The sequence below is a fragment of the Pipistrellus hanaki genome (genome assembly GCF_964339955.1).
Source record: "Pipistrellus hanaki genome assembly, chromosome: 4".
Lineage (NCBI taxonomy): Eukaryota > Metazoa > Chordata > Mammalia > Chiroptera > Vespertilionidae > Pipistrellus > Pipistrellus hanaki.
Window position 1 is genome coordinate 68,031,173 of NC_140506.1, and position 440,737 is coordinate 68,471,909.

Genomic DNA, 440,737 nt, shown 5'->3' on the forward strand with positions numbered 1-440,737 from the left:
CCAGTGGGAGATGGCTGTTTGGCAATGCCAAGAAACACTCCAGGCACCTGGCCATGACCATGTCCGTTCATTCTCAGCCAGGGCTCAGAATGAATCCAACATAAGCTATAGGATGATCGAAGTTTGTTTTCAAACAAAGGCATGGCTATGTTCCAATGAAACGTTGTTTACTGTCTTCAGATTTCGTTTTATTTTTAAATCCTCACTCGAGGACATTTTTTCCCACTGATTTTTAAATATGCTATGTCATATATATATATATATATATATATATATATATATATATATATATATATATATAAAAATATATTTTTTATTGATTTTTTACAGAGAGGAAGGGAGAGGGAGAAAGCGTTAGAAACATCAATGAGAGAGAAACATCGATCAACTGCCTCCTGCACCCCTCCTACTGGGGATGTGCCCTCAACCAAGGTACATGCTCTTGACTGAAACCAAACCCAGGATCCTTGAGTCCACAGGCCAACGCTCTATTCACTGAGCCAAACCGGTTTGGGTTGATGTATATTTTAAATTTTTAGGAGAGAAAGGGAGAGGGAGAGAGGGACTGAAACATCAATGATGAGAGAGAATCATTGATCTGCTGCCTCCTGCAGGTCCCCAATGGGGATGGAGCCTGCAACCTGCAACCCAGGCATGTGAACTCCTGGTTCATAGTTCGATGCACAACCACTGAACCACACCAGTAGGGCTTTTTCATTGATTTTTAAAGAGAGTAGAAGAGCTGAAACTGGTTTGGCTCAGTGGATAAAGCGTCAGCCTGTGGACTGAAGGGTCCCGGGTTCAATCCCGGTTAAGGGCATGTACCTTGGTTGTGGGCACATCTCCAGTAGGGGGTGTGCAGGAGGCAGCTGATGGATGTTTCTCTCTCATCCATGTTTCTAACTCTCAATCCCTCTCTCTTCCTCTCTGTAAAAAAATCAATAAAATATATATTTTTTAAAAATAAAGAGAGTGAAAGAGAGGGAGAAGGGGGAGAGAGGGAGAGAGAGAGGAAGAAAGAGAAACAACAATGTGAGAGAGACACATTGATGGGTTGCCTCCTGCAAGCACCTTAAACGAGTTAAACCTGCAATCCAGGTGTGTCCTTGACCATGAATCTAACCTTTGGCCCTTCAGTGTATGGGGTGACACTCTAAACCAGTGTTTCCCAACCTTCTCTCATGATGAGAATCACCTGGTGGAGTTGTTAAAACACAGATTCCTGAATCCCAACTAAGAAGTGCTAAACTAGAATTTTTGGGAACATATAGGTAAAATTGTATACTTAACTAGTGCTCTAAAACAGATGTTATATACAGAGCACTAAGTTAGGTATGCAATTTTACCTATATGTTCTCAAAAATTCTAGTTTAGCACTTCTTAGTTGGGATTCAGGAATCTGTGTTTTAACAACTCCACCAGGTGATTCTCATCATGAGAGAAGGTTGGGAAACACTGCTCTAAACATTGAACTACACTGACTAGGCTCAGATTTCTTCTTTTTTTTTTTTTAATTAACAAACCCAAATAAAATAATTTAAAATGCACAAAATGATTAAAGAAAAATTGCCATAAGCTACTGGGGATAAATCCATTTCTCTGGTAGAGTCTCTTGACATTGTGTCTCTGAATCATATAGCTTCCCGCCCCCCTTTCTCCCCTTTCTCCCCCCCCCCCCCCCCCCCCAGCAGGGCAGTTAACTAATCTCTTAATGTTCACGTAAGAAGCCCAGGCCAAGTGTAGATAAGGAGACTACTGGGCCTTTCTCTGGGCTGCCTCTGTTGTGTTCATTGCAGAATGGGCATGTTTTCATTGGGCTGATTGATGTTCCCTAGGTGAGATGAAGAGCAGTCCTCAGAGGTTGCGAGAGCTGCTGGATTCAATTTGGGCTGTGGGATCATGCCTTCCTGAACAGCCACGCAAATTTTAGTCAAATTATGTAAATCAGCCTCTGCTTGAGTAATGACATCCTGTAAAGCACAGCGAAGGGCAATGAAGGCAGATGATCTCTCCAGCCCCTTTCCCAAGCATTTGGCTCCATTTAGTTCTCCACACACCTGCCTCCCTGGTGTTGGGCTGCTATTCCTTGTGCTTCTATTACTAGTATATATAAGAATGTATTTATTGAAATATAGTTGGCATAACAATATTATGATTGCTGGCGTTCTCTGCTGAGGATCAATTAAATAATCCCAAGTCTCCTGACATGCAAATACATCGAACTACCAGAGGACATGTTGAAGGATCTAAGACCTGGTTCCATAAGGTGTCTAGGACATACTGGAGTTAAAATCTAGCACCACCTGTCTGCCCCTTTAGCTCTTATAGCCAATCATTTGCCAATCTATGTTTATTCATCGTACACAGGGGTTTTCATGCCATCTCCTCCTAAGGCTACTGCCACTTCCTTCCGGCCCCAATGCCTCTTAGACATGCTAGGAGGCTAAGCATTTAAACTCATTTCCCATCATATTAGTTTCCATTCAGTTCTTCTCAGTGGTTTCCTATTGCAGATACAATTAAGTGTAACCTAACCCTGGCATCTCCAGCCTTATTTTCCTAGTACCTACTTCATACATCCAACTCTAATATCACTACTCGGAATAGTGTAAGCTTTCTTACCTATGTGCCTTTTCCCATATGAATGGGGTCTGGTTTTGTTTTACTTCACAACCTCCACTGCTTTAAAAGCAAAACATTTTACATAGCTGGTTTTCAGTACACCTCTGGGAACTGAATTAGAAAATGAAGTACCTCTGGTATAATGCAAGATCCATTCTATCATAGGTATATGATAGGCACTGTTCTAGGGTTAGGAATACAAGAGTGAACACAGCAAGAGGAATAAATTTCTGTCCTTCTGGAACATGAATGGGTTTCACTGAGAAAAATTTTAGAAAAAAAACAAAACAATAAAACACAGAAAAGTACAAAGAATAAAATAAAGTTTACAGCCGAAACAGGTTTGGCTCAGTGGATAGAGTGTCAGCCTGTGGACTGAAAGGTCCCAGGTTCGATTCTGGTCAAGGGCATGTACCTTGGTTGCGGGCACATCCCCAGTAGGGAGTATACAAGAGGCAGCTGATCGATGATTCTCTCTCATAGATGTTTCTAACTTTTTATCCTCTCTGTAAAAAAATCAATAAAATATATATTTTTAAAAAGTTTACATATAATCCCAGCTTCCAGAGACAACCACGTCATATTTTGTGTGCTAACCCCCAAGATCTTATCCTACATATTCCAGAGCACACATACATGCCTTAAATCACATGTATCAAACAGAAAATGTGACCCTTTTGGGGTAATGTTTGGAGTAAACTGAAGCATGATGAGGCCAGTGCAAAAATAATGGCTTTCGTTGCGTTTAAAGAACAGCTTGTGAATCTAAGATTTACTGTCAGAATTTTTTTTTCATAATTTGCTAAGGCTATGAAGAGTTGATTTATTGACACTACTTATTCCACCTAGATTTTAATCTCTAGGTCCAACTCACTGTCATGGACAAATAAGCCAGAGTTTAGCAATCTGTTGGCAAGACTGTAGCTTTAAACATTCTGGGGCTTGATACGTCACATAATTTTACACAGATACTGCGGTGGAAGTGTTTGGTGATACCTTCCAAATTAAAGAAATATGTCCTTGTGGGGCTCGCTGTTTAGCTGGACGCATTAGTTACCCCTTTTGTATGTTTCCCTGAAGTGTTCCTCTACTTATTCTCTGAACAGATGGCTCCTTACATTACCTCAGTCAGGCAGGGTAACAAGCACAAGAATTATAACACGAAACACGATCCTGTCTTCCATAGGAAATGCTACAAAATCCTGTAGATGGGTGGATATAAACAAAGCTCTGCAGGCGTATTGCGCTTAGAACACAGAATGAAAGAGGCCCATCCGTGGGTAAAAGAGGTTACCAGGAGAACAGAAGTTGCTATTCCTGTATTTCCAGTTCTTAAGGGAAGAACTTTCAGAGCTCACTGGCCATCCAACTACCTGAGGTTTTTGTGATAAATGCCAAGTGAATATGTCCGATTTCTCTGGGGCCTGATCTTTTTGCGTGAAACTTTTGGATCACAAGACAGTTGTGAAGAATTTACTGCTTAGTATATTGAATGCCTGGTGTTAATTCAGACATTTGGAAGTTGTGTTAAATCTTAAAGGTGTAAAGTGTAGTCTAATCCAGTTGATCTATACAGTGATGGTTAACAGGGATAAAGCCCCATTCTAAAGTATGTTTTGGAAATCTTTTGGGGATCTTTTTATGCCTCACAATGAGTGGGGGATGTGACTGCAGCATTTACTAAACCGGGACCAGGAATGCTGGACCATTTGCAGTGTACGGAGATGTCACACAACAAAGAATTGCCCTTGGTTTGAACAACTTTCCAATGTCCCATCAGAATAAACCCACTCTAGATGTAAATCAGTGGTAATTTGGTATATTTCAATTATGAAGGCTTTGTTGTTATTGTTTTTATAAGAAGTTACACACACACTCACACACACACACACACACATACACACACACTCTGTAATTTAGGAGAGGGAGGTATGGAGAGTAGAAACACAAATGGATTATGGACACAGCCTTTGAATAATTTATTAACTCTGAGCTTCCATATGATTATAGTTCTAAAAAATATTGGTAGTAAGTAAACTGAAAAGGGAGCTAACCTGAATAATTTCTCTTTTTAAAAAAACTGTATTTTTTTTTATCACCAATGATACACAGTAAGCATCTCATTATGCCACTTGAAGTAGTGTTGAAACTGCTTAATAGCATGAAAAGGTGTTTTGCAAACCTGTAGTTTTGTAAATCTGACAGCCCTGGTGGGGTATATTAACACTATTCACTCATTCATTTGTAGGGTTATCATACCTCCTCATTTTTTCCACTAAGCAGTATGTCATCTTGGCACATTATCACTAATTCATTTGTCTTTCTCTTATTATCTACAAATATAAGTCACATTTGTTCTCCTTTCATTTTTATTTTTCTTGTATGGAATATCTTCTGAACCTCTTACTTTTCTTAAACCCAGTCCTATTGATTACAGATAGTTGCAAGGACCTGGCTACTTTGTCTCTTAGCACTTCACTGCTGCTCAAAGTGTGGTCCTGGGGCCAGTAGCATTAGCTTCACGTGGGAGCTTGTTGGAAGTGCAGAATTCAGCCCCCTTCAGAACTACTGAGTCACAATCTGCATCTTTTTTTTTTTAAATTAAAAATATATATATATTTTAATGATTTTTTTTTTTTTACAGAGAGGAATAGAGAGTTAGAAACATTGATGAGAGAGAAACATCAATCAGCTGCCTCCTGCACACTCCCTACCGGTGACGTGCCCACAACCAAGGTACATGCCCTTGACCGGAATTGAACTGGGACCTTTCAATCCGCAGGCTGACGAGCTATGCACTGAGCCAAACCAGTTAGGGCACAATCTGCATCTTTTTATAAGTTCCCCAAAGCTTTCATATACACAATTAAAGTTTGAGAAGCACTGTAATTATGTAACCATGTCCTATGGCTTTTATATTGACATTTAAAAAAATGTTTTTATTGAGTCCAGCCATGTGGCTCAGTGGTTGAGTATCAACCTATGAACCAGGAGTTTATGGTTCAATTCCCTGTCAGAGAACATGCCCAGGTTGCAGGCTCGATCCCCACTAGGGGATGTGCAGGAGGCAGCCAATCAATGATTCTCTCTCATCATTGATGTTTCTATCTCTCTCTCTCTCCCTTCCTCTCTAAAATCAATAAAAATATATTTTAAAATGTTGTTACTGATTTTAGAGGGAAGGAATTAGAGAAAAACATCAATATGTGAGAGAAACATTGCTTGGTTACCCCCCCCACACACACACACCAACTGGGATCCAGCCCTCAATCTGAACATATGCCCTGACTGGGAATCAAACCAGTGACCTTTTGGAGAACAGGAGGATGCTCAACCAACTGAGCCACACTGGCTGGGCACATATTGAAAAATTACATAATTTATTATAGATGGTGTTATAGGATGAACTATGTCTCCTCAAAATTTATATATTGAAGCCCTGATAGATCAAGAAAAAAGAAGGAAGATACAAATAAATAATATTATGAATGAAAAAGGATAAATCAGGAGAGATTAATATAAAGAAAAAAATTTAAAAAATACCACATATGAAAATTTATATAAAAAATGACAATAAAGTAGAAAAACCAAATATTCTTATAACGAATACATTGTGTCAGTAGTTTAAAATCTTACCCTGACATAAAAAACAGCAACTTGTCGGGACTGGTTTGGCTCAATGGATAGAGCGTCGGCTTGGGGACTGGAGGGTTCCGGGTTCGATTCCGGTCAAGGGCATGTACCTTGGTTGCGGGCATATCCCCAGTAGGGGGTGTGCAAGAGGCAGCTGATCGATGACTCTCTCTCATCGATGTTTCTGGCTCTCTATCTCTCTCCCTTCCTCTCTGTACAAAATCAATAAAATATATTAAAATAAATAAATAAATAAAAAAAACCCAAAAAAACAAACAAACAAACAAAAAAACCAACAACTTGCTCCAAATGATTTTATGAGAAGTTTTACCAAAAATTCAGGTACCAGGTAATTGCAATCTTATTCTAGAATATAAAAAAAAGAATAAACCCTTCCCAAATCAAATTAATAAGCCAGTATAATCTTGATACTAAAAGGAAGTGTTAGAATAAGAAAATATAATTTACTTTACTCATTAACATAAGATAATAAAAATCCCAAGAAAACTATTTACAAATTTAATTTAGCAATATACATATAGCAAAGATAATACCTCATAATTGATTTGAGCTTATTCCAGAAATGCAAGCTTGAGCCAACATGAGACAGTGTATTGCATTACTTTACCATATTGAAATGTTTAAATATATGCAGAAAATTTTTTCCAGATGTAGTGCCAGATAAAAGGTAAAACAATAAAGCTTTCAGAAAAAGACACAGGAGAATACCATCTTAATTTTGGAAGAGGGAAAGATTTCTTAAACAGGACATAAAATGCACTAACCATAAAATAAAAAATTATAAAACAGACTATATTAATGCTTCTATTTATCAAAAGATACCATTAAAAGATGATGAAAGCAATTTTCAGAGTAAGAGAAGATATTCATTATACATCCATCTGATAAGGAACTTGTATCTAGTGTATACTCTCCCTCCCAGGAGCATGCCAGCACATTTCCCTTCCCCCTCTTCCTCCCCGCCATGGGCATGCATCTCCTAAACTCTAAAGGACCTCAGAGACTTGCAACCAGGGGAGCAATAGGCAGTGGTGGCTCCTACTGGACTAAGCCCATGAACTTGTCTCAAGACCCCCTATTCTCTGACTTCCAGAGAGCCAAAGCAGCCCCACCTAGGTTCTCTCTTGTTGTTCCTTTTTTTAAAACCCTGGCACGTGTCCTGACCAGGAATTGAACCAGTAACCCTCCAGTGCATCAGACAACGCCCAACCAACTGATCCACAATGGCCAGGGCCAGTTGCTTCTTTTATCCTAAGCCCTTCCTTGTCACACTGTCCCCAGACAGTAATAAACAAACTCTTAAACTATAAACAAACTCTTAAAATAAAATAATAAAATAAGACAAAAGAAGTATCTAGCCAGGCCCGGAGCAGCGGCTGCCAGGCTGGGAGCGGCCAGGCCCGGAGCGGCCGGGCCCAGAGCAGCCGGGCCCAGAGCAGCCGGGTCGGGTGCGGCCAGGCCTGGAGCAGCAGCAGCCAAGTCCAGAGCAACTAGGTCGGGAGCGGAGGTGACCAGACCCGGAGCAGCTGGTTGTGGAACGAACCAAAGCAACAGAGGCCAGGCCCGGAGCAGCCAGGCCAGGAACAGCTCACTCCTCGCCTGCCCCTGCCCCACGGCTGCCTCTCAGACATGGCTGGAAACTTTTGTGGGAACTTGAAAGTCTGCTGAATCAAGTTATGAAGGCTTAGATCTGGATGTGTTGAGTTAGTATAGGGCTGGGGTGTTGATTTGTGAGTGCCTTGGGTGGGGCCTGGATGAGGCTGGTTGACCTATTTGGAAATGTCTTTTGTGTGAAATGTATCATTGGGCATGTGGTGGTATTATTGATATGAGAAAATGCTAAGTAACTGATTTACTATCTGAAAAGAGATTTACTATCGGGGAAAGGGAGGGAGGAAGAGACTGAACATAAACTGCACCTATGGATGAGGACAATGGGGGATGGGGAGGGGGCGGAGGGTGGGGTGGGAACCTGGTGGAGGGGGGAAGAAATGAGGAACCTTTGTAATAATATGAACAATAAAGATTGATTTAAAAAAAAAAAAAAAAAGAAGTTGTATCTAAACAACAATTTTCAACCATTGTGCCAGCAGGATTTTTAAAACTTGTAATACTTGACTATATAGTCAGGGCCACTGATCTCTTTTCCCTTAAATTATCTAATAAAAAAAAAAATAACAACAGCCAACACAACAATAGTTGTCTGATGTGAATGAATCAAAGTTATACCTATTTTTTCGTCAGATTGGCAGAATTTTAGTGATTAGTTTATGTGTGCCATGAGATGAACAAGGTTGAAAATCCCTGATCTAGAATATATAAAACTCCTATAAATCAATAAGAAAAGGATAGGCAATCCTAATGGAAAAAGAGACATGATTCAAACAGATCCTCAAAAGAAGATATCCCAATAGTTCATATGCATGTGTGACTTTATTAGTAGTCAGGGAATGCAAATTAAAACTAGAGTGAGATACCATTATCTACCCACAAAAATGGTTAATGTTAACAAGGCAGAAAAACAAAAATTGATTGACAAGGCTGTAGAGGACCTAGGATTCTCAGAAATTCCTGGTGGGAGTGTAACTTAGCCTGACAACTTTGGAAAACTTTTTGGTAATATCTATTGAATCTAAGTATGCATCTTCTCTACCAGAAATGTCACTTGTAAGTATATAATCAACAAAATGTCTTAGATAAGTTACCAAAAGACATACACTAGAGTTTCCATGCCATTAACACTATTTGCAATGGTCCCAAACTGGAAAGAATCCAAAAGCCTATCAACAATAATGATAAAAAAACAACTGTGATATATTCACACAATGAGCTATCATACAGCAGTTAAAAAAAAAAAGAGAGAACTATTCATGTACTCATGTACCCTTTCTCAGGCTTTAATTAAGGGACTAAACTAAGACAGAGGAAGTTATAAGTTCTGAGAAAAACAAAGATCCACCCAATAGAGAGACAAAAGGATTCTCCAAAAAATAAAGGGAACGCCCAGAGCAAGAGTTACTCTCTCCTGACCGGAGCCCATTGGGAAGCTCCAGGATGGACTTCTGAATACTTAATATCTGATCTGATTGAGAAGAAAATTTCAAGACTGGGGTAAAGTTTAGGGGTTTCTATGGTCTGAATGTTTGTATTCTACCAAAATTCCTATGCTGAATACTAAGCTTCAAAAGGTGATGGGATGATGGTATTAGTAGGTGGGGCCTTGAAGGCACTTAGGTTATGAAGGTGGAGCCCTTATAAATGGGTTTAATGCCATTATAGAAAAGACCCGAAAGAGCTTCCCAGTGCCTTCCGCCATGTGAGGACACAGTGAGAAGTCTGTGCCCAGGATGATGGCCCTCACTTAACCATGCTGGCACCTGATCTCGGATTTCCAGTCTCCAAAATTGTGAGAAATAAATTTCTGTTGTTTATAAGCTACCCAACCAATGGCATTTTGAATGGCCCAAGATAGGGTTGAACTGGTAAGAAATATTATTCAGAGAAAAGTAAGCAAATAGGGGGAAAAGTAATTATTAAATCTAGGGTAGGAAAGTAGAGGTCGGCCAGGGAAGAATGCTCTACAGGAAAGAGAGCACATTCACAGTAAACCACCTGGCTCAGCGGCAGACAGTGTTTATGTGTCATAGTAATGAAATACAAACATCTATCTAAAAACTCTTGCAATATAACTCTATTTGGAGATGAGGGATGAGGAATACGCCTGTGCGTGTGTGTGTGTGTGTGTGTGTGTGTGTAGAGAGAGACAGAGAAATAAAATTCATGTTAATCCCTCCTCTCCCATAGCGTGAATTCAATAGATAATGCCTAAAATTAGAAATTTAAGAAGTAATATTATAACCATATTATTTAGAGATATGGATGTAAGTATCAAAAGAATGAGCAAAAATAGTTAAAAACATTGCTTTGGAAAGTGGGATATGGTTAGAGTTGGAGGGTGAGGAATAGCTGGGTCATTTTGTTTTTATTCACTTTTTATTCCTTTTTTAAATTTTGAGTTGCTTTTAAAAAAATGTATTTTTATTGATTTCAGAGAGGAAGGGAGAGGGGGAGAGAGATAGGAATATCAATGATGAGAGCAAATCATTGATAGGCTGCCCCCGGCACACTGGGGATGGAGCCCACAACCTGGAATTGTGCCCTGACCAGGAATTGAACTGTGACCTCCTATTCATAGGTCAACACTCAACCACTGAGCTACACTGGCTGGGCTCTGGGTTATTATTTTTTTTAAATAATAAATCTCAGAATTATTCGACTCTTTACACCGTGTGTGTATAATTTTTGATAAAATAAAATAAGAATGTATGACCAACTGTGCTGAATGCCACCAAGAAAAACAGGATGGAAGTATTTATTACATTTGGCAACATGGGTCCACTGGTGACACTTGAGAAGAAAAATTTCCTTTTACTAACAGGAATTAAAATTAGATAGTGATAAGCATTAATAACACTTAGCCAACATTAATTTTCCTAAGAATCATACATTTTTATCTTCATTTAAAAGGTTTTCTCTAATGTTCCTTATGTATAAAACCTAAAGGAACTAGCCACATACATACTTTTAGTTCATTATGAATTACAAGTTATCATTACCATTCTCTCTGAAGTCTTCTGATTGTAGAAAACTCCAAAGGATAAATAATGTGTAATCTCTATCCCTTCCCCCTAACCCTGAACTTAATGAAATTTGTCACTTGGTCCTAGCTGGCTTGGTTTATTCAGTGAATAGAGCATCGGCCTGTGGACTAAAAGGTCCCAGGATTGATTCCAGTCAAGGGCAGATGCCTGGGTTATGGGCTCGGTCTCTACTTGGGGGCGTGCAGGAGGCAGCCAATTAATGATTCTCTCTCATCATTGATTTTTTCTATCTCTCTATCCCCCTCCCTTCCTCTCTGAAATAAATAAAAATATATTTTTTTAAAAAAGAAAGAAATTTGTCACTTGAGGGCCTCTCCCAATGAGCTAGATATGAGTCATTCTTTGCTTTAGCGGATGGGTTCCATTACTGGTATGTTGAAGCTATACAGCTACCACTGCTCTAGGTAAAGACTAAAAAAGTCAGAGACACATTTACAGTTTCCTGCCCCCCTGTTCCCACCCACTCCATCTGACCTTCTGACCAAATTACGATTCCACTAGAGGAAAGGAGCAAATGAGGGAGAGGCCACACAGGAAGAAGTGGGTGGAGAAAGGCTTCACTGTTCAGCTTGAACAAGGAGGCCCAGTGTCATGGGCAGGTCAGCTCCCAGAGGCGTCCAGTCTGTAGGTTCACTGTTCTGCTGTGTTACTGTGTTAATTATCCCTGTCTGGTCACTCGCCTTGCCCTCTGTGACACCCAGAGCAGTCAGCATACCTGCACGGCTAGTCTGTCAGCAATGACAAGCCCATTCCCAACAGAGGCTTTGCTGTCTCCCAACACGCAGCTCCACGGGCTCGGCTGGGATCTCTGGGCTTGCCAGGCCTCACCTGAGCCAAGGCTGGACCAGATGGAAGCCAGAGCCTTCTCCCTCTGAGTGGGCTGGTCGGGGGAGACACAGCTTCCATTGTGCTCACAATGAGGGCTGGGCCATCAGGAGGAGCATTTACTTCTCTGCTCACTTTTCAAAGAACATTGCTAACTCTGTAATCCCCACCTCTAAAAACTCCACTCAGGACCCCGGGACTCTGGGTAAGGTGGAGAGGAAGGCCCGCCCCGCATATACCCTGTCCCTCAGCACGCTGGTGACAGAGACAGTTGGCTTTCTGCAGGATGACTACATTAACACCAACTGTTTCCATCCATTGTTCAGTATTTTTTCAGAGTTTTCAAATAAAACCTGTTGCTTTTTTTTTTTTTTTTTTTTAACTTGTAGAGAAATGAAATATCTCAAGTAAGTAAATACCAAAGTTGGCCAAAAATATTTCGTACTCTTCCCTTCAAAGCACTGCATATTGGATAAGGTTAGGATCAGCTAGAGGCCAAACATGATTCAAAATACATACACTTCCAAAGAATGATGAAGTATGAAGTAATATGTTTTGAACTAATGAACTAGCTTCAGCTGAATTATTTGGAAGATTTAAAAACGGCCTACATACGTTTCTAAAATAACCTAGAAACTCACATACTTGTAAGAACTTGACAGATCGCACTTCCTCTGCCAGATAGTAATTCGGGCACCAGCAGTTCCAAGCATGTAATCTCAGCACTGACACTGCTTGTGTAACATTGACTTCTGAGGTTTTACTACTAAATACTTATCTAAGCTAAATTGAGACGGAAGGGCAACTGTTTGGTGCTTTGAAAAAATCCTATAATGTTTCCTAAACATTGCTAACACTTAATTTTAATCTTTTTAAAAATACTTAAAGACTAGAAAGTGAGTTATAATCATTCTTTTATGAAAACATATAACTTGTGACTGAAAATATTAGATTGCCTTGAATCGGGAGGCAAAGATTTAACAACTTTGGATGGATTACTCCTCTGTTGCTAGAACTTACTCCCACATGCATTTGAGTCTCACAAGAGCAAAATTTTGCCTTTAGCAAAAGCAGAGTTTAGCGATAGCTCATGCAAAAGTGATTTAGGGAACACAGCCAGCAGTTATATCAGTATACACCCATTTTGAGGTTTCCACAAAAAAAAAAAAAAAAAAAAAAAAAAAAAAGGAAAAGGAAAAGAAAAGGCTGCTATGACCTTGGTCTACGTTAATAGAAAAAACACGCGTGATGGTTCCTCTTAACTTGAGCATTTTTAGCTTTGAAACAGATGCTCAGGCTGCCTTCTTTGAAAAATTTGAGGGGCATTTTGTGGCAGATGGATTAGACTTAGCCTGCAGTGCTGCAGAGCATAGAGCCCAGACCAAAAAGTAAACAGTATGTGGAACAAATTTAGGCTTAACTTGCAAAATACCATTTTATTTACACTTCCAAACACAGAATGAGGTGCTTCTGAAAAGAGTGAATCCCAGTCTCTAGCTCTGTGGGAATAGCCTGGACAACTCCTGGCAAAGAGACTTAAATGGGGGTGTGTCATTAATGAGACAATCTTCAAATCATCTCCAACGTTCAAAGTAGAGATTCCAGGACTTCAGAGCAACAGCATAAATGCTCAGTTCTCTTCAAAATCTAACTAAGGAATTCCATATGATAATTTGGGTTGGGTGCAGGCAATGCTTCCCACTTGCATGTATCCTCAGCGTGTCAATAGGTACAATTTCTATCTCCTGACTTCCCCCTGCGACCAATATATTTAGGAATCTCCCAAGGTACTTCTTCATTTCAGAGGGCAGACCTCCTTGCTAGTGTATCACTGTTGGAGCCCACGCTCTGATGCGCATGCACACACACACACACACACACACACACACACCCGCATCTCAGGAAAAGCCACATAGAAAGACAGTTGCTCTAGAGCAGGAGAGTGTGCTGCTGGGGCTGCAGTCAGAGGGAGGCACTGAAACCTGGATCCTCAGATTCTTCACTCACATGTTTCCATCACATGCTATTATCATCACGCCCAGAGCAATGTGGCTAAAACTGTGCCTCACTAACACAGACCCTTCTCACAGTTCTACAAAGGGAAGAAGGAACAATACCCATTCTAGTCAGTCACAGGGACTAGGCTCCCAACTGGACAGCCTTTGTAGGCTCATTCATATAGCCAATTCCAGGGTACAAGCTAAATTCTGGTCTAAATGTCCCCAAGGCTTACTGCCTTTACTGGTACACCACACAGGGATGCCAGGAGAGAGAGATGCTCAGAAAATGAGAAGAGCTTGATGCATCCTCATGAAGGCTGCCAGTAAAAAGGACAAGATTCCCTTATCACACTACCAAACAAGATAGAAGAACCGGAGCCACTTTGGCCTAAATGACTCATTTTTAAGTTATTCTGGATTTACTAACCAGCTGGGAAATTGCCATTCAATAGTTAAGAGTGGGGTTCTGGTGCTGGTTTTGTTAGAAGCAAGAAAGGAATATTGGGGACTGGTGATGGTTGTGGGAAATATTGATCATGCTCTGTTAACCATGATGGCCTTGAGTTGGTTAAAGAAAGAACATTCTGACTTGGCTGGGAGTTGTATGCCCTCAGGTAGTGGGAGTCAACCTTGAACCTGAGATTCAACCTTGGGATGTGATCCATTCTCAAGGAAAGATTAACACCCTCGTTGCCCAAACAAATGGAGTCCCACCCAGCCTCCTACTGCCCCAAGCCTGTGGTCCCTACTTCCCCATGTCTGTAGTCCAATTTCCTGGTGTAATCTTTGTCCTACTCTCTATAAGCAGCTGGCTTATGGGGGGCAGCAGAGCAGATTTTTGTGGATGACCTGCTGCTCTCCCATACTGCCGGCAGTATCAGAATAAATAGTCCTTTTTTGAAGCTCTGAGTGCTTGATGCATTCTCATGAAGGCTGCATGTATAGTTTGTCACTTCCTGCTGTGAGAATAAACAGTCATATTTTCTGTCAAAGAACAGTTTAGACAGCCGCCATTTTGGACTGCGTGACTTGGCAGATGCAATGTTGGCCACATGGCTTGCATCTCCCTTAGGGGTCACCATCTTGAAACAGCAAAGGCCAGCCCCTCCCTTAGAATTAGCCAATTGAGAAAGACTGTGCTCCAATCAAGAGCAGGGACAGGTCATGTGCCATCAGGGATTATAAATCTCCGAGCATCACAAAATATTCTCTTTTAATTTTTTGTCAGTTACTTACAAATTTAAAAACCATTCTCAGCTCATGGGCCCTAGAGAATGATGCTGGAGTTGGCCTGAAGAGCATTGTTAGACAAGCATTGTTATAGGATGTAAGAGGGGTACATATTTGCTCCTCATGCCATGCCTCTTCAAGGATGCCATGCCTCTTCATGGTGAAGCCATTGGTTGAGCCTCTCTGTGGACAGATGAGCAAGTGATTTTGCTGGAACTGAGGTGCCATAGGGATGGCAGCTTGATCACAATGACATCTATCAGGTCCTAGGGAACTGTGGTGGGTAGAAGAGGTAGAGTTGTGTACTCAGTCCCATGTGCAATCAGAGCTCAGTTGCTGACAAGGTCGGACCCATCCAATGACAAAGAGTAGGAAGCTGTCTTTAGAATGAGATTTTGGAGGTCACCAAAGTGTTACAGTCCTCTTCTCTAAGCAGAAACACCAAGAAGCTGGTCAAGAAAGGCCAGCAAACTCTTGTAAACGCTCTATAAAAATGGCTTCAGAACTTAGTCAATCTCAGGGAAGGGTTGATCAGTTGCACCCAGTTGTGGCAAGCATGTCTTTGCCCCCAGCCTTTCCCACTCTGCAGACAACACCAGAGGATGGATTCCTTCTCTACTGAACTCACAATGTTCTAAGCCAGTGGTCGGCAAACTGCGGCTCACAAGCCATATGCTGCTCATTGGCCCCTTGAGTGTGGTTCTTCCAAAAATACCACAGCCTGGGCAAGTCTATTTTGAAGAAGTCACGCTAGAAGAAGTTTAAGTTTAAAAAATTTGGCTCTCAAAAGAAATTTCAATCGTTGTATTGTTGATATTTGGTTCTGTTGACTAATGAGTTTGCTGACCACTGCTCTAAACTAAATCCTGCAGTGGGGAGGCTGAACAGCATAAAGGCATTGATTTGTTTTCTGCCTCTATCTCCACTGAGACCAAGACTCAAATGACAACAAAGCAGACTCAAATGACAACAACCCCAGGGGTGAGGTTGTCCAGACATTACTGAGGACTGCTGTGTCAAGCCTGCTGCTGGGAGCATGGGGTCTTATCTGGTTTGCACACACTCACGGTCCCTGGTCACCACCAGCACACACTCACTGCCTCCAGGAGCCACCCTCCAGGCAGAGTTAATGAAGACCTGGAATGTGCTGCCCCAGGGATCAGGAACTAATTGAGACACAAAACAGAAGTACTAGTGAAATGGACAGTTTGAGGTGCCACTGAACTAACTGAAAGAACCAAGTCCTTGGGTCTTGAAACTTCCCCACCTTCCCTACATATTTCCCCAGTATTGTGTGGAGTTAGAGGAAGAAGGAATGCTGATATGTACGAGGGGCCACTCTAGAAAAAAGATTGAGTGCCTTATGACCTTTACTGACACTGCATTTTACCAAATTTTGCAGAAGAGAAAACTGAGGAAAAGTGATGACACAATTTTGAGAAGCCCTGCACTAAGCCAGCCCTCTCTGATGGGAACATAATGAACCATGGGCATGATTTAAAAATGCCCAACAGCCACACTAAAATGATAAAAAGAAACAGGTGAAACCAAACTCAACAATATATTCTCTTTAAACCAATCTATCCATAATGTTATCATTTTAACATGTAATCAATTAAAATTATTGATGACATGTTTAAAAAATAAATAAATAAATAAATAAATAAATAAATAAATAAATAAATCTCCGAGCAGACCACCTGCTCCATGTGCGTATCCTTCCAGTAGAAGTAAAGATGGTGGCTTTGCTGCCTGGCTCCCGAGTATGTTTTGTATTCTACCAGGACCCCTGAATTTGGGGGCTCACCTTATTTCTAACACCACCAACTTGATTTCTGCCATAACAGTCTGCCTGGGCCCCATCCCAGTCACATTGCTTTTCCGAGCCTCTGCTCCTTTGTCTTTTTTTTTTTTAAATTTAAAAAAATATATATTTTATTGATTTATTACAGAGAGGAAGAGAGAGGGATAGTTAGAAACATCGACGAGAGAGAATCATTGATCAGTTGCCTCTTGCACACCCCCTTTTGGGGATGTGCCCGCAACCAAGGTACATGCCCTTGACCGGAATCGAACCTGAGACCTTTCAGTCCGCAGGCTGTTGCTCTATCCACTGAGCCAAACCGGTTTTGGCTGCTCCCTTGTCTTAGTATGGAGATTCTAATAGCATCTGCCTCATAGGTCACTTGTGAAAATTAACTGGACTGATCCATGTAAGAACAAGGCTTAGAAAATAGAATTCAATAAATTCTGCCCATAAGCCTCTAGGGAGATCCATGGTGCTAAGAATCCTATGTACAATCTGGGAAGACCTGAATAGAAGGCTTTGTGTTAGAACCCTGTACCAGTAATTTTGGGGGTAGTCTTCTATATTACTGAGTTAGCTCCTTTTTCTTTAAATTTAGAATTTTTATTTATTGATGAGAGAGAGAGAGAGAGAGAGAGAAAGAGAGAGAGAGAGAGAGAGAGAGAGAGAGAGAGAGAGAGAGAGAAAGAGAGAAAGAAGAAAGAGGAGGAAGAGGAGAAGGAGGAGGAGGAGGAGTAGGAGGAGGAGGAAGGGGAGAGAAATATTGATTTGTTGTTGCACTTACTTGTGCATTCATTGGTTGATTCTCTTTGTGGTTTTTTTTTTTTTTTGTCTTTATTGCTGAAATTTGATTGTTTCTTGTAAGTGCCTGACCATGGATCAAACCCCACAACCTTGACGCATCAGGACAATGCTCTAACAAACTGAGCTACCTGGCCAGGACATCTCCTTTTTCTTTATTAACATTTTTAGGGTTGTATTTTTTCATGCTTATCTTCAGTATACCTGTCCTCAAATATCCTTGTACCCATCATAAGGCTGCTGAAATTACAGGGGAAACACAGCTTGAAAAACTCTTTTGGATTTACTTGAACCAGGTCTCTCCTGATAGGTCATGTCCTGTCCCAATTCTCCCCTCAAGTGTGCTCTGGGTACCCTGGAATTCACAGTCCAAATTGCCTTAAGGAGCTCATTTCAAGACCCGACTGGGCCTCTTTCCATCCATCCTCCCAAGACTGAGCCACACCACTGGTGTGCTTGCTCTTAGTACAAAGGAGTGGACAAGAGTGTGGATGGAGCTTGGGCAGGAGGATGGGATATTCCCATTTGACCCTCCTGGACAAAATAGAACCGGGAGTGGGAAAGGAAAGTGGAATGGCCTGAGGATTAGACTGGCTCTTCCTGCCTCCCCAAGCTGGGGTAGACAGTAAACTTGAGAATTCTGAATTGATAGAGTTTCAGGTTTTTTTGAAGACTGTGATGCCTGAGTCTACGTAACGCTTGCACACATGGAATCAGGATGTCTCCAAGTTCCCTTGCCTTTGCATTACCCCATTTTTCACTATTCACAGAAAATAACTGTGTCTTGTTATTATAACTGCAGATGCCCAGTGCTCCCTTCCCCTGCAGCTGTGGGAACTCCTGGATGAAAGATGGTGTTGAAATCCTCCCCAAGATCTTCTGTCATCTCAGTCCCCATTCCTCCCTGCTTATGTCCTCAGGTCACGTCCCTGTGTGCTCCTGTTTGCTCTCCACGAACACAAGCTCAATCTATACTTTATAGATTTTAACTGAAACCCTGGGGAAGCTAGAGTTTAATTACTTGTAGAAAAAAAGAAACAAATTTAAGCTGCTCAGACATTGCTGGCCCTCCAGTTCACTCACCATTCTGGGCAAGAGAGCTTACTTGTCATCTCTTGCCAAAGGCTCCTAATTGCTTCCAGGATTTGGGGTCCACCTCCTGATCCTGAGTTCTCCCCCACATCTTCTCTTGGTTTCTAGGTTCAAGGGCTTCCACCTCTTGGTACTTCAAAGTCAAACATAAAAATTCCTATTCCAGCCTGTGTGGCTCAGTGGTTGAGCATCAACCTGTGAACCAGGAGGTCACAGTTAAATTCCCAGTCAGGACATATACCTGGGTTGCAGGCTCCACCCACAGTAGGAAGTGTGCAGGAGGCAGCCAATCAATGATTCTCATCATTGATGTTTCTATCTCTCTCCCTCTGAAATAAAAAATATATAATAAAAAAAATTCCTTGGCCTTAGGTTTGGCTCTTAGGAGCTGCTAGGCTCAGCCCTTTGGAGTTAGACTTGGCATCTGGGATTAGACTCAGCTCTTTGGGGCTATGCTCAGCTCTTTGGGCCCCAAAGAGTCGAGCCTACCTTTATACTTCTATAACTAACATATCAAGTGAACTTTCCTTAACAGATCTTCTGGGGACCTAGGATCTGCCCTTAAACAGTGGACTGAGCCTGGACTAGACAGGACTTTTTAGGGACTAGCCTCAGGGTATAGGTTTGGCTCTTAGGGGAAAAAATCCTATTTTAATAATTTATATTGTTAACTGCTATTATTTTCAAATCCTCACCCAAGGAAATACTTTTACTGATTTTTAGAGAGAGAGTAAGGGAGCAGGATAGAGAGAGAAGTGAAACATGGATGTGAGAGTGAACTTAGATCAGTTCTCTTCTGCACTCACCCCAAACTGAGATCAAACCTGAAACCTGGTTATTTGCCCTGACTGCAAATCAAACACACTACCTTTCAGTGTATGGGACGATGCTCCAACCAAATTACCCACACTGGCTAAGGCAAAAATTCCCATTTTACATTCAGAAGCACTTAACTTACTTTTTAATTAACCTATCACAATCAGACTAGCCCAGGACCTTGTCTTTTATGACTAAAAGTCATATTAAGATATGAAAAATGAAAGAGAGAAAGAGAAAGAAGGAAGAGGAGAAGGAGGAAGAGGAGGAGAAAATAGAAAAAGGAAGAAGGGAGGAGGAGGGAGGAGGAGAAGAAGAAAAAGAAAATCTGCTTCCTACACAAAAGACAGATCGCCCTCTATTGTGGCCAGGTGCATGCTTTCTCTCCTTTACACACAAGTCTTTGTTCTCAGCTCTGATTATTTTCTTAGGCCAAATTCCCAGAAGTGAACTGCTGAGACAAAAACATGAACATTTTTTTTTTTTGGCCTTTTAAAATATGTTAAGACATATTATCAAGTTCCCCTACTGCAGCTCCTTTGGCCTGGTTTATGGTAATCTCTCCTTACTTGATTCAGGTATTTTCTTGGCCACTCAGTGTGCCTTGCCATCACTGGTGTTCACAGGTTTTGCTGAAATGAAAGTTGTTCCCTTCCACCCTCCCCCTAAAAAAAAATCTAGAGATTCCGATGGCAGGTGATCACAGAGATCACCTTTTCTTATGGCATTAATGGGAATGATTCAAAAAAACTGAGGCGGCCAGATGGGAGAGGGGTTGGGAATAGGGTGAAAAAAGTGAAGGGATTAAGAAGTACAAATTGGTAATTAGAGAATAGTGATGAGGATGTAAAGTTCAGCATAAGAAATTCAGTCAGTGCCGAAACCGGTTTGGCTCAGTGGATAGAGCGTCGGCCTGCGGACTGAAGGGTCCCGGGTTCGATTCCGGTCAAGGGCATGTACCTGGGTTGCGGGCACGTCCCCAGTAGGGGGCGTGCAAGAGGCAGCTGATCGATGACTCTCTCTCATCGATGTTTCTAACTCTATCTCTCTCTCCCTTCCTCTTTAAAAAATCAATAAAATATATTTAAAAAAAATTCAGTCAGTAATATTGTAATATATATGATGCCAGGTGAGTACTGGAATTATCAAGGGGATCACTTTGTAAATTATATAAATGTGTGACCACTATGCTGTACACCTGAAAGTAATATAAAATAGTATTGAATGCAACTGTAATTGCAAAAAAAACCCCCCAAACTATTAATATTTGGGGAAAATGGGAATATTTTTGATGTTCCACCATCAGATAATAATGTTAGCATTTGGTTTGAGATCTACACTTTTAATTTCAGTTCGAAAATATGTTAATTTTGCACTAGGCAAAATTCTTGGATCCAAACATCCCAGATACAATCTGGGTAATTTAAGGGAAGGAAAATTTGGAAGGCTCATGAACTCTCTGGAAAGGCTGAAGATACAAGAGTCAGAATCGTGAAATTGGGGGTTCCCTTGAAGTCTGAGGTTTTGCTTGTTCCTTGGCTGAGAAGTGCCCAATAATAAATCTCAGGGTTGCAAATATGACTTCATCTGGTCCCAGTAGCCATCCGATGGTTGAGGCTTCACTGCAACGCTCCTACCACGTGGAGGCCCATTGGTCTACATCTAAATGCCAGTCATCTTCTTCGCCTTACTGCAAATATTCTCTGGCTTGCTGTAGCATGTACTTGTCATTACTAGTTTTATCCCTTGGGACATCAGAACAAACTTTACACATTCTGTTCCATCTGCCTAGGATGCTTTCCCCCCACTTTATAAGACACAATGATACTGATCTTTAATATCAAATCAAATCTTATCTCTTCTAAAAGAAAAAAAAAGAAAAAGAAAAAAAAAACTGGGAAGCCAGACTGCAGTCAAAATTATATCCCCAGAGGAGTCAGGCTGAGATGTCCCTGCAGATTCTGAACACAGCATTGCTGCTGCCACCAGGCAGAGTTCTAATTCATGCATGCTTCTTCCCATTGCCACTCCTACTCGGAGTCCCAGGCCAGGGGCTCTGGCTGACCAGGTTTGTGTTGGTGCATGTAGTGTGGCTTGCAGGGTCAGGGAAAGCACGTGCCTGGCTTTGATAGTGGGACCCCATGTCCTACCAAGATTTACACCTCACAACAGGCTGCTGCTGCTGGATAGCCAAAAGTAGGAATGAAAATATCTACCACTCATCTATTCTGACTTTACTAAAAATTCTCAACCCTAACTGGTTTGGCTCAGTGGATAGAGCTTTGGCCTGCAGACTGAAGGGTCGCAGGTTTGATTCCCATCAAGGGCATGTACCTGGGTTGTGGGCACGTCCCCAGTGGGGGGGTGTGCAGGAGGCAGCTGATTGATGTTTTTCTCTCAGTTTCTTACCCTCTACCCCTCTCCCTTCTTCTCTGTAAAAATATCAATTATATATATATATATATATATATATATATATATATATATATATATATAAAGTTTTCATCAGGAGCCAGTATTGATTACCTTCACAGCATTTGAAATGACCATAGGATTTTTTGCTTTTGATCTATTACTATAGTAACTATATTTGTACATTTAGTTGGACTGTCTTCCCATATTTGGAATAAAGCCCATTTGGTTGTGATATTGTACCTTTCACCATATAGCATGCTTCTATTTGCTACTATTTATAATTTTCATGGTTAATTTATAGGTGAGATTGGTGTGCATAACCTTTCCAGGATTTGATATTGATATCTTGATTCCATTATAAAATACTTGGGTGATTTCTCTACATTCTTTGGAGCAGTTTAAATACTTGTACACACTTGTATGTTATATAATAGATACTTCTAAGTGTGTTACATACATGAAATTATTTACTTTCTGCAATAACCATATGAAATAAGTACTATTATTTCCATTTTACACAAGCAAAAATGGCAAAGTGATTAAGTAACTTGCCCAAGGCCATAGTACTTAATCAGCATCAGAAGGATAGGTTCTTGAAGATTAGAAAGATCTTACCTGTGAAATATATCCAGGAGTGATATTATGTGGATAAGAAGCTCTTTAACAATTAAAAAAAAAATCCTAGAAGAATGGCTCTCAAAGTGTGCTCCTCAGACCAACAGCACCAGCATCACGTGGAAGAGACCTACGGAATCAGAAACGTAGGTTCACAGCGATCTGTTTTCACAAGTCCTATAGATGTTTCTGATGCCTGTTAAAGTTAAAGAACCACTGAGCCAGAAATATAACCATATTAGTCAAACATTCTATGGGACACAGCTGCACCAAGAGGTGAGGGCAGATGTGAAGTTCAGGGTTGAAATCTTGAGGAATGTCGTTTAGCTTTGCTTGCATAGCTCTTCTTCCTTTGGGGAATTCGTTCTCTCTCATAGCAATGCAACTGTATGATTTTGGTGAGGCACTAAACCATGACCCTACTTTATAGTGGGCACAGAACATTCCAGACATTCCTCATATCCCATGTAACTGGCTTTAGTAGACAAGAGCATACAACTCAAGTTTTTACCCTGTACTTTTACATTTAGAGTTGGAGGAGAAAGTGCGTTGCTTTTTGCAGTATGGAGGTGAGGGCAGATGTTACCTGGGGGATACTGTCTGTTAATTTCCCTGCCGTGTGGGAAAGCCCAGCTGTGTAGGAGAGAACAGTGAAAGAACAGTGAAAGAACAAAGCTGAGAGCCCTGGCCAGGTAGCTCAGTTGTTTAGAACATCATCCTGATACGCCAAGGTTGTGGGTTCCATCCCCAGTCAGGGTACATACAAGAATTAACCCTGCCAGACCGCAATGAATGCACAAATAAGTGGAATAGCAAATCGATGTTTCTTTCTCTCTCTCCTTCCCTCCCTCACCTGCCTTTTCTCGCTCTCTCTAAAATCAATACATTAAAAATAAATAAATAAATAAATAAAATAAAGTTGAGTGAGAGACCTGATAAGCACATCTGAGACCCTGGATCTGTCATCCTGAAACCAACCCTTATTCTGAATTTACCAGTTATACAAACCAATAAACTCTCAGGCTATTTTTAATTGTGTTTCTGTCACTTGAAACAGAAAGCATGCTGGTCATTACATTAGAGGAAAGGAGTATACAGAGGGTTTTAAACTATTGCATCATCACAATATTTTAATTTCCAAATCTGCTACTATTTTGGCAACACCAAAGGATTTATCTCAATTATACTTTTATGCTTCATACCGTAAGCATGTGTAACCAGTTAAAGTTACTTGGCTTTTTATGTTGTTGGTCCATAAAAGAGCACTTTTTTTTTTTTTTTTTTTTTTTTTGAGCCCAAGCCATTCCTTCCATCTGTCACCAGTGAGCTCTGACACTTTGTTTCCACATAGCCAGCAGCTGCCACAGACACATCCATTCCAAACTGCGGGCTCCCCTGGGAGCTTGTTCACTTGGAAGGAAAAGGAACAGGGCAGACCTTGGCTGCTCTCTATCCCCTGTTTGGCTCACCCACAGGGAAAACCCTAACACACAGCAAGCGTTCAATAAATATTTATTGAATGAATGGAATCAGGCCTAGAGGACACTTCAAGTTAAAATTTAAGAAACACCGAGGATTTTATTTCAGCAGTTAAATCCAGAATCCATGTATAAATTTAGGAAACTGACTCACTTTGGCCAATGTTAAGTATCGGGGTGAGTAGAGTACAGTAACAGGTTGGAACGCGGAGTCTTTAAGCCTCGGGCGGGCACAGCCGGCACACCTGTGCCACACAGCCCCGTGCCCGGGCTTGTCAGGTGGCAGGTGAGTAGGAACATTCAGGCGGCACTGCGCATCTCTGACCCAACATCACCCTCTCAGCTGTCCAAGTGGATTACTGTACTGAGTAGGCCCCTAGCCACGGCTGGCTTAGAGGTGTATTACTGAAATGTTTATGGCCGGTGAAGTTCCAGCCTGAACGGTGCTGACCCTACTGCTCTGCTGAGGTGTCAACCCTAATGGAACAGAAATTTCAGTGAAGAGTTGGCTCAGAGAAACAGACCTGTTCATTCTGGCTGGAGTCCTGTATTGGAAAGATTCCCTTCACAAGTTGTTATGGTTTTCTCTGTGTTTCTGATCTTTTTTAATATTGACTTTATTAAAGAGAAAATAATTAGGTCTCCTGGAAGATTCATCTCTTTTTTTCCTTAAAGCAAATCCTATCTAATAAAGAGGGAATATGCTAATTGACCCTCACAACATTGCAAAAATGGTGCTGCCCACAGCCAATAAGGAGGGAATATGCTAACTGACTGTCATGCCCTCAAAGATGGCAGTGTCCATAGCCACAAGATGGCAGCGCCCAGTCCCCTCAGCCCCCCCAGCCATTCAGGGCTGGCCCAAGGCACAGGTAACCAGGGCCGGCTGAGGCTTGCGCTGCCGGCAGTGGCAGCAGCAGAGGTGTGGTGGGGCATCGCCTTCCCTTGATTGCCGGGTTGCCTCCCACCCCTGAAGGCTCCTGAACTGTGAGAGGGAGCAGGCGGGGCTGAGGCACCCCCCCCGCTCCAGTGCATGAATTTTCATGCACTAGGCCCACGGTTGGCAACTGTGGCTCAAGAGCCACATGTGGCTCTTTGGCCCCTTGAGTGTGGCTCTTCCACAAAATACCACGGCCTAGGTGAGTCTACTTTGAGGAAGTGGCATTAGAAGAAGTTGAAGTTTAAAAAATCTGGTTCTCAAGAGAAATTTCAATCGTTGTACTGTTAATATTTGGCTCTGTTGACCAATGAGTTTGCCAGCTACTGCACTAGGCCTCTAGTTTATCTATAAGTACCCTTTGGCTACTTGGGTCTAAAATTATATAGGCTCTGTTAGAGCATTGTCCTGATACTCCAAGACTCTGAGTTTGAATTCTGCTCAGGACACATATAAGAAGCAACCAATGAATGCATAAATAAGTGGAACAACAAATTGCTCTCTCTCTCTCTCTCTAATTTAATTTTTTTTAAAAAGTACATAGTATTGCTTGGCTAGTATAGCTCAGTGATTGAGTGTCAACACATGGACCAGGAGGTCAGGTTTTGATTCCCAGTCAGGGCACATGCCCTGGTTGTTCAGTCTCCAATAGGGGGTGTGCAGAAGGCAGCTAATCAATGATTTTCCTCTCATCACTGATGTTTCCATCTCTCTCTTCTCCCTTCTTTTCTCTGAAATTAATAAAGTCATATTAAGGGGTGGTGAATGGGGGGAGAAGTACACAGTACTTGAAGGAATTGATTTTTTGAAAAAAAAAAATCCGTAAAAGCAATTTTGTGTATTTCAGTTGTTTGCTCATCCTTTTCAGGCATTCTGGATATTCATGGAACAGAAAAGAATATGTCTGATGTTTTGAATCAATTTTTTAAGCATTTTTTTTTTCATTGATTTTTCACAGAGAGGAAGGGAGAGAGATAGAGAGCTAGAAATGTCGATGAGAGAGAAACATCGACCAGCTGCCTCTTGCACACCTCCCATTGGGGATGTGCCCACAACCAATATACATGCCCTTGACCAGAATCGAACCTGGGACCTTTCAGTCCACAGACTGGCGCTCTACCACTGAGCCAAACAGGTTTCGGCAATTTTTGAAGCATTTTGATGCATTTATACTGTAACTAAATTAACATTTAAATAATCTGCTTTTGTTGTTTCGTTCCTTTAAGTATCCCAATGTTCTGATGCTAAGTGGATTTGATTAAGTAACTAGAAGGATTCCAGGCTTGGAAATGTGTAACCTATCCCATATTCTTCAATGGTTTTTCATCAGCTAGCATAACTTTAATGGTACCTTCAGTATTTGCAGAGTGGGTCTTATTTTTTGATTCAAGTAGATTATACAAGTGGCCAAATACTACATTAACACAACCAAATTGATGTAGTTCTCTGATGACATCTGTCTTTTGTTTCCGAACAAAAAGTAATCCTGTAGATCTGTTTCTGCAGATTGGATTTTTTTTTGTTGTTGTTGAGTTTGGAGAGGAGACATATTTCACCTTAAGCGATTGAGAAATAAATAGAATCACATTGTTTCTTATGGAAACATACAAGTTCCAATTTGTCAAAATAAAGTGTATGACACATACCTGGGGCGTTTGGCATACCCTAAAGATACCGTTTGCCTTTTCTCATTATACATTGATGAAATGACCCTGGGTGCCTTTTGAATAATGGAGCAGGCACTCCCTTTAGGAATGTAAACTAAAAAAATAAAACAACGCCTCTTCCTACAGATTATCTTATACAGATATGTACTGTTACAAAAGAGAAATCGGTTTCTTTTAAAAACCTTAAGAAAATCATCTAATACCAAGGATGATGACAAAGGAAAGTTAAAAGATTTTTAAGGACAAAAAAATTGTACTTTAGATACAAATCCTATCTAATAAAAGAGTAATATGCAAATTAGATGTCACTCTGCTACAAAAATGGCAGTGCCCATAGCCATAAGATGGCAGTGCCTAGTGCTCTCAGCTGTGCCATAGTTCCCCAGTCCAGCCCCTCCAGAGTCCCACAGTCTGGCTGGGAGGCACTCGTGTCCCACACACTGATCCCACCACCAGTGAGGCAGCTCTGGGTATGCGGCTGGGAGGCGGCCAGGCCCCGCGCAGCGAGGCTGGATTGTTTGGGCCTATCGGCCCGGCCAGGGGTCCTGGGGACCAAGTGGACAGGCGGGATCTGCCTACTCCAGTGGCAGATCCAGCCTCACTGCTCCCCAGCCTCTGGCATGTCTGGACCTGTCAGCCCCTCCATGAGACTGGATATTGCGTTCAGGGGACACACAAGTGGGCGGGGAGTTGACTCTGGGTCTTCTGGTGCAGGGGGACTTGATGCTGTGTCCCAGTTTGTGCTGGCCCAGACTCTAACAGCAGGTAGGAGGAAGTCCCACCCATACAGAATCAGCCATTGGTCAGACAGCTCTCAGTGGTCTGACAGCCATCTGACAGCAGGGAGGAGGAAGTCCCACCCTTAGATAATTGACCTTGGTTAGATAGCTCCCTGCCACCTGACAGCCAGGACTCTCATTCACCTCACAGCAAGGAGGTGGGACTATGTCTAAACATCTACTATTGATGCAAGGTAGCTCTGCAGCCGAAAGAAGCAGGTAGGGGAAGTCAGTTAGGGGTGACCAGGCCGGCATAGGAGGGAAGTTGGGGGCAAACAGGCTGGCAGGGGATCACTTAAGACAGGCTGGCAGGGGATCACTTAAGACAGGCTGGCAGGGGATCACTTAAGACATCAATCAGGCTGGCATGGGAGTGGCTAGGGGGTGATCAGGCTGGCAAGAAGAAGCGGTTAGGGGCAATCAGGAAGGCAGGCAGGCAAACAGTTGAGAGCCAGCAGTCCTGGACTGTGAGAGGAATGTCCAACTGTGGGATCAGGCCTAAACCAGCAGTCAGACATCCTTCTAGGGGTCCCAGATTGAAGAGGGTGCAGGCTGGGCTGAGGGACAACACTCACTCCCCCCCCCCCCTCCCCGCTCCATGCATGAATTTCGTGCATCAGGCCTCTAGTATTCAGTATCCTTACTTCTTTGATTCTGTACACCACCTGTCAAGCTGAATTAAAGAGTTTTAAACTTACCTACATTATTTTTTAAAAATATATTTTATTGATTTTTCACAGAGAGGAAGGGAGAGAGACAGAGAGCGAGAAACGTCGATGAGAGAGAAACATCGACCAGCCGTCTCTTGCACACCCCCCACCAGGGATGTGCCCGCAACCAACGTACATGCCTCTGATCGGAATCGAACCTGGGACCCTTCAGTCCACAGACCGTTGCTCTATCACTGAGTCAAACCGGTTTCGGCACCTACATTATTTTTAAAAAAGATATCTATTTTATTGATTTCAGAGAGAGAGAGAAACATCAATGATTACAGAGAATCATTGATAAGCTGCCTCCTGCATGCCCCCCACTAGGGCTTGAGCTCACAATCGAGCATGTGACTGGGAATCAAACTATGACCTCCTGGTTCACAGGTCAACACTCAACCACTGAACCATGCTGGTTGGTCCATAAACTCTGTTAAAAATGTATTAGAAGTTACTGACTCAATTAGCTTTCTCAAATAATTGAATCTAATGTGTGTTTTTTTGTTTGTTTTTGTTTTTTAAATATATTTTATTGATTTTTTACAGAGAGGAAGGGAGAGAGATAAAGAGCTAGAAACATCGATGAGAGAGAAACATCGACCAGCTGCCTCTTGCACACCCCCTACTGGGGATGTGCCCGCAACCAAGGTACATGCCCTTGACCGGAATCAAACCCGGGACCTTTCAGTCCGCAGACCAACGCTCTACCACTGAGCCAAACCGGTTTCGGCTTGAATCTAATGTTTGTTGTTGTTTGTTTGGCAGAGCCACCTGCTTCTGTTCAATTCTATCCTGTATTTTGTGGCATTGGCCTTAATCCTCTTTCTAACTTATTCCTCCTGTGTGTTCCACTTTGAAACATTCCAAAGCATCCAGCCAAAACAAGCAACATTCTATTAAAGAATGTAAAGCCACCTTTAGGCAATTATAAAGCCTTGAAACTGCTCCAGAAGCTTCCTATTCCTCAGCCCTATGGGACCTTCCTTATTCTTATCTTCTGGGCATCTCACTCCCTTGGTTTTGCACAATCTCCCCACACCTGCCTCAGGCCACTTACTCAGCTGACAATTCATTGTAGACACATCTCTGTGGATGGTGTTCTCGTGGACGGATTGGATCCTACGCTGGGGGTGAACAATGCTCTAATCCCCAACCTGAACCCCGAGGACCAGCAGAACCAGAGACCAGCCCCCCTCTAATGTCCAGCGGGTGCCCTACCAGCTCTTTTGGGATATTCTTCCTCTCCCTTCAGGTGTTTCTAACGAACTCTTTCAGGCTCTCTGTGAGACCTTCCCTTTTAAAAAGTAAGGCTCCCGAAATCACACTCTTCAACACAAAAATAACAAATTAAAAAACCACTTTCTTTAAAATAACTTCTATTGTGATGTAGCTAAAAGCTATTCCAAAAGGCGTTTCATATATATAGATAAAACCACCTTAAAATTCTTTCAACCTCTAAATTTCTTTAATTCACTGAGCTCTTATAAAGCACCAATGGTATAAAAATCCTGAAAAGAGGTTTTCAAGTGTTATTAACCAAATATGGAATTAAGGTGTCCATGTGCAAACCCCAATTTTCTTTTCACCCAATTTTTTTAAAGACAAGGACCTAGAAGTTCTGTCAGCAAACAGGCAAACAGGGAGGGGGAGGAGTGTGTGGGGGGAGAGAGAGAGAGAGAGAGAGAGAGAGAGAGAGAGAGAGAGAGAGCGAGCGAGTGCGAGCGCGAGCGCGAGCGCGCCAGCCTCATACCCTTTGGTCCTCAGGCTGACATTCTACCGCTGAGCAACACCATGACAATATTTATTTTTCAGTGTTGTTTAGTTTGGGTTTGCCTAGTGTTTCCTTATGATTCAAATCAGATTAGGGACCTCTGGTAGAAATTCCACAGAATTCTCAATATCAGGAAGCACAGGTTGTCAATTTGATCTCTACCTTCCTGCGGGCAGGGCTGGGTTCTATTTACTTTTGTGTCTCAGAATGGGAATGTTGTAGTGCTGCTCTTTCAGTGAGTGAGTCCCAGATACGGAGACCCAGTGAAAGTGCTCAGCTTGCCTGTCAGTGCTTTCACCACACCTTTGGGCGCTAGACCTTCTGGATAATGAAATATAGAAGAAGCTCTTGAAAGACAACAAGAAAGATGTAAATGCCTCTTGCCTTTAAATCAATTTACTTCTGAGAGAGACCTGGGTGACCAGATATCCCAGTCCTGGAATTTTATGAGAAAGATGGAGGCTGGAGAGGTTAAAGCTGAAGCAGAGCTGGGCTGAAACGCCAGTCCTAGGCCTTCCCCATGGTGTTAAAACTCTTTTGGTCGGATCCACCCTTACAAACGCAAAGCAGGATGGATAAATTCCATGACCTGGGAAAGATTTTAACAGATAGCAAATTAAGGTCCCTCCATTCATTTTCTAAAAATTGAGGTAAAATTCATGTAATATGAACTTAACTATTAACCATCTTAATGTGCACAGTCCAGTGGTATTTGCTGTACTATATTTGTTTCATGTTGTCTTCTTTATTTTTATTTTTTATTTTATTTTATTTTTTTAAAAATATATTTTATTGATTTTTTACAGAGAGGAAGGGAGAGAGATAGAAAGCTAGAAATGTCAATGAGAGAGAAACATGGACCAGCCACCTCTTGCACACCCCCCACCAGGGATGTGCCCACAACCAATGTACATGACCCTGACCGGAATCGAACCCGGGACCTTTCAGTCTGCAGACGGACCCTCTACCGCTAAGCCAAACCGGTTTTAGCTCATGTTGTCTTCTTTAAAAAAATTAAAAGTTCACATGTGAGATTCCATCAGATCTGGTTCCACCTAACTCCAGATAAAGATTTTGTGAGGCAGGAGGAATGAAGGCTTGTGAAGGAGTAAAGTCAGTCCTCCTCCACACAAACTCCTCCTTCGTGGACACTGGCCAAAGTCAATAAATACGCCACTCCTTCAAGCAAGCACACTATTTTATTGCAGAGGTTTCCCCTGTCTTTTCATTTTCGCTGTAAGCCTTAGGTGCAAAAAGAACAGGGGAAAAGGCCTAGCAGCTTTGATGACAGTTTTGGTTTGAGTCATCACCCAACTGAAAAGAGTAGGGTGGTGACTATTTAGGATGCCCCGAGGGTGGGTGGGAGCCGGTGGCTTGGTCAAGTCTTTGCAGTCCCAGTCAGTTGCACCTCTCACTTGCAACCTTCCCCCAAACCCCTTAACCAGCATGGTTTCCCCTGCTGGGGCTTGCTTTTGGGCCTACTCATCTGGTGCCTACCCATCTGGTTCCAAGCACGCAACCCTGGGTTTTCTGAGTGGTCTTTTTATAGGCCTTGTTCAGGCTCTACAATTTAACATAAGATTCTTTTTTTCTTTTTCTTTTTTTTAACAGAAGTTTCTTTATATTTGAAATCTCTTTGTATTTGCCAAACTTGCTATTTTTTAAAAAAAAAATGATAAATACGTATTAAAGTTCTTTCCCCGCTTATGTAATTTGTCTGTCCTATGTGGAATCTAAAGTTTAAGTCCACATAGTTCTTACTACCTCTAAGTAAATTCTAGTGGAAAAGATAAATAAGTTATGTGTGTTTGCCAAATATTTTTTAAGCCTCCTAATAACAGACATGATGGTAGGTGCTAGGGGTGCAAAGGTGGATTGGACAAAGTTTTGGCACTCAAGGACTCACTGTATGATGAGAATTGTCAGTTTGAGCTGACAATAATACTCATCACTGACACCCCTAGATGTTTGAACTTCTCATTTAGACCAGGGAATGTGTGGTCTAATGGGACATCTTCACAAAAAGGTACACCTAAGAATTCTTTTAATATCTTTTGTTATAAACAATTGATTGATAAAGAACTCTAATTATTTAGGGGTAGGAGTCAATGAGTAGATGTTCTAGTCAGTGACAGGTTGAAACTAATCCAAGTCACCACATCCAATAGTATCCAACACTGCTTCCAATTTTGGGCCATTGGGTGGGGGGCACAAGGGAGATCAAATTCTTTTTTAAAATATAAATATATTTCATTAATTTCTTACAGAGAGGAAAGGAGAGGAAGAGTTAGAAACATAGATGAGAGAGAAGCATCAAACAGCTGCCTCCTGCACCCTGCTCCCCTCACTGGGGATGTGCCCTCAACCAAGGTACATGCCCCTGACCAGAATTGAACCTGGGACCCTTGAGTCCGCAGTTCAACACTCCATCCACTGAGCCAAACTGGCCAGGGCAAAGAGATCAAATTCTATGATGCCTACCTGTGCCCTGGATGGAGATTTTCAGGTAGAGCAAGATATTACTACTTCCAGAAGGCAGGGGGGAGGGAGGGAAGGAGGAGAGAAGATGGGAAAGGCAGAACCATACAATTAGTTTCATGATAGAGATCTTGAAGAAGAAGCCAGAGGTGCTCACTATGATTTTAGTTTAATTGGAAACACACCCTGAATGTTAGACAAACTGAAATTGTTGCTTTCATCTCAATTTGAGGAGACTTAGCGACTATGGGTCTAATTATGCTGCCCACCCCCTCACTACTCAATATGCACCTATTAAGTTCTTCCAGAGTTAACTAGGTCTCTGAGACAACATAATCCAGCCCAATGAATGTGGCAGAACAGGATACTACATACTTTGTGGTTGCTACCATCATCCGCACGTGTTCTGCTCTCCTTCCTGCTGTTTAATTTTTTTTTTAAACCTCATTGTCATATAATGACTTGGGACTTTTACATCCAGAGTAGGTTAGCGAGAACATTCATGCTGGTGCGTCTGAAAGCTCTTGCTGACTGAAGGAGAAGACTCTCATTTGGAACTGAATTGCTTTTAGTGATAGCCTCTTGAATGAGGATGGGATTCTGCAAGGAAGCCTATCAGATTTTTTTTTTATTAAAATGAAAAAAATGTTGGTATTTAAGTTAACAAACCCACATTCACCCACCCATTCCTTAAATCATTTTCTAACACATCACTTTAACTTACTTTCAAATAATTCAGAACACATCAGCCGTGACTGGTTGGAGTTCTTTAGAAAGAACGATGTTAAGTAGAAATGACTACGTGATCTTCATTTTGCCACAAACCAGAAATTCCATGTTATAATGACATAAGATCATATTAAATGTGTGTTGTGTTATGTTGTTTTCTCTGGTTACAAGTGATCAAAAACAAAGAGAGCTTAAGAAAAAAAAAAAAAATTAAGGGAGGAGACTGGCAAAAAGAATAGGGGAAAAGCCTAGCAGCTTTGAAGACAATTTTGCTTTGACTCATCACCCAACTGAAAGAGTAGGGTGGTGACTGTTTAGGAAGCCCTGAGGGCAGGGGGGAGTGGCGTGGTCCTGTCATTGCAGTCCCAGTAGGTTTTACCTTTCACTTCAGCCTTCCCCCAAACCCAGCCCACCATGGTTTCTCCTGCTGGGGCTTGCATTGGGGCCTCCTCCTCAGGTGCCAAGCACACAGCCCGAGTTTTCTGAGTGGTCTTTTTATAGGCCTTGTTCAGGCTCTACAGTTTGACTGAAGACTCCTAGAATGCAGCGGGGAGTGGAAAGGGCAAAACCAGGGCATCTCTGGGACCTCAGTGAGCATGAACGTAGAGATTTTCTCCTCAAACATTTCTGTCAAAACGGTCACTTCCCAGGAAAGAGAAAGTGATTATCCCCTTTGTGCTCAGGGTTCAGCTCTGGACAGTCAGCCCCGATGATAGGGCAGAACCACACAACAGAAACAAGACTTGGAACAATCCACTCATCTGGGCAGAGTAGGTAGGAAGTTCTTAGAAGTCCACTGCCTGCCACATGTTTACTGCAATTAAAGGGTGATAAACAGATTAAATAATGTGTTCTTTCCTAATATTCTATTTTTAAAACTTTAAAAAAAAATATATTTTTTTAATTGATTTCGGAGAGAAAAAGATAGGGAGAGAAAGATAGAAACATCAATGATGAAAGAGAATCATTGATAGGCTGCCTCCTGCATACCCTACACTGAGGATCAAGCCTACAACCTGGGCATGAACCCTGATTAGACATCGAACCTTGACCTCTTAGTTCATAGTTTGATGCTCAACCACTGAGCCAAATCGGTTGGGCTATTTTCAAAACTTTTAAAAAATTAATTAAGGCCTAGTGCAGTGACATGAGTCAAACCAATGGAAAATACAGGATGAGTCTGGTGTCTTAATAGGCAATGGGACAAAAATGAGAGGCAAATAACTTGCAATTATTGTGAACATATGATCAAGGACAAATATCTTATTTAGTTTTTAAATATAATATTTTAAAAGGTCCAAAAATGTATCATTATTGTCCCATGCCAAGGACATTAATTGACTTCCAGTCTTAAATGAGTTTGTATATAGACACATGCCCATATACTTATATATTTTGATATTGCTATCCTTTGCATCTAAAAAGTATGCTATCTGCATTCTTCCTAAATATGTAGATGCAGCACCATAATTAACAATGCTTACATTGCATACATGCATATTCAGCATTTGAATCATTATTTTGATAGCCTGTCTTTGAAGTCCCACTTCTATGTCTCACATAAATATCCTAGGTCTATTCCCATGGCTATAAGATATATTAAACCTGATACACTTAATGGAAATCTCGTGTTGGAAGTGGAAATGCTTTCCTAGAAATCCACAGAACAACTAGGCATGCTTGTTGCAGTGACCTCACATTCCAGCACTTCATTACCAGGAAGTGGATTATGTCTGCCCCTCTCCACCTTCAGTCTCTGGTATCATCAGAAACCATGAAAAGTAGGCCATGTGTGCACAGATTAGCTTCCTGCCCACATGATAAATTAGCTTCATTTCTAGAGAAGCATATAAGCAAATGTTTTCCCTATTTCAGAACTTGATTATGTATAAGAGAATCCTGGAAATTCTCACTACAGGCTGCAACAAATATTTGCATTTCAAAAAAATAAATGAAAATGTCATCTCCTGAACTATTGATCTCCTTATTATCCCAGCAGCTGTGATTTTTTTTTTTTAAACAAACTTTTGGGGTCTATTTTCCTTCTTTCCATTATTTAGGAATGGAAAGGGTGCCTACTTAACTGCTTCTGTCAACCTCCACCCATGGACTGTGAAAACACATTAGTCACTCAATTTATACCTCTGAGGGGAAACACCAAACAAAGGAAACCCAATGAAGCCAAAGCCACAATTCTCAGATCATCAGATTTTTCTAAATACAGTTTATGAGTCTGTATCTCAACTACCAGCCTGAAATCCCAGAAACCTGGGGTAACAAAGCAGAGGAAAAGGACCTGTGCTCTGGTTGCATCTACAGCATTCAGGAAGAGCCACTCGTGCAGCATTTAGCTCTGCACCTCACATTCCCTGGTTCCCCAAGGAAGCAGGTAATTTCCCCTGCAGGCCTTATTTTTGCCCTTTGCTTTTGCAATATTTTCCAGAAGGGCTTACTGGAAAACAGTATAGAGACTCCTCAAAAAATTAAGAATAGAACTACATTTGACCCAGCTATCCCACTTCTGGGTATTTATTCAAAGAATATAAAAACACTAACTTGAAAAGATATGTGCTCTCCTATGCTGGTTGCAGCATTATTCATAAATGGCTGAGCTGTGAAAACAACCTAAGTGCTCATTGATGGATAAGTGGATAAAGAAGATGTGTGTGTGTGTGTGTGTGTGTGTGTGTGTGTGTGTATCCTAGTATATATATATATATTCAGAAGGAAATCTTGCCATTTGCAACAACATGGGTGGGCCTTGAAAGTATTATAAGTGAAATAAGTCAGATGGAAAAAGAGAAATACCGTATTCTATGACATATGTGGAAACTAAAAACCAAAACAAACTCACATACTCACAGACCAGGGTGGTTACTAGAGGGGAAGAGGGTTGGTGAAGGGCTAAATGGGTAAAATGGATCATAGTATGGTGATGGACGGTAACTAGACTTACAGTGGTGATCACTATGTACTGCATACTACAAACACTGGATTATAATGTTGCACACCTCAAAGATATATTACGTTGTATACCAATGTTTCCACAATGAAAAAAGAGAAAATTGATAGTTGAATGGTGGATGAATGAATATATTTAAAAATATGTTGTGGCTCTGTGCAGAAGAGTTAGAACTTTTTGTTTTCGTTTTTCTAAATTTAAAAACTTCATTTGCACATTTTAGTATTGTATTTGTTATATTGGGCAAGGATCCAACTTTTTTAAACTGGAAACTTCCTCCTGAAATTAATATCCATGCAATTACCATAAGCTAACATTGTAATAATGGATGGTTTTTGGTTAAAAAAAAATTATATATATATATATATGGGTGACTTTTATTGTTTTATTTTATTATTTTTATTCCATCACCATTTATCCCCTCTATGTCCTCTTTATGTTTGTGACTTTTGAAAGATTGGGAAGCAACTGTTCTAGGCAATGCAAATATTTTCTTGGAAGCCACAAAAAGCAGCAATTAATAGCAATTCAACAAAAGTTAAATGTCAACCTAGGAAAGAAAAAAAATGTGTTTTCAATATGTTTTTTCCCATCATAATTACAGAAGAATGATTTATAAATAGAGGCCATTACTTTGAACAACAATGTTAAAATCACTAAGTACATTACATAAATAATGATAAAGAAATGCCTTGTTAATGAAAGAAGATCATTAAGTGATCTAGGAAGTCAAACTTGTAGAAGGAATCACATCACATGAGAATGGTAGGGTGGTAGGGCAGGTATCTTCCCGTTAGTACTACTTTGCTGGCCTTACCCCTGCCAGCAATGAGAGTCATGCAGGACACTCTGCTCTCCATCCCATACCCTTGCCTGGTCAGAAATGTCTGAGAACTGTGCCTGCAGTCATCATTTCAAAATCAATTTGATTTGTCTTGAAGGTGATTCTCAGCTGAGCACTATGAAAGGGAGAGGATGCTATTTTGGCTGAACCTTGAGGGACTGGTAGGATTTGGACATAAGCTGATTAGTAGAAAGGACATTCCAGTAGTGAACAGCATGATTAATAGCATGGAGGTAGGAATGCAGAGGGCAAACACAGGAACCTTCACTTCTAGAAATGAAGACAATGTACTCTACTCTGTGATACTTGGTAGGCAGCTGTGGTAGATTTAGCACGAGGAGCTAAATCATGCTAGCTATCTCACACTGACTGTGCATGAGCCTTAGAGATTAAAAAAAATAAAGCCCATTACAGCCAAGTTTGGTTTTCATTTTCATTTGACAATTCTTCACTTCCCTCTGGCAGTACTGCACATTTTTGGGTGAGGGTGTCCATCTCTCCTAAATTCTTGCTATCCATTCCCTTCCATTTCTTTCCAACGTTAACCACTGATGTATTCCAAACCTTGGGATGTTTGTGTTTCTCTTGTTCATGATATGTGTCTAATGTGCTGTGAAAGGGAAGTGGCTAGTTATCCATCTGACAGGAGGAAAAAATTCCTCAGCTTCCAAGAGACCGAAATGTTTAGCACCAGTGCCAATTTTTAAACGTGAAGATCCTAAATGCTTAGGATGATTTAAAAAAAAAAAAAAATCCTCACTGGAGGACATTTTCCATTGATTTTTTTTCAGAGTGAAAAGGAAGGGGGAGAAAAACAATGAATAGAGAGAGAAAGAAAAATATCTCTGTGAGAGAGACATATCGATTGGTTGCCTGAGCACTGTTGATTGAACCTGCAACCCAGGTACATGTCTTTAACCAGAATCAAACATTGACTCTTTGGTGCTCAGGCCAACACTAACCATTGAGAAACACTGGCCAGGGCACTTAGGATGATTTTAAAAAAAACCACAAGAATATATATATATATATATATATATATATATATATATATATATATATATATTTCAGAGAGGAAGGAAAAAGGAGAGAAAGAGAAACATGAATGATGAAAGACAATCATTGATCAGCAGGCCCCACACTGGGGATCGGGCCCACAATCCTGGCACGTGCCCTGACAGGACACTGAACTGTGACCTCCAGGTTCATAGGTTGACACTGAAACATTGAATCACACCAGCTGGGCTTATAATTATTTTTTAACAGCTTTGTTGAGATATAATTCACATATAATATAATTCACCCATTTAACATGTACAACTCAATTTGTTTTGGTATATTAGAGTATTAATATTTTAAAATCATAGTAAAATAGATTAAAAATTGTTATCTTCACTATTTTAAGTGTACAATTCAGTCAGTGCCATTAATTACATTTATGATGTTGTATAACCATCAACACGATCTATTTCCAAACTTTTCCATCACTCCAAACAAAACAATTAGGATATTGCTATGCTATACTTAGGCTTAGACCCGTGGTCAGCAAACTGCGGCTCGCAAGCCACCTGCAGCTCTTTGGCCCCTTAAGTGTGGCTCTTCCACAAAATACCATGGCCTGGGCGAGTCTATTTTGAAGAAGTGGCATTAGAAGAAGTTTAAGAAATTTGGCTCTCAAAAGAAATTTCAATCGTTGTACTGTTGATATTTGGCTCTGTTGATTAATGAGTTTGCCGACCACTGGCTTAGACTAAAATAATTTTGTCTGTAAAAGAGGGCGTTTAATATCATCAGCCTCTGCCCCTGGTTCCCCACCCCAGGTGTTCTTATAAGTTCCGGCTGCATATCTGTACCTGGGCTGAAAGCAGCCTGGTGGTGAATCCCATCACCACCTGCAGGCTCTGTTCCACTCTGCTCCTCTCCAAGCCCAGGGATGGGCAGGTAGAGTTCCCTTCTCTCTGAGATCTCAGACGCCAAGGAAATGACACAAGAGGCGAGGCCTTAGATAATAGGTCCTGCATTTTGCACAAGAGATTATTCAACTAAACCCTTTTATCTCCATTCCCCACTCTTATTTCCACCTCCCACAGCCAATCATTTTCATGTGTATGACGTATATTATTTTGTTTTATGTTATCATAAAATGTATAGCAATTTTGTTTCCTGCATGTTTAAGTTGTGTAAGGCCTGGACTGAAACTGGCATTTCCCCACATAGCCTTCTGGACACACCTTCCTGACTTAATTAGGAAAAATACACACATATCTCTTCACTAATGATCTTACCTTCCACTATGTCTTTTACGAGCAGTATATAGCTTTCAAGAAAAATGACATTCCCTTCCCTGGTTCCCCTCTTTTAAATTCTAAGTCATTATTCCAGAGACTCTGTGTCCCTTAGGGTTCTTGGCTGAAAACAACAGATGCTGATTCTAATTTAGAGGAAAAGGAATGCACTGAATACACAGTAGATAGCTCACAGAATCGTGGGAAAGCTACAAGTCCCAGGTGGAAGGAGGCTACATACCGAGGGGTTCCAGAACATGTCTGGAAAGGTCACTGTTGCTGCCAAGAAAGAGTAGGCTCTGTACCACACCCCTCATCACTGCCTGTAGGATGGTGCCCTGTTCCTATTGCCTTTGGAAATTGGATATGACAACAGAATGGGCTTGCCACTCTTCCAGGGCTTTGGGTCAAATTCTGGGGCTGGTGCATCCGAATGGCCAAACTGAGGCCTGCAAAAAGGAATGACTGGCTTTTTTTTTGTTTTTTAAATTAAAGCATCTAGAGAGGCAGACCCTATCTTTTATTAAGACTCAAACAGGGAGGAATTCCCCAAATATAGGAAGACAGATCAAGGGTGAGCAGTCAAAAAAGTTACAGATGTCCCTCACAGAGTCACAGCCTAGTTTTATCCAACTTAGAAAAATACTCCAATGTGTTGGCCTGCCTTTCTTTCTGTTACTAAAAAAAAAAAAAAAAAAAAAGATACACTTGGACAGCATCTTTTAGCAAGTTCTTTTAGTGAGGTAAAAATTCTGAAATAAAATCCTGACAGTATTTTTTTTTCAAATTTACATTGTTGTATTTGAAATATAATTATGGAGCAAGGCTTTTCATAATAAGCTTAACCACAGCTTATCTCCAAGATTCTAATCAGATTCTTTTTCTGAGCCAATTTACAGTTTGTAATTAGCAAAGTTTTTTTTTCTCTATTATCTTTCTTTCTTTAAACTTGTACTGTTAAATTTCTTTTAAAATGTAGCTTGTGCACTAGCTGGTTTGGCTCAGTGGATAGAGTGTCTGCCTGCAGACCAAAGGGTTCCAGGTTCAATTCTGGACAAGGACACATGCCTTGATTGCAGGCTCCTCCCCGGCCTGGGCCTTGGTCACGGCTCCTGCAAGAGGCAACCAATTAATGTGTTTCTCTCACATAGATATTTCTCTCTGTGTTTCCCCCTTTCTTCCACTCTCTACAAATCAATGGAAAAATATTCTTGGGTAAGGATTAAAAACAAGTATACAGCTTGTATTACAGCAAGGTAGAATAAGAGAAAAAATAAGGCAGAACAATATTGGAATACAGGGGGGAAATACTTATTTTTGTAAACGACAGTTTATTCAGGTTGTATTATTTCTCAGGTAAATAGGAGAATCTTTTTTTTTTTTTTTTTCTATAAGTGTAATTTATTCTTCCCTCTACTTGGAGATAAATTAACATAGGCCTAGGGTCACAAAGGTCACTGCAAGGTCAAGACTGGAACTCACACCAAGAGCTGCTGACTCACAGCCAGGGCTCTTTCCTGTCTTCTTATGGGTCAGAGATTTTCAAGCCTCATTTTCAAGCAGCAGCAGTGTGGGCCACATGGAGTTCAAACCGACCTGCAGAAGCAAGGGGCAGGTTCCATACCCTGGTTTCTGTTTGTTGCTTCACAGTGATCGTGACTTTCCTGTTGGAGAGAATGTCTAACGCTAGGCGTTTCAGGAACAATAATGTGGCCTCAGTGGATTCCCTGCATCTGTGGGCTGGCTTCCTTCAGGAAGAGGGCTTGGAAGAGGTGGCCTGCTTCCCTCTTGGTTGTGGGCACATCCCCAGTGGGGGGAGAATCATTTTTTTTATGTGTTAATAGCTTGTCTGTATTTGTTAAATAGTTAGAAGATTTACTCTGTTTATTTTGTGAAGTCCCAAAATCTTATAGTCTACGTCATTGACGTCCTAAATATTTGACACCTTTTTAATGAGCAATGGCATTTGAGCTGTCACTGCTGTTTCACATTAAACGTACCTTCTCACCATTTCCTGTGGCTTTATGGTGAAATATATTAGATTTACTTAATGATTTTTTTTTATCCCATTTCTGACCCTCCCAACTCCTAATAAAATAGATGCGAGAGATTCAGTGTATGAATTAAGTACTTGCCTATTCAATACAATAAAAACCTATATGTTAAGTGTCTGGTCATCTAGTTGGCTGTTCAACCAATCAAAGCGTAATATGCTATGATGTGCAGTGACCACCAGGGGCAGACAGTTGACTGGTAGACCAGTCACTATGATGTGCACTGACCAGTCAGGGGGCAGATGCTCTGACTGGTAGGTTAGCTTGCTGCTGGGGTCTGGCTGATAGGGACTGAGTGAGACAGGCTGGACATGCCCTGGAGCCCTCTTGAGGTCCCTCCCCACCAGGGGGCAGATGCAGCAAGCCATGCAGTAAGGAGCAGTGAACAGGCAGGCAGTAAGTAGCGAGGGGTCCTGAACTGCGAGAGGGTGCAGGCCGGCCTGAGGGACTCTCCCCTCCCCACACAAATTTCGTGTACTGGGCCTCTAGTCATTAGATAACTGTCAATTACAAAAAAGATTGGATACCGGACTGACCAATTTTCCTGGACAGGGAAGAAAAGATATTTTAAATAGGATAACAGGCATGAGTGAAACAGAACACTGGTGGTGGGAGGGGAATGTAGTTTATGTAATTTCCTTTCAAATTTTAGAAATTGATGGCCCAGGGTGCTGCTGAAGCCTATTCTGTCTCTTCCTAGCATAGACAAACATCTTTGACCTCCCCAAGCTAGAGGATGATGAAAGAAGCTGGTATGGGAGAAGGGGAGGCCCGCCAGATGGTGGAGGCACAGAGAGGAGACAGAGGCAAGGAGGAGGGTGGGGTGCTAATTAGCTTTTCTTGCTTCACTAAGAACCTATGGCAAGCAGATGGCTGCCCCCTTAATAATACCCTTTTTCTGTCCAGGAGGCAGTAGTGGTTGATCTTGTGGTCATGCAGAAAGCATGTACTTTTTTTTTCCTCTTCAAAATGTGGAAGTGGTGAAAGACATACAAAGGAAAAAGCTAGATTTAAATATTATATGTATCTAAAAAAATAGATCTTATCTCCCTTTAAAAAAATTTTTTTTTGAGACAGAGGAAGGGAAAGGAAGAGAGAGAGAAACGTCAATATGAGAAACATCAATCGGCTGCCTCCTGTATACACCCTGACAGGGAATCAAACCCTTAACCTATGTGCCCTGGCTGGCAATCGAACCTGGGAACCTTTGATTCATAGAACAACAATCCAACCAACTGAGCCACACTGGCTAGGACTCCTATCTTTTGCAAAAACTAGGTGCCCATTCATATTTTGACAATGCTAGTTGAAAGTGATCTGTTCTTTCTATTATAAAAATCAATCCAAATTAATCAAATTGTGTCTGAATATCCAAAAATTATTAATAAAATGATAAAACTGGCTATGAAGTTCTAAAATCAATAGCTATAGCATCTTGTGCTTGGTGAGAGGTTGGCATATGGATAATTATAAAAAGATTCAGCTACTCACATGGCCTTTCCTTGCAGTGTCAGTTTCTGTGGGGCAGGAACTGTGTCTTGATTATTTTGTAACTTACTTCTTTTGAGCTGGCCATGATGTTATTCACTGAAAGTCTGTCAAATGGAATCAAGTTAGAGTGAGTCAATCACTACATATACTACTCAACATTTGTATACTTATTAATTTTATGCCAAGATAAACATTAGTGAGCATGACAAAGTAAAACAGTTAACATTCTGAAAATGCAGTATTGTAATTGGCCCTGGTTTTACTGCTATAATGCTTTATATACTAACTAGAGGCCCAGTGCAAGGATTCATGCACCAGTGGGGTCCCTCGGCCTGGCCTGCACCCTCTTGCAATCCAGGACTCCTCAGGGGGTGTCGGACTGCTGGCTTTGGCCCAAGCCCCTGAATCTGTGCACTGGGTCAGTTCCTGCCCAATCCCTGCAGGCCAGGCCAAGGGACCCCACTGGTGCACAAATCCATGCACCGGGCCTCTAATATGCAAATAAATCTTTGGTTAACTCTTCCTGCCCTCTCCTTCCCCCCATACCTCTGAGATTCATCAGTCTGTTCCATGTTTCCATTCCTGTGCTTTGAGTGTCTGCCCCCTGGTGGTCAGTGCACATTATAGCTACCAGTCAAATGGTCGGTAGCTTAGGCTTTTATATATAGAGGTTTAAATAGAGCTTTCAAAATAGGGAAGCCAAGATTCTAATATATATCTTTGTACAAGAAGGGTAATAAATGTTTATTGAGCACGATGTACCAGATACACTTTACATACATTAACATATTCAATCCTTTCAACATCCCTATAATGTAGTTCTCTGCTTTTTACGAATGAGGAAATGAAGTACATGGTGAGAAAACAGGATTCACACTTGGTATGCCTATACAGTCTTTATTCTACCTGAACCCCAATATCTCTATTGGTCTCAAAATATTGTTTTACCTGTCCAGTGATTGGTAAAATTAACCCACTCTATCTCTACAGCATTCTCCATGTCCTTTCTTATCCCCAGCCCCAATGGCAAGTCTTCAACTGCTTTACTCTTATATATTCAAATCATTTTTGGAGCTTTCAAAGACAAATGGGAATTGAAATAGCGTCTCGCTGGAGATCCAGAACAGTGTGTTAATTCTGATCCTAAAGTGCAGTTCTGTAATTCTCTCCTGCTGAATTTCCAACCTTCACATTCACCTTGTGCTTGTTAATATGTACTACATGTATCTTATTCTTGCAGTTGGTATTTATTGTATTGTCTGGACATCTTTTAAACCTAACATGCCCAATATTAACTAGATTCCTTTTGGGGCAGGTGCAACATCATTGCTTAGCGTGCTGCACTCAATTCTTTAAATATGAAATTTTCAAGTGATTTTCTCCAATCTCTTCTTCAACAATCATGACCAAGTTTCTTGGAAGCATCAGAGATGACACAGTAAACCCGAAGTTGAAGTAGGCTGTTGGTATTTAAGGAGAATAAGCCTTACATTATACAGTGTATGTTGCTATTTACTATATTGGTACCATTTTATCAGTAGTAGGTAGTCACTAAAATAAACAGTAGAGCCGAAACCGGTTTGGCTCAGTGGTAGAGCATCCGTCTGCGGACTGAAAGGTCCCAGGTTCGATTCCGGTCAGGGGCATGTACGTTGGTTGCGGGCACATTCCCGGTAGGGGGTGTGCAAGAGGCAGCTGGTTGATGTTTCTCTCTCATCGACATTTCTAGCTCTCTATCTCTCTCCCTTCCTCTCTGTAAAAAATCAATAAAAATATATAAAAAATAAAATAAAAATAAACAGTAGAGACCAGACTCTTATTTTCTGACAAGAGTAATAGAAAATAAAATTTCCAAATGGAATTCTTACAAAATTTTTAAATAATGTTTTGAAAAGTTTTAAGAGTATCTTTTGACTCATGTCTTCTAGAGTCCTTTGCTCAAAGGAACTGTACGAAGTATCTATTTGATAGGGCAGACTCAGTAAAAGAATTGAGAGACGGGTGAAAGGTCAGGGTACTTAGACCACTCATTGCTATACAGTGCTGTACTCCCATATCAGTGACATGAACAGAAAAGTGACAGGATTTCATGATCGGCAGTATCCCCAGGGAAATTCTGCTGTCTTCATGAGTCTTAGGATTTGGTTGAAATGCTAGACCAAAATCAATATGCTTTCATAGTGATGCTATAGATTAGGGGTGTCGAACTCAATCAGAGAAGGGGCCAAAATCTAAAATCCAGCCTAAATCGCGGGCCGAATGGTTTACTGAACAGTCATAAACTGACCATGTCATAAACTGACAGCGGAGTGCAGTGATGACAGTGCAGTGCGGGCCACATTGCAAGGCCTGGCGGGCTGGATTTGGCCCGCGGGCCTTGTGTTTGACACATGTGCTATAGATGATAATGCTATGGGGGTTCATAGGAAAAATGAAATCTTAGTTATTTTGGGGTGAAGCAGAAATTTTAGGATTCACTTTACTTTTAAAAATAAAAATTCTGGATTCACCACTGTGACTTCCCTTTCCCCTATGACAATTGAGAGTTCTCTTCTCCACCCCTCACTTTGAGATCAACTCAACTTAAATCTCTCTCTCTCTTTTTTTTTTCAACTTAAATCTCTTAAAGGAAGTATATAGTAAATGAAACAAACGGAGATGTTAAAATTAGAGAAATGAAACCAATTTCTTTTAAATGACAACAGGTTTCTGAAACCCTTCTGCAGAAGTTGAGTCAAGTTACCACAGGGTGATTTTTCCAAGTGAATGCCACAGTGAGTGACAGAATATTTCTGCAGTCCTGGCTGTCATGGTGGGCTGGCTGACCTAGTATGACCTAGTCGCTTCTGGTATGTAATAGAATACAGGCTTATATGGTTGTGGAGGTAACTCAAGAGCCCTGGTCAGACTAAGGACAGGAACTCTGTGCTTTATGTTCTCTAAGTTCTCCATGGAAGTGCCTCATAATTTTATCATCCTCTGATCTCTTTTGATAAACATAAAAATCTCATCTGCCCCCCAAATCTGATAAAGTCCCTTAAAAATAGTGAACTTTCTGTCTTCCCCTCCCCACAACCACCACCCAGTTGAAAATCACAGATTTTATAAAGCCTGCTGTGTGGTAAAAAAAAAAATTTAGTCAAACTTTTTACTACCTCAGATTTTATAACTCCCTTTTTCTTCCCTTCTTCCTCATCCCCATCCCCATCCCACATTACTTCTGTATTTTTACTGAATTAAATCAATGTTGTTCTTCAATGGCTTAGAAAATTATATCATCAGGTCCCTGGATTACTAGAGTTCAATATTGAATCTGATCAATGGAATAGTCTGTGCCCAAATATGTATTCATATAAAATGTACTCTATTGTTCAACCTAATACTAGGTATTTGTAAGATTCATTCATGTTGCTACATGTATCTGTGGCTCACTCTTTTTAATTGAAAAATGGTATTTAAGGGTATGTATGGGAGGGGGGGTAATGTTAAAATATGTACACAGATAATAATTTAATAAATAAATAAATTTAAAAAAAGAAAAAAAAAAAGAAAAATAGTATTTATGGCTGACTCCATTTTGGGGCTCAGCAGACCTAGTATCCAGATGACTTAATCTTATCTAACAAAGAGATAATATGCTAATTGACCCTCATGCTGTCGCAAAGATGGCAGCACCCACAGCCAATAAGGAGGAAATATACTAATTGACTGCCCCCCCCAAGATGGCGGTGCCCACAAAATGGCAGCGCCCAGTCCCCTCAGCCCCGCTGGGGTGTTCCTGCTTCTGGAGGCCCCCAGTTCCCTCAGTCCCCCAGCTGCCCAGGGCCGGCCTGAGGTGCAAGCAAGCCTTGGATGGCGGCTGCCCAGCTGCCAAGGGCCACCTGAGGCTCAGGTAACCAGGGCCAGCCGTGGCTTGCACTGCTGGCAGTGGCAGCAGCAGAGGTCTGATGGGGCACCGCCTTCCCCTGATTGCCAGGTCCCCTCCCACTCCTGAGGGCTTCCAGACTGTGAGAGGGGGCAGGCCGGGCTGAGGGACCCCTCCTTTTCCCCCTGTAAATTTATAATTCTTCTTCTTCTTCTTCTTTTTTTTTTTTTTTTTTTTTAATATATTTTATTGATTTTTTACAGAGAGGAAGGGATAGGGATAGAGAGCTAGAAACATTGATGAGAGAGAAATATCGACCAGCTGCCTCCTGCACAGCCCCCACCGGGGATGTGCCCGCAACCAAGGTACATGCCCTTGACCAGAATCGAATCCGGGACCTTCCAGTCCACAGGCCGACGCTCTATCCACTGAGCCAAACCGGTTCCGGCAAATTTATAATTCTTTACCACTAAAAAAATATATAAATAAAAATAGTGCTTATACCATGATTAATTTGTCTCTTCTCTTAAAAAAATATTTTTATTGATTTCAGAGAAGAAGGAAGAGGGAGAGATAAAAACATCAATGATAACTCATTGATTGCCTGCCTCCTGCAAGCCCCCTACTGGGGGTTAAGCCCACAACCCGGGCATGTGCCCTTGACTGGAATCAAACCTAGGAACCATCAGTCCACAGGCCAACACTCTATCTACTAAGCCAAACCAGCCAGGGCTACCTCTTCTCCTCTTGATGAGCATTTGGATTCATTCTAGTTTGGGCAAATATGAATAAAGCCACTATAAACTTCTTGTACAAGTCTTTTAGTGGACATGAACTTTCATTTATCTTGGGGGTAGAATTGCCCAACTACAGGGTAGGTACATTTTTAACTTTATAAAGAACTGTCAAACAATTTTATGGAGGGGTTATTTTATACTCCTATCAGCAATATATGAAAGTTTCAGTTGTTCCTTTCTCAATATATATGCAAATAAGCCTCTAATTATTTTTCAATGTCATTTCTTTTCAGAGACGTTAGCAGAATATTTTGGGTAGCATTAAATCCCAGATATGTCAGTGTCCAAAATTCTTGCTCAGTTTCTAATATTCATAATCAGCATACATGAATACAAATATTTCACCCAAAATAAAGTCATATATTTTAATGGAAGTGCTCTCTTCCTGAAAATCTTGTGGGTAAAGCTAATTTTTCATAAGCCAAATCACATACTGAATATAAATTTCCCCTACTTTGGTGCCCAATCCAACTACTCTTTTTTCCATTGATATCCTCTTATGTTGTCTTGGCCTGAAGGGATTTCTTCTTTCTTTAAATTTTAGCAGCCCTAGTGTTTTGACACACTTCACCAATGTCAATCCTTTGGGTCTTTGTTATTCATGGTATGGTTACTTAACCTATCTGTTTACATGTCTACATTTCATTTCTACATACACATTTATTGAACAAATCACACTTCATATTTTTAAAAAATCTATTTCATGGCACATAGTACAGTGACTTGCACACAGAAGTTACTCAATAAAATTTTCTGATCTATTGGTTTTCTATTTTTGCTTTGCTTTTGGCAAGGCATAACTGTTATTTAATGACTCAGCTTAAGTAATTGTTTCAATTATAATTTCCTCATTTTTCCATTTTTCTTGACTAATGTAAGCCAGGCCTAAAGTTAAGATTGGTTTCCATCTTATCGTCTTACTAATATCAGTTTAAAGCACCCCCTATGCAGTGTGGTTGGAAATGAAAAGCACACCACAAGGAGATTAGGGATTCCATCTGGGGTTTCTCTCTAATTCTCCCTGGGGGCTCTGGGCTGCCACTTACAGGTCTCCATAAAGTACCAGATCTATTTGCCAGTCCCTGGAGGCTGACATTCTTTGAAGCCCAGCTCAGAGATCATCTGTCTGAGTGGTTTCCTCACTCCTGAGGCAGAGGCCTTCTGATCCTTGGTGTATGCTACATTGTTCATGCCTCCTTTTTAGTACCTGGCACTTTGAGGCAGCATTTATTTAGATGTATATTTGCTTGCCCACAACTGGACAGTTGAGCCCCTCAAAGCAGGAGTCATGTACCTTAGTTATCCTTGTAGTAAGTCGCCTACTAATGTTGGATGAATAAATGCACACATTAATGTGTGAGCAAATAAATAGGACTTTTTAAGGTATCCTATACCTTTAAGAGTTTCCATCATAACATTTAAAAAAATATTTATATCTCTAGAGAATTTTAGGCTAGAAAAGGGCTATTTAGGTTGATCCTTTTATTCTACTTCCACGAGGTAGGTATATGTTGTTTTTGTCAAGCATCCCTTCATCATGTTTTGGGACATACTCCTCATTCTTGATGGAATCATGTCATATGGTTTGGTGAGGGCAGCCATGACTCCTGACTCCCAACCCTGCATGTCTCTCAAAGGGTGGATTTTGACTTAGACCTAGCCAGTCAGAGTACATTCTAGCCTTGGACACAGTAATTGGTTCAGGGCTGGGTAGGCGACCAAACAGGCAAATCAGTTTTCCTGAGATTGTTGTGAAAAAATGGGAGAATTTAGGCTTGAGGTCCCCTGGGGCAGCTTTACCACCTGGTGGAGAGAGCCTATAATTGGAACAAAACCTACTGATAGAGAAAAGCAGTATAAAGAGATGGAGGACATTTTGGTGATAGGATTGCAATCTCCCGGAGGCATAGAGCAGTTTAAGTTCATATTTCAATCACATTCACATTCAATACCCCTCAGATTCTTCATCCTTCCCGTTCTACTTGAGGTTGATTCTAAGTCCAAGAGGATTCTTGAACACTGTAGGGAGAGCCAACTGCTTCTTGGTTTTGTTCTGTCTTCGTTCTGTGCTAGCCTTCTCTAGATGTAACTTACTATGTTTCCCACCTATGGTGGCCTCTGTCATGTCTGTTCTCAATGCTTCTGCTGAGTATCTACAGTTCCACCAAGTCTCACGTGTCCAGTTCACCCAGGTCAGTCTGCAGCTTCCCTGTACCTTGTACTCATTTAAATCTTATGGCCTTCCTTAGCTCCTCCATATCCTTCCTATGAGCATAGGGAAGGTCTATGAGTCAAGGTGCTCCAGAGAAATAGATCCAATAGGATATATATGAATATATATATATATATATATTTGGATGCATGAAATTCATGCAAGAGTAGCCCTTTCTTCCCTCAGCTGCCGGCATCAGCTTCCCTCTTGTACCCAGGACCCAGGCTTTCCTTGCAGCCCTGGCTTCAAGCCCCGGAAGGACAGCTGGAAGGACATCTGTCTAATTAGCATATTATGCTTTTATTACACACACACACAAGAGAGAGAGAGAGAGAGAGAGAGAGAGAGAGAGAGAGAGAGAGAGAGAGAGAGAGAGATGCTTAAAAAAAAATATTGGCTTATGTGATTACAGAGGCTGGCAAGTCCAAACTCTGCAGGGGAGGCTGGTAGGCTGGCGACCCAGGAGAAGTCAGTGTTGCAGTTCAAGTCTGAAGGCTATCTGCTGTTAGAATTTCATCTTGTTCAGGGGGAGTTCAGTATTTTGTTCTGTTCAAGTTTTCAATTGATTGAATAAAACCCACCTATATTATGGAATTCAGTGTGCTTTACTCAAAGCCCACATATTTAAATGTTAATCTCATCCAAAACATTCTTACAGAAACATCCAAAGTTTGAGCACATATCTGGGCACTATGGTCCAGTTAAATTGACACATAAAATTAACCATTACATGTGAGACTGTTCTCCACTCAGCTCCTCACATTTTGTCTTTATTTATTTATTTTGAGGCTGCTGACTACCAGGGTTCTGGGCAAGGCTTTTTTTAGAGTTTGCTCGGCTTACCAAGGTGAAAAAGAAAACGGGGGCTTCGTTATGAGGCACAAATCATCTCTACTCTTGGATCCTCAATCTCTATTCTCAACTCAGCCCAGGGGTGGACAAAGAAGTATGACTCGCACAGTGCATCTGGCTTCCAACTCCCCTCTTTCTCCAGACAGGAGGATTTTACATGGGTTAGAGTGGTAGAGATTGAAAGATGGCATGGAGCCGAAACTGGTTTGGCTCATTGGATAGAGCATCGGCCTGCGGACTCAAGAGTCCCGGGTTTGATTGCGGTCAAGGGCATGTACCTTGATTGTGGGCACATCCCCATTAGGGGGTGTGCAGGAGGCAGTTGGTCGATGTTTCTCTCTCATCGATGTTTCTAGCTCTCTATCCTTCTCCCTTCCTCTCTGTAAAAAATCAATAAAATATAAATAAAAATCAATAAAATATATATAAATAAAATATCAATAAAAATCAATAAAATATATTTAAAGAAAGAAAGAAAGAAAGAAAGAAAGAAAGAAAGATGGGATAGATGGGATTGATTCAGCCAGAAAGCCTTTCTTTGGTACCAAATCAATTATGCAAATATTGTATTTTCATTTGCTTTCTTGAACTCAGCTGTGGAGTCACAAAAAGGTACCCTTACTTTTCTAGACTGACCCAAAAGACTATGTTTTATGGAGGAATTTCAGACAAAATGAGAGAAGAAGGCTGATGGGGAAGATATTTTAGGCAATCCAAATCTTATCTCTATAATATAAGAATTAAATGAGTACATTAAAGTGTTATTGGGGAGGGATAAACTATACACCAAGATAAATAAAGTGGCTGGCTAATGGGGATCACTAGAAAGGAAAGTCCTTAACTCTTGGAGTGGGGTCAGTTCTGATCAGAGCAGAAACAACTGAACTGTGTGTAAACCTTATACTTTGATACAGTTTTAAAAAAATATATATTTTATTGATTTTTTACAGAGAGGAAGGAGGAGGGATAGAGAGTTAGAAACATCTATCAGTTGCCTCCTGCACACCCCCCACTGGGGATGTGCCCGAAACCAAGGCACATGCTCTTGACTGGAATTGAACCTGGAACCTTTCAGTCTGAAGGCCAATGCTCTATCCATTGAGCCAAACTGGCGAGGGCAACACCAGTTTTTATTGTTATTTTTACCACTGTAAAGGCAAAGATGCAGAATATAGGGTGAAGGGGCCTATCTTTGTAAGATGGAAAAAATGAGAATGGTTTAAAGATTTTTAAAGTAAAGTTTTCTAGTGTTATGATCATATTTTGGCATAACAAAACTAATTGATTTCTCTTTTTTACTAAACCATAAGCTATCAAGAAGATGAACTACTAAGTTAAAATAGTTACACCAACAAAAGAAAAATAAAAGAAAAAAACTCCAAAACACTCCACCAATCATACTATTGCCAAATATCCAGATTTTAACAAGCAATCTGGAAAACAATTTTGAGCAGTAAACTTCATGAAGCTATGCTAAGAGAACAATCCTACTGAAGATGATAAATAGACCTTTAGATCTCTTAAAGACTTTTTAAAAATTATGCATTTATTGATCTTTAGAGAGAAAGGGAGAGGGAGAGATAGAAACATCTATGAGAGAGAAACATCATCAATTGGGTGCTTCCTGCAAGTCCCCTTGGGGATTGAACCAGCAACCGGGTATGTGCCCTGTCTGGGAATTTAACTGAGATCTCTTAGTTCCTGGGTCAACGCTCAACCAGTAAGCCACACTTATTTTATTTTTATTCTTTTAGAGAGAGTGGAAGGAAAGGATAGAGAGAAAGACCGAAGCATCGATGTGAGAGAGACACATTCATTGATTGCCTACCACATGCACCCCAACCAGGGCCAGGGGTCAAGCTTGCAACCAAGGTACGTGCCCTTGACCAGAATCGAACCCAGGACAATTTAGTTCAGAGGCTGACACTCTATCCACTGAGCCAAACCAGCTATGGCTCATAAGCATTTTTTAAAATCCAAAAATCAAAATCAGAATTGGAAGTGATTTTGGACAGTCACTCAGACTTCTGAAACATGACTTAGTCTTATGCTTTTATGATAATCAGAAAAGTATTAATTTTGCAAAGTATTAGAAATCTGGTCTAGTAAATAATATATTAATTTTTTTCTTCATTTATTCAGCAAATATATATTGAAGAGATACCACTTATATTTTCCTACATTTTGTATTGCAGCTCTAGCTATCTCATTTGTTTGTATTGTTATATTCAGCTATCTGCCAGCTGTCACTCCCCTCTCTTGGGACAAAAGTGGGTTACTGCTAGCTCTGTTTTATTCTTCAACTGTCTTTGTATCTGTACCCCCATCCTAGTCTGGGGCCCTTTATTCCTAGATCTTATAGGTATCCTGCATTTTTCTGCTCAGATTAGAATAATATACAGAAGGTAGAGCAAATGTCAAGTGAGCTCATCCTATGCAGTAAGGTAGCTGTGTGTTGTGGGAGCAGTATTGAAGAGGGAAATGATGACATGGCAAGCTGGGGCTTGGTGGGGATGTACATGGCCTAACCAACAATCAGAACACGTGCCCTAACAAGTGATGGTTTATAGGAAAAACAAGGCAGACTATTTGAAATCACAGTTGTCCTTGTAAATGCAAAGGCAAACTTACATAGTGTTGATTTTTTCTCTTCTAATTCTTTGGGGAAAGCATTGGCAGTGATGGGATTTCAGGATTTACTTAAATGAAGAAGACTGGACAAACAGAATATGAAAGAAGAGGAAAGAAATGGGCCTTATTGCAAATACAGAGTTAGGCCTGGGAAAAGCTGAGAGGATAAGGGAAGTGTACATTTAGAGAAGTCCCTGACCAAATGTTTGCACAATCTCCTAATTTTAAGGTTAAGAGATTTTCCTTTTTTTTCTTTCATTGCTTTTGATTGAGGACACAAGATTACTATATTTCTAACAGATGATATATTTTATCTTAAAAAACTCTTGTCAGGGTAGGAATCACTCCCCATTTTCCTATGAGGAAACAGCTATCAATCAATATGGTAGCAAATCGTCAATTGTCTGACTCCAGAGTGTTGGCTGTTTCAGATACTAGGATATGACCCGAGTCTCCTAAAGAATTCTATCAAGAGAAGCTTCACTTAGTTGAGAGATTATGCTTGAAACCACTTCAACTCCAGTCTTAAAACTTCAAACATGGACAACATTATTTAAAAAGAAAATTTCCAAATATTTTTTTAAAGTCTGAGGTAAAATGTAAAAACAAACAAACAAACAAACAAACAAACAAATAAAGTCTGAGGTAAAAGGGAGTACAGGGTGAAAACCAAACCAGTGCAGCGTAAGGGGCCTCAATGTGTGGATTTACATTCCAACCCTGATTCCATCACCTCGGACCCAGAGCCCACCCTTTTTAGAGCTCAGTTCTTCTTCAGTAATTGGATTTTCCAGACTTTTTAATGTTATTCAAATGATCTGAATCCTTACTTACCAACTCCTAACACCAACTCCAAAATAGAATTTTTTCATCTCCTAACTCTGAAGAGGTTAGGGAAGGAGGTACAGATGAAAACCCGGGTATTTAAGTTTGAGCTCCATGCTTGCAAATTTAAAAATACCGATTCCCAACTCCAGATGAGAAATACTATTTTCTATCAGCAGTTGGTTGAATTTATGAATGTGAAACCCAGGGATAGGAGGGCCCACTATACACTGATTGAAAAAAACACACCGTTTAAATAAACCTAGGCAGTTTAAATTCGTGTTGTTCATGGGTCAACTGTATTTGAGATAACAGGGCAGGAAACAGAACCATGTATGAGGAGAGCATCCTTGCCCATACAGCGCCCAGAAATTCAAGGAGGAGGATGTGTAGCCTTGTAGCCCTTCACTAATTCTTATGTCTGTGACTTGATTAATATTTGAGGAACATCCCAGCCTTTATTTTTGCCATTATTAAAGTAACTAACCTGTAATTACCCTACAGATACATGCCTAATAGGTTGTGAAGTGGCCTTCTAGGTTATGGTTAAGGGTGAGGCTCTGGAGCCAACTGAAACTGGCTGGGTTCAAAAGCAGTTCTGTGGCCTCTGGATGGCCTTACAGAAATTCATCTATAAAATGGATGAATTTTTTTTAAGGGTGCTGATTTCTTTCTTCTTTTTAGAAATTAAGTCACTTTTTATTTTTTAATTATAGTTGACATACATTATTATATCTGTTATTAAGCTTCAGGAATACACCCCACTGATTAGATAAAATGGGTGAATTTTCATAAGGGGTTAATATCCAAAATTTATAAAATTCAACATCAAAAACACAAATAATCCAATTAAAAAATGGTCAAAGGATCTGAATTGATACTTCTCTAAAGAGGACATACAGATGGTCAACAGATATATGAAAAGAAGCCCAACATCAAATTAAAACCACATTGCGATATCACCTCACACCTGCCAGAATGGCTATCAATAAGTCAACAGACAACAAATGCTGGAGAGGATGTGGAGAAAAGCGTACCCTCATGCACTGCTGGTGGGAAAGCAGACAGGGGCTGCAACTATGGAAAACAGTGTGGAGTTCCCTCAAAAATTAAAAGTGGAACTGCCTTGCCAAAACCGGTTTGGCTCAGTGGATAGAGCGTCAGCCTGTGGACTGAAAGGTCCCGGGTCCGGTCAAGGGCATGTACCTTGGTTGTGGGCACATCCCCAGCAGGGGATGTGCTGGAGTAGCTGATTGATGTTTCTCATCAATGTTTCTAACTTTCCATCTCTCTCCCTTTCTCTCTGTAAAAAACCAATAAAATATATTTTAAAAAAAAGAAAAAGAAAAAAGTGGAACTGCCTTATGACCTAGTGAGCGATTCCACTTCTGGGAAGAAACCCGAAATACTAATTTGAAAGAACATATGCACCTCTATGTTCATAGCATAATTATTTACAATAGCTAAGATCTGGAAACAGCTGAAGTGCCTATCAGTGGATGAGTGGACAAAAAAAGCTGTGGGACATTTACACAATGGAATACTACTCACCTTAAAAAAGATGAAAATCTTACCTTTTGGAACGTGTAGAGAGTGCTTGGGAAAGGCCCTTGAGCTGATTGTCGTCTGAATCCAGTGCTACCTGGCAGAGCCCATGCCCTGGAAACATACCCTGCCAAAGGCAGATGTGTTGTCAGTCTGACCTTTAGCTCAGGCCCTAGGGGGTGGATTTCATTATCTAAATCCAGCTAGGCACCAGGAACAAACACAATTATCATCGGGGCCCACCCAGAAGTGATGATTACAAAGAAGCAATAAGAATGCACATATTGCCGAAACCGGTTTAGCTCAATGGATAGAGCGTTGGCTTGGGGACTGAAGGGACCCAGGTTCGATTCCAGTCAAGGGCATGTACCTTGATTGTGGGCATATCCCCAGTAGGGGGTGTGCAAGAGGCAGCTGATCGATGACTCTCTCTCATCGATGCTTCTAACTCTTTATCTCTCTCCTTTCCTCTCTGTACAAAATCAATAAAATATATTAAAAAAAAAAAAAAAAAAGAATGCACATATTGCTAAAATCGGTTTGGCTCAGTGGATAGAGTGTTGGTCTGTGGCCTGAAAGGTCCCAGGTTCAATTCCAGTCAAGGGCATGTACCTTGGTTGCGGGCACATCCCCAGTAGGGGGTGTGCAGAAGGCAGCTGGTTGATGTTTCTCTCTCATTGATGTTTCTAGCTCTCTGTAAAAAATCAATAAAATATATTAAAAAAAAAAAAAAAAAAAAGAATGCACATATTGTCCTAACCTGTTTGGCTCAGTGGACAGAGTGTCAGCCTGTGGACTGAAGGGTACCTGGTTCAATTCTGGTCAAGGGCGTGTACCTTGGTTGCAGGCAGCTGATCGATGTTTCTCTCTCATTGATGTTTCTAACTATCCCTCTCCTTTCCTCTGTAAAAAAAAAAAAATAAAAAAAATAATAATAATAAAATAAAAATCAATAAAATATAATAAATAAAATTCTCATTACTCAATTAAAAAAAAGAATGCACATATTTTCTTTATCTTAAACTTTAGTAAAATTTCCTGATATCTTATTATATAAAATAAATGTGCTGTTTTGGCTCTGGGTCACTGTCTTTCCATCTGAGGACAGCTGTCCCACCCGGTCCCAGCTTTCCCTACTGTCTTTGTGTCTGTCTCTTTCATTTTCTCAATCCCCGTCACCCCTACTCAGGACTCCTGTCTGTTCTCTAGCTGTGCTGGTCGCAGAAAAGAGTAAAATATTTATAAACATGGATGAACCCAAAATGGAGAGTAATAGGTTAAGCGAATAAGTCAGGCAGAGAAAGACAAGTACTACATGTAGACTATAATGAACAAAACAAAGTAACAAACAAAATAGAAACAGAGACATGGATACATGGTACAGACTGACAGCTGTCAGAGGGGACAAGGTGAAGGCATTAAGCCAAAAAAACAAAAAACAAGACAAAAAAACCCTCATAGACAGAGACAACAGTGTGGTAATTATCAGAGAGAAAAGAGAGGTTGGGGGCGGGGGCTGGTAGAAAAGAGTATGGGGGGATACATGGTGATGGAAAAAGATGTGTCTTGGGGTTGGAACCATACAATGTACAGATGGTGTATTATAGAACTGTGCTTGTGAAACCTACATAATGTTATCAACCAATGTCACCCCAATACGTATGACAAAAAATTTCTTTTAAAAATGGATGAATTTTTCAGATGGAAACAATCCAGTTCCCATACTGCAGAATGGCTGCGTGGCCCGGTAACCCATGGAAAGCCCAGGGCAGGGGCACACAACAAATTTCAATAAACATTAGCCATAAAGTTCAAAACTTTTCAAAGGGATTTGTGGCCATTCTACCAGAACGAGTTGTCAATTACATTTTACGGGATTACCTCCCCCCCATACCCATTTAAAAAAATTTTTTTTAAATAGGGGTATTTCCCTTTTAAAGCAGTCATTTCTACTTAACTTTTCACATACTTAGATTTCCATACATCGGATTTTTTTTTGTGAAACATGACAATTAAGAGCTTGTGCTATTTACTCAATCACATATGAATCCTATCACTTGTGAGGTGGTTTTGATTTTTCTAAAACCCTAAACTGTTCAGGAACAACCGGGTCGGGGCCCCGCCCAAGAGCATTGGTGGCCAAGGATTTACCCTCAGGGCTTTTGGCGGCTCTGTGGTCTTTATCTGTCAGCTTCCAGACACGCGAACTTGAACTTGACAAGAAGGAGGTGTTTTGATACACTGTTTCCCACCTGAGAGGAGGGCCGGAGCTGGCCCCGGGAACCCGCCCGCGGTGGGCTTTGCAGCGCAGACGCGGCAGCGGGGCCTCGGAGCCCCGTCCGCCCGGCGGGGAGGCTACGACGCCCCGGAACGCTCAGGCCTTCCTCCTCGAGTTTCGCGGGTCGCTTTCCAAAGCGTTTACGTTTGAATTTCCCTGAACCGCCGGGTGTGAGCGATGGCGCGGGCCCGCCCCGGAAACCTCCGGGCGGCCGGCTCCTTCCCGCCACCCGCGGGCCCGGCCCCTCAGGCCCCGCCAGCCAGCGCTGCAGAGCCGGGGAAGCCTACGGGCCGACCCAGGCGCCGCCGCCCGCCTCCTGCGGCCCTCCCTCCACCACGCCCCGCTCCGCGCGCCCAGCGAACGGCCGCCGGAGGGCCCCGAGTTTGAATTTACGGGCCGGGCTCCTCAGCCGCAAAGAGCTTCCCATTGGCCGGCGGCGGTCACGTGGGCCCCGCGCGCGCCCGCCCAGTGGGTGACGGTCCCGCTCGGGCCGCGCCGCCCCCGCCCCCGCCGCGCGCCGCCCGCCCGCCGGCCCCTCCGCCCCGCCTGGGAGGAAACAAAGTGCTGCGGGCGGGAGACTAGGCGGCGGCGGCGGCGCGCGGACCCAGATCGGCCCTCCCGGTCACCCTGGCCCCGTGTCTTCCTTAGTGCGTGTGTGAGTGTGTGTGTGTGCGCGCGCGCGCGCGTGTTTCCTTACAAAGGGCATTTTACGACTGATTGATTCGTAGCCTTCCCCTTTGCCCTTTGTGCTGTAACCCCGCTCCCACCCTCGCGGATCGCCGGTGTGTGCCTTCGGTCCCGGCGCCGCTCCCCTTCTGCCTGCTTGCTGCGTGTCCCCGTTGCTGCCCGCGGCCTCCCCGCTAGCTCCGCGCCGATCGCCCGCCCCGCCGCCCGCCCGCCCGCCATGGCGACCGCGACCCCCGTGCCGCCGCGCGCAGGCAGCCGCGCCAGCGCCCCCGCCACGCCGCTGAGCCCCACGCGGCTGTCGCGGCTGCAGGAGAAGGAGGAGCTGCGCGAGCTCAACGACCGGCTGGCCGTGTACATCGACAAGGTGCGCAGCCTGGAGACGGAGAACAGCGCGCTGCAGCTGCAGGTGACGGAGCGGGAGGAGGTGCGCGGCCGCGAGCTCACCGGCCTCAAGGCGCTCTACGAGACCGAGCTGGCCGACGCGCGGCGCGCACTGGACGACACGGCCCGCGAGCGCGCCAGGCTGCAGATCGAGCTGGGCAAGTTCAAGGCCGAGCACGACCAGCTGCTGCTCAAGTGAGTCCTCGCGCGGCCGTCGCCGTTAGCACGCGCAGGGGGGCCGGGGGGCCGGGGGCGCAGCCCGCGGGGGGGCCTCGAGAACCTCGGAGAGGGAGATCCAGGCCCAGCGTGCCCACGCCCTTCCGAAGGGGGTAGGGTCTCCATCTCCGGGAAGGAGGAGAAAGGATCTACTGTTTCTTAGTGGGCGCAAGGGTGGCGGAAGGGGTTTGAATTGTAGCGATGGTGGTGAGACCGAATGCACATTTCATTTCCTGATCCTGGATCGGAGCAGGGCCGGGCATCGTGCCCGCCTAGGTGCGGGGAGGTGACGCCGGGGCGCGCGCTCCAATGCGCGCCCCAGGTTCCGGCGGAGCGCGAGACAAAGCGTCTAGTAGCGGGCTTGCAGCGCCGAGGTGGCTAGCCTGCGAGGATTTGCCGCCCGCCTTAAGAATGAATGAGTTTTGCGCTGGGCGGAGGGAGGGAGGAAGGGGAGGGACATGCCTTAAAAGTCCCGGTCTCCCGGGGTGGGTGGGTCCCGCTTTGGCGCGCTCGGTCTGGGCCCTGTGACATTTTGTGATCTCTCTGCGCCTGCCCTGCGAGAGGCCGGAGGGGCGGGGTCTGAGCTGCGCGCCTCTGCCGGCGCAGGGCCTTTGGGGCTTTCTAGCTCGTTAGCTTTCTCCGGGGAAAGATGTCCTTTCTGCGGAGACCGGAGGGCGGGACCCTCCGGTGCTCCTGAGCACGGGACCACAAGCTGGGTTTTTGCACGTCGTGGCCTCCATTCGCTGATCCGTGAATCTCTTAGCCCCCAGGCAGCAGCCCCTTCCCTAGTTTTTGCATCCCCATAAATGATGGTCGGTCGGTCTGGTAATGGTGGAAGACCGTGCTCATTCCCCGCATCTGTCGTAGTGATGACAGAACAGGGCAGGTCAAAGGGTGTTTGTGTAAATGTGGAGTGTTGTAGCGAGGGAGAACTTATCGTTACTCCACCTCAGCGGTCAGACTTTCATTCCAGGGCACAAGGGTAAACTTGCAAGCCTTTGCTGATTCCACCTTCACTTTCTGATGAGCAAAATGGCATAATTGTCGTCATTAAGCAACTTAGTGTTGATATCAGGCTGTAGACATTTGCTAAACTCGAATCCGGAATTCACGATCTCCATCCCTGTTGCCAATTGAAATTTTGCCGAATGAAAGTCTCTGTTCCTGGATGTCTTTCTGTCTGTACCCGTGTGAATGACTGTCTTAGTCGCTGATTTTGTAGATGTGAATCTGTACTTCCCCGTTACTAAACACTCATAAGAACGGTTCATAAAAAGGGTATGTGCATCGGTAAAAATAAAATATATTAAAAAATACAGACCGATTTACTGAAAAACTAAAATAGTCTCTTACCTCTTTCCATGAGGCAATCATGTTTGCCCTTTTTCTGTTTATTTCTTTAAGTATTTAGTTCCATATTAGCCGCCCTGGCCTGTGTGGCTAATTTGGTTGGGCATCATCCATGCACTGAAAGGGTTGCCAGTTTGATTGCCTGGTCAGGGCACATGCCAGGTTTCCTGGGGCTGGATTCCGGGAATGGGCAGTGCAGGAGGCAACCCATGGATGTTTCACATCAATGTTTCACTCTCACATAGATGTTTCTCTTTCCTCCTCTCCCTTCCCCTCTGCCTAAAAAAATCAATAAAATCATAAGCTTATATTTCTGTTTCTTGTATTTACCAAGAAACTCACAAGACTGTCTCCATTTTCCTCCAGATTATTTATTAATGAATTTCTTCAAATCTTAGATGCTGTTGTATGATTCACCATTGTTATGTGCACTACTAAGAAGAAAAAACACATCAGGGCTAGTTATGTAGGAACCATCCTGTTGGACCCATCCTGGTTTCAGAGATGTTAAAATGTAGCACTGATTATGTATCTGTTACATGCCAGACACTGTTCTGTGTGTGGAGGATACAAAGATTGCAAAAAAGTTAGTGGAGGATACAAAGATTACACCCCTCCACCCCGCCCCCAAAAGTAACAAAAACAAAACAAAAAACCACACCAAAAAGTTACTACCCTTACGTTTCTCAGAATACAGTAGGGGAGATACCCAGTAAGAAAATAAATATTGCATTTCATTTAATTGGAGGCATTTTGATGCTGATGCTTTTTAAGTAGATATTTCCAGAGGGGGTATCCTTGGGAGGTTTCTCACCCAGTGAGAAGACTGCCATCTGGCTGACTAGTTGTAAAATGCTATGTGTAGTAGATTGTGAGATGCCTGCTGGTTTCAATGGGATTAAAGTGAAAGAATGTGTGTATTAGAATCAATGACATAATGCATGTGATTTAATGTTAGATAATAACAGACGCTAGGGGAATAAAAACAGCGGTGCGAAGCAAAAGTGTGGTTCAGGAAGGCCTGTCTGAAGGGTTGACAGACGAACATAATCTGAGATGCTGAGTAATGTCCTAGGACTATAGTTTTCCTAAATCTGTACGTATATTCCCATTATCAGGGTTAGATGTACAGTAGCATACCCTTATAAGATGGGGCTACGTTCCAAGACCTCCCATTGGATGCCTAAAACTGGATCCTTTAGACCACATGTGTCAAACACAAGGCCCGCGGGCCAAATCCAGCCCGCCAGGCCTTGCAATGTGGCCCGCACCGCGCTGTCATCACTGCACTCCGCTGTCAGTTTATGACATTGTCAGTTTATGACTGTTCAGTTAACCATTCGGCCCGCGATTTAGGCTGGATTTTAGATTTTGGCCCCTTCTCTGATTGAGTTCGACACCCCTACTTTAGACAGACTGTATATTGTTAGTTTTTTTCCTATTAACATGCACTTATGATAAAGTTCAATAAGTTAGTTAGGTACAGTAAGAGATTAAGAACAGTAGCTAATAATAAAATAGAACAGTTCTAACAATACACTGTAGTAAAAGTTATGTGAGTGTGGTCACTCCTTTCAAGGGATCCCTTGCTAAAGTTTCATATAGGCTCAGTGCATTCTGGTACAACATCTTGCCATCAGTCAGAACGTTTTCTATATTCTACACATAAATTTTAATGGCTTTATCATTTTAATTTATTATGCACTGTGGTTGTAACTTTTCATTCTTTTTTTAATCCTTATCTGAGGGTATGTTTCCATTGATTTTTAGAGCAAGTGGAAGAGAGAGGGAGAGACAGAAATATTGATATGAGAGAAACACATTGATTGGTTCCATTCTTGGTCAGGGCACATGCCCGGGTGGCGGGTCATCCCTGGTGGTAGGGGATGTGCAGGAGGTAGCCCATGGATGTTCCACTCTCACATCAACGTTTCTCTTTCTCCCTTCCTCTCTAAAAATCAATGAAACTATTAAAAAAAAAAAAACCCAAAAAAACACTTGCCGAAACAGGTTTGCTCAGTGGTTAGAGCATCAGTCTGCGGACTGAAAGGTCCCAGGTTCGATTCCAGTCAAGGGCATGTACATTGGTTGCGGGCACATCCTCGGTAGGGGGTGTGCAAGAGGCAGCTGGTCGATGTTTCTCTCTCATTGATGTTTTCTCTTTCTCCCTTCCTCTCTGTAAAAAATCAATAAAATATATTTAAAAAAATAATAAAAAAACAACACCCAAAACACTTAATTTTGGAATTTTCTATTTCATTGTTTTTGGATTGTGTTTGACTGGGTGGGTGAAATACTGTTTTGTTTTTTTTTGTTTTGTTTTTTTCTAATATGCCATTATTGCTCAAAACATGCCCTATTTTACTTTGTTTCATATTTCAATCCTGGGCATGCCTTGTATAATTTTGTTCCTAAATAGCCTTATATATTGTGTTGTTGTTGTTGTTGTTAATTAAAGAAGTACTTGCCCTTCAGTATATTTTCAAACCCTTTAAATATATTCTATTTATTTATTTATTTTTTTTCATTTTTATTTTTATTTTTATTTTTTTTAATATATTTTATTGATTTTTTTTTTACCCCCTCCCTCCCTCCCACACATCCCCTCCCTCCCCAGAGTTTTGTGTCCATTGGTTGCACTTATATGCATGTATACAAGTCCTTCGGTTGATCTATTATCTCCCCCAGATCTTCCTCCCGTCCCCACTGTAACTTGACAGTCTACTTGTTCATATACTGTCTCTATATCTATCTTATGGTTCACCAGTTTATAATGTTCTTTATTATCCACAAATGAGTGAGGTCATGTGGTGTTTCTCTTTCATTGATTGGCTTATTTCACTCAGCATGATGTTCTCCAATTCCATCCAGGATGCTGCAAATGATGAGAAATCCTTCTTTTTTATGGCAGCATAGTATTCCATTGTGTAGATGTACCATAGTTTTTGGATCCAATCATCTGCTGACGGACACTTAGGCTGTTTCCAAATTCTGGCTATTGTAGATTGTGCTGCTATGAACATAGGGGTGCATATATCCTTTCTGATTGGTGTTTCAAGTTTCTTGGGATATATTCCTAGAAGTGGGATTACTGGGTCAAATGGGAGTTCCATTTTCAGTTTTTTGAGGAAACTCCACACTGTTCTCCACAGTGGTTGCACCAGTCTACATTCCCACCAGCAGTGCGCGAGGGTTCCTTTTTCTCCGCAACCTCGCCAACACTTGTCGTTTGTTGATTTGTTGATGTTGGCCATTCTGACAGGTGTGAGATGGTACCGCATTGTTGTTTTGATTTGCATCTCTCGGATAATTAGTGACTTTGAGCATGTTTTCATGTGCTTTTTGGCCTTCCTTCTGTCTTCTTTTGAAAATATTCTATTTAGGTCCATTGCCCATTTTTTAATTGGATCATTCATCTTCCTTTTATTTAGTTGTATAAGCTGTTTGTAGATGTTGGAGATTAAACCTTTATCAGTGGTAACATTTGCAAATATGTTCTCCCACACAGTGGGCTTTCTTGTTGTTTTGTTGATGGTTTCTTTTGCTGTAAAAAAGCTTTTTATTTTGATGTAGTCCCATTTGTTTATTTTCTCTTTAGCTTCCATTGCACTAGGGGTAGTATCAGTGAAGAAGTTTTTTTGGCATACGTCTGAGATTTTGTTGCCTGTGGATGCTTCAAGTATTTTTATGGTTTCCCGTCTGATGTTTAAGTCCTGTATCCATTTTGAGTTTATTTTTGTGTATGGTGTAAGTTGGTGATCTAGTTTCATTCTTTTGCATGTATCTGTCCAATTTTCCCAACACCATTTATTGAAGAGACTGTCTTGACTCCATTGTATATTAGTGCCTCCTTTGTCAAATATTAATTGAGCATAGTGATTTGGGTTGATATCTGGGTTCTCGATTTGATTCCATTGATCTATATGTCTGTTTTTGTGCCAGTACCAGGCTGTTTTGAGAACAGTGGCTTTGTAATACAGTTTGAAGTCTGGTATTGAGATACCTCCTACTTTACTCTTCTTTCTCAGGATTGCTGTGGCTATTCGGGGTCTTTTATTGTTCCAAATGAACTTTTGGAGAGTTCTTTCTAGGTCAGTGAAATATGCCGTTGGTATTTTAATGGGGAGTGCATTGAACTTATAGATTGCTTTAGGAAGTATGGACATTTTGATGATGTTGATTCTACCAATCCATGAACATGGTATGTTCTTCCATCTGTTTACATCTTCCTCTATTTCTTTTTTCAGTGTCGTGTAGTTTTCCGCAAATAGGTCCTTTACTTCCTTAGTTAAGTTTATTCCTAGGTATCTTAATTTTTTTGGTGCGATCGTAAATGGAATTGCTTTTTTAGTCTCTGTTTCTATAAACTCACTGTTGGTGTATAGAAATGCCATAGATTTCTTGGTGTTAATTTTGTATCCTGCTACATTGCCAAATTCATTTATTAAGCCAATTAGTTTTTTAATGGAGTCTTTTGGGTTTTTTATATACAATATCATGTCGTCTGCAAATAAGGATAACTTTACTTCTTTTCCAATTTGGATGCCTTTTATTTCCTCCTCTTGTCTAATTGCAATGGCTAGTACTTCCAGTACTATGTCAAAGAGGAGTGGCGATAGTGGGCATCCCTGTCTTGTTCCTGTTCTTAGAGGGAATGGTTTTAGTTTTTGCCCATTGAGTATGATGTTTGCTGTGGGTTTATCATATATAGCTTTTATTACGTTGAGGTATGATCCTTGTACTCCCACCTTGTTAAGAGTTTTTATCAGGAAAGGGTGTTGGATTTTATCAAATGCTTTTTCTGCATCAATTGATATGACTATATGATTTTTATCTTTCAACTTGTTTATGTGATGTATCACGTTTATTGATTTGCGGATATTGTACCAACCTTGCATTCCTGGTATAAATCCTACTTGGTCATGGTGTATGATCTTTGTGATGCTCTGCTGGAGCCGATTTGCTAGAATTTTGTTGAGGATTTTGGCATCTATGTTCATGAGGGATATTGGCCTGTAATTCTCTTTCATTGAGTTGTCTTTATCGGGTTTTGGTATTAGGGTGATGCTGGCTTCATAGAAGGAGTTTGGAAGTGTTCCTTCCTCTTGAATTTTTTGGAATAGTCTGAGGAGGATAGGTTTTAGTTCTTCCTTGAATGTTTGGTAAAACTCTCCTGTGAAGCCATCTGGCCCTGGGCTTTTGTTTGCTGGAAGCTTTTTGATGACTGTTTCAATTTCTTCCCAAGTCACTGGTCTATTGAGATTTTTAGATTCTTCCTGATTGAGTTTTGGAAGTTTGTATTTTTCTAGGAATATGTCCATTTCCTCCAGGTTGTTCAGTTTGTTGGAATAGAGTTGTTCGTAGTATTTTGTAACAATCCGTTGTATTTCGGTGGGGTCTGTTGTTATTTCACCTCTTTCATTTCTGATTTTGTTTATTTGGGTCCTCTCTCTTTGTTTCTTGGTTAGCCTGGCTAGAGGTCCATCTATCTTGTTTATTCTTTCAAAGAACCAGCTCTTGGTTTTGTTGATCTTATGTATTGTTTTTTTGGTCTCTATGTCGTTTATCTCTGCTCTGATTTTTGTTATTTCCTTCCTTCTGCTTACACTGGGTTTTTCTTGTTGCTCCTTTTCTAACTCTTTGAGTTGTAGAGTTAGATTATCTGTTACTATTTTTTCTAGTTTTTTGCAATAGGCTTGTAAGGATATGAACTTCCCTCTCAAAACTGCTTTTGCTGTGTCCCAAAGATTTTGGATTGTTGTGCTTTCATTGTCATTTGTTTCCAGGATGTTTTTAATTTCTTCCTTGATTTCTCTGGTAACCCAGTCCTTGTTTAATAGCAAGCTGTTTAGTCTCCATGTGTTTGATTTCTTTGGATTATTTTTATTGTAGTTAATTTCCAGTTTTATGCCATTATGGTCTGAGAAGATACTTGATTAAATATATTCTATCTAATAAAAGAGTAGTATGCAAATTGATCATCACTCCAACACACAAGATGGCTGCCCCTATGTTGTCAAAGATCCTGTCCTCATGTAGACACAAGATGGCCACCACAAGATGGCCAGCAGGAGAGGGCAGCTGGGGGACATCAGGCCTGCAGAGGAGGGAATTTGGGGGTGACCAGGCCTGCAGGGAAGGGCAGTTGAGTGGGAACCAGGCCTGCAGGGGAGGGCAGTTAGGGGCAAACAGGCTGGCAGGGGAGTGGTTAGAAGGTGATCACGCTGGCAGGCAGAAGTGGTTAGGGGCAATCAGGAAGGCAGGCAGGCAAGCAGTTGGGAGCCAGCAGTCCTGGATTGTGATAGGGATCTCCGACTGCCTGTTTAGGCCTGATCCTACAGGAATCAGGCCTAAACAGGCAATTGGACATCCCTCGAGGGGTCCCAGATTGGAGAGGATGTAGGCTGGGCTGAGGGACACACACCCCGAGCACAAATTTCATGCACTGGACCTCTAGTGTAATCATAATATCTATACTATTATCTAAGTCTACTTTCTTCCCTGGAACTCTGCTCTTAAGACATGCAGTTGACAGACATCCTAGGAATTCACCGAATTTAGATCCAGCTTCTTCCTAGGTCATGTATTTCCTTTCCTTGGTTCCTTCCTTCGTTTTGTTGGAGAACATCCTTAAGTAATTTATTCATGAAAGATTACAGGAGGTAAACTATGTGATTCATGTGTGTTTGAAAATAACTTTGTCTAATGCTTTGATGGTAGGCTGGATATAAAATACTGGTTTAACATTTTCCCCTTAAGAATTTGAAAAGTATCATATTGCTCCATTTTTTCAGCATCCAGTATTGTTACTGCCTAAGGCCAGTCACAGTTATTTTCTTTTGGTAGCTGCTTTTGCTTTTCTTCTCTGGCAGTTTTTAGAAGTCTCTTTTATCTTGGTTTCCCGAGATTGCCTGGTGATAGGGCTAGGTATGGCTATTCTGTCATGCATCCTAGCTGTTATAAGTGGGTCCTTTCAGCTTAAGTACAATCTGTATTTAGCTTTGGGAAACTTACTTTATTTCATACCTTTTCTGTGCTGCCTTTTCTGTTTTCTCTATTTGGAATGTTGAGCCCTTAGGTTTCTTTTTTTCTCATAATTTTTTTTCATTCTGTGAAATTACTTTGTCTATTTTCTCCATCATAGTAGTGACATTTTAAAGGCATAAATCATACTTTTAATTCTAAGAAATATTTTGAAAAGATATTTAATTTATACTGTTTCTATTATCAGAATGCATTGCTTTCTTTACTCTGAGGATGATATTTAAGGTTTTCTTCTTAAAATTCTCTTCTGTGAATTGGATTATCTCTTTTTCCTCCCTAGTCACTTATTCTTTTTGTTTGACATGTTTCTTTTTTTTCTTCTTGCTACTGATTTTGATCCTACATTTACAAATGAAGCACTAGGTAATGATTGAATATTACTGCTGTTATCATTCAGGTAATTCCTCTGCGTTTTCTGAATAGAACAACAAATTGGATCTCTCTGATTGAATAGGGTGTGTTGCTGTTGGTGGAGGGCCTGCAGTTAAGATAAGAGGTGCTGAGCAGGGCCACGTGCAAAGCTGTTCAGAGAGTTAATCCCTCTATTTTAAGTTGCCTCACTATCCCCTGTGGTTCCTGTGTTCATGTTCTGTGACAGGTACTTTAACCTACATTTTTTCTAGAAATTTGCTGAAATGTCACCTAATGATTCCTTTCCTATTCACTTTGGTGCATCACATACTTCACTGCTTTTTTATTAGGGTCTAATGGGGAGGCTAATACCTGTGCATAGTAAGTCATCATCTTGGAAATCAGTTAATTTTGAGCAATAATTGAAGTACAATTTGTATGATGAAAAGAAAGAAATGTCTTTTTTCTCATTGGACCATTTAGTTTTTTTATTTGCTTAAAAATAACTTTCTATACATAGCTTTATATTTGGAGCCAAAGTGTCATAATCAGCTTATCATTTTGATGGTTTTAGATTAAGTCAACAGTCTTGAGAATTATAGATTCTAAAATTACTTAGTCCCTTTGGGTTCCTCAGTACACAGGTACCTCAAAGACAGAATTCATGGAGACACTTGGCCTTGCTCCATTGAAGCTGGTGTTTAGATCAGTCCAACAACAGCTCTCTGATCTAATATCCAGCTACTCCAGTTCAGTCCGAGTTTAATTATATTTCATTGGAAGCTTTTTTGGGGTTTTCAAGAATGATGATGTATGCCATCAGTCAGCACTTTCAAGAAAAGCGTAAAGAAAGATTGACTTATTTCAAAATTTCAGTATTAACCAAAAATGCAGGAAAAGGAGATACAAGAAAATTGTGTTAATTTCAGTATCTAATTTTGTGGCTGCATACATTTCTTTTTCCTTCTTTTTCCTTTCCTTTTTCCTTTATGGATAAGGGTCCATAATCTTTTATTCAAAACCCCTGCTGCTAGATGTGTTTGGAAGTAAAAACAGTTCCCATTTTAATAAGGTAATATGATGCATATACTGTGTATGACACCCCCAGTGGGGTCCAGGGTGTCACGTCATCATGAAACAGATATTTCTGCAGGGAAAGATATTAATAGTCACAGTAAGTGGAGAAAGACATCTAAAAATAGATTCACATTCATTCAGGTCTGGTTTTGTTACCAAATTAATTAATGTAAAATTAAATTTTAGAACTCTAAAAATGCATAAAAGAGATTATCAATTTGTATTTTATTATTATTATTTTAAATTTATATTTTCTCTCTCCTTCCTTCCTTCCTTCCTCCCTTCCTTCCTCCCTCCCTCCCTCCCTCCCTCCCTCCCTCCCTCCCTCCCTCCCTCCCTCTCTCTCTCTCTCTCTTTCTTTCTTTCTTTCTTTCTTTCTTTCTTTCTTTCTTTCTTTCTTTCTTTCTTTCTTTCTCTTTTGGTTAATCCTCACCTGAGGATATTTTTTTTCATTGACTTTTGGAGGTAGTAGAAGGGAGAGGAAGAGACAGAGAGAAACATCGATGGGAGAGAGACACATTCATTGGTGGGCTGCTTCCTGCAGGCACCCCAACCAGGGCCAGGGAACCTACAATTGAAGTATCTGCCCTTGATTGGAATTGAACCCAGGACCTCTCAGTCCACAAACCAACGTGGTTCCACTGAGCCAAACTGGCTAGGGCTCCAGAACTTTTCTTTTATTCCTCATTTGGTTTATGGTAGATATTAAAGCTTGAAAAACTGCAAAATTAACTGTAGGTTTCTCTTTTTGAAAATTATAATCAAATTAGGAAAATGATGGGGGCTCATTGATATGTCTCTAATATAATGAATGCTGTAGTATCATTTGAAATGTTGAGCAACTCACTGTTCCTTCATTAAACACACACACACACTCACACAAAATGACTTGAAAAAGGATGTTCCAGGAAACACAGTTGTTAGTTTTGAAAGCCAATGTTTTTAAAATAATCTTAGACATATTGTTGACAAATTTTGTTAATAATAGCATAATTTCATATTTTTAGAAACAATTGATCTTTAAAAATATAATTTTTCTTATGAAAATAAAAGTTTTCTTTTCTCCACATAGAATAAAGAATAATGTTGATTATGTCCTCTCATGATACATGTGGATCTGAAGGTTTGTAGACTTTCTACCTCCATCCACAAGCACCATTGATTTGAGGAAGATAGTTCTTAGGTAGAAGGATCAAGCATATTAGTATATTTCTTTGGGAAATATATACATTAATAAAGAAACTACTGATGGGAAATTTGTTTTTTAAAATATTTTATTGATATTTTTACAGAGAGGAAGGGAGAGGGAGAGAGAGTTAGAAACATTGATGAGAGAGAAACATCAATCAGCTGCCTCCTGCACACCCACTACTGGGGATGTGTCTACAACCAAGGTACATGCCCTTGACTGGCATCGAACCTGGGACCCTTGAGTCTATCCACTGAGCCAAACCGGTTAGGGTGAGGGAAATTTGGATTTGTATGTTTTCATAAGTAAGAATGCATGTGCATGCTGACTTGCTACTAGCAAGTATGACTGGGACAATGTCCATCACAATAGCTGAGATAAGGTGGTATCAAACAAAAGCACCACCTGAAGTTGCAATTTCCTGTTTTTTATGACTTGGGATAGGCATTTAATTCTTTGATATTTAAGAATTAATATCCTTTATTTCCTCATCTATCTCCCAGAAATATAAGTTCTGAAAGTTTTCCTCTCCATCACATTAACAAAAAACAACAAACAAACAAACAAACAAACAAAATATGGGTTGATGATAAGTGTGGGTATGTAACATGTATCCATCAACACTATTTTATGAACATTTTACACATCAGTAAACGTGTGGTACCATTACTGAACATATTTTGAAGATCTCTCATCGCTAACCTTTATTGGCCACTTCACTTTGCTGTGACTAAGGCTTTGCAGGTAAGTACAGCTACCCAATTTCTCAGAGGCCATAGGGGCCATGACAGTATTAGGATTTTTTCTCTTGTTAACTGAATGGCTAAATATTAACTAATTTACTGGTTAAATGTTAACCACTAGATAAAGTTATACAATTTTGCCAAATTTTGATGCCAATAGTAGCAGACGAGTGTCCATTTTCCATTTGGATGAATTTAATTTTAAATTTTGAAGGTTCTTGGTCATTTTTATTATGTTCATGTTGCTAGCATAAAGGAGTAAAAAGATAAAAATTCAGGTAGATTTCTGCCAATATTTTTGGTATAGGCCTACATGAAAACTGAGGTTTTCTTCAGTTAATATATTTAAATAGGCCTTTTTAAATTTAATTTTTGGCTGTCAGTAGCTTTTCGGTTTATTGATTATAGATAGAATTATAGCATATATAATTTGAAACTTAGAGAGATTAAAGTACTTGTGTAAGATGTAGGACAAGAACCAACATTCATTTTGTGTTTATTGTCCTTGCCAGGTACAATGCTAGATGCTCTATAAACACTCTTTTAAACCTTACGATAATCCTGGTGATGAGTGAGGAAACTTGAGGCTTAGCATAAAGTCTTTGGCATAGGATTACTTAGCAGATAGATAAATGGTGAGGTTAAAACCGATTCCAGCTCCGTCTTCGAGCATTGTGATAAGGTTTTTACCAGTGTTGCCTCATTTAATCCTTACATCAGCGCTGTTTTGCAGGTAATATTCTGATTGCCAACTTTCTTGAAGCAGGCTCAGAGTACTGTCATCTGTTCTTGGGACTTGTCTTACATAGATGGTTACTTTTCAGGTCCCTTTGGGGGCTACTTTTGAAAATGGTACTGGGCTGTGTGTGTGTGTGTGTGTGTGTGTGTGTGTGTGTAATTTGATAGTTCATATCTCCTAGGATCGTAATTTTGGATGTCAGGAGAGTGTAGTAAAGGAAGCCATAGTTTCAACCAACTCAGTGCTTTGTTTGCTAATTGGGAAAGGGTGAAGATGAATTCCTAAAGGAGACCTCTTTTTTCCCTTCTTTCTTGAAAAGCTACTCTCCTGCTTTACTCTGTGCTTTAACAATTTTAAAAGAAATTAAAAATCTCTGCGTACATCTGTAATAGTCCTGATATAAATGTTCTTTTCATTTATGTTAAGCACACATTTGTGGAACAGGCACCATGTGCCAGGCCTGGAGCCAGATGCTGGGGGTAGAGGGCTGGGACGCTCAGTCCCTGTTATCAAGTTGCTTCCAGTCTAGTGTAGAAGGTAGACAACAAATACTACGGTATTGTGATACTTTAAATGTGATACACTAATACAGTGTAATAAGTGCTGAGCAGTAACCACATAGTGCTATGGGTAGACAGAGACTACCACCCAAGGCCGACTAGGAGCCTTGCAAAGGTTTCAAAGACATCTCAGGGGAATTGGGGAGGTAGTGATGTCTGAGCTGAGTGTTGGGAAGTAAGTAGGAACTGACATCTAAAGGAAAACATTGGGAGAGGGTGTTGTCCTGGATGGCAAATAGGTCATTGAACTACAGCCATCTATACTAATAAAAGCCTTGGGGATGATCAGGCCTGCAGGGGAGCAGTTAGTGGGTGATCAGCCAGGCAGGCGAGTAGTCAGGAGCTAGCTGTCCCGGATTGTGGGAGGGATCTCTGACTGCCAGCTATTCCTCGAAAGGTCTGAGATTAGAGAGAGTGCAGGCTAGGCTGAGGGATATCCTCCCCCCCCCACCCCTGTGCACGAATTTCGTGCACTGGGCCACTAATATATATATAGTGTTTATATATAGGGGTGGCTTTTCAAGAATTTTAGGCATAAGAGTGACTCCTGTGGAGGGAAATAAGAGTAGAGGTAAAAACACTAGTAAGGACACTTGGAGAGTAATGAGGCGACTCCTGAACTGAGATAGGCAATGGGAAAGGACAGAAAGTAGATTTGTGGGTTTAGGAAGAATAGAATCTAAGGTGACTATTTCCATGACTAGGTGCCAGGGGAGATAGTGTTCCTTGATGGGGAAGGAACAGGTTCGGGGGACCCTACTCAGGGTTAGTGACTGAGTGCTGTTGGTTGGACTTCCAGGTGGAGATGTCAGTAGCAATTTGGCGAACTTCTCCTGAGCTCTGAAGAGAGGCTTGGATTGGAGCATGGGAGATATTTGGGGGTAGAGAAAAGAGAAGAGGAGCAAAGTCAGAGACATGGAAAACATCTACACATTAGTATGAGGCAGAAGAGATGGTAAATAATAGCCCGAGAGGTAGGGAAATAGTTGAATCATCACCATTTGTCCCTCCTATACCCTCTTCCACCTCCCCCCACTCCTCTGTCCCCCACAACATAGGGATAGAACATGTAGAATTTACCTTCTTTGGGAGCTTTAATGTCTGAAGTCATGACTAGAATGACATGGCTGCTGTTCAGGACCAAGAAGCTGCCATCGCTGTTATGACACCCATGACACCCAGCAAACCAAGTGGACTGTTGCAGAAAAACTTCACCCTTATGAATGTAGGTGCAAAAATTCCCCCCAAAATGCTAGCCGGCCAAACCCACCAATGTGTAAAAGGATTATGTACCATCACCAAGCGGGTTTTGTCCTGGGAGTGCAAGGTTGGTCAGTCTAGGAAAGTCAAGAATGTAACACACCATATTAATAGAATAAAGCACAAAAACCCTATAATCATCTCAATAGATGCAGAAAAAGTATTTGACAAAGTATACTACTCTTTTATAATAAGAATACTCAAATCAATAAAAGGGAACTTCTTAACCTGTTAAAGGGTTATCTATGAAAAATCTAGCTAACGTCATACTGAATGTTTTCTTCCTAAGATCAGGAATGAGGCAAGATTGCCCACTCACCACTTTTATTCACCATTGTACTGGAGGTTCAAACTAGGGCACTTAGGCAAGAAAAAGATATAAAAGACATTTGGATTGGAAAGGAAGAAGTAAAACTATGTCTATTTACAGATGATAATCTCATAAATAGGAAATCCTAGGGAATCCGTAAAAAAACAGAAAGATCTGGAGAGCTAATAAGCAAGTTCAGCAAGGTTACAGGATATTAGAACAAGGTACAAAAAACTCAATTGTGTTTCTGTACACTAGCAATAAACAGTCCAAAAATGAAATTATAAAAACTCCATTTTCAACAGATTCAAAGAGAATGAAATGCTTTGGAATAAGTTGAAATGCTTTGGAAGTGCAAAACGTGTACATTGAAAACTATAAGATATTGTTGGAAGAAATGAAAGAAAACCTAAGTAAGTGGAAAGACATTCCATGTTTATGGATTGAAAGACCTAATATTAAGATGGTAATTCTCCCCTAGTTGACCTATCAAAATCACAATTACTTTTTTTTGTTGTTGCAGAAATTGACAGATGACTTTAAAATACTTATGGAAATGCTTGATATTCAGAATAGCTGTAAATATCTTGACAAAGAGCAAAATTGGAGGAGGACTCAATTCGTATTTTCAAAATGTACTGCAAAGTTACTGTAAAGTGTGTGTGTGTGTGTGTGTGTGTGTGTGTGTGTTATAAACATAAGGGCAGAAAAACGGCAGGTTTTACGGACCTTGCACGTTAGCAGAAAAATTGTGCAAGGACAAAGAAGGTGGCCTCAAGATACTTTTCTTCTTTTATGTACTTATATCAATAGATGCATTAGAGAACCTAATTTGTATCCATATTTGTATGGGTTATTTCTGGGCCCTCAGTTCTGTTTATTGGTCTGTGTATGTTTTTGTTCCAATATCATACTGTTTTGATTACTATAGCTTTGTAGTATAGTTTGAAATCAGAGACTGATACCTCCAGCTTTGTTCTTTTTTCCTTGAGATTGCTTTGGCTATTTGGGACTTTTTTTTTTTTTTTTGGTTGCATACAAATTTTAGGACAGGAAAATTTTGTTTGGGCATATTAATAACTTTATCTTAATAAAGTTTCAAAAATAAAGTTCCAGAAAAAAGCTATTTTCTTTCTAAAAGTTCGGGCCATGGCTAGATAAACGGCATGTTCATTCTGAAGGGTGAAGAGAGCCTCAGAAGCAGAATGATCTAATAGTCACTGGAATAACCAACTAGTGTTGAGTGGTGGTCAGCTGCCATGAGACAGCTGCTCAGAAGAACCGTAAGGTAAATTAAAGCAAAGAGCTCAAACAGCCGGTCTAATTGGCCTGATTCTTCATATAGAGTGGGTCTGTTTTGGGGGATTTAAAAATCCTTGTTTGCACCCTGGCTGCTACGGCTCAGCTGGTTGGAGCCATGACCTGTTAGCCAGAGGGTGACAGGCTCTATTCCTGGTCAGGGCAAAATCCCAGGAGGTGAGTTTGATGCCCAGGAAGTGCGTACAGAAAGCAACCAATCACGCCAATGTTACTCTCTCTCCCTTCCTCTCTAAAATTGATTAAAAAAAAAAACCTTTGTGGATATGATTAAAAATAACAATTTTAATAGAACTGTTTCTGCTAAGTCTGGTTTTTAAATCCCTCAAATTTAGAATGTATAGCTTTTTAAAAGTGTATAGAATTAAGTTCATCACATAACATTATACCTTGGATGGATTTTTTTCATAAGCACCGATATCTCCAACAGACTTTATTCATTGAGCAAGCATTTATTAAACACAAATATTTGCCTCTGTCTACTTTTTTTATACATGCAGTATCATAATCTTTGGGAAATTTATGGAAATGACATTTAATAGCCAGAAACTAACTTTATGTAGTTTTTTTTTCTTCTATAGTTATGTTATTCTGCCAACTAAGAGATCATCTACAATTTAGATCTCTTAAATTGAATTGCTTAATGTAACTCTGTGTTTTTTTTGTTTTGTTTTTAAAATATTTTTATTGATTTCATAGAGAAAGGGAGAGGGAGAGAGAGATAGAAACATCAATGATGAGCGAATCATTGATTGGCTGCCTTCAGCAAACCCCCCTACTGGGGACTGAGCCCACAACCCAGGCATATGCCCTTGACCAGAATCAAAGCCCGGACCCTTCAGTCCACAGGCTGTCGCTCTGTCCACTAAGCCAAACCAGCTAGGACAGAGCATTCTTAATTAGGATAGAGTATCAACTACCTTTTTTTCCTTTATTTTTGTTAATCCTCACCCAAGGATTTTTTTTTCATTGCCAACTACGCTTTATAAAACTCTCTCCCTATCTGCAGTTGGAATATTGGTTCTTCTGTAAACATCTACAGTAAATGGGTATGTTTTTGACTTACATGTAGTGTGCCTATTTTTAGTGTTAGATGCACAAATTGAATTTAGATGAAAATACAGAAAGGTCTCCTAAGGAATACCGTAGGCAGGTCCGTAGGCAGGTCCGTCACACTGAACAAATCCGGTTATGAAACATAGTCAAAGAGGAATGCCCACTGGCCCTGGATTTCTGTCTAAGTTGCTCTCTGTTCCTGGGCTTTGTCAGTCTGCTTAGGTGAGAACTGCAGCCAGTCCCTGTGCGTGGTTTAGATGTCAGTTCTGCAGGTTTCTGCACTTAGATCAGGGACTGACAGGTCAGGACTTCCTGCAGCACTTTTAATGAATGAAAAAAAAAAATAAGAGAAATAATAGGAAACTGACAATTTTATGTTCAAGATGTTAACTTGCTGCAGGTTCTTCATATGTTGGCAGCTTATATGGCCCATAAAACTCACTGATTCATGGCTTCTGATCGAGTGTAATCTTAAGAATTTTTTTCATTAGCTATCTAACCTAGGAGATTGGCCGATGATAGGGAGGACATCTAGGGATGCAACTTTTAGAGATTATAAAAGTGTCATAGTTATTTATTTATTTTTAGGAAAATACATGATATTTTACATGGCATAAAAAAGACAGAATGGGTTTTTTGGGAGTCTATTTGAGACTACTAAAACAGTCATTATTTATACACTGGAGGCCTGATGCATGAAGATTGGTGCAAAAATGGGCCTTCCTTCCCCTGGCTTGCCTGCACCACCTTCGCTCTGGCCAGAACCACCTTTCTGCCTTAGCTCCAGCCTGGAGCCGCCTTTCCACCTTCCCACGATGCCCAGAGGCCTGAGGTAGTGCAGAACGCCTGCATCGTTGCCATGGCGACGATGCAAATGCAAGTGGCCTACCCTACCCCCCCCCCCTGCTCCGTGACTGTATGCAAATTAGCCCATCATCTTTGTTGGGTTAATTTGCATACTCACTCCTGATTGTCTGGTAGGCATCCTGAAGGTACAGTCAATTTGCATCTTTTTCTTTTATTAGTTTAGATTGTCCATGTAGAACCCTCAAAGAGTTTTCAGTCTCCTGAGGTAGCTAGGTACTTGCACAAGTACAGACTTATATAATAAGTGTAACATAGATGTGCAAGAAACAGACATAGTATCCAACTCTCTTCCTCTTTCCCCTTGAGCCAAGGCACATAAACATGGAAAACAATTTTAAGCACACTTTTAATTCTGATTTGTATTTTCCTAATATGTTCAGTAATGTCAAAGTTACAGCTTTAGGAAAGAATTTGTAATGGAACAATGCATATTTTTTATAAAATAACAGCATATAAGTAACTAAAAACTTGACATTAAATTTCAGCTATTACCTTGGGTGACTCCAGGTATCACACATTTGAAGCATATCCTACTCATCCCCTTTAGTCCACTCCTTGTCATATCTGGTCATGATTTTTGTTGAAGAAGCCAGTATATTTTAGTCATTAGTTGCACTCTCTTCCTTTTTTTGACTCCTTGTATTTACTGTACTCCACAAGGTGTTGTGGAGTATCTTTCATTTGTGGTTTAGCATTCTGGATCTGGAACCATGTACATTAATTATATCCATTAAATCAATGAAGTAAAACACTCAGAATTAGAGGATCTGTGAAGTTGGAGTGATATTATGTGTCTTTGTTTTTGTGTGAATTCAGTATCCTTGGTGGGCTATTTGGTTTCTGGGAAGCACAAGTTCACTCCCCTGCCCTTGCAAAGTACCACTTTATGATATGAGATTTAAATGATAAACAGTGGTGCAGTAGAGTGTTTGTAATTGTTAAGTAATTTGAACCAGTCGCTTTTGTAAATATTGTGGAATACATAACATTTTAAAAAATCATATGCATTATAATATGTATTCCTGCCCAGCTCTGGTCATTTCTACAGTGGGATAAAATAATAGCTCCTCCACAAGCATTGATTCTGTTCTGTGGAGTTCCCAGCTAGGACCCAGCAATTGTCGTAATGAGGCATTCTTTTTTGTTATAAATTAATGACTACATGGGATTAAAAAACAAACAAAAAAAACCCCACTTGATTCCCCCCCACAAATCTTCAGGGAAAGGTTGCCACCTTGTGGTTTTTTAAAAAAAATAAAGGATTTAAGAAAAATCTGATATGACTGCTGAGATTTTATGAATATAGTTGTTTTATGACACCAAAATGAATAAGAAAGGAATACTATTAAATCTCTTTATATTTGCTTATCCTTTAGACAGATTTTCTTTTTTAGCCCACTCAAACATTTGTAGTAGAAATAATCTACAATTGCAGTTTTAATTAAGAGCATATATTGAGAATTTTGATGTTAATTTATAATTAATGATAATAGAATTATTTGAATGAAAAAATATTTTTTTTAAAAAATATATTTTTATTGATTTTGTACAGAGAGGAAGGGAGAGAGATAGAGAGCTAGAAACATCGATGAGAGAGAGTCATCGATCAGCAGCCTCCTGCACACCCCCTACCGGGGATATGCCCGCAACCAAGGTACATGCCCTTGACTGGAATCGAACCCAGGACCTCTCAGTCCCCAAGCCGACGCTCTATCCATTGAGCCAAACCGGTTTCGGCTGAAAAAATACTTTTTTTTTTTTTTTTTTTTTTTTTTTTTTTTTTCAAATCAATCTTTATTGTTCATATTATTACAAAGGTTCCTCATTTCTTCCCCCCTCCACCAGGTTCCCACCCCACCCTCCGCCCCCTCCCCATCCCCCATTGTCCTCATCCATAGGTGCACAGTTTATGTTCAGTCTCTTCCTCCCTCCCTTTCCCCGATAGTAAATCCCTTTTCAGATAGTAAATCTGTTACTTAGCATTATCTCATATCAATAATACCTCCACATGCCAATGATACACTTCACACAAAAGACATTTCCAAATAGGTCAACCAGCCTCATCCAGGCCCCACCCAAGGCACTCACAGATCAACACCCCAGCGCTATACTAACTCAACACATCCAGATCTAAGCCTTCATCACTTGATTCAGCAGACCCTCAAGTTCCCGCAAAAGTTTCCAGCCATGTCTGAGAGGCAGCCGTGGGCAGGTACAGGCGAGGAGCGTGCTGTTTCGGGCCTGGCTGCTCCGGGCCTGGCCTCTGTTGCTCTGGTTCGTTCCACAACCAGCTGCTCCGGGTCTGGTCACTGCCGCTCCCGACCTAGTTGCTCTGGACTTGGCTGTTGCTGCTACAGGCCTGGCCGCACCCGACCCGGCTGCTCTGGGCCCGGTTGCTCCGGTCCCGGCCGCTCCGGGCCTGGCCGCTCCCAGCCTGACAGCCGCTGCTCCGGGCCTGGCTGCTCCCAGCCTGGCAGCCGCTGCTCCTGGCCTGGCCGCACCAGACCCGGCTGCTCCGGGCCTGGCCGCTCCCAGCCTGGCAGCCGCTGCTCCTGGCCTGGCCGCACCAGACCCGGCTGCTCCGGGCCTGGCCGCTCCCAGCCTGGCAGCCGCTGCTCCGGGCCTGGCCGCACAAGACCCGGCTGCTCCGGGCCTGGTCGCTCCCAGCCTGGCAGTCGCTGCTCCGGGCCTGGCCGCACCAGACCCGGCTGCTCCGGGCCTGGCCGCTCCCAGCCTGGCAGCCGCTTCTCCGGGCCTGGCCACTCCCAGCCTGGCAGCCGCTGCTCCTGGCCTGGCCGCACCAGACCCGGCTGCTCCGGGCCTGGCCGCTCCCAGCCTGGCAGCCGCTGCTCCTGGCCTGGCCGCACCAGACCCGGCTACTCCGGGCCTGGCCGCTCCCAGCCTGGCAGCTGCTGTTCCAGGCCTGGCCGCACCAGACCCGGCTGCTCCGGGCCTGGCCGCTCCCAGCCTGGCAGCCGCTTCTCCAGGCCTGGCCACTCCCAGCCTGGCAGCCGCTGCTCCGGGCCTGGCCGCACCAGACCCGGCTGCTCCGGGCCTGGCCGCTCCCAGCCTGGCAGCTGCTGCTCCGGGCCTGGCCGCTCCCAGCCTGGCAGCCGCTGCTCCGGGCCTGGCCACACCAGACCCGGCTGCTCCGGGCCTGGCCGCTCCCAGCCTGGCAGCCGCTGCTCCGGGCCTGGCCGCACCAGACCCGGCTGCTCCGGGCCTGGCCGCTCCCAGCCTGGCAGCCGCTGCTCCTGGCCTGGCCGCACCAGACCCGGCTGCTCCGGGCCTGGCCGCTCCCAGCCTGGCAGCCGCTGCTCCTGGCCTGGCCGCACCAGACCCGGCTGCTCCGGGCCTGGCCGCTCCCAGCCTGGCAGCTGCTGCTCCGGGCCTGGCCGCTCCCAGCCTGGCAGCCGCTGCTCCGGGCCTGGCCACACCAGACCCGGCTGCTCCGGGCCTGGCTGCTCCCAGCCTGGCAGCTGCTGCTCCGGGCCTGGCCGCTCCTAGCCTGGCAGCCGCTGCTCCAGGCCTGGCCACACCAGACCCAGCTGCTCCGGGCCTGGCCGCTCCCAGCCTGGCCGCCTCTGCTCCGGGCCTGGCCGCACCCGACCCGGCTGCTCCGAGCCTGGCCGCTCCCAGCCTGGATTCTTCGTGGTTGTCTACTGCTGTTCTGGGCCTGGCTGCTCCCAACCCGGCTGCTCTGGGCCGGGCTTCTCCGGGCCCAGCCACTCCGTGTCTGGGTGTTCCTGGACTGGCCACCCTGGGCTTGGCCGCCTCTGCCTCAGGCCTGGCTGCCACTGCCCCAGGTCTGGCTGCTCCAGTGCTGGCCGTTGATGCTCTTGTTCTGGCTGCTGCTGTTCTGGGGCCTGGCCACTGCTGCTCCGGGCCCAGCTGCCACTGCCTTGTGCCTGGCCACTCTAGGCCTGGTCGCCGCTGTTCCAACATTCTGTCCCTTTTTTCTCTTCTTTTTTTTTTTCTTTTTTTAAAAAAAAACAACAAAACGCATTTATATTGCAATGTTGGCTGGTGCGTTGAGTTCTGACTTAGTCTTTGATTTTTCAAGATCTTCTTTGTATTCTTTCTTAAGTAATTTTACTATCATTTGCTCTCACTTGATTTCTTCACATTGAGAACTTCTTTGGTTTCTTCCTCCTTGTCCTGGGAGCTCAGCAGGTTGGCCTGTGGCACCCCTTTGTTCTCCGCGGGCTCCCACGCTGCTCCAGCCTGTTGCCGGGGTCGGCGCCGCCCAGGAAGCAGCCCCCGTCCTTGGCTCCGTTGCCAGCGCTCAGCAGTCGAAGGCTCAGGGGCACCCCCCCCACTGGGGGCCCCGTCGCCCGGCTCCTTGCTGGCGCCCAGCTGGCCGGTGTCCGGCAGGGGCTCCTGCTCCTCGTGGCGTTCCTCCAGTCTGGAGCTTTCTTTCTCCCTCCCACTAGGGGAGTCCAGGATCAGAGTCAACAGACTGTCCTCTGCGCACAGTGTGCGCGACTCCGGGGGCTCGGCCTTTCGCCGCGCTCCCAGGACTCCACCTCACAGCCCCGTCTCCCCCTGCCCGAGCCTGGGTCCCCAGGGACTGGCCCAGACCTGGAGTTCGGGGAGGTCTGGACTGAGGCTCAGAGCTGCCGCTGGAGGCTTTGTTTCTTCCGGCTAGGGTAATCCAGCATCAGAGTCAACATTCAGTCCTCTGCGCGCCATGTGCGCGCGACTCCGGGGGCCCCGCATTTCGCCGTCCCCCGGGATTGTCTCCCCCTGCCGGAGCCTGGGTCCCCAGGGTCTGGCACATAACTTGGGGCTCAGCGCTGCCGGTTCGGGGGTTCCGCCCAGGCTGGGGGTTCTATTTCCTTCCTGCTAGGGAACGCCAGGCAGCACCCAGCCCTCTCCTCCTCTCCGGCTGCGACCTCTCCGCGCGCGCGTGCGTGCGAGGGCGCAGCATGTCTCCGTACCTTAGGCTTTTTTTCAGCTCCTCTGATTTTCCTTCTGGTTTTCTCCCTCCTTCCTATTGTAGAGTTTTCAGTCAGTCGACTACCTGTAGCTCTGGGCAATGTCCACTCTACATTTTAGTTGTATTCCTTTGAAATTGTTGTGAGCTGCTGCGGCTAGGTGTATACCCGAGCAGCCATCTTGGATCCTCCTGAAAAAATACTTTTAAGAGTTAATTACTTGACAAAATATATCCAAAGGAACCTTAATATTATAATATAGAATGAACTCTAGTTAATAAAAAGTGATATTTAAAAGAAAAACCTCAATTTAGATATCATTTTTTGGGTAGTTAATAATGTAAACTAAAGTAATTAATTTTCCTTCAGAGACACCCTAATTTATAGTTAAGGAAGTCCTAAAAATCACCTCCTATGTAAGGAATGGAAAGGCTTGTAAGTTGGGGTCCTTTAGTTCTTTTATCAAGGGAGTTTCTATAAGATACCAAGTTACAAAATTGCTTTTTATAGTAACTTTATTTTTCACTTGTTTAATCTCATTTTATATCTTGATTTATAGGTCCTTTTCATCTTTGGTTTATAATATTCATTGTATTAAAAATAATAAATACTTATTTTTTAAAAAATGTGTGAGAATCATATATACATGCCTGCATATATGTCTCATACATGCCAACGCCCCCACCACCACACCAGAGTTGGTTATTAAACATTTACCAGCATACTCTTGGATGGAATCCATACAATATTTTAACAAGGAAAAGCTGAAGGGTACAGTTGGGGAACTTAGTGGTAAGACTGCAGGAAGAGAACCCAACACCAGGATTGACTTTGCCTCCAGGCTGCAGGCCTCTCTGTGTTTGACGGCAATGGTGTCAGAGCCCATAGCCGATGCGATAGCCAATAAGAATTTAGAAGAAATTTCCGTTTTTGTTTTATTTTGATTCCTCCCCCTCAGTGCATCTTTATACAAGAAGAACTGAATTGTGATTTGATTAATAGATTAAGAAATATATGTTAAAAAAAAAAAAGAGTCTTCTTACAGAAACATGTAATTCCTTTTTATAGAACAAGGAGCACACGTGTTCTTCCTCAGAGATAACCAGGATTGTGGTACATTGGTCCCTGTGGACTTGTGCTAGGGAAAGTACTGAAAGGGAAAGCTGTTGTCCCCCCAATGCTCCAGAATTGCTTCTCTGATTTTAGCAGCTTATGGCAGCGTTAGATAAACGGCCTCTCCGCTTCCCCCTGAGCAGGGTGGGAGAAGACCTCACGTCAGGGGTAGAACTTGATGTCTTGTGCTTCTTCACTTGTCTTGCAGTTACGCTAAGAAAGAATCTGATCTTAATGGAGCCCAGATGAAGCTCCGAGAGTATGAAGCAGCACTGAATTCTAAAGATGCGGCTCTGGCCACTGCACTTGGTGACAAGAAAAGTTTAGAAGTCGAATTGGAGGATCTGAAGGATCAGATTGCCCAGGTCAGTAACTGCTGCTCTTGAGCCCTATGCAGCAGGATAATTAATTGCCTTACCTCTCTTGGTTGATTGATTTTGAAGTTTATTTTTTATTACTTTAAAAAATTTAGTTTGATTATTTTATGGCTTATCTGATGGTCTTGAGGTAGCTAATATTCAAAGCACCTTCACTCTTTTTTCCCCCTCATTTTTTTATTAAGGTATTATATGTGTACATATCTTACCATTGCCCCCCCACACCACTCCCATACATGCCCTCACCCCCCAGAGTTTTGCGTCCATTGGTTATGCTTATGTGCATGCATAGAAGTCCTTTGGTTGATCTCTTATCTCCCCCACCTCTCCCTAACCTTCCCGCTGTAATTTCACATTCCGTTTGATGCTTTACTGTCTCTGTATCTATCTTTTTGTTCATCAGTTTATAATGTTCTTTATTATCCAAAAATTGAGTGAGATCATGTGGTATTTTTCTTTCATTGACTGGCTTATTTCAAGCACCTCCACTCTTTAGTCATTGTGTCTTGATTATGCTCTTCTGCTTCTTGCTCTCAAAGCCTCATTTTTGTACAAAATGTGAGGTAGGAAAAGAGAAGGTGTCATTTGGTGCTCTGCACACAGGAAAAGATGAAAGTGGTAGCTAAATCTTGGGCTTGCGTTTTGAAATGTGAGAAGTCTCTGTTCGTTCCCTGCTGCCAGTTACCAGATTTGAGAGGTGTTTTGGTGTGGCACTCTGTGGGTGAGACAGCAACTGTGAAAACACATTTAAGGATAAAAGTTACCATGAGGGACTCTCATACACTTGTAATTACATAGAGGTTGCAATACTTGATTGGATTCCATCCATATCTATTAAGTTTATTACTATATGATTGCTGTATAACCTCCATCAATTCTTTTTTCTTATGTTAGTTGGAAACCTCCTTGACTGCTGCCAAAAAACAGTTAGCCGACGAAACTCTCCTTAAAGTGGATTTGGAGAACCGCTGTCAGAGCCTCACCGAGGACTTGGAGTTCCGTAAAAGCATGTATGAGGAGGTAACTACGTCTAATTTTACCTTTTCAAGGTGTGGAGGGATCCCAAAAGGCTTTGTTATAACTTTTTATGTAAATAATGGGGAGAAATTTTGTAGGTAAATTTTTCAAGGCACTGCTGCGAAAAGGCTGCTTATGAGAAAACAGGTATGATTTTACTTCATCTGATTTATAAAGGCTTAGTCACAGCAGTTAATTACTGTTTACGCATCCGTATTAGTTGTGTATTACTGCCTGACAGATTGCTCCAAAACTTAGCAGCTTAAAGCCACAGACCTTTATTATTTCACAGTTTCTGGAGGTGGGGATTCTGAGAGCTGTCTCACTGCATGGCTATGCTTCAGGGTCTCTCGTGAGGTTACAGTCAGGCTTTCACTTGGGCTGGAGCACCTGCTTCCCAGCGCCGTCACAGGCTGTGGGCGGGAGCCGTTAGCTCAGCGGGGGCCTCTCCAGAGGGCTGCTCACCACGTGGCTCCTCCCAAGAGTGGCGATGAAGGAGAGAGTAAGAGCAAGACAGAGGCCTCATTATCCTCTGGAAGCTAATCCCCGAAGTGATGCATCTTCACTCTCCATCTCTGACTCCAGCCACCGCACAGGGCGTGAATACCAGGAGGCAGCAACCGCTGGGGGCCTTCTTGAAGGCTGGCGCCCGTAGTGTGGATAGCTATCTGGATATATTTAAGGTATCACTTGCAAGCCTTCCCTTCTGTGGCAAACCATGGGGGATTGAAGGCAGCAGGTGTTGCCAAAAAAAAAAAAAAAAAAAAAAAGTAATAAAATTGGAGAAAAAGGAATGTCTATTTCCTCCAAATTGAAGAGGGTTGGCCTGAATCCAGGGCAAACATGCAGTTAAGTAATTAAATGTTTCTAGAAGTAATATAATTTTGAAAACAACAATTAACAATGATTTGAACATAGGAATTTATAAGTTAAATTTTTTATTGTAAAAAATATTAGAAATCTGACCATTTTTTTATAATGATAGAGTATTAAAAGGGTATTATTGGGACTAAGAGCACTCTTAAACATTCTGACTTTGGGCAACTTTTGAATTGTTTTTTAATTTAAAAATGAAATACTTGTTATTTTTTTCTTTAAGGAGTGGAGAAGATCAAAATGGAATATTGTGTGTGAAAGCTACTTGTAAACTAGCGAATGCTACTAAATCTTGTTAACAACAGTTTTGCTTTATAAATGGAGATATTTTTATATTAAGTTGACAACATTTTTGTTTTGCTATGTTAAAATTGTTTGTAATTTATCACTGCTTATTCTGATGCTGTGCGTGGACTCCTTTCATCTCAGCTTTCTAATGTACATCATTGGGGAACATCTTGTTAGTTTTTGCTTTATTTGAGAATGAATTTAAAATATTCCTTTTTTACATGGAAGAAATAATTCTATTCCATAAATATACCTAAGTTCCTTAATAGGGACAGTTAAAGGGGCAAGAATGGTAGGAGAAAACCAGGAAGAGGAGGAAGGGTAGTAGACAAAGGGCTAAATTATTAGTACGTGCTCAATATTTGCTGAGCTAAACCTTTCATTTGCATGCTTTTCACTTCATTAAATAGATGTGAGCCCTGGGAGGTTAATAGCAGAACTAGAAATTGAACCTGGTTTTCTGGTTCTGTCCAATGCATTTTCCTCAGCAAAGAAGTGTTAAAAGAAAGATGAGGAAAGGCATTGGAAAACACTTGCAGTAAGATGATACAGGAACAAGAACTTCAGTGGGTTATACCCCCCTCTTGTGGCCTCTTTAATTATTGTCATTAAAGAACGATCTGTTGTATTTTCAGAGCTGGGAGTGGGAATGGAAACTTGACTCCCGGGCTTGTGTTTCTAGACATTCTAGTTTTGGACAGTTCCTTAAAACGTAGAGCAAAGGATTGAGCCTACATTCTATTCTTTAACAGTGAATTGTCACAAATACTCAAGATAGTAAAGTGCTAATTGTTAAGGTTCTGTATCAGTCGGTATTGATACCTCAGCAGCAGCTCTTACAAAAACTCATGTAAATTAGCTTGCTCTGCCTATTATTGCATCTTAGTATGTCTAAGATGCACAGATCTTCTAGTTGAAGTTGTCCCTACAAGTTGAACTTGTCACATGGATTTTTCTCAGAGGTCTCCTTAGGATCATCAATATGACAATTTAGAACACATGTGTCAAACACAGGGCCCGAGGGCCAAATCCAGCCTGCCAGGCCTTGCAATGTGGCCCGCACACCGCTGTCATCACTGCACTCCGCTGTCAGTTTATGACATTGTCAGTTTATGACTGTTCAGTAAACCATTCGGCCCGCGATTTAGGCTGGATTTTAGATTTTGGCCCCTTCTCTGATTGAGTTCGACACCCCTAATTTAGAAAACCAGTTACCATTCGGTGTACATAGTTATGCATAACTGCATGGTACTTTAGTTACATCTCTCAGGCCATTTCTTGCCTTCAGAGAAATAAATAGCTGTGCTACTGAAAAGAAATATAGAATTCTCAGGGCTTGAGATGCTGTCATTTCTTTATTAGTTTCATCCTTGAAATCTTCTGATTTGAAAATGATGGCAAAAAACTATACTCCCATGCCCACCAGGACAGATGCGAGGGTGGGTACCTAAACTCCAGGTCGCTCTGATGCCACTCACACTTGTACCAGTGCTGCCACGGTAAGCAACCTGGTTTTATATATTCCTTCCTCTTCCTCCCCCAGGAGATCAATGAGACCAGAAGGAAGCATGAAACTCGCCTGGTAGAGGTGGATTCCGGGCGTCAGATCGAGTATGAGTACAAGCTGGCACAAGCCCTTCACGAGATGCGTGAGCAGCACGATGCCCAGGTCAAGATGTACAAGGAGGAGCTGGAGCAGACCTACCACGCCAAAGTAAGGTCGCTTCGGCGGGCAGGTTCAAACGCTGAGCCATGACCTCAGCCACCTTTGCTCTGTTCTAGTTTTCTATTTTAAAATTTATCTTTGTTGCTGAAAGTATTACAGATATTTCTCTCTTTTTTTTTCCCCAGTGACCCTCCTTCTCCCCCACCCGCTACCCCCTGGCTTTCACCACATGCTAAATAAATGTTGCTATTGTAGAAATTGTTAAGAGGAAGTAGGATTATTCTAATGTTACCTGAGATGAGGGTTTATCTTTTTGTTCCACTGATCAGTCATGTCATGTCCTAGCAGTAAAACCCAAGACATCTGAAAACAGTTTTCTTTCAATAACAAGTGCTGATCACGCAATACTGCACTTCCACGCGATTATAAACGAACGCTGGGCTGCATCTAGTTCTGACCTCCATGGCATCACACGCTTGGGGCTTTTTGAACAAAGGCCAAATGGAAAGTCTGACACTTCTTCCTCTGCCACTATTATTAATTGAAAAAATATTATAAAACTTTTGTATTAGCAGACCATGAAAAAAATCTATCAAATCACCAACGAGTTCAAGCTTTCCTAGGAAATGATTTTACCCCGATGCGGTAAATGTTACATGTTTTAATTAGAAAGGATTATTAGTGAAGGTTTAGAAAGTTAGGGTCATAGAGGTATTGAAAATAATTTCTGTTGCATGGCCTTACACTGTTCATGTGGTTTTAATTCATTTTATGATGTAATAGTTGGTTGGTGGAAGGGAGAGGTTTTTTTTTTTTTTTTTTAAATATATATATTTTATTGATTTTTTTACAGAGAGGAAGGGAGAGGGATAGAGAGCTGGAAACATCGATGAGAGAGAGATATCAATCAGCTGCCTCCTGCACACCCCCTACTGAGGATGTGCCTGCAACCAATGTACATGCCTTGACCGCAATCGAACCTGGGACCATTCAGTCCACAGGCTGACTCTCTATCCACTGAGCCAAACCAGTTTCTGTGGGAGATGTTCTTTAAGCCCCATATTCAATTGCCCAATACTTGTTCAGTGCGAGGCATTGTGCTGGGCAGTGGAGGAGCCAAAGTAAGGATCCGACGGTCCGTCACATGGACTGTGGCCTCAAAGGAAACCAGGGGAGAGACAGCGTACAAAAAAAGCATGCTGAGCACATGCAGAATAAATACTATGGGCATTTGGAGGAATAGGATATTGAATTACCTGAGGAGCTGGGTTTTTTTGTTTGTTTGTTTTGTTTTTTGCTTCTGAAAGGAAGTGTTTCTGTCTGGTTTTAAGTAATCTATCAATTAGTGCTTTCTGCCTATTTTCTTTATATTCTGTATTATTTGGCGGGTTAGAAATATTTGATGTTTGTTTTCCTACCATGGTTAAACTGCTACTGCCCAACAGAGAAATGTTGATCGGAGACATTAGAGATATAATGGACAAAATGTTGGAGTAATACACGTTGGGCAAAGACCCAGGTATGTGAACATTGTTAAAGGTCAGACATTGAAGCTCTTAATGTTACTTTTCCCGTGTCTGCCAACTTCATGCCGCTCTTCCTGTTTCATCAACCAGTTACCAGCAGCGCTGAGGTTTGACATGAAACGCCTTGAGGTGAATCATGCTTCCTCATTTGTGTGCCCCGTTTCACAAAGGCTGACGATCGCTTGCTTCTTCTTTTAGCTCGAGAATGCCAGGCTCTCGTCAGAGATGAACACGTCTTCGGTCAACAGCGCCAGGGAAGAACTCATGGAAAGTCGTATGAGAATCGAGAGCCTTTCGTCCCAGCTTTCTAATCTGCAGAAAGAGGTAAGTCACATCTTCCCGGACGAGGAACCGAAGATGAACTTGAAGCCACCTCCACCCGGGTGGTCCCCCTGGCTTTGCTCTGCCCCGAGCCGCTTTGCAGAGAGGGTGGAGTTTGTCTGCGTTCACAGGGCCGCCCAGGTTTCTCCACTTTGCCTTGCGGAACGTCCTCCGAGCGGAAGACCGTTATTCCTAAACTGGTAGATTGATCCGCCGCTCACCTTACTTACTTGGAAAGTAACCTGAGCTTCTGTTTTTCTTGAGGAAATTTTGTTTTAAATTTTACACATCAGATTAAACTTTTATCTTATTCTTGATTAAAGTTTTCTCTTTATTTCTTTTTCTCTGATTTTAGTGACATCTTTTTCTTGATTATAAAACTGACAACATTTATTGCAGGAATTTATTAGAAAACAAAGTAGACAGTGACTTACTTTAAGTATAAAATAAGGTAATATAAAAAAAAAAAAAATTGAAGCTTTTATAGTGTCGGTTATGTGAACTTTATTACTGACACCATAGATATAAACATTATTTTAGACCTATTTTGTCCTGGTAGTATTTTGAAGTTTTCATGGAACAGTAAGGCTGGAAGGACCTTTGAGTTCTCCCAGCCCGACCATGGAGGTGAGTTGAACAACTCGCCCAGAGACTGCACACTGACCAATGGGGTTCTTTCCTAGTTTCCAGTTTGTTTGTTTTTAAATGTTCTTATTGACTTTTTTAGAGAGAGAGGAAAGGAAAAGGATAGAGATAGAAACATCAAGGATGAGAGAGAAACGTCATCTATTGGTTGCCTCCTGCACGCCCCCTAATGGGGATCAAGCCTGTAACCCAGGCATGTGCGCTGATGGGGAATTGACCAGTGACCTCCTGGTTCCTGGTCGACGCTTAACCACTGAGCTATACTGGCTGGGCTTTTTCTTTTTTCTTTTCTTTTTCTTATATGTCCGATTCTTCACTTTACATCACAATCTCTTCAAAGATTTTCTATTAGGAATTTAATACTCTTTTTTTTTTTTTTTTTTTTTTTTTCCGTTGCAGCATCTTAACAGGCACCTTTCCAAAAACAGGCCTCTTTGTTCTTACTTTGACTTGACATTTACTACGTTTTCTCCATTTAATACATTATATTCCAGGTGTCCCTCCTGCAATTTTACGTTTCCCTGGCTTTTCTTATTCAAGTCTTTGGCTGCTGTTTAATCCACTTGACTGAGCCCATCAGATACTGTGCCCATCCTTGCAAGCTTTTTTGTTAACTTCAGTTTAGTAGATTTTCAATGATGTCAGGCAGGACCCCGGGGATTTTTGGAGCTAACTCTTTAGGAAAGAGGAGAGAAGAGGAGCACATCCTTCAGGCAGAACAGTTTTACATTTCTCTGTTGGGGGAGGTGGGGAAGGGGTGATCCTTTCTCCCGTTCATTACTGATATCAGATTTTATGACAAAGAATATACCTTGAGGAATATCTTCATTCATTGATATATTTTAGCCCTAGAAAGATCATCAAAAATGAAAAGCCATCTCTCAATGCTTAAATGTCGTTATACCTTAATAGTATTAATGTTGAGTCATATCAGTTTCATCACGCTGCTTCTTAGGCCACAGAATTTCCTTTAAGTTATGACGCATGTTAGCGAAGTACTTCTTAAATTTTATTTAAGATGGACATAGCCTTTCAAATGCTGACTTTAGAAAATGTTTTTAAATACTACATGTTAGCAGTATTATGTTCTGGAATTAGGGGTTTTTACATGCTGCTTACAGCATTTCTGTCATTTCTTTCTAGACTTTTCACTTTGGCTAAGTTAATTTGTTGGTCAGTCTCTTTGTATGCAGGCATGTCCAGTGGCACTGTGAAAGCATGTTTCGTTTTTGTTTTCTTACACCCAGACTCTGGAAACTGCTATTGCAACTAGAGCGTAATAAACTAGTGCAATAAATTGTTACAAACTATAAAATAAAATAAAAAACAAGACCATTAGAGGTCAGTCATAAAATTTTAGAGTTCGAGGTGGGATCTTACAGGTAATTAGGCCTCTTCACTTTCCAAATGTGGATACTGGGTGAGTGAGTGCCGAGGGTCTCCTCTGTAGCTGACAGCAGGATTGGGAGGGAGACCTGCTTCTCATGTCCCGTTCGATGTTTTTCACACATAACAGATGCAGTGCAGCTATTTAAAATATAATTTAAATGTTCCTATTTAAACTACAAAATGATTCAGAATAACTTTAAACCCTTTTTAGCCTACATTTTGATTTCTCTCTTTTTTTTTTTTAAATTTATTATTATTATTATTATTATTTTTTTTTCTCTCTTAAGGAACTCTGGAGCATCAACGACAGACCAATAGGGGTGTTTCAGGGTTTATACATCCAGGCACAGAGGTTTTCTGAATCTTGGGAACTTTTCGTCTCATCAGCCCCTTTATCTTTTTTTTTTTTTTTTTTTTTTTTTTTTTAATTTGTAACATTTATTTCATTTTATTGTAAAGTATGTATGTCATCTGCCCCTTTAGATCCCATCTTGTTGCCCATTCTGTCTACCTCCCACCTGGGAATAAGGTGAAGAGATTCATTGAAGAAGAGAATTCATTGAACAGCGCGCATATATATATATATATATATATATATTTTTTTTTTTTAATATATTTTATTGATTTTGTACAGAGAGGAAGAGAGAGGGATAGAGAGTTAGAAACATCGATGAGAGAGAGTCATCGATCAGCTGCCTCTTGCACATCTCCTACTGGGGATATGCCCGCAACCAAGGTACATGCCCTTGACCGGAATCGAACCCGGGAACCTTCAGTCCCCAAGCCAATGCTCTATCCATTGAGCCAAACCGGTCTTGGCTATATATTTTTTTTAATTTTTAAATTTTTTAAAAAATTTTATTTATTTATTTATTTTTAGAAGAAAGAACATATAAGAAATCGAGAGGATAAAATGTATTTCTCAGTTTATAGCATTGCTTTTGCAAATGCATCTAAGTGCAAGCTCTCAGAGGCAGGGACTATGTTTGGTATCACTATTATGAAGAAGGCCTGCTTCTGATACAGAATGTTAGATGCTGCTCTGAATTGTAATTGATTGATTGATTGATTATTTTTTAAACAACTTTTTTGGGGGGGCATAATTCAGGGTTTACCAAAAAGTTGGAAACATGGTCCAGACAGTTCCCCTGTCTCCCTTCCCCCGTTGCCCCTATTGGTTAGCATTTTGTTCATGGTCTGAACTGAGACCTGACAGCAGTAGACTCCAGACTGTTTGGGTTTCACCACGTCTTCTGTTACTGCTATTTTTCTGCTCCAGGGAGCCCCTCTCCCGAGTCTCCTGGTCTGGCACAGCTTCTCAGGCTTCCCTTGTTCTTATGACCATACAGTTTTGAGGAGCACTAACAGGTATCCTACAGACTGTCCCCGATTGGATTTATCGGGTGCTTTTCTCCCGATTAGCCTGGTTCATGTATTTAGGTGCCCTTATTGCATCAAATCAGGGATGATGTGACATCATGTTAGATCCCTGGTGATGTCAGTCTTCGCAGTTAGGTAAAGTGGGGTTTGCCAGGTTTCTCCCCGACCAGATGACTGTTCTTCCCTCCTCACACTCATTTCCGAGCTGTCAGGGCTGAAGGGCAGGGATTCAGCTCTACATGCTGAGGTGGACTGTCTGCATTTATTAACCAGAACGCTTAAGTAGAGGTGTAGTTCTTCTGCCCTGTTGACACATTGATTTATTCATGTATTGGTTCACATCAGGATGAACTCATGGATATTTCACTCGGGCTATGATCCAGTACTACATCTCTTCCCCAGCTTCGGCCATAAAAGTTCCTCAGGGTGGGGGTTGCCACGGCCCCCACTTTGGAGCACTTCTTTACTTCCTGGTGCTCGGAGGTGCTGCGGGCTCACCTTGTATCCTCCCTGCCCCCACCTCAGGTCTCAGGTCTGCCATTTCTCCCAGGAGCCCTGAGGAGAAGGTACATGCACATGGGGTCAGGCTCTGAGTGTGCTCACTGGTACCGGGGTCGCTGCTTCCCGGCCCTCCCGCAGGCAGAGCTAGGCCATCCGTGAATGTATGCTAACCCGTGTTTGCGCTCTTGGTTGCCTCCTTGCCTGAATGTTGAGCTAAATACAGATTCGTACTGATGCCTCTGACTCCTACCCTGTACCTCAGGGTTCATTTCAGGCTCCCTTCCTCGCTTACCTGTAATTTTTCTCTCGGAGAGTAAGAAACCTGGTTTCTTCCATCCTGTTTACTGACTCGTTCGAGCCCAGTGTACGTATAAAGCAGTTTCACAGTTTGTTGCCCACACCCTGCTGGCAATAAATCTCCCTGAGGTGCGCAGTGTGTCTGCACCGCGTAGCCTTCCTTTTATCTCTGGGCTCCCAGGGCCTCAGCTGTCCGTCGGTCCTTTTGAATTGATGACCTTTGTCGCTTTCTGAGGCTACTGAGATGAATTCTGTCTTGGAGAAATATAGAGGAATAATTACCTGGTGAGCCACAAGGTTTCTAAGATTAACTTCCTGGCACGGGATGTATAATTTCTCTTTTTTTAAAATACCAAACTTGAAGTTTTTATATTTACAACGATATTTTGCAGAGCACACTGTGTTGTTAGACTTTGCGGGCAGGGTGAGCATGAGAGCACAGCAGTCCCACAGGGACTCTCCCTAAAGGGACAGCCAGAGCCCCTGTGGAGTCCCCAATAGTTCCAGCAACGCTCAGAAACGCCCTGTGTTTCCTTCTGTCAACGAGTCTCTTATCTTTTTTTAGTTCTTTACCTTTGTTGATTGATACTTCTGAGCTAAAAGGATTGTAAGGGAGTCAGACTTGACTTTCATTAAAGCCCTAGTTTTAGAATTCTGTTTTATTTGGTCAAATATGGAAAACTTACATGTATATTTATGACACATTTGATGGCTATATCCTTTATAAAGCATTTCCTGTGGGCTGCATTTTATATTGGAGGAATTTTGGTTTTTAAATTCTAAAAATCAAAAGCTCTTGCATTCTGAATCTCTTAGACATTCCTTAGGATTCTATTTGCTTTCCAGCCCAGGCAGAGGATCATGGTTTAAAATAGCCGCCTGTGCTAATGTGGGAATGTTCCTCGAAAGTCAATGTGTCCCCTTGAATCCGCAGTCTAGAGCCTGCTTGGAGAGGATCCAAGAGCTGGAGGACTTGCTCGCCAAAGAAAGAGACAACTCTCGGCGCATGCTGTCTGACAAAGAGAGGGAGATGGCGGAAATAAGGGACCAGATGCAGCAACAGCTGAGCGATTATGAGCAACTTCTCGACGTAAAGTTAGCCCTCGACATGGAAATCAGTGCTTACAGGAAACTCCTAGAAGGTGAAGAGGAGAGGTGAGCAACCCGGGCATCTACTATGGCCTACTTTTGCCCCCCCCCCCCCCCTTTTATTTAAAGGAGAGTAGATAGGATTGGGTTATATTTTAAAACAGGTTAACTTTAAATATTTTCTCTGTCATTTCTTTTAACACCTGGGTGTTGAAATGTTCATAGTAATAGATCATATTTCTATGTCAGCAACAAAAACTGTGGTTCAATCAGTCTATTATTATTATTATTATTATTATTATTACTAGAGGCCCAGTGCATGAAATTCGTGCACGGGTGGGGGGTGTCCCCTCAGCCCAGCCTGCACCCTCTGATCTGGGACCCCTTGAGGGATGTCCGACTGCCAGTTTAGGGCCAATCCCAGGGATCAGGCCTAAACTGGCAGTTGGACATCCCTCTCACAATCCTGGACCGCTGGCTCCTAATTGTTCACCTGCTTGGTCATCTCTAACTGTCTCCCCCCCCCCCCCCCCCCGCTGGTCTGATTTTCCCTAACTGCTCCTTGCTGCTGGCCAGGTTGCCCCAGCTGCCCCCTCCCTGCCTGCCTGATTGCTCCTAACTGCCTCCTCCCGTTGGCCTGGTCACCCTCAACTCCCCCTCCCCCCATCCCCCTGCTGGCTTGGTCACCCCACACAGCCTGCTTGTTCAGTGGTTTGGTCTTCTCTCACTAATCCCCCTGCCAGCCTGGTCGTATGCAGCCATCTCTTGAGGGTGTGAGGGTCAATTTGCATAACACCTATTTATTTCTTTCCTTTGAGATTTAAAATGTTTTGTAATTTAATAAGTTGTAAAATATCAGATTTGCTGAAAGAGACTTTCTACTTATTTTTCAAATCAGGATTAGTGTATAAATCCTTTTTAACACCTCTTCTCAGAGAAAAAGTTCCAATGGAAAAGTATCTGATTTAGAATAGAAAGCCATTCAATTTCAGTATTGCATACAGCTGTGATTATAATCTCGTAAAAAGAAAACGCAGGTACGATAAGACTAAAAAGCACAGTAAATATAGCAGTGTTTGCGTAGGGTGATGGTAGAGGGGACAGTTTCTTCCGGTTTTCCGAACCTTCTGCCTTACGGCTGTTACATTCTGTCCCCGGGGAAAGCATGCAGATGGCGGCTATCGCTCTAAGGAAACTGATGGCGGACATCCTCCCGCAAAGAAATCCATCTTAGCTAATATGCGCGCCGGCTTGTCTCACAGATCGCCGGTCGTGCTGTGCTTCGGAAGTGCACGTGCAGGGTTTTAACACCCACGTTTAAGGCAGGAGGGGAAGCGTGTCTCACAAACGGAGCACTCTGTTTCCTTGCAGATTGAAGCTCTCGCCGAGCCCTTCCTCCCGTGTGACAGTCTCACGAGCATCCTCCAGTCGCAGCGTGCGCACCGCCAGGGGGAAGCGGAAGAGAGTGGACGTGGAAGAATCGGAGGCGAGCAGCAGTGTTAGCATCTCTCATTCCGCCTCAGCCACCGGGAACATCCGTATCGAAGAGATAGATGTTGACGGGAAATTTATCCGCTTGAAGAACACGTCCGAACAGGTAAAAAAAAATTTCCCCCCAGCAGGACTTTGCTGACTGGTGGGCTACCCTGCAATTGTGACAGCTCCTCAGCCTTTACGTGGATTTAGTGGCCTTCACCGAAGTTCATGGAGAAAGTGTCAGTGACACCAGGAGGGGGAAAGTGGAGCTGGTGCGCGAAGCGGTTTGAAGGTTTTCTTCATTAGCCCCTCCTTACAGAAGCGCCAGGGCTTCTGCTCACCCCCGGTCGTTTTGTCACGGTGGCCTTCTCGGGGATGATGGCTGTTCCTCCCTGCCCGAGCAAGGTTTCTGAAAAACTTGGCGTGTGGGTGTGAATGGAGGGTATTCTTTCACAGCCATTAGCTTCACGAAAAGAAGGAAATATAAGCCAGACTCAGGTATTTCCTCTCTAAATGAAGGAGTGAACGAATGCTAATGCATCTGGGCCACTTCTGCCCACATTTAATCTGCAGCGTGGTCAAAGTTGCTGTTTTGCTGAATGACAAAGCCATATTTTCTTTTTTTTTTATCTCTGTTTTTATTTTAGAGGGAAGGAGAGTGAAGGTGAGAAAGGGAAAGAGAGGGAGAAGGAGAGGAAGAGAGAGAGAGAGAAACATCAAAGTGAGATTGAAATATCAACTGGTTGCCTCCTGAATGTGCCCCTACTGGGGGTTGAACCTGAAACTTTTTGGTGTATGGGATGATGCTCCAACCAAGTGAGCCACACTGGCCAGGGCACCATGTTTTCTTTGTATTATAGGAAAATAGGAATCATGGGAGTCAGCCATAAAGCTAGATTAACTTCCTTTATAGACTCATTTGTTTGATTATTCCATAGCTCTCTGTGTATTTGAAGTGACCGTGTTTTATTTTCTTCTCTGAATAGGATCAACCAATGGGAGGCTGGGAGATGATCAGAAAAATAGGAGACACATCAGTCAGTTACAAATATACCTCAAGATATGTGCTGAAGGCAGGGCAGACTGTTACAGTAAGTGGATTTAGTCATTTAACTTCATTGTCTTACCTATCAATATTTCAGGAAAATGTTTGGCTTAAAGAGAAGCATTTTAGAAATGGGCATTAAAACATCTTTGACATCATTAGGAAATCACACATGCTATTAAAGATTTTAAAAGGTCTGTGTTATTGAGAGTTGTAGTTGTCTATTAAAAGTGAAAGAATTGACCTATGAATTCTTTCTATTTTGTCTGAACAAGTAAAACAGCTGTCTCCTGACTGGTAATTGTAGCCCAGGGTCCTTGAGAGGATACTGCTTGGCATAGAGAACAGTTAGGAAGACCATCTGTCATGCTGGGATCAGTCTCCCCGCGACAGCCTTTAGTCTCAGATGAGCATCAGAATGTGGGCAGTGGGTAATGTCCAGGCCCCACTCACCTTAGTCACCATCTCTGGTGCTGGGATAGGGACTGCTTACGTTCTCAGTAGAAGTCATTAGGTGATAGGCACTGCTTAACGAGCCACTCCTTGAAACAGTATTTTACCAAAAATAGTATTTTACCAAAAATAGTTACACGTGGATTTTACATGATATGTAAAAGATTTAGGGAGATGGGCTATTTGCCATTCTGATTTGTTTTGAATTCTAAGTGGTTCTCTATTGCTGTGTTCTGAAACACTGCATCTTCACTGGTGGCTAAATATCATTTGCTCATTTTCAGAGAATTTTCATTGATTAAGCACCAGGTTCCTTTGCTCTACTTAGTAAGTAGCTTTAGCAAACAATATGTTAGCTTTGATAGAGATCTTTAACAAGTTACTGTTTTCATCCCTAGAGAATGTAGAGATGGCTTTTTATCAATTCTTTTAAAAATATTAAACATGTTTTAAATTTGGATCGATATAAACCTTACTTAGTGTCTAAGAGCAAAAGCTGAAGAGGTTAGAACTTATCTTTTAAAAGTTATTCATAGAGCTTGGTGCCATATTGTGAAAATGTCAGATGCTAATTTTATAATCATAGGTAAAAATGGGAACAAATACCCTAATTACATTATCCTTTCCTCTCCGTAGTAATTACTACACTGAGAAAATTGCTCAGTTTTTATTATTTGTCTTATGGAAGCTGCATAATGTAGTGGAAAGCATCTAACATTTTAATTCAGAAGATTCAGATTTGAGTGTGCTCTCTATCTCTTTAAAGTAATGTGAAGCCATTATGCCAATCACTGCATTTTCCACTGCATATAATTCCACAGGACTGAATAGATACACATTCTGTAGGAAGAGGAGAGAAGCCAGTTGTCATATAAAATACTGGAGTACTTTTTTTTTCTCTAGTCGGTATCATGAAATGTGAGAAGCATGTTAGTGATAAGTGATTTATCTATAAAATTGTAAGAGGCGATAGCAAAGATGAATTTAAAATTCTAGAACAGAAATAAGAGAACTACACAGGTCATTGTAAATTTTCTTGTAGCCACATTTAAAAAGAGTAAAGAAAGATGTGAAATTAACTTTAGCACTACATTTTATTTAATCCGGTATATCCAAAATATCGCCATTTCAACATGGAATCAATATAAAAAATTGTCAGATAGTTTACTATTTTTTGAATTGAGTCTTCCAACTGATGTCCTTTCTGCATATCTCCATTTGGACCAGCCACACTTCTGGTGCTCACAGCCACTCTGCTCTGGGACATATTTATTACTTTTAAGTTAAATTACCCAGTAAGATTGCTGATATTTTATGATTATTATTTACACGAAACCAACCACGCGATTCCATGTGGACTGGTGAAAAGTTTTGCTCGCAACTAGGAAAACACTAAAGTTCCAAATAATCTGGAAGTCTGCTCAGATGCATTCCTTTTCCAGTTTTCTCCCAGGACATGCCCCCTGGCCCTTGCCACGCGTAATGCCGATGGAAGGCCTGGGAGCTGCGAGTGGGCATCTGACGAGGAAGGGCTCCTCATCAGCACTCCATAGGCTTTCCCGCATTTGGAAGTATACTGGCCTGGACCATCTCCGGTCTTCTTCCGCCGTCAGATAGCCCGTTGTGTTGTAAAACAAGTTACTGGTAGAGAACTTTCCTCGTTTCATGTGGTTCTTCAGGACAATCGGGACAGGTTGCCGTGTTGTTGAGGTGTAGAGGTGTAGTGACTTGTCCAGGATTGACACCTACGTTTTCTACTCTAAAGTTTTTTCCACTTTACCCATATTCTCCTGCCAGTAAGTACATTAAAAATATGGCAGAATTTTCATGCTGATGAAAGGGAAAATGTAATTGTCTTCTTTGTTTTGCCTGTTTCAATAGCAGTCACATTCCTGTATCTTTTTAAATTGGTTTTTTTATAGAGAGGAAGGAAGAGAGAGAGAGGTAGAAACATCGGTGAAAGAGAAACATCGATCAGCTGCCTCCTGCACACTCCCCACTAGGGATGTGTCTGCAACCAAGATGCATGCCCAGGAATTGAACCTGGGACCCTTCAGTCTGCAGGCCGACGCTCTAGCCACTGAGCCAAACCGGTTAAGGCTCCTGTATCTTTCTGGAGTTCCATTTCACACGGTTCCTGGTTGGAGACATACCACTGTCCATGAGTATTCTCTATAGGCCGTCTCCCCCAGAAGGTCTGAGAGAAGTTAGTCCTCCTGGATCCCTGCTGCAGGCAGCTGGAGGACAGATACTGGGAGGGGTCAGCGGCTCCCTTCACATGAACTCAGGGGGCTAATAGAATGCCGACAGCGAGAGCTCGATTCACTGAGCAAGCCAGCCACCCCTTGTCCTGGATAAAAATGTCCATCTTCTAGGTACGATTTTCATCCCATTTTATGGATGACAACAGTAAGGTAACTTTCTCCAGGGTAAGCTGACATGCAGAGGAACTAGGAGGTGAATGTAGGCAACTTTACTTCCGAGCCCCGTGTCATCATTTTCACTTATCAGCGGAGGAAGCTGAAGCCCAGATAAGTTGTGCGGGTTCTCCTTGACACAGCCAGTTCATGTAGCGGGTCTGGAGCTAGGGCACAGGTCTGGGGCCTTTAGAATCGGCCCTCCTGGGTGTTCAGCTCTCTCAGAATGGTGCTGTCATCAGCAGGCGGATATGGGTTCTGAGTAGACTGATGTCCTGGTTTTGTTTCCAGATCTGGGCTGCAAACGCGGGTGTCACAGCCAGCCCTCCCACCGACCTCATCTGGAAGAACCAGAACTCCTGGGGCACTGGCGAAGACGTGAAGGTCATCCTGAGAAATTCTCAGGGAGAGGTACGGCTTTTCATGTTATCAACACCACTACCACTACCACTACAACTTTCGGGTGAGGCGGAACTTTCGGGTCCGCCTCACCCGAAAGTTCATCACGCGAGCGTGGCTTCTTTGCAGAAATCAAATCAAAAAGTGACCAATTGCTTAAGTCAGACCAGGGCTGCCGCATAATTCAGGGGACGCTGACTTCAGACATGGGGACGCTGACTTCAGACGTGGGGACGCAGTATGAGTGTCAGAGTCCTGACTGGTGACAGCAGAGGCTCAGTGAGCCTGGCCAAGCAGCGGTCCCCATGCACACAGCTGTGTGCCCTTGGCAGCTTCCTTCCCTGGCTTAGTTTTCTCTAAAACGGAGATAAGGCAATGTAAGTGAGCAGCTGACATTAATACAGTGAGAGCAGCAGCATGAGACAGTCCTGGGAGGTGCTTGGAACAGCATCTGGCCTCTGTGAACGCAGTGTCACCAACCTTGTCACTGGCTGTCAGTGTGTGTGAGACTGGATTCGAAGATTGTGGAGTTTGAAGATTTGCTTGATGTGTATGTTTTCAACATGCCAGTCCTAGAATTCTTGTCAAAGCACCTTACCCATCCCCAAATGTCAGGTAAAGTCACCTCGTGCCCCCACCACACACACACACACACACACACACACACACACCCATGAGTGTGCTCTCGTGCACCAGGAGACACAAGTGTCTGTGGGAGGGAGTGGCCTCAGGCAAATCCCAGTGCCCCGAGGGCTGCTTCTCTCCCGACGGGCCAGGTGCAGGCCTCGTGCCCCACCCCGCGCCGGCCAGATGGGCCCCTCACTGGAGAGTGAGGACCTGCTCTCATTCTTTCCTGGCGTTGTGCCTAGCACACAGTAGGCATTCAGTGAGAATTTCCTGGATACATTTTTAAAAAAATCAAAACATGGACCGTCACTTAAGTTCAGAGAAATAAAGTGATTAACTGAGCTGTCATGGGGCTGAGGTATTTGCATCGGAAGTCCTGTGCCAGCCCCCTTCCCATCCTCCCTCACTGTCAGCGCGCTGATGACTAACGGCTCCACGCAAGGGACCCGCTGAAGGATGCGGAGCGCCCCTGGTCTCAGGCTGAGGCTGGGATGGAACGGCATCTGTCTTGTCTGTAGGCCTCAGTCTAGCCGTGTTAGTTTTGGGGGTGCACCTGGGACTCTCACCTCCAAATGCCCGCTGGGTTCTCCGGGTAGGGGAGTGCTTACAGTGCCCTCAGTAATTCACAGGCTTCCAGTGCGGGGTCTCCCTCCTGTTTGTCTGCGCTGGCCCTGGCCTGCTGCCTGCAGCCCTTGGGAGGTGCTGGGATTTCCGTAGCCCCTGGGCTGGTGGTCCCCTGTAACTGACGTGGGCAGAGCACACGTCCCTTTCGGAACCCGTAGGGGCAGTGTGCGCTAGGTTGGAAGGCGCTGTGGGAAGGCAGGTGAAATCGGCTTGTGTGAGCCGTGGGATCTGGTTGCCACCCAGAGCGTTCTTTTCTGTGTGAAAAGGTGTTCCAACTTAGAGGTGATCTTAATAGGAGGCTATTTGGAACGCAGCAGGTTCAGAAACCCACACTAGAGATACAATGACATGAATAAAGCAGGTGCCAGAGCCTGGGTGGGCGTGAGGTCATAGTGACGTTTCCATGAAGCGAACGGAAGTTCGGGTTTCCCTTCATAATTAGACCACTGACTGTCAGATCCACTGGATGGTTTGTCTATTTAAAAAAAACACATACACAAACGTTTGCTTCCTGTTTGCTAGGCTCTGTTAGTGACGTCTGTCAGCAGCAGGGGCAGTATCACAATAGAGTTACTGATTCCTGTGACCTATCACGAGTACTTTTGTCAGCTACCTAATTCTGCAAGACTGTGTTTACTAGTAGGTCCCAGACCATGTTTGCAACGATCTGTATTCATCACCATAAAGTCCACTTTTCTGTAGCCTTGAAGGTAATTGGCTCAAGTCAGATTCATTTTCTGTGCCTATTTCCTTCTTACTGAGTCATGGAAAGTGTCAGAAAACCCAATGAGACTGGCTTCAAAAGAATGGGAATGTGTGGGCTCACAGAACCAAATCTCCAGAGGTAGTAGGCTTGACCCCTGGGCTCACCCAGTGTCCCACGGGTCCTCCTGTTGTCTCTGCTTCCCTCATTGTCTCCCTCATGGATTCAGGATGGCTGCTGGCCGCCCCTGGAGCTGGATTGGTACGGGAAAGAGCGGCTCCCCGTGTCTTACTGTGCCCGCCTCTAACCCAGTTCTGGGGCCAGGAGGCCATGCTGGGGCTTGGACCTCCCTCTCCCTCCCCGGCGGGGTCACACTCCGTGGGACAGATGGGTGTCCAGTGAAACGGGGGCTCTGACTGAGAAATGAGGGAGGGAGTGTTGGATGGTTAAAAACACAGAAAGTAAAATGTCTTTATATGAGGGAAATAAAAAATAAAGCAGTGTCTCTGTACCTTGCAGAATATAGGCACAACTGAAATTTATCTATGGAAAATGATTACTGCCGTATACAGAGACATCTTAACTTAACCCTCGGCTCCTCCATTAACAAAAACGCCCTGAGTAGTTATACCCCAGAAAACAGTAAATGTCACGTAGTTCAGCCGCCAGAAGCTAGAAGGTGAAGAATCTGCAACAGGTTTTGAAAAAAATCTTTCCTTATTTTAAGATGAGTTGAGGAAAGCTGGGCACTTCAGAAGTTTTTTGAGAATCTTCTCTGCAACCTTTAGGTGCATGGGACAGTGCCCAACCAACTGAGCCGTACCAGCCAGGGCCCCAGCTTCATTTTACTCAGCATTTATTTGGCACCTTCTTGCTGGAGCCACGTGAGAGCCTTACTCTGCATTCATGTGGAGTGCCATAAGAATTCAGTCTGCCAAATCACTTACAGGATTTGGATAACAGAATGGGATAAGAAGCAGTGGGACCTTCTCAAATTGGATACCAGTAGCTTCTCTGCAAGGAATACTGAAGATCTAAGAACTGCCTCTGATTACGTAATTCCTGTTCAGGAGCTAAAGCTACCGATGAGCCACTTTAAACAACGTCCCCGGTGTAGGAATGCTATTTCTTTTTTTTTTTAATATATATATTTTTATTAAATTATTATTTTTGTACATATACCAATCCCCCCCGCCTCCCGTACGTATGTTTTGTGTCCATTGGTTGTACTTATATGCATGTATACAAGTCCTTCGGTTGATCTCTTATCTCCTCCAGATCTCCCCAACCTCCCTGCTGTAATTTGACAGTCTGCTTGTTGCTTTACTGTCTCTATATCTATCTTTTGGTTCTTCAGTTTATAATGCTCTTTATCATCCATAAATAAGTGAGGTCATGTGGTGTCTCTCTTTCATTGACTGGCTTGTTTCACTCAGCATGATGTTCTCCAATTCCATCCAGGTTGCTGCAAACGATGAGAATTTTTTCTTTTTTATGGCAGCATAATAAGGAATGCTATTTCTTAAACTTATGTGTGGCTTCAACGTAAAATCAAACTCCTCTTGCTTTTAGGAGGTGGCCCAAAGAAGTACAGTCTTTAAAACAACCATACCGGAAGAGGAAGAGGAGGAGGAGGAAGCAGCTGAAGTGGCTATCGAGGAAGAACTTTTCCACCAGCAGGTATTGTTACTTCAGTATATCTGCTTTAAATGTTATTAATGGAATTAACATGGAGTTTGGTTTTCCCTTGTGCTTGGTGAGCCAGAGCAGTGAACTATGAGTGGGGGCTGCTTTTCCTGAGGAGACACTGGGATAGTCCATCAGGCGACTGCAAGAAAATGCTGGCATGCCTTTTTAAAACATTGTTTTCTCATTATATACAATTTCAGTTTTGTCTTGTTGTTTTTTTAGTGTACATAGTACAGTAGGACATGTGTGACACCTAGGAAGCATATGTAATTGGAATGCCTGCTCAGAATTGTTTACTTAAGGATTCTGTGATTGAGAAGTTTACACCTCGAAATTAGAGTAAGCATCAGCATGTAAACTTAAAAAAAAATAACAAAGAGCAATATTCGGCTTCAGAAGGAAACCAAATTGATGCTATATTAAGTTCCTAATCATCTAATTGCAAGATAGGTTGTAGCTGGTGCTTGGGCTTTTGAGAGCCCTTAAAATAAAGAAGCTCCAAATTTGATTCTAATTAAATTGGAATTATTAATAACTAATGAGCCTTCAGTTTATATTCTCAAGCTGCTTGGGTCTGATCATTAATCAAAGCTGCTATTTCCATAAGCCTGTCTCCAGCTTTATAGGTCTGCTCGCTTTGCTTTATGAGTCCCAATCCTGCTCCAAATGAACATTATCTCAGTGTGTAGTCCCCATGGTGGAGAACCACTGGAGGTGGGCTATCTGAGGTAGAATGAACTCTTGGCCTGGATACTTCATACATTTCAGGGACTATTTAAGAATAGATACTTTAGACTTGGCTTCACTGAGAAACAAGCCCCAGATCCGATTCCCGCCCTTAAAGAACCGTTGTAATGACCGGGAGTAAAATAACAATGTCAGATATCAGCGGGAGCTGTAGTCGGCCGGTGGCTGGAGAGAGTTCTCTGGGCCCTGGAGTAGCTGAGGTCTCCGGGAAAGCTGCTTGTCCAGTGTTCTGAAGGACGGGCAGTTGTTTGGGCATGAGATGCAGATGATGATGTTCTGAGGGTGTTTGAATTATTTGTTGTTACACTAATAAACCACCCCAAAACTTAGTGGCTTAAAACAGTGTTTTTTTTTCCTTCCCATGATTCTGTGGTTTGACTGGGCTCAGCTTCGAGATTATCTTGCTTCCCGTGATGGAGACTGAGTTAATCAAGCAGTTTCTGGGAGCTTGGCTGGGGCTGGAATGTCCCTCACATCTCTTTCCCTGTGGCTGCTCAGCGATCAGCCCAAGCTCTACAACGTGGCAGCTCCCTCCCACGAGGGTGAAAGCAGAGCGCTGGATCGCTTACAGGCTGGGCCCAGGCATTCTCCCAGCCAGAGCAGTTAGTACAAGGCCGCTTCAGGGGAGGGCCAGAGTCTCCCCGCTTTCCTTAGGGGAGGCGCGGCAGAGAGTCTGAGGTGATCTTTAGTGCGCCCGGGGGGCATGTCAGGACTCAAGCACAAGGTGTATCGGTGCATCCAGTTGTGTTGCCGGGTGTGAGAGAAAGAGGCGAGATTGGAAGGCGGTAGAACACCCAGGAAAGTAGCTGCTGCACATTTTGAAGCAGAGGGGAAATTGAAACTATGAGGATTGACTGTACAAGGGAGATTGCAGAGGTACAGAGGGACTGTTCCTCTTTTTTTTTCCTTTTTCTTTTTAATTCATTTAGAGAGAGGAAGGAAGGGGGTGGGGGGAGAGAGAGAGAGAGAGAGAGAGAGAGAGAGAGAGAGAGAGAGAGAGAGAGAGAGAGAGAGAGACTTGTTGTTCCACATATTTATGCATTCCATTTAGTGGTTGATTGCTGTTTGTGCCCTGACCTTGGAGTATCGGGATGACACTCTAACCAACCGAGCTACTAGACCAGGGCACTGAGGAACTATTAAAATGCAGACTCGTTAGGGCACAGTGACTGAGCTTGAGGTTGAGAGAAGGAAAACAGAAGTTAAAGATGTGTGAGGTTTTTATCTTTTGTGATCAGAGAAAAGAACGTCAAGGTTTAGGAGATCAGCGAGTTTGACTTCACGGTAGTGAATGAATCCAGTGGCCGTGCGAGCTGATGGGAAGCTTTTCTGGTGGCTTTCACATGTGAGGATGAGCCCAGTGCAAATGCTTCGGGATGGAACGCCGAGGAGCCAGCGGCGTATTCGCTGATGTGGTTGTTTAGGATGGATTCCATCCATCTCTTTCCTAACTTATGGAAGGAAGTTAGTGGACAGTGGTTTCCAGCTTTGGTTGCATATTAGAATTACTTAGGAACGTTATTAACATTTTATGTAAATAGATTCTCATTTAATTGATCTAGGGACCTAGATCAGAATTTATTTTCTTAGTGAAGCCGGAGTTGAGAATCACTGTGCTGGAATTTGTTAGTTTTCTGGGGAAGAATTCCGTGAGGGACAGGTGAAAAAGGATAAGAGAAATGATGATGATACTTGAAGATACGGATTTGTAGCATCTCTCGTTAAAATACCGAGATCCACTTTCTTAGCACTGATTTCTCTTCTCTTTTCCTCGTCAGGGAGCCCCTCGAGCATCCAATAGAAGCTGTGCAATTATGTGAACTTATCAAGTCGACCGTCTTCCTCGAAGTAACGAAGGATGGTAATCCTTACCTACATACAGTGCAGAGCCTTCTCAGAAGCACAGAATATTTTTATATTTCCTTTATGTGAATTTTTAAGCTGCGAAATGATGGCCTTAATTTCCTTTTTTGACACTGAAAGTTTTGTAAAAGAAATCATATCCATACACTTTGTTGCAAGATGTGAATTATTGACACTGAACTCACTGTACTGTTTGGAAAGGGTCCCTCAAATTTTTTGACATTTTTTTTTGTATGTGTATGTTTTTTTTTTAAGTTCTTATGAGAAGAGAAGGGGAGGGAGGGTCAATAAACCACTGTGTGTTTGGGCATAATTTGAAGATTGCTCCATCTAGATTAGCAATCTGCTCTTGACTATTCTCTGCTACATATAACGGTGCTGTGAGGGAGGGGGGAAAGTGTTTTCCAATATATCGCAATTTTGTACTGAATTTTTTTGTAATAAACAATCATGGCTACAATTTTTTTTTTTAATAGAAAAGAGAAATTTTGTAAGATGGCAATATTAATCTAATCATGTAAGCACCCTGGATGAAGGATTCCAAAAAACTTTGTTTTATGGTTACTTCTTCTTTTAGATTCTTAATTCACCAGGGCATGGGGGGAGGGAGGGCAAGAGGAGGGAGGGTTTCTCTTAAAATGCGTTAGCTTTGTTTTTTTTAAGATAGTGTAACTTGCTTAAATTTCTTATGTGACATTAACAAATAAAAGGCTGTTTTAATATTAATCTACTGTCTTCTTTTAACTTGTGCTCAGTGCTTTATGCTTTTTAGCTTATCCTATATAATAAAACCCTAATATGCAAATTGACTAAATGGTGGAACGACTGGTCGCTATGACATGCACAGATCCCAGGGGGGAGATGCTCAATGCAGGAGCTGCCCCCAGCCAACAGGCCCCAGGCCAGCCAAGGTGGGTACCAGCAGGGGTGCCCCATCACCCTGCCGGTCATCCCACAGAGAGAGGAGGTGACTGGTGGTGGCGGTGGCTGGGGGGGAGATGAGGGCTGATGAGTGGGCAGCACCAGGCCAGCCAAGGTGGGTGCCAGTGGTCGTGCACCGCCCCTCCCCACCCCCCCAATAGCTCTGCCTGTCACCCCACAGATCATCCCTGATCGCTGGCCAGGCCTAGGGACCCTACCCACGCACGAATTTCTTGCATTGGGCCTCTAGTTTAACAATAAGACTTAAATGGGAACATAGGTCAGATAGTGGGAGAGACATTGAGGAAGACACTCCTTTTATTTATATTTTATTTTAAATTGATTTAAGAGAGAGGAAGGAAGAGGCAAAGGAAAAAATGTAGAGATTATACTTCTAGAACCTAGTTTTACTGCCTTTTAAAATGGCAAAAAGATATTGCCTAAAAGCCACCTTTTGAGGGATAAGGAATGAGGGATATGAAATACAGGTAGGCGTGTGCTGTGGCAGGGGTACCTTTGTTAGGTATCATGGTCATTGGGGTGTCGTTTGGGGAAATTTTGTCTTGTGATTGCGTTAGCTAACTGAGTTCATCTTATTGAACGTGGACTATCTGAACCATACCTAACAGATGATAACATGTCAGGAGCTAAGCCAGAGTCAATGTTTGCTTTTCTCTTAAAATATTCCTGCGGTAAGCTGTGCACAGACTGCCAGCTTTCACTGGAAAATAACTCAGAGTCCCAGAATCACTGTGCTCTGCAGATTTACTGCATCCTCCGGTGCCCTCACAGACGCAGATAAATGCTGGGCTAGAAATTCCGCCGGTGAAGCAGATCAAACGATAACTCCTCACACAGATTTACCTTCCCAGTGGGGATGGCAACGTGGTGTGGGACCAGGCTTGCCTGTGAAAAATTTTGCCACAAGATGGGGTTCTTGCCATCAGGATTCCCTCTAGGGACTTGATTGTTGGTAAATTAGGTTATAGAAATCCTGACACTTTCATTAGTGAAGAATTAAGAGAAATTGGCAGCTGTGATACCGAGGAGTAGTCAAGACTAGTGAAATTTCGAGTAAAAAATCCAGGACTCCGTTTTGGGCCCTTGGGTGTGTGGACAGTAGATTGTTGAGACGATTCAGACGGATAGACAAGACCAAAAGGTCGTCTCTGAAAGCCAGTGGCCCCCGCTGCTGTCCCCACGGAACGCTGGCGGTCAGAGCACGCGCTGCCTCTGTGTGATACGTGTCTCCTTGTCAACGGAGCTAACCAAACACAGCATCAAAAACTGCATTTCTGGGTTAGCGAGCTATTCTATAACAAGCATGACCTCCCACCCCATTTTTGCATTTTATCTCCGATTATTGTTGTTTCACCACTGTTTGTACTCAGATTTATTTTTATTCCTCTTGTTTGGCTCTCGCTTTTCTTCAGAAAAGAAAAAGAAAAAAAAAAAAGATGTTCTCATTTTGTTGACTATCACTTCATCCCCACTCACTGTTCTTCCCACTGTTCTTCCCACTGGGATTTCTTGACTGCCGTTGCGTCCATCTCTTTCCGATGGATTAGGTTTCTCTGCTGCGCTCTCAGTGCCTGCCTTGGCTTCATCACTCACACTCTGTTCTGAGCTCTGCTATCGGTTTGCCTGTCTAGTTTCTAATTTCATTGACTATACTTTCTATTTCAGAAGTTTCCTTTGATTCTTTTTCAAACTTGGCAAAACCCAGAATTCTGAAATGGGGACTGACTTTTTCTCTCCCCTCCTATCCTTCCCCCAACCCTCCAATAAAACAAAAACAGGCACCAGCCGAAACCGCTCTGGCTCAGTGGATAGAGCGTCAGCCTGTGGACTAAAAGGTCCCGGGTTCGATTCTGATCAAGGGCATGTACCTTGGTTGCGGGCACATCCCCAGTAGAGGGTGTGCAAGGGGCAGCTGATAGATGATTCTCTCTCATCGATGTTTCTATCCCTATCCCTCTCTGTAAAAAATCAATAAAATATATTTAAAACAAAAAAACAGGCACCAAAGGAGGCAATATTGAGGATTCTCTGTTTATGCCATTTGACTGCCTTACTAAAAGGACATTTGGAGCCAAATGGACATTTGGAGCCAAATCGGATGGGAATGAGGAAACCTATTTAGGCAAAACTCACGGAAGTCATATTTCACGTTGTTGGAGAGGAAGCTGCATAGGAACAGAGTTGAGTGGGGAGAATTAGTAGCAGGGAACAACTCTGGGAGTGGATGCTCCTTGGCTGTTGGGAGGGGCAGAGTGGGGGCAGGAATAACAGGAGGCAGACGTGGCCCGTTGGCCCCGCAGACATGCATCAGGCCCCTTGTGTGAAATCACTCACTTCCTGCGCCGACCCCTAGCATCCCGATAATGTGTTCTCCCTCACTTTTAACAGCACAGTAAATTCTGTTTTCTGCTGACATTTCTCCAGAGACAAAATGCACCTTTCAATGGAAGGAGACAGTCTGTTCGGGACCTTAATTACTTTAAAACAATAAAACATATTCGCCAGATTCATTCCGTGAGTGCTTCCTGCCCCCGTCGGAACGGGAATCCTCGGTCCAGTGCCAGCCGAGTTTGCGCTCAGAGAAATGCAGCTCCTGTTTCATTTCGGTGGTTTTCAGACTTCCTCTGGCTGAGTTACTTCCCCGGGGCCCCGGCTGTGGGTCCTGAAGATTTATCTGTGTTCTGTGTGCCATTTTCTTAAGTATCGGTGTTGATTTCTTTTATTTAAAACGGGACGGTCCTCACTTGCCGCCCAAGCCTTCCTTCGTGGCCTGCTTGGTCCACAGCTTGTGTCCCCTACCCTCTGCCTCTGAAACCCGCGGGACCCAGCTCTGGGGAGAGGCCTCCCCGTACGATTGTAACAGCACGCAGGGACCTTCACTACATTTAGTTTTCCTCGGTGTTTGCCGACTCAGTCTGGATAATGCCTTTCAAACGGTCTGGTTTGGTGTGTTATCCGCAGTCCGTTCTGCATGGTCCCGTGTCCGTGACTTAGGTTTAGCCACAGGTGCTGAGGTGTCCACCGTGGGACCACAGCAGGGCGGCCTCTCCGTGCTGAGTAGGCCTGGCCTCTGGCACCAGCTGGCTTTCTAGCTCAGTGGCCACGAGTGATCTTGTTCATTATCTACAATAGTGTCACTTAGTCACCTTCTCCCTTCTCTTCCTCCCTGCATTCTTTTTTGCTTTTAAACTATGTTTTTAAAAATATATATTTTATTGATATTTTTACAGAGAGGAAGGGGGAGGGATAGAGAGTTAGAAACATCAATCAGCTGCCTCCTACACACCCCTTACTGGGGATGTGCCCGCAACCATGGTACATGCCCTTGACAGGAATTGAACCCAGGACCCTTCAGTCCGCAGGCTGATGCTTTATCCGCCGAGCCAAATCAGTTAGGGCCTTTAAATGTGTTTTTTATTGATTATTTATTGACCAGAGCCTGATGCATGAAATTTGTGCAGAAGCAAGCCTTCCTTCCCTGGCTGCCAGCACCGGCTTCTTTCTGGAACCCAGGACCGGATTTCCGGTCTAATTAGCATATTATGCTTTTATTATTATAGATTTTTTTTTTTTAGAGAGAGAGGAAGGGTGAGGGATAAAGAGATAGAAACATCAATGAGAGAGGAAACATCATGGATTGGCTGCCACCTGAACACTTCCTACTGGGGACAGAGCCCTCAACCCCAGTGTGTGCCCTAACCTAGAATGTTGGTTCCTGGGTCAACCACTGAGCAACACCGGCCAGGTTCCTCCTGCCTCCTTTACCTCTGAGCCAGGGAGCCCCCTCACACGGCCCTCTAACCAGCCTCCTTTTTGACTGCGAGCCGGCAGCTGGCGCCTTCTCCTCCTGGGATCGCGGCCCAGCGCTCCCCACCCCTCTGCGAGCTGCCTTCCAACGGGTGTCAGCAGGGGGCTGAGCCCAAACTCTTTCTGGGGCCAGATTTCTCTATGATCCGTGCTCCCAGTTGCCTGGTTGGATCATTTCTCTGTAAGTTGTTGTCCCGATAAGAGAACAATTGTTAGGAAATCTGAACCTTGGGAATAACAAGGGCTGAGAACATTCACTGTTGCTTAGTTCATCATGCTGAGTCAGGCACGAAATCAAGACCCCGGACTGAACTCTGAGAAATGCCGGCTCAGGGTCACCAGGAAAAGTAGGGTTTTTGCCTACAAACCTGGGGGGTCCTTGTGGAGAAGGAGGGGTTTGGGGGGTCCTTGTGGAGCAGGAGGGGTTTGGGGGGTCCTTGTGGAGAAGGAGGGGTTAGGGGGTCCTTGTGGAGAAGGAGGGGTTTGGGGGGTCCCTGTGGAGAAGGAGGGGTTTGGGGGGTCCTTGTGGAGAAGGAGGGGCTTGGGGGTCCTTGTGGAGCAAGAGGGGTTTGGGGGGTCCTTGTGGAGCAGGAGGGGTTTGGGGGGTCCTTGTGGAGCAGGAGGGGTTAGGGGGTCCTTGTGGAGAAGGAGGGGTTTGGGGGGTCCTTGTGGAGCAGGGGGGGTTAGGGGGTCCTTGTGGAGAAGGAGGGGTTTGGGGGGTCCTTGTGGAGAAGGAGGGGTTTGGGGGGTCCTTGTGGAGGAGGGGTTTGGGGGGTCCTTGTGGAGCAGGAGGGGTTTGGGGGTCCTTGTGGAGGAGGAGTTTGGGGGGTCCCTGTGGAGAAGGAGGGGTTTGGGGGGTCCCTGTGGAGAAGGAGGGGTTTGGGGGGTCCTGTGGAGCAGGAGGGTTTGGGGGGTCCTTGTGGAGCAGGAGGGGTTTGGGGGTCCTTGTGGAGCAGGAAGGGGATCCTTGGCTTTCTCAGGGGGACCCTCCCCTCCACAGACATTCCGATAGGAGCCTGAGCTGTGTCACGCCCCTGGGGGACCGGCTGGGCCCTGGCTGGGTGGGCTGTGGGGCAGCTCTGCCCTCTCTCCGTGGAGCACACGGCCCCACAGGTTGTCTCCTCCTTACACACGGAACAGCTTCGCTCTCCTGAAGGAGAAAGAAAAGCCACAAAGATCCCCAAAGGGGAAGGAGGGCGGAAGGGAAAGATCAGGTACTGAGGTCACAGAGCCGGGCTCTCTGCCCAGGGCGGTCCCGCTACCTTCCTTGCGGCTTCCGGAACCACAGGGTACGTGTGTGACCTGCTGTGGGAGATGGGCAACGTGACCTCCCCTAATCCGGAGGCCACGTCATTTATTCCCTCAGCCGTTCCTTCAACCGTTCACAGGGATTTGGTTTTGCCGGGCAAGGCACCCAGAATACCAAGATGGTGCCAAAACCGGTTTGACTCAGTGGATAGAGCGTCGGTCTGCGGACTGAACGGTCCCGGGTTCAATTCCGGTCGAGGGCATGTACCTGGGCACATCCCCAGTGGGGGGTGTGCAGGAGGAGGCTGATCGATATTTCTCTTTCATTGATGTTTTTCTCTATCTCTCTCCCTTCCTCTCTGTAAAAAAAAATAAATAAAATAAAAAAAGAAAAGGAAACCAAGATAGGAAATGCAGTCATTTTCTCAGGAACTCAGTCTGATCACAGGCCAGTATCCTAGACAGTGAGGCCTGCTCTACCCTCCCGGCAGCTCTTCGAAAACAACGTACGTCCTTTACAAACGAAGCCGTGTTGTTCATGGTCAACATGAACAGGAACAGTTCCAGCTGTCAGACAGCCCCCAAGTCCCTACTTTACATCTTGGTTCTTTCTGTGATTCTTCAAATTAATGGCAAATGTAATAGGTGTTATTGGCATGATGCCACTTAGAAAATGCTATCACATAGATGAGCCAGTTTGTGCCAATCAGCCCCTAAAGATGAGCTTCGGTCGGCCGGGAGCAGACAGGGGAAGTCCTCAGCAGGCTCTGCTCCCTTTCCCACTTCCTCCTGCCGCACTGCACTCCGCACTGCACCCTGCCAGCTCCCAGCCCCCAGCTCCCAGCTCCCAGCTCCCAGCTCCCAGCTCCCAGCTCCCAGCTCCCAGCTTCCAGCTGAGCAGCAGCCTGCCGCCGCCTCCCCCCACTGGCTGCGGCTCAGGGTGCAGGTCCCCTGACAGGGGGGTGGGGTGGGGGAGATGAGATGTTCTGATCTCAGTCTCCCGTGGGGATAGTCACCATGAGGTACACTAAACTGAGGTGTGTGTGTGTGTGGGGGGGTGGGGGGGACCCACAAGCTCTTGAAAGCAGGATGGGCCTCGGTGAAGCAACGCGGTCAGAACACATCTGGGAATTGTGGAAAATGACCCAGACGGGGTGCAAGCCTCCCCCTGCTTCCTCCCCCCCAAGTTACCCCAGCGGCCGCTGGGGGAGGGCTGTGAGTAACAGGAGTTATTGGAACTGGTGATTCAGCTCTGATTAGAACGGAGGTAAAAAATGTTTTTTTAAGGACGGGGAATTAAGCATTCTATAAAGCATGCCAAGTGTAGTCAGGGGTCAGGTCCCAAACCGTTCTGTCCCGCCTGGCCGGGCCTTCTCCGCAGACAGGCTGCGAGCAGGAGGGGCAGCGTTGATTTTGCCTCTGGACTTGCTCTGTCGGTGGAGGCCCAGGTCCGAGCAGTTCCTGACACGGAGCTGCTGTCGCTCAGGGGTGTGACCCTGAACAAGCCCGCGTTCCTGCTTCCCAGCCTCCTTATCTGTGTCCCGAGACTCACAGTCCGATTCCAGGGGCAAGATGGGAGAAAGGTCACGCGAGGTCACGTGGAAAGGTTATACCTACATAGTAGGTCTGAATCAACAGAAATTTATTTATTTATTTATTTATTTGTTTATTATTTAAAAAAATATATATTCTATTGATTTTTTACAGAGAGGAAGAGAGAGGGATAGAGAGTTAGAAACATCGATGAGAGAGAGTCATTGATCAGCTGCCTCTTGCACACCCCCTACTGGGGATGTGCCCACAACCAAGGTACATGCACTTGACCGGAATCGAACCCGGGACCTTTTAGTCCGCAGGCTCTACCCACTGAGCCAAACCGGTTTTGGCTGAATCAACAGGAATTTAACACTGGTGGCTGCGTCAGAGGCTTTGATGAGGGGATGGGAGGTCAGGCGAGACTTGCAGCAGGAGCGGGCGGGGTGTCCGTGGCCGTTCGCGTAGGTGAGCCTGCCAGGGAACACGGTGCTGGTCCGAGTTAATGTTTCTCCCGGCCGGCTGGGCGGCTGAACAAGGAGAGCCATTGAGAGTACTGGAAGAGCCACGTTTACTCGTGTCGTGAGTAAATACCCATTCAGCAAACACTTAGGAGGCACTTCCTGAGGGCGCTCTGTGGACCGGGCCCCGCGATACAGTGTGAAAAGAGGAGAAAGGATATCCTGTCCTGGGGACGGTGGGGCCGCCGCTCCGGGCGGCCCGATCACAGCCGCGGACACAGACCCGCCGCCGCGCCGGGCGCGCCGGAACAGGAGGCGCCGCTGGCCTCCCCCTGGAGGGTGTCTATCGGAGGCTGTTTCGGAGGAGACACGTCCCGTTTAGAAGGACTCAGCTACACAACCCCCCACGATGGTCATGACAGGCGTGATTGCATTGTATTCACGTTCCTTGACTTCCTGGTAGGATCATCGGAGTTTCTTGGGAACCAGGACCAGCACCCTGCGCCGGTTTAGGAAGGGACAGAGCAGATGGTCCTGTCTCCCCTGCGCCGGCCAGGCTCCTGGGGCAGGGGGGACAGGCGGTGGGCAGAGGGGCAGAGTGACCAGGTTCCAGGAGGAATCTGCGTGGGTGATGCCACAGCGCCACAGCCTGCAGCCGGCTGTTCCCTATCCCCCCTCCTCCCTGCTCCCCTCTCCCCCTCTCCCCCCCCCCCCCCCATGTCCTGACTCATCTCCAAGGCCCAGGCCCGTGGGAGTGCTCCCGGGGGGGTCAGCCAGCTGACGGAGGTCAGGGTCCTCCTGAGCGCCTCTGAGACGCGCCTCTGCCTGCTGTGAGGGGTGGGATTTGGGCCGGAACCTGGACGCTCCTGGAAATGTGGACTTTCTGGGCCTAAAGCTGCCCAAAGAGAAACAAACCCATCCCACCCGGCATGCACAGAGGCACCTCGAAGCAACGCTGTGCGCAGCGAGACCCGCTTTTTCCCTTTGAACGCTGCATATCGTAGGAGGGAGGCTATTTCGCAATCGGATGCTCGGGAGCCTGTCCTGGGATTCCCCCAGTTTAGAGGGATGGTGGCCCTCCCCGAAGGAGCCTTTACCGTTCGGATGTGCTCCAAACCACCTCGCCTCGTGTGGAGGTGCCAGCTCTTTCTCCGAGGAAGGCGGCCTGTGTGACCTCGGCACCACGGCGACAGGCTGGCCACGCTGCCTGCTGTGCCCTGTGGTTCAAAACCGAAGACGGCAGGGGTCGTCAGGGGCCCCGCACGGGAACTAGAGGGGATTTCTGGAGCGTGTTTGGCAATCCCTTCTGAGTTTCCCACTGAGACCCGCGCGCTGCCAAGACGCCGTGGCTCCTGCCAGCGGGCAGCCCAATCCTCAGGGCGCGGCCTGGCGGCGGGCGCAGCCTCCTCCGCCGGGGCCCGCAGACACGCCCACCGCGGCTGGCTGTGCTGGTCCTGGAACTGCGGCCGCAGCGCAGCGCGTGTCCTCCGGGATGTCTGCAGCTGGATTTCCGGTTTTCACGGAAATTAATAATTCCAGCCTCCAGCTGGGCAGGGGGTGTGAAGGGTCACCGGGCACTGATACCCTAACATAGGGGTGTCGAACTCAATCAGAGAAGGGGCCAAAATCTAAAATCCAGCCTAAATCGCGGGCCGAATGGTTTACTGAACAGTCATAAACTGACAATGTCATAAACTGACAGCGGAGTGCAGTGATGACAGCGCGGTGCGGGCCACATTGCAAGGCCTGCCAGGCTGGATTTGGCCCGCGGGCCTTGTGTTTGACACATGTGCCCTAACGCAACGTGCACCCGTCCAGGGGCTCCGTCCTCCCCACCGGGCGCCTGGCGGGAGTCCTGGGCCTGTGGCAGCTCCTCCCCCAAAGCGGGCGAGAGGAGGTTGGCAAACACCGAGTCAGGAAGGAAAGGGAGGCCGTCGGAGTGCTTTTGCCATCCCTGGCACACGGATCCCACGTTACAGCAATGAGATCAGGCCTTTTGTGGGGGCCACAGGGCACCCGGCACCCTCAGCAGTCTGCTTTCGGGGTGTTCCATCTAGCAGGCTGGGCCGCCAGGCTGGCCCGACGTGAATGACTTCGGGTGGTACCACGGGAAACACGGTAATGCTCATCGATGCCGGCTCTGCGGGAACCGGGAACCGACAGGATCCCAGAAGGCTGCTGTTCGAAGGGTCTCATCGGTTCCAAGGAGAGGCGGGAGGAGCCGAGGGTGGACATATGTGCTGCCCATTAATTGATTTGCATCGTTTGGCTGCGGGCCCCGCCGGGGGCTGTGACCTCTGCTCCGCTCAGAGGAGCCACCAGGAAGTGGTGGAGGCAGATGTGTCCTCTCCTCATCCGGAGTCCCCTGACCCGCAGGGCATTCGGCCGCTTCTGGGTCTGCTGCTGCTCACATCTGCTGCCGCTCCTCCTCCCTCCACAGGCCCCCTGTCTGTCCCAGGCGCCTCTCCTGTGGGTGGTGCCCGCTTAGCCGCCTGGCACTGTCCTTAGGAGTGAGGGAGGGGAGGGAGGGAGGGGAGGGGAGGAAGGGAGGGAGGGAGGGAGGGAGGGGGGAGGTTCAGAGGACTTCACCTTGAGATCCACTGAGATTAACAAACAAGGGTTGGCCTGTGGAAGGATCCATAGGCTGTGTGTCTGTGACTTCCTGGAGCTGCCTTGCCCCTCAGCTGCTCAGCTGCAGGCATGGCATATGGCTGGCCTGGCTTCTACTCGGCGGGGCAGTGAGACGGAAGGTAAATGAAAGAAGGAGACAGAGGCTTTTTTGAACTGCGTAAGAGCAACCTCTGCAGCACCTGCCTCCCACCACCGTCAGCTACATCCAGCGCTCGCCCGGAGGGGCAGCCAGCTCCATCCTGGTCCCTGCCTCTTGTCCTGAAATAATCCCGAACCCTGTCCCACTTGCTGGCCCCCCTCCCATCCTCTGTAAGGCTTCAGAATCACAACCTACACTTCGCGCCCAGCTCTAGGGCTGAGTGGCTGAGCTCCGGGCAGCCCCGGGGACACTCCAGCTTGGAGTGGAAAGGAAGCACCTGCCAGTTTCCCTTCCGAGGCATCTCTCCGCCTCAGTGTCTTCTGGCCGTGCGGCAGTCCCCGGGGAGGGGAGGCTGAAGACAAGGGTTTTGTTCGCACCACGGTGCCCAGTAGGCTGTGTGGAGGGTCAGGAGAGGCCGAGACAGCCCTGGGCCAGACTGGGCCGGTGCAAAGAGCGGAACAAAGAGGCCTGGGGAGAACTGGGACCCTCTGCTGGCCGACGTGTACCCGGGCTGCGTTCTCTCTTCCATTTTCTCCTTCGGCTCCTCCAGGCCCCCAGATGAGTTGCCTTCACCGAACATGAAATGACGGTGGCTGCCGTCTCAATGACAGTGACAGCGCAGGGCACCGAGGGCGCGGGGAGGGGGACGGGACACGGAAGACACATGCAAGCAGCTTCCAAGCCATGCTGTTTATTTCCCTTCCCTGGGCTTTACGGCCCCTCCGGGCTTCTGCTCACCCTCCGAGGAGCTGTGGGAGCGGCGTGTGTACTCGTGCTCGCTGCCCCCCCCCCCCCCGCCCCCGGCGAGAACACGCAGGAACACACATGTGCACACCCGGGCAGGCAAGACACCGGGCTTGTTTCAGTTGCTGGTCTCCCCTCTGGCTTCACAGCGACACGCATTTGTCTCTGCCTGATGCTCTCAAGGAAAGGGGTGAGGACAGGATGCGGCAAGGAGCAGGAGTGGGAAGCTGGAAGAGGGAAGCATCGAACCACCAGATCCTCCGCCTGCCCCTGTTCATTCCTTTCCCGGTTCATGTTGATCTCTCAAAAAGAAAAAAGAAAAAGAAAAAAAAAAGGCAGAGTAAGACTAGCAGGGCTGCAGGTCCCCATGGAGCACCGCCTGCCAGGAGCCTCCAGCGGGGCAGCCTGTTGGGTGACAGACACAGACGCAGAGCCTCCACTGGAGCCGCGCTGTCTCCTGCCTTCCGGCCGGTGCCGTGTGCACGTGCGCAGTCCCCGGGCTCCCCCTCCTGGGCCAGCCTCAGGGGTCGGAGGCCCGGAGGGGAGGAAGTGTCTGCCAAGAACGTGCAGGATCCCGGGTGAGCCCGGGTGCTGTGGGTCAGTCTCTCACAAGGAGGTTCCGGGCGGGTGGCCCCGGTAAGGAGACACTGATGCTACCCGGCTTGGCTCACCAGCCCACAGGCAGCCTGCGCCTCCGGCTGGGACTCCGCCTGACCTCCCCGGAGCGATGCCGGCCCCGGCACAGTATTAATGTGTCAACCTTCCCAGCACAGGGTGGGGGCGGGGGGCCAGCGAGCTGCCGGACCCCGCCGGCCTTTGATATTTCACATCATCTCTCATCTCATGAACCGAGACAGCGGGGATTCTCCGCAGCCAACCTGGACAGGAGTGATGCTGGGATCTGCCGCTTCCTTAATTCATGGAAGCAGCAGCGAGGAGAGGGTACGGCCCTCTGGGGGGCGCCATTCGGTGGAGAGGTGCCACTGGTTAACCGGGCGGCTCAGGGACCAAGGCCGGGTGCACCTCACTCATCAACTGCATCGCAGGGCTGCTCTTCACCAGCTCGCGACCGAGCTGGACGCCCGGCGCTGGAAACGGAGTGTGTGACAGCTGCGTGCAGCCAGCGGTGTCCAGCATTTTAAAAAGGTCGATTAAGAAACGGTTGATGGCGATGCGGCGAATGGCAGCCCGGAGGGGCGAGCAGGGCCGAGTAAACAGAAGGGCCGAGGCGTATATTGCTGGAACTGAAGTGCCGGAGCGAAGCGTGGTGGGAGGAAATCCATTGTCACAAGCCATAAAGCACGTCTGAGCTTCGCGGCGGCGAGCGGGACAGCTGTTCCCGCCCCAGGCAGCACGGGCAGCAGCCTGAGCGCCGCGGGCTCTGCAGACAAAGGCGACACCTGCATCGGCTCGATCAGTCCGCAGGCAAAAATCTTACCCTCCTCCCTGCGGCTCCTCGGCGCTCTCTGTTCTCCCACGCGGGGAGCGCGAGGCAGCCGCCGGAGCGATATTAGGAATGTGGGTCATGTTGTAGAAATCCTTATTTTAAGCCTTCCCCAAAGCTGGGCTCCGGCGTCTCCTCCGGGTGTGGGGTGGAGGGGGCGGGAAGCGGGGAGTCTGAGCGGTGCTTCCTCAGACCGCACATCTGCTCCCGGCCTCCCCAGGCACACAGACGCGGGGACAGGCTGTACCCTTGACACTGCCACGGAGAAGAGAGGGACACGCGGCCCTCAGAAAAAGTCCATTTCGGCTGCGACAGGATCGGCCGGTGGTTGGGGGAAGGTATCACCGTGTGGGGCTGTGCTTTGGCACGGAGACCAAGGGGTTTGAGGGGCGAGGGCAGGCTTTTTGGCCACATCTACCTGTCCAGCTGGGAATTCAATAGAGCAATGGGCGAGCTAATTGATATGCAAAACAGGTTCAGGGTTCCTAGAAATGCCTAATGAGCCTCCAAGTCGCTGGGAATGCAGAATTAAGACACGCACCAACCTTTTTTTCCTTTTCCTGCTTACCATCTACTCTGGGAAACTTCACAGGTTTTATGATTGAAACAGAAAGTATTGCAATCAGTGCGGTTTGTCTTTCACACACTGGAATTTATTATTAGAAAATAGCTTCGATCAGCCGTCAGTACCAAACAAGTTGACAGGAGCGTGCTTCTCACCATATATATATATATATATATTTTTCTTCCTTAATGAGAATTAAATAAACAGCGCACTGTGGGGAGAGCTGCCACACCTCTTGTTCCTTTAAAGTCTGAATACTTACATGAGATTTAGTACAAAACCACCCTTCAAGCATGACTTGTTCTCCAGTTGTTATGCTGTGTCCCCTTGAGCATGGGACATAAAAGAGATGAAAAAAACCACTTGAGCTATCAAACAACCCCCAAGAATCTACAGTAGAAACCGGCAACAAATAAATGAATCCAACAAAACCCGTCCAAACCAAGACACCAGTTTTAAACATTGGCTTTTCAATTTGATTATCGTCTAAGTTTAATAAGTTTATAGATCTGAAATAGTAATAAAAAGGAAGAATCGAATTGCATCCTCAGCAGGACAACCTTCCTCCTTTGTGAGAGAGGTGTTCGGAAAACTCCATACAGTATCTGCTAAATGAACATGTTTGGCAGCTTAGCAAATATCATAGGATCGCAGAGTCCATGATTGGAAGTGGAACAGCATTCGATTTCCCCGGGCGGAGTCCGCTGTTGCCCGGGGCGCTGTGTTCACGCGGCTCTGGATGTCCTTAGACCCACGGGCTTCTGGAACGGTTCGGGGATGGCTCAGGGCATGGCCCCAGTGCGGGCACTTCCAAACCCAAACAAGGAGTGAACCAACCAACCAACCACACAAATGTCAGACAATCGTCTCTTTTGAGTTCCTCTTGACAGAATGGAGGCCCAGCAAGGACTGCTGGTTGGAAGGTATGTTGACAGACTTTGGAATGAGGAGAATCACCCTTTGATTGGTCCGACGCCATTCGTTGTACAATCGACAGTGGTACCTAAACGACACCTGGGGTTAGGAGAGGAAAATAAGGGAAGGTTTCAGGTAAGCATGTGCCGATAATCAATCCAAAAAACAAACATGTCGCTTACAGGAGCTGCAAGCAGCTGGCAGTGGCACCGCGGGGCAAGGACCTGGCTGGGACCCTGGGCACCCACAAGTGAACACCAAGCAAAGAGCGCCCGCATGTGAACACTTGACCCAGCGCACAGCACAGCTTCCTTTGCTCCTCCTCACATTGGGTGAAATCAGGGAACCTATAGGAAATGAGGTTTCTTCTGAGTTTGGGCTTATTTGGGGGATAGTGGTGTTTAGGTTTGAAAGCATCAGTGATGAAGGTTGGCTGGAAGCAGTGGGCACAGTGGGGGTAGTGCCAGCCCTTGCCCGCTGAGGGACCTGGCAATGTGCCTTTCTGGCCCTCAGGGAGGGATGCTGGGGCTTCACGTGCCCTCTGCAGGCTGGACACTGCACAACTCAAAGGACGCCATTCACACCGATTGTGACGGGAAGAGCATCTTTTGTTCTTGCCACGGACACCCTGTAGAACTATACTGCGTGGCCCCGAGGGGTGACCCCCAATTGCTCCAGCTCCAGCATTCGATGGCTCCCAGAGGGGGCGCTTCGGCATGGGCACAGAACTCCCCTGGTCAGGTCTTCTTCAGCCACAGCGCCTCGTGCCTGCCTCGGCATGGCACTGAGTGCCCTGGGCATCAGTGCCCTTGTCTTTCTGGCATCACGGCATCATGAGAGCAGGGCTTGTGCTGTTTCCATCTTTGCAAGGCCTGCACCCATCACAGTCTGGCACTGGGACGTTGCTCAGTAGAGTATGCTGAGTGAATGGATGAGTGGGTTCCTATCCCATGCTTTCTAATTGCAACAACTGCTTAAGATTTAAGCCTCTGTTGTATCTATGTGACAGTAAGAAGAGTAAACTCAGTTAATTGTGACAGAACTGTGTGCCCAAAGTGCTTGCTTCCCGTGTAAATATACTGGAATGAGAGCATTACGTGTGTGGCTTGTGTTGGAGAAGGCCGGCACGGAGCACCGATGGGCTGCCCAGGAAACACACAGCTTCATCTGTGCTTTTGAAGACGTACGGACGCCTTTACCAACGGGGGCAGGGTCCAGGCTGAGTGCACGCAGATGACCGGGTGCTGGGAGGGAAGGCGCCCTGGGCCGAGAGGGACACATTACTCAGGGACCACCCCCCGGGGCGGTGGGCTGTGTGGACCCCCCGGGGCGGGGGGCTGTGTGGACCCCAGTGCAGGCCAGAGAGTGGGCTGGCCCCGTGGCTTGAGGTCAGCGTTGGCCGAAGTGGAGGAGAGTGCAGGCCCTCGGTCCGAAAGGGCTTGCTGGCCCTCATGGCAGGATCATGTAATTCTGAGTCTAATCACTCGCTCAGAAAGCAAACGCCACGGGCTGAGAGCCAGAGATCTGGGTATGAAAATATAAGCTTTTAAGCTCACACAGATGTGCTTTTGTCCAAAAGGCCCAGAACATGCCAAAGTGGACCAGGGTTTTTCCCTTTTTCCTTTAAAGCCCGCTTCCCTTTCATCGATTCTGTCCTAAGGCTGCTCGGTGCTCCTCTCGAATGTTAGAGAAGCAGGCTGGGCAGCCTGCTGTTCGGGGCCAAGGGCAGGGAAGAGGCAGAACACAGACAAGCGCTAATGAAGAGCGTTGGCGCTACAAGGAGTCTGGAACCTGGAAGTGTTACAGGGGAGCTGAATTTCTAATCAGGAGTCCTTTCAGCCATGGCTGGCATCGGGAAGCAGCGAATTAAGCTGTGGGCACAGGTGGGCAGCACCTTCTCTACAAGGTAGGAAGCAGGCCTTGGGCTGCGGGCCAGGCACATGGGGCTTGAGCCCCCAATCTCCCCTTAATTCCGCCGAGACTTTGGGAGGGTTGCTTGCTATCTCCAAGTTTCAGTTGGGTCGTCTGCTGAGATGATGCATAAAAAGCACTTAGCACCCGCGGCCTAGGGGATATGGTCAATAAAACTGTCATAACGGTGCCTGGTGTCAGGTGGGCGCTAGAAGTTCTGGGTGATCACTTCGTGAGTTATATAAACGTCTAATCATCCTGTGGTACCCTTGGAACTAATGATACTGCGTGTCAACTGTGTAACTGAAAACAAAACAAAAAATAAATAAAAAGCACTTGGCCTAGTGCCTCACACCCAGGCGAATGTGCTGGCCTGTTGTCGTTCAGTGTGGAACAGACCGTCACTTTGTGACACTCCTTAGGGACAGGGAGTGGAGATGGGCTGTCTCCTCTCAGGGCGCTCTCGGTGTGGTGGCGGGTCAGCCGGCATCACCTGAGAGCTTGTTAGAATGTGAGAATGTGGGGCTCTGCCCGGACCTAAGGAGCCGGAGCCTGCCTTTCAGCAGGATCTCCAGGTGACGGGCCCCTTCCCTGCAGCCTGGGCAGCCTTGCTTCCGGGAACACAGGTGCCCACGACTCAGCGGGTCTCCCGGCTCCTTGGCCAGGAAGTAAGAAATCAGCCCAATGTTCAGATAAACAAATGAGACCTTATTATGCATTAATTTATCTTAATTGCTGTCAACAACCACTTTGCGGGCAAGTCCAATCAATAAGAAGAGCACGCCTTGGCTGGCTTGGCTCAGTGGCTAGAGCATCAGCCTGTGGACTGAAGGGTCCTGGGTTCAATTCTGACCAAGGGCACATACTTGGGTTGCATGCTCAAATCCCAATTGGGTGGTGCAGGAGGTGGCCAATTGATTCTCTCTCATCACTGATGTTTCTATTTCTCCTTCCTTCCTCTCTGAAATCAATAAAGAAATATATGTTTTTAAAAAATAAGAAAAGCACATCATAAGCAGATGACTGGGTCTGAGGGAAAACAAAGGAAGTTGGCCAAGTGCAGAAGGGGCAACTGTGAGCAGCTGCCCTGGGCGAATGCGGGCTCCCATCTCTAGAAGCTCCAAGACACTCCCTCCCGCAATGAAACAGAACAGGAGAAGGCGAGGTTTGAATTAGAGAAACAAAGAGGCAGGGAGGGGGAAATAAGCATAAGCCAAAGGAAGCCGTAGCAGTGGGGACATTGGGAACCTCGTTTGTACGGAAACCTCTGAAGTTCCCGAGGTTCTAAGGAGAGGAGGAGGAAGCAAGAGCACAGGGCGCCGATTCTAATAAAACTCCTCCCTGTGGGATGGGTTTCTTGAGGTGCAGTCATTTCTTCATCCACAGGATATGTATTCACCTCCTGTCATGGGCAAGGTCTGTCCCGAGAGCTGTGATCCTAAGGATGGCACAAGGAGAGGCGCCCAGCTCTCCCGGTCAGGAGGGGACAGCTGCCGCCCAGTGCTGTCGCTAAGTCACAGCAGGCTTTGGAAGATCTCACTATGCATTTTTCTTCTGCCCTTTCTCTCCAGAGGTTATGGTGTGACCGTAAGGTTACTGATGGGGCTGGGGCTTTGGGAATTGCCATTGCAGAGAGGGGTCCAGTCTCTGCACCGTTTAAGAGAAGAGGGCCCTCACGCTGCCACGGGCTGCTGAGGGTGTGTCTAAACCAGCCCCACAGGGAACCTCGTTACAGTGTTCTATTGGAGCCTTTCCCTTTTATAACAAGAGTTTAAATGATTAACCCATGGGCCTGGGAGTCAGCCAGGGGATTCAGATGGCCCCTTCGTTCCGTTCTGTGATGGAGCACAGCTTCGGTGCTGGGCACCGGCTGCCGCAGTGACCCAGGGACTAGAAGGACTTCCTGTGGTCACGGGAGGGAGGTGCCTCCGCTCTGGCAGCTCTGAACCGGGCCTCCTATGACTCCCACTATGAACAGTTCCTTAGTCTTAGTGTGGAGTCAGCTCTCCTCTAGCACGCTTGCTGTCTGTCCCTGGACTTCCAACAGCTTACCACATGGCCAGAGATGTGCTGGGGCACCTCTCTCCTGAGCGAGGGTGGCCGAGGCCTGTGCCCCTGGGTCGCAGGTGCCTGTGTTCCCCACGGCAGGCTCCATAAGGCAGAGCTCCCTGTTTGTGTCCAGGCCCGCCCCCCCCCCCCCCATGGGCAGGTGAGCGTGCGGGCGAGGAACCCCCGAGGCACGTTAGGCGCTCAGCGTGGATGCTCGGCCCTCTTCACAGAGCCTGAGAGGCCCTCCCGGGAAGGATCCTCTGAGGAGCGGACCGACACCGTGTTTGTTTACCCAGGACATTTCCACGGCATTTTCTCCTGAAGCCTGACAGCTTGTTTACAATGGTTTCTGCTGGAGGGCAGCTTCCAAGTGCTGTCAGCTCCTGAATTACGGCTCTTGCCAGGGCAGCTCGGTGCAGCGTGTCTCCGGGAAGGAGAGGGTCTGCACTCACTTCCTACTGCGGAGCACGCTCTTCACATCAGTCCAAGGACAGAAACGCCTTTCTTTTCCTCCCGCCGCTCTGCATTGTACAGAGGGCTGGGGGCGGTGGTGGGAGATGGGGGAGCAGGGAAGCCGCGGGGAGAAGACCAGGGTGCCTATGATACTAGGTGCTTTGACATCCGCTCCCATGTAATCCCACCTAATCCTCACAATGGCCCATTGACCCCGGGGTTATCAGTCATCCCTCCTTTTTTTTTTTTTTTTTTCTCATTCTCATCCCCCCCTTTTTTAAGGGAAGGATGATCAGAGAGGTTAAGTACCTTGTTTAGAGTTACACGGTCATTAGGATGCTAAATCCTGGGTTTAAACACCTGCACTTTTACTCTGCTGCCTCCTGGGAAAGGAAGTACTACACGATCTCTCTCCGGAAAGAACCGACTCCAGGTTCCTTTCCCGCCCAAACCCCCCTTTCACCCAGATGCGGGAGATCAACCAGGGTCACGCCCGTATTTCCCTACGTAATTCTTTCTTTCCTTTCTTCCTTCCATGGCTCTGCCCCCTATTCTGCCTTGTTAGGTAAGTCGATCTTTCCCAAAGCCGGTTTTCAAAAAGGCTTCCGTTGGTTTGAAAGCCAGGATTCAAATCCACATCTTCATTTTAGGAACTTGTCTGAGAAAGATGGTAGACAAGTAAACCTCTGATCGTGGTCAAACGTTATTTCCCGGAGTACTTCCCCCTGTACACGCCCATTTCTGTCTGATAGCACCAGGGGAAGTGGGCAGGGCGGGCGTCACTGCCATTTCCACTTACAGAGGGGAACACCGAGGCCCTGAGCAGTGCTGCGACTCACACTGAGTTCGCCCGACTGTTGAACTCCTTACTTCTAACTCTCCTCGCAGCACAATGTCCTTGTGACTTCTGAGTCAGCTTCAGGGCTTGGTTCGTCATGAATCAGGTACACTTTGGAAGCACAGGCCTTCAGAGAAGGCAGTAATAGCTTTGTGTGGGGGCTCCATTAGGCTGGGAACAGAGGCCTAAATGGACCAGAGGACTCAGCACACTCCCCGTTTACCAAGGTTCAGGTCACGTCCCTCTCCCTGAGACTGAGCGGTGCTCCCAGTTACTGAGGGAGCGCTGCTCTCACCAGGAGGAGGGACGGGGGTGGGGTGGGGAGGAAGGGGGATGAGCAGGGGCTGGGGTCAGTGTGGCAGGAATGGCCGCTGGTGGGCAGGGCTTGGGTGCCAATGGGAGCCATGGAAGCTTCCACTCGCTGATGCAGTGATGTGGGACATGGGAACGTACTCTTCAGACAGGAAATGCATATTGAATGACAACGGGACATGCTCAGATTAGAAAACCAGCAGGCACGGGAGAGTAATGCCGGGAAGCAGGGGCCCAGTTTCAGAAACGTTTCTAGATAGTTTCCTAGTTTTCTCTGCAGGCCCCAGAGGGAAGCATGAAGAGAGACCAAGTGCTGTAATTTGTGGGTGCTGCCAACTGGTGCCTGAGCAACCAACTTACTCCGTAAGTTAAAAGAATGGGGGAGAGAGAGAGAGAGATGTTTTAAAATTCTTCCTCCTATGCAGAGGGAACACTTACTGGGAAATGGTTTTCTTTGGTGGCAGCTTCTCCGCCAGATAAATGATTGTCTTTGTGGGCAGCAGAGTCAATATCCTGACACAGAACAATCCCCAGGTAGGGCAGCTCCGCGCCCAGGAGACTTGACCGTGTCAGGGTGCAAGACAATGACCAGCAGGAGGGTTCAGGATCTGTGCAGGCAGCCACAGCAGCCGTGCCAGGCACATCCTTCACAATCTACAGTGATCCCCACCAAAGGGAGGAGCATAAGCAAGGGAGGGAGAACGCCTCCTAACACATGGAGCCTCGGTGGCCAGAGGGGAGCAACGTCCAGGGTGTGTCTCTCTGACTGATGGGCTCTCAGAAGCTGAAGCTTTTTCTTTACTTGATCTGCTCATCTCAGCGGTGTGTGCCTGCTCAGGTACGCCCCATCCCCTCAGTAACAAACCTAATCACACATCCTAGCTGCCTGCACCGGGCAGGCGAGATGTGACCCAGACAAGAGGGGAGGCCATGCCAGCGGTGGGGCTGCCAGCTGCAGCTGGCCTGGTCCCCGGGGCCGTGGCCATACTTACTAGTGTCCAAAAGAGGTAAATAGTGAAGAGTGCGACAGTGAGTGCAATCAGTCCCACGGCCTCGAGCCGGCTGCTAAAGTGCAGGTGGTCCACGGCGCCCCGCAGGCAGAGCCAGCCCGAGATGGTGGCCAGGGGAGTTATGAACAAGAAGCACACCATGTCTCCGAACAGAGTCCGCTTCTCATGCTGAGGGCCTGGGTTTCTGAGCCACTGCCGGGGAGAGGGAGAGAGAGAAAGACAGGACACGGTTAAACCCTCGGTGGCGTGGAGACACTCCAAATTTGTCTTGATCTTCAGAATCTGGGAAAAGGCACTTCTGACTTGTGCTGAGTTCACAAGGGAGCATTAGGGCTCATTCCCATGCCTCCGCCCCCTGAATAATAGTGATTATGATAATAATATAATATGACAATGGTGGTGATGATGATGATCATAATAGTAATAATGTACCTTGCTGCAGATGGTCTGTTTTTGAAAAACAGTTCAGTAGTTATGATTATATATCACAATGAGTCTATGAGGAAAGGAGAGGATGTTCTTTTTGGGAGGTAATAGTTGAGATGCCAGAGTGCTGTCAGGTGGCCAAAGTCTCCCAGTGTCTGGATCCGGGGACTGTGAGCAGGAGAAGGTAAACTCAGCCCGCCTGGATTGCTCCATTCCTGGCCCTTCCCAAGGAAGACTGGCTCCTCAGAGATGAGCCGAGAGTCCTCATACTATTCTGCCTGATGAATGTTTGGTCTGCCTGAGGCACCGGGCCTCGGAGCACCAGTGTAATCAGAGAGCTTATGCCAATGCTGTGATTTATGTTGAACACCTCTGTGTGCCCTGGGGCTGGAGCCTGAGTAGCTGAGGTTAGTCATGCAGGCGCTGTGTGCCTATGTGACTGACCCCCACGAACACCTGGGCACCAGGGCTGGGTGAGCTTCCCGGGCTGATAACGCTTCGTATGTGCTGCCTCGATTTGTTGCTGGAACAATTAAATGCACAGTATCGTGTGGTATTCCTGGGAGGGGACACCTGGGAGCCTGTGCCCGGTTTCTCCTAGCCTTTGCCCATGCATCCTCTGCCTCTGCTGACCAATGGGCATCCTTTGGCTGTAATGAGCCGTAATCAGGAGCAGAAGTGCTTCTCTGAGTCCTGTGAGTCCGTCCAGTGAATCACTGAGCCTGAGGGTGGCCTCGGGGACCACCCGCCCACAGAGACGCATCTGACCCCGTGAACTCGGTGATGCCCCCTCCCTCCTGTTTTAGGACCCTAATCTCCTACCTAGAACTGTCTTGGACATCTTAATTGTGCTACCATCTTGACTGACCCAACCCCCGAAAGGATGGGGACAATTTTGTGCTTGTTTAAGGACTGGAGCTGAGAATTCCTACAGGACAGGGTTGCCCTGCCACTGGGGGAATTGCTGAATATCTGCTGAAGTGTTTTACATAATCTATTCTAGGAAATGTCACGCTTTACGTATCGGTGTCAGTGTACACTGGTGAGAAGGCTGGTGGCTTCTGATTAGTGTGGAAACATGCCCCCAAACAATCTGACATTCTCATAGCACTGTCCCACGTAATAATGAGAGAGGCCATGGAGTCCAGAGAAGGAGTGGGGTCAAACAGAGAAGGAGTGGGTTGCGGGTGGGGAGAGACACTGCGACTCTGTCTTCCTTCTCATCCTACCAACAAATGAGGAGGCCTAGCAGTGCTGAGGGCTGGCCCCCAAATGGGAGCACCGTGAGCTACTGAGCAACCCCAAGTGGCCAGGGCAACAATTTCCACAAAACCACTGCTGGGAGGGAAAAAAGCATAACAGGAAAGAAAAGAGAGGGAGGGGCTGACTGGAGAGAGATGGGAATGTCACGCTCAAGGGTGGAAGGAAGAGACCAAAGAGCCACAAAGAGGGTGAGCAAGTTGAGGAAGGAGCTGTGGACGGGCCAGCAGGAGACTTAGGGAGCCAGCAGAAGAGACGGGAGGCAGAGGCCCAGAAGGAAGTTTTCTGGGACCCTAAATCTCCTTCCTAGAACTATCTTGGACATTTTAATTGTGCTACCATCTTGACTGACCCAATCCCCAAAAGGATGGGGACAATTTTGTGCTTAAGGACTGGAGCTGAGAATTCCTACAGGTCAAGGTTGCCCTCCCTCCAATGTTTGCCAGAAGCCAATGTTAAATGACCTGGGATGCCCAACATAGCACTTCTCAGTAACAAGCCCCCTAAAATGGGCCGAGATGCTGGGGGAAGCCAACCTTAGCTAAAAAATGGACCCGAAGAAATACTTAAAATTAGACAATGGGGAGTGACTTGTCTGTGAATATAAACACAGCATTATAAAAATTTAATATAAATACCAAAATGACCAAGTGCAATGTGTGGTAATGCTACCTCAGACATTCAAAAAAACCCTTATTAATTAATATTGTATTGCTTAACCACTAGAAATATTACTATGAAGTGAAGAGTAGAAATTGGGCATTTTTATGGCAACTTTATGGAGGCTCAGTTAGGTTAATCAATTGCTCCAAGTCAAACTAAAGAGGATCAGGATATTGCTTTTTTTTTTTTTTTTTTTTTTTTTTTTTTTTCTAAAATGAACATGGATTGTTCAGATATCTTCTCAGTAAATATTTGAAAGTTAAAGTTGTAAGATATTCAGAAATCCAACTTCTTAAACAATGGTGCCCATTTGCAGCGCCCTGATTCCTCCTGCAGTTTAGATTGTGTCTAAGAGCAGATCTGAACTATTTTTTTCTGTTGGAACATAGTAGCTTCTCAATAAAGTGCGTATGATCACAGAAAAGCTGCCCTCAGTGGCTAAGACTTCCTCCAATTTCTTTTGCTTTGGAATTCTGAATACATTTTATTAAAACTAATTTAGCACCTTACTTATCTATGTGGCCCTTGACATTACCCAGTGAAGTAACTCAGGTATGGCAGGAGGTAATTATGAACCACTACTTATCTCTGTCTGATGTAAAAGAAATTGGAAAGGCAAATTAGAAATTATTATTACTTGTTCCAAGTTTTTTTTTTTTCCTATTATTTTTTAAGTCTATATTTCTGAAAAATTTCTAGGCCATTTTATATGTACAAGATTCCCCAATACCAAGGTTCCACACCTTATTAATGCTGTGTATCTTTTTTTCGGCTTAGCTTACTCTTTGTGGTTGTTTGCTGCCGAGTCATATTTAGGTATGAAGTGTTTTAAACAGATACTATTATGTTCACATCTGGGACTTCTTCAGAACCTCAAGTGTTATTTATCGCCTACACAAAGGCAGGCCCCTAGAGCAAGACCAGTGACAATATCTGTGGTTGAGAAAAAAAATTGCCCTGTGCCATGGTAAGAAGCTCTGCCAACTGTCCAAATAGGCTAATAAAGAATATTTACATTGCAGAGTTTATGAGAGAAATGATGTGACTATACCTCAAATTTCTAGCAACAGGGGATGGTTGAAATACATTATGGATTTACTTACAATAGAATTCCATAGAGTAATTTCAAATGATAATGCACATTTTATATTTACTGACATGATATATTGCTGAGCAGGAAAAGAAGTTTACTGAACAGAATGTACAGTATGAGCCTATATAGGTAACCATATATTTACATACACATCGACATTTACACAGATGTAGTGGAGTCACATAGACACAGACTAGGACACTGAGCAACACTGTGGCTCTTCCTTGCAGCCACTGTGGACAACAGGAGGAAGACTTCTCAAAAAATTAAAGATAGAATTGCCTTATGACCCAGCAACTCCACTTTTGGGTATTCATCTGCAGAAATCCAAAACACTAATTTAAAAAGATATAAGTGCCCCTATGTTCATTGCAGCATTATTTACAATAGCCAAGATATGGAAGTAACCTAAATGTCCATCAATATATTAATGGATATGCTGGAATATTACTTGGCCATAAAAAATGAAAATTTGCCATTTGCAACAACATGGATGGACCTACAGAGTATTATGCCAAGTGAAATAAGTCAGAAAGAGAAAGATAAATACCATATCATTGCCTTTACATGTGGAATCTAAAAAACAAAACAAAGAAAGAAAACAGAAACTCATAGATAGAGCAAATTGATGTTTGTCAGAGGGAGAAGGGTTGGGGGGGAGTTTGAAAAGGGGAAGAGATTAAGATATACAAATTGCCAGTTATAAAAACAGTCACAGAGATGTAAAGAAAATATAATCAATAATATTGTAATAACTATGTATGGTGTTAAATGGGGACTAGACTTATTGGGGTCATCATTTCATAAGTTATCTAAATATGCAATTACTATGTTGTACACCTGAAACTAATATAATATTGTATATAATAGTAATTGGAAAACAAAACAACTCCAAAAATGGTGGCTGTTCTTGGTGGTGGAATTATGAATGATCTTTATTTTTTTTCTTTTTGTATTATTTTTCTACACTAAATGGACTCCCTGTATAAATATAAATTGTATATTAGTTGTGTCTGAAACAGAGAAAGAGAGGGAGAGAGAGAGGAAGAGAGAGAGAGAGAGAGAGATAGAGAGAGAGAGAAGAGAGAGGTCCAATGATGTCTGGGTGCTTAATCTCAGCTATATTATCTGCATTTTGGCTTAATTTATAATAGAGTAAGGTTATTTCAATAATTGTTCAATTACATTTCTGCTCATATATGTCTTTGGCCTCTCTTATCAGTTATACTTATTATATATAGAGTATTATATGCATTCTGTAGTAGTACCTTCCTTTCCCAAATATTCAATAAAGAGCAGGCCAATGCAGAATGGCAGGCTTGTGTGTCCACCTTCCTGCCTGACCCGAGGAGAAAACTTACCTGTATCATTGGTACCTAGCACATTCAACACTCTCAATGCTGAATGAATGACAATAGCTTCTGTTTACTCACAGCTTACTATATGCCAAACATAAACTATATAGAGTAATTGGTTTACTCTTCAATAATCTTTAAAGAGGTAGCATTATTATCATCACCATTTTATAGGTAGAGAAACTGAGGTCCAGAGAAGTTAAATAACTTGTACAAGATTGGCCTTGGCTTTGATCCATGTAGTCTAGCTCCAAAGACAGTACTCCTAACCACTCTATTATATCATAATTCTTAGAAAAAACAAGAAAAAGAAAAATGGGGGGTAGATGAAGGGGATGTGAGTTGGATTGTACCTTAACTGTTTTTTTTTTTTTTATCAGCACAAGATGGAATATTTACTTAGCACGATTTCCCCTGGAGCAAAACTTCCATTAATTTGTCCTGCCACTTGTGGACAGCATTTGCAGCAAAAATATCATTCTTGAAGAATCTTTAGTTTTTGTCTTCAGCTTATACTTGGTTAGCTGTATTTCAAAAGCTGAGGTCAATGACTGAGAATACTGATTTGATGGCATCTTTCACCTGGTGGGCTCACCCATACTGATGCCAATGGGCAGCTGAGGGCACCCTTCCAGTAAAGCACCATATGTCCCAGCGATCCCTCTTCTGGGTATGTATCTACCAGAAAAATTTGAAAACATTTATTAATGAAGATATATATATATCCCTATGCTCATTGTAGCATTTTCCACAATGTCCAAGACATTAAAACCACAGTGTCCTTTGAGAGATTATTGAATAAAGAAGATGTGGTACACGAATAATATGGCATACTACTCAGCCGTAAGAAAAGATGAAATGCTGCCATTAGCCACAACATGGATGGATCTTGAGAATATTATGCTAAGCAAAATAAGTCAGATGGAAACAGTCAAGAACCATATGGTTTCCCTCATAGATGGAACATAAAACTGAAGGCAACAAATGAACAAATAAGATAAACAAACAAAATAAAAACTCTTAACAGTATGGCGGTTTGGTGGTTACCAAAGGAAAGGAAATTTAGGGGGAAGCAGAAGAGGGTACAGGGAGGGATAAGTGGTTATGAAAAGAGACTTGACTTTGGGTGATGAACACACAATGCAATACACAGATGATGTATACCTGAATTGTACCCTTGAACCCTATATAACTTTGGTAACTAATTTCACCCCAATAGATTCAATAAAAAATTTAAATATTGTAAAAGAAAAATAATAAAGCAGGCAGAGATACCATTGAAAGCCCTGGCGGTGAATTGCCCATTTTTCTGTGGCGATCTCATTCCAATCACTATTGGAATGAGACGAATTTACTCTTGGAAATAGGTTCAAAAACCAACCAAGCAACTGAACACAACAGCAACCCCCACAGCAATCAGCCCTGCAGGGCTGAGACAGCAAAGGGACCGGCGTGCACTCTGCTACCAGCAAGAAGGCATTGTTCACTGGCTGTAAATGCACAGCCAGGGTGAGCCAGGCAGCAGTGGTTATTTTCAAGGTGGGTTGACTGTGGGTTTGGGTCTAATTACAGTGTCAGTCTGTTGAATCCCTTGCTAGTGGGTAAGGGTGGCAGGGGCGCAGCGCTCGAGGACATTAGATTCTGCCTCCCAGGCTGTGAGTTAATCGGCTCAAATCCCCAAGGCAGACAGGACATGGTGCAGGTCGGTCGGTACCAGGACCAGATTACACTCTGGCGGCTGATAGCTCTGATCAATTACAACTTCCCCTTGAGTCTCCTTAATGAGAAGCCATCATGAAAAGGAAGGAAACGGAGAGGAGGGGTAACACCTGATAGAACTATAGCAAATTTATGGAGCGGGATAAAAAAAAAGAAAAAAAGAAAAGAAAAAAAAAAAAAAAAAAAAAAAAAGGAGGGCCCGGTCTCCCAATGTTTACTCACATGGGTTTATCTGCCTGAGTGCCTCCTGTTAATCTGACACTTGGCAGCGTCATTAACCAAGCACTCGCCTTCCTTGGGATGGGTCTTATTTCCAAAGCCCAACACAACCAAGCCTAACCTGTCTTGCTTGCCTGGGGAGCTGCATGGGAAAGGGGCAGCGATGACAGAAGATCTGTGACAGGTCTTTGGCATGATTAACAGTGAAGCTGAAACCTGAAAACCATGCATTTCAGTGAACTTGAAACACAGCAGAGAAGAAAAACAGACTCCTCCCGGGAAGTTTCAAATCCCTGCACTCCGCAGACGGCCACTGCATTTCCAAGAACAACTGCCGTCACACAGAAGGAAACTCCGGCTCCAGGGAGGCCAAGGAGAGGCGTGCTGGAGACGGCCATCACACCAGGCTGGAAGCAGCGCACGGCCGACGACCACTCTGCAGAGGGTTTGCGCGTGACCTTACAACGCCAGTCTCCGGCCCTGGCCCCTCTCCAGAGCTCCAGATGTGCGTGTTCAACGGCCCACACCACATCCCCTCGGAGATGACTAACAGACAACTCAAACGGAATCTGCCCGGAACAGAACTCTTGATGTAGCACTTAATCCCACAGCCCTTCCTTTCGCCAAGTCTCCCTCATATCAGTAAATGACAACACCATCCGCCGGGCCGCTCAGTCATCCTGTTTCCTTTCTGTGTCCGCCCCCCACACGGAGCCCCTCAGGGAATCCTCCCGGCACTCCCTTCAACAGGAAGCTGGGCATGTCTCTCCATTTCCACAGCCGCCATCCCCGTGACCCTAGAATCCAGTTTCTGTAAAGCAGCAAGGCCACATCACTTCCCTTGCTTAAAGTTTTCCTAAGTCTCCCCATCACCCGTAGTCTGATGCCGTGATTTTCAGCCCTTCCCATCCGACGGCACCCGTAAACCAATGACTAGAACTCTGCGGTTGAAAATCGCTGATCTAATGCCTTGTCAACCACCCACACAGCCCTGAGCGATGGAGCCCAGGTGTGTGTACCCCGGCTCCATAGACCCCCAAAGAGGGGCAAGGATAGCGTTCATGAGATTTTTGGGTGGGGGGAAAATGACATCTTCATGTTTACCATCTCTCACTGGAATTCAGCACTTCATTGGGCTGCGCAGAAAATCTCCGTGGTGTGAGCAGCACCTGTGACATTGTCACCAAGGGAAATCACAGGTATTTCATATCACATTACAACTGCTGCACGTATCTTGACATATCACTACTTTACAGTCTGTGATCATCTCTGCCCCCAAAGTGTGTTAAAGAAGCGCTTACGTGTCATATCACAACTCTGTCTTACAAACGTTTTGATGGATGAATTGCAATGTGATTGGCTTTCTTTGCATCCCTCTGAGGTTTATCTTCTATAATTGAAAGCACGACTCTGAGCGGGGATCCAGTGGCTTCAACAGACAGGCAAAGGGTCCATGATAGGAAAATGTAGGCACCTGGGATCTTATGCCTGAGGCCTGTCAAACAATGCATGTTAGCAGTGTGTGTGTGTGTGTGTGTGTGTGTGTGTGTGTTTGTTTTGTTTTGTTTTTGTTTTTCCCCTGTTTTTGAAATAGTGAGCTGCCTGCCTCAGAGCCTTTGCAGTGGCTGTTCCTTCTGCTTATTCCCATGGCAGGCTCCTTCTCATCGCTCAGACCCCTACTGTAATGTCATCTCTTCAGAGAGGCTTTCACAAAGCACCACGCATTCTCTCGCTCCAGTCATTCTTTGCCACAGCAACCGGGTTCCTTTCTTTTTAACTTGGACCACTGCCAGAAATAACCTATGTATTTATTATTTATTTTTTAAAAATATATATTTTATTGATTTTTTACAGAGAGGAAGGGAGAGGGATAGAGAGCTAGAAATGTCGATGAGAGAGAAACATCGACTAGCTGCCTCTTGCACACCTCCCACTGGGGATGTGCCCGCAACTAATGTACATGTCCTTGACCGGAATCAAACCTGGGACCTTTCAGTCCACAGACCAACGCTCTATCTACTGAGCCAAACCGGTTTCGGCTGTATTTATTATTTTTAATTGAATTTATTGGGGGTAACATTGGTTAATAAAATCATATCGGTTTCAGGTGTACAATTCTATAATACATCACCTGTATATTGCATTGTGTGTTCACCACACCATGCTGTCTCCTTCCATCTAATCTTTTTATTTATGTACTTGTTTATCCTGTGTCTTTCTCCCTAGTGCGTAAGCTCTATTAGTACACAACATTCTTCTGGCTTGTTCACAGTTACATCCCCACTTCCTGTAATATTTAATTTGCACTTAATAAGTATTAGTTGAAGCAATAGATATACATTCTCTCAAACCAGAGGATTGCTGTGGGTAGAAATTAGATGCGTTTAACTGAAATATGTACACACATATATCACCCTGACTCTTCTGGTCAAACACAGAAGTAATTTTTGCCACAGACACACACTTAGCAGTGGCTCTGGCGTTTACAGCAGTGATTTGGCAGAAACATAAGCCATATTCAAGGACACCCTGGAGATTTGTGACGCTCCCTTGAGAACTTAGGCCAATAAGCCAATTAATGGGCTATAATGCTCCATAAATACTATGTCTCTGTCTGGGACATTATAATTCGGCTCTGGCATTATTTAGACAAATGCTACACACACATACACACCCCAATGGTTTGAAAATTTCCAAAGACAAGATTAGCAGCACAGCAGGATTAAATGGCAAAATAATTTTGTATATTCACTTGCAACCTCAGATATAAGCAAAATGGGAATCATTTCCCTCTAATTACATTGGATCGTCACTGTGCAGAAGTGATCACAGCCAACTGGTGACTGCTTATCCGACAAACGAGAAGACGCTGCAGAGTTAGGTGGCATATGTGATCAATGTAAAGCCAGAAACATCAGAGGAGATAAACAACCAAGGGAAGATAGAGAGCAAGAACACAGGCGTTTCCAGAAGAAACTGATAAGTAAGATGGGCAGTGCCCAAGATGGAAATGACTTGCTTAGGGAGACAATGGAGCCAGACTGTGTAGTCACTTGTAAACAGGACACAAAGAGCAGCTCCCAGTCCCCAGAGCCCTGCTTCATCCCAGCTCTCCTGGGGCCCCTGGCCCTCCAGCTGGTTAAGTTGCTGGACTCTAGCACCCTCTCTGCCCGCTGCTATGAATAATTATTTCTAGCACAAGGACAGCTTCACGGGGTTAAAGGTGCCAGGACAGCGTACCAAGAAAAATCCCCAAGTGGAACACTAGACAAAAGGCGAGACTATGATGAATAATAGGAATAAGGATAATAAATCCCTATTTTGACAACTGGGGGTGTTTAAAGGAATAGGGAGGGAGAAATCAGATTAAAAAACCAAGTTGTTAAAATGGGACCACATTTAAAAATCTGTATCCCTCACTACGTAGTGAGAATGTAAATATAAAAACTATCCAAGCAGCCCGGCTGGTGTGGCTCAATGGTTAAGTGTTGACTCATGAACCAAGAGATCACCAGATGGATTCCCTGTCAGGGTACATGCCTGGGTTGCGGGCTCGATCCCCAGTAGGGAGCGTGTGGGAAGCAGCTGATCTCATCAATGTTTCTATCTCTCTATCCCTCTTACTTCCTGTCTCTCTAAAAAAGATCAATAAAAACATATCAAATAAATAAACAAGCAAACAAACAAAATATCTAAGCAGAGTGTGGTGGAGAGATTTCAATGAAATGTAAAATAAAGGGTACCGGTAGAACAGACATTCTCCCCAGGGCCACAAACGCCCAAAAGTAAGCAAGAATGGGAACGCAGAGAGAGGGAAAAATTTCTGCTAGATGGATGAACTGTGAGAACAGAGAAATTTTAGCTTCACAGTCTCTAAAGTTCAATGTTTTGCTGCCCAAAGGACCCCAAATATGTAGGAGGGTTTGGCTGATCTTACCGACACTAGACAAATCCCAGCAATGAATGGATTTGGAATTTCTCAAGGCTTCATTTGAGACAATAGCTTAAGTTCATGAGCCATAGTAGTATTAGGTGGTCCTCAAATTTCAAAGGGATCCCAACAGCATTCAAGGAATTTGAACTGTGTTATCTCTAAGCTGGTTGTGATTATCAAGATTTCAAACAGCCCTGGCAGGTATGACTATTGGTTGAGCATCATTCTGTGCACCGAAAGGTTGTTCGTTCAATTCCCAGGCAGGGCCCATGCTCAGGTTGAGGGTTAGGTCCCGGTCAGGGTGGGTACAGAAGGCAACCAATCGATGATTTTCTCTCATTTCTCTCTACCTCCCCCTTCTCTCTCTCTCTCTCTCTCTCTCTCTCTCTCTCTCTCTCTCTCTCTCTCTCTCTCTCTCTCCCTTCCTCTCCTTTCTTCTCTCCCTAAAGTCAATAAAAACACATTAGAAAAATACAGACTTAAAAAAAAGATATCAAACTCTTTCCTAACCTTCTCACACCTAAAGGCTCTTCCTCTCTCTGTCCCGGCCAACCCAGCCATCTGTGTGTAACGCTCCCAGGACTTTTTGGATATCCTTCATCAGGTATGGGGCCCAGGCTGTCAGAATTCCAGGTAAAAATATGCCATAGTGCAATAAGAGCAGAGGGCAACATTTTATATTTTGCTGGAGTTATTCTCTTGATTATGTTCGGTATTTGTAGACCATTTTGCTACAAATCTCATGAAGCTGTCTTCAGGGGAGACATTCTTAAGGCGTAGGAGCAGCAGCTCACACGATACGGGCCATGGTATCAAGGACTGGATGTACACCAGGGCGAGCAGGAGAGTGGCTGGATGCACGCGGCTCCTGCCTGTGGAAAATCTCTGCTCCAGCTGGGAAACACATACACATTTTAGCTTCAGTGATCCTGAGACATGTGCCCCCAATGTGTCCCCAAGGCAGAATCAGGCCAACCATGGAAACGCCCAAGTTAATAACTAGCCCAGTCCTGCATATGTGCGGACTGAATCACTAGCTCTGCATTTACGACTAGCAAGTTATATCCACGGTGGCGGCACCCACAGAATTATAGTAAGGCCTCTTTACAGAGGAGGGAATTTGCAGTGAAGTGTAGAAAAGCTTCTCTTACTTTTCATGCTTAGAACACTTTAAGGGTGCAGGATACATTTTTGGAAAATCTATGTGCTTTGTAATTTATATAACTATTTTTTCTAGATCAGGGGTTCCTGACCTAGACTGTAAGGCTTCAGAAAACCTGTGACCCCTTTGAAACTGGATGTCTGTGCATTTCAGGGGAGAGAGTTCAAGACTTTTTTTTCTTTTCTTTCAATGATAAGTTTCTTTTTTTAAATGGATATGTTTGACATATAACATTGTGTAAATTTAAGGTGTACAATGTTAATTTAATACTGTATGAATGCCATTGTAGAGACATCTAGAAACTCTATCACATTGTATACTTATGCTTTCTTTTAGCAGCTGGAATAAGTAAGTTTTAGTCTCTTAGCAGGTTTGATGAGTATAGTTCAATATAGTGGCTTATATTCACTATAGTGAGTTCAAGCTTTTCTCAGGTTCTCAAGCATATCTGAGGGGAAGAAGCACTGTTCCAGAGCATTTATATAAGAAGTCTTAAGACACTCCCTGGTCCAGTCCAACTTTCTGAGATTTGATGAGTTTAAGAATATGGGCAGCAGGGTCTCATCATTGGGACAAAGTTCGTTGTTCCCTCATACAGTGTTCATCATTTACCCAGGGCTGGGGGGGTACGCAATAGCTTTTGAACTTGAACAGGACAAATTAACTTCTTTAGTACCTGAGTCCCACTCATTTTATTGGTAGAAATTCAGGATCAGTCAGCAGCTAGAGCGGTAGAGAAAAGAGGCCCTCAGCAGCATGCTGGAGGGCTGGGGGAATCCTGGTTTATGCAGCCCAGCATGTTTAGATAGTAGTTAGTCCCTAGCTGGCGTCCTTGGCGTCTACTCTGTCTTGTTACAAGGTCTCAGGTGTTTACAGAACTTCCCCATTCTTTCCTTCCACCTGTCATCGTTGCTTCTGGAATAAGAACCATTTGTGTAACACCAATACTTAAGAAAGACATGCATTATGTGGTTGTAACCAAACCTGATGCTTTCAGATGACCTTCTTATATCCTCAATGTGGAAGAGATTAAGGACAAAACAAATTCACCTACGTTTCTGGGCAACCCAGTTGGCTTTTAAATGTAGGAATGGAATTCTGGCTGTTTCCAAATCTTAGCTATAGTAAACTGTGCTGCCATGAACATCGGGGTGAGATGGTACTGCATTGTTGTGCTGTCTTTTATGTGGTTTTGGTAGTAGGGTAATGCTGGCTTCTTAGAATGTGCTTGGAAGTATTCCTTCTTCTTGAATTTTCTGGAATAGTCTGAGGAGGATAGGTTTATGTTCTTTGAATGTTTGGTAAACTCTCCTGTGAAGCCGTCTGGCCCCGGACCTTGCCACATCCTCATCTCATAGGGTTACTTTTCAGATATATATCTGTCAGGTACCTCTTATTAACAGCTGAAAACATGAATATTTTGGTGAATGGATGACTTATGGGTTTCAACATTCAAGTCATAGATTTTAAGCAGATGAAGCCAGCATTTAGAAAAACATTAGAGCCATTTTATTACTTCCATCTCTCATTATTGCCCCATCATCTCCCAGCGTTAATACAATGACCAGGCCTTTGGAAGTAGGAGGCGTCACATTCTTTTCTAGTATAGTGAAGGTTTTCCCTTCATCTCCCAATTTTTGCTTTTACTGATCGTTCCCAGATATAATGTCCTTAAAGGCCTGTAGATTCTGTTTTACAACTTCCTGCTGTTCCTGCTTGCCAGCATTTCCTATATGGTATATTAGCCATTTCCCTTGGAGCCTTAACAGATCTTGAACCTGACAATTTATTCCAACATTCTGCTTCTAATAGCATCACTGGAGGTGTAGCAGTGATGAAATAACGTGCAGAAAAGATTTCGTTTTCTTCTTTTCATCTGACCTCAATCTTCACAAACAAATCTACACATTTTCCGAAGTGGCACACCTTGAGTCAAACCCAGTTTTCAGTATTCTACACTGAGAGCTTCAAAGCAGGTTTTCCTCTTTCCTATTGCACAAGGGCAAGCATAACTTCCCTTTCATATGTCCATCACAGTGCAAACCTACTCCTCCAACTCTGTAATAATGGATTGCACAGAAATGGCCTTACCCACACCACCTCCAGGGTCCCTATCTTTTCAAGAATGAAGGCAGGCGGTGATGAGGCACGACACAGAAACACACATGCAGCAAATATGGAGGGGAAAAGCAAAGCCAAAACACCTGACAGTTTTTTTTGTTTTGTTTTGTTTTTTTTTATCTTTTCCCAAGTCTGCTGCACCTGCCATAAAAGGTGCAGCAAATACCCGAGGCACTAATACAAATATTTCAAGAGGAAAACCAGTGTTTTCCTTCATGAGTTGTAAAATCAGGTTTTATCTGAATTACTTAGATGACAGTCTTGAAATAAATTTACCTAACAGGAGTGGTGTAAGCATAGGATGAGTGATGAACCTTCATAACCATTTGTAAAAGGAGAGAAAGGGCTCTTAAACAATATTGAGTTCAACAGGCTTTCAAATAACATCTCTCCCTGAGGAGTAATCTCAGAAGGAATTGGCGGCACAATAACCCAGAAAAATGAAGGCTCAAATGCAGAGAAAGAGTATAACTGGATCAAAAGGAAAAAAAAAAAAAAAAAAAAAAAAAAAAAAGGGTCTATAAAGTCCCTTGGAAACCGAGAATGACTTTTCTGGCTTCCAAATAAGATGACATACCTGAGAGCTTCATTTCCTGGCTGGACTGGGGTATAAAGAGGCACAGAGAAGTAATGCCATTCCACTGTCCCAGCACACAATCTGGCACAACTCGGGGTTTTGCTTTTAATAGACTTTATTTTTAGAGCAGTTTTAAGTTCATAGCAAAATTCAGTGGGGAGTACAGAGTTCCCATATATCTCCTGCCTCACCACATGCAAAGCCTCTTCCATTCCCACATCCCTCACCATAGTGGTAGACTTGCTACAATGGATGAACCGACATAGACAGAGCATGGTCCCCCCAAATCCATCGTTGATATTAGAGTTCACTATGGGACTGTACATTCTGTAGGTTTGGATAAATGTATGAAGACCATAATAGTATTGTTCAGAACAGGTTCACTGCCCTAAAAATCCTCCGTGCTCCACTCTTCATTCCTCTCTCCCCCTGACAGCGCTGGAGTTACAAGAGAAATTCGGCATCAAGAGGAAATCAGGGCAGTGAAGAAGTCCTCAGATCTGTGTGTGCTGCACATGTGCATGTCAGTGAGCAAATGAAAGAAAGTACTTTTGAACCAGGAAGGAAAGAGCAAGGGCTGTGGAGCCAGAGACCTGCTTTTTTCTGCCTCCTCCACTTCCTGGGCCTGTGGCTGGGATTTTTTAAGATCTTTCAAGAATGACTTAACATCTTGGAATCTCACCTTCCTTATCTACAAAATGGAATAAGACCTGTTGCAGGGATATCCAGACATTAAATTAAGATGGTGCCATTCGGTGGATGGCACACAATATTTTCACTTTGCCTAGAAAATGGTAAATAAGAAGGAAAAACTTTGGGGTGTGAGCATCGTAAGGATAAAAACAGAGGGACTCAAAGGGAAATGAATGCCACTGGGTGGAAGTGTCATGTCCAGCTCTGTGCCTTTTCTAGAAAATGAAGGTCTTAGCACCAACGGGCACAGCAGGGTGTTATTCAGTGAATAAAGAACCACGGGTTTCCTACTGCCTCGCTGAAGTTTCGCCTCCATTTTGCTCCTTCTAATACAATTATCCATTAGGCAGCATTTAACCATAATCATGTATTGCTCACAGTATTTCACACCATTATTTACTTAAAAAACATAAATTCTTTCTTTGGAGTTAAATGTCAGTTGTGGACACAACACTGAAGAGGCAAGAGGATGGCTGGCAGGAGCCCTTGGCAGGCCGGGAGTTCTGTGCATATTCTATAACTCTGCATTTGAAATCTGCACCAGGGTAGGGCGTCTGCAGTTTATGTCTCTCTCCAGTTCATCCTGGTGCCTCATACCTACCAGGGCTGGTCCTGGGAGCTAATTGTGCTTTGTGATTTCAGCAAGACTCAGGATAAAGATGATTCACAACTGCAGTCATTCAGTGACACTTCACTGCTCCTCTATCAGCTCCCCTTTTCAAAGCTCCCAGGGCAGCTGTCCAGGGACACCCTCACCTCCACTCTCCACCCCTGAACTCCCATGTAATAATTTCTAATTATCTTCTTTCCAAAGGAGTGGAACTCTTGGTGTCCAACACTAGCTGTACTATTTGTTCCTACATTTGGAATTAGCCCAAAGGTCCAGAATCTTTCAGGATTTTATCTGTCGCATTTTGTTTACTTGCTCTTGTTCTTGGTCCCAATGTGCTTAAGGAAATTCTGGCTGAATTTTCTCCTATGTTTGAGACTACCTGAGGATAAATTAGTAAAGACTACATTTTCTCCATGGAGTGCTAATTCTAGGTAGTAGATACCTGTTTGCTATATTATTTTTTATCCTCCTCTAGATTTTTAAAAACAGAATAATTAAAATAAAAAAGGTGTGTGGCCCTGGCCGGTGTGGCTCAGTTGGTTGGGTGTAGTTCCATGCACGGAAAGATCGTTGATTTTATTCTTGGTCAGGGCACATGCCTTGGTTTCAGGCTTGATCCATGGTAGGGGCACACAAGAGGCAGTGGATGGATGTTTTCCTTTCACATTGATGTTTCTCTCTTCCTCTTCCTTCCTCTCTCTAATAATAATAATAATAATAATAATAATAATAATAATAATAATCCTATATAATAAATAAGTAATATGCAAATTAACCCTCACACCCTCATAAGATGGCTGCCTATGACCAGGCTGGCAGGAGCATGAGGGGTGTCCAAACGACTGAACAAGCAGACTGCATGGGTTGACCAGTCTGGCGGGGGGAGCAGTTGTGGGGCGACCAGGCTGGCAGGGAGGCAGTTTGGGGCAACCAGGCCAGCAGTGGGGGCAGTTAGGAATGACCAGGCCAGTGGAGGGGGGGAGTTAGGGGTGACCAGGTGGGGGGTGCAGTTGGGGACAACCAGGCAGGCAGGGGGGACAGTTAGGGGCAATTAGGCTGGCAGGGGGGGCAGTAAGGGGTGACCAGGCTGGTAGGAGGGGCAGTTAGGAGTGACCAGGCTGGCAGTGAGAGGGCAGTTGGGAGAGACCTGACCTGCAGCAGGGGGCAGTGAGGGGCGATCAAGCTGGTGGGGGGAGGGGCAGTTAGGGGTGACCAGGTAGGCAGGCAGGTGAGCTATTAGGAGCCAGTGGTCCAGGATTGTGAAAGAGATGACTGACTGCTGGTTTAGGCCTGATCCTAGGGCCTAAACCAGTCTGACATTCCCCAAGGGGTCTCGGATTGGAGAGGGTGCCGGCTGGGCTGAGGCGCCCCCTCCCCTCCTGTGCATGAATTTCGTGTACCAGGCCTCTAGTAATAATAATAAAGTAAAATAATAGATATGGTCATGTAGATTTCTTTTATGCATGGGGCTGGATTTTCCCTCCAAATTAATCCTTCACCAGCCACGGATGGGCTAAAGACATAGGCACTAAGCTGTGAGCTCACTTCCATCTGGCATGGCCATGTGAACACTTCGGTTGGCTGGCTTTTTTAATGAAGTGATTTTTAATGAAGCAAGCTGTGAATTTAATAGGTACCTTAAAACAGCTTCTTTGTAACTAAGCTTTAAGTAACGAAGCAACTGCCAAATTAGCTATCAAGACCAAGAGAAACATTCAAGCCTGAACAACTGCAGGATCAAGGATTGCTGAACGTCGGTCCTCAGGCATGTCATCTCAACAGCTGGCGCAAAGGATGGTGACACTTACAGGCTGGTGGCCCGCCTGCTCAGCGACCTTACCAGGGGTCAAGGAAGTGCTGGGCCAGCACGAGGGCATACTATGCAAGTGCAAGATATTTGAATCGTTATTCACTGTCCATGTTAGGATGCTGTCTCTCAGCGGTTCCTTTACCTTGTAATTGTGAACCAGTCACTTCAGCTCACTTATCATGTGGGGACAACAGGAGAGATCACAAGGTTCAGCCTTTACTACCCTGAAAGAAAGATATGCTGCTGACAGAAGGCAATGCACATAGCATTAGAGAACTCTTTTAAAGGCGGGGGAAACACCTAACTCTGGAATCTCAACTGTAAATAGTACATGGGTAATGCAAGAAGTTGAGGAGGGTTGGGCGGAGGTAAGCAAAAGACTAGGCCTGGGGAAACGAGAGAGCACATGTCCCACTTAAAGGCATTCAAATTCTTTAAAAAAAAAATTAATTCAAGAGAGCACACCTGTGTGCACGAATGACATCACCAGTGTGTGAGGTTTGCCTTATTCAATGGTGAGGAAGCTGATGCACAGAGAAGAGAAATGCCTTGTTCAGGTTCTCAGTGCAGGTCCTGGGCCAGTCCAGTGCGTCTGCATTGCAGTTCTAGACCAGCAGCCCAGGCGTGACGTCAGCCCTGCTTGGGAAAGTCACTGGCAAAGGTTTCACTCAGTGGGAGGACCTTTGTTCTGTTGCCCATAAAATAAACACCAAGTCCTTCACACACTCCACACTCCCTTCCGGTACTTGGCATTTCCTTTTCCCTTCATGCTACAGCGCCTTTTTCTTTGTGAGGCCTCAGCCTCGCCTGGACCGGGTAGGAGAGTGGCCTCAAGGAGGGGCCTACTCACCCGGTGGCAGAGCAGGAAGAACCGGTGCCAGCCCGCCCTGGAGCTCAGGTGGCGGCAGTCTGTGGTGGACACGAGAATGGGAAGTGGGAACTCCTTGTGGACTCAACTAAGTCCCTCCCACGCTCCATGTCACAGATGCTGGGGTGTGGCCTTGTCTTTCATTTCATCCCCCAGAAGCATGGCGTGGACCGAGAGGCCCGAAGGCAGGTCTAAGAGACCTCTTCCTTTCTCACTGAGGGATCTTGACCTAACGTCACCACTATAAACTTGTTTCTTCATCTACCAAATGGATCCCCCGAATCCCACCCCCAGATTGTGGTGAAGTGGTCGCCTGCATAGTGCTTGTGTTCCTGAAAGCCTGACAAATAGTAGCCGGGCCTGATCTTTCTGATTTGGCCCAATCGCCCCACCCCCACCACACTTCTCTTGGGCCTGCCAGGGGCTGCCCTGTGACAGTGCACGTGGGGCTCCTGCCATCTGCCATTCCTTACAACCGGACGGAAGACTGATGACTGCAGAGGCAAAAGGATTGTCAGAATCACCACATGGCTGTGTTGCTCAGAGCTGTGTTGCTGGTTTGTATTATATAAAAGCCCTTGTCCACCGGAGTCTGTCTTAAATGTAAGGGCCAGGGGTCAGTTTCTTTGATTTACAACCATAGGCCAAGAATACGATGGATGGCTTGCAGTTGGGGGAGGGGAGTTTCTCCATCCATTTGTGTAATGAACAAGTGCTTCTGGGCTGCCTGTCACATGCTGTGAAGAGAGGAACTTGCCCGCCTGCCTTCAAGGAATGGAATAGGCGGTCCCCATGCAGGGGAAGTGCCTTGAATCTGTTTACATCCCCTATGCTGCCATTCCCTGATTACCGCAATAGTATGAGGGCTTGCTGATGACAATAAATACTCTGACACCACGAGCTCACATTTTTACTTAAATGAATATATTAAATCAAAAGGAAACAAAACCCACTACAATAAGAGCCGAGCAATGTCGCCGCCCAAGCCTGAGATGCACATATCAGGAAGGTTTAAGTGAAATCTTAAATCTATTACATAGCAAGAGCCAAGGCACAGAGTGACTTCTCCACAGCAGTTCAACTCTGCTCCCTGCCGTGCTGCTGGAGATTACACTGAATCCAGGGCTTTAGGATCATCTTCTCTTCCCCCCTGCCCCCGCCCCAGCTGTGACTTACAGAAATAATAATAAATAAAACGTTTGGAAAAAAATCCCCAATCCTCACCTCCCTAGCTTTACATCCCATTATTCAGGGTAACTGATGTGTGTGAAAACACTCCCTTTCAATTCAGCTAAACCTCTGATTCACAGGGAACAGCTTTTAAATTGTTCATACAATTCTTATCAGTCAGTGGGGTTTGCGTCAAGGAAACAGAAATACGAAAACCTAATCACTCCGCCTGCGAACAATCACCGAGTCTCCCGGATTGGAGGAAGGACAGGTCCTGGGAAGCCTTTCCTCCAGGTTTCCACCACTTCCTGGCTGTTGCATTTTAATCACCACATTGTGGAGCTGATCTATGGCTTCATGCGTTTCCCAGGCAAGGCTGGGTGTTCCTGATACATGTCTTAGGGAACGCAGATACTGCCATCACCAGACACTGATGTTGCAAGCACGCTATTTGCAGAGAGGAAGATGGGATTCCTTGGCTACCAGCTCAGTCAGATGTGCAATCACGGCTGTAGCCTGGAGTCAAGGCCCACAGCATTGGGAAACAAGCTGTGGTATTTTTACTGGTTTGCTCTATTTTACCCTTAAAAAAGAACGGTAGCAGAGTTCAACGAAGAGAGAAATGAGGAAAACGAAAAATGAGCGGGAAGGAGACCATAAAACCGCCCAGACTGGTCATTCAGAGAATCCTTTTACGGTTAGTGGATGTCTGTTGACTGCATTCTACCAGGCCATTATTCCTGGGGATAATTCATCTCACAAATGGACGCATCACCAGCAGAAAATATGTAGCCTTCACGAGAGGCGTGCTAGCTGTGCCAGCTGTGCAGAGAGGAAACACATGGGTTATGTCTGCTCTTCCTTCTTGCTATGTACAGCGTGAATGTTTTCTTTCCAAGCTTTACCTCATTGGACGCAGGCTTTATGAGATTTATATTGGCTGGACTGTAGAGAAAATTAACCCACGTCTAGAGAAAAACAGATGAACCAGATGTAGCTTTTGGGTTGAAACTAGCTCTTGTTATACTGGCTTATGTAACGACAAGGAAATATTTAGGGCAATGACTTTACCAAAAGAGACTAGGACGATGTGGTCTGGCCATGTAAGTAGGCAGGTAACTAGACACTCACTCACACACAAACACGTACACGCAATCATCTTGAGGTATAAATTATGTACCACACAAAGTATCCTTTTTTTTGTTTGTTAATTCCCATCTCAGGATGTCTTTCCTTTGACTTTTAGAAACAGTGGGGGTGGGGGGGTAGGAGGGAAGAAGGGAGGAAAGGAAGGAGGAAAGGAGGGAGGGAGGGAGAAAGGAATATGGATATGAGAGAGACACAATTGGTTGCCTTCCACACACACCCCAACTGGGATCTGGGGATTGAACCTGCAACCCAGGTATGTGCCCTTGACTTGGAATCAAACCCAAGACCCTTTGGTGCATGGGGATAATATGACTATTGAGCAACATGAGCCAGGGCATAATTTAAGTGCAGAGCACATTTTATTCCCCTCACATGAACTTTAGCCTTGGACCTTTAGCCTTATAGAGCCTCATAGAGACCAAGGATATCAGGGAGAGTTCCTAGTTCATCTTCCTTCACCCTGCAACTCAGAGAACCTGAGCCACCCACCCAGACGGTCAGTGGTAAAGTGGGGAGGTGATGCTCAGTTTGGATGTGCTAATAAAAACCAGCCCATGGCCCTAGCAGGTCTGGTTCAGTAGAGAGAGCCTTGGCCTATGGACTGAAGTATCCTGTATTCAATTCTGGTCAAGGGCACTTACCTTGGCTCAGGCTCGATTCCCAGCCCCAGTCAGGGTACATGTGGGAGGCAACCAATTGATGTGTCTTTCTCACATAACGGGTGAGGATTAACAACAATAACAACAAAAACCAGCTCATTGATTCACCACTATGAATAGACACTCACTCTTTTGCGGGGAGGGAGAGGAAAGATTCTATATAGCAGCTCATGTTTAGGTACCAGCCCTGGGTTCCCAACCGGTTAAAAATGAACTTCCAACTGCTGGCTGCAGAGAGTTCAGGAAAGGAAGTGAAGGCGAAGTGACTCTGGAATAGTGGTGTTAAAGAGGATCAAGGGACAGGGTCAGTGGGGGAGGTTGGAGTGGGGAAGGGGAGATAAATGGTGATGGAAGGAGGCTTGACTTGGAGTGGTGAACACACAGTACAATATACAGATGATATATTATAGAATTGTACACCTGACACCTGTATAGTTTTATTAATCAATGTCACCCCAATAAGTTCAACAGAAAAAGGAACAACAAACAAACAAACAAACAAAAAGAGGATAAAGGGCTATGTCGAATGAGGACTGAGTTACTGAGTGGGAGTCTGAGGTGTTAAGGTAATTCTGACCAATGTTCACGTCTGGGTGCTGACAAAATTTATAAATGACTTTTCCAACTGCTTCCTCTAGCAACAGGAGCTGTTATTACCACATCGATTTTAAAATTAAATGTTATGGAATTTTCTTGCTTTAATGAGAAGGCAGACCTGACTGGTAAATAAAGTAATGATTAAAGCAATTAAAAGAGTGAAAATGAGAAACAAAGTAACAACCGTTAATGCTTCACCCGCATTGGCAGGTTTTGATGATTTACTTAAAAGATTCGTGTTTATCTGGAGGTAAACGTACTGAGGAGCAATGGTCACTATGATAAACTCTTCCTTTGGTAAGGGGGGAAAGTCAATTAGTAATGTCGTCTGTTTAAAAGTCTGCCTGCACCTGGTTTTCATTTGTCCTCCAGCTGAGAAACCAAAGACAACTTCTTTTTATTGCTTGTGGTCAAACAGCAAGTTCATCTCGCCATGGGATGATCAAACGGCCAGCCTCCCCCGGCTTGGGAAGGTTTGCCTTTCACTTTCAACTTGTTCAATCATCATTAACTCTGAAAAACGTCACATTCCATTTGTGCAATGAACATTTCACCACCCGCGACCGTTTGGGTGAAGTTTGTGCAGGCGAAGCCCTAAATCTTGAAGAGCACCTCACACATGCTCAAGGTCATTTGCCTTGTTTCCTCGTTTAATGCCAGTTGACTAAGATTCTGGAGTCTGTATCCTGACAGACATCTCTGTGTGGATGGGTTTCCTTCTCTGGGAGTCAGTGGGTTCACTGGGTGATACAACACGGGTGTAATATGAGAAAACTAAGTTGTGTGCACGTGCGTGTACACTAAGGTGACCAGACGTCCCACGCTGCGGGACTGTCCTGCCAAAAGCGGGACGTCTGGTCACCTTAGTGTACACACACACACACACAACACTCTCTCTCTCTCTCTCTCTCTCTCTCTCTCTCTCTCTCCTTTTTTTATATATAACCACAATACCCTGGGTTTTTTCCCAAGCAAAAGCAAAGTTTTCTTTTCTGGGAGGTACTAGTAAAGAAGGCCATTGGATTCAGCCCACAGAAGCAGGGTTTTCTTACTGTGGGGAGCCAGCTTGGCTGGGGAAGCTGCCGTATCAACTTGGGGAAGTTCCCGAAAGTTCTAGGAAGGGGAAATTGGCTTCTTTTTCAATTTTGCCATTGGGCTTGAGAAAGCTTCATCTCCTTTGTTTATTATTTAATTATATTTCCCCGTCTGCAGAGAAGTTCTGACATGTAAATCCCAGTGAATGTGGCAGAGGGCCAAATCCCTGATGGGCAAGCTATAAATATGAATTTCTGAAAGTGGTTGTCAAGCAGCAAGACAGCTAAATTAAGAGGTCACTCGATCCAGAGTCTTAAAAAAAAAAAAAAAGCATAGAGTTTATTGGGGCAAGTCAAATAAATTTGTGCCATTAGGCAAGCAAGCCATCGCTAAAACAGGCCTCAGTTGCTGGTCCTGATTAAAATTTCAAGGTCAAACCCGAGAGAACACATATGCAGAGCTCTCCAGGGCCTGGAGTGCCAGGGCGCTAACACACTGTTTAAATAGTCCTCCAGAAGGGCTTCTTGATTTCCAGCGTTAGTTTAATGCCAAAGCTGCACTGGGCCAGCTGCTAAAGTAAGGAGAAGGTTACTAGCATGTCTGGCTTGCAGGCACATTGTCTTGGGTCTCTTTCAAAATGTAGTAGAATATTTATTGTTGCAAAGATCCAATTTTGAATTGGCTGGTAGCAATCGAGGGTAGAAGAGAGGGAAAAATTAGTCCAATGATATTTTCCAGTTCCTCTAGCTCATACAAGACCAGACCCTTGGTCTGAAGAAGAATCATGTGGCTCCTAAAACATGAAAGAGAATGTCTGCCATTTTAACAGCTGGGTTGATAATACCACTTTTTAAGAAAAGAGATTCTAATACGAGGTTATTAATTGGGGGGGAAAAAAAAACTTGTATAAATTTCCTGGGGAAGATTAAAGAAAAATTCAAACACTTGTATTCCCAGTATTCTTCTAAGGGCTTTATAAACATTACCTCATTTAATCCTCATACACAGCACTTTCAAGAGGTGAAGTAACTTACCTAAGGTCACGGAACTACTCAAGCCACTATGCAGAAATACTTTTCCTTTGAGACCTCTCAGAGTACACCCATTGATCAGTTGCTTCAAGGCAGGCAGATGGGTTGCAGAGAGAAAAGTGACCTGTTTGCTCCACTTCACAGGGATAGGAAAATGGAGATCAAGTCTCTAAACTTCCCCCTCTCTTCACCCTGATTTCTTCTCCTATCTCCACCTCCGGGAGGTCAACTTTCTACTGTTGCTCCTGAATGAGCTAGCGAGCTATCTCCGTCTGTGTCACCTACGCACGCACACACTCTCACACACGCTCTCACGCAAAGCCATTTCTGTGCTTCAGTGAGACTGCACAAGGTTTGTGATCTGGGCATAAAAGCAGACATCATTTGCTCATTAGAGCTAAGTTTTCAGGACGTGCCCCAATTACTGACCTCCACTAATGGCCTGGGTTTGCGCTCGACTGCAAACCTGAAGTGGCAGAGTTCACAGTAGCTGGTGTTTGAGGATGACAGCCAGTGCTCCAGGCAGCTCCGGTGAATTGTCCCCAAGGTCCCCGTACATTCACATGGAGAGAGCAAGTCCTCTTGGCTGCTGCCCTCATGGCAGATCCTGCACATCGGCCGGTCATTGAAGGGGCTGCAAGAGAGGAGGGGCACCTGCTGGTCACTGGGCTAGAAACCACTGCCTTGCGGATGGTCCTCTGGCTCAGGGTCCTTCACCCCTCCCCAGAGGCACCCCTGCTCAGAAAAGACACCTGCTTTAAAACCCTAGATTTAGCCTTAGTCAATTTGGCTCAGTGGATAGAGTGTTGGTCCGAGGACTGAAGGGTTCCAGGTCCGATTCCAGTCAAGGACACATACCTTGGTTGCAGGCTCGATCCGGGGTTGTACAGAAAGCAACCAATCGATGTGTCTCTCTCACATTGATGTTTCTCTGTTTCTCTCCCTCCCTTCCATTCTCTTTAAAAAGAAATGGGTAAAGATTAACGAAAACAAAACCCTAGACCGACACTTGTACTTGGCAGTGGGGCCACTGCCATGGTCCTTGAGCATCTACTTTTGCTAATACAAAGAAATGGGGATTGGCCCAGGACCAAAAATGAGTGAAAACAAGCAGCATGCTATTTTTGCCTTGGGTACAGATGTAATTCAGGCAAACACCAATTAAAAAGTAAAAACCATCCCTCGCCATTAAGGACAGAAATGGCATTGAAATGATACCAATTGTAATTTCTGGACAAAATGCATTTTTAAAGCCTGGCCAGGACACTTGAATACCCAGAGGTCCCTTTCATTTCTGCTTTCAATGGGGTGGGTGGCTAAGAAGAGGGGGAGTAAACTGGCTGCCAACCCAAAGCCGCCGCAGAAGGGCTGTCTGGGCCATAACACAAAGCTGAGTAGCAGGACTTTCCTAGGATTCTAAGGACACTAAAATGAAAGCCAGTAATAAAAAGACATCTTTTACTGAGGTGGCCTCTATCTAGAGCTCTGCCTTTAATTTGAAAAAATCTCCCCTGCTTGTTTTGTGAGGCACCTGGTATAGTGGTTCATGAGGCAGGCTCTGGCGTCTAGCGGCCTGGGCTCGAATACCAGCTTGTTACTTACCAGCTGGCTAGCTTTGGACAAGTAACATCATCTCTCTGTACTTTAGTTTCCTCATCTCTAAAATGGGTACAGAGAATGGTGGCTTCCTCATATGGTGATTGTGAGGATGAGAAAAGGTAATTCAGATGAGAAGCTTAGAATTGGGACCAGCATATCTATACTAATAAAAAAGGAAGATGCAAATTGACTGTACCTTTGTGACACCCACCAGCCAATCAGGAATGAGTATGCAAATTAACCCAAAGATGTTGGGTTAATTTGCATATGCAAGCACCGCCCCAACAGCTCCAGGCCTCTGGGCAGCATGGGAAGGAGGAAAGGCAGCTCCGACTGGAGCCAAGGTGATGCCAGCAGCCAGGGGAAGGAAGGCCCATTCTTACAGGAATCTTTGTGCATCAGGCCTCTAGTAGTAAATGCTGAATTAATGCTGTTTTCACTTGTAGAAAAATTCAGGTCAGGGAAATCAAATAATGGCTATACACCAGCAGCCAATGGAAAGGTCAAGCAAAGATGATCTCACTTCTCAGTGGATACTGTGTCCTGTATCCACTAAGAGGACTATCTCTTTCTGATTGATATGATTTTATATTGCTCAAACTCTCCTTTACTGGGCATTAGATTTTAAAGTATGTCATCATTGAATGTGCCAACCTGAGGACCAACCTCTTTACCCACTCTCCCTTGCCTCTTCCTGTCCCCTGCAGATGAGAGCGGCCCAGGCTCATGGCTACCATTCTCTGGTCCAAATGGAAACAGTCATAGACACACTGCCATTTCCAACAGGCCTTTCCAGGGACAACCCTGGGAATGAGTGAAGGCTAAAAAGGGATTAAAAGAGAAAAGGACCCCCTTCTCACTTGCCCAAAAGACTCACTCATGTTCAGGGGCAGGACAATAAAGTTTAAAGAGTTGACTTTTTCTCTCTCATTATTAATGACCTCCTTCATTCACAGTGAGCCACTTGCATGTAAAATTTTAAAACCTTCTCATTTACATTACTACTTGGTGGGAGAACACAAAAATTCCACACACACACACACACACACACACACACACACACACCGGGGCTCACAAGTCTCATCATTTCAGTGCTGCAGCCTGTTGTTCCCAATCAACCGAAGTGTCTGATGCCTGCAAGGGTGACAGGTACACATCAGCTATCTGTCTCAGTTCACAGATGAGCAATGAAGCTCACTGCCTCATTGTATTCCGAGTTCTAACAATTGTCAAGAAGCTTTTCAAAAGGTAGAAAAATATATATTGACTTTCTTCCCCCCATGACTTCCCTTTGCCATAGCAGCACAAACTGAAAGTACATGGACAGTGCTTTCATGGGTGTGTGTCCATGTCTGGCGGACACCAGGTCCAGGCTGAAGGCAACAGGAAATGTGGCAGTGGCCCAGTGGTCCTGCTGCAGGTACATGCTTAGATCTGCGGACCTAGATCTGCACTGGAAGGGGGTTGGCTAAATTGCTCAGACCAAGGTATGCAGTCCAGGTCTGAGTGACAGACCTACATTTCAGGGTTAGAAGAGTCAGCACTGATATCAGGAGGCAAGTCCAGTGCGGATATACATGTTACACCCATAGGCCAAAGTCCCACTTACCCATTTTGAAAGAAAGCTGGAGAAGCCAGGGTGTACTTATTGGCCAGGCAGCCTGTAGCTGCCGATCCGTCACTGGACAGCAACAGCACAAGAAGAGACCTCCAGGGACAAAGTGTTGGCCTGGATAAGCCATTTCTGGGCTGTTGAAAGCCTTTAGCTTTGCTTTGGTTCATCACTCAGGGGAGACAAGTGTGGGGGTTTTAACAATAGTAAACTTCATAGGGCAGGGTGTGTATGAAGGATCATGGTGTGTGTGTGTGTGTGTGTGTGGGGGGGGGGGGCATGAGGAGCAAAGGAGGGAGCAATAGAAGAGGTCCCCAAGTGGGGATGTGCCGGAGAAGAGACATGCCCAGGAAGTGGCCCCAGTAAGTGCTCCTATCAGGCAGTGCTCATTGGCATGCACACCAGGAGTATCACTTCAAAGGTTCTGCCCACAAATCCAATTACTTTGGCTCAGCCACCTGAAATCAGTGCCTCCTTCATTCCATTCTAACACAGGGTTATCTCTGTCACTGTCTGGAGACAATGAGTGTAATTACTGTTGCAATGTCAAAATACATGTAAAGCAAGGGGCTCTGTCTTGTGGGATCCTTCCCTGCCTGGCTCTCTTGCAAGTGTGTCTTTAAGCGAAAAACGTGAAGTTTAGCTTTATAACCTATTGCTATAGAAACAAAACTTGTGAAGTCTCCCCTCCCCCACCCTCCCCCCTTACCACCTCTCACCTGACACAAAGACCTGAGCACTCATTACATTCCCTTTCCCTGACAAAGAGACCCTCGGATCAATTACACGTTCATTTATTTTAATGTTAATTGTGGTACTACCTCTGGGTGGCAAGAGTCCGCACTACTGTTGACAGCAGCTGCCCGTCCTTGGCCGAAACTTGCATGACATACTGTGGCTGCCCATTCACTAGGCTGCCACAATCCTCCACAGTCTTCACCAGGGGCACAGAGGAGCTGGTGCAGTCTGGCAGCACTTCTGGCAGGTGACTGCAGCGGCTGGTTGTCATGGTAACAGACAGCAATTACTCTGCTAATGGCTTCCGCATTCATACAGGATTTCCATCTAAGAGAGATCAGAAAACAGTTTACTTGGGCAGGGTGGTTAATAGGAAATGGAGAATTACAGGCTACCAACATCATCGTGTCATTATTTAATATAAATAACAGGGGTAGCCTAGACGTGGCTCATTATCTTGTTACCATTTAATATGCACTCGCGCGCGCACACACACAGAATTCACAAGAAACAGTGGAGGTGGCTCTGAACAAGACAGCGGGCATGTCAGCGTACATAAACATCAGGATCCCTGCTCTGGGAGAGAGGAGGGAATGGTGGCTCCGAAGCCAGATCGGAAGAGAAGATAAGCAGCTCTCCCGCTCTGCACCAGAGAGGCAATAAGTCCTTGTTGACACTCTCTAAAAGTTACTAGAATCATTATTACTGATCGCAACTATTTTTTTCTTCTTGGAAGCAATTTATTCCCCATGCAGCTTCATTCTGAGATACTAAGATGAGAGAGAGAGAAAGAGAGAGAGAAAGAGAGAGAGAGAGAGAATATAAAAAGAAATCTGGCCAACTAGCACCTGTAGGGCAATATTTGCCAAATATGAATCATTCAATCAATGTACAACCATTCTGACTTTTGCTATATTTGTGCTTATAATACAACTATAGGCCCTGTGCACGAAAACCGTGCACTGGAGGGGAGAGGGAGGGTCCCTCAGTCCGGCCTGCACTCTCTCGCAGTCTGGGGCCCCTCAGGGTATGTCCACCTGCTGGCTTGTGTTGGCAGTCAGACATCCCTCTCACAGTCCCCTCGCTCCTTATGGCCTGCCTGCAGCGGAGGCAGGAGAGGCTCCTGCCACCACCACTGTGCTTGCCAGCTGTGAGCCTGGCTTCCGGCTGAGTGATACTCCCCCTGTGGGAGTGCATTGGCCACCATGGGGCAGCTCCTGCGTTGAGCATCTGCCCCCCTGGTGGTCAGTGCGTGTTATAGCAACCAGTCATTCTGTTCAGTCAATTTGCATGTTAGGGTTTTACTATATAGGATTATCTATTTATGTCTTAAAAATTAATCTCCCTTAAAAACTTAACCTATTTTCTTTAGTCTTAAATAAAGTTATTAATAAGATGACCAGTTAGATGATCTTATTACATTTGTTTCCCTAATAGACATTACAATGAATACACTAGTATTGAGTTTTGTTTATTTATGTACTACCTAAAATCTATGGCCACTGCATTGTCATAAAGTAACACATAGGAGAATGGAGGAAACTGATGAGTGAGATCTCTATTGCCTATTAAAAATAATCCATTCTTGCCCTAACTGGTTTGGCTCAAAGCATTAGCCAAATGCTTTGAGATAAAGCATTAGCCCACAGATTGAAGGGTCCTGAGTTAGATTCCGGTCAAGGGCACATACCTAAGTTGCAGGTTCCCCAGCCCTGGTCAGGGTGCATATAGGAGGCAACCAATCAATATGTCTCTCTTACATTGATGTTTATGTCTTTCCCTCTCCCTTCCATTCTAAAAATCAATGGAAAAATATCCTCAGGTGAGGATTAACAAAAACAACAACAACAACAACAAAAAAACCCAACCCACAATAATAATCCATTCTTAATGACAGCCTTACCTCCCTGACACATAGTCTATCATGCAAACTGCTAGGTATTCCGTTTCTGATCTCTGTGCCTTGGGCTTGAACTTGACCTCAAGTTCAAGGCAGTGAGGCCCACTGGAGTGAGGACCCCCACTACATTCAATATTAAATCTGCATGTGATGTGTAAGAAATGGAGGGCTTTCTAGTGGAATTATTTATGTCTAAGGATGAGATGACATAGCTTCCCGGTCCATACAGGCCATTTCTGCTCAGCCTGCTCCCCTCAACTTTCTGAGCCTGACACAACCTAGACAGAGGCAGGGTTGGTTGGCAGATGGAGTTCATGGTCAATAACCAGTCTGGATGGTCAAGGCCCCAAGTCTAAATGAATCTTTCCCCTGAACCCTAAGAGAATTTTTGAAGTTCCTGAACAGGTTGTTTGCTCCCAGATATATGTCTCTACTTCTTACACATTACTTGACTCCTACAAGTCTGGAAAACAGGATCTTCCCAATTTCTAAAAACATGTGCATCAACTGGACATTCTTAGGATGAGAGCACGGTGTTTCCAGATGAACTGAGCTGACACTGTTCCTCCCAACAAGCACATGCCGAGCAGGCCTGACCACCGGAGACCAGGGATGGGAATGGAATCCCTTCCTGGTGCGGAGGTGTCTGGCTCAGCGCGCGCCCCTTCCTGTGCTGCTTGGCTGCCGTGAGTCCTCCCAGGGTCTGCAGTCTGGCCTCTCCAGGAGCCTTCTGGAACCTTGCAGTGGGGATGGGGCCGTGAACACAAACTCTATTCTGAGGCCTGAGATGGGGGAAGAGGCAGGTCTGCCATCGTCACGACCCTGGTGGGCTTCTCAACCACCAGGTACTTACTGAGCATTCAAAGGACGTAACTAAACAATCAGCTAGGATAGTTTTGCTTTTTAAATAGGAGGTGTTGCTTTTTTTTTTTTTTAAAAAAAAAACATCAGAAAACCAGGAAGTATATGTGATGGAAATTACTGAAAAGTAATAAAAGAAAACAATAAAACTAACTCATAACCCCACCACTCAGATCATCACAGCACACTTTTTGGGTGCCTGTCTTTTTAATTTTTGGCAGAATTGGCAGGGTGGAGTGGATTTGCAGCTGGGGCCAGATAATGTGTTTTTTTTATTTTATTTTAGCTGAGTTATGGTAGCTCTCAGGCCACAGGAGGGGGAAAAAAAGGATGTTCAAAGACCGTCTTCTAAAACTATGTCTAATCCTACTCCCTTGACTTGCCCTTATAAAACCCCATTGACATGATTTTAAATTCTCATGACGCCTCCCAGTCACAGAGTGTAACTTCCTGGCACAGCTCTCTTGCTTCACAAGGCAGCCATAGATTAAGAGCCAGGGGTGTCTTGGCAGGAAAAGCAGACACAGTGACCTTCTTTCAGCATGGAATCATTATGTCTGGGTGCACTTTGAGAGTCTATTTTTGGGTTTTGCATAATTCTAACTCAGAGGGCCAAACGCATCCTCCCTACACTTGATGGAATTGGAAGAAGGCGGAGGAGGGATGCACAGAGTGAGACCATGAGACCAGGGCTGTCAGTGCTTAGATCTCTCAGGCGCATAATGTCTCCAAGTTCATTTACCAAGTCCCCATCAAGGGAAGTAGTTCTAAACACGTAATCTCAATTTGCAATGAAATGCCCTTAAAACAAATCTAGAAGCAGCGTTTCCTTTAATCTTATTTTATATCTGTAATTTGACTTCTGGATGTTGTACTTCAGTTCGCTTCTCTTCTCAGAGGCAGAAGGGCTATTATCAGCCATCTATCTCATCAGCTTATTCCATTCACAGTGGGCGCTGGGCACTGAGTTGGGCAAAAAGGAACACGAGGCTCCTCTACTTTGCCATCTCCTGCAAGCAAGCCGTGGCTCCTTCCTTGGGCAGAACCCTGAACCCAACTTAGGACCTGGCTGAAGCAAGACTCCAGTCCAGCACGCAGTGAAGGGCACACCAGCATATTCATTGACCAGGATAACCTTGGGATTCTAAGACTGGCATATTGAATCTCCATACTTCTAAAAACAGAAAACTGTCTTTTCTCTCTCTTTTTTTGCTCAATCCCTCTACCCCCACAAAAACAAAACAAAACAAAAATAAAACATCCCTGTATCTTGAGTTGAAAATGGAGTGGATGGAATCACACCAAGCACAGGCACCTTTGATCATGGTCGGGAAGGCTTGAATTGGTTTCAGCCCCAAAGAAGTGAGCCTAATCATTGGCTCGGGTGGAAGAGCATAGACGGGAACATGTTCTCTCCAATCTCCATCCAAAGGAAGCCCAGAGGCCACGATCCAGACGTGGGCAGGAGTGGGCCTTGCAGGCTGCATGTACCAACTGGCATGAGTATTGCACCTGGGGCTGTGACAAATGGCCCCTGCATTCCCCGGTCTCATTCAGAGCCACCTGGGAAAACAGCAGGCTGTTGTCTGGATGCTAAAAAGAGCTGAGCTGTGGGTTTGTAGCCTAGCGCCTGGTCTCTCACAGATCTTTGTGCAAAATTTCAAGCGCCATTTGACCACTTTCTTATCACTACTGCTGCTCTTGTGAGAAAGTGTCTTCCTTGTCTACCCAAGAATTCCACTCTCTGGGATTTCTCAGGACAGAAACATGCTGGGAGGGACTGGTGTCTGTATAAACTTGAAACTTCAAATTGCACTGGTAGGATGGGACCTTTCTTGGTCAGACTTTACTTATACCTTGATGATTTCTCACTCAGGCTGAGAATAAAACATAATTTGGCACTGGCCACATTTAGCAGCACACAGTGGAAAAAGGTAGATGAGAGGGAAACAATAAAAAAGGAAGGAGGGCTAAATAAATGAAAGCCTGGTTAGACAATTGTATTTTTTTTTTAATTTGTGTTTGTTTTTTCTCTCCCAAAGACAATTCTTTGTTCTGTATTGTGTGTGTATGTGTCAATTGTTAAGACAAAAAGGACTGCCTAAACTTGACCCCTTTAAAGGACAGAGCGCAGGTTTTACAAAATCAAGAACCCAACCAGGCTGCAGATAATCGCTGCTGCATTTCTAACAGGCTGCCATTGTAAGTGATTTCCATGGGAACATGACTGGCGTCATGAGGTTGTGTCCAGAGGTCAAGGGGGAAGGGAAGGGAAGGGAAGGGAAGTGCAGCCCTCTTGCCTCAGCAGCCCCTGGACCCTCCATAGGATCACAGAGTTATGGGAAAGAGTGCTGTTCTTTTTTTGTTGTTGTTAATCCTCATTAGAGGATATTTTTTCCATTGATTTTTGTTTTTTAGGGGGAATGGAAGAAAGAGGGAAAGACAGAGAAACATCGATTGGTTGCCTCCTGCACATACCCCAACTGAGTTTGGGGAGGAGCCTGCAACCAAAGTATGTGCCCTTAATCGGAATTGAACCTGGGACCCTTTGATCTGCAGGCTGTCGCTCTATCTACTGAACCAAACTGGCTAGGGCTGTTTGTTTTTTTTAAAAGTATTTTTATTGATTCCAGAGATGAAGGGGGAGGCAGAGAGAAACATCAATGACAGGAGAGAATCATTGGCTACCTCCTGCACCACCCCCCCCCCCCCCCCCATGAAGACAGAACCCTCAACCCGGGCATGTGCCTTAAACAGGAATCAAACCATGACCTCCTAGCTCAACCATTGACCCAAGCTAGTCGGGCAAAAAGCTCTGTTCTTAAAGGTAGGACATCCAACCCTGCACCTTGGTTTACTACTCTTTTTTAAAAAATATATATTTTTTATCGATCTTTTACAGAGAGGAAGTGAGAGGGACAGAGAGTTAGAAACATCGATAAGAGAGACATCAATCAGCTGCCTTTTGCACACCCCTTACCAGGGGTGTGCCCGCAACCAATGTACATGCCCTTGACCAAAATCGAACCTGGGACCTTTCAGTCCTCAGACGGACACTCTATCCACTGAGCCAAACCGGTTTCGGCTGGTTCACTACTCTTGAGGTTAAATCACTCTGTCTCTCAGACTTTGCTGAGATTTCTTGCACATTTGAAATTAGGGTACTAATACTTCCGGAGCCACTCATCCAAGGCCTAAAATAACATGATACTTATGAACATGCTTTGTAAATTGCAACAAGCCCAACACAGAGAAAGCTGTATTTTAACTACGTTAAGTTTATTTTCTGCTCTTCTTCTGGCCTGGGATGCATCTCGTTTCTGATCCTCAAGGCTGGATGACTCCTACAACACTGCACCTTTTGGAACACACTCGAGCCCTGCCAATAGGCCACTCCCTCTGTCTTAGAGGGGGAGCACAAAGGGAGTCTCTTCCTTGCATACCCACTTCTCCTCCTTTCCCTTAGCCCTGTCTTCTTCTATCCCTGAGCACATATTTCATTTTTCCATGAACATGTTTAGTAAAGATATATGATGGCCCTAGGTGGTTTGGCTCAGTGGATAGAGAGTTGGACTTAAGGGTCCCGGATTCAATTCTGGTCAAAGGCATGCAGCTCTGTTGCAGGCTTGATCCCTGGCCCCGGTCAGGGCTTGTGGTGAGAGGCAACCAACTAATGTGTCTCTCACATCAATGTTCCTCTCTCTCTCTCTCCCCCTCCTTTTCACTCTCTCTAAAAGTCAATGGGAAAATATCCTCAGGTGAGGATTAACAAAAGAACAAATAAACAAAAAAAGATGTATGATGAAAAGCTATTAGTTGTTACAGCAGCTACCATTATCTTAGCTAGTCTAACATGTGATAAATACTCTAGAAAATAAAACACAAGCCTCTCTCAAGTGCCTTTTCAGGCTTGCTTCTATCAGAACTGTATTTTTAGTGCCAAGTCAACTTTAATCTCTGGGTGTAGGAGGAGAAGGCTGTGTGCCAGCTGGCATGAACCTGGTCATATGGGCTGCCCAGGCAATGGCCCGAGCAGGCCCAAGTTTGGATTGGCAGTCTGGATCAAGATTGCATTTCCAAATGCAACTCTAAATGCCAACTCCAGAGATTTTTAAGAAACGGGCTTCTCAGCTTCCGAAAGGTCCTTTGTCACCTCCACATCCAGAGTTGATCAACAAAGAAAATCAAAGGAGCTAATTGATTTATTAACTCATTCATCCATTAAAAATGTGTTTTTTTTTTTTTTTTTTTTTTTTAAAACTTACTAGGTTTTCCTGGGAAATGCCTGGTGGTATAGAGTCTAGCATTTCAAGTCCTGCTTTACATTTCCCAGGCATAGGCCACAAAATGGTCTGGAGTGGTCCCCAGACCCTCCCGGGGCTGCGGAGTTGAGGACTCGGCACCAGCATTCGTGTCCTGCTAGTTCAGGGAAAACCACCAGATGCCTTAACTTTGGGGGAATGAAACTACAGAACCATGGAAGGGCGAGATGTCTTTCTGCTCCATCAAAGCTGTACTTTATTAACACTGGTCCAGGATTCAGAAGCCTGACCTTCCTTTTACACAAGCAAATCTGCTTCACAAAGGATTTCTGCACTACCCCTTAGCCTTCTCCAAGGATTCGCATGCTCAGGGAGCGAGGCCTCCTCTAATGAGACCAATGAATGGGTGATACAAGTCGGCTGGTGATGGAAATGGGGAAAAAATAGGAATAGTGGTCTGTCCAGGAAATTTCCCGTCTGAGTTAGATTTTTAGGCTCTGAATTCTGAGAAGAGTCTCTGAGAACAGGAATGCTCTTTGAGGGAACATTTCTTTGGCTTTTCAGGCATGTTATAACCAGACAGTGCGCTGCCTGGCTGATGAACTGACTGAGAGTATTCTGCATGCTCAGAGAAAATGAAGGCAGGCAGGGAATCGCATACTGACCTTGCTTTCCAATGAAAATGGAGCAAATGACTAATTCCAAAACCATTAACATGTAAAAGTGGCATATTTCTTCCGAGAACAGGGCACAAAGGCTCTCCAAGGAGATTGCCGGGACACGATTGCCAGCAACACTTAAGTTTTCAAAAACACGCCAAGGAGGCTATTCACTGAGAATGTGCAGCAGCAAAGTAGCTGCTTCATTAAACTTAAATAGCCGCGGCAGGGCTGTGCTTACGGACCCACGCTACCGAATTATACATTTCTTCTCTGGATGCTTCACTGACCTCATTATGTAGAGCGAAGAATTTGTCATTTCAAATAAAGTGACCATCCTCGTCTTTATAAACATGACCGTCAGGCTCTTGATGAGTCTGCAAGTGAAACACTGGCTGGCCCAATGAATTAAAAAAAACCAAACAAACAAAACAACAAAACACAACCCACACACAAACTCTGCTCTTTACTGTCTCATTTATCTCTGCTACGTGCTCACTGTCACACTTACAGAGCAGAATAAGCAGGTGAAATGCCCGTTTCTGAGCATGCCAGAAGTTTTGATTTGGGATAATGGCCCTTTCTTGAGGAATGTGTAAACACCCATGATGAGCTCTGGGAAGGAAAAAAAAAAAAAAAAAAATCCAGACCAGCACCAGACAAGTTGGAATTACTGTAACACATTCCCAGTGTACTATTTGAAATATATCTAGAGTTGTTTATCACTTTTCATCCAGGTCATTAATTCTGATTCTCAGTCACAGAAATATCAGACTAATCTCACCCCCCCCCCCCATTTATAATTACTATATTTTCCTTTCCGCCAGGTACAATCTCTAGTTCTGCTAAAGGCAAGTCAAGTAACAATTATTGTATTTACACATACTTTTCCCTCTCAAGCAGTACTCATAAAATTAATTCAGATATTGGAAGCTATCCATTTTTTCATTTAATTTTAATTATATAGATGAAAATGGCAATTAAAAATCCCACAACAACACCGTATGTTCAAAGACACGGCGACAGCTGAATTACACTTGTAAATAACAACTAGCTCCTACACGGAGCCCTGCTGGGCCCGGGAGCTGGTGGGGGAATGGAGCTGCACGGATGAGTTCCAGGAGCTTGGGAACAATCAGGGCATATCAGAAAAGTTTAAACATCAAGTTTAAAAAAAAAAAAAAAAATAGGAGCGCTGGCAAAATAGAATGAAATGTTCATGGCACATTACTTGGAGACGAGAAAAAAACATGTACCCTTCAAATGATATTCAGTGTGTCCAGTGCCAACAGCTACCTGTCCAGCATGAGGAAAGGTGTGGTGGCTATGGCCTGCCGACCAGGGTATCTGATAACACAGGACAAAAACATTTCAGCTGCAAATAAGAGCTGAACATGTTCTACGAACTACAAGTTCCTAATTTGTGGTCGGGTTCAGACACATTTTCGATTAGCATTTAAGTGAATGTCCCCTAGTAAGGAAGTTGATTTGGGGTCCAGTCCAAGTTGTGTTTCACTCTCCTCTGTACAAACAACCCAGCAATACAGAATTGCTAATTCTTATATATATATATATATATATATATATATATATATATATATATATATATATATATATATAATATATTTATTGAGTTTTTACAGAGAGGAAGGAAGAGGGATAGAGAGCTAGAAACATTGATGAGAGAGAAACATCAGTCAGCTGCTTCCTTCACACCCCCTACTGGGAATGTGCCCACAACCAAGATACATGGTCTTGACTGGAATCGAACCTGGAACCCTTCAGTCTGAGGGCCATCCACTGAGCCAAACCAGTTAGGGCAGAATTGCTAATTCTTAACTCCAACTCACACCATACCCTGGAATAAAGCCAGCTGCCGGCTTATCTTAAACCAGGGTTCCTTGGGGGCTTTCCCCATCTGCATGTCACCAAGAGCACTCATCAGGAAGTTGAAGTAGGAAATCTAGTCTTGCCCTCTCACAGGGCAGTGTCCAAGCTCTGCCTCCCTCCAGGCTGGGGACAGGGACCCTCTGCAATGCTTTCAGGCCTGTGATGTCCCAAGAGACATTTGGGGGCATTACCTTTCATATACTTGCAAGGAAAACCAAAGTTATTCACCTTGCCAAGGGATATTAAGGAAATGCAGAGCAAAGTCTAAAGCTCTTTGGATTTTGCTTTTCAGCCCTGCCATTGGCATTACAGACTCTCTATCATATATTTTAATTACTAAAATCTGCCAAACCTCATGATCTTTCACACGCGATCTGGAGGCTTGTCAGAGTCTCTGGGTGCTTCTGCATTGTCTTTTCACATCTGTGGTTTGGGATTTAGGGGCCCCTTGGGAGCCTTTGGGGGAGAGGGGACACAGCTCTGGTTTTAGATCAGAGTCCTGGCTTTGAACGGCCACCTGGAGCTTATCAATGGAACAGTTACTTGGCGCTAAGCCTGGTTTGCTCCTGACACCGAGGGCCTGTGGTAGGTATGTGCCTGGCACATGGAGGGCACTTGGTAACCCGCCGGACTTAAGACTGTAGTGCAGCAGTCATCTCACAACAGTCCGGGCCAGGCTGGGGAAAGAGGTCCCTTCCAGAGCCTACCTCTAGGTCCCCTCACCTAGCCTACCTGTCCACAGTCCTCCTTACTACTCTCCCATCTCCCCAGGCCAAAAACCCCTGGAAGGCAGAACTGCTGACATCTGCTTTGACAGTCTTGTATAAACAGGCAAAAAGCACAGACACAAGCCCCTGGAATTACTTTACTCCATTCTCTACACACATACACACACATTCACACCCCATAGATTCTTTTTTATTGATTCCCTAAAATATATCCTTTTAAATAATCAAGATATAAACAAGCACAAGAAAAAAGTAAAACTTAGTCAAGGACTGAGTTAATTGAGACCACTTTATCTTGAATCTCTTCACCTTTGTATGACTTGGATTTTGGGGGACCATGAAGTTAGTGAGGGAAAAGCCTCTTTTTTTTTTTTTTTAATTTTTTTAAAGCACATTAGTATTGTTTTTATTCCACCATGCCTTCTGATAATTTTTTCTTCTTTTAATTGAATTTCATCCTTTTAAAAAATATATATATTTTATTGATTTTTTTACAGAGAGAAATGGAGAGGAATAGAGAATTAGAAACATCGATGAGTCATTGATCAGCTGCCTCTTGCACACCCCCTACTGGGGATGTACCTGCAACCAAGGTACATGCCCTTGACCGGAATCGAACCTGGGACCTTTCATTCCACAGGCCAACGTTCTATCCACTGAGCCAAACCGGTTTTGGCGAGAAAGGCCTCTTTCTTACTTCCTGGTTACCTTCAAACAAAGTAACTACTCAATGCAAAGTGCCTACTAATGCTTCAAAGGTACCACTGAGGTGATTTTTTTCTAAGCACACTCCTCCCTCCTGCACTTGCTCCCTGGGCTGCCTGTCCCAGCTCTTGACGTTGGCCTGTTCCAGCTCAAGGTGCATCTTGACTTTGGCAACCGCATCAGTCCCTGCATCTTACATGGCTGCCGCCTGTTGGAGTGTTGTTGGCTTTGTCTGGACCTTTTCAGCGGGAGATCCAGCCCACTCTCTCCCCAGGCTTCAGAGGAGAGTTCTAGAAATGCCCCAAAGCATCAGCTTACACAGAGGGCTGTCTTCCCACCAGAACTTCCCCTTACGCTCCTCAACCACCTAGAAGAAAGGTCCTGAATCAAATATGTGGTCTGTTCATTTCTTTGTATACCCAGCTTTGCCAAAAACAATGGGTGAAGTTCCTTCACCTGATCCTGCCTGCTGGATAGAACAAAAAATTGACACGGAATGAAATTATTATCCAACACAAAACAGCCAAATATTATACAGAGGTCTACCTTTAAATTTTTGTCTGATGGTTGTTTTCCTTCAAAACAGACCAAAAAATTATACTATTTTTTAAAAATAGTTGCTTTAACATTTGTATTTTTATTGAGCTTTATTTTCTTTTAAATTTCTGCCGGGTTCTGACAATTAAATAGGAAACCGCAATTAAATAAGAAACTGTGGCATGAAAAATAACACACATCCCATCATCCATCAGGAATGACACCAAGCCCTTTCCATCTTTTTCTCATTCAAAAAGAGCCCGTCACACAAGTGTCAAATATGAGCACTGACATTTTTTTCTTGGAAGGAGAGGAACATTAATCCTGGCAGCACGTTACAATTCCAGTAAGTGGTTAAAAATTACACTATTAATAGCAATAGTGTGAGTGTGTTTTTCTGTCACAGCACCATTAATTTTCTGTTGTCTATGTGCTTAACAAACACAATGGGACTTCACTGTCTTCCTGGGCGAAAATTACAGTTATGCCCCCACATCTTTGGCCCATAAAGCTCACTCATTTGCTTTATGGGCCAAAGATGCTCTAGCATGTCACAAAATAACTATGTTCCCGCAGACTGTGTTTTATTCTTGAATCTCCAATTTCACTAATAAATGTGAAAAACACATGTAGCCAGATAAGCCCCTGGAGACCAGCCTCCTGCAGATGCTGAAGAAAGCAAGTTATTCCAGCTAAGATCAGCGTCCGCTTTCAAAAATTCTCAATTGCTTGATGTATGGCAATGAAACTGGTTTCTAGGGACTAGCCAAACAATCTAACAAAACTAGTTATTTTTTTTTTTAAATAAAAAGGATATTATCAAAACATTAAGGAAAAAATTGATAAAATTTTAAACACTCAGATAATATGACGTTTTTAGTCACAGCTCCAATAGATATTTATTATCATCTCTGAAAGAGAACGGTTATTTTTTCCTTAATAATTTTTTTATCATGAAACATTTCAAACAGAGAGAATACTACAGTAAACCCACATATAGTCCATCATTTCCATCTAATAATCAAAATTTTGCCACACTTGTTTCACTCTCTTTTTCTTCCTCTCATCCTATTAAGACTTTTTTAAAAAAAATAATTCTTTGTTGTTGAAAGTATTACATATGTCCCCTTTCCCCCCCAGTGACTCCCTCCAGTCCACCCCCATTCTCCTGTTCCCCTATCTCTACCTCCCCCCCCCCCCCCACCCCCAGGCCTTCAACACCCTATTGTCTGTGTCCATGGGTTATGCATATATGCTTACAAGGTCTTTGTTTAATTACCTCCCCTGCCTTCCCTCTGAGATTTCACACTCTGTTCCATGCTTCCATGTCTCTGGAATCCTATTAAGATTTTTAAGCAAGTCCCAGAAATTATGTCATTTTGCTTCTATATACCTCAATATACATTTCTAAAAACATGGACCTTTCTTATATAACCACAAAGCCATTACCATACCTAATAAACAACAATACCTTGGTATCATTTAATACCCAAACTGTAGTCAAATTTCTCCAACTTGAAAAATCACTTATATTTAGTGTGTTTAAATGATCCAAATAGGGTACAAGAGTTGGATGTTCTGTCTCTGAAGTCCCTCTCACTTGCACACAGCCACCTCCTTCTTTCCCTCATGCCATTGACTCGCTGGATATACCTTTATAGGGTTCCTCATGAGCCCTGTCTCAATAGCCACTCTCATAATTTGTCTTCTCTTGTTCTTGTATTTTCTGGAAATGTATTGATTGGTTTGATTAAGTTCAAGTTTAACTCGTAAGCCATAGGTGGCATTGTGTCCTTTTCATTCATTGTGCACTTTTCATTACACCACATCGGGAGGCCAGCCCATCTTTAGTGGGTGTGGGTGACGGCAGCCTGATGTCTACATTGTGGTCCAGTCATTGAATCCATTGGTGATAGCGGTTTGACTCAATTATTTCACTTGGAGTCACCAAGTTATGCTTTTCCAATTCTAATTTCCCTTCCACATTTAGAGGCTGGAATTCTCATGTGAAGAACATTCCTTCATTAAGCAGTGCATTCTGGCTTCCCTCAAATACAATATGCACAGAAAAGGCAGGACTCATTCTTTCCTTTGCCAATTTTTGGGAGTAAGGAATTGGTGTCTTAGTTTTATCCTATAGTAACTGAGTTGTTTTTGTTGTTGTTTATGTTATTCTGAAAGGTCCACTTGTCTTTACTTAAATAAAAAACCTTCGCCCCACTAATAATCCTTCTTGAGCACAGAGAGCTGGGTTTGTGATTTAAAGGGGCACACAGTAAGTCAAGGGCATGGTTCCTGCCATCTTGCAGCACTCAGTAAGAAAGCCAGATGCTGTTTCCCCTCACTTGTTTTGGTGTCTGACTCTCATCTTTATGAGTGATACAGTCTCTCATTAGGCTGAACAACCCTGCATTTACTGATTCCTTAGGAAAATGAGAACAATTCTAAAATATCCTCTCTTTTTTTTTTTATTGTGGTACAAGCTCATGTGGTGTCCCTTGGCCCTGTAGACTTCCACCTCCATATTGTTTGTTAGATACATCTGATGGCACCTCGAGCATGGGTAAGCGGGTGGGCAGAACTACTCTCTTCAGAATGACTAGTTGAGACCACCTGAGCTGTATCAGCTTGCGCTTTGTCCGGGACCCATCAGTGAAGCTGCAGGTGCCATCTGGCCCGGCCACACTATGCTCCAGGTGACACATTAACACACCGGGCTCCCACTGGGGGAAGAATCTTCACGGTGGGTGAAGTCTGCACATGCATGAGAAACGGCTTCCTTTTCTTCTTCTCACTAATAAGGGTGAGCATGTTTGGGCCGTTCATAGGTATTCCCCACAGAGGCACTTAGAAGTCTTCTTTAACCATGGCTGACACGTGTCTCTGAGACTGATAGGAATCCGGGGTCTTCCCTTCTTTGCTCTCCTTAGAGCAGAGACATTTTCTGCCCATTATCGCCTCATTTTACTGACGGGCAGCTGTCAGTCAGACATTAAAACGGAGTGATCATGGGAAGATAATATGCAGCCTCTGTCCACACGCCTCAAGAGAGAGGCACTCATGAAAAATGTGTATTTTGGGAAACCTAGATGCTTATGTGCCCGTCCGCATTTCTAGTCAGCTTGAAATTCAGTGAAGAATCACAAAACAGTGAGAGGAAAAATAAAAGAGGGAGGGAATCAGGGGAGATTCCTAAATGGACCCATAGACACCAGTGTGGGGGGTCGCTGCTGTACGCAGGAGGGAGATAGGCTGAGAAATGCATGCCAAGATTCATGAGCAGAGTGGAAGCAGCTCTCTTCTGGCTTGCAGCTCTCTCCTGGAGCTCACCAAGAGCTGCTGAACCAAGGAACAGGTGGGAAACAACTCTATCACTCTGTAATGGAGGACTTTCACACATTCAGATGCTCTCTTTTGAAACAAAGGTGAAAAGGGAAGTGCACACTTTAAATAAACTAATAAAAGCAATTCAGCGCCCACTAAGAATCCTTCTAGTAAATAGTTCTCTGTCAGAAATAATAGTGTTATGCAAATAGCTGGACCTCTAGTTATATTTTCAGATCCTGACCTCTTGGCTAATGAAAATAAAAGCATATCTTTAAACACACACACACACACACACACACACACACACACACACACCCTATACAATGCCATATTTTATTTTCAATTCAATAAAACCTCAACTTATTCAACAAATGACTATAATATAATGCCATGTATATGCTAACAATTCGCCATAATTTTTACCATTCTGGACTCAGTCAGAGAGCTTAGGGACTACTAGTGTATGATCCAGACTGGAGACTTCTAAAATGAGCACAATAGGGAAGAAAACACATGCCACCATAACCAGTGGTAATAATCAGCTTGACTACTAGAAGTCAGAAGTCACTAGCCTCCCCAGTGAGTGTTACAATTTTCTTTTTAAAGAACAAAGCAGGGGAATGCTGTTTACTGCAGTGATTCAGCATGTGAGCCATGGAATTAACATCTTTAGTTTGAATCCCAGCATTTCCACCTATCAGTTATGTCTCATCAAGTTGGGGATAAAATGGTACCCAACCTCCTATTTTAGGATTAAATGGAATAACGTATGTAATGCTAGCATACATCTTGGCTCACAGCAAACACTGCTAGCTGCCATTATTGTGTGAGGGCCACAGCAACTTCAAATATCACAAGGGTACACTATTGCTTTTGATACTTCTATTAAAGCCAAAAGGCATTTATCACAAAACTGACACTATTAGTAATATAGGAGAAGCAGAGTGGAGGAGCAGGAAAAAAGATGGGCTTAGGAATCGGGTACACGGCTTTGAATACTGGCTTTTGCCACCAGTTACTCAGGTTCAACCTTGGATAACTAACTTACGTTAATTTGCCCATCTATAAGAAAGGAAAGTGCCTCCCATATACAATTATTGTGCAAATTAGCCCAGGTGTCTTGTCCAGTGGGTGCCCACTCAGTGGTATCTCTCATTATTATTGAAATATTATTTATGGCTCTGGAGAGGGACAGAGGAGGGCCTGATGAATCCTGCCACTGGATGCTGTGATCCTGAATTGGGGTGGAAGGGCCAGAACTTACTGGAAAAACATTAAGGTGAGACTGAACACAAATACAAGGCACACCTAAAACAATTAACTGTAAGGTGAAGTGTGCAGAAAATATTACCTTAAAACACAGCATCAATACAATAGAGAATAGAAATTCTCCCCCTTAGTTTAAATATATATATATATATATATATATATATATATATATATATATATATATAGTTGATTTTTTACAGAGAGGAAGAGAGATTGAGAAACATCGATCAGCTGCTTCTTGCACACCCCTACTGGGGATATGCCCACAACCAAGGTACATGCCCTTGACCAGAATCGAACCTGGGACCTTACAGTCCGCAGGCCGACACTATCCACTGAGCCAAACCGGTTTTGATGTCTCCCTTAGTTTTTGCTAGAGGTGTAATACGAGGCTCTGAGGAGCCAGGTTGGTCACTATAACTCTGTAACTTTCCCTTTATCCTCCCTGGGTTTGTCTAAGGGCCAAGTACCATTTTAGCCCCAGAATGAGGTAGCGACTCAGAAGCAGGATAGATACAGATGAATGAATGGTGGCCTTCTTTTCTGAGGAGGTCGGTTCTTTGCAGGGGAAAATCAAACTGAGTTTGTAATTCCACTTTCATCTGTTGATGTCAACGTTCCCAGAACCAGGCACTCTCTTTATCTTGTTTACACAGCACTCAGCCCTGGGCCCACTTAGATGTTTACCAGGTAGCTTAGGGAGCAATGCATGTTCTTTTAATAAAACAGGGGCATGTGGAAGGGGAAATTTACAACGTTTCAGGTATCTGGGTCATAAGGATCTGAACACTAGAAAGAAGCCGGGATACACTGCATCATGATTTTTATTAAGTTCTCTTTTCTAGGTGATATAAAATATGTCCTGTCTGCTGGAAGAGAAAATGCAACTAAAAGTAATCCATGATGACAGCGTGTATGTATGCAAACAAGGCATGCTGACTTCTCTAGCTTGGTCTGTCCATAAATTGGATTCATTTCTTAGATTTACAAATGATGATCACTGTGGCAAATTCAATAACAGAATTTTTCTGCTCTAACCATGGCTTTGTCCTCAGTATCTTTTTAGAGCCCTTAAGTGGTTTTGATGCACAGGAAACGAAAAGTGGGCAGATTAAAAGTTACACAAATAATGAAGATGAGTTCCTAGGCAAATTGCCCATTACTGCGGAGGTTTTGAGATATTTTCATTAAAACGAGTGAAAAGGCCATCTTTTTAGATGCTTGTGTATCTACAGATGATTGTAAACTCGTTCTCTTTATTTCTTTCCAGCTCCCATAAGCCTCTTTTATTAGTTTCAAGGAATAAAGCTCCAATCTGCTTCAATAAACTGTATTATTTTTTAACTACAAAACCATACACAGTTTCTTTACATGAGCAATCTTCTTTAATGGCAATGCAGTCATTGGGAAAACTGCATTAAAAGGTATACTTTATAGACTTTCCTTCTGCCTTCTAGCCCTCTCTATTCAGAAAACCCCCACAATGTTATTAAGACCATTGCTTTTTCACAAGTGCCTGGCATATAATTAGCACTTAAAAATATTTGTTGACTCATTGAATAAATAAGTGAATTCACTATCTTGACATCAAATTCTGGATCCAGGTTTAAAGTCACACAATCAAAAAAAAAAAATGATGTGGAAAATTAAAAAAAAAAATAAAGTCACACAATCATAGGGCTGACACAAATCACCCACTTAGATACACACTACCCTCTATATAACTTACCTACCTTCTAAGCAATCTAGTATCCTTTCTATTTGATGGTTGTCTACATATTTTTTCCTTGAATTTGAATAATCTTTATGTTTACTACCAAACTTGGAAATCAGGCAATCCCATCTATAGATTGTTTAGGAAAATTAACAGGCAGGCCAAATATAAAGAATTTCTAATTCCCCTCCCTATTAACCAATATGCACTTAGTATCCTTAAATTGACATGGAGAGTATTATTTAAAAAATGGAAGTATGGCCGAAGCCGGTTTGGCTCAGTGGTAGAGCGTCGGTCTGCGGACTGAAAGGTCCCAGGTTTGATTCCGGGCAAGGGCATGTACATTGGTTGCGGGCAGATCTCCGGTAGGGGGTGTGCAAGAGGCAGCTGGTCGATGTTTCTCTCTCATCGACGTTTCTAGCTCTCTATCTCTCTCCCTTCCTCTCTGTAAAAAAAATCAATAAAATATATATATTTTTTTAAAAATGGAAGTACGAATAAATGTATGACTAAATGACTGAACAGGTAAATACAGATTCAAAATACTCCAGAGGTAAAGCAATTCCCATTTTCCCATCAATCCAAGACACTTTGGAAGTGCAGGAAAGAAGTTCAGGCTCAAAGGTCTTCTCAGCCTGTGCACTCAGGTTCCTGATTTGCTGTGTGAGGCAGATATGGTGGAAGCTCATGTTTCTGGTACCAGGATTTGGAAATCATGAATGGATTTTCCCCATTCAAGACAAATGGCTGGTTCGAGTTGAAATGGTGCCATTACTTCCATACCCAGAAAAACTATTGGGTGATTGGGCTCTTAGGAGCTACTGTTGCAATCTTTTTTTAAAAATTTTAACTTAACCCTATATTCCTGGAGTAAACCTTCCTTCCTTTCTCCCCTCCCCTCCCCTCCCCTCCCTTCCCTTTCCCTCCTCTCCCCTCCCCTCCCCTCTCCTCCCTTTCCCTCCTTCCTTATTGTTAATCCTCACCTGAGGATATTTTTCCATTGATTTTTAGGGAGAATGGAAGACCAAGGGAAAGACAGACGGAAATATCGATGTGGACCGGGAAGGAGCCTGCAACCAAGGCATGTGTCCTTGACTGGAATCGAACCTGAGATCCTTTGATCCGAAGGTCAATGCTCTATCCTCTGAGCCAAACTGGCTAGGGCATAGCATAATTGCATGTTGAGGAAGTCTTGTCTGTTTCTGATTGTTATCAACTTGCAAAACCACCAGAAACATCTACTATTGTAAAGAAACAAATGTTTTTTTTGTTATAGTGAATAGTTGGGATAGACAGGCAAGCAAAGGTGACATAGGAGTGTTAGGGTGTGATAGTTAATTTTATGTGCCAACTTGACAGGCCTCGGGGTGCCCAGATATTTGGTCAAATATTATCGTGGTGTTTCTGAGAGGGTATTTTTGGAAAAGTTTAACATTTAAATTGAGAGACTGAGTAAAACAGATTATTCTTAATGTGGGAGGGCCTCATCCAATCAACTGAAGACATAAGGCAGACTCTCTCCTGAAGAAGAGGGAATTCCTCCTGCCTGACAGTAATTCAGCTAGGACATCAGTACCCGTGTTTCCCCGAAAATAAGACATCCTCCGAAAATAAGACCTAGCGCATGGAAAGATAAGACATCCCCTGAAAATAAGACCTAGCGCAACCTTGGGAGAAAAAATTAATATAAGACACTGTCTTATTTTCAGGGAAACAGGGTATTTCAGATTCAAACAGAAACACTGGATTTCCTTTGGCCTCACACCTGCTGGCCTGTGGCAGGGAATGTAGACCATCAGCTCTCCTGAGTCTCCAGCTTGCCAACTCACCCTGCAGATCTTGGAACTTGTCAGCCTCTATAATCACATAAGCCAGTTCCTTACAATAAATATTATGTCTATCTGTCTGTCTGTCCATCTATCTATAATATCTATCTATCTATCTATCTATCTATCATCATCTATTTCTCTGAAGAATGCTGACTAATACAGCAGAAACAACCAAAAATCTGATAATCTAAAAAGCATATAAATATATACCTATACCTATACCTATATCTATACATACACATACACATACACATACACATACACATACACATCTCTGAAAAATCCATAAAGTAAAACTTAAGCAAATTCTCAATTACCTTCTTGGTGATGCTCAGGCTATGTATGATCCCTGATCACACACTAGGAGTGTGGCTGACTGGGGTGTGCTAGGCGGAGGTGACACAGGCTGTTCTCAGCATGGGTGATGAGCCCTCACACATACTGAAAAGCAATCTGCTGGTACGTACTAAAAGCTTCAAAATGGTGTGCCTTTCCTTTTAGGGATCTATTTTTAGGATATAATGTTTGAGCCTTTCCTTTAAGGAATATATTTTAGGGACATAATCAGAAATGCAGTGTTTCTTTCTAGTAGCACAAGACAATTGTCCAATATTTGGAGAAAGGTTAGAGTACATTCATAAAATGGATCATAACATTACTTTTATAATAGATGTTTAATGGCACTGGAAAATAAAATGTAAAGCTATGTGAAAAGAAGTAGGATATATGAGTATTTATATCTATAACTTCAACCTCCAAAGAGAAAGATGGTGTACCCACATGTAAATAGTGGTTCTCTCTGGGTAAGAAGTGATTCTTATTTTACTTTTATTGTTTATGTTTTTAGTATTTTTAAAATATTCTAAAATAAAAAAATATTTTTATCATATCTAGAAAAAAAAGAGCAATAAACATTGTATAACTCTCAAAGAGGGAAAGCATATTAAATCACCTCCTTAGACAACCAACCAAACCAGAGCAAGCCTACAAAAATTCAAAAAAGCACACTCCATCATCACAAATAATTAAAAAAAGTAAGAAAGAGGACTTCCTTTATCCCATGGATGCAGACATGACATTACAGATATCCAGGGAAGGAAGTCAGCAAACCCGCCCTAAGGCACCTGCTCCCGGGGGGAGCTGGTTTTGTGGAAGACCTAGGGAAGTGACTGGATCCTCCGGCAGCTTCTCCACCCACAGATGTCAGTGTGGAGAGACAAAATGACCCAGGGGGACTATGACTCTCTCTCTCTTTTCCCCCATATAAATATAATGTGCCTAAATTAACATTTGACTGGATTTTCTCTTTTTACTAATTTTCATTAAAAATTCATATACTGAAGGTGAATCATATCCTTGCTGCAAGACGAATCTATCAACAGGAGCTGTAATAATCAGCCTGTTTGGGATTTATATCACCAAATTGCCTGGCTCTCAAATGTACATTTAACCACGTGACCTTACGAGAATGGGTGAATACTTTCACTTCTCTTTCATAAATGAGGAAATCAAAATAAAGGAATTTTATGATTTTTCTCAGCACCCTCAAGTCAGTGGAAGAACCTGATAACTGCATTGTTGACTCGAATTTCTGTGCTTTCCTACCACTTATATTACTAATACTGATTAAGTGCACATATGATGCAAGGTGCCGTTAGTCATTCTGGTTGGGGTGATGTGAGGTGAGACAGAAGAGTAGGATAAGGGGAATAAAAAGTGAAAACATTTCTCTCCCCAAATTAACTAAGTAGGTGATTTCTCCAGTGCTAACAAGCATACTCCACAAAACTCCCGAGTTTCCTAATAACGCTGAGTAGAACTGAATGCTTAAAAAAAAAAAAAAAAGCACATATTCTTTTGATAAGACTCAAGTTTTAAAACAGGAAGAATTCTTGGTATTGAATGATTTGGCAAGACACTGTAATAGCTGCAAGATTTCCTGGTTAAGTTCTACAATATATAGTTTCAGCAGCTCTCACTGACATTGATGAGTACTTTAGATTTTTTCAATCCACATTTTGCTAATTTAGAGGAGAGCAGAACATACTTCTCAGCTCTGTTGATCTGATCCTTAGAATTTAATCACCTTCCTTAGTATTTCTAAAGTCTCACAGTGGATGAAACTTCTCTTCAAACGTGAGTCATCACACATTTTTCTAGGCATCGCAACTCCTCTACTTCCCATCCTGTGCAATGATTTAATTTTTCCCCATGGCACTTTAGAATGTAGGCAATAAAGTTCTGTGAGCTGTCCTACTGAATTACAGGAAATTAGAATCTGGTTTGAGGGAACTAACTTCACATGTGCATTACAATAAAGAAAATGCAATATTTTCTCAGTTTTGCAGAGGCTAAAATAAATAATGCTCCTTATTTTTTACAAACAACAAGAAAAACCATGCAGTGACCAGGTATTTTGGGAGTGGGGAAGTAGATTGTCCTCTCACTGAAAGGAAGTGAATTCTGTGTATATACTAGTCACTAAAGTTGTGAAAAATGTTAAACTACAAGTTCACAAAATCTCCTCCAATTATTTGTTTTAGGAAATAGAGAGAAAATGTTGTGGACACAGAAGTTAATTTTTATAATTCCGGTAAAACATCCGTTAGTGCACTATAATCCCCCTGGTTCAGAAAAGGTATGTTCGGAATTTGGTAGGAGAACGATGAGCAATTACTAAGCACTCTGGAAAGGGAGAGATGCTGAGCTGAATATGTGAAAATATGTCTCCTTAAAGCCCTTTTGTGCTGAACTGCATTTCAGGAGCTTTCTAACCACTGCAGGGAAGATTAGAAGTACAAACCTATTTTTAAAAAGTTGTTGTCGTCTCTAAAATGTAGAGAAAAATCTTGACACCATCTATCCAACAAGGAGGAGTAATAAGTAGGAAAAAAACCTAGGCGGGAAAATTCACACTTGTTAGAAACAATTTTCTGAATCATATTTAGGTTTTCAAAACTTAAGCCAAGGCATGTGTTACATGTGATAACAGAGTCCCATGGAGTAGAACCTGAATAAGACAGGACTGAATTGCATCTTGGTCTAGGACAACATTAAAGTAAGACTCTGGCAGAGTCACATTTGCATTTGGGCCCTGACCCCAGGAAAGCACATCTGCAGATTCAAACAACTGCAGATAGGAAATATTTATCTATATATATAAAACCTAATATGCAAATAGACCGAATGGCAGAACAACGGAACAACCAAACAACCGGTTGCTATGATGTATGCTGACAACCAGGGGGCATGCACGGAACATGGTAGGTGTCAACAGCAGGCGGCAGAGTGTGGAACAAGGCAAGCATTGGCTGTGGTGTGATGGTGGAGCAGGTGAGCAGGGGTACCAGACTAAGGTGGGGTACTGGTCACTGTCATTGGGGTAAGCCTCTGGTGGTTACTGAAAATTCTTTGCTCCCACACACTGCAGTCCTGCTGGGCACTTGCACCTGCTGCTGGAGACTGGCACCAGCCTGATCACTCCATCAGCAGGTGCGAGCAGTGGCTGCCAGCCCCCATCGCCCCTTAGGGCTTCTCCACCTCCCCCTGCTCCTGAGGGGCAATCAGGACCAGCAGCTGCCTCTTGCACCCACTGCTGGCAATGGCCCTGCTCACACCCACTGCTGGTATCGGTCCGACTCGCAACTGTAGCTGGTGCCCACCGCCGGTGCCCAGTGCTGGTGCCAATTGCTCAGCATTATCAGCAGATGTGAATGGCAGCTGCTGGCCCTGATTACCCCTGAGGGCTTCTTCATCTCTTCCTGCTCCTGAGAGGCGATTGAGGCAGCAGTTGCCGCCTGCACACACTGACAGCGCTAGCCCCGCTCACACCCGCTACTGGCGCTGGTCCCAATTGCTCTGCACTATCAGCGGGTGCGAGTGGGGCCAGTGCTGTCAGCATGTGGGAGAGGCGGTGGTGGGAGCAGGGCTGCCAGCAGACAGGGGACCAGGGGCTGCAGTGGAAGGGGCTGTGCAGGGGGTGTGGAGGATGGACTGAGACCCACGCCTGTGCCCACCCCAACCTCTCGGCCCACAGTTCCTTTCAAGGTGCACGAATTTATGCACTGGGACCCTAGTTTATACATAAAAAGCTATGTTGTTGTTCTAACTGGTTTGGCTCAGTGGATAGAGCATTGGCCTGTAGACTGAAGAGTCCTGGGTTTGATTCCAGTCAAGGGCACATGCCTGGGTTCAATCTCCAGGGGGGCATGCAGGAGGCAGCCAATCAATGATTCTCTCTCATCATTGATGTTTCAATCTCTCTCTCCCTCTTCCTTTTTCTCTGAAATCAATAAAAATATTTTTTTAAAAAGTTATGTTGTTCCTGACAATTACGATGTATTGGTTAGGCCTATGATGGTTGCATCTGTACTGAACATGTACAGAATTTTTTTTTGTCATTATTGCCTAAAAATATGACAACTATTTATATAGCATTTATATTGTATAAGGTATTATAAGTAATCTAAAGATGATTTAAGTACACAGGAGGATGTGCAAAGTATACATGCAAATACTATTCCATTTTATATAACAGAATTGAGAATTGTGTATTTTAGCATTTTAGCGGGTCCTGGAACCAATCCCCCAAGGATACAGAGGGGGAACTATACTAAAGGTTCTTGCCATTAATGGCTCTGTCACTCACTTGGTATTATTTTCCCAAGATACTATGCTCCATGTGCACCAAGGTACACAACCTTCACGAGGCCTGGAAAGTCTCCATCCTTTCCTGCACCATTATCCTCCCTACTCTAATTCCTGCATATGCCAAAATATCTGCGTTCACACCACAAATATTATGTTGATATGCAAGCGATGTGAATAGAAAAGGAATGTGGGGCTAGACTTCAAGAAACCTAGTGGTTCTAGTTCAGGTGTAAACTCTGTGACCCTGTAAAGATCACTTCCTCTCCAATTCTTTCCTTACTCATTGTGAAGAAAACAACACATTTGATAAGCTTCATATTTCTCAGAATACCAGGCCCTTTTTCTCGCCAGCCACTTCCTTCCTTTTTTTTTTTCTTTTTTTTTCTATTCACCGAGGAGATAGATATACAAAGGCCAGCAAGACAAAGATGGTCCTTCCCCTTCCCCAGATCAGAGAAGATAAGACAGAAACCCACTGGAGTGCTAGAGCCAGCTTGTACCATCTCGTCAATTTCTTTCCAATTTCATGTTCAGTGAAGCCATATCGATGGCTTGATATTGGCAACAGCTGGAAGTATTTCACGCTATGAAAACTACAGGTCACTCCTCCCCACCTCCCCTTTTCCTCAGAGAACTGGTTGTTGAACATTTACCAGCACACCTTTGGATACAGAGCAAAATGATTAAATGGCACAGGTGCTAGAATGCAGATAGAAAGGATCAGTCTGGGAGCCTAGAGGGAGGCACTTCTCCTGGTTGTGGGGAGTGGGCAGAGGCATTCAGAGAAGGAGTCCTGGAGAAATTAGTTTAAGCTGCGACCTAGGTAATGAGAGGAGCTGGCCAGGCTGGGGGGAGGGAAAAGAGAGTTCCTGGGAGCGGTAACAACATGTGCAAAGACTCAGGGTGTTAGAGCAGCTGAAGGAAGTTCCTTCCAGGCTCAGTGCAACGTGGGAGGGAGGAGAGAAGAAAGAAGCTGGAGAGGTAAGAGTTTAACCTGACCCTGGCAGCAATGGGTGACTACCAGTGGGTTTTGAGCAGGCAGGGCCAGGGTTATGAGTGTGGGGTTCAGAGTCAGAGAGGTGGCATTTGAATTCTGGCTCTGCCAGCTGGGGACCTCAGACACGCTTCTTACTTCAGCTGAGTCTCATCTGTGAAAAAAAGGGTCGTTGTAGTACTCAGACCTTCTGGGGTGGCTGTGCAGCTGCAGGTCAAGTGCTCAGAGATGCTTGGTGGCAACTACCCACGGAGCAGATGCACCCCTTCTATGGGAGAGGGGCTGTTTCTGCAGCCCTTTCCCACACAGAACAGCACGACTTTGCTAGTTTTTCATACTCTGGGGGGTGGTGCATTAGGAGGTTGTGAAATCAATTTAGTAAGTCTCGAGTAGTACTAAAAAAATAACAATTAATAAAAGGAAATTAAAAAGATATAAAATTCAATGAAACTCGATTAAAACCCCCCCAGCATCATAGTCCACTATACGTTGCCAGGTAAGTTTTGTTTTGGGTTTGTGTGTACGGGATGGCCACGTGAAATTTATTCCCGAAGGCTGCAGTTACAAGTGTGGCATCCCCTGCTTCAGCTTCAAGGGGAAGCTTCCTGAGAGCTGGGGGCTGTAAGAATGGAGAGGGGACACCAGCATCGCTGTCTCCTACTGCAGGATGGGTAAATGTCTCTGTTAGGGATTTATTCCCCGGGGTTTCCAAGGCTATTTAGCTTCTAATAAGCAACGACGCTCCTTGTTTAGCAGCCAGGGTAATGGACAGTCCATGAAAGTGACCAAAAGCCAAAGGCCAGGAAGGGAGAGTGTGTGACTGGGAGGGAAAGGGTACTAAGGACCTTCATCTGCCCTGCTGTTACCAAGCTCAGTTCTGACTGTGAATCAAACTCGGTAACTACAACTGTCCAAGGCAAGTGGCTGCCCAGTCCATGGCGTGGTGCACGAGGGGACCAGCAGTAATTGACATTTAGTCTGGTGTACCCCAGAAAGAGAACTGTATATGTGAATACATTTTAGAATAATTTATTTTCAACATTTGTCAGAACATATCCAATTTGGCCTTTGGAGTTGCAAAAACCATTTGGCATTTCTTTTTCCTTTGAAATTAAAAAAAAAAAAAAAAAAAGGAAAGCAATGGCAGATGCCTGGTCAGTGTTTGAGAGGGAAAAAAAAAACAAGCACCACGTCACGTGATGATTTAGTTTCCTTAAGTCTCCACAGGCTCGTTCCCCAGGCATATGAAATTGGCACTAGATTATCTGCCGACATTTATTGACAAAGAAATTAATCTTCCTCAATGATGTTTTTAAAAGCCCATTCTTTACCGGAAGTTGCAGCAGAACATCAGGGCTCACTCACTTTCTCTTTTCCTCCTGACAAAAGTGGCTAAAAAAGAACCTCGTTAGCCCTTGACTCCACTGAGGAAGGTGAAGGACCAAAAGAATAAAAGAATATCCTCTCCCCTGTGCAGGTAATCACAGGCTCAGGTCAGGCAGGCCTGAAATCACAGCCACTAGGAGACCACCTCGCATGTGGGTTTGGGAGGGTGTGTGTGTGTGTGTGTGTGTTTGTACAGAGGGTGGGGGAGGCAGCCAGTGTGAGAACAGATATACCCTAAACATGACAACTATGTATGTGGTCAGAGAAGACATCCCTATCAATGACCTGCAGTTACCAACTGCTTGATTTAATTGCATTTTCCTTTCATTCTCACTCATCAAAATCATTTTTAGTGGAGGGAGAGCAATAAACACTTCCTACATCAATAAGACAGTGCCGAGCCAGGAACAGCCCATTTTCATTCCCCAAACACAACTGAAAGCCCTTCTCCCCTGACTCTGGGTGGACACTGCAAGGCTCTGCCGCTGTCTTCAGTAGGACTGCCCAGTTTCTCACCCAATCTAGTAATAATCAAGCATCCACTATGTGCACCAGGCTAGTGCTTGTGCAGAAACACACAAAGGAACAGAGAAAATGTTGCCTTGATAACCTCCATGCTCCTTGAAGAAACAATACATTGGATAAAAGAACACATGAGAGAATGAAGAGTTGAAAGCAGCCTAAGGTTGTGCCTCTGGAGCTTTTCTGTTACCTGGAATCTGCCCCCATGAGTTTTGGGCTAGTTCAATGGGGGTCATGTCTTAAGTGTCCATGGATTTTATCCTGTCTGTGTCACCTGTGACACAGGCCAGCAGCCTGGACCTTGGTGACCGTTATGAAAAGACTCAGGCACACAAAGGGGACTCAGAAATGTGGACGGAGCCTTTGTGTGTCAGTGCTGATGTGATGGTGATATTGTATCTGTGTCTGGCCAAGCAGGCGGAGGAAGGTGTCATGGTGAGGGCAGGCTTCTTGGATAGGCAGCATTTGCCAAAGTTTTTTGTGTGAATGTGCACCTTTGTTGGTTTGCAGACATGGAGTTTGGAAGGCAGACAAGGGGGAGTGAGTAGAGAGGAGGGAGGGCTTCCCACCATGAAGAAAAATCTTCCTTGGTAACCAGCAAAAGCTTATAATACCAGCATCAAACAGTTCTTTCTTTTGAATGAAATTTTAGCTTGATTAAAAGGAAATCCTAGTAGAGGAAATAACCTTAAAAGACAATGTTTAAGAGACAAACACAGTTATAAATTCATTCAAATCTTAATGTCAGCTCTTCCATATACACATGTTAAAGAAAACAAGGCACCAAGCAGCTAATAAATCATATGAAATCTCAATTTAATCCTCTTTGAATGTTTTAATTATCCTGATTTAATTATCCAAAGTGGACATGCAGATGGCCAAGAGACATATGAAAAAATGCTCAAAGTCAGTGATCATCAGAGAGATGCAAATTAAAATGACAATGAGGTATCACCTCACATCTGTCAGAATGGCTACCATCAACAAATCAACTAATGACAAGTGCTGGCGAGGATGTGAAGAAAGGGAACCCTAGTACACCGCTGGTGGGAATGCAGACTGGTATAGCCATCATGGAAAACAGTATGGAGTTTCCTCAAAAAATTAGATATGGAACTGCTATTCGACTCACTAATTCCACTTCTAGGAATATATTCTAAGAAACCCCAAATGCTGCCAAAACCGGTTTGGCTCAATGGATAGAGCGTCGGCTTGGGGACTGAAGGGTCCCGGGTTCGATTCCGGTCAAGGGCATGTACCTTGGTTGCAGGCATATCCCCAGTAGGGGGTGTGCAAGAGGCGGCTGATCGATGACTCTCTCTCATCGATGTTTCTAACTCTCTATCTCTCTCCCTTCCTCTCTGTACAAAATCAATAAAATATATTTAAAAAAAAAAAAAAAGAAACCCCAAATGCCAATCAGGAAGAATGTATGCACATCTATGTTCATAGCAGCACAATTTACAATAGCTAAGATCTAGAAACAGCCCAACTACCCATCAGCAAATTAGTGGGTAAAACAAGATGTGTTATATTAGTGGGTAAAACAAGCTGTGTTATATTTATACCATGGAATACAATGCAGCAGTAAAAAAGATCTCTTACCCTTTGAGACAGCAATGGAGGGACCTGGAGAGTATTATGCTAAGCAAAATAAGCCAGTAAGAGAAAGACAAGTATACATGATCTCACTAATATGTGGAATCTAGTGAGCAAAATAAACTGATGAACAAAACAGATACAGAGACATATAAGCATGGAATAGACTTTGGAATCTCAGAGGGAAGGTGGGGAAGGGGGGATATGTGGAAAGAGATAAACCAAAGAACTTATATGCTTACTAGAGGGGAGGTCCATCAGCCCGGCCTGCCCCTCTCACAGTCTGGGAGCCCTCAGGGGCGGGAGGTGACCCAGCAATCAGAGGAAGGAGACGCCCCATCACATCTTTCTGCTGCCACTGCCGGCAGCACAAGCCTCGGGAGGCCCTGGGTGGCTGGGGGTCTGAGGGAACTGGGTGCCACCATCTTGTGGCCATGGGCACTGACATTTTTGAGGGCGTGACAGTCAATTAACAATTCCCTCCTTATTGGCGGTGGGCACTGCCATCGCAAAGTCAATTAGCATAGTCCCTCTTTTTTAGATAGGCTATGCATAGCCCATGAACACAGACAATAGGATGGTGAAGGCCTGGGGTAGGAGATGGGGGAAGGCTAGAAGAGGTCAGTGGGGGGAAAAGGGGGACATATGTAATGCTTTCAACAATAAAGATTAAAAAAATAACAAAAACAAACAAAACAAAAAACCTGTATATAAATATTATACTCTACTTGGTATATTTGTTTTCTTATAGAGTTACAGGTTAGTGATTGTTTAATGTGTATTAAATTTGTACCATCAGGTACATATTCCTAGATCATTTTGTTCACACAATTCTGTGTCTGAAATCTATCCATGTTCATAATTTGGATCTAGTTTACAGGGTGGGGCAAAAGTAGGTTATTCTTGCATTATTATTTTATTAATTATTATATTGTTTTCCATAAAAATGACTGTAAACCTACTTTTGCCCACCCCTGTATTTATTTTTAGCTGTTGCAAGTGTTCCTCCACATAAAAAAAGAATAAAATTACTAGGTATTTTATTCTTTTTTGATGTATTATTCATTTAATAAATATTTATGTGCACCAACCATGTTCCGGAACTGTACTGGTTGGTGCTGGGGAAACAGTAATGAAGAAGACAAAAGATGAACACAGTGTAATTTATCTTTTCTTCATTAACAGACGTTAGGTTTTGCCATAATAAAGAATGCTGCGGTGAATGTCCTTGTACAAGGCATCTGCTGCAAAGGCTTCTTTTCTAGAATATTCTAGGGCAGTGGTTGGCAAACTCATTAGTCAACAGAGCCAAATATCAATAGTACAACGATTGAAATTTCTTCTGAGAGCCAAATTTTTTAAACTTCTTCTAATGCCAGTTCTTCAAAATAGACTTGCCCTAGGCAATGGTATTTTGTGGAAGAGCCACACTCAAGGGGCCAAAGAGCCAGCCGCATGTAGCTCGCAAGCCACAGTTTGCCAACCACGGAACTAGGGAATACTTCCAGGGGTAAAACTGCTTTCTCCCTAGATCACATTTACAGCTTTACCAGGGATTGCCAACTTGCTTTCCAAAGTTGTGCATAGACTACATGCCCCGCAAGCTAGGGAAATTTTCCATTCATCTTGCCCAACATGTGAACAGTCTTATTGGGTCGGCAACTAAGTAATTGCGGGTTTCACACACATATGGCTTCAGTTGAATTTTTAGGTTTGCAGACGTAGTACAAATGTAAAACACATTTTGTTATTTGATAGTTGGCTATTCAGCTGTTAATCAGTAAAAAAAGTTTTTTGATCTGTTTTGTAGTTTTCGTTTGGCGTTCGTTAAAAAATGGAAAATCAAAAAGAACATTTTCGTCATATTTTGCTTTTTTATTTCCGCAAAGGGAAAAACGCATCACAAGCTCATAAAAAGTTATGTGCTGTTTATGGTGATGAAGCCTTAAAAGAACGGCAGTGTCAAAATTGGTTTGCCAAATTTCGTTCTGGTGATTTTTCACTCAAAGATGAAAAACGCTCTGGTCGTCCAGTTGAAGTTGATGACGCCCTAATCAAAGCAATAATCAATTCGGACTGTCACAGTACAACACGTGAGATTGCAGAGAAGCTTCATGTATCACATACATGCATTGAAAATCACTTAAAACAACTTGGCTATGTTCAAAAACTCGATACATGGGTTCCTCACGAAATTAAAGAATCACAGTTAACGCAACGCATTAGCAGCTGCGATTTGCTAAAGAAATGTAATGAAAATGATCCATTTTTAAAACGACTGATAACTGGCGATGAAAAATGGGTTGTTTACAACAATATCAAGCGGAAAAGATCGTGGAGCAGGCCAGGTGAACCAACTCAAACAACATCAAAAGCTGATATTCATCAAAAGAAGGTTTTGTTATCAGTTTGGTGGGATTACAAAGGAATTGTCTACTTTGAACTCTTACCACCCAACCGAACGATCAGTTCTGATGTCTACATTGAACAACTAACGAAATTAAACAATGCAGTTGAAGAAAAGTGGCCCGAATTGACAAATCGAAAAGGTGTTGTATTCCATCATGACAATGCAAGGCCACACACATCTTTGGTCACTCGGCAAAAATTAATGGAGCTTGGTTGGGATGTTTTGCCACATCCACCATATAGTCCTGACCTTGCACCATCTGATTACTTTTTGTTTCGATCTTTACAAAACTCCTTGAATGGTAAAAATTTCAATAATGATGATGATGCCAAATCGTACCTGATTCAGTTTTTTGCTAATAAAAACCAGAAGTTTTTTGAACGTGGGATTATGATGCTGCCTGAAAGATGGCAAAAGGTCATTGATCAAAATGGGCAATACATTACAGAATAAAGTTATTTAGTTCCATGAAAAAATTGTCTTTGATTTTCTTTAAAAAATCCGCAATTACTTAGCTGCCGACCCAATACTTTATTTTTGCTATTCTGATGGGTGAGGAATGGTACCTCTGTTTTAGTAAGCATTTCTCCTAATTGTTAGTAAGGCTTAGCATCTCTTCCTATATTTATTGGTCTTTTAAATCTCCTTTGCCTCCTGCCTTGAAGGTACCCTTTGCTGCTCATTTTTGTAGTCAGTTGTCTTTTTCATACCAATTTGTAAGGATTCTCCAACTATGTAGATTGGGAACCAACATGTTTGCTGTTTTATGTGTTGAAAATATATTTTTCCAATCCAGGGTCTTAACTTTATACTGGATTTTGCATAAAAGAGTTTTACAGTCTTCTTTCTTTCTTTCTTTCTTTCTTTCTTTCTTTCTTTCTTTCTTTCTTTCTTTTTTTAAAAAAATATATTTTATTGATTCTTCACAGAGAGGAAGAGAGAGGGACAGAGAGTCAGAAACATTGATGAGAGAGAATCATCGATCAGCTGCCTCCTGCACACCCCCTACTGGGGATGTGTCCGCAACCAAGGCACATGCCCTTGACCGGAATCGAACCTGGGACCCTTCAATCCGAAGGCGGACGCTCTATTCACTGAGCCAAACCGGTTTCGGCACAGTCTTATTTCCTAATGTAATCTTCCCTTTTATGAACTGTCTTTTTTGTGTACTGACTGAGAAATAATCTGTCTCCTGCAGACACAAAAATATTCTCCTGTACTTCCTTCTGATAATTTTAAAGGTTTATTTTACACACCCAGGCTCTTAATCCATCTAAAATTATCGATCTGTATGAGGTGAGGCATTAATCTATTTTTCTATTTTTCAAAATGAGAGCTAAATCATTTATTAAATAACCCTTCCTCTTCTCACTTATATTTAGTCCTGTCTACCCTTTGCCAACTTCCTGCATATATTTTGGATATTGTTTCTGGGGTTTCTATGCTATTACAATGCATACATCTGAAATTTTAGTCAGATTCTTCCTTAAAACCATTCTCTTCTGGTCCCTAAATTTTCTATCTTTCTCCCAATCCCATAACTTTTCCTGTCTTCACTTCCACGGACCATATTTTTAAACCTACCTCTTTGTTTACAGATGAAGAAACAAAGATGCAGAAATCTTATACCTCCTGGTCAAGTTCACAAGACAATTAGCAATTTGGAAAAGGTATTATTTCATTGGTGCACGGGTTGGGGCCAGCTGGTTTGCCCTGAAGGGTGTCCTGCATCTATTGAGATGATCATATGATTTTTATCTTTCATTTTATTTCTGTGGTATATAACTTTGTTTAATTTGTGAATGTTGAACTTGTATCTCTGTAATAAATCCCACTTGATCATGGTGTATGGTCCTTTTAATGTATGGTTGTATTTGGGTTGCTCATATGTTGTTGAAGATTTTTGCATGTCTGTTCATCAGAGATAATGGACTATAATTTTCTTTTCTTAAGGTGTCCTTGTTTGGTTTTGGTATGAGTAATACTGGCCTTGTAAAATGAGTTTGAAAGCATTCTCTCCTATTCAATTTTTAATAAGAGTTTGAGAAGGATTCTTATTAATTCTTCTTTGAATGTTTGGTAGAATTCACCAGTGAAGCCAACTAGTCCTGGACTTTTATTTGTTGGGAGGTTTTTTATTAGTGGTTCACTCTCCTTACTAGCAATCAATTTATTGAGAGTTTCTATTTCTTCATGATTCTTCAGTCTTAGAAGGTTGTATGTTCCTAGGAATATAATATATTCATTTCTTGTAGGTTGTCCAATTTGCTAAGATGTTAATAGGGGAAGCTAAGTGGGAGGCATATGGGAACTTGCTGTGCTACCTTTGCAATTTTTCTGTAATTATAAAACTGTTTTAAAAATAAAGTTTATTTAAAAAATAATCACACCTTATGTAAATATAGATGATAATTCCTGGGTGTTCTTAAAGCTGCAGTTATTAAACCACCATGGAAAACAACTCAGTAATTAACACATAGCTAGCCCTGCTTGGTATTCCAACCAGCATTACTTCCTGGACTAATTACCAATGAACCCTTGTCTCCTGGGCTGTTGTTTACTTATGGATCCACAGAGGGTACTAAGTCATACTCTAAAGCTCCTCTGAGAAAAGAGCGAGAACAAATGGGTATAAACTTCAGCAGGAGGGTCTTGAGTTGTGCTATGAAGTCAAACTATGTGATATTCCTTGTTAATCATATTTTAAAGGATGAGTTGGCCATGTATCGGTTTCAGCCCATCTTGGAGTAAATCAGGCAAGAAAATTGATTTCTATAGTTTCCAGAATGTCCTAAAAGATTTTATATCTTAAGTAGAAAATTTCCATAGACTAAAAGGAATAAGTGGTATCAATCACATAGAACTTGCTCATTAAATTGTCTACAGTCTCCATCAACACATGATTTATTAATTTTGTTCCAAAGATTTGGGTTCTGGCAGCATAAATCATGAATAGAGATTAGTTTAACAGTCACAATACCCCCGTGGGACAATGTTTCAGGTGAAGAAAACTAAAAATTGCCACAATGTGAAAATAATGTGACAGTTGTATCAATATTTAGAAATTGGAAAGATATTCAATACCCTTACAGAGGCAGAGTATAAATCTTATTTCTGCTTATTTTGTGCACATTCTAAAGCTTTTCTTTTTTTTTTTTTTTTAAGATTTTATTAATATTTTCCCTTGTGAAAATCTTTTGAAAAGCAAATCTAAGATCATCCTGATCTGCCTCCAGCTATTAAGCAACACTAGACATTGACCTCCTGCTACTGCTTTGATGACTTAAATACTTTTGAAAAACAATATACTACCAGGCCCCCAAGCCATTTACAGCAATGATGTTCTGCTTTTTTTTTTGTGCATTAAAAAAAGAAAGGACTGTCTGTCAATTGGCATATACCAGTTTTAATATTTGAAATTATATCACCTTGTTTATCCTACCTGAGTTTTTAACCTTGATAAAATTCTAATTGTTTATGTACTCAAAAACATAAACGTGATTTAGAAAAATGACCAGACTATAAATATTCTCATTAGAAGTTAAGTACTCACCAGAATGAATTGAAAGTGACTGGGGTTAAGGAGAAATGGCTCATTATTCAGGTAATTCAATTTTCTATTATTTAAATTATTCTCATGTAGCTGATGGCATAGTTAGTACCGACAAATAAGATGTGTCAGAGGTAATTCCAGATATGACTTCATACATTCTATGACATCTCTTGCTATAAACATTTATTCCAAATGTCTGAATTCTGGGTGTGCTGAATGAAGAAAAGAGAGAAATACAGCAAGCAGAATGGAGCAAATCAAAGTCCTTTGCACTATATTTCATCTTCATTTCACTAACAATATTTCGTTGGAAAGGTTTCAATACATTTCCTTTGTCAGAAATGAGGAACATTAATCTGCATGCAGGGTTTGCATAGAGGTTATCAAAATAAAATTTTAGAGAATCATGAAAGGGCTAAATTCAGTATGTTAAGTGTCTAATCAGAAATGCCAAGATTCAGAATCAGATATCTGTCTTTTAGAAGCAACCACCATAAGGTTGACAAAAGAAGGTTCATGGAAAGGTAAAATAAAATAATACCAAAAGTTATGCTTACTATTATAAAAATAATTTTTGGTAAGCAACATAATTTGTTCGTTTTTTTGTCCTACAGCGTTCCCTATTCATTTGTATAACTACAGTTGAGTTTATTTCGCTAACTAGTATTGGGGAGTGAACAAAACTTAATTAAAATTCAAATCATAATTCCATCATGATGTATTCTACCCTCGTATTCTCTGGATCTAATAAGAAATTATGCCTCATCAAACATATATAATTTGACTTGAAGTGGTAATAGTAGGAAGTCAAATTTATGGTTATAATAAAGTTGTCTATGCTGAATATTTTCATTTCAGAGCGCAATATGCATTGGGTAACCTAGGTCCCCAGGCAATCATTTAGTCATTTGAGCACATTCTGGGTGGAGCTTGTTTATATCCTATAATCACACCCTGAAGAGTCACTGCTAAATATAAACCCAAGGAAGGATATTAATGATTGTTTCCCAACTTCAGCGATACCACTACACAATAATATTGACAGGCTCGAAATTCACAACATTACAGCTACCATGGTTACTTTTTCACAATGTAAGCAAACAGGCATCTGAAAAACTTAACAGAAATAGCCATCACTTGGTCCTACAGAGCTAGGAAGGCAGCACCCTGTGAAGAAACAAGGATGGTGCTATGCCATGAACATGGGTAGTTTGTAATATGATAACTAACTCAGGGAAAGAAGCCATAGATAAACGGCCAATGTTTGAGAAACCTGTGTTCACAGGGGTACACAGTGTGCTGATTGATTCTGAAATTCAGTGACCTGGCTGAGTCCCCGAGGGCTAGTCATTTCACTTCCACAGACCTTAACTTCTTCGTTTGGAAATGAGGGCATTGGATATTCCACGACAATTCCCTTCCAGTCTCAGGTTATGTAACAATAATCATTTATGTCATATATATGATAACTACATGCTTCCCTTTCTCTGAAAAATCAATAAGCATGTCCTGTGGTGAGGATTAAAAAAAGATAATCCCTCCCCCTCATCCACTCTTCTATGCCTCGTCCATCCTTGACCTGCATTTGGAACTAATGCCATAAGGGCAAAGGGCACAGCACACATAAAGGCAAGGGTAACAAGATTTGCCTTTATGTGGTATTCAAATGGATGGTCACTTGCAGTCATTATACTAGTTCAACCTGAGCTTCCCTGGTTGCTCTATTTGCTAGATATATACATACACATTACATTTCTTAATTAACTTATATATTGGAATGATCCATTCACCTCCAGATCTCCAGATTTTGGGTCTAGGGAAGATGGAATACAAGCTACTCCCCAAAGGCCCTAAAGTGCAAAGAGAAACAGTAACCAAATGGTCTTTAAATTGAAAGTCTGAGACTAGGAAATTTACCTTCCTTATGGTTCATGTCTTTGGAAAATGAAACTTAAAAAATGATTTTCTGGAATTTGAAGATGTGAGTCCAGTGAGTTTTTTCTTACTGTCTGATTATGGTTGAGGCTGGGGTCCACATAGCAGGTGCAACTTAATCCCTCAGCCCATGGGTTTGTTTGTCAGTTTCTTGAGCATGTGGGAGCCTCAGGGTGAGTTATGTAAGGAAGCAGGATGTTTTAGCATGAGAGATTAGTTGAAATAGCTGAGGCTTCTGAGCAGGCGAGCTAGACTGAAACCTGTTGAGAGAAGAGTCATACCTTCTAGCTGGCCCCAAGCAGGAGTGAAGGGAGGGAAGTGAATGGCCTTGAGGAGGATGGGGCTTATTGGAAGCTAATTAAATTGAAGTCTCCCTGACTTTCAAGCAGAGAGAGAGAACATGCTCCTGGTCAAAGCAAGGAGGAGAGGGAATTTACATTCTAGAACACATCCTTATTTTCCTTCTGATGACTTCTTGCTCCAATTACATTGGGACACATCTTTCTTAAAGCTTCCATTTATTGAGCAATAAATATAGATCAGGAACATTGCCAAAAGCTTTACATACATGAGATCATTGTGTTCAGAACAATCATATGAGCTATGTATAATTATGCCTCCTACCCCCCTCCCCCTCCAAGATTATATATGAGGAAACCAAGGCTTTATTTGTTAAAGAATGGGCCCACGGAGAGAAGCCAAGATTCTTTTGCTGGTCTGACAACCACTTTATCACTAAACTGTACTTCTTCTTTCATGAACAGAGACACTGACTTCCACACAAAGTCTACATTCCAAAGGTTAAACCACAAAAATTGCTAAGACATTGAATGGTCAAGGGTTCAATAATAGTCACTGCCTACTTATTAGAAAGGAACATAAATAAATGCTCTCCTAGTAACAGTTTTTAGCTATCGGTGTAGGAAAGAAATATTTTGTGATTAAAATTTTAGTTTTAATAACAGTATATTAACTATATAATTGATGAACAGTATATTAACAGTAATTAATATTAATGCTAGTTAAAGCCTAAAATGGTTTGAAACTGTTATCAGGAAAGGTTTGCATAAATACAAGGTGAAGCTCCTTAAGCAGTAGATAAAATAATAAGCCAGTGAGAGATGAAACCATTCAGAGAGAGAGAGAGAGAGAGCATTTCCTCTTTACTAATTTGTAAGTCAAGGTTTTGCGCTTAACCGGCATTCTCATGTGTTGCCAGTGAGAGTATAAAATGGTGAAACTACTTGGTAAAAGGGTTTGGCAGTTCCTTATACAGCTAAATATATATTTAACATATGGCCCAACATTGGGTATTTATCCAAGAGAAGTGAAAACGTATGTCTATAAAGAGACTTGTGCATTTTTATTTATAACTAGTAGCCCTGTGCATGAATCTGTGCGCCAGGTCGCTGCCGCCCTCCTATAGCTCCCCCCGCTACCCCCCTCATAGCTTGCTGCCCTGCCCCCTCCTGTAGATCTCTGATGCTCACTTGTAGTTCACTGCCCCACCCTCCTGCAGACCTGTGATCCGGTGGTTACTTGGTCAGTTGTTAAATCTCATGACATAGCAGATAATTAGCATATTCCTCTCTTATTATATAGGATAGCCCCAAAAAGAAGGCAACAGGTGAATGGATAAATAATTTTTGGCATATTCATATAATGAATACAGCAATAAAATGGAATAAATTACTAATAAAAAGCAGCAACATGGACACTGGACCCAAGAATATACTAGTACAAACAGTGAGTCTGTTCATATGAAATTCTAAAGGGAACACTAGTCAATAGTGACAGAAAACACATAAGTGGTTTCCTGGAACAAGACAGGTGTTGGGGTGTGGGGACTGACTGCAAAGGGGTACAGAATTCTGGGGAGGTAGAAACATACTTTATATTGATTGGGATTGTAGTTACACAGGTGTGTGCATACATTTGTCAAAAACATTCAACTAATATGCTTAAAATATTATTGTATACGTAAATATTACTTCAAAAAAAGTTGACTTAATAAAAAAGATAATTGGCTTGGAAGAGATTATGCATTTAGAAAAACAAAAATTCCTCCATCTCTGTCTCCCTGTCTCCTAAAATGTTTTCTTTATCTAATGCTTGTTTCAGGAAGTTTATATCCTGTTATTTTTCCTTAGTTGCAAGGTAAATTTTTGTTTATAAAACCTAAGTGGAAAAGAGAAGATTTTAAAACAAAGCTATTAAAAGCTTTAAAATTATCTTAACTGGATAAGCAGATTTTCTTGATATTTGAGGTATTACCGGTTGGACCATTCTTTTTGTTGTTGTTAATCTTCATTGAAAATATTTTTTCCATTGATTTTTACAAAATAGAGGACAGAAGGGATAGAGGGAGGGGGAGAACGAAAGAAACGAGAGACACATCAATTGATCCTCATGCACCTTGGCCAGGGCTGGGGATCAAACCTACCCAGGTACAACGTGCCCTTAACAGGGAATTCAATGACCCTTTGGACTGATGCTCTAACCACTGAGAACACTGGCCAGAACTCAAACAATTCTTAAAATGATATATATATTTTTAAATATTGATATATTTTATTGATTTTATACAGAGAGGAAGGGAGAGAGATAGAGAGTTAGAAACATCGATGAGAGAGAGTCATCGATCAGCTGCCTCTTGCACACCCCCTACTGGGGATGTGCCCACAACCAAGGTACATGCCCTTGACCGGAATCGAACCCGGGTCCTTCAGTCCCCAAGCCGACGCTCTATCCATTGAGCTAAACCGGTCCTGGCTAAAATGATATTTTTAAAATGAGTATTTACCTCTACATGCCTTATATAACATTTACTGAATACAATTCAGCCCTCCCTGAATGCCTCTAGATCTTTATTATTAATCTCAAAAGTCATGCTATTTTGTAATATAATGATGATTTCAGTTTCTAATGGCACATAGGACTGTTTGCTTCTATGCTAAGTGGCCTCAGAATACTGAGATTAAAAAAAAAAAAGATTTACATTGATTTTTAGAGAGATAGGAAGAGGAGGGAGAAACATCGATGTGAGAGCAAAACATTTATCAGCTGTCTCTTGCACACCCCCATAGTGAGGATCAAGCCCACAAACTCTGGCACGTGCCCTGACTGGGAATCGTGTGCAGGACGATGCCGAAACAACTGAGCTACACCAGCCAGGGCTGAGCTTTTTAAGTGTTCATATTTGCATTTTATTATTTTCTGTTTTTCTTGTTGGGCTATAAGCAACTTTCCCCTCTCTCATCTAACCTTCTAACAGAGTTAAATTAAGAGAGCTATACACAGAGCATTGGTCTTTAAGTATACGTGTTCAAGCCAGTAATTGATTGGTTTCAGAAGAATCACCTAGGAATTTGTCAAGACTATAGATGCCTAGGCCTCATTCTTGGTGATTCTCATATCTAATTCAGTATGCATCATACATGATGTTTTTATTATGGAAATATGTTTGTATGTTTGAAGACATACAAAAGTAGAAAAAATATTATAAGAAACCACCAAATACCCATCATCCATTTCAACAATTATCATCATGTGGTCAATCTTTGTCATGTATCTGCTTCTTCCTACTTTTCACACTAGAAGTAGGATAGGCTAACTATGGCCCTGCAGGCCAAATCCAACTTGTTGCCTTAAAAAAAAAAAAAAAAATTCAGCTGTAATTGCATACCATAAAATAACCCTCTTTTTTTTTTTATTTTTTATTTATTTATTTTTTATTTTATTTTATTTATTTTTTTTTAATCAATCTTTATTGTTCATATTATTACAAAGGTTCCTCATTTCTTCCCCCCTCCACCAGGTTCCCACCCCACCCTCCGCCCCCTCCCCATCCCCCATTGTCCTCATCCATAGGTGCACAGTTTATGTTCAGTCTCTTCCTCCCTCCCTTTCCCCGATAGTAAATCCCTTTTCAGATAGTAAATCTGTTACTTAGCATTATCTCATATCAATAATACCTCCACATGCCCAATGATACACTTCACACAAAAGACATTTCCAAATAGGTCAACCAGCCTCATCCAGGCCCCACCCAAGGCACTTACAGATCAACACCCCAGCGCTATACTAACTCAACACATCCAGATCTAAGCCTTCATCACTTGATTCAGCAGACCCTCAAGTTCCCGCAAAAGTTTCCAGCCATGTCTGAGAGGCAGCCGTGGGCAGGTACAGGCGAGGAGCGAGCTGTTTCGGGCCTGGCTGCTCCGGGCCTGGCCTCTGTTGCTCTGGTTCGTTCCACAACCAGCTGCTCCGGGTCTGGTCACTGCCGCTCCCGACCTAGTTGCTCTGGACTTGGCTGTTGCTGCTACAGGCCTGGCCGCACCCGACCCGGCTGCTCTGGGACCGGTTGCTCCGGTCCCGGCCGCTCCAGGCCTGGCCGCTCCCAGCCTGACAGCCGCTGCTCCGGGCCTGGCCGCTCCCAGCCTGGCAGCCATTGCTCCTGGCCTGGCCGCACCAGACCCGGCTGCTCCGGGCCTGGCCGCTCCCAGCCTGGCAGCCGCTGCTCCTGGCCTGGCCGCACCAGACCCGGCTGCTCCGGGCCTGGCCGCTACCAGCCTGGCAGCCGCTGCTCCTGGCCTGGCCGCACCAGACCCGGCTGCTCCGGGCCTGGCCGCTCCCAGCCTGGCAGCCGCTGCTCCTGGCCTGGCCGCACCAGACCCGGCTGCTCCGGGCCTGGCCGCTCCCAGCCTGGCAGCCGCTGCTCCGGGCCTGGCCGTACAAGACCCGGCTGCTCCGGGCCTGGCCACTCCCAGCCTGGCAGTCGCTGCTCCGGGCCTGGCCGCACCAGACCCGGCTGCTCCGGGCCTGGCCGCTCCCAGCCTGGCAGCTGCTGCTCCGGGCCTGGCCGCTCCCAGCCTAGCAGCCGCTGCTCCTGGCCTGGCCGCACCAGACCCGGCTGCTCCGGGCCTGGCCGCTCCCAGCCTGGCAGCCGCTGCTCCAGGCCTGGCCGCACCAGACCCGGCTGCTCCGGGCCTGGCCGCTCCCAGCCTGGCCGCCGCTGCTCCGGGCCTGGCCGCACAAGACCCGGCTGCTCCGGGCCTGGCCGCTCCCAGCCTGGCAGCCGCTTCTCCAGGTCTGGCCACTCCCAGCCTGGCAGCCACTGCTCCGGGCCTGGCCGCACCAGACCCGGCTGCTCCGGGCCTGGCCGCTCCCAGCCTGGCAGCCGCTGCTCCGGGCCTGGCCGCACCAGACCCGGCTGCTCCGGGCCTGGCCGCTCCCAGCTTGGCAGCCACTGCTCCTGGCCTGGCCGCACCAGACCCGGCTGCTCCGGGCCTGGCCGCTCCCAGCCTGGCAGCCGCTGCTCCTGGCCTGGCCGCACCAGACCCGGCTGCTCCGGGCCTGGCCGCTCCCAGCCTGGCAGCCGCTGCTCCGGGCCTGGCCGCTCCCAGCCTGGCAGCCGCTGCTCCGGGCCTGGCCGCACCAGACCCGGCTGCTCCGGGCCTGGCCGCTCCCAGCCTGGCAGCCGCTGCTCCGGGCCTGGCCGCTCCCAGCCTGGCCGCACCAGACCCGGCTGCTCCGGGCCTGGCCGCTCCCAGCCTGGCAGCCGCTGCTCCGGGCCTGGCCGCACCAGACCCGGCTGCTCCGGGCCTGGCAGCTCCCAGCCTGGCAGCCGCTGCTCCGGGCCTGGCCGCACCAGACCCGGATGCTCCGGGCCTGGCCGCTCCCAGCCTGGCAGCTGCTGCTCCGGGCCTGGCCGCTCCCAGCCTGGCAGCCGCTGCTCCGGGCCTGGCCACACCAGACCCGGCTGCTCCGGACCTGGCTGCTCCCAGCCTGGCAGCTGCTTCTCCGGGCCTGGCCGCTCCTAGCCTGGCAGCCGCTGCTCCAGGCCTGGCCACACCAGACCCAGCTGCTCCGGGCCTGGCCGCTCCCAGCCTGGATTCTTCGTGGTTGTCTACTGCTGTTCTGGGCCTGGCTGCTCCCAACCCGGCTGCTCTGGGCCGGGCTTCTCCGGGCCCAGCCACTCCGTGTCTGGGTGTTCCTGGACTGGCCACCCTGGGCTTGGCCGCCTCTGCCTCAGGCCTGGCTGCCACTGCCCCAGGTCTGGCTGCTCCAGTGCTGGCCGTTGATGCTCTTGTTCTGGCTGCTGCTGTTCTGGGGCCTGGCCACTGCTGCTCCGGGCCCAGCTGCCACTGCCTTGTGCCTGGCCACTCTAGGCCTGGTCGCCGCTGTTCCAACATTCTGTCCCTTTTTTCTCTTCTTTTTTTTTTCTTTTTTTAAAAAAAACAACAAAACGCATTTATGTTGCAATGTTGGCTGGTGCGTTGAGTTCTGACTTAGTCTTTGATTTTTCAAGATCTTCTTTGTATTCTTTCTTAAGTAATTTTACTATCATTTGCTCTCACTTGATTTCTTCACATTGAGAACTTCTTTGGTTTCTTCCTCCTTGTCCTGGGAGCTCAGCAGGTTGGCCTGTGGCACCCCTTTGTTCTCCGCGGGCTCCCGCGCTGCTCCAGCCTGTTGCCGGGGTCGGCGCCGCCCAGGAAGCAGCCCCCGTCCTTGGCTCCGTTGCCAGCGCTCAGCAGTCGAAGGCTCAGGGGCACCCCCCCCACTGGGGGCCCCGTCGCCCGGCTCCTTGCTGGCGCCCAGCTGGCCGGTGTCCGGCAGGGGCTCCTGCTCCTCGTGGCGTTCCTCCAGTCTGGAGCTTTCTTTCTCCCTCCCACTAGGGAAGTCCAGGATCAGAGTCAACAGACTGTCCTCTGCGCACAGTGTGCGCGACTCCGGGGGCTCGGCCTTTCGCCGCGCTCCCAGGACTCCACCTCACAGCCCCGTCTCCCCCTGCCCGAGCCTGGGTCCCCAGGGACTGGCCCAGACCTGGAGTTCGGGGAGGTCTGGACTGAGGCTCAGAGCTGCCGCCGGAGGCTTTGTTTCTTCCGGCTAGGGTAATCCAGCATCAGAGTCAACATTCAGTCCTCTGCGCGCCATGTGCGCGCGACTCCGGGGGCCCCGCATTTCGCCATCCCCTGGGATTGTCTCCCCCTGCCGGAGCCTGGGTCCCCAGGGTCTGGCACATAACTTGGGGCTCAGCGCTGCCGGTTCGGGGGTTCAGCCCAGGCTGGGGGTTCTATTTCCTTCCTGCTAGGGAACGCCAGGCAGCACCCAGCCCTCTCCTCCTCTCCGGCTGCGACCTCTCCGCGCGCGCGTGCGTGGGAGCGCGCAGCATGTCTCCGTACCTTAGGCTTTTTTTCAGCTCCTCTGATTTTCCTTCTGGTTTTCTCCCTCCTTCCTATTGTAGAGTTTTCAGTCAGTCGACTACCTGTAGCTCTGGGCAATGTCCACTCTACATTTTAGTTGTATTCCTTTGAAATTGTTGTGAGCTGCTGCGGCTAGGTGTATACCCGAGCAGCCATCTTGGATCCTCCCACCTAAAATAACCCTCTTAAGTGCACAATTCAGTAGTTTTTGTATTTCAAAGTTGTGCAACAATCACCACAATTTAATTCCAGAGCTTTATCATCACCCAAGAGAAAACCAACAACCATTCACAGTCACTCATTTTCCAATTCTTTCAGTCCCTTACAACCACTAATCTACTTTCTATCTCTATGGCTTTGCCTATTCTGGAGATTTATATAAATTGAATCTTACAATGTGTTTTTTTTTTGTATGTGGTTGGCTTCTTTCACTTAGCTTAATGTTTTCAAGGTTCCTCCAAGTCGTAGCATTCATCAATAGTTTATTCCTCAATTTGAGTGAATAATATCCCATTGCACAAATATACCACATTTTATTTATCCATTCATCAGTTGATGGGCATTTGGGTTCCCACTTTTTGGCTATTCTGAACAGGCTGTTATGAACATTTCTCTGTAAGTTTTTATGTCTTCAATTCTATTGGGTATAAACCTAGTAGTGGAATTGCTGGATCATATAATAATTCTATCTTTAACTTTTTGAGAAACTACTAGACTTCTAAAGTGGCTGCAGCATTTTACATTCCCATATGCAGTGTAAGGGTTCCAATTTCTCCAAATCTAACACATTATTGTCCATATCCTAGTGTAAAGTGGCATCTCATTATAGTTTTGATGTGTATTTCCATAATGGTGAATGATGTTGAGTATATTTTTGTGTACTATTGGCCATTTGTATATCTTCTTTGAAGAAACATCTATTTGAATATTTTGGCCATTTCAAAAATGTTTTTTCCTTACTATTGAGTTGTAAGAAGTTTTTAAAAATATATATAGATTCTGAATGCTAAAATTTTCAGATATATTATTTACAAATATTGGGTGTTTCAAAAATGTATACACACTTTGAATAATTATTAATTTTAATGGGTTAAATTTGAAAAGAAAGAAACATCAATTGAGCTATTAGAAAAAAAGCACACACGCATTTTTTTGGACACCCTGTATTTTCTGCTATTCTGCAGGCTGTCTTTTCATTATTTTGGCAGTATACTTTGAAGCACAAAAAATTTCAATATTAATTATCTATTTTCTGTTTTGGTTGCCTGTGTTTTAGGTGCCATATCTGAGAAACCATTGCCAAATTCAAGATTTACACATACGTTTTCTTCAAAGAGTTTTATAGTTTCAACTCTCATACTTAGGTTTTGCAAATCTGAATTTTTAAAAAGCTTCTCATGCAATTCTGAGCCACAACTAGTCTTGCAAAATAAAAGTGGCCGAAACAGGTTTGGCTCAGTGGTAGAGCGTCGGTCTGCGGACTGAAAGGTCCCGGGTTCGATTCCGGTCAAGGGCATGTACGTTGGCTGCGGGCACAACCCCGGTGGGGGATGTGCAGGAGGCGGCTGGTCGATGTTTCCCTTTCATCGACGTTTCTGGCTCTCTATCTCTCTTCTCTCCCTTCCTCTCTGTAAAAAATCAATAAAATATATTTTAAAAAAGTGAATAGATTTTTGTCTCTTCCAATAATTTTTTTAAAGGTTCTTTGGTACAGTTTTCTCAGTGTATATGTTGAATATTGGTAGGTCTTTTTTTGTCCAGTTTCTGTTTTTTTCTCTATATTGCAAATGGCTGAGTTGTTCAGAGGGCTGATTCAGGAAAAGTGTGTATTACTTTTTTGGTATGTGGTACCAATAACCTAAAACGGTTCAATCACATTTAGGAGGAGTTCCTTATAGTTCCAAGTTTAAAAACAAAACTGTCATCTCAAGTTAATTTCAATGTATGGTAACCCATAATTTTGATCCAGGTATTGGGAAATGTTGTGGAGAAAAAGAAAAAAAAAGGAAAAATCAGCAGCTGAGATTCCAAACCCAAAGATATAGCATGATGGCCACACTTCTTTCATCTGCAGAGATAAATACATGCAGGCACCACCAAGCACCATCAATTGTTAGTTAATAGTTTGTTCCAGAGACCCTGAGTCCAGTGGTTCTCAAAGTTGAGTGACATCAGAATCCCTAGAAGAGATAGAAAAACCCGGATTTCTGGGTCTACCCTCAGAAATGCTGCTACAGTAGGCTGGAAGAGGGCCCTAAATTTGCCTTTCTTACATGCTATCAGATTATGCTGATGGTTTTGGCCCTAGGGCCACATTTTGAGGATAAAGGGGCTGCCCATCCTGCCCTATTGCTTACTGAGCATCGATTGAGCAAACATCAAGCCAGGAGACTCAGCCGGTGTTCCTCCTTGGTCATGAACATGCTAATGGTATACTAAGGATGTCACAAGGTCATAAATTTAGATTAAAAATTTGGTTAAAATTCTTAGTCACTATAGAGTCTCATATCAGGTTGCAGTAGTATGGTCATTTGTCCAAACATATTTGGTCACTTAGGAAAGTATCTTTATTTTATTTTTATTATTTTTAAAAATACTATGAATCATTAAATCAATTTTTATTGATTTCAGAGAGGAAGAGAGGGAAAGAGAGATAGAAAATCAGTGATGAGAGAGAATCATGGATTGGCTGACTCCTACATGCCCCACACTGAGGATTAAGCCTGTAACCTGGCATATGCCCTGACCGGGAATGGAACCATGGCCTCCTGATTTATATGTTGACCCTCAACTATTGAGCCATGCTGGGCAGAAAGAAAGCACCTTGATTTTAATAAAATTAGCAGGGATTATATAAATTCCTTTGTTTTTCTGGTGTTTTTTAGTATTTGGTGCATAAGGACATCCACTGTGTTAGGAATGCTATTCAGGAACATCACTGTGTTTGTGATAATAAATTTGATCTGTAGCCAAATGGTACTCTAGAGAGATGTGGTTGTGACTTTGACAGATTGAACCAAAGTTAAGTTCTGATGAACTGCAAAAGGATTTTATCAGTCTCAAGATGTTTGCTAGCTGAGTTGGGCAAAAGAGTGGCATTCCAAAATGTCCTGAGCAATCCACATTTATTCTGTCACCTCTATTTCCAGTTTTCTCAAATGTCAGCTAAAAACTTCATTTTCCTACTTCCTGTCATTTCCAGGACCACAAACTTACACCTGAGAACCAAAAGTTAAGCCGTGTTCCTGCCTCAGCAGCAGAAGGGAGTTTACAGTTCTGCTGATGGTACAGAGACAGAAGGGGACCTCAGCTTGCTTGGCTGTTCATTAGAGAAGAAAAGTAGAAAATGTTTCTATTGGTAAATTGAGGAGATTCAGGAACACAGAGAAATCTGATAGGCTGGCCACAAGAAGACATTGTGCATATAGGTTCTTATAGCTAATTAATAGAGGCCCAGTGCATGAAAATTCATGCACTGGAAGGGGGGTCCTTCAGCCCAGCCTACCCCCTCTCACAGTCCAGGAGCTATCAGAGAAGGGAGGTGACCCAGCGATCAGGGGAAGGCAATGTCCCGTCACACCTCTGCTGCTGCCACTGCCGGCAGGGCAAGCCTCAGTCAGCCCTGGTTACCTGAGCCTTGGGTGGCCCTGGGCAGCTGGGGGACGCTGGAGGCAGGTACATGGAGCTGCAGGACCCCCCTTGGGGTGGGCCCGGCCTTACCATGTGCCAGCTGCCCCAGCTGGTCTGAAGGGACTGGGTGCCGCCATCTTTGAGGGTGTGACAGTCAATTAACATATTTCCTCCTTATTGACTGTGGGTGCTGCCATCTTTGAGGGTGGGGCAGTCAATTAGCATATTCCCTTTTCATAGGCTGTGGGCACTGCCATCTTTGTGATGGTGTGAGGGTCAATTAGCATATTCCCTCTTTATTAGATAAGATTTTTTGAGAGAAGTGGAACATTTGCTTTAAGAAGAAACAGAAGCTCTATGCTAACCCTGCCTGTGACATCCCTGCAACAGGCCCCACTCTGCTCTACCTAAGTTTCAGACTTTTGAGCCCTCTGCTTCCCAGACTACACACAGGAGGAAGTTGTCCCTCGATAGCCCTTACCATGCTCCAAGGAGGAAGGAAGCATTTTTTTTTTTTTTTAAGTAGATGGCAACCCAATTCAAAGGAAAGCCAGTTACCTTAGTATTCATATGTCCACAAGAAGAAAGGTTGCACATAGCATTTTAATTCCTGGGAGTGGTATTAGTCACTAGGCTTCTAAGAGATTTGACTGTTATTCCTCTTCTACTTCTCTAAATTACAATGGCAATTACTGCATTTGCACAGAAATCATCCTAACTGGCTAGCTACTTCATTAAATTATCACATGGTTTCTATTTTTTCGGTACAAAATAGTCGATGTCAGTGAATTGGCAACTTAGAAACTTAGGAGGTAAATTAGAGCAATTACCAATAAATTATACATGTGGTAGCTAACAATTTGTCTATCACCTAGAAATATGAGGAAAAACGCCAGCCTCCCTGGCCATGCAATTCTGAGCAGGTCTTTTCATTTTCCCTTTCCAAGACCAAAAGCTTTCATTATCCACACCAGTTCCATCGTTCCTGTTTCTGCTTTTCCAGAGTCCAGCATTTGTAATACAAAGTTAGAAAGACAATGGGTGGGATTTTTCACTCTGCTTGTAACAGCGGGGGTGACGACTTAAAATTAAAGGACAAAAAAAAAGCCCACCCCACAAAATCAAGACATGAGTTTCATGCCAGTTTTCCCTAAATAAAGTCATAGAGGAAATAATGGCAAGAGATAGGGGCAAAGTATGTCCTTGTTCATAATCACTATCCATCGTATCACTGCTGTGCATCGTTTCTGGGCGAGGCATTTGATGAAATTAAAGGAGGTTCTGTGTTATAAATCATCAGTAGTTCTGGGGGCGGTGAAATTAAGTCAATTAACAAGATATGATCTTTCCCTTCTTTACTGCTTGTCTCACCGGAGCCCTGCCATTCAACAGGACAGGCGTTGATGTCATTCTGTAATTGAAGGCCACATTCCTCCATCAACATATTCCTCCCACCTGGTGCAGCCTTACCACCATCCACTCACATGTCAGCAGGTTTCATCTTCTGTGGCTGCTGTCACAAGGTGAGTGGAGGGAGAGAGAGGCTTTTACAACTATACGCTCACATTTACTGTCACTGGTCTCTTGTCCAAATGAGAAAGATCTTGAGGAAAGGATCTAACAAACAGCACTGAAAAACCCCAGTAAACGCAAGAGGATTTACATACCAATTCCAAATACCTTCTGGCAATGGGGAAAATTTGTTTTCTGCATAATTTATGTACCGCATTTCCCCTCATACTCAGCACAAATTATATACCAATTTCTTCATGTGACTTGATATCATGTCAGTTTTAAAATATTTTCTCTCTTGCTACATGGAATATAAATGATCCCTTTGAAACCTCATATTTGCATATTTAACCTGTGCTTATAATTTCAATATTGAAATGCACAGGATTTTTTTAACGTAGTTATTTTTGCCATATACCTGGTTGGTTACAGGATATAATTCCATGTCTCCATGTCCCCTGTAGAATCACATGGCAGATATCTCCCTGGGGAAGTCCTGATGTTAGGGAGAAGAAAGAGCAACCACACTCATTGTTTCCCACTGGTGAAATGAGTAGGGTTTAAAACAAAATGAACCTCCCCGGGAATTCCAACACCTTCCTATAACTATGGGTGCTGCTTCACAACCTGACCTGCATATTTCCTCTGGGCTGCCGTGGGAGTTGTGATTGCCCTGTGTCCACATGTTTGTGTGCTGGGTCACAGTAACTGAGTAAACAAATTCTTCATCAGTATGTCCTCAGTGAGTGCAACCCAGTGAAATTCCACCTGTTTGGTGCTCCTGCCAGGTGCAGTAAACCAGAGGAAGTAAGGCTCCCATCTACGGGGGATGCATTTGCAAATCTGGCTGCTCGAGGTCACGCCTTCCTGATTCCTTTGGTATCTTAGCCTCTCAACTAGCTAGAGGCTAAAGCAGACATCTCAGGAGTACAGGAGGTGGCAGAGAGAGTTTGGGGGAACAATTCTCAACTTTCATGTCCCTTTTGCCTAAAATGCATTGCAATGATTTCATTCTGGTCAAGTAGTACTAGGGGAAAAAAAAAATGTTTGAGTGTGGACTACTGCTTCTGTTACAGTTACAAAGGAGTAAGTTGTCTCTACTAGTCTGAACACATCATATACATCTTTGTAGTTCACATAGGATACAAAAATTGCCTAAGGTGATGGCAGAAAAGAGCATTACTTAAAAACCTTATTAGTTTGGAGTCTGAAGATGTCTTAGAGAAATATATACCTCATATTCATAATATTAAGCAGAAACTATTTTTCAATGTAGGGCCCAGAATGAAGAGAAGACGAATGGGGAGCCCTCCTTCTTCCAACAGGGCTGATTGCTGGGAATGATGGTCCCACCTTCCTTTGCAAGGCTACGCCCAATTGAGCGGAAAAACTCTGGAGACCACCACCTACCACCTACTCCAGAATTCTGTTCATTTGGACCAAACAGCCCTTGCTTTCCTCCCCACTTTGGCATTGTTGTTCTCCAGATAATCATAAGCAGAGGGAACAATAAGAAACCTTTTTATAATACCTTTGCCCTTGTATTTTGTTCAAACCTCTGTTACCAAGGAAATGATTATGAATCTTACATGGGGGTTTCAAATCAAAATCAATACTTTGATCAAAGGTGGTGTCTTTTTAACAGTGTTTATCTCAGGAACTCATTTAAAGACAGATATCAGAGAATCCTAATCAAGATTTCAGATTACCTCATTAAATTGATGGAAACTGTGGCTTATTGAGAAAAATAAGAAAATGGGTCTCTTAGTGTAACCTATGCTCCATTTATTAACTTTTCACATATCCAGTCACATCTGAGCATTACTATATTCTAATAAATTAATTTTGCCTGACTTACAAGTCTTAATGAGAAGCTATTTAAGTTACATATGACAGTGGAAGTCATCTAGCTAACATTCATTCATAAATCTAGTCTAGATTCTAACATTGAACGTTTACTATTACATTTTTGTGTTTCCCCATATGTGAGTTCAAATTATGTTTTCACTTGTATAATATCATGGTAAAACTGTACTGGGCTGATACCAGAACCTAAGCTGGGGTCATATTTCCTCATCAGTTACATTCCCTAATGCAATAAGGCAGATGCCTTGGGAAGCTCTTATTACCAATCTGGAGGGATGCAGAACATGGGGATGAGAAAGCCAATCTCCCAGGTACAGCAGCAAAAGCAGTTACTAGTAGACTGACGTGAAGGGCAAGTAGGCTTTTAAATAGTGGATCTGGGTCTAAGTGAGTAAAGTTAAAACCCAGAACACATCTATTGTGGCTAACGCTCACGATGATTCAAAACTCAAACCTTCCTGGATGCACCAAAGGAATTTAATTGATCAAACTTCTCTAAATGGAAAATGAACCTCCTTTCCTCCCCGTGCCATACTATCTTCCCAGTAGGCCTGTCCCAATAGTTTCTTTTACTCCCTCTGGAACTGCCTGCTCTTCTTACATCCCTCTCTTTTGTGGCTTCCAGGGCAGATGATATGCAAAAAAACTTCCTTCAATCAGGTTTCCACTGTCTTTTTTTTTTTTCTTCTCTCTCTTTTTTTTCTTCCTCTTGGATAACTTTCCCTTACTGTCTTTTACTTTGCCATCCAAGGAATGACAAAGGAAGATATTTCCCCCTCTATATTCATGGGCTGTTTTTTACTCCTCTCCCCTAACCCCCCAGCTCATGATATATTCTCAGTAAGCCTCAACAGTACATGTCTGGATATCCACATCACAGTGTGGGTACCTCGTGGGTAAAGTTTTCCACAGCTTAGTGGGGCTTGGGGACAAAATCTATGTGACTCAATCATTTCTGTTTTATATTCTGTCAGCCCTGACTCTTAGAGTCCTTCTTTCTTGCCCATTTGCCCTGATGTCAAATGCAGGTCCAAGTCCAGTTCTCTCTTATAGCACCTCAGTTGCTTGGTGTCCAGTTCTACTGTCCCTGCTTTGGGTCAGAATTTCCTTTCACAACCATCTGCCCCTCTGCCGTGGGACTCAGCCCCTTGGTGATTTATGCAAAGCTGACTCCCCTTTCTCTCTGTCTAGACCAAGTCACATCCTCCACCTGCTCTCTGGCAGCTCCACACCTGTGGTGGCTGGTTTGCCCAGTCTCCCCACCCAGCTCAGCTTACTCAGCTCAATCCTATCTCTCTCTCCAAGATCCAGAGCTGCAGTACCCCAGACCATGCCGGGAGTCCATTCTTTGGCATCTTCAATTTGCACAGGTGGCCCCTAGACCCTGGCTCCCTTTGGAGATCCTTGTCCCCAGCCCTGGGCAGCCTGGAGAGCACATCCATTTGTCCCTCTGTCTGCTCATGAGGCAGGCAGCCCACATGTCCTACCTGGGAATGCCCCTTCAGGAGTGTTTTCCTGACCTGGCTTACAGACACTGGCCTGGATCTGCTTCCAGTCTCATCCCCCAAGGTCATTCTCAGAAGCTTTTAGGAGAAAGGAAACTCTGTGTGTTCAAGTGGCAATGCCTGCTCTGAACGCCCTGCTATCTATCTGACCACATTAGGAGGCAAGTGGTTGGTTTATCAGTCTTGGCCAGGCTGCTCACCGCCTGACATAATCAGCACATGTATGCCTACAGACAGGCCTCTGATCTTGGGCACTATGTTTTGGGTCCAAAAAAAAAGGGGGGGGGAGGGGCAGATAAAGGGACGCTATGGGGTTCACATGAGGTCACGCTGCTGAGGACACTGTCTCACTGTACAATGTCCTGTATATGAGGCCACCAAGCCATGGCTTTGTTTTCAGTCACAGATTTCATACTGGATCAGTTTCCCCTCTTTGCACTGGCTGCTGGAAAGCTTAGTGCCAAACCTGAGGGTTGCCTAGGGCATAGAATGAATCTGCATGGATTTTTATAATATTACCAGTCCATTTTATGTCTTCATCTCTATTTTCCACTTTCCTTTCCTATCTACTTCTAATTTATATTTTCTTGCCTGCCACCTTAAACCCTTCCCTAATTAAGGTGGGTCATAAATAAACAAACATATAAGATGAGGAAATTTTATGAAAGACTGAAACAGAATCTCTTTTATACAGTTGGTTAAAAGATAAATTTCTGGACAGCAACATCTACTGAATGTTATAATGCACATATTTATGACAGAAATATCAATTCGAGGAATTTATCCTACAGACATAGTCACACAAGTGTGCAATAGCTTGACTGCAGCATGGTTTGTAATAGAAAAGAAAGCAAATGTCCAGGAATGGCTAAATACATCATGTTGCATGTATACAATGGCACACGTCACAGCTGTTCAAAGTGAGAGATGAGTTTACATGCTCTAACACCGAGGATGCCGCTAATGTATTAAGTGAAGAACAAAGAAATTTGTGGTTGGTGTGGGGGAGGAGAGGAGGATATATTTGCTATTTAAACTTCAGCCCCACTGCAAATAACATGAATACTAAGGAAGCTTGCTGCTTGTTGCACGGTATAAACAAAATCATCCTCCTCAGCACGGAAGCTTTCTCATAATTCAAGGCAGTATTAAATAACCACAACGAGGAAGCAGAATTGCGGGAGTGTTGGGAGCTACATTCCCTGAATTAGCACAAGCTACTAGTACAAGATGAGAAGAGAGGTGGGGGTAAAATGGAGGGAAGATGAGGGAGCTAGGCGGTGGAAGAGAAAAGCTTTGACAGTTGAGTGTTGTCTAATGGGAATTTTAATGTGAAATGCAGTGCATTTTGTTTTCATTCTGCCTCCCAAAGCCTCAGTAAAACCTACCTGTTTCCCAATACTCTGCAGTTGGATTTGTTTTGGAGGGAACATAATGTGTTGCATCCAACCTAAGGGCCTGAGAGGGTTAGGGGCAGAGGTGGCCCAGAGTGCTGAGCCCCATCTGAGTCACCAACAGATAATCAGGTCCCATGTGCAATTGGTTCTGTGTACATTGGGAATGTCAGGTTGATGAGACTAGGAAAAGACTAGAATACAGGAAAAAGCACAATAAACCACAGCAACCCTATGCAAAAGCAATGGTCTGGCTAATATATACTGAAATTAGTTTCCATATCCAGGAAGACAAATCACAATTTGGAGTGTGTGAGTGTGTGTGTGTGTGTGTGTGTGTGTGTGTGTGTTTGAAAAGATCACAGGCGAGAAGATAATTCCAGAACTTGACATGTGCCAGAGTAGCCAGTATTAATAACATGACAAATATACAATGCTAGCTCTGACTATAATACATTAGTTCTTATAGGAATATCTTCTTTATTTGAAAAGAATATATATAAAGAGATGTCTCCATTAAAATTCCTCTTACTGCCCACTTCACCTCTTGCACTTTAGCCCCTCACACAGAACTGCCCTAATGTTCCTATGGGTGGCTCTGGGTCTTCTGGAACCACCTCCTCTACAATCACTGCTTCCATGTGCTGTGTGACCAACCCAGTGAGGACCTAATGGAGCAGGTGCCATTGATGTTATGCAACCTATTGTGTGTACACTTTTCTGAGAAGGAGGTCATGGCTCTAACTCAAATAACAGTGGGATGATCCCCTAAATGTCCAGGACCTCAGATTTAGAAGCCTGGTAAGAAATTATTCTTAAAAAAATCTCATATTTCCAAAGCCTAGCACAAAGTGTGGTGAACAGTTTGTATTTAATAAAAAAAAAAAAATAGATAAAAGCTTACAATGACTGAGTATTCAGAGTAAACCAGACACTGATGTGTTTATTATTATGATTCTTGCTTTACAGAAGAGAAAAAGGAAGTCCCAAGTGCATATCCATGTTTGTAAAACCCTAAACTCTTGATGTTAACCACTCCCTATAGATGTTGTTAAGTGAACAAATGCTAAATGAAGTGACAGGTGGTGGCTACTAATTTCCACCTGCAGGAAAGAAAACTGGTGTCATCATGGGGGGAGGAGAGTAGAATAAAAAATAAGGTTACTCACCTTTCATTTTAGTGTGCTTTTCCTTATACTTCTCCAACTTTGTTTGAAATAGTCTTTATTCCTTATTAGACACGAAAGTGAAATCCTATATCCTAAATGTAACTCATTTTACCTGTTTCTGCATTCAGGACTCTGGCATGTATATGATAATATTGTTCAAATTTCATACCAATAGGGACTGTGTCACCATGACATCTGTGAAGAAAGCAAAATCTTTCCTTTTTTGGGATCTTTCTCTTGTTTGGGGTTTGGGGGATAGGCGGGGTGTCCCAAACCCAAATGCCCACAATGACTAGTAGGTTATGAAAATGATACATGCAGGCTAGTGGAAACAATGGCTGTCAGGACAGGAGCCAAATCCAGCCTGAGGACAGACCTGCCCCTGGGCCTCAACCCATGGGTATCACCTGAGAATGTAGGCCCAGGATGACCAGATCTTCAGCATTGTAAGAGAAACCAGAAACGTAGATCTTATGTGGCACTTCTTGAGGTTTAGATGCTGACAACTTATTCTAATATTTTTTTTAGATATACAGTACAGGTCAAATGAAACGCATCTATGGCTGGGTGGGCCTGCAAGCCACTAGTTTGTAAACTCAGTTTTTATTGGGGAACATCCAAAATCATCTTTTGGCCCCGTCATTTGAGGCAGATAAAGGGTACGGAGGAGAGGTGAAATTAATATTTTCGGTTTTGTTGCTTGTTAGCATCTTCACTGAAAGGTTTGGTGAGGGAAGTGGTTAAAATCGTTTTTAGACTACCAATGGATTTGAAAAAAGCTATCCACGACCCGGAACTGAAAATCAAGAGTGGGCAGTAACAGTTGCTTGTGACTTTCTCCCTTAAGCGACCAGTTGAGCTTTCTGTGGCACAAAGAATCGTTCCGGTGTGCACTGATACATGACTTCAGCATTCTTCGAGCGGGTCGTTAGCAGGCAGTGCACTGTGCTGAATCAGCAGAAAAATCCACAACCCACATGTCTTCTTGCATTTCACGTGCTTCTGCAGGGCAGCAAACCAGCTCCAGCAGTGAGCACACAACTGTTTGCAGGACATCTTTGGATAGTTGCTATCCAGTGAGGAAGAAAAGCTTCTCAGGAGAAGAGAACCTCTCCTAATAGGGGGACTCTACCACGCCTTTTACTCTAGCAAGGCTATGCAGAACACGGAATAAACCTGGGTTTATTCAGGGATCAGCTACTCTGGCACTCCAGCCCCTAGCCTCAGCCTGCTTCCTGCACAGCACTGCCTCTGAGGCTCTGATGGAGGAAGCCATGTGAAATTATAACTTAGATGATGAGACTGAGACTTTTAAGAACTAGTTCCCGGTTCAGATCTAAGGCAAGTATTTGGAGAAAACTTCCTCCAGCCTTCTTTTCTTTAAATACATTAGTGAAATGCATGCAGAATATTAATGTGTTTTGGGAAATAATGCTAAACAGTGTTCTCTTCAAACTGAAGGTGTTGTATACAAGTGTAGATTGAAGAGAGATTTATGTTTGTGCATGAATAGAATTCCCCCACCTCACCAGCAAATTGAGGATTTTCCAGACTTTTTTCTTTCAACAACAAAAGATACCTAAGCCAACAGTAACAGAGTACTAAAGTATGGACAAGACCAAATGTTATGCCTGGTGTGAAGCTGAGTTCTTCATAGGCTGCCAGACATGCTCATCTTAACTTTATAAGGAGAACACATTAGCTGACTACTATAGTATTTAGCAGCTCTAAACTGAAGTATTCCTAAGGTTTTTTCATGAAACATTTAAGTCCATTTTCAAACAGCACCTTCTAATTTTGTTAATCCTTTCCTTTCTAAGTTTCAGGTTATCTCATATTTTTCAATACGCAGTTCCAACATGCTCTAAGGACAACCCAATGACCACTGTCCAAACATCCGTGTCACTGTCCAAACATTTGTACTTTTCAGGTTTAAAAATGGTGGACCAAGATAAAATTCACATTTTAGTGTAAATCCCAAATGAAGAACCCGTGTTTCATCTTTCCTTTTCTTTCCCACCTTTTCAATTCCTAAATATATAAGAGCCTATATGTTAAACAGGGCCCAAGTAAGAATGGTTCTCACAGGGAATATACAATGCAGTAAATAATCAAGGGCCTTTTCTCTCCTTCAAACAAATGTGGTTCTTTAAATAGAGAATTTAATTATAGGTTAAACCGATCTTCCAACACCTACTTCACAAATTTTTGTTTCTTGCACTGAAAATGAAGGTGAACTATGAAGGGGAGCGGAGGAAAGAGGTGTGTTTCCTCTGCATAAGGAGCCACGCTGCCCACGGATACTCGAGTTAAAAGTTGGCTAGAATTCATTTTTGGTTTGGACTTTATTTTCAGTTAACCTAATAATGACAATTTTATTCTGCTCAAATTGAGATATAATTCACATACCATATAATTCACCTACTTAAGTGAGTTTTAGCATATTCACGGAGCCGGGCAATCATCATAATAATCAATTTAGAACATTTTCATCACCCCCAAAAGAAATGCCGTATTGATTAGCAGCCACTCCCCACTCTTTTCTTCCCCAGCCCCTGGAAACCAATAATCTACTTTCTGTCTCTATGGATTTGCCTATTGTAGACATTCCATCTAGATGGTATCATACAAATGTGGCCTTTTGTCTGTCTCCTCCCCCACCCCCCACTTAGCATAATGTTCCCAAGATGTACACACACACGAGTATTATCTGAATGCTCCAAAGGAATCTGGGTGCACTGTTCTTTCTATTCCCTTTCGCAACCTTCTTCAGAGAGTCTACGTCCCATCTCAACACATTTGGGAAACTAAGCAAGTCCTATTGTCTCTCATCACCAGTTTTCACTTGCCAGTAGACATCTCCACAGCAAGGTCTTCTAACACCTTAGACACAGCATGTACATTTTCCCTCTCCAAACACAATATTCCTTTTCACGTACTCCTTTTTGTTAAGGATAAAACCCCTGCCCACATGAACTTTAAAACCTAGTCATCTTTACTTCATTGAAGTCTAATTCATCCATCACTGTGCTAGACTCTCCCCATTGGGCCCCAGATCTTCTCCTGCCTGCTGGCCTCTGCACCCTCCAGTTTCATTCCCTGGCCAGACCCACATCACAGCCTGCCTGCTCAGCTCTGCCTGCTCAGCTCAGTCACCTCCTGCTCCAATCTTTCCTGCACGTGGCTCAGCCCTAAGCTGAATGAACTGCAGGGAACAACTGGAGGGCAAGGATGGGAAAAGATGAGCAGGTGATTTTGCTCGGAGCCACGCTGGGCCCTGGGATGATGGTGAGGCCAGCTATCCTCTCAGTGCTAGAGGGAAAACTGAGTGCTTGTCAGCTCTTCCCTAGTGCTTTTCTCTGGGCCCACCCATAGAGGTTCTGACTTACTCCTTCTCAAAGTCCCCAGATGACGCTAACATGCAGTTCCGGGATCTAAGGGCCTGCCACAATAGCATGGGGTTAGTAGGACAAGCAAGGACAGAAGACCTGGGTGTCAACCTTGAATACCAAGGATAGCTATGATACCTGGGACACGTTAACTCTCTACACTTGATTTTGTCATATGCAGCATAGGCTAAGTGTACCTTCTTCGTGAAAATGCTCTGAGTATTAATTAAGTTTGGGTGGAAGTATCTGGCACAAAGAAGGCCCTGGGAAAGTGGGGGGTGGGCTGGGGTACACATGCCTTGTTCTGAACTGTTTTAGTCACATTGCTAAAACTGGGTGACGACTACGAACCATTTTGTTTGCTTCCCACAAGGCCTCACATTAGGGCCGACTCCTTTGATGCAAGGCAAAATGACTTAGCTGGCTGAGGGCACTGTGGACCTTACAACTCACCCTGACAGGTGCACAGCCGGGTCCCAACATTCTGTGCTACTTTCATTTCTTAAACTGATGTGGGAAGGAGCGGTGGTGCGTGAAAGCAGTGTGGAGGGACGTTGGATTAGAAGTCAGGAAAGCTCAATGTGCTGTGACAGGAGGAAAATTCTATTGTAACATACGGGTTTAGGTTATTCTTGACACCCTATTCACACATGCAACTGATCATATTTTTTCTTTTCCCACAGGCCCGTTAGATAGATTAAGCTGGTAGCAGTAGGCTCTGAAACACTTTGCAAAGTCGCATTGATGATTCTTAACTGCGAAAAAGGCTTCTTGTGGAGTCAGCAGTGCATGCCTTCATTATCTTTCTTCTGCAGAAAGAGTGCTAGACTAAGAAACACGTGGAGGAATCCCGTAGCTGGATGGTGCACATATCGTTTCTCTGTCTGATCAGTACACCTGGCATATCCCAGAGCCACTGTCTTCCTTATCCTTGTGCCCTGAGGAATCCTGGTACTGTCTTCCCTCCAAACCCCTAGAATTCCACTCTAACATTAGAACCTCCCAGATGGCTTTGGTTTCCTAAGAGAGCTACTTATTTTTCAGTAATGAAGGGACAGATGATCCCTTCTGCAGTTGGCCTCAGGACAGGAGGGAAGGGGTGTACAAGAATCTGCAGGGCCCTGGTGTCCCGGTCCCTATCTGAGGACAGGAACTAGCCTGCTGCCCATGACCAGGCTTTCCTGAGTCATGAGGCCACAGGCTGGCCACTTCTTCAGCTCTGGATGTGTATTGGAAACAGCAATGCAGCAGCTCAGAACAGACTTACAGCAGGGATCTAAATATGGCAGGGCTTGCATTCTCTCGTTCGTATACCAGCAAAGGCTATTGGAGGAGGTGTCAGCAGGCTCAGAATGCAGACCTCATGGTGAGCTAACTTTGGACTGGGACAGCAGTTTACTCAGGGCCCCAAATCCACCCTCCCTGCTAACCTGATTTATGACGCTGGCGTCAGTCCACTAGGCTCATGTGGCCGAGGAGCCAGACCCCTCAGCTTACTTCCCAGCTGTGCCCCCTTCCCATCGCAGACACTTTCGGGCAACAAGTCAGAGGGAGCAGGGGATGCAAGGGGTTCTCCTAGATGAAACCCAAACCAGAGGGAAGTACCGGAAGTCTATGTCCTTTTATCTTTTTCTTATATTTTATCTATGCCCAGCTCCTTTTACGTTTTTCATATTTAGTCAGGGTTGGCTATTTCCCCACCCCCTGACCCCCAATTTCTAAAATTGAAAAATTAGCCAGAAATGTAGGGGAGAGAGAGAGAGAGAGAGAGAGAGAGAGAGAGAGAGAGAGAGAGAGAGAGAGGAGAGAGATTATTAAAGTGAGGCTGAATCAAGGTAAAACCTGCTCATGAACTGAAGCTGCCTGTAATAGGACTGGAGGGAGCGGGGGAGGGGAGGAGGGTATTCTAATGTTAGTGTGGAATCTGGCAGTTTTAGGGGTTTGGAGGGAAGACAGTGCCAGGATTCCTCAGGGCACAAGGATGCTACTGGTCCTTTGAGGGATGTGATTCCAGGAGAAGGGACTGTGTCACTGGTAAAGAAAGACAGCGGCTCTGGGATGTGCCAGGCGCACCCATCAGACAGAGAGAGGGTAGAGAAAAACTTCCGGTGATTCTCTATGTTCAGTATAGAAACTTGAGGATAAACCACACTGGAATCAAGGTGCTTAGAAACTTAGGACAGGTACACCTTCTATGCCAGGACGGGATGTGAAAAGGAGTAAAAAAAGCCAAGCAGTGGTTAGGCGCAGCCAAGGGCAGCACACGGAGAGAGCGTGCAGGGTAGGTGAAGCCCAGCAGCTCGGGGAAGGTGGAGAGAAGAAGCAGACAGGACACAGGCTGCTGCTCAGGGTCTACAGATCAGTGCCAGAGCCCAGCCCAGCCCTCAGGTGAAAAGCAAAGGTGGTGGAAGCAAAGGGCCTCGGAGAGCCAGCCGTGCTTCTTGACATTCTCGGGTCATAGGTCCCTTGTAAGAGGATGACTAGAGAGCCGCTCCACAGAAAATGCACTTGTGTTCACATTATCCCACCTTCCCCTTGTGGCGAGTCACAGGTCCCAAAAGCCACGTCACCGACTCGAGGTTAGGAACTCAAGACCCAAAGGATGCTCCTCTGCTCTGAAATATGAGAAGTGGTAACAGGAAATGTGTACTTAAAGGTCTGTTTAATCCTTTAAACCGCTGGCAACCAAAGTGGAATAACATGAGACCTGGCCTGAGACGGTTCTGAATAATACATCATTTGCAACAAAGATCAGTTAGGCATTTAAAGCTGACAGTTTGTGCATGAGCCCAATGCAGTCACTGGGAGGGCCGGAGGGAGGTCTCAGAGGCAGAGCTAGGGGAAAGAAAAAAAAAAAAAAGAGGAATGCCGAAACCGGTTTGACTCAGTGGATAGAGCATCAGCCTGCATACTGAAGGGTCCCGGGTTTGATTCCGGTCAAGGGCATATACCTTGGTTGCAGGCACACCACAGTGGGGAGTGTGCAGGAGGCAGCTGATAGATGATTCTCTCTCATCGATGTTTCTAACTCTTTATCCCTCTCTCTTCCTCTCTGTAAAAAAATCAATAAAATATATTAAAAAAAAAAAAAAAAGAGGGATAAAGAAAAACTGGGAAAAGAGTACTTGGGAAGAAAACTGTCCCCCTCTTCACTTCCAGGTGGTGGTGGGAGAAAGTTAATTCAAATAATGATGGGCCTTACTTTGGGGGACTAGTCTTAGCTTTTTAATTCATGCTAAATTAAGACACATGGTATTAAAAAAAAAGTAATATATTTGTGACAGTGAGTCAGTACTATTTTTATTTTTTAACAAGACATTGTTACTTTTCATTTACTCCTTTAATTAAACTACAATTTGATTTTTGACAAGATTTGTCTTGGGAGATATAGGAGGGCAAGGAGTGCAGCTCTGTTTGCTATTAGTAAATATGTGATAGGTTTAATTTGATGTTTTCATATGGATGAGCTTTTGGTGGTGGTAAGGAGGTTCTGGTTTTGAAAATACACAGTGGTTTCTGATTCGTAAACACACTTTTGCCGGGAGACAGAGCTTGATGTTAGGAACATTTTTCATGCATGACTCTATTTGGTCCCTGTGCACAGAACAAGCAAAGGCACAGTAGGGTGGATTGACTGTCCAAGGAAACTTAACTTCTTATAAAAGAAACATAGTTTAAATCATTAGCACAACATGCCCTGAGTGTGAGTCCATCGCAAGCATATCTAACAGTACTGGGGTTTATAGAAGTGTGCTCATTGTCTAATGTTCCCCAGGTGATATACAGCATATGAAAACATATGCATAATTAAGAGTACAAAATTAGGAGTCAGAAGATCTGGAACCAAGCAGATTCAGAAGCTGTAAGGTACATGACCTCAACAAATGATGTACCTTTTCAGACAAAGACCAAGTGTTACCAAATGTTATAAAAATGCCTGCTTACTTCCCAACCCCACAAGTAGCATCAAATGTGATCAGTGAATGAAATACCAGAAATTAAAGCATTTTAAATCTCTACAGTACCATATTAAGTTATGCCAGTATTATACAAAGCTACAGAATTTTTGGAAAATGTAAGCATATTTAAAAAAAATTTTGAGTGCCTACTTTGGATAAAGCACTGTTTTAGGTATTGTGAATTACACAGGTGAATAAGCCCTTAAAAAAGCTTTGTTTATGATTTTAAAATTTAAAATAATAAAGTTAAAGTTCAGTTTATAAAGCTTAAAATTCATATTTTTAACATTTTCAAATACTTCAAAGCTGAATGGACTTATATCCAAGCAAATAGGAAAATAATTTCATTTAGATAGATCAAATAAAATGAATAGTTGAAAAACTCTAAGTAAGTACAATGCAATAGATACCTAAGCATCAACATTGATAAATCTGTCACTCTAGTGTGATACTGTGTTTCCCCAAAAATAAGACATCCTCAGAAAATAAGACCTAGCGCATGGAAAGATAAGACATCCCCTGAAAATAAGACCTAGTGCAACTTTGGGAGAAAAAATTAATGTAAGACACTGTCTTATTTTCGGGGAAACAGAGTATGTAAAGCAAATACATTTGAGCTGAATCACATGATGGTTTTTTTTTTTGTTTGTTTGTTTGTTTTTTAATTCTCAACATGAATGCTGACCTCTATTGACACACCAATGCGTAGGAGAGGCACTTGCATGAGCAATCAGGTTCTCTGTAACAAATAAACTGTGTTTTCTTCTTGTAGAATATGATGGAATGAGTACAAGCAATTGTCTCCCTAGAAGCTAATAAAATGATACTGAATGAGGGAGGGACATAACAGTGAAAGGGATGAGAAAGGGACATCAGGGGAAGAAGACAGATTTTGACAAAGTTTAGGAGGTCAAGGACAGGATGGCAGAGAGCAGAGTAGATGATGATTAATATTATGTGTCAACTTGGGTAGACTATGGTGTCTAGCCATTTGGGCAAACACTAGTCTAGAGTTTCTGTGAAGGTATTTTGTAGATGTGATTAACATTTAAGATCTTTGACTTTAAGTAAAAGAGGTTACCCTCCTTAAAATTTGGGTGGATTTCAGGGGGTGGGGAGGATATGAAGGCTCATCTAATCAGTTGAAGGTTTTAAGAGCAAAACCAAGGTTTCCCAGAGAAGAAGATACAGGAGAAAACGTTGGGAAAGTGGGAAGGTGGGACATGAGCTGCCTGGCAATGTACCAGTGAACCCGTAAGACACAAGACTCACTGGGCAGCAGTAACAGAGACTGAGATTTTGAGAGTAAAAGAGAGAGATTCACGGAAGTCTGCCTAAGGTATACTGGGCCTGGGAGTGTCCTTCATTCTTTTCTTTATCCCCTGCCTATGTCCATGTACTGTGCCAAAATTTTACTTGTGGGCAAACTACTAGGGACTCTTTATCTATTAAAATTTGTTTAAACTGCCTGGAAATTGTACTCTATGTAAGACATTAACACTAGGAAAAGCTGGATAAGGGATATACAGAAACACTATTATTTTTGGAACTTTTCTCCAAATCAGTTTAAAATAAAAAGCTTAAAAAAAACACACACAAAAAGCCACCCCAAAAAACAAATAACTGTCTGGAAAGAACCAGGAAGGCTAGAATATGTTCCAACACTCTAGAGTAAATCCCTCTCCTTAAGCATTTGAAGCCCCCCCACCCCATCCCCCATAGCCACAGAAACTCCTGACAGGAATCTATCCCTTCTCAGTGTGTGTGTGTGTGTGTGTGTGTGTGTGTGTGTGTGTGTGTGTGTGTTTAAATAAGTCTTTATTGTTCAGTTTATTACAGTTAGTCCTCTTTTTTGTCTCCCATAGCTCCCCTCCACCCGGTTCCCCCCACTCCCTGCCCTTACTGCCCCTCCCCCACTGTCCTTGTCCATAGGTGTACGATTTTTGTCCAGTCTCTTCCCACACCCCCACACCCTCACACCCTCTTCCCCCCGAGAATTGTCAGTCCACTCCCTTTCTATGCTCCTGATTCTATTATATTCACCAGTTTATTCTGTTCGTCAGATTTTTTATTCAATTGCTTTGTAGATTCACTTGTTGATAGATATGTACTATTTTCACAAAAGCTGAAAAGGAGATAAAGGAAAAAAGTTTCAAAAATATTCTTTCAGAAATGAGATTATTTTAAAAATGTAGGCAACTCCTACTGACATCACCAACACACTTCACTGAAGAAGAAGAAAAAGAAAGCCTATAATAATAGGACTAAAGGGAAACAATTTCAAATTTGTTAGAGGCTCAAGCAGCAAGACAATTTGGAAATTTCTGAATTGTTTTCTTTGTCAGAAAGCAAAGAAAAATTTTTAAGAAACACTTTAGTAACCCCTCCCCATCCTTCATATACTATGGATCTTGTCAGTATGTGAGTGCCAGTGCACTGTTAATCTAAGTGTAAAAATAGACCACATGCTTCGTGAACTGGGGCCTTTCCCTGGCTGGAGAGTGAGATTTGTGGAGTGTTCCAGCACTATTGTGAGCTAGCAAACAGTAAATTGGAACACATGTAGAGGAAAGGAATGCTTTCCTGATAGCACCAGTATGAATATATTAATTACAACATTTAGAGCACATCAATGATAATTATGAACAACTTCCTATTATATTATATTATGCTCTGATCCTTAGTGTCTTCTGCAATAACAGCAACTTGCCTTTTTAAGAATGAAGTTTAGCAGCATGATGACTTCTATTATTATGTTTTCTTCTCTCTACATTCATTTTTACTGTAATGTGTCCTTGGCAAATGTATTCCTTGTCCTGATAAAATGTCTCGCTTTGAGAACTTGTCACATGCCTAACAAGCAAGAGTCCCAAAGATATTTCCATGTAATCACTGCCTCTAGGATTTGAAATAGGGTCTGCCAACTGGGCCTTCCTTGGGCCACATGAAATATATGAAGTTGAGCAATTCACTGAAGCTGACAGTTTTAGGGAAACAATTTACCAGACAATAAAAGAGAAGCCATCCTGTGGGTTTAGTGAATGCGAATGAACAGTACAGCCCCAGGGTATAGTGTACAATCAAAATCTGTGATTATTCCTGCCCCTCAACCCCAACTTTCCTTATATTCTTATATTCTGATAGCTCAGTCTAAAAAGTTCACGTGCAGTCAAATCTGCAGCTGGAAACAAAACAAATCTCTTCCTCTTGATACCACAGGTATCATGTCTATTGGTCTTTACTCTTCCGTCCAAATTGGCATCATAAGAAGAATATCAAATCAGCCTGAAACACAAGAGACTCCGCTCTCCCCTCAACGCCCTAATGATATTGCAGAGCCTTCCAGAACATCTCCGAGGACTCAGCTCAGGGAAGGAAGAAAGGGTAGCTTGTAGCTCTGTGGCTGATAAGCACTCACTGAATGGACATTTCCCTGAAGCAAAATCAGACAGAAAATAATCATTTTCTAGTATTTGCTTTCCCATCTCGTTTCTATTTTATTAAAGTGGAGTTGTGAGTGAAATACGAAAACCCCATTCAGTTCAGTGCCCTTGGCTGAAAGTTTTCCTTAGTCAGGATCATTCAGTTAGTTCGTACTTGAATACTGCGAGTAACCGGTTCCTGAAGGTTACTGGCCGAATTTCCAGGTCAGGGTGCAGATATGGTTACCACAGAACTCTGAAGGTTACCAAAGGGCGTTAGAAGGCCACACATCACCTAATAGTTTTTTTCCCTTCCTGTTTTTGATACCCAGGTGATTCTAAGGCAGACCACCATGACTCACGAGGCCATCGGAGGACAAGGCCTCCAAGCCAAATAGCCTTTGAACTGATCTTCCTGTTGAGTATAGAGGTGCTAATTGCAGCAATAGTCAGAGGGCACAGCCACATCTCTCCTAAATGAGGGCTGAGGTTCCAAAGCCAAGTGTAGAGGACAGACCATAATCTCCTATTTCAACCATAGTGACTCGAGATGATAAGAAGCCTATGACTAAAGTATCTCCAGTGGTCAGAATTTGAAAGCATTGAAAAGAAATCAGTTTTTAGGCCACTGAGAATATGTGTAAAACTTAGACATATCACCCTTAAAAGATGTGCCATCTTCAGGTTCCCAATATTTGATATTATCAGATGCCATCAACACCACAACATGTGACTGTCTGAATGGCCTGGGAAATGACTTTGTGGCCCAGTAGATGGCTGAGCTTATCTGCAAAGCTGCTGTAATCTCCCCTGAATATCAGGGCAGAGTTTTGCTAAGCAGCTACACACTCACTTTAATCATTTCAGGCAGAAAAAAGAGTTCTGTACATAAACAAAAAGTTTAACCCATTGAGATAGGGTCTATATCCCTATTCCACACCTCTCCCTTCCTTTCAGTGCACCCACAGGCTGTTGAAATGATTGCAAATGGTGTAGATATGACCTTAATCTTAGACCCTTCTCAGTTAATATTATAGGAATGCAAAACAAAACAGCCACTTTAAAAATGATTTGGTAGTTTCTCATAAGAACTAAACACAAACCTGTCTTTTTTAACCCAGCAATCTGACACTTAGGTATTTATGTAAGAAAAATGGAAACATGTTCACAAAAATGGTATGTGAATATTAATGGGACTTTATTCATAATAACCCAAATCTGGAAGCAACTGAAATTTGCTTCAACTGGTGAAGACAAACAGTGGTACATCACACAATGGAGTACTACCCAGCAATACAAAGGAACTACCTACTGATACATGGCACAACACAGATGGCTCTCAAATGCATTATGCTGTCAAAGAAACCAGACTCAAAAAAATATGTAGCATAGGATTCCTCTTATATACATGCAACATCCTGGAAAAGTCAAAAGCTACAGGGCTGGAAAACAGGTCAGCAGTAGCCAGGGGCTGGGGGTGGAAGGAAAAGTTGACTTCAAAAGGGCATGAGAGAATTTTGGGGGTGATAACACTGTGCTCTATCTTGATTGTGGTAGTAGTTACACAACTTTATGCATTTGGTAAACTGCATTGTACTGTACACACACAAAAAGTGAATTTTATTATATGTAAGTTATAAAAATAAACCCAACTTGAGCACAAAACCTCAGCATAAAATGCTCAATAATTAAGAAAGGCGAACTTCCTACCTACACCAAGAAGAACTGATGAACTTCCTACCTACACCAAGATCGGCAGGCCTTCTCCCAAGTTGGGTGCTGCAGCACTCAGAAGCCAGGCACTCAGTTACTCTTGGACACGTAGTTTAAATAAAGCAATGAATATATAGATTTATACTTCATGGCCTATACTTCAAGCCTGTAGTTCATGAGAGAGCTCCTGGCACTCTGGCATCAAGGTGCTATTTACTTTGCAGGGTGCTGCCTGTGTTTTTACCTTGCTTTGCCTAGAGTTCCAACTGGATGTCACTGCTTTCACAACAATCACTGGAGTTAAGAAATTATTTCAGACTGAGAATTCAAGCCTGCCCTGTGTTTGTTTTCTATGATGAAGCAAATTAATCTTTATTACTCCAACTGGACATAACACAGAGAAAAGAGACTTCCTGTAATTCAACGATACTTTTACAGATTACCTGTACAGAATTATTTTTGGCAGAAAAATATTTGTGTCCTGGACATCCAACAGTTGTTTATTTTCCACTGGATGTCATGACAATCATGTACAATTTTAACGGCTGTGATTTGATGCGAGGCTTCATTTTGCCCTATCCTTCTCCCAATAAAAACATTTACTGTGAATCCACTATATGAAAATAAATGCTAAGGACAAACAGAATGAGAAACTCAAAAGCCTGGACTTTCAGCAGCCTTCCACAGCTACTCACATACCTCCAGTGGAAGGCAGAGAGTGGTGTGTGATAAACAGAGGCATAAATACAGTGCTAAGGCAGCAGGGGGAGGGGAAATTGAAAGTCTGGGAAGCTGCAATGGAAGCTGAGCCCTGGAAGGATGAGGACGTTGTAGAGCTGCAGCTCTGCCAGGCTGAGGAACCAGTTTGCACAAAAAGCCTTGTGAACACAGATTTGTTTAAATTGGTTATCATAGGCTGGCCTCCTGGAGCCTGAAAACCATTTTTATTTTTGAATTTCAATGTCTTCAGGCCTCAAGCCTCTAACATATTTAGGTTATCTGCCTTGTCCATAAAGGCATTTTAGCGGTGTCCCCAGTTTAAGTGGATTGCTTGTGGTCGAAGAGTTATAAAGAGTCAAATTCGGAAAAGAAAAAAAATAAATAAACAACAAGAAAGTGAGAAGAGGGCACACTGCTGGGAAGCTTTTGCTCCTCTCTAGTGGATACGGATCCAGGATCTTTAGTCCCCCCAGGAAATGGCATTAACAAAGAACACTAAAAACCAATGCAGGAGAATCTTTATTGCAGCATTATCATTACTATTAAGAAAAAGGAAATCATATAAATATTCACCAACAGGGCACTGCTTAAATCAATAATTGGTTATTTACACAATGGGATACTATAGAGCCAGTAAGGGAAAAACAAATAAAACAACAGTGTGAAGAAATGGAAAGATCTCTAAGAGAAATTACTTAAGTTAATTAAAAATCAGGGAGCAGAAGAGTATATATAGTAGGCTCCCATTTATGTTTGCATATGCATATAAACTTCAAGGATACATAAAAATTGTTAACATTGGTTACATCTGGGGAGTGAAAAATGAGGAGAAAGGGAAAAATTTATTTTCAACTCCTACCCTCCTGTAACTGAGTTTATTTTTAACCACTTGTGCATATAATGATGATAATGATTGTCACATAAAGTATTAAAGAATACTTGTAGTACTTCCTGGGGCTAACCTGCAATTTACTATGGGGACCAATGGCTAATGCTGTAAAAGGGCCAAAAAGTACTAGAAGTTTAATTTAACAAGTATTAAACATTTTAATTTAATAAGTGGTTACTGGATATGTTATTGTTGCAAGCCTTGAACAGGTAACAATAGAGTGCAGTAGCAAGTTAAGACAAAGAGAAGACAACAGAAATGATGTAAATGTGGAGGAGGCAGGGACCGGAGTGGAGGGAGGTTGGAATGGGTGAGCCAGGCAGAGAAGACTTCCTGGTAGAGGCAAGACTTAGGGCTTGGACTGGTGAAGCAGAACCACAGAAAGGGCAATAGAATAAGAAAACAATATGATGAGCCGCTCACTTGACAAAAAGACATTTGCTACCCTCAATTCTGTTTTAGAACTGATTAGTACTAGAAGCAAAAAAGCATCCCCAAATCTGAAAATCCTAATCCCTCTCAGGCACAAAGGGAACCCCTTTTCATCAAAGACTTTAAGACTAAAGCAATGTGAACCAAGACCCATGAACCAGACTTGGGTCTCTTCTTCAATACTTGAAGAGCAATGAGAAAATACTAGGAATCTCTCCACCCATATCCAGATGCATGCCTGAGTGTGTACACATGCATGTTAAAACAAATTCTGATCCCTTTTTCTTTGTCAGAGGTAAAAGCTTTGCCATATCCTATATAATAAAGAGGTAATATGCAAATTGACCATTACCACCTCACAAAATGGCTGCCTATAATCAGGCTGGCAGGTGGGTTAGTGAGGGATGACCAAATGACTGGGAGGTTAGTGAGGGACAACCAAACAACTGAACAGCAGGCTGTTTGGGGCAACCAGGCTGGAGGGGAGGCCATGAGGGGTGACCAGACCAGCAGAGGGGGGGCAGCAAGGGCTGACAAAGTTGGTGGTGGGGCAGTTAAGGGTGATCAGGCTGGCACACAAAGGCAGTGAAGGGCAATCAGGCTGGCAGGTGGGGGCAGTTAGGGGCAACCTGGCAGGCAGGCAGGTGAGCGATTAGGAGCTAGCAGTCCAGGATTGTGAGAGGGATGTCCAACTGCCGGTTTGAGCATCTGATCCCTTGTGGTCAGTGCGCATCATAGCAACCGGTTGTTCCACCAGTCGATTTGCACATTATCCTTTTACTATATAGGATTTATTTAGTGCTCTATCCTAAAAGAAAACACTTGAGAAACACTGTCCTCTTTTTGCAAGTTTAGGAATAAGAAGAGGAGACTCCCCTCCCCAATCAATAGGCTTACTATCTCTTGCCATCACTGGTACCCAATGTGAAAATGCCAAGGTCAATCTTTCCTGTGGATTCAGATCCTGTTTCTAATAGCAACAGTAGAATAAACTATTCAATGTATTTTTCTGAATACCAGTTTACTGGATACCTTATTTTTTGGTAAGATTATCCTTTTTTCATACTCTCTCTCTCTCTCTTTCTCTCTCTCTCTCTTGAGGAACTATGTTAGATCAGCAGTAGTTCTCTGTGTCTATTTAGTACATCTGGCCAACCTAGCCTTGTCTGCTGCTATTCTTAGGGAATTAACCATAGTCAGTTATTTTAGAAAGTTATCATAATCAATAATCTGCTGATTGTTTATTGCAAGGGGAAAATATTGAAGCACTGTTATTACAGAAACCCAATGGAGACTATTGGTAATCTAAGAACCGAAGAAATATTAAGAGATTAAAAAAGAATATTATTCTACTCCTCAAAACCCACATCACTAGAATTATAAAAATGACTTCTTCAATGGCAGGAAATGTCTCATTACACCAGAAATCTTAGGTCTAGGTGAATTGTTTTTTCCTTTTATTTTGTGTAGGTTCCAAAGTAAATAAAGAAACTTCTTCTTGCCCTAACTGGTTTGGCTCAGTGGATAGAGTGTCGGCCTGAGGACTGAAGGTCCCAGGTTTGATTCCAGTGCCTGTACCTTGGTTGTGGGCACATCCCCAGTAGGGGGTGTGCAGGAGGCAGCTGATCAATGTTTCTCTCTCATTGATGTTTTTAACTCTCTATCCCTCTCCCTTCCTCTCTAAAAAAAAAAAAAAAAAAAAAAAATCAATAAAATGTATATTTATATATATTTTTAAGAAACTTCTTGTGCAAGGGGAAAGGAGGACCATGGAAATACAAAAGTAGCAGCTTCTAAGTGGTCCACATGGCAACCAATGAGCTGCATAACCAGAAGTCAACCAGGGTTGGCTGCTGATCAAAAGCGCTGACTAACAGGGAACCAGAATTCTGCTCTAGAGGCTAAGAATAAAGCTTAGAGTTCCTGCTCCTTTTTCAAGTCACTCGTTGGCTTCCCTTAACTTGGAAAATGCACACAGCTTGGATCAGGGGTGAAACTGGAGCAGCTACACTAGACGGGTACTTGGCCTCTGACCAACATGCTTGTCTCCTGACTTTGCTCTCAGCAAACCCAGTGCAAACATTCAGCATTCCATGCCGAAGGCCACATACGAAAGCTATCAGGTGGAGATGGCCACAAATGTACATTCTCACACTGGGGAGAACAGATGGGGAGATGAGGTGTGTATATGGGGTGTGTGTGTGTGTGTGGGGGGGGGGGGGGTGGAGGTAAGGATAAAGGAGCCTCATGAATGCCAAGCCAGGAGAACAATTAACAGATATTCCTGTGGATGTCAGCCTGAGAAAAGCCATCGTTTAAACAAAAGTCTCATTTATTGCCCTGCACCACTCCTTCCTTGCCAATCCCCAGGCTACGCCAAAACAAATTGAAAAGCTATAAAGATCTGTGGTTAAAAGAACGAGCTCCAAAATATTTGTGGATATTACCTAAAGGGGCCTCAAAGTGATGGACTGAAGTAAAACTAAGAACTGGAAGAAATATTACCGCATGTCACAAGACATCAGGAAGAAAGTATACATGGTAAAAACTAGAGAGCCTCTGCTCTTGCAGGCTTAGCTCAGTGGATAGAGCCTTCAGCCTGTGAACTGAAGGGTCCCAGGTTCGATTCTGGTCAGGGGCCCATGCCCGTGTTGTGAGCTCGATCCCTAGTGAGGGACTTGCAGGAGGCAGCTGATCCACCATGATTCTCTCTCATTATGGATGTTTCTCTCTCTCTCTCTCTCTCTCTCTCTCTCTCTCTCCCTTCCTCTCTGAAATCAATAAAAACAAAACAAAACAAATTAAAAAAAAAAAAAACACAAACAAAAAACTAGAAAGCTTCCCAGAAAGTTCTTTCTAAGCAACACTTTTCAAGGAGAACTCTCATATTGAACTTTCCACATAATTGCTTTTCAGGTCTGTCTCCCAAATAATCTCTCAGTGAATATCTAAGTCAGCAAAACAACAGGAATTTTTATATTGATTCTACAATACTGGCAGGTCTGTGAGCTATAAGTCTCAGTTGAAGTAAACAAATAAAATATTGCCAATAACGATAAGAAGTTTTTATCTAATGTAGATGATGCAGAAAATGGGTCCCCTCCAGACAGCAGACTTATACAATGCTCATTTTTAGGGCAATAATGTCCAGAACAGCATTCAATTGAGCCCATTAGAATCAGCCAGTCCAGCATAACTTCCTGGTCCCCCTGCACCATGGGGACATGGAGTTTATTTACAGGGCAAATTCCTCAATGACTTGACTTAAATCTTGGGCCTTTAAGCTCCAAACTCCTTACAAACTACTCTCTTACAGGCTACTATCTCACTGACTTTCATATTTGACCCTCACTGTTCTATTTCCAGGCATAAATTTACCTCATTGCTATTACAGTTTCTGCCTGTCCAGCCACCTTGCAGTAATGTCTCTCAGCTGATTCAGCCCCTGGTCCTCTGGCACCTGGCCATTTCAGGGGGAAAGCACCCCCCTCCAAGCTAAAGAGAAATAATCACTAAAGGAAATTCCTTCTAATTATGAAATGAATGTTCCAAAGTGCTCCCCCAGTGAATGGCATTCTGTTTTAATATTTCATAGAAGATACTAGCATTCCGGAAATGAGGTTCAAGTTTATTTTCAAAACATCCAAATGGTCATCTTCTCTGTACATCAAATATATAATTTAATCTATTTGGTCAACAAATATACCAAATACCTATTATTGTACGGCTGCTAGTGTTGAAGGTACAACAAATAAGGCACTGGTCTCATCCTCAAAGAACTTAGCCACTACTAATGTACTACAATGCGCAGAAATCAGTCAACTCCATCGAAGCCATAGCATGATACCAAAGCAAAATACTAATAATGCCTTAGTCATTCTAAACTTTACAGTTTTCAAAAGGCTATTACATATATTTTAATGTTAATTATCTTAATTTCTCACTAGTGAATTGAAAGATATCCTTACATCATTTAGCCAACTTTTTTTGTGCCATTGCCCTCCCTCTTAGCATACATCCTTCATTAATCTCCCTTTCCCCAAAATTTAGAAGCCATCATGCTTCCATACCATCCCTTTTCCTACATGTTCAATTCATTATCAAGTCCCCTTTGTTCAGACATGTCTCTCCATCCCCACTGCCATCACTTTACCCAAGCAATCATCAGATCTCACCTGAATTACTGCAGTAACCTCCTAATTGGTGGCCTTGCTTCCACTTTTGTTCATTACAATCTATTCTCCACGCAGTAGCCAGTCCTCAGAGTATCCATAGCGTGCAAGTAAGTCAAGGTGAATTAGGTCCCAGCAACTTTCATCAGAACTAGAACGCTGGGCAGTAATATAACGTGTAGGAGGATGAGGAAAAATTTGGATGTGGCAGTGCCAGTGACCTCATAGCATCACTCCTTTTTGAAAAGGCAAGAATGAATTACTTTATGTAAGACCCTAGGAAGACAGCTGTAATCATTTGGATGCATGCCACTTAGAGACACACTACAGAATGGACACTACATAGTGACACATTCCAGAGGGTATGGAACGAGAAACAGGAAAACCCAGAATGAATTGAGTAGACTTAGTGAAGAATGACATGGCACAAAAGGATTTAAAGAATGAAGCTGGGAAGCCAATGATACCCAGCCACCAGAAAGACATTAACCCCATCACAAGTGATGAAATCAGTTAAGAATTCTATCCATATAGCTATCTCAGCCCTGATACCATCTGTCTGGTGATTATCAGAAGACTGAGCAATAGAGACAAGGGTTATATTTAAAATGTGTATTAGTTTTCAAGTTCCTTCCTCACCTCTTGTTTTAAGTCTGTCCTATATACAACTGGCTGTGAAAGATGTATTGCCTGTCACTATTCTTAGCGTCTCTTTCATTGAAAATAAACTGATATTGTATTTGGATGGGCAGAGGGATTTATAAGTGTAAAAGTTCTAAAGGGAAGAGATGGCTCAGAGATGGAAAACAGTTTCAAGAGCCAAAAACTGGAGTCAACTGGTACTGTGTATAGTCAGGGTTGATTTGTTTGCCTCCTTTCTGTACTGGCTTTAAAATAGTTATTTTCATTCCAATGCTGCCTTGGCACTAAGACCACCACATCAGAGAGGAAACTGTCAACAGGTCATTTCCCAGAAACTAGACAACTATGCCCTCCGGTGAAACAACATTACTACAGTATGTTTAGGTAGTGGTTAGGCCCATTAGCATCCCTCTGGAATTTTTAACCCAAACAGAATCCAACCCCATATGTCCTATTTCAGGGTGGGTGATTTCCCTGCTATAAGCCCAGTTCCTTTTATAAATCAGATGTTACTGGGTGTGTGTGTGTGTGTGGGGGGGGAGGGGTTTAAGACAAAATTAATTTCTAAGGTACCAAAGTTGAGCTATTACTACAATGGAGTATGCTGGCAGGAAACTCTGCCTGGAGGGAGAGAGAAGAGGACAGAGCACAGACCGCAAGTCCCACTGAACTGAGCAACTTGAAGATAGAGATTCTGTCTCATTTCTCTTTAGCTCCAGAACCTTGCAGGTGGCCAGCACTCACTAAATGCTTGTTGAATTGAACTGACAGTTGTAGAAAAGAAAAGAAAAGAAAAGAAAAGAAAAGGAACTGAGAGTGGAAGCTTGGTGAGTGGGATGGAAAGAAACTAGAAAAATAAGGGTTTGGACGTATTAGAGGAGTAAATAACTCTGGTAGGAAATGAGTGGAGAGAGAAAAAAAAAAAAAGTGTCAAAAATTTACCAAAAATATAAATGGAGAACCAAATGTCAAAAGAGGATCCCACAAAAACGTTCCATTCATACACAAATGTGCATGTGTATACACAAACATACAGGTATACAAGTTTGGTCAATACTACTGGGGGAACTAGAACTCTCCCTGAAGGGCAGAAGGGGTCTGGGAGGTGTCCTGTTTGTTTTAGCCCCTGCTCCCGACAGAGGGTGGCTGAGGGAGGCGGGGGGCAGCTAGTGGGTGAACAACACAGCCACAGACACTCGACTCCATGGAACACAATGGATGAGTCTCTTCACTAATTCTGAAGGAGATCCCTTTTAGTCTTAAACCAAAATTTACCTGACAATTCACCTTTAGTTTTTATCATCTATAGAAAGCAACGAACAAGCTGCACTCTATAAATAGGTTTGCAAACTGGGCTGTGCCTTTTGCAAACATTAAAGTGGAAATGGTCGTGACACAGATCAATAATGCTTGCCTATTTCCCTGTGCTATTCTGTTTATTTTTAGCCTCTACACAGAGCTCAATACCTGTAAGAAAAACTCTATATCACCTTCCAGAATATTACCAACTAATGACCAAAGCAGAAAAACATTTTTTTTTGCATTTACTTTATCTGTTCGTTTAAAAAAAAAAAAAAGAAAAAGAAAAAGAAATAAATTCAGACTCGACAAAAAATTGTTGCATTACCTCATTACATAGATTCAGGCCTTTAGGGAAGAGATCATAAAGCTTATAAAATTCCATACCTCCTTTATTACTCCCTGTTTTCTTTCATTTGCCAATTTATCTAAGAGTTCAGTTCTCTATTCCACAGGCAAAGAAGTGCATATTAGTGTTCATAAACACAAAGAGCTTTGGGTTGCTTAGAAACAAGAAAAACTATGACCCCCTGTCTCACCTCCCTTACATCATTTAGCACATGAAGGAAACAGCTGCAAACCCCAATGAGGATCATCACAAGCTTCAGGGATATAAAAGGTGATTTAGAAAAAGCACTGGAAGCTGAAGCAATTGGGACTTGATTCTCTACAAGGGTTGCCTTACCCATCTCTGCATTTCTTATGGAGTTCAGCATAATTCCCGCATGCAGTTGGTGTCCTTTAATATGGCCAAATAAACAAATTTCTCCTAAACATAAATCACATTGTGATTATTTGTTTCACTGGAATCCCCAGTGAACTTATGAATTCCTTTGGGGCCCAGATAGAGTTCCATCTTCATGTTTTTGTCCTCAGCAACCAGACCAAAGCCTGGAATGACAGATGATTAGGAAGTATTGATTGGAAGATCAATTACGTCACTGTGTGATGCTGGGTATGTCCTCATCTAGGGGGTTTAATAGAGTCCACTGCAATAGCCATCAGTGAGCATGTGATCACCCTGAATTTCTGGGCAAAATTTTATTTGCTGGAATGTGTGCATAATTTTTCTGAGAAGAGGACACATATCTTTTATTGTCTCATAGAATCTGTGGCTATTTCCTGATCCCAAAAGTTTAACAATTTGTGGCAGTAGTCTCCAACATTATTGGATCATGAATCCCAATACTAAAAAACTTTGAACCCGGACAGCATGATCTGTGAACCTGAAGGTCATGGTGCGATTCTTGGGCAGGGCACATGCCAGGTTGTGGGCTTGATTCCTGGTGCTGGGGTGTGCAGGAGGCAGCTGATCAATGATTTTCTCTCATCATTGATGTTTCTCTTTCTCTCTCTCTCTCTCTCTTTCTCTCTCTCTCTCTCTCTCTCTCTCTCTTTCTCTCTCTCTCTCTCTCTCTTCCTCCTTTCCTCTCTGAAATAAATAAAAATATATTTAAAAAAAAACTTTGAACATGCACACCATGCTCATGTATTAGATATGCACACATGTACTATATTAGGTACACGACACAACAGACATCAAAATGACAAAAGTAAAGGTAAATTGAAATAAACAATACTTTAAATATTTATTTTTAAAATTTTATTGAATTTGTTAGAACCACATTGGTAATTAAATTATATAGGTTTCAGGTGTATAATTCTATAACACAACATCTGTATATTGTAGTATGTGTTCACCATCGCAAGTCAAGTCTCCTTCCATAACCATTTATTCTCCCTGTACCCTCTTCTACCTCCCCCTATTCCCCTTCTTCTCTCATACTGTTGTCTGTGCCTGAGGTTTTTTTCTTTGCTTTGCTTAATCCCTTTACCTTTTTTACCTGGCCCCCAACACCCCTCCTCTGTGATAGCTCTCAGTCTGCTCTCTGTATCTATGAGTCTGTTTCTATTTTGTTTGTTTATTTTGTTCATTATATTTCACATATGAGTGAAATCATATGGTACTTGTCTTTCTCTGACTAGCTATTTCACTCAGCATAATGCTCTCCAGGTCCATCCATGCTGTTGCAAAAGGTAAGATTTTCTTTTTTTTTATGGCTGAGTAATATTCCATTGTGTAAATGTATCACAGCTTTTTTTTTTTTTATCCACTTAAACATTATTTTATTTAAATGTATTTAATATACAAATCCATTTTATTTACTACATAGTAATTATTTTATTAAGAGCAATTTGATTGAATATGGGTTATGTCTGAAAATTTAGATTTAATTATTTATGATATGTTAATTTTAAGGTCAGATTCTAAGTTCAGTTTATTTTACATACCTGGGTTTTAATGGCTGTCACAATTTTAAGCAATAAAATCACAATACGATCTAAAAATTTCCAGATACCTTCCCACAACATTCTTTCTACATTTTAATTTCTTTAAAATTGTTATTTTCTCCCTTATTCTTAGAAGGACAAATTAATTATGCTTCCTTCTTTCTTTTAAATGATCTGTAGGTAGCACACTACTAAAGTTGCTTATTATCACAGAAACAATTAAAAAAATATAGAAGCCTTTCCTCTTTATAAAAATAAAAATAAATATAACTTAACTGTAAGTTTAAGAACTTTCAAGTAATTTTCAACAGGATAAACAGCAAAACTCTGTAGGATACAAAAGAGTTTCATGGTCCCTTCTCAATTTAAAATGTTGTGTTAAGTGAGTTCTCTACTATGCTGAATATTAAAGGTCTGTTTTTATAAAGTTAACTAAAAATAACATCTTGCAGTATTTTGTATATCTCTGGCTTCAACATCTTGGTTGCACTAGCTTGATATGAATGATATAGTGAATGAATTTATCTCTTCTAACCTTACCCTAGAATCGAACAGCTGCTTCTTAAGAGGAAACACTAACTCAATGTTTTTCATAAAACATTTCATAAAGATTGTGAATAAATCTCATCCAGTAGTTGCTTACCAAAAAGAAGCACTTAGTGTATTTCATTGGTGAAACAGAAATAAACAACTTACAAATTTAAAACAAGTGTTTTGCCTTCCATAACTTGTTTTAATACAGTATTTGTTTCTTCAAGATTTCAGTAATATCTTTAATAATACTTTCAACAGCATTTTCTGGCAAAGAAACTCTTTTTAGATAGTTTCAACACCTTGTATTAGTGAAAGAACATGTATTTCCCCAAGATGTGTGCTTTTAACTTTTACATACAAGTTAGAAAACTTCACAAGAGGCTTCCCAACACTGTAGAGTTTAGTGAAATTTTATGAAGATTAGAAGGTAACTTTTAACACTGGATTTAAAAAAATGCAGAGGTTATCCTCCAGGTTTTTAAAAATCATGGTACCTTCATTATTTCTATTACAAAATTTCTCAAGGCAAAGTATACATTCCCTTCCAATGTGTGCATTCTTTTTTTTTTTTTAAATATATTTTATTGATTTTTTTACCGAGAGGAAGGGAGAGAGAGAGCTAGAAACGTCGATGAGAGAGAAACATCGACCAGCTGCTTCTTCTTTTTTTTTTTTTTTTTTTTAACAGAATGAATTTGTAGAAGTGAAACATGCTGGTTGATAGGGACAGAACATATCACATTTTATTGATTTTTTTACAGAGAGGAAGGGAGAGAGATAGAGAGCTAGAAACGTTGATGAGAGAGAAACATCGACCAGCTGCCTCTTGCACACCCCCTACCAGGGATGTGCCCGCAACCAAAGTATATGCCCCTGACTGGAATCGAACCTGGGACCTTTCAGTCCGCAGACTGACGCTCTACCACTGAGCCAAACCGGTTTCGGCCCAATGTGTGCATTCTTAATGACAACAGATATAAACCCTTATTTCAGTTAGCCGTCTTGATAATTTTGAGATTTGGGGACTAACTTCTGGTCAAAACTGACTGTATTAGTATTTTTTTTTTTAAACTCATAAGATAACTAACAAAAAACTTGTCCTAAAAGGACATGTTAACTCCTCCATTTCATACTGTTCCCTTGTGCTTTGTTTGTAACATTAGTGACATCTTCAATCCACATTTTATTTTTGTTTTTGCCAGAATCTTTTAAAGCTACTTCTTTTGTTTATTTTGTTGTTGTGGAGGGCTAGTGTAAATGAAACAAATTAATATTCTGCAAATAAACTTAACTGGACACTTACAAATACAATGCAACATGCTATAGATAAGTGAGGGGCCAGTCACTTATCTGTTGTTTGAGGGTAGCCTATTGCTCTCAGAACCCAGGGTCTTCTGACATAAAGAACGGGGAGGGTGCAAATGTCAACTCATACATAGTAATAAACTTAATTTTCTTATTTTGGGTGTATTGAAAATAAGTAGAAGTTCTAATGTTTTCTCCTCACACTCAGTGGTTCATCTTGCAAACTCCACTTTGAAAATCGATAGTGCTATTTCCAAGTCAAAAATGAAAAATGATCGATGGTCTGCTAGACTGGCACTGGCTCTCATTGTTTGACTCCTCAAAGAGTTCGTGGGTAATCCCTGAACTTCTGTTCGGAGAAAGCCTCCATCCAAAAGCCTGCTGAGGGAGGAACCAAGACAGTGATGGGTTTCCTACTGCCATCACCTAGAAGATAGTCCGATTGACTTCACCGAGAATAATGGGATACGGTTCGCAAGTCTCTGTCTCCAGGTTAGACTATATTCACCTCTCAAATGGACTGGCAGTTTTCAGCCTCAACAGACATTGAAACATGTGATTGTGAGGTGTTGCAAAATTATTCAGCACACACTCATTTTGCTTAGAAGCACTGACAGCTGCAAGTGGGAGGGAAGTGACGGGGTCATGTGTTTTCACGGTTGTTCTTCTGGACAGCTCTATTTTGTGTGGGAAGAAGAAACAAATTGTATCTCTTAGGTGGAAGGGAAAAGTTTTCTAAATTTAGAGTCTTTTATCACCTGGATTATTTCCTTTGCACATGTTTTCTACAATTGCCACACTGAAGGCAGGGGCTCAGGAAGTCTCGTGTGCTCCAATGCAGCCAGCGGTAACAGTCATATGCCAGGCAGCTGGCCAGACAACTCAGTTCAGTAACCGAAGCCTATTTCAAGAGTCTGAAAGGACAGTCCTAAACATCTAGAAGAAATTATCTGTCACAAGATCTGGTCACCTATAAGTAAAGTCTCTTAAAGCACTAGCAACAACATAGGTGAGTTTTAAAATTAAGATGGAGCCAAAAGATGAATTTGTCCCAATTTCCTCCAGGAAAACACTAGCCTCTCTCCCGTTCTTCGAGAGCTCTTGAAAAGTAGATGTCAAAGCCTCTAATTCCTTTCATTTTTATTGTTTTTAAAAAATCCTCACTCGAGGATATTTTTCCATTGATTTTTAGAGAGAGTGGAAGAGAGAGGGAAAGACAGAGAGAAACATCGAAGAGGGAGAAACACATTGATTGGTTGCCTCCTGCATGCATCCTAACCAGGGCCCAGGCCAGGGAGGAGCCAGCAGCCCAACCCTGACTGAAATCGAACCCGGGGCGTTTCAGTCCACAGGCCGTAGCTCTACCCACTGAGCCAAACTGGCTAGGGCTCTAATTCCTTTTAGAGGTCAACCACTCTCAAAACCAGAGTCTTTCAAAAGGCTTAGGATAACTCACCCTTGGGAAGTTAACTTGATTTGAAATTAACATTCTGTCTGTGTTTGAGGAAAGGGAGGTGTATAGAGAATCTAGATGTCATTCAGTATTTCTTTGGGAAAAAAAATTTTGTTGACAAAAAGAAAAACAACAAGAAAAATGATCCAATCTAGGTTGTTTTCTGCATTTCAGAGATTCCACCAACATTATCTGTCATCAGAGAGACTAAAGATAATAAGAGGTGGTTATTTGTATTTATCTCAGTTAAAAGCATACTATTTTCATTAGGTTTTTTAGAAAGTGACAAGATGGACCTTACAAATGAAGTTTTTATTTGTGCTACTTCCTTGCCTACAGATTTATAAGCACTGGTATTGTGTTTCCTATATGAAGGGACAGAGGTTATTAACTGTGGATCCTGACTGGATTCCTGTTACATGTTTGCATACTGCATTCCCTCTCTGTATTTTCCCATGAAACTAGATCCTCCATGCCCCACCAATCCCAACCACTCTACCTTGTTGCCTCTCAAAAGTCTTGCTGCATCTTACATGAAACTTGTTGGTTACTCTTGCTTGGAATTTGTGATTAAACTGTATTTGAACTCTTCCATACAAACAGGTAAAAAAAAAAAATATATCAGCCAAAATAGCAACTTAAGCAGCCAACAGTAATCTGGTGAGTAATTGCCCTGAAGATGAAAAGGTACCAACTAGAAAATTTTTACATCTTTTCCCTACAAAAGAAAAAATAAGACAAACAGCCTTGAAAGATGAATAGGATCATATACTAGGAGTGTTAACACTGGAGCAAATCCATAAAAATGATCCAGTTTTCTGTTTCTTTCCCAGAAGAGGAACATAGGCCTAGAAAGGAGCCTCATGACTCACTCTACTTCCACCTATAGTCAGAGGCAGAGCCAGCACCAGGCTCAGGGTTCTGATGGGGGTCGAAGCAGAATGGGGACCTGGCCATTTGGTCATTTACACTGACATCAAAGAGAAATCTCACAGCAGTAACTGAAATTAGATAACCAATTTCATAAGGCGATAAAGACTTCCACCAGGCATACAACATTTTAAATATTTATTAGTTATTTATACATTTTTGAAACTAGAAAAAGGATCTTTTCAAAGATTTTCAAAGCAAAAATCTATTTCAGACACCCTAAATATTTTCCAGGATGTTCCCACCAGCCTCTGTCACTGACATTCTCTGACAGAGACCTAGGAAAAGTTAGGCCAATCAACTTGCTTCATGATGGGTGAGAACCAGGCACAATCAATGGTGCAACTAGGTCCGATGGCCACATCACATGTCTTTTCTCCATTCAGGACTCAACAGACTTCTAACTGCCAATTAGAAACCACTCCCAGTATTTTAAACCCAGATGATTATCTGTGAGAGTTGAGCTTCCAACCCTCTTTCCAACATCCTGTCCCTGGATCAGGCATCAAATCTAAGCTCTGTGTTTAAGCTAGAGAAGGAATAAAGACTAAAAGCACTGCCCAAATACTCTTTCCAGTGAGTCTCCACTCCACTTTCTTTCTTGAAAGTTATAATCTGCATGAAATAATCCTAGTTCAAAGTAGAGTGTTTTTATCTACATTAATGACCTCTGAAAATATGAGCCTAGAAAGGCCTCTGAGGTTCAAGAGATAAAACTATCCACACAGAATACAGGGGTTCCATAAATCAGGGTTCTTTTTTTGGAGAATTCTGTGCTGGAAGTGAATGAAATAATCGACGCTCTAATGACAGATTCAAATTTAATAATCTCGGCATGCCTCCATCTACTCATCCAAATAACTGCTGGCTCTTTGGGCTTGTGTTCAACTGCTTAATCTAATGTGTGGGGGTTGGCTCCTCTCAGAACCCAAGGCTCTATCTTGGTCTGGCCCCCCAAAGAAAGGTATTATCTCTCATTGGGGCAGACATAGGAGAATGCTTCCCCCCTCCCAAACCTTTTATTTAAAAAGAAAACGTTGTAGATTTTTTTTTTTTGGAAAAAATTTTTATTGAATTTATTGGGGTGACATTAGTTAATGAAATTGTATAGGTTTCAAGTTGACGGTTTTATAATACATCTGTATATTGTGTTCTGTGTTCACCGCCCAAAGTAGGTGTCCTTCCATCACCATTTGTCCCCCTTTACCGTTTTCTACTTCCCCCTGCACCCCTCCCTGGTAATCACCATACTGTTGTCTGTGTCTATGAGGTTTTTGTTTTTCTCTTAACCCTTCACCTTTTCACCCAGCCCCCTCAAACTCCCTCCCCTCTGACATATATAGCTGATTACTGCTTCCCATTTATACTTTTAGAATGTAAAGGCTGCCATTTTAATTGGTATTCACAGGTCTGCCAATGTTCAAACCCAAGCAGTTCAGTTTATTTACCTCCCAGGGAAAGAGGGTTATCTAGAAACAAAAGGGCATGACAGGTTAAAAGGCTATCTTTGCTAATACGTTTGAAATGGGCTAACCTTAGTTATATCCTGTTGAGTCCTTCCACTTTTTAGGATGAACGATGTAGCAAGCAAGGCCAGACATATTGCTTGGGCCTCTAATCTTAGCTGGAACATTTCCTGTCTCATGTTCTACCATCAATAGTGACCTACTTGCTATACCATGTGATTTTCCAACTGGAGCTTTTGATGTTCACACATGGGAAACACAATTACTTTTATATTTAGCACAAAGTATAGCCATGAAAAATTTCAAGTGATTTCCAGTTCAAGTTATGCACATTAATCTTATTTTGAGGTAAGTTGTTTTGCTTTGTCATTTAGAAACATAATAGTTGTAACTCATTAAAAACAAAGCTTTCACTAAAAAAAAATAAAATAAAAAAATGCTACATTATTTCATTATCTATAATAAATTGAAAACTAAGTGGCACAAAGTGAAATAATCATGTCCTAGTTACTCATCTTGTTTGAGGAACCGGACAAATAAGACTCTTGTTGAAAGTGATAGGGAACAACAACACTGCTGGTATCACTTAGGTTTGAAATCCTTGGAAAAGTGAAAACAATTTATTAATGAGGATAGAACAGGAGGCAAAACTCAGAAAAACAAACAAACCCAAAAACAAACACTCATAAATGGAATAGAAGTGTACAAAAAGAGAAAACAACAAGATTTTTTTTTGGTGAAACTATGGGTAAAATTAAAACTCACTCAAGAACAATGCATCGTAAGATTATGAATACCTAGCAAGAAACTCTTACAATAAAACAAACAAAACAAACAAACAAAAAAACAAACCCGAGAGTAACTCAGGAAAGTTGATTTACCAGGCAAAGTAAAACTGTCATACACAGTTTTCAAAATTAAGAAGTCATTATTGCAAATTTATGCATGTATGTAACATAGCAAATGACTATTCAAAACGTTATCTTTTCTGGTTAGCTTTGATCCCCAAATCTTAAAGGCTCTAACACTCTAATGAAGAATACTTGCTCCTTGTCACTTGTGAATAAGCAAATTCCCCTCAACCAAATCTCCAAAACAGATGTCAGGAGACTGTAATACCCGTATTTAAGTGAATTTCCAAAACTCTGTGCTACACCAGCTCAAAAACAGCTGCTTTTGTGAATCATAAAGAACCTTTCAAAGCATAGTATTCATACATGGAAAAGCACATGTTCTACTTTGCCTCTGCCAAAGAAACCTCACAGCCACCCCCTCAGCCCAAGTACTTGGGAAGTATTCCAGCCATGTGTGTGTGCCCATTATGGATTCTTTCTCCTCGCTACTGCTTTTACTATACATTTTCTGCAACCTCATGCTGTTTCCTGCCCACACAGATTATCAAGAAAGGGAGAAAAAGCCTTTTTTTTTGAGCAATAAAAGGGCCAATCCACTGTATATGAAAACTACCCTGTCAAACAGGCTTTCAAGAGCTTACATAGACCCTGCACCTGCCTAACTTAAACAATGCTGATACGCTGATCCAGCCCTTTAATTACCAGTCTCATCGTTACCTACATCTTGATGGATTCTAGCCCAGCCATACACCCATATCCAACCAGGTTATAAAGTGAGGGAGGAAGAGGTCCCTACCATGATACTTAGGAAGAAAGTATAATGTGGACATCAAAATATTTTTTTCCCTTTCTTCCCCCTTCAATTTTTTTCCCCCTGACTTGTCACTGATGCAAACAGGAAAGACAATCTGGAAGGAACCAAATTAAAAATTACTCTCAAATATGATGTATTCTACTCACCATAAAATTTCTATCTGTTTTTAGAAATCTGATACAGGGAGTTTAGCTGACTCTAACAGGTTTTTGTAATAGTGGGAACCCCAGAAGGCAGAACAGTGTTAACTGGGTTTAGGCTGATCATCTGCACAGAGAAATACCCTGTAGCTTGCAAGGTCACCTGGGAAAAAATCCAGGACAGATGGGCAGGTAGGAGAGGAATGTGAGGTTCGCCAAAGTTGAAATGACGATTTATGTAGTTGAGTGGTAAAGTCACACAGCAAGCCTCAGAAGATAATGGCTCACAACATATTTAGCAAATGACCAAGCAACCCTCAGAATGACAGGGAAGGAAAGAACATTAAGGCACGTACTTTGGTGGAAAAGGGTCCTAAGCTGAATGTCAGAGAAAAGGGACCTCAGAGGGGCACTGGGCTTCACTTCTGTCAGTCCCCTCCAAATTAATATGTGAGCTAAAGCTAGTTTTCAATTTTCACCTTTATAATTTCCTCAAACTAATTAAGTTCTAAGAATAAATCATTTTAGTAGATACATGAGTTCAAATGAAAAATTATGTGTAAGCAGAGAATGCAATTTTATTTGTTTAAGTGAATTTGCTACTGCAAATTATCATGTCATTATAATTCTCCCAATTTACATTTATCCTTATATGTATACCTTCATATTTAAAGGTTTATACCCAATTAAAGGAGCTGGCATCCTTAAAACTATAATCAACATAAAAACTAAAGTTAAAAGTATTATTCAAATTTCCCTCTTGTATTCATGTAATCCTACTGTAGTAGTAAGTCTATCTTTTCTCTAAATAACTTTGATATTTATATCTTATCTTATTCTCAGTAAAAGAGAGAGAGAGAGAGAGAGAGAGAGAGAGAGAGAGAGAGAGAGAGAGAAAGAAAAACAGGTTTTCTTAAGTTTTTAAATTTTATAGGAAAAAAGCTAAGGTACATATACTCAGTTCAAATGTCAATCAGCATCCCACTTTATTCCTACTGGAAAAGAAAAAGACTATGAATTATTAGATATCAAAACATCTAAATATTCATCTTTTCATCAACTTATGTGCTTGCTTGCTCATTCATTTTATAGGGTTTCTGCCCTCATGGAACTTACTAGTATAGTCTAGTTGGGAATTCAGACAAAACCAAGTAAACAAAACTAGGTGGTGGCAAGTATCATAAAAGGAACAAAAACAGGGAAGAAACAGAGAATTGGAGTGTGGGTGGGGACCTCCTAAACAAATTAGATGGAATAGTGCTGAGAGGTGCCTGTGAAGAGGAGCCTTTCATGGAAAGGATATAGCCAGACAAACCTAAGATGTGTGATCCAAGCAGACAGAACAGGGTCAGAGGTGGTAATGGGACTGGCTTATCAGACAAACAGGAAACTAGTGTGATTAGAAAACTGAATTACGAAAAGGGTGAATAATGAGGTCACAGAGGTGGGCAGGGCTCAATCACTTAGGCCTTGCCATAGTCTTGGGACTATCTTTGGAGGCAAAGGGAAGCCGTGGAGAGTAGAAAAGGGACATGAGTAAATGAAGCTAAGTCTAAATTCTAGCTTATCCACTCAGTACTTATGTGACCTAAATAAATTACTAGCTCCTCTTGGATGCTCAATTCCTAATTTATAACAAGAGTACTCAATAAATAATGGCCAATTATAATCATCAGTAATTATCATTATTGTTAATGCTATGATATGTAAATAAAGTTAATAAAAATGTTTACATGCAAATAGACCTATACTGCAAAATAACATAACAGAAATATAGAATTATTATTAAATAAACAAATTATTTTAATATTTTTTATTCAGTAAAAAGCATCTACTGATAGAGTACAAATAGACATAAATTAGTACATTCAAAACTATTAGGATTTATTGTGGTTTTAATCAGAATAATGATTGATCTTGGTTCATTTCTCTGTCCTTAATTAGTCTTCATTGTGGCTTTTTTTCTCCCTGTCAACCCAGCCTTGCCATTTTGTGTCCAGGAATGTGTAGCTCATGCGTTCATGGTATCTACCAAACGATACAGCAGTCATAAGGGAATTTTATAGTTACTTCCCAAGTCACAAAATGTAGTAGACACTTACAATTGCCCGCCAACATCTAGTGCCCCCTCACTCGCACACACATACTTCTTTTTTACTAAGGAGGTGAATTTGTTCAAATTCACCTCCTCTCTTCCTCAGGTAGTGATGATTGATCTTCTCACTAGTGACCAGTTTACAGCTGAGCATGTGATCCTATTCTGATCAATGAGATGAGAAAAGAGGTCTTCTTAGATTCTTCTTTGTAATGTTTTTATATTTTTCAAAAAGAAACCCTGGAGCCAGGCCTGTGTGGATCAGTGGTTGAGCCTCAACCTCTGAACCAGGAGGTCACAGTTCAATTCCTGGTCAGGGGACATGCCAGGGTTTCAGGCTTGATTCCCATTAGGGAGGTAGTGGATAAAAAAAAAATTATATATATTGATATATATATTCTTTTTTTTTTTTCCTTAAAGAGACCCTGGCCCTAACTGGTTTGGCTCAGTATATAGAGCATCGGCCTGCAAACCAAAAGATTCTGGGTTCAGATCTGGTCAAGAGCATGTACCTCGGTTACAGGCTCCTCCCCAGCCCAGGCCTGGTATAGGAGGCAACCAATCATGTGTTTCTCCCACATCGATATTTCTCTGTCTTTCCTTTCTCTTCCACTCTCTCCAAAAATCAATGAAAAAATATTGTCAGGTGAGAATTTAAGAAAAAATAAAATAAAAAGAGAAACTCTGGAACAAGGTATCCATTTTCTGTGCTCTACATAGTGACATCCTTGCAAATGATATCTGAACAACTATAGCCATCTTGTAAAGAACCAGTCTTAGGATGGACTGGTCCCTGAGGACGTTCAGAGGCAGAGACATGAAAGGAACCTGTATCCCTGATGATACCATTGTGTCACTGAATCAATCAATCCTGCCACCAGCCCTAGTTCTCAGATGGATATTACACTTCCCTTACTGTTAAGTTTAACTTGGAGTCTTGTGTTTTGTACAGAAGGTCTCCTAGCAGGACATTTCTATTCAGAAACATCACTAATTTCTTTGTCTCTGGGATGATGTAGGAATGTAACTAGGACTTCTGATTCTTGCTCAGTGCACTCCAGAAACCTGGGTATGGCATAAGACAGAATTTTAACTGGTCATCCAGAAAAGCCTGGGGGGAAAACAACCCTAGAAATCACAGGAAGATGGTACTGTGGCATGGGTATCTGGTACTAAATGGCCCCTCTCTCTGTCTTTGGCTTTCTCTGTTTGTTTAAAAGCTTTGACATTCCCTGGCCAGCATGGCTCAGTGGTTGAGTGTTGGCCCGTGGTTCAATTCCCAGGGCATATGCCTGGGTTATGGGCTCAATCCCCAGTGTAGGGCAGCGATTAATTTTCTCTCAACATAGATGTGTCTCTCTCTCTCTCCCTCTCCCTTCCTCTCTGAAATCAATGAAAAAATATTTTTTAAAAATCAACTTTGACTTTTACCTCCCACCTTCCCAGACAAACACCTGTCCCTCCCCCACCCCCCCCACCCCCAAGACCTAAATGAAGTCCATAAGGCTACCGATTGTGAGCCCTTATCCAATTACAAGAATTTCAGTAGAGACCACGTAGGACTAGCACAGATCCCAGGCACAAGGCAGATGTTAAGGAAGCAGAAGCAGCTTCATATTCCACTGGGATAAGAGGATTAAGGGGCAGAAGCACTCCAGAGAAGAGGTGCAATATTATGGTTTGTAGTCAGGAGGCAGACATGCCTGAAAAAGAAGGGGGAAATACCATGATCAACAAAGGACAATGGCTGATTTTCCTTTTTTAGCTATGTAGAATTATTTAAAGTTGAAAATATTTAGGCCCAGTAAAAGAAAATATCTGTCATGTTAAAAAAAAAAAAAAAAAAAAAAAAAAAAAAAAAGCATAGAGCGTGGAAGGAAGGGATGGAGTGGGATTATTGCTTGGGGAGCTCTTGTGAAGGTTGGGAATGAAGAAAAAGAAAAGATCACTTCAATGTCTAATAATTCCTAATAAGCAAAAAAGCAGTATGGTTTGAAACCAAATTAACCATTCCAGTCTTATAAGCATTTTTTCCTCCAAGAAAATTATAGAATTATAAATTTAGCACATACTGGAGAGCAGAAAATGTAATGCACACAGATTTCATAATTCAGTGTCGTATTTGAAAAACATTACTTAGAAAATGAGGTGAACATTATAACGGGGGAAGATTTTCCAAGAGACCATAATTAAAGCAGGATATAAATGGTGTCTTAGCTCTTGAAAGGGTCACTATCAAAATTCCACTTAGCGTCTTAATTACTAATCTGTAGCAAAAATGGAAATTCATTCAATGTGAGGGTGGTATTGTCTGGGTCAGGAAAGTGGTAGGAGAATATCTGGAGAGTTTAGAAACAACCCAACTGAAGGAGTCAGATCAGGAAAAGAAACCTGAAACAGCCCCCCCCCCAAAAAAAAAATAATAAAAATTAAATAACTGAAGGAGAGAAAACGAAAACTTACTAAAAATAATTCATAAGGGAAAGAAAAAAGTGACAATAGCTACAAGGCAATAACCCAGCCTCTCTAGAGACATAGGCCATGCATGATTAGTCAGAACAACAAAGTAAGAATGTATCAAGAAAGGGTGCACTGCCGAAACCGGTTTGGCTCAATGGATAGAGCGTCGGCCTGTGGACTAAAAGGTCCCGGGTTCAATTTTGGTCAAGGGCATGTACCTTGGTTGTGGGCACATTCCCAGTACGGGGTGTGCAAGAGGCAGCTGATTGATGATTCTTTCTCATCGATGTTCCTAACTCTTTATCCCTCTCTCTTCCTCTCTGTAAAAAAATCAATAAAACATATTAAAAAAGAAAAGAAAAGAAAGCATGCACCACTCCACATGTTCTGCTATTAAATATATCAGGGCAGCCCTACCTTTCTTTTCCCTATTCGGTGGGTACCTGTTTTGGTTTTTGTAGAAAGCTTCCTCTCCTTGGCTGTAATGAATATGTCTTGCTAGTTGAGACTTGTGATCTTGATTCTTAATGATTAAAAAATACACAGGAGGCGGTAAGAGTGATTAAGATAACGGAGGTGTCACTGGCAAGCACGAGTAAGGCTGGTAAAAACTGAGGTTTTGTGAGACTAATTACTTTTACACTCTGTAAGGTTGTCAGAACATGTAATATCTTGCATAAATGTGATCTGTTTCTTAGCATCAGAAAAATACTCTGGAATGCTGTAGAAAAGTCCTTTGAAAATGTAAAAAAATGCAGTCACTCCCAAAGGGATAAGATTCATAGTAATACTGATTATAATAGAGCTTTCATAAAGCAGAGTTCTTACCTGACAGAAGGCAAGGAGAATGTAAAAAAAAAAAAAAATGGAAAACATTATTGGAGGGTGGGGCTAAACGAAGGAGAAAAGTTGGAATTGGGTAAACTTAGAAGGTTAAGGATTGAGAACATTCTGTGAGAACATTCTGTGAGAATCTCTGAGTGGCCAGATTATTATGATCTCTGAATGCCTAATAATCTGGCCACAGAGTGTGTGTGTGTGTGTGTGTGTGTGTGTGTGTGTATTCTCCTACCACTGGTAGTATTCTCCTACCACTTTCCTGACCCAGACAACATGTCACACCACACACACACACACACACACACACACACACACACTCACACACACATATATACATATACATATATATACATATACACACACACACACAAATATATATATATATATATTAGAGGCCTGGTACATGAACTCGTGCATGGGTGGAGTCCCGCCAGTCTGGCCAGGGGGAGGGGACATGGCAGTTGGCCGACCTGCCTGCTGGTCGAACTCTTGGTCAAGGGGACAATTTGCATATTAGCCTTTTATTATATAGGATATACACTGAGTGGCCAGATTATTATGTGTTCAGAGATCATAATAATCTGGCCACTCAGTGTATTTTCAAAGTAGAAGAGGAAGATTTGGTATTTGAGACACCTGAAAGCAGCCATGAGAAATTACCAAAGCAAAACTCCACAGAGTGAACCTCCACTGGTTGCAGGTAAGGGGCTGAGCAATGTGTTCTACAATGTTTGCCACTAGCTCTTACCTGAGCCTTCCTCAAGGCCTCCCAGCCCCAGTGCCTACGTGAAAGCAAAAACCCTGGGATGTGCAGGGGCGGGTGTTCCTGGCTTACAAGATCCAAAAGAAACCAGTATTTGAGTCCAGAACCTAATCTAGAGTTGCTCATCTTCCCTGTTACTTTGAACACCTAAATAATTTTAGATGTAATCACTCCATTTTCTAATGATATTTTCTTGGCAGGTCTGAGAAGAAAGCACCTATGTTAAGTAAGCTTGAATGTCCCAGATGATACTGTCATTTAGAGTTGGTAAGGAAGACCTAAGGAAAAAGGGCTATCCTAATGGCCTTGACCTCAGGCAGTTAGGCTTAATTCAGCTGATCCATAATCTCCACTTGGACACAAGATCAGCACATGACCTCAGTAACCCAGCGCCGAGGTAAGAACTGGCACTTACTTAAGCCATTAGACCAGGCCATAAAAATGACTGTCTATGGGGCATTTCCTGAGCAAAGGTAGATTTATAAGTGAAAAATATTATGAAAGTTAGTCTCTGGAATCAAAACTACTGTTTTTTTTTTTTTTGTTTGTTTTTTAAAAAGCTTCTCGTAACAAATGTCAAATTTCCCCATTATGCAGAGCTTTGGATGTCAGCAGCCTGTAGGCCCAGCACCATCTTGTTTCCTCCAAGGCCCCCAAACCTCCCATGGCCAAAGCTAGCTGGTCACTCCACTAGGTGGTGAAAGGAACCAAGCCATCTGCGATTTCAAAAGATAGAATGAGAAAAACAAGCAAAAAGACAAAAAGAAAGAAAGAAAAGATGAGAGTGAGGATGTCCCAACTCTCAAAAGGGGCTCGTGGGTTAGCTGCCTTTTCAAAATATAACAAGGGGTGTGGGAACAAAAGAGGAACGAGGAAAGATGACCTAGGCTAGGGGTAGAGTTGGAGATATTGAAGAAGACACAACAGGGAGGTGGTGAGAGAAAGGCAAGGCAGGAATGAAGCGGAGGGACTTTGAGGATGGAGGGGGCCGGAGTAGGTGTTACTTAATATGAAATGTCGAGACTGGTGCTGAAGTCGAAAACCTGGCACTTGGATTGATATTGCTAACACTCATACTTTTGGTGACTATCTTGGCATATCCTCTCCAGGCCTTGTAGCCTTTAGAAGTGCACCTAGCAACTATTTCTTGAATACCCTTTCTTGAGAAGCTACAAGGTGGTCCCTGCCCTCATGGAGATTTCTATCAGGACATGGAAAAGCTTCCCATAGTAGGTGTTAATACTTGAACTGCACTTTGAGTTAGCTAATAGAGAAGAGGTGCTGCCCAGGACAGATACTCTATTACTATTTGTTAATTAAATGAAGTCCATTCTACTTTGCAATTATTGCCCGGTAGATAGTTCAAGGATTAGGAGCTAGATCTTATCACTAAAATTATCTTATCAATTAAAAAGATAAATATATCCATTTTAGTGTCCAGGGGCATAATCTAAAAAATAAAAATAAACACACACACACACACACAAACACACATCATTATCTTTGGATGAGGTGGAGAGTGCAATCATAATTTTTCTAATTATGGGTATCTTCTTGTTCTACTAATTTCATAGTAAAAAGTTTTAGAAGCTTTTGGGAAAAAATCACATTTTGCTCACTTAAAATATGTGTGTGTGTGTGTTTTAGCATAAAATACATTTGGCAGCTGCTAACATAATTTGATGGCTATGCCCTGCAAAAACTTGATTTCTTTTTAATCAAATTTTTAGAACCATACTGGGTTTCTTGCCAGTGCTGCGATAGTGAGCAATAAATACATCATTAGATTAATGGTGGTCTGATGATGGATTGCTCAAAAGATAGTTCTAGCCAAGAAGAATAAGCCCAGAAGTGTCATTGTGCAAGGATTAATAAAATATTGTTTAAAACATAGATATCGAGCTAATGCAACAGGGAAGAAAACACTGCAAAATAGAAAGGAATAGCCCTGGGTTTATAATGCAGCATAGTAATATTGATCACGGACTTTCCCGAGTACTCTGGAGCAGCCACACTATTATATATGCCTCTGATTAGACCCAGAGATGAGAAGGAAAAAGTTATAAAAAAAGAAACTAACCAGAGGAAGGCCTGCTGCGGTAATAAATTATTTAAAGCAAGCAGGGCAAGCGGGTTGTGAAGACAATATAAAACAGAATCAATGCCCCCAAGAAACCCCAAACCATCAGCACCTCTATAAATTTCTTACCACCCTGTCTGGCATTTTACTGGAGGTATTTTTTCCCCACCACTCTCCTCGTCCCATCCCTCCCTGACCCGTCACTTTTTGCCAACTCTTTTCTCAGTGCTTGACATTTGTTTTTCTTCTGTAACCCAGGATGCTGTCTGAAGTTCTGTTTCTCAGCCTGTATCTGTACAGCCACAGATGAGTGCATCTGTCACTTCATTCATAAATTTCCCACGGAAACTATAAGCTGGGATTATTTAATGTGATACACTTATCAACATAACTTTAATGTTATACCTATTTTTATTTTTTCCTACTATTGTTACAGTTTAATCCACAACATTAAAACTAGTGTAAAACTTCTATATCTCACTACCTGTTCTATATTAGAAGATGTGACTAGATGCAAAACAAAACAAACAAAACAAAAACTACCACCACAAAGTGAAGGCAGGAGTTTAAGGACAATTTTGGAGGAGAATTACGGCTAAAGTTTTAGTATTAGGAACTGTTATAAGGACAAATTGTCCTGGCCGCTGTGGCTCAGTTGGTTGGGCAGCATTCTGTGCACCAAAAGGTTACCAGTTCGATTCCTGGTCAGGGTACATGTTCGAGTTTTGGGCTTTGATCCCTGGTAGGGGGTATGCTCCCTGATGTTCGTTCCATTCTCCCATCAATGTTTCTCTCTTTGTTCCTTTCCCTTCCTCTTTTTCTAAAAATCAATACAAATTAAAAAACAACCAACCAACCAACAAACAAACAAGGGCAGGTTGATTTGAAAAGTGAATTTTTCATAAGTAAATTTTTCTATGGGCATAAGGATATATTGAAAGGAAGGTCAAAACTTGAAAAGAATTTGTCAAATTCTTTTTGCCACAAGTATCCCATGGCCAAAAATACCCCCAAAAAACAAAAACAAAAAAACCCTCACCAAAACAAACCCCCCAAACCCCAAAACAAAACCAAAACCAAACCAGAATTGCAAAATTGTTCCTTAGAAGCTTGCAATGACCTATGACCCAGTTTCAAGAAAAGTAACATTCTACTGTTGTTTTTAACTAGCACAAATCAGTCCCATTGAATAATCAGGGGCTGAAATTATACCTTAGACTTTAAAAATTTTTAGGTCCATCCAATCATTCAGAAGCTGGTCAAGTGAAATATAAGCAACTGTATCCTGCTAGCCTAAAAGCATTATTATCAGCATGACTCAACAGGCAAACAGTACAGGTCTAAAATATTAGTAAAAAAAAAAAAAAATTCAACATATAGACCTTACCTCCATTGTACTCTGTGACCTTTAGCAAATTATTTGCCATGGTGGGTCAAGGCTGGCTGGTTAAGGTCAGGTTCATTGAACCAATGATCATAGTATATGGTGGTTAGTTTTATAAAGAAAACTGTTCAAAAAAAGAAAAAAAGAAAGAAAACAAAACTGTCCCAAGGTTATATTTAATATTAAAAAATGCAAGGAAAGGTAAAAATAAAAAAATAAAAACTATAGATAGCATAAATGACTAAGCAGAACTTTATTATCTCACCACAATGCTAAATAACAATAATTCAAAAGACATAAGGCCAACTTCTCAGTTATTGGTGTCATCTTTGTGGTTGCTGTTTGCTCGTCTGTGACAAAGTGGGGGAAAGATTGTGGCACTCGAAAAATTTAGGTAAGCGACCTATGAACATGCCTGTCAAGTGCTCCTTAAAACAGAAATTCCTCTGTAAAAGTTCCTGTAATGATGCAGGGGCCTGGAACAACCCAAGTTCAATTTCCCAGCCTACCCACATCCTTTTGTCCTCAGGGAAGTAAATATTCTGGGCACTGCTGACCTCTGAGAAGTCATTTGGTTTTTTTTTTTTTTAGGAACTTGGATGGTAGAAAGAGGAAGGGGTAACAACTTCTCATAGATCCTTTCTCTTTTAAACCTTTTCCAGGAGTATTATGGAAATGCAAAATTATGCCAGTCTGAAATGGCAGAACTGAACTTAAACATTGGTATCAAAGGATACATTTAAAAAACAAACAAACCACAAATTGGCAATAATTAATAAATTGAAATTTACACTGATTTGTAAGGGAGATGGCAATCAATTCTCAACTCATCACTCTGTGATGCTGATAAAATCTATGTACCCAATTAGCTGGGACAACTCAAAGTACTTCTAAGACGACTTTTTGAAAATAAGACCCCCTGGGTCTCTGGGTGGTTGGCTTGGGACACTTCTGACAAAGAGGCAAGCCAGCTATAGCTTCCCAAGAAGATCCTTGACCTTGGATAAGTTGATACTAGCCCCGCTGAGGTTCTAGCCCTCAACCTGGAACAACTTTAAAGTATCAAAGGTGGTTCCCAAGGGCTAGGACTCATCTGACCTCCAAGGAGAAATTCTCAGGAATGTAAATTAGGACTGGCAAAGTCACCCCAGAGACCTCAGGGTTTCACTGGACTTGGAGTAGAGAATGGAGGGACTAATGGAAGGACTAAGATTAAATTACCTTGCTTCCCCAGACAGACTTCTTTAGAATTGGGGGGCTAACCTGGAACAGGGATAGCTGAGGTTTCCCAAAACACTTCTGAACACAGGACAAAGGTGTTGTTGTTGAAAACAGAGAATTAAAGGGTTACCTATAAATTTCACAAGGCCAGTAAATGTCACCTGGAAATTTTGAAACAAATATTTGTTAAATCAACTTATAGAGGATATTGTTCTTATATATCAAGAATCGCTTGGGGGTGCTTGTTAAAAAGCAGATTCCTAAGCCCCACCCCAGACTCGAATCCCAGAGATTGGAGTCCAGCCTATAAAATGAATTTCTAAGGAACAACCCAATTGACTCAGATGACTCATGTCAAGGCAGGAGAGTTATTATGTCTACGTAGTCCGTCAGCAATTTAAAGACAGATTAGGGATTTGCACATTTCCCCCCAAATGTTTAAGTACCATAAAAATAAAAACAATACTTCTTGTGATGAGTTCTTAAGAACCATTGCAGTTTATCCTGCAACATATAATGAACACCATTATTAAAATATAATTATGAGCATAAAATTATTGGGAAGATATCAACTACGCCTCACAAAAATATTGCCTTTATTTTGTCACCAAAAAAATAATTATGCTATTAAAGGAATTTATAGTTTTTTTAAGTATCAGTCATTTGGCTGCAGGAATTTATTAAGCTGTTAAGCCCCTCCAATATCCTTTTACTCATCAGAATTTTTGTGATAAAGGTTTTTATTATGTTTTTAAACTATAAATTGTAAACCATTGCAACTAGTGATTAGGCTGACTATGAATTTATATGCAAGTTATAAATTCCTAAAAACACATTTCATTAGAATTAGTAAGGCAGTCTTCACTCTAACAGATTAAATAGCCTCTGCAATAAAGCTCTGTTTACTTCTATTAATGATTTTTTTTTTTTTTTTGGTGCAAAATGATTCGTTGTAATGCATCTCTTAAGAAGCAAAAGAGCACAGTTTCTAAAATGCATGCTACTGCAAAGCAGCAGACCAGTGTTGCATGGTGATGTGACAAGCACCACATTACTTTCCTAGAGGGATTTTTTTCCCTCCCATAGACACCCCCTCCCCAAATCATGGCTATCATTATTTTACAAAATGCGGTTTGCCATTTCTGAAGAGTCAAACACCCTTGTTCTTCCTCACCCAAATCACAAGTTCAGGCTGAATACTGAATGAAAATAGAACTTGAGAGGCAGGCTTTGTTTGTAGCATGTTTCTTCTACTAAGGGTTGCCCCCTACCCACGCTCCATCCTAGGGCTCCCACTGAAGTGTACATGCTCTGTTTTAACAGATGGGCCGGCTGGCGGCTGCAGGGCTGTAAAATAGGAACGTGGAATCTGCACTGAATGGTACTGAACTGAATGCTCATAAAGTTCATGGACATAGACTGACCCAGACAGACCAGGCAGATCCAGACGTGCTTACACTCATTTATACACCCCACAGATCAGAGGGGCCATTTCTCCACCCAGGGGAAGTTCAAGGTTGTTTCCCTCTGCATATATTTCTATTTCAGTCACCTGTCAATTTTATACGCACACATATATGTATGCACACGTATGTGCATATCTACATATGCAAACACACACATGGGTAGCTATATATCTCAACCTTTCTATATATTTTCAAAGACCAAAATATTCCCAGTGTCCAGACCAAGTACTCTCAACAAGCTCTCTTTCATGTCAAATAAGAATTACAAGAAAATATTATATTAAATCCTATTGAGTCCACACATAATATAAAATACATGTATGTAACTGCCCTCAGAAAAACCAGCTGCTTTTACTCCTTATCATTAAGATTAAAAAAAAAAAAAAGTCTATCCCAGAACGAGGTGTCAGGTTTAACCTTAAATCCTGTTGTCAGTTCCTGTCACAACTTCATCACTTAAACACACAGGTGCTCAGGCAAACGCCACTCGACCAGCCTGGTGCTTCATTTCATGGTCTGGTCCCGTACTCCGGAGGGGGGACTCCGGGCCCCAGGACAGACCGGAGCTCCCGCTTGGCTCTGACGGCGTCTTTGGACACCCCTGGCCGTGATGCGGAGGTCCGAGCACCCCGGGAGGGATGCGGGTTCCAGTGCTAGCAGAAAGTAATTACTTCCCAAAGTTTAATATCCGTGCTGTCATTTCCTTCCAATAACTGCAAAAACCACTGAAGCCCCAGCTACAGAACCTGGATGGTTCCTTAAGTTCTCTGACAGCTGAAGACAACCCCCAATTCCCGAACCCCAAGATCGCTGGCTCGGGCTCCAGATCAGACGCGGACGCGGGGTTCTGCTGCCCACGACTCCTGCGCGGGCTCAATTCTCTGGAGCCCGCCCGCCCGCAAGCCATCCAGGAACCGCGGGCGCAGAGGCCGGCCCAGCAGGCGTGCGGCGGCCGCAGGGAGCCGGCGGCCACATCCCTGGGCCACCAACCCAGGGCAGCACAGACCGACCACACGCCAAGTTCGCGGGCACGCAGCAGAGTCGCGTCCCGGGCAGTTGCGACGCTTTGGAACCAGAAGTTCAGGAGTCGGGATTCTGGCGGGGACGACATCCCTCCCAGCCCTGACTCCCCGCAGCGGCCACCCTCGGACAGACGCGCCGCCGCGCGCCCCAGGACGCGTCCAGCCCCCCGGCTCAGCTCGCGGAACCGCTCCGAGAGGCGCCGCTAGACTAGCCCGCGCGCAGAGCACTCACCCTGGCCGCCAAGTCCCGATCTCAAAGCAACGCCTCTGCTGCGGGTCCAGATTCCCAAGTTGCCCCGAAGCAGCGTCGGCTCTCGCCCTGGCGGACCGGGGGCGGATCGGCTCGGGCAGGCACCTCCGAGAAAGCAGCACGACCAGCCCGCGGCCGCCCCGGCTCCGCAGCCGCCCGGAGCGCTCTGACCATTGAAGGACTGGCTCCGCGAATGAGGCGGACCTCCGGGCTGAGGAGACCTGGCTCCGAGGGGGGCGGGGCCGGGAGGCGGGAGGGGCGGGGCCAGCCCCGGGTCCAGCTCCCCGCAGGGCGGGGCGCCACAGCCCGTGACTGGTGGATCCTACAGCCAATCGTAGTGGCGCTAGGGCCAAGAGGGAAGCCGGGGGCGGGGCCGAGCGACTGACTCCGCCCAATCGTCTGCGCCCAATAGCCGTCTCGGAGGGCTGAAGGGAGGCACGCCGGCGGCCGGCCAGCCGCTGTGGTGAGGTGTCCAGGCTGTGGGTGCGGCTGTAGAGAGACCCGGGCGCCTCCGGAGGGGAGGTGGGGACCCCAAAAGGCTGAGAAAGGCCGGAGCCCCCGCGAATCTTTTCGGTGTGAAGCGAGAAACCTAACCGCAGCGCGGGCCGAGGCCGAGGCCGGATAGACAGCACCTATGCCCGGCGCCCGCAGGAGACGCGGCGGAATGTGGCTGCTTCAGAGCATCCCCGGGAGCCGGGGAAACCAGCACCCGAAGAGGGTGAGTGCCGCGCGGGGTCGCCCAGCCTCCCGCGAAGGCCCGGCCTGGAACTGAGCGTTCTGGGCTCCCCGGAAAAAAAAAAAAAAATGTCCCGAGTGTGGTCTGTGGCTACCCCCCAAAACAAAACTCTGACACCTCCAACCTCTCTGCAAGTTCACTACACGGCCCCTCCACACCCCTGCCCGCCACGCCCTGTGCTGGCAGCGGGGTCCTCTCCGCCCCAGAGGCCCTGGCACTTTCGCCCTCAGGACGAAAAGGGGGCTCGGGCATTGACCGAGGGCGCCGGACCCCGCCTGGATTGAGTTTCAAACTGTCTCCTCAGCTCCCCCGTCTCAGTGGGGAAAAGGTCCATAAATAAGGCAGGCTGTCAAAAGGTCAAGAAAACCAGAGTCTGGACAGTTCTTAGTGTGCCCTGAAAAATCGATTAGGTGATGCAGAAGTTGCGCAAATGGAAGCTCTCAGGTCCCGCTGCCCCACGGGGGTGGCATCCAGCGGTGGCTCCTGCCGCTGTCCGCTGGCTCTACCGATGAGTAGCCCCTGGAGAAGGCTTTGTACGCGGGTTTTAAAGCCTTAACTTGGGCTGCAGCACACACAGGGAACACTGGATGTTCAATGTGCTTGCTATAGTACAGTATTTATGTTAGATGATGAAAAAAGAAATAGGAAAAAAAATGTTTTAAATGTATTGATTTGAGAGACAGAGAGAGAACCAATGATTTGTTTTACTTAATTATGCATTTTGTACATGGACCTAGTCAAAAAGCAAAGGGTTGGCGGTTGCTTTCTGGCCTTGAAGCCTAGGATGTTAGTAATCCCTGAACTGTAAGCTGTGGATGGGTAAGTGGCCTCTGTGTGCCTGGAGCTGCAGCTTCCATAGGTAAGACGCCCAAGGAGTGGGTTAGTAAAATGAAGGTATGCATGGCAGGAAAGGGGCCAGGCTTCCTGGTGCCCCGACACACACCTCAGTGTGGATAGCTATTCAGGATACCACGTGTGAGGAAGTACAGACCTCTACAAGTGTTATTTCAGTGGTGGCCTGGCCCCCATAGGGACCTGCTTCATAGCTCACTTTTCAAATGCAGGTTCTGGTGAGGGTCACTGACAGGAAAAAAGTCAAAGGGGATGTGGCTGAAAAGGAGCGGCATGGTTCCCTCCAACAGGGAAGGCTGCAGCTCTCAGGTGAGCTCTGGCCTGGATTGAGTTTCAGATTGTGTCTCCTCAGCTCCCTGTCTCAATGAGGAAAGGTCCAAAAACAAGTCAGGTGGTCAAAAGATCAAGAAAATCAGAATCTGGACAGTTCTTAGTAGGCCCTGAAAAAATTGATTAGTGTTGCAGAAATTGCGCAAATTTAAACTCTCACCCAGTGAACCAAATGACTGGTACACGAAAGGGAAATCATTCAGTCCCAATGGTCGCTTAGCTGCTGGGAGACCTGGGAGAATGGCCTTGGTCACAAAGGAATTAGATGTAGACCACATGAATGGAATATATACTAACCAGGTCTCTGTCCAGGTCTGGGCTGGGGGCTAAGGGGAAAAATACATTTTCTTGGCTTTTTTCCTCCACTCCTGGATAAAACTAGAGAAAAAGTTTGCCAACTGTGTTTATCATATTAACACTCTGGGAAGGTTTTCTACAGATGCCAATGATTTTTAAAAAATCACCTCAGTAATAGGATCCAAACACTGGATGTTCAATGTGCTTGCTGTAGTACAGTATTTATCTTAGATGATGAAAAAAAAATAGGAAAAATTTAAAAATGTATTGATTTGAGAGACAGAAAGGAGAGAGAACCATTGATTTGTTCTACTTATTTATGCCTTCTGTACATGCCCTGCCTGGGGATCGAACCCTCGACCTTGGCATATTGGGACAATATGCTCTAACCAACTGAGCTATCCAGCCAGGGTGGACATTTCTAATGACTTCCATGTTTCAATTTTCAAGGTTTTCCATCTGTTTGTTCCACATAGACACAACCATGCCTGGGCTCTTGAATAAGTAACTGGTCTCATTTTCCCTTATAGAATGGATAACATGGAGGAGACAGAGGACATCAAGACTGAGTCCATATTTCCACACCATCTTCTGTTATAATCGGTGTTTGACAAGAGCTTATCACTCTAACACAGACCTATTCCTTTGGTTGCCAGTACCCCTAACTACTGTATCTCGAATTTGGGCCATCCCCAAATTCTACAAGGGTAAATGAGATCTGTTACTTATCTAAGAACTCATTATAATCCTATCTGTGTGAAATAAAGAGAAAGCTATGGAAATCTGGATGTAAAAGTCATGTTTAGTTCTACCTATTCCCCCAAAAGAAATTAGAAGTCCTTAAAGGAATGAGGAGTTTTTGTGGAATGGCTTAGGAATGAGAAGATTGAGGAGGGACCATGGAAGCAGGGCTGGCCCCTTTGTATATGGTGAGCACGTTTGCCTTCAGGCACTGCCACCCATCTATGACACTGGAACAAAAATTTGAAACCTAAATTTCAGTAGGGTGTGACTGAAAAGAGCTCTGGGTTCTAATTTGAGCAGCAGCCATGGTGAATGCTTCCTTGTCCATAAAACAGCAGTGGCAGAATAGGTCCATTGAGTTTATCTGCTTAAGGAGGGCACTGTGACAATAGTTGAAAGCACTTCAAAGGCATGACTTTTATAGCAGTACTGACTGACGAAAAGAGCAAAATGATGCTGAAATTGGAAAATAGCTCAATCTGAACAATTCCTCGTTATGCTTGCAATTTCTATTTATTTTCATCTCATTGGGTTATTGTCCTTTCATTCTATAATGGAAATGCGGGAAAAGGGCCCTCACAGTCCTTATTCTTTGATTACCAAATGTCTTTGAGGCTTTACTTAACTGAATAATACTTTCCCCTTTCCCATTTCCACCACCTCTCTCAGAATATATTCACTTGGAAAATTATTCAGAATTTGAACAGATGCAATAATAATAATAATAATAATAATAATAATAATAAAGCAGATTCTAATACCAGCTATGCTCTGGGTTCATTCTAAGACCTTGAGCAAGCCATAAACCTTCCTTTATCTTAGTTTCCCATCTGTGAACCTGCAGTTGATACTACTGGTTAATTTCACAGAGATAGGAGAGGAAACTCATGATAAGGTGCTTTGAAATACTAATTACGGTATAGATTACAAAATACCATGTAGGTATTTTTGGCAAATTAAGATGTGGTGTTAGTTTGTACATCACTACTAGAAGATATTTTTGTATCAGAGAGATTACTCTGGCATAATATCTGCAACCAGGGTGATACCATCACAAAACAATGACTTCTCATTGCATTTGGATGACAGTGCAACTGCCCAATATGAAAGTTATACTAGTATTGTCCCAGGCTCAACTAAATAAAAATGTGATAGAAAAAATGGGTGGGGAAGGGAAGCTTCCATTCCACAAAAATGTGGGATTTTTTTCATGCATGCTCCAGAAGAAAAACTATAAGAAAAACTAAACTATACATACATTGCACTTCTTAAAAATGAATGCCACTATGTGAGGACAAGTCTGATGAAAGACTAGAACGATCTTGGAGGAATGGCCTTATATAAAACTAGACAAATTAGTCAGGAATCCACCAGAAGAGATAAAAAAAATACTCTTAATTCATAACAAAATGAGTAACACTAAAAAATTAGACAGCCATTTGGAAAGAGAGGATCAAGTGCTCAGGGAGGAAAAATGGACTCCCAACCTAAGTTAAAAATAAGAACAGTAGGACAATCTAAGAAACAGGACAAAAAAAATAGGCTCTAAAAATATTATAGACCAAGGGTCGGACTTTCTTTCTAATGCTTCCTAAATTTGAAACCTTGGATAAATTGCTTAGCTTCTCTAAGCCAAATGGGTTGGGAAGTAGAGGGTGTTCAGATTTTTCTCCTTGGCTTGTTATGAATCTCAAGCGAGAAGCTGTAGGTAACTCCTAGCACAGAGCCAGGCTCATAGTGGGCCTTTTATTGAAAATAATAACCCCTAATAGTTATTGAGCACTTATTGTGTGCTGTGCACTATTCTAAGTCTTTTCATCTAATTGCTCACTTGATCCTCATGACCATCCTATGATATTGCTGCTATCTCTTCTTCCTCAGAGTTTCTGTCTATGTAGAAGGACTATTCTTTTGGTACTGGAAATATTCCAAGAAAATTAATGTTTTATAGACAACCTCTTTTTTGAACATATTAAGAAAGAAAATAGCATAGTAAACTAGCATTGCCTTACTTTCATGTGGGAAAGTTAATCTAATTTGTCTTGGTATCTAGAAAATTAGGGTGTAGTGAGAATTTGGTAGCACATACATTACAGCAAATGAAGGATTCAGAATTCGGGACAGAAAGGGCCATAGAAAACAGGTAGTGCTTCAAAACACCAAACCACTTTCCAGGTCTCAGATTGTAAGTCCCTAGACGATTTGGCTTCTAAATAGAATGTGCATAGTCTGGATTTCAGGTTTAATGGAAGTTAGTTCCCTTGAGTTGGCAATATGGGAATGCTAACTGGCCAGCCAAAGAAGGAAATCATTGGATTATCCCTTAAAAATGAATTGTATCACTATTTATTATGTAAGTGTGCCAAGAAAAGTAGCTGTGAGATATAATACACAGAATCATTTAATACCCAAGAGAATTTAGGTGCTAATGTAGATGGTATTGCATCTATAAAATTATGACACCCACAAAGGATTACAAGATATAAAGCCAAATAAAACATAATACAGAGGGAAATGATTTTCATTATGCAACACTTATACATGGCATTTCATTTTACATTTTGAAATTGCTTTTCAGTCATTGGTTTATTCTTCTCCGCACACCTGGGGAGTACATCCATGCTGTTGTCCTCTGTTCACAACTGAGTCAACTGAGATGGAAAGAGGCAAAGTGTTTTGTCCAAGAGCACAACTGGGGCAGGGTGAGAAATTGTGCATTCATTCAATCAGGAGTCTATTCAGCACCTACTGTTGGCAAGGCACCGTGTTCTGTAATGCACAGACATGGTTCTATCTATTTGGCCTCTGCTTTGCAGTAGGTTTCAGTCTGTTGAGGCAGTTAGTGGGATATATCTTCAGGAGTGTTGTAGATAGAAAGGACCAGGGTTTAGAGGAGGAAAACATAGGATTCCCTAAGATTCCAGGAGATAATGGAATTTGAGGCCCTGGAGAGATGAATAGAATTTTGGCAAATGGAAGCTGAAGGTGGTGGCAGAGACATAAAGGTGGGCAAATTAAATATATTTGAAAATGTTTGACTACAGCAGAGCAATTGTGGAAAAAGACATGGACAGTAGAAAGGAGCAGAGTTTCTAGGATCCTGGATAACCAGCTAAATACACAGATTTTAACCTGTGGGCAATGGGTATTGGACTCATCTCAGACTTCTCCCATTCACTCATTAATCTAACATGTACCAAGGGTTATGCATAGTCTCTAGGTGTTTCACCGTACATTCGTTTTCCTAACATTCAGAGCATTCCAACGAGATACATATTATTATCGCTTCTTAAGTGAATGAAAAAAAACTTAGATATTCAGAATTGCCCACAATCTTGTAGCTAATAACTGATAGGTGTGGGATTTGAAGGAGACTCTTGACTTCCTCATGGATACTTATGAGAAGAATAAAAGCAGATTCTGGACAGTGTATTCAGGATGCCCATCTAATAAATGCCCCTCACCCTAGCTCAGTATTTTTCTAGAAATAAAAAGTTAACGAGAAATAAAGTTAAAATTCTTAACATGGGAATTATTTTATGTCTAAAGTTGTCAGCTCCAGGTCAAAAAGAAAGACAAAGGGTGCCTTCCCCTGTTTCTTCTATGCAATTAACAATAAATATCTGCATTTTGATAATTTTAGATTTGTGAGCATTAAAATTTTTAGGTTTTAATTATCATTGGCATACAATATTATATTAGTTTTAGGTGTACAATATAGTGAGTGATTAGACATTTATGTAACTTATGAAGTGATCACCCTAAGTTTAGTACCCATCTGACACTATACAAGTTATATTCCCTCTGCTGTACTTTATATCCTCATGACTATTTTTATAATTTGTACATCTTAATCCCTTCTTTTTCACCCTTCCCTGCCCATCTGGAATCCGTCAATTTGTTCTCTGTATCTATGAGTTTCTGCTTTATTTTTTTATTTTGTTTTTTAGATTCCACATATAAGTAAAATCATTTGTCTTTATTTGTCTGACTTATTTCACTTAATATAATACTCTCTAGGTCCATCCATAATGTCGCAAATGGCAATATTTTATCCTTTTCATGTCTGAGTAATATTCCATTGTGTACATGTAACACATCTTTATCTATTCATCTATTGATGGACACTTAGGTTGTTTCCATATCTTGGCTATTGTAAAAAATGTTTCAGTGAGCATGGGGGCAGAGGCATATATCTTTTCAAATTAATGTTTTGAATTTCTTTGGGTAAGTGACCCAAAGTGGGATTAATAGGTCATATGGTAGTTTTGTTGTGAATTTTTTGAGGAAGATCTATATTGTCTTCCATAGTGACTTCAATTTGAACAGTGAGATAGCATTCCCTTTTCTTTACCTCCTCACCAACACTTGTTGTTTGTTGATTTATTGATGATAGTCATTCTGACAGGTGTAAGGTGGTATCTCATTGTGACTTTCATTTGCATTTCCCGGATGACTAGTGATGTTGAGCAACTTTTCGTATATCTATTGGCCATGTGTATGTGCTCTTTGGAGAAATGTTTATGCAGGCCATTTGCCCTTTTTTTAAATTGGCTTTCTTTGAAGTCAAGATGTATGAATTCTTTATGTATTTTTTATATTAACCCATTATCAGATGTATCATTGGCGAATATCTTCTCCTATTCAGCAGGTTGTCTTTTTGTTTTGTTGATGGTTTTCTTCCCTATGCAAAAACTCTTTAGATGTAGTCCCATTTGTTTATTTCTTTTGTTTCCCTTGCCTGAGGAGATGTATATATATAAAAAAAAAAAAAAGTAATAAGGATAATGTCAAAGAGTTGACTGCCTATGTTTTCTTAGGAGTTTTATGGTTTGGGGTCTTACATTTAAATATTTAGTCCATTTTGAGTTTATTCTTGTATATGGTATAAGAAAATGATCCAGTTTCATTATTTTGCATATGTCTGTCCAGTTTTACTAACACCACCTATTGAAGAGACTGTTTTAACCCCATGTGTATTCTTGCCACATATGTCATAGATTGATTGGCCATATAGGTGTGGATTTATTTCTGGGTTCTCCATTCTGTTCAAATGATCTATATGTCTGTTTTTATGCCAGTACCATGCTATTTCTGTTACTATAGCTTTATAGTACAGGTGGGTATCAGGTAGTGTGATACCTCCAACTTTGTTCTCCTTTCTCAAGATTGCTGTGGTTATCTCGGGTCTTTTGAAGTTCCAGATAAATTTTAGGATTATTTACTCTACTTTTGTAAAAAATGCCATTGGTATTTTGACAGGAATTCAACTGAATATGTAGATTGCTTTGGGTAGTTAAAAATGGACATTTTAACAATGTAAGCATTTTTAATATACTCTGGTCTTAGATTAGTCTTTCCACTAAACCAGAATCTTAGTCAATTCATTTCCTAATCCTTTCCCCTTATCATGAAACCTAATGCATTTATCTAAGTGACCTATGATGTCTCCATCTCAGTTTGAATTTTGCCCAATAAGAAATATCTTTTTCTCCCCAAGTACAGACTACAAAGTAGTATTTTTAGTGTTAATCATTAGGACTTAAATATAAGTGAGAGAAGTATTATTGTTGACATGCCAAATAATATTTAGAAAGAAAACAAATAACTTTATTTAAAGTTTTCTATAAAAAATAAAGAGGTGCTTTAAGGAGGTATGTAGATACTTAGGTGACATAAAAATTAAAATAGTGAAAATTCTATTAAATAGGGCACTTCTCTGGTTTTGTAGAAGAGTTTTTTTTGTTTTGTTTTTTTTCCCCTATTCAAGATCAGTCAGAGAAATCTTCCTCTAGAGAAAAAAATAAAATATCTACCACAAAAAAAAAAAAATAGGCCACTGTCTATCTTCTGCATGAAGATAAATGGGAAACTACCAAAGTGAGGCATTTCAAAATCCTAAATTCAATACAAAGCATTCTCCTTGTCTCTCAAGCCTCCAGTATCTTGTTTGACTTTGCCCAGATTATATTTTATGTCCCAAATCACAAAGATCCAAGAGCAAATAGTTGAATGTTTCTTCATTGGGTGTTTTTTCCCCCTTTTAATTTTAAAAGGGAGTAGTTAACATGTAAGGATGCTTAAATTTCATCTAAGATTCTTAAGATGCCCTGTGAAAAATATGTAAAACAAGCACTAGACCAGAAAATTATACCTGATTTCCTCTCTCCCTTACAATGCCATCTGATTTCAAGGAGAACATGGGTTGAAATGTGGCGGCCTATGTTTCACAGAGGAAAGCAATGGAACTAATTCATGATGTCTTGGCTTTTAGATCTGCAGAGCAGGGATGCTTACCTTGAAATTTAGAGAAAACAGGACTTTGAAAGACTCAGAGGCCCTAGTTGGTTTAGCTCAGTGGATTGAGTGTTGGCCCGCAGACTGAAGGGTCCAGGGTTTGATTCCAGTCAAGGGCACATACCTCAGTTGAAGGCTTGATCCCATCCTGATAGGGGCTCAGGCAGAAGCCAACTAATGTTTCTCTCTGTCTCTCTCCTTCCCTCCTACTTTCTCTAAAAATCAATGGAAAACATATCTTTGGGTGAGGATTAATAACAACAACAACAACAACAAAATTTTTTTTTTAATGAGACTCAGAGGAAATCATACAACTTACCGTAACCCCTTGCATCTCTCCACAGAAGAAAAATTCATAATGCATACTTCTGGGGATATTTCATATTGATGGAGAAAAATGTTTGGAATACCTAAGTGAATCCATTGAAGGTATGTATTACCATTAATTTTTTCTTACTATTGAAATGAAGCCAATGCGGCTCTTTCTCCCTTTAGATGTTCAGCAAAAATGCTGTGACTCTCAAAGATTATTAAGGTTAAAACATGCTGAAATTAATCTTATTTTAAAAAAACAATAACTGTGCATAATAAGTCATTTTCCCAACCAATGAGGCTCCCTGCATTGAGGCTCTTTTCGGAGGAGCTTCTGAATTCTGGTGGAGGTCTAACAGGATATTGCAGGTAGAAAAACATTGAGAAGTTAAATACATTTCAGGTTGATTTCTGCTGAAGGCCAGTCTAGGAGTCCCCATGGAACCTGCCTGTCCACTGGCCAAACCTTAGGAGTCCCTGTGAGGAGGTTGTTGGTCTTCACCTGACTCAAGGACCCAAGATTATTGAGTTATAGCAATCCTGTGAGCATCTCAAGGAATTCTTGGTAGCCTCCACAATTAGCACTACAGTATTATTTATATATGTATATACTCAATACATATTTGTTTAATAGCATTTAATTGTTAGCAGATCCTGAGGTTAACCAAAGCAAACAGCTGCCCTTGGGAATACAACTCAAACCCTTTGAAGCACAAAGGGGAAAGAGTATGATCAAGGTCAAGTTGCCCAGAAAGATCATGCTTGCTTAGAATGTGTGGCTCAAATCAGCTATGGTGGGGGCGAGGGCATTAATTGTCCTTCAGAGTCCCAGAAATCATTCCATTGTAAATGAGTTGGAATATGTAATTGTCCCGGCCCTTGAAATTCTGTGGTCCTTTCTAAGCAAAATGGAAGAAAGGAAAAATCCAAGTCTGTTTTCTGACTTTTGTTTCCAAGAAGTTGAAAATATAATGTCAATGAGACCTTGGTTGAGGGTCATCATTCATACAAGACCTGTCTCTGTTTCCAAGGTTGGGGCTCTTCTTCTGCATTTCCATTCTCATGCATCCCAACCTGAGATAGGTCTCAAGGTCTTACTTTGACCATATATACTTTCAGCCATGTGGGGGAGATGAGAAGAGGTTAATAGCCATGTAAATACTGTCAGCAAACTAAAAAAGAACTTCAGGCTTAATATAAACAATGAGTATGTAGCATTACCTTAAAGACTTGGGTGAACATGCACAAATGTTTTACAAGAATATTAAAAAAAGAATATTTTTCAGAAAAGTATTTATAGATATAATATCTAATTGCACTGTGAGTGATAAATGAGGTCAAACTCCATTTCAGGACTGCTTCATATATTTATTTGCTGCCATCCATTAGCTCTGTTTTCTTTGTGACTGCAGATTATGTCTGTTTATTAGTCTTGGTGCAGAGGGGTAATTGCTGTACTTTGGAGCTGGGAAAGCATCTTTCAGGTGACAATGAAGTTGTGGGAAGGCTTGTTTAATAGTTTATTTTGGTATTTGTTTCATTTTAAAAGGCAGTGAGTAGGACTTCATACCTGTCTAATAAGCATGCATGTAAATATTTTTGTGTACTTTACAGTCAGTCCTCCAATTAATCTCCACAATACCTCTTGAGGATGGGTCAGAATTATTACCTACAGTTCACATTTGAGGAAATTTGAGACATGAAGGGATTATGTGATTGGTACAAGGTCACCCAGCATGCATGCCTAGATAATAAAAGATGACTACAAAATTCTTTCCAAACAAAAAGTGCTTTATATATGTTAGGTAATATTAATGGGCATGATCCAAGGATACGTAAAATACTCTCCAGGAGTAAAGTGCTCATACATGCTCTATAAAATTAATTATTTTAACCTCAGGGAAACTTTTGGAATAGAAATTCTTGAACCTGGCTATGCATCAGATGCACCTTTATAGCTTTTAGAACATGTGAATACCTGGCCGTTTACCCAAGATACAAAATCACAATCTGGGAGGTGGAACCTGGATAATTAGTATCTTGAAAAAACTCCATGAGAGATTCTGATGCTCAGCCAGGCTTGGGAATCATCACTCTAGACTAGAATAATAACCTCAGTCAAGCCAAGAAAAATAACAAGATACTATTTAATCTAGGAGAAAAAGTTTGGTGTTTTGGAGCTTTTGTCCACTCAGTTCACAATTATTATTACCAAGGAGCTGCCTCCATGAAATAATCAACTGTAGTATCCTTGCGTGCAGATCCAGAAACTAGTGCTGAGATTAAAGTTTATTTAAGAATGACCAGTGTTTGAATTTTGTAATTTATTAGGTAAATTTACTGGGTCCACTCTGATAATTGATACAATAAGAGCCTATAATAGTACCTGTCCATTCATTCATCCATCTGTAAAATACTTATTGAATACTTGTTATGTGGAGGTTACAGGGTGAAAAATGATGGTTTCTGTTTATAAAGAGGTTATAATCAAGTGTTAAAACAAACACAGACCAAACAAACAAAAACCCTATAATACTAAGCTATACATATTAAATGATATTCAAAGTTTATATGAGGCATTATTCATGAATACTAAGGAGCTAAAACAACCTAAATATTGATCAAATAATAAATGCATAAATAAAATGTGGTATAATCAGACAATGGACTGTTACTCAACAATGAAATGGAATCTGGCACTGATACCTGCTACAACATGGATGAACTTTGAAAAAGCTATGCTAAGTGAAAGAAGCCAGTTACAAAGAACCACATATTATATGATTCCATTTATATGCAATATCTTGAAAAGGTAATTATATAGTGCTAGAGAAAAGATTAGTGGTTTCCTAGGGTTTGGGAGGTGGGGTGGGAAGAGGAAGCTGAGGAGAGACTGTTAATAGGTATAGTGTTTCTTTTTGGGATGATTAAAATATTTTAAAATTGTGGTGATAGTTGCACAACTCTGTGACTATTCTAAAAAATGTACATTTTAAAGGGGTGAATTGCATATAAATTATATCTAATATATATATATATATGAGACCTGTTGCACAATATTCATGCAAGAATAGGCCTTCCTTCCCCTGGCTTCACTCCCAGCTGCCCGGGACCTCCTGGGAGCTGGCACATTCCTGCTCCTACTAGGAGCCAACATGTCCCCGCTCCCCATCCAACCAGGAGCCAGCAAGTCCCCACTTCTGTCTGGAGCACCACTCCAGTAGCTCCCTCCACTGCCCCTTCCCTTCATAGCAGGCTTCATGCCATTGTGTGCCTGCATATGCAAATTTACCTCCATCTTTGTTGTGTTAACTTGCATACTCACTCTGATTGACTATGGGTGTAGCAGAGTGATGGTTAATTTGCATGTTTCTCTTTTATTAGGTTATATATATATAGTGCTGTATGAAGTTGGAAGAGTGATTAATTTTCTAGAGGAAATGGTATTTGAGTATTTGAGTTGAGTAAAAAAGGATGATTTTTGTAGACAACATGTAGGCATGATGGTGCTTTCATGCAAGGGGAAGTTATCTGGAATAGATGGAGTTTAGGATACATGAAGGGTGCAGTAGATGGGGGCTAGATGCAAGGCTTCTACTGCCAGGCTAAATTCAAGAGTTTGGTTTTCATTAGTATAGGCAATAGAGAGCCATGATGGTTTGTGAGTGGTCTGATGAGGCAGTGATTTGGAAGGATAATTGGAGGTGATGATAAGGTAGGTGAGCAGGGATACCAGTGAGGAGGCTAGGCTTTTTCAGTGTGTAGGCAAGAGATGATGAAGCCCTAAACTGTGACAACAGCAGTGAGCACTGAAACAAGGAGGCAGATTTGAGAAAATGTAGAAGTAGACTCATAAAATAGGAGCTAGAGAGCTGAGAAAGCATGAGATATATGCAGTATAGTATTTTAGACCACAGAAAGACATGAGGTGTTTTTTGTTGTTGTTATTTAGAATCAATGCAAAAACTATTGTTTGAAATAACATGGAGCAGCCAAATTGTAGCTATTTAATTCCTTGTCAACAAAGGTTTGAGACTCTTAACATTTAACAAAAGAATGTATATTGTGAATAAAGGATTGATGAAAAAGAAATGCTATTTCACCATTTTGTGAGTTCTTTGGAATCAGACCTTCCCTTGTGGGAGATGAAGCAGTTATTTATGGCCTGTTTGAATGACTTAGTTTTTACCTCTTTGCTCAGATAGCTTCCCTTGAAACATTTCCTTTGGTGTGAACAACTTGGATTGACTTCCAGGGCAATACCTTCCATCTCATCATATCCACGCTGCCTCTTGGCTCAGTTCTCATAGACAGGTGTCCATAAACTTCTAATAAGACCGCCATGTCTGAAAAACATAGGGTGAATGTACCACACATTATAACTTCCGCTTACAAGCATTCTTGTGGGGAAGATTTGAAACCATGGAAGTCTTAAGGATCAGGAAGACCAAGATGGCCTTTCCTCTAAATCAGGCAAAGCCACACCTACGTTTTCCATAAGAAGGCCCTCCAGATGCTGGGAAAAGTTAAAATAGAAACTGTTTAGTGGATGACAATATGCCTGCTGGGGATCTGTTATGGCCTCCTTTGTGGGTTTTGGAAGGTGTTGCAATGACACTGCCTACTGCTAGCAGTTTGCGAACAGCGTCCTTGACAAGTGCCTAACATGAGTTTAACCATGCAGGGAACACCATTTAGAACACCACTTGCTGAGATGTGGCTCTTATCTGTGCCTGTCAGTGAACAATGACTACAACGAACTGTGTACAATCACAGTTGTTAGCTGAGTTAATTACAGCAGTCTGGGGTGGGGGGAATCCCAGTACATGCCTCCAAGGGATTTCTATCACAAGTTGAAACACTGGCTGTGCAGGTAAGCAATGGAAACGGGCCCTTTGGGGGAGCTTTACACAACAGTTCTACAACTCTGAACATGGACCCATCTTAACTCCACAGTTGGTGAATGATCAAGTTCAAAAGAGAACCACCAAAGGGAGGAGGAAAGAGATGTTTAAAGCCAACAGGGTAAATATTCTGGGTCGAAGAGAGAAAAACTGGGTATTATTCTTTGGGCTGTCTTTGACTCATTGCATGACCTCATGGAGGTCATTTCCCCTTTCTGAGACTCACTGTTCTGGCATCAAATATAAGGATAATACAGGGGTTGGCAAAAGTTGGTTTATAGTTGTGAGTATATAAAACACATTTATTCTTGTATTATTACTTAGTAATTACTGTATTATTTATTTGCATTACAACTGTAAACCTACTTCTTCCCACTCCTGTAATACTGAAAGAATTACAGTATTTATATCATGAGGTTTATACCTTGGGATTACTAAAAGAATAAAATTTGGGGAAGGGTGGTGAGGAATAGAAAATCCTATATAATTCTGTAGTTTGTTATTTCCTTTCTGTTGTTTTACATTTTACTTATAAATGATGAGAGGGAACAAAGAAAAAAAATCAGAGCTGTTGTATTGGGTCGGCAGCTAAGTAATTGCGGGTTTCACACATATATGGCTTCAGTTGAATTTTTAGTTTGCAGACGTAGTACAAATGTAAAACACATTTTGTTATTTGATAGTTGGCTATTCAGCTGTTAATCAGTAAAAAAAGTTTTTTGATCTGTTTTGTAGTTTTCGTTTGGCGTTCGTTGAAAAATGGAAAATCAAAAGGAACATTTTCGTCATATTTTGCTTTTTTATTTCCGCAAAGGGAAAACGCATCGCAAGCTCATAAAAAGTTATGTGCTGTTTATGGTGACGAAGCCTTAAAAGAACGGCAGTGTCAAAATTGGTTTGCCAAATTTCGTTCTGGTGATTTTTCACTCAAAGATGAAAAACGCTCTGGTCGTCCAGTTGAAGTTGATGACGCCCTAATCAAAGCAATAATCAATTCAGACTGTCACAGTACAACACGTGAGATTGCAGAGAAGCTTCATGTATCACATACATGCATTGAAAATCACTTAAAACAACTTAGCTATGTTCAAAAACTCGATACATTGGTTCCTCACAAACAGAAAGAATCACAGTTAACGCAACGCATTAGCAGCTGCAATTTGCTAAAGAAACGTAATGAAAATGATCCATTTTTAAAACGACTGATAACTGGCGATGAAAAATGGGTTGTTTACAACAATATCAAGCGGAAAAGATCGTGGAGCAGGCCAGGTGAACCAACTCAAACAACATCAAAAGCTGATATTCATCAAAAGAAGGTTTTGTTATCAGTTTGGTGGGATTACAAAGGAATTGTCTACTTTGAACTCTTACCACCCAACCGAACGATCAATTCTGATGTCTACATTGAACAACTAACGAAATTAAACAATGCAGTTGAAGAAAAGGGGCCTGAATTGACAAATCGAAAAGGTGTTGTATTCCATCATGACAATGCAAGGCCACACACATCTTTGGTCACTCGGCAAAAATTAATGGAGCTTGGTTGGGATGTTTTGCCACATCCACCATATAGTCCTGACCTTGCACCATCTGATTACTTTTTGTTTCGATCTTTACAAAACTCCTTGAATGGTAAAAATTTCAATAATGATGATGATGTCAAATCGTACCTGATTCAGTTTTTTGCTAATTAAAACCAGAAGTTTTTTGAACGTGGGATTATGATGCTGCCTGAAAGATGGCAAAAGGTCATTGATCAAAATGGGCAATACATTACAGAATAAAGTTATTTAGTTCCATGAAAAAATTGTCTTTGATTTTCTTTAAAAAATCCGCAATTACTTAGCTGCCGACCCAATAGAATTTCAAACTTCATTTTCTGATGCCTCTGAGTGATTCTATGGATTGCTTTTCTTCAGATTTGCCTCTCCTCTCCAGAGCACCAATTCTTGTGTAAAATCATCTCCAGTGTGGGGTGGAGAAGACCCTAGGAATCTGAAGAGGCAGGCCCTGTACCCATCTAGGCTGATATCTTCAGATTTCCTGCTATATTCTAGGTCCTAAAGGTCTCTTCTCTCCCCTCCCTAGAACAACCGATTTGGGAGAATATTAACTTTGAATGAGTCCCAGAGTCAAACTGGACTTCATGGGACACCTCTAGGACAGAACCAAACAGAATTTGTAACGTGTGCAGAACATGTCTTAGTGTGGGTCCCTAACTATCAATACCTTCTTGTTCATGCTAAAAATCTCAACACACTTTTAACCAAGCAAGGCACGTCTGTGTATCTGATGGTGCTGTCAGTGCTAGGAAAGGATCATATTATGGATTTGGCAGGGAGGAAAAAGAAGATTTATTTCCAAGGTCGAAGATTTATCTTTTCCAGATATGCAAAACCAGTCAGAGCATTAAAAAATATCAGCAAAAAGTGATCATGTTTTGTGAGCAGGAGGAACTATTCTTGACTTCAAAATAATAAGAAAAATTTATAAGGATCCCAAATCCATGATTTAAAAAAAAATGATTTGACAATAGGATGCCAGTGGGACTATCAAACTCTTAACTGTCCTGTGTGGTGAGGTGACGGCTTCATTTTTAAATGAATGCCTTACATTGAATGCTTAAATCTCTCCCTTTTTCTTTTCTCCTCCCCATCATTTAGATTTTTTCAATGTTCAGCATAACTAAAACGTCTAAGTAGGGAATTACACATAATTATAGGCTCTGCACCATTGGCAAATGATGCTTCTTCCTAATCATTTATAATCATTTATTCCACTCTTTCTCCTCCTGGAAAATTTACTTAGAATGACAGCAGTGTCCTTTATCTCTTTTGAAGGAATCCTTTGGTTCCATTTTGTGTAGAGGTTATAAAACATGTCAAGAAATGCAACATTGTATTCACGTCATAGTCACACATATACAAATAGAAAACATGACTTTAAATGAATATAGCAAAATTGAAATAACTAAATTATGTTTTATCTATTAAAGCTATTTGGTAAGGTAAATAAATATTAAAAAAAAATTTTATAACTCAAAGGGCTTGATCACTCTGAATGTGTTGGCCTGCACCTGCTGGCTGGGAGGTTGTTTTGTTAGGTCAGAACTCAGTGCCATCCTTCGTTTGCCTCAACAACCTTTTCTTTATTGCTGGCTTAGAGAAATGTGACATTGCTAAAAACTCTAACTTGAAAATGCTTCACAGAGCAGGATCCTTGCCAAATTCAGGAATCTTGCTGGTTTGGAAGAAGAGAGCTGTCATGCAGAACCAAAGGCTGATACTAGAAGTTAGCAATCACAATGGAAATAAATCCCACAATCAGAATGTGGTTTCTGAAAGTCTCTATCTCCTCCAACTTTAAAGGAGTGACTCTAGCCTAACTTTCAGGATAACTTTACAAAGAAAATTTAGGGGCAGGTGGAGTTCAATCCTAAAACTTAGTTCTTTCCCAGCTTCCAATGCTTCCCTTATTACTGGCAGTTCTTTCCTAACTCCTAATGCTTCCTTTATTTCTCAGGTTATGAAGAGAAGCCCATTTTCTCTTCTAAGCATTAAATTCCTGAGGAAGAACATACGTGGTCGTCCTTACCTGATCAAGGAATAAATTGTCCTGAAGAAAGGAGCTTCCCAGCTGATAGTGAAACTAGTCCCCTGATGCAATTGTGCTTTAACCCAATTTTGAGGGAAGTGTCTTCTACAGTTTGTTTCCCTTTCTATTGCCTTAGTGGGCAGGCCATGGGTTGGCGGTATTTGGAGGACTCAGGGTCATTGCTGGGGTCATTTGTACAATGCTACAGTAAGGCCATCAGGACTTCTAAAGGGAGTTGGGTCATATTTGGTGTATTGTGAGTAGCACAATGAGGCCATAGGCTGAACTTGTTTTTAACTTGCATCCTTTCTATTTATTGGTGCTTCTGATTCATTAAGAAAAGTTCCAATTAATAGTAAGCCTACCTTCTTTCTGAAAGTAGGAAGCTTTCCATCAAGAATAGTTTAAATATAACATTTGGCATGAGGAAGGGACATCTTTGACACTGTGGCCTTATAACTGGATTCTTCTTAATTGTGTCTAATTTATTGGCTAGCACTTTACCTATGAAATGTTCTTCTCCATCTTTTGTATTTTAATCCATTATTTTAATACTTGCCCTTTCCGAAAGCTTTGTGCCCTTCTAGACTTTAGAATTAAGAGGTAGATTTTTAAAAAAAATATATATTTTATTGATTTTTTTACAGAGAGGAAGGGAGAGAGATAGAGAGCAAGAAACGTCAATGAGAGAGAAACATCGACCAGCTGCCTCTTGCACACCCCCTACCAGGGATGTGCCCGCAACCAACGTACATGCCCCTGACCAGAATCGAACCTAGGACCTTTCAGTCCGCAGACCGACGCTCTACCACTGAGCCAAACCGGCTTCGGCAAGAGGTAGATTGACATTGGTAGTCCCACCCCCTTTTTAAATTAATTAATTAATTAATTAATTAATTAATTTTTAAAAAATATATTTTATTGATTTTGTACAGAGAGGAAGGGAGAAAGATAGAGAGTTAGAAACATCTATGAGAGAGTCATCGATCAGCTGCCTCTTGCACACCCCCTACTGGGGATATGCCTGCAACCAAGGTACATGCCCTTGACCAGAATCATGCCTGGAACTTTTCAGTCCCCAAGCCTACGCTCTTCCATTGAGCCAAACCGGCTTCGCGCCCCCCCACCCCCTTTTTTTAAAGAAACTTTTTATTTATTGATTTGAGAGAGAGATAAAGAGAGAAACATTCATAAATTATTCTACCCATTTATGCATTCATTTGTTGCTTCTTGTATGTGCTCCTGGCTCAACCAACTGAGCCACACTGTCTGAGCTATTCAAATGCATTTTTCTTTCTTTCTTTTTTATTTTAAGTTTATATCTTCTTCCCTCCCCCTGCCAAAATTGTTCTCAATAAGGTCAAGTCACCATTTGTATTAGTTCCCTATTGCTGCTGTAATAAATTACTAAGACTTCATGGCTTAAAAACAACAAAAGATTAATTTCTTACTATTCTGTAGGCCAAAAATCTAAAGTCAAGATATTGGCAGGACTTATTCCTTCTGAAGGCTGAAGGAACATTGTTGTTTTTGTTTTTCTTTCCACTTGCATTTCTTGGCTCATGACCCCTTTCATAAATTACTCCAACCTTTTACTTCCATTGTCACATCTCCTGCTGTCTCTCTCTTTCTCGCTCTCTTTTAAATACATTTCTATTGATTTCAGAGAGAGGAAAGGAGAGGGTGAGAAGGATAAAAACATCAATAATAAGAATCATTGGTCGGCTGCCTCCTGCATGCCCCCTACTGAGTATCAAGCCCACAACCTGGGCATAGGCTCTGACCGAGAATTGAATTCTGACTTCCTAGTTCATGGGTCAATGCTCAACCACTGAGCCACATCAGCCATGCTTGCTTTCTCTCTGTAGTCAAATTTCCCTCTTATAAGGACATTTGTAATTATATTTAGGACCTACCTGGATAATCCACAATAATTTCTCTATCTCAAGATTCTTAACTGCATCTGAAAAGTCTCTTTTGCATATAAAGTAACATTCACAGGTTCCAGGGATTAGAAACTGGTCATATAAAACAAAAGGCATCAAATAATAGAAAGTGCATGAACTTTTCCCACTGCTAGTTCTATCTCCTTTCATTCCCATTTCCTTCACTGGCTCTTCTTCTACCCATGTGGTCAAGATTGTTATTTCCCAGGGCTCAGTCCTAGTCTTCTTATCTCCTCACATGCCAGATGGATGCAGTTCCAGCCATATTTTGTGCCTCACAACCAGACCTCTGATTTGAACTTCCAACTTTAACCTTTACTTAGATGTTCCACAAGCATGGCATATTTCCCATGTCCCATCTTTCCCATCTACCAAAACACAACCAAAAATTATCCTTCCCTTCCTCACATGCTCTCTGTCTCAAATAGTAAGGACCAGGACATACCCAATAGACAGAAAGAAGACTGGGAATCATCCTAGGTTCCATGCTTTCTCTCTACTCACTCTTCCCTCACCCCCTCAGGAGATATTTCGGAGTAAGGTATTTTGAAGTTTTGATAACCTTACTCCCAAATATCTCCTGATGTTTCTTTCTAACTCCCATTTCCCTAGTTCAAGTCCTCATTACACTCATGATAGGATATAAATGAACTTTTGAATATGGCAGAATGGCATGCTCTTAAACTTTTTGGATGTGCAAGAGCTACTGATTATTCCGAACCATGCTTTTAGTCTCTGATGATTTGCATAACCAAATGATCATGGTTCCTATAGTTGATTGGGCAAGGGATGGGCACCTGACCCAATGGTAACTCTGTACGTTTGATTAGCTAATACACGACTTGGGTAACTGGCTGTAAAAACTAGCTAAGCAAAATTCCTCTTTTGGGATTTCAGAATAGAGAAGCTGAAAGTCTCAGCCCATTAACGTACAGAAGGGTCAGCAGGAATGATGGGCAAGAACATGCTGCAGTTCTGAGAAAGCAGATCCTCTGAGTAAACAGGGGAGGTGGTGAGCCTGGAGAGAAGAGGAAAAGAAAGAAGCTGAGGCACAGTGAGAAGGGTTCTGCTTCGATTTCTATGGTTCCTTCAGAATGCTTCCTGAGGCCCGGCCCTACTATGATCCTACTGTCAGACTTCTACGAGTTGCTGGATTATTATAAACAAACAAAACAACCTAACCCTGAGCAAATCTCTGCTTCCTGTGATAAACTGGCCAGAGTTACTGAGAATGCTCTGATGAGACATCTGGAAGACAGCAGCACTGTAACTAAGATCAGCAACATGCAGTTCCAAATTCAATGTTTATTCCACTCCTTTTTAAAGCATTAGCTTAGAAAAAAAAAAAAGAAGAAGGAAGGATTATATCAATATTTCATTTGGGAGCAGAAGAATATTATGATGAGCTTCTTGTGTATATAAAAACAAATTGATCTTTGCAAATATAATTTTTGAAAGAAAAAGTAACTGCTGCTACAAATATCATATGAAAATGACTATAATCAGTGACATAACATTGTCTTCTGCTTATCAACAGTGGTGTAATCAAACCACCTTCAATCTAGATGCTGTGTTTCTAGGTAGCTGCCTTTTGATTTGCCAGCAGAGGAATTGATGAAAATCTCCCGGATTCTTAGTCACATGCCCACATTACTCTCTCAAATAAGAATTAATAAAGAAAATTTATTGAATATTTATAGGTAAGGCACATGTAATTACTATGTACTCTAAATATAGAATACAATCAGATAGCGTCTTTATTTATGTCTCCCAGTATCCCTATAGAATGTACTAAGTGGGGAATTTCCTACTCTGTTTAGGACAAAATTAAAACCGGGTAGTGTAAGGACTCTAAGCATTCTCAAGCAATTGAAAGTCCAATGGTCACTTCAAATTGTGTTATTGCATCTATTCCTAAGTCATAATAAAAACTTAGACCTTGGTTTAAAATTATTGTAAGTCTCACCCTTAGCCCCGTGAGAAGCCATGTGCAGGTGAGAAGGTGCGGGAGGGGAGGTCTTTCTCTCTTTGCTTCTCATTCTTCTAGGGTTGGGATGGGAGAAAGTAGGAGAAGTGAGGAGAAGCAGGAGTATTGTCTGGTGAAGTGGTAAGATGGCCTTCAGCTTTCTGGGCCTGGTAAACATTTAGCGGACTACATTTCAAAGGAGCTTTTGCGGGTTCTTTGGAGATTGCATTCACAGCTGGTGATGTCTCAGTTGCAAGTCCCTAGATTCAGGCAAATGTGCTCTCCATTTGAGCAGCCACTTACTTCCTCAGCCCTTAGAAACCTAGTATTTTCCTTCTGCTCCCAATTGGCTTGGCTGCATCTAAGGCTTCCCACAGCCAGCCCTTGCTCACGACTGATCCAGATCTGATCCCTAAAGGAACACACACACACACACACACACACACCACACACACACCCTTCCTCTGGACACACTCACAGCAGTAGCAGCTCCCCTTCAATCTGTACCCCATGTGGCTTGCTAGTTTATCTTTCACATGATTTCCCAGAAGGGAACTGGGCCACGGTGTTCTTCCTACCCAGAGATATATATTAAGTGATATGTCCCTTTCTCTTGACATTAGGTGACCCCGATCTTTTACTTTGGTAGGAACTAAGAACACACTTTTTTTTTTTTTAATCCCATCAATAAAAACATAAATATAAAAATATCCTTTCTCCAATCTCCAACAATCCTATGTGATCTAGCACTTCCTATGGGATGTAACATCTATTTTTTTTTTTTGGTGCCTCAGCCAACACTTTAATTTTAAGACCCTTAGTATAATATAATGGGTTTTTGTTTACTTGTTAACAATCCTAAGGTCAGAAATGTGTTGTTTGGATGAAGTCCTTACTCCCCCCCCCCCCCTCCACATCTCCATTATCCTCAGGCAAGAAGTGCTCCAAAAGACCAAACCTCCAGGGTCTCTTGGCCAGCCCTGCTTTCTGAATGGAACCAATGGATTCCCTCTCTCATACCTCAGCAGGTCTTGAAACTCTTGGAACTTTACCAACTCATGGCCCAGAAGGACCAGCACCCTGAGACATGGGTCACATAGCCTTCATACTGCCTGCAGTAAGAAGGAAGGAACATAGGGTGCCTAGACACATGGGAATCAGGAGCCAGAGGGATGAGGCCAGGAAGCAAGGGAAGGACCACTTCAGGGGGAAAGTCACACATCTCATGAGGTCCTTGACAAGGTGGACCCTAATCAGTCTTGTCAGTCTCATCTCATTCATGCTTTCTCCTTCACTATAGCCACACAAAACTACCTGCCATTTTTTAAATATGCCATGCCCTTCCATCTTTAACCCTCTTCACCTGCTACTCATTCAGGATGGAATACCCTCCTTACTCTCAACCCCTCTCCCATTGCTTCTATTCAACGAGTAAGACCTAGTTTGTCTCTGGTTCAAGAGAGGAAGGAAGAGGGAGAGATAGAAACATCAATTGTGAGTGATAATCATTGATTGGCTCCTCACTGGGGATTGAGCCCGAAACCCAGGCATGTGCCCTTGACCAGTATTGAACTTGGGACTCCTCAGTCCGCAGGCTGACGCTCTATCCACTGAGCCAAACTGGCTAGGGCTGCTGTACCACTTTTTTACATGTCTCATTTGCGGCTCTCATGTCATTACATTGTAGTGCTTTAACTTGCTCTCTGCTCCCCAAGAGATAGTATGTATCTTGAAGAAAAGGACAGTACCTTATTTTTGTAATCCTGACACTTAAGATTGTGCTTCAGTGTTGTAGGAACTTCTATTGCTGTGTAAACACAGATTTATTATTCCATAGTTTCTGAAGGTCAGAAGTCTAGGCATGGTGTGGTTAGATTCTGAGCTGAAATCAAGATGTTAGCCAGGGCTGATTCTCATTTGGAGTTCGATCCTCTTCTAGACTCACTGATTATTGCCGGAATTAATTTTCTTGAAGTTGTAGGACTGATGTCTCCATTTTTCTGCTAGCTGTTGGCCAAGAACTGCTCTCAGTTCCTAGAGGCTGCCCACAGTTTCTTGCCATGTGGCCCCACTAGACGGTTCACAGGACTGATGTTTACTTCCTTCCAAGCTAGCTGGAACATGTTTCTTTGATTTCCTCGTCTATAATCAGCCAGAGAGAATTATCTGCTTTTAAAGGGCTCACCTGATTAGGTAAGGCCCAACCAGGATTATCTACTTTTGCCATATAATGTAAATTATCTCAGCAGCGATATTTCATCCTATTCTTGAGTTCCACCCACACTTCAAGGGGAGGGAATACAGTATGAGGGTAAACTGGGGTCAGTTTTGCCTATCACAGAGCTCAATTAATATTTATAAAATCAAATAATATGTGATCCAGAAATATATAAATTATAAACATTGTTACTTGATTGTAATATTTTTTCTCTTATCTTGGAAGGTTTTTAAAGTTATTTCTTAATGTGTGTTGGATCCAGAATGGTTGTTTGCTCTATTTGAAATAACATGATACCCATGCCATGAGCCTTAGTGTGCTGAAATTTGGAGTGGGTGGCAAGACCTGGTTTGACAGGTGACTTAAGCTAAGTCCCTGAAACTCTCTGAATGACAGATTACTCCTTATATATAAGACATTTTTAAAAAGTTTTTTTATTGATTTCAGAAAGAGGAAATGAGCTGGAGAGATAGAAACATCAATGATGAGAATCATCAATCAGTTTCCTCCTGCCTGCCCCTTATTGGGAATCTAGCCCAAAATCTGGCATGAGCCCTGACTGGGAATCCAACAGTGACCTCCTAGTTCATAGGTCGATGCTCAACCACTGAGCCATACCAGCCTGGCTATACTAATTAAATTTAAATGTAGCCAAGGAACTCACAATATCCAAATTCATTAAAATAGTTCACAGAAGAATTTCATTATAGATAAAGTTACAATGATATGATTTTAAGAGGAAAAGGCAGTTTTGTTTTTAAATGAACCTACTCCTATACTGGCCAAACCTGACTATGGTAAATATAAATAAGAGCACACAACTACATTTTTAATACTTTACATAAAATGGCAAAGAACATTTTGTTTTTAGATGACATATCTGTTCAATTATGGTCAGAAGTGAATTTTCCCTAAGATATTAAAACCTGATAAAACCGCTGTTTCATAATAAGCTTAATTAACTCAATTGATGATAACTGAAAAACTAACAAAGGCAGTACTCAAATATTACAAATCAATTCACTGATTACATGCAAAGCATATTAAGATCCTTCTATACATTTGGGGGGTTTATGTCTTTCTTTTGTTTTTCTTAAATGAAGCTTTCTTTGGCTCAGATAATTATTCTTTTCTACCCAGGAAAATGAGCTGTAATTTTAAACAGGTATTATTAAGTTCCACCAAAATAGGCTTCATGCAGGTGTATTTGTTAAAACATCCCTTTATTGACTGTGCACAGTTATTAACAATTCACATTTCACTTTATCTACTGAGAGGAAGAGCATTTATTCCTCCATTAAAAAGTTAAGCCCTTGGGGCAGCAGCAGGGATGTGGAGCCCTCTTCCTATAAATGGCACTGTCCAATGAATGTGAAATGTTTCCATATTAATACAAATGACAAGAGAAAAAGAAATAAAACAAATGGATTTCTCCCACTCTCCCTGCCAACATACTCCTCTTGTTTTATAAAATGCCAAAGGTAAACAGTTTTCACATTGAACATCCACCAATCAGAAGAGAAATGTCAACACTTATTTGGCACCACTGAGTTCAGAACCTTAGTAGGGCTGTGTGACAGTTGACCACAGGAGTACAAGGCCACGGTCACTTCCTTCGGAAGATGCCTTCTGGACAGCGAGGGCGGAAAATCATGAGGGCTTTCATCAGCTTCCAGTACCTTGCTGCTCAAGTTTCTGGAGCTGTTTTTCAAGTTTTGAGATGTTTACTCGATGCATCATCAGAAACTGGCCATTCAAATGAAAGACGGGAATGTCAAATTTATACCTCTCATACCAAGCAGAGTTTTCTGGAAGTGTGATGTCCACCTCCTGTAAAATAAACTGAAACAGAGACAGACTAAAGCTCTATATTTTTGAGAACATGGAATGATGCAATAACTTCAGTGACAAACTGATCCTGAGACTGGTTCTAATGCTCAGAGGTTTTTGTTATTGTTGTTTGTTTGTGTGAGGTCCAAAGTAATCGAATGTCCCTGACTTCCACGACTTGGTTGATTTCATTATATTCCATAACTCCAGATTTTGCTACTTTTCTGTTATACCTGTCACATTCAGCGTCCAGGCACTACTCTGTTCCCAATGAAATAAAATATGTCCTCACAGGGAAACTTCCTGAGAATCAGGAAAGACATGCTTTAGCTTTTAAAAATGTCATGCTTTACTATAGGTGAACCATGGAAATGATAAAATAAGAGAAAAAAATAGGGACAAAAGTTTTGAAAAAGCATGAATACAGCATTTGATATTTAACTTTGACTCACATTAAGAGTAAGAAAACAAGTACTGCTCAGAGAAACACCAAGGATAGTAATTTTTATGGAAATTAGCACTAGCATCTCTCTGGAAATTAGGAAAAAAAAATGTAAGTGAAAAATTATTTACTCTCTTTTCCTAAAGAAAGGATCCAGATACCTTATATCCATTCCATATACATAAAGCCACACTATACTACATTACCCTGTTTTTATAAGGCTCCAGTACTTCCTTAGCTTCATCACAAAGGGGACATGGATCCTACAGGAAGAAAAAACAAAGCCATTAAACCCAAGAATGGCAGCAACCTGACAAAAACCACAGAAGCAAATTGTATTTTAACAGACTGTTTTCTACACTTTCATTTCCAAAATAAAACACTGTCATAAAATCTTATAAACAGCTAATATTTCATAGTAAATGGGCTTTCCGTATTTTTCAATTGTTATATTTGTCTCCATAAATCAATCTACCTGTCTAATAAATTTAGATGTTTACATTTGTTACACATGTGTGTATATACACATAACATATATGTACATAACAAATCTATTAGATATATATTATAGGTAGATATATAGATACATACGTACATATACACATACACAATACATTTAGATGCTTACATTTTTTTGTCACTGGCTTCATCTAATTGATAGCTGGGAAAATTATTTTTCACTGATCTATACTCCAAGGAGCACCTTCCTGGCCTGGCTGACATCACCAGAGTAGCTAAAAGTCTGCTTTGAATGGGAACACTGAGCTTTGCCAGCTTGTTTTTCCTAATCCATAGGAATAAACACAGTAGGATAGAGTTAGATAGTGAGTGTCCCATCTTTAAAAAGGGAAAAATATTTCAGATGATGAATGTACCAACTCTTTAATGTCTTGTCTCTTTCTCATTATAAGTGTCAGCAATAGGTTCCCAGTTAATTCTCCACCTGAGAAGCAAGCACATTTTAGTGCCTGTTGTTTGTACTCTAACCACCTAGTGGAGGAGTCTGTTGAGAATGCTATGGATCCTTGGCAGATTTTAAAGGCTTCTCAGGCCTAGGCTTCATGAATAGAAACTAATTACAGGTTCTCGTGCAATGAGTTAAGAATATACTCAACATTATTGGTGCTTATATAAAACTAGAGGCCTATAAAACTAGAGGCCTGGTGCATGAAATTTGTGCACAGGTAGGGTCCCTAGGCCTGGCTGACATTCAGGGCTAATCTGGGGGGCAACCAGTGGGGTGATCAGGAGGCCCCCAATGGCACCTGCCTTGGCTGGCCTGGCACCACCTGCTTGCTGGCCCTGCTCCTCACCGCTGGTCGTTTCCTTCTGCAGGGTGACTGGCGAGGGAGTGATTGAGGGGTGGGGGGTGAGGCCCACTGGCACCTGCCTTGACTGGCTTGGGGCCTGTGGGTGGGGACAGCTCCTGCATTGAGTGTCTGCCCCTGGTGGTCAGTACGTGTAATAACGACTGGTTGTTCCACTGGTTCTGCCATTCAGTCAATTTGCATTTTAAGCTTTTATTACATAGGACTAGAGGCCCGGTGCATGAATTTGTGCACAGATGGGGTCTGGCTGGCCAGCCCCGATTGGGGCTGATCGGGCCAGGCTGGATAGAGGAGAGGGTTCAGGAGGTTGGTGGGCCGGCCCTGCCCCCTGGTCAAACTCCTGGTCAAGGGGACAATTTACATATTAGCCTTTTATTATATAGAATCTGCTTTTTAACATGACAGGAAGAGATAAACTGTTATGTTTTGTTTTTAAAAGCTAGTGCCCATAAAAGTCTGTGCAAATTATCGTGTGTGTGTGTGTGTGTGTGTGTGTGTGTATGTGTGTGTGTGTTTATGAGAAAAAGTCCATCAAATTTTGAAGAAGTCTATGAATTGAAAAATGGTAAGACCTGGTGGTCTGGACCATTCAAATATCCTTGTCTAGGATTTCCTATGGCACTAATAGAGCACTTATTTACTCTAGCCCTGAAATGTAATGAACATTTGTTGGATTGGTTGTCCACTGCTCACACCCCTTTCCTTTAGCAAGAATGCTGTAATTTTGCCTCACAGGAACTGCTCTCAGCATGTTGTGGACTCCATCCCTGATCAATAAGGCAATCAGCACATCCTATCCCTCTGGCTAAAATGGAATGGCTCAGGGATTGGGCTGATCGGAGCCAATAGATAGCTATGAGACTTTTACTGGAGTTTCTGATACCCAAGCTGTGAGATCTCGGGCTTGGCATCACTGCAGTCATTCATGAGAAGAGGCAGAGTCCAGACAGATTTAACCCAGGGATGTGGAACTGAAGAGATTGGCAACTGCTTAGTTTCAGAATGAAGCTATCCCTGAAACCAGACCAAGCCATAAAATCCCTTTTTTTGTTTAAGTCACTCTGGGAAGCACTTTTTATTATTTATAACTGAAAGAGAGCTAATACTGTGCTTTTTCTTTGGATTGTGAACTCCTGAAGGTGAGAGTGATATTATATGCCTAATGACACATATAAAGGGTTCAGTACAAAATGTAAGCTGAATGAAAGATTAGTGTGTGTGTTTTTGCAAATGTTTTCAGCTAACTTGGCTATTGCTCAAACTGAAAAATAGTGTAGGATTTCAGGCTGAATGACCACCATTTGTTTTAGGGATTATTTTATTTTTGTGGTTAATTCTCACGTGCATTTCTCATATGTAGACACAGATGATGAAATAGTTTTGTTCCATAATTTCCAACAGTGTAGTATATATTCATAGATATGAAAAATAGTTGAGAGAAACTATTCTCAACGAGATATTAATTTTTAAGTTTTTCAAGCTTTTTTATTAGATAATCATCAGATATTTTTAAATTGTTAAAATGCCGGAATTCTGAAAAATCTATTAAAACACAATGCTTTTTTTTTGTTTGAATTGCAGTATTATTCACTCGTTAATTCTATTACCCTGAACTTTATTTATTTATTTTTTGATTATTAATCACACAAGGTAATGTTAACTAGCAAAATAAAATCAGCAATGCTTGTATTATAAATTTCAGGGGAAAAGCTCTTAAAAAATTTAAACTACTTTTATACTTTAAAAGTAGTGTCAGGGATAAGAAAACAGTCAAGCCTCATTATTTGTGGATTCTGTGTTTGTGAGTTCACCTATTCATTAAAACTTATTTGTAACTCCAAGATCAATATTCATGAACCTTTTGTAATCATTCACAGACATGCATGTGCACACAACAGAGCAAATTTTGAGTCCCATTCCAGCTGAGATTGAACAAGATGATGCTCTGCCTTCTTGTTTCAGCTCATAAGTGTAAACAAGCATCCTTCTCATGATCTGTTCAGTGCCATTTATTTTTTATTTTTTTTCCTTCCTCTTAATAGTGTTGAAGTGCTGTCTAATGCTTCTAGGCACAAGAAGGCTTTGATGTGCCTTAGTGAGAAAATAATGTTAGATAAGCTTTGTTCAGGAGGAGCTATAGTGCTGTTGGCTGTGAGTTCAATATTAATGAATCAACAATATGTATTAAACAAGCTGTCGTTAAACAGAACAAGGTTATGTACTGATTAATTAACAAAAATGTTAACAGAAGCTCATAGGAATCTAACCCTGTATTTTCCCTAGGAGCAAAGGTCCAGCATTTGCTAATTCAGTGTTTTTGGTGACTTTATAGGACATAACTATCACAAATAATAAGAACTAAGTTCTAAGTGATACATTTATAAATATCATATTATAATCTGATAGTTTTTTCTTTCAACGTAGGGGTCTAAGATGACTACTAAATATATTAATTTAACCTCTAATTGTGAGACAATGAGGTATCTGGGAGGAAATAGAGTTTCTATTGCTGATACTGAAACTGAAAAACTGAGGAACAGGTCCGAAGAATGTTTATCCCTTTACTTTACTTTCAACGTTTTTCTTCCTTATTTTCTTCACCCAATGATTTGAATACTTTATGTTTTTAAAGCAGTAATTTTATTTTTTACTCTACCTTTGTGAATAAGGTCAACACAGGCAAAACAGTCCTGGAGTCAGAGAGATTTCTCAGGAAGAGTCTAAAGGAGTAGTTGGCAAATTGCATGCTATTTCCTTGAAACCAGAGCATTTTGCTTCTGCCAAAAGAAAAACAAACCAATAAACTTAGGTGCTCTACACTTTGCTCTTTATAATATGAAATAGTAAGCTGCAAGCCTGTGATGGAATTTGAAGATTTCAGAATTGCCTTTTAAGTCCAAGAGTGTCAGATGTTTGGCAAGTCTCCACCATGCCTGCACACTCACTGTATTCCAAACAAAACCAAAATTAAAATTGGGAGGGGTGAGGGAGAATCCATACTTATGGATTAGCTGTGTAGCTAATCACTTGGTTTCTGTAAGCAAACTACATGGGTTTATTTGAATACAAAATTAAATCTTACCTGCAGATTTTGCCAGCATCCTGATGATCCCCTAAAATATGGACTTTCCTGAGATAATTTTTAATCTCTGAGATAGCTTATCTTATTATCAAGCATTCACCAACACCCAACCACAGGTAAGTAGCACAAGTCCCCAGTGAAGGTCGTGAGATCTATGCCCCTCTGCTGGAATGGGAAACAAGAGTTGTACTTAGAGGAACTATAGGGGAGAATTAGACCGAGTTAACTTGTCAGAAACAAAAATTTACTCTCAACTTCTTAAGAAGTACGTTAAAAGAAGATTGCCATCATTTTTGAAAACACAAATGTGCTAGTGTTTCTACTGGAGATATCCTAGGAAGAGCAGATATGATAACAGCTTCATATCAAACACTAAGCTGTGAAGCTCCCTCATGCTGCTACTTTGTTTGCCAAAAGACACCCTACTTATTCCTAGTTATCCTATTGAGCTTCCATTTAAGTTTGTCCTTAAAACTACAAATATGATCATTTACCTTTTAACTGTTGAGTTTACATTTACCGATATCCCCAAGATGAATTCATTCCTGGAATTTTCATAACATCGCTTCACTCCCATCTCTTCAACTTCATCTATCACCTTCCCCTCCTTTATCTTGGCAAGTTGCAGCCACAAAGATTCTTTTTCTGTTCCTTGAATGACCAAAGATAATGCCTTCATCAGGATCTCTGCACTTGCTGCCACTTTGTATGAAAAGCCCTGAAGTAGCTTTTCCTCACTTGGCCTGGGCTCATGCTACCTGCTTAGAGATGCCTTAGTGACTTCCTTACAATTATTATTGGTCAGCCCACTACTCTCTTTCTTCATACTTACTATAGATTTTTTTCTTTTTTTTTTTTATCCTTTACTATCTAAAATTTTTTCTTTACCTATATGATTCTTATGCATAATGTGAGTTCCATAAGAGCAGGTACTTGTTCAACCAGTATCCCCCAAGCATCTGCAATTAACCTGGCGCGTAGTAGGTGTTCGTATATTTCTTTGAATGTTAAAAGTATTGAAGTGAGCCTTTTTCCCCCTCTTTAGTCTCACCTCTAATCCTGATCAGACATTCAGTGTGCACAGAGTCACCATTTGGCAGATGTCATATCATAACTTAAGGTTAGTGCTCCACGGAGTCCATAAAATTGTGGGTGAGGGTGCTGCAGCTGATTCCAACACCTTCACCACTATCTCAAATCTCCCCGCGCTGCTCCACAGCAAAACCCTATTAATTACATGCTAATCCCTACTGGTTACCAGTCTTCTCAGTATAAGATTAGCCTTAAACTCATTTCAGACAGAATGATAAGACTTTAGAGAAAAGCACAAATCCATATCAAACTAGAATAAAGACCACAGGACAAAAAGATTTGATCCTAATCTGTGAAAACAACAATCTTTCCTTTACTCTTAAACCCTCAGTCTTCTACTTCTCCCTAAATCTCCCTGCTAACTAAATAATCATTATGTATAAACAAGGAATGTGATGAGAATTTTGCAAGAATCTGCTACCCAGCATTACTTCAAGGTAGAAAGTATATCTAAATAATCTCATGATATGCTGTGCTACTTCAACTAAATTAAAGCCATGTTATACACATTTTCCATAAATTCAGAAGAATCAACAACTCTAAAAGGTTAATGTAATTGGAGACAATAGTTGTGTTGACATGGCTTTGTCAACACAGGATATAAATGAGGGGGAAAGTTGAATATTATCCATGTTTATACTAGGTAGCAATGTCTGCATCATTGAGAAGGCCCAATGCCATCATTATCACATCTTTGCAGGGTATGGAGTTATGAAAGCTGTACTATATGGAGGAGAAAGGAAATGAAAAGTTTTGTTAGAGTAAAGGCAGAAAGACAGCCCTTGGAAATAAGAAGAATCAGACCATTTATGACTGTGATGACTGACGTGAGACTACAACTAGGATAGTGGTCGGCAAACAGCAGCTCGTGAGCTCTGGTTTGCCACTCTGTTGACTAATGAGTTTGCTGACCACTGTCATATATCACCCTTTACCTCTTTGCACACAATATGCCACAATTGCTTCATTCTCACAACTTCCAACTACAAGGTAACATTTAGTCTAGCAGTGGTCAGCAAACTCATTAGTCAAACCACGGCTTGGCTCATGTATGGCTCGAGAGCCACAGTTTGCCAACCACTGAACTAGGACATTGAACTGCCTGACATTTTTTGGTGGAGGGATTTAAGATCTATTGATGTCTGGCTGGTAAGGAAAGGAAAAAGTATTGCTTTTACCTAGCTGAGTTGAGACTGAGGTGTTAAAGCTTGAAAAAAACAATTCCCATTCACAATGGAAATCTGCTGCAGCATTTCCAACATGACAAAACACAGCATGTGGACCTGGTGGTGCCCACGACAAATAAAGCCTGTCACAGTGAACAGCGTTGCTATTCATTCCAGATTGGCTGGAATATTTGTTCAACCAACCCAGAGAGCTAAGGAAAGTCTTCAGTGATGCTACAACTAGTCTGTTTCAAATGAGTTCTCTTTTGTAGTGCTAATCTTCATTTCTACTTTCTGTATGTATTTAACCACTTAAACATCACATATTTATTTACTGAGAAATACTTTAGCATTATGTAATTTTTACTATCTTCATATTTTCCAAATGCCCTAAGGCACATGCATTTTACCATATTGTTAAATTAACTTATTCCTTTATATGATAAAATTATATTAGAGCCTGATATAAAGAAAAAGCTCAATATACCTCTCCTAGGCAGAAGTAAGACATTCAGGCTAAAATTCTGAACACTGGAGTCTACTTAATTCTAGAAATAAAAGGTAAAATGAAAAAAATTATATACTCCAACTGAAACTCTATAATATTCTTCTTAGAATATTTTATTAACTCTGTAAACCCTAACACCATTGCTGTCAAAGTCACATTCACCTAGTCATGCCTTCTTGAAGTAAAATCTTAGTACATGCTACTCTGTCACTGTGACATTTTCATTAGTTCTATTATTTTTTTAACAGTATCTCAGCACTATAAAAATATTCTGAAAGGCAGTCTCTGGCTGTTAGCTCATGACTGTAAGAGGACAACACCTTTTTGATTATGTCATTGAATTTAGTCATGAAATATGTGTCCTTACTACACAGGACATAACTTTATCCTTTGTATTTTGTTACATGCCTCTGTGATACGAGCAGAAAGAGCTGTGTTCATAATATCAAAGAATCACAATTGGGTCACCTTTGTCACATTAAAAAAAAAAAAAAAAAAAAAAAAAAAGCAAAAGGCATAAGACTGGATTTAGAACGTGCCTAAAACAAATTGCACAGCTGAACAATAAAGATGGTGATTCGTGCTGTTTCAAGTCCACTGCCGCTCAGGGGCACATCACCCTGAAAGAGAAAGGGAATGCTGGCTTTTCAACAAAACTGAGGCTGACTTCCGTGGTCTTTATAGCAGAATCAAGAACAACATGGGGGGGAGGATTGATTGGACCAATTCAGCCCTCCTTGGAGTAAGATGAAGATAACTTAACTCTCTAGCATTTTTCCTGTGAAGCACTGAGGGCATACCATTAAAGGAACTGATTAGAGTACAGAAAAAAGCCAGCGTCATTTGATCCTCTATTAAGGATTATTCATTTCTTGCATGAGATGTTGACCAGACTATGGCTGCACATCCCTTATATAGGACTCTTGGAGTCTTCAAACACTGTGTGTGTCTGATTTGAAGGGAAATAACATTGTTCTCGCTTGAGTAGAGAAACTGACCTTCACTGACCAGAATTTTTTATTCATACAAAGAATCCTTTGGCACACCAAATCTCCAAGCTCACATAATCTCTCATCAGCAAGCCACAGTGTTAGTTCATGTGCACAATCAAAAAGTCTATCTAAGCCCAAGTACCACCTTGGTCATTAACAGGTAATGTTGGAGCTTCTTCAAAGAGTATAAATTTAAATTTAATCCTATACTGACATTAACCAAATACTACTTCCGTAGCTCTCATTGAACCTGTTCCATAAAGAGAGGCTCAGGGCTTCCATTTAGCCATTTGTGCCATGTGAGATGTTAAGTGCTCATTTTGCATTCATTACCATCTAAGTATAACATTCCTATTTTACCCAGATGACTAGAAACACACATGCACATGCATGCACGTGCCTACTGAAAACAAAACCTATTCTTTTAGACTAGAGGCCTGGTGCACAAAATTAGTGCATGGGTAGAGTCCCTAAGCCTGGCCAGTGAGGTGACTGATGGGGTGACGGGGGGGGGGGGGAGGGGCGGGGAGAGGGGGCCTGCTGACACCTGCCTTGGCTGGCGGCCTGGTGCCACCCTCTCACTAGAACTGCCCCCCTCCCCCCACCATCACTGCTGGTCGCTTTCCTCTGCCTGCTGGCACCGGCCTTGACCTAGTGCCCCCCACTGACCAGTCATTCCACAGGTCATTCTGCTGTTTGGTTGATTTGCATATTAGGTTTTTATATAGATAGATTACAGAAAGTGTATGTAATGATGTGAGGTTGCTCTTAGGGACCCTGGGTCACTGGGTTCTACCTAATTCAGGGAAACAGGGACAAATGCTCCTATGTGCATTTTGGTCAGTTGACTATGTCCAAACATCCCTCTCCTCAAACAAGTGGCTGCCTAGCTTGGGATCTTGGTTACAAGTTTGGAGCCAAGAGTGACAAGGAGGGGCAGCATGCAGGGACACAGCAAAGCTGAAAACTGAGCAGATACTTTGAGATGTCAATTCTAAAGGACTAAGCAGGGCTAGAATGAGTCTACAGAACAGAAATTGGGGGTGGGGGTGGAAGACCTGACCTGGAGAGGGGCCCTCACCTCAGTCCCAGGAGTCAGGGTACCTGGCCAGAGGAACTGCCTAGGAAGTGGAGCCAACTCAGACAAGATGTTGCAACAAAGACCCTGAAATAACCACCCACTTATGGGCTCATTTGTGCATGGCCTCATATTCAGCTTCTTTCTTTTTTTTAAAGTGAGGTATATTGGCATATAACATTATATCAGTTTCAGCTGTCCAATATAACGATTTGACGTTGCAAAATGATCACCCAGGCCTGGGGAGCGAGGAGCCGCCTTTCACACCACACGTCCACCACACTCCCTGCAGCTTCTTACTTCCAGATTTCAGTGCCAGCAGGTTCACCACACAGCGGGCCAGAGGAGCCAGTAGGGCACCAGTCCGAGAAAGGAATGACTGGTCACAGACAAGCCTAGAGACAAAAATCCCTTTGCATTTCCCTTCAAATTTATTACCGTGACTGTGGGATTTTCAAGTATCTGGATGTGTCTATTCTTCAGTTTATACTCAACGGGTGCTACGTTATTTTACATTCAACACACCGCTCTGTGAAAAAGTTCTTTAACTGTTTGAAGTGTGGCCTTGCTTATCTGGTAAGATTATAGTTTAACTGATGGTATACAGTATTTAGTATATGCACTGTGCCCCCTTATCCCACACCCTTCAAATTCTCAGTAAAATTAAACCTTTTTTCCCCCCTTCATCCTGGTTGGTGTTTAGCTCATTTCTTTCCCTTCAAATAAAACTCTCACATGAAGGAATCAACTCCACATACTAGTTACAAGAAACAAGAATCATGGAGAGATGTACTTCATTGGGTTCAATTGAAAAAAGTTAAACTCTTTTTTAAATTAAAAAAAAAATTGTCAAGGTGGCAGGGAGTTAAATCTTAACTGAAATAATGCAAATACAAGAGATATTACATTAGGGACATCTAATGGGCTACTGTAAATGTTATGAGAAAGGAAGAGAAGAGCACCATAGGCTGAGATTAGAGGTGCTTTCACTAGAGGATCTAAATCATGGAGGATTTGGTTATGTAAAAAAAGGGGAAACACCTAAAGTTGGGGTTAGACACAAAGGTGCTGAGTAGGAATACCGAGGTCTGCTCGATGGGAGCCACTGAAGCATTTTGAACAAAAGTGTGATGTGATAAAAGCAGTTTTGGAAGACTGATCTGGCAGCATCATGCAGGATAGTTTGCAAAGAAAAGGAGAATGGAGGTGGGAAAGAGTCAGGGGCCAATTATGGCAATTTAAGTGTGGGATGAGAGTCATTTATTTTATTCATTCATTTATCTGATGTTTCCCATGTATTAGATGCTATTATAGATGCTGGGTTCAGTGGTGAACAAGAAAGCTAAGTATCTTCAACAATAAAGAATTAAAAAAGAAGCAAAGTTCTCATGGGGTCCATATTTTAGTGACACTAAAGAATCTCTTTAATGCCACTCTTTAATCCAATAGTGATAGAGAGGGGGGGAGGGAGTAAAACAGGGTGATGTGCTATTGATAAGGCAGGTTCTTTAATACGGTACGCTGAGGTGTTGTTTTTTATTGAGACTAAAGAAAGAGAAATATTTGAAGGAGCAGCCTTTAAGGTAGTACAAAGGCTCCAAGGTGAGCACTACCTTGGCTTATTATAAAAAATAAAAATGATTGAGTGGCTGAAGTACAAAATAGTCTCTGGGGATTGCATCATTTAAGGCCTTGTGAGTTCTTTTAGGGAACAAGGTTTTATTTTAAATACAATTAGATTTAGAGGAGGGAAGTGACGTGATCTCAGATACATTTTTAAAAGATCACTTTAGCAACTGTATGAAGAATAAATTGTTGGGGAACAAGAGTGGAAGTAGGGACTCAGGGCGCGAGTGCAGTAGCCTGGGTGAGAAGGGTGTGGATGAGGGCGGAAATAGGGCCAACAAGCCTTGACAATGATTTGGATTTGAGGAATGAAAAGATGATGGTAAGGACACTGCCAGTTTTTGGCCTTGAGCCTCTGGTGGGGGCTGCGCCACTTACTAAAATGAGGACAAATGAGACAGGAAAAGGTTAAGAAATATATGGAACCCAGATCTCCATGAGGGACAAGTAGAGAGTGGCATATGCAGGTTTTGTAGTCAGGAGAGAAGTCAGAGCTAAAGGTAGAAATTTAAGATTCTATCAGTTTAGGATTTGTATTTACATGTAGGAAACTAGATGAGATCATTGAAATAATATAGAAAAAGACAGGGCAGACCTCTGAGGAAACCCATAATTTAGAAGTTGGGTAGAGAGGAGCCAGCAAAGTAGGCAGAATAAAAAGTTGGTGAGGTAGGATGCAAACCAGGAAAGCGTCATCACAGAAACCAAGGGGAGAAAGTGTTTCCAGAGTGAGGGCCCATTGTAAAAAAGTGATGAGTGCTTGGACTAGAAAAGAGATAGTGAAAGAATCTGCCACAAACCAGGTGTCTGCTGCTGCTGCAAATGAATGAAATCTTCCAACCATTGCTACCCCAAAAATGAAATACCTGTTGGTTCTTGCCTAATATAACTTACTAGAGGCCCGGTGCATGAAATTTGTGCATGGGGAGATGGGGGGGGGGGGCTGTGTCCCTCAACCCAGCCTGCACCCTCTCCAATCTCTCCAATCTGGGATCCCTCTCACAATCCAGGACTGCTGGCTCCCAATTGCTCGCCTGCCTGCCTGATTGCCCTAAACTGCTTCTGCCTGCCAGCCTGATAACCTCCTAACCACTCCCCTGCCAGCCTGACTGACACCTAACTGCTCCCCTGCCGGCCCAACTGCCCCCAACAGCCCTTCCCTGCTGGCCTGGACACCCCTAACTGTCCTCCCTTGCCAGCCTGGTCACTCCTAACTACCCTCCTCTGCCAGCCTGGTTGCCCCCAACTGCCCTCCCCTGCTGGCCTGGTCACCCCTAACTTCCCTCTCTTGCCAGCCTAGTACCGCTAACTGCTCTCCCCTGCTGGCCTGGATTGCCCCTAACTGCCCTCCCTTGCCAGCCTAGTACCACAAACTGCTCTCCTCTGTAGGCCTGGTCGCCCCCAACTGCTCTCCCCTGCTGGCCCTGTCACCCCTAACTGCCCTCCCTTGCCAGCCTCGTCATCCCTAACTGCCCTCCCTTGCCAGCCTGGTCATCCCTAACTGCCCTCCTCTGCTGGCCCAATTGTCCCTAACTGCTGTCCCCTGCTAGCCTAGTCACCCCTAACTGCCCTCATCTGCTGGCCTGGTCGCCCCTAACAGTCCTCCCCTGCCAGCCTGGTCACCCCCAACTGTCCTCCCCTGCCGGCCATCTTATGTGTTGAAGTGATGGTCAACTTGCATATTACCTCTTTATTATATAGGAGGATTAACTAAAAGTAGATATCTTTGGTGAGGATGGAGGCTGTGTATTGGGGGAGAAGAGTGAAGGCAAAAGGTAATTGAGTATCTTAAAAAGAGACAATAAAAATGAAAACCTTTATATAAATTATAAGCAGAATAGAGAAATAAGGCTTAATATTTTATTACTAAGTAATACTACAAATAAGGTATTGTTATTAATACTAGTATTAATGATAATGATGGATCTATTGACTGAAAGGTGCTTTGAACTGGCCTCAAATGGAAGACTTAAATCACAAGTATAGCAGTCTCAAAAATAGGGGATTACAAAACTGAAAAATATTTCAAACAAATAGTTGAACATTTAGGATTGTGGTCATCACTGAAATACACATTTCTAAGACAGGCTATCACTGATTAAAGAACCAATATATTTATCTTCTATTAAGGATGTCACTGGTGATGATTTCATAGAGGTAAACCCCAAAATACAGGCAACTGCCACTAAGTAGTTCGGAGATGCTAGGCAATTATTCATCTCTTTAAGTCTCAGTTTTATCTTTTCTGTAAAATGGAAATGATATGCCTCGTTCTGTTCTCTTATTTAACTGAGTCCTGGAGAAACTGTGCCCATAGGCTTTGGGAACCAAATGTCCTCCTGATCAGAGAAGGGAAAATCACAAGCAGAAGAAATGCCATGGCAGTAATCCAAAACTTCAAAAGGCACAGAACAAAAAATTTGAAGCAGTTTAAAAATGCCAGGCCTTTAAAAAAAACAAACAAACCAAAATGTATGTACAGATCTAGGCAAAAGTATAAAGGCACTTGCGCACCACAAACTCGCTTTTCTAGTTCCTCAATCATAACTGGAAGCCTTGGCTATCAGAAAGGACAGAGTAGGGAACTGTTTGAGCATCTGTGATGGAAAAGCACCTCTAAAAGGGAAGAATAATGTATTATTCTTTCTTACTATAATTAGACACAATTTAAATGATTTTAAAAAATGTTTTAATTTTGCCTGGCTGTTGTGGGTCAGTGGTTGACCTATGAATCAGGAGATCACTGGTTCATTTCCTTGTCAGGGCACATGCCTTGGTTGTGGGCTCAATCCCCAGTGTGGGTCATGCAGGAGGCAGCTGGTCAATAGTTCTTTCTCATCATTGATGTTTCTATCTCTCTCTCCCTCTCTCCCTTCCTCCCTAAAATCACTACAATTTTTTAAAAGTTTTAATTTTATGTATTACAAATCCTTTTGAATTAGGCATCAAAGTAACTTTTCCCAAAGTCAGAGGTGTTGGCATCATCCCTTCATTAGTTATTTTTATTTTTAAGTGATATTTAATGGCAGACCCTCATCATCTTGTCATTCTCCTTCCTGCCCAGAAGCAGTGCTGTGTTTGCCTAGACCTAGAGCAAGCTGACATATACCAAGAGTGTAGGCAAGAGTTTGTTTAAGAATCTTTGGACCTTAGTAGTCACACTTTTCAGATCATTGCTTCAGAGGAGTCTATTCAGTAATGGGGTTGGTGCAAATTACAATGTCAGGGAAGGGTTTCCAGAAAAACATTCAGCTGAGAAAAATAAAGATACCAATTAGGAACAGTAATGTACTGTTACTATATACTCTCTCTTGCAACCAGAGGTCTAATGGGGATGCTGGACTAATTCCTGTTAACACACGGGCTTGAACATATACCCTTCCCCTTATCTCCAACCCCAAAGACACTGACTCAGCATCTGGCCTGGGGCCAGAGAAGCATATCCTGCATTCAGAGTGTGGAACAATGTTCAGTACAATTATGACATAATGGCCCCAAAGCTGGGCCTGAAAGCCAAGAAAACCTGAATAATGTGGTTGGGCTATATCATACATGAGGGCTTAATAGAGTTTAAAAACCAATTTGAAAATTTCTTCATTCCATAAAGATAGCATTAAAATGGGGGTAAAATCATTCTAGTTCAAGGGATGAGAACAAAGTGCATAAGGAATTATGCAGACTCCTTCCCACATTATCCTTCTTAACCAAAATGACCCATTCCCTTTGAAGATATCTCTGCCACTGAATACTGACCCAGAAAGAAGGCCATTTCCTTAAAACATCTCAGTCTTATTTGTACCCAGCTAGTAATGCCAGTTTCTTTGCTGTTTAAAAAGCACACAATCCTATTTCAAAAAACAACTGTTTGTCATTCAGAATCTGTCCATTCAGGCAATGTCTTCCATTCATCACTGATACTCCATTTCCAATTCATCTTGCCCAAGAGGCAAAGTTATTCTCATGACCACACAAGACCTGAAAGATTCTCCATTTATTTTTAGCTATTTTGTAGCAGAAGACTTTGGGACATTTTAATCACTAACTCTAACATTTTCTTGTACGTGTGATAGCAACAATACATAGGCCTGTGAAGAATAGTGGTTAATCAGAATGTTGGAAACCAAGCATTTTTGAGGTCAGGCCCTAGCAACCCTCATTTACATGGATTCTAATCCTCTGAATCCTATTCTGTTACTTAACAGCTAACACTGATAAAATATTTTGGAATTAGGAAGTGACTTTTGCTTTATGGATAAAGAAGCTAATGTTTAACCAAAGCCTTCCAGACTACGTTTGTTTGTTCATTTCTCTATATTTTCTCCTTGAACAATGGCCTATTTTTATACATAATGAGACCAATATACAATTTTCAGAATTAAAAGGGATCTCCAAGTTCAACCCCTTTTCTTTAAAAACAAATCTCAAAAAGCTTTATATATTAATCCTTAGAGTATACCAAATAACAGATACCACATTTGTTTAAGCCTAATTTAAGGATGGAGAAAAATGAGGGAAATCTCAGCTTTGGATGGCAGAATTCCTTTACTGTAAGGATGAGGCTCTAATGTCTAAGTCTACAAACATTCAGATTAGCTTTATTTTTAGAGCTGGAGAAACAAAGCTGAATTTCGATTCCCCCCCCCCCCCCCCCCCCCCCCCCGCCTCAGTTTTATGTCCTAAGCTGCCTACTGAATTTCTATTAAATAACAGTATCCTTTCTCTTGGTTGACTGGAAGAACCACATGTTTTTTAAAAAAATCAAATAATTCAATCACATGTTCCTCCTGACATTTCCCCATTATTTCATTAACATGAAAAGAACAGGAACAATGAGAGGAAGTTCACTTATTTCCAGTAGTAACATTCTCATTTCTGCTGCCATTTCATTGGCAAAAAAAGAAGCAACCAATGCCACATGCCTGCCCAATTACAACACAAAAAGTTGATTTTGAACTCCTTCAGAATGTTAGTAAAGTAGAAAAGATGATTGTGGCTTTCCTTCAATGTTATTTGGGCAACCCAGACTTAAAATAGTCACCATAGATAGGTCTTCTATCCTTAAGGCAGGACCAAACCAAGATATGAGTGCCCTAGGTAAGCTAAAAATTTGGTATATCTAAAAATGGACACTATTCAAGTATTCATTCACTTGACAGGTGTTTGAGTGAGGAGTTGAGCATGGCAGGACTGGAGGGAAGGAGGGTGGAGACAGGGCTGGTGAACCCTTTCAGCTTGCACATTCCATTCAAAACAACATAGGACCTGCATCGGACAGGCCAGATCTCCCTGGAAGGCAATTTGGTGACCATATGTATGGATTCTCAAATATGCCTTTCCCCATTCCAGGCTGGTTATTAAGTTATTAATAACTGCAGCATTTATAGCTGAATCTAGCAACCCCTTAAAAGGTTATTGTTTTATATTCTTTTCTCTACCTTGCTGCATTCCCAATGATGTTTTCACACTATCTTTTTATTTCAGTAGCATACAGTGAGTGTCTGCAATTGCCTGGCACTGTGCCAGGTACTAGAACTATAAAAGTGGTTAGGATACTTTCCATGCCCTCAAGGAACTCACACCTTAGGCAGGGAAAAGTTTCACAAATAATACAATACTGCAGTGATGAAGCCTATAGTAGCCAAAATGGTTGCTACTATGTATTATTGGTGAAATGCTCTGAATCCTTGGAGATGGATACTTTCTTAAAATAGAAGGTATTCTGAGTTTTGCCTCTATCTCTGGAAACCTTATTTTGGGTGGGAATTGAAATAAAAAGAGAATAAGTAACGTCTCTATGCCTCCAGTTCCCTATGGCTATCACTGGGATAGGGAATAAGAGATATGGGATAATACCTATGAGAAACTTAGCCAAAACCTTTTATTTTGCATATTCTTTCTCAAATGATTTTGTTCCTCAAACATGTTAACTAGAGGAAAAATGAAGTAAGCTCACTATTCCCTGCTACCTGTATAGCTACACATCTCTGGATCCAGATGGTTTCTCCCCTTCACAATAATTGCAAACAATATTAAAGCTGCATGCAGGAACTATTCCAGCTGGCTTTTGGCTTCCTCTGATGTACACTCCTTGAATAAAGCAGTGGCAAGATTAGATTTAAAATAAGGAACATAAAAAACCTTACTCTCTGTACCGCAGCACCATCATGCTAACATGTGGAACCTGGAGACTTGGCATTAGAGTATAAGCCAGCTAAAGTATGCACACATTATGAAATAAAAATTTTAATAATAAAAAAAATAACTTATTTTTTGAAGGCATATCTCCACATTGCCTCTGGGTACTTAAGAGTACAATAGAGTCAGGCATCTGGAATAAAATAGAAATACAGTCCAATAAACCCCTAAGCTGGAAAATCCTCATTTCTATTACCTGCCTTGCCATCAATCCATCTAAATAAAACCACATAGCCACATTTTCCTCTATTGAAGGAGACAAAAAATATTGATCCTTCCTTGGCAGGAGGCTACTACTGACCACAGGAAGCATGAAGAAAGGAATCTACCAATCTAAAGTACCTAACCCACCAATCTTAATTTCCATGACAGAACCAATTTTAATTTTCATGACAGGTTCCAGGCAATTCCTTACTCCAATATTGCTATAATCATTCACTATTTCCAGGGTATACCTCTTTCCCCAAGTGTTTTAAATCTCAATGTATACATTGAGATACTGGTAGAGAGCTTCATATGCATTTTCATAGGCTATTCCTCAGATAATTACTAAGTGAGACGAATGTGGCTTCTGAGAGCCACCTCAACTTGCAGTGTCATGCACACTTGAGACATGGCTCTAGTGGCTGTGTAGTTAAAGAAGCCCTGCTTATGTTAGTAAATGTGTTAAAAGGATTGGGATATGACAGATCCTAGACACTATCCCTACCCCAAAGGGCCATACTGTAAATTTTTAAAAAAGTGTTCTGAAATATGAAATACTGTATAGAACTTTCTATTGAGAAACAAAAATAATAAAGATAAATATTATAAAAGAAACAAGAAAAAAGATCACGCAGGTAAAAAAACAAAAAACAAAACAAAACCCAACTCATTGTTTTTGTTAAAGATAAACTTAGAAACAGGCATTTGCCTTTTCGTGTTAGTAATAATATAAGTCCACTTCTGGACTTACTAGAAAATTGCACGAGCTGGTATTTGTCGGGGGTAACAGACAAGGCTAAGTATTTGTTGAGAATTGTACAGTCTCTGACTTATTATCTCACTGCCTAGCACCCAAAGGGCTGCGTTTGCCCAATAAAGCAGAGAGGAAGTCCAGAGAGGATAGCATCTTTCAACCCTTTCACCCCCTATTCAAGGTCAGCATGGTTGCTCAAAAATATTTACTTAATTCAAGAGTCCTCTCAGCAGCCTGCCCACTGAGATGATACTGCCATTTCACAGAAGTTAATTAAACCAAGGACGGGTCATTGGTGAATCACTGTAATATAGTACGAAGCTGAAATGTTTCCTGCTTTCTCTTAAAAAAGCTGCCTTTTCCTGGCCGTTATTTTGTCCACTTCCCAGAGCGCCAACCCGCGAGTACACACACACACACACACACTGGTTTACAACCCCTGCAACCCTTCTGGTGGTTCATGGGTTTATGGCTCCCGGTTTAATGCAAGTTTCTCCTAAAACGCTGGAAATTGGCCGTGCGCGGCACAGCCGGGGGCTCCTTCGCGCCCCTCTCCCGCCCGCGGCAGGCTCAGTGCAGCGGCCCGCAGGGCCCACCTCTGTTGGGGTCACCGGTACCCACCTGAGCCGCCGCTTCCGCCTGTGTCACCGCTTCCGCCCTGCGCCCCGCACTTCCGCCCGCCGGAGCCACCCAGCGCCTACCGGGCGCCCCGCACTTCCGCTGGGCCCGCCTTCCCCCAGGCTGGTGTGTGGATCTCAGGTCTTAGCACACCGCCTCTTGGAAGGGTGGCCACGCCTGCCTGTCCTTACACTTGAAAAGAGCAAGAGAAAAACCAAATCTAGCAGAACTGCTAATAAACAGGGGAGTGGGAAAGGAGGGGGACACGGAAAATGATCCGGAGTGTTTGGGGACTACTTAATCACAAAAGTTAGTAGCCAACTTTTTGAAAATATACAGTTCATTCCATTTTATCCCCTTTCCTACATTTGTTCATCTATTTGTTCATTCATTCATTCATTCATTCATTCATTCATTCATTCATTCATTCATTGTTACTGTTCTCCTCTGGTCTGGACTGAGCTAGGTTATGAAGGAAACTGGCAGCTGTACTCTCAGCAAACTCTCCACAATGAACTTTTGCAGGAGGCCAAAAGGCATATGAAAAAGGGCTCAAAGTCACTGATCATCAGAGAGATGCAAATCAAAACTCAATGAGGTACCATCTCACGCCTGTCAGAATAGCTACTATCAACAAATCAACAAAGGACAAGTGTTAGCTAGGATGTGGAGAAAAGGGAACACTTGTGCACTGGTGGTGGAAATGCAGACTGGTGCAGCCTCTGTGGAAAACAGTTTGAAGTTTCCTCAAAAAATTAAAAATGGAACTACCATTCTACCCAGTGATTCCACTTCTACGAATTATCCCAAGAAACCAGACAAGAATATATGCACCCCTATGTTCATTGCAGCACAATTTACAATAGCTAAGATTTAGAAACAGCCTAAGTGCCCATCAGCAGATGAGTGAATTAAAATCTGTGGTACATCTATACAATGGAATACTACACAGCTGTAAAAGAGAAATAACTCTTACCATTTCCAATAGCATGGATGGACCTGTAGAGCATTATGCTAAGCAAAATAAGCTAGTCAAAGAAAGATAAATATCACATGATCTCACTCATATGTGGAATCTAATGAAGAACATTACCTAATAAACAAAAATAGACCCAGAGACATAGAAACATCCAACAGACTGTCAAATCTCAGAGGGAAGGCAGGGGATGGTGGAGTGGGGGAGAGATCAACCAATGAACTCATGCTTATGTGCATAACCCATAGACACAGACAGTGGGGTGGTGAAGAAGTTGGGGTGGGAGAATGGGGGAAAAAGAGGGATATATGTAATACTTTCAACAATAAAGATTTATTTTTAAAAATCTGTAGGCAAGTCAGACTTTAGGAAATGATCCTTAAAATAGGTTATGTTCAGTGAACGTAGTGCTTTAAAAGGGAAGGAATGTGGACCCATGAAAAAATATGAATGTGATGTAGTTAAAGAGGTAGCCTTTCGTGAGGGATGTGTTATACCAGGTTAGGCAGGGACAGGGCTCTCCAGGCCGAGGGAAGGTTAGAATTGGAGGGAGCCCGGCATGGGCAATGCACAGAAGACTGACTAATATGGCAGCAACATAGAGGGAGTGGAAAGGAAGTGAAAAAGGCTAAGAGACTGGGCAGGAGTCAGGTGTTACAGGGCTTTTTGGAGTTTTGTTTTACTCTGTTTGTGTTTGTATGTGGGAAGGGGGTTGAACTGATTGCCTTTCTGTTAGGGGCAAAAATAGAATATTGGAGACCAGCTATAGTTATAGGAAACATTAATCATGCTGTTTACCATTTTTGCCTTGTTCTGGTTAAAGAAAGGACATTCTAACCCAGCTGGGAGTTGTACCCACCTAGGACCTGGGAGTCAACCTTGGATCTGGCAGTCAATCTTGGAATTTGGTCCATTCTCAATTAAGAACTGCCTATTATGGAAAGATTAACAACTTTGTTTTCCAAACAATGGATCCCGCCCCAGCCCGAATTGCCTACTTTCCCATGCCTGTAATTCCTACTTCCCCATGTAATCTTTTTCTTACCCAATATAAGCAGCAGGCTGATGGGTGGTTGCAGAACAGATTTTTGTGGATGGCTTGCTCCTCTCTCATAATGCCAGCGTTATTGGAATAAACACTCATATATGATTCAGCCCTGTCTCTGCTTAATTGGCTCTAGTACTGACAGGCACAACAGACCCATTGGTTGACCAGTTATGTTTCCACTCTGAAGGATTCTCAACTTCGAGAAGGCAATGGGGTAGGTGAGAGCAGAGTAAAAGCAGGGAAGGCATGAGGCAGCTAAGTAGCCAGGGTGTAGGTGTGGTGGCTTGAATGGCAATGTTACAAATAGTGAGAAAATGATGAATAATAAGAGTAATATTCAAAGTTAACATTTATTGATTGATCACCAACAGCTTTACATTCATTAACTTGATAATCTGGAGAACAATTCTATTAAGTATTCTTAGTACCATTTTATAGATGAAGAAATGGAAGCTTAATAACTTGCCCTGTTCTCAGAGCTAGGAAATGCCAGTTAGGATTCCATTTCATGCTATTTGATGCCAGTATCCATGAGTTTACCACTATACACTTAATATATATTTTCAGTGATTAAAAAAAAAAAAAAAGACACAAACAAACCAAGGTCAGAAGTGAATCCCCTAAACAAACCACATTGTTTAAGTGACATTGTTAGAGGACACATCTAGAAAGCAGAGTTTTCAAATTCTTACTTTATCACTTTGGCATTTGCTGATAGCAAAAGAGGGGATTTTGTGACCAGCAACAGACTACTTGCGGCTATTTTTCAGTTGATACACTTTGATAAGAACTAATCTTTCAGGGGTGGAAAAAGTCAGTCTAAGTTCACTCCACTTAACAGTTGCTGATATAATATTTGTAAGGAAATTATCTTGGGTCTAGTCCTAAACATCTTGGTGGCGCATGTATAACTAACATGTTCTGGAGTAAAGAAAGGTGTCCTAGAAATGCAACTTCATGTCAGCTTCCAGATCTCATTGCTTGTTCAAAAACAAAATAAATTGGATTTGTGAAACCTGATTTCATCCACTGAAGGAGAAGGATGACTTCACCAAAGGCCAACAGTGAAGGCTTTTAGCATTGGTTATGGGTAACACTTCTCCAAGGAGCCAAACATTCAGAAATTTTTAGAATTCGAAATTAATTAGTAAGTTTGGAGATAGCAGAAGACTTAGTATGTCCACATAATAGTTTTAGTTGAGGGCTAACGTCCATGAAATGCCCTGGAATTCACTGTAGTCAGTACCCAAGCACTTTGGCCTGGATCTTACCGTAGCCAGTACCCAAGCACTTTGGGAGTGTTTGGCTGAATGCCAGGAGCCTAGAGGACCAGTTTACCTGTAGGTATGGGCTCACAGTTCTTGGCATATGAGCTGTGCTTGGGAAGGTAGCTTAGAGTCTGACAAGGAAAAATTATTGTCTCAAAATAAAAACAAAAAATGCTCCCCCCCCCCAAAAAAATAGAAAACTGACAAAGCAAACTTAACATTTATTAAATGGTCACAGGATATAATACTGAGTCAACGTCATTCATTGCTGGCTTTAGTGTTCATAACAATTTCATTAAATTTGAAAACAGTTTTTAAATGAGATGCTCTTCTTGAGCGAGTTTCTAAATATATATGACGAGTGTTGAGAAATCACAGCATATTTTAAATTAGTCACTTTAGTCAAATAATTTCATAAGCAAAATTATAAAATTCTCTATTTGCAAAATTATTAAATATGGAATATGTGCACATTTTAACATGTAACAAGTGATGTAAAGGTCTTAGTGTAGTGATGAGGCTTGCACAGCTGGTTCACTGAAGGATGCTTGTCATAGGCATTTGACCAGTCCTCCAGGTCTGGACTCCAATCCCAAACTAACCCTGGGAACCTGGACAGGACTGGTGCAAGGATCTCTGTGTTTTGGCAGGTCAGTTTAGAACTCACCTGGGTTGAATTTTTCTCTTAGATCTCCCGCCCTGCCAGCTCTGAGACTGAAGAATGTTCTATAGAAAGCCTGCTGGTACACAGTCTGGCCTGCAGCTCTGGAGATATCTCCCAGGGTACTTTAGAGGACACATTGCCTGTTCTTCCAGAGGTGACCTGGAGCCAGGCCTCCCCGACCTAAGAGCTAGATGTGTGTTGTGGAGGAAGGCATCTTCACTCCAACCCCCCCGGCTTTACTTCTGAGAAAGCAGGAGTAAAGAAATTGCCTTTTTCCCCCACTGATGTCAGTGCTTCCCCTTGAGAATACCTTAGAAAAATATTGTATGTCCTGACAAGTGGTGACTGTCTTGCCAACCCTATTTTACAGTAACCTGGCTCCAGGCTGCCATTAAAAATATATGCATTCTGAACTTTGACTAGGAGGGACAGTCTCAGTAATTGCCACAATTGGGTGATGTTACCATGATAATGGAGGTATTTAGAAACCTGGTAAGTTTTATTCCTGGTCCTTATAGTGAGGTCCTTATTTATTTGTCTCTGGAGTGTCTAATCTCCAGTACTGTCAACTCGCAGGAAATGATCTGTAAGGGCCAGATATTGTGTTATGTTTAAGGTCATAAAGAAAAATAGTGGCAAACTCCCAAAGAAAAGAGACAGGCTTCTGAGTCTGGATGTGTTGGGTCAGCAGGGTCACTGTTGACTCCCCCAGGCCAAGCATTACAGGAAACAGAATGATAAGCCTGTCTAACCAGAGAATGGACTTCAGAAGCCTGATTTCTATATTCCCCTGGACATTTAAAAAACTCCGCTCTTGTGTCAGACATTCAGAGGACAGTAAAGAAAAATTTAAGAGGAGAAAAATGTTTATTTGTAGTAAGGCTTGCTCAGTAATCCACTTATGCCATTTATATTAGTTAAAGAACTTTTCATGTAAACAACATCCCATGTAAACACCATTATTTATGTAGTATAAGGGCCAAATAAAAATGCTAAAAAAATAAAAGTAATTGTAGAATAAATTAGTATAGCTTGAGTGCACATACATTATACAGAGGATGTAGAGTTTTACATTTTATTAAAGGAAGTGGATTTGTGGTTTTCTATTGTTTGGGCTACTAGGAAGGAACCAAAAGATATGACACTTAAAAAATGGATACCAAAGCTGTTCAAGTTTAAACCAATACTGGCAATGAAATTACTGTTTTCCCAGGGGCCTTGACTGATACCTTCTTTGTATGTCTGTCTTGAAAAGACTACGGGAGGAAATGTGGCCTTTCCCAGAAGATTTGTGGGAGCAGGACCATGGCTGTCTACTGTAACACCAATAGCCTTCAACATCTTCTTAAATTATATCACAGAAGTTACCTGTTTCCCTGCTAAAGGAAATGAATGGTGTACAGCCTGCCAGGCATAAAGTGGCAAGAACTGAAGTTGATGAGGAATATGGCATGGGGATCTTATAGTAACAATGACATGTAACATATGCATCACCTTTGTAGCATTTTATGGATTTTTATGTATTTCATTTTATTTGATCCTTCACAATAATTCTATAAGATAGCAACCCCATTTCACAGACAAGGAAATTAAAGAGTAAGGAGGGCAATCACAATGGAGCAGGAACTGGAAAACATTTCCTAACTCCTACCTATATATTTTTTTCCCATTACCACATACATATTCTTTTTATGTGTAAATGAGAAGAAACCTGGTTTAGTTCATAAATGTGTTGTGCTATGTGGGGTCTTTGAAGAACACTTGAGCACATTTATATCATTTCCTCAGGGAAAGTTTTGTTTTACCTGGAGAAGTAGGAGATGGAGTTGAAATGGGAAAAGGTTTTTATTTTTTGTGGATTAAAATCTTCTGTTATGTTCAATAACCCAAGATCACGGAGGAGGTTAGACTTCTCATAGCATAAAGAGAGGAGAGAAGAGTAAGAAATGTCTTTTTGGTTCCCTGGTTCAGATCCACACCCATCCAGGGAGTCCTGTTCAGACAAAACAGGACTTATCAGTCCCGGCTATCAGTTGGAAAGAAAAGACACCTCTGTCCTCCAACATGCCCCGACACACTGACTGGTCTACCATAGTGTTGATGTTAACGCTGACTGCTCAGGAGAATTTTAAGAGATATATATTTTTTTGCTGCTCTGAGCATCTTAAGTAATATGCTTAAATATTTTGCTATGTTATTTCCTATGACTGCACAGCACAACATAGAGGAAAATTATCTTTTAAAAATGTAATATGCTTTTATTGATTTCATAGAGAGGAAGGGTAGAGGAAGAGATAGAAACATCAGTGATTAGAATCATTGATCAAGCTGCCTCCTGCATACCCCCACTGGGAATTGAGCCCCAAATTCAGGTGTGTTGCCTGACCAGGAATTGAACTATGACTTCCTTTTCATGGGACAACATAACCACTGAGCAACACCAGCTGGTTGGAAATTATCTTTCAATCATGAATAATGTCAGTAGAACTCTGAGATTGAACCAAACAGACATGCCCCTTATTGTAATGGAACTCACAATCAAGTGAAGATTAATCTTAAACAAATGATCACATCAATAAATATTTACTGTAGAAGACCTTTTTTCCAATGAGAGCAAGACTAGTAGCTGAGTAGGTAGTTGTAAAATGCAGTTAAAGTGGAAAATCATTAAAATATGTATTGTATATGTATGTATGCATAATTTTTTTTAATTTAAAACACATAATTAAACATATATATATTTGCCAAATGTGATAGGGCCACGATGCTTTCACTGAGGATCAGTTTAGTAACTGGAGTTTTATATCATCTTGCTTGCATAAAGCTCACTCAAAATGTATATCATCGGCAATTTCCAATTTCAGCTACTTTAAAGTGGAGGGAGAACTGAAAGACACTTCTGAGGTAATTTGAATTCATTTAGATTTTTATAATCTTTTTTTCTCCAGTCTTTCACACTTGTCCTGTCTAATTTAAAGAGCAACCCCCCCCCCTACAGCTTTCTAAAGCACTTAACATAGTTTTCATAGAAATAGCAACTCTCTTTTTATGCTCATATTTAATCAGTTTAGGTGATATTTAATTAAACTACATAATTATAGTAATCAAGTACAACTAGATTAGGGACAAAAACAACTTCCTCTTAGTAAGGATAGATCTTAGATGGTGGGGGTAGAAGTGATGAAGGTATATGTTAGTTGGCAGAAGCCACAAGCACTTATTATGCTCTAATCTATCAGTCAACCCATTTGACAAATGGATTTGAAAACATCAGTTAATTCCCTGAGGAACTCAATTAAGAGAGTTTCTGTTGTAATTAAAAACTATGAAACATTTCTAAGGAAAAACAGTGGATGCCATAAAGGTCTGTAATTGGGAGATGTGACTCAGTCCTGGGGCGTCAGAAAAGGTGGGTCAGAGGACTTGACAGTTGAGCTGAGATCAGAGGCTGATTAGGCGTGCGTTCAGAGAGGGGTGGGGGCAGGGATCTGAAGAAAAGAGGTTCAGGCAGCAGGAGCAGCCGAGTCTATGCTCTGAGGGCAGAGGGAGTATGTGCTGAAACTGAGGAACTGAAAGAAGCCAGTGTGGTCAGAGCAAAGAGTGGAAGTGGGAGGGCAGTCCAGGAGGAGGCACAGGGAGGGAGAGGCCAGTTTCTGGGCCAGCTTGGAAGGCTCTGATGGACCTGCAGGTCTTGTCCCTATTGACAATGGGAAGCTGCCAATGGTTATGAAGCAAGGGTCTGCTTATTTGATCAAGAGCAACAGCTAATTTGTTGAGTTTTGATCCCCAAATCTCAACTTGGACACTTGGATGGTTTATTTTAACAATTTGAATACCCTCTAGGTAGTTGAAAAAGAATTTTTTTTTTTTAACCTCTGGCACCAGAATTTCTCTTATGGAGGGAACTGTCCTTGTAGGAAAACCCCTTCTTCAGCCACTTGTCAAGGACCCAGGATCTGAGGATTCAAGGATAGGTGCCAAGATATTAGGAGAGATGCTAAATGCCTCTGCCGAGAAAGTAAGCAGGAGGAGAAGGAAGAGGGGAGTGTTTATTAGTTTTCTAGGGCTGCCCACCAAGTACCACAAACTGGGGGCCTAAAATAACAGAAAATTGACTCATTTACAGTTTTGAACACCAGAAGTCCTAAATGGAGGTCTCTCTTTGAGGCTCTGGGTAGAACCTTCCCTTGCTTCTTTCTAGTTTCACGGCAATCCTTGGTGTTCTTTTGCTTGAAGCTACATCAGTCCAGTTTCTATCCTCGTGGTCATGACATTCTCCCCATGTGTTTCTGTCTGTGCCTCTTCTCTTATAAGGACACCAGTCATATTGGATTAGGTCCCACTCTAATGACTTTATTCTAACTTGGTTATATCTCCAAAGATCCTATTTCTCAACAAAATCACTCCACAGATACTAAAGGTTAAATATATCTTTTTTGGGGGGGACATACTTCAACCCATAATAAGTGTGAATGGAAAGAGGTAAGAGGATCAGGGAGGTTAAATGGCTAGGACCCAGTAATTTCTTTTTTTTTTTTTTTTTGTCTAGCAAAATCTTTTATTTCCAGGCAAAATGGCAGCCTCTGGTAAAGGAGCCAACAATCATTTTCAAAGGGAAGATTATCTATAGTAAAATTTTCTTAAAGGTAGCAAAGACATCTTGAAATACTAATGTTTATTGCATGTAAATGGCTAATTATTTTTTTATTTTTATTTATTTATTTATTTTTTTCTGATCAAGCCTCAAACTTTATTTTTGGAACAACAGTATATATACAGCAGGAACAAAGGGGGGCAGGGTTGCTTATGCAGCGGGGTCTTTGACATTGTATAATTGGTTTAGGCACTGAGTGACAAGGTGGTAAGGTACCTGGCAACACAGGATTGGCTAACTGCCAGGGCGGTGTAACATTCCAAGGCTGGGCTAGCTATGGGGGAGGATCAGGAAGGGGACATTGCAGAGATCCTCTGGAGCAAGATGTGCTAAGCGGCAGGTTAATCTTTAGCTTCTGGCCAAACCCGCAGGGCACCGCATAACTTCTGCTAGAGAAGGAACTTAATTCTAAGATAGAGCTATATTTTCTTAAGACGGAGTTGCTTGTCTCAACTCTGATGGCTCCCAACAAGCATGTACAGGCCTGCCTCAGAGATATTGTGGGCTCAGTTCCACACTTCTGTAATTAAAAAAGTCATAACCTTTTTGCTGCTGGAGGGTCTTTTTAAATTTTTATCTTTTTTTTTTAAATAAATTTTTATTGTTCATATTATTACAAATGTTCCTTTCCCCCCCCTTCTCACCCCACCCTCTGTCCTTTCCCCACCCCCCATTGTCCTCATCCATAGGTGCACAATTTATGTTCAGTCTCTTCCCACATCTCCCTCTCCCCTTTTCCCCAAGAATCATCAGTTCACTCCCCTTCCATACCTCTGATTCTATTATATTCAACAGTTAATATTGTTCCTCAGATTTTTTTTTTTTTTTAGTTTCCTTGGTTTTTAGATTCACTTGTTGATAGTTACGTATTTGTTGTTCATAATTTTTATCTTTATTTACTTTCTCTTCTGAAAGAACCCTCTTCAGCAATTCATATAATTCTGGTTTGGTGGTGATGAACTCCTTTAGCTTTTTTTTTATTAGTGAAGCTCTTTATCTGACCTTCGAATCTGAGTGATAGCTTTGCTGGATAGATTATCTTTGGCTGTAGGTTCTTACTATTCATCACCTTGAATATTTCTTGCCATTTCCGTCTGGCATGCATGGTTTCTGTTGAGAAATCAGCTGACAATCGTATAGGTGTTCCTTTATAGGTAACTACCTGCTTAGCTCTTGCTGCTTTTAATATTCTCTCTTTGTCTTTTGCTCTTGGAATCTTAATTATGATTTGTCTTGGTGTGGTCCTCTTTGGATTCCTTTTATTTGGAGTTCTGTGTGCTTCCTGGACTTGTAAGTCCAATTCTTTCACCAGGTGGGGGAAGTTTTCTGTCACTATTTCTTTCAGTATGTTTTCGATATCTTGCTCTCTTTCATCTTCTGGGACCCCCATAATTCTGATGTTGGATTGTTTGAAGTTGTCCCAGAGGTTTCTTACATCATCTTCAATTTTCTGGATTCTCTTGCCTTCTAGCTTCTGCAGAGGAGTGTCTTCTGGCTCTTTATGTTCCAAATCTTTGACTTGATTCTTGCGATCTTCTATTCTGTTTTTAGGACTCTGTAAAATATTTTTTATTTCAGACAATGTATTCTTTATTTCTTGTTGATCCCTTATCATTTCTTGTTGATCCCTTTTCATATCCTCATAGGTCTCATTTATTTTATCGGCCTTTTCTAGGAGACTCTTGAAAAACCTTATAAGTGTGGTTTTGAACTCTATATCCAGTCGCTTTTTGTCCTCCATTTCTTTCGTTTGTGATCTATTTGGTTTAGGCATTTTCGCAGGCAGCTTTCCTGATGGGGCGGGGTTTCAGGGTGGAGCCTACAGCTTTGGCTTCCGTCAGCCCCGCCCTATGCGACTCCTGAGTCTCAGGGTCCTTCAGTACTTGTTGCAAGCGCCTCTGAGAGAAAGGTGCCCTCGATTTTCGCCTGCTGCCAAACTGTCTATGCTCTCCCCCAATGAGTCCGGTATTGGGGTTCAGTTCAGTTGGAAGTGGAGTTGGAGGTGGCGTTCAGAGCAGTCTGGAGCCCCTGTCTCCTTCCCGTCAGGGCAATCCCGCGGCACAGCCGGCCGGCCCTTCTCTGCGCGCACTGTGCGCGCCTCCAGGACCTCCTCTCGCCGTTCCCTGGAGTTCCGCCTTACAGCCCAGCTCCCTATGGGTGAGCCTGGGTCCCCAGGGTCTGGCCTAGAATTGGGGTTCAGAGCAGTTGGAGCTGGGCCCAGCACAATCGGAGCTTTTCTCTGCTTCCCGCTTGGGAACTCCAGCCAGGCACTCGGCCTCCCTCCTCTCCGGCTCCGTCCTCTCTGTGCGCTGCGTGTCTCCATACCTTAGGCTTTTACAGCTCCTCCGCGCTTCCTTCTGGTTTTCTCCTTGCTTCTTGTTGTAGGATTTCCAGTCAGTCGACTTTCCTGTAGTTCTGGGTAATGTCCATTTTATATTTTAGTTGTATTTTATTGAAATTGTTGTGTGCGGCTGCGGCTAGTTGCCTACCCGAGCAGCCATCTTGGATTCTCCCTAATTATTTTTTTATCTACATTCTGGTAGTAGATTTATTTTATATATTGTAAAAATATACATAAATTAATTTATTTAATTCTTTTTTATATTTTATTGATTTTTTAAATTAAATTATTATCTGTGTACATATTTTAACATTGCCCCCCCCCCATTCATACCCTCCCTTCCCAGAGTTTTGTGTCCATTGATTGTACTTATATGCTTGTATACAAGTCCTTCGGTTGATCTCTTATCTCCCCCAGATCTCCCTACCCTCCCAGCTGTAATTTGACAGTCTGCTTGTTGCTTTACTGTATTTATATCTGACTTTTGGTCCAGTAATTTCTTTACAGCCAGATGGGATGGCTGAAAGGATTGATAAGGTTTTTCAACTGCTTTTCTTACAGTGTAAGATGTGACAGCCTGCATAACATTGTATCCATGCAGCGGCTTCTACCTTTCCAGTGAAAGTTCTGCTAACTGTGTTTGCTGATGCTTTGGTGGTAGAGGTGAGGGGCAGGTGACAAGAAGGAACTGGGTCTCATGTGTGGGTCACTGATATAATGGGCATGATCACAGAATACCGCAGGGAGCAACAATTCAATAAAGGCTGGAAAGCTTTCTTTTTCTTTCTTTTTTTTTTTTAAAGGAATTCTATGACTATAACATCCCTCCCCCCACTACACACACACACACACACACACACCTCTTCCCAGTTAGTAAGAGATATATTGGATTTCCTCAATATCTAGCATGAGGGTTTGGGTCAACCTTATATTTTGGGCTAGGACCAAGGTTTCAAATACAATTGTTAAAAATCTTCCCCTTCACTTTATTTTGGGACACAGTGTATGATTTTTGTTAAGAGTGTTTGCAAGTTGCTTTTTAAAAATCCTGTATTCTCTATCTCTTGCTCTTCCATTTTCCCAATATGAAAATTCCAAGTTGACTACCACTTTGATGGCAGGAGAATGGTTTTTGAAGTTCAGTTTTCACATCTTGTCAATCTCCCTCCTTACCTCATAGAAGACCCTTCCATTTCATTTCTCAGTCTGTGGCTGAGATGCGGAAGCTCTTCATGCCTTTCACTCAGGTTTGCATCCCAGCTCTCACAATGAAGGAACCAATTTCCCATTGTGAGTCCAGATGTTTGTGCTGTTAGCCTCAAGTCTGAGAGTTGTACAAAATTAAATCTGTCCTTGAGGCACGGAAGGGAAGATGATCTTGGTAATAGTTTAATGTCCTCAGAGTGAAATAGCTGAAATAGGGGAAGAACTACCATCTCCATGAACTAGGACCTACACAGCATTTCTGTTCATTTCTGTTGGTATTTAACACAAACGTGATTTTAAAATATATAAAAGCATCCTGGAAACCTAAGTAACTGGCAAATGGTTAGAATAATTAATAAAGATTTTTTTTTTCTATAAACAGCCAGAAGAAAATGAGAAACTTTGGGGTTTGTTTCTCATAAGCAATGGGATTGTTTATGACTAGTATATTGCCTCTGTGGAAGCTTTCACCTCTTATTGCAGTTACTTCATGAGCCTGCTCAGGCAAAATGAAGCAAATGAAGTAGGGAGTGTGCAGGAGGCAGAGCAATTATTCAGAGACTGTGAACGTAAGATGAGGTTATGTTTGGATATTTAGACAAGAAATCTCTAAGGTCTTCGCCCACTTTGTGAATTCTGCTTGGGCTGTTGGTTGGAGTAGCTGGGTAATGCTCTTCTTTACCCCTGAAGCAGTTGGCTAACCCACACTATGCAGGGAAGCTGTGCTCTCTGGCTGCTGAAGGAATATGGGCCCTCGAGGTGAACCTGGTAGCCATCTCTTCAGCTTTTGAGAGCCAGCCAGTCTTCCCCTTCAACCCAAACCATGTCTGCATGCCTCCTGCCTCCTGAAGAGACACCCACAGAGTAAGCACTCATGGAAAGCCAGAGGTCCCTCTGTGGCCCAAAGACTGCTGGAGGAATGGCCTCTGAGGTTCAACCCAAGGCTTAACCCTGTGCCAGCCTCTCTAGTTCTTTTCCATAACCCCTGTGTGGAGTTTCATTCCCACAATTCCTGCTCTGCCCTTATCAGTCCTCGTAATAAACCTTTAAAGAGTAATTCAGCAATGTAAGAGATGCTAGTCTTCTTTGACAGCTACCTTTTGGCCCTGCCCTAAAGCCAAGACCACTTTCTCATAGCTCTATACAAACTCGCACTGGCTACCACACATTAAAAAGATCAGCTGATGGAGTGGTGGGGGCTTGCCCTCGTGGATTGGAATGTCTGGGAGGGGGTCAATTGGGGGAAAAGGAGACATATGTAAAACTTTAGACAATAATAATAATAATAATAATAATAATAATAATAATAAAGATCTGTTGAGCATTGACCCAGGAACCAAGAGGTCACTGGTACAATTCTGTCAGGTACATGCCTGGGCTTATGGGCTTGATCCCCAGTAGGGAGTGTGCAGGAGGCAGCCCATTGATGATGCTCCTCTCTCATGTTTCTATCTCTCTATCCATCTCCCTTTCTCTCTCTCTAAAAATCAATATTTTTTAAAAAATATTAAAACAGAGAAAAAATATTTCAGCTTGAACAAGCCACATAACTGCCCAATTGGTGCTTGTTACCCTGCAGGCATTAACAAAAAACGGCATTCTTAAGTTTTTAATATTTCTTCTTCTTCTTTTCTTAATAACAGCAAGTCAAGTTGGCCAGGATTCAGAATAAATGTCTTGGAATGGTAATAAATATAAAAAATTTATTTATAAAATCAAGAATATTAACTATTTTCTGGGGAAAAACAGATAGACTGAAGTATAACAGTACTATGGCAAATATTACTATTAAAAAGAAAGGGGATCAGTTATTCCCATTAGTCAAAATAATTGGCATAAGCATGGTAGAATAAGACATTTAATGTAAGAAAAACTCATTAGGAGTACAAGAAAACTTTGGCATTGCCCTTTTGTACTGCCAGTGACAATTTAATTATAGTATAAGTCATATTTCTTATTCTGTAATTGTTAATTGGTTAAGGCAGAGAGCATCTTTATCTCTTACCAAATGTGTGTGTGTGTGTGTGTGTGTGTGTGTGTGTGTGTAAAAATGAAGCAACAGAGAAATATGTTACTAGCTCCATTCATCTGGGAGAAAGCTCACAACCCAAAATTACTCTTTCCTTCCACTACAGTGAGGTCAATGGCCTATTTAAAGACATCTACTCACAGTTTTTTTGCAGTCTTCCCCTTGCCCTCCCTCATCTAATTCTGGGGTTATTTGTGGTTTCTTGTTTTAACAGTGGTCTTTTCTGAGCATCATTGATTCTCACATAAGTGCAGATGGTGAGGCAGAAAATCTAACCAAGTGAAGTAGCCAGTTCATACTTATCTGATTGTATGTTACCTTTCAAAGCTTTTGTGGGTTGAAAGAGAGAGAGAGAGAGAGAGAGAGAGAGAGAGAGAGAGAGAGAGAGAGAGAGAAGTGTTTCAAGTTCTCCATCTAACGTCGCCTGTGCTCCTGCAGGTGATTTACCGCCACACGGTCTCCGCCGCCGTTTGTGTGCTGTAACTCAGCAACTCCGTGGTAGCTTGACCTTCAGCAGCTGCTGAGCCTCTTAGCCTTTAACCGGGAGCAGAAGAGACCATTATAAGAAAGGGAATAACACGTGGCTTTCCAAACTGCATGAAATACATCTATTCTGACTAGGTGAATTACATATTCATGAAAACTGGGAAACGGAAGACTACTCCGCTTGCCAAGCCCTCACCTTGGTGGAGCGCGAGGCCCCCAAACAATGGGAAGCTCTGTGTTCTCATTTATTTGCCTTGCCCATCAACCTGTGCGGCATGATTGCAGGTTTCTCCAGCATGCCATGGCACAGTTTGCATTTCCAAGGAAACCTGAATTTCACGATGATTACATTTATATTTCGTACCAACAAGTATTTCTTGGGTGCCCAGTTTTCTAGCATTATCCTAACAAAACTGCAGTTGTATTATTAGGAAAGGAATTTACTGCTCGCAAGGCCAGTTTCTGCAAATACTATGAAGATTTCTCCGCCCCCATTAAATAGACTATCCAGCTCGTGTGTATGAAACCACTCACACCAAGATGATGAGTTTCAATTTCTTACTAATTCCCGATTTATTAGCAGAGAATCATGGAAACTCTGTTTTACAGGTGGGGAAGCGTGAAGTCAGAAATGTTAAATGATGCCCCCTAAATCCCCCAGGGGGGAATGTTAGTGGCAGAGCCAGGAAGAGCATTGCTGTCTCCTGCCTCTGCGTTCATATATACTCCACCAGACAACTTACTGCACACCAGTGGGCTTGACTTTTGTGTTACAGTGTCAGTGATGACAATGCCCAAGGAGACTGTGGCATTTCAAATGCTGCCTTTTGGTTCTGTGCGTAGCTCTCAGGGGTATTGTTTCAATGCTGGTTGTGTTCATACATGGTGATCCTTCTTCCCTCAGTCCTTTCCCTTCTCTACCCTCAGATCTCTCCAACTTGATGCTCTCCGCTGCTGAGAACTGAGTTAAATGGCATTAGCAGAGCAGTGGTGGTTTGCTACTATTCATTCATTCATTCATTCATTCATTCATTTCTTTTCCAGTAAGGATCTAGCAGAACCAACCATTGTGATCCTTAGAAAGCTGCTGATGAGGTGTACTCGTTGAGACCACATTACATTGGCAACCTCTTGATTCCCAAGTATCCCGAATATGGCAGAGAGGGCAGCTCCCCTTGGGGGTGCAGTTCTGCAATATTAGTCTAGGAGTCTTTTCTCCAAGCTCAGTATAGGGACAGCTCCTCCTGATCTTCCAATGATTTTGCTAACACCTAATTCCCTATATTTAAACCACCTAGAGTGGTTTCTTAGATTCACCACTAAGTCCAGACTCATTTACTGTTCAAAGATCGCCTGTGTGCCCCCTGCACCCTGAGTCTACCTTTGTGCTATCATCTCATGTTGCACTTAAGTTGTTCTCTCTCCTTGTCTCTCTGTCTTCTTCCCACCACCCTCTGGTCCAGTGGTTTTCAACCTTTTCCACCTCCTGGCACATATAAACTAATTACTAAAATTCTACGGCACATCCAAAAAAAAATATGATTTTGATTCATTTACACTGGATGGCTATTGTTGTTTTGGCTGTTACCATTGTTTTGTTTGTCATCCTAAGGGAAAAGAAGTTAATGCCTATGATTAAATAGTCAGGTATTGTGTGTTTTAAAAATTCTGTGGCACACTAGTGTGCCTCTTTGCAGTACACCAGTTGAAAATCGCTATTCTAGTCCACAGACTGTAAGGTTATTCATCTTTTAGCCTTGCTCTCTGTGAGATAAAGCCTGGCACATAATATTCACTTAAGATGTTTGTTTGAATAAATGGATGGATGACTAAATGCATAGGACCAAATATCCTGTGATGCTTAGTTCATGGGAGAATGAAAAACTTGTTTACAATGCAATTTTATTTCATACATAAGCCATTAGTGTGTTTTATTTAATAAAATGCAGAAAGGCACACACTTTTAGCTTGATATTAATCATAACCTTTTACTTAAACAGTCAAATAGGATTTGCTGCTCAGCAATTAGTTTGCAATCCCCGGAAGACTAGCAATGTGCATTGATGAAGATAAGCCCTGCTTCTTAGCTCCTGCCTCCCACCCATTACATGTCTTCCTGGGTAAACTCTGGACAGGTGCACCAGATGCCTCCTTAACTGCCTGGGGCTATGGAAATCGTGGGTGAGATGATCCCTCCCCAGAAACTAAGCCCAGCATTCTTTAAACACTGCACTGGACTTGGAGCATTGTGATTCTTTCTGTGTTGTCATCACTGACAGACACTGTCTTAAGGTGCCAAGAGCTTGAATTGATGTTATCTCTTATATTTCCTTTGATCCTCCTTTCTTTTAGTTGGCCAGTCTGCTTTCTATCATTTATTTATCTGTTTCTTTCCCCCATTAATATTTAGTAAGTGCCTTCAGGTTGTATTAGATTAATAATATTAAAATTTTAAAATTATTTTAAAAGGCTTTCACAATTTGTAACTCATTTAATTCTTGCTAAAACTTTCTGAGGTCAGGAGGGTAGGCATTGCTATTCTCATATTATTGGTAAGCATAGGGAGATGCAGAAAATGTAGTGACCCACTAAGAGTTATACGGCAGAACTAGGTCTGGTTGGTACCAGTTGACCTTACTAGGTTCAGGGTTTGTTTTGATCTCCTATTTTTTTGTGATATGAGACAGGATTATGAGACACAAAATAGATGATATCAGGTCTTTAAGATTTTGCACTGTAGACCAGTATAATACATATACAAGCCACAGAGGGACTGTCTTGTTGAGAGTTTGAAAATGCTTCATCTCAATTACAAAAGGTATTTCTATTACCAATGAATATATGTAGTGCATATGCATGAAGCACCCAAATGGAGAGAACATATCAATCTCAGCTGGTGATGACAAATCTCTGGTATTAATGATGCAGCAGCAGTCAGAGGAGATCACACACTCATTGCTCCTGAACTGGTCTGACGACAAATGGAATATTGAGCAACATTTCCAAGTTAGAGAATAGCCAGGGGAGGAGAGTCAGGATGGAAAGGCACCCCAGAAACCAAGTCAAATAGAGATTGATTGAAGGGTGTAGGGAGTAGAGAGGGGGCATAGGAGAAGAAATGACATGAATCATTTTCTGTGTGACACCAGAGAGCAAAATACTCCTACATGTGGGTAAAATGATAGGGAGCCAGAAGAAAACATTTTCTGACAATTACAGGATTCCAAAATAAGAGCGGATGACCACCTGTCAAAGCTATGATCAGGGAACCTCCCCTGTGGGAAGGTTAGATAGTCATCTAGTTGTCAGTCTAAGGCAGCCTGGGAGCTGGTGGAGAAGCAGGCCTAACCCGAAAGTCTGACTCAGAAGCTCTGGGCAGAATCCAGAGAATCTCCATTGGGAAATCACTGGACCAGATCAGTGGACTCCACAGTGGAAGGCAGAAAAACAAAAGATATCTCCTTAATATTCACATTTTATCTAAAAGTAGGAAAAGGAAGTAAGCTGAGTAATATTTGCTATCTAGTGACTCATAGAATTCTATGGGCAAAGCAGGAGTCCTCCAATAACGAAGGCTGCCGCAGTATCTTCATTTGTTTCTTCTCATTTGCATGTTCCATCTATTGTAGTTTATTGTGCCCAGCTAAAGAAATTTATGCAATATTATAACAGAATTGCAAGTAATAGTACCTTTACATTTTTGAACAAAATGGGAAATAACCATGACCATCTTTTGTGTGACAGAGAGGTTTGTGGGTTATGTTGGGTCAAAATAACTAAAGCAGAGTTAAACGTAAAGTTGTGCATTTTCTTCTACAAAAAAGATGAACTCAATTATGTTGACATTCTGTGATGATAAGTAACTGTTGTCAGTAGGACTTTTGGTGGAAATTTCTGAGAAACTAAACATGTTTAAATGTCCCATTTGTTTAGGGTTTATTATGGGACAGGCATTGCTCTATTTTAAATTGGTTAAGTCATTGACTCTTTACACAGTGCTGGAAGATAGGAACTACTAATTCCACTTTATAGATGAAGAAACTGAGGCACAGAAAGGTTAAAGTGACTTTCACCAAATCACTCAATTAATGAAAAAATGAATTCAAATGAAGGCTTTTATCAGTCAACTAAAATAATTTACTCCTCTGAAATGAGATATAAGTTACTTTTTTGTGTTTTGTTAATCCTCACCCACAGGTATTTTTCCATTTATTTTTAGAGAGAGTGGAAGGGAAGGGGCAAGACACACAGAGAGAAACATTGATGTGAGAGAGAGGCATAGATTGGTTGCCTCCCATGTGTGCCCCCGATCGGGGCCAGGGATCCAGCCTGCAACCAACATACATGCCCTTGATCAGAATTGAACCTGGGGCCCTTCAATCCTCGGGTCAATGCTCTATCCACTGAGCCAAACAGGTTAGGGCTATCAGTTACTTTTTGAAAGAAACTGATGCTATGAAGAAAGCCTTTTGAAAATAATGGCTGAAATGCTTCAATCATTAATGTTATCTTTGCTGCCAAAGCTGTATAAGTGTGTAAAATTTTAAAACCATACTTCACAAACTTAGAAAATTTAGAGATGTAATTTTAAAATTGATTTTAAAATAAAGCATTTCAGTGTATTTTGACTACTTATTAAATAGTTATTAAATATATGAAAATACAGTAAGTTCTAATTTTTTGGGAAGATCAAATGATAGAGGAAGAAAAATAGTAATTTACTAGCAAATTTCTCTAAAAACTTTCACATTGCTGATGGATGAGATTAATAAGAAGTTTCACAATTTGGTAAGTCCAACACTTTTCCTCTCATTTGGATGGACATGTGTTTAAGAAGCATCTTTTTCAGTGTAGCAGCCAGCAAAAGTGCACCCAATTTTATCACAAAATATTAAACTAAGATTTAAAAAAATAATAAATTATATGCCACTGCATTATTCTCAGTAAAGGAATATTACCCATGGTGACATCTTTTTAGTGAGAGCAAAAATTCTTTGTTATTTTTAATAAAATGCAATAAAGCAAAATTATTTTAAACATTTTATCTTCAGGTTGTTATTATTATCATTTTTAAATATCCTGGAATTTGAAGTCATGAGCTTACCTGGATCTCTGACAGGACATTTAACATTTTATTTTTATTTTTACTGATTTCAGAGAGGAATGAAGAGGGAGAGAGAGTTAGAAACATCAATGGTGAGAGAATCATTATTAGCTGCCTCCTACACACTCCCTCAATCCTGGCATGTGCCTGGGATCCTTTAGTCCACAGGCTGATGCTCAATACACTGAGCCAAACCAGCTAGGGCTTCATGTTATCTTTAAAATGCCTTTTGTTTTGTGTGCTTTATAATGTTTGTAATGTATTCATACTATGGTGTATGTATATACCATATAAGTAAATATGTAAAAATAAAATGGTATGTGCTCAGTTTACAAGGTGGATGTACTCTATCAGCTCAGTTCTGAGACCACAGGATATGATGTCCTTCAAGGTCCATTCTCTAGTTTGGAGTCTTTGATTCTCAGGTAAATGCTCTGCTCTTAGTTGATGGGTGATAAAACCTAAGAGGCAAAAAGATACTTCCTTCCAAGGCAGACAGCACCTCATTATCCAGCTCACTGCCCAAATCTCATCAGGGGAAAAAAAAAAGCTGAAATAAAGACCCACATTTCTGAGTGAATCAGCTTGATTTAAAACTTGGAGCTGTCTGTGCTTTGTACAACATCTAATGCACTGTTGATGCTCAATAAATAACAGATCATGAGATTAATAATTAAGAATTGATGTTACTGCTTCTGTGAAATGATTTGCCAAAGAATTATTCCCACTCACCCATAAAGAAAAATGAGAGGTAGGGACAGAGCAATAGCTTTCAAGGAAATTTAGTTCCAGCTATTGTGTGTGCATGTGGGCCTTTACCCCACTCTTTGGTAAATTTGATGAATAACTCAGCAAGGTAGACCCAGAGCCAGCCTAAGCTGCTTCCCCACAGTCCTTTTGTCTTCCTGTCTTTAGATGGCAATGTCTAGGATATTTAATTGTATGCTTTAAAGTACTTGACAAACATTAATTAACTGGGGGTCGCTCTTTGTTTGAAGAGAGTTATGTCTAATTGTGAATATATCTCTAATTATCTGCTCTTTTTGGACTATATTATTATCTGAGATGTGCAGTGTCTGGTTTGCTTGTACATTTACTTTAATAGGCTTTTTGAAATAGGTGGCAACTATGAAAAAAGGACAGATAGTCACCTTAGTGAGAAAAATCGTAATTGCCTAAGATTTGTGTTTATGCTCTTGTTTGTGCATATTACACACACACACACACACACACACACACACACACACACACACACATCCTTCCTCCTTGTATTTATAACCATCCTCCCTTTCAAGCTTTGGATTTTGACAATTGTGATCACCTATACTGAGCTGGACTCCTTTCTGAGCTAGGAGATTGTTGAGATTTTCTTTTAAAAGCAAAAAATCAGAAAAGCTCCCCAGAAAAGTGAATTATTTCTTCTGCAAAAGTGAGTGTAATTAATCACAAGAGAAAACTGGCCATGCATGTCAACAGAGTCCAGAGAATTGGCTGAGTGTTATTGATTCATTACCCACCGTGGACCCCTCCTCCAACCCCATGCAGGAAGACAGGTGACATGTGGACGGCAGCCATACCTGACACTGGCAGCATGGGCCTGGAGACCAGATGGATTACAAACTGTGAGAGATGCTGGGCTCATGTTTTGGCATAAGCAGTGCACACTGTTAATTAGGAGCATAGCTTTGAACAATGTCTTAAATAATTAGCCAGGGCAGGTATGTGCCTGTGCAGGGGTGGAATATAGATTTTTTTGTTGCTTAGAGAAATTTTCTATAGTAACAAAGGAACAAAATGTAAATTAATTTATAACTGCAGGATTTACACTTATTATGCATTTCAAAGCAGGCTGCTAAGTAAACCACCTCCAAAAACCTTCTAGACATATCAGTAGCCTATACATCCTGATCCTTGATGTCACTGTTAGCTTTATCTCTGTACTGCTCATTTCCCATGTTGTCATTTCCCAGTTTTTAGAGGTAGTGTCATCCCTAGAGTAGAGGTAACAGACTTTCTTGTCAAACAGACCCAAATTCAAATTCTGCCTTTATTGTTTACTAGCTATGTTATACACAACAGATCTTAAAATCAGTAAGATAGAGATCATGGTATCTGTTAAAGGCTAAATTGTGCCCTCCCCCCCAAATCCATATGCTGATGGCCTAACCCCTTGTACCTTAGAATGTGACTGGAGATCGGGCCTTAAAAAGATGATTATGTTAGAATAAGACTATTTGGAGAAGCCCTAATTCAATCTGATCCCTGTCCTATAAAAAGAGGAAATTGGACACACAAAAGATATTTCAGGGATGCAAATGCTCTGAGGGAAGACTACATAAAGAGGCAGCAAGAGGGTGACCATCTGCAGGCCAAGGAGAGAAACCTGGAATGGATCCTATTATGATCCTAAGAGGAAACCAATCCTGCCAGCACTTTGATCTCAGGTTTCCAGCCTCTAGACCTGTGAGAAAACACATTTCTATTGTTGAAGCCATCCAGTCTGTGATATTCTTTCACCACAGCCCTACAAACAAATACAGTACCCGTTATAGAATTATTGTGCAAAATAAATATTTTTTTGCATATAACATGGCATTTGCTCTTAATAAATGACAATGCTATTGTCAGTAAAAGTTATGTCCTCCACTGAAAATGTTGCCATTTCCCAGGATTCCTTAGCTATGTCTTTGAGATATCTGTTTGAAACTGGACTTCTTTTCCTTATGTCCAAGAGAATGTTGCCAACTAGCCTCTTCATGGAGCAGTCAACCACCTCTGCCTAAGTACCCTCCTTATTCCTGTTCTGGATTCTTCCCTCTAGCTTTTCCCTGTCCTGGCTCAAGAAGACAGTGCCTCAACTGAGATAGGGTGCCTGAATAGGCAAATCCTCCTTCTTTTGTCCCCTCAAAATCTACAAAGGAAGGGTTGTCTGCCAGCAGTGGGGAAGATGAGAGAGTGAGGCTCTCATTGGGAGACTGGTGTTGTCCTACATTTACTGACCTGAGGAGGTGTTTGGATACCTATTAGCTCCATATTTTAAAAATATATATATTTTATTGATTTTTTACAGAGAGGAAGGGAGAGATATAGAGAACTAGAAATGTCAATGAGAGAGAAACATCGACCAGCTGCCTCTTGCACAACCCCTACTGGGGATGTGCCCGCAACTCAGGTACATGCCCTTGACCAGAATCGAACCCGGGACCCTTCAGTCTGCAGACTGACGCTCTACCACTGAGTCAAACCGGTTTCGGCATAGCTCCATATTTTGTTCAAAGTCCAAGTAGATGTCATCTCAAACAAACACAAATGTCTGTGATGTTCCCATTCTGATGTATGGCCTTGTAACCAGGTAAATTAGCACAACTTCATGGTCACAGCACTTTCTGATTCAGTTCCAGACAGAAGCAGTTGGTGACTCACAGCCCTGCTGACAATGACGGCCTCAGTCCAGCCCTTTCTCTGGGAAGGCTGTGTGCCACTGACTGCTCTCTTCTTGGGCTGACCAGGGAGAATCTGTCAGGATGATAACATGGTGTGTGAAGCCTGGGCTGGGGTTGTTTTTAAGCTGTTTAGGAGGTAAAGGGTTCTTTAGGCAAGGAATTCAGAAGTTTTCTTTTTCCTCAATAGATTAAGAAGCTTGTCAGTTTCCATTGTGTATGTAATCATTAAGTTTTTAAAAATTAATTTGACCATCAGTTACTGCATGCCTACCAACTGCAAACCACTGAAATGCTCTCTGAGAAGCAGAATAACAATAATAATGTTTCATTATGTAGTTGGTAGTGGTCTAGGCATTTACATATTATTATTAATTTTATTGATAGTATTTGTTGAATGTCAGCTATGCAGCAGAAGTTTTGCTAAGCAGTTTGCTTGTGTTCTCTTAATAACTTCATGAGGGAGGTACTGTTAATCCCATTTCACAGATGGGAAAGCTGAGTTTCAGATGATGCTCAGGTCACATAGCTGGTAAATGCTGAAGTCAGGAGTAAAGTTCAGGTTTTCCTGATCCCAAAGCCAGTTCTTTCTTTATTCAGTTGCCCAAAAGATAGTTGAGAAGAAAACCTTCTGTGATAATTGAGGCTCTTTGTGTCCTGCACCTGGAAGTCACTTTCAAGAGAAACATTCTTGGGGAAACCAAGATAGCAGCATAGGAAAACACCTGAACTTGCTGTCTCCCACAACCACATCAAAACTACAACTGAAAGAAAAAATGGATATCATCCAGAACCATGGGAAGGCTGGCTGAGTGGAAGTTCTACAACAAGAAGGAAAGGGAAAAGCACATTAGACTGGTAGGAGGTGCAGAGGTGTGGAATAGTGAAGGTATGGATACACACAGAAATAATCTGGCAACTGGGCGTGCTGTGGTCTTTTTCAATTGTGAGGGAGATACAAACTCCCGACTGCTCTAAATTCCAGTACTGGGCGAGACTCTGGGGACCCAGACTCATATGGGGAGAAACTGGACTGTCTGGCATCGAGCTGGAACACATGGGGACTTTCTCTTAGATGCGGTCCCAGTGTTCATTGTTCCTGCATGGTGCCATGGGACATAGAGACCCAGGAACCTATTACAGGCAGGGCCAACAAGCAACCATTGCTGTTTGCACCACCCTGTGATTCCCTGAGGCCATGGCCTCACCCAATTTACAACACCACTCAACCTGTGCTAAGAGGCATTTGCATATGAATGGCCTGGCCTTTTGCAACCTAAAACCTAACAAACTGTAGCTGGGTCAGAGAGCCTCAGAGCTTCCAAAAGAAGGCCCAAGGCTTCACAGCAGCCTGCATTGCTTCACAGCTGTGCCACATCTGGGAACCTCCAAACCCCAAACAAAGAGGGGGTTTGGATCTCTCTGTAGCTCCTGCTGGGTGGCCTCAGGCAGGGGTTGACTTTGCACCTCCTTGGAGATCCAAGAGCCAGTGTACCCAGTGGTCAAAGTGAGACCACACCAGATTATAACTCTTCAGATCCATAAGAGACACATTCAGGGGGCAGACTCAGTGAGCACCAAAGCCCCACTGAAGCAAGTCCTGCCTCATAAGCACAGTCCTAGAACAGCAGTTCTCCCATTCTAAACACAACTGGTCCTCACAGCCAATTGGCTTGGAGATCAATTCCTCCCAGTGATACCAACAGCAATCAAGGCTTACTTCAACAAAACTGTGCACACAGCCCACAAAGGAGTGCCTCAAGAGCATCTATCTCATGTGACTGGGGAGGCTGAGGCACTCAGCCCTATAGGACACCTACACACAAAGCCACTCTATCAATACAGGGAAGCAGCCAAAATGTGAAGACAAAGAAACAGGTCACAATGAAAGAAATGGAGGAAAGCAAACTACTGGATATAGAGTTCAAAATCAGGGTTATAAGGTTACTCAAGAATCTTCTAGAAACTTCTGAGAAATTTAGTGAGACCCTCAAGGATATAAAAAAGGATCAATTAGAAATTAAACATACACTGACTGAAACAAAGAATAATACACAAAAATCCAACAGGAGACTAGAGGATCCCAAGAATCAAGTCAAAGATTTGAAATGCGAAGAAGCAAAAAACACCCAACCGGAAAAGAAAAAAAGCAAAAAAAATCCAAAAATATGAAGATATTGTAAGGAGCCTCTGAGACAACTTCAAGCATACCAACATCAGAATTATGGGGGTACCAGAAGAAGAGAGACAGCAAGATATTGAAAATCTATTTGAAGAAATGATGACAGAAAACTTCTCCTGCTTAGTGAAAGAAGTAGATTTATAAGTTCAGGAAGTGCAAAGAACCCCAAACAAAGGGAATCCAAAGAGGACCACATCAATACACATCATAATTAAAATGCCAAGGGCAAAAGACAAAAAAAGAATCTTAAAAGCAGCAAGAGCAAAACAGTTAGTTACCTACAAGGAAGTACCCATACGATTATTAGCTGATTTCTCAACAGAAACTATGCAGGCCAGAAGGGAGTGACAAGAAATATTCAAAGTGATGAATAGCAAGAACCTACATCCAAGCTTACTCTACCCAGCAAAGCTATCATTTAGAATTAAAGGTCAGATAAAGAGCTTCACAGACAAGAAGAAGCTAAAGGAGTTCATCACTATCAAACCAGGATTATATGAAATGCTGAAGGGTATTCTTGAAGAAGAGAAAAAAGAAGAAAAAGGTAAAGGTAAAAATTATGAACAACAAAGTGACAACAAATACATATCTATCAACAAGTGAACCTAAAAATCGAGTGAATAAAAAATATGTTGAACAGAATAAACTACTGATAGAATCAGGGACATAGAAAGGGAGTGGACTGACAATTCTTGGGGGAAAGGGGTGTGGGAGGTGCGGGAAGAGATTGGACAAAAATTGAACACCTATGGATGAGGACAATGTGTGGGGGGGTAAGGACATGGAGTGGGGTGGGAATTGGGTAGAGGGGAGATATGGGGAGAAAAAAGAGGAACAACTGTAATAATCTGAACAACGAAGACTCATTTTTTTTTTTTTTTTAAGAGAGAAACATTCTTCTTATAAACAATGCTAGCTTTAGTTAATCAAATCATGAGTATGGTGTGATTCTCAGACTGCTACCCTGGGTGCTCAAATCTCCACCTCACTCTTTGCAGCCAGCTTTTCTTTGACATTAGAGAACTATTCCTTTGGGTTGAGGCTATGTGCCTACTGGGGGGAATGTTTGTTCCATTGTCATTTGCACCTTCATGTGAATGTGTTTACCATGTCATATTCTCCTGGGAGGTGTTAGAGAGTTCAGTGTAGATTGATAAGGAGAACCAGGGCCACAGCATGTATGAAGATGTGAAGTGCAGGCCCTAAACTCTAGCCTTCTGTGGGCCTAGCTGATTTGTGTCATTGAGCTGGGATTTTCTGCTCAAGAGAAGCTCAAGGCTGCTCTTCCCAAGTCCATCTCTAACTGAATGATGTTAAGAAGTAGGGAAGGTCAGGCTGCTTTGTAAATAAGAAAGAACTCAATTTTTCTGAAATTTACATCTAACCATGGTTATGTCTATCTCCATGTAGCCTATGTGAATGGAAATAAGATTCTCTCTGTTAAGTCCAACTACAATCTAATAATAATAACTAATATTTATATTATACTGGCCATTTACAAAGCATTTTATAGGTATCATATAATTTGATTATTACAGCAAATTCTGGGGTGGTTAGTTTTCTTCTTTTTCCCACTTTGGGAACTGAGGCTTACACTTACATAATTTACCAAGGGTCACAGAGACAAGCAGTGGGGCATGTGTGGGGAAGCGTACTTCATTTTTGGGTAAGGTGACCAGACATCCTGCTTTTAGCAGGACTTTTTTAAAATGCCACAGGACGCAGGACAAATTGTTAAAAAATCAGGACTGTCCTGCCAAAAGTGGGACGTCTGGTCACCTTATCTTTGGGCAAAGCCAGAGGTGATTGGCCACATCAAGCTGCCTTCTTTACTTCACACTCATTCACCCTTATAATAACCTGAAAATGCTAGGCTCCCAAATCACAGACCAATTAGATTTGACAGAAAGGCTGAACTAAGTCTTACTACTTTTCCTGGTAATAAATAATCCAGGTTGGAAAAACACTCCCTCTAATTCGGCTCTCACTGGCCATGATTTCCAAGGACTTGCAGCTGGTTGTGAACCAGCCCTGCCGTTGAGTGGATGTACTGGGTAATGTCCGTGCTCTGGCCAGATTCCTCACATCCTCTTTACTGTTTGTGTGTGCCGGTGGGTTTGGTGTGATTTGCTTTCAGTGGTCAGTCCTATGGCTTATTTTTCCGGGGACAACCCTGACTGACAGGTGTGGGAGCACCTCCAGTTAGATAACTATGAGATGTAGCTTCCACCCTAGGTCTCCCCAATGAGATCAGGTGAAGTCACTCTCTGTGGGTCACCTTTGCTTGACTTCCTCCCTTTTCCCATCATTGTTTCCCTTACCCCCAATCGTGTCCTCTGAGAGGTCTGCCTTGGTAAATCAGTGGCACATGTATCTTTGGCTCCAATTTTGTTTCTAGGAAGCCTGACCTAAGATAAAACATGTCATGAGTTGTTCCAGAATCTTTTGGTTGCCCTAATTTAATGTTTCTTTTCATATCTTTGATTACATAGTTTTTAAATGTTTATTAGTTGCTGACCTTACATTATTTAAAATCTCTGAGTCTCTTTTCGCATCTTTAACATGGGGATAACACCTGCCTATTAGGGTCATGGTAGGGTCTTAATGAGGTAAGGTAGGCAAAGCACTAAATATAATATTTATAAGTGGTAGATATTATTATCTATTCTAATATTTTGTGTGGAAATTTCTCTAGAAGCATTCTGGAAAACATTGCTGGTAGAATGGGTCAAAGTCACATCACAGAATAATTCTGTCACCATGTAGCCTTGTATCTCTGTGAATTTCATAGACTTAGAAACAAAAGCAGTTTATAGCATGTAATCCAAGTGTTTCAGGATTTAGCAGCTGCAGCTTGCAAGTGCAGTCACATCATATTAAACCTCCAAAGTCAATAGGAGCGAGCAAACCCCCATTTGACTGGCTTTTTTTTTTTTTTTCCTCAAGGGAGGAGTTTTTGTTGTTGTTGTTGTTTGTTTTTTTTTTACAGAGCCCCTCCATGGGGCGCTCACATATGTCTGCAATTATTCCTCACCACTATTTGCTGAGCCCAGATTTACAGCTTTCTGTCCCTTTGTGTCCAGAGCTGCTAATCCCAGCCGGCCACTCTTGCTCCTATTGCTGCTGCTCCCAGTGGGCATGGAGAGTCCCACACCTAATGTCACTTTAAAAAAAGAGCAAAACCATGGCATCTCAATGCTTAATATCCTCACTGTTGTTTTTGTGAGATGGGAGGTGCTTTTTTTTTTTTTTTTTCATTCAGCTGGGACAGGTATGGCAATTCCATGGTAGGGGGCAGCAGGTGGGGTGGTGGAATGAAATAGAGAGGTGGGGAGCCAGGTAGAGTAAAAAGGACCCATAATGAGTTCACCAGAGCCAAAGAATTGCAGAATTTTAATATATTTTCAATTAACTCACATAACCCTTTGCCCCTCAGGACAAATACATGCTGTCAATCTCCTCAGGTGGCGATGGGTTCTGGGACCTTCACCACCTGTAACCATAATTCTGCACGTCCGAATTCAAGCCCTGTTGCCTGGTCTTATAGCAGAGATAAAGTAATTACTAGTTAAAACCACAAGTGACTGCGGCAGCTTTAGACTACAAGGAAGTAGCATAATTTCTCTCTGGAGTATATAAATTGCCTTTTATTTAGCCGAGATAAGGCCCCCAGGGCATGATTTGGAAAGTGGCATTGAAACAAAGGGATAGATAAGCCAATCAGCATAAAAAATAAATGAGGATTTTCTGGGGAGGAGAGCAGAGAAAGGAGAAGGGAGCAGGAGACACCAGGGATTAAGCCACAGAGTGGAAGGTCATCAGTCTAGGAACACCACAGATCTCTGGCACTATCAGCAGCTTCTCTCCACCAGGGCCTGTTTGTCCCTCCAGGAAGTCTCACTGGGCGGAACCAAAGCTGACCCCACATTCATTCTTAGTTATGTAACCCTGCCCCTGGGAAACACTCCCCCATTTTCCCCATTGACCAAACCTGAAAGTATAGGCTGCCCCATACCGCCACTTATTTTTTGATGTATTCATTCACTCATGAAGTTTAAAGTGAGAGTCAGACACCACCAGCCTGTGTGTTCTCTGCAGTACTGTTGAAATCCTGATCATTAGCTTGAGATGAGTAGCAAGTGTCCCTCATGCTTTCAAACTGGGGGAAGCCAAAGGTTGCATAGCACAGTTCTCTTCAGGAAAAACCCCTTTCCCAAGCCCTCCAAGTCCAGGTGTTTTTATGCCCTCCACACAAATGAAAAGTCTAAGAGAAGTTTCAATAATTCTTGGCACCAACTCTGATATTTCTAAATGTAAATGGAAGATAGCAATTGACTTTATGCTTTAGCTGAAATGTTCCCTCAGAAGCCCCTCTGCTCCTATTTGTAGTCTTTCACTAGGGCCACCCATTAATCACAGATATGTCTAAATTCCAATAGTACAATGGCTCTAGTCTTTTTTTCCTCAGGACACTCTTCAATCCCAATGATAATAAGTGAGCACAAATGTTAAGGGGAGGAAGGCTATTTCTGTTGTTTTCCAGAAGGATCTGAGCTTCTGTGCCTGCCTCACCAAACCTCCTGTTATAATTAAGAAATGTCCCAAGGGCTCTCCTTTTTTCACTCTTGGAGGAAGGAAGGACGGAATGCTAAAGTAGAGGCATATTAGGATGTTTTTCTCCAATTGGTTTTTAAAATTTGTTTCTAAGTGTGGTATCATGAACCTCACATGTTAGGATCCAACAGATTTGGAAAATATTTTGAGAAATACCATAAATATATGTAAGATTAGAACAGGTTAGAAAGTGATTTCCACCTCACTTTCACTCTTCTTGTCATCCTACCCGGAAAATACAGGGTGTCCCAAAAAAATGTATATGCTCTTAACAGCTGATTCTACTGCATTTTGAAAATGAAATGTATTTTAATAAACACTGCCTTCACTAGTAAATTATTCAAGTGTGCATACTTTTGGGGGGATACCCCACATATTTTGATTCTCATTTGAATTGATCCTTTCTTATACAATCTAGTGACCTTTATTTTGAAGTTTAGAATTCAATATTATGCTTGGCCTTAGAAGTTATGTTCTGAAGGATATGTGAGTTATCTTGTGCTGTGTGATACATGGAGATGCAATTGCTGGTAGTAGCTGTCTGCAGCTGAAGAACCACAAGAAGTACACTTAGAAATAGGGCCTGTGGTTTTGACAATAATTGTCATTGAGGTACAGCTCTCCTTTTACATTGGCCTCTTAGGTTGAGAGCAAGGAGGAAGGTGTGTGTGTGTGTGTGTGTGTGTGTGTGTGTGTACCATTCTCTTACCCACTCACCCAATTATTTTCAGTGAGTTAACACAGAAAAAGCAAAATAAGTGGCCATGCAGAGAAGTAAACAATGGGCACAGAAAACCTCCTGTTCCAGTTAGCTGTGCTAATTAGTAATGAGCACAATATTCACACAATATTCACTTTTTAAAGGTCAGGCAACACAAAAAAGGGAAAAGAAATGGCCATAAGGGAAAAGAAGTGAACCATGGGCATGGATAACATCCTGTTCCATTCAGCTGTGCTAATTAGCAATGAATGTTATATATATATATATATATATATATATATATATATATATATATATATATATATAATTTTAAGGTCAGGCAGGATATTTTAGCACAACAAACAAAACAAAAACTTTTCTGCTGTTTACTTGGAGTCTGAACCCTTGGTTAGTTTTACCTCCCCTTATTAGCCATATGACCCTATGTAATTTATAACCGCACTGAGCCTCATGTTTCTGTATCCATGAAATGGAGATAAACCTATCTATTGTGTTGAACTCTCATTTAAAGGATACACTATTTATGAAGTTCTCTATAAATGGCCTAGTGAGACAGACCCTGGTGTAAAGTGTACGGCCAGGTGATAATTGAGATGACTGCAGATGTGGAGATAGGATATGGCACTTCAGGGTCTGGTTAAGGTTTTCAGTTTCAATTTGAGCATATACCCACTGGCTGTATTGATACAGCACAAAGCCAAGGGCATATTTGACAATGATTTGTTTAATTTGATTGATGTGGACTGCAAAACTGGGCCGTTCAGTTTACAAAGTGTCTAGCCTGTAATGATCTGATATTGGCTGTCTACATTCATCAAACTAAGTGGATGATTAGCAAAACACCATTTGACTTTGTTATGTAAAGACAGTAACTTTGGCTGTTTCTCAACTAAAAATCTCATTCAAAGTTGTGACTTTGGTTTTACATCTGTGTAGACAATTTTCACACTTGTGTATAACCGTAGCTCTGACTTTTTTCTTAAATACTTAAAAAAAAAAAATAGTCACCAGGTATCTTCTATAGTCTTTCCCAGACATATGTTTTCCTCCCATCTCCTTCCTTCTGAAATTCTCATTTCAGCTAGCCTCAAACTCTCAAATTTAACTCTGACTCCTCTCTCCCCCACATCTCCCACATTCCATCAAATGCCAGATTTCTGTCAATTCTCTCTATGAAATATCTTGATGTCTTTCTCCTCCTCTCTAATTCTATAGCTCTGTTGTCCTACAACTTCATCAAGGCCCAGCTTATGATTACAGAAACCCTATAATTGGCCTCCCTTTTTGAGTATGGCCTCATTCCAATCCATACAATACATTAATGTTCTCATCTTGTTTACACTAAGCTCTGAAATGCCTTGGGGATTCTCATTGCCTAGGGAATGGTGCCCATGTTCTTCCTTAGCATGGCAATCCCTGGGTCTACCCTGTCCTTCCAACTTTATCTTCTTCCACTCCCGTCATACACACTACTGAGCAATCAATGCCTCATCCCCTACACTGACTCATGCCCACCTAGATGCTATTCTATGCACATACAAGTCCCTTCTCCAGAAGTTTCCTCTCCTCATTTTAGCTCTCTTACCCCAACTCCAAAAGCTATCCAATTAATCTTCAAGAGCCATTCAAATACCACCTTCTCACTGTCCTCCTTTAGGCTCCTGTTTGAAAAGAATCTCTCTCTAGTCTGTACTTTATATGTTAATTAGATTTTCCCTACTTTCTCCTCTCTAGACTGTAAGTTTCTCCAGGGCAGGATTTGTGCCAGAGTCATCTCTGTATTCAACATTGTCCACATATGTTGCATATAATAGCTGATCCTTAAGTAACTGTTGAATAGATGAATGTCTGCAAAGGAAGCAACTTTCCAATATATTTGTTGCTTGCTTTCTTGTTGGGAAGTAATTTCTTATTTGAGTATTATAAATTTATTTGCTAGAATATTTTCCTTTGAGAATGCACAAAGAGCTCCTTTGACTTTCTTTTTTCTGAAAATGTGGGTTCTTTATTGGTGGAATGGGGCATTAAGGACTTCTTGAAAGGCAGTATCCTTTAAGGCAGTGCTGTTTTTAAAGGAATAATAATAATTTTTAAAATAAGGAACATCTTGGAATTTTGTAAGAGAAATTGAATTTGTAAGAACTATAGAATTATTAAATTATTCAGAAATTGGGCCAGACTTTCCCTAAAATTTTGTTGCTTATTAGATTTGACAAGAGAGGTTAAAAATGGGTGTTGGATTAGAAAAAGGACTAATGGAGACAAATTGCAGGAATGGTAATGTTTTCATCCTGAGGATATATGGATGGTGTTTAAAAGACCATCATGTCATACAGATAGTGAACTGCTGTTGTCACTCCCCATCACACTGGGGAACACAATGAAAGAGAATATGGGAAAATCCAAGCAATGCCTTCTGATACAAAGGATAGGGCAAAGGATGGGATAAGACTTGAGGATGAAGGCATGATTTCATTTGGGCACATTTCATACAATAAAATAAAGTGAACATTTAATGGTTTATTTTAGTTCATCAAAAGACCCCAAAGTTATTAAATGTCCTATGTCAAGATCTCTCAGGAGAACTAAGAGCTTCCCAATGGTGCTATGTGATCAGTGACCGAAAGAAATCCTGATAAAGATCAATGCTCGGTGTATTATTTTAGACTCAGGAGCTGTTAGGTTAAATGCTGTTGGGTTAAAAAAAAACACAAACGGATTAACTCCTAAATATTCACAAATGTTCAGATGTAATTCTGCTGAAAGGCAAGAGGATGCGTGCTATGTAGAGTCAGTATGTGCCTCAGATTTTCCAGAATATCTATAGTTTTTAAGTAGCTTTGCTATTCTGAATACATTTGTAAAAATAAAACTAAAGTGTTGTGACCAAGTTCACAACTCAAAACAATTTAAAAAGACTTTTGGTAGAGAAAATATGAAGATTATAATTATGTGGTCTATTGAGGGCCAATCTCTGGGGAATTGTACCTGTTGTAACTGATTTTATTATCTCACAGATATACTTTGTAAACTAAAATTGTATTTGTTGGCCCTACTAGGATTTAATTTCAGATTTCCCTTCTCTATCTTGTGCCCACTTATTAAATATATGGGTTCAGAAGAAAATGAAAGGATCATGGGGAAGATAAAAGAAAGATCAACATCTCCTTGCCATTCCATTTTCAGTTACTTTCCAATTTACTGCTCTTGTCAATGTCACCATTACTTCCAGGTTGTTAGGTCCATTGGCCAGTTTTCACTCCACATCTCATTTGTCTTCTTATTTATGTGTGTATGTATTTATTTATTTAAATGTATTTTTCTTAATTTCAGAGAAGAAGGGAGAGGGAGATAGAAACATCAATGATGAGAGAGAATCATTGATCGACTACCTCCTGCATGTCCCACTCTGGGGATCAAGCCCACAACCCAGGCATATGCCCTGACTGAATATTGAACCCTGACCTCCTGGGCTGTAGGTCGACACTCAACTACTGAGCCATGCCAGTGGGCTTATTTGACTTCTTAGCAGTGTTCCACACAATTGACATTACCTCCTCCTTGAACTCTTTTCCTCATTTATATTTTAGGACACTTATTTCCTTCCTGACTCACTGGCTTATCTTCCTCCATCTCCCTTGCCGGGTCATCCTCTTTTCCATAGCCTTGAAACATTAGTGGGTCCTACAGCTGAGGCCTTAGACCCTTTCTCAACTATACGCACTCCCATTTCCTTGACTCAAAACCATTTATCTATCTGTTGGCTGATGACTCCAAAATATCTATCTCCAGCCTGGATAGTGTGCCTCAATGGTTGAGCATTGACCTATGAACCAGGGCATCAGGGTTCGATTCCAGGTCAGGATTCATGCCCAGGTTGCATGCTTGATCCCTGGTGGGGACATGCAGGAGGCAGCTGAACAATGTTCTCTCTGATCATTAATGTTTCTCTCTCTCTTTCCCTCTATCTTCCCCTCTGAAATAAATTTTAAAAAGTTTTAAAAAACAAAAAAATTCATTACACCCCTAATAAGATATTGTATGTTAATTGTAACTGAAAATATTTTTTTAAAGTATCTATCTCCAGCCCCGTGCTCTTCCTGAACTCCTGACTAGTATAGGAAACTGACAATCCTTCATCTCTACTTCAATCCTAATACACATACTGAATAATATGTCTCAAGCACAACTCCTAATCCTCCTTTCTAAATCCACTCCTCCTGTAGACTTCCTCAGGTCAGTGAATAGCAACTCCAATATTTGAATTGGCCAGAGCAAAATCATGAATGTCATATTTGACTCCTTTTTCCCATTCCCATTCCCATTTTAACTATTATAGTTTCTCAGCAAACACTGTCAGCTTCACCTTCAAAATATATGCAGAATTGAGCATGTTTTACTCCTCTGTCATTATCGGGTGTCTGTCCTTGCTCCTCTATGGCCTTGTCTCACACAGCAGCTATAATTACCCTTTAAAAGGTAAATTAGTTCATGTCACTATTCAACTAAAAATCCTCCAGGGGACCCCATCTCACTCAGTATAAAAGCCAAAGTTCCTTACAGCCATGAAAACATGACCAGCACAACTGTGGCAATTGGGGCTATCATTGACATGGCCTGAATCCCCTTTACTCCTCTGGTTTCCACTCTCATTGCTGTTCTCTGCCATTCTACTCCTCTTATACTCCAGACATGCTCCCTTCCCACGGCCTTTAAATATGTTTTTTCTTTGCTTGGAACACTCTTGCCTGAGAGTGCTCATTCCTTTGGCCAAGACTTTGTCCCACTGTCACCTTCTCAGGGAAGCCTGCCCTGGCCAACCTAATTAAAAGCTCATCTCCTTGGGGAAAATAAGGATACAAATGTAACACCTTAATCAATAAAGAAATTAAAAAAATAAAAAAATAAAATACATAAAATAAAAGCCCATCTTCCTACCCCCAGTACTCTGTGCCTCCTGTCTCTGCTTTATTTTTCTCTGCAACATTTATTGTTATCTGGAATTATATATATTTAATTTGTTTACTTGTTTATTGCCCATCTCCCCTACCAGCATAGCCCAATGGGGATGTAAATTTTTGTCTGTTTTGTTCACTCAGTCTTTGTCTTCAGTGCCTAGCATAGTGCCTGTCACATGCAAGGCACTCAATCAATATTTATTTAAATGAGAAAATGAACGAACATTTGGAATAGGATAGGGTCCACTTTCCCTGAGGCATTGCTTTGACCTCCAGGGCACTTTGCATAGATTTTAATTATACTGAATGCTCTTCAGTCTTTTATACAAGAAGTAAATACACTACATCTTGGTGTTTAATCTAGGTCATAAAGATTAAACCTGACAGAATTGGTGGAATGACTAATGAAGAGAAGTACATAATGATGCCTTCTATATATGTTCAATATGTGCTAGAAACTATGTTTACTATAACTATTGCTAGAAACTATGTTTACTATAACTATTAGAAAAGAAGTAAGGATTTCTTTCAAAGATATGACAATATGACATTCAATAGAGAGATCATGTAGAAAAGTATTCAATTATGTGCCCTTTGTATATCCCCAGAATATTTTGTCTATATCTCTTCACAACCCTTAATTATGGGTTTACACATTTGTCTTACCATTCCCAACCTTTTCTAAGCATCTCTAAAATCCTGATGCTCCCCTGTAATATATAATTCTTATTATTGAAAAAATGAGCTTCTATTCATGTGGAGGAAACCTGAAAGGCCATTAACTTGGACTAAACAAGTTTCCAAAGAACATGGCATCCATGAAAGGGAAAAATAAAAGAATGAAAGGACAGTTGAAGTAGTAAGGAAGAAGTTACTAAGAAATTGTTAAAAAAAAAAAAATAATAATATGAAATAATATGAAAAAAATAGCAAATAAAGTTTCAAAACATATAACAGAAAACTTAAATGCATAAATATGTCAGAATCCTATCTAATAAAGAGGAGATATGCTAATTGACTGCCACACCCTCAAATATAGCAACCACAGCCACAAGATGGCAGCACCCAGTACCCTCAGCCTCCCAGCTGCCCAGGGTCAGCCCGAGGCACAAGCAAGTCTCACATGGTGGCTGCCCAGCCACCCAGGGCTGGCCTGAGGGACCACCAAATGACTGAACAAATAGGCTCTGTGGGGCAACCAGGCCAGCAGGGGGTTAATGAGGGATGACCAGGTTGGTGGGGTCGGGGGGCAATTGGACTATTCAGGGACTGCTGGAGTGCTTGATCCACAGTCATGTTATCCCACACAACATATAGCAGCTGACCAGGAAATACCTTTCCAGTGAAGGAATTATAGGAATGGGCTGTGAACATTGACCATCGGCTCTACTGGCCGTATCACATACTTCATAATTCAGACGGAATTGGCTTTCTAGAACTTGAAAACTGAAGGCGCACTTGAAATGCCAGGTTGGAGGAAATATTTTGTAAGGAAAAAATACTGCCACTCTAGATGCATTATATACAGCAAATAGGAGACCTTTATATGGCAGTGTGTCCTTCATAGGAAGAATAAATAGACCCTGAGAACAAGGGGTAGAATCAGGAGTGGCTTCACTTATCATCACTCTCAGTGACTCATCTAGGAAAAGTTGCTTATCACCCCCAACTTCTGAACTTCATAGGGTTGGAGGTCTTAAACTCCAAAAGAGACACACTGTTGTCAAGAGACATAGCAAGGATCCCATTGAGTTACAAACTATGGTTGCTCTTGGTACTTTGAACTCCCTGTGTTTAAAAACCAGGAGACAAGAAGCCACAGTCTTGGCAGGGCAATTGTCCTTAATCAGCAGGTGGAAGTAGGACTGTCTATATGCAGTGGAGGAAGGAAGGAATACATGTGGAATGCAACAATTTTCTTCAGCACCTCTTGGTGCTTCCTTGCCCAATTATAACTGTAGATGGACACATGCAGTGACTCTGGCTTAAATGAATATGACCACTAGCTGCTCAGGAAAAAAAAAGTTTGGATTGCACTACTGAGTAAGCCAACAAGACTTGTAGTGGTGATAGCTGATGGTAAGGGAAGGTTAGAATGAAGAGTGGAGGTGGGACATGATGAGCACCTGTTGTGGCCCCAGGATTAAATGCAGCGACAGCAGCAGTAGTTTTTTTCCATTAACCTCCTTCTTCTAAGTTTCATCTCAGGGAAAGAGGCCAGGAGCCCTGGAGGGCTGGTTTTATCTAGTACAGACAGTTATCACAGAGTTTTATTATTGATTTCATTGTGTGTGTGTGTGTGTTGCCAATGTCATTGTTAGTTGTTATGGTTTTATTTTCGTCTTTAAAATTGATAGCATTTTCCCATATTTTCTCAGAGTTCTTACAGAGTTTTACTTGCCTTAAGACCTTTAAGATTATAATTTAGCATATGAATAAGAAGTACATATAGTTATAAATACTTTAATGTAGCTTGTTAAAGACAAAAGAGGTGGCTTGTTTAACCTTACATATTGTAGAAATTATAAATCTGATCTTAAAGTAATTAAGTAAATATCAGAAACTAATACAATTTCTATTTTTATGATTCCATGGCTAAATTTTTCATTTTTTTAAATTTAAATTTTTTACTGAATTCATTGGTTAATAAAATTATATAGGTTTCAGGGGTACAATTCTATAATACATTATCTGTATATTGTATTGTGTGTTCACCAACCCAAGTCAAGTCTACTTCCATCACTACTTATCTCCCTTTACCCTCTCCTACCTCCCCCCAATCCCCTTTTCATCTGCTAATCAGTATACTGTTGTCTGTCTGCATTTTTATTTTTTATTTTTTCTTAATCTCTTCACCTTTTCACTCAGTCTCCTCCCCTCTGACAGCTGTCAGTCTGTTCTCTGTATCTATGAGTCTGTGTCTATTTTTTTGTGTTAGTTTATTTATTTATTTACTTACTTAATATATTTTTTATTGATATCAGAGAGGAATGAAGAGCGAGAGAGAGATAGAAACATCAATAATGAGAGAGAATCATTGATCGGCTGCCTCCTGCATGTTCCCCACTGGGGATCGAGCCCACAACCTAGGCATATGCCCTTGACCGGGATCGAACCCGGGACTCCCAGTCCACCGGTCTATCTACTGAGCCAAACTGGCCAGGACTGTTTGTTAGTTTATTTTGTTCATTAGATTCCACATATATGTGAAATTATATGGTATTTGTCTTTCTCTGGTTGGTTTAAATAATCACAACCTATCTTTCACTTTCAGTATCGACATTATATAAGGCAGGTGTGATTTTCAGGTGATTACGAATGCTTTTCTTATTCATCGGTTACAGTGATTATGTGAAACTCAAATCCAGCTGAAACCTAATGGAATTTGTATATCCATTTGACAATTTATGTTTGTATATTCTTTTACCAACTGTTTAAAAATATTATTTGAAATGCACTGAAAACTCTGAGTTAATTATGGCAGGTGTATTTTTTCCTGTCAAAAATTGAAGCTCAAGGAGACTTGGTGATTTATCCTATGCACACAGCTTAAGTGTTAGAGTTGCCTTTTGAACACTGGGTCATTTGACTCCAAATTCCATTCGTCTCCCAATACTTTAAATGATTTTCTTTCAAAATAACAACCATAGCCCTAGCCAGTTTGGCTCAATGGACAGAGTGTCGGTCCGGGGTTTGATTCCGATCAAGATCACATGCCTGGGTTGTGGGCTTAACCCCCAGTAGGGGGTGTGCAGGAGGCAGCTGACCAATGATTCTCTCTCATTATTAATGTTTCTATTTTTCTCTCTCTCTCCCTTCCTCTCTGAAATCAATACAAATATATTAAAAACAAACAAACGAACAACCATAAAGTTTTCCAGGCAAAACATGCAGTAATGTCATTAAATTTACTATAATGTTAAGTGATTATCTTTACTATTAAGAAACCTGCACCATGGGGAAGGAGAAAGAGGCAGGTTTTCCAGGGGAAGCCACCTGCATTAGATGTCTCACCAGTGGCTGTAATGCAATCACTGTCCATGTTGATGTTTCCTAGCTTTAAAAATTACTTTTAATTACCCAAAAGATAAATAAAATGGGAAAAAAATGGAAAGAAGCAAATAACATTAACTTTCAAATCAACATTCTAAATGAAAAGAATGTTGATTTGAAAGTTAATGTTATTTGGGCTTCTATTCTGTGATAAGCAGCAGACCAGTGTTCAGCTTCATGCTGTTTTTCTGAAGCCCCTTTATTTATTTTTCATTAATCTGTCTCCTTTGTGTGCCTGGTGCTCAGTAATCTGCTCATCTCTGGCATGATCTATACTATAATCTATCGCTTCTTCCTCCATGCATTTTAATGAAGCCATTTTTGCCTCCTTTACATAACTGCTGTCCTGATTTTATACTAAACATTACTATTTATTGTCACATCATTGAAAGCAAATCTTTAAAGGAATAACTTAGAATGGGATAGATATGTATTTTGAGTCTTTTTTTTTTTTCTCTCCCCTCAAGCAGGCTTTGGGAACTCAGCAGCATTTTCATCATTTTGTTTTCAGTAGATGTTCAGGTTTGGAAACAGATATCCCCTGGACACAAATCCAAGTAGGAAAACCATTGGCCGTCAGGATTTGCCTGCCACAGCTGCTGGCTTTTTCTGTCCCTTCGTGCCCCATCAGTTGCTGGGCGATCTGAATTCCTGCCCCGGCCCTGGGCTGCCCTTCTGGGATGGCTGTGGTAGCTGCAGAGCCATAGAAAAACCATGCAGGAAGTGCTTGCCCATTGTTGCTGTTTGGTGTCTGTTTTCCTGCTACAGTGTCTCACTCCTGTGTTTCCTGGCCATTGGCCTGGACTTGGACCTTCCACTGTCCTCTGGCTGCACATTCCAGGCTTATGTTTGTCTTCCTGGTTCTGACCCTTGCTCTCTGTGTGAGGTCTGATTCACTGCCTGGCTCTGAGTGTGGCGTCCTGGCTACTGTCCCTCTCCTAGCTGTTCTCAGGGAATCAGGGAGCTTCTTGCTCTGGACTTCAGCATCTACATTTTGCCTCAGCTGGTTCCCATTATTGATCTCATCTTCCCTTCTCAGTCTTGCCTTAGGTTTCTGGTTATTCTTTCTTTCAACAACCAGCTATTAAGCACCTAATGTGTGTTGTTTATACAAAAATTAATAAGACACAGGCTCTGCCCATACTAACTAGATGATAAATAGATACCCCAAAGAGGCAGATCCAAATTTTGTGGGTTGTGAGACTTATACAAATTTGGGGGCCTTTGTCAATAGAGAGAATGAAAAATTCTGAATACATATTTAGGAAAGGGCCTTTAAAAGAGTGCACTAGTATGTGAATGAGAGTCCTGGAGCTTCAACTCTGTGGGAAAAGGAGTTTTTAAATGGGTCAAATTCTGAAGTAGAAATATGCAAGGAGTATTTTGAGGGCACCCAGGAAAGACCACTAACCCACACCGGGGTGGCTTCCTGTTAGAGGTTTCCTCTAATGAGTTTTAAAGGCTAAGTACTCTTTAACTAGACAAAGGAGATGGGGAAGGAGAAAGAGGCAGGTAAGGCATTCCAAGAAGGGGGTCCAGCATATAGGTGGAGACCACAATAATGAGTCCTGGGTGCTTCCAGCAGCTCTATTTTGCTATAGTGTGAAAGATGTAACAGGAAGAACGGAACAGTGAGATTGCAGAAGGAAGTCAGGGCTAGAGCCCTGTCTGTGCCACAAAGGACTTCGGATTTTGTCAACTGTTGCTTAGATTCTCATATCAGACAAGCCACTCTGGCAGGAAAATATGCAAGTATGGATATCAGTTAGAAGGTGACAGCATTATGAACTAAAGTCATAATAGTAGTAACCGAAAAAAAAGATTGGTCAAGAACAATGTAGAAGATGAAACATCTGGGTGAGTGAGTGAATGATAGGACCCTCAAATGAAAAATGAAGTAAAGAAGGAAGATGGCTTAAAGGGACACAATATGTTTAGTTTTAGGGCAACTCAATAGAGATGAGTCTGAGACTGGGGAGAAAAATGGCACTAGTTGCAGATTCAAGAAATATCAGCATGTAGGTGGTAATTGAAAACAAAGGAATGAATGAGCTAACCCAGGGAGTTGTGAAGAGAAAGTTGTGCAGGAAACAAGGATGAGAATCTGAGGAGGGAGCTTGGGATGGTGTTGGAACAAACCATGGGGAGGTTAGGGGAGGCTATTGTCACAGCAGTCAAAGAGTACAAAACATCAACATGCTAAAAGCTGCAGTCTACAGCGAAAAGACTGAAAATGTGCATCACGTTTGCCAACAGGAACTTACTGGAGATGATAATGAGAGTAGTCTTGGAAATGAGCCATATTTCAGTAGGTGGAGGATTGGATGAAAAGTGAGGAAGGAGTGATAAGCATGGGACATTGAAAGGAGATTTTGTGATGAGAAAGGGTGAAAAGGTTTTGGCCCTGGTGATTAGAATCTAAGGGATCTTGGTTTTGTTTGTTTTAGATGGGAGATACTTGGGTATTATTCTCTTTAAGATGGGAGATGCTTGAGCATTTTTATAGCTAGAGAGGTTAAATATTCAGAAGACAGGATGCGTTGTGGGATGGAACAAGGTTCTGTTATCTGTGACCCTGCCAGCCTGTTTTCCCTGGGAACTCTAACTCCTGATCCTATAAATCCTTTTAGAAGATGAAATGAAAAGGAGCCTTCTACAGATCTGGCTGATTGGTCTTCACATCTTTTATGTTCTCTGTCAACTATGACGTTCAGTGATTGGTTTATTGATGACCCAAAGAAACACAAATGCATTTGTTGGCCTATAGTGGTCTTGAGTCAGATTACCATGAAATGAGAATGGGAGAAAACACAAGATGAGGTGGAAAGGACTTATCCTTATCCCCCAACATCCCTCTCTTTTCTGTAATCCTTGTGCCCTCCCTGACTTGCTTGACAGAGAGCTATTTGCTTCAAAGGGAATAGCATTCTTTTGGGGAAGAAAAAGATGAGGAAATGGTCAGTTTGCTGTTGCCTCTGGAAACCTGTGATTTTGACCATTATCAAAACTGCTGATATTAATTCTAGAGGCAAAGGAGATCAAAAGCTATATCTCAGAGGCCACCTCAAAGCCATGAAACTGAGATCACATTTCCTAGCAGCTGAGAGCAAAGTTGGGCACAGACAATAAACCTGAAAATGCTTTATAAACCAGAACACACTCTACAAATGCCAGTTATTACCATCCTTTGTCACAGCTGTTGGCATAAATATTTGCCTGAAGACCCCATAGAACTCAAAATAGAGCAACGGTAATTCAGAGGCAATTGTATTTCTTTTTAAAGCATATGTTTTATTGCAATGTAGGAAACTAAACCTCATTTTCTGCTTAATGCCCACTTGACAGACTTGGTGGAATAAAAAGTATCTTAGCATCTCTCCCATACTGCTGAAGAGTGTGCTGAAGCAGGCCTGTTATCGAGTAACCACAACACAAAATGAAAAGCACTTCGATGCCGCGCCCCCTCAACTGCTGTATGAATGATAAACATCCAATAAAAACCACAGCACCAAACCCCAATTAGCATTAGTGTTAAAGAGATGTTCACCCATTTCAGGGAGAAAAAAAATTACTACATAGTTATAATCAGGAATGATGAGCTATCGGCAAATAAAAATTAAGAAAACATTAGAATTCATGGTGGGTAACACATTTACCATTAGTACTCAGAGATGCACTAAAATTAAAACAGGAACATAAAAAAAAAAAAAAGCAACCAGGAACATTGTCTTATGTGATCTGAATTTTAGAGACAAGAGAATTCAAACCCAATTATTCTTTCCCAACCCCAATCATCCATATGTTACTATTGATACCTGAAAATGTATGAAGATGACTTTATTTCTCTAATTCAAAGCTTTGCTCCTGGTTAAATTCCTGGGAAAGGTAGCATTGAAAATTTCTTATCATTATCCCTAAGAGTGAATGAGTTTCTGGGTTTTTCTGTGAAATAGGAGGGTGTTGGTTCTGAGAAGTAGGAGGGGGGGAGAGGGAGAGAGAGGTGAGGCCTGGGGAAGCCTGTGATTCTCCTCAGTTTGCTTAGGACCAGGGAAGCCTGAGGTATTAAGGCAGTGGTGATGCTAATATGCCCATCAGCCATCCTGCTCTGTGGTATCAGAGTCCCAATTTTTGTTTTGGGTAAATGAATCCAGTGAATTTCCCTCCATTTCACTTCTTACAGGTAGAAGTGATCAATAAGATAGAGGCAGAAGTTGTTTAGCAGACCTTCTTTAAAGAAAAAGAAAAAAAAAATAAGACAGGCCACCCTAGTTGGTTTGGCTCAGTAGATAGAGCCTGGGCCCTCAAACTGAAGGGTCCTGGGTTTCGTTTTGGTCAATGGCATGTATTTCGGTACAGGAAGCAACCAATTGATGTGTGTGTCTCTCTCACATCAATGTTTCTCTCTCCGTGTCTCCCTCTCTCCCTTCCACTCTTTTTAAAAATCAATGGGAAAATATCCTCATGTGAGGATTAACAACAACAACGAAAAGATAGGCCTTAAAGAAGCATGTTTTCTTGTTTTGTTTTTTTTGCCTCCCCACCTTCTTTTACTTCCATTCTACTAGGAGTGCAGACATGATGGCCTACAAAGAGCTGGTATCCAGCACCATCTTGTAAGTATGAAGATAAGGGACAGTACTGTCAGAACAGAGAGCTGAAAGGAGCCTGAATTCCTGGTGACAATAGGGAGTTCCCATACCAGCCCTGTGCTGCACACCTTTGCATTTCTTGTACACAAGCAAGAAATAAATCTTAGCTAAACCACACTTTTTTTCCAGGTCTCTGCTACTCACAGTTTGACTCCTTCTAACTGATGTAGATGTAGCTTTGTTTTATAGCAAACACACAACCAAATAAAATAAAACAAAACTTAAAAATATTGGGCAGAGTTCTGTGTCTACTACTGGATCCCACAACCAAAGATGGAGATGAACAACTCTGTAAACTTTCAAAGGAATCCCCCTCCCCCACTTCACACACAGATATGCATTACTTTACCCAAATACATTTATCAGGCATGTGATCACCAGATATTCCACTGAGTTTCATGATAGAAATATTTCTTATTTTCAAGTAGTTCATCTTTGATAGATTGCACAGATGCAGGCATGATAAAATATTTGAAAAACAGTAGCTGCAAAGGCAAGCTAAAAAAACTAGACATATTTGGGGAGAATATAAAGAGTGATATAGAATATCTATCCAAAAGGATTGTTGCACAAAGAATTTTGACCTGGCAGTTCACATATCATGTGAGAACAAAGCAAGTAGGAATGACACTGATAGAGTAAGGATATTAAGTGAAATGGGAGTTCCGAGGTGGATTTACAGAGAAGCCAATGATACTTACCTGTCAGAGCCCCTCATTTGCTTGGGCCCCTTCCAAGGTCTCAGGAGATATGCTAGACATATATTCACATGTTCTGTCTTTTCTAACATTTACAAAACTAATACATTTTAAGCATGATCAGTTCAGATTACTATTTCTTCCAAGTTCGACTTTCCTTCCCTGTATCACACTTCCTCTTGTGTTAGATGGTGACAGGCAACAGAGGCATCTCTGGATCCAAAGAAGAGGAAGTTGAGCTAAGTTTGCATTTAGTGGGGCATAGTTCTGAGGGTGACAATTACTTACGTGTGTAGTTAAGTTATTTCTAGCCAACTAGTGTAAAATACCAGAAATACATCTGCTGCCCACTGTGGCATTGTGACATGGAGGCGTGGAGCAAGAAGTCACATAGTGATATGAATGTGTGATGGTTCAGTAGAGCAGAACCATGTTGCAGAGCCAGAAGCTACTCTGGAAAATTCTTTCAATTATTTGTATAATTTTTAAAAATTGTGGTAAAATAGGCATAACAAAATGTACCATGTTAACTATTTCTAAGTGTACAGTTCAGAGGCATTAAAACATTCATATTGTGCTATCACCATCATCCGTCTACAGTACTCTTTTCATCATGCAAAACTATAACTCTGCATCCTATCAATAACTTTCTATTCCTTCTCCAATCATCCCCCCAGAAACTATTTCTCTACTCCCCATCTCTATGAATGTGACTACTCTAGGTATCTCATAAGTGGAATCAAACAGTATTTGTCCTTTTGTGACAGGCTTATTTCAGTCAGCATAATGTTTTCAAGGTTCATTCATGTTGAGGCATATGTCAGATTCTCTCTCTCTCTCTCTCTCTCTCTCTCTCTCTCTCTCTCTCTCTTTAAATACTCAATGGATGATATTTTTCCATTGATTTTTTAGAGAGACTGGAAGAGAGAGGAAAAGACAGAAAGAAATACAGATATGAGAGAAACACATCGATTGGTTACCTCCTTCATGCACCCAGACCAGGGTGCGGGCAAGGGAGGAGCCTACAACTGAGGTACATGCCCTTGACCAGAATCAAAGCCTGTATTCTTTGGTCCCCAGACTGATGCTCTATTCCAGGGGTCCTCAAACTTTTTAAAGTGGGGGCCAGATCACGGTCCCTCAGAGAGCTGCAGGGCCGGACTATATGAACTACTAATTCCTACTGTAACACCTTGGCTGCGCTCACTGCCCAAAAAACCTGGCGGGCAGGATCAGACTCCCCTGGGGGCTGCATGTGGCCTGCGGGCCATAGTTTGAAGACCCCTGCGTCTATTCTCTGAGCCAAACCAGCTAGGGCATCCTCCTTATTAATCCTAAATAATATTCCTTTGTATGGATATGCCACATTTTGTTTATTCATTCATTCATCAATGGACATTTAGGTTGCTTTAGTCCATTGTATTTCTTTTTAAAGCATGTTTTATTGCAATATAGGAAACTAAACCTCATTTTAGTTTGAAAGGCACTTCGATGCCATGCCCCCTCAACTGCTGTATGTATGATAAACATCCAATAAAAAACACAAAATGAAGCAGACCTCACACAGAGAATCATTGATTGGCTGCCTCCTGCATGCCCCCTATTGGAGATCGAACCCACAACCTGGGCATGTGCACTTGACTGGAATCAATCCCGGGACTTTTCAGGCCACAGGCCAATGCTCTATCCACTGAGCCAAACTGGCTAGGCCTAAAATCATGTTTTCTGCATCTCACCTATCAAAAAAAATTTTTTTAAAAAATCAACCATACTAAAGGAAAAATTGATTTATCTTTTTATTTCCCTATAGGAAATGTTATAAAAATCTTTCCTATGAAGAGGTGATCAAACATTGTGCTACCAATAAATGTAGAAAATAAAAATGATAAAGATGTGTTCAGCAGTTAATGGATAAAATAACTTTAAAAAAAATTTTGTGATGCTTGTGCTCTTCATCAGTTAAAAAAAAGCATAATATAACTTTTTAGATCATTCTAAATATACATTCACATTCTTATCTAATTTTGTACGTGTAATGACATGTTCATTTTATTAAACAGAAAAATCCTCCCCCACTTTTGCATATGTTTTGGGTCCCACAAAACCTTATGTCACAGAACCTCTCAGTGCCTGGCTCAGGAGATCTCAGAGTCTTTACCTCATTCCCACTAGCTATCCCAGCTTCCTGTATCCTGGTGCATTGTGTAGGAAGTGTCCTCACAGGGTATTCAGGTCCAGTTGAATAGTCCATGGCACTGATGGGTACTCAGTCATGAGGTGCTGGGTGCTGACAAAATGGACTCCTCCTGGCCCAACCACCAGAAGGATGAAGGTGGAAGGGCTCTGGGCACAGGCTTGAGAGTTTAGTGCGTAATTGAAGTCTGGGCAGTTGGTGGTAATAACGTGGCTCCCACCCACTTTGTGAACTCATTGTTACCTTTCAATTCTTGGGCAATAGCCTCAGGATATGTCCACAGGCTCCTTCACCAACCCCTCTCTCCATGTACCTTGCCCAAGATTACTGACTTCTTTTTGAGCTTTGGAGGAAATTCCACTGCTTTCTCTGAGTTTTTATCAGAGGTACTCCCTCTCTTCTGAACATTTTTTCCCCCTATTGTTCTCTCTCTCTTTTTCCCCCCTGTTGTTCTTTAAGTACAGATTTTAATGCCCCTCAAAAAATAAATACTAGAGTCATTAGCAGCCAAAAGTCTAATTCTTCTTTCTTGGGGTGGCAGGAGGGGATGCTAATCTTTTAGTTCTCTCAGGAAACTAAGAGAAAACATTTGTATTTAATCCCTTTTAAAATATATATGTTTTTATTGATTTCAGAAAGGAAGGGAGACGGAGAGATAGAAACATCAATGATGAGAGAGAATCATTGATCAGCTGCCTCCTGCACACCCACTACTAAGGATCAGGCCCACAACCTGGCCATGTGCCCTTGACTAGAATCAAACCTGGGACCCTTCAGTCCACGGGCCAATGCTCTTTCCACTGAGCCAAACTAGCCAGGGCTATATTCTATCCTTTTAAAGCAGCAAAGCAAGGGATACCACACAGTTCAGTTGCCATCTTAAAAGAGCCTCAGTATTCCTATCCCGGCACATGAAGAATAAGGATTAATAGAAGTTTAGAGTTGTAAGTGAGCTTAGTGACTCGCTTGTCAACCCCTATAATTTTACAGATGAAGTGTGTAAAATCCCTAGAGGGTAAGTGAGGCTGCTAAGGTCATGCCCCATGAGCCCCATCAGATGAATGAAAATCATACACTATTCAAGTCCCCAGTCAGAGTGTTTTCTCTCTGTCACATTCACGTTAGATGTAGCGAGAAAGCTTCAGATAGAGTTGCTGAATGCAATATTAATACTACTTTATAAAAAATCGATTTAGAAATTTTTGCTGGAGGTTTAAAGGAATTGAGGACATTCTCATTTATTTGAGTTGGCTTGAGTCTGGCCTGCCTGGAGGCTTCAGAAAAGGCTCTTGATGAATTTTCAAGATCCTTTTAGCTTGAATAGTGTATGATTTCCATTCATCTATCCTCTTTAGCAAGAATTTCTTGGGGCATATTCTATAAACAGAGCATTAGATTGTGTACACAGGATAAAATAAAACATAGAGCTCTTAGCTCTGGTGTGGGCAGACCCCTGCCATTCAGGTGCCCAAGTGAAAGGACAGGCTGTCCAGGGTAGGAAATATGCATGGCCAGTAACTGAGTTAAGTTTCTGTTGCTAACGCTGCTGCTAGAGCTGTGTTCTCTGCAGTGGAAGTGAACTAACCACACAAGTACTGTGGGTTTGGTTCAGCTGAAAATGAGGATATGTGATAGTTGTGGATTCTTGCTCTCATTGTCAAGAACTCCTGCTAATTGGAGCAAGTGTTAGTTGTTATTTCTATTTCCATTGTGTTGGGAAGAGGAGATATTCAGTTTCCCTGGACTGTTAATGAACAGACACACACACACACACACACACACACTCACACACACACGCTCAGGAGCCCTCTGGCAGTTTAATATCCAGTTTGGGAGCAAATACCATTCTCTTGCCCCTCGCCAAAATATGAACAGACACATTTAATAAAAGTACATGGCTCTTATAAAAATTATGATACAGAGAATTAAATGCCATAGTATCTGTGTGTGGGAAAAAAATGCTCAGTGGACCTAATCCTTTTCCTTAAATTGAAATGTGTATTAAGATAATCTTACAGATACTTAAGAACCATAAGCCATTATTTTGAGTGTTTTTCAATGTAGGGCACATTCCCTCACCCCCCAAGTTTAGATTTAAGTGCATAGGTGTACAGGTGCCCTGAATGGTAATACAGCCCCTTGATGGATATGGGCTGCAAACAGAGAAGCTAATGCAAGGAGATGGTCAGGAGTTAGCCATTGCCCCAGCTTGGGTAGGAGGAAAGAATCAGGTGAATGTCTTGAAATCAGGTGCATTATTTTGTTTAGGATTTTATCCACTATATTGGGGGAATAGCATGCACAATTGTATTATTCTAATCTGTAATCTTCAAAGCAACAGAGTGAAATGAATATATTTTTAGAAATACTTACTGATTTTTCACATTCCCTTCCCTGCCCTTGTCTCCATTCAAGCCTCTGAGAAGTTCTGGGCAGTTTAGACTCTCCTCAGCTGGGGGTATGTGTGGGTGCTGAGGAGGGGGTGGAAATGGAGTGAAGTTGCTGGAAGAAGAGTTTGGTGAATTCCAGAGAAAGGGTCTCTGCACCTGCTTCCTGAACAGAGTCCTGAGAAGGTGGTAGAAGCCTTGAAAGAGAGGAAACCATCTGAGATCAGTTTCCCTGTAGCTCTGAGAGTCCTAAGACCAGAGAGGGAATGTCTGCACAGAGTGCAGGCCTTTAGGGTATGGACAGCTCTGCCGGTTCCTGCAGCTTTCCATGCCCACCTCGAGCAGAGAATCACATAATGATTGCAGTGCTTTCATGTGTCACGTGGAAGTAGGATATGGCATCGGGTGGGTGGGATCAGGGGATGTCTCAGACTTCCTGCAGGGACTGCAACCAAAGACCAGATGCTTCCCTTTCTGAAACATGGCATGACATTGACCTCCTGGAACTTAGAAACAACCCTAGGCCAAGGGTCAGGTCTCCAACTGACAAGAGGATTTCCTGCCATCTGAAGAGATCATACCTTCTAAATAGACATTAAATTTCACTAGAGAAGAATAAAGTTTTATTTCTGGAACCCCTGAATTTATTCACTGACATTTATTTCCACTATAACAGTTTATTTTTCTCCTTAAAGTATGTCTTAAACAACTACTTGAGTTTTTCTTTGAACTGTTGACTTTTCATGGGCAGGATTCAGATAAAAATTCACACAATATTTCTAAACCTGCTTGACTCCTTGGGGTTTTCAACTAATTTTTTGGTAACTGGAGAGTTTAGAACTTCAGTCTAAAAATTTGACCTGACACTTGGCAGAAATAAAGTCTTTAGCCAAAACTGCCAGAGCCATCCTTCAAATGACTGGACTCTTCTGGGCTGAAAACACTTCTGGGCAGGTTGTTGTGGGGCCTGTATATGTTGAGACTCCAGGAATTTGCAAAATGTGAAACTGGAAGTTATCAATGCAGTGTAAGCTAAACTCTTACTACTGAAAACAGAACCACCTCCGTAAAAGGCAGAAAATGAGGGGAATCGAACTGTGACTTCCTGGTTCATAGGTCCACGCTAATAGAATCAGCCTTAGGCAAAACTCCCCAGCCCCCTATTTGCTGGAGGCAGGAAGACAAGTGGGGAGTGAGTGAGTGAGTTACTGAGTTGAGTGAGTGAGTGATTGGGTCTGAGTCTTATAAAATCACCTAAAATTTTATGGCAGGAAGCTTCTGGATGGCTGGCTTTAGCTGAGAAGCCAAGAGTGCAGATGGACTGCTTGAAAAGTAAGTGCAGGAAAAGTAAAATTCAATCATATGTATTTACCACAACTTTGGAAAATGGAGACTTAAGGTCCAGCTCATTTCCCAAGTAGACCTCTTCCTCTGCAGGATTCTTTATCTTCTTTTGAATCTCTGAGCTCCTGGGAACAGCTCCTAATTTGGGGTTGGACACAATCTCTCCTTGACTCAGTCTTTGGAATTCAGATAATATTGATGCAACATCTTCACTCTGGAGTAGGCACTGACCTCAGGCTGTCCAGTAAGGTCTTTCATCCCCTTGGGCACAGCTCAAGATGGACACATATTCTGGTGCCTGGTTCCCTCTTGGAACTACAGAAATGTGTTTTCTTTCTGTTGGACTTGAAGCTGGAAGGTATAAGCCTGTTAGGTGTCTCCATGTGGAGAGCAAGCTAATGGAAAAAAAAAAAAGTAGAGGGGAGCCCAACTGGTGTTGCTGAGTGGTGAGCGTTGACCTCTATGAACCAGGATGTCATCGTTCAATTCTCTGTCAAAGCACATGCCTATGTTGTGGGCTTGATCCCCAGTGGGGGCATATAGGAGGCAGCTGATCAATGATTCTCTCTCATCATTGATGTTTCTCTCTCTCCCTCACTCTCCCTTCCTCTCTAAAATCAATAAAAATATATTTAAAAAGTAAAGAAAGAAAGCAGAGGGGAAAGAAGGTGTAAGAGAGCTGAATCCTGTGGACATTGTTGAGCCACTTTGTCTGCCATGTTTAGTTATAACCTCCCTCATCCCCTTTTCTTATGGTGGTTTCAGTTGGATCCTTGTCACTTACAACCTGCCACTGCAAGGCATGAACATGTCTACACTTACCCAGTGCTCTAGCAATCTGGTTGAGGATATTCTATCCCAATTCTCTGGACAAACCTTAATGATCTTCTTTGAAATGAAGATTCCATATTCGATGTCTTCTCAGCTTGTCTGGGTAATGTTGTATTCTGTAAACAAGTAGTGGAAAAGTAACATATTTGGAGTTTTGATATTTACCTACCTACCTCTTTATAGCTATATCTTTTATTTTGGTGTAAGTTGACATTAAAGGAGGGGAAAAAAAATACTAAACATTTTTCTCTTTGGTTCTGTGACATTAGATCCTGGATAGAGACACTCTTTTTGGTTCAATAGATTGAAGGATAGAATTTCACTTAATAGCATAGAAAAATGGGGGTCATTTTACCAATAAAAACCTTGAGGAATAACATTCTTTTTATCATCAAAGACTTTCTGTTGCAAGTTGCCATAAGTACTGAAAACAGAAAAAAAAAAAAAAAGCCAGCTTTCAAAAATGAGAGTGCCTTTCCCCCCCTCATTCTTTTTAGAATCTCATATTTTACACTAATAAAGATGGGAACTTTTCATAGTCCCTAAAAACATTCTCCTATCCAGTGACTCAAGGTTTTCAGATAAACTCCCAACTAAAGTTTGGTAAAAAAATAAAAAATAAAAAAATAAAAATAACAAGGAGAGAAGTTTCTTTTCATTTTCTCATTTGCTTTAATGAAAAAGATCAATTATAGAGGAATAGTCCTAAGGGCATATTCTTTTAGTCAAGAAGTTCTCTTTATTGCAGAGATTCACCTCATCTTTAAGACTTTTGTAAAGAACACCAGTAATGTAATGGCTTCATCAAATGGTATCTTGACATGTAGAACTTAATGAAACAATTTCTTTAAAAATTTAGATTTTGTAACTTAAAAAAAACCACCCTAAATAATCTAGTTCTATATTGTTATGGTTTGAATTATGTCCCTAAAAAGATATGTTGACACCTGAAAACTATATGATCATGTCAACAAATGTCATTCAAATAAATTTAATTAAAAATATGTAGAAATCTTAATTCCTACTACTTTAGAATGTGAATATTTGGACATAAGGTTATTACAGATATAATTAGTTAAGATAAACTCAGTTTGGAGTAGGATAGGCCCCTAATCCAATATGACTGGTGCCCTCATAAGAAGACAGCCATGTGAAGATACACACACACACACACACACACACACACACACACACACAGAGAATACCATATGACAATGAATGTAGCTGTAAGCCAAAAAACACCAGATCGCTAGTAAACCACCGGAAGCCAGCAGGGAGTAAGAAAGGATTCCTGTGGGTTTCAGGGAGAGCCTGGCTCTCCTGACACCTTGATTTCAGACTTCTGACCTCTAGAACTATGAGACAACAATTTCTGTTGTTCTAAGTCACTCAGTTTATGGTACATTGTTATGGCAGTGCTAGGAAACCAATACATAATTATATTCTTATATAATTATATTGAACATACTATTTTTTTACAGTGACATAAAAGAAAGTATACCATACATAAGACCCCTACCTACATCAATATCAAGAAGCCTCAAGCTCTTTGACACATCTACTGTGAGAATGAAGATCATCCTAAGCAATCAGATTGTTGATATTCCAGAAAATGTTGCTTTCACTCTGAAGGGACTCACAGTTATTGAGAAAGGTCCCAGAGGTGCCCTGTGGAGGGACTTTAATCACATCAATATAGAACTCAGTCTCCTTGGAAAGAAAAACAAGAGGCTCTGGGTTGACAAATGGCAGGTGTCTTGGTTCAGGCTGCTATAGCAGAATATCATAGACTGGGTGGCTTATAAACAATAGACATTTATTTTTCAAAGTTATGGAAGCTAAGAAGCCCAAGATCAAGATATTGGCAGACTCAGTGTTTGGTAAGGACCCACTTCTTGGTTAATAGATGGCTGTCTTCTTGCTGTGTCCTCACATGGCAAAGAGCAAGGAAGTGTCTTTCATGAGTGAGCTCCCATTTATGAGAGTTCCACCCTCATGACCTAATCACTTCACAAAGGCCCCACCTCCAAATACCCCCATATTGAGGATTAGGTTTTAATCTATTTTGGGGAGATACAAACCTTCAGTTTATAGCAACAGGGAAACAGACAGAAACTGGTTACAGTTCGGACTGTCTCTAGTCATTCATGAACATGGTCAAAGGTGAGATACTGAGCTTACTCATACAGGATACTGTTATGGGTGAGATCTATGTATTCCCACTTCCCATAACATCATTATTAGAATGAGTCTCTCATTTAAAACTAGAATTTCTTGGGTAAAAAATATATTTGCAGGGTTTGAATGAGGACAGCTGTTGCTTGTTTGGTATTTCAAAACCTTAAAGATAAGTCTTGAAGGAAATTATATTAAATTTGTATCAAATTTAGATACTTTGATTCAGCTGCTTTGACTCACCCACAACAGTTTTAAAAGCAAGACTATCAGAAAAACTTTGGTTGGAGTGTATCTCTGAAAAAGGAATAGTGCAGACGGTTGATGAATAAGATCTATGAATTGTCCAGTAGGGAAACAAGATGGCAGATGATTCCTAAGACCAGTTTGTGTTATTTTAAAGATGCAGTCAAAGCCCTAGCCAGTTTGGCTCAGTGGATAGAGCATTAGCCTGCGAACTGAAGGGTTCTGGGTTCAATTCAGTTTGGCTCAGTGGATAGAGCATTAGCCTGCGAACTTAAGGGTCCTGGGTTCAATTCTGATCAAGGGTATGCACCTTGGTTGCAAGCTCGAGCCTGGGCCCTGGTCAAGGTATGTGCAGGAGGTAGCCAATTAATGTGTCTCTCTCACATCGATGTTTCTCTCTTTGTGTCTCTCTTCCTCTCTTCCACTCTCTCTGGAAATGAATGGAAAAATATCCTCCTGTGAGGATTGACAACAATAAAAAAAAAGATGCAATGAAAATCTGCTATTGATTTGGGACTCCTTAAAAAACCAAACCAAACCAAACCAAACCAAACCAAAAACGAGAAAGAGAGAGAGAGAGAGAGAGAGAGAGAGAGAGAGAGAGAGAGAGAGAGAGAGAGAGAGAGATATCACTTGGCAATATTATAACCCATGCTCCTTAGGAAAAAAAAATCTGGCAATTCCATGTTATAAATGTAGAAGACTATAATTATGATAGAACCCAAGTACCCCCTGAACATGATAGAAGCAGGTGGCGTCCTTCATAACTGCATTGGGATTTTCTTGCATTGGGCCCAGCTTCTTAAACCCAGAGGTTCTTCAACTCTTAAGTGAGAACCCTCTTGGTGGGATCTCTGCATTTCTTCCCTCTCTTCCCTTTCCCTCTACTTCCCCTTGTTCCATTTTTAAAAATTCTGTAAAATCATCAAACAGGGTTTATGAAAATACCATGGCCCTTTATTTTTAATTATTATTTAATCCTCACCCAAGGATATGCTTTTATTGGTTTTGTTTGCTTGTTTGATTGTTTTAGAGAGAGGAAGGGAGAGAAACATTAATGTGAGAGAAAAACATCAATAAGTTGATAAGGCTCCCTACTGGGAATCAAACCTGCAACTTTTTGGCGTACAGGACAATGTTGCCCTGGCTAGAGCAACACACTTGGGCTCTTTAAATACACCAATGAGAGAACTGACTTATTTTCAATATGATAATTCTATTTTATTTATTTATTTGTTTATTTACTTTTTGCCAAACCGGGAAATAATCCCAACACACAATAATCCAGACAGCTAGACTCTTGAAGAATATCCCCAATTTGTAGCCATGCCTGGGCGGCACCTTGAAAATTGCCTTGGTAATTACCTAGTGCCGTAGTTCTTTACTCTGGCTACACAGTACAATTATCTGGGAATATTTTGAAGCCTTCTCACTCTAGACCAATTAAATCAGATACTGTAGGGCTAGGGCCTAGGCACCAGTATTTTGTAAAAGATCCTCAGATGATTTTTTAAATGTTTTTATTGACTTCAGAGAGAAAAGGGAAAGGGAGAGAGAGATAGAAACATTAATAACGAGAGAGAACCATCAATTGGCTGCCTTCGGCACACCCCCTACTGGAAATCAAGCCCACAACCTGGGCATGTGCCCAGACCAGGAATTGAACTGTGACCTCCTGGTTCATAGGTCAGTGCTCAACCACTGAGCCACACTCAGGTGTTTGTAACATGTGGCCAAGGTTGAGAACCAGTAGCTAAATGTCATGTAGCATTACCGTTGGAACAGAACACTCTGATAACAAGAGGCAGAGGTGAGCATCCTTCTCCGCCTTTCACAGCCCTCTGCTTGTTGTTTGATTAGAGTTATATAAAGCCTAAGTGGAACTAAGACGAAGCCTGGTAATTGTCATGGCAATGCCCTAGATTTTCCTATCAAATTCAATCTTATCAGGGTTGGCAATGCAGGAGCGACTCCAATGAAGTTAAAATCTTTCTGCCCCTATTTAGAATATTCAGCATTAAATTTAATAATTTTCCCATAAAATTTCAAATCTGAAACATTTTGGTGTACAGGACAATGTTGCCCTGGCTAGGGCAACACACTAGGGCCCTTTTTAAAATAGCAGATCTCACCTGAATTTTAAAAATTATCATTAATTGTAAAATGTGCTTGGTCACAGAGAATTATCTAGGCAATCAGCATCACATATAGCCTTTAAATGCCGCCTATCTGCTGAATGAGTTCTGCATATTGATAAAAATTTGCAAATCTCTCTGCTTATGCCTCATCACTCTCTTCTTTGAATGAGTCTGAAACAAATGGGATTTTTAAAAATCGCAGAGCTGGAAGGACGTTTTACCTAGTCCTCTGATCTTATAGTTGTATGCCTAATAGAGTCAGGCTACTGTGATCTTTTGTAAATTCATGAAAGATTTAGCAGGAATACTACAAGATCCTTCTACCTGCCTCCCTCCTTCCTACCCGCCCTTTTCCCCTCCAGATTGCTCTTAGAGTGATTGTTCTAAACACATATCCAATCAAGTCACTCTCCTCCTTGCCTCACATTCTTCAGTGGTTTTGAGTTTGCCTCAGGTCTAAATTCAAACACCTTGGCCTCACCTACAATCACCTGTGAGTTGCTCTGACCTTGTCTACCTCTGCAGATTATCTACAAGAGCTCCCATTTCTCATTCTAATCTAAACTATGGTATTGCCAGGATCCTAAATGGTCTAAATGCAGTCCTCTAGCTGTATCCTATCTGCCTCCTTACATTTGCACATGCTGTTCTTTCTTTCTATAGTGCTCTCTTCTCCCCGCCTATGTAAGGAGACCCTTCCTTATTATCCCATTTGGATAGTTCATATTAGGTTGTAATGAGCAAGGGAGCCATCAGAAATTGCAGCACAAGGTGTGAAAAGTGAGAGATGACTTAATGAGGTGAGGGTGGATGATTGGACAGAATGTATTTACATCCTGAAAGAAAAGTCTTTGTATAAAAAGCTTTAAAGTTCCATATAAGACGAAGGTCAAACGGTTGATAATGGAACTCTCTGGGGTGGTAGTGGTAGTGGTGGTATATCAGCGTTTATAATGGGAAAGAGAATAGTTTCTTTTGTCTGTATCTATCTATCTATCTATCTATCTATCTATCTATCATCTATCTTTGGTTGTATCTCAGGGTCAGAAGTTTAAATTAACCACATTCCTCAGTTTATGTCATAAAACTGCCATTGGTTTAAACAAAGATGTTATTCAATTTATTTTTTTTTCATTATTAATTTTTTCCCTTCATATCTTTATTCCCACTTTCTTCTTCCCATATAGGGAACTATTCCAATGTATTTAATGCAGATTCTTTTACTTGTATGTGTTATTTGGCAGTACATATATTCAAAATTTACTTTTAGTGATACTGTGTTCAGGACCTCATTCTATATCTTTCTTTTTTTCAGTGTGCTTTTTTTCCAGTGTGTTTTTAATATTATAATTGTTATATAAAAGGCTATGGCCTTTTAACTGCTAAAGTCACCATACTTCATCCATCCACCTTCTCCTCCCCTGTTCCAGGTAATGAGCACCTAGAAAGCCTCCAATTCTGTTTCTATAAACTATATGGAAATATCCACCTGTATGTCTCCTTATAGATGTGTGAGAGACTCTTTGTGATAGATACTCAGGGATGGGCTCTAGCTATGTGCCACCTAATTGGACCAAATGACACCAAGATTCACCAGACTGTGCTACAGAATGTGCATCGGTCTACGTGCTCACCAATAGAGCATGATATCCCCACCTCTCCACCAACACTTGAAATGATCTAGCTTTCCAATGTCTGCCAAAATAACAGGAGGAAGTGATGCCTCAGTTTGTTTTACTTCTTTTAAATAGACTTTATTTGTATTTACTAATTTATTTAATTATCATTATATATCATTATCATATATATATTTTAATATATTTTATTGATTTTTACACAGAGAGGAATTGAGAGGGACAGAGAGTTAGAAACGTTGATGAGAGAGAGACATCAACCAGCTGCCTCTTGCACACCCCCCACTGGGGATGTGCCCACAACCAAGTTACATGCCCTTGACCAGAATCGAACCCAGGACCTTTCAGTCTATCCACCGAGCCAAACCAGTCCCTGCTCGAGGCTATATTTTTTAAAAGGATAGAGAAAAACATTGATGTGAAAGAGAGAGAAACATTGATCAGTTACCTTCCGACTGGGGATTGAACTTCCAACCTAGGTATGTGTCTCAACCAGGAATTGAACCCACACAGTTTATGAAGTGTAGTAGGTTGAATAATGGTCCCCAACCCCACATGTTGCTTAATGAGACAACACTAAGACTTTCCTACATAAGTCAGGAGCTAAACATGAATCACTAACACAATTTCTGTTCCTATATAGCATTATTTTGAACCTGTTAATCATTGTAATTATATAGCAGAAAACAATTGGAGGATATAACAATTGGAAATAAAGAGTTAAAACTCTGATTTCAGATGATACAATTTTACATCTGGAAAATTCAAAAGAATTAATTAAAAATGACCTCAAACAATAAAATATTTTAATAATGTAGCAGCTTATAAAATTAACGTTAAAAATCAGTAGCCTTCAGAATAGAAACAAAAAACAATTACAAAATGTAATGGAGGAGAGGAATCCTTTTATAATATTAAAAAGAAGTGCCAAAGTAAAACTTGATTGGAAGTATTCAAAGCCTGTATGAGGAAAACACATCTGAAAGTTACAAAAGTTGATTTCAACAAATGAAAAGCCTTGCTCTTGGATAGAAAAACTCAACATATTGAATATCTGTTTTTCCTTTTTTACTTTATAAATTTATGAAAGCCCAATCTCATTAGAGTTTCCCCACCAATGAAGCTAGACAAGATTATTATAAAACTAGAGGCCCAGTGCACAAAATTCATGCACAGGGGAGATGATTAAGGGGGTGTCCCTCAGCCCAGCCTACACTTTCTCCAAACTGGGACCCCTCCAGGGATGTCTGACTGCCTGTTTAGGACATATCCAGGTAATATTGGGCCTAAATGGGCAGTTGGACATCCTTCTCACAATCCAGGACTGTTGGCTCTCAACTGCTTGCCTGCCTGTTTTCCCGAACCACTTCTGCCTGCCAGCCTGATCACCCCCTAACCATTCCCCTGCCAGTCTTATTGATGCCTAACTGCTCCCCTGCCAGCCTGATTGCCTCTAACTGCCTTCCCCTGCAGGCCTGGGTCCCCCCAACTGCCTTTCCCTGTAGGCCCAGTCGCCCCCAACTTCCCTCCTCTGCCAGCCTGGTCACCCCTAACTACCCTCCTTTTCAGGCTTGACCACCCCCAACTGCCCTCCCTTGCAGGCCTGGTCCCTCCCAACTGCCCTCCTCTGCTGGCCATCTTGTGGTGGCCATCTTGTGTCCACATGGGGGCATCCATCTTTGACCACATGGGGGCATATATCTTGTGTGTTGAAGTGATGGTCAATCTGCATATTACTCTTTTATTAGATAGGATAAAGGCCTGGTGTACGAGTGGGAGCCATCTGGTTTGCCCTGAAGGGTACCCTGGATCAGGGTGGGGGGTCCCTTGAGGCATGGGACAGCCTGGGCTAGGGGCCTGTAGTGGTTTACAGGCAACCATGCCTCCTCCCTTGGCGACCCAAGTGGAGGCCATGGTATCTGGGATTTATTTATCTTCTATAATTGAAACTTTGTAGCCTTGAGCAGAGGCCAGAACCAGTCAGGACAGGCAGAAAGCTTGGCTTCTTCCATTGCCAGGGGCAACTCAAGCCTCAGGCTGGCTCCAGCTCTGTGGCTGCTACCATATTTGTTAGGTTAATTTGCATACTCGCTCCTGATTGGTTGGTGGGTGTAGCTTATGGGCATAGCAGAGATATGGTCAATTTGCATGTTTATCTTTTATTAGATAGAATTTATCTAAAAGAACAAATAAACAAGAATAGCTAAAATACCCCAACAAAAAAGAGCAAATGAGTGAGAGAATGCAGTTATCAAACATTATAACAGTTAACCCTTTATAATTAGGACAGTTTGGTATTGACACATGATTAGACATACAAACTAATGGAACAAACTAGAAAAACGAGTAGACAAAATTGCATATGTAAATTTAGTATATAATAAAGTCAGCATCTCAAATCAAAAGGGAAAAATACATTTTTAAAAAGTAAGTATTTTTAATAATAGAGAAAAGACTGTGGTCACAGAAATATTAGCACAATTAGGAAAATTTAGCATAATATTTATTAATAGAACTCAACTGACCAAATTATTAAAACACCGTTCTTTGCTTTATAACTGTGTCATAGATAATGGTTCCATTGTATTCACTTTAATCTAGAGCATAAATTTTTAATAAATGAAATTGAGATGTTGTGTATCCAGTTTGGGACTGGTAAATATGTTTAACACACATATGTATATTATAAATTTTACTGATATAAAGAATGTTGAGCAAGCAATTTACTAATAGTAATGAAATGTATATTGGTAAAGCCCATATATTTAACTGATTTTCACAGAATGATTTCCTTGGATTTTTGCCAAACTCTTATCCATAAGCAATCTCTGGTCACAGTCAGTGAATGTGCTTTCACATGAATGTAGGTAAATAGTTTTATTTACATTAATGAATAAGGAAGTGAAATAAGAGATATAACTTATTTTTCAATGTTGTGAGAGACTTCTCTGCTGAATCAGATTATAGTTTTTAAATTTTGGAAGATTATTCCTTAAATATTTTTGTGCCATTCACAATGTAGCAACTATATACAAAGTGTACTTCTAAGATTAATCTACATTGCTAACATTTTCTCCTTCATTTTTTTAAATTTAGACCATGAGTTGGCAAACTTTCTGTAAGGGCCAGACAGGAAATATTTTAGGGTTTTAGGGCCATGTGGTACCTGTTGGAACTATTCAACTCTGCCATTATAGCACAAAAGAAGCCATAGACAATATGCAAACAAATATGTGTGGCCATGTTTCAATACATTTTTAATTATAAAAACTAGTGACAGTCTCAATTTGGCCTACTGGCCACAGTAATCCCTGTGCAACACAGTCAACAAAACAATATATTAAGTCCTGATTTTAGCATTGCCAACTTCTATGGTGTAAATACTTCCATCATAGCTAATTTTATACTATTGGTCTATTGTTTAATATCAAATTGAGAAGAGATGTACAACATACCATTCTATAGTTTTTCATCATATGGACGCTGTAGAAGTAAATAATTTCAAGACCCTTGATAATAGTAAAATATATTAAAATAATTAGAAGGTGATGAGGTTTGTTTTTAACATGATTTATTTCATTGTAAGTTTATGTAATCTATTTGGTTATAATGGCTTTGCTTAGCAGTGAGCTCACAACATTCCTGAAAATTTAACATCGAGCTCTCTTGAACTGCAATGAGCCAGCATCAGCACACCACTGTGTGTAGCCATATGGGAACAGAATAAAATTGGATCTATTATTTATAGTATAGGGCAGAATAAATTCCAAATGGGTCAGAGACATAAGTGTAAAAATAAAATGAAACTATATATGTACTAGGAAAAAGGTGGATGAATTCTTATATAACCTGGGAGTGAAGAAAACTTTCTGAACCATAGCTTAAATCCAGAAACATGAAGGAAAATGAGATTGTATTAATTTCATAAAACAAACTGAGAATTACTATTTATTTTTTACATTTTCTGGAACAACATGTATAACATTGGAATTGTGTACTTGAAAATTTGATAGAGTACATTTTATTAATTTAATTAATTAATTTACTTAAACATTTATTGTCGAAAGTATTACATATGTCCCCTTTTCCCTCCCATTGACCCCTTCCATCCCACTCCTTTCCCCCTCACCCCCCCTCCCCCCGCTCTGCCCCAACCCAAGGCCCTTACCACCCCCTTATCTGTGTTCATGTGTCTATGCTGGATGAACTTTTACAGCACACATATAAAAAGATATATATTATATATAGCATGCCATTAGAACATACCTATCAAAGATCTGAACAGTATGAGTAATAGTATAAGCCTACTAATTATATTTTTAGATAGCTGTTAAAAACTGCAAGTATTTTTCCTGAACGCTGTCAGTTATTATAACCTATTATTCACTGCATGAATATGTTTGTGATGTTTATATCTTAGCGCTTTATTGTTTTGTTTATCTTTTACCTTAAATTCTTTTTTTATCAGCTATTTTGATTGGAATTCCAGATTTCGTTACTGGATGTTTTTCTTCCTTCTTTTTTCTTTTACTCTTTATTTTCAACCTTTTGAATCTTTTGGTTTTAAGAATGTTTCTCAAAAACAACATATTTTTTATTTTTATTTTCTTTTTTTTAAAAAAACTTTATTGATTAAGGTATCACCTATTTGTCATCATCCACCCCATTCCCATCCCAAACCCCTCCCAATGCATGCCCTCACTCCCTGTTGTCCATGATCACTGGTTAGGCTCATATGCATGCACACAAGTCCTTTGGTTGATCTCTCTCCCTTATCCCCTCCCTCTTCTATCTTTCCTCTGAAGTCCGACAGTCTGATCGATGCTGTTCTTGTTATCGGGCTATGTTGTACATCATTTCCCCTAGATGAATGAGCTCACATGATACTATAAATACACTTATAAGAACTGAAAATGAGACAAGCAATAATGGTTATGTTGAGAGGCAAATGAATCAGTCTATAGTGAGTTTCTTTCTGAGCCAACAATTCTTTTGAGTCCCAATTTCTATGTCAAACAGTTCCTTATGTGTAAATGTCAGCAATGATATTTCAGTTCTGGATGGTGGGCAAATGGTGGTGTTGCAGGTCCGACCCTCTCTGGCTTGGTCCTGGGGATTGAGCCCACAACCAGGGTATGTGCCGTGACCTGGAATTAAATTGTGACCTTCTGGTTCATAGGTTGACACTCAACCACTGAGCCACACTGACCGGGCCATGTCTCATATTTTTAAATCACTACACTTTTTATTTTCTGCTAGCTCAAAAATTATTCTATTTCTGTTCGCATGTGGCTGCCCTTAAGATACTTACTCATGTTTACTTATTCCTAATAATTCTTAAACGTATCAATATCTGTATATTTCTCCTAACTAGACAAATAATTTAGTGAACTCATATATATATATATATATTTGTGTACACACACACACTAATGGTTTTGCTTCTCTGATTGAACTCTAACTATTATACCCAGATACAGAAAGAGAGAAACAATTAAAGGGAGATAAGGAAAATCCCAAACCTAGAAACATCAGAACAAAATTTAAAAAACATCAAAGATATGGAAAGAGCCCTAACCAGTTTGACTCAGTGGATAGAGCATTGGCCTGCAGACTCAAGGGTCTCAGGTTCAATTCTGGTCAAGGGCATGTACCTTGATTGTGGGCACATACCCAGTAGGGAGTGTGCAGGAGGCAGCTGATCGATGTTTCTAACTATCTATCACTCTCCCTTCCTCCCTGTAAAAAAATCAATATAACATGCTTAAAAAATAAAAAGATATGAAAAGAATTTAAATTTGTTTTCAGAGATAACAAAGAGACCATCAAATAGAACAAGATCACAGGATCTGGCTTACCACCCATCATAACTGAAAATGGACAGGAGAAGGAATTTAAAGAGCTGTAGTTCAGCCAAAATGACACTAACACAAACTCACTGCTCATATGTCAGCACTTTTCTTCCCAGCCTCCATAACTCCTAGCTTTCTTTTGTATTTTCTATCTTTTTACACTTTCCTGTTGACTTCCAGGAGTTTCTCATCTGATCTTTAAATTCACTGTTTTATGCATCAACTTAATCATCTTGCTATATTTCTTTTCTATTGTTTTATTCATTTCAGTTATTACAAATTTCATACCTAGTACTCAAGTGAGTCCTTGTTTTTCTTGTTCTTGCTTCATATTGCTGATATCAGCCTTAACTTCTTAATATATTTATCTTCATTATTTTAAATTCTTGTTCCATCTCCTCCCATAATTCTATTTAGATGGTTTACACTGTTGAGTTTGTTGCTTTCTTATATAATAGTAGAACTTACATGGATTTCTGGTTATTTTGTCCCTCAAACTTCTCTTTCCAAGTGTACCAGTTACTACACATGGTTATATGTTTGAAAATGGCTATAGCCCAACCTCCAGTTGTGGTAGGTGAATTAAAGCCAGGAAAGAGAGCCTCAAAGGCCAAGAACTGATGGTGATTATTCCAATTTTCCCACTTCCACAAATAACTTTCCCAGTATATGCAGCCAAAACAATGTTTTGGTCAACAGAGAACCCTGTGTACAATGGCGATCCCATTAGATAACATTGGAGCTGAAAAATTCCTGTCAGCTAGTGATGTCATAGCACAGCACATTACTCACATGTTCCCAGTAATCTTGGTGTAAGCAAAGCTACTGTACTGCCAGTCTTATAAAAGTATGGCTTATATAATTATGTTCAGTACATAACACTTAATAATAAATGACTATGTTACTGTTTTGTTTTTTTTACTATACTTTTAATTGTTATTTTAGAGTGTGTAAGCCTTTCTACTTTTAAACAAAAGGTTGCTGTAAAACAGTATGCTGTGTTATGTTGGCAGAAGCCTTATTATCTCTTGTGCCTCTTGATTGCATCATTTTCTCTTGTGCTTGATTTAGTCTTGTGGTTGTTTTTTTTGTTTTGTTTTGTTTGTTTGTTTTTTGTACAGTGACACGCTATGCAGTTTGTAGCCTAGGAGCAATAGGCTATATCATATAGCCTAGATGTGTAGCAGGTTATACCACCTAGGTTTTTATAAGTGCACTCAGCGAATCACCTAACAATGCACTTCTCAGAATGTATCCCCATTGTTAAGCAGGCTGTATTTACCCTATGACTGTATTTACCATTTTAAACTCTCCGGAAGAGTCTTTCCATGGAGTTGTTCCCCTTACCCTGGAGGTTGGGAGGGGGTGTGTGTGTGTGCGTGTGTACAGTGGTGAGTATCAAAGGGTAGTTGGCCTGTATACATCCACCCTTTTCATCTCTCCTTGTTGTGCCTTCCTGCCCCTTGCCTGTTTCCACGGTGACTGGCAAGCTGTTGATTGTGGGGGAGAGGTGAGAGCAGGAGGGATATGTTATTATGTATATGTTATTGTGTATAACACACACACACACACACACACACACACCCTAATGGTTTTGCTTCTCTGATTGAACTCTGACTGTTATACCCAGATACAGAAAGAAAGAAACAATTAAAAGGAGATAAGGAAAACCCCAAACCTAGAAACTTTTACTTCTCACAGCTACCTGTGGCTGCTGATCCCCCATGCTGAAAGCTTCTCTCCTTTCCGCCCTACTCCCCACCCCTCACTCATCTCCCGTATAATAATTCCTGAGTCTTCAGACTCCCCAGGGACTTCTCTCAGTGTTTTATTGTATTTTATTTTTTGTTATTAATTCCTCAAATCCAAGTTTCCCTCTGGCTCCTATCGTTTCTCTAGGGTTGATTTTCGGGAAGGAGCCAGTAGCCAATGTAGTTTGTCATCCTGACAGGTTGAGAGAATGGTTTATGGAATGAGCAGGTGTAGAATTTGAGACAAATGTATAAGTCTCAAGGAGAGAGGCTACTTTTTTCCTTCATTTAACTTTTTATTGTAATTAATGTGTGTGCATATACAGTATATATGTGTCAGGCATATAATGAAAACAGCAGTCTTCACCTCTTCCTACTCCAAAATTCTGCTCAAGGCAACAATTTTTGACATTAAAGAAACTTTCTTCTGGTATTTACTTTCTATTCTAATATGGTTATATTACTACTAGAGGCCTGATGCGTGAAATTTGTGCAAGGGGCTCAGCCCTCGAAGCCCCTCACAGCCTCGGCTGGCCCTCACAGCCCCAGCTTCATCCGGAAGGTCATTCAGCTGTTCAGACAAATTAGCATATTAGCTCTTTGTTATTTAGGATTTCTTGATTTTTTTTCAATGTTAGATAGTTTCTTTGGCTTCCTAAAGTGGAAGATGAGAACTTACTGCTTGTAACCGTTGTACTCTTCTTTCCAACTCTAGTCCGCCAAGGTAGTTACATGATCGCTTCGCTATCAATACCGAGTGTTTACACCATCATGCCCATGCAAATGTTATTCATGTCTGAGACATGGAGCCTGCTAAAATTATATGTCCTTATTTATAACCTTTTTATTTTCTCATGGCTAATACTTGCCTTTCCTCCTGCAATTGTTCACTGCTCTAGGTGCCTATCATAATTTTCTGGATATATATATATATATATATATATATATATATATATATATATATTTTTTTTTTTTTTTTTTTTTTTTTTTTTTCTGCAGAGCCCCCATCTTCCTGGTATCTGTGACTTGAAAAACCTGCTTGGATGTTCCAGCCAGAAGTGGGTAGGAGCAGCTGCTAGTCTGCTGGGGTCTGCCTCCCCCTTTAGGGATAAACACCAAGAGCTAATACTTGGAAAAGAGGCTTTTTTAAAAAGATGGCACACTTTTATTATTAACCTCAGCCCTGGTGTGGGGTTCCTCAGTGTGGAGTAGAATTCCAGGGCAGGTCCCAGGGGCTGGAGGTTCCTCTCCTAGGTTTACTTCAGGGGAAGGAGGGAGATGGTGGCCACCACTTTAGCTCCATGTCCCCATCAGCCTGAGCCTGAGCTGGATCAGGGTGTCCTTTGAGAGAGACTCTGTGTTTCCCCAGCATGGCTCCAGGTGGACTTAGGGAGCCTGGTGGAGTCCTGGGGGCTCCTGGGAGGACTCAGACCTTGGTGACCTCCAGGTTGACAGTCTTCAGATAGCCATGTTGGGGCTTCAGAGGGAGCTGCCTCTTTTACATGTCATCACTAGGCCCTGAGACTCAGCAAGTCTATCTTACAGCCTCACCTGGCACCTCCCAGCCTTGCCTCCTGTCCTGCATTCCTCCTCCCCTCCCCTCACTGCCCAGGCACATGCTGGTTCCTTTGCTTGCTCACCCTGCAAGCTACTTCTCCCCTACTCTTTGGTATAAACACTGCCTCTGCCTTCCCTTATGGGTCCCCCAACACCGAGGAAGCATCTCCAGGGTCTCAGTCATCTGGATACTTACTTTTTATTTTTAAATCTTTATTATTAAGAGAATTACATAGGTCCTCCTTCCCACCCCCCCATTAACCTCTTCCAGCCCACTCATGTCCTCCCCCACCAGGCCCCCACCACCCAGCTGCTGTGTCCATGGGTTATGCACATGTGCATACAAGTTCATTGGTTGCTCTCTTCCCATCCACCCTTACTTGCCTTCCTGCTGAGGTTCAACAGTCTGTTCATGTTTTCATGACTTTGGGTCCATTTTTGATCATCAGTTTTCTTGGCTCATTAGATTCACATATGAGTGAGGTCATGTGCTACTTATCTTTCTCTGACTGGCTTATTTTACTCAGACTCTCCAGGCTCATTGGATATTTTCAATAGGGGTGAAAGCATCAGTAATGGATCTGTTTCTCTCCTTCCTGCTTCCCACCCATGTGCATACTCCATCTTCCTGCTCCCACATAGGGCAGCTTAGACCTTCCCTTCATCATCATCTTGGGAACTTCCTTTGTTTGTCTCCCTGTGTTCGATCCCCTATTATCTAATTTTGTATCTCCTTCTTTCTTGATCTATTTCCTGGCTTGGCAAAGCATATGTTTTGGTTGTTTCCTGAGAAAGAGTCCATAAGAGGTAAAAGTTCAAATCTGCATGTAGGGGTCATTTTTCATTCAGGCTGTCTCAAATTTTTAAACATTTTTCTTCCCATCATTTAAACATTAAAAATTCTGCATTCTTAGCAAAGAACATTTTCCTCCAGTCATTTTTTTCAGTTTCTAGATTGAAGACATGTGATTTTGATTCCATCAGTCAGCTGCATGTATGCCAGTCAGACTCTGCGTGCAGAGCTGAATTCTTGGGAAAAAGGCGGGGCTAAGGCTTCCAGTTGGCAGGTGCAGATCTGGGTAAGAGAGCACAGTGGGGTGTTGAAGTCCAATGTGTGGCTGAAGCACCTGATGTAGCAATCTCCTGACAATTGCGGAAGGAGGCAGAGGCTGGAACTGGCACCTGTGACAGCAGCCTCCAGCCTTATGCCAGAGGCAGCGACTACCTTGGTGGGCAGCTTGGTGCTGTGGTGCTGGGATGTCACTCTTCGAAGCAGTCTGTTTTCTCCCTGCCAATCTGTGAGCTCTCTACCTCACAACTAGTCCTCTCAGCTTAAACTGGGGTCAGCATATCACAGACTGGGTGGCATGAAGCCAACAGAAACTTATTTCGCATCATTCTGGAGGCTGGAAATTCAAGACCAGGGTGCCAGCATGCTCGGGGTCTGTGAGGACCCTCTTCCAGATTGCAGACTGCTAACTTCTCACTGTGCCCTCACATGTTGGAAGGGACAAGGGAGCTTCCTTATTTTTTCTTGTTCTTTTTTAAAGTTGTATTTTTATTGATTTCAGAGAGGAAGTGGAGGGAGAGAGAGATAGAAACATCAATGATGAGAGAGAATCATTGATCAGCTGCCTCCTGCATACTCTCTGCTGGGGATTGAGCCCACAACCCAGGCATGTGCCCTGACTGGGAATCAAACTGTGACTTTCTGGTCCATGCTCAAACACTGAGCCACTCTGGCTGGGCTCTTTTTTTCCTTTTTTTTAAAAATACATTTTTATTAACTTCAGAGAGGAAGGGAGAGTGAGAATGAGATAGAAACATCAATGATGAGAGAGAATCATTGATCAGCTGCCACCTAGGCATGTTCCCTGACTGGGAATCAAACTGTGACATCATGGTTCATAGTTTGAGGCTCAACCACTAAGCAACACCTGTCAGGTGAAGGAGCTTTCTTGGGTCTTCTCTTTCATAAGGGCATTGATCTCATTCATGAGGGCTCCACCCTGGTGACCTAATCACTTTTCAAACCCCTTCTCCCCCCTCTCCCCATACCATCACATTGGGCATTAGGATTTCAGCATATGCATTTATTTTGGGGTGGAGGTGACACAAACATTCTCACCATAGCAACTGGCTAGAAAAACTTCTGTATTAAACAAACCTGGCCAATATAGCTTATGTGTCTAAAGGTATCTTGATTCTACTGCAAGACATAAGAATTTGATTGAAAATATAATTCTAATTTGGAAATCATTTTTCTCAAAAATTAGCATTTCTCATTGTCTTTGGTGTTGGTGGTGTTGCTAAGAAGTCTGAAGCCATTCTTTTTCTTGAGAGTATATGCTGATTTACTTCTATCTAAAGCTTTTTTAAAATAAAAAAGTAGCATTTGTTCTTAAATTTTTATACTTTATATTATTAAATCTACAAATGGTTATATTTTAAAGAGCCAAACAGTTCTATCCATTGTCTTATGAAAGAAAACCGTTTTCTGACTTTGTCCCCCCTCCCATTTTTTTTATAAGAACATGCATGATCACTACTACCCTGTTTCCCCGAAAATAAGGCAGTGTCTTATATTAATTTTTCTCCCAAAGTTGCGCTACGTCTTATTTTCAGGAGATGTCTTATCTTTCCATGTGCAAGGTCTTATTTTCGGAGGATGTCTTATTTTTGGGGAAACACGGGTAGTATATATGAAATAAATAATTAAATGTATTTTAGCACACATGAAATGGATCCCATGTAGTGTTTCAAAATTCTCACATTTAGCTGCCATTACTCTTTTCAAGAAAGCATTATACATCAAGTAGAAAACTGCCTTGTACCTAAAATGTGTAGGGGTTAGAGATCCTGTAATAATAGCTGTTGATGAATTTTTCCTCCCCTTTTGCTCACTTGGTGGTAAGATCTGAGCCTTGGCTGGGGTCTGAAAATAGAAGGGGGCTCTATTTCTAAGGGGTGACAAGTAAGAGGTCAGGTGGTTTGGATCCATGACATTCCTGGTACCAGCATCCAGGATGAGGCTCCTGACATGGGGAAAAGGCTGGGGAGTGAATCAAAAGAGCTGCAGTAGGAAGCTAAGGAATTGGAACCTCTCCACAGAACCAGAAGATTCACTATGGACTGGGCAGGGGTATACTGGCAGAGGTCAGCTCAGCCAATCACTTCAGAAAGCAGCATCGGGCAGAGGAAGCCACTCTAGCCTGTCCAGGCTTTAGCTGCAGCTTCATCTGCCTTCGGTGTGCCCACTCATGCTAAATCAACGAGCTTCAGTAACTGCTGTTAATTTTTCCAGCTATAAGGGAGTACATTTGACTCCATAGTAGCAAAGCAGTGAGATAGGTTCAAGCAGAATTCCCTCCTGAGATTATTTTTATCCTGGAATTTCCACATGTATGGAAGGAAGGGGCAAGGGAATCATAGGGATAAACCAATTTCCTGCTTATATGGACATGAGGGACTCAAGTATGGTATCAGCTGGCTTTTATTCATGAAACGATCTGTGAAATAAGACATATCAGTAATACATATTATATTTCACTGATATCATCTCTCTACTTCTCTTGACACTAGCAAATCTGGTTACCTCTTTTTATGGACCAAATAATCACCTACCCCCATCTGTTGAAATCCTAACCCCCCAATGTGAAGGCATTAGGAGATGGGGCCTTTTGGAGGTGATTAGATCAAGAGGTTAGAACTCCCATGAATGGGATTAGTGCTCTTATAAAAGAGACCTCAGAGAGCACATGACCCTTCCACCACATTAGGACCCAGTTAGAAGAAGGCCATTTGGCCTTCACTGAGTCTGTCGGCACCTTGATCTTCGACTTCCCAGCCTCCAGAACTATGAGATATAAATGTTTGTTGTTTAAGCCTCCTAGTCTAAGATCCTTGTAATTTAGTTTTGTCTTGTTTTGTTTTAGCAGTTGAGGATGAGAGGTTGGGGAGGAAGGAGTGCATACTGGGAGGGACTGGACCTAATATGACTTTCTTTATCCAAAGCTCCACCTCAAGTTGCCCCATCAAACCAAGGCAGTTTCTACAACTCACAAAGATCAAATTTTGTCCAATTTGTATATTTCTTCTGTGGAGAATTGGAATTTTTATCAAAGGTAAAAAATAAAAAAGTCTAACAACTTAAAACTGAACATAAGGAACTCTGATCTTAGTTTCTTTGAATAAAAGCACGCGCGCACGCGCGCGCGCGCACACACACACACACACACACACACACACACACTCCGCATCAGATCATAAAACCAAAGCCCCAAACAAAGAGAGATGCTTGGTGCATCGTTAGATTAGATTCATGCACCAGGGTGAATAACACATTTTATTTTTTATTTTAAATCCTTACCCAATGATGTGCTTTTTCATTGATTTCAGAGAAAGAGGATGGGGTGGGGGAGCATTGCAGAGAGAGAAAAACAATGTGAGAGAGAAACATTGATCAGGAAGCCAGTCTAGTCTGTGCAGGTTTCAGCTGAAGCTTCATCTGCATTCAGTTTGCCCACTTGTGCAATCCAACTGGGAATCAAACCTGCAACCTTTCAGTGCACAGATGACATTCCAACCCACTGGGCACACAGGCCAGGGCTAGTACACATCAACAATGATGAGCCTGATAGGAAACATGAAACAGTATTGGCCACTAAAGTTCCTCTGGAAATGAAAAGAGGCAAATAGCTTAAACCAGACCCTACATCTGTGACTCTCACTAAATTGCTTGTTTGCTCCATCACAGCTTATTTCCAGATCCTGGAAATCAGTTCCCTGGCTTAATCCAAGGTGAATTGGACCCACGGAAACTTTCAGTCACAGTCAATTCTGCATGGTGATATTTGCAGGCTTTGTGCCAGCTGTCCCGATTCCTTGGGTGATGTGGGGCTGAAGCTATGGCTGTGCCTAATGAAAGACATATTTGTTCTTTGTAATTAGGGAGAAAGGGCACTGGAGAACAGTTACATATATTAAATGAAAGAAATGTACAAACAGATTTCAATAAGGTAAGGGAGATTATTTAAATTTGATAGCAGTGTTTATAACTGAATAAATTCAAGTATGAGAGGCTCTAGGCAAGCATTTTTCCCCCCAGAAAAGTGAAGCTTTAAAGTAAGCAAAACTAATCAGAATATATCAACTCAAGAGAGAACAAGAGATGGCACTTGGAAAGGAAAGGTAATAACGGCAACAGTAATGCTCGGGCTCTGTTATTTTTTGAGGCTGGTTCAATAAAATGTAAGGTAACATTAATGATTCTTGGGGAAAAAAAACCAATCAACTGCTATTCTCTTTTTATCTATGGCTCTCTATTCCACATGAATTATTCACAGCTGTGGTTAGTCCCTTGTAGTCAGTGTATCCCCGAAGAACCCTGGGATGCTAAAAGTACAATTTGTAATGTTTTATTTAAGCATAAATGTTAATTAAAGCATTATTTATAAACAGTCATATTTGTTTTTAATCTAAACACTTCCTCAATTTAAGTATTGATTCTACTCCATTTAAATCTAGGATTCTTACTACATATTTTGTAGTCTGGTTCATTGTGCCATCTTTTTTTCAATTCAAAATATCATATTCACAGAGTGATTTATTTCACATTGCTTGCTAACCTGTTACCTTTCAATAGCCTCTGAGGGATAGCTGTGTGATGTGTTACATTGAGTGCGAAATCAAGCTTGAGGCAGTCTTTCTAGGTGTTTCTCTTTACTCAAGCTGAGTATGAGGACCCTAATGTAATGTTCAGGTTGGGTCTATTTGGCCCAGATATCTGTATGATATAATTTGAGGGTCCTTTCAACTGAGGGCTTTATAAATATAATATAATAAAATAATTTTCAAGAATAATCAAAACCAAGCTCTGGAACTAAAAATAATGCCCAGTCTCAGCATTAATATAGACAACAGCCCAGGCAGTGTGGCTCAGTGGTTGAGCGTCAACCTATGAAATAGGAGGTCATGATTCAATTCTTAGGCAGGGCACTTGCCTGGGTTGCAGGCTCAGTCCCCCGTGTGAGGCGTGAAGGGGGCAGCCAATCAATGATTATTTCTCATTATTGATAATTCTATATCTCTCTCCTTTTCTCTTCCTCTTTGAAATCAATAAAAATATATATTTAAAAATACATGGACAACAAACTATAAGCTATTATAAAGTGGAATTTGATCTCATTTTCCAGTTCTTTGTTCTCTGCACGAGTGACTCAGGGAGTATTTTCTGTTGGGATAACTGTTCTCCTAGGTTTTTCTTTTCCTCATCAATAGTTATGCTCTTCAATGTCCCAGCATAACTATGTCAATGCTGGGAATGGCCCATGCTGCTATTTTTAGACTGTTCTCCAATTTTTCATACCTCAGGGTTAAAATTTGCTTCAATTCCAGGCTTCATCAATTGTTTCTACAGACCTGCTTGAGTGTGGAATGCTCTGGAAAATAATGATGTCCTACTCTATTTGTGTACCTGGGAACAGTCCCTCCATTCCCTTCTCATCTGAGCACTGTCCTGCAGCCACCTTCTCTTTTCTAGCTGTGGTGTAGGCCTCTTGCTATTGTCTTGAGTCGTGTGGAGGGCTCTGAATGAGTGTCTCCCTCATGGAGGCCAGGTCAAATAGAGTCCTCCATTAAGTGGCACCAAGATATTTCCTATTCAATGTCAATGAACAGTCCGTAAGCAACAGTGGCTTAAGAGATGTGTGCTTCCCATTCACAGTGCATGCAAGGACACCACTTAGACACAAGGGGTGTGTTGAGGTAGTTAGGAGGAAACGCTTATCCCTCCATAACCTGCCAACCTCTCTCCTCCTTCTCCCTTTCCTTCCCTTCCTCTCTTCCTCTCTTCCTCCCTTATTACTTCTAATTATTTTGTAAAGAAGTTTGACTTTGACATCACCCAGAATAAGGACATGCGCTCCTGGGCGGACACTGTGGATCAGATCTCCCTGGTGCTGCGGGGACACTACAGGAACTACCTGGAGGGCACGTACATGCAGTGGCTCCTCAGATACCTAGTAAAAGGGCAGGAGATGCTGTAGCTCGCAGACCCTCCAAAGGCAATATATGACCTACCACTTCATCTCTGACCATGAGGTCACCCTGAGGTGCTGGGCCCTGGGCTCCTACCCTGCAGATATCACCCTGTCCTGGCGGCATGACAGGGAGGACTAGACCCAGGACATGGGGAGCTTGTGGAGACTAGGCCTGCAGAGGTCAGGACCTTCCAGAAGTGGATGGCAGTGGTGGTGCCTTATGGAGAGGAGCAGAGATACATGTGCCATGCGCAGCATGAGGGGCTGCCCGAGCCCCTGACCCAGAGAAGGGAACTACCTCCTCAGACCACCTTCCCCACTATAGGCATCTTGGCCATGCTTGTCCTCTTCGGAGCTGTGGTCAGTGGATCTGTGGTGGCTGGAGCTGTGATGTGCAGGATGAAGTGCTCAGGTGGAAAAGGAGGGTGCTAAACTCAGGCTGCCAGCAGCGAAGTGCCCAGGGCTCTGATGTATTGTATTTCTCAGGGCTTCTACAGCCTCAGGCAGCTGCCTTGTGGGGGCTGAGTGATGCAAGATTTGTTCAATCTCTCACTTTGTGACTCAAGATGAATGAAAATAGCAATCATTATAAGAACAAAAAGAAAACCAAGTAATATTTATTGTGTGGTTACTACTTATCAAACATTATATCATTAACCCAGTACTTTTCAACTGTTAACATGTGCACAAAATCACTGGGGGTCTCAGGAAAAGGGAGATTCTGATTCTGTTTGTCTGAGTTGGGGTTTAAGAGCCTATCTTTTTAATAAGCTTCCACATGGCAGTGGCACTGCTAGTCCAGGACTCCTACTTTGTATAACATGGGTTTAACCCAGACCACGACCCCACCTGATTGGGTATTATTTATTGTCCATACTTCACATTTAGTAAACTGAAGCTGTGAGGATAAATAAGTGTCCCAAGGTCCCAGAACCTGAAGATGTAGTCCTGGGGCTTAGACGGATTGTCTCATTCCAGAGCCTGCCTCCTTAACCACCACCCTTGACTTCATTCATGTGTAAGTAGCTGTGGTGTCTATGCCATTTGGCTTCTATTAAAACAACAGAACATAGAGCAAACACCAAATGTTCCCTGAAGTTCTTTTTTTTTTTTTAATATTTTATTGATTTTTTACAGATAGGAAGGGAGAGGGATAGAGAGCCAGAAACATCGATGAGAGAGAAACATTGATCAGCTGCCTCCTGCACACCCCCTATTGGGGATGTGCCCACAACCAAGGTACATGCTCTTGACCGGAATCAAACCCGGGACCCTTCAGTCCGCAGGCTGACGCTCTATCCACTGAGCCAAACCGGTTTTGGCTCCCTGAAGTTCTTAAGTCACATCTCTAGTTAAAGCAGAGACACCTGTGGAATGTTTTGTATATTTTTTATGGTATAGCACACCCCTGGTCCTTTCAGCCGCAATGACCCTTCCATTCCTGTGGCTTCTCTTAGGAATAAAAGGAAGTATTAAATTCCAGCTGGTGTTAACCTAATGCTCAGGCCACTCCCGAGCCCTAAAATTCACTCCCACACTTTTAAATCCTGAACTTATTTGGTTTGAACCTACTGCACTGTTTACAATTCTTGGTGCAGTGAGTTCAAGAATTTGGACTCTGGCCCTATCTTACTTTTTCTGTCTTAGCCCATGTAACAGATACAGAGATGCATCACCCAGACCCTCTTTGAAGAGCTTGTAACTCAGGCTGGAGGAGTAGGGTTAGCTGACACTTCCAGTTCTTAACTCCTTTAGGTCTGCTTCCACTTTGGAGCTCCGGTCAAACTTTTCTCTGGCCCTCATCCTGACCCTTTCCACTGATGCTGACCTTTGTTCAGAGCTCCTTATTGGGCTTCCAGAGACTTTTTAGGTCAGCTCATGGTTTGATGGCTTCCCTTCCCCAATCCTACTTTTTTTCCCCTCTCCTTTCTTTTCACAAATGTTACTCCCTCATAGAGTAAACCTTTTACATTCCTAATGACATCTCAGTATCTGCTCCCCAGAGGTCTCAAGCAACACGCACTGCTACTCAACTGAGAGCTTCCACTCAGCCTAACCCAAGTTACTGACACACGCCCCTCCCCCAGTGCCTGGTTAGAACTGGCCTGGTACTCACTAGACAGCTATGACCAGTCAGGTGCTTAATTATATATAGTCACTCCATAAACAGGTGCATGTTGAGTAACCACTGTGTATTCATATTTTCGTAAGCATTATCACATCTTCAAAATGTTTGAGATAAAGAAGAAATATGGCCAATTCATATAACATGCTTCCCTTTAGCCTTTGGGCCTATGGTAAATTGTTTGCTAGAGTTTAAACTTTAGCTAGCAATTACATACTACATCATAGGATCATTGCGTGCTGCCTATGAAATTACAGTTTTGTAACATAGTGAGAAAAACAAATGTCGCCAAAATAAGAAGTGACTAGCCATGTCTATAGTGAAAAAATACAGTGACCATGAGTCAGCAACATTGAACTGGCATCCAAAAAATAAATCACATACTGGATACAAAATAAACAAACAAACAAACAAACACAGAGTAAAAGGCTCTGAGGGTTTGTTTGTTTGTTTGTTTGTTGTTAGTTTATGAATACTACACAATAGTATTCTGGGTCTTGGTTATAATTTCAAGTAGGGTGACAGGCAGTTGTCAATATGATTTAATGTAATAGCCTTTCAGAGAGTCCCTGTTTCCCTGGCCAAATCCACTTATTCCTATTTCCAAGGGTTTGGCGTTTTGAAGAAGGGCAAGAGAGAGAGGGAATGGTAATTTCTGAGCATGGGCCATTCCCCAGAAGTGCAGGCCTATGTCTACCTGTGGCTGCCAGTGAGAGGAGATGAAAAGGAGGTCTGGGTATTTTTCAGACTCCAGAGGGGGAGCAATGACTGAGAGATGGATTCAATGTCAGGAAAGAAGTAAAAGACAAATGAGTTTTAATTACATCAGACTTTGGGTAGCATAAGAAAGTCTTAGAAAACCTGTAGAGAGACTAGAAGTAAATTATAAAGTGAAGAGCCTGGCAAATCTATGGTATGAGCAGAAAGTTTTGAAAAATGCATTAGTAGGTCAGTAAAGGGAAGTAATCTACTAAAGAAATCATGAGTTATTCTTTAGAAAATGGGCTTTGCTTGATGTAGAAAGGGTAATAGGATAGATTTAAAGTAGAATTTCTTGTCTACAAACACTGACATTATAAATTAATAAGGGAGGTTGTGAAATGTACATTTATTGAAGACAACTTTAGTATGGCTCATCATGAAGTAGAGAAAATAAGAAATAACTAATTTTGTATCACTTTTAGCCCAACAATTCTCTGATTTATTTTTAAAAAATCATATCTTTACTTTTTCTACTTCACCTACAGTCTGTTGTGCATGCAGCAAAGATCTGAGTGTGTTGTGTGGCTTTCTGAATAACGAGCCTAGAAACCCACCGGAGCACACACATGGTGAGGTGACTCCGTCACCCATAGAGCAGCTAAAATGACATCAATAAATCATAAAATATGCCTCAAGAGGGCATTATAAATCATTTAGAGTTGCTATTAATATTTTAGGCATGTTCATCTTTAGCAGCATGTTAAATTTTAGTGTTTGCATTCCAGTTTAATTCAGCACTTGATAACTGAAATATAAGGCTATTATAAATGATTTAATTTTTTGCTAATCATATAAGGATTAAACAGAATAAGGGAACTGATTGTTACTAGCTCCCTTTTGTCTAAAATTTCTGCCTGGTTCTGGGCTCTGGTTCTCCTGGAGTGCGCTCAGGCGATCACCATTGGTCTTCCTTGGTAAGGGCAGAGTGTTGGGATACCCTTCCTGACAATTCCCCTTCCTGGCTGTGGAGCTCTCACTTCTCAGGAATGTGGCAGTGTGGTGTCTGGTAAGGTGACCAATTCATACTGGGTTGTCCAGTCCTTTCCTAATTTAGCATTGGTGTTCAACACATTATCTTGAATGCCTTCTTTATTTCTGTGACGTGCAGCCTGTCCCCCACCCCCTACCACCTTACCACAACCCCTCCAATCCCCTTGCTCTTGACTTCTGTAGTGGCTTTATTTCTCCTCCAGTTGGTCAGGGAATCCTGCTGGACTGTCCCACTGAGGTTCTCTACTTCTTTCATATCATCCCAAGTTATTAATAAAAACTGTTTACTGAGAATCTATTTGGTGCCCAGCATTGTGCTAAGTATTTTATACTACAATATCATAGGTCTTTACAAAAGCTTGGTGAGGATGATATTATTACTCCTCCTGCTTACAAGGAAGCTTAAGTTCAGAAGGTAAAGAAATTAGACAAAGATCTCAGAACTGGTCATTGGGTGCTATCTTTATTCTAAAGCCTGTGAGTTTTTCTAATCAGAACTTGATCCCGAACTTGCTTGCTAATACTTAAAATCTCTGCTAATAGATGCTAATGTGTTTGTGATAATTCATAACTTATTGTAACTTATTGGCCTCTCTCTCTCTCTCTCTCTCTCTCTCTCTCTCTCTCTCTCTCTCTCTCTTTCTTTCTCTCTCTTTCTCTCTCTCAGGCCAATTCAGGTGGCTGTCTTCAGGTGTCTTCTGGAGTCTCAGAATAGGGCTGCATAGACCAACAGCTCCACTTTTCCCAGAGTTGGTGAGGAGCAGAGACTGTATCTGCTTAGGACTATTGATTGTGCATGATACAAATGTGACTCCCACTGGACGCAGGAGAAGTTACTTACTGGATCACATAGCTGAAAGGTGTAAGGGTATCTCTGGCTTCAGGTGTGACTGATTCTAACACTAAGCAGCTCCATCAGGCGTGGTATCTCTCCATCTCTCAATTCTGCACCCCTTTGTGTTGGCACCATTCCAGGAAGCCATTTCCATCCCAATGATTTCCAGGAGCTTTTGGCTTAGAGCCTGTTGGATTATCAACTTCAGGAAAGTCCCAGAATTTAATCAGTGGGACTGATTTAAGTCATGCGTTTGTTTGTCTCTGAACCAATCACTATGGCCCGAGAGGTGAACTACACTCTTTTCCTAAGCCCTAGTCACACATCTGCATTTATATTTGGGGATGAGATAAAGTTAGATTCATCTGAACCACATGGAAGTGGGAGGGGCATGTCCCATCTAAGGAAAAATGAGGCTTATTACCAGAAATGGGAAAAATGAATTCTGAGTGGGAAAAGCTAGAAATGGAACTTGAAATAGCTATTTAAATTGAGTTGGTTTTGAAGATGAAATGAGAAAAATATAAAGGCATTTTATAAACTAAAAAGTACTGTGCAATTTCAAGAAATGTTCTCTTCTTATTAATTGATGTACTGTTCCACTCAGATTTTAGAAATGAAAGGCTTTAAAAGCCTGCACTTTGATTTGATTAGTAGATCATTCAATATGAGGCAATGCAGATGAAACCAGTGCGGCATTACTGGGAAAGAATAGCTCTGGCATGAAGAGACTCATGGAGGGGTCAGGAGAGGAAAGAGGGTCTGAAGAGGTCTGTAGTCAACTAAATGTGCTTTTCCCTCTTCAAACCTACACTTTATTTAAAAATTAAATACTGATTTTCTTTAAATATATATATATATATATATATATATATATATATATATATATATATATATATATATATAATTGATTTTACAGAGAGGAAGAGCGAGGGATAGAGAGTTAGAAACATTGATGAGAGAGAAACATCCATCAGCTGCCTCTTGCACACCCCCTACTGGGGATGTGCCCCTAACCAAGGTACATGCCCTTGACTGGAATCAAACCTGGGACCTTTCAGGCCGAACCTGGGACCTTTCAGTCCGCAGGCCAACGCTCTATCCACTGAGCCAAGCCGGTTTTGGCAATACTGATTTTCTTAAACAAATGTAGTCTATATGCCACTTAACATAGGAATAGTGTGATAAGTTCATCACATACGCATCAACTTAAAATGATTGCTACTTAATCACATCCCCCCTCCCCCTTTTATTTCTTGGAGACAACTTTTATTTTCCCCTCAATATTTCTGCTGTTCCCAAACTTATACAGGCCCTCCCATGACTCAGGAAGAGTCTGTTTGGATGTCAAAGCCCAGGAAGGCAGTCTCTCTCCAACTTCATGGCTCGCCTCAGGAGGAAGGCAAGGTGTTCTGAGGAGCCCTAAACATTCCCAGGGTCTCTTCTGCCTGCTCTACCTGCTCTGCCCTGAATCTCATTTTTCTCAGAGGAAAAACAATCCCTTAGGCCTCTCCTTCAAATCCCATTTATTCATTCTCCTTCACATTAAATGCTCATCTCCACTGAGATTGAGCCTTAATTAAACCTAGAAACTCTTGGAAATGGGAAAACCTGACTTCCAAAAAAATACATGCAGAAAAGCGCATAAATATATACCTATAATAACTTTTATGGATATTTTATTATAGAAATGTATATCCATAAATTTTTTAAAAGGAGGTAAAAAGAATATTAAAAAAAAACAACAAAACCCTCCCATACTACCACTGGGATAATAGCGCTATAAACATTGTGGGGCCTAGTCTTTCATTTTATTTGGGGAGGAAAGAGGGCCTGACATTTGCATATTTTTTGAATTTATGAAAATAAGATCGTGTTGAAAAACTCATAATCTGTTCTTTTTTACACATATTAGGATCTGATATTCTTTTTTACAACAGTCTATTTTATAAAGGATTATATCTGATTTCTTTTTCTTCTTAAACATCTACTTTAAAATAGTCTTGAACAGAGTAGCAAGCTAAATACAAATGTATAGAAATCATTCTTTTTGCATAAATCTATTACTGCCCCTGCCGAAGAGAGATGTTTGTATTTTAATATTGCTTTTCTTTAGGCACTGCCTTAGTGCAGGAAATAAATCTAACAATTGGTCCCATAGGGAGGTTTTAAAACAGAGTTCACTCATTATTTCCATCATGACACATAGTCTGTCCTTCCATTTGCCCGTGAATGACCCCACTCTAAAGAGAAACTTACTCCTTCTTCCCCAATGAGTGTTTGTAGAGGGGAAAGGAGAACTCAGACTAGGTATTCATTTTAAATGGCATTAGTTAAAGATCTCCCTGTTTATGCTTGCCATATTGTATCAATGTCAGCTGCACCCTTAAACACATGCATGACTGGGATATCAGTTAGCCACAGTCACATTTTAAAGTGTTATACTTCTCTATTTGATTGTCTGTGGCACAAATGTTTGATTTTGGACAAGGAATAAGGAGACATCCCACTTAGCATGAGCAAATATTGTGTGTGTTTGTGTGTATGTATGACAACATCTTCGTAGAGTGAAAAATGGCATCTCACAAGCTAGACAGTATCAACCTACTTTAGAATTGAGAAAATATGATATTTAACTTGGGTAAAATAATGCCAGGAAGGGCATTTGGAGGAAGCAAAGTTGCTGAATGGTAAGATTGGAAATATTCATCAAATATTGGCATCAGGCACTGTCAGATTAAAAGTGTGCCAGAAGACTAGCTTTAAGAACTAGAGAATGGGTCTGAGTGTCCAATCAGAGCAGGACAATGGGGTAGGAACCAGAGTGCCCTTGGGGAAGAATTTATATCTGAATATTCCTTCGCATGCCAGGCATGTAATTTGCTTCTGGATCTCATGGGTCGCAGAGGTCATAGCAAAGCAGATCCAAGGTTGGAAAGGTGTCAGGAGGCAAACATTAGCAACAGGTCAATTCCCACTGCATAAAAAATGCTGCAGGTGTGCTAATTGCTAATGTCTGGTGTGAATCTCATCTGGGACTAGTAGGTGAAAACCTATGGCAGCAAGCAGTTACATATGGCTTCCCTAGAGAGTCCAAGCTCAGAACTAAATGCTGATCCTAACATTACCCCTGGCACATCCCGAAAATCGTGGAAGGAATGAAAGTGATGAAAGCATGCACAAGCCAGAAAAACATTTTAAGAATTCTTATTTCAGTTTGACTGTCATATTTGGTAGGGAGCAGGAGAAGGTGAGACTAAACAGGCAGATGGGACCCCATGGAAGATTTTATGTGCTGATAAATTTAAATGTATTCTGTGGGTGACGGGAAAACTTGAAGGGTTAAAGCAGAGGTGTGACAGAATTGACCCTGCTGTGGAGCTAGGTTATTCAGGTAGGAATGTTTGTGATTAGAAAACTGAAGAGGGTTGATATGGAAGGCAAGGGGGCCCATTATAAGACTAGGACAATTTAGACAAAAATTCAGAGATATTGGTTGCATCAGTACTTCAGGGGCAAAACACTTGATACAACCTCAATAGCAGCCCATAGATATGGAGCCATGCAGTCGTGAAAAAGAATAAAGCAGCAGCCCTCTCAACACATTGATATGTAATATTCTCCAAGACATGTTACATGAAAAGAGCCAGGTTCAGAGTAGTATGTATACTATTCTAAATATTTGAATGACAATAAAGGAAACATAAAAATGAATAGTGTTTACTATGTTTTATGCAAAGTAATTAGGATTAGCTTTGAAGGGAGCCTGGGATGGAAAGGTGCTTAGGATTCACTGTGCAGTCTTTTGTATTTTCCATGTGCAAGAATTACAAATCTTAAAAACTTATTTTAAAGTCTTAGGGAATAGCCCTATATGAGACAGTTTTTTTTGGAATGTATTGGTTTCAAGAGCATTTTCCTGAAATCAAATCTCTTAATCTCAGCAGCCAGGGTTTCTCATGTAGTGTGCAGCAGCTTGAACTATCTCGTTTGTAGGCCAAGTGGGAGGCAGTTTGTGAGGATGAGAAATTAGTGGAGCAAATTGGGATGGTGGGCATTCTTGGAACTCTTCCCCCATAACTGAGAATCCTCTGCCATTACATAGAATCCCACCTTCTCTCTTCCTCAGCCACACAAGCCAGGCTTATGGAGATAAGAATAGGTAATCATCGTGTTTTGGATGCCAATATTTGACGAATAATACACATTTTATTGAAAAACAGTTGTTATGACAACTGCAGTGAATGCTGGGATTTCATGTTGTTATGGAAAAAGGAGTGCCCTCCCTGCAAGCCCTAAGCTCACCTCCTCAAAGCAAGGTTAGTTCTTTGATGGCTTAAAATTTTTTAACTTCTGGATATGTGTAAATATAAAACCAAGCTGAGATCTCACTCCCAGTGGGTTATGCATGAGCTTGCCTTTTGTCCAAGAAACTTCAGTTTTCTCATGCTGTTCTAAAGCTTTGAAGAAAAAAAAAAAAATCCCAGAACTCTGTGGCACAGAATTGTTTTTTTCTCCCTTCCCTTTTGAATCCAGGAAAACAACCCTCTTTTCCCCCCTTAATGTAGTTTTAGTCACACATCATTAAGCTAATTTACCATATGACACACCACTGTGGGCTTACCAATCATGGCTCCTCTCATTGAAAGAATAAAACAAGTATTCAGAGTCGACTCTAACAAAGGGATTTTGCCCAATTCTGAAAGTACACACACCACTGGGGGCTTTGCTAAAATCCCTGATTTTATTGAAGTTCAGACGGGGGTGGTTACAGAGGGCTAGAACGGAAGTAAATTATACATGCACCAAATGAAATGCTAAACTGTAAAGTAGAAGTGTGTGGCCCTTAGGGCTTGGTTAGCTAACATAAGACATTTCTGAGGAATAGTTTTTTACCTGGGGTTTCATCATTCCTGATTTTACTTTGGAAAGCACATTTTGTTGAATAGCTTTTCTCTATGTTTTGGAACTCCCTGATTACACGTTTACGCTTTTAAAACACATATACACAAGCGCAACTTTTGATTCCCTCAGTACATACTAGACTTTTATTCTATGGTTTTCTCCAACACAACAAAGAGAGAAGAATCAAAAGTGATTATCCACTAATGTTTGGCACTCTGAGGCAGGATCACACACAGTAATGAGCCGCAACACACGGCACAGTTCATTATTGCCCACGGTGAGCAACCACCTGGAAGCTGAGACCGTGGCACGTCCTCATCAGAAAAATAAATGACCAGCTGCAAGGTTAAAAGCTCATCATTCAGGGAGTGTCCTTCATATATTTGAAAGCATCTGGAAAGTAACTGGCATCAGCATTAACTACAAACTCATTTGCAAGGCTTGGCAGCATCTCTCCACTTGACACCTCCCTAATCACTCATCTTGTGGGCCGGGAGTGTGCAGGCTGTGCTTGTAAAAAGACAAAGCAAAAACTGAAAACCAGCAGGATTTTACAGAATGGATGCTTGCCAGTGGACACAGAGATGTGCTGGAGGCACTAGAATATTCAGATGGTCTGTACGTGCCCTTTCCTGCTATTTCAGACCATGCTGTTTTCAACCATCCTTTGGCTGTTTGTTTTAAAGACTTTTTTTTTCCAAGACTTTTTTTTTTCTTTCTTTCTTTTTTTTTTTTTTTTTTTTTTTTTAAGAGCAGTTTAGGCTCACAGCAAAATTGAGAGGAAGGTACAGAAATTCCCCATATACCACCTGCCTCCTCCATTATTAACATCCTCTACCAGAGTAGTACACTTGTTACCATCGATGAACTTATATTGACACATCATAATCACCCAAAGTCCATAGTTTACACTGGTGTTGACTCTTGGTGTTGTATATTCTGTGGTTTCGACAAATGTATAATAACACATGTCCACCATTATAGTATCATATAGTGATTTCACTGCCCTAAAAATCCTCTGTGCTCAGCCTATTCATCCATTCTTCCCCCCAATCCCTGGCAACCACCAATCTTTTCTTTTATAATTTCTCTTTGTAGTTCCCCTTTTCCAGATGTCATATAGTTGACAGATTGAATTCTTTTGTGTAGTAATATACATTTAAGTTTCCTCCATGTCTTTTCATGGTTTGAGAACTCATTTCTTTTTTTCGGTGTTGAATAATATTCCATTGCCTGGTTGTTCCACAGTTTATCCAGTCATTTACTGAAGGACATCTTGGCGGCTTCCAAGTTTTGGCAATTATAAACAAAGCTGTTATAAAATCTGTGTGCACGTTTTTGTGTGGATTTAAGTTTTCAATTCCTTAGGATAAATACCAAGGAATTGCTGGATCATATGGTAGAAATATTATTCATTTTGAAAGAAACACCAAACTTTCTTCCAAAGTGGCTCCAGTACCTTGCATGCTCACCAGTAATGAATGAGAATTCCTGTTGTTCTGCATCCTCACCAGCATTTGCTGTTGTCATTGTTCTGAATTTTGATAGTTTTAATAGGTGTGTAATGGTATATCATTGTTGTTTTAATTTGCATTTCCCTGATGACATATAATGTGAGAAGACTTTTTAGCTATTCAAAATGAAAATGCAACATGGGTACACCTGTGAATTGACTGCTTTAAAAGACTTCATTAAAATAGCAGTACGTGATATACCTGATATTCTCCAGATGTTATGTAAAGTAAAAATTATAGGTTTATAATAAAGTCAGATGTATACTTTCAAAATGTTTCTTACAAGGCAGACCTAACCATCAATTGACACTATATTGAAGAAGACCTTCACAGATATCAGAAAAAAATGCCCTAAAGAAAAATACTGGGAATGTCCTACGGAAAGCAGCATGTTAAGGAGTCCATATTATGTTCTGTTGACTTTGTGAGCTCATCAAACTATATTAACCAGCAATTTTCAGTCCTTTTAATCTCATGGCACACATAAACTAATCACTAAAATTCTGTGGCACACCAAAAAATGTTATATTTTTTTGCCGATCTGACAAAATAAAATGTGTGATTTTGTTTCATTCACACTGGACAGCTATTATGTTGGCTGCTATAATTTTTTTATTTGATAATCTCAGGGAAAAGAGGTCAGTGCCCCTGACTAAATAGTCAGGTATTACATGTTTTAAAAATTCTTGAGGCATGTCAGTAGAAAATCTCAGATATTAACAGTGGATCCTAATATGTTCCCCTATCTAGGTTTTACTGTCAAAAATAGCAGGTGGGACCCCCTTAGCACCTAGCACTGATCTTTGCATTAAGTATTATTCAGCAATCCCAGAAGATAATCAGCTCTAATCGTCTCCTGTGCTTCAAATTTATTTGAAACTCAGTTTATATAGGTTCCCTGAACTCATGAACCCATGTTGAGTATATTTTAGCAAATTACAAATGGAATTATTAGGTGACATGGATGGCTTTATGTGTAGAAAGTGATAACAGAAAACTCACTAACTAGGAGAAATTAATACATCAAAAGCCTCTATAGATCACAGAATAAGGCTTATATCACTTGGCAAGGGCCCAATGACTCGAAAGTAGGTGATAACACTCAGTTACTGAAATAGATCATTGCTGTCAAATTGAATGAGTTGAATGTGTGGCCAAAGTAATGCTACCTTGATATTTTAGAATCAGTTTTTCTAGCTAAATAATATTGACTCCTTTTAAAACAGTCACAACAGTCCCACGGTAGCCTGAGGTTCTGATGATAATGTATTCCAGCTAAGCATTTGTAAGAGCTGAAGAAAAACCTATTTGCGGTTACGTCAGTACTAGGGAGCCTGCAAAAAAAAATATTTTATTTTACGTATTGAAATTCCAAGCACAATGTTTCCTCACTTGAACACACTTTTCACAAGTTCCAAATTAAAATATATAAAAGAAAGATATGAAGCTCAAATATGGATGGTTGACATACCCTTAGTGTATAGAAACCCCTTGAAGATACTTCCACTCAATCCTATATTACTCTTTTTTGACTCAACAGAGTTAAAAATTTAAACAGAAATTTATCTGTTTGGGTTCAGACATCATCTGAGGAAATAATAACATTCTCAAGTTCATAGAAGAACAATAGCCTGGGATGAGTCGGAAAGGGTAGATGTGTATTTGCAGTTGGAGCACTTATATGAACATGTGGCCCATGAGACTGTTTTACTCTGTTTAGATAAAGGGACCTTGCTCCTTGACTTGAAGATGCAGAGTTTAACTTTTGATATGGAAACAAGGCAGATGCCTAGGGGAGTGTTGAGGTAATATCGAGGAAGGACACATGCAATTGATCTTGCTTTGTTGAAGGTAATTCTAAACGATTTCCTAACAATTTCCTTAGAGACTGATCTTCCAGCTCATCTCCAATGATGGAAATCTAGCCAAATCCAAGGGCCCAGACAATGGCTCTCTAGAATTCTAGAAAAGGTATAAATGAATGAGTGTCATTCAGTTCTGAAAGCCAGGCTTGGCTTGTTCTGTGAGTGACATGTAGGCATTAACTCTAGTTCAAGTTCAATAATAACCGTGACACTAGTAGGTATGGTGACCCTGGAAGATGACCTGATATAAAAGGTTCCATTATCAGGCTTGAACCTGATGGCTGAGGTTAGAACAAGTCAGTGGAACTACCAGCCCTTTTACATTCTGGATAATAAAACCATGAAACTTATCTCAAGAGAAAAGAAATTGGGACTATAAAGGTTTATTTCAAAGTTGTAGGTAATTTGGGGAGATAGAGCTAAATTTGTTAGTAAGGGGAACTAGGATTTTGATGGTGGTGGAGGGAGAATATGCCTTTTGCCTCTCTAATATAGAGGAGGGCAATTTTTTTTTTCTCTCCATAGGGTATTCCTTGGAGTTGACAGTCTTTTGGATTATATCATTTCCCAAGCTCGCTGGCAGGAATGGTCACTTGACCTGCTGGCTCTGACATCAGGCTGACTGATTACGAGTTAGATAGACCTAGGGAATTGGAGGAGGGTTTCACCCCATTAGCCTATGGTGGTCCCACAGTATCTTTTCCCCATGGATGGCAGCAGGACTCTAGTTGCTTTGGAGCCATTTTGCACAGAGGAAATGCCATACAGAGCACAGCACCTGGGCGTGATCCCTGCTTGCCTGCCCCAAAAGGCTGTGACTGTGGTGCTGATAAGCAGAAGCCTCTCAATAAGGCATGATGAAGAGGTGAGGGCTGGAGTCCAATTTTCTTCTTATGAGCACTTCCCCCATTTACTTTAAATCACTGAGGCATGGGGCTCGCCTCATCTCCTCCTGTTCACATGTACAGGACTGGGCCACCATAAAATCCTCCCTTTTTTCTATCCCAAGTGCCCCAACTTTAATTTTCCTAAGAGTGTGAGTGTTATAATCCTCTGCTCAGGACCATGTTCTAGGACAGCTGGGGAGAATGAGTTACTACAAATGTCTCAGAACAGCACCGCTCCTGTAGGAGGCAAAGGGCAACCAGCATGGTCACTCTTGGACTCGGAGTCAATTCTTTTTATTTAAAGTTCCCAGAATACTAAAAAGTGGAAATTTGCCCAAACAGGGTTCCAAACCTTGTGGCGCAGTGTGATTAAAGCAGGCAAATTAATGCTTTTAACACCAGAAAACTTACAAAGACTCTCTGCGTAATCTTATTTGAAATAAAAGGTTAAAGTCTACATTTAGAATCCCTTGTAAGAGTGAGACCTGAGGTAAATGGCTTGGAGGCCCCTGTGTTAAGCTGTGGGGCTGCTGGACAGTGAGGCTGAGCCCAGTTCATTTGTGAGTTCTTAGAAGAGGGAACAATGATAATTTAGAGGTTTGATTGCAAGTAACAATGTCCTGAAAAAGAATATCTTACAACAAAATAGCTTCTAAGGCAATCCAGGGTGAGTGTGGCAGCAACAATGTCAGGAAACTGACATTGCTTACAAGGGTTTTATCCTCAAAGGCGCCTCACAGTCCCAGATGGCTGCTTGGGTCTAGCCATTGTATTCCCATTCTAAGCTCAGGATGGAGGAAGGTGAGAGAAAAGGTCCCTGTGTCCCATAGCACCATGTAGGAACAATGATCGCTGCAAGCACCTCTGAGAGAAAGCCACTCTCGTGTTCTGGCTCGATGCCAGACAGGCCAGTTTCTCCCCATATGAGTCTGGGTCCCCAGAGTCTTGCCCGGAACTGGAGTTCACAGCAGTCAGGAGCTTGTATCTCCCACCCGATTGAAAGAGACAGCCGCGGACCCAGTTGCCAGCCTGTTTCCATGTGTGCCTTCATACCTCTGCACTTCCGCACCTCTGCACCTCCTCCCAGTCTCATGTGCTTTTCTCTTTCCTTCTAGTTGTATAACTTCCACTCAGCCAGCCTTCCCATGGTTCTGGATGATATCCATTTTGTCTTTTAGTTGTAGTTTTGATGTGGTTGTGTGAGACAGCAAGTTGAGGTGTTTAACTATGCTGCCTTCTTTGTTCCTCTCTACTTATTTATTTTTATTTCAGAGAGGAAGGAAGAGGGAGAGAGAAAAATAGAAACATCAATGATGGAGAGAGAGTCATTGATCAGCTGTCTCCTGCACACCCCGCTACTGGGGATTGAGCCTGAAACCCAGGTATGTGCCACAGGAATTGAACCATGACTTCTGGTCAATGCTCAATCACTGAGACACACAGGTGGGTCTAGTCTCTACTGATTTTAATAGAATAAGTTTAACCACCTAGCTCTTTTCATCCCCAATGTGCTTAGAGAGCTGCAGGGATGGGATCAGAAAGAAACAAAATACTGTATGAGAGGAGCGCAGAATCAGGGCCAGAGGGAAGGGAACTGGAGAGGGCAGAACTGATGGCACAAGCACACAGGGCACAAATGCTGTGGAGGTGGGGATGGCTATCTGGTGACTGCCTGCCTGCACAGGGCTGAGCCTCAGCTGCAGAACAGCCAAGACTCCTGCTAAATCTATCACTCATCTCAGTCACCCACTTGCTCTCCGATGTGATTTATTTAATGAGAGAGAAAGAGCTGGAGTTTTAATTGTGCTTCTGGGAATATTACAAAAACTTGAGCATGCCTAGGAGATGTTATCTGAACATTATCTGTCAGTTTGATAGGCCAAAAGAATTGAGAATCATGGAATTAGAAAATTATAGTAATCTTTATTTGGGCTTCCTCAGTTTAATCCCTGATGTGCTTGTATTTGTGGGGGAGATATAGTATATTTGAAGCTGACTGAAATGGCATACTCAGGGGCTGCAAATTAATGGAGGTGAGTGTCTAATGGGTGTCACTAGGTTCTGTCCTTGCTTAATGAAAATATAGAAGGCATGCTAATCAAGTTTTCAGGTAATATTAAATTGGCAGTGATAGCTAATATGCTAGATAATATATTACAGAGAATCAGGATGCAAAAACATCTCAATAGTTTAAGATGACAAAGTGAACTTAACAAGGTAAAGGTTAATGAGTAATAAGTGTGATACTTCTTTGAAGTCCACATTACCAACTTCACATAAACATGTTGAAGGAGACATCCTTAGGTTCATCATATTTAAGCAGAATTTTAACCTCCATTTATTTTGTTAAATTTTTTTTATATATCTTCATTGATTTTAGAGAGGGAGAGAGAGAAAGAGATAGAAACATCAAAGGTGAGAGAGGATCATTGATTGGCTGCTTCCTGCATGCCCCCTACTGGGGATTGAGCCTGAAACTCTGGCATGTGCCCTGACTGGGAAATGAACTGTGACCTTCTGATTCATAGGTCAACACAACAACTGAGCCAAACTGGCTGGGCTGCCATTCATTCTTTCAACGAATATTTTTCAAGCTCCTTCTTTGCTCAGTGCTGGGGATTTGATAATGAACAAGAGAGACATAATTCTTTTCCTTATGGAGACAAATAAGACGAAGGAGAATGGCAGGTGCAATGGTTGAATAAGAATAGTATCCTATGAAATACATAGCTTTAACAGGGACTTATTGACAAAGTGACTTTAAAACTAAAATCTGTAAGGATGAGTGAGAGTTGGCTTGCCAAGCAATGGGAAGAGAAAGAATGCTCCAGTAAGAGGGAACAGCAGGTGTTGTGGCCTGGAGGTAAAACAATATAAAACTTGAAGGAATAGGAGGAGATTCATTAAATCTGTGGTATAAAGGGTGGGGAAAATAATGAGAGAAGAAACTGGAGCAGAGTGGAATGGGAAACCATGAAAAAGTTTTAGGCAAAGCAGTGACTTAAGTTGATTTTCTTATTGCAAGGTTCCTGGCTTCACTGTAGAGAAGGGAAGAGGCAGGAAGGCATACAACTAGATGCCTGGTGACCTGTTAGGAAGCCCTTACAGGCATTGAGGCAAGAGATGTTGGTTCTTCCACTAATGAAACTACAGATGGAAAGAAGTGGGCAGAGATTTAAAAAAAAAAATAGAGGAATCAGGGACTTGGTGGCGATGTGAATGTGGAGATAAGACAGGATTCATGAGTGACTTTTAGGCTTCTATCTGGGGGTGACTGAGTGGACAGTGAAAAATGTCCTGATTTTTGGGCAACAGCAGGAGAGGAACATATTTGGGAGAGAAGGTGATGTATTCAGTTTTGGACATGTGGAGTTTGAGGCCACTCTGGCATTGTCTAAGTGGTAATGCACAGTTGGATATAAACCTAGAACACAGGAGAGAGAGTTGGGCTAAAGATACAAATTTGAGAAGAAACTCAATGAGCTAACGAAACAGTCAATTTGGACTTCAGCCATATTTATGAAGAAAAAAGCCTAGAATGAAGGAGGCATAGTCCTGGATCTGAGTATGAGATGGCACAGGGGCTGAGAGCTCAGGCTTGAGTCAGTCCCAGCTCTGCTCTGCTATGTGATCTTGAGGATGGTGACTTATGGCTTTGAATTTCAGTTTCTTCATTATAAATTGGGAATTATAAAACCAGTTACTGCCCTAGTTGGATTGACTAAGTAGATGGAGTGTCGCCCTATGGACTGAAGGGTCACGGGTTTGATTCCAGTCAAGGGCACATGCCTAGGTTGTGGGCTCAATCCCCAATTGGGGACATATAGGAGACAGCCAATCAATGATTCTCTCTCATCATCGATGTTTCTTCTTCTCCCTCTCTGAAATCAATTAAAAATAATAATAAAATTAAAATAAATAAATAAATAAATAAAACCAGTTACTATGTGGTATTTTTAAAGAATAGAATAAGGTAATGAATAGTGCATGGATAACAGTGCCTGGCATATGGTAAGTGCTCAAGAAATGTAAGTATTGTTGCCATCTTTGTGGTAACTGTCCTGTTTTACTCACTGTTTGAGAGAACTCACTTTAAGGGGCTCACTGTACCCCTTATTCATATGAGACCCTGAAATGTGAGGCTGTCACAGGAGAAATGATTAAAGAACCCAGGGCTGGAGATACAGGAGGTTTGAAATAGCACTTTACAAATACACAAAAGATTTCTAGAAGAAAAACAAGATAGAATTCCCAGTGGGTTCCCAGAGGATGGAAATAAGAGGCCCTGACAAGAGTTTTAGGGAGACTGACTCAAGTTCAACATCACAGGAACCTCCCCAAAGCTCTCTAAAGATAATATAGTGTTTTTGTCTGTTTTTTAAAGGAAGGACTTTCTGCCCAGCTGCTGTGACTCAGTGGTTGAGCGTCTACCTTTGAACCAGGAGGTCATGGTTCCATACCAGGTCAGGACATATGCCGTGGTTTTAGGCTCGATCCCCAGTAGGGTGCATGCAGGGGGAAGGCAATCAATGATTCTCTCTCATATGGATGTTTCTCTCTCTCTCTCCCTATCCCTTCCTCTCCCAAATCAATAAAAATATATTTTAAATAAATAAAGAAAGAACTTTATCATCTGCAAATTAGAGCTCCTATGATTGCATGGAAGAGCCATATCTGTTGTTGGAGGCGGGCTGGGATGTAGCTTTGCTGACTGTAGAGTGATTGCCTAGTTTAAATAGGGTTTTTATTTAGGGCTTGGTGTCCTCAGCAAATTCATTAAAATTTATTACAACATTCATCCTCACGCTTGTTCTCTCACCATAAATAAGAGATTGTTTTCTTTACTGAGTAGGACAGGGGCTGAGTTTTTTTTTCAAATAAAAACACCTCCCTCACATGGGCCTGCATTCTACAACTCCCCAGCCTTCTTGTCCCAAGTGCACCCAGCTCAGTGTCATGGGCAAAGGGCACAGAACTGCCCGCAGTGCAGCTGTGAGGTTTTGTTTTTCCACTGGACCCCTCTTGCCCTCTGAATGCATCATTATCCTTCCCCAGCTGAGCAGTCTCCTCCCCTTCCAGCCCTCCCCAGGGCACAGCTCCAGGGAAGGCACAATGATCTGCAATAAGTTAGAGGAGGTCAAGACTTTAAATCTCACCACCTTGGGTTTATTTTCTGAGAGTAAAATGGAAGGAAAATAGAGTGAAACCTTCATGATTTATGGGCCCCCTTCCCTTCTGAGGTTTTCTAGTCGCATCTTTGTGCTATGCTTGACATTTATGATATAAGGTATTAATATCTGGAAAGAAGAGCTGCTGGTGCTAATTATTCAGACCTTCTCTGACAGTGAACTAGTGAGCAGCACTTATATGTCAGACCCCATCTATTCATTAAGCCTTTAACTTAAAATAGGTGGGAATTCTGAGGCAAGATGAGCTTGTACTGTATAGATTTCATGGAGAGTCTACAGGTTATATTAGTAAATCAGCCATGATAGAACTGCTGAAAAGCAATCCAATAACTCTCTGATATATGGAATTCTCAGGAAACTCTTTGACTTTTGAAATGTGCCAGGGACACTAAGATGATACAAGGGAGGGAAAATGGAGAGAATGGGACTAACTTTTCTTAATTAAGAATGGAAAATGTTTGCCTCCTTTTCTAATTCTTCAGGGTGTCAGATGTGCCTTGTTTCTAGTAGCTATTTGTAAAATTAATCATTTTAACAGTCTCAAACAGACGGGGTTTTTACACTTGATAAATATTTGATGTTGAACCTTTGAAATATGCAGTGATGTGACTTTTTTTTCCTCTCAAGAGTTACTCCCCAGAAGCCAGTGTTAATTTGCAGATGCCAACACAGAAATAATGGTTTTATGTCAAGAGATTAATACACATTAAATCAACATAGGACTAAGAACTCATGACTGTATAGATTTCTGCCATGAAAGAATCCAGTCTGTGATTCTGCCAGCTCTGCCGGCAGTTGTTTCCTCCTGAGGGTTGGCTAGTTAATTGGTCAGGCAGCCTGGTAGACCTACTTATTGCCTATCCAATAAGCCGGCCCTCTCTGCTAAGTCACTATTAGAGAACACTGATTATATACAAGGAGCAATGTACTGAGCTCCGGGTGATGAGATGGGATTGGCCTAAGCCAATTATGATGAACTACCTGTTTGCCTGGGAGAGGTTTAGGGGTGAGAAGGTGACCTAATTCTGGCCGATAAAATGTAAAAGTAGTGGGGGTTGAATGGGTTGGCAGGGGAAGAAATGTTTTTGGAAAAGGAATAAAAGAAGATCATCATGTGACAGGCCCTTTTGTCTGCCAATTTCCTTCCTGATTGGATGGGGCTGTAAGAAAACTGGTGGTTGGAGCTCAGCACACATTGGGATCATGAGTGGAGAGCATAGTCAAGTGCTTTGGGTGGCAGAATGGAAAGATGGAAAGAGCCTTTATCAAGCCACCAAGCCACTTTATCAAGCCACCAAGCCACTCTGCCCACCTCTGGATCTCTTTTTGAACAAGTAACATATGTCCTGGTAAAAGTCATTGTTAGTCAAGTTTTGTGCATATTGCTGTTCCTAACAATTATAGTCAGTTAAGTTTATAGGTCTGGGACTTGTTCTCACTCTATTTTTTTAATTCATAAAATCTTACTGGCATGTAGTAAAACATAGTGTTGAACAAAATATAAAGGCATTAAATAAAAAAAGAACATCTTTATCTCAGCTCCTAGTATCCTCCTCAGAGAAAACCATTTTTAATTGCCTCTGCTTTTAGGCCTCACTGGTTATGACTATAATTTAAAGTAATTTGCCTCTTCTATTTAAAATGCATTATTTAGACAGTACATATTGCCTCCCCACACTGAAAGATGAGAAATATATCTTCAACTTTGATTCCCTCACCATAGTCATTATATTTCCTTTATCATTATGTTTATAGCTTTAAATCAATAAATATAATTTTTCTTTTTTTAAAATTAAAAAAAAATATATTTTTTATTGCTTTTTTACAGAGAGGAAGGGAGAGAGATAGAGAGCTAGAAATGTCGATGAGAGAGAAACATCAACCAGCTGCCTCTTGCACACCCCCTACCAGGGATGTGCCCACAACCAACCTACATGCCCTTGACCGGAATCGAACCTGGGACCCCCGAGTCCGCAGACCGACACTCTACCACTGAGCCAAACCAGTTTCGGCAATAAATATAACTTTTCATATTTTACTATATAAATATTATCAAGTGCAGAATCAAATGAATTGGTTTAATCCATAGAAAAGGGAATGTAATCCTATATCAACAAACTATTCAAGGGAGCATGTTCTAGGCATTGGATTATCTTTCTTCACACTCAAAGTCTTCAAAATCATGCCATATTTTAGTTGTTCATATTTGTACATTGGTTTCTTGAACAATGGTGTGTTTTTCCATCCTAAATTGCTAATTGTCATACTTCTTTCTTATAGAGAGTGAAAACACAAATGTTTTCATTATATCATGCAGGTAACAACATTTTAACCAAACTACTTCTTAGAAGATATTCTTTTAGGTGTCTGATTCTAATTAAGCCAGTAATATATCCCAGCAGATCTACGAAAAGACAGTGTTCATTGTCTTCTAGCAATATCGCAGATAAGAAGTTTAATGTCAATTTTATTTCACTTTTTCTGTAACTTTTCCTTGATTCTTTTTAAGCTTCCCACCCCCTACCCCTTTTTCTTTGGTGTTCAATTCCATAAGAATGGATTGGGGAATGAGTACCTCTATGTTTATTCTGTTCAATATTCAATCTTAAATCTTGGGATTTTTGTTTTTTTGAATTCTGAAAAAAAATTTTCTATTCTTTTTAAAAATTAACACCTACTTCACATACTGTAAAATTCACCCTTTTAAAAATGATTAAAATTGCTTTGTATTTGCACAAAATTGTATAGCCCTCACTACTGTCTAATTTTAGAACATTGCATCATCCTCAAAAGAAACTCTGCAACCATTATTAGTCATGCCCCATTTCCCTCTTCCTCAGCCCCTGGAAACCACTGATCTACTTTCAATCTTATGGCTTTCTCTATTTTTGCTATTTTACATAAATGGAAACATTTAATGTATGATCTTTTGTGTCTGCTATCTTCCACTGGGCATGATGTTTTCAAGATTCATTTATGTTGTGGCATACCCATATCACCAGTACTTCATCCTTTTTTATGGCTGGATAATATTTCATTTATGTATAAACCATATCCACTCATCAACTACTATTTCTTTAATTACTTTTACCTGTGCAGTTTTTTCATCTCTCTCCTTTTGGCAATTTTGTTAGTTGGGTACAGAACTTCGTATATGGTCCTCTATTATTTTAACTTCGCTTTTATATCTTTAACTAGAGGCCCAGTGCATGAAATTCGTGTCTCTCAGCCCAGGCTTCACCCTCTCCAATCTGGGACCCTTTGAGGGATGTCCCATTGCCCAATCAAGCCTAAACGGGCAGTCAGACATCTCTCTCACAATCCAGGACTGCTGGCTACCAACCACTAGCCTGCCTGCCTTCCTGATTGCCCATAAAAGCTTCTTCCTGCCAGCCTGATCACCCTCTAACCACTCCCCTGCTGCCTGATTGATGCCTAACTGCTCCCCTGCCAGCCTGATTGCCCCCAACTGCCCTCCTCTGCAGGCCTGGTCCCTCCCAACTGCCCTCTCCTGCTGGCCATCTTGTGGTGGCCATCTTGTGTCCACATGGGGGCAGCCATCTTGTGTTTTGGAGTGATGGTCAATTTGTATATTACTCTTTTATTAGATAGGACAGAGACCTGGTGCACAGGTGAGGCTGGCTGGTTTGCCCTGAAGGGTGTCCTGGATCAGGGTGGGGGTTCTCTTGGGGCATGGGGTGGCCTGGGCAAGGGGCCTGTGGTGGTTTGCTGGCCAGCCATGCCCCATGGCAACCCAAGCAGGGGCCCTGGTATCTGGGATTTATTATCTTTTATAATTAAAACTTTATAGCCTTGAGCCAAGGCCAAGGCAGGCAGGAAGCTTGGCTTCCTCCATTGCCAGGGAAACCCAAGCCTCTTGCTCGCTCCGTGGCTGCAGCCATCTTGATTGGGTTAATTTACATACTTGCTCCCGATTGGCTGGTGGGTGTGGCTTGTGGATGTAGCAGAAGTAAGGTCAATTCACATATTATTCTTTTTTTAGATAGTATTTCTTTTTTTGTTCAATATTTTAGTAGATTTATTTATTTTTTGCCCCTTTATTATATGTAAATAAATTTTAGTAAATATATTTTTAATTTCCAGAAACCCTTTCTTGATTTCTGATTGTTCTTTTTTTTTTTTTTTTTTAAAGAAGCCTACTTTATATCTACTTTACATCTCTCTAGGTAGTTATATATACTATGTGAATTAAATAAAATAAGGTCCCTCAAAATGTCTGGTGTGTACTTGGTTTGCATAACTTTTTTTCCCTTCTACTTCTAAATCTTTCAGGCTATTTTAATGCCTCTGCTAAGATGTGGCCAGCCTTTCCACTTGCTACTCCTCTGTGTAGTTGTACAGTGGACAACCATTGCTGCAGACAGATGTGAACAACTTTAGCTTTCTTTTCTTTAATGGTTTGTGCTTTTCTTAAAAGTTCAGATTCATTGGGCATAATTTGTACTCAGTAAAATTCACTCTTTAAAGATGCTGAGTGTGATAAGTTTTGATAAGTATATACAGTCATGTTTCTACCACCATAATCAGGATAGAGAATAGTTCCATCAACCCCTAAAGTTCCCATAAGTCCCTTCTCAAATATCTCATCTTGGCTTTAAGTATTAGTGATCAATCCTATAGATTTCTGGAATAGATTTTCCCTGCTGCTGTGTGGGTCTTGTTTCTCTTATAGCATCTTTACTGACCATTAGAGCCCATGGTCTGACTGTGAAATCTGGGTGAAACATGCTGGCAGGAAGGTTTTCCTGTAGGGCTTGTGGGTGTGGAATAGGAAGGCAGCAGTTCTGCAGCTCAAATTCCATAATCTCTAATTGCTTTAATTCAAGTGGATAGGAATGGGGCGGGGGGAGCTATCTGGACCGGATATTTCATAAACAGCCCTTTATTTAATTACATTAATTGCTGCTTTGCATGCTATTCCTTATTTTTTGCCATCTACACGTTTAGGGTCTCCTAGGACTTTTCCATAGAGCAGTGTTTCCCAAACTTTTGACATATGTCTATAATTTTCATAACGCTGAGTACCCCCCGTACTCATGAGAACGTAGAATTAGGCGCAGCTAAGCACGGTGCAGTGCATATCCCCACCAAACTCCAGTGCAACGCGTACCCCCACCAAACTCTTCCCATACCCCTGGGGGTACTCTTACCACACTTTGGAAAACACTGCTAGAGAATGGCTCACACCTCTGTTGCAGCCATCTTCCAAATGTGTTCTGGGTCTCAGTTTTCTTTATTCTGGTTTATCCAGTAATATGGTCCCATCCTCTTTCTTGTTGCCAATAAATGTATCAAAATTTGTTTCTCAGTGCATTCTTTCTCATAGTCACAATGGTGTCATGACTTTATTCATATCATATTTCTTCATTGTAAATGCCATATAATTTTTGGGAGGAACTGGAAATGAACACTCATGCTTGGTTGCCATCTTCCTCCCCCCCGCCCCAATTAATTAATTTTTTATTTTTAGTTACGTTTTATATTCAATATTATGTATTAGTTTCAAATGTACAGCATAGTGGTTAAATAATCATATACTTTATGGAGTGGTCCCCAGTATTTCAACTACTCACCCAGCCCTATACATATTATGATATTATTGACTATATTCCCTATGCTATATTTTTTGTGTGCCATCTTGAAGTGTAAGTCTTCAGGGGACCAATTCATAAGAATCTACAGTAAATCCAAGATGTCAGCAAGTAGTAGAATTATTTGGAAGTATTCTCAGATGAAACATTTTTTTTCAGGGAAAAGAAAGGTGATTTCCACCTGTGAACTAGCTTCATTACTCACATTACTGTTAGCATATCATTTGGCTCTCTGCATTCAAGTTACTTATCCCTTCCCCCCAAATATATTTTTATTGATTTCAGAGAGGAAGGGAGAGAGAGATAGAAACATCATTGAGAGAATCATTGGTTGGCTGCCTCCTGCATGCCTCCCACTGGGGATCAAGCCTGCAACCTGGGCATGTATCCTGACCAGGAATTGAACCACGACCTTGTGGGTCATAAGCTCAATCACTAAACTACACAGATTGGGCATTCAAGTTACTTATTTATTCTAGACTATAAACTTGTGGATTCTCATAGGTAGTTTCAGGTATTGATATCTTAAAGAAGTATAAAGACATAGATATTGATATCTTAGAGAAGTATAGTTTAGTTTTTAGCCATACTATTAAATTATGGAGTTATAGTAGTTTCTTCATTTTTGACATAGGTCCAAGCTACAAGTTAATTCTTACTAATGTAGAACTTGAAACAGGGCAGCTTGACCTGGGTAATAGCATAGAGAGGTTTAAAAGAAAGTCACACATTATCTTGAAATCTACTAGAATGGATATAGAAATACAAAATATGCAATGCCTCACTTTGCCTCTCACTAATTATGTGAAAGAAATGCTTTAGAAAAGGAAAATCAATTTAAAACCCAAACCAGCCCTAGCCAGTTTGTCTCAATGGATAGAGCTTTGGCCCGTGGACCAAAGGATCTAGGGTTTGATTCTGGTCAAGGGCACATACCTCGGTTGCAGGTTTCTCCCTAACCCACAACTGATCATTGTGTTTCTCTCACATCACTATTTCTCTGTCTTTCCCTCTCTATTCCACTCTCTCTAAAAATCAATGTAAAAATATCCTCAGGTGAGGATTTCAAAAACAAAACAAAAAGCCTAAAACCAAAACACCACTTTCACATTCTAAGTCATAGACTACCACAAAAGTATCTTGCATTTTTGGTCTTTTCTTTCTCTTCCTTAAATTTGGGGAGTAAGGGAAGGCTATTCAAATGTTCCTCTCTTTGAGTTGCAAAGAAAAAATAGGCAAAAATCTCTAGTGGATGGGTTGCAGTCTCCTCAGTGTGAGCTCTTCCATTCCCTGAGGAGGGAGAGGAAGAGAGTGAGGCCATCCCAGCTTTCAAACCTCTCTTGAGAAGTTAGGGCCCAGTAGGTCTTGTAGTAGGGAGAGTGTTGAAACCCTCACACTTGATCACCTTTTCTTTCTCTGGGGCTTAGCTGTGGTTTCTTTTCTTCGCCCTCCACGGAGCACACAGACATACTAAAGGGCCAGAATAGTTACGACGGTATCAGTAGGAGTCTAATCAGTGTTTGAGATCGTGAGAAGTCACTATATCAGAGATGCCCTATCAGAAATGCCTTCCTTCACGATAAATTTGCTCCTGATACATGACTTTCTACTGATATTTGGGGAAAACTCTCTTCTTAGCAGTGGAATCTAGCCCAACTCTGTTCTAAAGGTCAGTCTGGGTGGAACAGGAGGCTTAACCTTCATATGGGTTCAGTTTTCTCACCTGTAAAGAGGAGATTTAATACATGCCCTCCTTATTGTAATACATGCCCTCCAGATATACCAGCCTCTTTGTGCCTGCATTTTAGAAAGCACAAACGTCTCTGCAAATGTAAAGTTGTTACTGTGGCTTCTCTTTCCCCTGCTCTAGTTCCCTGCTCTGCCCTGCCCTCAAGAACCAGCTGCTCCTGTTTCTTCTGTGACCTGTGGTGGCACCATGGTCACTCATACATGTAGCTCTTTCAGTTTATGTCAGTACTCAATCAGTCACTCACCAGTTATACCCTCCCTGCCTATGGGGCTGGGCAGCCCTCCAACAGCCACCCTCCCTGGAATTGGGCTCTGTTCCATAGTCTGTCCACTGAGATCTTGTCAGGGTTATAGGGCCTCCGGGGACAGCTCTGAGCTGGAGAGGAAGAAATACTGGGAGACCTGTCAGTATACTCAGGGAGGCACTGGGTGAGTTTGTATGTGAGATACAAGGGTGAGGTTGAGATGAGCTCACATTTAAAGAATTTGAAGAATTGGGTGTAGGAGGAGGATGTATCACTGACTGAGGAAACGTGAAACAAGTGTTAGATGGGTGTGAAAGCAGCTAATGCTGTGTGATAGAGGAGGAAGCAAGAAGACCAGGGTATGTTATCTGTGAACTTCACCTTCCCGGTTTATTTTTAAGTCACTTCCCCCTCTGCTTCTTTGATATATATGCATATTTCCCTCCATTGTGTCTTTTCCCCTCCGCCTTTAGCTGGAAGGAGGATGGGAGGAAATGCAGAGGCTGCTAGAGGGTACCGGGAGAGAATTGCACTGCCCTCTAGCTGCCATAGTAGCAACTACAGAGATAATCTGGGCTACAATCCTGACAGCAAGAAACCTTGACAATAACGCCTTTTTGCCTGATTCTTGGGTAACTGTATTATTTGGGTTCCTCCCCAAAAAGAAACAATAGGCAAATGAAGTAAATGAAAAAGAGAGGCATAAATAAGTAAGTAAATAAATAAATAAATAAATACTAAAGTATCATTCATTGGTGATTTTTTGTGGTAGTGAAAATTTTAGTTTTTGATAACTAAAAACTGTGGGCAGAAGAAAAGACCATCAAATCCCTTCTTGTGGTAGACCTGTCTCATTCTCCATCTGTCTAGCAATATGGTCAGCAGCAGCAAAAGGCATATTGGTGGGTTTTAGGCCATGATCTCTCTTAGTAGCCTGAAGCATTCCTTCACATTTTTCCTCAAACCCACTTCTTGAAGCCTCATTTATTGGGGAGAAGATTGAAGCTGGAAGGCAGGGAATGGTGAATAAGTCAGAGTTAAGCTTGAATGATGAACCCCTGAGTATTTATAACTTATAGTCAGAGACTTGGAGCTGTCTGTCTGCCTTGCTTGCTCTTTCATTGCTCATCTTTCAGATACAAAGACAAAGAGGTAGGTAACTATCACAGAAAGGGACACAGGTGAAATTCTGTCCTGGGAATTCCTGATCTTGAAGTCAGTTCATCATCAGAAAAAAGTCAGTTCATCCTCAGAAATCACTAAGTCAAGAGATTTACAGAATGAAGTAAATGAAATAAGGAATATGTGGGAGAATTGTGATTGAGTACTATTTTATTTCAGATGTCTTACATGATTATATTATATATACTTATCCCTCCCAGCAGCCCCAATGAAGCAAGTCAGTTTTATGATCCCATTTTCCAGATGAGAAGACTGAGGCATAGAGAGTCTATTTGCCAACATCACCTGACTTTGTAAGAGCTTTATGGAGCTCCCAATCTGTTGTTCCAAAGCTTGTGTTATTCTCCTCAAGGGAAGCAAATGTCAAGCCAAAGGAGAGGCAGGAAAGCGTAGTGAGAAGAATATAGAATTCATGCAGAAAAAGAAAAGTCAGGATCTGAAGCACCAGGTTGGGGAGACTATGCTGTTGAGGCTCAAACTCCAGTAGAAGGAATTGGTATTGGTAGTGGGAACAACCCTTGAATCATAAACTGGAATGTGAAAAACATTCCTCTGAAACTTCATCCCACCTTTCTGAAAGTAACTTCAGTCTGTCATTTGGAAGCGCGCTCTCTTTCTCTCTCTCTCTCTCTCTCTCTCTCTCTCTCTCTCTCTCTCTCTCTCTCTCTCTCTCTCTCTCTCTCTCTCTCTCTCAGATAAAGAGATAAATTTGCCCCCAATTTTTGGTTCATGATGGTAGTCCTATTATCTTAGTTGACTCAGACCCTTAATGGCAGTGGCTCTGCTTCTGTGCTCTTTTTGGCTGCATGGGTTTCTTCACATGGGAGCCCCATTGCCCTTAGGTTCACCACACAGTCACAGACTTTGAAGGCCCTGTCTCTCTCTCCCCCACCCCCCCTGCAACCCAGGTCCTATCAGGAGTGAGGCATGGGTCCTTGCTGTTTGTGGAAACCAAGTCTACATCAGCTTCTGCCTCCCTCCTCCATCATAATCTACTTCAGGAACTCAAACTCTTGAAGACCATACAGTAGGCAGGTATAGTAAGGAGTTTGCTTTCAAGCTTCAACCGCAAAGGTTCCTGAAGTAAGGCAGCAATTAACCTGGCTATTTGCTTGGAGTAGGGGAGAAAAACACTGGCAATGAAAAGCACCGATTAATAGTTCAGTAAATTATCCTATTGATATACTTGATTATGTGGACAATGAGAAGCATCAGAGGCTAGTAATTAATGTATCCATACTTATTGCTCATTTTTCTTCTTCCAGTAGCTTAAGGATGGAGGGGGAAATGCAAAGCAAAAAGGAAAACATGCTGGAGGATGCTCAAATTTGGAGATTTGGTGGACACAGTCGTATAGGGAACCCATTTAACACGGTCAGCTAATTTCTTGCTGTCCACCCCCATTTTCCCCTCACTTTGTTCAATCAAGAGATGAAGCAGGTGACCCTAATCACAGGTTTGAGAAGCTTCCTGTTACATGAAGGTGGGAAACAATTGTTAATTTTTTCCTGGTCATTTTATTAACTTTGAAAGGCTAACTAAGGGGAGATTTTGCCTAAGATAGTTTTCAAATTGAGCTTCTTGTTTGGTAGAAATTGCACTGGACCTCAGGTAACAGAAACCCAGAAAACAGTGATTTTTAAAAAGTAGAGGTCTTGCCTAGCCAGTGTGGCTCAGTGGTTGAGCATCAACCTATGAGCTTGGAGGTCACAGTTTGGAACAACAGATTGGGAACTCCATAAAGCTCTTACAAAGTCAGGTGATGTTGGCAAATAGACTCGGTCAGGCACATGCCCAGGTTGCGGGCTTGATCCCACTGTGGAGTATATAGTAGGCAGCCGATCAATGATTCTCTCCCAACATTGATGTTTTTATCTCTCTCTCTCTCTCTTTAATACTTTACAATAATACTTCCATTGAAGCCTCAGGAGTCTCCTACATTTCACTCAGTGATCCTTGCCATGTTCTTGGGACCTCATAGTCATAGTATGGTTGATCCACCTTTAATATGTTTCTATGCAGAAAGAAGGGTAAGGACAGCCGAGACCGGTTTGGCTCAGTGGATAGAGCATCGGCCTGCAGACTGAAAGGTCCCAGGTTCAATTCTGGTCAAGGGCATGTACCTTGGTTGCGGGCACATCCCCAGTACGGGGTGTGCAAGAAGCAGCTGGTCGATGATTCTCTCTCATCGATGTTTCTAACTCTCTATCCCTCTTTCTTCCTCTCTGTAAAAAATCAATAAAATATATTAAAAAAAAAAAAAAAAAGAAAAGAAAAGAAAAAAAGAAGGGTAAGGACAAAGGTTCCAGTCAGCTGAGTCTTTTCAAGTTCCTTCCTAGAAGCTCTTCTGACTTTCACCTATATTTCATTAGCTTGAACTGTGTCATGTGGCCATTATAGGTGCAAAGAAGTCTGGTAAATGCAGTTTTCTGTCGGACACATTTCTACCCTGAGAAAAATTAAGGTTTATTAATAAAGAAGAAGGCAGAATGGGTATTGAGTAAGCAAGTAGCAGTCACTGCCATATTTCATATCATTTTGTGCCAGGAGTCTTGATCCAGCATCTAGAAGGGTTCAGCAATCTGGAGAAGAGCTATATGTAACTTAATAAAGAGTCCAGAGATAACACATAAATCTGAAAGGCATTTGGGGAGTCAGAGCTCAGCTAAAGGAACTAAGTTCTCCCTTGTCTCAGGACCCCTTGCTTTTTATTAATACAAACTGTATTATAGCAAGGTAGATATATACTTCAAAGGCCAGGGTTTAGTATACACAATCCATTGTCAAATTATCCATTTTGAGGAAACTGCCTTTGATTTTTCAGGTGTTTGGCCAGTAGGAGGTAATAACATGTAGATTGAAATGCCCTGAGCAAGAAATTGCACTGGACCTCAGGTTTGGGGAAATGCCCTCAGCCATCTCCAGATGATTTAGCCCTGCTGACATACTGGATTTGGCTTCCGGCAATTTTGCCCTTTTATCCAAGTTAAAATGCTTTCTGGGAGAGCCAACAAAGTTTTAGCAAACATTAGTGAATCTTCTGCAAACTCTTCTCTCTGAGATTTTTGAATTTGTTTTTCATACTATGAATATTACAATTTACTTCCATTAGTATAGATCATCCTGAATTGATTGTATTTGTGGATACATATGTATAGTTACTTATGCTCGTACAGCTGCCTCTAATGGCTAGTTCTTTATTAAGCATCTTTTTGTGATTTCCTCTTCTCTTGTTTTCTATTTCTCTATGTGGACTGCCTCATCTACATAAACACTTCAGCAACCACTTATTTTCAGTTCTCAAATCTTTATATTTGAGTCAGTCATCACTCAGGACTGTGCAGTCTGATATACTTAACTTTATTCAGGATAAAGACTTGGTCTCAAGGCTTCCATAATTTCAACATGCCCAAGGGAACTTACTGTCTTCCCTTGCCAAACTTTTACCTCTTCTTTTTAATCAGCTTAATGAGTATACATGCCCAGGACAGTAACCTGGGAGTCATTCCCAAGCCCACCCTCATGTTCCTTCCTCTCCCCAACCATTTGATGTTAGAGTTTTGTCCAGATGGTATGCAGGCTATTCTCATATGTGTTCTCTTCACTGTAATCCGTTACCACCTGTTGGGTTCACCTGGGTCAGACCAGCTGTTTTAGCTATCTTGTTGCCGCAATAAATATCTGTGTGATTTCTTCAATAGCTTTGTATGTAATCCAGGATATGCAGCTCTCTGTGATGCTTTTTCAAAATCACTGAGATTTCATTTAGATGACATTTAAAAAATATGAGCAATTGTGGATCACCTGAATGGCTGCCTTAGAACTAAGTGCTGGCAACTGATTTCAGTGCCTGCATGTTCATTTATGTTTTGATTGTACCGATGGCATAACAATGTGTAATTAACAATAGTTTACACACACACACACACACACACACACAAAAAAAAAAGGCAAAGAAACTTTGTATCCCAAAATGAGGCATTTGGGGCAAATAAAGTTCAATGTAGTCACTGTCTTTTGTTATATTAACAAAGGTTTTGCCCTAGTTCAGTAAGTAAAAGCATAGCCCAAGAGATATAAATTGCTGAGTTTGAAAAAACTTGTACTGGGATAGTTAGTGTGATATTAGGAGAAGACATCTGTTTACATTCAAATGATATCAACTGTCATACTGGATTAATACTATCAATTAAATATTATTACTTTTGTAAATTTAATATGCAAAATTTTATAGTTGCCCAAGAGCTATAATCATAAGGTGCTTATATGTAGTTTTAGTTTTGTACAAATATAAATATTAAATTGTCAATATCCAGGTGACACTTTAGGTCTATGAGAACTTCTTTTAAAGAGGTGTGTGCATATTATCTTAGTTGGCTAGAGCAAGGTCAGCCAAATTTTATGTAAAGGGCTGCATAGTAAATATTTTAGACTTTGGAGGCCATACAGTCTCTGTTGAAACTACTTAACTTTGATGTTGTATGTGAAAGCTGCCATAAATAATATATAAACAAATGAATGTGGCTGTGTCACTTCAAACAATGTTTACAAAACAGGCAACAAGCCGTTTTGGATTTTACATATAGTTTGCTGGCTCCTGGCCCATGGAAAACAATCCCAGCACCTTGGCTTACATAGTCTGTTCATCTTTCTAGATTCATCTACCCACTTTTCTGAGCATTTCTGTCCTCTAGGCATATAGACCTGCTTGCATTTTTAAAGCATGTCACATCCTCCCATGATTCCATGACACTGCAAATGCCCCCCTGAGACTTCATTCTCCATCTTCCTTTTTTTAAGATTTTTTTTTTTAAAACTGAGAAAGGAGAGGGAGACACACACACACACACACACACACACACACATACCCATTTGTTGCCTCCTGCATGCTCTCTTCTGGGGATGAGGCCTGCAATCTGGTCATGTGCACTGACAGAGATCAAACCAGCAACCTTTCAGTGCACAGGACCATGTCCAACCAACGAGCCAGGATTCATTCTCCATTTTCTTAAACAGACTAACTCCTACTCACCCTTGAAGATAAAACTTAATCATCACTTCCTGTCAGAAGCTTTCTGTGGTCCCTTGTGGCTGAGGTTATGCTTCTGTCTTTTCCCATAACACTCTCAGGAAACTTGTCTGTATTTCAGTTGGTCGTGACATGGCTGTTCCACCATCTCCTCTTCTAGAGTGAGCTCGCCTTCTCATGTGCTGCTCTGCGCTTGCTATGATTGTTTCCTACTCCCAAATTTAGAGAATTTGTTGTAAGGAATAGGAGGAAACAGGAAAAAGTATGAGTTTCATATTGACTTTCTATTGACCCAAAGAAACTAAGAAAAAAAAAATCCTAGAAATGCCTGAATTCTCCTTAAATTAGAAAATTTGAGTATTCTTCCATCTGTGGAAATAGGTGCTTGTGAGGGAAGTCAAATAAAGGGAGTTTTTATGTTTGTACACCTGGGTTTTGTGACTGTAAAACTTATGCCTGTGGTAGCAGTTACTTAACTTTGGTAAATGGAAGGAATCAGTTGAAAAATAAAAGACAAAGAAGAAAACATATTGTATATGTTTGGGGTATGGGTAGGTAGACTAAGTTGGAGATGTAATGAGTGAAGTCAGTATTTTTGGGCAAGAGGAAGCCCAGAGCAGGCTGTTTAGGAAAATAGGCCCAAGACTAGTGAAAGGGTGAGGATGAGGCAATAACCTTGAGCCCTGGGCAGGGTTAGATATGGGGACTTGGGCCAACTGTATTGAACATTCCCTCTTTGCCACGTCTCCCCTCCCCAACCTAGAATCTCCAGGCTCTGCTATTTCCATTGTCTCATCATGTTTCTACCCTGCTTTATTTTCCCCTGAACTAACTGTAACATGATACCAAAGTAAATATATTACTACTTATTTAAATTTTCTTTTCTTTTCCCCAAAATTTTTAAAATTTTGTTTATGTCATTTGATTCTTTCTTCTTAAACAAAATAAAATAGTTAATCAATCAAGTCACTTTTAACTTTTAGAAATTAAAATATCTTGCTATATTGCAAGAAAAAAATGATTTTTAATAGGGTTACACATTTTAGAAAAAAACTTAAGTTATAAAGTTACAAAATTAAGGATTACTCTTTGTTCTATTTGGTAGCATAATCATTTCACTTAAGGGAAAATATTTTATTAAAAATTGAGTAATTTTATTAAGCTATGAATGAGTAACAATGAAAATCCTACGAGGAAAATAAAGTTTTTATTCCATTAAAGGTATTGAGATAAAACCAGGGAGAACTTCTAGGGTCACTGTGAGCATGACCACCAAACACAAATATCCTATATAATAGAAGACTAATATCCAAATTGACTGAACAGCAGAATGACTGGTCGCTATGATGAACACTGACCACCAGGAGGCAGACTCTCAATGCAAGAGCTGCCCCCTGGTGGTCAGTGTGCTTCCACAGGGGGTGTGCTGCTCAGCCAGAAGTAGGGTTCATGGCTGGTGAGCACAGCAGCAGTGGGGAGAGCCTCTTCCACCTCTGTGGCAGCGCTAAGGATGTTTGACAGATGGCTTAGGCTTACTCCCTGCGGGCCTAAGCTATCAGTCAGACATCCTCTGAGGACTCTCAGATTGTGAGAGGGCTGAGGGAACACCCTGAGTGCACAAATTTCATGCACCAGGCCTCTAGTACATCTATAAGATAGTGGATGGAGATACTGTGGATGTTTCCTAATCACAAAAATATCTTTGAAATTTTAAAACCAAGTTGAAAATGTAAGGCTTAAGGAGGGAATCTAAGACTAGACTAGATTCTTGACTAGATCTTGGAGCAGGCCTTTTCCTATTGTTGATTTAGATCTTTCTGTGGGAGTGTCAATAGTATACATATATCCACTTATACAACAGACACAGGTCATATATTTATCACTAATCAACAGGAGGTAATAAAATCCTCAATGGGAAATGACACTGGACACATTTCATGGTTAAGATTATGGTTTTTTTATTTTGGAACTGTTAACATTTGTCATCTGACTATTAAAATCACACTCTTCTGTCCTAAGTAGTTCTAATTAGATGATGATTTTATAATGGGGTCTAAATGTCAGACAATCCTACCTAATTAAAGCATAATATGCAAATTAACCATCACATTTCTAATGGGGTCTAAATGTCAGACAATCCTACCTAATTAAAGCATAATATGCAAATTAACCATCACTCCACTCAAGCCATACCCACCAGCCATGCCCACCAGCTAATCAGAGCAAGTATGCAAATTAACCCTAACCAATATGGCTGCAGACACAGAGAGCAGTTGAGAGGCTTGGGTTTCCTTGGAAACGAAAACCAAGCTTTCTGCCTGCCCTAGCTGGCCTAGGCCTCCACTCAAGGGTACAAAGTTTCAATTATAGAAGATAAATCCAAAGAAAAATGGCAGCAGCCAGGCAGCCATGGAGCTGGAAAGAGCAGGCTAGGGTTGCCCCCAGCAATGGAGGAAGCAAAGCTTTCCACCTGCCCTGGCTGGCCTAGGCCTCCACTCAAGGCTACAAAGTTTCAATTATAGAAGATACATAAAACCAAACAGAAATGGCAGCAGCCAGAGTGAGCAGGGGGCTTGACTCCACTCCAGGCTACAAAGTTTTAATTGTAGAAGATAAATAAATTCCAGATTCCAGGGCCTCTGCTTGGGTAGCCAGGGGGTGTGGCTGGACTGCAAACCACCACAGGCCCCCTACCAAGTCCACCCCACACCCCAAGGGAACCCCCACCCTGATCCAGGACACCCTTCAGGGCAAACCAGCCAGCCCCACCTGTGCACCAGGCCTCTATCCTATCTAATAAAAAAGCAATATGCAGATTGACCATCACTCTAACACCCAAGATGGCTGCCCCCATGTGATCAAAGATCCTGCCCCCATGTGGACACAAGAGGGCCACCTCAAGATGGCCAGCAGGGGAGGGCAGTTAGGGGTGACCAGGGTGGCAGAGGAGGGAAGTTGGGGGCAAACAGGCTGGCAGGGGAGCAGTTAGACATCAATAAGGCTGGCAGGGGAGTGGTTAAGGGGAGATCAGGCTGGCAGGCAGAAGCAGTTAGGGGCAATCAGGAAGGCAGGCAGGCTAGTGGTTGATAGCCAGCAGTCCTGGATTGTGAGAGGGATGTCCGACTGCCCATTTAGACACATGGGATCAGACATAAATGGGCAGTTTAACATCCCTTAAGGGGTTCCAGATTGGAGAGGGTGCAGGCTGGGCTGAGGGACACTCCCCACCCCGTGCACGAATTTCGTGCACTGGGCCTCTAGTCCTATATAATAAAAGGGTATTATGCAAATTATCCTCTCAATTGGGAGTTCAATCAGAATTTGACCAAGGGGCAGGGCCAGCCCACCAACTGCCCACAGCCCCTCCCCCTGGCCGGAACCCACCTGTGCATGAATTCATGCACCAGGCCTCTAATATTTTTAATAAAGACCTAATGTCTTCCTTCAACCAACACATGTTGCTTAGTGGTCCTTCACTGGAAGCACCATCATCACCAAACCATTGAGAGCTTGTTTTGTGCCAGACATTTCATGTATAGCAACTCAATGCTCATGCCAGCCTTGTAAAATGAGCTCCATGATTACCCACATTACAGGTATAAGCAGTAGATATGGAAAGGGTAAGTAAGTTGTCCAAAGTCACACGGGTGGTGAGCAGCGGGGCCAAGATGACAGACAGTCTGGCTCCTGAGGTCTGTGTTTTGCCTCCATGCTTTTCTTCTTCTCAGGATTCTAATTCCCAAGTTCACTGATTTTCTCTAATCGCTGCAGGATATTCCTCTCATGTCTGTGTCTATTTATGATCTATATCCACCACTAGTGAATAAAACCGATAAAGCTTTGTCTGTATAAATGACCTGTGTTAATGTTTCTTGGCATTAAGATGGCTCATGGGGAAATAGAAATTATTTTTGCAGTTCTTGTCTGGTTTCCTCAGTAATGGATTATGTCTACAGGATATGAACTCAATTGGTTGAAAACGTGAAAGTATCATTATTAATAACCATACAGCTGACTTCATATGACTCCTGATGTGACACATTGAGAAGATACATCATCACCTATGTGATAGTACTGCCAAAATGTCTCACCTGAAGGTAATCATGAGGAAACAGTCAGACACACACACACACACACGCACACACACACACACACACACACACACAGAAAAGGACACTCTGCAAAGTAGCTAGCCTGCACTCTTCAAAGGCATCTGTGTCACAAAAGAGAAAAAGGTCAAGGAGCACTTTCAGACTGATGGAGACTAAAGAGACAGGATAAGGAAATGCAATACATGGTCCTTGTTTGGATTTTGGACCAGACTTAAGAGAACATTGTTGGAACAAAGAGGAAATTTTAAATATGGACTGTATATTAGATAATGTTAAATTTCCTGAATGTCATAATGGTATAATGGTTGTAAATAGCAAAGGAGAATGCCTTTGCTATTAAGAATTAGATGATATAGGAACATGGGAATATAAGCATACACGCACGCGCACACACACACACACACACACACACACACGCACACACATATATATACATATATATGTACATATATATGTACAAACATACACATAGAGCAAGTTACAATGTTAACAATTAATGAATCCAGTTGAATGATAAATTGGTGACTATAGCCCAGCTGGCATGGCTCAGTGGTTGAGTATCAACCTTTTAATCAGGAGGTCATGGTTTGATACTCGGTCAGGGTACGATCCCCAGTGGGGTGGGGAAGGTGGGAGGTACAGGAGGTAGTCAATTGATGATTCTCTCTCATCATTGATGTTTTTATCTCCCTTTCCTTTAATCTCTGAAATAAAAAAAAAAATAAAAAATAAAATAAATTCCACCCTTCTTGACATCTGTGGAGAGGCCTGCTCCCTCACTAGAATGCTGTTTCCCCTCTTTAGGGCTTATTCAGTCTTCAAACAGCACTTCTTTGGGACACACTTTTCTGGTCTGTCTGCTTAGGAGAAAGCCCCAGTATGGGCTTCTATGGTAATAGGCACATTTCTCTGGGGACATTTATCCCAATTAGAATTGTAATTCTCTGTGATTACATTAATGCTCTCCTCTCTCACTTGGGTTGCAAGCTATCTGTTTTTGCTTACCATGTGTCCATCCACAATAGGTTCTTGATATTAATATTAAGATTTTAAAAATATTTTTTTACTAAAAATATTTAGAAATTTTGTCTTTATAGAGGTTCACTGTATTTATCTTTAAAAGGATAGGAGATTGTCTCCTAAAATTTAATTTCAGTTCTTTTCGCTTTATTTTCTTAAGTGAGGCTAATTTCAGTTCTTAAGTGGATATGATCCCCTCAGACAATATAGAAACATTACTGTCATGATGCTCCTTGAAAAATTGGTTAAGTCAGTTGGCTTGTGTTTCCTTTCATAATCGATATGACTTCATGCAAAATGATGTAGCAGTTCACATCATTCTGTCATTCCCCGTCAAGAAAATACTGGTTTCCAAAATTAAAATTATGAATCAATTCACAGGAGGATGTCATCAAATAAACAAAGAATCATTGCTTATATTACACTGTCAAGTTTTTGATATGTTTAATTCCTCTAAATGCATTTAACTTTAATGAAGAGTAATACAATCTAATAACAACATAAAATGGAATTGTTTATCTTCCAAGTCCTATATTAGGCAGATGTCTTCTCCTTAATACATTGTTTCCAATGCAAAAGTTTTTTTTTGTTTTTTTTTTTTCCTTTTCCATTCTTCAGATTTGTCTCTCATTTCATGTATGTGGTTTGGGAAGTGACCTATATGTACATGTTTAATTAAGTCACTCATCAGGCTGTAGTTTTCACAGTTGGACATGTCTGAGATTTGTTGTTTCAAGTTCCCAAGGCAATGATATTTATATGACCCAATTAAATTTGGTAATTATTAATATATTAGTCAAGGTTATTTCAGTTGCAAGTAACATAAAACCAAACAGACTTATGCAAAAAGAGGCATTTTACTGACTCATATCACTGAGAGACCAAAGGTGGATGCTGGTTTTAGGATCTCAGGTGACATGAATAGGGGTCTCTCCTCATCTCCTGCTTGCTTTGCTCTGTGCCAGCATCATTGTCAGGTTAGCATTTTCCTTACGCATGGCAAAGGATGTCCTCAAGGCAACATAGTAGGTTATTCATTGTTATGGGGTGACCTTCGGATATGTACAAATGGGGCAAAGGGCTCCAACTGGGATTTGGAGTCTGCCTGGGTTTCTGTATGCTCTGAATTTCATTTATTTATTTTTTCTTTTGTCTTAAGGAGAGGTTTTGTTAGAAGGCCCAGGGAGAGAGACAAGGTGGGAAGGCTTTACTTGGTGCTATGTCTCCCACAAGACTCAATGAGGAGTTTTTGAGTTTCTGTGGAAAGCAGTATTATAATAGAAGGTGAAATCAATGCAGCACAGTTTTGGTGCATTAAGGCGTGATAGATTTGAAATGCTTCCATGGGGCAACATCTGTGCAAGACGGGACAGCATCTCATAGAGAAGGAATGATGAGCCCAAATGCTATAGTTTCATTCCTGAACACTCTCTGGAGACTTTCAGAGTTCCTTGGGTCTCTGGGGCAGACAGGATAATGTGGATTACACTGACAATAGATATAACCCCTTGTTTTGTGTGGGTGTTTTTAATTAGTTTTACATGGATAGATTCTATGAACCCAAAAGGTTTCTTATATAGAGAGAAATATGCAGAAGACGTTGTCAGAGTTGAACCAGAGGAAGTGAATGGAAAGATTAAAAAAATATATAGGGTAATATGTATTGACAAATATTTCAAGTTGATTACTCAGTAAAACATGTAACTTATGTAGAAAGCCAGTGACATTATTGCAGGCTGTTTTTCATTTATTGCCTATAAGGAAGTCAGTCATGTTATTGCTCTGTGTGGGCTTTCAAAGATAGAGCCATAGAAGAGCCATCTCAGACATGTTGCAAATAACCGTGCAACACTTAGATTCTTCACATTGAGAACATTCTTCTCATATAACTTATTCTCTGGTTAAAAGCATATAAAATTTTTAAGAAGCATATATAATGTAATTGCAGGGATTTATACATTCAAATCAGTCATGTGGTCTGCAAAAGTTAACTGTAAATTGTTATCTAGGTAAAAGTCTCTGTTACTTTTGTTTGTAGAATCTCAGATTGTAATTAAAACTACTGTCAGCAGAATGCTCATTAAAGCGGATTTAAGATTCCACATGAAAAGTTATTGATTCCACAAAGGATAGATACTACTAGGCCACTAAAAACATCTGAAGTTATTAAATTACGGATTTAGTTGCTATTATATCTTTTTACTCACTTGGTTGTTTATTAAGAAACCTCTGTAGAAGGTATGTTTGAAATGAAACTGAAAGATATCAGCCAATAATTATTTCTCACAGATATTTAAAAATTAACGATCTGCTGAAAAATAATTATTTCTCACAGATATTTAAAAATAAACGATCTGCTGAAAAATGATGATGGGTTTTGGTCTCTCTTGCTCCAAATTCCTGGCCCTCACCAAAAATATAGCCTACTTCATGTCTATGGGAAGGAAGGATAAGAATGGGGATCAGATGATAAATTTTTGGCCAGCAGCATCCAGCCTAAAGAGCCTGACTTAGCCTTATCACAGTTCCAATGTATATTTATGTACTGTACCATTTGGTATTATTATAAAAATTTTTTATCTGTCCCTGGAGGCAAAATTGAGTTATATATTAAATGGCTAGTTTCTTTGTTTTCTGCTTAGGTATGCATGTAATGTGGTAGCGTAATATATATTCTACACTTGTTTCATTCCTGCCGAGAGATAATATTTTTGCAGCTGACAGAGTAAAGACATCCTGTGCTCCCAGAATAAGAGAGAACATATTGGCAGGATAAAATACAGATGTTCCCCGTGTTTTTTCCGCCTCATAGTTGTATTCAGCAGAGTTTAATTTTCATGGGCATATTTCTCTGTCCTTGTTTGAGCAGTTGGACACAGAAGTCCACAGTAAATTCAAGATTTTAAAAGGTGGTTTCAAGTAAAGCATTTTAAAATGTTTTAAAAAATATATATTTTCTTGATTTCAGAGAGGAAGGAAGAGAAAGAGAGATAGAAACATCAATGATGAGAGAGAATCATTGATCGGCTGCCTCCTGCATGCCCTACTTAGGAATCAAGCTCACAACCTGGGCACATGCCCTGACAGGGAATCTAACTGTGACCTCTTGGTTCATAGGTTGTTGCCCAACCACTGATTAACACCAGCCTGGTGAAAAATGTTTTTATTGGTGGGAACATAACTTAAAAACTCATTCCCCAAAAAGGCTCTTTTCATTAAAATGTGGGATTGAAAATAACTTTCTTAATTCTCTAGAATGAAGGAACTTGAAGTATATTAAATTTTTCTCTGAGGGAATTGTATTTTTCGCAAGTAAAAAACAAATATAAAATTTCTCTTGTCACAGACTAGGAAAAATAAACAGAAAATTCTGACAAAGGTGGTATCTTAATCACATGTTTTATGTCTTTCTTTTTCCCATTTTCAGATGATCCATGGAATAAAAAAGGAATATATATATATAAAAAAAAACAACCATTGTGTATCATCATCAGAAACTTCTCACATATACCTATGAAGCTGAGAAGTTTTACCTGGAAATGGCACAGGTGAAAGTGAATGAAGGGAACACAAATGAGCCATTACTCACATTTTGGCTGCTCATCCTAAAAAAACCACATTCTTCCTCTTTACAGGTAAGAAAAAAATTGCCAGATAAGGACTTTAGTAGTTCAAATGAGGGGGATCAAATGTGAGCATTCAGATGAAACAATCTCTAGTAAGACAGTTGTACTATAGAATACACGAAAGAACATAGGGGTGAGAAGCTAATTTTCTTAGATTCAAAGGGGTCCTCTACTAATTTTTTTCAAGTGCAGACTTCCACAGAAACGTAAAAATTGAGAATCAACAACAACAACAACAAAAAAATAGGGTTTGGAAATCAAAAGAAGAGTAACTTTGGGACATTTACCAAAATGCAGAGAATAAACTATAAGTTTTGGGAGTTCAAGAAAAAATAAAGAGGCAGAAAACATTAAAGCAAGAAAAGCAATATTGTTGTTATAGGATTTCTAGAAGAAGAAAATAGTATGGATGCATGAAAAGCAATAATCAAAGTAACAAAAGAAGACAATGTCTTTGGATTGAGAGATTCAGTCTTTATATGCAGAAGACTTGCCAAAATCTGGGCAGGTGTAATGACAAGTAATCATGCACAGGTGGTTTTCTAAGTACTCGATAAAGAATAAATGCTGAAATCAGCCAACTGGGGAAAAAATAAATGTCATCATAGGAAAAAATTTTGAATGACATTAGCCTACTTATTTCTAACACTAATGTGGAAAACCTCAGAGAAAATGTTGAGACTTCTGGAGTAAAAGCATAATGTTCCAAGAATTATATACCAAACCAAGCTATTAACTGAATGCAAAGGCAAATGAAAGCCTGGTTCAGATTTGTAACAATTCAGAAATTACATGACTTATATATGATTTTTGAAAAATATAATTTAATGTACACCTTCAAATAAAAACTAATCAAAGCAAACAATTTAATAAAGGCACATTTTAGAAAAAAAGAGCAGTAAGCAATAAAAATTTAGATGCAAGTCTAAAGAATTGTTTGTAATGGCATTATGAAACTAAGTACAATTTATAACAAAGGATTTTCAAAGAAAAATGTATTTTATTAAAAATGTTCCCCAGAGACATGGGATAAGGAGAAAGAGTAAACAAAGTGTGATGAAGTTTTGATATCAAACAAGGAGGGTCTATATTGGTTACTATAACCAGAACAAAATTATTAAATTTTGTTCTGGTTACTATTTTCAGGCGTTGGAAAATAGGTAGTGTGGGACTAGAGTCCTAGCGAGACAGGGCATACATGAGGTGAGCACCACATACAGCCTGACTTTATGTCGAGGGCACTTTCCTGAATGTGGCACAGAGAGATGGAGCCCATGCAAAGAATATATATTTTATTGAGCTGAGGAGGCAGACATAGAAACAAAGGCAATGATGAGGCAGCTGGCATTTGCAGGTTAGAATTCCAGAGAGGAATGTGTTATACAGAAGGGAGGTCCCAAAGGTTTGTGTGGAGATTCTTCTTAACTCTTTGGAGAAGAGCTGCTTTGGGCTTTGCATGTGTAGGTTAAGATTCTATAAAACCTCAAGATTCTGCAAGACAGCAGCTGCTGTGGAGCTTAGAAATGAATGGAAATTCCAGAGGTCATGCAGTGCTAAAGATATTGAATTTTGTGTTCAACCATATGGAACGACTTCATTGAGCACACCAGATATTTAGTTGAGACCCCAGAAAGGCCACACTTTAGAAACCAGGAGTAAGATCATATCCTAGGTTTAAGGTCAAAACCAATATAGATTTGCCCAAACAAAACATAAAATGAAAATGGAAGGATAGAGAATGAGCTGGTTATGTAATTGCTGGCCAGAACCAAACATTACACTTTAAAAGGGAGACAACATAATCCAGATGCTTTTTATAATATATCATTCATAACATGCAGCATGCAACAAAGAAATTACATATGCAAAGGAGCCGGAAAATTAAATCTGAAATCAAGATTTTTAAAAAGCAGGCAATAGAAATAGATCCTGAAAATGACTCAAATTTTGCAGTTTAGGACACAATTTTAAGAATGGTGGTGATAAACCTGTTCAAGGATTTAAAGGAAAACATGAACAATGAAAGAATAGATGGGAAATCTTAATAGAGAAATACAAATTATAATGTATCAATTAAAAATACCAGAAATTGCAATTTATATCAATGGCTTAAGAAAAGATTGAACACTGCAGAATAAAACATATGAGAACTTGAAAATAAGCCAATAAAAAATTTACAAACTAAAATATAGAGAGAATACAAATTTATAAAACGAACAGAGCCTCAGTATCTTATAGAATTATGTATATCAATTGTTACACATATAATTAGTCTCAGAAGGAAAGAAAAAAGACTATTTGAAGAAATAATAACCCAAAATATTCAAAATTTGATGAAAAAAAATCAATCTTCAGATCTAAGAAGCTCACAAAATCCAAGGCAGTATGTCTTTCAAAATATTCTAGAATGGAAGTTAAAAATGCTTTTCAGGTCAATGTAAGTTGATAGTAGCTGTGGCACTAAAGGTCATGATAAAGAAAGTTTATTGGACTGAAAAGAAAATTTAGAACTGTAGGAAGGGATGAAGATCATTAGAAATGACAAATATGTAGAAAATGTAAATGAATTTTATGTTCTTTAAATTTCCTGGAAAAAAAAATAGTTGACTGGTTCAAGCAAGCAAAAATAACGACAATGTGTTGTATCATTTCTGATGTATGTAATGGTAAAATGTGACAATAGTATTAACAATTGAATGGAATAAATAGAATTCTACTGTTGCAAGATTCTTATATTCTATATGGTCATTATATTAATTAGAAGTAGGCTGATACATTAAGGATGTATACTATAATACTTGGAGTAATCCCGTGTGTGTGTGTGTGTGTGTGTGAGAGAGAGAGAGAGAGAGAGAGAGAGAGAGAGAGAGAAAGAGAGAACAAGACCTACAGAGTACTTTAATGGAGTACTGAAAACATGTTATTATCTCAAGAAGGCAGGAAAGAGCTAACAAAGAAGCAAACATGAGATGGGACAAATAAGAAACAAATTGCACAATGCTTAGAATGAAACCCAACCGTATTAATAATTATATTTAATGTAAATGCCCTAATCATTCCAATTAAAATTAGTTTCATAATAAAAGAGTCTATTATCAAGAGTATACCACAACTGTCAATGGATATTCATCTAATAACTATATTTAACATAGTCCTGACACATGTAACTATCATTTTTTAAATATATTTTTATTGATTTCAGAAAGGAAGGGAGAGGGAGAGACAGAGACAGTGAAACATCAGTAATGAGAGATAATAATTGATCAGCTGTCTCCTGTACTCTCCTCCTAACAAGGATTGAGCTTGCAAACTGGGCATATGCCCTGATCGGGAATGGATCTGTGACTTCCGGATCCACGGGTTGACATTCACCATGGGCACAGGTAACTATCATCAATGCAAGGATAACTCAACACAAAGAGAGCCATTAATGTAATTCACTATAAAAATAGATGAAAGGAAGAAAAGCTATGGGCAAAAATATATTTGCTAAAATTCAATAATCACTCTTGATTAAAAACAAACAATTAGCTAACAATAGAAGGAAACTTCCTAAAGCTGATAAAGTTTAGCATAAACCAAGAGCAAATATCATATTTGATGTAAAGGATTAGAAACATCTCTACTCACATTAGAGATAAGATAAATTTGCTCCCAGCATTGTTATTATTTAAGCTTATACTGGAGTCTAACTCTAACTAATGAAATAAGTAAAAAAAAGAATAATATGGTACATAAATATTAAAAAGAAGAGACAGTATAATTATTTTCAAACAGAAGATTGTCTTAAAAATTCAAGAAAATAATTTTAGAATCAATAAATGGTTCAGTATGATGGTTGATACAAAATTAGCATAGAAAATCAATACTTTCCTATATATTACCAACAATGTATTAAAGAATGAAACAGAGAAAAGGGAACTCATTCTCAACAACAATACAAACTTTAAAGTGACTAACAAAAATGTAAGATTCATAGGCTGTAAACTTCAAAACTACAGGGAAAAGATAAAAGAAGACTCATTAAAGATAGATACATAGCCCCTTCTGAAGTGTAATGCAATCCTAATCATTATTTATAAAACTTACAAGCTGCTTCTATAGGTCAAATGACAGAGAAAATACAATAAGTAATCGCTTGGGAAATTCTGAGAAGAAAAAATGGGAAAAATTTTCCTCCTTTAGAAACTTACACATATTTGACAATTATAAAAGTAAAGGCAGAGATATTGATAAATAAGACTATATAGAATTTATAAACAGGAGTATGTACACTGAGATTTAACATACTAGTTAAAAGTATCTCAAGCCAGGCCACATAGTAGCTTTGAATTCTTGGGCAAGTTACTTAACTCTCTATGCCTTAGTTTCCTTGTATGTAAAACAGGGACAATTATGCCACCCATATGCTATGGTTTTGTGAAGATACATAAAGCACTTTGAAGAGTGCTTAGAAGCCCAACCAGCATTGAGCATCAGTGGTTGAGCATCGACCTATGAACCAGGAGGTCACGGTTCAATTCCTGGTCAGGGCACATGCTCAGGTTGTGGGCTCAATCCCCAGTGTGGACATGCAGGAGGCAGCCAATCAATGGTTCTCTCTCATCATTGATGTTTCTATCTCTCTATTACTCTCTGAAATAAATAAAAATAATTTTTAAAGAAAAGTGCTTGGAATATGGTCAGAACTATGTAAGTACTAGCTGCTGTTAGTGATGAAGATAGTAAACAAATTAGTTGGATGATGATGAATTACTTCTCAAATGAGGGTTAAGTTTGGTTACCCCAAATCAGAATTTTTATCCAACCAAATATATATATTTTTTGGTAAGGGATTTTCTTTTTAATATATTTTTTATTGATTTCAGAGAGGAAAGGGGAGGGAGAGAGAAATAGAAACATAAATAATGAGAGAGAATCATTGATTGGCTGCCTGCTGCATGCCCCCTACTGGGAATCGAGCCTGCATGTGCCCTTGACTGAAATCGAACCTAGGAACCTTCAGTCTGCAGGCTGTTGCTCTATCCACTGAGCCAAACCATCTAGTGCCCAAACCAAATATTTTGAATGAAATATACAGTTGAGGTGATTGATGGTTCCATTTTGAAAAAACATATAGTTAAACACATACCTTACATCATTCCCAGAGAGAAAAACATAAAGTTATTAGATGAAAACATAGAAAAAACATACTCATAAGCTTGGGGTGAAGAAAACCTGTCTAAGCCAGATGTGAAACATATCATAAAGGAAAATACTCACATACTTAAATTCATAAAAATTAAAAAGGAAATTTCTGTATGCAAAAAACACATAAATTAAAACAACATTAATAGATCACCCATAGCCTGGGAATATATTTGCAGTATATTAAAAAAGGATTAATATCAATATGAATCAACAGAAAAAAACCAACACTCTGGTAGAAAAAATGAATAATGGATAAGAAAAGCAATTTTAAAAAAAAGGAAATACATGGTACATTTTTATCAATTTTTACTCATCAGATTAGCAAAAACATAAAATCTTGATAATATCTAGGATTGCTAAAGATGTGGCCAATGGATACATTGATACTCTTGGGCAGAAAGGCAAGATGACAAACTATTTTTTGGAGTCTAATTTTTCAGTATCAAGATAAAACCTGCCCCTTTATCTTGAGTTAGCACTTCCATGTTTTGGAATTTATTCTGAAGATTGTTTCACATGCACATGGGTTTACAAAAGGTCTGTGTACAAAAACAATCACAGCAGGAATGTTAATTACAGTGAAATATGGGAAACAGCTAAGCATTCATCATTAGAAGATCAGTTAAATAAATTATAGTAAAGCCATATATTGAATACCACACATTATTAAAAAGGATGAAGTATGTGTTGTTTATATTTGCATACTTTATAATGTGGAAACTTTCCAAAGAAAGTGGGAAAAAGTAAATTTCAGGATAATTTCTTTATTTATTGTTTTATACACATGCACACACACACACACACACACACACACTTGCATTTATATAATCATGTAAATATGGGAGAGCATAGGAAAAATAAGGAAACTATAAACCCTAGTTAACTGTGGGGATGGTTGGGGAAGGTAGAGCCTCACAGTTTTAGTCTACACTTAAGCATCATTTTAACTTTTTATAATGAAAGTATGCTCACATACATGCTATATAATAAAAGGCTATATGCAAATTGATGGAATGGCTGAACAACTGGTCATTATGATGTGTACTGGCCACCAGGGGGCAGACATTCAACACAGGAGCTGACCCCTGGTAATCAGTGCACTACCACAGGGGGAGCACTGCTCAGCCAGAAGCCAGGCTCACGGTTGGCAAGTGCAGCAACAGTGGCGAGAGCCTCTCCTGTCTCAGCGGCAGCGCTAAGGATACCCAACAGATGGCTTAGGCCCACTTGCCACATCAGTTGGACATCCCGCAAGAACTGCTGGATTGCAAGAGGGAGCAGGCCCGGCTGAAGGACCCCCTCCCCCCACCACCAGTGCTCAAATTTCGTGCACTGGGCTTCTAGTCTTGTATAATAGCGATCAATAAAGATCAATAAAACACAACAGAAGAATAATGAGTGAAGAAGTTAAAGAAACACAAAGATGCAGATTATTTTCTTGGCCAAGTGCTCTTAATTTAATAGCTAATTCATATGACTTTAAAATTGTTACAGAGCAAACACATGAAATGTTTTATTCATTTAACATTGTTAACATAATCCTGAAAACAAACCAAAAGTAACACATAACAGATGTAGTTCATACTCATAAGTACAAATGCAAACATTTAAAATACAATACTGGGGAATTCAGTTACCAGACCACAGTGAAGTAATGCTTATTCCATAACAGCAACAGTGTTTTACAAAATGATAAATATTAATGTTTTTCATAGGTTAAAGGAGACAAAGCACCTGTCTAGAGATGACCTGCCCATCATTGATTATTCATTCAACAAAATTTTATTGAGCTAGGCCTTATTCTCAGTTCTGGTATAAAACCAAACACTGATTAATACTATCAGAAATATATATTGAAGGGAGGAAAATGGACAACTAAACAAATGCTAATGAGAAGTATGAAAAAGTGTGTAGATAAGGAAAATCCTAGAAACAGAAGAACTAGATGATCATGTTTTTATCTCAAATCAAATAGAAAATCATTTTCATGTTAAGAAAAACTAAGTATTTCTATTCAAGTTGAGAGCCATAAAACTCTCATTCCCATTATTAATTGTATTCAACAAGTTATAATCAGTGCAATAGTGTAGGTAAATGGTAAAATAAATGAGTCACACATATTGGAAAGGAAAATTATAACACACAATTATAATTATACATTTATATGATTGTCTACCTAGAAAACTGAAAATAGTTAAAAAATATATTAGAAGTTAAGTGTTTAGTAGGGTGGCAAGTTGTAACAAAAATATAGGGCTTTCTTACATACTTGCAACAGTCTGTGATACAGCAGAATAGAAAGAGATGCCACCATAATAGCAAAAAAAATAATATAAAATATCTTAGCACAAACAATAGAAAATGCACAGAACCTATAAGAAAATGATAAAGGTCTATCTGAGGATAGAAAAAAAGTTTTATCCCCATTTCTAGAGAGAAATACTCAAAATTATAAAGATATTAATTCTCTCTAAATGTTTAATCTATAAAATCAATTCAATTATAATGAAAATAGTAATGTAGCTTTTGGGAGGGATTAATCTTTATTTAAATTTTTAATCTTTATTTTTGATGAAGCTATACATATTCACTTTATTATTTTAATTTGTAAATTACAGTTGACCTTCAATATTATCTTATATTAGTTTCAAGTATATAGCATAGTGGCTAGACATTTACATAATTTATGAAGTGATCTCCCCGATAAGTCTAGTATCCACCTGGCACCATACACACTAGTAGTTATTACAATATTATTAACTATATTTCCTGTGACTATTTTCTAACTACCAATCTTTACTTCTTAATCCTTTCAATTTTTTCACCCAGTCCCCCAACATCCTTCCTACCTGGCAACAATGAGTGAGTCTGTTTCTGTTTTCTTTGTTCATTTGTTTTTTTAGATTCCACACATAAGTGAAATCACATGGTATTTGTCTTTCTCTGACTGACTTATGTCACTTAGCAAAATATCCTCTAGGTTCATCCATGCTGTCACAAACAGTATGATTTCATTCCTTTTTATGGGCAAGTAATATTCCATGAATATTTGCATTACATTTTTGTTCAATTGCCTTTAAAAATATGACAAGTTCTGCTAGCATATAACAACAGTCCTCAGCCTTACTCTTTTCAGCTTTTGATTCCTACTCCCAAAGTCAACAATCCAACACTATGAACAATTTTTTACTGGTGTTTATATTCATACTAGGAGCCCAGCTCATGAAATCACGTGGCCCGTCCACCCACCCCAACCTCTCCATGCAGAGCTCCAGCACCTCTGGTCCAGCCCCCTGACCCCTCTGGCCTTCTCTGGCTACTTCAAGCCCCACCCTCAATCCCTCAAGTCACCTCGGGCTGGTCCCACCTTCTCTAGTCACCTCCCCACTTCTGCCTTGTCTCTGGAGCAACGTGATGGCTCTGCCCTATCATGACGCCAGAGGAGAGCGTGGGAACCTCCGCCGGGCTGCGCTGTGCTCCTTCCCCAGGCAGGTGAGTGGTGGGGTGCTCTGAGTGGGAGTGGTGGGTGGCGAAGGACTGGTGAGAGGGGCGCTATGGGCTCTCACCTCTGCCCTCCCTGGCACGGGCCTCCTCTGGGTGCCTCTTCACTTTCACTCCGTTTCTGGGAACAATGCCCCACCGCGTACACACAGGCAGCCTCCTCCTTAGCAGGCATGACTGTGACACCGTTAGGACCAATTAGCATATTGCCTCTTATACATAGATTTTTCAAAGAAGAGAATTTTTCTTATACTTAAGTTTTTCTTTTTCTTTTCTTTTCTTTTTTTTTTTTTTTTTAATATATTGTTTACTGATTTTAGAGTGGAAGGGAGAGGAAGAGAGAGATAGAAGCATCAATGATGAGAGAGAACCATTCATCAGCTGCCTCCTCCACGCCCCCTACTGGGGATCGAGCCTTGGCTGGAATCGAACCTGGGACCCTTCAGTCCGAAGGCCAACACTCTATCCATTGAGCAAACCTCCTAGGGCAAGTTTTGTGTTTTCAATCTTTTTGGACATTATCAATTCACTTCCTATTGCGAAGATTTAGTTTTCTGACCTAATCCTCAAACCCCAATCAGAACTGCCCCCCCACCCCCCCACACACACAAATTACACACATTTTACCTTCTTCACTCTAACAATATTTTTGGTTCTATCAGTATCCAATGTTAAAATTGGTATGTCTATGTAAATATTGTTATATATGGTTGAGTCTCACAGTGTCCTATAATTTCCTTTCATATACAACTTGCTTTTCCAGGAGTTAATAATTATCCACTTTTAAATTTGTTTTGTTATTAATACAACTGACATAGTTAAATTTTTAAATAGAAGACAAGGGGGTAGAAGGGAAAGGAAGGCTGGAAAGTAAAGGGAAGGAAAGAAAATAAAATCCCAAGGGGAAAAACAAACTAACCCCTCAATTTAGCCAAACACCTCAAAAAATAATCTAAGAATTTCATTTTCCCCCCTGAAAATAAGCATCCTATACCATCCTTCCACTTCACAATGGACTGCTTACTCTGCCCTGTGGCCTTGCTCTCTCAGGACCTCCCTTCATTGTCATCCTGGGAACGTTCTCTTTCCTCTTTCTGAGGTCAGAGCTCTCGTTTTCTGGGTTTCACGTCTCTTTTATGGTTTACACTCTTGTTTGTGGGGAGCACTTCATCTAGCAGATTTTGGGGAAGCGTGCCATGGAAGTGGCCTCTGGAGGAAGTGCTACTGCCCCTGCACCATCAGACTCTGAAGAGCACTGCTGTCCCCTCTGCCATCTGCACCCCCTGGGAGATACGCACTGTTATCGCCGCCCCCGAGATGGCCACAGCCTCTGCCGTCATCTGCGCCTTCCAGTCCGAAAACTCTGCCTGGCATTGTGTTTTAAAGTCAACATCAAACCCTTCTCTTTAAATGCATCTTAACAAACCATGTTTCTAAGTGTTAAAAATGATAATGTTAAGAAAATGCCTGCATTCCTTCTACACAGATTGGAATAATTTGTGCTTGGTCAGGTGGTGCCCAAATGAGTTCATTCTCATCATGCTGGTGGGAAATACCAACCTGTTATGACAAATCTAGTTTATAATTTTAAGTAACTGTATGCAGTTTTTTACAGCAAACATTTCAACAAGCACAGTAACCCGAAACACATGGACTGATTGCAAGGTTGCAGGTCACCGTAAAAATAAACCTTCAAGTATTATAAGAAAGCATTGTCCTTAGCAAACAGACTAAGGCAGAAACTCAACTTTTTGGTGACAAGATACAGAGTAAGTCTAGTTTTCACTTAAAATTTTTGGTAGTAGGTATCACATAATTGCTAAATATTACTTACCTATTTATAAAGTTGTAAGAGCTAGCACAAGGAGTAAAGATACCCATTTTTTCAAATTAATTAAAAACTTAAGATCTGTTTCTACTACCATAGAAACAGTTTTTAAAAAATCAAATGACCAACTAAATAACATCTTTAGCATAGTAGCAAAATAAAAAATAAAATTATTTTATGCAAGACCATGAGTTTAATATTTTTAATAGATGGGTGATAACAGAAATCAGATAGAGATTCGGCAATCTGATATTTAACCTTACTTTTCCAATTGTGCTCAGTATTGCTTTGCACAATGAATTCTCTTCCCTGTGAAATAAAAATGGAAATTTTTTTCTTAATTTCAGAATAGAGAGAAAATAACATTTGCATTAGCTTCAGTGGTCTTTCCTTGGGGAGAGATAATGTTGAGAAAATGAGATGGTTTTAAGGAATTGGGACACAAATGAAGATGACATTTAAGAAATGCAAGTCACATGATTATAAACATTGTTTTCAAGCACTGTGCCACTTAAATTCTACAAAATGGATTGGAGGAAAGTTGTAAGTACTTTCATTTTTTTAAAGTTAGATGAACTTTGAGTTACATTATTACTTCCAGTAACTATTTAAAAATGTATTCTTTGCTTCAGATTTGGAACAATATTATTTTGGACAACCTGTAAGTGGAAAGGCACAGGGTTTCTCTGAGTGTTTCCTCTCTAATCATATACCCATTTTTTGATTAGGAAGACAATGGTGGTAAGAATCAGTGAAGGGTGGCTGAAGGGCCACTGCTCTATAGTAAGCTCTGTGATCAGGACTGCACCTAAGAGCTCCCTGCAATATAAATTCCATTTGTGAGATGACTTGAGCCTTACTCTGAACAATTCCAGATGAGACTATCTAGCAGAGGAGGTTCATGGTGACCTTCCATGATGACAAAATTGGTAAACACGGGTGGAGTTGAGAATCAAGATAATCAGGCCACCCTGTCACCCACTGGCTAAATAATTAGTTCTGCATAATTGGGATGTACACCTCTAAGGTTATGATTTCATCAGTCCATAAGTTCTTTCATTTTTCTATGAGCCAACAATCTTTATTTTGATTTTTTCATTCTACTTGTTATTAGACATTTACCCAGTCAGTTTGTCATTCTCATAAGATTTGAGGGATGGGGTAGGGGCCATAAGTGCATTGAGGTGTCACATGGGGAGGCTGCAGCCCCAGGTAATCATCTTTCCGGTGGGGCATCTACGTGGGAACTCACCTGGGTTCTGGTTGTCATGACTCTTCTGTCGTGATGTCTACTCGCCTACATCACCTTTGGTTTGTGTGGTTCCTGCTCCTGTGTCTCCTCATCATGTCTGTAAGGCCCCTCTAGGCTCCGCCCCCTGTCCCCTGAGCTAAAGTTCCCAGGTTTTAGAGGTAACTTTGGGATGATATCTCATGCCATTCTGGGACTGTGGGAAGCTGGGGTGCTATCTCACACCCTCTCTGAATAGATAGGCTGCCATTTCAAGGTGGCTCGGCATAAATTAAGATGTTTCCAGCTGTAACAGGAAAGTTATCTCAAACTGCCTTTAGGCAAGTTATTAGCTCCTATAAGAAGGTTAGGTGAGCTGCAGGTGTGGGATCCAACAGTTTAAAAATGCAATTAAAGCCTCTCTCTGTCTCACTTCTCCACTTTCTGCCTGTGATCTTCATTCTAAAGCTAACTCCTGTCTTGGTTGTATAATAGCTGCCTGCAGAAATTAGGGCTTTTCTTTCATACCTAATTGGTTTCTCGTGCTTCTTTGCTAAGAATGAAGAAGGACATTTTCAGAAGTCTCTGGCAAACCCCTCTCTATCTCTATTAGCATAACTTTGTCATATACCTACATCTGAGCCAATTCTTAGCAAGAGGAACACTACTACCCTAGACCCAAATCAGGCTGAGCCCTGACTGAGGGTGAAATCACTGTCTGCGTGTTTGGTTATGTGGTGGAGGGCTGAGTACCTGAACTAAACATCAAATTTGTTAGGAAGAGAACAAGGAGACTGAATGTGCTCTAGGCAATAATACTAGTTAGGGTTTAGTTAGGCAAACAAATCACTGCAGGGATTTCAAGCAGAGCGGGATTTGCCAGGGGAATTAAATTTGCAAAATCATTGAAAGGGATGAAAGAGAAAAAAGGCATGGCGCTAAGGTGTGTTCCATGTTCAGGAACACCTGGAAGCTGCTACTGTGCTAGTAGGAGACCACATCTGTCTAGCCCCGAATTCCTCCAAACCTGTGCGCTAGTGCCCTGCAGAGCCACGCACTTGCTGCAGGGCCACATGGCTGCCACAGTCACAGCCAGCGCCAGGGATTTCTGCCTTCCCTCTTCCCTTTAATCTTTTTTTTTTTTTTTTAAACAAACAAAAACAAACAGAATTACTGAGATATAACTTATATTCTATGTAACTCAATCATTTAAAGTGTATAATTCCCTGTTTATTATATTCATAAAGTTGTGTTTCATTCACCACAATCAATTTTAGAGCATTTTCTTACCCTCAAAAGAAATTCTCTCTCTTTAGAGAATACCCCCAAATCACAATCTCCCTATCCACCTCCCCAGTCCTAGGAAAACACTAACCTACTTTTTGTCTCAATATATTTGCTTATTCTGGAACTTCCATATAAGAGAATCTTATAATATGTGGATTCTTTTACTTAGCCTAATATTTTCAAGGTTCATTCATGTTTAGCATGTGCCAGGACTTTAAAAAAAAATGATGAGAGAGAGAGGGAGAGAGGAGAGAGAGAGAGAGAGAGAGAGAGAGAGAGAGAGAGAGAGAGAGAGAGAGAGAGAGAGAGAAACATTGATGTGAGAAACATCCATTGGTTGTCTCCCATACATGCCCTGACTAAGGATCGAACCCACAACCTAAGTATGTGCCCTGACTGAAATTGAACCCACAGTCTTTTTTTTGGTGTATGGGATAACACTCCAACCAACCAACCTATCAACTGAGCCACACCGGCCAAGGCAGTATTTTGATTTTATTGCTGAATAATGTTCCATTGTATGAATATACCACATTTTATTTATCCATTCATCAGTCAATGGCCATTTGGGTTGTATCCACTTTTTGGCTATTATTATTAATGCTGCTATGAACATTCATGCACATTATACATGTTGGTTATATACTTAGGAATTGAATTTCTGGGTAATATAATACCTCTAATTTTAGCCTTTTAAAGAACTGATAAACTCTTTTCTAGAGTGGCTGCATCATTTTACATTCCTAAATGAGAGTTCTAATTTCTCCATATTTCTACTGACACTTGTTACTGTCTTTTTGTTTATAAATTTCCTAGTGGGTCTGAAGTGGTATCTCATTTTGATTTTGTTTTTTTTGTTTTGTTAATCCTTACCTAAGAATATTTTTTCCCATTGATTTTTAGAGAGAGTGGAAGGGAAGGGGAGAGACAGAGAGAAACATTGATGTGAGAGAGATACATTGATTGATTGCCTCCCATATGCACTCCAACTGGGTTGGGGATTGAGCCTGCAATGAGGTACATGCCCTTGACCAAACTTGAACCCATGACCTTTCAGTCTGAGGGCTCTACCTACTGAGAAAACTGGCTAGAGTTCATTGTAGTTTTGATTTACATTTCCCTAAGGCTAAAGATATTGAGCATCTTTTGTTCTGCTTAGCGACCATTTGTATATATTTGTATATAATGAAGTTCATCCTGCCACATATGGTCATGCTGCCAATGGGGTGGGAATAGAGATGAGGTGGGTGTGGGGTGGCACAAATTCTTATAATATTTACTGAAACTAACAATAAGAGCCATTCTAAGATAAAAGTGCAAAAACAAAACCATCCTACTGTTTTAAGAAATATAATATCAACCAAAGAATGTGTATACATATATACATAACTATGGACAAAGACAATAGGATGGTGGAGACCTGGAGTATGGGATAGGGTGGGCTATAAGGGTTCAATGGGAGAAAAAAAAAGGACATATCTAATACTTTCAATAATAAATATTTTTTTTAAAAAAATAGGACATACTCTAATAAAAGTATAAAAAAAGATGATTTTGACTCTTCAAAAGAAGAAATATATGTGGTACTCAGTGTTGCTACCTTTAAAGATATATTGCATTGCTTTTCTTACATTTGAAACATACAATGAAAAGCTTTTTTAAATTATGTAAGAAATGTTACAGGTACTAAAGGTTATTTTAGTTAGACTATTAGACAGTAGAAAACAGTATTTCTCCTGATAGACAGGGAATATGGTTTCAGGAATGTGATGCAATGCTCCAGAGACTTTAGGGAAAGGAAGAGAGAGTCTCAGGGGAAGATGAATAATGAGAGGTAAAAAGCTAAAATTAATAGGTAGGCAGGGCATTGATGATTTCCAGTTATGACTATGCTGGCATTAGGAGTAAGTTGGCAATCATTTTACAACTGTATTTTATAATAAACCACATAGATTGAACTGTTTAAACATCTTGGAGACTTTAATTTATTCAGCTTAAGAGCTTAGTTGAAGGGAAAAAATAATGGAAAGTAAGCTATAGCTGTAGGACTGCTTTTCCTGAATTCTAAATTTAGCTCAAACATATTTCGAATCCTCTATTCCAGGGATATTTTCTTGAAAATGCATTTGAATTGTATAATCTGGTCACCTTTATTAATGCAGAGCTTAGAGGGCATAAATATGCTAACTGTATTTTACTGTGTCAATTTTTAGCCTATGTAATTCTGTAAATGATTAGCTAATTATATTCTGTCTGAATGTCAAGCTACTTAATTTAAATCCAATATGATCATAGAAGGCAAGTAATGTTCAGTGCCAATAGAGGAGACTCTACACATTGTTGCATTTGAGAAGGCAAAAGAATGCACCATGTGACCAAAGCCTGCACAGGATTAAATCCCATTATATTGATGCCAGAAACCAAAAAAGGAATAAATTGTGTGAAGAGCAAAACAAATTTACAGCCATTAATGGCTCTGCATGACCCGGAGACAAATATCATTGCTTCCTAAACGGATTCTTTTATAAAACTAAATGGGGAACATTCCATGGCCAATTGTATGAAATTCCTCTTCCTATTTAGGGCCAGATGAGCTCACATTACATATGGACATTAGTGGACAACTTTTTAATAGTCAATAGAAGAGGAAACTATGTGAGCACTCAAGACCAGGACATCAATACAGCCCCCAGGGGAAAAAAAAGGGAACTAGCATATTCAGTGTCACTCACATGCAGATCAGACTATCTCCTTTAGTCCTCATGACAGGCCTAAGAGGAAGGCATCATTATCTCCAGATGTGGAAACTGGATCAGATATAATATATATTAAGATTACTTTGTCTAATTCCAAATTCTTTAACCTTTTGATTGTCACATTTTGACAGCACTGTTTCAGATACGAAAGACAGAAGGTCACACAATTTAAATTAGCTTAAGAAAAACAAGGAATTTATGGGCTTATAAAACTAAAAAGTATAACATTATCTTTTCCACTCAGCATTGTCTGCTGCAGGCATGGTTGGAAGCAGGGACAAGTGGAACTCTTTCTCTGTATGTCTCGGTCCTACTTTCTCCGTGTTGTATTCACCATCAGGCAGGCTTTCAGGAGCTTCTGCTTCAATCTTCCCAGCTTGGATACCCAGGAAAAAGAGCCCCTCTTTCTTATAGTTGGAATAGAAGTGCCAATATTGAATTTCATTATCCTGGCTTGGTCTAAGTAATCCTAACCACACTCTGTAAGGAATTTGAAAGAAAAGTAAATGTGCAGGACCAGCTATTTCAGAAAATGTGAATCTAATGCTTAATCCTTACGAATAAATGTTGAAAATGCAGACCTAGACTCCAGAATGACTGGACTATTTTCTGAGATGTTTTTCAGGTGGATCATGGGTAAAACCGGGTAGCTATATCATTTGGTGCTGATCCTAAGATCCCTGAAGTGAACAGATGACCTTTACTCCTCTGCTGTTGATAAAGGACTAGCTAGTAGATGATATTGTAGAATTAGTGTCAACTTTGTTAGGTGTGATAAAGGTATTGTGGTTTCATAAGAGTATTTCAATATTTTGGAGATCTGTGTGGAAGCATTTAGAAGGGAAATATCTCAGGATTTTTCATTTACTTAGAAATAATATAAAAACAGAGGAAGGGATGAAGAAACGATAGCACAATGTAAATAATTGTTAAAGCTAGGGGGTGGGCACTGTTGTTTCTAATTTTGATATATTTTAAAACTTCTAAAATAAAAATATTTTTGAAAAACCTGTGTGTGTGTGTGTGTGTGTGTGTGTGTGTGTGTGTGTGTGTTTATGGTTTGTGACCTTGATGTCACACTTAGAAAATGTTTTCTTAAACAAGTTTTAAAATTAGTCACTAGGATGATCTTCTATGTCATAACAGATCATTTCTTTTAACACTTAAATCTATTTGAATTTGTTTTGGTATAATGTATAGATGAAGATTACTTTTATTTTTAGGTAGTTAGATGATAGTAAGTACTTGCTGTTTTCTTCTCTAAATTCACCCACCTTTTTTTTCTTTTGTCTTTTCTAAAAAGAGCCCCTGATTTACATCGAGGGATCCACCTCCTTTTCATTTCCTGGCCATATGCTTGGGTAGCACAGAAGCAGAACATTACAAGCCTGTACTCTCAACTAAAAAATAACTAGGGAGAAGCCATCATCTTTGTTAGCAGTATGATAGGAAATTTAAAGAATGAGTCTGTTGAGCCATGAGGAGATAAGCTCTATTAAACAGATAGGAAAAAATTTAGAGAAGTATGTTAGCATAAAATGAAAGTTTAAGCAGTATTTGTTGTATGTCTTATATCTCCTGATGCCCTAAGAGGAGTCTTCAGTCACGGCTCAGACAAGAACATAACAAGCACCGTCCACCTGTCAGGCAGGGGCTTCCACACGAGGGCTCGGGCTCGGGTGCTTCTAGGGCCATCACAGCAGCTGAAGGAGGCAAGGCCAGGGGACTGCCACTCACTTTGAGGTGCACCAGCACCCAGAGCGAGACAGTCTCTGTCTGCAGGAAACTCCTGTTCATCTCCTGGTCCTGGATGGCTCCACCATAAGGGGAATGGCAGGGCCACAGGAGCCCCTCCAGAAACTCACATCTGGGAGGCCTGTGCTATGCCTTCTATTGCTGCCAAAGAAAGAAGAAAAATGACTTTGGCCTCCCTTCCTGCTACCTTTCAAGGATCACCTGAATTTATCTGTAATTACGATGGAGTCTGAAAATACATCCAGAACTCTGCTGGCTCCGGTGTCAGAGAAAGGGAGTTCTCAGGCTCCCGGGCTTTGCAGTGCAAGGAAGAGAGAGAAGGGTGTTCATAGATGGATGTCATCAGACAAATCCAACACCAGAGGCGAGGAACTTTCCTACAATATCCAAATCTTCTTTTTAAAGATTCAAAAGATTGTTAACTTGAAATACTCAGAGTAGAAAACGTCGGACAAAAGATTTGTTAGAAAATTTGGTGAAGAAAGCAATCTGAAGTTGTAAACCATGTTTGGCATAGAGGATGGGTCTCACCCACCAACTGGGAAGAGCTAACTTCCTGTGACATCATCTAATGTAGCAGAGCTTCTCATCCAGGAGTCAGCCAGCCCCAGGGATGGCTGGGAGTGGCTGAGCAGGGCCAGGTCACCCAAGCTCCAATTCCTTTTTTTTTTAATCTCAGAATGACATATAAACAGATCTAGCCTCTTAATGTATTATAAAAAAGGCTGCAAAGCACTGCATTATAGTAAAACAACCCTCTGTTGTTTTATTGTGAATTATTCTGAATGTGAAGGCTCGAATGGAATTAATGAACAAGAAGTGTAAGGAGAGACTCTTTTAGGGCACTTGCTCAAGTGAAGACTTGTGTGAATAACTCATGGCCATATAAAGCTGTAAATCTCAGGATATAATATTTATATTCCAGAGAGTAATGCTAGGTAAATAATAAAGCAGGCTGATAAAAATTCCCTGGATTTTCAGAAAAGTTAAAGGCTTGATTAATTAATTCTTTATCTGCTTTGCCTCCTCTCTTTCTTTACTTTTATAGCACAAGTGAGACAATTATTCTAATCTGAGAGATAAGACTGAATCTACTGAGAGCCATATTTGTGCAACTCTGTGGTTTGGACAAATGTTGAATGAATTAAAGAAATTCATGTTTGGAAGCCTCTGCTCTTAAAATAATATTCTACTTAGAAAAGATAATTTGCAAGTGTAAAATAAAATATTCTTTACATTTAACTAATGTAAAATAAGTTATAAAACTTTTGTGTAAAATATATTCACACTGGGCTGGTATGGCTCAATGATTGAGCATCAACCCAGGAACCAAGAGGTTATGGGTTCACTTCCTAGTCGGCACATGCCTGGGTAAAGGGCTCTATCTAAGTGTGAGACATACAGGAGGCAGCAGATTGATGTTGATGTTTCTCTCTAATGTTTCTATCTCTCCTTTCCCCTTCCTCTCTATCTAAATCAATAAAACATTATATATATATATATATATATATATATATATATATATATATATATATCCACACATTCTAGATAATAAAAGGCTAATGTGCAAATAGATCAAACACAGAATAACCTGAACAACCAAATAACCAAACAACTGGTCGCTGTGATGTGTGCTAACCACCAAGGGGCATGTGTGCAACATGATGGGCATTGGCCTTCGTGGGATGGTGGAGCAGGTGAGCAGGGGCACCAGACGAAGCTGCCATTGGGGTGAGCTTCTGGTGGTTACTGAAAATTCTTTGCTCCTGTATGCCCTGGTCCCACCTGGTGCTTGCACCTGCTGCCATCACTGGAGCTGCCGCTTGCACCCACTGCTGGCACCCGGTGTCAACCCCAATCACTTGGTGCTGTCAGCAGGTGCGAGCTGCTGCCAGCCCCAATCGCCTCTTAGAGCTTCTCTACCTCCCCCTGCTCCTGAGGAAAGATTGGGGTCGGCAGTCACCTCTCAAACCCACTGCCAGCCCTGGCCTTGCTCACACCCACAGCCGGTGCCAGGGCCACCGCTTGCAACCTGCTGCCAGTGCCTGGCGCCAGTCCCAATCACTCAGTGCCATCAGTGGGTGTGAGTAGTGGCTGATGGGCCTGATCACCCCTGAGGGCTTCTCCACCTCCCGCTGCTCCTGAGAGGTGATCAGGGCAGCAGCTGCTGCTCACACCCACTGATGGCGCCGTTCCCACTCGCTCGCTCGCTCCATACCTTCAGTAGCTACAAGCAGGCTGGCACCATCAGCACCTGGGAGCAGTGATGGGAGTGGGGTTGCAGGCATACAGGGTACTGGGGCTGCTGCGGGAGTGGGAGTGGAGGATGGACCAAGACCTGCCCCTGTGCCTACCTCAGCATCATGGCCCACAGTTTCTTTCAAGGTGCATGATTTTGTGCACGTGTGTGTGTGTGTGTGTGTGTGTGTGTATAAATATACTATTTCTTGAGAAAGTACAGTGCACAAGAATACCACTTGGTGCTTGAAATATATCAGTAAACAAAATAGGTAAAGATTCCTGCCTGACCTTGAAAAGCTGATATTCTAATCGGGGGAAGACAGATATCAAACAATACACATAATGAATATGTAAAGTATATAGGATATTAGAAGGTAAAAAGCAATGTTTAAAAAAAAAATACAAAAAAGTAGAGAATTAAAAAAAAATACATCTTATTGATTTTTTACAGAGAGGAAGAGAGCCAGAAACATCGATGAGAGAGAAACATGGACCAGTTGCCTCTTGCACACCCCCTACTGGAGATGTGCCTGCAACCAAGGTACATGCCCTGACCAGAATCGAACCCGCAGGCCGACGCTCTGTCCACTGAGCCAAACCGGTTTCAGCAAAAGTAGAGAATTTTAAAAGGAATTAGGTTTGCAGGGGCAGCAGGGTGAGTTACCGTAGCTGATAGGAATGCTCACTGAGTAGGCACATTTGAGTTAGATATAAAAGAGATATGGGAGTAAGCCACACATTCCACGCAGAAGGACTAGCAAGGGCCCCATGGAGGAATCATGCCTGGTGTGTTGGAAGAAAAGAAATGAGACCAATGTGTCTGGAGTGGGGTGAGCAAGAGGATAGCAGGATATATAAAGAACTACAACTTAAAAACAAAACAGCCCAATTAAAAAAAATAGGCAAGGAGTTAACATTTCTTCAAAGAAGATATAAAAATGACCAACATTTGAAAAAGTACTCAATATCCCTAATCATTATGGGAATGCAAATCAAAATTATAACGAGATACAACTATTAGGATGACCACTATATACAACTTAATAAAAAGAAGATAAATGATCCAATAAAAAAAAGTGGGCACGGACCTAAATAGATACTTTTTGAAAGAAGACAGAAGGAAGGCCAAGAGACATATGAAAACATGCTCAAAGTCACTAATTATCCGAGAGATGCAAATCAAAACGACAATGAGGTACCATCTCACACCTGTCAGAATGGCTAGCATCAACAAATCAACAAACGACAAGTGCTGGCGAGGATGTGGAGAAAAAGAAACCCTCGTGCCCTGCTGGTGGGAATGCAGACTGGTGCAGCTGCTGTGGAGAACAGTGTGGAGTTTCCCCCAAAACTAAAAATATAACTCCCATTTGACCCAGTAACCCCACTTCTAGGAATATATCCCAAGAAACTAGAAACACCAATCAGAAAGGATATATACATTCCTATGTTCATAGCAGCACCATAGCTAAGATTTGGAAACTGCCTAAATGCCTATCAGCAGATGAATGGATTAGAAAACTATATACATCTACACAATGGAATACTATGCTGCTATAAAAAGAAGGAATTCTTACCATTTGCAGTAGCATGGATGGACCTGGAGAGCATTATGTTAAGTGAAAATAAGTCAGGCAATGAAAGGACAATACCACATGATCTCACTTATTTATGGAAAATAAAGAACATTATAACCTGATGAACAAAAATATAGATACAAAGGCAGTAAAGCATTGAGCAAACTATCAAATTACAGGAGGAAGGCTGGGGAGTGTTGGGGAGGTAGGGAAGGGAAAGAGATCAACTGAAGGACTTGTATGCATGCATATAAACACAACCAATGGACACAAGACACGGGGGAGGAGAGTGGGATGAGGACATGCAATGGGGTAGGGGAGGCTGGGGGAAGGTCAATGGGGAGAAAATGGAGATATATGTACTACTATATGTAATACTTTAAACAATAAAAAATTAATTTAAAAAAGGAAAATAACAAATGTTGGCAGGATATGAAGAAATTGGGACCCTTGTGCCCTGTTGGTAGGAATGTAAAGAAATTGGTGCAGTCACATTGGAAAAAGTGTGGTTCTCAGAAAAATTAGAAATATAATTACCATTTAATCTAGCAATTCCACATTTGGGTATTTATCCCCCCAAATTAAAAGCAGGGTCTCTAAGAGGTACTTACTAGCTCATGTTCACAAGATCCGAAAGGTGGAAAGCAACCTAGTGTCCATCCACAGGTGAATGGTTAATAAAATATGGTATATACATACAATGCAGTATTACTCAGCCTTGAAAAGAAAGCAAATTCTACAATGTGGATGAAGACATTATGCTAAGTGAAATAAGCTAATCACAAAAAGACAGATATTGTAGCTGGGCCTGTGTTGCTCAGTGGTTGAGCATCGACTATAACCAGGAGGTCACAGTTTGATGCCCGGTTCCCAGGTTTTGGGCTCAATCCCCATTATGAGGCATGCAGGAGGCAGTCAATCAATTGTTCTCTCTCATCATTGATGTTTCTACCTCTCCCTCTCCCTTCCTCTCTGAAATAAATAAAAATATATTTTAAAAAAAGACAAATACTTTATAATCCCACCTGTGTGAGGTACCTAGAGCAGACACAGACATAGAGAGAAAGTACAATGGTGATTGCCAGGGGCTGTAAAAAGGAGGATGGGGAATAATTATTTAATGGGTATAGAATTTCAGTTGTGAAGATATAGTTCTGGCAATGGAGGTTGGCTAAAAGAGCCAGAAACTCTCAGAAATAGTGTTAGAGTGACAATGAGCTACTTTCCACCCACACTGACTCTCTCCTGGGTCATTACCAACAAGATACAAAAACAGTAACTCTTCTCACCTCAGAAAATCCTCCTTTGATCCTACAGTTCCTTAATAATATGGCCTCATTTTTTTTTTCTGCAGCAGTTTAGAGAAAAATTTGAAAGAATTGCAAATACTCGGTGTCACACACCTCTGTTCTATGCTCCTAGGGGGATGGTATATCAGGCACCTGATCCCATATGGAAGTTTAAAGAACCAAATACGTCCTCTTGTCCCAGGATTGGCAAGAGGGAATGCATAACCCAAGTTCAGCCAAATGGGTGCTCTCTCCTGTGACTTTGATCTTGAGAGCATGTTATGAGGACTAAGGAAAGGTTCATTAATCTCAGTGGGACAGCGTGACCCAGCTGTTTCTGGCCGGATCCTTCTGCTTTGATTCCTCCTTCCCAGTCCTCTAGAGGGGCTCCTTCTTATTTTCAGCTTTGGTCCCACAGTTTCCCATCTCTTTTGGAGCCCCTCAATGGCTTCCCCCAGTTTCTTTTTCATTATGTTGGTCAGTGTTGACTTTTGTTACTTGAAAACAAAATCTTGAAGGACATAGGAAGCATTGATATTTCAGACAAAGGAGAACATGCATGCCACAGGCAATAGTTTCTTTTGTGTGTGTGTGTTTTTCTGGCACTCATATCATTGCCATGGTTACTTTTAGTCATCTGCACCTTTCTTCTCCACACCAGAAATGAGAATCCTTAATATGCAGAATGCTTAAGATTTATTCATTCCAAATTGAAATAGATTTATTTATTGTGTCAGATGTTATAATTTTTAAAAAGCAATGTCAGGAAGATAGCAATTTCTTCCCTTCTATCATGGAAAATGAAGCCTATTTGCCATTGATCCGTTTCCAAGGGTCATACCACTCCACAGGTAGTCTTTTACAAGAACATCCTAGATAGGTATGTTGTTGCTTCAATAGCTTCTCCAAGCATAGTTTTACTCCAGGAAATATACCAGTGGTGCTTTTACAAACTGACAGTCCAGATCTATTCAAGAGGCATCACAGTAATTTAGCACTTAAATAAAATGATAGAATAGAACTCAGCTACTCGAGATGCAGTTCGAGAGACAGAAACATCCACTTAGGGGTTTGTTAAAATGTAGCGCCCCGCCCCCCCAACCCCAGATACTGAACCAGAATCGCATATTAACAAGATCTCTAGCTGTTTAACATGCACATTCAAGTCTGAGAAGCACTAGAACAGAAAATATATGAGGATGTGATGTATAAGTGTGTTGTTTCATGAAACTTGTTGCAATGATATGCATATGAAGATATGAATTTGGCCTTGATAAGAAATATAGTTCTTACTGTGGTAATTTTTTTTTACAGTAAAATAAAATTTGGAGAGAGTGATGTAAACAAGATGGCCCAATAATACATCCTCGTCATATAGTCCCTTTCCAACAACAATAATTTGGTATGGATCCATGAACAAAAGTGACTTTGTGAGCGCTGTGGGATCTGGAACAAGATGGCCAAAGCATCCAGGAAGAGTCTTTCCCACTGGTGAGTCAGGTAGTAGGTGTAAACACCTCAGTGGTGGCTTTGGACCCTAAAGTGGCCCATGAACCAATATAGTCCCTGTGAGTGAGGTCCAAGAGCCCCTGGAGAGCACTGACTTAGACAGTCACACATGCCTGCAAAAGCCTTTGAAAAGTCCAAGAGCTCAGGGGGAAGATCTAGTGCACCATGGAGCAAAAACTGCAACAGGACGCACTGGAGAAGGTAAGAGGAACAGTTTAACTTTATGCAGTTTCTCCTCCCTCAAGGTGGCACAGCTCAGTGCCGAGATAGCCCTTTTCCACCTGTGATTCCTCTCCGGGAAATGTAAAAGCATGGAGTGAGCACCTGTTTCCCTGGGGCTGTGCAGGATCCTGCCAAGAGGCCCATTGCTCTTTGGCTTCATCCAGAGTACTGAGCTGTGAGCCACACGACTGAGGGGCAGTGAGCGACAGGAAAACAGCAGCAGATATGGCACCTACTCACTGTGTCACAGAGTTCATCGGGAGCCCTGCCCATCAGTCACAGGAGGTCAATTCTGTGAGCCCCAGTCTATATTGTGCCTAAGACATGATTGAGAGCACTACAGAGAGGGAGCCATGGGTAGCCAATCTTGTTTGCTAAGAGAGAGAATTGCCAAGCTGTGTTGACTTCCTTTATTGGAAATATTACCAGACAGGTAAATTGAAGACATGAGAATATATCTGGATTTAAAAATAATTAAAACAAAACAAACAAACAAAAAGAATCCCATGAAATTCTGTGGCTCAGATGAAGAAATTGGGCTGAAATATAATAGAGTTTTATTTACAAGTGCTTGAATGACCTTATTATAGGATGTGAATGGAAAATAACTTCTTTATTAGGATATGCCTTTGACATTTATTTATTTATTCATTTATTTATTGCTAATCCTCACATAAGAATATTTTTCCATTGATTTTTCAGAGACAGTGGAAGAGAGAGGGAAAGACAGCAAGAAACATCGATGTAAAGAAATACATCAATTGGTTGCCTCCTACACGAGCCCCTACCAGGGCTGGGCCAGGAGGAGACTACAACCGAGGTACCTGCCCTTGACCAGAATCGAACCCAGGACCCTTTGTCTGTAGGTCAAAGCTCTACCCACTG

The 440,737-nt window shown here is 41.7% G+C and overlaps 3 protein-coding genes and 2 long non-coding RNA genes across 9 annotated transcripts; 2 read left to right on the forward strand and 3 right to left on the reverse strand.

Moving 5' to 3' along the window:
• The first annotated feature begins 58,232 nt into the window (after window positions 1-58,232).
• Window positions 58,233-107,066, forward strand: LMNB1 (lamin B1). The gene is made up of 11 exons (XM_084881396.1): window positions 58,233-58,991; window positions 83,134-83,290; window positions 84,197-84,322; window positions 87,027-87,197; window positions 88,874-88,999; window positions 94,143-94,363; window positions 95,669-95,894; window positions 96,760-96,864; window positions 99,980-100,099; window positions 103,614-103,721; window positions 106,256-107,066. The coding sequence occupies exons 1-11, from the start codon at window positions 58,633-58,635 to the stop codon at window positions 106,295-106,297; spliced, it is 1,761 nt and encodes a 586-aa protein (XP_084737522.1). The 5' UTR covers window positions 58,233-58,632; the 3' UTR covers window positions 106,298-107,066.
• A 13,223-nt stretch (window positions 107,067-120,289) lies between these two features.
• Window positions 120,290-254,697, reverse strand: MARCHF3 (membrane associated ring-CH-type finger 3). Its single transcript, XM_084880941.1, has 5 exons — window positions 254,451-254,697; window positions 155,529-155,772; window positions 151,926-152,130; window positions 127,325-127,534; window positions 120,290-120,868 (listed from the first exon to the last, which is right to left on the reverse strand). Exons 2-5 carry the CDS (start codon window positions 155,714-155,716, stop codon window positions 120,710-120,712), a joined length of 762 nt encoding a protein of 253 aa, XP_084737067.1. The 5' UTR covers window positions 155,717-155,772; window positions 254,451-254,697; the 3' UTR covers window positions 120,290-120,709.
• On the reverse strand, window positions 195,406-207,974 carry LOC311621836. Its single transcript, XR_014794875.1, has 3 exons — window positions 207,882-207,974; window positions 199,568-205,024; window positions 195,406-195,872 (listed from the first exon to the last, which is right to left on the reverse strand). It is a non-coding gene; the product is annotated as an uncharacterized lncRNA (long non-coding RNA).
• A 217-nt stretch (window positions 254,698-254,914) lies between the features above and the next one.
• LOC311621144 lies at window positions 254,915-424,514 on the forward strand. Its single transcript, XR_014794793.1, has 4 exons — window positions 254,915-255,186; window positions 264,069-264,153; window positions 415,271-415,478; window positions 423,871-424,514. It is a non-coding gene; the product is annotated as an uncharacterized lncRNA (long non-coding RNA).
• On the reverse strand, window positions 279,874-299,718 carry LOC311621142 (glutaredoxin-like protein C5orf63 homolog). 5 transcript variants are annotated; one of them, XM_084880946.1, is made up of 6 exons: window positions 299,586-299,713; window positions 285,844-286,000; window positions 285,350-285,514; window positions 284,924-285,044; window positions 281,146-281,202; window positions 279,874-280,509 (listed from the first exon to the last, which is right to left on the reverse strand). In XM_084880946.1, exons 4-6 carry the CDS (start codon window positions 285,035-285,037, stop codon window positions 280,333-280,335), a joined length of 348 nt encoding a protein of 115 aa, XP_084737072.1. In that variant the 5' UTR covers window positions 285,038-285,044; window positions 285,350-285,514; window positions 285,844-286,000; window positions 299,586-299,713; the 3' UTR covers window positions 279,874-280,332. The 5 variants fall into 5 exon arrangements, with proteins under 5 accessions (XP_084737072.1, XP_084737069.1, XP_084737068.1 ...); XM_084880943.1 differs by lacking the exon at window positions 285,350-285,514 and having other exon boundaries at window positions 279,874-280,497; window positions 299,586-299,715; XM_084880942.1 differs by lacking the exon at window positions 285,350-285,514.
• Window positions 424,515-440,737: the final 16,223 nt, after the last annotated feature.

Excerpts from the sequence above, each read along its gene's own strand:
- LMNB1 (XM_084881396.1), top strand. The coding sequence starts at position 58,633 with ATGGCGACCGCGACCCCCGTGCCGCCGCGCGCAGGCAGCCGCGCCAGC. Across the intron at positions 84,323-87,026 it reads GTAAAAGCATGTATGAGGAG|GAGATCAATGAGACCAGAAG; the intron begins GTAACTACGTCT and ends TTCCTCCCCCAG. Across the intron at positions 100,100-103,613 it reads TGAGAAATTCTCAGGGAGAG|GAGGTGGCCCAAAGAAGTAC; the intron begins GTACGGCTTTTC and ends TCTTGCTTTTAG.
- LOC311621142 (XM_084880942.1), bottom strand. The coding sequence starts at position 285,926 with ATGGGAGTGAAGCGATGTTATGAAAATTCCAGGAATGAATTCATCTTG. Across the intron at positions 285,045-285,843 it reads GTAAACTCAACAGTTAAAAG|AAGCAAAATGCTCTGGTTTC; the intron begins GTAAATGATCAT and ends TTCTTTTGGCAG. Across the intron at positions 280,510-281,145 it reads TGGAGCCTTATAAAAACAGG|TTTATTTTACAGGAGGTGGA; the intron begins GTAATGTAGTAT and ends TCTCTGTTTCAG.
- MARCHF3 (XM_084880941.1), bottom strand. The coding sequence starts at position 155,716 with ATGACAACCAGCCGCTGCAGTCACCTGCCAGAAGTGCTGCCAGACTGC. Across the intron at positions 152,131-155,528 it reads CGGACTCTTGCCACCCAGAG|CCCCTTCAATGACCGGCCGA; the intron begins GTAGTACCACAA and ends CCTCTCTTGCAG. Across the intron at positions 127,535-151,925 it reads AACCCAGGCCATTAGTGGAG|TGGCTCAGAAACCCAGGCCC; the intron begins GTCAGTAATTGG and ends TCTCCCCGGCAG.